The 576,716-nt window shown below is 33.4% G+C and overlaps 1 protein-coding gene and 1 long non-coding RNA gene across 2 annotated transcripts; both read right to left on the bottom strand.

Moving 5' to 3' along the window:
* Positions 1-130,961: 130,961 nt before the first annotated feature.
* Positions 130,962-150,532, bottom strand: LOC118198302 (RYamide receptor-like). Its single transcript, XM_035369946.2, has 2 exons — positions 149,518-150,532; positions 130,962-131,373 (listed from the first exon to the last, which is right to left on the bottom strand). The coding sequence occupies exons 1-2, from the start codon at positions 150,277-150,279 to the stop codon at positions 131,338-131,340; spliced, it is 798 nt and encodes a 265-aa protein (XP_035225837.2). The 5' UTR covers positions 150,280-150,532; the 3' UTR covers positions 130,962-131,337.
* Positions 150,533-150,549: 17 nt separating this feature from the next.
* LOC146997617 (uncharacterized) lies at positions 150,550-545,646 on the bottom strand. The gene is made up of 3 exons (XR_015040720.1): positions 545,511-545,646; positions 335,689-335,760; positions 150,550-151,560 (listed from the first exon to the last, which is right to left on the bottom strand). It is a non-coding gene; the product is annotated as an uncharacterized LOC146997617 (long non-coding RNA).
* Between the last annotated feature and the right edge of the window lie 31,070 nt (positions 545,647-576,716).

Raw genomic sequence — 576,716 nt, 5'->3', positions numbered from 1 at the left:
AATAAAAAATAATTACTAATAACTTTTTGTATGAAGTTTACTGCATCGTTACATTAAAGAAAAAGACCCCGATATTCTTTTGCGAGTTCTTTTATATCCTCTGGAAAGGCGGAGTTTCCAAGAAATGACGTCAGCCTCGTCAGCCATTCCAGTTCGCTTTAAATATCTCCAGAACATTCTATAACTGTACGTGTAGAAAAGGCGGGAAAAACAACTTGACTACGGGGCTATGGATTTAATCCCACGTACTTTCAAAATAAGAGACCGCCGCCATTAAAAAATGAAATAACATACAGCTAGAATTTTAAGTGTATTCTTGACTATGGAATTTTATTACACTCATGTCCATAAATTAATGATAATGCAAAATCAGGCAAAGGAAGAGTTAGAAGCAAAACAAATTTGACTTGTTTGTAAAGCTTATTTATTAAACAAAAGGTAAAGAGCAAGAAAAGATGCTATATGTTTGATATTATTAAAAAAAAATTAGCGATTTTTTCTCCCGGGAGAAAATTACAAAAAGAACCTATTTACAAAAAACCAACATTACATGGTTGGTATGATTCTTAATACAATGTATGTCTCCCAGACGATTTAATACAGTCCGTACAACGCCTAGGCATGCTGAGTATCAAATTATCGATCTGATCTTGGGGAATATTACATCACTCAAAACGTAATGCTCTCCGAAGTTCCGGTAGACATGTAGGAGGAGGTTGACGGGCTGCAACTCGTCGACCAAGCATGTCCAACACGTGCTCTACTGGATTCAAGTCCGGTGAGAATGCTGACCAGCCCATACGGGTGATATCCTCCGATTGAAGGCATTCGCTTACGATGTTTGCACGGTAAGGACGGGCGTTGTCATCCATAAACACAAATTGTGCGCCCATGGCGCCCCGAAACAAATGTACACGTTGTTCCAGAATGACGTCCCGATAGATTTGGCTTGTCATGGTTCCAATTTGAACATGCAGGTCAGTTCTGGAACCCAGAATAATTCCACCTCAAACGAGCACTCCTGCACCACCGTAACGGTGTCGTTCAATGATGTTTTCTTGGTGGTAACGGGTACCTGGAGCTCTCCATATGAAAGTCCGGCCAGAATCAGACTGCAAGCTAAACCTCGACTCGTCGGAAAACATCACACAAGCCCGCTGTTGCGGTATCCACAATGCATGCTTTCTACTCCAGGCTAACCGCAGGCGACAGTGAGTTGCAGTAAGTGGAACGCATCTGACAGGTCTACGAGCATATAGACCAATGTGCCCTAAGCGTCTGTACACGGTCTGCCTTGAAATTGTCTTACCAGTGGCTGAAGAGAGCTGACGAGACAGGTCTGCGGCTGTGCTCCGCCTGTTTCTTTTGTCAGTAACTGCCAAATACCTGTCCTCATTCGGCGTTGTAACTCTGGGGCGACCTGCCTGTAACATCTGTTATGGCGTTTTTGAATTTACCTAAATTTTATCAAAATGTACCTTATAAATTGACCATAACACTAAAAATACTCAAATCAACAATATGATACTAGTACCAAATAAAATTTTCATTTTTATTTTGCGTTGTGTTTCTTCCGGATTAACCCTTAAAATCCATTTGAGTAAAAGACTGGTAAAAATCATGAGCACACAAAAATAAATTTAACCATTGAATGATCTAGAAAAACTTATTTATTTAACTATTAAAGCAAATTATATATATATCCATTAGTAAAAAAAAATCAAAACATATTCAACAAAAGTTGTACTATTGTTTTTACATATCCAACATTTCTGAGTAATTATTTTTTTTCATCCTTGTAATTACTATTAAATTTAATATTGCAAATTCAGGTAAAACATACCCAAAAAAAAAAAACTATAAATTTAAGAACAGTACCCTCCTCGGGGAGAAAAATAATAAAAATAAATAAATTTAACAAGTTACACTTTCCACTTCACACCGAATTGATCAATACAAAAATAATATTGTATTATATTGCACTCAATACCATCATTTAAATACTATTATTGCACATATAATTTTTAGCCTCTATTTTTTTTGATTAATTAAATATGGTTTTACCTGATAAAGATATGTAGTGACACCTTTACACTTCTACAAACAGGTTCGTCCTGAGAGGAGCAAGAATGCTCTAATACAGGCACTATTACAAATCAACCTCACCAATGAGTAATACCAACAAAAATTCAATTAAATAATTCCTGAACTTCTTTCTCATAACTATTAAGTTAAGTTACAATAATTTTAATAAGGCTATAATTCTTTATTAAATTTATGCCTTTATTTAACCCCTTAATTGCCGCGGGGAACGTACAAGATTCATTTCCCAGTGCCACGGTTTTTCATACAGGCGCGCGTTGTTATGCGATGTACAAGGGAGAAAACAAGTGCAAGTTTTACTTTCTAAAAACTGTTTACTTTCACAAAATAAAGAATAAAACAAAAACATGAATGCACAAAATTTAATGTTTTGAGTAAAAGTATAATAAAAAGATGTAAATATAATAGAAATGATGTTTTTATAATAAAAAGATCCCTAAAATGGAGTTTCGATCAATTTATTTTTAGACCAGTAAAGTGTAATATCAGGTTTCAGTGTTATACTTTGTAAAATCAACATGCCTAAAAAAAAAAAAAAAAAAAAAAAAAAAAAAAAAAATATTTCTTCTGAACTGGTTGAATGCCACGATTTTGTTTTTGATTTTTCGTTTGCAAGGTGTTGGTTCATATACTCAGTTTCAGTAACAATATGAAGCCCGAGCAGTTACACAGAAAATAATTCAAAAATGATAAATGGGTTTGAAACATCCGTTATATCTTTCTTTATTCCTGGAACCTACTATAAAAAGTAAACAAAAACGGAGGACACAGAATTAAAAAAAAATTCGTTTTACTCAAACAACACCAGCCAATAACGCGCAGTCATTACTTTCACGGCAAACATCCCCTCTCCAATTCCCCCCTTTTTAAAATAGTATCCTCCTTCGCATACTTTGTCAAGGTTATTGTGGTGTTGCACAATGACAAAGCTTTGCGAATAATTTTACGGGTAGCAGAGCAAAGCAAATGATAGTATTTTGGAACGGCGTATATATATGTCCGTGGCAGTTAACACATCGGCTGAGCAAGGCGTATATATACGCCCGCGGCAGTTAAGGGGTTAATCGATAAACCAAAGAAAAATATGATTTCTATAGAGTTAGGATAAAATTATCACTTACAAAAAATTAAGGTTCCACAAATTAAATTAATTCAATCTCTTTTTTTTTACTGCAGAAATCTATAATACTTAACCAACCAAGAATTAAACAAAAAAGAAAGGAGAATTTATCTGTAATTGAGTAGCAGGCAAGACAACCTAAAAAAATGTCCATTGAAGCTCATGAGGAATGCTGCTGTTGAATGGAAAAAAAAAATGTTCGTCGGATGTATGGAGTCATTACGGTAACCTAGAATTTCTGGTTAAGAAATTCTAGTTTTTAAATTATTGTAACAGTTCCGGATGTGGAGATACGAGGAGAATTATGATGAACTACTGAGGATCAAAAACGGCCAAATCAGTGAATCAGTCCGGGATTGGAGATACGAGGAGAATTATGATGAACTATTCTTCAGACAACTTCGTACATCCTCAGAGGGAAACGACGAGTCAACTTCTAGGAAGTCCCAAAGCAATGGTGGTAATTTTTTTAGCTCCATTTCAGAGTATAGCGGCAATCAGACGGTTGAGAACTGGGAGCACTCATCATTTTTCATAGATCGTTTTCGGCTTTAAATTTTTTCTTGAAATACACAAACACACATGAAAGAAAATCAGTTGAAGAAGGAATATTGAATTATTGAAGAAGACATAGTTGCCAATACCTACGGCCCGCGCTCAAGGCGCTTAGCCAAGGGGTCCGTAGGTCCAACGGGAGTTCCATCCATTTTCTCGGCGAAATCAGCTGTCGCCTCGGACCGCATTAGAAAGCAATTCAATGGGCAAAAGAAGTGTCAAAAAGTGTGCTCGTCCCCCAAAACAACCCGTTAAAAGGGAGGACGCTATACTGCCAAGTTGGCACAACTCACTCTTCGCCAAAAGTTAAAACAGTTGCAACTACATCATTCCCTTATGTTAGCAAACTCGCCAAATCCACCACTTTGAAACCCCAACGGAAATTCGAAGTCGCCAAGCCGCCGCCAAAATAACCACGCCCCGTGGAAGGGGAAACTTGGAATTTCAACAACCCTGCAAGCAGTCCCAACGAAAGAACGCTAAAACTCGAAAAAAGCGACCATTCTACCGGAAAAGGGCATTTCTTCCCCCACAACAGAAATCACAATGCAAACGGAAAAAATCTACTAATTAAAGCTGATAACTGAAATGCAATTAAAGTTAGAAAAACGAAAGTTATGTCAAATTAAAGAGCTAATTTTTCTGCAACTAATGATATTAAATACTAAGAAATCAAATTAAATTTTGACATGAAAACCTGAGTTTATTACCTGAAAAGATCACCTAAATCCATTGTCTGCGTGTACAAGATTGAAGACGCAATTCGCGTAAACTCGAATAGCCGAAATAGATTACACTAGAATTAATAAGCCAAATAAAATAATATAACCAAACTTGTTGTGTAGCTCAAATTTTGAATAAATACAAATTAAAATTTTGATTTTTATAAATCACTTCATTAAATTAAATTCGCTACACAACACGTCTACTCACATTACCATCATCTTGGAATCGTTGCCAAAGCCTTGAGATGACACTCTGGGCAATTCCAAGTTCGTCTGATACTTCCAGTTGGTTACGCCCACATTCCAGACGGCCGATAATTCTACCACGTAAAAAATCATCCAAATGCGTCCTTTGTCTCATAACTATTCGGTTATTCCTTTAAAATGCTTATAACGTGCCTGCGAACAATTTTACTTCTTTGCCTGTATTCCTTATATATCACTCTCTTACACTCTCGCCATTGTGATGTACCATCGGTATCATCTGGATACTTCCTGAAATTTGCATATGATTCTTGAAGATGTGTGTAGTGATTTTACAGGTGATATATTTATTTTAGAGTTCGATTTCCGCGTGAATCCGAATTATCCTTAATTTATGGACATGAGTGTATTACATATATATATATAAACTGAAAGAATCTAAATTAATTAGTAAATTGGAATATATATATATAAAAAGTGAAAGCCTCTAAATAATTTTGATTCGAATTTTTAGCCTGTTTTTATATTTCTTTATATATATATATATAATGCACACTCGTATATTATCCAAAATAGAACAAAATAGAATTAAGTGTTTACACATAAATGCTGCATTTCTTACTACATCATCTATATGAGTTTCTAATTTTGAATTAACAGTATTAATACAGATATTCAAAATTGTGTACAAATTATTTTGTACGCATATATTCATACATAATTCATAGTTACAATTGAAGTTCCTAAGTTCTGTTGAAAATTACTTGTAATCGTAAGTCTTAAATATATACATCATAAAGATTTCGTTTTAGAAATAGTTACCGCAGTATCTGCGATAATAATTTCTCTTTTTCCTATAACGTGAGTTTACAAAATACAAAATGACATATTATTCTAGGCAATAAATTTTTATTCTTCTTAAGCCGTTTTACTATTTTTTAATGAAATGTATTTTCACTCCGTGATATTTTTATTCTGTTCATATTTATTGTCTAGTCATTTGAATTACATGCTTGTGTTTTCCAAGTGTTTTTCCAAGTACCATATGTTTGATATGGTATTTTTAACTCTTTTTATTTATAAAATGTTATTCCCTTTTCATTTACATTATATATTCCATTTGTGTGTATAAATTTTGTTCTTTCATTGGTGCAGTTCTGTTATATTTTTAATATATATTCTTTTGCAAAACATCGAAGCACGATGAAGAAAGTGGTTGTTTTTGAATGAAATTGAAATATGTGCAAAGCTCATACACAGGTAATAAAATGATTAAAAAATCAAGGTTATGGTACCTTTTCACGGCTCACAATCACCCTTTGAGTGTTCAAATTAGTACTTGGTCGAAATGCCCCTGGCGGCAATGCATGCTTGAATTCGTCGAGGCAAGGTGTGGTTCCTAACGTCATCCTGCGACGCATTCTGCCAGGAATTTATCAATTGTCGGTCTAGATAAGCGATATTTTGTGGTGTCCGAATCTAGCGGCCTACCATGTTCCAAACATGCTCGATTGGTGAAAGGTCTGGTGATCTTGCTGAGCAAGGAAGAATATCAACTGAACGGAGATAGTCCATAGATATGCGAGCGGTATGTGGCCTGGCATTATCTTGTTAAAAATGACCCCAGGATGACGTGCTATGAAGGGTAATGCAACCTTCCGCAGGATGGTATCAACATATCGTTGAGCTTATAAAGGCGTACGGAGGATGGCTAAAGATGACCTGCTGTCATAAGAAATAGCGCCCCACACCATTACACCAGGTGTTATGGCTGTATATATTTGTAAAACAAAGGCTGGTTGGGACCGCTGGCAACGTCCTCTCCAGACAGGAACACGTTGGTCATCTGCTTCAAGAGTGAAGCGGGATTCATCGCTGAAAACTGTGTGATACAAGTCTGATGGCAGCCATGATGATCGGCTGCGATACCCCCTCCAGATGACTCTGCCGATGTTATGGGGTCAAAGGCAAACGTCTTAAAGGCCTCTGTGAGCATAACCCAGCCTCAGACAAGCGCCGTGAGAAGGTGGACGGTGCCACAGGAGGTATACAGGTGGCTGTAGTGCGTTGAATAGTCGACAATGATACCGTTGGGGCGGTTCAGGCCTGGTGAACAATCATCCTGTCTTGCCTCTCATTTGTGATACTTGGCCTTGCAGAGCCTTCATTTCGTCGACAATTTCCTTGTAGGAACAATTGCTGCCAACATCTTGGCACAGCAGTGTCTGTAAGCTGCAGGTGGCGGCTTATTGCTCGGTACGACCACCCAGCTTCACGCAACCCTACAATGCGACCATGTTCGAAGTTCGTTTAGTTGTCTGTAAGGTCTTCGATATCGTCGTAATGGCAACTTTAGTTGCGTTTTTACGAAATTACAATAACAGAAAAAAAAAAAAAAAAAAAGAGAGAGAGAGAGAGAGATACATTTTCCGCCTCTGTTACTGGTTTTATACTTTGCGAATTGCGCACTAGAAATGCGCGCTATTATCGCAGTTCCTGTTCATTTGCCTTGAAACTTTGAGAATTTGCATCTTCGATTAACACGTTTTCGCATACCAAATTTCGTCGTGATCGGAAAAGTCCTTCTTGGTACTTTGAGATTAAAAAAAAGGTTAGATTTTTTTTTTGTAAAAGAGTTTATATACGAGATGAAACGGGCTATAAAAGCAATTAATGCACAGTCTGAGGTTTTTTAGCTGGTTAGTGTTACTATGGGAAATTTTAACTTTTTAAAAATTAGTAAAATGTTTGGGGCAAAATAAAATCTTCTCTGATCGTGTACCAAAAATTCCAGCCCAACCCCTTTCTTAAATTGCTTATCAGGTTATTTCATTTATATCCATAGTTGAACTCGTAACTAGGATGTGTATTACTTTTATATGAAGGATCATATTTTGAATATATCTGCTAGTGAAGTAGGTTGCATTAGTAAATTACTCCCCTTGTAAAAGAAATAATTTTCCTTGAAATAAAAATCGGTCGTCTTAAGTTGTTAATAACCTTTTATTCATTTATGTGTTCTTGTCAGAAAACGAAATGCAGTTAGTTAGGAATATGATTGCAATACATCGAAAGAATAATATGTGAAACTAATATTAATGACACAAAATCACTCGAATTAGTTTTAAGTATAAAGGAAAAGAATATTCTGTAAGGTTTACATTATCTTATATTGTGAGAGGCTAGGAGAAAATCATGTGTGGGGCCCGGATGCACTCAGCTGATCAGTGTTTAATAATGTTTTTACCGAAAGATTTTGTACAATGAAGTTTTTGATTAATTTCATATGTTGATTTATTTCGTTAATTAAAGTAAAACAATAAAATAATGGATCCATCCTCGTTTATTTTTTTATTTAATATTATTTATTTATTATTTTATTTCGTTCAATCTGATCAGCCAAATCTTATAATGTATATAAAACTTTAATGTTAGATTTAATCTCTACGTTTTAATTCTCTCGTTCTCATTCCCATCCAATTCATACCATAGCCAGTTTCAGGCGTTCGCTTATTCGATTCCTTAGAGAATCAAGGACTTACTAATTTTATTAATAAATACATATGTCTACTTTTAAAAATAATTTGGATCTATAACTTTGAATTATATGTAGCATATGAATGCAAGATGTCTTTGGTTTTGAAATACTGCTACTATATATACTCTCTGATTTTGTTAAAAAATATGTACAGCCATACCCTGATGGTGGCAACGGTTGTATTGCACTTGATATCCCGCTGATCAGGCATTATTCTGTTTGGTATACACCTTAGGTCAGAAGCCTGCTCAGTAGTGACAAATAAATAAATAAAAAATTGGATCTTCATATGAGATTCTAATATTATAAGTTGAAATGATATCAGTAAGCATTTTCACTCGCATTAATTTCTTCCGGTGAAGATATCACATTTGACGGCTCTCATACCTTTCGATTTAATTCTCGTTTATAATGCAATAACGCTATGTGTTATATTTATTTTCTATACTTTTCCAGTTTCCAGTTCTATACTTTTTCCAGTTTTTTTAAACGTTATAGTTTGTATTTCTATTTTTGTATTTTCTAGCCTATTCCACCGCAGGCATTTTAAAGTGTTTGAGAAACGAGATATTCAATCCTTTACTTAAATTTGTAAATGCTAGAAAAGAACTGCATATAAATCTCAATTTCATTTTTGGTAAAATAATATTAGGTAATTTTAGTGATACATTGAAATATATAGCTTTTTAAAGTAAACTTCACTCTATAATTAACAGTAAATATCTATTCTCAAACTCATACTTACAATAAATATATTTACGTGTTTTAAGTGTCTTTAAAAGCTCGCCAAAGTTTACTTTTCTGTTACATTATAAGCAATCTAACCGTTCTAGATGAAAATTAATTCATTTTTAAAAGAATTTAAAAAAATGATGCAATATTATTATTCATTCCTTTTCAGATGTTTGGAGAACACGTTTTAAGCTGAAAAACGAGATTTATGAACAATAAAGAACCAACATGTCTACATGGAATGCAGTTTTCATATTTTATTAACAAAATATACGGAACACTCATTTTTATGTATCGCTTATAAAAAGATGAAAGAACTTAAATCACACAAAATTCGATTCAACAGCAATATCACAAATATTTAAAAACAGCGTATCTTTAAAATTTCTAACAGACCATCTCGCGCGTTGGAGATAAAAAGAGATTTGTTTTTCGTACAGTGATGCCACTCCTCGCTTTGAAATCGTTGCGTTTGCTAATCAAAAATTCGTTAACGTTTTACAAAATATGCAAAACAAATTCAAAATTCAAAATTTGGTCTTCCACTTGCCCATATTCCAATAGTGGTAACTCGATTATGCCCGTATTCAAGTTACCACTCCTCGAATGACTACGTTATTCGAAATTTGATGCATTTAGGTACCATTATTTTTCCACAATGCGAGAAACATACACATATTCATACAGACTCTTCATTATTTAATTTCTTTAAATATAATTTTCAGCTCTAATATTTGGTGGCAACGATTTGAAAAGTGAAACACCGTCCCATAGTAGACGACTTAAAATGCCAACACGAAATTAATAGCCCTTTTGGACGAATTGCCCATTCGGGCTAAAAAAAAAAAAGAAGTGAATATTGTGGAATAAAATTTTCTGGCAACAACGTATTATTTGAAATGAAATAGTATATGATCTGCTACTTTGTGTTTTTTCCTTTTTTGGAAATATCGCATCTAAACAAGCTGTGGATCGAAGCATATGCTTCTGCGGTTTACGAAAAGCAGTACTCCAATCCATAAAAACATTGTGAAATACATGGTATTAAGATTTCTAAGTTAAAAATAAACAGCATTATTATATATCAAAGAGAAAAACCGTTAATCATCACTTCTACATGGAAAGCAGATTCTAAACGAATTTGCGAAAAATCCACATGCTGTTTCTAAAGTTAAGTCGTAAAAAAAGAAATTTCGCTGACGCAGAAATCAATTACAGTACCTTTAAACACAATTATAGCAACAATAAATAAAACAATAATCCAAGTTTTACTGCTAAAAGAAGGTAAGAAACCTAATGTTCACGAGCATTTACCTATGTACGTGGCTCAATTTCTAGAATTCTGTATGAAATATATTTAGTCGGAGATAGATGGAAATACATTCTGACTTTTGATGGAGCGAGGGTATACTTAAATGACTGCAACAAAAAAGGTCTATTTATTATTCGAAAACGAAAAGAAAACAAAATTGCAAACCGAGTTTCGCTAATGCAAATAAAGTAAGGAATTGTGACTATCGTAGCATTCTCTTACAACAAGAAATTAAAAAGAAGATTGGATAAAATGATAAAATCAACTCAACGTACTATCAAGGGAAAGTTTTATGTTCGATATTTACAGAAAAAATTCCGTTTCTTTATCCCAATGACTTTCAAAGAGTGGAAATTCATCAAAACCAAGCAACTAATAATACTTCTAAAGTACCACTGCATTCCTTAAAAAAATGAAGAGTGATACCGATTTCGCATGTATACCTTTTCAATGTATTCCTACGAAGTTTCTTGACCTTTCGCTTATCGATTTATAGTGCCTTGGTCTCTTGATAACCTCCTTCTGAGCGCAAACCCTCCACGACTAACTGACTGTGGAAAGTGGTGGGATAGAAACAAAAATCCCCAAAAATTTCACCAAAACCCTTCTGTCACAGAAATCAAAATTCAGACTTAGCGTCTAGTAAAAATATTATCGGTTCTACTATTTAAAAATACTCTTTAAATTTTCAACATTCATTAAACAGTCCCCGAATTTTTCTACCCTCTGCATATTTCATCTATTGAAATAATGAGTATCAAAAGGAAACTACTAATAGAATAGAAAGCTGGTTCAGGTCAGTTATTTGAATATGACAAAGCCACGAGGGCTTCCCGTCTATGAGCAGGGATATCTTCGTGCACGATTTTCTGAATCAGAACTGCTCGTATTCGGATTACATACGGAAACCATTCAGCAAACTACCGCGTAAAGCAACTATTCAGCCAGACGTTTGCCTGAAATCGAATCCAAAGGAACTCGAACTACCAGTATTCAGAGGACTTAACCACTCTGCCACTTGGAATCAGGAATGAGAAGCATATTGATATAAAGGGAACTATGATAAGAAAGACGAATAAACATATGCAGGAAATAAAAACTGCAGATGAGTTAAATTAAAAAAAAAAAAATTCTTTCATTTAAACAAATTAAAATATTCTAAGCAGAACTTTCTTTTTTGTAGTGACACGTCCTCATTAGAAAAGACTGATTTCCCTTAATTTAAGCTGATTTCCCTTAATTTGTGATATTATCTATGTTAGTGGTGGCTCAGTAATTCCCATTAGAATAAATTTTGAGTTTTGGAAACTTTACGATGCTGCATTTTGGAAACTTTCTTTTACTAGTGTCCCTGCGGTTCTAGAAAAACTTATCTAAATTATAATCATATCGGAATAACGCTAGTTTTTTTGAAGTTTTGAAATCGTTATGCATTTCAATAATTTAACTATATTTATTATATTTCCTGCTTAGAAATATAGATTAGGATTTTAACTTACACCCCTGAAGTTATTACACGCAACCTAAAGCATTTCTCAGACGATATATCATAATTGCTCAATTAGTTAGAAGTTATTTTGTTAGAAATTATCTGTTTTTATTCTGAATATTAGACTAATAAATCTTGTACACGAAAGCTAACCTTGTCTTTGGAAACGCATGTTTGCCAATTCAAACATAAAATATCTTAAATTTCCTTCTCTGGCCCCAAAACATCACTCTTGGGACCCAAAGAATCGTTTAATGTGCTTCTCCAATCGGTATTTCTTGAAGAATGTAAAAATCGAGTTTTATTATGAAATCATCAGAGACACATACCTCACTTAATTTAGTAGATACCAGAGATGTGAATAATTATGTGAAATACGTTATGAAATAAATTAGGAGTTCTAAATTATTTCATTTAAATTTACTTTGGCTCTCTCTAAGCAAAGAAAAATGTTTTATAATGTGTACCTTTTATTTCCACGATTTCGTATTATGATTTGGATAAAATGTAAATTAATTCCTTTGCAAAGAAATTGGAAATATAGGGAAAGAATTAAATCATTCTTATTGATTTTATTAAGAACCTTATGTAATTTAATTATAGATATTAATGGAATTAAACTATTCATCTTAATAATCAAGGATACGAATGAGGTGCAGAATTAAAAAATGCAGTTTCTTTCTGTCATGAAAGAAATCGATATTTCAGACAGTATTTTTTCCATGACGGATGTGAAACTAGTCATCCCTGCTTTTAAAATTATAAAAATACACATTAGAGTAAACATTAGAAGTCTGCAGTGTGTTTATAACTTTTCTGTTATCGACAATTTATTTCAAAGAAAAACAGTAACTAAGCTCATCTACAAAATTCTTAGTTTGACGAAGTTGTTATATTTCGGAGGCCGCCTGAAAATAGATATCCTTGGCACGTGCCTCATTTGCCCTTCTGAAAATCAAGCCGTGCTTCAAATTTAATCATTTAAGCAGCAATTATAGAGATGGCGCAAAATTTATGAATATAAATAATAATAAATCCCTTCATTCTAGTAAAGATTTTGAGTTGAAGTCTTCATTGAGACAGCAACTTTAGAAATTAAGGAATCCCACAGGAAAACCGGAAGTAGTATATTTATAATGAAGTCAACACTCACGTCCAAACAGGATTCACCCTACGTACAAAATTAATGCAGCATGTATTTTAAATAAACGATAGTACATCTCTAGTATGAACGTAACCTCTTTGTTGTTGTAATCTAAATTTATGGCACCTTGGGTCTTTTATTAATTGTTAAATGTTACAATATGAGGTTATAATTGCATTAAAGTAGTCCTGAAACTTTACTGCAAAGTAGCTATTCATAATTTAAAATTATCCTGTATATTAATCCACTATTTTCATAGCAAAGGAAAGATTGTCCATAGGATAATAAAATTATTCTAAGAGAGTGACTACAGTTTTGCTTTCTTACCTTACATGTCACTACAGATTTCTCTTGCTTACTTAATGTGATTTCCCTTTCATCTAAGCTTTAAATTCACAGAGAAGAGAACGTCCTGTTTGTGATAAACTTATCACTGTCAAACATCATGAATGTTAATTCCTTTGCTCCTTTTGTAAGAAAAGAGTTTGGGCATCTAAGAGCATTATTTATCTGTTAAGCACGGCACAATTATTTGGATTTCTCCTTTTCGGAGTGAAAATTCTAAGCTGCATTTTAAACTAATATTCCTTTTTGTTGTTTAGTTTCAATTAAGTGTTGAAATATTTAGTTAATTATTCATGACTAAAGATATGTTTCATTATTAAAGGAATGAGTCGATAGTTTCATTCCATAATTCTCGATAGTTTCATTCCATAATTCTCTTAAAATATATAGTTTATTTTATATTATTGTACATATGTATCAGTATAATAATGGAAAACTACTGTAGATTTGTTGAAAGTTCTGTTAATGATCTTCCACTTTGGATATAATTTGACTTCATAATATTAACGACCCAGTAATTATTACTGTTGGACGATACTCTAATGAACAGGTACAAAACAAATATAATTAATAAAATCATTGTCTTTAAATATTACTTAAGAATAAAACCTAAAAAATTAATTAAATCATTCAATTGAAATCTAAAATTTATTACTTCTGGAGAAAGCATTATATGCTTTTAAATATAATCTTACAGAGTAACTAGTCTAAAGTTTACAAATCAGCGTCAATCCCTGCCGAAAACAGGTTATGAACTAAATTTGCATAACTACAATTTTGTATGATTAAATAAATACTTTGTTTAATTACTATGTAAGATGATTTATTTTAAAATTGCATAATTTGTTCTTTTCATTTTATTTCTCATTTCTTCTGATTTGAAGTATTTTCTCATTAGATTCTGAAAATTGTTAGTAGATCTACAGGCCTATATTTTGCCTGATAGTTTTGGAGATTATATTTGTATATTTTCCTGAGGAAATTAAATGAAAATTTAATTATACATTCAGTTTCTTTTAATATTTGTTCTTAAATCATATCATGGTTAGAAATGAAATTTTGTGCAAGAATATCCATAGTGTTTTCGCAGAGTTTTAGGATATTTTATTTAGCAGTGTCCAACTACCTTTCTAAACGATAATTCCTAGAATTTATTACTCATGATATCTAAATTTGTTTTTCGTAAATTATCGTCAGCTTACAATCAATTATTCTGCTCGTTAAGCAAAATGTTCTACTCAGTTCATTTGTTTTCTTCAATCCGGAAAGCGCCTACGGTCAGGGATTGGAAAATAAGTTAGTAGTAGCAATAATGTACTCTTGTAAAATGGAATTAATACTGATTTTTTTCAAATTCATTGTGACAAGAAATGAAGCTTGGTCTTTTGCTTCCGATCCTGAGACTTAATCGCAATGACTTGCTGGGGCTGGAACATCTTCACCAAGAAGACAGAACGTCCTGTTTCAGAAATTGTAAAGGTTACCAAGTAGAGACAATATTCGTGATCACTTCTTTATTGGGAAAAAATACGTCAGATTAAATGTTTTCCATAAACGAATAACTCGTTTCTACTGCACCGTCACGTAATTCCATTCTCGTTAAGCTGCTTGTAGCATAAAGTATCACAATTCTCAATCTTATTCTCTAGATTGTGCCCTTTGTAAATTACTTTTAACGGAGTCCAGTATCTTAACAGTACTGAAGAGATTCAGGAAACTGTAAATAAAGATTTAAGCAGCATTCCAAAACATTAGTTTTCTGAAGAAATCAAAGCAACTCTATGCAAGTTAGAAGTGTTATATAGATGTACACCGATTGCATATTAAAAGACAAAAAGTAAGAATGTTGTTTTCGTCAACATTCGATCTTGCAAGAACTTATTCTTAAAACTCTGTTGATTAACTGTATATACATTCAACAATAAACGTTTTCTGTTCAACGAGGTTGCGTTCACTTATCAGAACTTTTACAGCCCATACATTTACTTACAATTTCACTGAAATGCTCAACTTAAAAATGTACGCAATAGATGGCTTGCAATAGATCTTCTCATATTTTTGTCCAGAAAAGCACTCCGATGACGTTCCAGTACTGATTACACTTATACTTGAGTAATGGTACCATCTGCTTATTATATGTACATATTTTCATTTTAATAGGCTAATATGATTATTAAAGTATTGAATTTTTGGTTAATAGAATACTTTTAAGAATTATTGTGTTTGTAAACAATCGTAATATTGTGTAATCGTTGTTTCTCCTATTTCATGAAATACATGCGAATTGTTTCAACAGCCTGCTACTGGTGTTTTTTTATTATTTAAAATATTACATGACACAAACCGTGAAAAGCAAATCAAAAGAGCAGCGTTGCAAGACCAGTGCTTTATATCAAAATGAAATAGAACAAAAAAAATAATACGGATGTGGAAATCTGAGTAACTTCTACAACTTTGAAGATCATATGTAAACTTTAATGTAAGTAAACATTTGTTTGTCTTAGATTTTCAGTTTATTATACTCTAATCTACATTAAAAGATATCTATGTGACATGTGGTAAAGATTAAAAAGCATGTCTTTTTAATACACAATAATTTTCAGTATAAATGAAGGGTGAAGAAAATAAAGTTGCTTTAAAATTGAAAGAATTACATATTATTCTAATTTCCAAAGATTATTCAAATATTAAAACAATTTTGCACTTATATTGATAAACATATGCAGTAAAAAGCTTCTTGTTAAATTCTAAATATGGAGTGTATTTATATATTTATAGAACGATTTCAGGCTGTTTAATTAATGTTTAAAATGTAAAGAGCATTGTTTAAATGTTCAGTCTGATAGCCTGTGTGTTTTGGACTGCATCCTGATTTCCGTGAGAGATGGGGTTTTCATAAAATTTCCAGGGATATTGATTTCCATTCCTGTTTCACTACTTTCTAGAGTAATTCAATTGTGGTGGGTTTGTGCACAGATGGAGGTCTTTGTAAGAAACCTTTACAAGCAAGCATAAAAGGTCATAAATGAAATGTCAGGGGACTTCGTAGGAATACTTTGTAAAAGTGTATATGCGATACCTGAACAAAGTTCCATTTTTTGCAAGGAAGGCAGTGAATATGACTATATATGACTAGTTGCTTTATTTGTTGCTTTGCTTTATTATGACTCGTTGCTATATTATCAATTTTTTCCCGAAATATGACTTGTTGCTTTATTTGTGTGACCTTTTACTCTTTGAAAGTGATTGGAATAAAGAATGGAATTTCTCCTGTAATTATCGGATGTAAAGTTTTCTTGAATCTCAGTAAGACTAGGTATTTTATGTTAGAAACGGAGAAGGAAAAAAATACGCTTGGTGGGGATTCACTCAGTTGATCAATGTTCATTAATATTTAATGAAGTTTGATCTGAAACATTGCGAACAGTAAAGATTTTTAATAGTTTCTTGAACTGATTAACTTTGTTAACTTTTGTTAACTTTACTGCTGATTGTTGCGCAAAGTTCGAGTTATATTGTAAAGTAAATAAATAATCTGTGTAATCTAGGTTGTTCGAAGCAGGAGATTTGAAAATTGTGAAACGGCGTCGTCTCGATTTGAACCCCGAACCTCCAGAATGCTAGTGGGACGAGCTATTCAGTTCCTCTACGAAGGCATGCGACAAGGAGAACGAAAATACCTTATATACTTTCCCTTTTAAAGGGCAACTAGGGAAAGGGTTCCGGTAGCCAAATCCTGATGGTGCCGAATTATCGTTCACCACCTTTTCTTGGCGGCGCTACTTGTCTTTTAGAATTTTTTGAAGTCTGGAGACTGAAAAAATCCGTATTGCTCTTTCCGGCATCCGAACACTGAACTTCCCAATTGCTAGTCGGATATGCCATTTACTTTAAGGCATGCGGTAATGAGTGAGCAAATATCTTATAAATTGATACGACTTCGTTTAATCTTTATTTAATATTATTCCCTCTGTTCCATAATAACAGTAGCAGCAAGTGAATAATTAAACTTGAATTTATGCCGAATGGAGCTCTAAGTTAGGTTGTAGCGGAAACTACAAAAGCTTTAATCAGAATTGAATTTTCATGATATTTGTTATTTGACACATATTTCAATTTGTAGATTAAGCTAATTATTATGAATTATAACTACGTTTTTAATTTCCTCCTCTGATCGAAATCAGTTATCTAATTTCGGTTGAATACTGACGTTTCGTAAAAGTAAGATAAGTAAAAGATAGTTGTCAAACAAAGATCGAGTTGCGATTGTCTAGTTCTTGATGCGTCAAAAGTAAAACGAAAATTTGCAGAAAGGTGAAATTACATTAGCCGGAAAACAATTTAAGTGCAACACAGAATGGCCATATCAAGAATTTGGAAACATGCTTCCGAAATTAATTGTCAAGGTTAATTTTGCTAATGCTGATTAACTGAAAATCAAAATTACGGACGTAAAAGATATGATTATGGAGAAAAACTTAAATATATTCCTCTTAGCAGAAAAAACATTATGTAAGCAGTAAACATAGGCTTCAGTAATAAATAATAATAATATTTAACATAATATTTCTCCCGAAATACTGGATAATACGTTTCTGTACTTCAACAAGTTCTGCTGGAAGCAATGAAGAACGATTTCAATAATTTCAAACTCACACAAATAGGGAATGCAAAGCTTCGCAACAAAGATTCCTACCTACAAATTTAAATTGCGGTAACGAAGTTATTGAAAAATCCAGGAAACTATCTGAACACTCAAAATAAGAACTAAGAGTAATATTAGTAATTGTTTAATTTCATTTTGTTTTTGATAATAAATGACGCATTTTATATTTATTTGGTTCGCTACTATTATTACGGGACATATTAAATTCCTTAACTGATACCATTGTTATAGCATAGAGAGAATGCTTGACTGCTTTTTTAATTTCCTTTAATTTTATCGTCAAGATTCAAAATGAATATACGACTTTAATGCTCGATTTATTCTTTATTTACATTTCCAATATTATTCCTAACAGCATTCGCTTATTCAATTCATCAGAGAATCGAAACTTACTAGTCTAAATGTGTTTCCCAAATATTTCAAAAGCTTCAAGTGAAAACTATAATAGTAAACTAAGAAAAGAAAATCTGAAAGCTTTCAGATTTTATATTGCGCCCAAAAAACGTTTTGTGTGTTACCTTTATTTATTAAATATCATGTTGTTTGCACTTAACCCCACATAAAATTCAATTCAATAACAGTATCACAAAATATTCAAAACCAGCATATCTTTAGAATTTCTGATACACAGTCTTTCGGGCTCGAAATAAGAATGCTTTTTTTTTTCGTATAGTGTTGCCATTGCTTGCTTCCAAATCATTGAGTTTATTAATCAAAAATTCGTTAACGTTTTACAAAATGTGAAATAGATGATAAAAAATTCGAAATTCGGGCTTCCAAGAGCCCGTGTTCGGTTGAAAGACTACATTATTCAAAATTTCCTGGCCCTAGGTACCGTTGCTTTTTCATAATGCGAGAACACATTCATACATTCGTGCAGATTCTTGATTATTTAGTTTATTTAATATAACAAATGGCATTAATATTTGGTGGCAACAGTTTGAAATGTGAATCAACGCAAAAGGTGAAACGACGCAAAATGCGATTTTGAGACTAATAGCCGTTTGGGTCTAAAGCTCCTTTGGGCTGAAAATAATATTAAAAATGTTTTCCACATTAAAACTTTTAAATGACACAAAATTTCGAAAAAAAAATATTACAAAGGTTAAACTTAGTAAATAAAAATTATGATTAATGTATATAAATTTTGAGATTTATTTTTAACACAATTTGATAACATATATACTATAAATATATAACTGTTCAAAGCTTAATAAATAATTCCAGATTTAACAGCGGGGACAGTAGTTCAACTGGAAAATAAATGAAATCACGTGCGACACGAACCGTTAATATAATTCGGCAACAGTTGCTAGAAGCATCTAGAGCCAGTTTAATAGGTCATATATCCCCATAACTACTGAGCCAATTTGAGAATTAGTTTTGAGAAGGCTTGATGTGAAGCGGCAACCGTTAATTGCGAAATCCAGCACACTTAATGATAGCATAATGAAACAGCGTAACAACTCAGGGTAACAACGGTGGAGATGTTAGAGATTACATATAACTAATATCATTAGAATTAAAAAAAAAAAAAAAAAAAAAAAAAAAAAAAAAAAAAAAAAAAAAAAAACACGAGTTTTTTTTATTGGTAAGCGCTTGTCATCAAGAAAATTATTTTTTTTTTCAAATTTCTGAATTAAAACTTTTAATAATTTTAGATTATTATCCGAAAGAAAAAAAAGTATGCTTTTGAATCTTGGCCTTTTTAAAAAAATTGAGGAGTTTGATAATTCGAGGATATTCATTCTAAAAACGAATTATGGGTGGCATGCATGCCCAAAATTTTATTTATTGCTGCTATTTTATCAATAAAAGTACTCAAAAGTGCGTGCAGGCAGCAACAGTTTAGGTGTTTTCGAATAATGCATTTCTCATAAACTACTTTTTTCTAGTCGAGATAGTAAAAGAACTATGATAATGGATACAATTAAAATTATTTAAAGGTTTCGAAAACATATGGTTCGCAATTTGTTACAAGTCATAATATAGTACATATACTGGTTGACTAGAAACCATCAGATCTACTTCAAATTTGAATATTGCGCCAGCATGAAAGCTTGTAGCGGTTGATGGGAAATGGAACAGTACAAGAAAGGATACTTTCAGACAGTATATTGCAATTCAGCACTAGCATGTGGAAAAAAGGTGTTAGTTGCATTCTTAATTATTACGAAATAAAGTCCGTGACAAAGAAATAAAATGATTCTAGAGTAAAAGATATATTTATGTGGGGGTTCCAGAAAGACCATTTGCTCCATAGGCATATCAAGACCATTCAATAACTCAGAACAAACCAGTGCCACTGAAACTGTAATAAAGGTCATGTAAGCAGCATCCTCTATCAACAACGCATTGATATACCGAAAAGACAGTAATTTTCAAATATTATAATATAGCTTCAGTTATTTTCTTGTTTTTATATATTATGTATAATATTTTTAATAATTTAGGTCAGCTCCAGGTTACACTATGCAATATAATCCCCGCCGCCCAACAGGCATAGTTGTTAACATCGCTGATTGTGCTGTGCCGAAGGGCCGGGATTCGAATCCAGAAGAAGGTATGGATGTTTATAAATGTATAGTGACGGTGCGGCACTCTAAATATGCGTGTAGCCGAAAGTCCTTTCGTGTGGTTTGGTGGAAGAGAAGAAGGGTGGGAGATCCTCGGACCCGTCCCCCCCGGGTTGCTCTCCATCAAAATTGGGGGCAAAACTAAGCCAAATTGCACTTTCACCTGTAAGTGCACAAGGCTGTTGTCAACGGCAGGCGAAATCTTGTGCTCCTTGCCACGGGGAATTTGATAGTCTTGGGCTAACTACGTCAGACAAGAGAGCATAAGCAACAACAAATTATTCGCTATAATAAAGACCTTTATTTATCTATATTACTTAAATATATTTTTATTACATGTGTGTAACACTGAGTTCATTTCCACTTCAGGTTGTACTTGACTGCTACTTACGTTAAGGTCATATGAAGAATATAATCAAAGTTAGGAGTAAATGTTGTCAATATGTAATGAAAAATTAAAATCTAACTTACATCGGCCATTAACAAGCATTTAAGCAGACATTTTTGAAGAAATAAATTCTGATATCAAAATTTTCAGTCATTTTATTATCCATCTTAACTATCACTATTTTCGTTGCATTCCTGAAGAAATGAATTGCCGCCGTTGGAATAACGTTAAGACGAAAAATACATTTTAAGGCCTTTTGGTATTTTCTTTACATATAAAATGGGGATCAAAGAAGAAACTTCTTAATCCCTAAAGTATACTGAGTTTCTTTAAATACCTTATGCAGATATTGATTTAAAAGTAAACGGAAAACTTTCTGTATAATTTATGCTAAATGGCTTGAAGCTGTAACTCTGTCAACAAACTTGAAAACTAATGATAATTATTTCTCGTAATTGATTTCAATGGAAGAGAAAAAAAAAATAAAACTTCTCTTTTGAGAGAACCTCGAGACCTCCTGCTGTGCAGCCCTTAATTGTTATTAATTATAATCGACGTTGTGTGACGCATTCTTCTTTTGAATATTTCAGTAAAGAACTATATTACCTTTCAAGATTAAGAGACGCACAGCTAAAATGATTTTGTTCGAGAATGAAAGCATTTGTGGATGAATTGATTCTTTAAATAATGTTAATGTCGCAAAGAGATATGAAATAAACTTCATGACCAATATTACTCTGTGGTATTGCAATTAATTTAAATGATAAAAGCTTTCTCAGATTGAAATACGAATAATATACATAACTTCATACGTATTTTGTTTAACATTATTTGTTTAACTAACTAGTATCTAAAAGCTATTAGAAAGACAAATTAATAAATAAAGAGTTACAAAATGCATTATTTGACTTCAGAATCAGGGTCAGGTTTAAAAATGCATATTTCTTAGATATTTATAATTAGCTTCATTAATTGATGAGAAAAGACCTTTTTCTTTTTTCTTTTCCAAACTGAGATTTATCTAATGATCTAAAAAAGGACAACAATTATTATACAACACTCATACTTGTATTTTCAACCTTATGAATTTTAAAACGTTTCTAAGACTTATAATAAGTACCATTCATACCAGTGATACGCATTGGTTTCCAAAGGTTAAGCAAAAAAGGGAAACCTGATGTTAACTCAAAACGTATGTAAGCAAAGTAGGACGAGACGTAGTGATAATATTTGCTATATACTACTAATAACGTAAAAAAGCAGAAAAAAATATTATGCAGAATATTTGCATTTTGTGATATAAAAAATACATAATCTCTAAAATGCGGATATGCACATTAAATGCATGACAATTTTACAATTGTGAGTAAGATCACCTCATACAGCAACACAGACCTGACAGCGAGGTCTCACGTTATTTATAATATTGTCAATGAGCTGCATGGGTAGCAAGGCCCATTCATCACGTAAAGAAATTCCAAGTTATTAGGATTTGGGAATGGGACGCATAAAATAGTTCTAAGCCCATCTGACGTTTGGAGGTCAGCAATATGCCTCCAGAAAGTGTCCCACACATAATTAATGGGATTAAATTTGTGAGAGCGTGCTGGCCGTTTCATTTGGAGTTCTTCAAGAAATTGGTGCACGAGGAAAGCAATGAGAGCGGGCATTATCTGCTTGCAAAATAAAGTTATCACCCATTGCGGCAGCATAAAGAAGAACAATAGTATGTACTATGTCGTTTCCGTGTTTCTGGGCTTTGAGAGTTTGAAAGTTTCTGGGCTTTGAGAGATATCCTGTCGCTTGATGCCATTTGGCATCAAGCGACAGGATATTGTCTGCAAGGTAAGCGACTTTTTTATTTTTGAATCATGGAAGCTTTAAAGTTAGCACGAACTCAATATAGAAGACTATTCAGTAAAGCTTGTAATGAATTTGACAATGAAGAAACTAAATTTAATCAGGAAGAAAAATTAATTAAAATAAAAGTTATTGCCGAGAAAGCTAAAGTTTTGTTTGATACTGAAATGAAAATACGAGAATTAATGTTTAAAGAAATTACAGATGAGACTTTACTTATTAAAGAAATAGATGAATCTGAATTATATTTTGATAGGTGGAGACTTCTGGAAAGTAAAGTAAAAGATCTTACTTCTGGAACCCCGAATGTAACTTTAATTGATCCGTCCTTTATTCAGAATAAAATGTTACATTATCCGAAGATTAAATTGCCTATCTTTGACGGCAACGAGAAGAAATGGCTAGGATTTTGGGGGCAATTCCAAAAGATTGATAAAGATCCTACATTAGATAATAATGATAAATTTGCTTATTTAGCACAGGCTGTGGAGAAGAATTCTCCTGCAGAGGAAATAGTTAAAAGCTTTCCGCCAACTGGTGATAAGAGCGCAATCGAAGCATTGCAGACGCGTTTTGGTAACAAAGAATTACTAACGGAGATTTATATTCGTGATTTGCTAACCCTTGTTATTCAAAAACAAGGTACACACTCTTTGCGGAAACTATACGATGAACTCGAATCTAATCTAAGAGCCTTGGAGATATTGGGAATAAATAGAGGCAAATATTGCGCGATATTATATCCATTGGTAGAATCAGCATTGCCGAATGAAGTCTTAAAAAACCTGGGAGAGACTTAGGTTTTCGCGTAAAGGATCAGAAAGTTTAACCGGTGAAAACGCCGAGTTAAGAGAAAGGGAATCTGACCTTGAGCGCCTTTTATGCTTCTTGCGTGGTGAAGTTGAAAGTTAGGAAAGAATTTCTTTAGCAGCTAAATCTTTCAATGTTTTCGATCGATTGGCTCACGGTAATAAGAAAGGGAATTCGGGTTTAAAGATAAGAGAACCTCACTTAAAACCTACGGCAGCTGAACTGTTTACTTCTTCTAATGAAGCTAGAAAAGGCTGCATATTTTGTTCCAGTATAAATCATGGTTCTGCGGAATGTTTTCAGGCGCGTAACTTATCGTTGTCAGAAAGAGAAGTTTTGGTCCAAAGGACACGCTCTTGTTATCTGTGTCTGAAATCTGGACATTCTGTCAAGAGGTGTAGATTAAAAACAGTTTGTTTTACATGCGGCAAAAGGCATCATATTTCTCTATGTAAGGGCCATTCACAAATGAGTGAGACAAGGGCAACGGAACAGCCTCCAAATCAGGCTGAAACACTCGCCAACATTTCTTCAAGGTCTCCTAAAGTTTTGCTGCAAACAATAAGAGTAATAATTAAAGGAGATAAAAAATCTCGTTCGGCTCGAGCTATAATTGATACTGGTTCTCAAAGGTCATACATTCTGCAAAGCGCAGCTCAAGATATGGGTTACAGGTATGCGGTAAAGGAATACCTTAGCCACGCATTATTTGGCGGTACAACGACCAGTTTGTGTGAACATAAAGTTTACAAAATTCATTTATCTAACATGTCTGGCTCTTACAGTTGTAATTTTGATGCGTTAAGTCAGCCTGTTATTTGTAGTAGTATACCTTCTATTGGACAAGGAATATGGCTTAAAGAGCTTTCTGACTGTGGAATAAGTTTAACAGATCGTTTAGAAGGACCCATAGAAATTTTAATAGGAGCCGATGTTGCAGGACGATTATTAACGGGGAATCGTAAACAAATTTCAAACGGTCTTGTGGCTATTGAGACAAAGTTAGGATGGACAGTTATGGGAAAAACCGGGGAGTTGAATAGTGAAGGTTCAACATTCTTAGTTACATCAATGTTGAATAAAGAGGCTTGTATTTCTGATTTATGGGCCCTCGACTCGCTTGGTATTACGGACCCATCCGAACAAAAGAGTAAATTGGAATTGTATGAGGCTACCAGGCAACATTTTCTTGATACTGTAAAAATAGAAGATGACCGCTTTGTAGTGTCTTTGCCTTGGTTGGAAGGGCACCCTTCCCTGTCGGATAATTTTGAGTTATCGCTTAAAAGGTTGCACGGTACGATTAGGCAACTTGAAATAGATAATCTTCGCCAAGAGTATGAAAATATATTCCAAGAATGGCTCAAAGAGGGCATAATAGAGGAAGTACCCGTAAAGGAATTAGATTTACCCCATCATTATTTGCCACATAGACATGTTGTTAAGGAACATAGTACTACGAAGTTACGGCCAGTATTTGACGCTTCGTCTAAAGCAAAGGGTTCTCCGAGTCTCAACGATTGTCTTGAAAAGGGATTAAACCTTATTTCATTTATTCCTACAATCTTAAATATATTTCGCCAAGAAAAAATAGGGGTGATTTCTGATATTCGTAAGGCCTTTCTACAAATTGGCCTGAATTTTAGTGACAGAAACTTCCTCCGATTTCTTTGGATAAAGGGTGAAGATGGCTTGAAGCATTTTCGTCATTGTCGAGTCGTATTTGGTGTAACTAGTAGTCCATTTTTACTAGGAGCTGTTATTCAATATCACTTAAATTTAATTTTGGAGAAAAATGATGCAGATGTAAAATATCCTTCCAACATTATTGTTAAATTAATGAATAGTTTCTATGTTGATAACTGTGTAACAAGTGTCGGAAGTGAAGATGAATTACAGCGCTTCATGAAAGTATCTTCAGATGTTATGGCAGAACGAAAATTTGAATTACGGGGTTGGGAATATACCGACTGTAGTTTAGAAACAGAAACTATTGCGAATGTATTAGGTTTGTTATGGGAAAGACAAGGCGATACTCTTCAAATAAATGTTGCTAATTTACAAAATCTTTGTTTCGAGAAAGTTACGAAAAGAAGTATTTTGGCAATAGCCCATAAAGTATTTGATCCCATCGGTATATATGTCCAGTCCTTATATTACCTAAGATGTTATTACAGCGTACATGGGAAACAAAAGTAAAATGGGACGAAGAAGTTAACACCGAAATTAAAAGTAAATTTTTGAAATGGGTAAAAGATATTTTTCTTTTGAAAAACATTAAAATTCCAAGGTGGATACGATATCAGCCAAAACAGTGTTCAATCCATGTTTTTTGTGACGCCAGTCAAGCAGCGTATGCGGCAGTAGTTTTTATTCGTGTAGAAGAACCTGAATCAGTTAAAGTCCAGTTGCTTCAGGCTAGGTCTAGAGTTTCCCCTTGTGGTAAAAAGGAAACTACTATTGTAAGATTAGAATTGTTAGCAGCAACTATTGCATCTCGTCTTGCTGCAGACGTTATAAAAGACTTTGAGGCCAGAAGTATATTTTTCTGGACAGATTCAACTACTGTCCTTGCATGGATAAAAAGGGAAGAACAATGAGGGACATTTGTAGAAAATAGAGTACAGCAAATAAGGCTTTTGACACGTGTGGAGGATTTGAGGCATATACCTGGTCACCTTAACCCTGCAGATCTTTCAAGTAGAGGGTGTTCAGTTCGCCAACTCTCCCGGTCAAAATGGTGGGAGGGTCCGAGCTGGCTTTTAAAATCCCAAGAAAATTGGCCGAGTGCCGAATTTATAACTGATGAAGCGGAAATAACCAGCGAGAAAAAAAACGCAGTGGTTTCATCTCTAGTGTCTACTGAAAGGTTTAGTTTGAGTGAGCGATTTTTTAGCTATCGAAAAACAGTTAGAGTTATTGGTTGGATTCAACGATTTTTCTTTAATTGCAGAAATAAGAAAAAAAGGAAAGGTGAACTCACTGTTGATGAAATTGATTTTGCAGAAAAGGTTGTTATTCGCTTGATTCAATCGGAATCGTTTCAGGATATAGAAGACGCACGCTTACAAACTCTTAGTCCATTTTATGATGCGGGAATTGTAAGAATTAAAACTGGCGCGTTTCGAAGAGATGACACGTTAGAGTTTAGAACACCTATAATATTACCAGGAGAACATCCATTAGTTAGGAATTTAATTATGGAAGAACATAAAAAGAAAGGACATGCAGGTGTACAATATATACTGAATACCTTAAGGGAAAGGTTTTGGTTGTTATCTGGCAGAAGAACGGTGCGTTCTGTTTTGAGTAAATGCATTACTTGCAAGAGATATTCTGCTGCACCTGTTGACCACATATCAGCCCCACCGCCAATAGAGCGAGTAAATGATTCAGCAGTATTTCAAGTAACGGGTATAGACCTTTGTGGTCCTTTATTGTTGAGAAACAAAGAAAAGGCATGGATTTGTATTTTTACACGCGCCGTTTATAGAGCGGTCCATTTGGAGTTGCTGACTTCTCTATCTACAGAAGTGTTTCTTCAGGCTTTTCATCGGTTCGTGTCACGAAGAGGTAAACCCACAACTGTGTACAGTGATAATGGAACTAATTTTGTAGGAGCTTCAAATGCATTCAAATTAATAGATTTTGAACAAATTAATCGGCAGGCAGCCAATGAGCGGATAACATGGAAATTTATTCCCCCTGGTGCTCCATGGTGGGGTGGTTGGTGGGAACGTCTGATCGGAATGATGAAGCAAGTCCTTAAAAAAGTTCTTAAACATGCTTGTTTAAATTATGAAGAAATGTACACGATACTGTGTGACTGTGAAGCGATTCTTAATGACCGACCGTTGACAGTAATTCCTTCCGATCCTGAATTTAAAGCTTTAACTCCTGCCGACTTTTTAAAAGAAATTAGAACTAGTAGTTTGTGGGATATAAAATACGGTATTAAATCAAGTAATTTACAAAGAAGATTTCAGTATATTCAAACTGTACGAGAAGCATTTAAAAATAGATTTCGTAAAGAATATTTGGGAATTCTCAAGGTTTCGCATAAAAGAGCTGAAAGGAAAGTTACTATTAAATTAGATGATATTGTTTTGATCGGTAGTAATGACAAAAGACTTTTTTGGCAACTTGGTCGTGTCATAGAACTACTTCCAGGACCTAATGGAATAAATCGGCTTGCAAGAGTAAAGACCCGAAATGGAATTTTGCTTAGAGCAGTTCGAACTCTGTATCCTTTAGAGGTAGCGCAAAATGATGTACCCGTGAAGCTGCAGAATGAAAAACAAGATTCGTTGTCTGAACTTAAACTCAACATAGATGATAAATCTGTCAGGCCTGTAACACGATCTGGTAGAACTGTAACTCCGGACAGACTGGCATATTAAGGCTCTTTGGCATTGTTTTACTTTGATGTGAAAGTTCACTTTTTTTTCTTTCTTTTTTTTTTTTTCCCTTAGGTGGAAGGATGTTAAATATTTGCATAGTCGCCTGTAGTAACGGCAACCGCCGGCAATAAAAGGAGGTGCTTTCCTTAGTGGCACCGCAGTTCCTTTTAGTTCGAGCCAGAATAGACCTGCCCGGGGAGAAGCCAGGGGATGAGAGATTCCGGTTCCCGCCCTGTTCCGGTTCCCGTCTTGTTGCGGATCCAGTCCTGTTCCGGTTCCAGTCCTGTTCCAGTCCTGTTCCGGTCCTGATCCAGTCCTCTTCCAGTTCCAGCCTGGCCGTTTAAGTCCAAAACACGTAGGAGCGGATGTCTGAATTCAGCGAATGGAGATATACGCCGAAAGGGCTAGATGAATTCTGTCTTTTAAAGGAAAGTGTTCTTCACCGTGCCGGCATAGCTGTTACTTTAAAGCACTTTGAATGTTTTTCCGCCCAAGATGTTAAGTTTTCGTTTATGATGTTAAGTTTTCATCAGTGTTGAAGTTCCAGTTAAATAAACCTTTAAGTTTTAGACAAGGTTTTTGTGTTCTTCAGAAAATTTTAGATTCGAAGTCAGATATAGCACATAGGATTATTATCGGAAAAATCAACATTTGGCTGTGGAAACCAAACACCTGTGGAAACATATCTAAAAGTATTCCTCCTCCCACAAAAGCACTATTTTCTGCCTAAATATCCCTTTCCTGTATGTTACATAAAAGATACCGAATTTTGCTTCTTTACATAAATACACATCGAGGACCACAATATAAAGCAAAACGGGATTTATCAGTGAACAGAAGAGACCCTCACTAATTTTCAGTCCAGTTTACATGGTTACGCGTCCAATTCCGTCCACTGCCGTCGTATACTTCTTCCGATAGCGGGAGCCCAATGCCAGAGTTAAGCGGGAGCCCAATGCCAGAGGTAAGCGGGAAGCACCATGCCGGTTGTCTAGTATATATACTTTTTACATGCAGCGTTCTGTGTACTGACGTGGTTAATACTGTCTTTTCTGTGCAGAAATAAGTGTGGCTATGTGGTGAGACGGAGTTGCAGACCTGTTGTGACGTGCACTATTTCATCTGCAGTACAATAATATCAGTCATATGCAGAAGTGGTAACTCTTAGCCTTTTCTCAGTAGGGCTTCATTGGAGTTTAATTAGTAGCTGGAAATTGGTTCCACAATTGTCTTATAACTTAACGGTCGAAAGTTAGCCCTCTTGTAATATTGATTGCCGTTGAACTGCTTCTGATACATCTATGGCTCTTTAACCCAATTCTGCTGACAAATGTATATTCGAACTCATTTTTACAGTTTGTCTATATAGAAATTAAGTAATAAGCAGTCGCTCATTGAATACCAATTTTTTTCCTAAACACTTGGTATTAATACGTTCAATATTTACGTAAAGCGATGGCAACGCTACTCTTAATCGTAATGCAACTAGATGCAGCTTACTTTTATGTGTAACATATCCAAATTTCAAGAGCTTCGAACTATGTTTATTTGATTCATTACTATTTTTCTATTTGCTGCTTACATTTTGGAAAATAACATATTTTGAATAATTAATCTCTTATTGGAGAAGTTAAAGAACAAGAATCAGCGTAATGTTTGTGAATTTTGCAGACCATTTTAATGAAACAAAACTTTAAAAAAAATTTCTTAAAGGCTGAGGGTAAAGAACGATTGGAAATAGGGTCGTTAGCTAGAACAGAAAGATTTCTTGAAAGTGAAATACCTCTAGAAAATGCAACTCACCAATGGAAAATGGTTTTTGAATAATGTTGGCTGCAGAAATTTGTAAAGTGTGATTTTCAGTCCAACAGTGCTGGGCAACAAAGGATTTCTGCGTTTCTTTCTTCTAACATAAGCCTCATGTACATTAATGCGAAATTTTAAGGCTCTCATAGTTTGACCAATGTAAATAAAACCACAATGGTACGAAAGCCTGTAAATAAACCAGGAATTCATATCCGACAGGTTCCTTAAGTATGGAACTGGGAATTTAATTGAGAGAAGAAAAAACGACCCGATAATTGAGAGAAGAAAAAACGAAGTTAAATTTCTGTAAAGTACATGCAATTGTATAGCTAATCGATGGAAAGAAAGGAATGATATCATAATTCTTACAATCTTCTAAAACGAGAGGGTGCTTTTTGGTGTGTTGAGATGAGAATTGTTTTAACCGCTTGGTTAATAATTTTGGGTGAAAAGCCCCTGTCAATAGCAACTGCTTTTAAGTAATTTAATTCTTGATCTGGAGCCAATTTGGAGAAGCAAATTTGAAATACACGGAAAGAAAGGGAAAAATTAAACTAACTTCTGTTTGGTCGAATGAGATTAATCTAAGTGCGGTGGAAGGCAAACAGATGAAGGTTTACGAGACCAAAATGTCGAAGAACGGTATAGAATTAGACTTCTCAAGTTCAAAAGTGAACTGAATAGCAAGATCAGTGGAATTCATTATTTAAAAAACTTTGTTTGAATCATCTTAATTACCGTCAAACAGAGTAAATGTATCTATGTATGGGCATCATACCGCATACCGAGAAGTTTGAAGTTTCAAATATTTTGATTCATAATACTAATCCATGTAGATATCGGCAAGGATAGGACTAATAGGGCTTCCCATGGCTAATCTATCAGTTTGTTGTAATACTTATTTTGAAAAACAAAATGTGTTTGTTTCAAACAGAGACAGGAAAATTAGTTCATCAGTTTTGAAGCAGGAGAAATGAAATCCACGAAGTCTGGTTTCTAGACATCTTAATGCATCTTACTCTAGAACATGGGAGAATTACGATTTTACATCAGAAAAAAACATGAGTAAATTTCCAGGAGAAATGATTTTAACTTTTTTTTATAATTCTACTGTATTTTTAATGGTGTAAGTGTCATTGTGTAATATAGTTTAAAATCTAGAAATTGCAAACAAGCGTATTTAAACCCAATTTAAGCGCTTGTTTTTGTTACTGTTAGATACTGCTTAACAACAAACAGGCAATATTGTGTTGCGTGTAAGATCATTTTCCGTTTTCATAATACGTGTATATTTTGTTGTTTGTTTAGTCTGCTAAATAATGAAAGCACTAACAACATGTGAAAAAGATACACTAAAATAAACATTTATTTTTAAGTAATTCCGAGTCAAATAATTACAATAATGAAGAAAATCATTGCGAGCAGTATCCTTAAGAACTTGATTTCTTGAGGTCGATTCAGCTGATAAAAATTTAATATTTCATATATATATTAAATGCCACTATACACCAATACAGACTTTGAATAAAACTCTAATAATTCGGTTGGCAATCAACTATAAGTCTTAGGATTTTAAGAAGAAAACTTCTTCGCAATGATGAAAAGAACAAGGACCAAATTTAATTAATCAATGATGAAGCGAAGGAAGCATAGGTAGTTCCATTAGATTAAGAAAATAATTGCGAAACTTGAGAAAATTAAAATGTCTGGATTTCGAAAGCCCTGAGAAAAACTGGATTGGAATATGTCATTAGATAAATAAAGTAAAGTTTTATGAATTTGAAAGACTTCAAGACTTCAATGAAATCCAATTCTCCATCTGAAAAAGCTTTGTGAATAAAAATATTGAACATAATTTTAGCACTCATAAATGCAAAAAATTATTAACTCACATTTCATTCCGCAATACCTTGCGCATTAGCTTGTTTGCTTGAGGGCAGCAGCCCGCCCACCTCAGACACACAATAAAGTAAAATTTCCAGCGTGGTAGATTCATATAATTCATAATCTTTCTTGATAGACTTGTCCAAGTTTGATAATATCCATTCCACATCAAATGGTACGTTTAGAACAAAACCTTTTCTTATATCTTTTAAAAATAGGTACGTCTTCACGAAGTGTTCAACATCTCCGATTTCCTTCCAGCTGCCACTTTTAAAGATTTAAATCTTTTAATGCAGGAAAACAGACAAGACCGGTTAAAATTTGATTTTAATCTATGTCACTATATGTTTGTTCTTTTCTTTATTGTTACCATTCTCATATAGTTTCTATTTTGTCGGATATTTCCGTTTTTTCTTTATAAATTTCATGTAACTGTCTTCTTAACGGTCACGGTTTTCCTCTTCGACTCTAGGCAGTTCTTCAGTGCCATTTTGTGTAATAGCCTCTTTGGCCAATACGTCCGCTTTCTCATTTCCACTAAAACCCGCGTGCGCTTTTACAAAATTCAGATTAATTATGCGCTTCCCCAGGAATTTCAAATAAAGTTCTTTTGTATCTAACATCAGTTCATTTGTCTGGTTCGTGCAGGAGAGTGCATTAAAATTGATACACTGTCGGTATATATTGATTGTACTCCTGACATTTAGGAATATTTTTATCCAGTTTAGTGCCTCTGAAGTTTTAAAATCGGGCGCTGTACGTGAGAATGCAAATTTCTTTAAATTAGGAATACAAGTGGATCTGTTAAAGCTGTGTTTTATTGCTTCTTTTCTTCTTCATTCTCATCTTCTGTTCTCCAAAATTTATATAATTTCTAAGTATTCCGATGTTAAGACATTTGGGTCGATTTTTACACTAAGATTTTCTGCAGTTTTTAATGATGTTTTCATTATTCGCAATAAAATCTTCTGCTTTAACATTCGATATTGAAAAGTAAAATTTTAAGATTATTCAGATGCGTGAAAAGCTTTTAAAACTGAAGTTTCTAACGTTTACAGCATTCTCGAATATTTGGGAATATTCAAATCAGGAATTCAATAATGAATGCAAAAGACACAGTTACAGTAAACAGTTGAATAAATAAACGAGATGTAAATTCCCGGTCTCGGAAGAAGCACCTATAGATGATTTAAGAATTGAAAAACTTCGAGATTAATATGTAAAAGATTCCATCCTATCTATTTTGAACCTAATTCAGCAAAGTCCTCAGGAAACCATAACAGTACCTACAGATAGGCTTTCCTCAAAGATTTTGTTTTAACTAATCTAACAAATGAGACTGCTGTAACAAGGTAAATTTTATACGATTGAGTTACACCACATTTGGATCAAAATGAAAGTGACAATCGGGTACTCACAATTTTGAAATAAGATGCCACTATCCCATATAAGCATACTAGCTCTTTTAATAACAGGAAAATCTCCGAAACCAGGCTTTTAAAAGTTTCTAAATATCTTCTTGCATTTGTTGTAAAGTAGAAGATTTAGTTGTTTTAAAATCAAAACCCTAGATAAAATATGATATCGTTAAGAACGAATGTAAAATTCTCTCTAAAAATGATATCATAGGAGAAAAAATAGAAGTCTTTGATAATTGCACTGTGTAAACTCTCATTTTGATACAAAAGCAAAAAGAATTTATTTGAAATTGGAAGGAAACAATGATAGAGAACTAAAAAGAAACCGACGAAATCCACAGAGGAAAATAATACATTGACTAAGCACATCAAAAATAAATCATTATCTTTTAAGGAATTGAAAAAGATATAATATATTTGCATCAAGCAGTTGCTTGTTTGCAGGCAGAGAATTCTGATAGTTAGGAATGGGTCTGAGTTCATTATCAATTTGTCGTTACAGTGCTGTTTAAAATACACAATCACTAGTTCTTGTCTTTCCAGAAGTGAATAAAACTTACAAAAATAGTTCAAGGCGAACCAATGCAGTTTTATTATAAAATCTTTCTAGGTTTGAAATATGAAATTTTATCCTTAAACCTGAAATGTTAGAACAAAATTCGTGCATATGAGAATACTTCTGGTTACCTCTTCTTATTATGACTTTTATTACGTGTCCATTTATTACACGTATCAGTCATTTCATTCAATAAAATAATTAATCATTCATCTTAAAATACTGAAGGTGTTGTTATTAATTAATGTTGAAAATGTAAAGAGTATTCTTCTAAATATTCGATATAATAGCCTTTTTTAGACTTTTTTATAAGTCTGCAAAGGGATTTCCATGCTTGAAGGACTTTTCATAAAATTTCCACTGCTAATGAATTCCATTCCTCTTCTACTACTTTCTAGAATTTATATATCATGAAGGGTTTGCGCTTATAGGCAGCTATTTTCAAGAGATCAAAGGCACCATAGCCCCTTGTTGAAATCTAAGGGGCTTTGCAGAAACCATCGAAAAGGTATATATAATACCTGTATTCATTTTATTCAAGGAATGCAGTGGTTCTTTTCAAAGTATGATTTGTTGCTTTGTCTTGATGAAATTTCATTCTTTTAAATTTATTGCGATAAAGAAATATAATTTCTTCTATGAATATCGGCTGTAAAACGTTCTCTTGATAAAACTTTGAGCTGATTTTTAACATTTCCCATTCTTTTTTATTTTGAATAAGAAAATCCTGTACCAACCATAACCCCCTAACTGAAACTCCCTTTCATTTAAGGATCCAGGTTTGAACATTTTCTTCTCTTAGCTTTCGACAATAAATAGACCATTTTTTGTTGAAGTTATTGAAGTAGACCCATTCTTCCTCAAAATCGTTTAAAAATATGCGAACACAGTCTGCAACGATAACTGGAAATGAAGATAGGTTCGTAAACGGATAGCATTCGCATAAAGTCAAACGAAATTACTTAAACATATCATACTTTTTCGACAAAACGGCTGTTATAATAAATTTACGATTAAAAACTCATTAATATTCTTCCTTAAATCAAAAGATACTCCTTGTTTGTCTTTACTAATTAATATATATAAATCAGTTTTTAAAGAAATTAGAACTTATTTACTTGTGAAATATATAACTGCAAAAGAGTGAACCGTAGAACAGCTGAGTTACTCTAAAAAATACTTTAAAAGGTCTTCTTCAAATTTCAAATACCAATATTTTGATTATGATGAAATCTACAGGTATTGATGAATAAATATTTCTAAATTACTGGCAAAAAAATATAAACTCACCTTAATATTTGTTAGAAATTTTTGTACAGGTAATTAACGTAAGATTAGTATTTATGATTCTTACTTCGCAACTGCTGGCCTGGAATTCACAAAAGTTTTGCTGTCTAATATAAAAACGGTATTATAAAAGTTGGTTAGATAAATTAGATAATTAGAAATTACAGATAAATAAATTTATAGTACTTACTAACTTATTTAATAAGTCTGCTGTTTCGCAACAAGTAAGAGAAATGGTACTTATTATTAAGATTATAAAACAATAAATATCGCCCAAATACTTAATTTGCATTTTAGTACAAAATTTTAAAATCTGATCTACCACTCATCAATGACTTATCATCCATTTCTACTTCCAAATCATCAAAGGAACTTTATAAGGTATTTTCTCCGTTTTTACTGAGTGCGTTCATGGTGTAAAGATATAGCATATCTGGCTAGCAAACGAGAGGTCTGGTTTCGAATTTCGACGAAGGCTCTGCGTACTTCTTCAGTTTCTTACATTGAAAAGCTATAAAATTTGTCATTCTAAAATATGTCTATAAATGCCCCTTACCAAATACGTTTTTGGATGATAATTCGTCTCTACCAGGATTTTGAGATTGGATACCCTCCTCCCTAGTCACCTTTTAAAAGGGTAGTATATAATGTATTTTCTTGTTCCTTATCGGGCGCCTTAGCAGTGTAATGGATTAAATTACAAATCCTTAGCAATGGATTAAACGTCTGGCTAGCAATCAAATCATAGGAAGAGCATTGCAAATTTTTCATTTCTCGTGTTTCGGTAACCCTAATGATGCTATGACTTTACAAAATAAAGAAGGGAAAACCTTGCATTTGTTTTAAAAGTATTATTAACTGTGTTATAAATTTTATACACTTGTGAATTGTTTCTGTTAAAAATAAATCTAAATTCACGTATTAAAATCCATATAAATTCAATATCTAATTTAAAGAATCAAACTGAAGGCAAACAGAGACCAAATTAATATAATTTTAATATTTTTTGCTGAATAAACTTAATTATTTGCTGCTGCTTCGTTTAAGATATATTGTAAATCTGATAATGATTCAGAACTTTACCAATTTAAAGTTCATTGACAATTTAAAAAAGTAATAACTTCTAAATTGCGACACAAATTTCTTTGATGAATTTACGCCTTCCATTCACTTGCCCTGAATCGAATCTTTACTGAAAAAATAAAGAATTTCTAATCAGTTTCTAATTCAGAGTTTGCTCTATGTATTCAAAATGAATTTGTTTCGTACTTAGATCGTGATTACTTGCCTCAAGATATTAGCATTTGTTAATGTGCAGGAAGACACAGAATTATAAAGGAGATACACCTTAAACATTTTTGCAAGTCGATTTTATTCGATCTGAGATCCATGATGAATGACATTTTTTTTTACTTTCTTTAAATTATTCTTTTTAATAATAATAAAAATTGAAATTAGTAAAGATTTCTTATTATGTATCAGATAAGTAATAATAATTAGTTGTTATGTTGTGATAAAAATGCAGTATTATAAGGTAATGATAACAGTCATATTAAAAATAATAATATAATACATATTAATACATTTAATAATAATAGATAATAATAAGTAATAATTATAGATACTATTGGGTTTTTTTTTTAATTTACCGTAAACTTAAGCGAAATCTTATTAAAATAAATGGGCAATAAAATAGAAATCATGTAAGTTCAAACAGAAGAAAAGTGGAATTTTATAAATAAAAGGTAAAATGCACCTGATATTACTTCTGCAATTTATTAACTGGAAGGGTAATTTTGAGACAAGAAAATATGCTAAATGTATTATAAGATGATGACTGCAGTAGTATTACATAACGATGATCTGATTATATTGCTGAAAGAGGAAGATTAAAGCCAAAGTTATTATCTCTGAAACCAAATACAGAGTTTTAATAACCATTACATTGCATATTTTAACTACATTAATTAGTTGATTCTCCGCTATTAAAAAACAGGTATAAGGAATGTAAACTATCTGTGAATATTTCTTCTGTCTCTGGACCTTAAACACTTTGTAAAAGGTAGATGAGATCATAAAGTGATAAGAAAAGAGATCGGGAGTTGAAATAAATAAAATGGCAATAATATATTTCAGTGTGATATACTGGCTTCAAAACTAATGTTAAAGACATTTCCTAGCATTCTTTGAGCCACTATTTATTCATTTGATTTCCGTAAAGCATAGTTTATGCAATATCTAAGGCTCCGCTCAGGCATATAACCGAAGTTGGAATTTATGAACGGGGTAGACTTTTAATGCTACTATAACGCTATTTCTGTAATACTAATTCAGTTAATCATGTTTCTATTAATATGACAAAATTACTGTCTATGTTTAAAACAATTTTAAATATTTAATGTTTTCATGGTCATCAACGAGCTCACCTCACATTCCATTTACGGACGGCAGTGGGAGCAAACGATAACATTATAAATTTGTGACTTACAGATATCGCGCGTAGTTGAGAAGAAATAATTGCTTATCTCGCAGCTGTGGAAGTTCATTTTTAGTTATAAGATTCAAACAACATAAAAATAAAAATAAACGTAATCGTATTGAAGTTTTTCATCTTGAATAAAAAATACAGCTTTTATGGAAATTTTAAAACAAATGCCCAGTTGAAATTTTCCTAAAGAAATGTCTGCAAAGCTATTTTATGTGCCGCTTAATTTTGAGCATTAAACAAGCACAGTGATCACAAATGGTTTATAATAGTTCAGTTAAAACATGCTTTCCAGAAAAATGGAATGAAACGTCTTCCAGCAGCATGGGGTGATGGAGGTACGCTACTTTGGTGACGCGACTCCATGTGATGACAGGTGTTGGCTTCGTTACTGCATATAGAACTAAAATGCACTAAATGTTAATCTATGAGAATATTCTATTAACAAAATGTAACAATACCGCGGTCAAAAAAGCAATTATTGTCTTTATTATTTCAGGATCTTGCTAGCGGCAAGTCTCTCTAATCAAGAGTTCAAGAGCCTTTTGATTTCTTACCTTATTTAAAAGAGTATGCAGACTGCATTAGTCACGTCCTCTTATTTTTGGTTGCATTTTACGTCCTCTGATTCATTACAGTTGAAAAAGATATCAGAGGAGCAACAGGATCGTTGGTCCATCAGCCTCGATGAAATACAGAGGCTTTGATAACAGACAGAGTGTAAACACGGCCAACTGGAAGAACACGGCCTGGTTAGCTACACAGTGACGTCAAGGAATGCGTCTGAGTCTTCCGCGACTTTGCTTCGGGATTAAATATGCGCGTTTCGTTAAATGTTTAGATTCTTTTGTTTTAAATAATGCATAGTAATTAATGTTTCAGAGATTTACGGAAAAACGTATATAAAAGGTCGCTTATACATTTATAATTAAGATTGATAGCTTCAAAGGTATTATTTTAAGAAATATTCATGAAATATTCTAGCCAATGTTTTACGATAATTTGTACAATTATTTTTATACTGCATAGTAATGTGATATCTGTAAGGGCGACACAACCACCAGAGGGCCTCACCGATGCGCCAGCAGCGAGAGCGAGGTGAAAGAGAAGTATGACAGAGACTTTCTTCTGCTATCCCACGCGAAGGTGGTGAGATGTTTACACGTGAAGATGTAGAATAAAGAACTGTAGTTTTCCACGCGAAGGTGGTAAATTGACTGTATAATACATCAGCAAGTGCGAGTAGGCACTAATCGGTTATGTGATAAGACTGGTAAAAGCTATACAGAATCCTGTTTGTATCAAACGGCACGTGTATTTAATTCAATCTGTACTCTCTTCTGATTTTCTTTATTAAATGCTCTGTGGTGTGGAAAACACGTTGGAATTTTTATTTAACATCTTCAGCTCCCCCACTACAGAAAATCTGGGGGCTCTGACTATATTTATTACTTCATACTTGGATACTTCAGAGAAGGCACTGTGAAAACTTTGCTTTATTTCTTTCCTGAAGATAGTGATACTTTTGTTTCGTTTTTAAAATGAGTTTCTTAAATAATTTAAACAAAAGTGATTTAATAGTGATTGCGGTAGAAACTTGACAGACTGTTCCAGAAAATGCAAAAAAAGCTGACATTAAAAAAATTATCGAAAATTCTGATGTTTTCAAAATGAACGTTGAATTTGTTCGTGGCGTCGTCAAATCGATCGCAGAGGATCGGACGCTTAAAACAAGTAATGAACGCAATCTGTTAGAGATCGAACGTCTTAAATTAGCTCAAATTGAGAAGCAGATTGAGCTAGAAAGTTCAAAAGCACAATCATTATCGAGTGATAGAGGAAACGCGCAGACTAGTGTTGAAGATATCATTAAGAGCGTCAAAACACTAACTATAGCTGTTCCCCCAGAAACCGGAAGCTCTGCATTTCTTTCTTCAGTCACTTAAGAAAGCTTTCACTACTAAAAGTGTACCAGTGGAGTTAAAATCAGAAGTGTTGATTAATTTATTAGGTGCTGTATAGTGAATATCTCAAGATCCATCACCGCTGACCCCTATGATGTTCCTCCAAGAATTGCCGTCATCAGGAGTTCCTGATATGGACTACGTAGATTCCAAAGAACTAAACCGCCAAGCCAAATACCGACAGAAAGTAAGACATGATCTACGAAACAGATTTCGTATTGAATATCTTTGTCAGTTGAGACAACATGCAATAAAGAAGGGAAAATTTCAACAGTTGCAAGTAGGCGATGTCGATCTGTTGGAAAACAGCCAGAGAAGACGCATACATTGGCCTTTAGCCAAGATAGTCGAGTTTTTCCCCAGTAAAAACGGGATAGTTAGACTAGCGAGGGTCAAGACAAGAAATAGAACTCTGCTTCGTCCAGTGCCCCGGCTTTTCCCGTTGGATATCTCTACTTCCGAATCCGTTGGCCCTCCGTTCAACAGAGCACCTCGAGATAGAAACGACCATGCAACTGGTCAGGCTGATTAGGCTGCTAGTATTCCAGAACCTGCCTCAAGTCCTCGGGTGATGACCAGAGCTGGACGAGTTGTTCGGCCTCCTCATCGACTAGACCTGTGTGTATTGAGTCCCTCCGCATCGTCGGATCTCAATAGTGGGAGGTGATGTTACATCTAAACTCCGGACTATCAGCGCCATAACATCTAAACTCCGGACTATCAGCACCATTACATCTAACCTCGAGAATAATCCTACGGGAGAACGTAGTTAGGACTCTGAACCCGAACTCGAATGACTGTTAGATGGAGAGCGCGTAATTTTATGTAACCTAATAATTGTATATAAAATGTATAAATGTATCTAAATATAATCTGTTTATATTATACAGAAGTGACAGTCTTTATGCAAAAGCTTAGAATTTAGATATTTCATCGAATAAGAATTTAGAATGGAACAAGCTCGGCTCCCGGGTGAAAGAAAACGTAAGAGATCTTTTTTTACCTTTTTAGAATTCTATTGAGAGATACACCAATTAGGTGATAAATGTAATAATGTTTTAACATATGTTTCTGAACAAGAGATCGCAGATTATGATAAATTAAAAACGCTAATCTCGAAAGAATTTCAGCCGACACAGCGTGAATGTTTGAAAAATTTTGAAAATGCGCAGAGACATTCATCTGAATCGCATGTTCAGTTCGCGTCTCGACTCAGTGCAACTTTTGGTTATTATTGCAAGTTAAGAGAGGTAAGAGAGACTTTAAGAAATTGTGTGATCTTATTGTATCTGATAAGTTGTATGAAACTCTGGACTCTAAAACAAAGGGACATATTATTGTTCGGGAGGGCCAAAGTTGGTTATAACCTAATCAATTGGGAAGAGAATGTGATTAATTTTATTCATCCAGGGGTAAATCTTTAGCTGATACCAGTAACACACGAATCTAAACTCCAGAAAATAAAAAGCTTAATTTTCCCAAAAACAATCTTAGAAAAGCTCAGAGCAATTTCAAGGATTCAGAGAAGCTTATAAATCAGAATAGTAGTAAACCAGAACGTATTTGCTATGTGTGTGGGAGTAATGGGGAATTATTTCATTTTGCGAAAAATTGTCCCAAACGGGTAGAAAAGGAGGAAAGTTTGTCTCAAAAAAAGTTATCTGGGTTAGAGATTGGATCGGATAATGCAGCTAGAAATAAGTTAGAATTTATTGAACTGTTGATTGATGGTAAGAAAGTAAAATGTTTAATAGATTCTGGAAGTGAATTGATAGTTGTAAAGAAATCCCTTTTTCCGAATAAATTATCAAGTGGATGTATAGAGCTCAAAAGTTCGTTTGGTCACGTGGTTAAAGCGGAAACGGCTAAGTTTATTTTCTCTTTATGCGAAAGCAAAAAACAAAAAGAGATAGAAGCAGCAATGGTTAATGACTTGATAACGGACTGTATTTTCCAAACCTTTCTGTCTAAAAATGATCTGTTGTGACCAGGTGATGATTACGTAATATGAAAATGATTCCATCTCTTCCTAAAGGAATTTTTTGTCTTTTATTTCTGCAGCCATTGAGGGAGACAGCGACACAGATTTATGGCATATTAAAGATGAAGGATTACGCAATACTGTTTCCATTCTTATTAATGAGTATAAACCGTTAGAAAAGCCGCGCAGTACAGACTTAAAAATGAAAGTAATATTAAAAGATGAAATTCCAGTTTCTCAGCGTTCGAGGAGAATTCCTTTTGCTGATAACAAAATTGTTGATTATCAAACAGATGAATGGTTAAAGGATGGGATTATTAAAGCCATCGTGTTCAGAATATGCTTCGCCAATTGTTTTGTGTAGAAAAAAATGTGGCAAGACACGAATTTGTGTTGACTTCAGGCAATTAAATAAAAAAAATAGTTAAGGATTCTTTTCCCATGGCAAAATTAGAAGAGGGATTATATCGTTTGGGTGAAGCAAAGGTTTTTCCCCATTAGACTTAAAAAACGGTTTTTTTTTTCATGTTCCAGTGGAGAAAAACTGCACTAAATATTTAGCATTTATTACTCATGCAGGCTTGTACGAATTTCTAAAGGCACCTTTTGGTTTGTGCACGTACCCTAGTGTATTCCAAAGATTTATTTATAAAGTGTTTAGAGATTTAATTCGGGATGACACTGTTGTCACTTACATAGACGATTTTATTATTCCAGCACGAAACGAGAAAGAAGGCTTAGAAAAGTTGAAATGCGTTTTAGAAGGAGCCAAAGAATATGGTTTGGAGATTAATTTTAAGAAATGCCAATTTTTGAAAAGAAAAATAGAATTTCTCGGGTATGTTATCGCCTCTCTACTGAAAAAAACCAGGGCTGTTCAAAATTTCCCGGAACCCAAAAACCTTAAGCAGATTCAAAGTTTCTTGGGCCTTACTGGGTATTTTAGGAAATTTATTGCCAATTATTCAACAATAGCGAAACCACTAAGTGATCTTCTTCGTAACGGAGCAGAATTCAAATTTGGGCCTGAACAAAAAGTTGCATTTAACAAATTGAAAGAACTTTTATCAACAAGTACGGTTCTTCATATTTTTAAACAAGGAGCACCATTAGAATTGCATACAGACGCAAGCAGTCATGGTTTCGGCGCTGTATTGCTACAAAAGTCAGATGATGGACAGTTACACCCCATTTACTTCATGAGTAAAAAAACTAGTCTCCAACAAGAGAAGCTATCTAGTTACGAGCTTGAAGTTTTAACTATGGTAGAAGCTCTAAAAAAATTCAGGAATTACCTTTTAGGATCTAAGGTCAGGAAAATTACGGATTGCGATGCTTTCCAGAAGACTATGTTTAAGAAAGATCTAACTCCTAAAGTGGCGAGATGGGCGTTACTTCTAGAAGAATATGACTATGAAATTGTTCACAGATCTGGGCAACAAATGAAGCATGTGGATACATTAAGTAGAAACGCTGTTATGATGGTTACTCGTTCTCAGGGAGAAGTTACAGCCAAAATTGCAGCTGCGCAAAGAAGTGATCAGCGTCTCCAGTTCCTAAAATCCTTAGTCGAGCAAGCACTAAAGAAAAATTTTCTAGTGAAAAATGGAGTATTAATCAAGTTCGACAGTGGTCGTTAGTTACTTGTGGTACCCGAAGCATTAGAGCTAGAAATCATGCGTAGTATCCACAACAAGGACATTTCGCAGTGTCTCAAACAGAAGATCTGGTAAAAGCCTACTTTTATATTCCTAACCTTAGAAAACGAATTGAACAAGTTATTTCAAATTGTGTAGAATGTATTTTGTGTGACAGAAAACGAGGTAAGAGCGAAGGGTTGCTGAACCCCATACCAAAAGAGACTATCCCTTTGAGCACTTTTCATATCGATTTTATAGGACCAATACCTTCGACAAATAAGAACTACAATTACATCTTAACCGTGATTGATGTATTCACAAAGTTCGTGTTTCTCTATCCAGTGAGATCTACATCAGCTCAAGAGTCATTGCAAAAGCTGAAACTGCAACAATCAACTTTCGATAATCCTTTGAGAATTATAAGCGATAAAGGTACGGCGTTTACCTCTAAAGACTTTTTACTGTAGTCAAGATTACTGTAGTCAAGAAAAGATCCAGCACATATTTACAACTACAGGCGTTCTTAGAGGAAATGGACAAGTGGATAGAATACATCTCACTCTCATTCCAGTCCTATCCAAATTATCCATAGCTGATCCAACCAAGTGGTACAAATAAATGTTGGAGATGTACAACGGATCTTGAACAGTACTAAGAAGTGAATGTGAAGTGATCTTGAACAGTACTAGAAGCACAAAGAGTTCTCCATTTGAGCTCCTCACTGGTGTTAAAATGAGAAATCGAGAGGACTTAAAGATTATGGAAATTCTCGAAGAAGAAGAAAAAATATTGTGATGAAAGATCGAGAAGATATGAGAGAGGAAGCAAGGAAAAACATTCTAAAAGTACAGGAAAAGAATAGAAAAACATACAACAAGAAGAGTAAAGAGACACAGGTATACATTGTGAGTGACTTAGTTGCAATACAAAGAACGCAGTATGGAGGTGGTCTAAAGTTAAGGCCAAAGTTCTTCGGTCCATATCGTGTAACAGCGAGGAAAGACAAAGATCGTTACCAGGTGGATAAAGTGGGACACCATGAAGGTCCTGGATGTATCACTACAGCGGCTGATCTCATGAAGCCGTGGACTGCTACAGTATAGGATTATGTGGGGTTCTTCCACACTTCTCTCTTTTTTTCTTTTCTTTGCTTTCTTTTTTTTTTTTTTTTTTTTTTTTTAATTTAGTTTCAGTTGCTGTCTTGATGAGCCAGTGTTGCTGACCCGTGTTTTCGAGGACGAAAAAGTGTCAGGACGGACGAGCTGTGGTATCTGTAAGGGCGAAACAACCACCAGAGGGCCTCACCGATGCGTCAGCAGCGAGAGCGAGGTGAAAGAGGAGTATGACAGAGACTTTCTTCTGCTATCCCACGCGAAGGTGGTGAGATGTCTATACGTGAAGGTGTAGAATAAAGAAACTGTAGTTTTCCACGTGAAGGTGGTAAATTGACTGTATAATACATTAGCAAGTGCGAGTAGGCACTAATCGGTTATGTGATAAGACTGGCAAAAGCTATACAGAATCCTGTTTGTATCAAACGGCACTTGTATTTAGTTCAATCCGTACCTTCTTCTGATTTTCTTTATTAAATGTTCAGTGGTGTGGAAAACACGTTGGAATTGTTATTTAGCATCTTCAACTCCCCTACTACAGTAATAACATTTTAAGATTTGCTGAAAAACAAAGTTTTAAAATAAATAAAGATTGCTATTTATTAACATAAAATAAATCTTTACAGTTTGATTGTTCTTACTTCCACTAAATACTAAAATAAAATTCTTTAATAAATACTCCGAAAAATATATTTACAAAATTTACTGTTGATTTTACTGATCCCAAATTTTGCAGGTTTATTTTCGCAGATGTGAGGGAAAATGGAAGGAAAGGAATGAAAGAAGTATAACTAATTAACCGACAAAATATAAACCCTATTTAACCAATTAAAAGACATAAAAACGATTTTATTACATTGTCCCAATATAATTATTTATTAATAATTACTGATGTTTTTAATTTTAAGTATAACTTGAACGAACAAACAGTAATATATCCAATGCTCTAACTGTTGAGCTTTCAAAAAGTATGCAAATGTATTTTTTATTCCTTTCAGTATTTCTTTAACAAAAAGAAATTGAGATCAAAAGTCACAAAAAAAAATTAAAATTCCATTAAATGCTCTTGGTATTTGCCAACATAAATTAAATAAAGTGTAATTTTGCGCTGCATCACAGCATACGAATTATTACTCATGTAATGATATCTTTATAATAAGAAAGAAATCATAAAAGACTAAACAGATGACGCTTCAATACTTTCAAGATTCTTAGAAAAGTCAATTATTATTTTTTCACCTTTCTATGTCATCTTTTCACTCGAACCTTATCAATATATAAATTCACGAATTGGTAATGCCCCAGTAAAGTTTTAACTTTACTTTTTACATACATGTAATTAGTTTCATTGTTCGTTGATACATCAAGCTCATCTGTATCTCCGTGGTGTAATTGGAAGAACGTTCGGTTGGCAGTCGGGAGGATCGAGTCGGGAGTTCAAATCCCGAGAAAGGCACTGTACTTTTTCAATTTTTTTTTCAATTTTCTTGTTTTGTTTCGACAAATATGACTATAAATCTTATCAATATGTGTAATAAAATATATTGTATTAAAGTAGCACTTCATGAAAAGCATCCTTTTATAACAAAAATATGAATTTTAAGTCCTTTTTTAACCTTATTTTTAATGTCATAGGTCTTAAAAAATTGAAATTAACTTTACGTCTTTTCACTAATATTTGTTTTCTAAAGGTTGGCACATGCAATAATTAAATTAAATTTAATTCATTACTGTCATTGTCATATTAGTCTATGATGAATTCACATGCTGTACAGAAAATTCAGTAGCGAAATAACGATTCCATCTGGGGAAGGTTTGACAATTGCCTCAAGATAATTAGAAAATTAAAGTATTCACAAACTGTCACTTCAACAAAAGTTTGGAATCTCGCAATATCTTAAACATTCCTGTGGCGTCAAATCATTCACAATCGATATCGTAAAATTCTTAGTATTCAAGCAAATATTAGCATGTGTTACAAAAGCAGTTTTAAACTAACTTTTGTTAGAATTCGGATTTTGAGAGTGTTGACAGTTGGGTAACGTACTTAAAGTTTTACAATAGTGCAACATTATTTCTGATTTATGATGCCCAAACATTCATGAACACTTACATTTCAATTACATATGTGTGATTAAACCACAGTTTCAACGTAAATACGAATTATACATTATTACAAAATTATACACCAAAGAAAAGCTTTAAACTATTATACAACCTCTTTAAGGAAATACATCTAACTTTTGAAACACTAAACGATTTAAAAACTTCTTGAAAAACATATTATTCAAATGAAATGGTGCAGAAAATTTTAGAAACGCAAATTTTACTCAGGCATTTTAGATTTTCAGGCAACTTCTAAAACTCCCTGTTGCCCTTGGTACTTCCGGTACTTACATATATTAATTTCAGCATTTGCGTACGGTTAGATGGGAAAAAACAACTCGAATGTAGTAAGTTCTTTTTTAACCTAATTTTACATTTTATACTGACTTGTATCTATATTCCACTTATGTGAAGTAAATGTGAATTTGCATTTGTTGAAGTTCTTAAAAGATTCAAATATGACTTCGTAAAATATTGCATTAAAATGGCTATTTTTGGTATCATCTTGGACTGCTCAAGAAGGGCACTGGATTGATATAGGTTTTATTTGGATCTGAAAAGCTATTTAAAAGATATTGATATTTGCATTTTTTCACTTGAAACTTAAAACGTTTATCAAGAATCGACAATCAAACTTGGATTACCTTCTGAAAATTTGCACTTCTACAATATATCTGAGAAAATCAGCTAAGTTTTTCATTAATTTTATGCACTTATATAGCATAATTATTTAGCTATTTATTGATAAAGCTGTTTTTCATATATTTTGTGCTTTAATTTAATGTTGACTTAGATTAGAATCCAGCGTTAAAATTTAGCATAAACCGATAACATGGCATATTATTCTTTATATGTCTCATGCAAAACCTTTAAGCTAATATTATTATATTTATAATATTCTTATAATTTATGCATTAAAATATTTTATGTTCTTTTAATCTAATATATAGAAAACTCAACACTAAGTCATCTTTTATTTACATTTAATAACATTTAAATCTTATTATAGTATTTATTTCATTTATAACAATAATCATAGTTATAATTTAAATTTAATTTAGAAGTTTATTCAGTATATATGTATTAATGACCTCAACTAGCCCAATATAAATAACTTATCGACTCCTGCAACACCATCAATATTTTCCTCGAATATCTCGATTACGACTTCAAATTTGGACGAATCCTTATCAAGCACTAAAAACTACTTAGCAAAATTCACAGCCAGATGAACATATTTAGAAGCAGAGAATTTCAGGCATAAACTAAAGAAAGCGGTCCTAAAAGGAATTTCTGACAACTGCGAATTATGTTTCAACCTATTAATTGAACGAGATCAACAAATCCTATCTCTTCAAGGTCAATTAGATACATATAAAACACAAGTTGAAACTCAGCAAAAACTTATTGAAACTTAACAGAATCAAATTGAAACTCAACAGCTTCAAATCGATACTCAGCAAAAGCTATCGACTCATTGTTAAAACAGATTGAATCATGTACAACCACAGGAACTCAACAAGCTACTCCAACAAAAATACAAGTTTCTAACATTTCTTCAATACAAGTACCTACTGAACCTGAAGAACCCCCATTTTTGCTGGTACAGAGTAAAAAAAAAAGGAGACAACACCTCAGCAAAAGCCATCAGAATACGTTCTGATTATTTTCTCTGAAGACTCCAATAGCTCACCATAGCTCAAATAAAGAACCATCTAAGAAAAGATTTTGTTGTTTGTCTTCTGAATTACTAAGAAAAGAGCTCAATCTAATTAAAATAAGGAGTTTGAATTCGGCCAATCAGACCAACTCGCAATCAAGAATTACTAATTCGTTGCAACTCCAAAGAGCACATCAATAAGTTAAAGCAGGGTTTCTTAAGGGGTATACCCTATACCGACAATGTTAAATCAAATCTAGATTTACAATTGGTTATGTCCACTCTAGTGGACAAAAGTATAAATTTGTTTATTCTTCTGTAAATGCCTTAACAGATTCCAGTGTTTATTCATTCTATATTATTAGAACTTTCAACTATCGATCATAGATGGTTGTATAGCATCACTAAGTAAAGCATTGCTATTTGGAAATTGGCTGCTACTTCTGTTTCCAAGTTAGTACAATTTCTCATAGTAAACATTATATAATATTGCTTACATTTTCTTATACTGCTATTTCTTATTCATAATTAGTTGTTTTAGACATTTTATTTTAAATGTCAGTTTGAGAAAACTGTGGAGTGGGTAGATAAAGATCTACCGAAAAACGTGAATTCAAACCCAAATATACTGCTTATCTAGTCAAAACACCACTGGAAATGCTTATGTTTGGCAAGGAATTTCTAGAACATTTGACATTTGAATCCAATAGGTACAGGTTACAAACTCGTAGCAAAATGAATTCAATCACAATCGACGAAATGAAGGTATTTTGGGGGATCAGGATGTACTGTACAGTTGTAGATTTACCATTTAGAAGATGGTAATGATCACTATAAACAAGATACGAAATGCAATGACCGTAAATCAAATGCAATGACCGTAAATCGTTGGAAAGAGATTTGTATGCATGTACGTATATGCATGCTGTCCACTGTAGTGAACAACTTGTAGCAATTATTTAAAAAGAAATTTGAATAAAATTATTTTTTTATTATTACTAAGGTTATTGTAAGTAGAAAAAAAAATACAAACATTTTCGTTTAACGTCTCTAGATTATTTTTATGGAACAAACGGTTAACTTATTATAATAATTTTACAATTACCAAATATTTTTATACACTGTATCTGAAAATAGATAAAGATAAGGCAATACAGACAAAGAAAAAAAAACGAAAACCTTTTGAGGCATTCTTTTTCTAATATAAACTTTCATTTTCCTTGCTTTGCATGTGACTCTGTCATTTCGTCTGTTACTTATTGAAAATTTTCACATTGTTCTATGTCTTAAAATTAGAAACTAAAGTTAATGACCTAAAACTGCAGTAGTATATTACAGTACATGTGAAAACATTGACGGTTTCACTCACGCGTGTGTCAAATTTGCGCAATATCTATGGGTTGCCACATAATATTTGTAAATATTATGGGAGTCCTGGGGGTCGCGAAAAAATCTCTGTGATGAAAAGGGGTCGCGAGTGAAAAACGTTTAGGAAACTCTGAGTTAAAGGATTCTATTTCTGAGGCTAATATACTCAAAACTCACTTAAAAAAGATAACCTAGGCCTACACAAGTACCAATCATAGTAAAGTCCCCATAAAATACACAGCTGAAGATCTCATCTGTGCCACAGAATCAAAATTACCTTCTAATAAAATTGGAGCAATAAATCCAACAACGCCTCTACATCATTCAGATAAGTTTAACAGTTGAATCATTAATATTGACAAGGAAAACAGTATTAAATTTCCTTAGGCTTCAATTTTTGTGTACACAGAAGATACATTAGACGTCAACGTTTCTACAACAATTGACAAAAATTTGGGCATCACAGTCGAATTTGCAAAGAAGCACCTGTTTGTGCTCAATGTGCTAAACCCATGATAATATTAACAAAAACTGTCAAAAGGCTCTCCACTTTATCAATTGTTCCAGAGCAAACCAAAAATCAGGAAATTCTGTTGACACAAACACCTGGCATTTTCTAACCAATGTCCCACATATAGGGTGGAACTAGAAAGGCTTCTGAAAAATCAAATCTAGACTTATGTTCTTCTTCCCATATATTCAACTGCTGAATTAACAGCAATCAAAAAGCAATAAACTTATACAGTCTATTTAATAACCAAGTTAATATCTACACAGATTCTTTATCCAGCCTTGAAGCTATAAGTGGTATTAATTGCAGAAATTCTATAGTCTACGAAATTCAAAAACGTTTAGTTAACATATCAATAGTACTCAGACCAATGCTAAATTGGATTCCAGCTCATACAGATATATCACGTAATGAACTGGTAGATTCTTTTGTTATTCAAGCAACAATAGGAATAAATCTATCAGAATTTACAATACCTTTTCCAAAATCACTTCTTATACATATCACATTCAAAAATTATTGCATTAGCAATCAAGATGGACTGATACTAAAATAAGATAAGATATTATACCAAATGTTTCAACAAAATTGATATCATCGTCCTTTATGATTACAGCATTTTCAACTGGACATATTCCACTTCTAACATATTAAATCGATTAAAACTCAAAGATACTTACATTTTTAATTGTGGTAAACTAGGAAGTCCCAACCATTATGTTTTTGAATGTGAATACATAAAAATACATAAAATAGCATTACTTAAATAAACCTTCAAATCAATACTGGAAAGAATGGACCCAACATCTATTAAAACATTCTGCTTTATATAATATACTTTTGCGTGCTTACAGGTTTGCAATAAATTGCATGCCCTTCTGATAAAGTAGATAAAAGGTTTATAAAATTTGTTCTTATCCCAAGAAATAACAACAAAATGCAAAACTTTCCACAGAGATATTCGTGCAATATCACAATATCTCACAGTAGTTATAGTTTGAACTATTAAAACGCTAAATAGAAATCATTTCAAAGATTTACGCAATACTTATGGGTTCCCACATGATATTTGTAAATAATATGGGGGTCCTGGCAGTCGCGAAAAGATCTCTGCGATGAAAAGGGTTCGCGAGTGAAAAACGTTTAGGAAACTCTTGAGTTACAAGGTTGAAGATTAAACTTCCAAATCGAAGTCTCTTCTGCTTAATCTTCGTCGCTCATTCTCCACCGCCGTACTTGCTTTGCATAATCATTGTACTACATCTGTAGCATCTTAAAATGTAAATTTATTCTGTGCCTGCTTTTGCTTTCCATACAAATAGTCCACATCGTTTCTGGATACCGTATTTCTGGTTTCAATAGGCATGCGGTGTCCCAATCTATACTGTGATGGAGATTAGAGAGTAGACTTAATGGATTACTCGACATTTTTAGGAACATAGTTTAGCATAATTGCATTCTTGAATGCTGAAAAAAGGACATTTAAATCAGTCGTAAAATATCGCAGTTGTTCTAGTTTCATTTGTGGGCTGTTTAAGAAACATCATATTTCTTTTCCATTAACTACAGGGAGTAAGACATTTTGAACATGATTTATATTTAAATTTGAAGAATTAAATGTTTGCTCAAAGAATTAATTAAAAACATAGACTTCTACCATTTTCGAAAACATAAATGATTAATATTTATGAGCAAGATAAAACACAAGCAAAGGGATAAAATGAGAATATCGTTATATTAATGGTATATAAATATCCTAATAAAAAAGTAGTAAGTAAAATGCTTGATAAGGAAAATAACCTTATTTCTTGATCAAAATGGATTTCTTGTTTCCTAAGATAGCAACAGAAAAGCACTTTAATAACTATTAACTTGTGTACTAAAATTAAATTACTAATGTTGATTACGCATCATAAAATTTTCCTAATCCGACTTGTATAATGATGATAATGATAAGTTACATACTTAACTTATCATTATCATCATTATCCTTATTTTTTATAGGATAGGATATCGTTTTAGTTTTCTTCATACATCTTTAATTATATATACAAAAATTACAGGAAGTAGAAAGATTTATCCTTAATGTAGTAGATTTTTATGCTTGAAATATTGTATAGAAATATAGAAACAACTAAATCGTAAAGGAATATGAACAAAATATTACACATGAGATCTGAAACGAAAGAAGTTAAATATATAAAATACAGCCTGAAGCAAATAAAATTTATTAAGTACATCACATGTTTTAAAGAACTCAGTTTTTCCACCAGTAAATGGCCAGAGTATCACTGAAATTACTAGAAATTAGAATTTTGATTAGTTAATTTGTTAAGAAATTATAGCACAATCCCGTACCTGTTTAGTACATCTAGCTGGTGTCCGCCGATAACATCGCGGCAAAATAATCGCGGGCGAAAACGTAGCGGAGAAAACAACGCAAGGCGAAAACGTCGTGCTACAAAACATCGTGGGAGAAAACATCGCAAAGAGAAAATATGGCAGTTCTAAAACATCTTGGTACAAAATATCGTCGTCGAAAATAAAGCGGTTCAAAAACTTCCCAGTTTAAAAACATCCTCGACGAAAATATCGCGATAAAAAAAAGTATCGACAAATCATCGCAGGACGATAACATCGCAGACCTGCTTTTTTCAGGCTTTAATAATTGTAAATGGATATTCCTATAATGATTTGTGAGCGCGAGATGGAAAGAAAGATAATTTTTACTTTCATATTTTTTATTAACTAATAAATTTTTGCTGAAACAGTAAGAAGGAAACTTAATATTTAAGAATAAACTGAAGCAGAACAAAAAATAATTTTCATTATAAGAGTATTAGATTGACAAAAGTGAAGAAAATAACTGCATAATTAGCAATCTTTTATAGATAAGTTCATGCAGTTACGTAGCTTCCTTTTTCTAAACATTTTTAGATTATACTTTTAACGAAAAATTACCTGTAAAAACTTTATAAAAAATTATTTATTAATCACCTTTGTTAGTTAACTATGTCAGTTTAAATTTCTATTAAGTGCTATAAGTTTCCTTAATTTTCTATGCTTAAATTTCCTTCTTACTTTTTCAGCAAAAATTTATTAGTTAATAAAAAATATGAAAGTAAATATTATCCTTCTTTCCATCTTGCGCTCACAAATCATTATGGAAATATCCATTTACAATTATTGAAGCTTGAAAAAAGCATGTCTGCGATGTTATCGTCATGCAATGATTTGTAGATACTTTATTTTTTACCACGATATTTTCGACGACGATGTTTTTAAACTGCGAAATTTTTGAACCGCTTTATTTTGGACGACGATATTTTGTATCACGATGTTTTAGAACTGCGATGTTTTCTCTTTGCGATGTTTTCTCCCACGATGTTTCGTATCACGACGTTTTCGCCTTGCGTTGTTTTCTCCGCGACGTTTTCGTCCACGATGTTTTTGCCGCTATGTTTTCGGCTGCAACCCGTCTCTGTACGATAATCCATGATCCAAATCCTCACTACGGTCCAACTGAGTTTTTATATGTTCTCCGAAAACGTTGTCAGGCTCTAAATTTTCACCTTTTTATACTTTTGTACTTTTCTTCCAAAAATACCCCAATTTAACCGTAGAATAATAAGTAAAAAATATATTTGAGAGTGCTAAAGCAGTCAAATTTTATCCGCTATTCGGTCAGCCTTCGTCTGGCTTTTCAGTGTACCGGAAAACTCCTCTCGACAAACGTCCTCTTAACAAAGTCGGCAAACGTCGCATCGAAGTACCTCTCAACAAACGTCCAGTATCCAAGAAAAACATTAAATTTGGAAACTTTGCACAATTATCACCATCATTTTTCCGAGTGGCAACAGTGCTGATATCAGCAACAGTGATACATCAGCAACAATTGCTGCATGGCATTGTTGCTGATATGAGAAAGAATTATCAATTTGATGCGATTTCATCAGAAAACATAAAATAAAAAAAAAAAAAAAAACTCATTCGAAATTTGAAAAACTCGCTTCGAGGTGCACTAGTTCTTGTCTATATGCACCGGTTTCAACCGAAAACATCGCGGACGAAAAAATCGAGCAGAAAACAACTTACAAATCTAATAACAAAATGTCTCAAAGAATGAAACAATTTTCACTGTTTCCTTTCGATATATAATGCAAAATGTAAATACAGTTTTAATTATAAAATTCTTTTCCGAAAAACCTATGTATTAAGAACCTTATTTAATCAGTTACAGGGTGTTTGTTATATCTGCAATTATGTATGTGTTTATCCATGATCATCTAACATTTTGTTAATTTGTAACAAAATCATAAAAATGCACTAGTGGTTAAAAAAAGGAAAATGATGGAAATATAAAGGCGATTATAGTAAATATGAAATGGTAAACAGAAGCCCAAAACGTCAGTAATAAGAAATTAAATAACTGCAACAGCTTAAAATTTGGATATTTTTAGTGGCTTTATTGCATTTTTATAAAAATAATTAACATTTTAAATAGTATCAGAAGCGTCGGGGAGTTGTAACTCTTTGATTAAATTAAAAGAGAAAAAGCATATTTGCTCAGCGATTTGTGAGCAAATATTAAATTTCAAATGCAATGTTTTATTTTATACGCCTATTTTATACAAACATAAAATGATGGCAGCAAGGGAAATGTGATTTCTGAAAGATATGTAACATTTCCGCGGCTTAATCAGAAAGTTAAACAACGAACTTTGGAAACTTTCTTCTCACACTTTCTAATTGTACTCAATCTCGTAAGATCTTTCATCTGTTTCACATTCTATTCAGCGTAAAAAGAAAGCGCAGCTGGAGAAAAATATAGCTTGCAGCAGAAGCCGTTTTTAAATAAATTTGGTAGATCGGCTGTAGTTTTATTAGAATTTCTACTCAATGATTACTTTGCAGAAAGGATTTCCTTCACAAAATCACAATTTTACGCGTTGCTCAATTGTTAAACAACAACTAACCTTTAAAATAAGTTTCAAGGTTCAAAGCTATAGAAATTAGTAAAAATTGTAGTTTTTAATGGATCTTTTATAAAGACTATTTGAAATTCCAAACCATAGCATAGATAAAATTTATATCCTTTTGATTCAGTGTATTGCAAAATGCATTCAAATGCATATACGATTTTAAAAATTAAGCTTATACAGGTAATGATTTGAAATTAAAAAAAATAATTAAATCTTCAACACTAATTTTGTGTATAGTTTGTAAACCACGTGCACAAAATAAAATTTCAGCATATTTATTTGACATACGCTAACTAAAGTTTAATGTAGTTAGTTTATGTCCATTATATAAATTCCGTACTATTTCATTACTGGAAGTTCATCAGAAAGTAAAGTGATGTAAAACAGGCGACTTTAGTGTGATACTTAATAATCCTCGAGAGAATGTGATAATCCTGGAAGGCGTTTCTTGCTTGCATCGGCGATAAAAGCTTTGTTTCAAATTAAGATTTATTTTGTATGAATCATACTAGTTAATCCGACTGTTACTACAATCATAGGGAACATAAATGGTTATCAGTGCCCTCTGAGTGACACCGTCATTTGGATCTCTCACGAAGACCTGTATTTTAAACAACATTTATGAACAAAATTTGTATAATTATTTTAGCCTTTTTTCACAAATTTTCATTTCTTAAGGCGATATTTATATAATTAAAGAAAAATAAATATTTTAAATTATAAGCTAATATGTGGAAGTGACGAAAAATGTCCTTATCGATGAAGACGATCATGTGGACGGCCATAGATAGTTATAGATATATTTGGTTAAAATTATTCTACAAGCTTTAAAAAAGTATATTATCGTATATTCTAAACTTTCCACATCTTTTAGCAAATTTAATTTTTATGTTGCATAAATTTCACACCCACAGATTAAGAACAAATCAGTTTTTCAAACTTTATCGTTCAGCTATATTAATTCGAAAACAAGAGACATACTAAATGTAGAATAGAACGAAACATCATTCTTACATTAAAACTTATAAGAATTAACTTATTTATTTTATAAAATATTAATCGCAGTCTTCCTTTTGTGCTGTCATGTTGCAAATGATAGTTAGTACAGTATTCGGAATATCCGTGGTTCGAATCCTGACTACGGTACAGCTGATTTTAAGTATTTCTTGCTTCGACATGTTTTCTGCCCTTCTCGCGAAAATCAACTGTTTAAAATTTTTAAAAAAATGTTTGAATTTATAATTTAGAAAATAAATTGGTAACAGGAATAAGTTTGGTTGCAATTTTGGATGCAGTACTGCAGTAAGTAATTTTAATCTTTATCGTGCTTTTTTTAAACGCGGGAAGATTGTCAAGCAAACGTATTAAAGGACATAATTTTCATAAAACCTTATGCTGATATGAAGATTAAATCTCTTACATTGTAAGGATCTTAAGTTTTACTAACGTTTATTTTATTTTAAATCTTTACTATCACTTCTTATTTTCTACTTCCGGCCAGAATTAAAAGCTTTAACTTATTTATGCAAATTTGTCTGGCGAACGCCAAGTACTTAAGTTGTGGCTTTTTGCCAAGCGAGAGAGAGGAAGGAGTTAGTAGAAGAAGGCCGCTTGCCTTAGCAGTTTTTACTCGGTTGCTGGTTGCCTTCCAGGCCAGAGGTTTAATCCACTTAATAATTTTAAACGTATTGTAGTGTTAACAGTTCTCTGTAGTACATACGGCTTCCTGTTAATATACGGCCAATCTTCCACGTAGGCCCTTGTTTATTATTCCAAAGTTAAGTTAGAGTTTAGTTAATATTTTTATATTCTTACGTTCAGACCACAAGTGGTTGGTCTCTGTATTCCGAAGTCCGGAAATCATTGTAAAGAGTGAAAAATAAAGGGTTTCGTATACCCTTCCTGTGTATCTTGTCTACTTCCCACATTTATTGAACATAGCTTTAGTAAGCTCCCTGTTCCGAGTCAGTTCTTTGAATGTTCCCAAAGAAAGTAAGGAGAAACACAGAACCTGATAACATTAAGAGATTGAGACTATTAAGCTGAATAGGATAACGTTGAAAATGGATGGAAAAAGTTAAAAATTATTTTAACTTTATTATGGACATTATAAAAATTCTGAAAAGGTAATCCGTAATATAAGATGCTTGTGATGATATTTAACGGCTATATGGAAGATATATATGTTAATAGTATTCTTAAATTATCTTTTAGTCATTATGTGATAACTTTTAACGTCTTGCACTTTTTTCTATGAATTGCTACGTTCTAGAACAAATTTATTTATCACTTCGGCACATGCGGCCCAACCTGAAACATGTTCTGGAAACGAAGTTTGGGACTACATGCATTGTGGTAGAATAATTTGTCAAACGCATATTAAAATTAAAGATCTTATATTTATTTTGAAGTTTTAATTTTGTGACTCCATTGATACAGCTGTTAAAATATTTACTACTACTTAGTGCACGATGATAGATAATCATTATGACTTCATTCGCACCAAACGATTTACTTGCACTACTCTAGCACGAACAGTTGCATCTGTGCAGTTATGGAGTTAAACAATTTTAGAGCTAAGCTGTTTCGAATTTCAGTTACTTTAATTTTGAGGGTTCATTTGCAGAATTTTTTACCCATAAAATCAGAGACTTCTTCAAAAAATAGACGAAAGACATCAGCTGAGGAAAATGCAGTCTCAAAGTAATGCATATACTCTTTAAAACATACTACCTGTGTAACGAAAGCACATATGTATACGATATTTTGAAGCGTTATTTTTGTACCTTAAGAATGTAAATATTCAAATTTTTTATCTTCCGCCATAATGTGTCACCTACAACGATGTAGAATAGAACGACGTACCAGTTGTATTTAACTGGAAATTTACTGCAGAAATTGCTTTTCACTCAAAATTGAATTTGCTAAAATGCTTAATAGGAAAAAGTTCTTTGAATATCAGCATTGGTTCATCATCCCTTCTATTCACGGAAATATTTGGCCTGACTTGAATTGCCGGTTTGGCTTAGCCTTATTGCTCGAGTAAAGACGAAACACCTTCGTATTTATTTATTAATTATTGTTCATTGAACGGGAGTTGGTTTGTTCCCCTTGTAAAGTCAACTAATTTCCGATCAATGACAATGATTACGTACATTTAATTTAATTCTAGCTTTTAATTTATTCCTTTTACAATTGAAATTTTGTTATTGATGATTTAATTCCAGTCCCCGTTAAAACATTTTTAACATTTTACTTTCAAGTTACTTCAAAACATCTTTCAAAATATAACTTACTAGTCTGGATTCACTCTTAAAATAATCCTACTATAATTAAACTTAGGACATAATATAATCAATTAATCAATATTATTTAGTAAATAAATTATTATTAACTTACTTTGCAGCAATTGCGCAAGTAGTAGTAAATTGTTTTCGAACTAAATGAATTTAAGATCATACAACATTATATATATATATATATTATATATATATATAGTAATACAGAATATAAATAAACAAATCTGAAAGGTTTCAGATTTTAAATTACGTCCAAAGAGGAATTTTTTTAAACATTTTCTGTGTTACCTTTATTTATTAAATATCATGTTCTTCTCATTAAAGCATAAAATTCAGTTCAAGAGCAATATCGCAAAATAATTTTTAAATGAGCATATCTTTAGAATTTCCAACACAGTCTTGCGCGCTGGAGATAAAAATGTTTTTTCTGTACAACGATGCCATTCCTCGCTTTGGAATCCTTCAGTTTGCTAATCAGAAGTTTGTTAAAGTTTTACAAAATATAAAATCGATAATAAAACCGAATTCAAACTTCAAATTTGGGCTTCCAGATGCCTATATTCGCAGTAGGATTACGTCATTCAAAATTGGATGGCTCCAGGTACCGTTGTTTTATCACAATGCAAGAAACATACATACATTTATGCAGATTCTTCATTATTTAATTTCTTCAAATACAATACAGGGCGATAATATTCGGTAGCAAAGTGATACAAGTTTAGTTTGAAAGTGATACAAGTTTTTAAAGATTTCAAGGTAAAATGCCAAAACGAAAACTATAGTACCTCAGGTACAAAGCCCTTTTGGACTAATTAATCTAAAAAGTTATTTTAATAAAAATATATCTGCGAATTAGAGTAATATTTCTATAGAGATTTGTTTTGAAATACAAGCAGCATTTCTGACAATACAAGATGTACCTCAAATTAACGACGAATTGTACTCATTTTTAATTTTAAACTTTCAAACATATTTCTAACTTCTACTGAATCTTAAAGTGGTAAGATAGCCGTGTTTCTCTAGAAAACGTTAAACATTAGAAACTCAGAACGCTAATTTTACAATTTACATCTACGAGATTCTCACATTTGCATGCCCAAAGGCAGAAATAGTGGCTTTCATTGAGATAGTTAAGCATCTCATAAATGATAGTACGCTTTTGCGCAGTTTTCCTGGATAGACGCTAGTATGATTTTCCCAGTTTCGTCCCACTTTTTCTGAAGAACATTTTGAGATTCTTCTATCCTCCACTCATATCATTAACCTAGGATTCATGAAAGGAAAAGAGGGTTATGGATAGTTTAATTGCTACCATGCAGCCTGCGGACGCGGACACTTAGCCGACAGCAACCTGCACCTATAACCACTATTCCGATCAAGGCCCCTTTTTGCCCTAATTCGCTGTAATCTATTTTCTGTATCTCTGTTTATAAATAATGGAGAATCTGTGTTCTGTGTTTATATCTATGTACGTTCCTCGCATTGTAACAAATAGGTAGCATCTACAGCCACCAATTTTGAACGGTCCTCCTGCCGGACATGTGCGATTTAGTGCTCAAATTATGAATTTGAATTTGGTTTTTATTTATCTTATGTTTTGCGCGAGATTAAAAATGAAATTGTGCAAATATTTCAGTGATTTAAAAGCAATATTTTGTCACTCGGCAAAGCTTAAGATATTTCAGTTTCACATTTCATCAAAGAACTCAGCGATTTAAAGGAAATACGACAGTATTTCCTAAACTTCGACAGACAAAGGAAATTAATCCTGTGTATTCTCACTGTCCGAAATAATTGCTATTTCGCAAAGTGCAATAGATTAAATCTATCTGTTTTAGATTAACAGACTATGTGACTGAAGAGCAATAAACGCAAATCTTCATCGATATCAATTACTTCCTAGAACCAAGCAATTACACTTGCTAAATAACATTTAAATCATTATATACCTTTTCTATTCTAGTAACTATTTTAAGCGGCTTCCCGCGCATGCGTCTAATGTATAAAATACTCAGCTCAAAATCCTTATAGTTTTTTCAGTCATTTGGATTGGGGGGAAATGCATATTCTCCGGAAATTGTTGAATGGTCCGTCCACTAAAATCTTAAATGTATTTTTGATTCATTTTCTTTATATTGCTTATTTATGAATGAGTGTATGAGGGATAAAAACCTATTTCTCAATAATATTTTGACATATCTAAATCTGAATTGTTACTTAAATATACGCTGCTTGAATAGTGGTTTGCATGAAATGCCTTAATTGTTTGTGATAAATATTAAATTTTTATTACTTTATAAAATTGATATCATTCTTATAAATAAAAAATTAAGCCAAATTATAAGTTTGTTTATGACAAAGTAACCATAAAATTTAAATATAAGCAACCATCCTTTAATTAAGTTAATATTAAGGATTTTTAAATTAAATTATCAACATATCACATTTAAAATTTATTTTATGGCATTTGACAAAATTATCTTTTTTACTTCCTTGTACGAAGTAAAAATGAAGTATTGTAATCGCGAAAAATTTCGGGTATCATATTTCAACGAACATATCGATTTTGACCGCTATCCAACGCAATTTAATGATGACTTTGAGTGACATCCGCAAATTAAGACAGAATAAAGGACTCTTTTACCCCAAAAAATTATAAAACTTATTTAAAATGAATTCTGAAGAGAATTTTTCGTGGCGTCTGTGTCTTCTTTTAAGTATAAATACAACCCATGGCTTTCCCTTCGTTTCAGATTTCTTTGCTCTGAATGAAGTGAGACCTGTAGCTGCTTGCCCTCGAAATCGATAGAATCTTGACTAAAATCTATGCCAAACACGAGGTGGCTGTTTTGCCTAATTTTATGATTTACTTTGGCGTGTTTTTTTCTCTTAATCTCTAAAAATGTTTATTGTTATTTTGAGATTTCTTTTTAAATTATTAAATGGCAAAACATTCAAACAATTAACATCCAAAACATTAACTGCTATGACTTTGAAAACTTATATACCTCACTTCCTCTAGAAGAAATCTCTTTCCTATCTCTTCTACTAGATCTGCCTAAACTCTTCCCTGATATGCTCACAATTATGACTCTTAACAAATGGAAAACCTACCGAAAATGCACACATTTTCATAACTACATCAAATTTCAAAATTAACTTTATAAACAAGTCAGAGTTCTGCCAATGGGCTTACATTCTAGCACCTCGATCTGTAATATATTTTTATTTATCAAAGAATTTAACTTCCAAAAAAAAAAAAAAAAAAAAATCTACAACCACAAGAGTTAAATTACTACAAGTGCACTTACAGATGTATTGATGACCTTATTACAATTAATAATTTTAGTGAAATTGAACACTCTGAGATTTATCCAAATTGTCTTACACTTGATAAAACTAATAATTCACAAAATAGCATAGACTATCTAGATCTTCAAATCATTAATTACAAAACAATTTTACTTTTTGACAAAACAAGAAACTTCAATTTCAATACTAACAAATTAATAGCTTGGAATTCCAACATATCCAAAAAGTAATTAACAATACAATAATAAATCAAATACAACGAATTAAAAATATCTACACAGATACAATAGATATACAACGCGAAATTTTGCTCCTTATTAAAATTCTCAATAATCTAAAACCCAATCAATTTATTAATCATTGCCTTAAAAGAGCAGGCGTTAAATACTCACTCTAAATCATTTAACTGATAGGGATATGATAATTTCTTTCTAAACCTGAGAAGGCGGTATAAGTTGTATGACTATCAATTGAAGGATTTGTATATAGTGTAATTACTCAGTTGTATATATTGTAAAAAACTACTTGTCTTCAAACTTATGCTGTTACTAAAAAAATGGTCCCATTTCATAATATTTAGTCTGTCAAATAGCTCTTTGACAGTGAAAATTACTTTTTTTCCTTTTTCCTTTCTTAAATTCTTAATCGTTTCGACACGACATTTAGCCAGAAATTAATTAATTTCCATTCACTAGTATTTTCAAAAAAATTTTAACAGACGGTTTCACTCAAATAAGAACTCCACAGAATACTTCCCTCAAGAATTCCGAGTCCCACCCACTACCCTCCCCACTAGAAATAACGTAAGTTAATTAATACTTTTTCTGGCCTTTATATCTTCATGTACATTCACTTCCTTATTATATTTTTTTTTATTTCTAAATTATTTTTTTATTTGTTTTTACAAAGTTTGCAATATTTATCTTATATTTTGTAATTTTCTAATGTTTATTTCAACTACTTTGAATTCTATTTCATAATGACAATCTCCAAATGTTTATTTTTTACAAATAATATTGAACTGAAATGCACAAACACTAGGGTGTCGGGGGACGGTTACTCGAGCATTTTCGAAATTTACTGCAGAAATTGATTTTCACTCAAAATTGAATTGGCTAAAATGCTTAATAGGAACAAATTCTTTTAATATCAGCATTGGTTCATCATTCCTTCTATTCACGGAAATATTTGGCGTGACTTGAATTGCCGGTTTGGCTTAGCCTTATTGCTCGAGTAAAGACAAAACACCTTCGTATTTATTTATTAATTATTGTTCATTGAACGGGAGTTGGTTTGTCCTCCTAGAAAAGTCAACTAATTTCCGATCAATGACAATTATTACGTACATTTAATTTAATTCTAGCCTTTAAGTTATTCCTTTTGCAATTGAAATTTTGTTATTCATGATTTAATTCCAGTCACCGTTAAAAAAGTTTTAACATTTTACTTTCAAGTTACTTCAAAACATCTTTCAAAATATAACTTACTAGTATGGATTCCCTCTTTTAAGATAATCATACTATAATTAAACTTAGGAGATATTATAATCAATTAATCAATATTATTTGGTATATATATATATATATAATTTATTTATTAAATAAAATTGATCAAATTATCTCCCAAGATTAACCAGAGCATAATGACCCGAAAAGAGTGAATCCATACCTAGTAATCTCCACCTCGAAACATGGTTTCAAGCAACTTGAATGCAAGTTGTCAAAAATGCCCACCGGGAACAGGAATTAAATCATGAACAACAATTGCAAAAGGAATAAATCAAAAGCAAGACCTAATTAAATGCAAGTATTCATTGCCATTGATCGGAAGTAAGTTGACGTTTCAAGGGGAACAAACCAACTCCCGTTCAATAAACAATAATTAAGGAATAAATACGAAGGTGTTTCGTCCTTTACTCGAGCAATAAGGCGATGCCAAACGGCAATTCAAGCCAGGCCAAACATTCCCGTGAATTGAAGGGACCAAGAACCAATGCAGAGATCCAAAGAACTCATTCTGACCAAGTATTTTAGCCAATTCAATTCCCAGGGAAAAGCAATTTTCGCAGTAAATGTGATATCGCTCGAGTAAGCATTCCCCGACAACCTCGTGTTTATGCATTTGAGTTCAACATTATTTGTAAAATGAAATATTGGGAATTGTCATTATTAAATATAATTTAAAGTAGTTGAAATAAACATTAGAAAATTACAAAATATAAGAAAATAATGCAATCTTTGTAAAAAGAAATCAAAAAATAAAATATATATATATATATATAACAAGAAAAGCGAATGTACATGAAGGCACAAAGGCCAGAGAAAGCATTAATCAACCCACGTTCTCTCCAGCCGGGAGTGGGCAATGCGCCCCCCCTGCTTCTGAGTCAGAAGAGCGGCAGCGGGGGCCCTGAACCACATCAGTCGGCAAGTCTTGTATGAAATTCACGGTGTGAGAGGGACCAGGCCCATCTCTTTAGTAACAGCACAGCAACAGCACAAGTCTGAAGACAACTAGCCCTTTACATTATGTACAGCGTAGTAATTACATTATGTACAAATCCTTCAACCGACAGTCATCCAACCGATACCACCCTCTCAGGCCCAGGAACAAACCATGATATCCCCATCAGTCAAATGACCCAGAGTGAACATTCAACGCCTGCTCTTCGAAGGCAATGGTCAACAAATTGACTGAGCACTAGACTATCCCCGAGAATTTCAACAAGGAGCACAATCTCGCGCTGCAGATCCATCGCATCCGTGCAGAAATTCCTAATTCGCCGTATTTGATTCACCACTGTATTGCCAATTACTCCCTTGGACACGTTGGAACTCCAATTCATCAACCTGTCTTTACTGAATCCGAAGTTTCCCGTCCTGTCAAAAAGTAAATTTCCCTGTAGTGAATGACCCGAAGATCCAGACAGTCTATGCCATCCTGTGAATTATTAGCTCCATTAAGTGCAAGACAATCTAGACAAATCTCCGTGTGTTCAATCCCATTAAAATCACTAATCGCAACAAGGTCACCAACACAACCGCAGGTGTGCCCGTAGCAATTCAACTCCCGCGGTTGCAGATTCCCTTAGAAGTCAAAGTCTTTGACAAATAAAAAGACACCACAGAGCGAGGCACTGGAATGTGAGCCCACCGGCAGACTTCCGACCTGTCTAAAAAGTCGACCTTGAAATTTGATGTAGCCATGAAAAAGTGTGCACCCTAGGTAGGTTCTCCATTTGCCAAGATACATAATTGTGAGTACACCAGGGAAGAGCCCAGGCAGATCCAGTAGACTAGTATAGATTTCCTCTAGAGGAAGTGAGGTATATAAGCCTTCATAGCAGCCAATGACCTGCATGTCAATTGTCCGAATGGCACCAATGACAGGAGTGTCACCATGGATGATCTGCAATAGTTATGACCAGTATCATAATCGTTAGAAAATCTCTACTAGTCTGCTGGATCTGCCTGGTCTCTTCCCTGGTGTGCTCACAATTATGGATCTTGGCAAATGGAGAACCTGCCTAGGGTGCACACTTTTTCATGGCTACATCAAATTTTATTTGTCAAAGAATTTGACTTCCAAGGGAATCTGCGACCACTGGAGTTGAATTGCTACGGGCACACCTGCGGTTGTGTTGGTGACCTTGTTGCGATTAGTGATTTTAATGGAATTGAATACTCGGAGAATTATCCAGATTGTCTTGCACTTAATGGGGCTAATAATTCACAGGGTGGCATAGACTGTCTGGATGTTTGGGTCATTGACTACAGCGGAATTTTACTTTTTGACAGGACGGGAAACTTCGGTTTCAGTACTGACGGGTTGATGAATTGGAGTTCCAACGTGTCCAAGGGAGTAATTGGCAATTGGAAGAGCAGGCGTTGAATGCTCACTCTGGGTCATTTGCCTGATGGGGATATCATGGTTTGTTCCTGGGTCTGAGAGGGCGGTATGGGTTGGATGACTGTCGGTTGAAGGATTTGTACATAATGTAATTACTACGCTGTATATAATGTAAAGGGCTAGTTGTCTTCAGACTTGTGCTGTTGCTGTGCTGTTACTAAAGAGATGGGCCTATTTCATGGTCTTTGGTCTGTTGGGAGGCTCTTTGGCAGTGAGAGTTCCTTTTTTCGCTTTTTGAACTCTTCATCGTTGCGACACGACGGTTGGCCGGAAATTGATTGATTTCCATTCGCTAGTATTTTCAAAAAAATTTTAACAGACGGTTTCACTCGGATTAGAGCTCCACAGCGTGCGTCCCTCGGGAGTTCCTGGTCCCTCCCACACAGTGAATTACATCACATATGTCTTGCCGACTGATGTGGTTCAGGGCCCCCGCTGCCGTTGGGGAATTTTCTGAGCACGGCACTTCTGGGTCAGACGCGGGGGGCATATTGCCCAATCCCGGCTGGAGAGAACGTGGGTGTATTAATGCTTTCTCTGGCCTTTGTGTCTTCATGTGCATTCTCTTTTCTTGTTATATATATTTTTTATTTTTTGATTTTTTACAAAGATTGCATTATTTTTTTAATATTTTCTAATTTTCTAATGTTTATTTCAACTACTTTGAATTATATTTCATAATGACAATTTCCAATATTTAATTTTTACAAATAATGTTGAACTCAAATGCATAAACACGAGGGTGTCGGGGAATGCTTACTCGAGCGATATCACATTTACTGCGAAAATTGCATTTCATCGGAATTGAATTGGCTAAAATACGTGGTCGGAATGAGTTCTTTGGATCTCTGCATTGGTTCTTGGTCCGTTCTATTCACGGGGATGTTTGGCCCTGGATTGAATTGCCGGTTTAGCATCGCCTTATTGCTCGAGTAAAGGACGAAACACCTTCGTATTTATTTCTTAATTATTGTTCATTGAACGGGAGTTGGTTTGTTCCCCTTGAAAAGTCAACTAATTTTCGATTAATAGCAATGATTACTTGCATTTAATTTAGTTCTTGCTTTTGATTTATTCCTTTTGCAATTGTTGTTCATGATTTAATTCCAGACCCGTTGCGCATTTTTGACAATTTGCATTCAAGTTGCTTGAAAACATGTTTCGAGGTGGAGCCTACTAGGTATGGATTCACTCTTTTCGGGTCATTCTGCTGTGGTTAATCTTCAGAGATAATGTGATGAATATTATTTAGTAAATAAATTATTATTAACTTACTTTGCAGCAATTGCGCAAGTAGCAGAACTTAATTTCGCACTAAATGAATTTAAGATCATGAGGATAGGAGATAAATGTCGAGCAGGGGCAGGCCTTGTTATTTAGACTCTGATCATGTATTTTTTTCATCGGTATTATAAATTTTCGGAAAGCCTTTGTATTAATTTTATTAATTTAACAATTATTACTTATAACAAAATTTATGTGATAAATTTCAGTTTCTTATATTCTGTTTACGAAATATTTATAACCATTTTATTATGCTTTCCATTACCTTTTTATTAAATTTAATAACCATTAAGCTGGTAATATATAATTTTTATGAATCGGTATAAAGAAAGAATCTCATGTTCTCATTTAAAACCGTTACTCTAACTTTATATGCATTATTATAGAATTATGTATAACATAATTCTCCGCGTATTTTCCCACCCCTTTTTTCTACCAATTTTATCTTCCGAAAATCGAAAGGAAAAAAAATATGCGAATAATTTGATTGCCGAAAGATGCGGTTCAGTAAGAATATAAAAAAGGCACGGTAGTCATGGATAAATTACAGGCGGCTATATTATTTCTTTAAAAGTACCATACATTCCAGTAAGAAAACACAGAAATATTAATTTTACAACGTTTAATACTATATGTTTATTTGTACTCTCATTTAACATGAATCTTGCCCCTTCTTGTTGTTGTCTCTGCTACTCCTTAAGCCTTAAATCCATAAATATTAAAGAAGGTGAATATGCAGTTGATTCAGCCAAATAATTGACTGAATTATCAGTTCGTATTTACTTTGCTGTGATGGGTCGGTTCTTTTCTTATGCTGCCATAAAGCTCAACAGTTAGAAGGTAAAGGTTCGGGGTAAACTTCGTAAGTAGTTTGTGAGGGTTTGTCGTTCTCAGTAAGATGAAATAGAGAAAAGCAGTCAATATGAAGACGAACACATTTGGAAAATTTAGGGGAGCACATCCTCTGAACGCAATGAAGAAGGGGAAAATTAAGCGAATATTTCTAAACTTTTAGAATCTGGCGTCGAAAAGCTAGGATAAGATGTTGCTCAATGAAATAGAGTATATCTGTTACGAATTATAATTATTTAGTGAAAATTACTTTGCATGTGCTTGACACTCGCACGTACACTTACCCAGAAACCAAATCGCCAAATGATCTTGCATCATGTAATTAGAGTAAAATGCTGGTATGTGATTTGTTCAATAGATGCACATCTGTATAGGGAAATTTAGGATGGCGAACAGTGCACTTTTTTTTAATTGACTTTAGTTTTCCAGATTTCTAATGCTTCAAACTTTTCCTAAATTTTGAATAACATTAAAAATAAATCATTAATGTTCTTGTGTATTTCTAGTACTTCTAATCTTTCAAGAATTCTAGAGAGATTTAGAATAGCAGTCAAACAGAACTCCAGCGTAATCTGTTAAAACGTACAGAGAAGGAATATTACATAATAAGAAGACGAACGGTACTGGAAATTTCTGGAAAAACATACTTTTATTATCTCCACCAGAAAGAAGATAAAAATATCTGTAGTCATATAATGATAAAATCGACAATTCTTACATTTACTACCCAAACGTAACGCCTAGAATAAAATTCAAGCTTAATGATACTGGCTTGTATAGGTGCATATAAATATACATCTGAAGAGAAAGGGACGCGGAAATGGAATACCGAACGAAATCAATACAATTAGAAGAGTGATTTGCTTGTGAAGGATTAAAATGTTTTCAGTACTTTATACTTTTAAGTAAGCCGACAAATATTTTACATTGAAATTAAGAAATATGTAAATTTAATGATATTAAAATGTTTCTCAAGTCGGAAGATTATCTAGAGTTCATAAATATTCTTCTCCATAAAGCTATGAGAAAAAATATATGTGCATATCTTGATGCATAAATTATTTAATTTTTATACATTCCGTACAGAAATGCTGCCGAATTCATTTAATGAAAGTTTTTTTGCTCTCTCCTTTATCCGATATTTTCAGAATGAAAGTAGCAATATAATGAGATCTGATAATCATACTTTGCAAGATGACAGAAAAAAAACATTTTTAAAAATTTTTAATCCATGTCATTCGCTGTTCAGTATTAATGTAAAATCTTTTAAAAACCACCAGTGGGAAACGTAAATTATTATCTGATGCATAATATAGTTTCAAAATTTTTACAAAATTATATATCCGACTGAACTAATAAAAAGAGTTTTATAGAGGTCATTTAATCAATTTATTTTAGAGCGGGAGACATTAAATATATGCGCATTGCCCTCGCTGGGACTCGAGCTCCGGACCTTCCGATTCCTAGGCAGAGGTGCTTTCCAGTTATATTTCGAAGTCACGCAGGAAACAGGGAGTAAATCACATTTTCCCTCACTTAAAGGGCGACTGGAGAAGAAGGGACTCAATGCTAAATGCTAAGGCTGAATTATTGTCCACCAACTTTTTTGGCTCGCGTGTCATTTGTAGAGTCATTAAAAACACTGGAAGAAGAAAAGATGCAACAACTAACTATGCCTTTGCTCGAATTCGAACTCCGGACCCTCCGACTTCCACCGGACGTACCGTCCAAACACACCACGAAGGTACAGCTAAGGAGAAAAAAAATATCTCAAGTTCTTTTATAGAAAAATATAATTGAATAAAATCTTTATCTCGAGCAGAAACAAAGGACTTCTAATTCATTTATCTTAAACCTAAATTATGTACCTTGCATGCAGTTTAATTTGCCATGTTATTAAATAAAATATTTACTTCAGAGATCTTTAAGAATGATATGAAAAAGGAAAAGCTTAGATGATTTTCCCTCTTAAAGATCCCAAAATATATTTTATATTAGTAAATTCCTCTTTCTAACACGATCAAATACATATATTACAACTCAATTAATAAATGAAAGTAATATAACAAGTAAGAAGAAGATTCGTACAGCAGTCATAAACAATACGATTATGTTTGGGCGATGACAAAGCGTTAGCTTCAGAAATTTGAAATCTCTCAATGCATAGTACCTCTTCCTGAAGTTTTGAGTAGTATTTCCTGAATATAATATTTTATAGGGTTTTCTAGCAACCACCATTAATTTATAGGAGATTAAAGTAAGATGCGAATTAAAAAGGTTATTTTCTTTACAGTAATTTAATTACATTAGCAAAATGTAAAATTAGAGAACGGAAAAGACTAATGATGCAGAACATAAGCGTTGAGGTGTGTAATGAATAAGGTATACGTACAAGTAAAAATCTGATGTCGACACCACCGACTTCCTTGCACGGCCTATTAAATCACACACACTTTTGCTACACATCATTTTAATTTGTTTCCTCAAATTTCATTAGACGTGTATTTCACATTCAATCAATTCAATTCTCAATTCAGGGCAAGGCAAAAATATATAAAAATTCCCTATACTTCATTAAAAATTACAAAATACAGGAAAACCTAAAACACCAAATACAATTAAAAAAACAATTTTTGGAACTAAAATTAATGTTTCTATGTGAAAACAAACTGAAGAAATAAATGAGCCTAAATAGATTGTAATATCAATGAACATTTTTAATGACAGAGATTAACTTAAACATAGTTGCATACAGCAGAGAAAAAAAAAGGGCGAAGAAGTGAGAATGGTATACATATACATACATACGCAACAGTTTGTTGCTTTCGTGATTCCCATGTTATTGGATTTCCAGCAAACTTGAATAGGTAACCTGTATACGATTTTCTAGTATTAACATCAGACGCCCAGTCGGCATCGGTATATCCAATAAGTGCTTTTCCAGTCTTTCGAAATTTTAAACAATAATTTTTAGTTCCTTTTAAGTATCGAAGAACGCGCTTTGCAGCCAACCAGTGTAGTTTTCCAGGATTGTTATTAAATTGGCTCAGGTGACTGACGGCATATGTAATATCCGGCCTAGTAAACACAGAAAGATACATAAGCGAACCAATTAGACGGCGATAAGGTACATTGTTCACTTCTTCCTTTTCGGTTTCAGAAGGACACATTTCTTTACTTAACTTTACACTAGGATCTAAAGGAGTTGCTACTGGTTTTGCATCTTGCATATTAAACCTTCGTAGAATATTATCAACATATTTCTGCTGAGATAAACTAATAGAATTATTATTTACATCTTGATTAAATTCTATTCCAAGACAATAATGAAGTTTGCCTAAATCTTTAACATGAAATTCTTTAGAAAGATAACCTTTAAGTTCAGCATATAAATCACAGCTATTTGTTGCTATTATTAAGTCATCAACATATAAAATTAGAATTAACTCACCTTGAGATGTTTTCATCCTGTATACACACTTATCTGATTGTAATGGTTGTAATCCAAAGTTTTTGAGTTTTTTGTCTAATTTTTCATACCACTGTCGTCCACTTTGTTTCAAACCATAAAGAGACTTTTGCAAAGCATAAACATAATCAGGATTATTTTGGTCTTTAAAACCTTTAGCTTGTTCCATGAAAATTTCTTCTCTTAAATCTCCGTTAACATAAGCCATAACAAAATCTAGTTGATATAACATAATGTCTTGTTCAGCACTGTATGCAATCACAGTTCTTATAGAACTTGCTCTGGCTACTGGGGCAAAGGTTTCATTAAAATCAATTCCAGGTTCCTGTGCAAATCCTCTAGCAACCAATCGAGCTTTTCTCTTTTGAACTGTTCCATCTGCATTATATTTCGTTCTAAGAACCCAGCGACATCCTATTACCTTTTTGTTCTGTGGTCGCTTTACCAATTTCCATGCACCATTTCCATGCACAAGTGTTTCATACTCAATTTGCATAGCCTTATGCCATTCTTCAGCATAACTTCCATTTAATGCTTCTTCTAATGTCGGATTTGTATCTCCTTCAGCAATTTGTGCTTCTTCCTTTTCTGTGTTTATATTGTGGTACTCCTTTTTTGGTCTTCCTGGCTTCCCAGTCTTGACTTTCTTTGGACGACCTGGCCCCCTTTTAATCTGCATTTCAGGTAGTGCTTCAGAATCAGAATCTTCATTATCAGATGATTCAGCAGATGCTTCTGTCATATTTGAGGGGTCTTCTGTTATTTCATCAGCCGATATTTGATTTACATTCAGAGGTTCTTCCTTCTTTTTATCAGGAATATTTTCGAGAAATAAAACTTCTAAATCTTTATCATAATTAGTACAGTTTTCAAATTCATCAATGAATCTAACATCTCGGCTTATAACGATTTTTCTGGAATTTTTATTCCACAGCCTGTATGCTTTCGATTCATTTGAGTATCCTACAAATATATGTTCTTCTGATCGAGGATCGAATTTCCCTTTAGACCTTTTATTAAGTACAAAACATTTTTGTCCGAATACTTTGAAGTGAGATACAGTTGGCTTGATGCCAAAAAATAATTTATAAGGTGTTTTGTTTACTCCCAGGCTTCGATTCGGGCAACGATTACGAATATAAACAGCACAGTTCAAGGCTTCAGCCCAAAAGGATTGGGGAAGATTACTTTGTAGTAACAAACATCTGGCCATTTCAGTTAAAGTGCGGTTCATGCGTTCAGCTCTCGAATTCTGTTGAGGAGTCATTGGTGCAGAGAATTCTCGTTTAATCCCGCATTCTTGAATATATTTATTAAATTCTTCTCCGCGATATTCGAGACCGTTATCAGTCCGAAGGATTTTTATTTTCTTTCCTAGACGATTTTCGACCGCAGCTTTGTATTTAATGAATGCATTTTTCACTTCATCTTTAGTTTTAAGAAAACTGACTTCGACATAACGCGATTTGTCGTCTATGAAAGTAACAAAATAACGCGAACCAGCATGTGATGGGACACTCATAGGTCCACACAAATCTGAGTGAATCAAGTACAGTAATTCATCACTTTGAAATTTTGATTCTTTTTGAAAAGGTTGCACAGTTTGTTTACCTCTGATACAGACTATGCAGTCTTTTAGAGATTCAGTGTTATTAAAATTTAAATTTCTAACCATGTTATCAGACTTAAGTCTTTTCAAATCAGACTCATTTAAATGACCTAATTTAAGATTCCACTTTACAAAATCACTTATCTGTGCTATTGCAGCTGTTTCAGTGCTTGGATGTATGTAATAAAGATCACCATGACGAATAGCCTGCACTAGTATAGATCCATTTGGTTCTATTATTCTAGCATGTCGTTCTGTAAAAATCACTGAACGATTATTTGCAGTAGCTTTAGATGTTGACAGCAAATTACATTTTAATTCCGGAACATATAACACATTTTTGAGCGTAAGTTTAATTGTCTTATTTCCGTTAGGTACTGTTATGAGGACAGTTCCAATTCCTGTAATTTTTGCTGTTTTGTTAACTGCTAACTTTATAGTTGAATTCGTTCGAGGGTGAAATTACGAAAATAACCTTCTGTCATTGCACATGTGAGATGTACAGCCATTATCTAAGCACCATGAGGAGGTCTTCTGATAAGCATTATTTACTGCTAAACTAATCTGCTCTTCATAATTAGAAGCCATCATAGAACCTTGATTTCCCTTATTTGATTGTGCATATTTTCTATCAACTATTTTTTCTGCATTCAGATGCCTTGTGCCCAGTTTTCGAACAGTAATTACACTTCAAATTTCGAAAATTTCTTTCAGCTGGAAAATTTTTGTTTGAATTTACCTTCCATTTTTCATTTTTCTTCTGTTCTTGATTTCGTCTTTTATAATCAGTATAGTATGCATTCTGTGAATCTTGAGACGTTTTCCCTTTTCTTGCTTCCCATTCTTCTAACATTTTGATTTTCAAAGATTCGGGACTAGGTAACTGATCTCTTGATTCGATGGCGCATCTAAAATTTTCAAAATTTTCTGGAATACTATAGAGCAGAAGAATCGATAATAAATCATCAGCTATGTCAATTTCCATTTGTTTAAGCTTATCAACTAGTTCGAAGAAATTATTCAAATGTTCAGACATCGTTTCACTTTCCACCATTTTTCTAAATAAAAGCTGTTTTAATAATGTAGCCTTCTTCGCAGGTCCTTTCGATTCATATACGGCTTTGAGTTTATTCCACACAGCATTTGATGTCACACAATGCTTTATATGACACAGTTCACTAGGATTAATAGCAAGAATTATATCTGCGCGAGCTTTTTGATCAGCTTGGAGCCATTTCTTTTCGTCTTCGGTTCCTTCAGCAGGTTTTAGCACTTTACCGATCACATAATGCCAATGGTCGTTTTTAATCAATACTGCTTCTATTTGTAATTTCCAACTGTCAAAATTATCTTTTCCGAGCTTTTCTATAGTAGTCAAATGCGACATAATGTAATACAGTCTCTCACAGCCAAAAAAACAAGATTGAGCGCTATAAAAATAGGCTTAACTGAACGGTGATCAGTTCTTACCGTTGATTAGACGTAACAGTTCTTGCACTGAATTAGGCTTAAGAGTTCAATGCTCGAAAACTTCAAAATGTTCATTTTAAAATAGGTATTTTGTTAATTAAGCACAGTTTAAACATTCCTGGGCCCATAACCATTGAAGAAATAAATGAGCCTAAATAGATTGTAATATCAATGAACATTTTTAATGACAGAGATTAACTTAAACATAGTTGTATACAGCAGAGGAAAAAAAAAAGGGCGAAGAAGTAAGAATGGTATACATATACATACATACGTAACAAACAGTTACGTCATCATTCATCACCGCGCGGATAAACGCGAACGGCGCATGCGTCAGGAGAACTCTCTTAAGCTAAACGTCGTATTATAATTTATGATACAACACAAACAATTCCGCCAAAAAGGGAAAGACAAAATTCTAGATGCACAAAAATGTGAAGTTAATTTCCTGTCCCACTTAGTAAGAAGACACTGAATTTGGTGCAACATCTGATTTAAAATATTACTAAGAGTTTCACTTGTAAACAAAACCACAACGTTAGGCTTAGCACCACTTCTCAATTGTTGGTAATTATACAACTATTTCATGCAGATTAAGTAAAGGCATAAAATTCTTAACCGGAACGTAAGAACAAGGAAATCCAGTCTGTAAGTACGTGTATATGCGTACGTACAGACGTCACGCAAAAAATTTTCTGAAGCCATTTTACAATCCGTTTTGGAAAAGGAGTCCTTTAGTCTTATATATTGGAAAAATAGTCCGTACGCACAGATGTAACGGAAAAAAATCGTGCACATGGATTCGAAAGTGTTCAAAATAGATATTTTCGATAGCATATGAATCAAACGAGCAGATTAAAGGGCGCGTTAATTTGGCCATCCCCGTAAATGCTTTCTTTCCTCAGTCTACGTGTCTTGTCCGAAGGTGTGTCATATTCTGTTAAAGATATTCTTGCGAATGCCATCCGTCTTAATGGCATATTTTCACAGAAATATTACTGTAAATTATTTAAGTAATAACCATTTTCATAATAAGCCAAATAACTGTCCTCTTGTAAGAGGTAATCTTCACTCTTTTCTTTCAGGTTTAGTATTAATCAGCTTTCTAATGTGCCCAAATAAATCCTCTCAGTCACGCAAAGATGTATGACAGATCCAAAAGAGTAGAAACATTTTGCTTTCACGAAATATGTAAAAAAAACTAATGGGCTTACTTCAGTTTCTGTTAAATCAAATTTAATATTGATAGCTTATTTTGCTTATCATGGATTTTATAAAATTTAATGTAACTGTAAATAATCTTCTGTATTTGCAAATCAATAACGAAATACATAATCAAAGAAGAAATTGACAGAAGAGCAGACAATGCTGAAATGTTCCTGACGCAGGTGGAAGTATCAGAATTCTCGAGCTTCTGGACACGTCCTTTCTTATATCTATCTTGTCTTGATGAAGGACATCTTGATGTTTCCATAATCGCGATGCCCATCATTTTCTGACCAGTGTCACGCATAACTTGCAGAAGAAAACTTGCAGAGTATTAATTTTTGTAAGTAAAAAATAATCCAACACATTGTATTTTATGCTCAAAAGAATTTTGAAATTATTAATTTAAAATAAATGCGAACAATTTATTCTTTCCTTCATTCGTTATAGTTCAAAATTTGTCCTAAATTGCAAGAAAAGAAATTAGTAATGTTTTTGTTTGAAGAATTTATTTTAATTAAATGAAATAATAGTTATTATTTGTAGAAATTTCATTGAAAGATAACGTCATAATGACGTTTTAAGGAAGTTTTTGTATCGGTAATAATTTACTTGTGTACGAAATGAAATTCTTAATGTTAGGCATTCAGTAATAATTAACCATACTAAGTATATACTGATATATTTTAATAAGTATTTATTAAAACGCATATTCAATTAAATGACAAAAGTTATGAAGTGCATAAACATTCCTACCGTAATAGGAGTACAGGAAATTCATAAAGTCTTGATATATTTTCATGAAAACGTAATTATTCCTCTATTTTGTTCTACATAACAAGAAGTAATTGCGGATTTATAATAACAGAGTGACTCGCTTAACCGTTTTATCATGCGAAACCACTTCAGCCGAATCTGAATAAAAATTTAGAAAATGTATTTTAGTAATAAGTAATTATTTCTTTATTTAGAAAAAATGTGAGAATTATCGTAGCAGACGGAAAAATTTCAGGCAGACTACCAATATTTGCAGCAATCGCAATCCGGCTGCATCTGTTCCCTGACCGAGAATCTTGACAAGATTCGTTTACCATAACATGAAAAGTTGCCCAAACAAGTGCAGGTCAAAACCAGCAACACCAAAATTTAATAACTTTGCACTCTGCTATGTGATTGATAAACATGGAATTTAACAAAGATTCATTATTCACTTTTATGCGTAAAATTTTGCTACAGTTGCAGCATCATTCCATCTTTCAACTGGACATGATTATATTAAAGCTGATCTCTTTTGCATTATACTTAGGAATACCCCAGTGTGCTCGCTTTTGACTTTGGACTACCCATGTACGAAGAACATTTAAATATGTCCTCTGTGCGTAATGATTTTAATTAGTTAATCAAATACTGGAGGACGAGATGAGTAATGGCTTAAACAGCAGAGCCAAGATTTTATAAATAAACAAATAATGAATAATTTAAAACTAAGGAACACAGAGGATACAATGAATTAAGCTTCTTACTCAGATAGCAGACAGATGCAGACGCCCTACTGCTTCCTGAAGATTTTGGGTGGTATCAACATATGTTAGATAAACCGAACACTTTTGCAGCACTTCCTGTTTTCCATCTGCAAAGCTTAAATATATTAATAAGTAACCGAATAATTCACCCTTGTTGGAAGAGGTTTTACAAATTTAAGGCAAATTAGATTCGATACACTTCCCATGATTATTCTTCTATGTACTCTACGCAAAAATAACGGACAGTTCTATATCTCCCGTTCTACTGAGCCGACTGACGAAATTTAACTTGCGTATTTGATGTCACGGAAGCACGACTTAAGGTATATATTAGATTCATTGGGATATATATTAGGTTTATAAATAGTATTGTTTTAATATAGGTATTTTGACACAAAATCGAATGAAATGATATACCGAATCCATTTTCCAAATTTCAATTCTACGTTTCAAGTTATTCCAAAATGCCATGTTTTTTAAGAGTCGCAGTCGAAGTTTTTAAAAAATTATCTTTCAAAATTTTAGCTCGTCAGTGTTAATTGAATTTGGTATGTATTTATTAATATATGCTTTTTGTATTGAATTTGCTTGACACCTTTTCTCACAGTTTGAAATTTACGTTCAATCCAAATAAATTTCTGAAATTTAAGTTCAATCCAAATAAATTTCGCAGTTATTTTATGATTTATTTTTAAAATTTATATTTTTTAGTAATTTTTGTAAATTTTTCAAAAAATGTTTTAAATGATAATCTATACAATTTTTTATCATCATAGTTATTTCTGAGCTACCTGGAAAAAATAGAGTTTTGTACTAAAAATTTCCAAAGATTTACATAAATTTATGATTAGATGAGTTTTGAAATTTGGCATATTTGTTATAAACGATAACAATGCCAAATGTGGTTTATATTTTGTTAAAATTATTTGAAAATCAAAAGATGAACATTTTTTTTCTTGTAGGGCACAACGAAAGAGAAAGGAAAATAGGTTAGCATAAATTAAGAATTTCGCCAAGTAAATTATTCTTGGCGCGAACTCAAAAAACTCCGCGAAGATAAATTTTTTAATTTCTCTGTACGTTTTTCACTCAGGTTTACAAAATTTAATATTTAGACACAATTTGAGCCGTAGAGTTGACATATGTAAAAAAAATCCCTGCATCTCAAAAAAGTTCGGTTTTGTGTTAAAATATCTATGCTAGTCCTGCTTTCGAGAAATAAAAAACACAATTTAAATTTCATGATTCGCCTTGGTAGAACGAGAGCTACAGAAGTGTCCCATTTTTTCGTGTAGAGTGTATCATAGTATCACCTGTAGTTTTCTGTTGATTACAACAGTGTAAGAATTTTACAATGAATTCTTGATCCTTACAATAAATCTTAAAATGACTAAAGTTCATAAAATTAATAGGAATCCACATTTTGGGGATAGAATGTATCTTGACAGTTTTTCATGTGTCAAAAAAGTAAATACTGTGCATCCAGGCCCTGTTATTATAGAGATATTTCAATTCTGTGCATCTTAATATAGTAAATTTTTCTGTACTTCTCTTCCCATCCTAGAGAATTCACTTGTATGTGAACTTAGAATAAAATCATATTTTAGCATGTAAGAGTTAAAATATGTCGAATTTCAGCAGAAAATTTAAGTTTTATTTTCCTTCAATATTTAATGAGGTTAATTTAGATTCCCGTATTTTTTTTCGATTGCTGGTGACAGACATAATTATAGTAAAAGTAAAATTTCTTGAATTCTAAAATTTGATTTCATGTGCAGTTTTTCCACTCGCACTCAAACCACCAGTTCTTGTTATACGAGTACGTTTGTTAATGTCGCACCTCAGTATTAGAAGGCTTCTGTTGCAATGGCAGATTAGTAGCTCTACATACATGCAGATAGTAGACTTTAAAATAAATTGATGTGAAATTCATTGCATATTTTTTCGTAGCTTCTTCATGATAACAGAAGATCTTTATTCTGCAATCATTCATTTAAAGTAATACCATGCACATAAGATGCTAGAAAATTGATAAAGAAATAAATAAAATTCTACTTAGAATTTACTCAGTCACCTTATTTTTTCATCTCATAATAACTTTATTTTGATTGAGGGAAGTGCTAGAAGAACTAATAACGAATCATAGTAAGTAGAAATAACTGCTCTAGGAAAACGTTGTCCCAGGGCTCGGGGGAAGAAAAGGTTAGATTTTTATCAGGGGAATTCCATCATGTATTTTCCATTTTCTTCACAAATTGTAACTAGCATTTTTACTGAAAATACAAATTAAATTCCTTATAATTTTATTTTCATTAATTTCATATAATCTTTCTTATAATTATTATTTTCTGCTTATATGTGGGCCTCTTGTTTGTCTTTCGATTAGAGTGGATTATTTGTTTATGGTAAAACACACTAAGGATATCTACTCAAAGGCAAGAACTTCTAGACTTACTAACGGAAACTGAATGATATTCCCAGATTATCATTAAAAAAAAAAAAAAAAACACGAAAATCCATGGAAGGATTTCTACAGATAAGCCCTTCCAGGGATTTAAACCAAAGTTGCACTATCAGTATTCAGCTTTCTAATTCATTTAGCAACTGGTGAACTTTTTACATTTGTTAAAATATAATGACACTGAAGTTCTTGTCAAAAATGTACATCATAACTGTTGATTAAAAACGAAGCGCTACGATTGCTGATAAATAAGGCAATCATCGTAGTTTTTCATAATATATTGTTTTCTCTGTCGAGAAATTAATAAATTATCTACCACTAATTACTGTTATCTATTAATTATGCTTCATATTTTTAAAAAAAATTATTTATGTATTTTCTTCAATTTATCAACTATATTTTTCTAAAACTCTCGTGAATTTACACTCTGGTATTAGAAGAAAACCAAAATAATCTTATCATCCAATTATACCTTTCTGTCCCTTACAAAATGTCTCGAATTTTGTACAAGTTCAACATTCAAGGCATTTTCTTCCACATAAGTAAAGTATACTGTTTGATTTCTAAAAGTCTAATCTTTAATTTTATTTCATGGAAAGCATTTCTTTTCAGTTACATTCATTACCGGCCAAACTAACTAAAAATTAAAATTTTGCATCAAAGAACACATTTATAAATCCCCCAAGAATTGAAATCAGACTACTGAATTTCTTTTCAGTCACCACTACAGCCGACACTAAATACTACAGAACTCGATTTTAAAATCCAAAAGTTTTAAAAACCAAAACTTTAAGTCACCAAAAAGAAACGTCCAGGTTTAATTTAGTTACAGCAAAGCACATTATGGCTGTCTGCGTGACAGGACGGTTACGTTTGCGGAGGACTTTCTAAGGGACACTGGCTCGTAAGCACGTTGCATATGAGAAACACACCGAAATTGTACATGTAACCTGCCCGTTGACAGGGATTCGTGGCACAGACTGAACTACCAGAGTTCAGCGGCTTAACTTTCCGGTCGCTGTTGGATCCCAAAAAAGATAAAATTGACAAATAATTTCAATGTAGTTCATAAAGATTCCTAAATAAAAAAAAATGCAATACCGTCAAATGACCAAACAGCTGAATTATAGTTTTAGTCAACTAATTGATATTGTGTAAAAAATGTAACCTTAGCTGGCGTAGATTTTGAATTATTCTAACGATTTCGAGGGCGAGGACAGTCAGATACAGGTCTCTCTTCTTCATGAACATTTCTTCCCCTCCTGTGAAAAAAAAAGAGTCCTCGAAAATGTCGATGTTGAATTAAGGTTATTTTTCCCCCTCACTCAGTTTACATAAATTTCACACTGGCATATAATATTCCAACTTGATTAAGGCAACTGTGAATGAACTGTGAACAACTGTGAAACGAACCTGTTTCTGAAGTTTTATAAACATTTACTGATTTACCCTGTTTAACGTGGTTGGAATTCTAGATAATCTAGCTTTTGAGCAATCTGTTCGCTGTGTTTTGAGCTTTAAGTTTTCATGAAAGTCATGTTCTGAGAAGCCTTCGTTTCTTTATAATGCAGAGTAGAAGAAGATACAATAATTTGGTGATAATGTCGATTTATTAAACCGCTACGTCCTGCTTTTCAAGACATGTCAACAAAATGCTGCTTGGTAGTTAAACGTTAATCAACCCCAAATGCAAGATGTTACAGAATTATGAAGATGTTGTTTGCAAATCAAAGCAAAATCGAAATTAAACCATGCAATAAATGTGTAGTGGAAAACGTCAATATTGAGAAATCACTGAAGGTTTTATTTACAAAATTTCCCCTCCCCCGGGGGTTGACGCAGAGAACTCTGCGAAGCTACTGGCTAGGATCTGTCTCGGCCACGGGGGTATAAAATTTATGAACTTGGCGGTTCCCGTTGGTCCATGGAGGGAGATTTATACTCAGTCTTCATGGGCCAGGTAGTGTAAGTCCACATACACCAGGGTATTGGTAGCCAAATAGCAAACTGGACCATTGAGTTTCTAGTCACTTTTGTCCTTGATGTTCGATGTAATTCCTAAGAAGAGGGGCATCCTGCGTAGTGCTGGCAGGTAGCATCAATCAACAGCCACCGCTCCAAGGTCGCATAACCCATCCCATCATATTCTCGGTCTGGTCGTGACGGTGTTCTGGCTGGCCCGTGTTTGCGGTGGGTAATAAGATGGGGCCTAAAAATGTTGGTGTTTCAGGGAAGTGGGACCCTTGAACCCAACAAGAGCACCGTGGTGTCGCTTTAGGGTGACGAGATACTGGTGATGCATACCAGTCCCCGAATGTGATACTCCCCCCCGCCTACCCCTTCGCTCCTCTTTTCTCTCCTCTCCTCCACCATTTTTGGCCCCCCTTCAGCCATCTTTGGTCTTCGGACCGGCTCTCTTCCCACGCTCATCCCAAGGCATTAGCGATTCCGCTGCTTTTCAGAGTAGCCAAGACTTAACCTTTCCCGGGGCCAGAGGCAAGTTCCTCTCACCCCATTTTTCTTTCAACAGTCTCGATTTCATTGAAATCGCCTGCGATCTCTTCGAACTTTCTTATCGCACAGGTCTCTGACCCTTCCTCAGCGAAATTGAAAGTCGAAGGAACTTCTCGTCCCTTGAGTGGACTCCTCATCCATTACTGGTTTTTAAACCCTTAACGGTTTTCACTCCTCACTTTAGCTATGCTTAATCTTAATTATTCAATATTTTCTTAACGAAGTTGTGGAGGTTATTGCATTTATTTGCAAAGGTACTCCGTAAGCAAAACGCCTTGGGCCTTGGGCCGAATGTGATTGCGGTGGTTATAAATTACCTTACCTTACAAAAGTTCGAGATGACAGTCAGCGGGCCATTGATCGGCAGTAAACAGAAGAACTAACCGTAAAAATAGGAAAATATATTTTGGTAGAAATATGTGGCCGGTTTAGACAGTAGAAAAAATACATTTAAGGATACAATTAATAGTGAAGAAAAAGATGCTTATTTACTTTCAACAGAAACATGGTTGCTACATCCATGGCTTAAACTGTCTGCAAAGTACCGACCTGAAAACATTTATAATACTGCCGAAACAAGTCTATAATATCTTCCATTGCCACAAAATAAATACTTTTTTACGATTTTGAAGGTGTACGATTTCGAGAGCTTTTTAAATAAAAGTTTAGAAAATTGTAAAATATCGAAAAATCGTGTGACTCTTTTATGTTGCGTAAATGCGTGCGGTAAAAAAGAAAACTGTTAATAAGCAGGAAGAAAAATTATCTCCGATGTTTTTAAAAGTGTAAAAGGTTTACTTAATGGACTACGTAGACATGATTTAAAGAGTGGATGACGTCAGTAATTTTCAATGAAAATCTTTTGAAAATGGGATAACGAACTGAGAAATGATATCCTTCTTTTACTGACAATTGCACAGACGCATAATGTGTCTCGCTTAAATATATTGAAATTCTATATTTACCCGCACAGAGTTTGAGCTTTCAAAGCGGGTAATTTTAACTGAATAAAAAGTATCATCTTAAGAATACATTTTATATTATTAGAAAGTCTAAAGTGAGAGAAATTGATTGGTACAAATGCCGATACAATTGGACTAATCATCTGTAAGTCATTACCGTTTCAATTATACATCTTGAATGACTGAAATTTCAACAGTGTTCTCCAGTTGAAAGCCTGACTAACGTTTAGGTATGTGCTTCTAAACTGAAATTTAGTGGACCTGATTGATGGTATTATAACTAATTTATAATAGATTCGTAGTACAAAAAATTCCCTTTCATCTAATATAAGTTTTTTTTTTTTTTCAAAATATCTAAAAATATTGAATTTATGGTCAGTTTTAAAATATTTTTCTTCATTTTTTTTAATATTTGAATTCGTAGAAACCATTGTTAACAAATTTCATGCTAGAACTCAGAAACAGCACGTCCAAAATATTTTCATATGTAATCAATAAATAAATACAGCTAAAATATTTAACGCTACTTAAAAATAATAATTTAATAAAAAATTAAATCCTTCATACGTAGTCATAAACAACTAAATCTTCAAATTAATTACTATATTATATATAAACCGTGCTTCAATACCAAATATTAAATACTTTTACAACAATGGTTTATCTTCATGTTTAAAGCAATAGTGTGCAACAATTGGAAGAATAAAAGTTAACTTGCAAAATATTGCTAAATAAAAGTTACAACAGTAGCATTTGACATAAAAATTGTACGTCATCCCCATCAATAGCTACTTAAATAGAATCATTTTTCATTGTATTCCAAATAAAATGTGTAAATAAAAGAAATGTCATACAATATATCTAGCATAATTACCGTTAAAAATAAAATTTAGATTTTATTTTTAGACTACCTTTCAACACATATGTGTTTTTAATTAATTTCAATGCCTTCCACAACTCCTTCAGTATCGGCCTCTGCACGCCCTACTATTGTTTCTGAGAGAATTATTCCAGCTCCTATCTTTGATCCAACAGTTTCTAGAGCCAATAATTATTTAGGAAGAACCTCTTTTATCTTAAAAAATATAGGTGCCGAAAACGCTCGTCGCAGATTAAACAAGGCTGATCAAAAATTAATCACAGACATCATTGAACTGGCACACAAGCTACTTGTCGAACAAGAACTGATTATTGCGAATCTACAAAGGCAAGTTGAAACATTATGGAAAAACAACGACTCTCTGCAAAACGTAATTTTAATCATAAAGCCTCCCAATCGTAATCTCACAACTATTACCCCAGCACCAACACCTCAGCTCCATATTGATCATACATCAGAAGAGCCAGAACCTCCGTTTACACTAGTGCAAATGAAGAAAAAGAAATCTAGTCAGCAGTTATCCACACCAGAACACGTTGAGGGATTCCATAATTGTCTTTGTTGTACCAACCGAATTTACAGCGGATGATCTTATTTCAGGTTTTGAGACTCATTTATCTTCCGAAAAAGAAGGAGCAATTCACCCTAAAACTCCGATTCGTCGGGCGGATTACAAGAACAATTAGGCTTGGATAGAACTTAGATAGAATCTATTTTAATAAACTAGGATAACTAGGACGAATTTACTTGGGATTCAATTCCTCCCCGTTTAGACGATACGTTTGCTTGCTTCGCTGTTTCAACTGTCAAGGCCTAGGCCATCAGAGCCGCACCTGCCCAGAACCTTCTTCTTGTGACCACTGTGATATAAAGCACACAAAGTACAAACTCCTAATTGCCAGGAAAGGCTGACGTGCATAAACTGCACAAACTCTAACCTAAATAAAGGTACCCATTCTGATTGCAATCACTCGGCTAATTCCAAGTTATGTCCGACTTACAAAAGGGAACTGCAGCAACTATTGAGGGACGCCAATCAGAATTAAGTTCCACTTCTCTTTACAGTTTCAAAAGTCTAAAATTTTTACAGTGTAGCTTACAAAGATTAATAGTTGCAACAGATCACATGATTCAGAAAAAGTTTGAATTAGAAACGGACATAGGCCTGTTTCAAGAACCATACCCTACTTAAGATAACACTCTGATTGATTCTACTTCTGTTTCACAATAAATTGGCTGTAATAGTTTACAATGGCTCCTTATCTCCCATGATATAGAAGACAACTGAATATAGAAGGGTACTAATTCAGAAGTCTAACAACAAAAATAAGCGTTATATTTTCAAAAGTTTCGCAGGACTAGTTTCGATGATTTTACCGAACCACCATCCTCAGCTGCAAAACCGCAAATCAACAAGATAGGGAATAATGACTAGATAAGATAAGAAAGCCAGGATAGGAATAAGCAAGTGGCGTCATCTGTTGATGAAACCAGAACTAAAACATAATTTCTTTAAAGGCCTAAGGCAAAGACGGATTGGAATTAAGATCGTTAACTAGAACAGAAAGATTTTTTTGAATGTCAAATGCCTCTAGAAAATCCAATTCTCGAATGGAACATGCTTTTTGAATAATTTTGGCAGCAGAAAAATTGAAAGTGGGATTTTCGGACTAACAATGTTGAGCAACAGAAGACTTCTATGTTTCCTTTTTCTAACATATGCCTCATGTTCCTTGACACGAAATTTTAAGGCTCTCTTAGGTTGGCCAATGTAAATTAAACCACACTGGCAAGGAATCTTATAAATACCCCAGGAATTTATATCCGGAATGGGGTTCTTGAGAATGGAACTCGCAATTTCATCGATGGGAGAATGCACAAACTGAAAGTTAAATTTCTGCAAAATATGTGCAACTTTATAGCTCATTAATGGAAAGAAGGGAATGACAACAGAATTTTTATAATCTCCTAAAACAAGAGTGTACCTTTTAGTGTGTTGAGATGAGAATTTTTTAACTGCTTGATTAATAATGTTGGGTGAAAAGCCCCTGTCAATAGCTATTGCTTTTAAATAATTCAGTTCTTTATCAAGGGCTAGTTTGGAGGAGCAAACTTGAAGAGCACGGAAAATATAGGAATAAAATGAAGCTAACTTTTGTTTAGTCGGATGACATGATTTAAAGTGTGGTGGAAGGCAAACCGATGAAGGTTTATGGTAAACCGTAGTACTGAAGTTGGATGTGTTACGTGTGACCAGAATGTCGAGAAACAGAAGAGAATTGCAAGTCTCAAGTTCAAAAGTGAACTGAATAACAGGATCAATAGAATTCATTTTTGACAGAACTTTATTTAAATCATGTCATTAAATGCTCTTCAATTTTGCTCCTCCAAACTAGCCCTTGATGAAGAACTGAATTATTTAAAAGCAATAGCTATTGACAGGGGCTTTGCACCCAACATTATTAATCAAGCAGTTAAAAAATCCTCACCTCAACATACTAAAAGGCACACTCTTGTTTTAAGAGATTATAAAAATTCTGTTGCCATTCCCTTCTTTTCCATCAATTAGCTATAAAGTTGCACATATTTTGCAGAAATTTAACTTTCGGGTTGTGTATTCTCCCATTAATCAAATTGCGAGTTCCATACTCAAGAACCCCATTCCGGATATGAATTCTTGGGGTATTTATAGGATTCCTTGCCAATGTGGTTTAATTTACATTGGCCAAACTAAGAGAGCCTTAAAATTTTGCGTCAAAGAACATGAGGCATGTGTTAGAAAAAAGGAAACACAAAAGTCTTCTGTTGCTTCCGAAAATCACACTTTCAATTTTTCTGCTGCCAAAATTATTCAAAAAGCATGTTCCATTCGAGAATTGGATTTTATAGAGGCATTTCACATTCAAAAAAATCTTTCTGTTCTCGTTAACGATCTTAATTCCAATCCGTCTTTCCCTTCGGCCTTTAAAGTAATTATGTTTTAGTTCTGGTTTCATCAACAGATGGCGCCACTTGCTTATTCCTGTCCAGGCTTTCTTATCTTATCTAGTCATTATTTCCTATCTTGTTCATTTGCGGTTTTGTAGCTGAGGATGTTGGTTCGGTAAAACCATCGAAACTAGTCCTGCGAAAATTTTGAAAATATAACGCTGATTTTTGTTGTTTGACTTCTGAATTAGTATTTATTCGGCGTGTTATTGTGTCTTAATTATAGAAGTGTACTATCTACATAACCTTTGAAGGTTGCTTGCTGATCGTTTCTGCTTATTCTCCAGCCAGTAAAAATATCTATTCCCTACTATTTGAACTAGATTACCTTAAATTATGCTCATTCAAAAATTATATCTTAGGAGGGGACTTCAATGCATCAAGCTCACTATGGGGAGCAACCTCTGAAAACTCAAGTTCGGCTCCACTTACAGATTTCATTGAATCTAATCACTTTATGATTCGAAATTCTACTGTTTCTCCACTGGCTTTTGATACTCTTCATGCAAGAGGCTGGTCGGACCTCACACTTTCAACTACTAAGTTATTACAAGAATGGACAGTCCACGACGTTATCACTTTAAGTCATAATGCTATTATTTTTAGTTTTCATGCTATCCTCAATGTAATTTTTAAAACACGCTTCAAAACTTTCTATGATGGAACCACAAAACTGAAGAGATTTATTTCCCCTTTTATAGACACAGTCATCGAGAGACTTAGGGAATGCAATACAACTATGGATTTCGATAACGTCTGCAACCAACTGACAGCATGCTGTAAGATAGCATGTCGACTAGCATTTCGAACAAAAAAGACTCATAACACATGTACTGGTATTTCTTGGTAGTTTTACACTTTATCTACGGTATCGCAGAAATTTATATCTACGGGATCGCAGAAGACAAGCACAAGCAACAACTGACCCTGCTATTCGTCCTGATCTATTTGTTAACTGTAAAAAATCAAAGCCGCTTTTAAGTGAAAAAATTGTAACTGTAAAGTCTCACTTGAATTTATTATATACGAAATGCATTTCCACAGTTACTCAGTCAGGAATATTTCACTATATTGGGAATATAGTCATAAATCAGGTAATTTTATTTATATATATGACATAAAAATGAAAAAGAATCTATCCATTGTTTGTTTAAATTACTATTATTGTTTTCTAGTATCAAAGATGTCTGGTAAATGTAATAAAATTTGTATAGTTAAAATTTAATTTGCTTTTTGTGTGTATAAAACAGAAGTTTCTGATATTTTTGCCTTTATTTTTTGAATTAAATAATCATAAATATGGCTAAAAATTCTGTGTTTTATGTCAGATACTTTCTTAATAAAAGAAGTTGTTGCACTGCTTTTATTAAAAACATAAAATAAAAATATAATTTATAATAGAAATGAGAAACATTGGGTCCATTTGGACCCGAGCACAATGTGTGTATAGACGAAATGAGCACAGCAGCAGGGTTAAGCAGATCATGCTGTCAGAATGAATCGAGAATATGTTACATAATATGTTACTATGAAATTTACTACTATTTGTGCTATATTTGCGTTTAGGAGATTCAGGCATGGCCTACTAATAGTCCAGATCCAATTCTCTATTGTTGCTCATTCAAAAGATGTTTGGGGTACAAATGTATGTTACTACTTATAAAAACATATATCATTTCTGCAGTGTGGATGGCTGAAGGGAAACTCCGAGGCGCCAACATACTGAAGTGCATAGGCACTTTTGAAGGCTGCCTATGCCTTCAAAAGTAGAGGGTGTAAGTCATGGATTGCACGAGATATATTGTTGTCTACCACATCTGACCCTGGTGCTTTGTTGGGTTTAATGCATTAATATTCGAATTCAAATCTCTGTTTGTAAATATGGGCTGATTATCTGGAATATTAATATCACTGATCGAATCTGCTCTTATCCTAGAAACTGCCTGATAAGGAATGTCTGTACTTTGTTCGTCTTCTTAAATAATTGTGTCGAAAAAGTTGCACAACGTTCCTTTGAATCTTTCTACCATCTTTCCATACTTTCTTTGTAGAGTCAGTAGATTTGTTTGATGCAGGAGATGTGAAAAATGTGTTGCGTCTTCGTTGGCATTTAACCTGGACTTCTCGAATACGCACCAAGTATGCTACCGTTACACAGCGAAGGCATGCTGTAAAGAGGGAGCAAATGCTCCGCCCCTTAAAGGGCGATTGGAGATTAGGAGCTCAATCACCGAATTCTGGTGGCGACGGATTGTTGTCCACAACCTTTTAGTTCGGGCACCATTTGTAGAGTCATTAATGTTTTTTTTTTTTTTTTTTTTTTTTTTTTTTTTTAATACAGAACATGTGACAAATGTGCAATGCCCTGCCGGGTCTCCATCCTGGACATTTCGAATACGCGCTGATTGTACCCCCACGAAGGCGTGCTGGAAGGAGGGAGAAAATAACCTTATGTATTATAAATATGATTCGATAGTTTCATTCAAAATTTACGCAAGTCTAAAGCTGCGTTCTTGTCTAATTTTAAATAAAGCAATGTTTTTTACTGTTAATTCTTGTCAGACTTTATTTGCAAAATTTACGCAATTCATTTGTTTTTGTCTCTTTCTTCTACTTACTTTTTCATACTTTTTACATTAAATGTACATCATATTTAATGTATAATTTAATCAATGAACATGATTAAAATAATTTGCTCAAAAAGAAAGATATATCGTTTATCTTTCTGAATGCACTGAACTTTTTATTTGAAGATAATTTCAATGACATACAGAACCATATGACTTTTTTTTTCATATAAAGGAATGTATGTTTAATTAATTGGCTTAGATTCTGGTATGCAAAATGCAACATTGTAGAAATAAATCCTACGTTTTTGTTTTTTATTTTCAATCCATATTAATACTCTTCGTTTCCTCATTCATACCTTGAACGACAAGGGAATGATACACCTTCCTATTCGTTTTTACTTTCGAAATCATTTATTTGTTCTCCTTCATTGTGAAAAGCACTGGAGAGAAACCTTTCAGTTTTATATATTTAGTTTGTACGTTTCTATACCATACGATCATATTCTCTGATGTACGAAAAAGAATATTCACAAGTATCCATACGGTGCATTAAAGATATTCAAATGTAAAAGCAAAAATTCTTAGTTTTTCAGTTGCAAGAAGCAAAGTGCAAGTATAGAATTGCCTGTTTTAAAAATACGACTACTATTGCGAAAGGAGAGACGTGGCATTAGACGCACGTATATTTGTCAAATACATCATGCGCTACATAGAACTTTAATTCCTGTGTTCCTTGAGTTTTTGTATCTGAATGGACATCGAGTACTAATAAAATCAAACAAGATTTCCAGATATGGTGAAATTTATGCAACTACAATTTTGTGATAGTTATCTTAGTAAAAATATTTGTATTGCATTAAGGATCCGAAAGCTCATTGGAGGGTTATGAAAAATTCAATCGTTCTCTCTCATTTTTTCCCTAGTTTTGAAACAAGTTAACTGAATATATTTTAGATCAGAAAATCATGAATTTGATTTTACGCTTCTTCGCTTTCACACAGTAAGCAGTATTGTTTAGAATTTATACTTATAAGACTTTTTTGTCATCTGGAAAAAACTGCGCACGGGTAAAAATAATTAAAATTTTTTTCGATGATAATATGATTATATCATGCACATTAGAGTTTCAGTAATAACATCAGTTATTAAATAATTCTTCATTAATTGTTTTATATATTTTCGAGAAGATTGTAAAATACATTTATTATCAAGAGGTATGAGGTTTCAAGGACTATTTCCAGGAGCAACAAAAATGAATTCACTCTGTCCTCTGTGTAATACATGCGAAAGATACTGCAAGGTCTTACGTTATTTTTCTAGCAGTTAATTTTCAATTGGAAATAGCTTTCTTTACTTCATTAGGAAAATTCCTTCCTATGTTTTCCTGCCAGAAAGAGTTTCAATTTCACTCTTTATGCAAAATAGAGTAGAAACAATTATTTAAGATGAGGTCTGAGCTGCTTCAGTTAAAGCGTGTTCCGCCTTTCGACCATGTTGCTTCTACAAGTTGAGGCTTGCTGTTTTACGACCATGCTTATTACGTGCCTGTTAGTATACGCCGGTGATTTTAGTTCAGAGACAACTTCGTGTTAACTGAATCTGTGCAGCTTAGGCTGATTATTCTAATTAAATTAGTTAGTTTTACGCTTTAAGTTCATGCCAAAAAAATAGCAGCCTTTGTACGCCCAAGTGGGGCCATCAGTGAAATACATTTGAGATAAAATAAAAGGGTATTTGGAATCATTTTTGGAGTTGTTACTTAAACCACAGAACTTAGCGAGTAGTCGCTTCACAGCAGTGGCGTAGCAAGGGGGGCAAGGAGATGTATGATGCCCTGGGCAGCGCTCGCAGAAGGGCGCCAAATGGTCTCCAAACAAGATTTTCATTATAGAACCGTGTTTTGTTCGGGAAAGGGGTGCCAAAAAGGTATTTTGCCCCGGGCGGCATTATGCTCGCTACTCCATTGCTTCAAAGTTCTACTAGATTCTAGCTTTATTATAGCTAGAACACTATAAGATTCATGTCGTGTCTTCAGTGATTTGAGGGAAAAAAAACAAAAAAACATCTGATTTCGGCTAGTCGAGGGAAACAATATGTATGAGACATATATGTGTGTATATGTGAATAAGAAAACAAGTGAATAATATATATAAGAAAAAGAAATGAAACTTCAATAGGAAAGATTCCATATTGAACATTTCAAATTGAAGAAAATGAATTTATCGAAAAAAATTAATATTAATATATAATATAACATTTATCATCGGGAAGCATCCAGCTACCAGCAATATTCCATCATCTAAGTTCGAGTAATCAGCACCCTACTGCATGTTGGCATTCGTCCAAAAATTTAGTTCAGGTTGATCGAAACAAATTTTAACTAATCCCAATGCGCAACATTTCGTTAGGTAAAAGTATTAGTGTGCATTGGCATTATTTGAAGTGATTTTGAACTCTGAATTCAGTTATTCTTTGAACTGTTCTTTAGTAACTGTATTGCAACATTAGCCCTCGTGAAGAAAACTGTTGAAAAGGAATTTTGTAGGAATGAGATGATTAATGGTTGAAGTTAAAAGGGGCATCATGCAAAAATAGAAACGAAGCATGTGAGTAGCTGACATCACAAGACTGTGTAAAAAGTCCATGGGGATTATTTAAGGTATATTAAAAAAAAGAAATTCTTATATTATTAAAGTTGTACAGCTTTTTGTAAACGAGAAGGAACTGGCAGATGATGCTATAACCGAGAACATTACCTGTACGAAGGTAGGCCGACCTCGTAAATAAACTGCCAAGATGCACTCCTAAAAAATTTTAAATGTTTCAGCGATCATATGATATTTTTAAGAAAACAAATATCTATGGTGTTGTGAGGCAAGAAATGCTACGCATTTATTCTAAGAAATTTGAGTAGTACATTCTTAGGTTCGAGAAGCTCACGCTATCCAAAGGATACGTAGGCAGCATATTATTTATATATTCAGTAGGGAGGAGACAGAGACTTTTTGGTGAAAAACGCGAAAAGAAATCTACTATACACAATAAAAGAGACTACAAGGTCCAGTCACAAGATCTTGAACGATCGTCTCACTTTCTTGAGTGCTAACGGAAGGGAGAATTTCTAATTCAAGACCCTTGTTCCTGTATATATTATTCCTAGAATACATAAGTTTAAAAAAATGTGAAATGCAGATTAGCTAGGATATTACATGCAGATCCTACAATAAGGCCATCCAACTGAGTCTCTTGCATCTTGCTCGCTTACTGTATTGACAAGTTCTTTAATTCTTGAATGATTTTTGAATCTGCGTCTTAGATCATTTTGAACTCTGCCAAATATTTACATCAAAGCATTATTTTATCGGTATTTTTCGATGATAATATGATTATATCATGCACATTAGAGTTTCAGTAATAACATCAGTTATTAAATAATTCTTCATTAAGTGTTTTCATTAAGTAAGACCAAAATAACAAACCTTATCTTTCCATAGTTTAAAAAAAAATTGTGTCCGCATCATAAACAGTATCAAAATTAACAACAAAGTTAATGATAAAACCCAAGTTGAGGTTACCTTGTTTAATCTCAAATCATCTTTGAGAAAATGACAGTTTGACTGAGTTCTTGGACAGGATTTTTGAGGTTTGCTGATGAATATTTATTAATAAATTATGCCCTCGCAAAAGGCAATACGACTGAGACTTCAACCAATCTGTAATAATTATTCAAAATACATAAATTAAAGGCCATTATTCAACAGCGAGTGGTGAAAAACTAGCATACGAAATTTTGAAACATATGATTGCTCTGCCTGAAATCAGATCCATTATCGGGTACTTAAAGGCGATACATTTTAGAGGCTGACAGAGGGGATTAGTTTCTGCGTTTACGCGTACAATCGAGAACTTTGGATTTAAGGGATTTAAGTTTGAATTATATAATGTAGTTTTCATTTTTATATGACGTAGTAATTCATTTAATATATCTTCTGTGCTACACTTTTCAGTATTGTGGTGATGCAGCCTGAGCCATGACGTTGGTTCTGGGTTCAAATTCTATCTTCTGTTTTGGCGCGTGTTATATCTATCATTCGTTGTGATATATCCTGAGGAATGTTCGTAGCGATGAGGTGCCTCAAGACCGATATACTCAACCATTCTGAAGGAAAGTCTAGGCTAGCAAGTTTCGAACTACTCGTTTCAAAAACAAATTTTTGTTTACCTTATGTTGAATAGAAATGCATTTATGAAAGTAAAATACTATTAAGTGAATAAATGAAAATATGCGATAAAAATTTTTGAGAGATGTAAAGTTTATATTTTAAATTCATTTCTCTGAAAACTTTGTAGAGACATTATTGATGCTAGAGATGCTTATTTTGATGCTAGAGACGTGAAAAATGAGGAATGCCCTTTCTGGGACTCGAATCACGGATCTCTCGAACACTCGCCGCGAGTGCCGACTATTCCACCAAGAAGGCATGCTAAGAAGATGGGAGAAATACCTTATATACACCCGCTTTTAAAGGGCGACTGGGGATTAGGGTACCCAGTCGCCAAATTCTGGTGGTGAAGAATCTTCCTCTACCACGTTTTCTTTAGTTCGGGAGTCACTGTAGAGACATTAGGCAATTTTTATGATGGAGACATGAAAAAATGAGCAATGCCTTCGTCTGGACTCGAATCATGGACCTCTTGAATACGCGCCGAGAGTACTGACCATTCTTACCACGAAGGTATGCTAAGAAGGCGGGAAAAATATCTTGTAACTTAAAAATTTATCAACATCGTTTTTTTTTTTAAATCTTAATTCAAACTATGCAGATCTAATTGAACTCTAGGTGATTCCCGGTTTTAAAGCAATCAAAACATTAGTTTTTGTGTATTTTTATGAAACATTTGGTTTAATTCCAGATATAAACTTGATACAAGTGACATAAAAACTGATAGGAATTTCAGGATGTTAATATAGTCCTGGATTTACAAAGTTTACAGAAAAAGGCTATAGATCAGTTCTAGTTAAAATGTAAAAAAATTGTTACCTATTTACATTCGAAAAACGTATACATGCCCCAGCCTTCTTTTTGTTTCAAGGAATACTGACAGAATGTTTCGTTTAATATTTATGATGTGCCATCTTTAGCCTTTTTTTCGCTTGTCTGGCCTGGACTGACTGAAATCATTAAGTGCATAAAATATTTTGATAAGTTATGTTTCATGATATGTTATTTTCTCATTCCCTAAACCTGCTGAAGGTTTAGGGAATGAGAAAATTGGGACGTGAATGGCACAACAAAGATCAGCTTCTGATCAAGGAAATTCAAATACCGTTTTCTTAAAATTCCTTATTATTTCAAATGATCGAAAGATAGATTCATCCCGTTTTCACTATAACATGAAGTACCTTGTTTCGAAGGATGCTACTTTATGCTTCTTCTATAGTTAGATACAAATAGGCAGAAAATGTAACTATTGCAAGTTTAACACATATGACATAAAATTTTCTGCAATATTATCAACACAAGAGTACTTTATTTTCTATATGTCATTGTAAATAATTAATTTTACTTCACATTAGTCTTTAAGAACATTTTATCCACATATTTCCTTTTAAATAAGAAATTTGATAACTTAAAAAATTTTAATAATTACCATATAAGAAGAATGCGCTATTAATTTCGATTTCCTAAATCAATTGAACTTTTTGTTTGGGGTATCCACATCTTAGATAGCATTGTTACATTACATTACATTAGAGGATTCATTATCTTTCATGGAGTTCTTTACCTAGAGGACATCACTAAATGCGACAAAAAGTATTCTAACTTGCTAGATGTCTGTAAAGAAAGAGCTCCTTTATTCTCAAAGAACTGAACGGACACTTTGGGACTTTACCTTCCGTCAGACCAAAAGAATGCGTCTTACTGAGATCAATGCAGTTGAGAGAGGCACAATATTTAACCATTAACGTTTCTACGGTTCATTAAGTAACAAAGGAAAGGTTCATAATAAATATCACTATACGATTTCCTTTTTCTAAGAGCAAATAATTTTGCAAAAATAGTGCCCGGAATGTGTCGAAAGGTTAAAATTTATGAGCGTTATAAATAAATGTATCTGACTGGATTAATCAGATCTCTGAGTATAAATTTCAAATTCCGTTCCAGTTTTGCATTAGTTATTTATTCAAAAAGGCACATATAACTGTAAATGTTCCAAACCTTACTCTCTTCTGATCTCATTCTTTAGGATTTAAATTCGGAAATGAACCTCTGGCAAATATTATTTTTATTATGCATCTATTATTAAAATTAAATTTCATAACCTTATCGGTAGTTTTATAGACATGTTAGCATGAATAAAATCTAAAATTAAGGTATTCGAATTATTAAAATTTGAATAGCTCATTGGTATAACAAACTTTCATGTTTTCTTTTCATGTGTTTGGGATGTTTGCCAACTTGCAATAAACAACGTCAGAACTATAACTATAGTTTTGACGTTTATCAATAAATAACTTACAATTAATAGTCAGGGAATCTTTAAAAAAGTGCAAATCCACCAACTTACACCCGATAAGTAACGTTTACGTAATCTGTAAAAAATCACCAAACTGCGCCAGAGTGGTTCGTTAATAAGTAAGTACTCCAAAGTACACTCATGTCCATAAATTAAGGATAATACGGAGTCACATGGAAATCGAACTCTAAAATAAATATATCACCTGTAAAATCACTACAAACATCTTGAAAAATCATATGCAAATTTCAGGAAGTAACCAGATGATACCGATGGTACGTTACAATGACGAGAGTGTAAGAGAGTGATATATAAGAAATACAGGCAAAGAAGTAAAATTGTTCGCAGGCGCTTTATAAGCATTTCAGTGCAATAAGCGAATAGTTACGACACAAAGGACGCATTTGGATGATCTTTCACGTGGTAGAATTATCGACCGTCTGAAATGTGGGCGTACCCAACTGGAAGTATCAGACGAAATTGGAATTGCCCAGAGTGTCATCTCCAGGCTTTGGCAACGATTCCAAGATGATGGTAATGTGAGTAGACGTTACAGCATAAGTCGCCCCGGAGTTACAACGCCGAATGAGGACCGTTATTTGGTAGTTACTGCCAAAAGAAACAGGCGGAGCACAGCCTCAGACCTGTCTAGTCAGCTCTCTTCAGCCACTGGTACGACAATTTATAGGCAGAGCGTGTACAGATGCTTAGGGCAGATTGGTCTATACGCTCGTAGACCTGTCAGATGCGTTCCACTTACTGCAACTTACTGTCGCCTACGGTTAGCCTGGAGTAGAGAGCATGCATTGTGGACATCGCAACAGTGGGCTTGTGTGATGTTTTCCGACGAGACCAGGTTTAGCTTGCAGTCTGATTCTCGCCGGACTTTCTTATGCAGAGCTCCAGGTACTCGTTACCTCATTGAACGACGTTGAATTGAATTCATGATGAAGAAATCATTGAATTCATGATGAAGAAAACATCATTGAACGACACCGTTACGGTGGTGCAGGAGTGCTCGTTTGTGGTGGAATTATTCTGGGTTCCAGAACTGACCTGCATGCTCAAATTGGAACCATGACAACCCATATCTGTCGGGACGTCATTCTGGAATTTCATGTACGTTTGTTTCGGGGCGCCATGGGCGCACAATTTGTGTTTATGAATGACAATACCTTCAATCGGAGGATATCACCCGTATGGACTGGACAGCATTCTCACCGGACTTGAATCCAGTAGAGCACGTGTGGGACATGCTTGGCCGACGGGTTGCAGCCCGTCAACCTCCTCCTACATGTCTACCGGAACTTCGGAGAGCATTGCTTTTTGAGTGGTGTAATATCTCCCAAGATCAGATCGATAATTTGAAACTCGGCATGCCTAGGCGTTGTACGGACTGTATTGCATCGTCTGGGAGACATACAATGTATTAACAATCATACCAACCATGTAATATTGGTTTTTTGTAAATAGGTTTTTTTTTGTAATTTGCTCCAGGGAGAGAAAATCACTATTTTTTTTAATAATATCAAACATATAGCATCTTTTTTTGCTCTTTACCTTTTGTTTAATAAATAAGCTTTACAAATAAGTCAAATTTGTTTTGCTGCTGACTCTTCCTTTGCCTGATTTTGCATTATCCTTAAGTTATGGACATGAGTGTATTTGATTAACTAAATGATTGTCCCGATCCCCACACTTCATCATTTACAAGACATATATTCTTAGGTAACTCTATATTTCGAGAGCGCTAACAGCAAAAGAATTAGAAATCAAATTACACTGAAACTGGATTTTGTATCAGAAAATTGTACACCGATAAAGAATACAATTTCACAAGAACCTCCTGCTTCCATTCTGACTGCTTACCTTCTTATCTGTGTATTGATTGATTGTAAACAAACTCGAATAAATGTATATGCTGAAATTCATTGATAGAAACAAAAAGACAAAGAGAATTATGGAAAAGAAAGAGAATTACTGAAAAAAAATTAGACTGTTACAACCTTTGTTGAGCCATGTGGCTCAACAAAGTCTATTCCCTATGTAAGCTTAAGCACTATCTGAAATTTAACTTTGTTCATATAACGCTGTTACGATTCTGTCTTTCCCTGGTTGCCCAAAGTGATGTGTGTATTCAAATATTTTGTAAATCATACTGTACTGTCACCATTAACTAGTTTCAAAGCTTTATGCAAACAATCAACAGAACTCCTGTCACTGTCATAACTCTAGTATCTTTCGACAAGTTGGTATCTTAATTCGTACGGCTGACACCCCGGATGGAAGCTAACTCGACTGGTAACTAATTACGTTAGGATTTATTTAAATATGGTACTTTTTTTCATTAACTTCTCTATTACTGAAAAAGATGATAGTTTTAAACGACAAAAGCGAATTGTACGCGTACAATTCGTTTACCTTAAGACCTTAACAACTTTTTTAAATAAGTAGCATATAGGAGACAGTATCTTATTTAATTGCGTTAGGAAATATTATTTTACGCAGTCCTGAAATGCTTCGATTATACTTGATTCTTATTCATATTCAAAGGACAACGTGTGTCAATTACTATGAATATATTTGAGTATAATATGGATCTAAATGGAAAGGGCAGAAGAAGAGAATTTTAATTGCAACTCTCTGTTAGTAAAGCAGCCTTGTCATAGAGGTGGAAGGAAAATATATTTTTAAAAATGTGCATTATGTACATAAATACGTACAGTAGGAGACGGAAAATAAAAAAAAAAAATAAATGCAATATTGATTTAAATGTAGCCTTACACTTTTCATCGGCGGTCTCTGTTGCAAACTTACGTGACCAGGTTTGTTACAGACAAATTTCTAAAGAATTTAGGAATGGTTTCTGTTTCTGAGCTTACAAATGAAGGTGTGCTTTAAGATAGCGGATAACATGAGCCTATAATGTCATTTCATGGGAATATTCTGCATCCCAGATTCAGAGGAAAAATACACACGAAGATGAATTTGAAAGTAATTTTTCGATGCAAAGTAATTTTTTCTTTACCCACTGAAATGCGTAAAGTGTTTTAAAATAATTGTCTACAAGAAGGAATGTAAAATGATCCAGATCTAAAAAAGCACTAGATAATAATTATTGTGAAAAGCAGATAACAGCGCTTATAATACGAAAAAGCAAACCAGACGGAAATTTAAAAAAGAACTAATAACTACGCAATTATCGCCTTGTGATGTTTCCTTTTTATTTATATTTTTCATTTCTGGAATTTTAAATTACTCTTTGCGCATTTTTATGGTATGAAAAAGTTTCTAGATCACAAACGCTATTAAAGGAGATTGGGATGATTTGATTTGACACTTTAAAGGGTTTTTTTTTTTTTTTTTTTTTTTTTTTTTGTCTATCTAAAACATGTGATTAATGAAACAGTACGCTGTTGATTCAATACATAAAAAAATCTCGTTTGTTTCTCATAAACGAATACGCAAGCAGTAATAATCGAAGAATAAATAATTATTAAAATTGATTATAAGAAATAAATAAATCTTAACAAGTTATTTACGTAATAATAAGCTAGAGTTATTTCTGAAAATAAAAAGCAATTAAAAAAATTAACTCCTGCCAGAAAACATACGAATAAAAATAACTCCTTTTTTTGTTAGCTGCATTTGAGATAAAAGTATAGCTATTTACTTTGTTCTGAAATTGACAAACAATACATATATGTTCCCCTAACTTAATTTTAAATGTAGATAAATATCCTTTTGTTCCTTCTTACAAATTAATTCTCACAAGCTTTTATTGAAAATTTATTAAGAGTTACTGCCTTGCGGCTCGCGTATTATAACTAGTAGCACATCCGACTGGTAATCGGAAGATCCGTGGTTCGATCCCGGCGCGGAAAGCGCATATTAGATGTTTCGGCTCTCAACTCCAAAGACCTAAAATAACTCTACACTGGCTTCAAATTAAAATGTGATGGGCAGTAATTAGTCACCACCAGGCTTGGGCTGATTGTATCTCTTTTCTCTCTTGCTAGTAGCCCGATAAGCGAAGGGGGGGGGAACATGAAGAATTACCTTTTTCTAATATCCATGCTTTCGTGGTGCAGCTAATAGCATATCCAGTTGGCATTTGGAAAAACCGCTATTCGAATCCCGGTGATGGCATAATGGATTTTTCATGTCTTCTAAAAACTTTAACATCTTTATTGATTGTTCAAAATGTATGACACAGAATTCTTGAACGAAGCTATGATATAGTTCAATTGGGACTGTTATTCGTTATATAATCGGCATATGAAAATTTACATGCATAGACACTGTCGGACATTGGAAATGCAACAGCATGAAATTTCGGCATATAAATAGCAAATTTCGGGAAATGCCTAGAGAAACAAGTCATGCAAATGATGTTAGATGCAAGCTGGTCACGTGATTCTAGCGCAAAATAAAAAGGAAGGAAACGGAGGACGAACCAGCAAGCTCACTTTGTCAGGAGTGAGTCAGGGGCCTGATAGACTTCCACCGGCCCATCCGTCTGTCGGAACGCCGTCGTGCGGGTCCGGTTCCGGGGCGCAGGTTTTCCATACTCTTGGGCGCAGGATTTATGGCCTCCATGCGTCACAATGGATACAAACCAGACAATGGAGACGCTGATTGAATTTTATAACTTTCAGATCAGAGATCTCGAAAACTCTAAGGAGCAAAATGGCTCCTTCACTGAAATTGAAGAAAAATTTCGCTCTTTTCTTCTCAGTTCGCTAGGCATGATTAAGATACTTAATGATGAGAATCTTAAAAAAAAATGTCAGGATCAAATTTCGAAAAACCATAATCTTGATGTATGTACTAATCAAAGTTCCTTTTCAGATAATGATAGAGGCCGCAGCCCTATCAAACTTCATGACGATTCATCCACGAATACTGATGAGGAGATCACCCTCGATAAAGACATCTCTTCAGATGAAGATGTCACAAATAAGCGTAGAGGTGATCACACTATACGGAAAAGAACTTCGCAGATGGCTGCGAAAAAATTAAAATTAAGTATACACAATCCAGAAACGTCTCCCAAAATTGACAATAAAAATCAGGAAACAAGGAAAATAAATTCTGATAAAGACAGCATCAATGCTATTCAGCCAATTAAGAGGAATCAAAAGAAATATATCAGGTTAAATATCTTTGCGGATTAAAAATCAATGTTGAGGAGTATAAAGAGAGGTAAGGCCCTCTTCAATGCTTCAAATGCCAAGCTTTAACCATACACAAATAGGATGCAACTATCAGCCTCGCTGTGTCAGGTGCGCAGGTTCCCATGAGTCACGGGACTGCCCTGACAAAAATAATAAGGATAAGCCCCTTCTTTGTGCCACTTGCTGCCAAAGTCACACTTCGAGCTTCAAAGGGTGTAGCAAATTCCCTAAACCAAAGCAAGATAAACAAAAAACATATCAGAGCCGAATAATAGAAGGAAAATCTTATGCTCAAATCCTGGCCACAGGAACCTTTAATGAAACAATATGTGAAGCTAAGAAAATCTTTTCGGACCTTGCTGAACTAGTTTCAGTTATCAAAAGCGCAGGATTCCTACAAACAACAAATAAAACAGTTTAAAGATACCAACCAGGAAAAAAGCTGAGAAAATCCTATAAATAATGGGTCATAACCTCCTTATTAAAGCACCCATACAAATTATTATATGGAACGCCAATAATGTCCTCAATAAAATTCCGGAGCTCCAAAACTTCTTAATCACTAGAGACATAGACATCGCACTCATCACAGAGACTCATGCGAATCCTAGCAAGCGCATAAGTATTCCAAATTACCGGTGCTACCGGTGTGATAGACTAAGTCACAGAGGTGGGGAAGCAGCTATTTTTGTTAAAAGCTGCCTTCAATCTAGTTTGATGAAAGAAGATCGTAATAACAGCCACGAACTAATTACAATTTCAGTTCTTCTACCTTTTTATGGAATTACGTATTTCAGCTCTTTCTACAATCCTCCAAACAATCCCTTAGATGAGATCCTTAAAGATATTCTTCGCCCTGACAAAATAGCTATACTTACTGGAGATCTCAAAGCCAAAAGCACAGATTGGGCCTGTAGACAAACAAATAGTAACGGCAATATCCTGAAAAACTTCATCACTAACCACCCGGTATATTTATAAGCTCCTGAAAATTATACCTATCTTCCAGAAAATATCAGAGGAGGAGACATTCTTGATATTCTCATCACTAATACCTCTATCCCAATTGAGTCAATTATCGATCTTACCTCGGACCATATCCCAGTGATTGCCACCCTAGGCACTAATAAAGTTGCTGACAATAAATTATTCAACAAGACTGATTGGGCTAAATTTCATGATTTACAGCAAAATAACCCTCCAAATATTAGTTAACTGCAGACTACTTATGACATTGAAGGCGCCATTGATAACCTAACTAATAATATTAAAAATGCCTATAATCTTGCCACTCAGAAAATCCCTGGCAATAAAGTACCGGAGATTCTTCCCCATAACATCAGGCAACTTATAAAAGAAAGGAATAAGCTTCGGAAAAGATGGAATCTGACCTGGGATCCTCATATCAAAAGTGAACTCCACAAAATTAGCAGAATAATTAAGAAAAATATTGGTAAATTTAAAAACGAAAAATGGCAGAACAAAATACAAAGTTTTAATGAACCTGGTAAGGAATTCTGGAGCTTCGCTAAACGCCTCAGAAACTCTTCAACATGCAGTAAACCCATCAAAAAATACAATAAAATAGCTATTACCAACAAAGATAAAGCTTTGCTCATGGCAGAGCATCTCGAAAATCAATTTATACCTAACGACGCTCCTTGTGACCCTTCCTTTGCTTACATCAGATATTTCGTCCAAGAGTATTTAAATGGTCCTACTGCCAGATGCCAGACTCAACACAGAATTCACTAATCCTAATGAAGTTATCGAAATAATTAAACATCTTAAGAACAGAAAAGCTCCTGGATACGACGAGATCAATTATATTGCCATCAAGCACTTGCCTCTCAGCAGCATCTCGAAGCTTACCAGCATCTTTAATGCTTCTCTGGATAAGTCTTATTCCCCCATGAAATGGAAAATAGCCAAGATTATCCTTATTCCTAAACCCGGTAAAGATCCTACTACTCCCGAAGGTTATAGACCTAAAAATCAGCATACTGCCCGGACTTGGCAAGATATACGAAAGATTAATACTCAACAGGATGAAACAATATATCAGCAGACTTCCTCAAGAGCAATTTGGATTCCGCAAGACACTTTATACCACCAAACAGCTTGTCAGATTAACAGAATATATTGGAAGCGTTCTTCATAATCACCAGAAAGTCGCCTTACTCATACTAGACGTGGCAAAGGCACTTGACCGCGTCTGGCGTGAGGGGCTTATCTTCAAATTAATTTGTAACAACTTCTCTCCGAAAATGACCCAGCTTCTCTACTCTTTTATCAAGAACAGAAAATTTTATGTTTCTTTCGGCCAAGAAAACTCTGACTTCAAGTATATCCGTGCTTCCGTAGCCCAAGGTTAAATTTTAGGCCCGATTTTATACTTATTTCTGATTTCCCTAATCCTGAGAACGAAATAAACAGATTCCTAGGATGCTATGCGGACGATACGGCCCTTGCCGTAAAATCCCTTAGCCCCAACACTGCTATTCAGAAGCTCCAAAGCATAATGCCTAGTATCGAGCATTGGTGTAGTAAATGGAGGATCGCTATAAATGCAGAGAAGTCGCAGCTCCTCATTATCAGCAGAAACAGACGCACCCGACAAGTTATTAACACTAGTTTAAAGCTCTTTAACAAGGAAATTCCCATAGTTAATAAGGCCAAATATCTAGGCATTACCATCAACAATAGGCTCACTTATGTTAATATCATCAAAGGTAAAACTTATGGTAACATGAAAAGTCTAATGCCACTCCTTGGAAAACTCTCCTGTCTTGATCGTAAAAGAAAAAGACATATTTACACCGCTATCATCAGGCATATTTTTTGCTACGCTTCACCAGCCTGGGTTACTGTGAAGAGCAGAGAGATTAAGAAAATGCAAATAATATAGAATAAATTCCTCAGACTTATCACTAATGCACATTTCTTTGTATTGAATGCCACCTTGCATCAAGATTTAAAAATAGACTACATCAAGGATCACTGCTGAAAATTAATGACAACTTCTTTCGTAAAGCCTTAACCTGTCCTTTTATGGAAAAATTCCAAGTTTTTAATTACAACATCCTTGCTGAAGACAGAGAGCTGAGACCCTAGACGGCCAACCTCTGTGACATAAATTTTCCTACGTAACATATTTTTGTACATAGTTGTAATATATTTAATTTTACGTATCTTGCTTTCAGTATTTAACCCAGATTTCCTCTTACAGTATTTAGTTTTGCATTGTAATTGTATATATGTATCATAATTTATTTTGTATTCTCATTTTTCAGGAACTTTTCTTTAGAAAATCACTCTGTTTATTTTGCACCATACTTGTAGTAAATATGTATCATAATCTAACTTCTCATTATTTTTCAGGTACTATTCATCTTAAATTACTGGCATTTATATTTTACCAATTTCATACTTAACCCAGAATTGTATTTATTTATGCAAGAATTATTTTTATATGTCCTTATGTTTTATATAATTATTATGTATCCTTTATTTTGTCCTTAAACCACCTTACATATCAGGATTGAATTTGTATTTAATCATCGCCACACCTCCATTGTCAATTGTCTGGTTTCTACACTGTGACGCATGGTCACCCCCTTCTCCTGACTTTCAGTTCACCGCAACTCTTCAGGACTGTCAATTGCCAGGTGCCCACACTTATCAGGAGCCGGTAAAGCGGCATATACTCGCTGCACACCGGCAATAAAAACATGGGCTGGACTGGACTGACGAATCAGCAGTCGTTACTCTTCGTTGATCAGGGAATCCAGAATTTCAAGAAGTTTCAAAAGACATGTGTTAATGAAACGATGCCGAGACAATAACCCCATAGACATTTGCGGCAAATGAACGATTGGACGAGGTGACAAATTGTAGACTTGCGGTGGCTAGTTGATCTTACCGCAGTATCGCTACTGAAACGCACGTATATATATCCACTGTATATAAAATTTGGTCCAAATCGATCGATGAAGAAAAATGCAAATGGTCGCGAAAGACCGGGTCTAGCACAGAGACCGCAGAGATCGACGCATAAGATGAAAGGCGCTGGCGGCCCTACAGTCAAATGCTGCGGACATTTTGCTGAATATGCAGGGAGATATGAATGCTCCAATATCTGGGAGAAACGTTTCCCGACATATGGCTCAAAGCGACTTGCACAGAAGCCGTTGGTTGCGAAGACTGCCATTAACGCCTAACCATCGATGCGAAAGACTGCACTGGTGTCATTAGGGAGCCACTTGGACATCTGAATAGCACAATGGGATATTCTGCGAAGAGTCTCTTTTTTAAGTGATGATAGTCAACGGTTAAGAGACTGGAGGCATCGGGAAGATAGAGCCAATCCGACTACTATTTTTGAAAGCCACACTGCTCGTCAACGTGCCATAATGGCTTGGGATGCCAGCAGCCAAGATAACAGGTCACTCTTGTTACGCATCAGAGGCACATAGGCGGCACGACGAGACGTTGATGAGGTGCTGCAGCCAGTTGCGCTACCTTACCTTGGCTGCAAAATGATATTTTACAGTTAGGCAACGCAACACCGCACAAGGCATTCATTAGCCGACAAGCCTTGAAGAATGTCCCATTGCTTCCTTAGTCTGCGAAGTTCCTTGATCTTTCCGGGCCAAGCATGCCTGGGATGTGATTTTTCTGTATGTCAGCTGACATCAAATTCTATCCTATCTCTCTATGTCGGGCATATGACGGTATAAATTATATATATATATGATTTATTTCGCTGTAGATAACTTAATTTTAGAAGCGATGGATTATTGAATGGACCAATTCACATTTCACATTTTAGTCATGGATTGTTGCGTATATTACTGAAAATTCCAATTTAGGGGATGATCGGCTTCAGTCTCGGAAGAAACACGACCAGCTTGGTAGTTAAATATAATTTATTTTTACATGACGAATTTCTTAGCAAAATATATCCTCTTAACTGGTAAAACACCAGGTGTTCTAAACGCGTCCCACTGATTTAGATACACAGTTTACATTTTACGTAAGGGAAAGTAGCTAGCAGAGGCTAAGCGATACGTTGCCAGCAGGAAGGCGGTGAAAGAGAGTGTATAGTTAGCTGTGGTACTATTTATAAATATAGAAAGTCTGTGTTTAAATACTGAGCAGCAACTGGGCAATTACAGAATGAATGAAGCAACATGCAGCATTTGCAGAGTGAAGCAATTGGTGCAAAACATATATTTGAAGAGGGGAATGAGTTTAATTAAAAACTGTGAATTTAAAAAGTCTGTTGCCAATTGGTTACAATAAGATTTAATGATTCTGTTAATAATTTTGTCTCATAGTTTATATTTTATATACATATATATAATTCCGAGGAATACATATGTTAGCATTTAATTAGTTCCTTTATTAAAAACACATTCCGTCAAACATTAATTGTTAAATACTTGCTTTATTCAGAAACATTGCCGTCAACATTACTGCTCAAAAACTTACAGTTCAAAAATATTATCGTTCTGAAAAAAACTGTTGTTGCCAATCGTGAAAATACATTTTAAATAAAATTAATACGTTGCGTTTACATATATATATATATATATATATATATATATATATATATATATATATATATATATATATATATATATATATATGTAAATTATATAATATATAATTTCTAAGGATACACAGATATCTCGAATAGAATATGTAATTCTAGATATCAAATTTAAAGAAGTAAATAATGTTAGTTAAAAATCTTGAGCGATCTTGTGAATCAATAAACCGGTGTATACAGGCATAAAAGCACAATAAAAAACGAGCATTCTGCGGCAGAATAAATCGTTTGTACCATACTAGCCCACTGAGCGGCACGGGGTTTCGGATCTGTCATGAAGATCTGTATTTATGCAGCATTTATTAGATAAATTCATATATTTACTTATTTTAGCCTCTGTCTTGATAAACGTACATTCATTAAGATTGCATTTACATTATTAAAGAAAGTAAGGAAGTAAAATATCTTAACTTATAGACTATTATGTATCAAGTGACAAAACATCTTATGACCGGATGAAGCCGGCCATGCCGCTCAGAGACTAGAACAATGTATGAAAGTGCACGTGGTTGCTATTTTCATAGAATGGAAGCTTGTACGAAAATTGAACTCGAATTTCATGTAAAGAGAAAGAAAAAAATCTTGACTTTAAAATATAGTGTAAAATCCTTTCAAATGCAACAGAGAAATCTAAGTGTAACTTAACCTTCTTCTTCCTGGCTTCTTCGACATTTATATTTTCCGAAACATATAAATAGTTTTGTAAGTCGAAAACAGTTTTGAATTATAAAAAGCAGAGAAGATAAGAACTAAGTATTTTATCAGAAATCAAATACTTATTATCTCTAAACCTGCGTAGGAAATTTTAAAACTGTACTCAACATAATTCTGCTTTATTTCATTTTTGCATTTAGCGTTATTAGTTTGTACAAGCTTAAACCAACTTATGTAAGCAATCTAGCTCAAACAAAATATACTTCAGTTGCTACTTTAGAACATATATTTATTTTGTTGAATCATAGCTAAACATTATAGAAATTTTCTAAGGAAATAACCATTTTTTTCCTTTGCGGAATTTAAAACTTATATGAAAATATTCGTCACATATAAAAGCAGAGAATGAAATTTTATATTCTCATGCATTATTTATTGGGTAGGACACTTTAAAATGTTGAAGAAAATAATAACATGAAGCGATTTTCTGAAAAGAAGTTTCTCACACGAATTTGAAGCTCACAGTACTTAATGTCCATGCTAAGGCAAACAGATCAACAGTTTGTAGCACGAACTAACATCAAATCAGTTTGAGATAAATAACAAAATGTCCCCAATATATATCTAAAACTCCCGGATTAAAGTAAGATCTTAAATTGTTTGTTCGTTCTTTCAAACATACGGCGTCGAATTTTGGAAAAACAAAACTACGAGAAGTGGTCGAATTCAACAAGAAGTGGTCGAATTCAGTGGTTCTTATACCGAGCATAATGCAGTATTAAATAAATAACTGTCGTGTGCCAGTTATAGAATGCATGCACTATGCACTTTCTATACCTACTGGTGAAATTTTTCAAAAGAATAATTTCAGTTCTTTAACGTATTCTCTATGTATTCCTATCAGAATAAGATATTTTTTTCCTCTTTTCGAACGGGAACTTGTGAAAACGCTAGAAAAAATATTTTACGGATACAATAAACCATATTCAATTCAGAAGAATGCATAGTTGGAAAATTTGTAAGTTTGTCTCTACGCATTGAAATATTTCTTGTTTTGGAGGCACAATATTCAAGCAAATCGATACATTGCTTTGAAAGAATAAAAGCAATTTTGTAAGTTCAAACATTTACAATTCACAGATCATTGAAACAATGGATTTTTTTAAAAAGGAAATCAATACCAAAAGTACTTTTTCAAACAGAAGTTTTTCGAAACGTGGCTTATGAATACAGTCTTTATATGAACTATTGGGTTTAATATTTTAGCAGTTTATATCCCGCGATTTTAAAACATTATTATTTGAGTTAAATATAACTAAAAAGGACTGTTTCTTAATCAACAAGGACAAGCTAAAGAGAAAATTAATAAAGGCTATTTTTTTTACTGTGAACAAGAGATTTGAACTGATATCAGTACAGAGACAAAAAGTAATAAACGAGTCTTAACCGTTCAAACAATAATTTCTCTTTAATTTGATAGATTATGTTTTATATTAGAGTATGTAACCCCTTTTCCCTATAAAAAATATGCTGTCAAAATAATAAGGTTTCCTGCATTGAAACCTGTTTATTTACCCAGAACATTCAATTTTCATAATGTATCTTTCTTTCGGTATGACAGAAAAGAATATAAGAACGTAGTGTATTTATTTGTGTAATTAGTTAATGAAATAAATCGAGTTTCATAGATTGCAAAGTTGCTTCTTATTACCTGTTATCAAAAACTATGTATCACATCAAGTAAAGTATTTTAGATAAATACCGTATATCCCGGAGTATAATGCGCACATTTAACCCCTTCGCGCCGACTGTCACGTATACGTGCCAGCAACGAACGCACTTATCTACCGGCCGACACGCAGGCGTGCCAGAGCATTGTTGCGTTTTCTACCGAATGTCACGTATTTGTGCCAGTACCTTGGAACGTTTTTCAAACTATAATTTCTGCCACAAGATGGCACTGTATGCCCATATGGTTTCAGATACATGTACATTAGACTTTCTACTCGAAATGAGAGAAGCATGACTCACATACACGTGTTTTTGATTATATAAACAAACGGGGAACTAAATGTTTCCGAATGGCGTGATTTATGACGTCTCTTTAAATCGCACTTTATTCGCACGTGGTAGTTGTTTATTGTAAGTAGAAGTTTTATATGCGCTAAAGCGTTGAGTATTTCGGTTTACAGTTCAGTTTTTAGAAAATAATTAGATTTTGTTAGACGTGAATTCTTTCTGTTTTTACCGTTTCAATGTCGAAGCGTCGAAAATGTTTAACAGAGCATGAAATAGCAGAAATGATGCAAAATATTTCAGATATTGATTCTGAAATTCTGATATTCTGATATTGATTCTGAAAGATTAACTGAGAGACGTTTTCCAAAACTTTGTTCAGAAGAAACTGATAAGAAAATGAGACGACGATGCTTCGTTTGTACACATTCCCGGAAAAATCCTCCAAAACGGCAAATGAGTTATTACGAGTTCAAAGAATGTAACGTAGGACTGTGTGTAGATCCCTGTTTTAAAATTTTTCACACGAAAAGAGAATTTTAAGTAATATATTTAGTTTTCAGATGAATAATGTTAAAAGTCATAAAATGGTGAGTAATTAAAATAAAATGTGTAAAATATGCATTTAGACAAGAAATAAGGTAATTAAAGTCTATATATAAAAATATCTATAAAGCATAAGCCGTTTAAATACTCTATAGAGCATTATTAAACAATGCGTTGATACTTCGGAAATTTCATGGATTTAGGCTTAGCAAAAAAGCCCCCGGCCCTGGAGAGACGCTCGCGGAAGACACTGCCGGCCTCCGCGATAAGCGCGCGTTTTCGCTACCCGGCTCGAAGGGGTTAATACAAAAAATAAGATGGAAATTTATGAGTGCGCCTTATACGTCGGATATAAAAATTACAGATTAGAAAATAAGGAAAAGATAAGCACACAAAAATTAAATTCTTCAAGTTCCTTAATACTTTTTGTTTAAAAGAGATGAACTTAAAAATTTGCAGTATAGGACAGCATGAAAAGTTCATAATTTACCTCTTCCATTATATCTTCAGGCCTATCATCGAATTCTTTTTCATCTTCACCGCCCACCACTATGAATCTGATCCATAAATAAATAATCATCTTCCGTTCTATCTAAACTGTTAGAATTACCACATTTTTTAAATGACTCTTGAATTATGTCGGGTTTAATTCCATGCTTTTGTTATCCATTCACGCACTATTTCTAAACTGGTATGACGTATATGACATCCTTTTGTAAATGTTTTTCACCTTCTAACTTTCATATCATCTTTTGTATTTCACTGTCGTTTTAAATTTTCTTTGCATGTTTTATTGATGCACACATAGAAAGGCTAAACTAATGGCGCTAACTTGTCTGGAATATTTGCCATATCTGTATTACATTCTTTCATCAATTTCTTCGTATTATCCGTTACATGAGATTTTAATATGTCCCGCACTAAAAGACTTTACGGACTCTTTAAGATAATCGGACGTTTCTGCCCACTTTAAGACAAATAAGTGTAAGCTATTTCTTGTTGCAATTAATCCATTCTAGCGACATTCTAGGACCCAGTTCCTAAATTTTCTTCTAGGATGAGCCATTTCGTTATTCCTTTAACCCTTTGAGGGGCGGTATATAAAATAATTTAAACTGTGGTAAAATTTTGCATGAACTATAACTTATGGACCCTAAGGACACAAAATTGAGACTTAAAAAAATTCTAGAGCAAAATCCTGAATTTTGAGAGCCGGTATATATTTTATACCGGCGCCCCTCTAGGACATTTTTTTCCAGGTAGTTGCCAACTGTTAATCTTTGTTTCTTAAATTAATTTTGGGTACTTTTGATGTGCGTCTGTAGTGATGAGTGCTTGAATATAGTTATGTAAGTCTAAAGACAAAATTTTCTTAAATTTCGGCAGAAATTTGAAATTTTAAAAATAAAATTTATGTTTTTATGCACTTTGATGATGCAACCCAGCTGAACATACTTATGGGTAAAAAGCTCTTCAACTTGATTTAAATTCAATATTATTTTATAAAAAGAATTTAGCAAATATAACACTGCATGTGTAAAGCGTATCATGCTGTAACTGAACTAGTATAATATTACAAGCAGATGTAACTCAGCCGAAAATTTTAAAAAATTGAAAAATGAAGCACTACGACCGACTCAGCTGAGAAAGTATGTTGCATTTTTGAAGTTGTATTTTATGCTTTAGATAATATGTGAAAAAAACCATGCTTCATACTATGATACGAAGAATTGCTCCCCCCCCTCCGCGCACACACACTTTAGATTACGGAGGACCGTAAGGGTCCCTTTTTTATTTTTTGTAAATATAGGTTGTAATATATCTTTTTGTTCAGGAAGAAACACCGTTAAGCAATTTTATTATTTGATACACCTCAAAGCTCTTATTCTGGTTTTCAACCCCTTTGGCTTCATATGGGATCCTTTTCAACTTTTGGATAAATTTTAGTTTGCATCTAAAACGGGGTTAGAAATATTTTTCCTCCTTTTACCAACTGTGAAAATTTATTTCCGAAACAACATATTTGTATTAACCAAAGCGCAAATTTCTCTTGTGTTCTCTAGTCTTTCATCTGAAATTAACAAAGAATTAAAAAGAATTTCCTTAAAGAATAAAAGCATGTTTTCAAATCAGCAGTTTTTGTGATTACGCTATGAGATGGACCTTAAGTACATTTCCATTTTAAGTGAGCTTTCCCTTTGTGTGATCTTATCACACTTCACAAAGGGAAGAAGGCCTGGCTCCGGAAAGACAAATTGGTTGTCAATCACCTCTTTTCATTTTCTTACATTCTAGGATTTTGGAAAACAGGAAGCAACAGGTGTCTTTTGGAGGCTAGCATGCCACGTTTAATCCCCACAATTGTGTGAAGTTTTGACCCCAGACGGCAATTTTGAAATCGATGAATCTTTCTCTTGGGAAAGAGATAAGTGCTGAAATAAAAATTTTAGCTAAACACAGACGAATGAAACTTGAGCTGAGTACACAAAGAATAAATGAAACTAATATACTTGTATTCAGTCCTAGCGCAGTCAGAAAACTCCCCATTCCTCCATGAACATAATAGTTAATCCTAAACGACTTATAAGTTAATCATGAAATATTATTACATCATAAACTGTTATAATAATAAAGAAATTCTGTCACGTCACAGAGTAGAAAAGGAGAAGACTGGTGCTGCCATCTATTGGCGTGGTACTCTCAGTGTGGGCGCCACTATATATTATATACCGGTTTTAAAACCGTATAAATAATCTGCTGTTAATTATCACTTCTGACTGAAATGAAGTAAATATATAAAATTCAGCATGTGTACGTCATATATTTGCAGATTTTGAATTTTTTCATTCCCTCCAATAGAATTTATCAGTCTTCCAACATGATACCTTGGAACGACGTATATTAATTTCATAACTGTAAAATATTGAGCATTCATAGGGTGATGTTGCCATTTAGAATCGAAAGAAAATACTAGACACTTACGATTATAGCTTTTGGTGTAGAAAATTTAGCATTTTTTCGGAGGTTAAAAAATTCACAAACAACCGGTATATATTATATACCGGTGCCCTTCAAAGGGCACATATTTTTGTCATATTAATTATTATGATTTCATTTTCCTTCCACACACGTATGGAGCTTTTACCAACATCAAACATTCTTCTTACTGCAGCAAGATTTCCATTTTCTTTCCCAAACTGAATGGCTTTGCATCTGAAACCAGTACTGTGTTTTTTCCTTTCTTCAGGAGCCATATCTACTATTAAAAGAAATACTAAATCCACTATATTTCAACTAAAGGAAATTCAAGTTACTTAAGTCTTTGATGCTCACGTCAGAATCACGGCTTCAAATGATTACAAAAATAGAAAACATCTGCTTTCTAATTCCGCGAATTCATTCGGTACGGAAGTGCATTAATACACAAAATTATGTCCCCTTTTTCTCAAAACCCTAGTATAGCATTATTGTATAAAGCTACATTGAATACATCCCAATCTGTTTGCAGAAATATTTACTCCCTTATGCATTCCTCCCACAAACATATTGTTTCCCTTATCGCGGTTGTCAGTTCAGTATACCATTGTTTGAAAGCCTGGGAAAAATGCTTAAATGAATGACTTAAAACATAAGAGCATCGCTCAGGTATCTTTCATGTTTCTTCGAAAAGGAAAAGAGTGCATATTTTTGGCAAGAATAGTTAAAAGTTGAGAAATGCAATTGGAAACTATAGCTGTGCGTTATACGCCAGAATATACAGTATGTATCTTATGTCTCCTGTTTACCCTATCATTAAGTCTTGCCTTTTGTTCCGTGCCTGCTTCAAGCGGAAGATTTTAGAACTACTCGTTGTCATCGACTTCATATTCATTCATTTTATTTATGCAGTAAAAGAGAGTCATATTATCTATTTTGTTGAACATAAAGTTTTCTTTTCGTACAAAAAATCATTTTATAAGAAAGGAACTCTGCAGCCTATTCTGTTCATTTCACAAATTGATCAAAATTTCAGTGTATTACTTGATTTTAAATTATATCAATTAGAGGAATTTCCCTGGTAGCTTCTTTTTTTGGGGGGGAGGGGGAGAAAAATTTAGAAATTTCCGATTTTTGGTACCAATATAAAATATATTCACAAATAGGAAAGTATTTTGCGTAAGTAAAAAGTCCATAAAAGACCCCAGACGGCAATTTTGAATACGGCAATACACCTCAAAGCTCTTATTCTGGTTTTCAACCCCTTTGGCTTCATATGGGATCCTTTTCAACTTTTGGATAAATTTTAGTTTGCATCTAAAACGGGGTTAGAAATATTTTTCCTCCTTTTACCAACTGTGAAAATTTATTTCCGAAACAACATATTTGTATTAACCAAAGCGCAAATTTCTCTTGTGTTCTCTAGTCTTTCATCTGAAATTAACAAAGAATTAAAAAGAATTTCCTTAAAGAATAAAAGCATGTTTTCAAATCAGCAGTTTTTGTGATTACGCTATGAGATGGACCTTAAGTACATTTCCATTTTAAGTGAGCTTTCCCTTTGTGTGATCTTATCACACTTCACAAAGGGAAGAAGGCCTGGCTCCGGAAAGACAAATTGGTTGTCAATCACCTCTTTTCATTTTCTTACATTCTAGGATTTTGGAAAACAGGAAGCAACAGGTGTCTTTTGGAGGCTAGCATGCCACGTTTAATCCCCACAATTGTGTGAAGTTTTGACCCCAGACGGCAATTTTGAAATCGATGAATCTTTCTCTTGGGAAAGAGATAAGTGCTGAAATAAAAATTTTAGCTAAACACAGACGAATGAAACTTGAGCTGAGTACACAAAGAATAAATGAAACTAATATACTTGTATTCAGTCCTAGCGCAGTCAGAAAACTCCCCATTCCTCCATGAACATAATAGTTAATCCTAAACGACTTATAAGTTAATCATGAAATATTATTACATCATAAACTGTTATAATAATAAAGAAATTCTGTCACGTCACAGAGTAGAAAAGGAGAAGACTGGTGCTGCCATCTATTGGCGTGGTACTCTCAGTGTGGGCGCCACTATATATTATATACCGGTTTTAAAACCGTATAAATAATCTGCTGTTAATTATCACTTCTGACTGAAATGAAGTAAATATATAAAATTCAGCATGTGTACGTCATATATTTGCAGATTTGTCATTTGAACCACATAATATTGTTACGTTATTTTGTTTCTTCACGTTCGTACAGGATTCGTAGATTTGGAGTGAATAACGACGACACTTGATGAAGTATCGAAACACGCTTTATTTACCAATATTAATCAGGACAGCTCCAAAACAATTTTACAGTCGTCGAATTCTTATAAACACGCTGACACGTTCAGCGACACAGCCTTCACACTGTCAGGCAATAACGGTGGAGACAAATTCCTGCAAAGCACCCGAGTACAGCTCCCGACTCTGCTTGCTCGTTCTCGGAACTCCTTGTACTCTCGATACTCTCCACGATACAACTCGCGATGCACTCGACGACACACGAGCACAGCTCCCGACTCTTCGGTTCCGTCGTTCCCGGAGCTCAACACGCTCTCTCGACAATGCACTAACCGCGATACACTAACAGACTCCTTCGGTTCACTCGACGACCCACTCGACACTCGCTGCCCGGCTGTCAACTCGATCGTCTCCGCACGGACTGACTCGCTAGACGAGACACACACACTTGCACACTTGATGAGGCACACCCACTAACTAACTGCGGACCAGCAGGGTTTATATAGCTTTCGGCTTGTGTTCGAGAACATGCTGGGCTAAACCGTTAAGAATTCGTTCCAGAAAGCACATCGCTAATTTTGTCGCCAAACGGGCGATTTCCCGCCAAATGTGGCAACCCTGCCTTTCCTTACCATTTTATGGCAACCCTAAAACTGCTTTGCGGGGAAGCTATTTCACCGCGCCTGGACATTTCGTAACAATATAGTAACATTAATATGTTTTTATGCTCACTACATTTACCATTTAAACTGTCTCTTTAGAAATAGTATTTTTCCGCTGTCTGGTTTCAAGCGGTAAAATTGGTTGCAAAAGCAATGAATTATGCGAGTAAATATGCTACCATTAAAAAAATAGTATTTTATTGTTTAAAAATGCTTTCGTTGCTTTCAAATCACTCATTTTGTTAAAAAATACACATAGAATTTCTCAAATTAATTACAGATTATACACTACGTCGAATAGCAGCACTCTCGAAACTGGCTGTTTGCCATCATGCTTGGAAGATCATGGACCTTATCAGAGACAGACTAACATAGTGGGCGGAGCGTGCTTCATCCACATGTCCGCAAGAAAGAGTAGGGACGATCTAGCTTGCTTTAACACGGAAACCTATGGCGTTTGTATCGCATAACTGTTTTTAATTATTAAATGTGATACGTTGTATAAGTGATGAGATTATGAAAGTCACATTTTTTGCAAATAATGTTTAATACATCTCACAAAAGCCCTTTTTACTGCATATTGCGTATTTTTTTCAAGCGTAATTTTTGTGTTAATTTCTTTACTTTAGTAAAACGGGAAAAATTTTGCACGCAATTTATAAAAATTTAAAACTTATGAACTTATTTTTGTGTACAAATAAAGTAAAATTAAACAATATTGATAACACGTAATGCTTCGAAACAAAGGTAAAATTATACAAAATCTGATAATTTTCTTTGATTTTATGTGCATTTTCAGGCAGTAGTTTTAAAAATTACTAAAACATAACAAGACGATCATTTATTTGATTATATCATCATTAGTTAATAACATTACAAGACAATTATTTATTTTAGTAATTTATAAAATTCAAAGCATAAACGTTTCTGAGTGTATTGAGGAAAAAAAGATAAACTTTGGAAGCACTCAGATTTAGTTTTATATTACGCCCAAAGGAGCATTTTTTTTAACATTTTGTGTGTTACCTTTATTTATTAAATATCATGTTCTTCGCAAGTAAACCACATAAAATTCAGTTCAAGAGCAATATCACAAAATATTTGAAAACGGCATATCTTTAGAATTTCCGCGCTGGAGATTAAAATGCTATTTACTGTACAGGCTTGCCATTGCTTGCAATGAACTCGATGAGTTTGTTAGTCAAAACTTCGTTAAAGTTACAAAATATGAAATGGATTAAAAAAATTCGAAATTAGACCGTCCAGGTGCCCGTATTCGGGTGGAGGTTTACGTTATTCAAAATTTGATGGCTTTAAATTCCATTGTTTTTTTCACAGTCCGAGGGAAACATACATGCATTCATGCAGATTCTTCATTATTTAATTCCTTTAAATATAATACAGGGCGATAAATATGGTGGCAATAGTTTGCAAAGTGACACGGACATTTATACTGAAACAAAGCAAAATGCCGTTTCGAAACTAATAGCTTTTCTAATTTGCCGCCCCTTTGAGCTAATAAAATAAATAAGAAAACTTGTGCAGAACTAGAAATAAATTAACAAAAACAATCACTATAAAATACTAGCACAATTAATTATTTAAATACAAATTTAAGATTAGAATAAATGCATAAAAATTATTAAAGTGTTAAAAGTGTTTACTACTATGCTGTATTATGAAATATTACTGAAATAAAACTCCTTTGTAGAATATTATGCAATAATATTCAGATATAATTTTAAAAAGGCAGTAAAATTAAGAATTTTAAGCAAAAACTTTCAAAAATCCATTTTTTGGATTTTAGTATTTTTTACTTATTTACACCAATAAAAACATAAAAATTGTAGGAGAAAATCGTTTTATTAGTTCAGATTTAAAATATTATTTTTTAAAAGAAGTAGATAAAAATTTCCTTACAGCATACGAAAAGCTAAAAAAAAAAAAAAAAAAAAAAATATATATATATATATATATATATCCAGGCCTGAAAGCATGAAACAGGTTTATAATTATTTAGAACATAATTTATGCTTGATAAACATGCTAAATTTTTAAAAATCAATCTCAGTTTCAAAAATAGAAATATCTAAAAATTCTTATTTGTGAAATGAGGGGCTATTACCAGCTTTTTCTTGAAAATTATAATCGCTGCAATAGCCAACTATTGTTAAGTTTCTGCAAGCCGTCCCTACTTCTACGGATGTGATCAAGGTGACAGCCGGAAATGCGCCAGGGGGTGTCCGCCGATAACATCGCGGACGAAAACGTCGCGGAGAAAACAACGTAAGGCGAAAACGTCGTGCTGCAAAACATCGTAGGAAAAAACATAGCAAAAAGAAAACATCGCAGCCCTAAAACATCGTGGTATAAAATATCGTCGTGGAAAATAAAGCGGTTCAAAAACTTCGCAGTTTAAAAAGATCGTCGTCGAAAATATCGTGGTAAAAAATAAAGTATCTTCAAATCATCGCATGACGATAACATCGCAAATACGCTTTTTTCAGGCTATAATAACAGTAAATGGAAATATGGTTCTCGTAAGGATTTGTGAGCGCAAGATGTAAAGAAGGATAATTTTTACTTTAACAGTTTTTTATTGACTAATAAATGTTTTCTGAAAAAGTTGCATTAATTAATTAAATGCAATTTATAGATTATACTTTTTATGAAAAATTACCAGTAAACACTTTATAAAAATGATTTTTTAATGGCCTTTGTTAGTTAACTATGTCGGTTTAAAATTCTATTGAGTGCTATAAGTTGCATTAATTTTCTATGCTTAAGTTTCCTTCTTATTTTCTCAGCAAAAATTTATTAGTGAATAAAAATTATGAAAGTAAAAATTATCCTTCTTTCCATCTTGCGCTCAAAAATCATTATAGGAATATCCATTTACAGTTATTAAACTCTGAAAAAAGCATTTCAGCGACGTTATCGTTATGCGATGATTTGTAGATACTTTATTTTTTACCACGATCTTTTCGACGACGACTTTTTTAAACTGCGAAGTTTTTGAACCGCTTTATATTCGACGACGATGTTTTCTCCCACGATGTGTTGTAGCACGACGTTTTCGCCTTGCGTTGTTTCCTCCTCGACGTTTTCGTCCGCGATGTTTTTGGCTGTAACCGCGCCAGGGCAAGGGAGAAAACCCATTTGGGTTGGTCTATTTCTTATAAGGTCCATGTGGAGGATACATTATGTTCTGCTCAACCGGAATACTTTCCGCTATTATCAAGTTACGTGGTTGATGAATGCATGCAGCAAAATCTAGCGCAAAACAACGGTCATCAAGTATTACTGAAAATAGACTCATGAATTTTGTATGATCAAAACCTTTCAAAATCAAACAGTCCTGTGACGAGGAACATAAAATATAGTGTAAAGCTTATCTCTTCCTAACTGCAAATGGTCATAATTATCAGTCGGAGATGTTATAATTTAAATTTATTTTAATTACACTAACTAGATAGATTGTTTAAAAAACATTTATTGCTTTCGGAATCTTCGATTTGTTATGATAATACAGATTGATTACATTTGAAATATAAATTAAAAGTTTTATACAAACGGGAACACTTTAAGAATTGTTTATTCGGGAAACCGCATGGAAAGTAAATTACAAATGTTACGTTTCACAGTGGCAATACGTATTTTTCTGAACGCAAGATAGATAGAATAATAAGTACCTGAGAATTTTGGAAGGCTGTTGTTGCATCAGGTTCTTCTATTTACAATAACGTTAATGTAAAATTCCTTACCTGCTTCATCTTCAGTGTTCGCGACGCCAGGCTTCTAATAATCACGTTTTCCAGTAAGAGTTTCTATTAGAATTAACAGGCCATCTTGTCTTTTACTTATTTATTCAAATAAAACACTAATATACACTATTTACAAGGTAGGGGATAATTATTTTAAGACAGTACATTTTAATTGTTTTTCTGAGTCTGAAGTTTCGTCTTTACGTTCATTAGAGCGGTTCCAATCTAGCCTCGTTCTCAGAACTCAATTAGAGAAAAAGAAAAGGAAGCGATGCCTGCCATCTAGTGGCAAGAATGGGACAGCTGTAATGGTGGGGATGCTATCGTAAAAATACAATCGAATGATCGAAATGTGGCAGTTAATTTGATTTAGTCTGCTCATATGTTCAGCAATATGAACGATATATGGAAAAACACCTTTTTACTTAATTCCTGATTGAAAAGGTCATGCATATTATAACTTGTTTTTCTCTCCTTATTAATATCAGAAATCGATTAATTACATGCTATGGCTTTAATAACTTGAACTGATTTATTCTGTAATATTTTGCGTAATTATTTGTAATATCAAAATGTTTTATGTTCATTTTAATTATTTAATTTTTATTTTTAGTGCCTTATTCATAATTTTACTTTTATACCAATGGTGCAAACACATGAAAACCTACCATATATAAATATTCTTATTTCTTGTATGATATAGAAGTCTTATACCTAATCTTCAAAAATTAATACAGAGCTATAAATGGATGCTGTTTTCTGTAAGTGGAATTCTGTAAGTGGAAATTTTATATTAAAGGGCATTTTATCGTATTATTTTTCGAAGCATACAGAATAGTATTATGAGGAGTATGTCTGAAGGTAGCATAATTACATCACATATGCATACAAAAAATAAAAGCAATGTTATGTAAAACAATAATTTGAGCAGCGAAAGCATTAGCTCTCAGTCTTGGAATTACAGCAAAAAATACTTTAGTGACGTCCAGGAAAAACGCTTTAGAAATTCAAATATCTACAATAGAAAAAAGGAGACTTTGTAAATACACGTTTTTTTAAATTAAAGTTTTCTGAAGAATTCTGAAAGCGTTCTTAGCTCTAAACTTGGTGCTTTTAAGACATGGAAATTTTCTACCTTCAATAATTAATTTTAATTATGCGATTTTCTTGAAGAACATTTGGTTATTTATTTGCTAACTTTATAAGGTATTCCTCCCGCCTTTTATATCGTCGTGGTTTAATGGTCAGCACGCTCGGCGCGTATTCGAGAGATCCGTGGTTCGAGTCCCGGCGACGACATTGGTCATTTTTCTTATCACCCTGTCTTCTTCCAGACAAGTGTCTCTATCCTGGGTACGTAGTAACCAAGGTACCCAAGGTAACAAAAGAGCCGACTGCTTAACTAAAGAAGACGCAAGTCACCTTACATCAACTCAGAGATCCCACTCTGCATAGTCGCTGCCGAAAACAAGATATTCTGCGCCTTCATGTTCAACTGGCAAGCTCGCTGGGACGACTCGAACATCCATCTTTCCCGACATCATCGACACAATCCATCTTTCCCGTTGTCTCCACCAAGAGGCTCAAAACCGACTTCTATCTTCACCAAGCTTTCAGAAATCAAAGAATATTTCAGGCGTAACTCAGCAGGTTCTGCCATCAAAACGTCAAATGTGCCTGCTGTGCTTCAACGTCTTCAGCAGACATCTCACATTACATCCACGATTGTCTACTCACTTCTCCCATCAGAGCCTCCCTTCCTCAGTTCCATGGATCACATAGCCTCAAAAACCTTCTTCAAGATTACTACTGACGCGGGGCGTAAGAACCATCATAGAATATATTTACTGTAAGAGAAACATAATCATAGCAGATAACCAGGTCTAAGCACCTGACGAAATGTAAAAGCAGCAAGCCTTTATTCATGTATATATGTAAATATCTCTACACTAACTATCTCTTTTTGCTAATTTTATGCTAACATAGCCAAAACATTGCAAGTTGAAGCAACCAATAAAAGTAATACATTAATGTTAAATCTGTTTTTTAATAATAAGGTTGAAAAGTTAAACAACCAAGAAAAAAAGTTTGTTGGTGCAAAGATCAAGATAACATGGCTGACCTGTAGTGCCATTGAGAGGTAAAGCAACCGGAATAGTAATAAATAAAAAAAATAACCTTGAATTGTATATACTGGCTTATTTAATGTACTATTTTTACTTTTTGTATCAGTCACTCTCTTAATTGTTATTCATAATTAATGCAGTATTTAGATGATTGTAACTCAGTTAAACATGTACCTGTATACGTTGTGGATGTCTTTTAACAGTACTTAAGCTGTACCCATCTATCTATAACTGTGTACATGAGAAACTGAAATTGTTCTCCTCACCCGCATGCACCCTTGACCACCCGGCACTCGTCTTGAGCCCAATATGCACCAAAGTGTGTTATGTGAACATTTAAAAGAGCTGTTTCATATCAGTTTACACCTCCCTTCGCCAAACATAGGCCTGAAAGGCCTGCAATTCAGGAACTTTTGTAACGAAATTAATTCTGTCAGCTGGGCTACCTGGCCGATATGCTAACTGCCCCAGTGGATCGGAAATTTAACAATTTTGGAATGAAACTGCTTTTTTAAAGTAAATGAATATACTATTTGATTTTTATTGAGCTATTAAAAGAGCCAATTTTAAATTAGATTTTAATTTTAGATTTTTAATTTTGTAATAAATGATGATAATGGTGATATTTTGTAATATTTTAGAACTATTTCGACTGTAGAATTTTATACTTGCGTAGTATAGATTCCTCAAATACTGACTTAAAAATTTCTATATTAACCCAAGGTTTTAGATGGGCAGCCGCCATATGTTTTTTAACAGGCATGTAGTACACTGCGCAGAAAAAAAGGGGACAGTTCTATATTTCCCGTTTTACTGGGCCGATTGACGAAATTCAACTTGCATTTTTCCTGTCTTGAAATCGCGACTTAGGATATATATTAGATTTATATATAGCGTTGCTCTAATATAGGTCTTTTCACGCACATTCATACTTTTTTCTGAAATGACATGGCAGTTTTTTTTACGTAATTTAATACGTAAATTCTTTTTCTCTTAGTCGGATATAGTTTTGTAGCATGTGAAGGTTACAATAAACTTTTTAATCTGATAAAACTTCGAGTATATGAGTTTATTAGAAGCTTATAACTCACAGGCCAAAAAGATATGTTTATTTCTAAGGACATTTGCAGGTCTAAAATTTATTTAAAAGAATATTACATATAACAAATTATATATAAAAGAGAATTATATATAAGTAATATACTAAGGTTAAGAATTTTCTGTTATTCGTACAAAGGAGACAAATTCCTCAACTTTAATACTATTCTAAATACATAAGTCTTCAGTACCTGACTTACCCTATTTTATAAGGGTAACTTTATTATAATAAAAACAAAATGTGTTGATGTAAGGAAAGTATAATTTATATTAGGCAAATACATATCGTATATCAGTTTTAATTAATTTTATAAGCTAAATTCAATAAATCACTCGCAAGGAAATTTTCTTTTAGCTTCTGAAACAATTCTTAACCAAACAGTTATATTTTAAGAAAGCAAAATTCTCTAGATTTCCAGATAAATTTGATATACTGTTTTTTTTTCGTATCATATGAATTATTCAAAGAAGTTTCAAATTTTATTATAAAAAACTGACACGCCATTATTATTTTTAAGATTAATATATTTCGATTCAAAGTCGAAACATCACAACTTTCTTTCAGACGCTTTTCATTTATTGAATGTTAAAGCATATTCTAAGAACGAAAGCAAAATTACCAATTTAGATAAGATATCATAATAGAAAATAAAACTTCAGAAAAGTTTAAGATTTAATAATATTTCTTTGATGAAAAACAGGAATTTATCTTTGCTCATTTATTTAGCGAGCAATGAGACTTTTTTGCTTTGAAATATATTTTCAAACATTTAACAGAAGGCTCTGTAAAATATTTTCAAAGCCATGCTAATTTAATAAAAAAACTGAATACCTTTCAATTTTTGTCTCTAGAAGAACTTGAAGATTCATGGAAATGACAGAAAAAGTCGAAGAAAACTTCAGCGGCATCACATTTTTCACTTTTCATTGAAAGAGTTCAAGCGTAAATAAACCAAACCGTCCCCAACGATAATTTTTCGAGTGGCATATGGTATAAGACATCGGCCGGGAGTTTCTGACACAGCTACACAAATGTCTCAAATATGTCTTTAAGTTTTTCTTTTTTACCATTTTATTCTTTTTATAGCAATGTATTTCGAATTACGCGGCAGTTGCATTCTCGTTATCGACTTATTGTAACCTAATAAAAAAAAAAGTTAAACTAAGGAAAAAAATACTTTCGATTTAATTTTCTGAAAGAATGCTGTCGTTCCCTGTTTTTAAGTTTGAAAAAACACAATTTGTTGCTTGAGAAGAAACACATACCAGAGCGCCGGAAGTTTTTATTAAAGAATATAGAGTGAACATTATATTTTATTGCTTCAGGATCAATCAAAGAGGTTTTTTGCAACTTTCTTTTTTATTTATTTATGTATTTTATTTTTTAAGTTGAAATACTCTCTTATAATAGCTTTTTATTTTTCATTTTTATATAGTTATTTATGTTTTTACTCTGCACAATTATTGTGATTGTAACTGCCATTTCTATGTAAAGTAAAACAAAGCTTCAGATCCATATTGTTCGGAATTCCGGTTTTCTGGATAACCAGCTCTTCATTGTGATCTTTGCATAGTTAAGTTTCCTATATTCGAATCTGATTTATTTTCTCAGAATTTAAATAAAACAAAAACGTTATACAGTACAGAACATATTAGCAGCTAACGTTTAAAGCATTGAAGATTTATAACATCATAAATACATGCGAAGACAACTTTACAGGCCAGGGGTTTTCAAGCTTATTACTGAGCTTAAATGTAACATTACGTTGTCTGGAATAATACATGCTATCATAATACATAAATACAAAAGAAACAATTTAAGGGCAACTTACCTAACGTGTTATTTTTCTTTCCGACATCTTCCATTACTTCTGTCAATTCACACCAGAAGGCAAACTGAGATCAAATAGCAAACGAATGTGTAGCTTAAGAAAGTATTGTAACAAAGCCGACCTCTTGTTGAGTGAGTTATAACAAGTAGTTTAATGTTTTAAGAATTTGAGTTTCGAAAACCCCGAAAGTTATGGGTACTAATAATTATCATTTTTAGTTGCAGTACAAGATGCAGTTTTAATTAACATTTTAGTGAAACTTTGACTGTGTTACTGTGGCTTAACTAGACTTCTATTTAGTGCGGAGATTAAACATTTGACAGTGCAAGAGAAGTTTAAATAGAAGTAATTAGGTAATTAATTAGCTTTACTCAAGGAACACGTGAAAGAATTTCGTTACAAAATTTAAGATAAAATATGTAATAAAAATTCCTCTTGCTATTGATTTGGAAAAATTTTAGCTGTTTTAGTCTCTATCAATTCGTTATTCTCTATCAGTATTACAAACGTTTCCTTATTACTGCACTGAATTTAGGTAATCATCTCGCCTGAAAATAGGTAAACCTTGACACTGATTAGGTACTGAATTATTACAATGAATTATCATTCACACAATTAGGCACAGAAATAACGTAAACCTCAACTCATCAGTAAAGATAACACGCAACATCTATACATACATAAATGCAATATAATAAAGAGATAATATCAAATTTAAAATTGCGGCTAATTAGCTTTAATGAAAATTAAGTAAAAGTTCTACAAATTAATTTTTAATAACATTTTTTAATTGTATTACGGAAAAAATTAATGATTTTGCATTTTTATTTTAAATTACTTTAAATTTGTTTATATTTTGAACTTACTTTTAAATTATGTAGAAATTTGTTTTTAAATCATTCATATGGAATTCGGTAACTTGGCTTTGCTGAAAAACCTTCGGCTACTTATTTAAAAAGGTCAAATTATTTTTAACTATTAGTTATTTATATTATTAAGTTGTTTTGTTTTTGTTTCAGTTTTAATTTGTATTTTTCCTCTTAGTCCTCTTAGCCATTATTTTTGATTTAATTATTATCTGTTGGTGTTTTAATAAATGTGGCAACATATTGCGTGACTTTAGTAACTAATTATCTTGATTTAAAAATTTATAAACTTTTGTTACTTGTTACAGTGATTAAGTATTCAATGAATATTATTGTACTTTTGTGTTTATATAATTTGTATTTAATTTTTATATGGTTTAAAGTGCTCAACCCATTAAATTAATTTTATATAAATATTACATTGTATGATGTTTCTATTATTTCTTGCATTTAATTAATATTCTATTCACTGTTAGAATATTTAAAACATTTTTATCGGTAATATATTTAAGTTAGGAAAATTAGTCATGCAGTTAGCTCTTCAAATGAAAGGAAAATCCAAACATCTCTCTAATCAAAATTTATGAGAAATTAAGCATTAAAAGGCACGTTAAGTCAATATGGAAATAAGTCTCCTACAGAAAATGTTAGACAAGTTGTGAATGAAAATATCCTCAAATAAATAAATAATATATTTTTTATTCGTAACCTGGATAGACGATTAAACCAACCACAACAATCCTTTAGGCCAAATCTAATCCCGTGCAATTCTCTATTTCTAGTGAATTCTTTCAAGCCTGAGAGAAATGAAAAAGCTTTAAGAAAAACACTGGTGCTAAAACAGCTTGGTTCATTTAGATTAAAGAAACAAAATCGGAACTACAATACTGAAAGATTCGTTTATTAATGTGAAGGCTGAATGCTAAATTAAGGTGATAATTAATAAAACTAAAGCATTTTAATACGGCATTTCTTACCCGACTTTTTTATCTACTTTCATCGTCCAAAAGTCGAAAGGGGAAAATTATACAAGTAATTTCATTAGTAAGTAAAATGCGGTTACAATAAGAACATGACAAATTAAGAGCAGTCTTAGATAAACTACTAGTATCAGTCACAGTATTACTTCTTTAAAAGAAACATACATTCCAACATGAATACATAATATTACGAACATTACAATAAATGTTGGTAATTGAGCAAGTGCGCGACGTCTCCCATCGTAGAAATGAAGAGAATGGTGCAAAAGAACGTTTAGATTTCGAAAGCTCAAACACATCAGCAGTAAATAAGGCTACAGTGAGCTGGAACTTTAATAACTTAATAAAGGAAAATTTATATGTTAGTAAAGTTTCCTAAGTGTCAGAACACCTTCCACGTCCGGATAGTTCAACGAAGTCTTTCCACAAAATACATTTCAAATATAAACGCAAAGGAAAATAAAATGGATAAAATACTAATACAAATATGCAAGTACAAACTGAATACTCTGAATAAAACGGAAAATAATCTAACGAATACAATTTACCAATAAACATAGAGTAAAATTACTAGGTACAATATAAGAAGGAATAAATTAGGCAAATATTTTAAAACTTTTGATAGTTTAGCGCCAAAACATTGAGGGGAAAATGCGCGAAGAAATACGATAAGTCATTTTAATTAGGAAGCGCGTATATTTGACATCCACTTTTAATATATACGTAATAGATTAGAATTTGTATAGTGTAAACCAACCGTACGAATACATTAGGAAGTACACCTAATCTCTTTATTACAATTATATTTATTACATAAGATATCTTGAGATGCATCCGTAGTATCACACTGAAACACATTTATGACAGGAACTACCTAAACGGAATCAAATCTGCTAAATTAATTTTACTAAAAGCGAATACTATATTTTTAACAGAATAAATTTCATTTACTTGATAACATTTGCTTTCAGAAGAAGCATTTTTACTTCATTTTAAGTAAAATAATTGTTTTGAATTTGTATAATAGAAACCTATTAGGAAATACTTGTTGCAATATTCTCGACTTATTGAAACAAATTCACAGTTGTGTATGGAATAATTAAATCTTTTCTTTAATAAAATAGTCACTACATTTCACTCGACGAGAATTTATTACAGAAACTATCATAGGAAGTGTTTTCTTTTTATTTGGAACTGCAATATTTAACAGAACAATTGAAAATATATGATGTAATGAATTCAAAGCAAATGCATCCATATAAAATTAAAAATTAGATAAAATATCAACGTCAGTTTGGCTTAGGATTTTAAAATTAAACTTTATCGATTTACGGAGAGATAAGTTATGGCTCTTATCTTCAGAAGTAAAAATGTTGGCTTCTAAGCAAAAGGAATCTACATCTCATACCCCCAGGCTACCTTTAGGTGACAATTTTTTTCAACATGCAGGCCACACTGAAATTATTAGGTTAACTATAATTGTTAAGATTAACACTGATTAAGACCCTAAATTAAATGGACATAAAAACAGATTGTAATTTTGTTTTTAAATATCAAGAATTTTATGTTTTATTTTTTTTTAATTTAACTTTTCCAAAATGTAATAGTAAATTCTTCGAAGTGTACGTATTTTAATGTGAAATTTTCAAGTTATAGTTTACGTATCTGCGGACGATTAATGACCTAGAGAAAAACACTTCTGCCAGTTTTCTAATGTAGACTTATTAAGAACTTTATTACAGTAGTTTACAAAAACGCAAGATTAATAAAATATATCTTATAAATACTGATAATAAAAGTAAGAGAACAATCCCAGACCATCAAAAAATGAAGTCGCGTTTCACATCCAGTTGTGAATCACACACTGAATTATATACTTCATTTAACAAAAAGATGTTCGAAATATGACTGTTGAATTTTTTACTTCATTTTTGTTCTGTATATCATGAGAAGTTAAATGTCAGATAAACAAAAAAATGCAACGAAACTCAACTGAACTGTTCTAAACAACATGCTTTTATTTAGTGTTATAAAATTTAACTAATATTTTAATAACAAAAATATTACTTATGCATCTTAATTATATTACAAACATTACCTATACATCTTACAAAACATCAGCTCTTTAGAGCGAAAGTACACTACAAACAAGCACGAAAAAATGAAAGTTAGTTTTCAAATATTCTAAAATAAATATTTCTATATCAATCTGCGAAAGATTCTCATTCAAAACAACAATGCTTAAAATGATACGTAAATACATGGTATTATCTTTGAAGGGACGAATCAGGAGAGATTTTCATTTTATGTTTTCTTGATAAATGGTAGTATGATACATTTTAAAGTTTAAATTTGTCATTCAACGAAAATCGTCAAGTATACTTATGAATGAAACTTACTTTTGAAATACGGTATAAATATATTTGGTATTAGAATATTTTTTGCACTCAATTTTAAGATTCAGCAGCATATATCCAAGAAAGACAGAAATTATTTTGTAATATTTCAACGAACTGACTGGAATTTGGATATTAAATCTTAATAGAACCCTCGAACTCATTTACTGAAGCAATTTAAAGAAGCACTTAATTAAGTTACCAAAGTTACCGTGCGGTAAGAGTCATGTTAGTATTTATGTGGTAGTTGGTCATCATACTTTCATAAGTTTTAACACAGCTTGAAAAGGGAATCAATTTCTTATGCTTAAAATCCAATGCCTATCTCTGATGTAAAACAAATATATCAGTTTAATGGCATTTTATAGAACATGCTTTTATGAGAAGTAATACCCAAAATGTATAACATATTAAGAACCTCCTTCAAAGAAAAAGTATAAATATGAAACAGCGAAAGCTAATCACGTTAGGATAAAAATAATTAAATAAAAAAATAAAAATATATAAATAAGCTCATTTGTGTTCGAAAAGAAAAATAATTGATAAATTGATTCCCTAAATAACAGAATATTCTTTTCCTAAATATAAAGGAAAACATTTCAGGAGCAAAAATGCGTACAATTTAACGAAACTGTTAGTACTATATAATAATATACAGCCATATACAGATGGAGGACAAAATAATGCGAACACCTTTGAAAACGTATGACGTATTTCACACCTGCAGTACAGCCGCGCCACCTGCAACAGAAGTCTGCCACCTAGTGAGCATGAAGAGAAAGGTATCAGTCTCTCAACAGCAGTCACCTGCGTTGCATGCTTCGATCGAACTGTCTGTGAGAAGTTGAAATGTCAGACCTGTCAGAGTTCCAAAGAGAAATGATAGTTGGAGCGCGTTTAAGTGGAGCATCGGTTACGGAATTAGCAAACCTTGTGGGATGTGCAAAGAGTATGATATCAGCCGTTTTGACTGCGTACACAAAAGAGGGTAAGACGACGTCTTCAAAGCACAACAGTGGTCGAAAGTCAAAGCTGGCTGATAAGGATAGACGGGTTTTGAAGCGCATAGTAGCCGAAAGCAGAAGCAATCGTTATCCGAGATAACATCCGAATTGAACAGTCATCTCCAGGACCCCGTTTCAACAAAAACTGTAAAAAGGGAACTTCATGCTGCGAGCATTTATGGCAGAGTGACAATTCGTAAACCCTTGGTGACAGCAACTAATGCTTTCAAGCGACGCCAGTGGCACAGAGATAACAAAGGCTGCCCCCCCCCACAGCAGTAGCAACAGGTAATATGGTCAGGTGAATCGTCTTTCACGCTAGCTCAGACGACCGGACGCTTTTATGTCTGGAGAACGCCCAAAGAAGCGTTTCATCCTGACTGCTTCTTGCCGACTGTCAAGCATAAGAGGGGAGCCATTATGGTATTGGGTGCGATATCTTGGTGCGGTCTTGGCACACTGGTTATTCTGCATAGGAGGATCAGATCCAATCACTATCTAAGCATTCTAGTGCATCATGTCCATCCTTTTGTCCAGACTGTATTCCCTGGGGAGCATTTTACCATATTTACTCTTAGATATCCTCATTTTTTAGATACGCTCTTTAAATTAGATACCACCGTACAAAAATAAGATTTGATTCTAACTGATTGAATAACGGAACATGGGAAAGAGCACGACGGATATCTGCCTAAGGACAGAAAGGTCTTAATGGTTAGCTTTCTAATGAAAACTGGCTGCTATTCAAGTTGCACATTGTGTTTAGCATTGATTACACGTATCTGTTGATAAGTATATATTTTACGGTCTCATTCTGGATTCATTTAAAAAATCGGTTACTTTCAGAGGTTGATATATTTTACGTAATCAAATTTTACACTGAGGTTTTAATTAGACTGAGACACTTTACTTTATTTATCTACATATCGCCATCGGAAAATGCTAAATTATCGTGAAATGTTAAGCAATCGGAAAAATTAGTAATCTATTGTAAGTAAGTATTAAAATATCAGTAAAGTTAGTAACGCAACTGATTCTCAGATGGAGGGGAAAAAAAGGCGTAAAATCTCGAGGGAAAATTTGTGATAAGATGCAATCAATTCTTCCCGTGGAAGAAAGAATGCACTGAAAATTAGAGAACCCTAGAAAAACAGTAACTATATATTGCAATATGTAACTTTAAATCATTAGTTACGCAATTCTTTAGTCAGCCATGTATGTCAATTTTAATAATGCAACTGAATAAAACTCTTTAATTTCATATCATGTGCTAAATATTTACTGCTAATTTTTGGAATTATTTTTATTAGCTTAAATAAGCTATTGATCTCCAGTTTGGAATTGGTTTCTATAAACGGCGTAACACTTTTGAAATTGTTACCATCAAATATTATCGCCGTATATTATTTTTAAAGAAATTGCATACATGTGGGTGTCTTTCTACTTTACTTTAAGAATGACACCAATGTTAAGATTTAGTATTTTAATGAAAAAAAAAAAAAAAAAAGAAACAGAACGATGAAAAGAAGTAAGATAAAAATTTAGGTCCATAGCATAGGGTGCCATAACAATAGTGGTAATCCTCACACCAAATGGAAATGTTTTAAAGTCTCTTAACTACTACGTAATACTTTTTAGGATCCGTTCACCACGTTGCCGTCGCAGCATCGCTCACGCGCAGAAGTTGAGAAGTTAACTTATCACACAGCTTCGAGAATCATCTAGCTGCTGATGCGGTTGCCAGGTGCAGGAAGGAGGAAGGTTGAGTTGTAGGAGCGAATTACCACACGGCCATTATGCCTTGCCGGGCGTCCTCGCCTGGGGGTTGATCTGAAAAGAAAGAAAAAGAAAAAAAAAGTGAAAGAAAAAATTAATGTCCAGGTGGCGAATGTTAGGTTTGAGCACCACCGGTTCGTCTTATCAGCACAGGTTGGCATCATAATGGTTCCTTCATGGCGTATCTTTCGTACTTCATAACAATCAGAGGGATGAACTGTCTCATAAGGACCGAATAATTTGGGACGAAGTTTAAGTCCAAGTTTCAGTTCAAGTCGAAGATTCAGATCAAGTGGAAGTTTCAGTTCAGGCTGGATGGGCATTTGGTGTCCATGTTTATATTTGCGGGCAGGTTTGCGACGTTTCTTATACTGTCGTATATGTGCTTGCTGTAAACGGAGGAGGTTCCGTTGAGCTTCAATGCATAATGCAGCTTTTTCATCATCATGCTGTGTTAGCAATTTCATTGTTTTTTAAGTTCGTTTAAATTTTCTTCGTTTATACTTCCAGGCTTTCTGTTCTTTGGGAGTTTCTGCAGTTTTAGCAGGTGTTTTCTAGTTTGCTTGATCAGCACATGCTTGTTCAAACTGATTCAGTTTATTTTTCACAGTTTCTTCGGTATTCTGCACGTTTGGATCATTATTGACATCATTATCATCATTAGCTTCATGACTGTCAGCATCATCTGCGTTGTCATCAACATCATCTTCATTGACATGATCTACAGCAACGTCATCTTGATCAACATCATCTTCATTAGCTTCATGAGTGCCATCATCATCATCAGCACCATTAGCGTTATAATTGTCGTCATCATCAATATCATGATCTTGATCCATGTCGTCGTCTGCGTCATCACCATCTTCATCAACATCATAGTCATGAGCTCCATGATTGATATCAGCATCATCTTTGTCATCGTGATAATCCAAATCCAAATTCTCATCATCTAAATCCAATTCTGAATCGTCATGTGCAGCATCATCATTTTCCTTACTTGTTTTCTTCAACTGATTGTCATTTTCTGAAAATCTTCCATAGCAGTGTTAACTTCGTGTGGTTGGTGAGGAGTAATGATATGTTGAACTTCCAGAATTTCCGATTTTGAGGTGTTTGAAAGATCAGGTGGAAATGTATGATCATGAGTAACATTAGCAACATTAACAAAAATTTGATCATCATTATTGTCGCATAAATGAATACCATCTTTATCAAATGTAAATCGAGTTTGTTGCAAAAAGTCTATTCCGATAATGGCATCAAGAGGAATCATATAGTCTTTTACTACATGGATTTTAGCAGGTAAAATAGTGTTTTCAATTTGAATGTAGTCTTGAAAGAATCCAATACTTTGAACTGTGTCTCGGCCAAGTCCTGAGAATGTAATTCTGGAAGGATGTAATGGTGGAGAACCAATTTTGCGGTATGTTTTCTCCGTAATAAGTATTGCTTGTGAACCAGTGTCGTAGAGAGCAGTTAACTGAGTTCCTTTAAGTTGAATATCAACATGCATAGGATTTTTAGAAAAATTTTGAGTAGAAAGTGCATTTACAGTACTATCAGATGTAGAACAATCAGGAGCAGATTCCGTGGTAGAACTACCAGAACGTTTGAGACAATTGGAATGAACGTGACCATAATTTTGGCAGCCATAACAGAATTTGCCATTAGATTTATTAGGACAAGTATTGCTTTTGTGACCTTCTAAACCACAAGAATAACATACTGGCTGTGTATTTGATGTACGTTTAGCATCAATTTTGGCATTGGAAAAGGAATTTGTAAATTTCTTAGGAGTATTTTGCTTCAAATGTTTTGAATTGTTAAAGAGTTTTTCATAAATCTTCAGTTTTTCTTTAAATTCAGGAATGGATTTACAACTGTATAAAATTATTTTATTGTTTGATGAATCAGGAATACCATTGATAATATAATCAATCAAAGAAGAATCATCCATAGAACCTTTGTGTGCGAGGTCTCTCATAGCTAAAAAATATTCTTGTAAGGTTTCAAATGGTTTCATGTCAAATGGTTTCACGAGATTCCATTATTTTATGTAATTGAAGGCTATTAATTTTATCCGAAAATTCATCTAATAAATGGTGTTTTAATTGTTCCCAATTAGTAATTCCACGAATTGATCTTATTAATGTTAAAGCTGGACCTGTAAGACATTTTTTAACAAAAATTACTTGGTGTACAGGATTCGTGATCTCATAGAGATTAAAAATACCTTCTATGTCAGAAATAAAAGTTTCGACGCTGTAATTATCCCGAGAGGAAAAGGGTTTAATCAAATCAACAATGCCCTTTAAGCCAAAACATTGAAACGGAACAATTTGTGTTTGCGGGTTAGTTGATACCAATAAATTTGCAGGCGCACTTTTAAGAGAGATTTTTGCCTCCATTTGTTTACATAAAGAGTCATTTGAAGCGTGATTAATGTTCCTTTTGGGCGACGCTATGCGTCGAGGGTGAACTTTGCACCAAGGCATCTTGGCACCAAGGCACCAAGGTCGCTGTAGTCAGCGGAATCTGATTTTAATAACGATACATCAGCTAAATTCGTAAGAATATTATTAGCACAGGTTCACCACCTTCACCACGTTGCCGTCGCAGCATCTCTCACGCGCAGAAGTGGAGAAGTTAACTTATCACACAGCTTCGAGAATCATCTAGCTGCTGATGCGGTTGCCAGGTGCAGGAAGGAGGAAGGTTGAGTTGTAGGAGCGAATTACCACATACATGTATGCATGTTCCGAGCATTTTGAACAAACAACGATACGCAATAAAACATTTTTATTTCCAGCGTGCGAGACTGTTGCCATTCAGAAAAATGTAATCTTTAAGTTTTAATTAACAAACTCTCCAAAAGCAATGCATTACAACGGCCGCAAATAAAACACTTTTATCTTCCAATCGCCAATGAACTGCCATTTAGTAAAGACTAAGATATTTTCAAATTTTATCTGGATTATTATTGGGCAATAAATTAAGCAAATTAAAAACAATAATCACTGTTCTAAGGATATGTTTTTCTACTTTTTAAAACATTTATTTAAATGAACATGTGCTAAAATGAGGAGAATATCTAACCAGAAGGAGTAAAAATTTTTACGAAATTTCACTAGCTGGACTCATTAAAATCCATTACGTACTTTTCCTTTTGAATGATACCTATTTTACGCTGTTCCTCCGCAAGTGGGTAGATTTTAAAGAAAGAATATAGCAAATATAACACTATCATGAATTCTAAAGATATACTGATTTTATATATTTGGTCATTTTACTACTGAATTGAATTTGATGTGGCTTAAGTGCGAAGAACATGGTGCTTAATAAAGTTAACACACAAAAAAAATTATAATAAAAACACACCAAATAATTTGTCTAAGAAAAATTGATATTCATATGACGAACTAAGGAAAGAATATTAAAAATATAAAAAATGTATGCCAACACTTAACATTGAATCGGGAATTTTAAACATATGCTGATATACAGCTTTTAAACATTTTTGATTTCGTAGTTGAAGTGTATGTAACATAAGAGCGGATAAGAGAGTAAAGGTAAAAAAAAAAAAAAAAAAAAAAAAGCTTCAAAATAAAGGCAAAAAGGAATAAATAAATAAAATCTGAAAAGTTTAAGGATTTTTTATGCTCTCGCAGATCTGGCAGTGTACCAGACTGCTGTTGTACTCACTACTGCTAACTTAATTATTAAACACCATTTTCTTCCCACTTAACGTCATATACGACTCAAACAGCAAAACTGCAAAAGTTTTAAAAGTAGCATATTATGATATGTTTAGAATACCGATGCAGTGTTAAATATAGGCATATGTTTTTTTTATTAGCTCAAAAGGGACATTAATCCCGAATGGGATATTAATCTCGAAACGGCATTTTGTGTTGGAACACTATAAACGCCTTCTCAGCTTTCAAACGGATATATGGTATTCTCCCGCCTTCTTAGCATGCCTTCGCAGTGTAATGGTCAGTATGTCTCAATGCATATTCGAAAGGTCCGTGGTTCGAGTTCCGGCGAAGACATTGCTTATTTTCATGTCTCCTGCTTCCAAATAACCGAATGTCTCTACAGTTGTGCTGAACTAAAATGGTGGTGGATGATGATCGTCCACCTCCAGGATTTGGCGATTGGGTCCCCTCATCTCCATTTGCCCTTTAAAAGGGGAGTATATAAAGTATTTCTCCCGCCTTCTTAGCATGCCTTCGTGGTATATTGGTCAGCATGCTCGATGCGTATTCGAGAGGTCCGTGTTCGTGTACAGGCTAGGGCATTGCTCCTTTTTCATGCCTCCTGCTTCGAAAATAACTAATGTCGCTACACTGTTGTCTCCAAATACTATCGCCGTGTATTGCATGTAAAGAAATTGAATAATGAGGTATCTGCATGAATATATGTATATTGAACTGTGAAAAAGGTACCTAGATCCATTAAGTTTTGAATAACGTAGTCCTCCACTCGAACATGGGCACCTGGAAGCCCGAATTTTGAATTTCGAATTTGTTTTATTATCTATATCATACTTTGTAAAACGTTAACGAATTTTTAATTAAGAAACTCAACGATTTCAAAGCGAATAGTGTGAAAGAAATAATCGCTTCCGATTTGAAATCGAAAAAAAATATGTCCAGCCTTCGAGACTGTCTATCGGAAATTCTAAAGATGTACTGTTTTTGAATACTTGAATGAGTGCGAAAATTAGTGTTTTTCAGAGTTTTTAATTAATATCTCGACTGATTAAAATCGTACGAAGACGGGAACTGTCGAAATGACTTCTCATGAATTTTTGGAACGGGAAGTAATGTATTTAATGTTTGGCAATGTTATTTTTATTTTATTGTAAAACTTAGAATATGTTTATTATATTATTTTCGGGACGTTAAAATTTTTAATAAAATATTTCATACTTATTTGACTTTGAACTTTCATTGCAAGGAATCATAAAAGGAGCTTCAGCTCTATGTCATTTAATGAAATCTAATGTATATATTTCCGACGTGCTGCTACTGTTTAACTGCGCCCAAATACATATAATCTTGTATTAGAAAAGGCGAAAAGAAAAAATTGTGCGTGCCATGGACGCAATCATTTGATCAATGTTCACGTTTACAGATATTGAGGGTTGCGGTACGTCATATTATATTCATTATAATATTTATATTTGGGACGCAAATTGATGAATATACTCGGATTTACTCTGAATATCTTTCCCTGTAAAAATTGTTACTGATCGGAGATATGAAAATTGTTCCAAAATTTTGGTTAATTCTTTGCTCCTCTCTCATGTTTGTTGGAATTGTTCATACGAGTACTAGCTCAGTATTCGAAAACACTGCAAAATATCAAAATGTTTAATTTAATTACCCTTTGCTTCGGAGAAGTGGATAGCAAGGATTTGTAAAACAATTTAAAATGGAATCCTAAGTTTCAAAGCTTGTATTTTGGAAAATATACAAGAAGTTATTTTTATATATTAAAAATTGTGAATTTTAAGATTTCAAAAGTACAATCAATATTACGTTATAAACTTTATCATTATGATCTAATTTATGGTTTAAATTCTGCGAAGAGTTTAGTTGTTAATAATAAGGATTATGAAATGAATATGATTTAAACCATGAACTGCCTACTTTAGTTATTATTTCCAGCATTAGCAGTCTCGTTAGCAATAATAATTGATTAATATGACTCAAAAAAGTAAAGAGGAAAAATGGCAAAGAAAGAAAAAGGGGAAAGAGGAAAAAAGCTGATAATGTGGACGCACTAAGCTGATCAAAGTATACGTTTACAAATAATATTTCCGAAAAGGAGAGTAATTAAAAACAACATAAATAAGGTAACTGGGTAGTCAAAAATTTTAGTTCTATTCGGACGTTCGAGAAAATAACGTCAGGAGTAACACATCAAAATTTTATTCGAGATAGATCATTGGGTATTGAAAACAACGGCTAAACATTGTGCAGGATACAAGTATGTTGATTAGTCATTTTAACTTAATAAGCATTACTGAATTCTTTACAGAATTGGTGGCTTACTAGTAGATAATAAACAGTATAAAGTAGCTCAATAACTCAACATTAGCATACTGAACTGTAAAATTGAAATAAAATTCCAAGCTTATAGAAGTGATGTGAAATCAAGTGACATGAATTTTCTTTTCATTTGTGGCCACAAATATAAATAATAAGCTGCAGTTAAAAGCATATCCACCTCTTAACCTGAGCAGCAAAAATTGATGATAAAAATAAAGAATCAAATAACAAAGAAAAATGTTATAAAATCTGATGGAAAATTACTATATTTCCGTTAATGTATGATCCATTACTTTTAATATTATAATTGGAGTTTATTTTCTAATCTTCATTAGCGCATCTTCTACTACCTTATATTAAAAAAAACCTGGATTTTATATAGAAATAAATCTTAAACAATAAAGTATGTATCTATTTTTGGTTCTCGTCGCTTCAAATTAGCCTTGAAGAAAAACAATATTCTTTCGCTTAGTAAATCAAAAGGAACATCGGCGTAGTAGTGCGCAAGCAAAAGAGCAACGAGTGGCTTTAGTGAAGAAGATAATCTTTGCATGTAAAACACTAAACGTCGTGCAAATTACTCAGGAACACGACATTCCCATTAGACACTGTGTTATTTCATTACACTGAATGTTAGTGAAAGATTAGAAACAAGAAACTGTTTCCATTATTTTGCTCAAAATTTAAGCTTATTGGAAATTCTTCTTGTGAGATGTAAAGTATCATCTTTTAACCCGCTACGGAACAGGAAGTTAAAAGCATACAGCTTTCATATACTTGTTTATTATGCCTCAAAATCTTTCTGAAAATTTTCTTGCTATCTTTTTTTATTTTTATTCATGCTGACGCTTTCCGCCGGCTTCAAACTAATGTGCGTTTATTGCGAATGAAAGCAAGAAGCTGTCAAAAGAATCGCTGGGAGGAAGGAAATTGAGAGTTGACAAAAAATGTCACTTCCGTAATCCTTTTGTGATGAAAGAATTCTGTGCAGCTTAACTACGACTTTGCGTTTACGTGGCTCTGTTGCTTATATCGCAGATTAATGAAAGTTATTTCGAGAAAGTGCAATAAAATGACTAAATATAGTAGTTAATTAACAAGTAGAGTTGAGCTATATATTTTCTCTTCAGATTTTTAAATACTGAAAAGAAAAATCACTTTGTGATTTTGAATATTAAAACTTAAAAATTATAATTATAAAATTATTATGTTTTTTCAATTAATAATTAAGTCTAGTATTAAGCTGTTCCATGTAATGAACACTGGACAGCACTCTCAGTGATGAGATATTGAAATGAGAGATACGTTCAGAAATTATAGTGCAAATACCGAACAGAAAATTTTCCAACTTTTAAAATGAGTTATTTTGAAAGTTAAACGTAAAATCCTAAAACTTAAAGGCATATTCACCTAACGGTATTTTACTAACAGTTTGTGGTGTTACGGGCGTGATCGCCAAAAGTGTCGATACTAAGAATATCAAGTACAAATTAATTTTGCGTAAATACTTAAACTAAAATTTGGTGTTTAGTACATTGCTTAATCATTACTAAATAGATTAACAAGACTTACCCACTGATGCATGCATGAGCCGATTATTTTCTTTTTCCAATCTCATATTTATTTCAATACACATACTTTCTGGATTAAATAAGACACATTTATCACACATAATTATAAATACTCAAATATCATAACTTAGATACACGCAATGCGATAACTCAAATGGAATTTCCGTGGAGTGCCGAGGCGTGACTATTCGCGCAATCCTGTCCCATCGAATAATTTTGCGGTTGAAACGTGGTCAATTTTATCTTCGTATTATCGCGCTGTCTGGTTACACACTTATAAGCTCTTCTTTTTTTCTTTTTACATTCATATTATTTTTACACACGTCATCACGTTTGACACATTGCTGGTCAAGCACATCTTGAAGTCGAACAGTTACTTATATTCTGCTTGCACGTTTATTTTATGTTGTTCACCTCAGCCGGACTTAGTGAGTCTCAAATCAAACATCTACTTTAAGTACTGGATTTCTTCATTCTGCTTCTTTCTCGGCAAAATTAGACAGGAACAAATGGCGACTGCTGAGTGTGTGTGGCCCGAAGGCCCACACACTCGCTAAGCTCGACGTCAGGCAGCAAGAGGGGAAAAAGGAAAAAGAGAGACAAACCAGTCCTTCCAGTTTTTATACCTTTCGACGCACGTGCTCGCGCGTGATAACGATACAAGAATCGATGTAGCCACAATGTTCTCACACAGTTACTTCCTATAGTTACTGATTTGACTATAATTATCTGAGGCACACGCGGATTAAATTTTACTTATCTGATCTTGGTGGACTGCAAACTAAATCGAATATTCTAAAATAGGACATCTGGCTTTATCGTCTGTTAATCGCTTCAAAATAGAGACTTACGGAACTCGAATGGCAATAACAATGATTGAAGAAATATAAAAATCTTTTTTTTTAGTCAAATGAGCGGTAGCACTTAAGATAAGGAAAATCTTTGCTAAACAAGCAGCGGTTACAGATATGGATACGGATAACGAAGGTGTTTATGTGGCCCCAGAAGAGGCCTTATTTAGCTAGATTAGAAATTAAGCCTCTGAGAGCACATGACTGTGACGCGCTAGTAGATGAAACTCCGAGAACAGTCAAGAAAGTGAAGTTTGATTGGCACACTTGCAGCACAAGACACCATCCTCAGATGGAAAGGGACAAGAGATAAAATTCACGCCACGCAGGAAAATAAATAAACATCAGGAACAGTTATTTTAGAAACAGTTAAACAGCATAAGTGAAGTACTGCTTGGAGTATTATCCATGATGTAGTGATGGTTTCACAGCGGAAAATGAGGCTTTGAAGCTAGGCTATTCTTGGATGTTTTGTATAAATCGCTAATTTCAGAGTTCTTAATATATTTTAAAAGAGCTTGAAAATTTTCTAGAACTTGGGTATCACTGAGAACTTGGCTATCACTTTTATAGGAGTCGCAAGGGCCTCGGCGTAGCTTTTGTTGGGGATTACGTGGTCGGAATATTTTCTAGGACTGTTTTTGTTTCAGAATTTCTTAATTTAGGAAACAGTTCACAGCCTTATGTTCTTGATTACAGTTGGCACAAAGTGGTTTGTCCTTTTTTTTTTCCTAGCGGCAATCCCTAAAACTATGTTCCGGCACACTGGGACATCTGGGGTCGTGTCCACATGCAGTTTGATGGAAGGGTTAGCAACGGTAGCACTGCATGGGCCACTGCGATACGATAACTGATATGATATGGTCACAACTTTTAAGTCGAGGTAATGGTGGAATATTATATTGTAGACAGTTGTTGCTCTGTAACTCTTGGGAAGGAGTCACCAGGAATAATGATAGTTTTGCATGTTCTACTTTTTTTCCTTCAGATTATATGCTCAGTTTTCAACGGCTGGTACCCGAGGAAAATAGTTTTCCACTGAATATTACCTATTTCGAACATGAGTTAGAGTCAACCCCTGTTAACTTTTAAATTTACTTGCTTGAGCAATAACGTGCATAAAAGTCTGGTCTCAGCAAATACAGACAGTAAAAAAGAAAGAGAATGTAGAAAAGAGAGAACTGAAAATTTAAAGTAATTGAGACAAACATTTTTTAATATACAAAGAATCATTCTTTCGTTGGTTTCTTTTTGGTGGAGCAATAATAGAGCAGAAAATTGGGATAATTAACACTTAAGATGGTTCTGGAGATCAACGCTGGGAAGACAAACTGAACGGTGACGAAGACAACGGTGATATAAAAGCGTTAGCAGACGACACAGACAGCAGTTCCAACCGCATTAAATGATTTGAGACCTAAGGAAAAGCAGTGCACAACGGTAAGAGATGATAAGATTCAAGATCCAAGAAGTAAAAATAAAAATATCTTATTAGATATTGATAATGCTAATATTGCTAAGTAATTTGCATAGCACCAATGCACCAATGAAATAATCTGAGAAGTGATTAAGAAAATGAGATTTTTCCGAACACTTTGCATTAAAGATTTTGGAATCTTGCTTGGGCAATGTTCTTAAAAGGTTCGTAATTTTAGATCTAAACCTTCATTGCTAAGATCTAAACCTTCATTTGCAGTCCCTAATTATTAATTTTATAAGTCCGCATAAAACAATTTATCATCAGAATGCCTGTTCAGAATAATTTGTTGAAAGGAAAGTTATCATTTGCTAAAGTAAATAAACAAAAGAAAGTTATTACCTTAAAATGTGTAAGCACTCTGATTAGAAAACAAACAGGGACCTGAGCTATAAATTTGAAGGAGAAGAAAAAAATAATATTTTTAAATTCAATCAGATAGTACAAATTTTATTAATTGTTTTAAATTTGCAGCTTCGCATTGAACATGGATTTCACATAGAATAAGAAATTTAAAACAAAACTACTTGTCTTGTTCTCTTTCTTTCTGTCGCTCAAAAGAAGGCAGTATATGTTGTCCAATATACAGCATCGATCGATAAAGGACAAATAGGCTAAGGGGACTTTTTCCATCGTGCTCTTTCCTCCCACAACCTGCGATCGAGTGAATTTCCAGCAATTGTTGCGGTTGTTTTACCGCATGCTCATCGTCATTTCAAGATTTCATATGATAATATATTAAACATAAAGGATAAATGAAGTAACTTTTGTAGAAATTTGAAGATGACTGAAAATGAAACACAACTTAAAAGCCTTAATTAAATAGCTATTTTGTTTTTGGGTCAACTGATCGTGAGGGAGGACTTTAAAATAATGAATGTTAAAGGTCAAATGCAATAAGTATAAAAATATGAAATGAGCAGTTTTTAAAATACATATTGCATGAAAACTAGTTAGTTAACATTTTATGATAATAGAAAGATATCATTTTGTCCGAGTCACTTCTATGATACTGAACACATAAGCGAAGTCTAAGAGGATGCATTAAGTAATTTCAAGGTGTTTTTAGTTTCGCTTTCAAGGCACAAGAAATCAATGCTTAAATTGAGTCTGAATCCGGTTCCAGTATATCAGAGTTTTTGGATGACATCAAAATTCCAGACAGATTGCCCCAGAATGCCAAATAAGGTAAGCTTCATTACCTTGTTCAACAGAATTGCAATGTTAACTATTCTGCAATAATGGAATAATTTGTTTAAATGTGGATTGGTACTACATCCTGTATGAAATCCTCGATTTCCCTGAAAAGAGCAAAATATAAGGGAAAACCTGAAGATATTATGAAAGAGAAATCCTCTTTGTCAAGAATGGATCGCTCTAGAAAGAATAATTTTATAGTGTGTACTCATCTGGTTAGCATAGATTTAAATGAATTAGAAGTCAGAACAGACATGAAATTTTGTTTTATTTTGAAGAATAGTGATCAAAATTCATACCTTTCTTTTGACCTTAGAAAGATTTAGTTTTCAAAGATTTAATTTTAATTTGTTATTCATTTGCACTTTTTTTACTTTTAGTACTTTTAGTAATTTGTACTTAATTTTAATTATTAATTATTTATTGTTTATCTCTTATTTAATATTTTTCCTTTGTTTCTGATTGTCTTTTATAGAGCTTTAGATCTTTTTAGCTTTACGCATGAAGGACTGACCTGGATATTAGGACATGTTAAGAGCTTTTCACGTACCAGTGATCAAGAAGAGGTTTGAAATTAAACAGACAAATAAAAATAGCTTCACAATTTTACAAAGATGGGATAATAAAATATTAAATCGATTGAAAATTTAGATGTCTTTCTTCAGAAGGCAAGAGCTGCTGTTTCGAAATATTAGCAGTCTGTTAATTTCACAAAAGTGTAAATTATATATAATTTAAAAATTAAAGTAAGAAAGGAAAGAACAAGTTTGACATGCATTACAAGTCTAATATTTTCTTATCATTCTGACGTTAAAATTTGGAGTTTAAAACGCTCCTATGAACGCCATAAAAAGGAAAAAGTACTTCTGTGTTTGTTTCCACAAAGAGCACAGTTTGTCAATAAACAAAAATTAAATACAGTTTTTTTTTCGCAAACAGACAGCACACTCAAAAATGGAAAATCGGTAAACTATATTGTGTTATTTCAATATACAAAACAGAATACGCGAAATTTATGTCCTTTTCTGAATGGAGAGAAATTAATACAGTTTCACTATAGTCCTATGTATTTATCATATCAATAAAATCAGTAATGTAATGAGGAAAACTTAAATTTTGGTTCACTGATTTAATCAATATCATCATCTTTTGCATTAGTGTAGATTTTTGTAAGCTCCTAAGACGAATGAAAAATGTATTGATTGATTTTATATGGGAGTATATCATACATTCAATCCTCGTATATCAGAAATTTCTTCTTTCCTCATCAGGATGCAAATTACTATGTTGAAGTGTACTTTGTAAAGTTGCGCGCTTCCAACCTGCACGCAACAAAGTGGTGACTGCTGAAAACTGGAAATAGACCAAAGTCTTGAGAAGGGTTTAAATCCCTTTTATTCAACTTTAGAAGTTACAAATGCGTGCTCTTGACGCTCACAAACTACGCCGACCCGGAAGTAAAATAAAAATAAGAAACTAAAAAGAGATAATAACAAGTGACTAACTATGAGGCTCTCTAAACGTAACTAACCTCACCGCGTTCTAAAATACCGCTGATAATTCAGCAAACTCTGAATAATACGTTGAAAGATTAACAATTTGCCGAGGCAAGCACACAGACCGAAACGCGTGGTTCTTCAATTTCTAACTAGCCACCTCCACACTCGTGAAGCAAGAAAGCACCCTTTCGAACTCGTTTCCTTTCTATTTAACTCAGAATACTTCCACTGATAATTTGAATCCTTGCGCGTTCTACTAAAAATTTACATACTCTGGCATTGGCAATTCCAGGGGAAAATAAGGCTTGACAGGAAAGATAGTTTAAACTTAAAATAAATGTTAGTTAAAATAAATATAAACCCTACAACTTAAATCGAAGTTTTAATGTTTTAGATGCAGAGCGTTTTTTGCAACAGCGATCATTTTCTGCCACCCAGATCTGCCGCTTATTTTTCAGCTTTAGCCACTTTGTTAGCTGACGTTAATACATGTCATAAAAGGTTTGAGCCATCTTAGGCAAGCCAATTTGTGGCCTCCGATAGCGAAAATTTTCGTTTGAAATTTCAACCTTGTTACTATATTACCTTCAAGTGACTCAAGTGACGGAGTTTAGTTTGTAAGCGCAAGTATTGACTTCTGTTTAGTTTCAAATAAAAATGGTTACTTATATTTTTCTTAAGACTTTTTTGCACTATTTCAGAAGAGCGGTAATTCACTTGACAATGATGGTCTAAGGTCTGAAGGATTTTGAGTAATTTCTGCACTATTAGAACCCTGTACGTAAACCAAGCAAAACTGGATTATGATTCTTAAATGTGTTTGTAAATTTTGAAGGATCACTCTCGCAACTGACAGCTGGTGAGTTAAAAATTTTTATTGTAAATATCTCGTTATTTAATATGTTCTAAGATATATTTTAATTTTATAACAGTCATTTTATGCCACTTTCCAATCTCTTCTAGTTTCAGTTTACAACTCCTTGCCAGAATGAGGTTTTAGAATCGCGTTAAATGCAAATCATAAGTAGAGTAGTATTTAAGTCAAGTTTCACTGACTTTGCCAGAGAGAGAGAACTAGGCTTCCTGAATAGCGCGCTTTTGCCTTTTGGGCTACGTCTCTCTAAAGTATTACTACGCTTGGTCGTTATTAGTACGTGGCTTTTGACAACTTCGCTGCCTAAGCTAGTATCACGAGCAACTAGTATAGATTTGTATTAGCTTCTAAATTTCTTTAGTTAGTCATTAGTTAGTTCTTATTTCTTACACTTTGAGTTTAAGCCCAAGTACAGGCTTTGCTCTATGCCCTACTTTATGCATATATATATAGCGTCCTTATTCGGCTTTTATTATCGCAATTGTTGGTCATAATCATTTACGACCAATTATAGAAATGTTTTAAATAACGAAAATATTCATGTTTTGGAATGTCAGATTTTAAAAAATATAATTTTCGACTAATAACAAAATCTACTACGTATATAATAATAGTTTATGTTTGGAGTTCGTCTAATAATAAATATCTAACAATGTTTAAAAACAGTTTATTGCTGTAAATATCTAACAATATTTAATATCAGTTTATTGTTGTTCCGAAAAGAATATTTAATAGGCCTCAATAGGAAGTTATGCTGTGCCCACATCCGATTTTGTATTTTTACTTTATTTTTTGTTCTCGTTATTTTTTTCAGTTTGTAAACCTGCTATAATGGTACAAACATTTGACTGATGGGAAAATTAATATAAATTCATATTTGGAGAAGAAAATTTGCCTGTAAAACTTTAATAATATTATTTTCTAAAATAATCAAAGGGATATGGTTTCAGAAAAGCTTTATACTCCTATATAAAAATTATTACCATATTTTCAATCTTTTTAATTCCACAAGAATAAGTTTTAAAAAGTAGTTTTGAAGCACTAAAACCTAGGTTAAATGCTTTCATTCAGTATAAATTGTGAAATCGCAAACATTTCCTGTAAGTCAGTAGCACTGAAATTGTGACTTATACATATATTACCATGAGGAGATGCTGATACAGCTTCCTTTGTTTAACCTAAAGGTGAAAGAAAGATGGGAGTGTATTCAATATTAATTTTAAAAGAAAAAATGCCTGGGTGATAAACGGGACTATGACTGGAAGCTTAAATGAGTTCAATGTGTGTTTTAAGGTTAAAGAAGATATTAAATGATGCCTAGTAGTAAAACAAGTAAAGACGTTTTACCTTAAAAATGAGAAAAATAGGTGAAAAAAATTTTGAATTTCTCATTGACTGTAGTTTCTTTAATTAGTCCAAAGCCTGCTCCTACGGTGAGAGACTCGTACAGAATTTAAAGTACTCGGTTGAAAGTTTAGGATAGGGTTGAAGTAGGATTTTCTAGAATTTCTTTTAAGAATATAATAGAAACGAACTCGTTAATGAGACTCTTATGCATGAAAATTTTGGAAGAATCTAAAACTTCAAAAAGAAATGGATATTTAAATCCAGCAATAATTTTGATCTCCGAAAAATGCACTTGCGTATGAGTAATTATAGATAGAAAGGTACACGTTACTTATCGGGCGCAAGTTCAAGGTTTACGCAATGTTTTTAAAAAGTACTCCAAACTATCGATATATCAATAAGTTGTCAAATATTATCGATATATATAAAGTAAATATACGATAAAAACTTAAATTATACATTTTAATTATCAAATAATGATTACTTAACACATTACAATAAAAAAAAACATATTGTTCTAATCTTTCGTAATTTTGTTGCGCTATTGTTCTCTTCAAGTATAAAAAAGTCAATTATTTTTGCTTTATCACAGAATTGGAAAGACTTGGCATTGCCCAAAGCTTGACATCAGCGGCTATCTCCTAGCACATCGCCTTGTTCCCTTTAGAAACTGTTCCTGAAAATTCTGTATTTCTGCAGAAATTTTATAGCAGTTTCTTCCGTCTCTGGGAAATTCCCCAAGCCCATATTTTAAAATTAAGCGTAAGATAAAAAATATCAACACTTTTAACAAAAAACATTGGACCTTGGAATAAAGAAACTGCATCTAACAAAAAGAAAGCATACGAAAATGGCAACCTTGCTTGACTGAAAGATTATTATGAGCATGGTTGCCTGAATGATGTTTATACGCATAGTTGCCAAAACCTGAAATATTCTAAAAATCTGGAGACCTTCTACTTAGATAATATTCTATACTTTAAAGAACTGCGAGTTTGTTGCATAGAGGCAAACCTGCATTCATAAGAAATGTCCCATAAATAAAAGTCCAGCATTGCATCTTTTACAAATGATAATTTGATTTTAGTGATGGATTTTAAGGAAAGCAGAAAACACACTTTTTGAAATATTCTTAAAAAGAAGGGCAGAATTTTGAGATGAATGGCAGAATAATGAGAATAACTAATATATTCTTACTTTCAAGACTTAAATTCGGAAATGATGAAGGTCTGAATATCACCTATTTAGGTGATAAGGGAGGTGGTAGAAGGAAAACGACACATACCAGCAATACCTATCAGAAGATTAATTCCATATTTCGAAACTGACATATGCAATGCAATCAAGAAGACATTTTAAAATTGATTTGCTTCCCTTTTACTAATAGTGTTGCACTTCTTGAAAATTTTTAATAAACCGCACAAAAGTATTTATCTCAAATATTAAACTTTATTTCAAAAAGGGAACTTTATTTCAAACTTTGAAACTTTATTTCAAAACTTTATTTCAAAAGCATTTGAAATAAAACTGTCAATGTGTCAATCTCAAATTAGCAGCAACAATGATTTTTGTTTTCGGTAAATAAATATAATCAGAAAAGAGAGAGTTTTGAAAAATGTCTGCCCTCCCCATATGTGCTGAACTATTTCATTGTGGAAACTGTTTCAGCAAAGTGCAACACTTATTTTAAACCCAAATAGTTGATTTTAAACCCATTAAGCTTATTCCTGTTGATTGAATTTTGGCACACATTTCGACAATTTTAGAAAGTATTAGTATTAGTATTATTCCGTTATGGCAAAGCACACGAGAGCTATCTGTCTAAAGGGAGGGATGCCTTCGTGAAGGACTTTCTATGGGAAACTGGCTCGTATATACGTTACACTTCGAGAAAACCACGAAAACGCCCATGCAGCCAGCCCGTTCGCGGGTTTCGAACACAATTTTAGAAAGACACACGGTTGATGTATTGCCCTTGGTCTTGGCACATTTTACATAAACGGTCATTATGTTCCGAATTAAATTTATAATTTTCTTGTCAAGCAGTCTCACGAAACTTAATCTGTAAATAACAGTAACCGGATATAAAAAATTTAAACCTTCTCTTTTTTTTTTTTCTAAATAGCCTATTGTTTTTCCAGAAACTGAGATCTCATATGCTGATTCTCAGAAAAGAATAACGGATCCTATTCTTTTTTCAAAGGCAAGAGATAATTATCATTCATCTGGATTTTCCAGATAATGCACGAGCTTATCATTTCTCATGAACATTCAGACTTTTAATTTGACACAATCGTGTCGATGAGCAAGTACATAAAAATGCCCTCGCATACTAGCCTTCGTCTTTGATAATTTTAAAAGGTTGTAATAAACAAACAAAGATACATTAGTTTTGATATAAATTCATGGATTTATTATAATTTATTATAAATTTAAATAAAAATTTTCTTACTTAGATTTTATAAAATAAAATTATTTTATTTATCTGTATATTATTTAATATAAATTATTATATTTATCAATATATATTACCAAGTTAAATAATCTTTCTCCAGAGCAGGTGTTATTAATAAATAATATGAGACAAAATTTGATATCTTCATTTTCCATTTATCTTATATTTTAACTCTTGTATTTTTTAGTATAACTCTTCAATTATTTCTAAAGATAAGCAACAAAATATGCTTTTCAGAATAAGCTTCTTCAGTACTTAAATGTTATTTAAAACCCCAGATTAAGCAATTACTGTAGCTCATTTATGTAAATAATAGCGATGATTATTCCTACACATATTACACCTAAGGAAAAATTCGTGTAGCAAATGTATATTGATTTTTGTATTTCTGAATTAACATAAATCCATTAACAAGGTTTCTTTTTCGAAAGTTGAATTTTTGGGTCAGCATCAGTTTCACTTACAGATTACTATATATTATAACGCATTTTAAGACACCAATATATGCTAGAAGATTATAGCTTACACCTATGTATGCTATAATATTATAGCAATATTTAGTAAGTCGAAAATTTTTGTATAATTTATTATTAAATGTTTAATTTGTAAAATAGTCAAACTGTAACATTCATAAGACTGCATTCAGTACTGTAATATACCAAAATTAAATTTTCGGTTTTTTACAGTACATCTGAAGATACTAGAGTAATGTATATTTAAAAGAAAAATTTTTCAAATCTGAAAACAAGTCATAAAGGTTTTATACATCGTTGGTTACACATTTTACGGTACTTTGTTAGGTTATGCTTTCTAAGTCACATAAAATATAGCTCAAAATATGATAAATAAAGATATATATAAACCTAACCTTTCTTTTTGATGCAGCAAGTCTTTGATCTCTGACGTCTTCTGCTTCTCCTGGTGGCTTGTTACCCCAAACAACAATAGCTATCCTGGTATATGTGTAGAGAAGCACCGTCATGGGGAAAAAGTACTGTAATATCATCAGTGCCATACTGTAATAGTACCTTTGTTCTGGACTTTCCCAAGATTCAGTGCAGACATAGCGTGTTGTCTCATTCTCTCCACTCCATGCCGGGTGAACAGCTAGCTCAGACAGAATTGCAGTTGGAAGTGGGGTGATAAGGGCTACTATCCACACAAGGACGATAATGAGTTTGGCTTGTAGTTTTGTCATTCTGGGTCTCAGTGGGTACAGAATGGCGATGTACCTGTCTATGCTGATGGCGATCAAAGTGTATGCACTAATGAAGACAGACACAACTTGTGCGTAAGATACTAGAACGCACATAACTGCACCAAATGGCCAATACTGGAGAAGAAGATTAGACACGAATCCAAACGGTATGCAAAGACAAGCCATTAGAATATCTCCAACTGCCAAGTTTATGATAAAGAAGTTAGTTACTGTTCTCATTCTTTGGTAGGCGAGAACGATGTAGACAACCATGCCATTTCCGCCAATAGCAGCTACTGACACAGTGATGTACATTATGTGCATAACAGCTTCCATAACTTTTGGAACCTTCATTGCAGCATCGGGACTAAATGACAGGGATAAGTTTGAAATATTCATCTCAAGTTCAGAAGTTAAGTTTATCGGCAACATTGTAATTGCAAGAATATATACAATATTAAACCCTAAAACACTTAAGTGAAATATAATTTTGAACTTTAATTATGTGAAATGTAAAATTAATTTGTTAAAAAGGTTTATTTTTAATAAATTTGTGCATATCTATCCATACATTTAGAACTTTTAATTACATAGCCGAAAGATCAATATATTTCATAAACTATTGCTTCCTGCAAAATTCTTGCAAATTGCTTCCTGCAAGATTTGTTAATAAAATATATTCTGTTTTTAAAGAGAAGCAAAGTTCATATTGATTTATAAATATATTTTTATTCTACACATAGCAGAATAAAAAAAAATATAAGCTTCTACATTAGATAAATAGTGGAATTTTAAATAAATGCTGAATTTACTTTATTTAATTCCGAAGGAAAAAACTGGAATTTTTTATACCAATTCAACAATAGCGTATTTACTTTCTTTCAAACTTTTTATTGTAGATTTCTTTTCATTCTGGGTCTTTTGAACAATCGTTCGATGTATTATGAGAAATAAGTAAACGTGCAAGCTAAAATGTTCGATAATTTTACTGTAAATTTACATTGTTTCACTCAATTGTTTCGCAATAGAACTTACTGATGTGCTGTTTCTCACTTGTTCTGAAACAAATAAAAATTCTTCCTTGATTTATCGTTTGATTTACATTGTACACATAATTAAAATTCGTAAATTTACATAACAATACAACTTGCTTTTTAATTCCCAATGTAAATTTGTTAGGGAATTGAATTTTAAAGAATGGACCTAGTAATTTAATTTTTTACGTAAATTTATCTATTTTCCTTTTTACTTCTAACTAAAGCTTAATTAACGACTATAAACAAGTTTAAATGAAAATGTCCTTCAGTAATAAGCTATGATATTCTTCTTTTACCTTTAAATAAAAATCCTCTGCGATTTACATTCATCTGTTTTTCAATGCATAATTGTTTCTCACGAATTTTACAACTATTGAGAAATTCCTTCTAGTAAATGTCAGTTTAATTGAAATAAAATGTCAACTTATCTCCCGTTCTTAACTGCAGTATTTCACATAACAGAAACAAAAATTTCCTAAGGTCATTTGCAATCAACTAAGAAAGAAATTATCTGTAATGAGATATTAAGCTTTTTTCTCCACTTTTCTGCAATCGTACTGGCATCACAACATTATTTGTCTTTAGGGCTATTACAAAAAGGAAAAGTTATTTCTTGATTCTTTGATGATATGCTGGATGACAATTTTTCTGGTCTCTTCAGCAGAAATTTATCTACCTGAAAGAAAAATGACGTAGAGTTAATTGCTGATGAGTTTTATTGCTTTATAAGCTGTGTTAAAATTTAATTAGAATTACATGATTAAAATATTATTCACTTTCAGAATTGGTTCCCTGTGAAAACTCAGAGAGATTACTTTATATATTTTCATTTCCTTTGGAACTCAAATAAATCATATTTATAAATTTATGTGAGTATGAATAACTGAGATGAAGATTTGTTTAGGTAAAAGGCAAAACATTACATACATAATTCTGCATTTTAACACGAGCATAAAGTATAAAAATCTCCTGAACAAGTGAACTGCAATATATTGCAATGAAAGCTATTCACAGATATTTAGTATATTTCAGGGAAAAAAGAAAGCATTGATTCTTAATTAGTATTTATAGAATGTTATTAAAAGTTATTTTAAAGACAATATTACTGAAATCATTTATTAAAGATGCTAAAGTAAACATATTTGAATTGAATAGTTTGAAAAAATATAATTGTAATATTAAACATTGATATTTTGTTTCGTTTCGGTGGTTTATTGCTTAATGAAAATTATTGGTTTAATAAAATTTTGTAAATAACTGACTACAGACTCAAAAATTTAAAATTAAAATTCTTGTATAACTAGATATGAGGTGATTATATATATATATATATATATGGGGTGATCATAATTACACCTGGCCGACTTAGAGTGCTCTGTGGGTGTAATTAAAATGCAAATTGATTCAAAAAGCTGTAGAGAGACGATTCAAAAAATAAGCTGAAAGATTTTTAAAAAATCACTGAGAACAGCATTATAGACAAAATGCTCGTAAAGACTAATAAATAACTGTGGGTTATTTTAACACCTTCGAGATTGAGTCAGAATTATTGTTTCAATTACGATAAATATTACGTTACCAGGACATGAGTTAATCGTAAAACTGTTTTGCAAAAACAAGATAAATAGTGTAGTAGTTCTTTGTGACCTTCGAAGTCTAAAGAAGTTGCTCCAGGGACCATTGTTTCCATAAGGTATGACAGACGTGATATTTGGATTCGGAAAAACAGGATCATTACGCGTTGAAAGTTGCAGAAGACAAAAATCTTTTAGTGCAAAAATCGGTAGAAACGGCAGTTGTCATGCAGTCACTGACAAATGAGCATGACGTCAGTAGCACATGTGCAGTGTCACGACAGTTAGGCATATTGTGTGTTAGGCAACAGTGTGAAAGGCCGCTGAGAACAAAAGTGCACTTTTTCCGTTTGAGATTAGCCGCAACCAGCATCTGGTTGTTGCCGACACTGAATGTCGCTTACATGTTGCACTGACTTTTTTACCCGAATGGAAGTCAATGACTCCTGACCATGGGATATCCTGCGCAATAAAAAGTTTACCTTTCAATCTCAATGGAACCGTTAACACCAAGAACTGTCATATTTTGGCCGTCGAAATAGGAAGTGCCTTACAAACAATTCCACTACTCTTGCCTAAAATTACCGTCTGGTGTGGGCTCTTCCCAATTTATCTTTGGCCCATTCTTATTCGAAGATAATTACGATAATAGCACTGTAACATTCTCTGTTTCAGATATCGTGATGGTTTCGTCTTACTTTAAATTCAGTAGCAACAACGCCTTACGTCTAGCACTTTTGTGCAGGATGGTGCTCCTCCACATAATCCACTCTGTGTACACAGGGTTTAGAGGCAACATTTTACCGATGACAAGGAGATTAGACACTCGCTTTCCACTCCTTGACTGGCCCATTCTCTCGTCCCGTGTGATTGTTGGTTATGAGACCCTTTAATGAACGTGGTTTATTAGGGGAATCTTGCAACTGTTGCTGACCATATAAAGTTGCATGTGCGAAAGATCACTGGCAATTAGCTGCGATCAGCTGTTGAACACTTAGTTTACTGCCTCTATCTTAATGGCGGACCCAAAGTGAACAATATGCTTTACATTGCTAAACAATCTGTAACAAATAAACGATATTAATATCGGAACTTGTAGCTTGTTTGTAGTTGGACATAACGCGCCTTCTAGCATGAATTGTTTGAACTAATTTTATTTTCTGAATCTTTCATCGCAACTTTTGAATTATCAAGCTATACATTTTGTAATCAATCCTCATTTTAGTTACAATTACAGACCCTTGTAAATAAATCAAGTGTAATTGTGATCACCCTGCATATCAGGCAAAAAGTCTCTTAACTGGGTCAATAAGAACACGGTCTGGTAAAAAATTACAAATATTCAGAGTTTATCCCAACTCCATCATTAACAGTATAGTTTTTTCAACTTAGAATACCTCTTACAAATTAAAAAAAAATAACATTGGTATATTCATTGCGTAAGGATCTTAAGTTTTACTAACGTTTATTTTTATTTTAAATCTTTACTATGACTTCTTATTTTCTACTTCCGGCCAGAATTAAAAGCTATAACTTATTTATGCAAATTTGTCTGGCGAACGCCAAGTACTTAAGTTGTGGCTTTTGGCCAAGCAGGAAGGAAGGAGATAGTCTAAGCAGGCCGCTTGCCTTAGCAGTTTTTACTCGGTTGCTGGTTGCCTCCCAGGCCAGAGGTTTAATCCTCTTAATAATTTTAAACGTATTGTAGTGTTAACAGTTCTCTGTACTACATACGGCTTCCTGTTAATATACGGTCAAACTTACACGTAGGCCCTTGTTTATTATTCTTGTTTATTATTAAAGTTAAGTTAGAGTTTAGTTAATATTTTTATATTCTTACGTTCAGACCACAAGTGGTTGGTCTCTGTATTCCGAAGTACGGAAATCATTGTAAAGAGTGAAAAATAAAGGGTTTCGTATACCCTTCCTGTGTATCTTGTCTACTTCCCACATTTATTGAACATAGCTATAGTAAGCTCCCTGTTCCGAGTCAGGTTCTGGAATGTTCCCCAAGCAAGTAAGGCGGAACACCGAACCTGATAGTGGCGCCCGACGAAGAAGAATAACCATGGCCGAATTTCAAGAAGAACCTGTGCTGCCTGCAGAAGCGGCTCAGAATCCAGAAATGCCAGCTGCCGGCCTGGAAGGATTTGGTTACATCGTCCAGACCATGCGCGCTTCGATGAAACCTGAAGCAACATTTAATGGAAACTCACCGGTAACCAGTTTTTTGAAAAAATTGGAGGACCACTTCATGATGTATCCCGTGCACGAGTTCCAGAAAGTCACCTTAGCTATTAGCGCTTTGAGGGGCCAAGCGCTTAATTGGTTCAAATGTATAGGCAGAAGTCTCTTGGGTCAAGCAGGAAGTCCCACCTATACTTACGAAAATTTCAAGACTGCCTTAGTAAAAGCCTTCGCTGTCGTAAGGGATCGTGCGAAATTAGAAGCGGAACTTTTCAGCATATACCAGAAACCAATTGAAAATCTCTCAAGCTTTATTTTAAGAAAAATTCACGTCTTCAAACTCTTGTATGGAAACCGTCCGGATCCTGAGATAATTCAAGTGATTTTACCGAGGTCACTTCCCCAAGTACAAGACTTTATTGAATTAAGGAATCCGACTACACTGGAAAAGTTATTTGAGCTAGCAATCCAGTTTGAAAGTAGAAGAACGGCGGACATTGAAATAAGACGCCAATATCAACAACGAAACCAATTTGGTGTGCCAAGACCACAGCAAAGTCAAGCACACGGCTACGGAAGCAAAGCGAATCAGTAAGCAAGGAAACCCGAGCATCCAAAAACAGCCGGCGAACGTCGACAGTTCAATAGCAATCCAGAAAAAAAGTCTCAAGGCCAGTGGAAAAAGGATTTAAACTAAAACGGATTTCTGCTGACGGGAGGGTGCGGAAATCCGAAGGCCAAGAAAACCCCTCTTTCTTCAAGTTAAATACAGTAATGGTGAAAAATTTGACTCTTCCGAAGATTGAAGTGTTGGTGAATAACATCCCAGCCACCGCACTCCTGGATACAGGCGCGCAGTGTTCCTGTGTGGCAGAAGATTTTTTCAGGAAGTATTTTCGGAAATACCGCATATATAATTCGGATAATACGACAGTGTTAGCTGCGCAAGGGCAAAGATGCAAGTGCATAGGTAAATTACCGCTATACGTCCGTATCAAGGACGAACAAGTAAAAATTATGTTTTTTATAGTAAAGAATCTGCAAGCACATATCATCTTAGGAATAGATTTTCTTTCAGAGGCAGAAACAACGCTGGATTTTAATGAAGCGTCCCTTAAGCTGACGATGAAACCAGTTCGAGAAGAAAAATCGGAACCGCCAATGTTAAACCTTGACCACCTGCCTAAGGAAGAGCAACAAAGAATCCGACAAGTGGTAAGTGAATTTGCTGCGTTATTTAGTGATATTCCAGGGTTTACTCAAGTTACTAACCATAGTATCGACACCGGAGATTCAATGCCAGTTCGCCACAAAGCATACCGGTATGATAAGAATAAAGAAAAAATTATAGAATGGCACATTATCGATATGTTACATAAAAAGATCATAACGCCCATCTCAAGTAGTTATGCTAGCCCGGTGGTTTTATGTAAGAAAAACAATGACTATCCATTAACACATCCAAAAAGGTGGCGTTTCGCGATTGACTATCGTAAATTAAACTCCATAACTAAATATCCGGTATATCCGTTACCTATTAATGAAGAAATTCTAAGGAACATAACGTCGACCAAACACATGACGACTTTAGACTTAACGACTGGTTATTTTCAAATAGAGGTTAGACCGGAGGACGTGCCTAAGACTGCTTTTATAACCAAGTCTGGCACTTATGCATTCCTGCGTATGCCGTTTGGCCTTTCAGGGGCACCGGCAACATTTCAGCGATGTATGGACATTGTGTTAAGGCCTGTTCTTGGAAAGTCCACATTTATCTATTTAGACGATATCATTATTACTAGTGATAATCTGGACCAACATGTACAGGATTTAAGACAGGAGTTTTCTTTATTAAATGAGGCCGGTCTAATAGTGAATGTCGAAAAGTGCAAATTTGCAGCCCCTGAATTAAAATATTTAGGTTACAAAATATCTCAGAAAGGAATCGAGACAGACGAATAAAAAATAATCGCTTTGCAAAAGTATCCGCCGCCAAATACGGCGAACAAGCTCTCTTCTTTTCTAGGACTTCATATTATAGGTCTTTTATAAACGATTTTGCAGCTATTGCTGAACCACTGTTAAAATTAAAAAGGAAAAAGGCAAGATTCTCGTGGATGGCCGAAGCCAAAAGTGCTTTCGAAAAATTAAAGAAAGCATTAACGCAAGCCCTTGTGTTGAAATTTCCTGAAAAGGATGAGAATTTAGAAATTTCAGCAGATGTTTCGGATTATGCGGTAGGAGCGATACTTTCGCAAAATCAGCAGCATGTGGCATTTTTTAGTCGAACTTTAAATCAAACACAAAGAAATTATTCCGCGACTGAGAGAGAGGCACTTGCAGTTCTGTTAGCAGTGCAAAAGTTCCGAGTCTATTTTGGAAGAGCGCCAATAACAGTGTATTCTGATCATGCGGCGGTAACTAGATTGTACTCAGGGAAAAACTTATCCCCAAGGTTAATAAGATGGGCACTCAAGCTACAAGAATATAATCTGGTAATCAAGCATACCCCCGGAAAGGAAAATATCGTAGCAGATGCCCTATCCAGAATAAAAATAGATGAAGAAGGTAATACTGTAAAGGTGGCAAGGCTCACAGCATGTACAATAAATTCCCGAGAAACTGTAATAACCGAACTTGGTAAGGATCCTGAATTTGGAAACATTTATGAGTATTTAAATGATCCTAAAAATTTTAGCCACCAAGATATTGTGGCGATAAGAAATAGGGCGGCCCATTACGAACTAATAGATGGTCTATTATTTTATACAAAAACTACAAATTCCAACAACGAATTTCGACCTGTTATCCCAGCTAGTCTTAGATTAAATATCCTGCAGGAGTTACATGACAGCCCTTTAGCTTCTCATGCTGGTATTCGAAAAACTATCCAACGCGTACGCGAGGCAGTCTATTTTCCTGAACTGCAAAAGTTAACAAGGGCGTATGTCCAGTCCTGCCCAACATGTCAAGCAGTTAATTATATTAATTTCCGCCCGGCCGGGTTTCTAAATAGTATTAAATTCGAATTTCCAAATGAAATAATTGGCATCGATTTATTGGGCCCTTTCCCAAAAAGTCAGTTAAATAAAAGTCGGTATCTCCTTGTTATGGTTGATCATTTTAGTAAGTGGACCGAAATTGTTCCCTTAAAACGAGCCTCCGCGAAATTAGCTACTGATTCTATTTTAAATAAATATATTTTAAATTACGGGGCGCCCCTAAAAGTTATATCGGATAATGGTCCTCAATTTGTAAGTAATATATTTGAAGACATGTGCCAAAAACTGGGCATATGTCATTTAAAAATGGTCCCGTATTGGCCGCAATCAAATATAGCGGAACGGGTCAATAGAAATATAGTGAAAATTATCCGTAGTTATGTTAAAAATTTTCATAAAAGCTGGGATAACTATGTCAATGAATTTGCTTTCGCCCTGAGGACCACAAAACATGATACAACGGGCAAAACTCTAGCTGACTTATTTTTAGGCAGAAAGATTATAACGCCGTTAGATAAATTATTTTATGTTCAACAAAGAGCCCCAGAATTTAAAATGGGTGATATAGAAAAATTAATATAAGAAGCAAAAAAGAACACTGAAGTAGCACAGAGAAAACAAAAACTCTATTACCATTTGAAACGACGGTGAGTAACTTATAACGTAGGAGATGAAGTATTAAAAATTAAGCCTTCACTTTCTTCAGCACCAGAAGATAATACCGCCAAATTTTTTCCACGATTTGATGGACCATATGTCATAGAAAAAATATCTCACGCTGTAGTGGTGTTAAAAGCCAGGAATGGTGAAACATGCTCCGCAAACATTGACCAAATAAAACCATACTATGACCGTAATAAAATGCAAATATTCAAAGATCTTTTGCAGGATCCGGCACGGCAGGCACAAGCTCCAGAGGTGGAACAACGTCAAGCACAAGGGCAAGCCATTAGGAGGGAGGAGCAATTGAAAAGAAAGTTTCCCTGTTGGAAAATTGAAGGTAACAACAAAAAGAAGCCGTTCCACCGAATACAAAAGAGAGCTTACGACCACCCCCAGAATGAAGAAGGGAGAAGTACGACGAATGCAAAGAGAGCCAGGAGAAATAACGGCAACTATAACCCGGCTCCCAAACGGAAGATCTACTCATCGGACAGGACTCTACGCAGCAAATGTCGCCGAATTGCGGAAGGACCACCAGCGGCGGAGGAAAAGATACAAGGAAAATTTGAACGGCCAGCAACGAGGTCCAAGCAGGAACGAGAGAGGTGTCCCGGTTCCGCCAAAACCAGCGGCCATCAAACGGCCAGGACCACAGGCAGAGGCGAAAAAGAAGGTATTCAAGGGTGACCGAACTGGAGGGAAAAGAAAGCTTCTAGAGGAAGGCACTGAAGGGCAAGCCAGCACAAGAAGGAGGATAAATCAAACACGAATCGTTGCTACCTTCCAGGACTGGACAGAGAAAAGAATGTCCGAATATCACAAAGATAAGTAAAATTTTATGTTACTTTGCGAACTTAAGTTAATCTTTCATTCTTACTGCAAGTGGCAGATTTCAAGACGTTTTACCTCATGTGAGGTCTACCTTTATCGCCAAAAAGGCGAGAAATGAGTTGTTACCTACTTTGGTATTATGTTTTTCAATTACTCGCGAATAAAACTAAAGTTGATGTATAATAGGAATGTGTAAATACTTGAATATTGTAAAAGTTATTGTATAAATTTTATTTAAAACATTCTGGCAAGAAAGAAGTTTTAGTCGGAAAGACTTTTGAAATGTAGTATTTCAATGTAGAAGAATTGGCACTTGCTTGAAAAGAATAGAAGTTAACAATGTACTACTAATGTATGTTTTAAATTGCGTAAAATTAACGGCATGTTAATATGTCCTTACAATGTGAACTGTTATTTTAAATGTTAAGAAATACTGTGATATGGTAAAATTGAAAGTAATGCCAAAAATTTTAAACTTATTCGTGTGATTGAAAAAAAAGAAAAGAGAAAAGTATTGTGAATATGTGTTAAAGGTTGAATGAATGTAGTTAGGCTCTCTGACGCTACACTTCAGAGTTAGCCACTTTCAGAATAGTACCTCAGGGTTTAGAGATGAAGTTAAGGTGCGTTACAAGGTCTTGTTATGTTGAATTTTAACACGTTAGTGTTTTGATTGTAGGAGGCAGTGTTGAACACTAATACATAAACACATTCGTGTTCGGTGTTTTCTTTTACAACACATGTCAGAGAGCACGGGGAGAGATAATTAAAATAAAGTCATGAATGAAATAAGAATGTTAAGAGAAATATAAATATTCATGTGACATGCCATTTAATTGTGTAACATTTCATTAAACTAGTTTTCCTTCCAGATCTCTGGAAGGAACCAGATTTGAACTAAAAGTTCCTGTTTAGATGCAGTACAGATGAAAAGTAGTTGTCCATGGAGCTGATAATGTAAAAAAAATTTTTTTTTTTTTTTAATTTCTAGTTTCTAGTGAGAAATGTTTGTAAAAGATTGGCCTCGCGTTAGATTCTAGAGCTAAAAGTTTTCAACAAGTTCGTTTTAGACCTCAGTTTCAAACTAATTAACTCTGGCGGGAAGTATGTAAGGATCTTAAGTTTTACTAACGTGTATTTTTATTTTAAATCTTTACTATCACTTCTTATTTTCTACTTCCGGCCAGAATTAAAAGCGTTAACTTATTTATGCAAAATTTGTCTGGCGAACGCCAAGTACTTAAGTTGTGGCTTTTTGCCAAGCGAGAGAGAGGAAGGAGTTAGTCGAAACAGGCCGCTTACCTTAGAAGTTTTACTCAGTTGCTGGTTGCCTTCCAGGCCAGAGGTTTAATCCTCTTGATAATTTTAAACGTATTGTAGTGTTAACTGTTCTCTGTACTACATACGACTTCCTGTTAATATAAGGCCAATCTTCCACGTTTATTATTTCAAAGTTAAGTTAGCGTTTAGTTATATTTTTATATTCTTACGTTGAGACCACAAGTGGTTGGTCTCTGTATTTCGAAGTACGGAAATCATTGTAAAGAGTGAAAAATAAAGGGTTTCGTATACCCTTCCTGTGTATCTTGTCTACTTCCCACATTTATTGAACATAGCTTTAGTAAGCTCCCTGTTCCGAGTCAGGTTCTGGAATGTTCCCCAAGCAAGTAAGGCGGAACACTGAACCTGATAATTGAATTAATCAATAGTTCAGAATACAGAACTACTCAGCATCCGCCATAGCGGTATTATGAACAGAATTATATATATATAAATGCATTTCATCTTTAAATAAAACTACTATACAATCATTTATTTGTCCAAAATTTCACTCAATTTCTCCTATCTTTGAAAACATTTATCATTTAATTCTTTTAATATAGTATAGTATAATTTTATGGTTATTACTATTTTATTTTATTGTATGTATTTACCCTTCGCATTGCATTTCATATTAGCAAGCAATACAATAATAACAAAATGTTTAAAATTCCTGAATATTGTCATTTAACAAGCCTATAAATTAATCCTGATGCAAGTTGCATGCATGAATGCTTCGATGTTTAGCTTACATAAGCATACTCATGTGCAAATTTAAGAGTATTTGCACCTTATGCTTATTTTTAACAAAGGATTATCCAAAGGTAACACTTATGCCGCCATAAAATAAAGCAAATATTTAGAGTCGAATATATAAGCGTACACATGTGTAATTGCACGGCTGTGATTGTGGAAGGAGTATAGAAGGAGCATGACGGGTGTTTAGCGAATTTTGTACTCGTAGTCCTTCAAGACATCGCCATATTTTTCGCAAGAGTTGGGTACATTTTATAAGACATCAGATAAAATGAGTTGGTTCAAACAATGTAAATAAGATATTGGGGTGGATAATTGTAGCTAGATTGGAGGCATGATAATCCCAAGAGTAGGTGGATATAGAGTTCAATAGCCAGTGTCGTCTGTACTTTGTGGAAACAGTTTCAGGACACTGTATCCATATCGTGAACATCCGGACAACGTCTACCAAGATCCGAAACAAAGACTGAGGATTCGTATTTGGCACTTTCAGTGCAGCAACGCAGGACTGCTAAAGCTTCACAGTTCTCACGTGAGATGTATTCTGCCACTGGAACCTGAATTTCACACTCTACATTTGTCCGAAGGATTCATTAATAGGGTTTTATGTCAGAATACTCACTGCTAACTGCAGCACACAACAGAGCGCGCTAAGCATAGTGCAGACAGTATACGCCTTGGATCATGCTTCAGTTAAGCACCGTGCTTTTTACAAGTGATTCAATATTCAAACTGGGCACTGATTCTCGTAGTATCAGTAACTGGAGAGAGTCTGAAATACAATATCATCCCTTCCTTCTTCCTTAAATTGTTAAAGCTTTATTTAGCTCATTATTCTTGAAACTGTAGTGTAACAAAGACAAGGGGCACTTGGTTTATCGCAGTTTACTACCAGTTGCGTTGTCTCTTTCTTCGCTGGTGGTCTTTTTACTAATGGCGTTGTAACGAAAATAGTCTTCCTTTCGCTTTGTTGTATTTGCAATGTTTCTTTCAGTAAGCTTAGGTAATTGGACTTTCTTATCGCTAGTTTCCGCTGGTTAGTTGGGAGGTTTAGTTCCCACGTTTTTTCCGAACTACAGATGTTTGGCTTCATTGTCAGAATTTTTTAGTTTTTGATTCGTCGTAGGGGTAGAATTTTCTCAGTTAAAGATAAAGTAAAATTCTGGGATTGGTGAGAATTAATTTTATGTTTTTTTTTGGTACGCCTATGAAATTTTGGGGGCGGAGAGGAGAATTTACTTCAGTGCTTCTACGATGTACGAAGCGAAATTCGGATTCTGATTTTTAGCAAGAAAGAGGGAAAAGAAAAAGAGTGTGGGGGGCTTGACCACTTGCGGATCTTGCACTCGCGAGCGCCGTGTACCAGCGGGCTGAGGACTTGAATTTCTCTGGGCTTTCATTTTTTGCTCGAGTTGAGACAAACTGCTCTACGCAAAATATAGCTTCGCTGCTTCTTCGTTAATTTTTTCCGAGAACTTTAATTAGCCATTGAGGTGATCATAATAGAGGTGTTAGTCCTGGATATAGCTACTTTTTCCTGACTGGTATTTTTCCAGTTTATTCCTTACCAAAGTGTTCCTGACAAAGACCATTCCTGATTTAAAAGAAGCATTCCAACACCTATGTTTTAATTGGGTCTTGATTTTGTTGAAGAGTTAGCGTTTTTGATTAAGAATGTTTCTGATTTAAAAAAAAGCTGCCTGATACCAGTATTTTTCCGGCGCTTTTGACTTGATTGAAGCATTCCTGTTAGCAGTGTGTTTCATTGACCTGCATCCGGCAAGCAGCACGATGATGGCATCCCCGATTTCTTCGAAGGGTCAACGAAATGAGCAGGACGATCTGTTGAATTATTACAACTCCGTATTTTATTCGTCGATGATGATACTCCGAGAAAATGGGAATTTGATGTATGAACTTCACCCTGTGAGTGATGATTGTTTTTTATTTCTTGTATTTTCTATTTACAAATATTCCCGAATTCAGTAATGTTGAATTACTTAAATATATTATGAAAATTAAGTAGTAATAATTTGTAATATATTGTAAACAGAGGTGATTCGAGAAGTTTGAGTTAATTACCAGTTGTTTAAAGTCTCTGAATGAAGATTTAAGGATTTGTTTACCAGCTTAATTTAGTGAGCTATTGAATGTCAAAATTAGTAACTTACAAATTAATATGACTATGTTAATTTTGGAATGAGATAGGTGTTATTTTTCATCTTAAAGTTTCTTAATTATTGTAAGCTGAATTGTGTGTGACATTATATATTACTTTTCATAGTTAAATATGTGGTTGGATTGACTGATCAGTTATTCAATAATTAGGAATATAATATTACTCTAAAAATTAATAAATGTGATTGATATATATTTTATGTTTCACTTGTTTAATTTTGTGTGTAATTTACTGTAGTCTGTCATGTCACTCCATTTGTTTGAGCCGGAAGGCTTTTAAGAAACATGGAGCTCTTATTGAATTTTTATTATTGTTTTTCTCTAGTGGGCTTCACAACGCGCCGTATTGTACTCAACTATTACCACTATACGATATGACTTATGATGAATGTGATTTTTAGTAGCTTTTGTCCGGCACCACAAGTCAGTTTAAGTTAAAAGTCATAAAAGATTAAACCCCTAAATTTTTCAGCTATTTAATACGACCAACATTTTTCACTAACATTATTTTAATAGATTTTACAGCTTGGTATTCGTCATGGCCTGAAGAAACGGATATGCTCATTTTTGAACATAGGATGTTCTTTACAGTGAAAGTCTGTGACTGAATTTGTCTTTGAGGGAAATTATCTGTTTGGTTTGAGGCATGGAAATTCGTCATGCTCTTGTAGAATAGAGACGCCGCCCAACCGGTATAATGGTTAGCGTCTCTGATTGCCGTACCGAGTTGAGTTGAGTTGAGTTGAGAGCAGAATCTGGACACTCGTGAGGCTTACTAAGACTATTCGGGTCTAGTCCAGGTTCCGCAACTATCCGGGGCAACACCTCATGAGACCTATAAGGGCATACATTGGTCCTGTATACATGCTTACATAGTTACATAATTCATAATATATGCTTACATAGTTACATAGTTCATGTACATGCTTATATTAAGTAGTTCATAATACATAGATCTTTCATAATACTTGCTTACATAGTTCATACATATACATGCTTACATAGTTCATACATATACATGCTTACATAGTTCATACATATACATGCTTACATAGTTCATACATATACATGTTTACATAGTACATAGTGGCTTACATAGTTCATAATATATTGAGCCTGTTACATAATACATACATAGTTCATAATAATTTTCATTGGCCATAGTACATACATGTTTCATAATATATTGAGCCTGTTACATAATACATACATAGTTCATAATAATTTTCATTGGTCATAGTACATACATGTTTCATAATATATACAGTGGACCGTAATACATACATGTTTCATAATATATACAACAATAAAAATAAAAAAAATAATAAAGGGTCCGCGTTTAAATTCTAGAGAAGGCATGGATATTTGTAAATGTATAGTGTCGGTGCAGCATTGAGCCATTCTAAAGTTGTGGCGAGCCGGAAGTCCTCTCGTGTGGTTTGGTGGAAGGGGAGAGGAGTGGAAGACCTTCGGACCCGTCGCCCCGGGATGCTCTCCATCAAAATTGGGGGTGGAACTGAGCTAAATCGCACTGTCACCTGTTTAAGGTGCTCAAGGCTGTTGCCAACGACAGGCGCAATCTTGCGTTCCTTGCCACAAGAAATTTCGTGGGTTTGAGCTCATGTCAAAAAAGTGAACATAAGTAACAACAATAGAACAGAAAAAAGATGCTGCAGATCGTATTAGGTACAACGTCCTGCCTTATATGTGGGATTTGCATTCACATTTTCAATTAGTCAGCTATGTGGAGAACTCTGGAACTGCACACAGAGAGGCTATTTTTATTAGAAAATTTAGCTAATGTTTTTTAAAATCCTTATTTTTATTCCTTTTGGTTTAGTGGCATTTATCAGCTTGGTTTAACAATCATGATATAGCACTCTTTAACAGCTTCATCACATTTTAAAATTGTCTATATTAATTTTTAATTTCTTGTTTGAATACCTCAAAATATATAATAAATCAATGATCAAATGATGGAAAAGGAAAATCATTTATATTTTCTCCATAATTTGTTGAAAACAGTGCCATTTATTTAAATTTTTTCTGCATACTGCATGCAGGAGACTTCGCCCCGAAAACTTTTGAGGCTGTTCTTTGTTTAAGATGTCAGCAAAGCAAAAAGGAAAAGCAATTACATTAGGAACACTGTTAAATGTCACTGAAGATATTGCTAGCGATCTCTCTAAAAAGAGCTAGCAGTAAATCGCAGGTCCAAAAATGTTTAGAAACAATAAAGTAAAAGAAGTGAAAACATTCTGATGAAAATAAAAATAAAGGGAACTTTTTAAGCATTTGAAATATATATAAAAGAGATTTCGTTGAATACATATTCGTGAAAATTACCAAATGGTGGCATAATTCTACAAGATAAAGCTACGTTTTTTCCTTAAAGAAACCTCTATTTTTGTAAGCAAGGTAAAGCAATCAGATATTAATTTATATATGAATAAGATGGTGGATTTTAAGCTATTCTATTAAATAAAAATTTACATTCTGTGAGGTTTAGGCGGTAATAAGTTGGTTATTTTCTTTTTGAAGTTAAGATTGCTTTTAGAAACGAAGTAATTAACTGGAAGAGAAAATTCAAGACTTTATTGAATGAATATTTTATCAAGCAAGAAACATTTCTGAAGTTATTTAAAATTCATAATACAGGCATTTGTTTTCTAAGCAAGTTTTCCTACATTGCTTAATAATTACGGTTGGGAAAATTGTTTGCAGCATAAATACTAAATTATGATATTTTTATGAATAAAATTAAATTTGATATCCGCCATAGCCTTGGAAGATACAATTGCGAAATAATTCATTGTTGCGTTAACTGCGTAATGCGATGCATAATATAATATCATGCGTAGAAAATACAACATGAGTTTGAACAAAGCTACAGCTTTATTTTGTAGAAGTTCGCAATTATCCTAATCTCACATAATAGTAATACATAAACTAGGAAGAACTTCTTTTAGCTGGCTGGCACAGCAGTTGTTTACTATTAAAAGACTCGTAGTCGAGGTATGTAGTGTGTTCACTTCCATGTGAAGTTACATTATTTTACTTTGCGTCGTGAAATTATCTAGATTTAGTAAAGAATAATAATACTATATCTACAGAGATCCGTTTTCGTAGTCTAATTTTCGCAGAGGAATTTATTAAATCCTAGAAGGAACGTATTAAGCGTGTCATGTATCACAATTTAAATGAAAACAAATTACTTTGATTTTGAAAACAGCCTGAAATGAAATGGTTACAGTCTTCAAAAAACGAGGATATTCTCGTTTCGTTTGCAGATATAGTGTTTAAGGTAAGCAAAGAATAGCCAGCGTGCAAAATATTCATTTCTGGTAATGCAATTGTAACTTACCGCCTTCGTCACGATGTATCATGGAAAAAAAATGCTCTCAAACAGAATTGTGAATATTGCATATTCACAAAGATGTTTTTTCTGTCTGATTCCAATAAAGTTTTTTTGGCCCGAGAAGAAAAAATATCTGAATACAAGATATCTGAATATCTGAATACAGGCTTGAGATAGGGAATTCAAGATTGTGAATTTCATATTTTACCTAATGTATTACCTAATTTTTTGTCTCTCTTCCTGCGCTAACTTCCTTCCTTATTAAAGGAAAACAAAATTACCGTCTAGTCTTTAAATAACTATAGTATAACGCATGTGCTATGTTATATACAATACCATTCCGTCTTAATATGATTAAAATTTACATATTTTCCCAGCAGAGAATAGTTCAATCAATAAAGAAGAACAATACTGAAATATTAGTTTTATAGACGTAACCTTAACATACAAGCAACTAAAAATCTGACTACATCAGTCAAAATGGTATAGCACATTGTCTTCAATAAATGATGTCCAATAGTTTTGTTCACACAATGAAACTTAAACAAAAAATCTGTTAATTACTTACCTGAATACTCGACGTGCTACAAAACACGCTACTGTAAAATATACCCGACACGCTACAAAACACGCTACTGTAAAATATACTCAACACGCTACAAAACAGAAACGAACATAAAAAGTAGCAGTTGTTGTTGGGAAATTGAGTTATACTTTTATCACATCCGAAGCCGTCGAGAGAGACCAGCAGGAACCACAACCCCCATTCTCTCTAACCAGAATTTCAAACTGGCTATCACAGTCATAGTATGCCATCGCGCAGGATCGTATCTGCTATCATTGATACTTGTATAGATTCTTCGGTGATAATCTTCGTAAGTTTGTAAGGTATTTCTCCCGCCTTTTTAACGAAGCCTTGGTGATGTAGTGGTCTGCACGCTCAACGCGTAATTGAGAGCTCCGTGGTTCGATTCCCGGCAAAGGCGTTGCTAACTTTTCATCTTGTCTGCTTTCAAGAAGCTCCTAATGTCTCTACAAGTTTAAGGGCGAATGGAATATAAAGGCTTCGTTGTATCATACGGAGATGCTGTTACATTTAACATAAAATTTCTTCATTGCGTAATGGATTCGACACGGGTTCCCAGAAAGAGAAAAGAAGACTTTATAAGAATATACATCTGAATTAACAATGAATTATAAGAAAAAAGCTTAGAAACAAGTAATACGAATAACGTTAATAATAATTAAATGTGTGGCATTTCAGAGAACAGGCTTCATATTTAAATACCTTTATTAGCCCTAAAGGAGCTGTAACGGCATAAAATATAAATAATTAGTTTGAAAGTGACTTACAATATTTTAATATTCATAATACTTTAATAAATATAAATGTTTACTTTGCATATTATTGTATTATCGTTTTCAGCAACAGTTTTTATCTTTAGAATTCGATTTGTTTATTAAAATATAGAAGATGAGATTTTTGACTACTGAGCTGGTGAATAAAAATTATATTTGATGTTGATATGGTAATCTTTTTACTTTATAGTAAGAATTTATTTGCATTGTATTATATTGTACCAACTGAAGATCCATAAAGGCGTACTGTTTATATTTGTTATAGAGCTATCAGTCTCGAAATGGTACTTTGCGTCGAATCAACTAAAAATAGGGTGTTTCACTTTTCATTCACAGTTTGAAAGCAATAGATAATTCATGCATTCAATTTTTCAATAATAAATATTCAATGTGTTTCCAGAATGACGTTATATACTTTTCATTATTTTTTATATATTTTGTAAACTTTATGAATTTTTGATTAACAAACTCAACAGTTTAAAAGCAAGCAGTTGCAACAATGTAAGGAATAAAATATTTTTATTCCTTCAATATTCAATATTCAATATTTTTATGAAATTGTAGTAGGCAATTTCATTGAAATCTTTATCTACTTTTGCTTTTTATGACAACTATTTTAGCGGCTAACCATGTTTTTAAGTAGTTAGTTTTTAACTAGTTTTTAAGGAAATAATATAGCGGATGTAAAAATATATACCGTAACCTGTAACACTCTGTCGGAAATTATAAAGGTATGATGGTTCAAATATTTTGTGATTTGTGTTGTTGAATGGAATTTTATGTGGCGTAGGTGCGAAGAACAGGGTACTTAATAAATAAATTTAACTCACAAAATATTATCGTAAAAAGACAAAAAAGTTTTTAATCTACCTTACTAAGAACGTTGATATGATGAACTGAGAAAAGACTTAAAAAAAGGAAATAATTCCTGTGAGGAATTGTGATTGATATGTATATGAGTTTCTCAAATACTTCAGCTTTGTATTAAGCTATGTAGACTAGATAAAAATGAATACTTTCTTTGGAAAATTAATAAATTGTCCATATACATTCAATTACTTTTACTGGGTTAGATCAATTGTTTAGATTGTGTTCATTGCATATTAATGTTGTAATGTTCCATTATACTAATATGATTTAAATCTGTACTGTCACTTCTTCTTTCTGTTTACCTACCAGAATGAAAATTAGGTTAAGAATATTTAAGATGAGGTTTTGGATTGTAAGTCAAAGCATGTTTCATCCTCTTGAGGCTCCTAACTAGGTTTCGCTAGCTCAGATAAGTTTGCATTCTTCAACTTTGCATTGCAATTGCTGACATTTAAATTGTTACGCCGGCGAGAAGCTTGAGCCAAATTTGCGTTAAATAAATTGTGCAGTCTTCCACTTCTAGATTTAGTTTTAATTTGAATTTAACTGTTACTTTTAAGTAATCTCACCATAACTGATTATCTGACTTTGTTAAGCACGAGGCGTGCATTTTATATACAAGTTTCTGATTTAATAAAAGGGTTATTTTATGACCTTCACTAGCCGTTATTGTTATCTTGTAGAGACATTAGGCAATTTTTGGAAGCGGACAAGATGAAAAATTAGCAATGCCTTTGCCGGGAATCGAACCGCGGACCTCTCAATCACGCGCTGAGCGTGCGAACCACTACACCACGAAGACGAGAGAAATACCTTAAATACCTTATAAAAGGCGACTGGGGTTTTTAGGGGACCAATTGCCAAATCCTGGGTGAGAAGGATCATCATCCAACACCCTTTTATTCGGGCGGCACTGTAGAGACATTAGGTATATTTTTGGAAGCAGGAGAATTGAAAATTAGCAACGCCTTCGCCAGGCATCGCCTCTCAATTACGCGCTGAGTGTGCTGACCACCACACCACGAATGTGGCATGCCAAGAGGGTGGGAGAAATACCTTATAATCTCTAAATAATAGTAGTAATAATTCTATACCTGCTAAGAATTCAAGCCTGCTAAGAGTTTGGTTACCACTTTATGCTAACTCTATAATGTACTTAAATGCACTCTAAACTGGTTATTTAAAGATTTCTCAATTTGTTTATAATCTATTAAGGTGAAGAAAACAAATATATAATTTACAAACGAATTCTAAATAGCGGCTTTAACTAATTTAATAGAAATAGCTTTTTTAGAATTCTGAAATGAGGTATTATTTCACTTGTATTGATACATATATCGGGATTTTTATTCCTCAGCTCTACAGAGTAATACACAGTTCACTTTCTTTCAACAATATTGATTTAAATTAACTTACTTTTAGGTTAATGTAACTTATTTAATTATTTATTTTTAAAATAAAAGAGTTTATATTTTATTTTAGTTCTAGCACCCGTAGATTTAGGTAATTTACAGCAAGGTTAATTAAGTAAAATTATTTAATTTTTTTTATGTAGTAATGTTTATTGTATAGATAACATGGCAAAATAGTGAACTTATTATAAATACATTTTCTTTTGACTTGTAAAAGAATTATTATTCTTAGGTAACAATACTGCAAACAACTACCAGTACTACATAGCCGTTATAGATAGGAGGAGATGTTGGTTTCGTGAATCGCATGTCATTCCATGCGATTTTGACACGTTGCTAAAGTTCAACTAGTGTAGGCGCGAGAGGTCTGCTGTGTCCAGTCGTTTTGCGATCATAAATTAGACTGCAGGAAAGAGAATAAACAGGACACGATAGTCACCTAGAAGATTTTTTATACATTTCACATTCCGTCGAGGTTTTTCTGATTATTAGGTGGCTTAGGCAATTCTAAATATGAGAAATAACAACATGCTTCCAGAAATGCAGACAACAGAGATGTTGCAATGGTTACTGATAGTCTAGAAATAAATGTCTCTCGCACCCTAACGCTAAGTGCTTGATCGATATGGCAATGTCTAACACAGGTAGTACCGGATTTGGAGACGAATATAATAAGACTGCCTACAGAAACAACATTTTTCACCTTAAAAGAATGTCTTGTCAATAATTTCTTCATTTTGTAAAGATCTAGGCATTTTTGAAGCCGCACACGCGTATGCTGTACAGCCTATAGTAACAGAAAAAATGTGTGTTTTTGTGAAAGTTCTGCCCTGCTGCAGAAAACGTTGAACTTTAGGACTAGGTCTACTTGATATCTGAAGCTACCCAGCTGCTAATTTCACGGTTTGCGGTAAGTGTCTAATCTGCAATAATTATGGTTTCAAGATGATTTCCCCCTGATTTATTAAAATAACGAGCATTTAAGTATGCTTTTTCCCTCATCCATCCACTGATTTAACATTTGCATCACTGAACACATATTTTCTCTTAAACGATCACATATTTTGCATAGAAAATCTTTCTCGACTAAAGTTGTAAATTTCCTCGTATGGCCTCCGTATTCTTCGAGGAGATATTGTTCTCTTAACCTAATTTCTGGTTAACTGTTTGCATTTCTCCTAGCATTGCAATTTTAAAATTTTAATGACCAATAATATAAACTTACACTTTTCTTTAGCAGAGAGAATATGGGTTTCACTTCAAATAAATTTCGTATGAAGCAATATTTTTGTTACATAACCAAGCTGAATATTTTAGGGATATATTACGTTCTTTTATGAATGTATTGGTATTCTAAATAATGAAAATAGCCACTTCCCTTCAGTGGCTAATAATGTTCTCATTAGCTAACGCTCCTATAGTATCGAGAAGCTACCAGTTATTTAATAATAAAATCGTACTTTATTTTTAAACAATGATTAGCAATAATGCAAAAATACCAAATTTGCTTGCCAGTAAACAGTAGGGCTAGATAAGATTATTTGAATATGACAATTACATGATAACTATCTGCCTAAGAAATGGGATGCCTTTTTGGAGCATTTTCTGAAAGAACTGGTTTGTAGTCATATTGCATAGGGGTAAAACTATAAAAACCAACCATACAGCCAGCCGTTCGCTGGGCGAACCCAAACCAGGTCAAATAGCAGTATTCAGCGTTTTAACCACTCGGCCACTGGTGGGGCCAGTAGGACTAGGCAATGGATTTAATTCTAATTATTATATCCTTTATATATATCACTTTATGAAACCGTCATAAAAAATTAAAACACTTTTTGTAAAATAAATTTATTACTTGACCATTTTATTTAAAATTAAAGGCGGATATTCACATTTATAAATAATTTCTTATTTAGTGTGGAAATATCTGCCATTTTATGTGCATTAGAAGAAAATGAAAACCTAAACTGCCATGCAGCAGCCGTTTACTTTATGGGTAAAACAAGTCCTTCATTTCGATCAAGCTATTTTACATATCATTATGCTATACAAAAATGAAACATGTTTCAATGCTTTTGCTAACTTTTGGGTTAATCCAACGAAATGTTCCTTTATTCGGAAGATCATAAATATGAGAATCAATCACCACAGTGAAAATTATTCAATCGTATAGTCTGAGAGTGTGACAAGGAAAAACCGTTCATCATAGTCGAGGGAAAATTCAGTAAATATGGAGCAATAATTCTTTAAAATGAAATAGTACCTTTCTTATGTTTTTTCTTCCCACGTCGTAGAAATGTCATATTATGAAATGTGATTTTATCAAGAGAAAAAAGAAAATTCATTTCAGATATAACGTAATTTATTCATAACTGCAACCGAATTTTTTTATTTTACAGCTTGGAGCAAAATTTTTGCAATATTAAAGACATGTATTTGAAGTGTCGCGCCACATTTTAAGAGTTAATGTAGAAAAATAAATAAATAAATAATAGCCTAAAATAGTTATCATAGAAAAGTACACAGTGATTTCAGTGAGATAGTGCAATTTCATAAATATATTGAGTATTTCGCGTTGGACATCTCCTGATTTTAATAGATCTTTATTTAATTTATTTAATTAACTAAAAGCAGAAAAAAAAATTAATAACTCTCTATTTCTTTTAAATCTCTTAGTCTGCTTACTTAAAAAACTCCCCTATCAACCCTGAAAATATCTGAGGCTTTACCGAATGGCAGCACGCTGGCGCGGATAAGATTAAAGAATTTTATTTCTGTCCGTGGTAACATATTGTTTTCATAGAGCCGAGTTTGTTAATTAAAATTCGAAGATAAACATCTTTCATTTTTGCGAAGGGCAACAATCTCCCTTGCTGGTGATAAAAAAAAATATTTCGAATAGTGTTGCTGCAGCTCGCTTTAACGTTAATTTTTTAATAAAATATTCATTAAAATTTTACAAAATATGAAATTATAGAATTTGACTTCCTTTGGGAACACAAACTGGGATTAAACTCCTAAAAGATGTAGAGTTATTTATCTCTAGTCTGAAGTAAAAACAGAGTAAACAGCTACCAATAAAAATCTTAAATAATCTTTTTTATTAGAAGGAAACTTGAAGAGGAATACACTTGGTGAGCTTGACAAGATCAGCCACCAACTGTGGAGATGTAACTTAAAGCAGCAGTCAGTTTGAATAGCGAAACTTAGTAGTCAAAGATTACACAACTGATGTTTTGAGCCAACAAACATCTCACTCGTTTAATAATTTAAATGTCGGCAGAAATAACTTAAGTCGAAGAATTAAAATCTTAACAGAGCTGGCGAAACCTAGTAACGCGGTCAAAGAGGCAGAAACATTCTCTGTCTTACAATCAAAAACCTATGATTTAAACAATGTCTAACTGATTTGCATCTTGGTGGATATGTAGTGGAATATAATTTAATTTTTTTCATATTATTATTAAGATTTTCCAAGTGGCAACATTATTTAATGTTTTTGCATAATTATTAAGATTCGCTCTGTGGCAACAACGAGTTGAGTTCAAAAAATTGTTACTTGTGTTGATAATCGTCGCCTCATTACTTAAGAAGCTTGCTATGCTATTTTTATGTTAAAAATAAGTAATATGTAAGAAATAAGTGTGAAGTTATATAAAAATATATATGCTGTTTTCTTAATACTAAAATAAGCATTTATTTAAATTATGAAACGCTCTAGATTTTTTTTTTCGACTTTGAGTTTTCATCAATACCTACAAAGAAATCGAAAGGAGAAATGACAGTAAAGCTGAAATTTTAAATAATCGTTTTATTAAAATAATAACCCTAAAAGTAAATAATAAAACGAATCCGAAAATCAAAATTCGGTCTTCTAAGTTCACATGTTCGGGTGGAGGACTACGTTTTTCAAAATTTCATGGCTCTAGATACCACCATTTTTTTTTTCGAAATGCGAGAAATGTGCATACATACATGCATATTATTCATGATTTAATTTCTTTAAAATAATACAAAGCAATAAAGCTGCAAAAATTTGAAAAGTGAATCAGATGTCTAAAGCGAACCGACATTTATACTGATACGCATCAAAGTCCCGTTTCGAGACTAATAGCTTCTTTTGGATTTAGAAAATGAATTGAGGTATATTAAACAGAATACGTTTAATTGCATTAATTCTGATTATAATTGCATTAATTATGATTATAATTGCATTAATTCTGATTATGATCTGATTATGATAATAATGTCACTTACGAAATTTGGATTCGATTAGCTAGGATAATTACGCAGAAAGTTATTTCAAATGATCTTTAGGTGTTTCTGTATTTATAACCGTTTGAGACAGAAATTATAACTTCGATGCTGTTCACACAATGTAACATTAAAACCTTACTAATTATTTGAAAATGTCAAACAACATTTTTGATTCCTAACAGTAAAGCTTCACACTAGCCTTCAAATAGTATTGAAATAAAATTGTTGAATAAGGGAAATCGACATCCACTTTGCTGTTGAAACTACTTTTCTCAAGTAGTATCCATTAAAGTTTATTTAATTTCCTTTTTTGTTCCTTCGCTCTCTCTCTCCATACATATAATAAGCTTATTAATATAATAACTAGAAAGATGTAGTTGAATATCAATGAAACCTCTCGAAAAATGTCAGTAAGGCGATCAATAACAGTCTGCTAGTTCGCCTGCCTTTTAAAAGTTGACTTACATCATACCATTCTGGTCTAAAAATAAATTTAAAAGGCGAACTTAACTTCCTCCTAGCACTTCTACTATAATTTTTCTTTTTAGTGCAAGACTTTGCAATGAGCTCTAGTTAAAAACTTTTAAAACTCACAAAAAGAGGTTTTATATGCCATTTTAAAGCTTTTTATTACATTTTGTAGCGAAAATGCTACCAGACTTTCTAGGCAGACGGAAATTTGCTCGGTATAAATGACTACTGGTTTCAAAATCTTTTAAGATAAAATTTCAGGGAAAATCAAGTGCGTTTCATCTTTCATACCTTAGCAAAATTACGTTTTTCTCTTTTAAGTCTTTTACATTTGAGTTTCAGTACTATCTATATTAAACTTAACAAACGAATGGTATTTCTTATGATTTAAATATATGTAAAACTACTTAAAATGTATCAGTAACTTAATGTGACTTATAATGAAAAAACAAAAACTCCTACTTTACAAATTAGCGTATTAAATATACGTTTGTTAGGAATATCAACATGTGGAAGAGGAAACGAGATCTGTAATTTTTCAAAGATTTTTTTTTTTTAATTTCGCAACTCTATGATTTGGGAAAATTCTTCTTATGTATTTAAAAATCCCTGTCCACTAATAAATATCTAACATTACAAATCATACTGTTCCCATAAAGAACTTCTTACGATTCTTCCTTCCCGAGACATTTCGCTTTTTTATTATCATTCATTTAATGTCTTCATAATTATCGTCACCCATATCATCAACATCTAATACTGAATTAAGTTCATAATGAAAGAAAAGAAAAATTGAAAAAAAAAAAAAAAAGAAAGAATCATCATCATTTTACAATTAACAAAATTTACAATTAACATCATTTTACAATTAACATCATTTTACAATTAACAAAATGAGAATCTGCCAGTTGCAGTCTTGAAGATCGTATTTTCGCATAGACCACTGCAACTGAAGTTGCGTTGGGCCTTTTGTCATAGTCAATCTTCACATCGTCATAACATACTTTTAAACATGGGCAGTGTAAGGTCGAAAAATCTTTGAATGCAATTTTAATCCTGAACCAAAATTTAGTCCTTCATATAGCAACTAAAATGTCAACATTATACGACTGAGAATTTTTCCTCTTCCGCTTCAATTTTCATTGATTGTCTTGCTATGATACCTTGTAGTTTTCCTCTGTTTTCTTTTTTTCACTACTAAATTCTAAAGATGGAAATAATCTTTGCATCATTTTTTTTTTCGATTGACAACAGCTGTAATATCAGATGACAAGCATTTGATTTCTTTTGCAGTCACATTAGGTAAATTTCTTAGACAATTAAATTTGCCTACTATGACTACAGACTTTTCTCTGTTTTCCCTTTCTTCATCATCTCTATGAAGATCTGTTTTCATTAGATGTTGGAGTCTTTTTCAACGCAGAGTTTTCTCTGGTCCTTTCCTTTAGGTGTTTCTGTATTTTAACAGGTATTTTCACTTTTATTTTCTTACACATTTTTCTAAATCTTTTTTGTTAATTCAAATTGTTTTCTAAAAACAAGGAAGAGGTATCATTCTTCAAACTCGGAATTATGAGTACTAATTTATCTTCTGGTAATTCAAGGTATCAACACCTGACGCTTTAACTGAGATTGTTGAATCACAGGAAACGGGTTCGATTTTTAGGTTTATTATTAACAGTTTGAGCATAATTTGCGTGAACATTACTAGGATTCCCAAAACACGTATTCCGACCTTCGTTATAAAAATATTTAACATACATCACACCACTGCATACATTACTCAAAATATAAAAATCATTAAGACTATGCATTCAACAATAAATACTCCATACACATAAACTAATAGAACAATGTCTTTTCTGTCAATATTCACTAAGGTTTCATTATTAGAATTTAGTTAGGGAGATCAAAACTGCCATTTTCTAGGGAAATGTGTTCTCGTACTTATATATAAGAGCATCCAAATTGTTTCTATTAAATAATAACGTCCAATTTTATCTGACCCCATGCAAAGTCTGAAATTGATACTATTCTATTTAATAATGATATCCAGTATTTGTGTTTCTAAGTGATCAATATACTGGTAATCATTATCAATCGACTAATAAAACTTCCGCTCATCAGGATTATTATAAAATGCGAATTAGTAAAATACTGAAGCACAATTTAAAACTGATTCGAAGCAGAGGATTTGCCACTTACTTAGTTTCAATCTAGTTACACCGAGGATAATTTTAAGTCTCTGCTTGAATTCAGCTTTGCTTAGAGGAAAGTCTTAACTTTATCAATGCATAGAAATATATGCAAACCTGGAAACACGGAATTAGTTTAGTTTGTGTTTCGAGGAAATTAATTTCTCCATCTGCACTGCTTAGATTAAAAATGATTTTGCCTTGAATTTTAATAGAGTAGAAAAGATGATTTGAGCTTAGGGAAATCTTTTATAAAATTGTCTTCTTGGAATTTCTAATGTTAAAGAAGATGAACTGTGATATAATAGTATTAAAAACAAAATGAAATTAACGAATAGAAATGAAATTCAATGTGTTCAGATATTACTGGCAGATAGGTATTCATTTTTTTAAAATTAAGAAGCAGTAAATGGTTTCTTCAGAATTTTGCAAATCATTTCAGCTATCTTAACCCTTTGACGCGCAGTGGTCGCACCCTGAAACCACCATTTTCCGAATTATTTTTCTCCTCTTTCTTCCGAAATTTTTGAATGAAAATGAATTGATTACTGATCTTTTACATCTAAATAACACAAAATGACTGTAGACTCATATATGGTTTAGGTATTAATACTTCAGATCGAATGACTTTTAAAATTCGTTTTCGATGAGACAAAATAACTTCCTTTATTAATATAAACAACTTTAAATTTCAAAAGTTAATCATCGCACATCATGATTTCTATCATAAGCAATAAAAAATTGCAGTAATTTAACTGCACATATTAAGAAAACCCTCTATATGTATGGCATTTGCTATGTGGTTTCAGGGCGCTACCACTGCACCACTAGAGCATTGTGTCACAATGCTTACAATCCTCTAGAGGCTCGGTGGTCGCGCCTTCAAACCACTGGCGTTTGTTTCTCAATGGCGTTCGCTTACTTTTCAAATAGGAATGTTTATTTTTACCCGGATATAGATAAAGGGCTTTGAAACCACAGAGTTATTTTATTACAAAACAATACATGCACCTGCCCAGTAAAAAGGTCTTTCGTTTCCAAATACCTTTCTCTGACATCAACACATTTGTTCCCCAAGCTAGTGTTGTGATTTTATAAATTAATGTAAATATACTTTGCTAGAATTAAAAATAGAAATTGCGTAAAAGTTTTATTTAAATTAAAAATATTATCTGAATATTTTGGGACGAAATACAAATAAAATAAGTATGAATGGGAAACGAACGATCCGTACAAAGCCAAAAAGACCAATTCCCCCCCCCCCCCATTAACATAAAAAACCACAAATTTCATGTGCCAGATGAAAAGAAAATAAGAAAGAAAAGAAACTGGCAGCAATGATTTAGCTGAAAATAATATGAAATTTAAACCTAGGCAGTGTACATTTTGTAGCACAAGGAAGAAACCTCTTAGAACAAGATGTATGCGCGAAACGTGCAGTGTGGGTCTATGCAGGTGGCAAAAAGACAAAACGTGCTTTGAACAGTGTCACAAAAAAAATTTGTTCTTTGAAATTAAAAAAAAAACACTGAGTTCTTTTTTATCCTTATTTTATTGAGTTTTTTAATCCATTTATCCAAATGTCCTTATTATGTAGGTACTTATATTTTCACTGCTATAGAAAAATTACATAAATGTTTATTTTTTAATTTTTTCTGACGATTTACTTTGTAAAATAATGTAAAAAAAATTATATATAATGCAATTCTTACATACTTTTTTTTTTTTTTTTTAAATCCGTAAATTTCGTCATTCATTGGAAACGCGGGCGGAAAATGGTAAGTTTTTTTTTCGTACTACATCAGTAAGTTTCAAAGTCCTAGACGCGCGGTGGTTTCACAGTGCGACCACCACCCACAGAACAATGGGCAAGAGTAGATTTTTTTAATTCATATATTATTTGTCTCTAGGATCATAATATTCAATTTCTAGAGTTTTTAGTTAAAAAAATTATAAAAATAATATCGCGCACGTCAAAGGGTTAAAAATACTTCAGCCATAAAATAAAGATTAAATTACAAAGCAAAAGTACAAGCAATATAATAATTAAATATTATAATTCAGAATTTCCACATCTTTACTTTAAGATCTTATTTCATCCTTTTGAAATCGACACACAGCTGTAAAAACGATATATGGCATTCGAATAAATTCAGCATATTAAAATGTTAAATTTATTTTCTTTCTTTGAATTAAAATCTATACAATCTCACGTTTCTTTTTTTCAGGTCATGTTACATGGAACCAAATGACTTAGCAAACTGTCATTTCTACGAAGCATTTTCATTCGATTCAGTAAATGAAATTGTAATTGTAATTGAAATTTTAAAATTTAATGATATATTCTAGCAGCAATGATTTAGCTGAAAATAATGTGATATTTCCTAGGAATATTTTAAAAGTTATATAACTTGTAGAGACATTAGGTTATTTAGAAGCAGGAGAGATGAAAAATGAGCAATGCCCTTGCAGGGACTGGAACCACGGACCTCTCGAATACGACATACTACACCACGAAGGCATGCTAAGCGCACGGGAGAAATACCTTATAAACTGATAAATTTGATAAATTTTTTTTTTCAAAATTATGCAGTTGTTGAATTTGGTAAAAATTTTTCTAAAATTATATTGATGGTAAATTTGATAAATAAGGCCTTTTACATCATATATGGTTTTCATCAACTGCAGAATTTTTTTTTCTAATTAATTTATTCTCTTTTACCAAAACCATGAAGAGACAAATATTATATGAATTATGTTAAGATCTGAATCTTCTGTCAAAAATGTGTTGTTTAATCGCAGACATTGGCTAATCTTTGGAATATGGTAACAGGTAGTTTGGCGACATTTTGGTAGGCGATAAAGGTTACTGCCTAGGACTTTGGGAATAATGTGAGAAGTACTCATTTCCGATTACGCATTATTTTGTGTGAGGGAAATGAGAGATCATGAGATATGTCATGTGACTTTAATGGACGAATTATAGTTCTTTAATCGGCAAAGGGGGGAAATCTGGAAAAAATCTGGAAATTTTGTATTTAGCTTCATTCTGTGTTGTGTGAAACAGTGTTGGTTCATTTTTGGATCCCATGGCCCTATCTAAAGTGAATTCGAAATGGGTATTTAGTGGGATTGAAAGGGGTAGTAATAAGTGTTTTTTTAAGGTTGTGCGAGATAGAAGTAAAGATTGCTTATTAAGTTTTATTAAGCAGTATATTCTACCTGGTACAATAATATCTGATTGCTGGAAGTCATATGTCTGTTTGGAGGATGAAGGTTTTCAACATCTTGGTGTGAAACATAAGTATGATTTTAAAGATCCTGAAACAAGCGCACATACGATTGCTTTTTATTTAGGGGAGGAAATAAGAAAAGTTTATCCGCTACGTAATCAAGATTCTGAAGAAGATTAGGTAAGTTAGAATTTTTAATTATTTGAGGATATTATTTTTATGCATTTGTTCTAAATGTAAGGAGTAAATAAATTAATATGGTATTATTGGAAAATTGTTATTAGCAATGATTTAGTTTAGAGTAATTAGGATTGTAAGCTAATTTTTATTAATTTAATGTATGCGCTTATTTATATTTAAAGTAGTGTTTTTTTAATTTAATTATATTTTAATTAAATGATACCGATTTTTACCGAATTTAAAGATTCACAAAATTTTCATGCATTTTCGTGAAATTTTTCTAATTTATGAGAAAAAAGCAGTGTACATGGATATAGAGAAGAGTGTGCGCAATGCCATTTTTGTGCAATTCTGGGATTTTTTTCAAGTAAAAATAAGTCGACGTGTACATGGTTTAGTTATATTTTAATTAAATGAAAATTATTTTGTGAATTTTGTGTTTGTAGCAATTTGGTATACGTTTCAGTTGAAGTAAACGTGCATCGAAATAATTTAAATATTTGACACTAAGTATTTGTAACCATTTTTAATGTTTGCGGTATAAATTCGTTGGTGACATTTATAATATAATAGATAATTTAGAGGTAAACGTTTTTGGATATTTTATTTATATTATACGTGGTCATCCTTGGAAAGGGTATATACTTTTTCGCGATCATGTAATTTCATATATGTGCTTTTTACCGAGTTTAAAGATTCACAAAATTTTCCTGCATTTTCGTGCAAATTTTTGTAATTTATGAGAAAATAGCAGTGTAGATGGATAAAGTTAAGAGTGTGTGCAATGCCATTTTTGTGCAATTCTGGGATTTTTTTTTAGTAAATATAAGTCGACGCGTACATGCTTACTGTGTATGTGCGATTTTGAAAAACGCGGCAAAGAGTTTGCGATTCTGCACTTTTTCCCAATTTTGCAGTTAATATTTGTCATGATTAAGCAGTTTTGTTCCATAAAATTTCTAGCATTAGTGTAATTCGGATAGCAGATTGTTGGAAAAAGTGTTCAGTAAATAAAAAGAAAAGAAACATGTCTTTACTTCGTGAAGACAAAATGGCGGCGAAAAAAAAAAAAAAAATAGAGGATTGCTGTAGCAGAGTTGGTCGCCAAATGTTCGCCAAAAATCGCCAAGTTACCATAATCCAAAGATTAACCCAGACATTCCTTTCCATTTTAAAAAAAAAATCGCTAGTATTGATTAACTTATATAAATCAGGAGAACTGAACTTTAAGACTCCGCGTTTCGTATCAATGATTTGCACATTTTTATATGTTTTGATTCTTTTCGCATTGACGATATTTCTGTAACTAAGTTAATTAATAATACCTTATCCCGATGCCCAACTTATATCAGTTTTTGAGCTAACATCTATGAAAACAATTAGAGAATTTATTAAATAAATGTATATAATTCGTATATTCCCGAATTTTTAAACCAGATTATTAATGCCAAGTAAAATTAAAACTCTACTCAAAAGAAACTCGATTTCGAAATTTGCGGAATTTATTTCCGTATTCCGTTTTTCGGATAAAAAGAAAAACATCAAATTTAAAAATTTCTTAACCTTTTCACAATTTTGATTGAAATTATAAGAGGATTGACTGATTACTTTAATTTGACGTTTTGTTGTACAGATATAATATAAAATGTTACGTTTGAGTTTTTGAAACAGTTTTACTATTTTGCTGAAAAATATTCTCTTTAAACACTTTACCTTATCCACAGAGAAGCTTTGTAATCGAAAGCACATGTCTAGAGTGAATAATTAAAAAAATTAAAGACTGTAATCACTTTTCATGAACACGATACATACAAATATATTAATTTTATTTCAAATATTTTTAGCTTTGAAAATGAGATCATTCGATCGATTTTGGCAACTAAAGGAACATGAATTATAAAGGCATTTTTTCTTCCTGCAATGCAGCTTAAAGCTATGCAAATACTTTAATAACGGTTTAATAAATTAATTAAATGCACAATTTCGTTTTTGAATTTAAAAATGCACCAAGGACAATTTTAAAGTATATCTTTGCTGCCGAAGCAAAATATAAATGCTAGCTAAACAATAATCATATACAATTATGTAATTATTTAAAGTGATCTACTGGATACCGCAAAATGTAGTAGATATTTAAACAAAGTTGAAAAAGGCCCATTTCTAGATCATTTTGAGTTTTGTATAAAATACGTTTATATTTTAAAAGATTCAATACACAAATTTAATATATCATGCTGATTTTTCCTAAGAAAATATTAAAATGTTTAAAAATGTTGTTTTGATTCTAATGTGTTGATTTATTTCTCCGATGAGGAAAATTTTGACCGATAAAATTTTGACTGAGTGAAGATCCCCTTTTTTAAAAAAAAATATCTACCGTGAAAGCTTATTATGCATATTTATTGAAAGAAATTTTTTCTATACTTTTTATCAGTAGACGTCAAAATATTCAGTTAGGAGAGAACAAAATATAAATCATGAGAAAGCGATTAGTTATTTTTTTTATTTTTATCCGTTTTTTTAAATGCTTTATTGCGTTTGAGATAATCCTTTAATATTTTCAAACAAATAATAAATGTTCAATGATTATGTGAAAAGGGCATTTCAAAGTTAGTTAACTGAATATGCAATTAATTGTAGTGAAAAAGAAATTATTTTCAGCCTTCTACATACATTCCATATAATACTGTATATCTGTTGCAATATTCACAGAACGTTTTAGTAGTTTTATAGAAATGAATTGTTGAATACTCCTAGCTTTTCTTCTTCATTCTTATATTTAATGAATTTTTTAAATGTCTTCAAAACTGCTTTCTTTGATTTTCATGTTGGTGGAATTAATATAATTAGCAAAGCACAAATCTGGCAAGTAAGGACAAATAAGTAAGTTTCGGTAATCCGTCGTGTAACTGAAGACTATTTTAATCTCTAAAGGATTGGGATATGATTCTTCTCTTCAGACAATAGAGTCTTTTGTATTTTAATGCAACATTTCTTGTGGATAAACGCTCTCCAGTTTTAAAATCCGCTTCTCCGTAAAATTGCTTCTATTTCCGTTCACTGATATTTTTGCTATCACAACAATATCAGAAAAAGTCTTCTTGAACAGGCACAATTAGTGTGTCAAATGTTTTATGGCAGCAAAATGTTTAACTGCAGTAAAATAAATATAATTTAAGTCTGCGTTGCGACTGCGTCTTATTGCATTAATATAGCTTCTCAGTTCCATCTTCATTGCGGATCATCTACGTATACTTCAATATCTGATGCTGCGTCATTCCAAAATCATCACCCACACGCACAGATATTCAAAAATTCAAAAGAAACCACTGTTAGACATAGTTTTTAAATCAGACACAATTCTAAAATTGGGTTTCATACGATGTTTTCTTAAAACTGCTTGTAGAGTAATTAGGTTAATTGGAAGCAGAAAAAAATGAAAAATATGCAACTGCCTTCGCCGGGAATCGAACCACAGACCTCTGGAATACCGGCCCAGCGTGCTACCGTTACACCACGAAGGCAAGCTAGGGAAGTGGGAGAAATACCTTATATGCTTTTTAATATTATTTGCATTCATGAATATGTTTTAAATCTGCTGAAATGCTTGAGGATGTAGAATAAACTTTCAGAAGGCTGTTTTTCGACTGATGAGTTTTATGAATAACAAAGCATTCGAGAAAAGATCATTAAATCAAGCACAAAGGAATGCCTATCGTATTTTTGAATATATAGGAAGATTTGAAAGAAATATTTAAAAGTAGATTTAAAAATATCCTTCGAAGAATCGAGAGCTATTAAGAATAAGCAAATATTATCTTTAAGTCAGAAGTCAGAATATTAAGTCAGAAGTTTTTATTTATTTATTTATTTTTAATTTGGAAGAGAATGTATTCAAAGAAGTTTTCCAAACTCCGTTTTTCTACTGTAAAAGCTAAAAAGAGAGGTAGTGGTTTAATGGTTTTGAAATGTGGCTTAAAGTTAAAGAACTGATCCGAGAGGTCTTGTAGAATATTTATGGTAATTTGATGAAATGTGTGTCATGATTTTAATTTAAGGATCTTTACTTCGTTACTTTGATTTCCATATCAGTGTAATATTCTATTTTAAATAGCGGTGGTATGTTTATACCCAAGTTTTAGGCTGGAAGAGAAATATGTGAAAAATTAAAGTTCCTACTTACTTCAGATGATTTTAATTACACAATTAAAATCATCTGATCTTAATAATATCAAGCATTTTTTTAAAGGTTTTAAAAATAACTCTTGATTTTTAGCGTTTCTAGAGATGTGTACGATATTCAGATATATCCACTATCAGCAAATATGTATCGATATACAGATATATGCCCGATATTCAAGTTTATCAAATACGTAAACACTCGTTTTAGTTCTGGATACGAAAATGCTTAAACCTTGTATTGATTATACAGTGGGTGTTCACTATTTTGAATTTTCTTTGTTTTTATGCTTTACTAAGTTCTTTAAACGAAAATATTTTTTAATTAAACATTCCCTCTTTCCAGGATTGCTTATGTAACTGATTTTAAAATTATTTCAATGATCCGTCTGAAAACATAATTCGCACGTTACTTGTGTTTAACTTCTTGTCTTCTAATTTAATGAAAGTACGTAATTTTCCTTTAATTTAGGAAAAAAGCTGAATGCCACGCAATAATTTTACTACAATACACTCGTATAATCAACGAATGGTCACAAATAGTTAAATATTGAAAAAGAGGAATGAATATGTCTACTATCATACCATATAGATTGATATTTGTAAAACATAATTTGCTTTCAAAAATATTCATAGCTAAATTATAAGATTCTATATTTAAACATTACGTTTCGTAAACTGAATAATACCTTGTGTGACACAAAAAAGGGACCGTTTCAAAAAATAAGGATACTTAAAGAATAAGTTCTTTGTGATATTATTAACTTCTGTCTGGTGCTGCTATTGATGGTAACATTCCTGGTACGAAGTTTCTGGAAGGCCATTCTGGAGATTATCAGTTTTCACTGGCACATCTTTAACTACGATAAAATGCGTTGCCTTTATTCAAGACTTAACTTTAGGAAACAAAGAAAAATAATTCAGGGAGCTAAATCTGGTGAATAACATGGATACGCTCTCATCGTAATGTTTTTCTGCCCAGATCCTGCTTGGCAGCTAGAGCCTTGTAAGCGGGTACATTGCCTTAGTGCGACAGTCGATCGTCACTCCCTAACTGTGGCCTTTTTTTCTACTTTTTTCACGAAGTCGTTTTAGACTTCAGTGTAGTAGTGTTGAGTAACAATCTGACTACTGAGAATCCACTCAAACATTAGAAACATACAAACAATCAAAACTGTCTTTAATTTTAATTCTGACACGTGAGCTTTTACTGAATTTTGGGGACCGTGTACATTTCCAACGCATTAACTGGCTCTTACTTTCAGAATCATGGTTAAAAATCCATGTTTGATCATAAGTTACAACGGATTCCAACAAATTTGGCTCATTTCTGATGCTTTCTAGCATGTCCACGCAAGAGCCTTTAAGGAACAAGTTTTGGTCGTCGGACAAAAGTTTTGGAACAAACGTCGCAGAAATCTCTTTCATGTATAAATCTTCAGGAGTCGAATAGCTTCTCTATTCAAGTTAATCAACTCCACCACTGCACGAACACTTAAAACTTCGGTCACCCAGGATCACCTCACGAAATTTTGCAATTTTTGATCTATAATCCCTGACCTTGGAAGCCCAGAGCTTTCATTAACAGTCCTTTCCCTCCGAAAGCCATATATGCTATTCAAACACACGCCCGAGACAAAGTTTCATCTCCATAAGCCTCGGTTAATATTTGAAATGCTTTTGTGATTGATTTAAGTTTCATAAGAAACTTGATGTTAATCGCTGTTCAGTTCTTACAGTAAACAATTTTCCGGCAGAATACATTGCATATATTCACTCGCTGATACAATACTTCACTGCCACGGCCGATTGATCCGAAAGTGGTGCTATGAAGAGAGGAGGTATGTAGGATTACTTCACGTCCAACAGTTGTTGTCAATAACAAATGTTTTAAAGTTATGCACTCAGTCTTTTTTTTTTTGTATGTGTGTGTTTGATGTTGGGGGCCCAGGGCGTTCATCATCTTTCCCTCGGAAAACAAGTTATACTTTTCAAACACATGTGCCCAAGGCAAAGTTCCATCTCGATAAACCTCGGTTAATGCATGAAACATTTATATGGCAGATTTCTCAAGTTTCATAAGAAAATGGATGTTGATTCGCTGTTGAGTTTTTACATTAGACATTTTCCCAGCAGAATGCAGTGGCATGTGTTCACTCACTGATGGAATACTCCCACTGTCGTGACCGATTGGGCTGAAAGTAGTGGCATGGATAGAGGAGGGGTATAGATTATTTCCACCAAAACATTTGTCGCCAGTAACAGACTTTTTTAAAGTTATGCAGTTGGTCCTGTTTTTTTTCTGTGTGTCTCACCTCGTATGCTACCAACTTTGATATCGGACGCAGAAAACAAACATATTCTTGAAGTATAAAACTTACAACACCGAATAGAATGCCATACTGTTTTAACAATTAAAAATATATTTTACACAGAATAATATAGGCAAAAACGGAATCTTGGGTTTTGTTTTAAAGAAAACTCATAAATCTTCTTTAAAAACTCGCTATTTTTTATGAAATGAATAACCCTCCAGTAGTATTATCAACTTTATATAAAACGGACCCGAGAGCAAGTTCCGATGTTTGACTTACTTTTTATCTAGTCTTGATATGCGTTTTCGCTCCCGTAAATTCAAGTTCAATATTTTGAGCAAATGAACATTCAGATGTATTGTGTGACTCATGCCATGTGACACCTAATACTTTTTATAGCTGTTAAAGTGTAGTTCGGCTTATTTTTAGTTATTACTTTTAATTTATGTTATCAAAGTTTTAATTTTTGAAAAGGAAGGTATAAAGCTTTCAATTTAAAAAAGAAACTATTAGTTATAATTCACAGTTTGACAGATATTAAGCAACATCTTAATTTCTGCTGATCAGAATCAATTTCTCATAAAGAATATAGGTGTAGAAGAAGAAAAAGAAATACTCGCCAAACACACTATTTTATCAAATATCTGATATTGTGTAAAAGGAAGTGACTTATGAGCTGCTGTTAATTTAATATCAGCCAATATGCACGAGAACGCACTGAAAGGCGTCATCATACAATTTCAGCATAATCTTGTGATTCGCAATAAATATCTTTTTGCAGAATGTCTTCCGAATAACAAAAGATGAGTTCAAAAGCTGGTTAACTCCAAGTGAATGAAACCACATGTTTCTTAGTTGTTGCGTATTTTCACTTATCTCTTAAAAATTATTAAAGCTGTTTAATAATTTTTATCCATGGCAGTGATTTTAAAAGTATTCAAATATTTTAGAGATTATCAGCATTATCAGTTTTTTAAGACTTTGCATTTCATGAAGATGAGCAAAAAAACTGCAGCTGGCATAATTAATTGTTGACAGTTTAAGTTGCTGGCAGCATTAACGTACTTTGCTGAATTCCTTACATTCTGTATACTACTCGGCTAGATGCACTAAAGTCTAAGCATTGTGTTATTATTTCATTGTCAATAAGCCTGGTTGCAACATATTGTCATTTCATGATTAAAAACATCCGGAGTGATCATATGTGGTATTCTAAGTAAAATTTCATTTTGAAAACTGCATTTCAGCATAAATTGTAAAGGTTCAAAGTGACTGCCCTTCCATCTCTCAGTTTTGTCTTCATAATCAGTAATAGAAATAAAACTCTAGAAGTATTTCTATTTCATTAAAAAACCCTTCCTCTTTATTTATGTGATTAAAATTATAATTTAATTGAACATTCGTATTTTTTCTATTCGATGGAATAAGGATGGCATGGTAAGAAAGTGAAATTATTGAAGTCTGTTTTTAATTACTTTGAACACTGTCCAATGTAAAGAAAATTCTCTCCTCAATTCAGTTTCGTATCACAATTCGGCATCTCGTAGTTCTTCTTTTAACCGATAACCGAGTGAGTAAGATGGCTGAATATTAGTATTTCGACCCGGTGTTAAATCCCAAACAACGCGTGGTCTGTCTTATGTGATTCATGTTACGTAAAATGTATAAAATATAAAGTTGTACTCACGCGTACATGACGTCAATTCGAGCAATTTCGTAACATGAACATGAGTCAGTTCCCATTTTAAGATCTTCGTTGAGAATTTTTATCCTCCACGAAGACATCCTACCCCTCTAATTTTTATCTAATAAATCTGGTTAATTTTTCTGCTCCGATCTTCGTGATATAATATGTTTCACATGAACCCCTTAAAAAAAAAAAAAAACCCACAGTGCGCTGATCACCTCCCATGCCTTTTCAGGTTACGTCAGGATTGCCACCTGCACAAGAGTAATGAGCTTACAAACACATAAGAAACAACTACGCAGCACGGTTTGTTAAGAGACGCAAACGTGAAGAAACCAGACATACAACGTTCGAACAGATTTATAAATGAAATAGGATGATAAGTATGATACGCGAGGGAGAGATTAGATGCTTTATTGTTTTATCCCGTATTACTCATCATCGACGTGATTTTTATCAAGTATCCCTATTGGGCTAGTCATAATCATTTCGGGAGAGAGTCAGCCAAAGTTGTTTTATAGTTGGTTGAACAGTAATAGTTAATATCGATTTCGGCCACAACTCATAGTTCACAATTTAAAGTAAAACTAAAGTAATTTCTATACAAAAAATTAACACTAACAATGCAACTGACGTAAATTACAGTTCTACGAACTAAAGGGTCACTAACATATATTCAGTTACAATTTGCCCGTTTAATGCACTAGACAGTAGATGCAATCTAATCTTTCATCCCTTTCAGGCACGCTACCTTTTAAAGTTGGAATTTCGATAAAAAATGGTGGGCAGTCTAATCAAACCTAGGTAAAATTTTGTAAAGATAACACTTACCGTTTTAATTCTGTGGATGTGCCCGGAGCGGGCTCATTGAATGAATAGAGCTTCGAAAAGAGTGCTGAAGCAACCATTGCTGGGAAGCGCGTAATAGAGTAAAAAATTTTGCCTACAATTAAAAAACACTAGACATACTGAATACCGCAGCAGATTTAGCATTACCCAAGGTGTGCCACGGGGAGGCCTGCTATTCTACACTCCCCTCAAGAAAGCTCTTCTTGGTAATATGATAATTACATGTGTATAAGTGAAAAAAAGGAACTTGGGTATATGATATTTAAATTATTTACATTTTCGTCAATTGTTTTACATGGTGATACTTTTCGAAGAAAGTGACGCCACTTTTGAAAAATCACATTCCAACATTGCATGTTTTGTACGTCTACCGGGAACTGTATCAGATTCACTACCTGAAGGCAATTTGTAAAGCATTTTCTGTGCTTCAGAAATGATTAAGCCTCTCCAATCCGTTTGCAAAATAATTAAAAATCATAAAAAATGAACTAATATTATATCTACAATTAGAAATCTTAAACTGTAAAATAAAATTAAATAAACGTCTACAACTCAAAACCAACAAAACGTAGCGCTAACAAAACTTCTATGAATGAAAGCAAAAGAGAAAAAGAGAACTGGGGTAATGAAAAAAAACAAGCAGTTAACTGATAAAATTACCCCAAAAATTTCTTAGTTGATAACCAAACCTCTTCCCCTTTAAAAAAAAAGAAAAAACTAGCCTTACCGAAGAACTGCAGAAAAACAAAAATACAGTTGTTGGTCTGGTCCTAGTATCTCAATGACCACACTCTGGGCCCACCTGATGTTCGCCGTTCGATTTTAGGCAAGATATCAAGGTAAAAATTTAAAACTAATATAAAGTAATGAAATAAGCATATAGCCAAAGCCAAGAAAATAGCATAGAGATTGCTTTTATATACTAAAAAATCTGGAAGATTTCTTTAAAAAACGTGGATCTTTAAAAACTAAACATGGCTAAAATATATGGACTGTTTTGTGTTGTGCTGTCATGAACAAAGAAGCTTTAGAGTATGAATAAAGAAGTAGTATAAATAAAGAAGGTTCTCTAACTTCCTTTTTCATTTAATTTTTCTGTGTGTACAGAGGGAAATTTTCAGGTGTGCCATGGAATTTCAACTTTAATCTTTTAAACAGCTTATAATTCACTGTTGCAAGTAGGACTAGTGAAACGTCAAAGATGATTATTTTTTCACTGAAAAATAATTTCAAAATTTCACTGAAACAAGAAACAAATCTCGAAGTACTGAAAATAGCACTTTTCCAAATTTTAAATATATCAGAAATATACGAATTATGTATGTTCTTGCACAAATATGTAATAACATGTTCAAGTATATAAAGAATGTACTTATATTCAGGTATTTAAAAAACGATGAAAACTATACATTTTTATATTTTCTAGTTACTTTAATATTGTTCCATATGCTACATTCTTTATCAAATTTCTTTCTATATATAATTATAATATTCTTCTTAAGCGAAGTGTTTATGAATTTTGATATTTGTAATATTTTATCGGAATCCTTAAGCTTTCCAAAAAGAATGATTGGAAAGTGCGTGCAAAATACGTCAAATTTAATAATTTGAGAGATTTAAACCTATTTTTAAATCCATGCATAATTTTGTATATCATCCCTTGTCGGTTCATAGATGCAAAATATTACAAACCTTTGATTAAATTTGATCAACCTGAAACAGTATCAATATGTGCTTAAAATGTAAATAACTTTATATTTCGAATCTTTTTTTTTCGCGTCAATAAAATAAAAAAGACTGTGAAATAATATTTATTGACAAACGGAAAAAGTCGCGACATAAATTTGAATTGTAAAAATTGAAATCCTAATGGATGACGTAAATAATAAATAAACAATAAATAATATTTAATAAACGTAACATCAATCTGATTGAAAAATAGAGAGCAAAAATAATATATCTTCAGAAGATTCAAGTTGTTTCAAATGCATCAAATATAGCACAGTGGAATAACAAAAATTGCTTCCGAAATCGGGATTGATAATTATCAATGCTTTCATATACATTTTGCACCAAATGAATCCAATATCAGGTGTAGGGGTGAAAACAGTAGATATTTATGTGTATATTTTTAAGTAAAGTACGCCATTTTAGACATTATATATTTCCTGAGTGTTGAAGGAAAATTAATAAAGCATTGTAACAACTATTGCAAAGTTAAAAAGCATGGTCTTTAACAAGTATTTGGAAATAATGACGCAACACTTTAAACAAGGAAATACAAATATTCCTATCAATATAATGTTCGCATGCATTGCAAGTATCTCATAAATTAATTGAAAAAAAACTAATGAAATTTTTCATTGCAATGTCTCAACTGTTTTTGGACGTTAATTAAAGTTCTGTTGCAATAACATGAAATCGAAAGGAATGCTATTAATTTAAGTAAAGAAAATTGTTTATAAGCTACAGTTGTCTCGTTATTTCAGATGTTTATTGATTGTTACGCATTCGATAGAAAGATCCTTGTGAAGGTAACATCAGACTAAGACAATTATGTTAAGATATGTTTTTAATAGGCATAGAAATATACGTAAAGACGAAAGTATACATACTTGCACGTAACTATAAAAATAGGATAAGGCTATCTCATATTTAAAACATCTGAAAGAATATTTCCTTTTATGTCTTATATAAATATTCATTCAACTTTTATTCGCATGCATAAATGTATTATTTAAATAATTATGAAATCCCTTTTCATCCTACTTTTTCATATATTGATATATTATGAATTTGAATGATAAAATGAAGGAACAAAAAATTTTAATTTGTTTCTTTTTTCGGTTTTTGATCTCAAATTTACCGGGAGAGCGAAACACGTTTTTGAGGCATATTATTCGACCTCTATGAAGCTTTAATCCCCTTTTTCCCTGATGAATTCTGAATTAAAGTTTCAATAAAGGAAGATTAATTTTTATATTTTTATTATCTTGTACATAGTTTCCCTTTTTTGCATTTTTAGTTTTCGAGTTTGTACTACTATGATCATTTTTATTTTGAAATGTTTTGATTTTATGTTTAACCTCTTTGCAAGATGCAATTATTAATATTGTTGAGAAATCGCTTTGCTTTGACTCCAATTAAGTTTTAACTTTAGATGTTTTAAGTTTATCTTCTATCTATCTATCTATCTCTATATATACATAAAATACCCAACACTTGGCCGGCTATATAATTAATCTTATTTAAGGTATATATAATATATGCATACACCCCTCTCCCGGTAATCTCTCTCTCTATATATATATATATATCTACTCCTTGCCCGGCTTAAATGTCCTTACGCGGCCTTTTTTTATTTTCACAAACCTTATTATTAGTCATTTACTTGCAATTACAGCAGTGTTTCGAATGACGAAAATAGTCATGTTTTCGCAATTTCAAATTTAATTTTCCACATATAGCGAAATCTAACTTTTAATGCAGTCTTGCAGTTAATGTACGTTTAACGCTTACGGTACGGTACTTGGGTTTAACGGTATTTGGGAAAATTTTATACTCGTTAATAAAATTAAATTAGAAGATTGAATGAAGTACGACGACATGGTTTCTCCACGTTAGTTTTTTAATTATTTTAAGATTGTGTTTAAAAAATTACGACGGTAAACACTTGGAGGAAATACATTATTAATTGACGATTTCATATTACACGTTTTTTAATTGCGTAAAATTCACTTTAAGGTACTGCGTACAGCCCTTGAATCTACTTCTCCGCTTAACTCATTTTGTTTCTCAAACCAGCACTCTCAGCCATGACTCAGTAAAGTTCGGTAACCGGAATGAATCAATGAAATTTTTAAAAATACAAGATAAAACGAAATTAACTGCGTTTTATAAGTTGTATAAGAAAACTGAATCCTTTTTATGTATTTGAAGTGATTCCTGGAGATTTTAGTTCTATAACTTCTTTAATGAATGTTTTAAAATAAGTTTCTAATCAAACTTATTTTGACATTAATTAATATTTTAAACAATATTATTACGAAAAGTAATATACAATCAAAAACATCTATCATAATCAAAGAGTTTATACTGTATAATCAAAGTATTATAACTAGATAATCAGAAAGTTGTAATTGATTCGTGAATTATATATTTCACCATACGGCTAAAATATCGTAAATAGCTCTAAGTATTAACCTGTGCTTTTAAACTAACTTAGCTCAAAATACTAAAAATGTTATTTGAAAGCCCTGAGATCATACATGCCGACAGAGAAACTGCATTTATTATAATGAATTTGTTCTTTATTGTTTTATCAATTAACTCTTTAATACAGGGATTCCCAAACTTTTTCAGTACATGGCGCACTTACAGTTTGGTTATTTTTTACGGCTTTCCTGTTGCAATATTTATACCATAACGCTAATCAGGAAGAGGGAAAAAAGCACCGTTTTAGTGAAAATGCATAATAATTTTAATTGATAAGAAAACATACAACTAACAGAAACCTTCAGTAACAAATTAAAAACTCATTGTGACAGGTGAGCTTCTTGGTGCCCGTAGACTTTTCCAAATCGCGGAAGATGGCTTGATACAACTATTCCCATTTCTTGCTCCACATTGATTTTCGAATGATATTTGGTCTTTATTAGACCAATATTATTAGAGCGATAGCTGAAAACCAAGCTTCGCACAGATAGGATGTTGTAAAGGGAATGAGGATCCTTAAAGCTTTTATAACTTAAAGTTGGATACTCAATTTTGATTGAAATCCAAAACTTTTAATGAAACTCTCTTCGTCTTGCGAATGAAAAGGACCTTAGATCAACATAAATTTTTCTATATTGTCTTGCGCGAAGTATTTTGCCAACCAATCAGTAAGCTTTGAAAAGTGTTCCATGAAAAGAGACAGCAATTCGTATAGAACGAGGACTTATTAAACTATATACACAATAATGTATTAAATTATATATACATAATGTAATTTAATAACTTATGCATTTATTATATTAGAAGTTGTGTATTCGTACAATGGAGGAAAATAATCTTGAGCATCATCGTCATTCAGTTTTTTTATATACACCTGCACCTCTTTCCTAAACCCAGAAATCATTTCTACAAGTTTCAAAATGTGCATACATTGCCCTGTAGTGACAGACTTTAGTTTGTCGAAAATGCCCCTCTAATATGCTAGTATCAGTAAAATGTCTGGTTCGGCAAAATTCTTAGTGACTGCATGGCACTTCCTCTTTCAGAAAAGTGTGAATATGCTGATGCAGTCCGAGCGCACGAAACAGGACGTTGTTACGCGAAAGCCATCGTGAACTGCAATAGCATAGCATAGCCGTGTGTTCAGATTCCATATCCTTGCATAGTGTTTAAAAATACTTTGGGTGGTCTGATTTTTATGTAGTTCCTTACGCCTATGACACACTCTAACGTCACACTTAACTAAGGACTAAGCGACTTCGATGCAAATGGCTGCCAGTAGATATTGTAGTAGGTCCACACAGCATACGGTGTTTCGCTGCAAATAAAATGCCTATACTGGCGACCTATATATGGCGACCGTATACTGATTGAGAACCATCAGTACTTACACAGATGCACTTTTTCTCCTTCTAAATAATTTTTCATAATAAAATTGGAAACCATTTTTAATAAGCTTTTGCATTCCGATGATGATTTTAGAGAACAGATCTTCAACATTGTCGTCCAGGAAGCGTACATGATGTATAAGATTTGCATCATTATAACTGTCAGTAGGCTCATCTGGTTGACCGAATTCATTTTGTTTCATATTCTCTATTAGCTGAGCATTGAGAATATGAGGCTATACGTTGAATGTTTCGTACATACGATCTATACATCGAATTCTATCAGTGTTGTTGGATACAGGTACACTGCGAAAAAAAAAGAGGGACAGTTCTATATCTCCCGTTCTACTGGGCCGATTGACGAAAATCAACTTGCGTTTTTTATGTCTCGAAAGCGCGACTTAGGATATGTATTAGATTTATACATAACATTGTTCTAATACAGGTATTTTGATATAAACTCGGACTTTTTCTGAAATGATATACCAATTGTTTTCCATATTTCAATTCTACGACTGAAATTACGCCAAACTACCAAGTTTTGTTAAAAATCGCACGAGTAGTTTTTATAAAATTAGCTCTCAAAATTTTAGATCTATAATGTTAATTGTGTTTGGTATATATTTATGAATCTCTCTTTTTTATTAAGCTTATTTGATTTTTTTTCTTTCACATATCAAAATTCAGGTTCATTCCAAATAAAATTCACCCATTTTTTATAATTCATTTTTAAAATAAATTTATAAATTTTTCAAAAATATTTTTGAATTATAATCAATAAAAATATTTCCATCACCTTAAAGTAGACGTTCTAAGCATACCTGCAAAAAATTACATGTTTTTATTCAAAATTTCCGAAGATATACGTGAATTTATATTTTGGCGCGTTTTGAAATTTGACATATTTTTGAAAGCGATAAAACATCAGATGTGGCTTAGAGACTTTGTTAAAATTATTTGAAAGTAGAAACGATGTGACGTTTTTTCCCCCCTCATGCACAATGTAAAAAGATAGTAACGAGGTACCTTTTTTTCCGCTCCGGCATAATAAAAGGGAAAAGAAATTTAGTTGCCATATATCAAGAAGTTCGCCAAGTGAATTATTCGTAGCCAAACTGAAAAAAATTTGCCAAGATAAATTTTTGAATTTCTCCTTAAATTTCGCACCAAATTTTACAAATTTTAATATCCAGGCATAATTTGAGTAGAAGAATAGAAATATGGAAAACCACTGGTATGTTATTTCAGAAAAAAACAGGGTTTTGTGTCAAAATATCTATGCTATATATAAGTCTAATGTATATTTTAAGTCGCGCTTTCGAGACTTGAAAAGCGCAATTTAAATTTTATCTATCGGGCCAGTAGGAACGGGAGATATCGACCTTTTTTTCTTTTTTCGCAGTCTACCTTAATGAGCTTTCGCCCTTCTGCGATATTGCACGGTTTTTCGCACTTCATCACTCTATGAGGTACCTTGAAAAACGCAAGCTGTGCGTTACTTATAACTGACACTGCTTTGCTTTTGTAAATCTTGGAACTGCGTACTAAAACAATGTAGGGTGAATGGTCTCAAGATATACCTTTAGCTTATTTAGGTGCATATATCTGTCATCGTTGTATTTCATCGTTTTTTACTTCTACTGAAGTTAAAAGTAAAGAAACTTTTCTTGCAGTTACGACATATTCTCCTCTTTTATTCTCCACTAGTTGTCGAAACCTTGTCACTCAAACTTGATCTATTGTTACTACCTGTTTGCTTGTGTAATAAAAATCTTTTGATTTTGTAAATTATCAGTATGGATTCGCTGATTTTTGCAATATTTCGCCGAGATCGCAATTTTTTTTTTTTTTTTTTCCCCATAGAAGAAAAAAAAATTGTACAACCTACCCCAACGGTTTCCGAGTTTGATACTGACGGTCACAAGCGGAAAAAAAAGAAACGGCAACAGATGCCACTGCTGAGAAGCCAAATAAGCAATTATGTGACAGAAAGTAATAGCTGTAAAACTATATGAGAATAATCAAATACAATCTGACACAACAACATAGAATTATTGCAACCTAAAAATAATAATTGACAGAAATAAAATAGAGCTTTAAAAAAAAGAAAGAAAAAGAAATGAGAGCAGGAAATACTTAATTAAAAGATTAAAGAGAGATTAAAAGGAGAAATAAAAATGTTAAAAATATAATTTAAATGAAATTGAACCATCTGAAATATAAACGCCGAGACAAGTTTAAGGAACAATTATTTTAAGAAATAGAATATAATTAATGAAAGTGTAATTAATAAAAAATATGGCCGAGCTTTTAACGCAAGTCATATCACGGCGCCCCAGGGCGTCTCAGCGCACACTTTAGAAATCCCTGGTTTAATAGCTTTGTTAGTATCACATTTGAAAACCTGTGAAACTCAATTTTTATGATACTGCTCCTTAAGACATTAAGCGTTTTCTAGAACTTAATGATCTAGAGTGATTTGATTGATGTTTAAGATACTAAATGTTTATTTGACTAGATGCAAAATATGAAATCCTTTATTTAACAGGATCAAGAGGTAAAGAAAAATATATAAAAAAATTGTAATATTATTCCATTAGATATTTCTGTCTTGAAGAGATTTCAATTATATTAAAGATATTTTGTGTTTCTTCCTTTTTGAATAAAAGCCATTCAGTTAAATAGGGTTACATATTTAAAAGTAGATATGAATTTTTAAATAATATTTTTGACTTTATAAATCTTATTTTGAGACATTAAAAATTTTCAAGCTTTCTGGTTAATGTTGTAATGCTATTTTTAACAAATATTTTGCGTCTAAAATTATTACGTACTTTGTTTCATATTTTAATTTTACAAATCGTGCTTATTGTCATTGACGTGCTTCTTGTCATTAAGTGATATTTTAAAACCATTTAATTAGCACAATAAATATGAGGAAGTACAAATCCAGTCAGAAACGATAGTTCTCATCAATACGAAATAGTAAATCTCTAGCTTGTTGGTATCAAATATGAAAAGTGAATTAGAGTTGTATAAACGCAGCAACTACAGAATAGTATAAATGTAAAAATTGTAGAATTTAAATGAAATGTAATGCTTTTCTCTTAGCTGAACAAAAATTAGAGAAATGTGACTCACACTGTTATTTTGCTTGGTTGTCCCACACTATCATTCGAACAAGGTTTCTCACTTTTTCATTCATTCTTTTCAGATGGAACAATTTAAATTGAAAATAACACATAAAAGTCATTTATCTAAAACTTATCTACCTTAATGTCGAGAGCAATTGATAAGCAAATTGTTATCCTTGTCTTTTACAGTCCTTTCTCCACTAAATATTTAGTTATATTTTATGTGTGAGATCTTAAAACGTAATAGCTCTTTTTTATTTAACGTATTATTTATTTTTTAATCATCGATATTTTCTTCTGTAAATGCACATTGAGCAAAAAATTTATTTTAACATTAAATGTCAACAAAGATGAAACATCTAACTGGAAGAGCAAATCACAATATAAAATATGAAATTAGACAAATAAGCTAGTCAGTTAAAATACTAATTAGGCAAATAAGCCAGAGTGAGGCAGATTTTAATGAAAGTCTATGGACTTCATCCAGCTGCTGAGTGGTAAAGTTGCTGAAAACTGGTAATTTGGTTCGGGATTCAAACAAAAGTGAACAAGCTGCTTGCATGAGCGTTTCGTTGTCTTTCGCATTTGTAACCTATATAAAAGCTAATTTCCATTAGAAATTCCTCCACGACGGCATGCCTTTACTTAGGTAGATAGCTCTCGAGTGCTTTACCATAAATAAATAAACTAAACCTATGGTGGTCAGTCGTAGGTCTCTCATCTCCAAAATATTTCTTTTTGTTTTGTTTCTGTGGAAAAGAGGCCAACTTTTGATTGCCTCAAAATAACATAGTTTTATTTAAAGGTCAGCATTTTTTGGCTTAATTTCAAGCGAAGAAACATTAAAAAATTTGGAGTGCTTATTTTATCACTGCTTATTCTTATACGCATGCACATTTAGAACTGACTTTACATGTGAATTTGAAAAAAAATGAAACGTATTATGAATTAAAACTTGACAAGTAAAATGCATGAAAATAAACACACATGAACTGCTGGCGTTAAAGAGGCTGTTATCAATAGTTAAGGCATTTAACGCTTTTAGGTAAATTATTAAATTCATGTTTAAAATTGTCAGCTTTATAACGATTTCTTCTCGGTGCTTCAGTGGCACTTGACTGGAATAATCCTTCTCTGAGGCATTAACATATTCTATTAATTTTCCAATTCGTGGCGTGACGTTTAGTGCTTATTATTCCAGCTCTTTGAACACTAAGGCGATTCCTGTTTACATCTCATCTATTGGAGGTTGACTAATCGCACTCATTTATGCGTCCTAGACTTTAGAAAATCTTGCGTCACCGGATAATGTACGGGTGAGCTTCCTTTAAAATGCGTTAATTGGATACAGTTTGTTTAGCGATTGCATTTATAGTAATTAAGTTTTCTGCAAAAACGTCTGTTCATTACATTTAACGTTAGAAGACGTTTTTCACGCTTCATAACGAAAGCAAGTTTGTTATGGGAGCATTGTGAATAATTTAGGGCGAAAAAAGTCGATTAGTTAGTGGATCGAACATTAGCTTTAGAAGCTGGGAAAGAAAAAAAATGAAACTTATTTTCTTTTATTTAATCTCCAAACCTTCCTGCGATTAGTTTAGTAAATAAAAAGTTTACATCACCTCAAAATATAAAAAAGTACATTGTTTGCCGGAGATTAAAATTTCGAGGCGACTTAAGTGCGCTACATAGAATACAAATTGGAGTTACTATTTTGACTATGGTAAAGTACGCGATGTTATCTGCTGAAGTATAAATTGATCAAGCGGAATAAGAATTTAGAACACCATTAAAAATCTATTGAATACGTTATAAACTATCTTTAAATATACTGATAATGTAGATCGGAAATATACTTCACACTAAGATATCATTACACAGAACATGAGTATACCAATGTCAGATACAAAATAATGCATAAATCAGTATATAGTATTAACAACTTTAAGTTAGGTATGGTATTTTGCAGCTTGAAGGGTTATAATACCTAACTCTTTCGAAATAGATAGAAATTATATAAAACTAACATCAGTTTAAGGTTCATTTTTTCCTAGATTTTTACAATGCATTCATGTTTATCCATGAACTTCTACTGTATTATTATAAATATTTATTATGTAGTGTTCATACGATTTTTTAATACTGTTGCGTACGTACGGGTTCTTCATAGAGTGAATGCACAAGTCCGATAATATGTTAATGCGGTAGTCGTACAAGAGATAGTCAGAGATAGTAGTGCAAGTGTTCACTGTAATCAACGGTTATACTTTAAACCAGTAAAAACGGGAAATACAGCGCAATACAAAGCGCATCTAAAGAGAAGACTAACTCGGATTTATCAATGCACGCGAAAATAAGAATTCGCAACAATAGTAACTAAGCGACTGAAATGAGATACCTCTCTCCAGCCTTTTATAGTTTTCGACCGGCGCGAGAAATTTCTAGTACTTTCTGCTTCTCGAGATTTCTGTAAAGCAATAGGAGGATGGTATTACATTTACAGCAAACGTATTACATTTATTCAGTCCAAATACAAATTAACAAGATACCCATTTACTCAATGTTAAATGCACGTGCTCCTGTATTTTTTTACTTTTCCGGCATAGCTTTCTCTTAAAATTTGTCTCGCGGTTCATTGCATGGGGAAATGCAAAAATTTTTATTAGAATTCTACTAAAATTAATTATCTAAATACAAAATTCGTAACAATATTTTAACTATTTATTTTGTCATATTATTACAGTTATATTTAAATATATGATCTATTCGGCTTATATCATCGATGCATACAGCGAAATATATTTCTTACGTGATTAAACCAGAATTAAAAAACAAATATTTGTGCGAATATTACTTGAAACAGTACTCTTTTTCCTAGATTTAGTCTTTAAAATCAAGTTGTGGACATAATTCGAGTGCATACAGTAATCACCTTTGTATCGAGACATTTATTAATAGTATGATCTCGGTTCAAACATTAATCGTTTTCAGCGTCCGCGTTAATACCCCACCTCCAGAAAACTGCTTACCAGGCTTTATGTCAGCAACCTTTAGTCGTAAACATATATTTATTGGCCTTCAAAGACCGAAAGGTAAATTCCTTGAACACTGGTAGCTTGAACTAGGTTCAATTTCAGGCGAATACGATAACTGCATGAGCGTTTTATGTTTTTTTCCTTGTATAGTACGGTGTCTAGTCAGTTTTTTTTTTAAATTCCTCCACGAAGGCATCCCTCCTTTTACGCAGATGACCTTCATATACATTTACATAATCAGATAAACCAAACCATATACTTCTAGAAGCAAAAATGTTTTAAATGACGCGAATATTCATCTTTTGGCTGTTTAAAATTCAGAAAGAAAAAAGTTAGTTTTATAAAAATTAAAAATCTAACTTTTTGTCTAAATTACATGGAAGAAACTTTTATATTCATTATAAAAATCAGAACCGAAAACGGTTGGTTTCGCGTTCGCCGAAAATTGACGCGATTCAACTGTTTTCGGTTAAAGATGACATTCAGAGCCCGTATACTCATTGTTGAGCAAAATATTTGCATTTAACATAGCTAAAAATGAAATATCAGTATAAGAAATGGTTTATTCTTTCTAATCATACTCTTGTCAAAATTATTCATGAACACAAGTTTTTTTTTTTTTTTTTTTTTTTTCTTTTTTTTATTTCAAAATAAAGAAATTGTGCCCAGAGTCTCATGGAATTCATTTTCTAACACACTAGCATGCTTCTATTTTAATCTATTGACAACTAATAACAACTAGTATTTTCAAAATTAAAATCTTTATCTTAATATTTTTTTAGGATTATTAAATTAATTTTCTAAAGTGGTAAAACTTCATGCGAATATAAAAAAAGGAATTTCAGTGTTTGAAAACCTATAAATTGCTTCTATGAAAACTCTTTCTTCGTAATGTAAATCTAGCAATGTTACGCATAGTAATTCACAAAAGAATATAATTGAATGGCATATAAGGGGGGGGGGAACCTTGATTTATTTTAATTAGTCACTAAGTGATATTGAATCAAACAATGTTACACACTAGTAATTCACAAAATATAATTGAATGCATTTAAGGGGGGGACCTTAGTTAAATATCTCAAGCAATTTTTGTCATAAGGGAGTTAATCTTTTTCTTTCTCCATTTTTAAAAACGAGTACGACAGTTTCCGAAATGTACGTTCTGGGATCGGGTAAAATGTTAGATTTCGTTATTTTTATAAAACTGATTTTTTTTGTAATTTTAAAATGATGAAACATGACTATTTGTATCATTTAAAACATTTTTGAGACAGAAGTCTATTATTGCAAGTTTAAAATGACACAAAATACTACACATTTTGAAATTGAATAGCACAGTCAATTTGTGTTTAACAGAAGTCAAACTTATTGAATTAATTTTTTTTCATAGTAAGCGCAAATCTTTCCCGAATATAAGTATACGAACGGAGAGATTGCATTCAAAGTTAACTTTCTTTATTTGTTGCAAATTATTTATTTATTTTTTTATGTACTGCCAAAACATAAATAATTTCGTCATTCAAAACACTTCTGTAATTGAAAGTATGCGACCAACGATTGCGAAAATCCAAGCCGTTTAAGCCGGGTAATGGTGTGTGTGTATATATATATTTAAGTTAAACAAATAATGTAAAAGGAACTTAAACATTCATCCTGCGCAAACTTCTGCAAAGATTATAAACAGGCAAAAGAATTTGAGCAAAAAATTACACTTTTGTTCAAAATATAAGCAACAAAAGACAAAACATAGAATAAAACAAAAACTATTTAATGGATATGCGTGAAATTGGATCCAAGAGGTTGCTGGGGTATTACTAAACCGTATAGCAAATAATAAAGTGTGGACATAGTATAACACATGTATGACGACCATCACATCGCGAAAGACCAAATGGGTTGGAAGAATTTGCAATGGAAACATCACGCTAATATTCTGTAGCTGAAATGCATGCTTGACAACAGCGAGACAAGTGGCAATAGTGCCTTCGATAGCTCATTGTGGCAGGAGCGCCCATTCCTGTAGGTATGCATATCGGAACTTGTGGAGAATGCAAATAATGAGGAAAAGAATATAATTTTAAAACTGCACAATAAATTCCCTAAAGCATGCTCAGTTACTGAAGAAATTACGTAAACTTCAATTAAGTTCATTCACAGTAAAATGAGTAAAATCTTTATAATTAAAAATATTGCAATACAAAAGTATTTATTTGAGCTTTAAGCGTGTTTTATCTATATATATTCTTCCCCTATATAAACCTCAGATTTCGCCACGACTTTAAAATTTGATTTTGCATTGAGACCTTTTCATTATGATACAGCATTGATTTTACGTTTCAGAAATAGAAATATTGGCTTAAGTTCTAAAATTTCCCATGGGTAATTAGAACGTTAATGAGAATTTCGAATCGAGAATAGCCATGATATTCATGTTGAATATCATCGTTATTCTCGACAAGTGTTTAAAATGTAATGTGCATCTCGTATAAGTTCACAAATGTTTCGAGAATTCCTCATTTTCTGCTGACATCACTACATGTCATTCATTACACGAATGAATTAAACGGAAACAGTTTGAAATCCTATACTTTTTTAGAGTATGGTTTTGAATATTTCATGATTATCACTCATTAATTACTTAACCAGTCTCATATAAGTTATAGTTTAACGACACTATTATATATATATATATATATATATATATATATATATATATATATATATATATATATATATATATATATATATATATATATATATATTTAACAATAACACAAATTTAAACACAACAAAAATAAAAGTTACACAATTTGAAAAGGTTTATATACATATCTTCAATATTTATTAAGAAAAGAAAAGGAAGCAGTGTTTTGCTGCGCGATACACAATAAAGACGAATTCTTTAATTCACTTTAAATTCAAAAACATATTCAGCATTTTAATAAATATTTCGGGAACACTAATTTTCCTTTAAATGACTACATTTCTAATCTTTACTTTATATATATATGTACTTTACCAACGGCGGACATTTGTACTTTACCAACGGCGGACATTTGTACTTTACCAACGGCGGACATTCAGCCGACTTCGGCTTGGCCACTGCGAAGGCCAGAAATTGTGTTCACTTTATTATGGAGGCACGGGCCACCTTTACCCCGTAATAAAGTGAACAATAGCTGGTTCCTCTGACCTTTTCTGCAAAACATATTCGCGCTTGAAGAAAAAATATTTGTGTTTGTTCGCACTCGATATAAAGATAAGTTTTTGTTATAAATTAATGCCAAAGTACGATAGTACGTTATACAAATTGTTTTTCCTTTAATTTTGACTTATAATATAGTACCTCTGCAGAATAATGCATCTGGTTTTAAAGAAAAATGTAATAACATGTTCTCGTATTAAAAAGAAAGCACAAAAACACAGAATAATTTGAAAATGTTGTCGAAAAAATTCTGAAATTCTTTACACTATAATTAATGTAATCTGAATAATTCAAATTTAAGCTAAATCATAAACCTTGCACTTTTGGAATGCATTTCTGAAATCCTCGTTTCTTTATAGAGACAAACGATATGCACTTTAAAAAATTCATAAATTACTTATAAAAATCATTGCAGCAACATTGTGCTCATTATTAAATATAGCACACGCATGATCCGAAAGCACCTCTCTATTCCTAATGTAGCCAAGCATTCCCTTACAAAGCAGTTTGGTTTGCTAGGAAGGTAGACACCTTCCGATATTGCAAATTCAAACTAGACATATATCCTAACGTAATGGCATGCAAACGACATGTATTCAACAATGGGAATTTAAGAATACTATTAATCGAAAGCTCAGACATATTAAATCTTCTCGCGACTGTACTCGCTCAGATGTAAGTGACAAGATTGTTAAATCTTAAAAAACATTTATTTTCCTAAGAGTTTTCTTTTCAAGTAGCGGCATTTAGGAATAACTTCTTGCAAGTATTACTTAAAATTACCGGAATTTAAACTTTGAAGAATATTTTCGAGTTTCAGTACAAATTTTGATTGCATTTGTTACGGTTTAAATTTTCTAGTACATTTTTCATCTGCATATTTTATGGCAAACGTTATTCAACAGAAAATTGCACAGCAAAAAATAATTGGGTCTTCCTTAAAAATTATGACTGAATCATAATTATTTGAACGTTAGGTAAAATGAAATCAATTATGGTATAATCATGAATTACTTCACATCAGACGGATCAGAAATTTATCAGTAACCACACAGTATAGTAAAGCACACTGCCCTTGTTCTAAACAATTGTTGTATTACAAAAGTGTTTTCTATTTTATTATAAAAAATTAAGTTAACTGTTTAAGTTCCTTTAAATTTCCTCAGTAATGGATGGCTACCTATTGCATAAAAGTCAGTACGTTCTGCATTACAGAAGTTGCTTGTTGACATTAATTAAGAAATGTAGTAAAAAGCAAAACAGTAAAAAATTTTAACCAAGGTTTCTTGAATATCTGAATTGTTTGTACAGTGCTAGTAGATAGCTCAAAAGAAAGAATAAATAAATACAATGATATATCTATGGTTAAATTAATATTATATAGTTATTCTTTTGTACTTGTAAAATTTAATACAGTCTTTTGTTAGGAAATAGATATTTATATTACGATTGCTAAATGGAAATCGAATGCAGAACTTAAGTAGATGTTTCAAAACAGACAGTAAGTCAGGTTCTAAACAGTTGTAAGTGGAATAATATTGTTACATACGTAGAAGCTCATATTGGACTGAATGTAAACAAAACCGATGTTAGCTTGATAAAATTATTTTCCCAAAAGAAACACTTTACAGTTCTGATGAATTTGTTCACGTTACAGTTGTTCTTCAGGTGCATATTATTCAGGCTTTTTAATTCAACAACTTTAATAGTACATGTGCTTAACAAAGCAAATCTTTTATTCAGAAAATAGGACGATAATGAAACGCTTTTGAGAAGTGTGTTTTATAACAACTTTATGCGTATAACTAAAATAGCTTTATCTTTCTTATTATCGCTTATTACTTCTAAGTTTTAATAATGGTTCCTATATCCTTCCTGGTGAGGTAGGACTTTTTATGATTAAATTCGACTTTAAAATTTGGCCTTAGATACATTTGTGGTGCAACAAAGGCCATTTATGTAAATTGTTTTTTTATCTCAAAGCGACAATTTGCACAGAAGGGCTATTATATCCAATATAAAACGGCGTTTCACTTTTCAAATTATTACCACCAAATATTACAGCCCTACATTTTATTTAAAGAAATTAAATAATGAAGAATCTGCATGAATGCATGCATGTTTCTCGCATTTTTTTTCTCTTTGAGAACATACAGACTCCCCGTGAACCACATATGTACAACACGGGGCTTACAGAAGTAAGTTAACTAAAACATAGTTAATGTTACATGCATAAATAAACATTAAAAGTTACATGCATAAATAAAGCGAACAAAAGCAGAGAACAGCAGTCTGGACTTCACGAAAACAGATAAGTGCACTGGCCAAGTCACTGTGAACATTTTCAAATCGTTCTGTAAGCATAATCTAGGGCCATCAAATGTAGGGCATGAGAAAACCAATTTTCCACATCCTGAGGAACTCTTTTTGAACATTCACATAAATTGTTTGATCGTAGATTAAAACGAAACAGGTGACTTGCAGATTTACCGTGACCAGATAAAAACTGAGACACTTTAAAATTTAACGAGAGGAACGACTCGGAATTCAGTATATGGTAAATGGAAGGAAGGAACCTTTTGGGGACTTCAGCATTACAAGATGAAATGTATTCCTCATTCCACATATCTAAAAGCTTTTTATAATGAAAGGACTTCCAATAACTCTTTGGAATACTAATGTTGATATCAATGGGTAAATTTAAGGCATCTTTAGCTAAAAAATCTGCTCTTTCATTTCCGTAGAAACGATGATGAGCATGCATATAAGCAAAGCAGATATCAATACCTCTAATTCTAAGTGAACTAACAGTTACTAGGGTTTCGATAACTAATATATTGCAGCTGGTAATACTGTTCAAAAGTTGAAGAGAAGAAAGAGAATCAGAACAGATAAGGTACTTTGAGGATGCTGTCCAATTATCCTGGATCCATTTGACGGCAAGATAAATGCACAGAAGTTCTGCTTGAAAAACTGAGCATTCATTCCGTATACGGAGTCTAAAAAAACAAACCTCGGAATGGCCTTCAAAAAGAACAAATGCAAGGCCAACCTTGTTGTTCATCTTGCTGCCATCTGTAAAGAAAACCATATGAAAACTTATTTCAGCAGTATCTTTGTAATCGCAGAAATTTATGGGTTCTAAAGTAGCGGGATGAGGAAGATCAGTGAAGGGGACAATTCCGTTAATACAGTCTTCCAAAGTATCAGTTGCCAATGACTCGAAAATATTATTCTTATATGCAATTTCAAAATCAATAGGCGGAACTCCTGCAAGAACAAAAGTAGCCTCATAGCTCAAGGTTCTATAACCACTAATAATATGAAGAAGAATTCTCCATTGAATCTTTCTTAAATTTCTTTTGTTAACCTTCTTGGCAAGAACATGTCCCCAAGCACGACAGCCGTACAAAATGAAAGGTACGATACACTGCTTATACATGAGTTTCTTAACATCGTAGCTTACTCCAAAAGTATTTTTGGCGATTCGATGAAAGCCATTAATAATTTTTTCACATTTAGCAGAAAGGAATTCAATGTGCTTTTTCCATGTTCATTTTTGGTCAAGAATAACACCAAGATACTTAACATTTTCTATAAATTCCAACGGAGAATTATCGAGCATCAAAGGAGCAATATTTTTTTCATCAAACGTACTGGGAATAAGCATAGCTTTACTTTTTGAAGGATTGAAAGTGAGTTTATGAGAAATCGCCCAACTGGAGACAAAATCTAGAAATTCTTGTGCTCTCAAAAGAATTTTATTCAAAATCTTTCCCTGGAAAATTAATAGTAAGTCGTCTGCAAAAGCAGTTTTTAAACAACCGTCGAGATGACTTAAAAGATCATTTATTATTATGTTCTAAAGAGTAGGTCCGAATACAGAACCTTGAGGACAGCCTTTTTCTAGAGAATAAACCTTAGCTTCGTTCCCAAGCTGAAGCTCAGCGGTCCTCTCGTTCAAGAAGCTTTTAAGAAGGTTATAGATACACTGGTGTGCAAAAATTAAGGACGAGACGGTTTTTTCAATATAACTTTGTACAAAAGCTTTCCAAATCAACATATTTAATACCGTAACATCCCCAATACGTAAGGACATGAGTAATGGTGTGGTGGTGTATTTAATTACGGCAAAGCACACTAGGGCTATCTGCCTAAGGGGAGGGATGCCTTCGTAGAGGACTTTCTAAGGGAAACTGGCTCGTATACACGTTACACATGGGGAAAACCACGAAAACACCCATGCAGTCTGCCCGTTCGCGGGATTCGAACCTCGGACCGAACTACCAGTGTTCAGCGACTTTTTACTAAAAGAGAAATCAGAGGGATAAAAAGAAGCTTTATTGAAAAAGTAGCATGGGCAATGCGACTGAAGGCCGAAACATCCCTGTGATGGGTGTCCAGGAAGAAACATCCGGTCTTTAATAGGGGATATGATCTCCCCTGACTGCTAGGCAGGTTTCACAGCGTCTGCACATGCTGAGAATGAGGGTGTCAATGAGTTGTTGAGACATTGCTGCCCATTCGCCTTGCAGCGCCAATCGAAGCCCTGGAGTCGTTACTGGTGGTAAGGTACGAGCTGCCAAGCGTCTGCCTAGAAAATCTCATACATGCTCGATGGGATTGAGATCCGGAGATTGTGCCGGTCAATCCATACTTTCAATATCCTTACTCTCTAAGAGCTGTTCCGCAGCTACTGTGCGATGACATGGTGCATTGTCGTCCATGAAAAGGAACTGCGGACCCATAGCGCCTCTAAAGAGACGCACATATGGAAGAAGAATCTCGTTGGACCCATAGCGCCTCTAAAAAGACGCACATATGGAAGAAGAATCTTGTTGGACCCATAGCGCCTCTAAAAAGACGCACATATGGAAGAAGAATCTCGTTACAATTACGGGTCCCGTTGACTGAACCTGCGTCGAAGATGTGAAGGTCTGTACGACTACCAAGCATGATCCCTCTCTAAACGAGAACACCGCCACCTCCATACCTGTCCCTTTCAATGATGTTCGAGGGATGATTGCGGCTTCCCTGCTCTCTCCAGATGAGTATGCGATGAGAATCGCTACTCAGACTGAATCTGCTCTCATCTGTAAAGAGTACTCGTCCCCATTCATTGTCTCTCCAATTCCGGTGTTCCCGGCACTACAGAGAACGCCTTCTCCGATGGGCAGGCGTTAGAGGTACACACCGTACAGGGCGTCGTGCAAACAGACCACCACCGTGCAGTCTTCTGGCCACGGTAAAACGCGATATCAGTCGTCCAGTCGCCTGTGTCGTGTGTCTAGCGATTTCTCCCGCTGTCTGCCGCCTGTTTCTTCTGGCCTGTAAGGCAATATACCGGTCATCTGTGGGTGTGGTTCCTCGTGGACGACCACTACTAAACCCCCGGATAGCTGTTCCTGTAGTTTGAAATTGTCTCCAAAGTCGTGAAACGATGCTGTGAGAAATTCCGAACTCTGCAGCCACACTTGTCACACTGCGGCCTTCCTCCAACTTCCCAGTGATTCGACCTCGTGTAAAAGCATTCAAATGTCGTCTAACAGATTGATTATTCGCCATTTCTCGCTGAGGCAGCAACTCGATGTGACTTTAACTGCTATACGGCGTGCAATCTCTTTGCCAGAAATACTGATCTTACACCGACAACATGCTTTATACTACTCAGACACTCTCCCATTACGTCTACCTGCATATCGGCGCATGTGCTACCGTACATCACCTTACTTAATCTCCTGATTGGTCTTTCTGTCCGCTTTGCCTCTTCGTTCAGCTGATATGCTAATTTTTCGACTTCGTGCTTAATTTTTGCACACCAGTGTATTATGTGGTATACCAGCATCTTTTAAAATTTTTAAGATAGATGGCAACCAATCATTATCAAAAGCTCCTTTGAAATCCAGGAAAGTAAGAAGTGTAGTATACTTCATTTTCTTTGCACACTGCAAGATATTACAAAGGCAAATAATGGCATCTTAGCGGACTTCCGAGGAGTAAATCCGAACTGAGAATCATTATAAAAGCATTTCTGTCTCAAATACCAATTTATTCTGTTAATGAAGAAAGTTTCAAGACATTTTCCCAAAGTAGGCAAAAGACTAATGCATCTAATATTATCAATATAAGGGGTTCTTGTATCTAAAGTTTTAGGAATCAAAACAACCCGTGCCCTCTTCCATTGTGCTGGAAAAACTGCTAATTGTAAATAAAGGTTGAAAAGTCTGCGTAAAAATGTGCTATCCAACGCATGAAAGTGCTATACAATTTCACTAGAAAGAGAGTCAAGCCCAGGTGATTTGTTCTTCTTGAGATTTTTAATAACACTGTTAACTTCTGAAGTAGAGAACGGACAGTCCATAAAGAAATATAAGGTCCAGACTCAATACGCATAGTTCTATGAGAATTTCTATCATCACGCGCATTATCTCTTGGAAAATTCTTTGTCATTATAGCAGCAATTGTATCACTCAAACTCGAAGTAACACTGCCATCTGGGAGTTTAATTCCCGAAATCTCAATCCTTTTCGCAAAATTGGTCTTAACCCCATACTTATATATATATTTCCAGACACTGAACATTAATAGTTGAGAGAAAATTTCTGTACGACTCAAGCTTGTCATTAGCTAATTTAGCCTTATAATTATGCCGCAATTCGAAATATTTAATTTTATAAAAATTTTTAAGAAGACCGATGTTTCTCGCTGGACTGGAGAACTACGCTATTCAAACTTTGATGTCTCTATGTGCCGTTGTTTTCCCACAATGTTTCTCGCATTGTGGGAAAACAACAGTACATAGAGACATCAAAGTTTGAATAACGTAGTTCTCCACTCGAATATGGGAAGCCCGACCCGATGGAATTTGTTTTATTATATATTCCATATTTTGTAAAACTTTAACGAATTTTCGATTAACAATCTCAACGATTTCAGAGCGAGCAGTGGCAACACTGTGTGAAAAAAAATACCTCCAGCGCGGGAGACGGTGTATTCTAAAATCTAAAAGATATACTCTTTTTTAAATATTTTGTGATATTGCTGCTGAATAGAATTTTATGGTTTAAGTGCCAAGTGCATGATATTTAATAAATAAAGCTAACACGCAAGACGTTCTTTGGGCGTAATATAACATCTGAAACTTTTCAGGTATTTTTTTCCAAATAACAAATTTTGCCGTTTAACTTTATAGCAGAGGAAAAGTTTGTTAAGCTTCAGTAAAGACTGATAATAACTGGCGTGCCATTTTTGAAACTCTAGTAACAATACAGAAAGGAACTTGAATATGCTAAATGGGTTTTCCAGAGATAGCTTAATGTTGTATCTAAAATCTAAAGGCTTTTAGAAATTCCTCAAATAATATGACTATTTCAAACTTTCTAGAGCAGACATTTATTTAAGCCTATTGCAATTTTTCTTTAAGAAATATGTATTCAAGTTAAATCATGACTTTCGGTACAACTTTATAGCAACGTCTTGCTCTTGATCTAGTTTTCGTCCAAATAAAATGTCTTACAAACTATAGTAATACATGAAGTTCTATGGACGTGAGTGACACTATATCCTAGCAAAGAGAGGCAAAATGGTAAAAAAAGAGAAGAAAATCAAAAGTTCTTATCATTCCACAAAATTTTACATTGCTAAGCGTTTGAAACTTAATTCGAATGAATAGTTATTTCTTCGTGTTTCTTCAAAAAGTGAGAAAACCATTTTCAGTTACAACATAAAAATTTCTTACTGGAGCAGTTGCCGAATTCGTGGTTGCTATTAGATTATCTGACAAGTATGTGCACCTTAATGGCAGATTTGTTGCAGAGCATGACTGCAATACGAGTCATCTACTCTTCTCTGTACAGAAAGAAGAGATGATGATGATTTAAGACTAACCGTACGATATACTTGGCAGTGCGTCGAATGTACGAGATGGTGCTGACAATAATTCTGCTGGGGTAATGCCTTTGTGACGTTTTCTTGTTTTATTTATTCCTACTTGTCAAAGGTTTGTATTTTATCTTGTCACCAGAGAAGTATTTAAAACGTAACTGAAAATATAAAATTAAGAAATTAGTCCTTAGTTAAAGGCCAACCACTAGGAGAGTGGATAACTAAAACCGAAACTATTAGTGCAACCTGAGTTAAAATCCATGCCAACAGACAAATTGCATGGATGTTTATGTGTTTTTCCCCTATACATTACTTAAATGCAATCTGGGATTTTCTTAAGTCTTCAATAAAGACATTCCTCACTAAACAAGTAACCATCCTTAGCTTCAAAATTTTCAGAGATTCGACACCTGGATTGTGTTGTGTGGTGCTTTTAAGAAGACACCACAAACAAATAAAATTTTCCTCCAATCTAACATACGAGTATTATATTTCATTGCATTGTGTAAAATAAACGGAACAACCCTTACAACCTAAGACTGATGAAACGTCATGTGTAAAAATACAAGGTAACGCAAAATGAACGCATACTAAATTTCATCTTAAACTTTAATTTTATTAAAAAACATTAATTTTATTAAATTTTTTTGAAGAGCAAGGTAAACGATTATCAATAATCTATGGATATCATAATTAATTTAATAAAAATATTAATTATTTCAACTATAACAATAATTTTAACAATTTCTCTACATACACTATTATTCATTTGACAGTTTTCATATTAAAATTTCGGTGATTAACTCTCTCGATTTAAAACTTTAAATTATGTAGCAATCTATTGCACTATTTTAAAAACAAATATTGCACAAGCCATATGACACAGAAGCCGGTGAGATAACCAAACCACCGGTAAGCAGGAAACAATTAAGTATTCAAGGAATTTATATCTTTTTTTTTTTTTTTTTAGTAAAGTAACTTTATTTCTTAATCGGAAGTATTAGAAAGCAGATTTAAAAAATATTTAAGATTTTCATTAGAGAATTTACAATGATCTACAACTCACTACTTCCCTTAACCATCCTAAGAAAACAAAAATTTATCTGTATAACATTTAAACGGTTACCTTAGAATAAGGTGGTTACTTAAGAAATTTTAAATTTTAAAATCCATGCTGCTCTTGACTTTATGTAAATTTAGAGACTCAAATTTTGGAACCTACGCTTTAAATTAAAACTCTGCCTCAAGAAACCTTAGAGGTAATTCTCCTTAATCCTTGTTTTTTTAACTTTAAAAAAAATGTGCCCGAGTTAGAATTTTAGGAAGTAGGAACAAACAAATTTGAGGAAGTATTAAAATAAATAAGATTAATTTTCACAACTTAGCTGGAAAAGTCCAGGAAGGAAATGGCTGGCACACCAATCCGGAGGTGGAGATTATCCAAAACAACCTTCCGGATTGCCAGAAAACTATTGCTGGACCTGCTGGAAATCAAGGAGGATGTCTTGCATTCCATTCTGTACTTCACCTCGGTACTGGTGGACATCTACGGATGGACATTCTGGAAATCTGGTCGAACGTCTTGCATCAGAGAAGATAGAACTGAAGGGCCGGAGATCTTGGTGGCAACTGCAGGAAGATCAAGAACTAGGCCTCTCGCTCCTAAGGGCGCCAAAGGCATACTTTGAAATTCAAAATTTTACCAAGACGACATATTGAAATCGGTAACTGCTATCAGTGGAGAGTAGAAGTCTGAGAAACATCATGATACGTTAAGGGAAAAACATTCCCTTGCTACAGGATTATTAAGTCACTAAGGATAAGTGGCATTATATTTTTATCAACCGCTGAGCAAAGACGAACGAGGGAGCAAAGGAGAGCAGCAGAATAGAGGAAAAAATGTAACTTTGAAAATGAATGCAGCCTAGTTTTGTTAGGAAAGTTTACCACAGTCGTCAATACACGCTTGAAATTGTGAAAAAAATCTAGATTTTTTTTCACCCACGGCCTTACACAATGTAAAAATTTCTCACTTTTCAAGACGTAATTTCAACCACTAATTCGCACATTGCCAAATAGTCCGTCAAATCAAAACACCTGCGAGACGGCCCAACTGACAACCCTAGCGAAAGAACGAATGTTACTCTGGTCTTGCTCTCTTATCAGCGAAAAACAGCCTAAACGTTATCGAGAGAACTACTTCTTCACCCCCTTTACTCAAAACAACGGAAATTGCAAAAAATTGTGAAATAAATATCATTAACTCAAAATTTTTTTAGCTATTGACCTGAAAGTAGATTTAAATTTAAGAGCTAATTTTTCTGCTTCCAGAAGTATAAGTTATGAATGGGTAAAGTTAAATGCAGTATCATTGAATTAAAAATATTACGTGAGAATTTACGCAAATTAGCAGAACGAAATACGAAAGTTTAAGTTTGAAGTACAAACACCCCAATTAAAGTTAAGCAAAATAGCACAGAGATTGATTAAAATAAAATACACTGTTCCGATGCACCGGAACAGAACAACTCAACCTGACTCTTTCGCTTTTGGAACTATGTCAAAGAACATTTTTAATTCAGTTGAATAGTCAGACTCAGACGAAAGCATTCGCAAGGCAGCTGCTATGCTGTCTATTCTTCACTGTTTTTTGTTCTGTTCTCGTACTTATAACTGTTGTATGTTATTTTCTTGTTTATACTTGTATTGTGCAGTTATTTAATATAAGTTTCGTGTTTGAAACGAGGACGTGTTTTGAGTTCCTTCACATTTACATCGCAACATAATATTTTGGAGGCACCGACGAGATTAAAAGACTTTTGATTTCGGTTTCGTCAGCACTGCAATGCTGCATTCGGTACAGTATTGGCTACTACTGGATATTTTTAGCTTCGAACTTCATTTAAAGACCAAGCAAGATAAGAATTTTTTTTTCTTTTTTACAAGTTTGATTTTGGTTTTCCTCATTGCACCATTACGTCGTAATGGAAGACAAGGTTAAGATTGCAAAAAATAGTAGAGGTAGAGCGAAAGCTGCTCTTACCAGAATTTCAAATTTCATTAATGATGATAAGCAGTTATTCGAAAAATACGATTTAATGAATGAACTTCAAAAAATTGAAAGCGTTTATTCTGATTTTGACAAGGCAGACTCAGAACTTCCGCCGGAAAGTTCTGAAATGGAAGAATTTGAGAAACAATATTATGAAACCAAAGCCAAACTACAACAAGAACTTGAAAAATTAAATATTACTATTAGTATGCAAGTGGCTAATGTTAATGAACATCAAATACCAGGTTATATTACTACAAATACTGCTAATAATTTTAAATTACCGAGAATAAATATGCAATCTTTTAATGGTAATTACAGAAACTGGATGTCTTTCAAGGACTTATATGTATCATTAGTGCATAACAATGAAAATTTAAGCAACATTCAAAAATTTCAATATCTAAAGGGTTTATTAACTGATGAACCGGCTTCTATTATTAAACATATTCCCATTTCAGAAAATAGTTATATGGAAGCCTGGGGAAAATTATTATCTAGGTATGATAAGAAAAAACAAATTGTCACATCACTAATAAAAACTTTCATGGAACTATATTGTGTAATTAATGCAAACTCAATTAATTTGCGAAAAATTGCCGATACATCTGATGAAATTATCAAAGGTTTAAAATCTATTGATCCAAAAGCTAATGAAAGGGATGTCTGGCTAATATATATTTTATTACAGAAGGTTGACAACGAAACATGTAAACGGTGGTCTGAGTTTTCAGCAAAAGTGGAATTTCCTACTTTTGAAATGTTTATTCAATTTATAAATGATAGATGTTCCTCTTTAGAAATTTTCCACGAAAAAGAAAGGGAAAAAACTCAACCTAGTGTTAAAAGATTTTCTGTTAACAAAAGTATCAAATGTATTATGTGTAAATCAGATCATTTTCTGTTCAAATGCCCCAAATTTAAAGCACTAACTGTCAAAGAAAGAAATCAATTTGTCAGGAAAAATAATCTTTGTTTAAATAGTTTTTCTAGTCAGCACAAAAAATCTGAATGTATGTCTCAACATCGTTGTCATTATTGCCAGTTATTGCATCATAGTACTCTGTGTGAAAATCAGTTAAAACGTTATTCCACATCTGCGTCTCTTTCTGAGACCAGTTTTCAGTCAGAACAGCAAAGAAAGAATCCAACCGCGAATGAAATACCAGACATTGCCTGTACGAATGAAAACAAAAACGGAACTGTAATTCAAAATAATAGCGTTCAAACAACTTTTGGCTTATTGCCAACTGCGTATGTAAATGTAATTGATTCGATGGGTCAAAAACGTAATATTAGAATACTTTGTGATAGTGGTTCCGAATCAACATTATTATCTGAATCTTGTATTAATTTATTGGGATTTAAAAGAAAAAAAGCGCGTTTTCCTGTGAAGGGTTTAGCTGACTCAAAAGTCGCAGTTACAAAAGGTTGCGTTGAAATTGAGTTGATGTCAATACATGATGCATCAGTGAGAATGCCAATTAAGGCATTTGTATTAGATAAACTAACTGCTGCGCTTCCAAGCCAAAAAATAAATGAGAAAGACTTTTCGCATTTGAAAAATGTAAAGTTAGCTGATCCATATTTTTACATTCCGGATAAGATAGATATTATTCTAGGATCTGACTACTTGTTTTCTATTTTACTTCCTGGACAAATAACTTGTTCTCAAAGTGATTTAATTGCTCAAAACTCAATTTTTGGTTCCTCATATCCGGAAAACTACCGGAATATCAAACGAAATCAAATTCACTTTCAAACATGCATATTTATGAAATAAATATTGACAGCGAATTGAAAAGGTTTTGGGAGTTAGACGAAGTGCCAAATTCAACTGACACTGTATTCTCACCTGAAGAACAATTTCTTGAAACACATTTTCGGGAAAATTACTCAATTAATTTAGATGGTCCTATCAGGTTCAATGTTCCGTCTTACTTTCTTTGGGAACATGCAAGGACCTGACTCGGAACAGAGAGCTTACTAAAGCTATGTTCAATAACTGTGGGAAGTAGACAGGATACACAAGAAGGGTATACAAAACCCTTTATTTTTCTCTCTTTACAATAATTTCCGTACTTCAGAATACAAAGACCCACTACTTGTGGTCTAAACGTAAGAATATAAAAATATAACTAAACGCTAACTTAACTTTGAAATAATAAACGTGGAAGATTGACCTTATATTAACAGGAAGCCGTATGTAGTACAGAGAACTGTTAACACTACAATACGTTTAAAATTATCAAGAGGATTAAACCTCTGGCCTGGAAGGCAACCAGCAACTGAGTAAAACTTCTAAGGTAAGCAGCCTGTTTCGACTAACTCCTTCCTCTCTCTCGCTTGGCAAAAAGCCACAACTTAAGTACTTGGCAATCGCCAGACAAATTTTGCATAAATAAGTTAACGCTTTTAATTCTAGCCGGAAGTAGAAAATAAGAATGATAGTAAAGATTTAAAATAAAATAAACGTTAGTAAAACTTAAGATCCTTACATACTTCCAGCCAGAGTTAATTAGTTTGAAACTGAGGTCTAAAACGACCTTGTTGAAAAGTTTTAGCTCTAGAATCTAACGCGAGGCCAATCTTTTACAAACATCTCTCACTAGAAACTAGAAATTTAAAAAAAAAGAAATTTTTTTTTACAATAGCAGCTCCAAGGACACACAATTTTTCATCTGTACTGCATCTAAACAGGAGCTTTTATTCAAATCTGGTTCCTTCCAGAGATCTGGAAGGAAAACTAGTTTAATGAAAGGTTACACAATGAAATGGCAAGTAACATGCATATTTATATTTCTCTTAACATTCTTATTTCATTCATGACTATTTTAATTATCTCTCCCCGTGCTCTCTGACATGTGTTGTAAAAGAACACCAAACACGACTGTGTTTATGTATACGTGTTCAACACTTCCTCCTACAATCAAAACACTAACGTGTTAAAATTCAACATACCAAGACCTCGTAACACACCCTAACTTTAACTCTAAACCCTGAGGTACTATTCTGAAAGTGGCTAACTCTGAAGTGTAGCTTCAGAGAGCCTAACTACATTCATTCAACCTTTAACACATATTCACCATGATTTGGTCTTTTTACAGTCACACGAATAAAAAAAAATTTTAACATTACTTTCACTTTTACCATATCACGGTATTTCTTAACATTTAAAATAACAGTTCACATTGTATATAAGAACATATTAACATCCCGTTAATTTTACGCATTTGAAAACATACATTAGTAGTACATTGTTAACTTCTATTCTTTTCAAAGCAAGTGCCAATTCTTCTACATTGAAATACTACATTTCAAAAAGTCTTTCAGACTAAATTTCTTTCTTGCCAGAATGTTTTAAATAAAATTTATACAATAACTTTTACAATCTTTAAGTCTTTACACAACGCTATTATACATCAACTTTAGTTTTACGCGCGAGTAATTGAAAAACTTAATACCAAAATCGGTAACAACTCATTTCTCGCCCTTTTGGCGATAAAGGTAGACCTCGCATGAGGTAAAACTTCTTGAAATCTGCCACTTGCAGTAAGAATGAAAGAATAACATAAGTTTGCAAAGTAACATAAATATTTACTTATCTTTGTGATATTCGGACATTCTTTTCTGAGCCCAGTCCTGGAAGGTAGCGTAGATTCTCGTTTGATTTATCCTCCTTCGTGTGCGGGCTCGCCCTTCATTGCCTTCCTCTAGAAGCTTTCTTTTTTGTCCAGTTCGGTCACCCTTGAATACCTTCTTTTTCGCCTCTGCCTGTGGTCTTGGCCGTTTGATGGCAGGTGGTCTTGGCGGAACCGGGAAACTTCTTTCGCGTTCCTGCTTGGACCTCGTTGCTGGCCGTTCAAATTTTCCTTGTAACTTTTCCTCCGCCGCTGGTGGCCCTTCCGAAGTTCGGCGACATTTGCTGCGAAGAGTCCTGTCGGATGAGTAGATCTTCGGTTTTAGTGCCGGGTTATAGTTGCCGTCATTTCTCCTGGCTCTCTTTGCATACGTCGTCCTTCTCCCTTCTTCATTCTGGGGGTGTTCGTGAGCTCTCTTTTCTGGACGGTGGAACGGCTTCTTTTTCTTGTTACCTTCAATTTTCCCGCGGGAAAACTTTCTTTTCACTTGCTCCTGCCTCTTAATGGCTTGCCCTTGTACTTGTCGTTGTTCCACCTCTGGAGCTTGTGCCTGCCGTGTCTGCCGTGCCGGATCCTGCAAAAGGTCTGTAAATATTTGCATTTTATTACGATCATAATAGGGTTTGATTTGATCAATGTTTGCGGAGCAGGTTTCACCATTCCTGGCTTTTAACACTACTACAGCGTGAGGTATTTTTCTATGACATATGGTCCTTCAAATCGTGGAAAAAATTTGGCAGTTTTATCTTCTGGTGCTGAAGAAAGTGAATGCTTAATTTTTAATACTTCATCCCCTACTTTATAAGTTACTCCCCGTCGTTTCAATTCATAATACAGCTTTTGTTTTCTTTGTGCTACTTCAGTATTCTTTTTTGCTTCTTTAATTAGTTTTTCTATATCACCCATTTTAAATTCTGGGGCTCTTTGTTGGACATAAAATAATTTATCTAACGGCGTTATAATCTTTCTGCCTAAAAATAACTCAGCAGGAGTTTTGCCCGTTGTATCATGTTTTGCGGTCCTAAGGGCGAAAGCAAATTCATTGACATAGTTATCCCAGCTTTTATGAAAATTGTTAACATAACTACGGATAATTTTCACTATATTTCTACTGACCCGTTCCGCTATATTTGATTGCGGCCGATACGGGACCATTTTTAAATGACGTATGCCCAGTTTTTGGCACATGTCTTCAAATAGATTACTTACAAATTGAGGTCCATTATCCGATATAACTTTTAGGGGCGCCCCGTATTTTAAAATATATTTATTTAAAATAGAATCAGTAACTAATTTCGCGGAGGCTCGTTTTAAGGGAACAATTTCGGTCCACTTACTAAAATGATCAACTATAACAAGGAGATAGCGAATTTATTTAACTGACTTTTTGGGAAAGGGCCCAATAAATCGATGCCAATTATTTCATTTGGAAATTCGGATTTAATACTATTTAGAAACCCGGCCGGGCGGAAATTAACATAATTAACTGCTTCACATGTTGGGCAGGACTGGACATACGCCCTTGTTAACTTTTGCAGTTCAGGAAAATAGACTGCCTCGCGTACGCGTTGGATAGTTTTTCGAATACCAGCATGAGAAGCTAAAGGGCTGTCATGAAGCTCCTGCAGGATATTTAATCTAAGACTAGCTGGGATAACAGGTCGAAATTCGTTTTTGGAATTCGTTGTTTTTGTATAAAATAATAGACCATCTATTGGTTCGTAATGGGCCGCCCTATTTCTTATCGCCACAATATCTTGGTGGCTAAAATTTTCAGGATCCTTTAAATACTCATAAATGCTTCCAAACTCAGGATCCTTACCCAGTTCGGTTATTACAGTTTCTCGGGAATTTATTGTACATGCTGTGAGCATTGCCACCTTTACAGTATTACCTTCTTCATCTATTTTAATTCTGGATAGGGCATCTGCTACGATATTTTCCTTTCCGGGGGTATGCTTGATTACCAGATTACATTCTTGTAGCTTGAGTGCCCATCTTATTAACCTTGGGGATAAGTTTTTCTCTGAGTACAATCTAGTTACTGCCGCATGATCAGAATACACTGTTATTGGCGCCCTTCCAAAATAGACTCGGAACTTTTGCACTGCTAACAGAACTGCAAGTGCCTCTCTCTCGGTCGCGGAATAACTTTTTTGTGTTTGATTTAAAGTTCGACTAAAAAATGCCACGGGCTGCTGATTTTGCGAAAGTACCGCTCCTACCGCATTACCCGAAGCATCCGCTGAAATTTCTAAATTCTCATCCTTTTCAGGAAATTTCAAAACAGGGGCTTGCGTTAATGCTTGCTTTAATTTTTCGAAAGCACTATTGGCTTCGGCCGTCCACGAGAATCTTGCCTTTTTCCTTTTTAATTTTAACAATGGTTCAGCAATAGCTGCAAAATCTTTTATAAAGGACCTATAATATGAACAAAGTCCTAGAAAAGAAGAGAGCTTCTGCGCCGTGTTTGGAGTCGGATACTTTTGTACAGCGATTATTTTTCATTCGTCTGTCTCGATTCCTTTCTGAGATATTTTGTAACCTAAATATTTTAATTCAGGGGCTGCAAATTTGCACTTTTCGACATTAACTTTTAGACCGGCCTCATTTAATAAAGAAAACACATGTCTTAAATTCTGTACATGTTGGTCGAGATTATCACTAGTAATAATGATATCGTCTAAATAGATAAATGTGGACTTTCCGAGAACAGGCCTTAACACAATGTCCATACATCGCTGAAATGTTGCCGGCGCCCCTGAAAGGCCAAACGGCATACGCAAAAATGCATAAGTGCCAGACTTGGTTATAAAAGCAGTCTTAGGAAGGTCCTCAGGCCTAACCCCTATTTGAAAATAACCAGTCGTTAAGTCTAAAGTCGTCATATATTTGGTGGATGTTATGTTCCTTAGAATTTCTTCAATAATAGGTAACGCATATACCGGATATTTAGTTATGGAGTTTAATTTACGGTAGTCAATTGCGAATCTCCACCTTTTTGGATGTGTCAAAGGATAGTCATTATTTTTCTTACATAAAACCACCGGGCTAGCATAACTACTTGAAATGGGCGTTATGATCTTTTTACGTAGCATATCGGTGATATGCCATTCTATAATTTTTTCCTTATTCTTATCATACCGGTATGCTTTGTGGCGAACTGGCATTGAATCTCCGGTGTCAATACTATGGTTAGTAACCTGAGTAAATCCTGGAATATCACTAAATAACGAAGCAAATTCGCTTACCACTTGTCGGATTCTTCGTTGCTCTTCATTAGGCAGGTGGTCAAGGTTTAACATCCGCGGTTCAGCCTTTTCTTCACGAACTGGTTTCATTGTCAGCTTAAGGGACGCTTCATTAAAATCTATCGTTGCTTGTGCCTCTGAAAGAAAATCTATTCTTAAGATAATATGTTCTTGCAGATTCTTTACTATGAAAAACATAACCTTTACTTGTTCGTCCTTGATACGGACATACAGCGGTAATTTACCTATACACTTACATCTTTCTCCTTGCGCCTCTAACACTGTCGTATTATCCGAATTATACATACGATATTTACGAAAATACTTCCTAAAAAAATCTTCTGCCACACAGGAACACTGCGCGCCTGTATCCAGGAGTGCGGTGGCTGGGATATTATTCACCAACACTTCAATCTTCGGAAGAGTCAAATTTTTCACCATTACTGTATTTAACTTGAAGGAAGAGGGGTTTTTGTGGCCTTCGGATTTCCGCACCCTCTCGTCAGCAGAAATCTGTTTTAGTTTAAATTATTTTTCATTTCCGTGCTTGCCTTCTTTTTCCACTGGCCTTGAGACTTTTTTCCTGGATTGCTATTGAACTGTCGACGTTCGCCGGCTGTTTTTGAATGCTCGGGTTTTCTTGCCCAGTGATTCGCTTTGCTTCCGTAGCCGTGTGCGTGACTTTGCTGTAGTCTTGGCGCACCAAATTGGTTTCGCTGTTGATATTGGCGTCTTCTTTCAATGTCCGCCGCTCTTCTACTTTCAAACTGGATTGCTAGCTCAATTACTTTTCCAGCGTAGTCGGATTTCTTAATTCAATAAAGTCTTGCACTTGGGGCAGTAACCTCGGCAAAATCACTTGAATTATCTCAGGATACGGACGGTTTCCATACAATAGTTTGAAGATGTGAATTTTTCTTAAAATAAAGCTTGAGAGATTTTCGATTCTTTGCTGATATATGCTGAAAAGTTCCGTTTCTAATTTCGCACGATCCCTTACGACAGGGAAGGCTTTTAGTAGGGCAGTCTTGAAATTTTCGTAAGTATAGGTGGGACTTCCTGCTTGACCCAAGAGACTTCTGCCTATACATTTGAACCAATTAAGCGCTTGGCCCTCAAAGCGCTGGTAGCTAAGGTAACTTTTTGAAATTCGTGCACGGGGTAGAGCATGAAGTGGTCATCCAATTTTTCCAAAAAACTGGTTATCGGTGAGTTTCCATTAAATGTTGCTTCTGGTTTCATCGAAGCGCGCATGGTCTGGACGATGTAACCAAATCCTTCCAGGGCGGCAGCTGGCATTTCTGGATTCTGAGCCGCTTCTGCAGGCAGCACAGGTTCTTCTTGAAACTCGGCCATGGTTATTCTTCTTCGTCGGGCGCCACTATCAGGTTCAATGTTCCGTCTTACTTTCTTTGGGAACATGCAAGGACCTGACTCGGAACAGAGAGCTTACTAAAGCTATGTTCAATAACTGTGAGAATTAGACAGGATACACAAGAAGGGTATACAAAACCCTTTATTTTTCTCTCTTTACAATAATTTCCGTTCTTCGGAATACAAAGACCCACTACTTGTGGTCTAAACGTAAGAATATAAAAATATAACTAAACGCTAACTTAACTTTGAAATAATAAACGTGGAAGATTGGCCTTATATTAACAGGAAGTCGTATGTAGTACAGAGAACTGTTAACACTACAATACGTTTAAAATTATCAAGAGGTTAAACCTCTGGCCTGGAAGGCAACCAGCAACTGAGTAAAACTTCTAAGGTAAGCGGCCTGTTTCGACTAACTCCTTCCTCTCTCTCGCTTGGCAAAAAGCCACAACTTAACTACTTGGCGTTCGCCAGCTGCACTTTCTCGATTATATGCTATGGAACGTAAATTTAAGGAAAACTCGGAATTTGAAAACCAATACAAGGATTTTATGCATGAATATGAAAATTTAGGTCATATGGAATTGATCACACAAAACTGTTTAAATATATTTCAGAATGAGCAATATTTCCTTCCCTATCATGCAGTGATCAAGCCGTCTAGTACAACTACCAAATTAAGAGTCGTTTTCGACGCTTCATGTAAAACTTCCAGCGGTAAATCTCTGAATTCAATCTTGGGTGTTGGTCCTAAATTGCAACGAGACATTTTCGAAATTTTACTGAATTTTCGATTTCCGGAAGTAGTCTTTTCAGCAGACATAGGGAAAACGTAACGTCAATTTTTAGTGTCCGATGAGGATCGGAACTACCAACAAATTCTTTGGAGGTTTAATCCTAACGAAGAAATACGCACATACAAGTTAAACACCGTAACATATGGTTTAGCTCCAGCTTCTTTCCTCGCCACTAGGTGCATTAAGCAAATTGCACTAGATTATTCACAAATTAGTGCCGTTTCTCATACTTTACAACACGATGTATACATGGATGATTTACTATCCGGGTCAAGTACCGATAGTGATGCAATATCACTTTGTAAGGAAATTACCAATATTTTACAAACGCACGGTTTCCACCTACGAAAGGGGAATTCTAATTCAAATGCATTTCTTGCAGAATTTCAAGAACATTGTTCAACGGACACTAATTTAGAAATAATTCCTAATGATAAGGAAAGCACGAAAGTCTTAGGATTATTTTGGAACTCTTCAACAGACACATTCATTTTCAAACCCGCACTTGCACTCACCTCACCGCTGACAAAAAGACACATTTTGTCCCAATCGGCACGCATTTTCGATCCATTAGGATTAATTTCACCATGTACTGTGGTAATGAAAATTTTTTATCAGAAGCTCTGGCTTACAAAAGGGGACTGAGATTCTCCTATTCCACAAAGTCTTGCTGAAGATTTGTTTAAATTTCAGAAATCTTTCAATACAGTTGAACATTTTTCCGTTCCTAGAGGTGTCACGCTTATTTCCTCTGACACATTTGAATTGCACGGCTTTTGCGACGCTTCAACACTTGCTTACGCTGCTGCAATATATTGCAAACAAATACACGGAAATGAAATAAAGGTTTCTCTCTTAGTTTCTAAAACTAAAGTCGCACCTATCAAACAAGTATCTGTTCCTAAATTGGAACTCAGCAGTGCTCATTTGCTTTCAAAGTTATATCGTGTAGTCATGAACACTCTCAAAAAATATAAGTTTGATGTTTACGCTTGGACTGACTCCAAAGTCGTACTATCCTGACTCTCGGCACATCCCCGTAAATGGAAGACTTTTGTTGCAAACCGGACGTCTCAAATAATCGAAGTACTACCAACAAAATACTGGCGGCATGTCCCTTCCAAAGAGAAACCAGCAGATATCGCTTCGCGTGGTATTGATCCCAAATGTCTTCCTAATTGCACCTTGTGGTGGAATGGCCCAAGTTGGCTTCTTTTGGATTCGTCTTACTGGCCGAAAGAGGAATCCGCTTCCAAGGAAATCAAGGATCTAATTAAAGCTGAACAAAGACCTGATCCTATATTTTCATTTCATAGTGCTACATCAAATGAATTATATAGTGATTTATTTGAAAAATATTCATCATTTTCTAAGATTATACGTATTTTAGCATATTGTTTGAGATTCATCAATAAGTGCAAAACCAATAACAAATGTCAAACACTTATAACTGATTCCTTTTCTCCACTCACTTACACGGAAAGTAAAAATGCAGAAATAATCATAATTTGATGGGTTCAGAAAGATTATTTTAATGAAGACCTAAACTGCATTAAAAATCAAAGATCGTTGCCTAAGAAAAGGTCAGCTACACTCCCTCCATCCGTTTATAGATGAAAACAGTCTTTTACGGGTGGGAGGGCGTTTACAAAATTCAGAATTGTCTTTTAATCAAAAGCACCCAGTGATTTTACCTGCTAAACACAAGATAAGTGAGCTCATCGTAAAAGAAAATCATGTGACTTATTTACATGCTGGTGCTTCATTACTGTCCCACATCATCAAACAATCATATTGGATCATAGGAGGAAAAAAGCTAATTAATAAATGTGTTCACAAATGCATCAAATGATTCAAATTTAAAGCATCCACCGCATCTCAGCTTATGGATAATCTACCTAAGCATCGTGTAACACTCGAGAGGCCTTTCTTCAACTGCGGAGTGGACTATGCCGGTCCTATTTCAATCAAATTCAACAAGGGTCGTGGAGCAAAATCAACCAAGGGTTACATTGCTCTATTTATTTGTCTCGCTACTAAGGCACTACACATCGAGGCAGTGAGCGATTTAACCGCTGATGCATTTTTAGCTGCTTTGCGTCGTTTCAGTGCTAGACGAGAAGCTCCAAGTCACATTTACAGCGACAATGCAACAAACTTCGTTGGGGCTAATCGAAAGCTCAGCGAAATACAACGATTGTGGGCCTCACTTCCTAAGAACGAAGCCGTTGGTCATCATTTAACTCAAGCATCAATAGAATGGCACTTTATACCTCCAGCATCTCCTCATTTCGGAGGAATTTGGGAGGCCGCAATTAAATCAACCAAACATCACTGTAAAAGAGTAATCGATGAAACTCTACTTACTTTCGAAGAATTGACAACTCTATTGGCTCAGATAGAAGCCATTTTAAATTCTCGTCCGTTATGTAGTGTAAACAATACTGACATTGATTGCATTAATATTCTCACTCCTTCACATTTTTTTACAGGAGACGTGATCCTATCCCCTCCTGAACTACCTCTTACTAGTCCTGACAATATTCGGAATATGTGGGATCTCCTTCAAAAGATGCGCAAGGACTTCTGCAAATCATGGACCAAAGCATATCTATCTTCGCTTCAAACCAGAAAGAAATGGAAGGACAGTCAGCCGAATATGAAAATTGGAGACATCGTCCTGTTACTAGATGATGGTCATCTTCCAGGTTCTTGGCCACTAGGACAAGTGGTCGAACTTCATCATGGTGCTGACGGACTGGTTCGAGTGGCCACGGTTAAAACTAAAAACTCTGTTTTCAAAAGAAACATTCATAAATTAGCACCTTTGCCCATATATCAGGACTAATGCCTGATAGGGTGGGAGTATGTTCCGATGCACCGGACAGAACAACTCAACCTGACTATTTCGCTTTTGGAACTATGCCAAAGAACATTTTTAATTCAGTTGAATAGTCAGACTCAGACGAAAGCATTCGCAAGGCAGCTGCTATGCTGTCTATTCTTCACTGTTTTTTGTTCTGTTTTCGTACTTATAAGTGTTATATGTTATTTTCTTGTTTATACTTGTATTGTGCAGTTATTTAATATAAGTTTCGTGTTTAAAACGAGGACGTGTTTTGAGTTCCTTCACATTTACTTCGCAACATACACGTTGTGTAGCATAATTTTGAATATAACTAAATTATTTTTTGGTAAATCACTTTTTGGTTTCTTAATTAATTGAATTTCGCTACACAACATCGGATACATTATAAATAATGGTTTCAGTTAGGAAAAATTTAATTATTTTCAAGTTATAATGCTTATATCTTTAAATACTGAATTTCAGAATTCTTAGTCTGCTGAGTTCCTATAGTGCTTAGTTCGTGTATGCTGATGAGACTTAAAGACTCATTAGGTTTCTCTGATGCTGGAGACATGAAAATTTGCAGTGCCATCGCCGGGACTCGAAACCTGGAGCTCTCGAATACGCCCAATTATAGCACGAAATCGTGCGGAAAGAAGGTAAGAAATGCCTTATATACTTCCTTCGTTTAAAGGGCGCCTGGGGATAGGATACCCAATTGTAAAATCATATTGGAACGAATTATCGTCCACCACCTTTTAGTTCGGTCGCCACTTGTAAAGTTATCACGTTATTTTGAAGCAGGAGGAGTGAAAAATGCGCAATGCGCTCGCTCGGACTCTAGCTCGAGACCTCCTGAATATGCGTCGTGTAGGTTACAGCCGAAAACATCGCAGCAAAAACATCGCAGACGAAAACGTCGCGGAGAAAAGAACGCAAGGCAAAAACGTCGCGGAGAAAAGAACGCAAGGCAAAAACGTCGTGCTACAAAACATCGTGGGAGAAAACATCGCAAAGAGAAAACACCGCAGTTCCAAAACATCGTGGTACAAAACATCGTCGTCGAAAATAAAGAGGTTCAGAAACTTCGCAGTTTAAAAACATCGTCGTCGAAAATAAAGCGGTTCAGAAACTTCGCAGTTTAAAAACATCGTCGTCGAAAATATCGTGGTAAAAAAAAAGTATCTACAAATCATCGCATGACGATAACATCGCAGACATGCTTCTTTCAGGCTTTAATAATTGTAAATGGATATTCCCATGGTGATTTGTGATCGCAAGATAGAAAGAAGGATAACTTTTTCTTTCATACTTTTTATTAACTAATAAAATTTTGCTGAGAAAATAAGAATGAAATTTAAGCATAGAAAATTAATGCAACTTATAGCACTTAATAGAATTTTAAACCGACATAGTTAACTAACAAAGGCCATTAATAAATCATTTTTATAAAGTTTTTACTAGTAATTTTTCATGAAAAGTATAATCTATAAATTGCATTTAATTTTTTATGCTTAAGTTTCCTTCTTACTTTTTCAGCAAATATTTGTTAGTTAATAAAAAATGTGAAAGTAAAAATTATCCTTCTTTACATCTTGCGCTCATAAATCGTTATGGGAATATCCATTTACAATTATTAAAACCTGAAAAAAGCATGTCTGCGAAGTTATCGTCATGCGATGATTTGTAGATACGTTATTTTTTACCACGATATTTTCAACGACGATGTTTTTAAACTGCAAAGTTTTGGAACCGCATTATTTTCGACGACGATGTTTTGTACCACGATGTTTTATAACTGCGATGTTTTCTCTTTGCGATGTTTTCTTCCACGATGTATTGTAGCACGACGTTTTCGCCCTGCGTTATTTTCTCCGCGATGTTTTTGCCGCGATGTTATCGGCGGACACCGTCGTGTATACTTCCAGTCACACCACGAAGGCTTGCGGGAAGGAGGGAAAAAATACCTTGTAAACTGATGTTGGACAAATAACTAATAAACACGAGGATAAGATAGGCTGAGAATTTTCTCATAATATGTTTCTAGGAAAGTATACTTAAAACTTAAATCTCTTTATTAGGATGATATGCTAACAAAGAACTGAAATGCAGGTTTTTTTTTCTTTTGAAATAAATTGAGCTATTTTATTTGAAAATAATTCTTATGTAAATATCGTTTTGGTATTCCTTCAAAAAAGCTAGTTAAATGGGCCTCTTTCCTTTTTTCCGCGTGTAATATGAATGCAATACAATTTCCTTTAGAAAGGCATTTCTTTAGGCAGATAGTTCTTACATACTTTGCGATAACTGAGTAATGAAAAAACACCTAACAAAACCCAAGATTTATAAATCATTAACTTAGCAATAACAGAATCTATGAATATGTTATCATTATTTATAGACTAAAACTAATAGCTCAAAAATATACTCATTTGTTTACAAAATACGGCTCCAACAATGAATGTGCAACATTTTAATAATACTACTAGCGGGCAAGCCCGCCAGCTGAGCGGGCTGAAGCCCGCTTTTCATTGTTCAATGTTCATTGTAATTTCGCCGGTATTCGAAAGTTGGACCGAACTACCAGTGTTAAGGGGTTTTGAGCTTGTACCCCCTGCTTTATTCCCGTGCGCATCCAGAAGATAATGCATACACGTTACACATGCGGAAAATCAATGAAACACACATAGAGTCAGCGTGTTGGCAGGGATTCAAAGTTGGACCGAACTACCATCGTTCAACGGTTTTGAGAGGGTTACGCCCGCTTTATTCACGTATTCATCCAGCAGATACTCCGTATACGATACACATGCCTAAAATCACGAAAACACGCAATCAGCCAACCCGCCAGCTGGGATTCGTAAGTTGGACCGAATTACCAGCATTCAACGTTTTTTCCGGGATTCATCCGCTTTATTCACCTATTCATCCAGAAGATACTGCATACACGGTACACATGCGTAAAATCGCGCAAACACTCATGGACCCAGCCCGTTTTCCGGGATTCGAAAGTAGGACCGAACTACCAGTTCTCAACGGTTCTGCGCGGACTGCGCCCGCTTTACTCGCATATGCATCCAGAAAATACTGCATACACTATAGACATGCGGAATATCATGAAAACACCCATGCAGCTAGCCCGTTAGCCGAGATTCGAAAGTCGAACCGAACTACCAGTGTTCAGCGGTTTTGCGCGGAGTTCGACCGCTTTATTCAATTATGCATACGCGTAAAATCCCGCAAACACCCACGGACCCAGCCCGTTTGCCGGGATTCGAAAGTAGGACCGAACTACCACTGTTCGGCGGTTTTGCGCGGGCTGAGCCCGCTTTATAAACGTGTGCATGCACAAGATACTGCACATGCGTTACACATGCAGAAAATAACGAAAACACCCATGCAGCCCGCTTGTTCACCGGGATTCGAAAGTTTGACCGAACTACCAGTGTTCAGTGAATTTACCGCTCAGCCGCGAATGTGCCGTTGTATAAAGTGTAATCGCGAAAATTATCGCATTTATTATTGAAACAGTAGATTCGTTATTAAAATTCCTATATTTTTTATAAACTTCAATATAATCACACACAAAATTATATCAATATATATATATTAATGCAATTAATAATTCATAATTATTTATAATAAAAAAAAGTTTTCATATACCATCTTCAAGGAAAATATATGCAATTTAAAACCCCGAACGGAACTACCAGTGTTCAGTGACTTTACCGCTCAGTCGCTAATGGGCCGTTTTAGAAAGTGTAATCGCGAAAATTTTCGGGTTTGTTTATTAAAACAGTATATCCGTTATTAAAATTCCTTTACTTTTTATAGCTTCAACATAATCACACACAATATTATGTTAATGCAATTAATAATTCGTAATTATTTGTAATAATAAAAGTTTTCATATACCATCTCCAAAGAACACACATATTCAACTTAAAACCCTGAACGAAAAAAAATTTTAGTAAAAAATTAAATTAGTATTTTAAATAGTAATTTCAGTTTCTCTTTTAAAAATCTGTAAAGAAAATATTTAATCTAAAAAAGAAAAAAATCAAAAGTAAATTTTAAATATTGAAAAAAAAAACCATAACAGAAATATATAACACGATACGTAAATTAAGTGGACGTACCTAAAACCATGAAAAAATATATCATTCGGAAACATTAATTATTCCAAAGCATAATAACATATTTTAAAAAAATAGCGCTTTCAGATTTTTTAATTAATATCTCAGCTGTTGAAAGTTATAGAACTTCAAGAACGTCATCATTTTAATTTAATGTAATATAACAATTCTTACTCAATATCAATAAAAAAATTAACATGGCAATAACATATCGTGTCAATTATACTAACCTGAAATTAATAAAATAGCAAAAAGTAGCTGTTTGTTTAAAATACTGACATAACCGAAATATTTTCAACATACAATGAGGTAACATGCAATCGCGTACTTTATTCAACTTCAGAATATAACCTTGATGTTTATCTTCAACACCTACCCAGAAAATGAGAGCGAAAAATAGCGTTTTCGCAGTTTTTAATTAATATCTCGGCTAATTAAAGTCGTACGATGATGAGAATGGTATCAATGGATTCAGATAATTTTTTCGAATCCGTTAATACCTGTCTCGAATTCCAACTCAGCGCGGTTCCATAGATATTTGGAAAAAGAAGAAATTGACACGTGACCTTTCGCCAGCACAAATCTCGAGCGGAAGCAATTGTCATCCCGCCGGCGCTTCCGAAAAAGCAATTTTATCTCAGCTAATTCCAAGACGGTTGCCACTCCGAAAAATGAAATAACGTTTTCGCAGTTTTTAATTAATAACTCCGCCGATTATTGTCGTACGAAGATGGGACTGGTATCGATGGATTCGTTGATTTTTTTCGAATACGGGGATATGCGTTTCGAATCGCAACTCGGCGCCGTTCCGCAGATATTCGAGAAAAACGAATTTGGCACTCGGCCAAATCCCTAAAATAGGGGAAACCCGTGAAAGAAAGTGCAAAACGTAGGGAAATGAAGGGAGAAAATCAGTTTTTAATTAATATCTCGGCTAATTAAAGTCGCACGAAGATGCCGATGGTCAATCCGGCGAGCCACGGGAATTCTGAATCCAACGGTACCTTCCGCTAAGCTCTGCACCCAGCCGTTCCCGAGGAGATGATGTTACAAACACACAAACAAACAGACAGAGGCACACAGATTTTAATAGTATAGATAATTTCACGTGGCAACAAAATTTTGAGTAACGGTTAAAGTAAATTTTTCTGTATAGATTCATTTCAAACTACTAAATATTTTCAGCTAATACTAGTGACCGAAAAGGGGTCCAGCTGTAAAATCGTCGAACACTGGTAGTTCAACGGGCTTGCAGCCCTGGTTGGCTGCATGAGAGATTTCTGGATTTCACGCTGTGTATCATAAATACGAGCCAGTTTTTCTTAAAACAACTTCTTTGGAGGCATCCCGTTTCTTACGCAGATAGCCTTTTTATGCTGCACTGTAATCCATATAATACAAAACAAAGGAATCAAATAACAGTTACAGTTTTTGATAAACAGTTTTATTCCGTTGAATTTTAGCTGCATAGTCTCCGTTACATATTGGTTATTTGCGTGGTATACTTTAGTAATTGTTTATAACATTATTTACAAGAATCGTAATGATTAAAAGCGATGTGAAATTGATACATGGTTTAGCTAAAAGAAAGTAAATGCAGGTCAACTGACTGTTAAATATTAATCAGTATCTGCCGTTAGTAGTATAATTGCCGGAGTGGAAAGTTTAATTGAAACTTAATTGAAGTTTAATATAAAATACAATTCCGCAGACATTAAGAGAAACGGGCATTAACAGAATATTCGAATTCATTGTGAATTTCAGTACAGTAACTAATAAGTATGTAATCGAATGCTAGCTTCAAAAATAAACTGGCGTGTACAAATGTAAATTTGAAAATATAACAGTGAATTTGCTATCATTTGTTATTTTCGTCTAGATTTATCTCTGAGGCATACGAGGAAAAGAAAATTTGAGCTAGATTCTGCAAATGAAATTCACATTCAATTTTTCTACTTGAATCCAAATTTGGAACAACCGTTAAAACATATATCTTTTCCCACTTACTACTGTCTTTTACACATATACTATTTTCTCTCAGAATGCATATGAGAGAAAGTGATTGAAATCTAAAATATTAGTATTATTTATTGAATGCGTTTGCCTGCTTAGAGATAAGATGCATGAAAATGATTGCCCGTCATGCTAAAAGAAATGACGGTCGTTGAAATATCACTAAGCAGTCTCAAAATCATTAAACTCCAGATACGCTGTACATATAACTATCACCTAAATTTGGAATTTGAAAACAATAATGAGAAAATTAAGGTTTAAGTTCTTGATCATAAAAAATCGAAATAATGAAATGTATTTATAGTTTACATTGGAGGTAAATAAAATAGGACCTAGCATGGATAACGTAAATAAATATTTATATATGCAGTAATAATATGCTGATTAAAAGTATAGTAATGAGATCAAACTTCAGCAATAAAGCTTTAACGGAAAAGTTCGTTGTCGAAACAATAGCCAAAATTATAGAAATGAGAAAATCTAAATACTTCTCTGATTCTAGAAAGTAACCAGTGTAAGAATATTATATAATTTAAACTATTGGGTAATTATGATGACTTCTCGTTGGAACTAACCTTTGAGGGACGCTTAGGTTGAAAGAAGTGGAGAGAAAGTGTTAAAACTGCATACGTAGACATAAATGGAGAGAACGTCAATTGAATTGCAATGAAGCCCACTGATTGGCAGTAGACAACAAAAAACTAAATGTTAAGTTTAAAGGTGATAGGCAAACGCTTTAATCTACCGTTTTGCTATTTTGTAAATAAATTTCTTTGCACTTATGCAAATAAATTAGTATAAAAAATTACAATATTCTCTAGCTAAAATTAAAGGAACTAAAAATGGAAAGAATAACAGCAGACCACGAAATGCGCTGCTACACCATCTTGGAGACTTTTCAGCATTGATGCTTATTGAGTGGAACTATGGACTATTCAATACACACACAGCCAAAAGCCAGCGACACTTACTTAGAATATCAAATTTCACAAGAAGGCATAATAGTCAAGTAAGATTAACAGTCAAAGGTTTTTACCCAGATCCAGCGATATTTGGGTCTTTAGAAACTAAGTGGATTTTCGTCAATAAAAGAAAAGTAGATACAGTTATTTATATTAAGGTAATTTACAATTAAAAGCAGAATATGCAAATTTTTGAAGCTAAGGAAACATCTGGACTCATCCTCATCCATCATATATATGTTTATATTTCACAAACAAAACTACCATTTTTGGGCTTTATTCATGAAAAATAAATATTTTGAATGTTTATCTTAATATTTGTACATTATGATGATGTAATGAATTTTCTAGCGGATCTGGAAGATGGTTTTAGTAACATACACGTTGAAACAGTTACTTAATTTATAGCGCTCCCAATCATAACATGTAGCACTGGTCCCCTTTTTCATTGCAGGAAACATACTCGCTCTATGCGTCTTAATTTTCTTTTTTGGTATCAGAAATCTTTTTTGGCAAAATATATTAAAAAAATAAAGAAACCTTTATTCCCACAAAATCTGAAACAAATCTGTAATTGCATGCATCAACCTGAAAAGCTAAAAAACATATTTAGATGTGTATGAAATGATTTGAGAAGAATTTAAGTTTGGGAAAACGGCTACAATATATGAGATAGCTTAAGTGTTCTTCGTGACGCCGAAATCAGTTAGATTATAAATGTTTTAAATTATTCAATTTCTTTTTAATTTACACGTTCCATAACTTTATTTGTAAAAAGGAACAGTTCAGAACTTTACACTGGAACGTACAGCTTCGTGAAAAAGCTGTTCTGAAATAGTAGCGAAATCGGCAAAACATTTCGAACGAAAATTCTTGATTGAATATATATTTTTCTTTTTTAACTTAAAAAGAGTTCGCAGTGTTTTTTTTAAAAAGAAATTTGTTTTATCTTTTAATGCTAACTTAAATATGTAGAGCTATAAATGTAACAGGAAAAGCAATTTCATTTCTTGAAATATTTAATAAAATATAGCATGTTTCAAATCAGATTTGCTGAATTCTTTAATATTGACTTAATAATAATAAGCTTTATGAAACACGAGTGCTCTTCTGCGAAGTCAGACAGGAACAGTGTAACGATATTTTTGCTAACCTTTATGTGCTGACAGATACATCTGCCGAATTCAGTGGAATTCTGAAAATTCCACTGATAGGAGAGGAATTCTGCAGTATTCTCTTCTCATAGTGAAATAGTCTTAGATGTTGTCAAACCCCGTAATCTCTTGTAAATGTCACCTGCAGCATTTATGATTGCTACTTCACCTTAAAGTTATCTAGCTTTAATTTTCCTTCAGCTGCAAAATAAGCAAAAATGTTTTTCGGATAATAATATAGTTAAGGATACACGTTCTGTAGATGTTATACAAATACTCTTTAACTATTTTATGAATATGATTTTGCATTATATTCATGAAGTTCATTTTCATTTGTTCATGTTTTAAAGTTGCTGTCTGTAACATCCTCTATTATGGAGTACAGAGGATGTTTACACAAGTTTAGAAAAATTTCGATAAAGAATTAAAAATTCCAATTATTTAGCAATTTTATTATATATTTATAAGATCCCTACTGTCCGAGTTTCAGATTTAAAAAGATAAGCAGTAAGTTAAAAAAAAAAAGGATTCTGATACAGTCACTCAATTTTGGTTTTTTACCACCGTTATTTGCTTATGTAAGTTTAAATACAAAGCATTAAAGCTCAAGACATACTTTCAATATTTTTTATTCGTAATTTGAAAATAAACTCAAAACAAACACATAAAACTGCAAACATTATATTAAAGACAACATTCTTTGCAAATCCAACATATATCTATAAAAATTAAAGCCATACTCCAGTGTCACACACAAAAATGTGTACCCCTGTAATTATTTGATTCAAAATCTCAATTATCAGATTCAAAATCTTTCTTATTTCAAATTATTGTAAAATAATAGCAAGAACAATTTTAGAAGCAATAAAATAATTAAAATTAGAAACGTATTTGTTAATTGCAATAATCTTCATTCATTCAATAATCTGCAAAAGAATTGGTTCAAATAATTTGTAATTTTCCTAAATTAATAAAAACGTCTTATAAGCATTATTTTTATACAAAATCCTAAATTTAGAACAGATTTCAAAGCGTCACATTTTGTTTTGATTTAAAATATTATAGGCAATTAAATAACATAGACAATTACATCTTGATTATGTAGAAATAACTGAATTGTCATATGTAAGCAAAATACAAAAGATAAAATTATAAATTAATTCTCACTTATTTGGCAAAAGCATGTCTTTACGAAAGTTATGAATGTAGTTAATATCTACGAAGAGTTCAAAAAGCTTTTCTTCCCTCAGCCACATAAACATCATTAAACCCTTCAGACCGTAATGCGGTTAGTGACGCTGTATGTAGTACAGTAAAGCTAGTATTCGAATCCCGGAAATGGCATGAATGTTCGTAAATGTATAGTGCCTGTGCGATACGGGACACTCAAAACATATGGTGAGCCGAAAGTCCTCTCGAGTGGTTTGGTTGTATGGGGTGGGAGAAACTCCGACCCATTCCGCGGGGTGTTCTCCTTCAAAATTGGGGCAAAGTAGTACTGTCTCCTGCATGGTGCTTAAGGTTCATTCCGGCTAATAAAGTCTTTCAGTTTCTTCAACGATAAAATTCGTAAGATTGTTATGATTAAATTAGAATAATATTAGTTAAGTAAGATATCCGCAGCAACAACATAAAGATTCTTTGTGTTCAACATAAAGAATGTGAAAAACTTACTCCTCGTTCATCGGTATACGAATCAGAGATTTCTTAGTTGCTAAGGAGACTTATTATCTATCTACTTATAACACGAGACAGTGCAAGTAATATTATTTCTTTTATCTTCTCTCGACGCAAAAACAAGAAAAGATATGATATCCACCCTGCCAAATATAGGTGCTAAATTTTGACAAACAGACAATTGTTCAAGTAATCAAACAGAATGTTCAATTTTTCAGCGCGATAGTAAATTACAAAATAATTAAACGTTCCTTTTTTAGTTGTAATTAAATGGAAGATACAATTTTAAAATGCTGTTTTTATTTTTCATCATCGTACGATCACGAAAACTGCAGAAGAATGACAAATATGTTCTGCACAGACACAAAAATTACTGCGGTTAGAAATTCTGGCCATATTGTAAGCTGAGCATTTTTATATTAGAGCAAGACTAGTATTTCATTCAGATATAGCAGGAAATATTAATGATTTTACATTCCATGTTTTTGAAAATGTAATTTTCCGTATATTCTAAATAATGATTTATGAAGTGCAGACGAACTAATGCAACTGAAAAAAATAATTTTAAAATATTTCTAAGGAAATTCATCCATTTTCGTTCAGAAGTAGTGAGAAATAATTGCAGGATTTTAAGGGAAAAAGTTTTCTACAAATATAAATTCCTTTAAATAAAAAATAATCCGATAAACAAGCAAGTGGAATGTTGCTTGTCGGAAAGAATGTAAAGATTTATTTGCAGAAATCTTGAGAAATTGATATGCAAGCTAAATATAGAATGCTGAAGGATTAATTTGTTTTAAAAGGAAACAACAAAAGAAAAAACGAACCGAGAATAAATTAATCCACATGCAGCATCGTGAAATCATTATTTCTAAGATATTTCATCTCTAGGAGGTAATCATATTACCTTTTTTCTTTCAGAAAGCATTTAATACTTGAAAAGAAATCACAAAAGAGCTAACACGTTATTTTTCCATGTTTGCTGAAATTAAGGTATTCTCCTAATTAATTACTCTAAGCATATACTCTTATGGTTATTATTATTAAAAAATGTTCTTTAGGATGCATTATCATTTAAATTCAAATTTTTAAAGAAATATTAAGGAAAGTTATTTTAATATCAGGAAAATTTTGCGGCTGCCTTAATTCAATATTCAATGTCTTAACGGCTTTGTCATTTGTTATTACATTTATCTTTTCGATGCAAATCTAAAATATATAATACTTAGTTCTTGCCTTTTTATAATACACGTATAGCCAAAGATTTTGCTTGCAGCCTGTGAAAACATTGATTGAAATAAACAAAGTAATGACAAATACGATTATAATGAAATAACTGTTCCCAATTATGGAAAAAATTAAAACTTTTCAGAGAATATTTTAATACATATTTCAGAAATGTTGAAAAATATGTATTACAAAGTTGATAAATGAAGTACTACTTTGTCCTCAAACATTATGAGAAAATTTCTTACTGAACAAAAATTTCAATTCGGTCTCACACAAAATAAAGTATTTATTTGCAATGCGCATCTTTATTTTCATTTAAGTGTTAAAATTGAAAAAAAGAAAGAGTTATTATGTCTATCTCAAACAAAATTCTGATATTACATTTTAAAATTTTCATGCATATAATCAAAAGAATACACATATGCAGGTATATTATGCAAATACTTTTGCTATTAAACAAAAATGCTCTCGCAACTTCGCTTTTGCAAAATTTTTTATTAAATTCGAAAATGTCAACTAAAGCATTACTTTAAAACTTCAGAATTCAAAATTTTCAGTGATTACTCAATAGGTTTACAAAATAAAAAGCGAAAAATTAAGTTTCTTATCTTCGTGATGTCATGAATAAATATGCATTTATTTGTACCAGTTTTCGCTAACAACGAAATATGAAAATTCCACAGCAAATTGAAGTGTAAAGTATAAAGCTATTCCTGAAGGATTCTTTTTAAAATTTTCTTAATTTGTTTTACTTTATTCTTAATGTACAAAAAGCCTTTGGAAAGGCGAGACAGGCGAAATATTTCCAGAGAACGACACATTATAACTATTAAAGAAATGACTTTTTTTTTTTTTTTTTTTTCAATTTGAAATAATGCAAGTAAATATTATATCTCAGGTTCTTACTATCTAAGGTTTCAACTTTTGCCTTTGAATGGCATTATCAGAGCAGGAATTATATCTTTGTTGGAGTACTAACTTTAATATATGTTTGATTAATTCATCAAATATTTCATGAATCACTGTGATTATCATTAAATTCTCACAGATTTGCACAGAACAATTTTATCATGCAATTTTATAAGTACATAATGTTAAATTAAACATAACACGTCTCGTAACAATTATTAGAAATTCAAACAGCAGCAATTAGTTTACTTCTTATGAATTTTTTCTGTCAATTTCGACGATTTTATTAAACAACCTACTTCTTCAGCTGCAAGAGTGAAATGACTGGTATCTTCATCTGCAAGAGTGGTTATTTTCAGTCTTGCAGCTGAAGAAGAAGGTCCTGTAGTAAAACTTTGGAAGCTAGTACTGAAAATTCCTAAAACGTAAAGATGAATACTGTTACGAATTCAGAAGTCAAACAACAATACTGTTGTTTGAATTTCTAATAAGTATGTACAGTACTAAAAAACTTCACATGCCAACTACATGAAGTAATAAACATAGTACTACCCAAGCATTATCTGGCTCAAAACTGCGAATGTGTTTGAAAGGAATATGGTCTTAATTAAATCATAAATTGGAGGAAAAAACATTTATTAAATTAATTGAGTTAAATTAATTCAGTTAATTGAGTTAAGTAAACGTAGTTGAGGTTCATGATATAAAAGTATGGTTTCGAATCCCAAGTAAGGTTCAGCTACGTGCGTGTTGAACTTGCCCCTATTTACAGGTGTAATATCTGTTGTCACCGTGATTCACTCATATTAATAATATCGGTGGCGGGGTATTAACAGACACTAAAACAAAATCCCAAGGTAAATACGTAAATATTCAGTAAACATATTGAGTAGTCCATAATTTTTGTTAGCATATTATAGCTCTAGATTAAAATGACAAAACATTATGCGCAATAACGAATAAATTCAAGAAGTCTGGAAATCAGTCGAAAAAACAATTAGAGCAAAATTGTTATTTAACTTCTTTTCAAAATGGAATTTGGTAATATTTTTGATGGGTTAAGCAAGGAAGCATTGTGTTGTTAATACCAGAAATAAATTTATTTTTATAAACATTGCCTATACAAATAAATAATTAAAATAAACGTAAACATAGTTATTGGTACCTTTGAATGTTTTTATTCTGAAGAAATTACCTTCTTTCATTTGTCACAAGAGTTTTGATCAATTTTGATTGTTTTTTTGATTTGTTGTTTTGATACTTAAATAAATACTCTTCGGCAATTCGTTTATCTTCTTCAAAACATATGTAAATAGATAATTGAACAAAGTTCGTTATATCGGTATTTTCATCCAGTTGCAATTCGAAATACTAATTTTATTTTATTTTTTGAATTAGTATCCGTTTGTGGAATTTATCGTCCCATGATTTCGCCAATTTACTGCATCATTTCATAACGGAATAGTATCAGGTTCATTAGCCGCTTTTTTCATTAAATAATGTTAAAACGATATCTTTAGCTGCTGGTAATAAAAGGTATCCTTCAGCAGTGTGACCCTGCCCAGTTTTGGCAGTTCTTAGGCTTACTAGGTAACTAGCCTCCAAAGCGTTTTCACTTGAGGTAACAAAACATCATTACTTGTTTACTATTTTTGAACTCCGATTATTTCCTCTTAAGATATTGCTCAGATGTATCCTTATATGGGCATGCTTCTATTCAAGATTTCTTTTAAGAAGCGATGGTATATTTTTTCGATATACCATCATTTCTTTATATATTTTTCCGATAAATATCAACTACAATTGGTGTAATTTTAAAACGTATATAACGTTTCATACTTAAAAACAAAATATGCGCATATTTATTAAAAGTAATTAATATTAAATTATATTCGATAAATATAAAAAGTAAAAACTTTTTATAATTTAAGAAACACTGAACAAATATAGATCTGAACTGTGTCACAGTTTTTGCACTCTAGTATATAAAGTATATAAATTTTACAATGACATAAACTAATCTGTGCTTCACATTATGTATATGTAAATATTCATATTGTTATAAAACCCATAAGGAATTTTATTTGTTGAAAGTACTTCCACGAGAACAGCCCAAAGAATTCAAGTGCTTACTGATTTATATTTCCCAGTAAAGGCTAAAACTTAATGCATTCCTTAATTTTAAATAACAGACCATTGCAAGTTTCTGCTAGTTGCCATATATCTTTTATGTTGCTGCTATAAGCGTCAAAAGAATTATTTTTAACTTTCAGAAGCATACAAAAATCCATATTTTTGTAAATATCTGAATTTTATTACTTAATCAAAGTAGCGCTGCTAAAAACATCAATCAACCACCACATGCACTATTGCTCAGATCTTAGATGACATTTCCGATGATTTATTATTCAGAAGAAAAATATGCGTTAGATACATACCCAACTAAATAACATATTACGATAGACCTCATGCAAAGTTAAAACGAACTGGGCAACGGCCGGAATTCGTATACGCGATCTCGTCTCCACGGACTAATTCTCTGCTAACTTAGATAAATTGGATAGTTAACTAACTCGCAATGATTTCCATTTAATCACGAGACTTGTGTAACTTGACTATTACTAACTGATGTTGCCATGATGTGACTGCTAAACCTGTCGTAAATTCTATGAAAATCATGGATACAGATAATCAGTATTTATTCACTCCTCTTTTATAGCTGTGATTAAATACTACTAATATCCTATTCAGCATTGGGGTATCTATTCTTTTGCATTTAAAATAAAAGTCTTTTACATCTATGCACTGTTTTCTCTCTTCCGATTCATTCCTATTTATAAATGTATAGTAAATTATTGCATTTATACAATACCATATCCCTCCTTTTTTAACTACTTTTGTCGTCTGTACATCGAGGAGGAGATGCTATGCCGCCAGTTACATTTCCGATGAAAGTGTTTACATTAAAATCAAAACAAATGGAAAGTAGTTATGGATAAACTTATGGTAGCTACCCGAATTTTATTTCTTTGACTTTTCTTTAATATGTTTTATTTGTTAGATATATTAAACATTTGATTCACGCAGGAGAAGGGGACAAACAAAAGATCCAAATTCTGGTAGATCAAGAATATCAGCAGTAGATAAGGCTACAATGGGCTGGAGCATTAATCATAGAAATAAGGTGAAATCATAAGTTTAGAAACTTCTAATTTGTGAGAACACTTCCCACGTCCGGACATCTTAGCGAACACTCTGCACAAAATACGTTTGAAATAATAAATGCAGAGGGCAATAAATAATTAAAATACTACGCAAAAATGCAAATGTAAATAGAAAACTCTGAATAAAAATAAAGGTAATCAAGCAAATATAGTTTGCTAACAAACTAATCATAGATGGAAAAACAATGTACATGCATTGAAAGGGGGAAATACGCAAACATTTTTAAAGTATTCAGAAACCAGCACTAAAAAGCTAGGTTAAAAATTACGCGATAAGATACTGTACATCTGCGGTTCTCAAACTTTTGACAAACGCTTACCATCTAAACAAAAACTGAAAAACTTTTGCACCACCACTACATTTCACGGTGACTGTTATTTAAATTCTCAGTACAAATATTAAAAAATGTATTTTGCTATTTGCACAAACTATTGGCTGTTTGCATTAAGTAAGCACACATAAAAATTGGTTACTATTTTAATTATCAAAATTTAAGTTCAAATTCAAATCAAAATTTAACATCACGGGAAACTTCTATCAATTGTTTTTTTTTCCCCTTCACGAGATAAAATTTCAGGTACACTGCTCAAAAAAAAAAAAAAAAAAAAAAAAAAAAGGACAGTGCTATACCTCCCGCTCTACTGGACCGATGGACAAAATTCAAACTGCGTTTTTTATCTCTCGAAAACGCGACTTAGGATATATATTAGATTTATATATAGCACTATTTTAACATAGGTATTCTGACGCAAAATCGGAATTTTTCTGAAATAACATACCAATATTTTTCCATATTTCCATTCTACGACTCAAATTATGACAGAATACCAAGTTTTGTAAAAATCGTACGAGTAGTTTTTAAAATATTAGTTCTCAAAATTTTAGCTCCTCAATGTTAATTGAATTTGGTAAATATTTATTAATATCACTTTTCTTATTAAACTTTTATTATTTTTTCTTTCCCATTTCGAAATTTAGGTTCATTCCAAATAAAATTTACCCATTTTTTGTGTTTTATTTTTTAAATTTCTATTTTAAAATAATTTTTATAAATTTTCGAAAAAAATTTTGAATTATAACCTATAAAAGTTTTACCATCATCTTAAAGTAGATGTATTTTTAAGCATATTTGCAAAAAATTAGACTTTTTTTTTCAAAATTTTCTAAGATATACAGGAATTTACATATTTTCGCGTTTTGAAATTTGGCATCTTTTTTTTTTTTGAGCCATAATAACGCCAAATGTGGTTTATGGATTTTGTTACAGTGAATTACCACAGCTATTTTTAACCTTAAATTTCAAGTAAAACTTTACGGAGAAATAATTATATGAAATTTTTTCCCTCAACGACGCGTAACGCGTAATAAATATTTATTAATACTATATGAAAAGCTATTTTTTTTAAATTATAGACGATATTATTCAAATTTTTAACTATTTTTTTTAATTTCTCTCTTTCTTCCTTAAAAAAAAAAAAAAAAAAAAAAAAAAAAAAAGGGTAAATTTTTACCTTCGGCGTTTTATCATCTGCTACTTTATATAACCTCGTTTAAATCGAATTATCTAAAACTGAGAATTTTCGTTTGATGTTTATTTGAATTTTATGAAAATATTTTATGACATTAACTGCATAATTTATTTCTAAACAAATTGTTGCTTATGAAGTGGTTGAAAGAGCGGCTGATACTGTCATCCATATTTTTAAAGGACAGTATATTTTTATAGAAACATAAGGCTTAGAATAATCATTTTTATAAAAGTCTAATTATGATATAGTCATACAACCCTCTAGAGACTGAATTAATGGAAGTTCCTTGGTTATGTAAAAATGATCTGCAGTTACTTAATGGCTGGATAAGTCAGCAGGTTCTGTGGACAAGTAAGAATAATTATATAAACGACACCTAACATTCTGGATTCAATTAACAACGATGATACGATGTTTATCAAATGAATTTAAGAAGTTTTAAAACATGTAAAATCAACTCATTATTTATCCTAAAATGTATTTTTGTGCGTAGCGTATTTTCATTATATCCTTAAAATTTTAAATTACAATCTAATTATCAAGAACTGAACCCTAATCATCAGTAATATAATAAGTAATTATTACGGTTATTAATAAATCCTTCTTAGAAAGTAATTGCAAATATTTCAAAAAACTTTCTGTCTGAATGCAAATATTTTTCTATGCAAATATTTTAAAATTTATATTAATCAAGATTGCACACGATATTATTTATTTACACTTCAATTCTTACCGTCAGCTCTAGTAGAAGTTACAAATCAATTATATTTAATTAAGGATTGGATTGGAGTAGATTATTTAATTATGGCAAAGCACACGAGGGCTATCTGCCTAAAGGGAGGGATGCCTTCGTGGAGGACTTTCTAATGGAAACTGGCTCGTATACACGTTACACATGGGAAAAACCACGAAAATGCCCATGCAGCCAGCCCGCGAACTACCAGTGTTCAGCGAGTTTACCGCTCTGCCGCTGGTGGGTTATTTAATTAAGGAATGATCATCTAAGTTTAGAAACAGCGTACCGTAACAGCAATTCAATTATTAGCGCCGTGTCTTTCATGTTACTCCCGATTGGCAAGCTACATGATTTTTAATGAGTATTCAGGTTTTGCTAGTAACTTCACTTGGAAATCGCGCTTAAACTAGGTTAGTTGTTTATTTGAACATAGAAAGAACATGGAACCTATTTGATTAAGATGCTTTCATAGAGAACCTTTGTAAAGAGAACCTAGAAATCTACGAAAACCAACCATGCAGCCTGGGTTAGTCTTCGCAACAAACAATTAGTATTTAACAATCTTTCATATACTAGGCAACTGGTGAGGCTCCAATTTAATATTTTATTTGTAAATATTTAAAATATTGCTGTAGTCTTAGACACAAAAAGCAGAATTTAAGTTTTGTTCTAAATCGTTAGTAAACTACCAAGCCGTAGTGCAAATGAATATTCAATTTCTTTGCAATAATTGTATTCACTTAATATTCTTGGAATATGAGCTAAAGAAGGAACGTTCTCGAAAGATTAAAGAAGTTTTTAAATCCAGTGATATTAGGTTTGTCTTACAAGCTCAGGATCAAAACGATTCTGCAGTTGCCCGAGTAGTTGACTTGTAAATTGCTGTGAATTAAGCAGATGACTTTTAATCTTACGTTTTCAGTCAGAAAACGTATTCCAAATGTTTTGTATTGCATGACAATGCATCTTTTCATTATTCAATAACCAGTCAGAGAACCGCTTGTGTTCCGAAAATAAGTATGTGTACTCAATCGTCCTGCATGTTCTTCAAATTTGTCTTCTTGTGATTTTTTTTCTTTTCCGAAAACTAAAGTTGCCTCTCAAAGGAATGTTTTTTGATATTGAAGAGACAAAAGGAGTACGACATCTACTTTTAGAGGCATATCAAACACAGATCTCTACAAGCCTTCTCTTCCATTACATCTTGTGCAGTCAGACAAAAAGTTGCATCAGCGTACATTCTATAATCTATTTTTATTACACTCTGATTACTTTATTAACATACAGTGAATATATACTAAACCTTTTACTTCAGCTTCAGTAATTCGGAATTTTTGCCGGAATTCTCGGAACTAGGACTTAGAATATAAGCCAAATTAAATATTTCGATAACGCAATAAATTCAAGGTGGAAGTTTCAATATTTGATTTTCGGAGGGAATTTTTTTCAGTTTTGGTCCATTATCCTAAGTATATTTGCTTCGATTCTTTATTTTCACATAAAAGATAAAACTTTACGCATGGTATACATATAACGCATAGCTTCAAATTAAAATTTGCTTCAAATTTCACACCGTTTAGTGTTGAATGACAGCTAGTTTTATAACTGAACCATTTTTCTCTGAAAAGCAGGCTACAGCTGGACCACTGTGATTGCAACTCACTTAGAGTCAATGTTAAAATGTTTCGTGATACATGAACTGCAGTAACATGGCATTTTAGATACTACGATTTTTATGCAGGGCTGGGCCCCACCTTACGTGTGTCGCACAGTTACTTAGGGAACATTTCACGAATGAACTTTTTATAAGCCGGCAATTCCCCTCTTCCCACCAGACCTTAATCTCTGTGACTTTTGGCTATGGGGTTATCTCAAAAGCACTGTTTATGGTGATAATCTAATCAATTTGGCATTCTACTAACAAAGTGTGAGGACTGGCAAGTGGAGCATTGTTTCTTCGGTGATTGCGCGGGAAATAATTAAGCCACGACTTCAGTTCCAGCATCATTGTTCTAGTCACTAAGAGAGCGACATAAGTTTCAAAATTTGGTGAAATTTGGACTATTACTTCAGAAGATATTATTTTTATCTGCAATTTTTCGGACTTAATAAATTCCGTGATGAGTGACAGCTATGTGTGCAGCGCATAGTGAATGAATTTGCATATTTCCATACATCAATTTACGTTTGTCCGATTACTTCAATAGTTTAGGCTACATTAAGTGCCTGAGAGATTCGCGCCTCAACTACCAGTGTTTATATTATTCAGTGCTCCCAGTGTTTCTCCGCACAGTGTAATTAGTGCAGCTCTGTGATTAGTGTGTTATTCTTCAGCTATTGTACCTTTTGGATTACCATGATATTTTGCACAGATGAAAAACAGATGAAGTTATAGTGCTCAAGGTAGGAGTTCATATAACTTCTTCAATAGTTCATAATTCTCATTTTTAATTACCTAATAACGCTAATTAATAACCAATAGAAGATTTTCCAAGGAACTTTGGACTCATAGATAATTACAACAATAGTTACTAATTGCTTATGATTTTATAGTTATTTTACTGTTTAAATATGTCTCCACTAGGATCAGGTTCATTTAATTAGCATTAGACTTCGTTAATTAGCATCAATTCATTTTTGCGTCAAACACGCATTTGCCTGCTCTGTATTAACTCTTACGGGCATCATTACTTATATGCATATATATAATTTAATTACTTACTCACAGCCTACCCTAATTATAGTGTCACTTTCTCTCTGTTATTTGTACTGCTATAGTGATAGTGTTATTTTAATATAGTATATGCCACACATACATTAGAATCTGCATCAAAACAACAAGTTCTTTATTTACTGACAGCTTTTACACTAGGTTTTTAATAGTCCACAGTGTAACATATTTCTCACTGAACTGAATTAGCCCTATCTGTGACACTGACTGAACTTTAATACAGTAATACCCTGTACCGAACTTTGAACTATTTTTTTTTCAGTACTGCTATCTTGATAATATTATCTGTATTACTGAACTGTGCAATCAACTGCATTTTCAAACACAATTGCATACCTCTCTATCATATTCGCGAATGTTAAGAATCAGTGTTGTGTGACATCAATTTTGAATAGTGTTGCAATATTGAATAGTGCTCCTTGCCATGCAACGAAAATCTGCTGTACCGACTGAAGACCATACCCCTATTAATAGCATACTAGACCCTTTTGCCTTACTTTCTTCAGATCGCACGCACGCAGAGAAAATCGTAGCATTAGCAGAAGATATCAGACAGGCCTCGGCTACATCCGGAAGGAACAAGTACCTTTTGCCAAACGACGTAAGGATACGCATACAAATGTCGTTAGAAGTTCTACAAGGGCTAGTACTAGAAGGCCCGGAATACACACTGAAGCCTAAGACAATTGAAATTGGGGTCAACACATCCACCTTCGTCTGTTGCGAAGCAGTACGCGCACAAATTTCTACAACCTCGAGCGATCTTCCTGCACTGAGTCCGTCAGTTTCTTACGCAGCAACATCAGCAGTTATACAGGAGCCACCCCCACGCTCTTTTGCAGAAGTAGTGAAACTAACACAGAGGCCTAGTTTAATAATAAAGCCTACTGGTAAGAAGAGAGAAGCAGAACTCAGGAAGGAGCTCCAAGAAAAAGCCCCGATTAGCAGCCTACAAATTGCGGTGGAGCATATCTCCTCAACATCGAAAGGAGAATTAGAGGTCTTTTTCAAATCAACTAAAGACATAGATCAATTAGAGGAGAAATTACAAAATGCCAACCTTGAGATTGATCTGCAAAGAAGAAAGCCACGCTGCACAGTTCATAACGTCCCGGACAACATCATGCTCGAGGAACTCATCGGGGAAATCGCTGCAACAGCAGAAATCCCATTCAAAGGCATCAAAGCGCTCTTCAGACTCCGAGAACGGAACCCAAAGCGAGTCAAATGGGTTTTGGAGTGCCAACCGTCCATCCTCCCGGCAGTCCTTAGGGCAAGACGAATTTTCACAGGCTGGCACGCACACGCAATCACAGAGTACCTGGGCATCCGTCGCTGCTACAAGTGCCAGCAGCTCGGACATACCCAGAATAAATGCACATGCAGGAAGAACTTCTGTGCCTACTGCGCCGGACCGCACAATGTCAAAAACTGCAAAGCAGAACTACCAGAATGTATTAACTGCCGTGACGCAAACGATAGACATGGAACCATGCACGACTGTAGGCACCCAGCCTACGCAACTGAATGCGCAGAATACCAGCGAGCAGCTGCCTACATCCGCAGCGTCACCCAATATTAATAACAACACACCGCGTAATTGCGAAAGTCAACAAGCGCAAAACGTTCAGATAAATACAGTGTTTAACTCAAACGAAGAACCCATCAGATTTTTACAAATCAATATGCAGCGAGCCAGGGCTGCGGTCGCTCAGACAGTTCAATTCGCAATTGATAATAAAGTAGACTTTATCATAGGTCAAGAGCCATATACCCGTGATGGCGCGGCAGCAGGTTTTCCATTGCAATGGACAGTATTTCAAAGTTCCAATCACGACCATCCACCAAGAGCTATAATAATAAGCTGTAATCCAGACTGGTCTCCAACATCTATCTCACGCGATCAAGATCATGTAGCAGTGCTCGTAGAAGTACATTCCTTCTCTGTTATCTTAGCGTCGATTTATTCTCCTCCAACAGCGGATATTGGCCCGACGACAAGATTCATCCAAAGTATCATGCATCGATTTAAAATCCCAAATATGATCTTCGCAGGCGATTACAATTCACATAATACGGCCTGGGGATATCGAACTACAGACCCGAAAGGGAGAGAAATAGAGGACTTCATATCCTCAACTAATCTAATAGTTCAGAATACAGCAGATGCACCACCATCCTTCGACAGGGTCTTTGCGCAGGGATGGCCAGACCTCACCTTGACCACTCTGCACGTAGCACCTTTTTTGCAGGACTGGAAAGTCGAAGAGGAAGAGAACCTCAGTGATCACAAGTTTATTACCTTCTCTATATCGCAGACCACCTCCGTGTCCAAGATCAAACGCTATAACCTTCCCGGCCGAAAATTAACAACATTTACGAAGAAAATTAAAATGCAGCTAATGCGCCTCGAACCTTCGTCCAACTAGCTAACACGTCAGCAGAATTAGAAGACTTCTCCGTAACATTACAAGAACGCAAGCCATATGTAATGAAAATCTCTCTCTTAGAAATTCTAAGAGACTCCAAGGCATTCACTGGTGGTCGAGTGCGCTCAGAATACAGCAACGAAAGTGCAGAGCACTGCGAAGAAAACTCAAAAGCGAAAGACGGTTGGAAATAGAGTCCAACACCCTCACCATATTTCAACGGGAGCGGGCGCGGTACAAAAAGATGATTATTCAGGCTAAGATTACTTCCTGGAGGGAATTCTGCACCCAAGCAAAATAGACGTATGGGATTCACCACAAAATAGCTACCGGTAAAATTTTTAAACCTACGCAGCTACAGATCGCTCTCTCAATCACCAACAGTCAGGAGTACACCCTACGTACGCTCTTAAACGCAGTTTTCTGCAAAGATGATGTACTGCAGGACACAACAGAACAAGCTCTTCTCAGGACAGTACAACCACACTGGACACCCCAACAGAGCCGGATATTACAATTAATGAACTTCAAAAAGTTCTTGCAACTCTGCCGCGCAAGAAAGCCCCTGGGCCCGATGGGATGGACTATGCTATCACCAAAGCAATGATCAAAACTCACCCTAAATTCTTTGTTGACTATTTCAACAAGCTTCTGGCAGCAGATATATTCCCAAAACCCTACAAGATAGGGCAAGTTATTTTATTTCTGAAAAAGAACCGGAACCCAGCCGAGGCCACATCCTTTCGTCCTATCTGTCTCTTATCGGCAATGGGTAAGGTACTAGAAAGGATTATCATGAACAGACTACGGTACCATTAACACACGCAAGGATTCTTAAGCTCGAGACAATACGGGTTTAGGACGGGCACTTCTACAGTCCACGCACTCTTCGACATTAGAGAAGCAATTTTAGAGACTTGACATAGCGGCCACCATACTGCCATGATAAGCATAGATCTCAAAAACGCTTTTGATACATTATGGTGGCCGGCTATCAAACAGGCTCTGCGGAAGGCAAAATGACCGAGCAACCTGTATAAGATGCTAAGCAACTATCTACAGGTAGAAGACTACTAGCAGTTCACAACTCAGGCATAATAGAACAGGAGCAGACGAGAGGCTGTCCACAAGGGTCGTGCTCTGGTCCACACATGTGGAATCTAACTTTCAACGAAGTTTTAACAGCTACATGGCCAGCGCACACCCAGATCTACGCCTACGCAGACGACGCAGCGCTAATAGTGAAAGGTCGAACCCGAAGAGAATTAGAGACTCACTGTAACGAAGTGTGCCAACAATTCTATGCCCTATGTGACAACCTTAAACTGAAAATTGCAGAGCACAAATCCAAAGTGTTATTAATACCTAAAAAGGGAGGTTCTCTTTCAAGAAGACCAACCATTAAGATCAACAATCAGAGGATACAAATAGTCAATCAACTAAAATATCTGGGCCTTACGTTCGACCACAAGATGACCTGGATACCACACATCCAGGACATCAAAATTAGAACAGTGACAATGGCGAAGCAAATGCGATTATTTAATGGCCACAAATGGGACCTCAATCCTCATATTCAGAAGGTCCTCTTCACCACAGTGGTGGAAAAGATAGTCACTTATGCAGCAGCAGTATGGGCTCGCCCAATGCAAAGCAGGAAAATTAAACACCTTTGTACCATTCAAAGACCCTTTGCATTGGGTATCACCAGAGCCTATCGCACGACGTCTTCAGACGCGATCAACGTGCTGGCTGGCCTTCTTCCCCTACACATCCGTGTCGAAGAGGAGGCAGCAAGACAAATCGTCCTGCAGCTTAAAAGACCTGTCACCTTTGACGAAGAATATTTTAATCCAGAGGACTATGAAGCTGAATGCTGCCCTCTGAAAATCCATCCAGCAGCCAAAGGCACCGGAATAAGCATAATTACCAATCCAAATACGGCCCACCGTCCAGCACAGATTACTATCTTCACTGACGGGTCGAAAATAGACGAAAACGTGGGAAGTGCCTATGTGGTCATGCTGCAAGATACAGTCATAGATCAATGGAAGGGTCAACTAAGGCAATTTAATAGGGAGAAGCAGTGGCAATTTCGCAAGCAATCCGCTACCTGCAATCCTACCACTCCCGCAACGCTACAATAAAGACAGACAGTCTTTCTTCGCTATCTCAATAGGAAACCCTGACCACCCATCCGATATTATTCAGGGAATACAGGAAGATCTGCGAAAAATTTCCCAACTCCATACAAGATTTGAATGGATCAAAGCGCATGCCGGCCACCACGGCAATGAGTTGGCTGACCATCTAGCCAAAGAAGCTGCCACAGGAGCAACATCTCAACAAATCAATATCTCATGGCCAGTGTCTTACCTGAAAAGAACATTGCGCTTTGCCTTATTTAAAGGCAATTGGGAAATGGCTGCAGACATGGCATAACAGCGATACCGGCCGACGGACTTATTACCATGTCAGCTACGTGGACACTACCAAAAATTTTGCAAACATGCAATTGGTAAGATACATTACGGGTCACGGACCATTTCCCGAGTACTTTAACAAACGCGGGATAAGTAACACTAGCCAGTGCGCCTGTGGACAGACTGGCTCTCCGGAGCATTATCTGACCTCCTGTCCCCTTACAGAAGGGCTACACATCAACCTCTCGTCGACCAATCGACAAGCTTTCTGTAAGTTTTTGATAAAACAGAAGCACTTGGTTAGAAAAATAGGGCTTTTAATGGATAAACTGGCCGATCCTAACACAGATCTGTGCATACTTAGCCATGTAGACGAATAGTAATTCAGTGTCTAGCACAACTACCAACACCACAAAATAACTGTGAAATTATCGTAAGGAGTGTCCAACACTCCTAGTAATATAGCAAGAATAAACTATTTAATCAATTTGCATTATGCAAACCAAACGAATTATGTCTATTATCTGTACCACAATATGTAAATAAGGACCATCTGTACCTGTTTATAAATGTATCTTAAGTACCATCACCATGTAGTTATGTTTTATGTATGTATATGTATAATGCATCCAATGATTCTATACTCAATGTAATTATGCGCCTTGTATTTGTCTATATATGTTCTAGTATAAATGTTACTGTATTGATCATTAACTGTATTAATCATTGCTGCATTATTGTATTAATATTATTTAGCATCATCAAATTAATAGCACCATTTGAACCTTATTACGTACTTTCAAGTCTACGAGACTAAGGTACTATGTGCATTAAGATTGTGAGCCCAATGATTACTATGTGCCTAATAATATGTATATATATCCTCGTATATATGATAATGTAACCATGCATCCGAATGCAACATCACGCAACATGACACTTTACCGCATAGTGTTAATCTAAAGTCTTAATTCTAAAAACCCCATTGCATTAACTAACTTCTACAGCATTATTATTATATATATTATATATGTATTTGTTTATATATTATGTATCGTCTGTGTATGTACCATGTATATAATGCTTATAAATCCAATGATTACTGCGTGCCTAATAATTGTGTATGCGTGTTTTTAGTATGTATATAACTGCATCCATGGCTCCGCGCATATCATCCTGTAGCATAGCACTGTACCCCACAACGTTAAACTAGGATCTTACACTAAAACTAACAGCACCAATGAATTGTTCCAGCATTGTACTAATCTTATGTATTATGTACGTATATGAATAGTGCATCTATTAATTATGTATCCTATGTTAAGTATGCACCTAATATTTGTATATTTTTATATATATAGTATTAACAAGTAGAAATATTACTGCATTCATGCGTCAGTATTTAACACTGTGTAACATGAAGCCGTTCCGCATAGTGTTAAACTAGAATCTTACTATAAAATTAACTGCATTTATTACTTTCTATAGCACTGTATTATGAACCATCTGTTTATATATGTATATGTATATCATGTACCTAATGTCTGAGAATCTAGTTATTATTATGTGCCTAAAAGTTGTGTATATGTATATTAGTATATATATTAGTTTATCCATCCAATCGCCTACAGCATCATGTAACATGTAAAAATAACAGCACCAATTACTTGCCCTAGCATTGTGTTAAGAAACTAATATATGAATATGTATATGTATTATGCGCCTAATGTATATGTATCCAATGACAATTATGCACCTTAAAATTGCGTATAAATGCATTATTTTTAAAATACTATAATTAATTGCATCCATTATCCTCAACGGCAGTCTACAATGTACCATCTGCTCATGTATATAATGTGCCATGTACCTATTGATTATGAAATCGAGTGATATAAGCATTGTAAATAGGAAAACAGTATAGCATTGTAAATAGGAAAACAGTATAGCATTGTAAATAGGAAGCTGTACCCATGCACCCGTATACATTTCTACGTAACGTGACACAGTAAGGCAAAATATCAACGTAGTGTCTTATTATGAAATTAATAAGCACCTATTACTAGTTATAACATTATTTTATGGATCTAGAGTTTATGTATATGAAGTAAGTACCAAATGTTTATGTCACCAATGACTATTGTGTACCAAATATAAGCGTATATACGCTTTTGTCTATATGTAATTGTGTATGTCCTTGTTTATATGTAATTGTACTCATGTATCTACTAGTGTTATCACATATCTTGGCACTGTATAGTTAATATACATCTATTACGCACTGAATAATCATGTACCTAATGTGTTTGTATATATGTATATGAATTTATGTTCTGTATATATGATAATGTAATTATGCATCTGCACATTTTATCCTGTAACACGGCACCGTATCGCAAAGAACTAACTAGAGCCCCACTCTAAAATTAATTGCACCAATTATCTGTTCAGAATTGTATTAAGTACCTATTGTTAATGTATGTTAAAGTAGCACTTACCTAACGCTTGGGTATCCACTAATTACTGTGTACCTAATATACGTGTTTTAATATCTTTGTACATTGGTTAATGTACTTAGGAAGCAGTACAAATAATTCAGTAGCAAGACAAATAGATTATTCAGTAGCACTGTACCACACCAATCTAGGGTCTAACTTTTAATTCACTGTACTAATTACTTATTCCAGCATAACACTGCGCACTTAATATTTCAGTATGTACATGTCTTCTGTAATCTAATGATAATGCTTCAAAGGGTCATAGTGTACTCAACATATGAGTACACACGTTATGTATATATGCTAACGTATCCATGCTTTTGCATACACGTTGTAACATGGCAATGTATTATCCAGTGTCTAACATTAATTAGCTTTAACGCCACTGTATGAAGTACGAAATTTGTATGTATGTTTATATATTAGTATATTAGCACAATGAACACGTATGGTTATCTAGATAAAGGTGGACGTGGCGCTATACAGATTAACCGTATTGGTAGAGGGGTAGTGCCCACGTCCTCCGTCGCATGTCGCATGTCTAATCAATTTGGCAGAAATGAAAAATGTCCGTAACATTCCTCCTGATATGCTAAGAGCTGCTGTTGAGAATGCAGTAACAGGATATAACTTGCTCTCGGAAAATGCTAGACGCTACATTGAACATGCTTTGTAACACGTTTCGGAAACTATTAAACACATTTTAAACAGATGTTTTTTTCATGTCTTATTTCATTTACCAATATTGTATACAGCGCCATTTTTCCACAGGTGGTGAGTTTTTGAACTCTTTTTTTTTTTTTTTTTTTTTCCCCCGCGGCAAATAAATTTCCATAACCTCTTACACGATTCCCAAGTTTGATAACATTTGGTCCGGTAGTTTTCCTTTTATGACCATTTCAAATTGGAACTTTAATTATAACCACCATGTAAATTAAACTTTAAAAGTCTGACAGTTTGGTTCAAGTCCCAGCTTTAAAAATATAAATATTTAAGTATAATATTTTATATTAATCTTCTTAGAAAGAATGTTTTAAGAAGCTAATTTTTCTCTCGCGTGATAGATTTTATAAAAAACATGATCTTTAATATGATTAAGATTGTTTCAGCCGATATAAGAATCGGGTCACTCGGTGGTACAGAATAAACCCTGCTGGACTGTTTTATTTCTTTGTCATTTAGCAAAAATCTTTTAATTAAAATATTTATCCTTTGGGCTTCGCTTTAAACTTTATTTATAGTTAAAATGACTAGAAAATGAAAAGCTGTCTTCAGCTGAAACGCAATTCATGTAATTTAAAAAATTGACAAGAATGCAAAATTTATGGAAGTCTAGCAATCGAAAAATCTTAATTTTCTTCGGTGAGCACTCAAAATAACTGTAGAAGGAAAGAAGAAAATTAGGGAGAAAGTAAGCAAAAATTTGCAGGGAAATTTGGCTGTCAGACATACCAAGATGTTTAAAAAAGTTGGACGCTTTTGAATCTACTTTCAGGATACTTCAAAGAATTTAGGTGTTCAAAGAGAAAACACTTGGACGTGTACACAAGCAAATACCATCAATTGAGCTTGTGTTAACAGAAAAGACAAAAACGATATCATTACAGATTAAAGTGAAGAGCCACTGGTTGTAGACTATATGGTTGTATAAATTCAAATTACGTTATAGAACATCATATCGTATAATAAATGGGGAATCCCATGATTTTCTTACTCGAATTATTTGAAGATTTAGGAGTTTATCCAGTGATGTATGTGGATGTCACCTAAAGACGTTTTTTTTTTTCCCCTCCTGATGAAACAGCGGCCGAGCGGTAAATCGCTGAACACTGGTAGTTCGGTCCGAGGTTCGAATCCCGCGAACGGGCTGGCTGCATGGGCTGTTTTGTGGTTTTCCCCATGTGTAACATGTATGCGGGCCAGTCTCCTTTAGAAAGTCATCCACGAAGGCATCCCTCCCCTTAGGCAGCTTCGTGAAGAACTTTCTAAGGGAAACCAGCTGGCATACACAGTACACGTGAGAAAATGCACGGAAACGCCCATGCAACCAGCCCGTTTACCAGGATTCGAACCCTAGAGTGAACTACCAGTGTTCAACGATTTTCTACCGCTCGGCCTTTTGTGGGCCTTTATGAAATGGGAGGCGATAACTTTATTTAAAATGATTGTCAGAAATACCAAGATATTTCGAAAAGTTGTATGCTTTTTAATATACTTGCAGAATGCCTAAAGAAAAAGAGCAAGAATAAAGTAGAATGCCTGAAGGAAAAGAGAAGAAAAAATAAATTTTGGGGTAAAATTTAGTATTAGTATTTTTTTTAAATTTAAAACCTTTTAATCTTATGATATTTGCTTCTTGCGATTTCAAAAATGAAATATTTGACTAAAATATGAATAACATTTTAAGAAACCAAATGTAGGTTAAAATTGGGTAAAGCAATGGGCACAATGATAAAAGTGTTTAAAGCAGTGTATGCAAGTCATCCTAAGTTAAAATGTCGGTTATACATCTCTCTTATTTATATATATCTTTTCTGAACGGAACATTGAAAGGTGTGTTAACTTTGCTTTACTGTATTTTCTCTTTTAATATATGCAGTTTTTTCAAACGCATCATAGTCTGGGTTATAAAGTATTCTTCCGGACGAAACGCAATTCAAATAAATAAAATCAAATTATGGAAAATTTATATTAATAAATACATTTAAAATGCTCAGTTCGAAGGAATAAATAGAAAATTTTAAAATAATTATCTGAAGAGACAATGCAACACAAACAATTAAAATAAAAGTATAAAAATTTAAAAACTACCTAAAATAATAACTGTGACAAAAATATATATATAAAGAAAACTATTTGAAAAAAATAAACGCTGCACCTTTATTTACGCAGAAATTTTTAAAACAATTATTCGAAAAAAAAAAAAACATGCAACTTAAACAATTAAAATGAAATTCGAAAAAGAAAAAATTACTTAAAATAATAACAGTTATAATAAAAAATATAATATAAAGAATATTATTTGGAAAAAAGAAATGATGGTGACTTTTTTTTTTTTTTCTCACGGGAAAGGAAACTAGGTTGCCATATATTAAGAAGTTCGCCAAGTGAACTATTCTTGGCGAAAACTGAAAAAAATGCCAACATAAATTTGTGAATTTCTCAGTAAATTCCGCTCCAAATTTTACAAAATTTCATATTTAGGCGTAATTTGAGCTGTAGAATCGAAATATGTAAAAACAATGGTATGTTATTTCAGAAATTGGAATGTCATTTTGTGTCAAAATACCTATGTTAGAATAGTGCTATATATAAATCTAATATGTATCCTAAGTCGCACTTTCGAGACATGAAGAACGCAATTTGAATTTTGTCAATCGGCCCAGTAGAACGGGAGATATAGAACTGTCCTTTTTTTTTTTTTTTTTTTTTTTTTTTGAGCAGTGTACATTTGAACAAAATGAATTTCTAGTCCAATATTCTTTTTCATAATCTTCGTAAAGATGCATGTTGAAATTATTTACCAATGAGAAAGAATGATTCCTAATGCCGCATATTAATTCTTCTTTTAATTTCAAATTTTTTTTGGTTAGAAAACTTTCCAAAAGTGATAAAAAGGTAAAAATATTATCATCGAATTTTCTGATTATTAGCTCTTTTTTATCATTGCAATTATTTTACGTCTAATCATAAACACATTAACACTTTGTCCTTGTATTCCTGAATTCAATTCATTGAATAAAAAAATAATAGCTAAATATGCTAAACGTGCCAACCATAATCCGCTAAATAAATATTTTTGTAATTCAAATTTTGAATCTTAGAGTATGATTTGAATTCTGATTTATATTAAGTTCAAGAAAACGACGTAAAATTTTGCCTCCGGATAACCACCTTACTTCGGAATATAACAAAAGCGTTTCATGTTCACTGCCCATCTCTTGGCATAAAATCGTAAATATTCTTGAATTTAAAGCTTGGTTTTTAATACAATTAACAATTTTTACAGCTTATTTCAAAACGATTTTCAGGTTCTCGAGGATTGCTTTGGCTACTAAAACTTCACGGTGAATGCAGCAATGAGTAAATTTAGTTCCAAAAGTTCTACTTTTTTTAGAGACCTAACACCGGAATTTTTTCCTGTTAAAATACCCAGCTCCATCGTAAAATACGGCAATGCGCTTATTCCAATGAATATCGTTCTCAAACATAAAACTGTCAATTGCTTTGAAAATTTCATTTGCAGTGCTTTATCATTATGAGATTCACGAAATAAATACTCTTCGGCAATTCGTTTATCTTCTTCGAAACACATGTAAACAAATAATTTAACAAAGTTCGTTATATCAGTATTTTCATCCAGTTGTAATGCGAAATACTCATTTTATTTATTTATTTTTTGAATAAGTGTCTTTTTTATGGAATTTAACTTACCATAAATTCACTAATTTACGGAATATTATCAAGTTCATTAGCCGCTTTTTTTCATTAAATAATGTTAAAACGATATCTTTAGCTGCTGGTAATAAATGGTATTTTTAGTAGTGTGAGCCTGCCCAGTCTTGGCAATTCTTAGGCTTACTAGGAGGTAACTAGCATCCACGGCATTTTCACTTGAGGTAACAAAACATCATTACTTGTTTACTATTTTTGAACTTCGATAATTTCCTCTTAAGATATTGTTCAGATGTATCCTTATATCGGCATGCTTCGATTCAAGATATCTTTTAAGAAACGCTTAGCTTCGTGCTTTGATTGGGTAATAATTCACCGTAAACAACACATTGAGATCGAGGGTCCATTTCATCTCCACTTCAAGTAAACCCAAATGATAAATAACTTTCATTATATTTTCTATTAACAAATTTTCTTTTCTTTCTAATATTCTTAGGGCTAGTGCATTGCCATGGATCCATCACGCGTGAATCATCACTTTTAGTCAGTCCTAGCCATTTTTCTATTTTGAAAATCTATGTTTGTTTTTGCATAATATATTACGAGTTCTTTAAAATCAAACCACTATATTCTCAAATCCCTCAGAAAAGTAAGGAACACAAAGCAACAAGAAGACAAAATACCTGCTGTTAGAGACAGGAAATCGACAAAAAAAATTCTTTTATTTGAAAATAGAGCAATATGAGCCCGGAAAGGATGGCGACTTAAAGTGCAGACATGCTAATAAATCGATCAACTCTAAAAGAATAATCGCCTACTATTATCTTTTTTTAAACTTATTTTTATTTCTTATTAAATACAATACACATTTCTATTACTTCTTTTAAAAACATTACTTATGACAAATTTTGTTGTGTCTGTGGCTAAAAGAATATTTGTGAAAATAAATATGGATTATTTTAGTAAAATCTGAAAGCGATTATTGACGTTGAACAAAGCTCAGATCGCATAAAATTACGAGCGTTGGAGGAAAAAAATTAAAGAGGATGTTAGGGTATTTAATTTTTGAATCTAAGAGTTTCAAATGCTTTACTTCTTTGCGTACCACCTATTTTTCTCTTGCGTATCACCCGTTAAGAATCGCTGCTGTATAAAATTTCGGTTGTTCATTGTTTTTGTCCTTCCTCGTTCATTTTCATTTTATTTCAAAGCTCAAATAGGTTTCCTAGGATGCGATTTTACTTCCTTGCACGAAGTAAAGGAAGTCTTGTAATACCGAAAAATTTCGGATATCATATTTGAACGAAAATATCCATTCTTGAAACCATTTGAACGATGTTTTTGCTTGACATTTCTACGTACGGACAGAATAAAAGACTGTTTTTTCCAAAACGTATTGGAAAATGGATTTTAAATGGATTCAGAACAGATTATTTTTCCCTGATGATTACATTTGCATACATACGTATGTATTTATCTCGCATAACCCAAAAACGAGTGGCCACAGAACTTTGAAATTTTGTATTTGGAATTGCTGTAACGTGTAGTTGTGTATCTCCCTTTTTCGTTGCAATCGACTGCACCATTCGTAGATACATATATATTCCCAATTTGTCATTTGCGTCGAGGAGCTTAATTTTTCATTCTTATATATTAGTAAATTGTTCATTTTTTGCTTTAAAAGTGATTGAATTATGTAGTTTTTATATTCCGGTTACGGATTTTATACTTTTAGTTAATCTGCATGCAATAGTTGTAGAATTATCAACAATTTAAAACTTTAAATGGCGAACCTAACGAACCGACGTTTGTTTACATTTCATAGTCAGTAGAATAATGCATTAAGTAAATTTCTGCACGGGCATAAATACAGTGAATGCAATTTTGCAGAGTTAACATTCAGTTTTGTGGACCGAAAAATCTGTCTTCTTCCCACCTCGCCAAATTATTTGTTTTTTCTTTGAAACTCTAATTTTAATTATAAAAATTGTTTACTTTAAATGTTTTAACTGTATTTGGTGTTTTAGGTTTTTCTACATTTTGCAATTTTTAATGAAGATGCTTTGCCGTGAAATGAAAATTGAATTAATTGAATGAGAAATATATCTCTAATGTAATAATACGAAATACGTTTAAGCAAAAAATGTGCATAATGTAATAGGACATACAAGGAAGTCATGTGGTGTTCATATCAGATACTTTTTTTTCGGCAACACCTAAAAGTTTTACATTTAGATGCAAGAAAGAAAAAAAGAAAAGTGTTTTTTTTAAGGCTAGATATGAATGCACATCCGGCTGGTACATGGGAGGGGAAAATTAGACATAGGAGTTTGTTGACTAGACACGTTTACTGATGGAAGTGGCTTCATTTCTGTGTGATTGCAAAATTTAAAGTAAAATATCTTGGACAGTTTTTGTCATACATAAGTCAAAGGTTTTATTTTTTTATTTTTTTTTTTTCAGAATGCGTAAACGTTCCTAAATATATGTATAGGAACCGAAGGAATGTATAAAAAGTTAGATTTTGTATTTTACATAAAATTAAGTTTTTTAGTTTAAAAATACACAATCGTTAATCTTTGTGTCATTTAAAGCATTTTTATAACTGAAATATATGTCTGGCACTAATGGTTGCGAAAATAACTGCTAAGTAAGCACATTCTTGTAAATACGGTGTGCAGTATAAAGCATTTGTTACATACTAATGCAAAATTTATCTATTTGATTTTAAATATAAATTTAATTTATATTACGCATGCGTGTAAATATTTGTCTGTATTTGCTTTACATTTTGGCATGTCATTAACGTGTCGTGTTTAAGTGTGAGACATTCCATGTGCCCAACTGCTTCATCATTAAGATGTAGTAGAAACGAAATAATGGATTTTGAACTTAAGCGAGTTTCTGAACTCATCTGATTGTTTGAGGTCGATTTCCTAGACCTTTTAAGAAGGAAATCGGTAATAACTAGACACCCCCACTGTATTATTGCCTATATAGAAAAAATGACGTCTTGTTAGCATTTGTCAATCAGTATTCGTTAATTTCACAAGCAAAAAGCTCACTTGCGGTTATATAGGTGCTATATTTGTTGTTATGATGCTGCTATTTTTGAAGTGCTTTATCAACTATTTTAAAGAGAAATTAAACACATAACTTGCTCTAAATTTTGGGAAGATTTTCCAGCAGTCTTTCCAGTAGCTTTGATAAGTTTATTGCTTTATTTGATTACGATAAAGGGCTTTGTCTATAGTGGAAGGGATACCTTCGAGGATGACATTCCAAGTGAAATTGAATCGTATCCACGTTACACATGATAAAATAACGAAACCGCCTATTCAGCCGAATTCAGAATATAAAAAAAATTTCTAAATATGACATTCATAAAACATAAATATTTTCGTCATTTAAAGAGCTTCTGTAACTGGAAGTATATGACTACCACCAATGATTACAAAAATAAAGGCTGGTAAGGGCTTTTAATCCGAGTAAAGGGTGGTAATTAATATTTATACGATATATATGTGTGTGTGTGTGTGTAAGTTTGGTTCTGCCGATAGTAGTGAAAACGAGAGGTGCCTCAGTTGGATATTTCCATTGAAATATGATACCAGAAATTTTCATGGTTCTTTGCACAAGGAACTAAAAAAAACATTATATATATCAGAATATTCTGCTGTACTGTTTAGATTGACAATAGCTGATACATTTTTAGATACCTGTACGAATTTTTCCTTGATCCATTTGCAGTGTCTTTATTACCGAGAACTGTGCAGAAATGCTTATTTTACTACGTATTAAATACTCTGAAAGTTACTGAGCTTATTGCACTTACAAATATGCTGGGCGAACTGTCAATATGCTCCCATACCAATAAATCATCTCAGAGAAGATCATGAAGTGAAATTGAAATATATTTTTAAAACCGTTGAGTAAATGACTTTAGAATGGATAATTAGCTCACTTTTTCACACAAGTTATTTGTTTTGACTAAAAACGTTTTTATCTTAATGTACCTGTTTAGAGATTAATGGGAGTTTCCTACTGAATTAATAATTTAAGCAGCTAATTTTAGCTAGTTTTGAGCATTTTATGGTAAGTAACCGAAGTATTCCATTGCTGGATTTTAGACAGCCACTCGCTGAGTTATAGCAAATTTGAATGCAGAAGTCATGTCGGCTCCTTTAATCCGTACAAACACTGATTGAAACTGGCTAAAGGTAGTATGAAAGGCTGCAAGGCAAAATCAATAGAGCAAAGGGTATTTTGTGCTAGGAGCTCGAGCCTGAGCAAACGTTTTTGAAGTGTACTGTTATGGGATATATTCTGGATATTTGTATACGTTTGATCTCCAGATTAACATACTATCTTTTGAATTCCTGTATGTATTTCATCAGATATATCCGAGAATAACTTATTATTAATTACAATGCATATATATTTATAGATGCGTATACATAATTAATGCGTGTTATATTATAATTCCCGCGTGCATTTCTGCAGCTTTTTGAGCAAAGGTATTAACGTTTTACACCAGATGCTTGTACTATAGATAGGTAGCCTACACAACATTAAGAAGAAAATCAAAACTCACAACGTGTCTATATTTCAGATCGATATTAATTATTTTAATTAATAACATCATAATAGGCACTATTTGCGTCCGTCTTCAGCTAATGTATTTTGTCGGTTTCATAGGCATATGCTAGCATATTATTACTTAAGAAAACTCTTACGCTAAAAGACAGAGATACTAAGAGAGAAATATAATACAGAGAGTGTTCCCATCATTTATCATTAGTACAGTAATAAAGAAAACATTTTGCAGAAAAATCTCTTTTTAAAGCTCTTCAGCAAATTTCAGTTTTTCTTCTTAATTTTATCATTAAGTGATCTTGTCTTCGGATGTCATCGGTTTTTGTATTTACATCCCAGTAATCAAGAATGATGGCTGCGCTTTTCTCATGAAATCTAGTTAAGCGTGTAAAAAAGAAAAAAAGAAAAGAAATTCTCTGTTTCCCTAATAATCACAGTTTAACCTTCCTGTCCTGTTCACTTTATTTTTCTTCTTTCTTAAATAGTTTTGTGTTTACCCCTTAAGTTAAATTAGAGCCCATAGTCGTCAAAAGTTCTTGCGTTTTCTTATAATCAGATCATTTTTATCTCTTAAATAAAAGGTAATTCACTAGTTCTTGCATATTGCTTCGACCTGAATAATTTGTTCAGGTTATTTATTCTTCAAGAACAGAATTATTAACTGTTTGAAAATAGTTTATCTATTTGCCTAGGAATTTTAGAAATAAATAAATTATAAAATGTTACTTAACTAGTTGGCATTGGAAATAAATAACGTATTGTTATATATTTTACATATATGTGTCCAGAATTTTAGTGAAATTGTATGCAGAATTATAGTATCTCTTGCATAATGTAATATGAAATGCCTCAAGACAATGAAGATTCGCCGGAAAAACAAGGTTACAGCAGCAAGACCATTTAACATTGAGGTAAATAGTAGCGCCAACTTGCTGATGGTTTAGCATACTAATTTTTGTCGCTAAATTAGGCGCGAAATCGCCAAAAGTCGCAAAATATGGCAATCATTTGGCGATATTTTGTCCGATGACTGTAATTGGTCTCATTCTTGTAATTGATGTAACTTTAACTGTATCCAGCCAGATATGTAACTGTAGATACCTTCCAGCAATTTCGAGAAATCGAAGGTACTGAAAATTTCTCAGTGGCCAAAGGAAAACTATATATGACTCTAAGAGCAGAGAGAGCATTAGCCCTCAGTTTTTAGTTTAGAGGCTGAGTTAGGTGTACTGAGAGATCTTTAGATGGGCTTTGCATTGGCTTGTGTTTAACGTTCTTAGTAGTTAGTCTGAAGTAACTACTCATTGTGCGGTGTCATAGAGAACAACGAGTTGAGTACTTTTGTGAAAAATTCTAGAACTGTGAAGTGTTTCTTTCCGGAAAATAAATTTTATCATGCCATCATCATTTCTGCGATCGATTTTCTTTCAATCCGACACAAACTTGTGCGCACGTAACAGTACTTATGCAAAATGAAATAGATTATGTATTTTGATTTTTCAGACGAGTGAATTAATTTCTTTCTAGTCTTATGCGGTTGAATTGCGAATAAGATTTTAGAAGTAATTGAACTGTATATATTATTTCTCCTTTATTTGTTTTCTTCGTGTTTAGTACTTACTAGATTCCAATTATGCTTTTGACTTCTTTTAACTTTTGGGTTATTACTGACGTTATTTTTCGACAAGATTGAACAGTATGAATATATTTCATAAAAATGTGTGTGTAAATGTAGATACATATTTTGTGTGTACGAAAATTTAAATTAAACGTTTTTGCTTATATCTATCTTATATTTTACTTCAATTTTCATTCCCCAGTTTCAAAATTCAGTTAAATATATTCACAAGCTCATCTCACGCTGTAAAGCAAAATTACGAACAAAGTAAATTTTCTTCATGTTTTCATGTTCCCTACATAAGATTTTTGCAATAATTTTTTTGAATATTTTATATTATTAATAAGCCCTGCAACTCTAACAAATTAAATAAGCGAACTCTAGAAACTCTGACAGGACGCTGATGTCACTCCTAAGACTGGAAAAATTAACTAAAATAAACAGTAAATGAAGTACGCAACTCGTGTCTCAAAGCTCATTCTTCTTATAACAAATTAAAACTAATATCAAACAGTTCGCTGAGTGCAAATCAAAATATTAGATCGTAATAACAATGCGTATGATATCTTTTTGTTTGTATTATTGAAATCTTAAAATTTACAAATTGAAGTACATATAATAACATTTTACCTGGTTCCAAAATAAATGTCTCTGTCCTGTTCTCTGTTTCTTAATTTTTCATTTTTAGAACTTGCACGATACCTTTTTATTGCAAGAAAAAATAGTTCTAAAAGAAGGTAAAAACCATTTTTCCTCTTCGAAACACTCTGTAATTTCGATGAAAGTTAATACAGTTCCAGAATATTTTAGTAATTCCGTTCATTTGGGTATAACTTATAATCTAACAACTCATATTTATTTCATGCTTGCCATAAGAATGCGAGAAATGCTTTCGCAAAGTGAAATTAATATTTTACATGCTCATCTGCATTGCTTCTCCCCATCTGTCATTTATTGGTCGCTGGCAATTTAACTGTGTTTTTATATTTCGTTAAAAATGTTGACATATAAAAACTATTAAAAAGTCATAAAAAAAATTCTGAAAGCTTTCAACTTTTATATTAGCTCAAAAAGGCCCTTTTTTAACATTTTGTGTATTATCTTATTAAATATCATGTCGTTGCACTTAAACCACATAAAATTCAAGTGCAAAATTCAAGTGCACAATAATTTCACAACATTTTTAAAAAACAGCATATCTTTAGAATTTACGATAGAGTCTTGCGCACTAGACATAAAAATGCTTTTTTTTAGTACAGAATTGCCATTGCTCGCTTTAAAATCGTTGAGTTGGTTAAACAAAAATTCGTTTAAATTTTACAAAACATGAAATAGATAATAAAACAAAGTCGAACTTCTGGCGTCCAGGTGCCCATGTTCGGGTGGAGGATTACGTTTTTCAAAATTTGATAGATCGTTCTTTCACAATGCGAGAATATATACATTTATGCAGATTCTTTTATTTAATTTCTTTATCTGGTGGCAACAGTTTAAAAAGTGATTCACCGTTTATTGTGAAACGTCGCAAAATGGCGTTTTGAGACTAATAACACTTCTGGGATACCGCCCATTTGGGCTAATAAAATGTTTGTAAGGCGTTTGTTAAAAATTAAATTTCAGAAAAATAAGTTTTATATATAGAGTTAATGGTAAATTTATATATATTATTTATTAGTATTGATTTAGAAGTATTAGTTACTGTGAAATTAATTTAATCGCTGCAAAATATTGAAACATACGGAAACTTCATCAATTATAATAACATCAACTCAATAAGTAACAAGAAAATATAAATCTGTGAAACATACCGATTTCTTTCGATGGTTACTCACTAGAATTTAATTGTATTAGAAATTTAAGGCATATGATATTTCTGAAAACTCATTGGAAACCTATTTATCATGCATTTCCGTGCACGATTCTAATTAATAAGAGCATAAATTTACTTTTCGTTAGTTCTATCTTTGTTCTTTTTTTAACCAGTTTCTTAGGAAAAGAACAGGTTTAGCATTTACTTGATTCCTCAAACAGTGTAAAGGCTTGGAGGAGAAACCTGTTATCATTCAGTAACGTGTAAGGACTGGATTTAAAAACAGCCGAATTCCTTTGATATTTCCATTTTAACGAGTCTCTTTAAAAAGTATCGAAAAATGGAAATGGATCCCATGATACGGATGCATTTACTGGCCAAATTCGGGTTGCGCCGAAAATAAACTCTTAGGGAAAAAAGCTAAGGCCTTTAGCTTTTAGTATAAGCAGAGAAACGTCAAAGTTAAAGAATGTTGATGAAAAGAGATTATAAAAAGAAAGGAGGAAAAGTGATAACGATTCTGATAATGTAGTGAAATAAAATACTATATAATTTTAAATAAATGATTTGGCAAATTTCTGAAAATATTTGTTTATAATTTTGTTTTGTGTACTTTTGTAATGCTGGGTAATTAATTTAGTGATTTACAATTTATTTGGTGTATTTATGTGGTGATCTTAGGCTTGTCTATTGTATATTTTTCTAAACTTTAAATTTGTAGCCAATTATTATGACTGATACCTATTTCGTGCATTACTTTGTAGAATGTTTAATCCGGAGTGGACTGACTGAATTTAAAAGGAAAGTATAAGAATAACTGGACATAAAGGCAAATATCATTTTAATGGTAATTTTGTTTTGTCTCTAATTTTATATTTCTCACCAATATGGCGCTATTCTGGAAGTTTTAGGACACTTTTTTAAGCCCATAGAAATTGTTTCTCTGGAAAGTTTCAGAAGTGCTTTCTCTTCCTTTTCAGCCGTAGTTTCAGCAATAGATAAGATATTGTAAGCTAATGGTGCAGAGGTTTTGAGTCTGTTTTGTACTGCTGAGTCTTCTGCTTGCGATTCGTTCTTTAGACTTTGTTCCTTAAACAGTTTAGAATAATTGTGATATTTATCGCGAGTTTTGCAGAAATTTGTCTTTAGAACGTGATATACATGTGTTATTTATTAACGTGTATATTTAACTTTTACGTAGGAACTGTTCTTCATCTCAGATTGGAATAAAGTTTCATTTCTGTATGTAGCCTGGCCTAGTTATTTAAGATCTTTGCAAACATGTCTTGCGCATTAATATACATATTTAAATACACACATAAAAGCAATTTGATATTTTTGAAAATATATTAGAAATTTTCTCTAATTAATTGTACTTTAAACTACCAGATCATGGCGTAAATTATCGAAAGAAAGATATATTTTCAAATTTATTTTGTTCTTCTAAGATTTCTTTAAAATCAATATTTCTTTTCTTTTCTTCTTCTTTCTTTACTTTAATCTAGCACAGGTTAGATTTAGACTTGCTAAAGAAGGATGGATTTGGTAACCTTCATGAAAAAATTGTAAACATTATAAAAAAAAACTATTGTTTTGTTCACTTTAAAGCCAGGAAATTTTAACACATGAGGAAAAGTTTGGTGCTTATTGAAATAGTTACGTAAAATCTTACTAGTACGTCTGATTTAAAAACCTCTACAGAAATTTAAAACTACTTAATAGACGACATATTGCTATTAGTGTGAATATTTATGCCCGGTTAATGATATCTTTACCAGACCAGTCTTGAATACTAAAAGAAAGTATCCAGTCAGACAAATACTACAATTCGCCAAATTTTGTAGTTGATTCTGAATTCGCATATATCACTAAATTATTAAACGTAGTGCCATTAATATCAAAAGCAAACATATCTGTGCTAACGCGCACAATTGATTACAATCTACCTAGAAGACAACTGTGATATCATTACTTCTTTTGAAGCCAGCAAGTGATCACATAATATTATTGCACCTAACTCATTTATCACACCAGAGCTACTTTATGGTATACAGGAAGCAACTTCTCTTCAACAACTTTCTGTAAGATCATGCTAGTTCAACATATCTGTTTAGAAGTACCTAAAACATACAGAAGATATGGTTTTAATCAGAGAGAACGATGAAGTTATAATGCATGACTCTTCATAATTTTTCTCGAGTGATACAGATGACATTGAATGAATTACTTGCGTGCATACAGTGAGTAGTTAAGAACACTTGTACAAATGCAGGGTATTATTCAGATTTTTCGATTGCATTGACGACTCACCAATACCTGAAACACAGAATGTCCCTTAATAATGTGTATACCTTCTGAATGTTGATAACAAAAAAACTATTGCAGGTCACCAAATAAAACAAGTAAAGCAATATTTTTATACACACCTCCCAATTTGTAGGTATAAAAATTTTCTTAATTGTCATCGGTTTCCAGTCACTTAATTCAACGAAACTGAATAGTACCTTTTTGAGTGAAGGTTTAGTAAAAATATATAATTAAATTTTTCCATCTATATATAATTCAGATACATTTATAATTGACAGAAAATTTATTAAAATAAAACAAAGCCATATAAATCTACAGACTATTAGAGCGCTGTGCGCAGAGAAACGGTCACTTAGAGTCTCCGTATTCCTTTTGGTAGAATACAGCGTGGACTCTACGTAGAAGACGAAGTAGCGAATGCTTGCTATGTCTTTGCAGAAGAAGGTTTTATATAACTTTGTTATTTAAACTTAATTAAAACAGATGCACGCACTTGATGCTCACAATTCACCACCACTTGTGGCTAACTAAATTAACAGAAAATAATAATGTAAAATGCACATTAAATTAAGGTAGCTAAGGACTGGCTCCTTAGTTAACCTAAACGCTAAATCGGCTGCACACAGCTAAGCCTAGAAATATGAGTGTTAAATGAAAAGTGTCTAACATCGACTACAGAGCTAATTTCAAACACGCAGCATAAACTCGGAACTAACTGCCGTACCACCCCTTATATGAACTTCTGAAACACGCTTAGTTTAGCATAATACGTCATTTAAAATGGTTTTATTTTCCTAGGAGGGAAAAGAAAGTAAAAATAAAATTAATTGGTTAGAATAAAACAAAGTCCTTACAAGTGAACAAATTTTTCCACGTATGTATACATATTCATATATCCATGTATGTATGAATGCGTTTCAATCTTCTTTGATCTTCATCATCGGAAAAAAAGCCGATTATTAAATAAGCCGATTAGAAACTATCCTCAGTCTACTGACTTTATTTCTATTTAAAATGCTTATGTTCACTGTTACATATAATATTTATTTTAAAAACAACAAATGAGATTCTTAATTTTAACTCAATTCTTAATTCAATTTTTCAAGCACTTGTCTTCCGTCAAGTGTTAAAAATGCAAAACATCTTAATTTTTGTATCGTACGAGTTTAAGGGAATTCCAGGTTGCAATTGTCGATCAGAAGCTATTTCAAAATGCTTTCAATTTCAAGAATTTAATTTCAGCTGTCATCGAATGATATGGGTGAAATTAAACTTTCGTGGTTCATGTTACAATAAATGGTAGAAAAGAGAAAGCCGTCAAGAAAGAAAATAGAAACTTGACATGATATGTGCTGAAAAAAGTAAGTATTTAATCTTTCTGTTCTTCATCATTAGACAGAAATTCTGTCAAAACTTGTGATTGGGCGTTGCTTAGCAAGGGACACAAATTAACATTCCTTTAAATGAATGCATATTTTAATTAGCTGAGAAAATAACAAGTTACAAATATAAATATTTCGCAACCAACAGAGATATTTTAACTTGCAAACTTCAGCATACAAGCAACACAGTCTTTTTATTATTCTCAAAAGGATTCCAAAGTTGACAAAAGCCTAAAAGAATAGTTAATCTGATGGCTAATTTGTGACTGATGAGCAGTTAAACTATATAGATAATGTTAAAGTCTGTCGTCATTGAATATTTTCTTCCCTTTAATAACTGTATTTTTTATCAAACTTTCAAATAGATATAAATAAAGGAAAACATTTAATGAAATGCTGAGGAAAATACGACGTGAGCTGTAGGAAAATGTTATTACATTGATCTAAGTTAAGGTGACTTTGGACACTTATAGACAAAGGCGTTATTTGATTGCTTTTGTTTAATATCCGTTTTAGGTCAGTAAACCTCAATCTGGATTAACAAGAAAGGGATCGCTGTCAGAATTCATCATTTAACTGATAAATGAAAACATTTTTAACACTGAAGTAACGTATGAGGCGAAAGAACAAATGTAAGCTAAAACTGGCGTTATTTCTTCCGAATTATTGTCATTTTATTCACTTTTTCTATTATAAATATTCTAAGTATTTATAATAAGGTATTTTATTTTAAATAACTAGTTTATTTGATTTAAGTCTTGATGATTTTAAATAAGCACTTTTTTATGATTTAGTCTACAAATACTTGTTTCCGTATTCTTCAAGAGAATACAAATTAGGTTTTTTTATATTTAAGCTGACAGTTTGGTTTTGGGTTTATTTAGTTACGGCAAAGCACACTAAGACTATCTGCCTAAGGGGAGGGATGCCTTCATGGAGGACTTTCTAAGGGAAACTGACTCGTATACACGTTACACATATGGAAAACCACGAAAACATTGCAGCCAGCCCGTTTGCGGGATTCGAACCACGGACCGAACTACCAGTGTTCAGCGACTTTACCGCTCGGCCGCTGGTGGGCCTTGCTGAGAGTTTGGAATCTTTAGATTATATCTTCTGGCAAACGCGGCTTACTGCTAGGTTTTCTTGCCAACTGTTCTTAAAGCTATATTCCGGGTAAAGCGTTTTTTCAGCCAATGCTTTAAATTATGGTCCGTAAATTTTTTTGCTATTTCAATTAGTTTATTTTACGTGCAGTCTTCGGCAACGTTTCCTGCAGTTAAATTTAACTTCTGTTATATTAATTTAAATCACACAAGCAGTGAAAGGTTGATCTGTAGAAAACAATTCGGCTTATTCTGTTCAGTTTAGAAAAAAAGATAAATCTTTAGTATTTTGTGACTTGTTTGAGACTCAGAGATAAATCACTATTCGTCTAGTAGCGTCTACAGAACTTTCAATCTAGATGGCAGTTACAACAGGAAACTTACATACCTAAAACAATTTGCGATTGCAAATATTTAAAGTATATCTACATACGAGAGTTTCAGATGTACTTAAGTTATTTAATTTATAATCATTCGATAGTTTTGAGAGCTTTGCATGTTTCAAATCGTAAAATGTGTGTTTCCATTTTTATTTTATTGTTTTTTTCCTACTTCAAAATGTGTTGCTTTTCTCGTTAAGCCAAAATGTGCTTTTATAATTAAAATTGGGTATAAAATTACTCCGTTCTTCAACTGGGTTTTCTCAAATGCGTGTAAAATATATCTCATGGATCGAATATTTTAAAGCAGAATATGCATCGCAAAATTCTTACAACGAGGTGAACGAAATAATCAAGATGCTTCCAGTTTACATTAGAATTTAATTTAATTTACATTAGAATTATTGCAGACAAAATATGTACCTTGGAATTCAACTTAAGATAAATATTTTACAAAATATTTTCAATAACTTCCCATGGTCATTACAGGTTTGAAACACACGAGAACATTCTACGGCGGGAGCAAATTATTTCGTAAAGACAGGAATATATTCCTTATGCTAAATAAACCTTATATTGCTTTGTAACGAAGGGTAAAATTTGTTTTTACAATTGAAGGTATACTTAAAAATTATATTCGTATTTTAGTTATTTATGTACCTTAGATATAGCACTTCATGATAAGTGCATGAAAATTTTATTTAAACATATAATTAATGGAGTTAGTTATAAGCATCCTGTTATTTTTTCCACGATTTATAGATATCTTCCTTTTTTACGATCTTAACAGCATCTAAATAAATGAAAAATTTGTAATATAAGCGCATTAAAAAAGATAGTGGGTATTTTTTCAGAAGTCAGTTATTAATTAATAAACAAAATAATGAATTCTTTGGCAAGCTATAGATAGATCAGTTTCTGCAGGCTTCCGAAAAGTATGGTTTAACGCGTAGTAACTAATCACTTTTGATGCGTCAGCCCCAATATAAAAAGATGTTTTTTTTTCCAAAAATTATCAACATTTGTTCTCCAGAAAGAGGTCGATTACGAGTATTAACTCTGAAATGTGAGAGTTACTTCCAACTAATCATGCAGCTAATTTTTTAACATGTTAAATCCAATTACGAGTTTTATAAGAAAATATTACCTAATGCAAAATATGCAAGGAAAGAAAAATCCGAGTTTAGACATGCCGTGAAATGTATGTACAATACCTTTCAATATCTTAAATATTTTGTTCTGGTTTTTATCGCTTTTATCTCTGGTTAAAGTTTGTATAAATAACATATTATAGAGTTTCTAATCACTTAGTTATATTTTTCATTAAGTTAGGACATAGGTATCCTCAGAAATATTAAAAGGCGGGATGAAATCGGAGACAAATTATAATATCAATAAATTTAAATTTCATTTTTAACTCGGGGATAATTTAACAAGCAGATTAAAGCAGGCAGTATTGAATTAATCCCAAAAAACACACGTATAATATTGTTTCTTGAGTACGGGCTCGTGACAGACTGAAAGCAGACACAAGCGAGGATAGCATGATAAAATTTAATTTTACCAAACGAAAATTTACAGCTCAGGAATTTTCCACAAAAAAATTCGTACAGCTCTTCAGGGTATCATAGAGTACAATCCGTAGTTACACTTCAAACCATTAAGAACGATATACATAACATAATGCAAAGAGCATCTAAAGAGTGAGGCTAACACGGAGATATCTCAATGCTTCGAACTCACGCTGAACAAAACAACTATTAGTAAAAAAATGATGCTCTCCTCAGGCTTATATAGTTTATTTATTATGCTTCTGCATTCTTCCTTTTCCGGCAAAGAGGGGCCTCATCAGGTTTTCATGTTACATTATACAGGAAATACTATAATTTTAAACATAACTTCATTAAAATTATTTGTATGTCTACAAAAATTCTTAACGATATATATATACAATCTTCCAAAAATATTTTAAATGATTTAAGATTCATGTTTTGCCTTTTAAATGTAGACATCAGTTTTGTACATATTACAAAATCTTTTTTACACATTTCTCCGGTCACTATACTTTTATTCATTAAAATTTTCTATTTGTTATAAAAAATAAAACGCAGAAGGTTTGACCTCCATATGCTAACAATTTACCGAGATATTTGATTTCAGTTTCTGCGATTTTTGACGTAGTATTCATTTGACATTTCTGCGATTTTTAGTGGACTAGTAAATAACATCGATTAAATAGAGGTTGATTCCTCCTCCTTAAATGGCATTAGAGGCTACCGTTTTGAGATTTAGTAGTCTTTATATAGTGTATTTAATTTATAATTTTAATACATTTGATACGCAGAAAATATTTTCACGCATATAGTTTATAAGTTTTCAGAAGCTAGAAATATATAATTATTAAAAGTCTCGCAAGTTTTTTTACTTCAGTATTATAGTCTGGTAATCGTACATATAATTCATTAAAGCACAGCTATTTTTACTTTTAAATTAATGCAAATAATACTGACTTGCTAGCTACGTGCCCATACTAAAGCCTGCCACTTCAAGAACATTAATTCTCAAAGATTCTACATACTCTCTGTTGCTAGAACTGTAAGAAATTCTGTGAATTAAAAAATTATAATAATCAGAATGTTTCACAATAACCTGGATAAAGATGCTTGTTACGTAATTTCTTAACATCAGGAAAACTTTTCTAAACAATATTCTGTTTTACGGTTTCTGAATATATTCTCGATGTTAATTTAAATATTTAGTCAATTTATGTTATACAGGAATCAAACTTGTGCTTTAATCTTTATAACGAGTACAAAATTTTCCTGATGATATGGACTGGAGGAACGTGTAAAAAATTAGATATCGTATTTTGTACATTTTCTTTAAATTCAACATTACTAACTTTAAAAATCATCCAAAATATTTTGTTCCTTTTAAAACATTTTGTAATTGAAATTACATAACTAACGATTTGAAGTTTAGTGCTGTAATTTTTAAAGTGTTTTTAAAATTTTCGTGATATAATTTTTAATTTACTGTTTTGTTTTTAGCAAATGACTTGATTTAAATGGATTGATTTCTGAATGAAACCATAAGAAATTAAAACAGCACATATCTATGACCTACAGTTGCGGAAATAAAGGCCGTGTGAGTACTTTTATGGACATGTCTTATACTATATGTGCATTAATAAAAATGCTAATAAAATTTTATCATTCATCCTATTTCTCCAGCTCCCATGTATACATATGCTCCTGAATTATCATTCCTAAAATATTATAATACTAGGGTTAACTGATTCAGTAAATGTATCTCCTCAGCTTAATTATTACATCGTAATATAATTTCATCTTCTTTAGTTTGCATTTCTAGGTGTTTCTTTCACACAATTTAAAATATTTGAATAATAAATTATTAAGCATTTAAAATATATTATATTTGTAATAAAATAAGTACTAAAGTAATTGGATATTTCCGTCTCTTCAGAGAACCATAAATAAGATTACAGAAAAGTGAAATTGCATAATATGAAGCTTTTCCCTGAGAAGACATTAACATTACGTTCTTAATGTTAATGATGATTGCAGAAAATATTTTTTATAGACCAAAAGGAGACAGTTCTTCCTTTAAATGATATACCATTAATGTAATAAAAAACTTTGTAATTACAAAAAGACGGCATATAACTTCATAATAACATCTAATAAAATTTATTGCTTCATATTTTATGTGATTTTCTTCATAATGGCCAGTTCCATCCAGCCGTAAAGACTCTGTTATATTAAACCTCTGTGAACCTCTGCTTATATCTCAAAATTATTCCTATCATTTCCCAAATGCAATTGCAGATTAAAATAGAATTAGATGTTACAAAAATTATATGCTTTTAAAATACTTATAGGCTGTTAAAAATAAAATAAATAATGCTCCTACTTATCGTACATTTTTCTTATTATTTTAATTTATGAGCATTAAGTGCGCATTACTATATTCCTGACGCGAATTTATGAAAATAAGGTTTATTATATTTGTGATAAATTTTAATTGAAAAACCTAGATTTCTGTCTACAAAAATTTAAATAAAGTATCCTTTTTAATTGGTAAAAAGTTTAAAAAACCATCAACGAAACATGCACTGTCGTGTGCTTTACTTCTTCTACATCTCAAGAACTATGTTTTTCGATGGTAATGGTAACTAATTCATAATTATGCTTCTCAAAATTGAGCTTAGGTTCCGTTCGCAAGTTCCTTGAACAAGGATTTAGTAGTAACATTAATTTGAAATCACATATTAGAATAAAGTTTTATTAGTTGGTTTACTTTTTTGAAAGCTTAGTTATTTTACTAGCGCATTTGTACATACTCGTATGTTGTCATAAATGCTTATTTTCAGAATTCCAATCTCACATTGTATCGAAAACGTGTTAAAATTAAGATGCATATATATAGCAAGGAATGACAATTATTTCACTAATTTATTATTACAAAATTTATTTGAGTCTGAAATATCATTTTAATCAAAATTATTCCCCCGAAATTAAATGTACTCAAGCTTTTCGAAATGTCATCCTGCTTTGGATATGATTTGGGTTAACAGACTAGAGAAATCAGGCGACCTTATTAGTGAAAAAAGGAAATGATTTTCAGGGAAAATTCTACTTGAAGTGGCCCGTATTTGCTTTTTGGGAACAATATTTTATAAGCAATGAATTCTCTACGTTGAAAAACTACTCAGCATTTGAGAACCTTATGCAAGGTGAACTTCTAATATTTTGTGGCTTTAGATACTTGAACAATGAACAGCTTAGCTTTTTTTATATTAACTGACACCTATAAGGCAAACTAAATATGAAAAATAAAGTCATATAGACTAATACAGATATGTCAAAACTATTAAAGAAATAAACTGAAACTGCTTCATAGTGACTTGATTAGTATCAACAACGAATCAGCTGTAGCTTAATAATATTATTAATAACGTATTTATGGTTTATTAAAAGACGCAAAATTTTCAGAATTAAGTCGCCATATTCTGTATACAGTAATTCTGTATGGGGTTTCGTTTTCAAAGAGAAATTGAAACGATATTCAAAGGAATATTATTTGCTGTACATCCTGTGTTCAAAGATACAGTTGCCCATATGATCTTCCTTTCAGCTGCACCACCATTAAAACTAGTAAATTTCTGCTCTGATTCATGCTGGCTTTACTCCTGTGAAGTTAGCTTCCTAGCGAGTGTAAACTGGGAAACGTGAACTTGTCCAACACGCTTCACTATAAAATGTACCGTTTGATTTAAATAGGCTCATAATGATTTTGGAAAATTTTTAAACTGTGTAAGGCTTTGCTCACCATTAAGTGACCCATCACTGCAAACACGACTTGACAAAATCAAATACAAAAACAACCAGTTTAAAATCAGTTTACTGTTGTACGGAATCAGGTACGAAAACTGATAAACAACCAGTTTTTAATATTCTTGTAAATGAACAATTTATCAATTAAGTACAGCTGCAAATATGATTACCCAGGTTCGATTTGATAAATTAATTTAAAGTTCCTTAGGCTGCAACATGGTTAACATATAAACACAGACATATACATTTCCCCAAATTAATTTTTAGGTTTCCCTTAAATTCATGATAACTTGCATATTTCACAATTAAATATGCAAATAATGACTTTATTATAGTCTTGAAATAAATTCCTCAACACATATTAATATATTAATACTGAGGTTTGCATAATTCTCATTATATGTGGAAAGGAGATGAAGGGTATATGCATGAGCAGAATTCGGGATTTCGGAAAATCGAAAACATTTTCACCATAGAGATCAGTCCTGAACAGCGTTTTATATATCACACCATAGACCTTATCATTGCCCACGGTCGTTGCATATTTTATCACAAAGAGCCGCAAACTTGAATTCCGATGGAATTTCCTACATTAAAAAGAAGACAACACGAAAACACTCTCCGAATAAGTCATTATAGACAGGAAATTTCGTACTGGAGATCTTTCAGTACATAACAATCAGAAGCCAAATTCAAGATCGCGAAGACTCTATAATCAGTCCCCCTTCAATAAAACTCATATTTTTACCAGCTTCATCCAAGAAAAGGCGATTAGCGTATTTAGCTCATCATCAAGTCCTTGGAAGCACTGAAACCGACAAGATGTGGCTCAGCATAATAAGTCAATAGTAGTACATAGTCTGTCTATCATGTGTTTCCGTTGCAGCTCAATTGCCATTTAAATAATAAATTTGCACCATGCTTGTAGTTAGTTCTTTTTCAAATCTATTATTATTGTTAACCTAGTATAGCAGACTTGTTTGCAATATAGTCCGTAATTGAATTCCTTTAGTTATTTTGATAATCAAACCCAAAACATCCTATCTTTCAAAGCAATCTCCTTCCTCAAGCAAATCCCCCACAGCTCACTTTGTTCATTAAGACAACAAAAGGCATTCCAGTTCTCTACAATAGATATAGAAAGCAATCGGATCCCTTTATTCACAATTCATTTACTGACGCCTATTCCGTTTCACGGCATCTGGGGGAAAATGCATTAATTTTCCCCTATTACTTAAGTATTAATCAACTTAGAAAAACCTTTTGCCATTTGGAGAGGTTTATGTTTATAAACCTCCTGGCAGAAAAGCTCTTCCGAGATAATTATTATTTCTAAACTTTTCCAAGCAAAACTTTGAAAACGACGCAGATTTTCCATAGAAAATTATCATTGCATATGAAGAACTTTTAATCACTACAAGATTCAAAGTTCCACTGAAAGAAGATGGAAAATGTGAAAAAACGTTAGTAATAACACGGGTCGAACAGAGTAATAACACGAGTCGAACGTAATTTAGATAATTAGAAATAAGCTTTTAAATGAGTCCGTTTGAGGACTGTATGTAAAAGTTTACCCTCCGGAAGGATAGCATTTATGATTTAATATTTACGAACACTTAGGCTTTACATTAATTCTTTCCTGTATACTTCGGTTCATCACGTTATATGTTCAGACTAAAAGTTCATGCAAACTTCGCAGTAAGCGGTTAGGATATAATCTTAACCGGCAGCTCAAATGAATTCTATCCGTGGCACTGCGGCCTTGCCGATAGAAAAGCCGTTGGCAAAACAGTGTGTTAGAGCAGCGTAAGGTAAACCAAGTTGAGTAAGTGTTAAAACATTATTTGGTTTTCCACTTATTCTAGTTTTTTTTTTAAATTTTTCTTTTAGTCTGAATAGCATTTGTTATGAAATTACTTCATAACTTCAGGTTAGGAGTAAGTTGCTATACTCAAATGTTAAGATACATTTGTTATATTGATACTTTTTAATTGTATTACCAAAAGAAGTTGCTAATAAATGTGAGTTAGATTATACTCTGAGTTTTATCTCTTGTGTGATTACATTAAGCACGAACAAAGGCAAGGATTTACTAACCATTAAAGTTAACTTTTTAAGGCAGGCTGTTTGGTTTGATAACACGGTTTTAGTTAATTCAACTTCTTAGCACTTACAAATTTCATGTCTTCGTAGATGAAATATGTTTGATGCTATGGTGAGAGAATAAAGTTGCATCCCTATGAAATGCTACTGTTGCATCAAGTCGAACAGTAGGCTACCAGACACAATTTATTCAGGGAGAATTTAGTGCACCATGTACCCAATAAAAACATAACCACATAATCATTTTGAGGGGGTAAAGTACTTAAAACATTCGGATTCCTTTGAACGCACTGTATACTTTACTGAAATCTCATGAATCTCAACATTTATATCCTGTGATGCTGTTCTTTTAATAAAAGCCAAAAGAAATAGGAAAAGTACAAAATGAAATTTATAAAGAAAAATCAAATAAATACTAAAGTGAGCAATATGATAAGAAATCCAATTATTACCCAAATAGGGTAAATCCCTAAATAACCTTTAAATAATAAATAACATAAACTTTTACGACAAATTTCAGTTCATTAATTGAACGATAGAGCAATAGGTCTGTGTAAGAATAATCATTCGCTTTTAAGCCTAAGTATCAAATTTAAAAAAAATAAATAAAAAATAAGAGGAATACCCCGCACCCACACAGCCTTGTAACTTAGCTGCAGGGCATCTAACTTAAGTTAGCAAAGATTAAAATTCCATGGGGATACTATTACAGTAGACTTGTAGAGCATACTAAAGTATTCTATTCTCTACTGTAATCCCCCAACCCTTTTAATGCTTCCAGTGGCAGTATATCTATAGTGACGTAAACAAGTTTCATCTGCTATCGAAAATAGGATAAAATACTCCAAGAATAAGGCTTTCAGACTGCTGAAACCAATCTTAATTTAGCCACCAGAGAAAATATACAACCCAAGCTATTTCTTTGTTACAAGTGTATGTTTAACTTTCAAAATAAACAGTGCGTTTCAGAAATCTAAGTATAGATGTATGCGTGGGCGTGTTTATGAGCAGAATTTCTCATATATTTTTTTTCAAATACTCAGCTATATTTAATGCTTATTATCAATATTTAATGTTTGTCATATACTTAGAATCATCTCCTTTTCCCCAGTAGAAAAGTCTGCACTTTACCTTTAGGCTCGATTCTTGCCGAAACAAATGCACGGATGGAAATTTCGTTATTTTTATTGTGTACCCCAGAAATTCAGATTATTTTACATTGGAAAGCCTTAGAAAAAGACATATTTCTCAAAAGGTTAGCACTTTTCTGATTTGTCATATTCAGTTAAACAGTTAAACTATAGATATGTAGAGACATTATGTTATTTGGAAAAGCCGGATAGTTATAAAATTAGCAAACATCTTCGCCGGGAATCGAACCACGGACATCTGGAATACCGGCTCAGCGTGCATAACCACTACATCACGAAGACACGCTAGGAAGGCGGGAGAAATACCTTATATTTTTTACTGTGAGTTTAATGGCTAATTAATAATATCTCTGATAACCTCCTTTTTTGCAGTATGTTAAAAGTGTTTTTTCTGTCATACCATAACAATACATAAAACGAAAATTCCATATGTAATAAATGTATTAAAAGCGTTTTATTAACACCTTCAATTTTCATAAGAAGTACTGTTTCTTGATCTGAAAATAAATTTAGAATATTACTTCAAATGAAACAAAGAACTGTTGAATTGGTGACTAATCAGACATCGTTGAATGACGCTACCTACGGTATTTTGACAAAAAATGATAAACTGCATTAAATTATTGGAGTTTTAAGTATTTAAATTATTACTCCTCCTTTTAAAGGGCGACGACTAAGGTTTTCAGGGGACCCAATCGCCAAATCCTGGGTGTGAAGAATCCTCATCCAACACCCTTTTAGTTCGGGCGCTACTGTAGAGACATTAGGTTATTTGGAAAAGCCGGAGAGTTGAAAATTAGCAAACACCTTCGCCTGGAATCGAACCACGGACCTTTGGAATACCGGCTCAGCGTGCAGAACCACTACACCACGAAGACACGCTAGGAAGGCGAGAGAAATACCTCTTAGAATAAAAACTGAAACGTTAGTTTTTAAGAGAAATGGATTTTGCATAAAATTATACTTAGGTTTATTTTATACAATCTAGCCCTTATCTACATTTGATATTAAATAATTTTACAATTAGGTAACGAGTTAATTTTTGTCTTGATTTAATTAAACGAAATCTTACTTTTGTAACACCCTTATTCTAATGCCCAACTTGAGTTTTACCAAACACTATTTATTTGATCCATTTGCATATGTATCAGTTTATTTATTAAAAACCACACTAGTCTTTAAACTGATACTTGTAAGCATAGTTTAAATGTTCCAGGAACTTGCAAATTTAAATTATTTATTCAAGCAGTCTTTTTTGTAAAACATAGTCAACTAATTTTAATTATTAATATATATAGAAGACAATTGATTTTTCTATCGACTATGTTAGCATCTGAAATTTTATACTGTTAACACACGATTTAATAAAATTAAGGAATAAGACTGATAAGGGTAGCTTTCGTATGAAAGATCAGAAAAACAGTTTAGCGATCAAAATATATATTGTCTAATTTTACACTTAAATGTCTATTAATATTTAATGACAGTAAAAAATTTTAAAGGATTCTAGAATTCATGTATAGCGTAGCGTACAAATTTGGAATTTATATTGTTTTAAGAAGAATATGCAACTTTTCACAATAATACGAAGTAATGTAACTGATTTGTTTGTTTCTTTCATTGCTTTACTACGTCACTGTCATATTATTCATCATTTGCATCATTTGCCTGCAACACTGATGGTTCATTTTTACGACATTGGGTTTAGTCATATTTTACGTTCTGTATAATTAACTTATGAAGCTCACATTATATGCTCTGGCGCGAGGTCATCTGACACATTTTAAAGGATCGTAGTTAATTTATGCGAACAGAGAAAATGAACTCTTTGAATACGGCCAAACATGCTGTTTATTATCCATACAACCCAAACTAATTTTTAACATTACATCAGGAAGTCGATTTCCGTTTGCATCTATACATTCCTGCAAACACTTATTGCTGTATGCAAGCATCCTCTGGTCCTTAATAACACGGTTTGATTACAGACTAGAGCCCAAATACGCAGACCTAAATGTCCAAATTCAGGTTCTCTCTAATCAACCTTAACTTCTCACTCCACTGATTTATTCTCAAGAAAGATATCTGTGGTTAATTCCCTACGCTTTATTAAGTTCATCTTGACAGTCACGCGAAGCTATAGCATTGATGCAGTATTCAAATACGACATATGTCTGTTGGCTATCTCCACCCTGTATTAGCTTTAGAGAAATGAATAGCAAAGCAACAGTAAATGATTTGTGAAAAATCCTAGACAGGACGTTTCACTAGTAGAAGGTCCACAGGTGTTCATTACAAGATAAAGTAGCTTGTTGAATGTTTCTATGATACTATTTTCCTAAATCGATATGCATCGTTTCTCATCATGAAAGATAGTAGAAGCAGGGCCTTCTTTTTACAGGTGTTTAGTACACCGACGTTCCTTGTATGTGAATGATTCAGCGATAAATAATGTTTCGAATGTGGTGGAAATTTTGAGCTTCATTTATTGGACATTTTTGCTTTCATAATCTTTCAACTGAAACTTTCATTTTCAGTGTGTCCAATAAGAAGTCTCAGAATGTACATTTCACAGATATTGGACACTAGAGCGGCGATCTTCAAAAGAACTTTATAGACTTCCAAAAACCTTTTGTGGCAAACACAGATCTCACATTTTAAGAATTTCCGATATTTTCAGTAATATCACTAACCGTTGTTTTTAATATCTGGACGGCAGTGAATTGCAGCGTGTTTACTTCCAACATGACAAGACCACCCATTAGGCTTCCCGAATATCTATGCAAATTGCAGTCAGCTTCTTTGAAATTTGTGTTATCAACAAAGTCTCTTTGGTCGCCAAGTCTTCAGGGAAACATTGCGTATTCCATTGTTTCATGGAATACGCAATGTTTTCCTTCATTTCCTTAATGAACAAAAACAGTAAATTTTTGGAGCCAAAAGTAACTTCCTGTTAAGACAATATTTGATCAACAAGAAATAACATTGATATAATTACAATCATACAATGTTCCCACTTTTTCTATCAATCACTCTTTTTAAAGTTTAATAAAGACAGTTGGTTTCGAGTTTCTAAATTTTGATCATTTCATGAAATCAGTCTATTCAAATTTATGAAGGCGTAAATTGAGCCTATTTTAATATATAACCGGAAAAGTTATTATATGGTTTTATGTATGAGTTGATCTGGGGACTTTTATTAAACAGCAATATTAGGAAAATTAAAATACTTGCATTTAGTAAGCATTTTAAAGTAAATCTTTGCCAAGCGCCAATTTGCGGAACGCGATTTCGCATATCCGCGTTACATTAATTGCTTCCATTTACTTTCTCTAAGGCTAGAGAGTTATTAATATGCAGTTCAATGTTCATTCATCAACAATGAGTGCTTGCTAGATTGAGATTTGGACAGAAGTTATCAATATCTTTAAAGGACTTCAATCAACTGAAAATGAAGCCGATGAAATCGTACAAATTACAAATGTAACTGGCGGCGGAAAATTGTCAGACATGCAAGAAGGAAATGTTAAGGAATTAATAGAGAAATGACGAATGAAGAACTGAATGATCTTATAACACCAACAGACAGTTAAAACAGGGATAATGAAGAAGAAGATAAAGAACCTTTAACTTACTGAGAAACTTCTGAAGAGTTGCGTCAGTCATTGTCTCAAGGGAAAATCACCAGCATTTTTTTTAAATAACTGCATCACGTACTTATTAAACATTAATAAAAATCCATCCAACTGTCATTTGTTTTACTGGTTTTCTTTTAATTGCAGTAATATTCCGTTTCATTTAATTATACATACTTTCTCAACTTGAACTATACTTAATACATTTTTTGCATAGAAAGTTAACTTTGCGGGATGCAGTGTATACGCGCAGTGTATATTGCGTATCTCTGCGTTCGGCAGGGGTTTACTGTAGTATTATTATAAAGTAATAAAAATTTCGGTTTCCATTTCAGCTATTTGTATGTGAGTCGCTTGCATCAATTAGATATTTTTATTTCGATGTTAATAAATTATGTAATACCGAAATGCGAAATACTAAATATTAAAGAATTTTTTTTTCAAATTATACATTATAATGGTGAGCCTCAATTCAGCATTTAATTAGAAAATGTAATAATCTAACTGTTTGTTTAACTTTCAAACTCTAAATCACAAAAGACATAAACCTACTTGTTAGGCTGTGAAAAAATTATTATTCGATACTGAAGTACATCTATACAGAAATACAAGTCATCAGTTATACTCTTAGTAAAATATTTGGAATAATGTCAGCTAGATTCACTTTAAATTACATTAATTAAATCCATGATTGCAGAATTCAAAAATTAACATACCTATTGTAAAGAAGCACGGTAATAAATTTAAATCACTTAGTCAGTAAAGTAATGTATAACTTTAATTTGAAAGAGAAATTAAACAGACAGTGTTAAGCAACATAGGTGACCACACCGCTAAAAACTTGCACTTTTTCAGGCAGTAGGCTGAAAACTTAAAGATATTAAATCTTATGGAATGACACTTGACAGATGCGTCAATCAAAATGCTGATGCCTATTATATTTCAAATTGTTGTTACTTGCATAACAAGAATTTGAAATATAATAGGCGTCATTGTTTAACATAAAGGGACCTAATAAACGGAAATATTATTCATGAAACATTTCAAAATTCAAATCATACATTGAAAAGAAACAATGTTTAGACAACGATTTATGAATTAAGAAAGAGTTATTATGTATTTAATTAAAAATAACTTAGTTATATCGAAAGTGAAAACTGAATGCAATGTAAACTTATTCAAAAAACAAAGAAAGAAAGAAACAAATTTATTTTATCTGTCTTTATAGCATTTAATAATAATTTAATGTTTATTATGTAAAACATGTTAGTTATTTTGAAACTTTTTCAAGTGATTTAACCACCTAGGATATTAAATACTGTTCATGAGAAATGATATGCGACTTAGACTATTATATGTAAAAATTAACTAAAAAGAATGAAACTGCTTTGTTATATAGTACGGTTACTTATTTATGTCTGAATAATGGAGAAATTAGAAACGGGTTAGGGGAAATCCCTTTCCTGAGCTTATTTAAATGAACACATGTTTCATTCAGATTGCCGGTATTCCCATTCACTTCACATTACCTCATCTAATTTAGCACTCAATTTAAGCATTCGTTATGCCTACGATATGTATTTTAAAGAATTTTAAGTACACTGTAATTGTCAGCCCTATCTTAAGTTTTGCTACTGTTATACTACAGTATTTTCAGACTTATAAGAATTTTATTGTTATCTGGACACACACACACACATACATATATATATATTTATATGTATATATAATAAAAACAAACTTCAAAGTAGTGACCACCAGGAATTTTGATGTCGTAGAAGTGTTGATGTATAATGAATGGGAGATTTGAGGCGAAGGCAGATTAAATCTTCATTTTTTTATTTCAGCGAACATGTTGCGGCCACAAATAACTTGGCGCATTATTTGAGCCCATTTCAAGAGATTTACATTTTTGATATCTTGCAACAAGAAGGAAGCAGCCTACAGCAGTCCAGATAGGCCGAAGAATATCGAGCAAATTCGTTATGTTCAGGGTGAAATCTTAATTCAGACTGAGTTTTGGTTCCCAACGCATTTTGATTGTGTAGTTAATATTGCTGTAAAATTATTATTGGCTGCTCCAGTTTTAGTTCCGTTTATAAAACCAGAATTATATAAGAGTGATATGACATGTATTAATCCAGAAATGACGCAGTGCAAATAAAAGTTACAATTTTTAGAATACACAAGTGAATTTAAGCTGCTAATTTGATCTTTCGCATATTCTTTATTTTTCTTACACACACACATATATATCTGTATCAGTCTATCTATATGTATCTATATGTATCTATTTATTTATCTGGTCTATCTATATATCTATTTATCTATCTGGTCTATCTATATATCTATTTATCTATCTGTATCCATCTGTTTATCTATCTATCTGTCTTATATATCTATCTCTATGTATGTGTGTGCGTAAGATAAAAATATGTACAGCAAATGTTTACTTTTAACTGGCAACAGTCCCTTTTATTCTTCATTTCAGTTTCGGTTCTTCCCCTTTTTGTCATAAAATAGTCATAATATTATCAATCTAAACTACGTCATTCCCAAATTAATCTGTATCACACGAACTTACATAATGCTGCTGTGTAGATAGATACCTTTCAGCCAATCAAGAGAGAGATTTCTGTTAAAACAGAAACTTTCTGGATTCTTTTCTCCTTCGTTTTCTTGTGAATGCACCAGTTTCCATTTCCCGCTTCGCTGTTGTAACTAGCCGCTCGCTTTGTATCATCCACATATATAGTATATTACCTTTTAGTTTTATGTGAATATATTTGTGTTCACCTTTCTTTCATTGTTTAATTGTTTTTTATAATGATTGCCTTGTGTTCATAACTTTTACAAAGTTTACATTGAGTTTATATGACTAAAGGCAAAAGTGTCGGAGAGCAATTTTCTCAAGTGAGAAAATTTATTTCGATTTTAAGATTGATTTTAAAACTTGTCGGAAAAGCCAATTTCTTACTGATTTCTAAACAGCAGTTTTACTTCAACACATCTCACTTAACTTACTTAAAAGGGGAAGAGCTCATCTTACTAAAAAGCTTTTTGTCAGAAAAATTCTTACTTGAGAAAAAGACGAAACATTTTTAGCATTTATTAATTATTGTTAATTGATCGGAAGTTTGATTGTTCCCCTTGAAAAGTCAACTGATTTCCGGTCAATGACAGTAATTACTTGGTTTATTGATTATATTTTCAATTTTAATTATACATTTTAATGTTTCCATTTTACATTTATCCAATATTTTATTTTTAAATATGCTAATGAGTTACTTAATTTCTATAGTAAATTTGCATAAAGACAGCAAATACTTTTCTTTCTTGTGTGTTAAATTTGCAAAGAGATTTTCTGCGTTTTGAATTATCTATTACATCTTGTAATTTAGGCATGAAAATCAGAACCTGTACTATATTTGTCATTTATATGTTATATAAGGTATATTTATATATTAAATAAATTTTGCATAACACTTAATTCTCATTTAATCCATTATAATATTAAGTAAACTGTCATTTCAATTTTTTCTTTTAATCATCTTGCTAAGTCGAAACCTAAGTATCATGTTATTACATTTATTCCTAAGTTTTATCAAGTTTTGAATTGAACTCTATATTGCCTTTTTTGGGTATTTTGGCAATACTGTTTCAGAAATTATATAAATTTAATGTCAAGTTATATAGTTCGAAAGAAAGATGTTAATTATAATCATTGGAGCTTGTACTCCGTTGCTTCCATGTTGACAGAACCAAAGTTTCTGCTATGTTATGAGTGATTATAGTACTATATAGTATTGCTGTGTCATTATTAGTTGGTATACGAATTTGTGTGTATTTGTCCAATTCAGATGTTGTAGCATTAAGTTGTAGTTATAATGTATTAAACGTGTCAACTACGCAAGTCACCGCATCATTATTTTGTATAGCAAGAAGTAAAATTTTCAGTTTTATTTGTATTTTAAGTTTTTTAAGCTTGCATTCGTATATTATATTAATAGTTAAAATATTTCTGAGAGGCGACATCATAACAGCTCGGTAGTTAACTCTGTGGTTTGCCATTAGCTTGCAAGATCTCTGTGGTTCCACGTTACGTTGTGAATCTTTAGTTAATTACTCACATAACTTACACTGTAACTCCATGAACAGCGTGTGGAAATTTTAGACCTGATGGTAAATCTGAGGGTAATAATATTAACAACTTTTTATTTATTCATTCATTATCCGCCAGAGTTTCAATAATCGTAGCATTGTAAACAATAACTACTGAGACATGCATCACTAAATCATTGAGGTCCTGTAAATGTAAAGAATTCAACTACTTTGGAGGAAATTTGATTCTCACCTTATAAGGATTTCAAGTTTTACTAACGTTTATTTTATTTTAAACTTTGCTTTCCTCTCTTATTTTCCATTTCCGGCCAGAATAAGCGCCAGTAAGATTTTTATGTTATTAAGTTTGCAAATCGTAAAAGGCATTTAAGAAGTGGATTCTAGCCAAGAGAGAGAGACAGCCTTCTAGCTGCCCTGCTTCGCGCGTGCTTTTCAGTCAGCTCATGTTTGCCTTTAGGCCAGAACATAGTTCCTGTTGACATAATATGCTTATTGTAGTGTTTGCATCTAGTTCACTACTTAAGCAGGTTCAAAATGCCAATCTTTGCGGTAATAGTCTAATAAAGGGTAAAGTTAATCCTTTTTGATTTGTTTGTCTATTCACGCACAGACGAACATAGCTTGACTATTCCCTCTCAGAATTTCTGGATGTTTCCCAAGGCAATTAGAAGGAGCAGTAGTCCTGACAACGTTATCGACTAGTAATTTTATTTGGTTTTCGGAAAATGTGTGTTACTCGTATAGTAATACAAATAAATTTTTATTCAATTTGCAAATAAATTTCATAAATTCATTCGCTGTTTATGCAGAATTTACGTTAGATATTAATGAATGCATCTCATATTTCCTGCTTATAGTTATGCATCTTATAGCTACTTAGCACACGTAAAAAGCAACCAATACCGTTTCGAAGTTAAATAGAGCAGTGATATGAAATAGCATTAACAGCATCATCATGATAATAAAATAAGATTAATAAAAGGAAAGTACGGAATTTATAACTAAGCGTTTGATAGGGTTATCAATTACGTACTTTCCTTTTATTAGTATGCATTTCGTAGGTTTCATATCAGAGATATATTTGGTAAGTACCAGAATTATTGCAATGTCTGATGATAAATGCAAAAAACATGAAACGCGTCAATTATTGCTTTGCTTTTTCTCTTATTTATTGCAACATCGTCACTTCATTTTGCTTAAAGCGAAGGAAACACAAAATAGTTTGCAAATGACTGAATATTATTAGCTGTAAAAATTCCCTATTTTAATTCACATTTGCATTCCTTCAATGCAAAACGTTTTCTTTGTGATATAAGCCTTCGTCGGAAAACTTTCTCCTCCTAAAAATAGAAACCGATAGCGTAGAGGAAGGAAATAATGGAACTAAATTCTATAAAACAAATGGCTTTTGCTAAGCAAAAAAAACGAAAAATATGGTGTCTTTATCAGAACGTCCTCAAAATCTGTCGAAGTAATAGCCTTTTTTATTTGCCTTGAAATAAAACTGAAAAAGGGTTCATTTCCCTTCAGAATATTTCCAAATTCTTTTATCGCTAAGCTTTGCACAAAACTTCTTTCATAAATTTTGTAAATTAGTTTAAAAGTTCACATATGTGTTTTAAATGCTCTGTAACTGTCTTAATATAGATTTAAAGTAGCAAATAAAAAAAATCAGTCATATGTGCTAAATCTTTGGAGACAATTATATATTTCGTTCGTACATAATATTCATATCAAGCAAGCAATTGAATATTTAAATTTAATATTTTGAATACCGTGATTTGTTGATCGGTTTTAACTGCATCGGTATACGATATGGTGCTGGCTGCGTTTGAGTCCTAGAGAAAGAATGGGTACTTGTAGTTGTTTACATCTTCTGTCCGAAACGTTTCGAGATATTCTGCCTGGCATATAACGTACCTGGTAATCGTAACTAGAATAAAACTGGCAATAGTCATTGATAGGTTGTGCAACAAATGTCATTGATAGGTTGTGCAACATGATTCAGCTGATTCATCCGAAATGACGCAAGGAAACAGATTTATTTTGTTGCACGACAATACACCTGGAATGTTTTGTCTGGTTTCTAGTGAAAACACGTGTGCCAGTTCTTTACCACTCTCCATATCCCCCCCTCCCTGATTTGTCGCTGAGTGACTTTTTTATTTCCAAAAATTAAATGGATACACAAGCTGAATAACATCCCAAAACGGATTTTCTGACACGGATATCGTTGCACTCATTTTTTTTTCGGTGGGGGCTTATGTAGATCACTTGAAACCTTAAAAACCTTCATGTTAAGCGTTCTACAGTTTTTCATTAATCCAATCTCGGAAATTTTATAACAGATGTTGTATGTTCTTCTTATAGGTATAATATTTGTCCATATATTTGTTACGGTCAACGTTTTTTGGCGATAAGACGACTAAATGACCAATGGGTTCAGCAGTTTCAGACCAGTGCTTACAGAGCCCAGTGTCTGATTATTTGGTGATGCATTCGATTTTTATTGAAGACATGTTGGTACAAACTATCGACCTGCCACTGCTGCGCGGACTAAAATTCCCTTAAAAATATATTTCCGATTTTTGGATATATTGATTATTAGCTATATTAAATTAGTAAAAGCAGTTTTATTGCATAGTTTGGTGAATAAAAGAATAAATAAAAGACATAGTTAAAATTGAGAAGTAATGAGAATTGTTTTTGTTCACCGATTGATATCAAACTTAAACATTTATTGAATATTTCAGTTTCTATTTGTATGCAATAAAATTACTGAATGAATAATTAGTACAAATTGCTCATTTTGAAAAAATGTAATGCTATAGTTTAATTATCTGTGTTGTTAATATCCAATCTGCATCTTCTAACGGATACAAATAAATGCCTGTTTTAAAATCTAAGCAATAATAACAAGTTACAATATTTAGAATATTGTTAACATTTATTCGGCCTGTTCTATTAAAATAAAAGATTAACTTAACTAATACATTCTTTTGATATAAATTCTTTCCTGTAACTGCTATTTTTTTTTCCTCCTTCGTCACGAGAATGAAATTACACTGAGTTTAAATTCAGATAGCATTCATAGTTTAGAAAGGCAGAGTTGTAACAACTTGTCAGAAAGGTGTTTACTTTATTTATTTCGTTGTCCATGTGTGCCGATATGAGTTACGTCAGTGACTTTGAATTTATTAGCACATAGTGTTAGAAGTAGCAGTAAAAGCAGATATATTGTTAAGCACTAATGGTATCAGTTTCCTTGTACATATTTAAATATATAAATTTTTAGGACTTCCTAAGTAACAGAGATTTAAACTAAAATGTAAGTGGTAAGACGAGAATTCGAAGAGGCACAGGAAGGTTAAATAGTTTGTAGTTTAATTAGGTTTAATCTTGAGGTTTTTTACAATAAACTAAAACGATATTGAAAGTAACTGAAATAATCTTCCAAACAAAATGAAACTCAAAGACTAGGAATTCGGTTTACGATGCCTAAATATATAAATCCGTGTACAGTGTAGAGCTATTAGGTTATTTGGAAGAAAGAGACTTGAAAAATGAGCAAAGAGCAACTGGGTTTTTTTAGGGCATCCAATCGTCAAATCCTGGGGGTGGAGATTCATCATCCACAACCCTTTTAGCCACTGTAGAGACATTAGTTTTTTTTTTTTTTTCTTTAAGCGGGAGTTATGAAAAATGAGCAACGCCATTGCCGGGAATTGAACCACGGACCTCTGGAATACGCCCCCAGCGTGCAGAAAACTACACTACGAAGACATGCTAAGAAGGCGGGAGAAATACCTTATAATAGTAATCAAATTACAGCAATTTATAGTCTTCATTAAGCACGTAAAATCCTGTTCAGAATATATCTATAAAACCTATCAATCACATTTCGATCTATATATGCATATGCTGTCAATTGTTTACATAATATATTTCACTGAATCGTCTAATAAGATGCAAAATCACCCATTAGCCTTATATGTTTTCTTATGAAATGCACGGAACTTTTCTCAGAGACAACTAATTAATAATTTTTTGAAATATTTTGAAAAGTTGCTTTTATAATCATAAGAACCCTTCATAAGCTGATCAAAAATGTTATAAAAGAGGTTTTTTTCAACAGTTACATCCTTAATTTCCTGAGAAATTATGCCTCTGCTTTTGAGCGAGCACAAATATAACTCTGAAATCTTTCAGGAACCAGTCCTGCTAATTCAAGACGGAACAAGAATTCTGTAATTTATATTTGGTCAGTAATTCCAGTCAGTAATTATTTGGTCAGTAATTTCAGTCAGTAATTATTTGGTCAGTAATTGTTATCCAATAAAATATATTTGATTATAATAAAAGATGTATGTTTAGTGTAAGAATACATTCAGATCTACTAAATATTTTCCTTATCGAAATTTAATAAAATCAGACATCTTCACTGATTAATATAAAATTTGGCTACTCATCTCTGAAAAGAAATATTATAATGATTTGAGTTAATCCAAACTGAAACTTTAACAACTTGAATTAGGCCAACAATTTAATTTGAAAACAACTTGAATTAGGCCCAAGATGCTTAGAATGTTGACAATCTCAACAATAAATGCATCATCCTAAAATAATCTATTATCTTTCATTTCACGTCCAGCCCTAACAAATGCCCTTCATTTCTAAGTTATGCAGTTTACGTTACAACACGTCTATGCTCTATACCTATGTTCTTGATTCCACGAAGTATTTCAAGCTTCACATTCAGCAGTTTTCAAGGACACAATTTATTTTTATTCATTTTAAGCAAAATTACTGTTTTACTTAAACTGAAACATTAAAGCATTAAAAGAAGCAAATATTTATTTACAACTGATACTGATAAGATAAGAGATTTACTGCTTTTTGACGTGAGCATCACCGTTGTGTACAAACTAGTGCCAGTGATGTGAAATTTATACTGTAGCAATGCCAGTTGTGCTGGTTATCCAAATGGAGATATTTGTTGCTTGAAGGATACCTTGAACAGTTCGCAATTTTTTTTTAAGCAGCTTTAGAATAAGTTAACAATCAGGGTAACGATTGGATACGATTGAATGACAGAGAACTTTCTAACATCATCGAGCTAAACGTTCAACCGTAGTATGCGCTATTTATGGACCAAAACATTCTTTTAAAAATGAGAATTCGGTATCAACTGATGGTTCTTTCATAACGCAGTTAAAAATTAAATTCCAAAAATGAAGGATAGTACTGTATAATGACGTTAATGAGACATAGTATGAGTTACGATATTGTTATAAAAGTTAGACATGAGTATCTGATTAGCAATTCATTAAGGCAATTTTTAGTTATGTCACTCTTAGTTATACAACATTCTATTGCGGTTTCAATCTCGGCTTGTACTATGTGATATATGTTTTATCTCGACTAATAACATAAGTAGTGTAGTATAGTGTATTTAATTATGGCAAAGCACGCTAGGGCTATCTGCCTAAAGGGAGGGATGCCTTCGTGGAGGACTTTCTAAGGGAAACTGGCTCGTATACACGTTTCACATGGGGAAAACCACGAAAACACCCCTGCAGCCAGCCCGTTTGCGGGATTCGAACCTCGGGCCGAACTACCAGTGTTCAGCGACTTTACCGCTCGGCCGCTGGTGGGCCACTAATAACATATACGAAAGCCTAACTTTGCTCTCATAGCGCTACAAATAAATTCGACAAGCATTCTTTTCGTAGCCATTTCTGTATTTCTAAGAGTTCCACCATTCCTGTTTCAAGAACATAAGAACATTATGGCAGCATAATGTTAAAAGCTAAATAATATGGGATTCCTATTACTACATGTACATAAGTTTTAAAAGAAACAACTAATTTTTGTGGAACAAGCCTGGTATCTAAGTATCGTGTGGTAAAAGTTAAAAGCATTAGTTCAATTTTATGGTGAACATACAATAGTGCTTTCTGTATTGAACTTGTAACCCATCTACTGTGAAAGAAAGATCCTCAGTTTTACTTAACGCAAAAACATTCTAGAAATTGATGATTTTGATATTTGTAAGAATAAATTGGTTGTCAAAAGAAATGTATTTAATCTTTTTATATCATTTTTTTTACAGGAAGATAAAATTAGATGACAGAACTAGATTCGTAACTAAAACATATAGAGTAAATATGAGTAGAGTGATAAACATACATCAGAAAATAAATATTATTGGGAGATCGCAAAGTTATTAAGATACGTAACTCCATAAATCGCTTAAAGAATACTTAGGGAAAAATACTTAAACAAGATTAAACAATATTTTTAATTCTGTTACGATTTAAAGTTATTAGGATTTAAAATCTATGATAGTCGCCTATGATTAATTTTATGTTCACGATACGATAAAGAGTATAGTAAATGTAAGCGGGACTAAATATTAAAATGGCATGTTTGCAGAATCTGACTTCTAGAAAAACATCCAATTTGAATGGTAAAACCATATAGAATTGATCATAATTTCAGCATAAAATGCTACAGAATTCTTAGGATATAGGTTTCCTATCAAGCAGCTCTTTGTAAACCTAAGCCCAATTTATAGATGAACACGGATGCTTTCAGGAAACACACAAAAGGTATTTTCTTGATGTAAATGATGATGTCCACGGAATGCAGTTATATTATTTCAGAATATTTTTTCTTTCTGATTCAAAAGACATACAAAATGTGAAGTTGTAAATGCGAATCTTTGAAAGATAATGCCAAAATACTGAACTTTACTGACCTTCACATATCAGGAATCCTGTTTTCATTTTATACAGAAAGCTTGCAAAAAATAACACTTCAAATTTTATTCGAAGAAAGTTACACAAGTATAAATGGTTAAGAATTCTTGCAACTGCCTTTGCGCATCAGTGACTTATGTAGTTTTTCCCTCTGAGACGTTTTATTCACTGTACTTTTTCTTGCGAACACTCCACGTTCCTGAGATAAGCGACTTTCCGCAAGTCCTACAGAAACAATTCGCCATAGACAACAAGATAGTCAATGAAGATAGAAATTCTCTTCTCTTTCGAGAACGTGATCTCCCACTTCACCCGCATACAAAATATATTGATGGCAGATTTTCAGATAAGGAAAACTAACAGTTTCTATAGTGCTGTTTCCAATGAAATTTCTTTAGAATCTAATAAAACTAGGAAACAAATATGATGAGTTTTATTTATTTTATTTACAGCTCTAGATTAATGAGAACCTAGGAATAAAAACTGGTAGCTCTACTTGGGTTCGAACCCAGGTAAAAAAGCTGGTGACAGGATTAAGTTTAGTGGTTTTTACCCATGTGCAGCTTGAATACCAGTAAGAGTACCCTTAGAAAGCCTCCGCAAAAGCATCTGTACTCTTAAAGGCCGTGCCTGTTCTCTTTTCACACATTTCTCAGAATGGTTTAAAATCATAAGCGTATCGTGATAATTAAAACACATAAGGTCGTATGGAATCTGTTGAATCTTTCTAAATTTTGAAGCTTCAAGAGGAGGAACTGTCATCGTATTTGTATCAACAATAACCATTTAAATCTGTAATAAAGTGCGTTATAAGTCAAAGGATTTTAATCTTCCTTTAAACATTTTAGTCTTCGTAAATAACTTTGATGATGAATATTACTAAGAATTCAGCATACGACGTCTTAACACCATTTAATTAAAAAAATATTACTGCACACTGATACTGAATTTTTTTAAACGATAGGCGTATTAGATTATCTTATGTATATTGGCTGAAAAGAAATCTAATTCTTTGAGATGTAACACCAGATTATTCTAAGTAACTGTAGTGGAATGTAATTTTTCTCTAGTAGAGTAGTTAATTGCATTTTGTATTGCTTGCAAAAATCAAAATAACAAAATAATTTTAAATTAAATTCGATAATGATGTAGTTTGAAACTTATTAGTTATTTATATTTCAGATGGCAGCACTAGAGGTTGTTGTTGTTTTAATAATTTATTTTTTACGCCAGTTTGCTGCACATTCAAATTTAAAAAAAATAGGATTTTGTTGGCATCATCTAGAAACAAAATGTAATTTCCCATTTTGGGCTTTCTGAACGTGGCAACCAATATAATGCCATTTCAGACTCTTTTTCCCCGTGCTGCAGGTGTTCTTGATGAGGACACAAAAAATCGTACCATTTCAGGCTGTCTATTTTCAAACTTTTATTTTAGTTGTTTGGAAGATTAAGGAGCAAAAAGCATACTTATTTCAGCCAGAAAGGAATACATATTCTTTTCTTTGAACATTACCACACTACCTCTGTTAAGAAAATAATAAAAGAAAAAATAATCTGAAGATTTCATGTTATAACGGTGGCCAAATGTGTTTGCTAAAGTTTATTACGTTCTCGTTAAGCTCATTCTCTATCAGTCTGCTGCTACACTAGTTTTATTTCTAAAGGGCTTTGCAAAAGGTTTTATCTCTCTTCTTATTATTAACGTTTTGTGTGTTTTCTTTATTTATAAAATATCAGGTACTTGGCGCTTACCGCACATAATTTTAAATTCAACAGCAAAATCACAAAATATTTAAAAAACAGCATGTATTTAGAAATTCCTATAGACAGGTTTGAGCACTAGAGATAAAATGTTCTTTTCCGTACAGTACTGCCAGTGCTGGCGTTGAAATCGTTGAGTTTGTTAATCAAAAATTCGTTAACGTTTTATAAAATGTGAAATATACTACTGGCCCTTAGAATTGCACCACCGTGAAGGACAGGAAATACAAAAAATATACTTACTGTACGTAAATAGTATGGCATGAAGACAAATTGATTAAATTTGTAAGCAGTTTCGGTGTTTACAGGGGTGCGAAATTAACAGAAAGAACTGCCACTCTTGGCAACTAAAACGGCCCTTAAACACGGTTAAGCATGGAGTCGATACCAGGGCAGCAGTCGAACATCGTGTATCAGAACAAGATTGAGGAAGGTCAGAACAAGACATGCAACATGTGGCCTTGCATTATCTTGTTGGAAGATTGAGTTTGGCAGACCTCGAAGATACAGCACAACCACTGAGCCTAAGATGTAAGAAATGTACCGATTTTGAGCTCAAATTACCTTTGATCCGAACTAGAGATGCGCATGTCGTGTACATGTAATTGCTACCCAAACCATCACACCAGATGCAGGGTCGCTATGCCGATATCGAATGCAAGCAGACAACGTGTGGTCTTCTCGGAGCCTCCAGACACCGGTCATCAGAATACTGCACGCAAAACCGGGACTCGTCTGAAAAGACGATATTGTGCCACTCCTGTATCCAGCTTTGTCATTCGGCGCACCAGCGTCGCCATCTCTCTCTCTGTTGCATTGTCAAGGGAAGCCGAAGTAATGGTCGCCGTGCTGATAGCCCATGCTCCTGTAAATATCGACGCACCGTACGAGAGGATGCTGGGCGTACTGCAAACTTGCCTATTTCCTGACTAATGGTCCGTTTTGCGATTGTATGATTTTGCAGGGGTCCTCATAATATCTCTGTCCTCTCGGGCGCTATTCATGGGAGGGCGTTGAGATCCTGCATGCCGTTCAGTATGAACCTCAGCAACCCATTGAGTCCATATTCGCATGACAGTGGCTGGATGTCGTCCAGTGCGACGGGCGATATCACGGAACTATAATCTACACTCTTGATAGGCAACGATCCTTCCTATATCGAATTCCGACGCTTGATAATAAGCATTTCTTATTATTATTCGTGGCATAACACGATATTCTAAGCAAACTCCAACCTTACAAAGTGCTTTCCGAATGAGAAATCCACTATACAACTTTTGTTTTATGCAGTGCTTCCGATGTCGTTTCTCCCTCTTTGTTGAATGCTCTGAAAAATACTAATCATTTTCACATCACAACTTCTTCTTCCTTTCATGCAATTTTAACTTTCCTCCGATTATTCCTTCCTGGTGCTGCAATTTTAATGGTCAGCAATGTAGATAATAAAACAAATTCAAAATTTAAAATTTGGTCTTCCAGGTGCCCATGTTCAGGTGGAAGACAATTTATTCAAAATGTGATGGCTCTAGGTACCCTTTTTTCGGTTACAGCCGAAAACATCCTGAACGAAAACCTCGCAGAAAAACAACGCAAGACAAATTCGTCGTGGTGCAAAACATCATGGGAGAAAAGAAAGAAAAAATATCGCAATTCTAAAACATCGTGGAGCAAAATATCGTCATTGAAAATAAAGCCGTTGTAACATATGTTTAAAAGTAGTAACAGTATATTCGCATAATGATTTGGGAGGGCAAGAAAGAATAAGGAATTATTTTTACTTTTATATTTCATGACTTTGAATTAATTAATAAATTTTCCTGGAAAAGCAAGAAAGAAACTTAAACATTTGAAAACTGAAAATCAGTAGAAAATTAATACAAAATAAAGAACTTACTAGAATTTTAAATTTGCATAGTTAACTAGTGAATTTCATTAATAAATGAAATCTTTTTTCCTAACGTTTACTGATCATTTTTCATGAAAAAGTAGCTTAAAAATTAAGAAAAGGAATATTAATATGTAACTGCATGTAGTATGGGATTTGGATTTATTACATTACACCAAAGCACACTAGGACTATCCGCTTAAGGGCAGGGGTGCCTTTGCTTAATGAGAGGGATGTCTTTTGAGTACTTTCTCAGGAACTAGCGCATATCTACTCTATAAATTAGGAAAATCACGAAAAACTTTTGCTTAATAACCATAGGTTTTAATCAGTATGTAAGATTATCACACCCAGATAAGATTAAAAAGCTATAGAATTTTGAGTGGTAACTTTTAAGAGGATTTATCGATTATTTTTTAACCGTTCGTTAACGAATCAATCATATATTTCCTATTCCAAAAAATTTTCAAAGCCGTACATGCCAGATACATCATCATTTATACTTTAAGAAGCTGTGTGCAATACTAAATTTAATTTTGTATTATATTTTTTAAAGATTAATGTATAAGTAAAGGACATTGTGAACGGGAGAAAGATAACGAAAGACAGTCGTGTGGGCGTTTGTGAGGGAACCGGTAGCAAAAGGAATCAGTGAAACAGGTTTTTCGAAAAGTGATATTGGACAAAACCACAGTACTTTCAATTATTGTACCGATTTCATTTATTGTACAGCATTCATTTTGTTTCCCTGCTTCGTATTTACACTCATGTCCATAAATTAAGGATATATCGGAGTCACGCGGAAATCGAAATCTAAAATAAATAGATCACCTGTCAAATCACTACACACATCTTCAAGAATCATATGCAAATTACACGAAGTAACTAGATGACACCGATGGTACGTCACAATGACGAGAGTGTAAGAGAGTGATATATAAGGAATACAGGCAAAAAAGTAAAATTGTTCGCAGGCGCTTTATAAGCATTTCAGGCAATAACCGAATAGTTGTGACATAAAGGACGCTTTTGGATGATTTTTACGTGGTAGAATTATCGGCCGTCTAGAATGTGGGCGTACCCAACTGGAAGTATCAGACGAACTTGGAATTGCCCAGAGTGTCATCTCCAGGCTTTAGCAACGATTCCAAGATGATGGTAATGTAAGTAGACGTTACAACACAGGTCTCCCCAGAGTTACAACGCCGAATGAGGACCTGTATTTAGCAGTTACTGCCAAAAGAAACAGACGGAGCACAGCCTCAGACCTGTCTCGTCAGCTCTCTTCAGCCACTGGTACGACAATTTCACGGCAGACTGTGTACAGACGCTTAGGGTAGATTGGTCTGTATGCTCGTAGACCTGTCAGATGCGTTCCACTTATTGCAATTCACTGTCGCCTGCGGTTAGCCTGGAGTAGAGAGCATGCACTGTGGACACCGCAACAGTGGGCTTGTGTGATGTTTTCCGACGAGTCCAGGTTTAGCTTGCAGTCTAATTCTCGCCGGACTTTCATATGGAGAGCTCCAGGTACCCGTTATCACCAAGAAAACATCATTGAACGACACCGTTACGGTGGTGCAGCAGTGCTCGTTTGGTCTGGAATTATTCTGGGTTCCAGAACTGACCTGCATCTTCAAATTGGATCTATGACAAGCCAAATCTAGCGGGACGTCATTCTGGAACAACATGCACGTTTGTTTCGGGGCGCCATGGGCGCACAATTTGTGTTTATGGATGACAACGCCCGTCCTCACCGTGCAAACGTCGTAAGCGAATGCCTTCAATCGGAGGATATCATCCGTATGGAATGGCCAGCATTCTCACCGGACTTGAATCCAGTAGAGCACGTGTGGTATATGCTTGGCCGACGAGTTGCAGCCCGTCAACCTCCTCCTACATGTCTACCGGAACTTCGGAGAGCATTGCTTTTGGAGTGGTGTAATATCCCCCAAGATGAGATCAATAATTTGATACTCAGCATGCCTAGGCGTTGTATGGACTGTATTGCATCGTTTGGGAGACATACAATGTATTAACAATCATACCAACCATGTAATATTGGTTTTTTGGTAATAGTTTTTTTTTTGTAATTTGCTCCAGGGAGAAAAATCGCTAATTTGTTTTTAATAATTTCAAACATATAGCATCTTTTTTTTACTCTTTACCTTTTGTTTAATAAATAAGCTTTACAAATAAATCAAATTTGTTTTGCTCCTAACTCTTCCTTTGCCTGATTTTGAATTATCCTTAATTTATGGACATGTGTGTATATGCGCATTTCATTATATACATAAACTAAAGTTTTATGCCGTAAATGCATTGTAGAGACATTTGGTTATTTGGAAGAAGGCGATGTGAAAAATGAGCAATGCCCTTGGCGGGACTTGAACCTCGGATTTTTTGAATAAGCGCCGAGTCTGCTGACCGTTACACCACGAAGGCATGCTAAGATGGCGGGAAAAATACTTTATATAATCCCGTTTTTAGACGGCGACTAGGGATTAGGGGACTCAATCGCCAAATCCTGGTGGCGGATAATCATCATCCACCACTTTCTTTAGTTCGGGCGCCACTGTAGAGACGTTAGGTTATTTCGAAGCAGGAGACATGAAAAATGAGTAATGCCCTCGCCGGGAATCGAACGTCGAGTTTCTCGAATACGCGCCGATTGTGATGACCACCACACGACGAAGGCGTGCTAAGAACGCAAGAAAAATATCTTATAATGTTAAATAGAAAAGGCAAATTTGTATAATTTTTGCGTATAATGACAGGGCATTATTTTTTTAAGTTACTGTGCAAGCAAGTTTTGGAAAACTTTGTAAGTTTCTCTTAAGGATCTTAGAGATCTAAGTTCTAAGTTGTATTTAGAAAATAAATGCATATTCAACAAATCTGAAAATACATTGCTTAAAATTTATATAATGAAAAATTACTTTATTTTGGAAATAATGTTCCTCAAATTCAAAAATAGTTTTTCTTCTCAGAGACAAAGTTTGATTTTATGTTTTTTTATCATACGTATATTAGGAGATTTTCGCCTTCTTGATCGAATACAATGGCTTTCTAATTACTTAAACTATGACTTCCTTTATTTATATACATTTCAGAAATATTGAAAAAAAACTACATTACTGATGTTTAAAATGTGTAGAATCTGCAGCTTGTAAGCAATGATTAAATGTAATATAGAAAAATAAAATTGTATTGTATTTTGTTTAATACCGCTCAAATAAACATTCTCTTTCTGTTCAAAAACTGCGTTAATAGTCCCAGGTGGCAGAAATTACGCCGTTCTTCTAATTTTGAATTGATTTTAATCTATTAATACATTATTACGTCATATTAAGTATTAACACTGGAGACTAATATCCCCTTTATTACTTATTAACTCTCGAGATGAATATCACCTTTTGGGTTAAAAATGCATTATCTTATAAATTCTTTGCTACGATGAAAGTCACATGTTTAAAATTCTATAAAATAATAAATCTGTATTAATAAAAACTCTGAAGACTTAATGGTAGCCAAATTCTCAGAAATTTTTATTTTTCTATTTCGATGTAATTTTTATAGATATTATAATTCTCAAGATTTAACATTTTATTAAAGGTTTAAAGGGCCGAAAGCCATTCACAATGTACATACCATCCGTCACGTCATCTTCTATCGCATTTTCCGTATTTGCGTTGACACTCAATGAAAGCCTCACATGGGAATCGTTTCTACTCACCACAATAAGGAAAGAATGAAATTGCACGATTTTTAAAAAAGCCTTAACTGTAAAAGCCTGAAATGGGACATAACTGGAATAAAATAATTAACTAAAAGAAGTAAATCTTATGCTACATGATTCTGGAAATATTTTCATAAATAATTATCTGATTATAACTCATGTAGAACCTAAGCATAAACCATGAAATGTTCTCATTTTCCACATTCGTTAGAAAATTACAGACATACTTAGACTAGAAGAAAAATATAATTTTAGATTAACAGCAGAGTAAACATGACAGAGGAAGACTGCAACTATGAATGTAAAAAATCCTTTCATTGTTTAGTGTGAAACATAAGTTACTTATTTCCTCCCACAGCTCAGTTCAGAAGAACTAGCTATTAGCACTTAGAAGTATAATCACGTAAACAAACTACTAGAACTTAGATGTATAATCACGTAAACTAGCTATTAGAACTTAGAAGTATAATTACTTAAATTAACATTTTAACATTTTTGTTCAAATAAAAAAATGGAAACAATTTGTGTTTTTACTGATTCTTTGCAAGTGAAACACGTACCGAAAGGAAATGGCTTAAACTGATAAAAAGATTTCGGGAGTCTAAAAACCTTTCTTAGGAAAACAAATGCTGTGACACTGAAGAAAGCAAGAGGAAAACATTTAGATAGGAAAATAAAGAATTCACGAAAGACTAAAGGTATTACAAAAGTAAGAATAAATAATAAGAGATGTATCTACTTCAGGTGTTAGGTGCATTAAGGAATGACATTGAAATATATTAACATTATAATTAAGCGTATACATAAAATATAATTTATATTTTCTCTTTCATTGAATATTTAAACCAATGATTTATCACTCAGTTGTGTTATATGTACCAACTTAAATACTCAGTTTTGTTTTATGTAACAACTGTCCATATAAAAGTTAATTAGATATTATATGGACACAGTTTGCTATTATATTTTCAGTCCAAGTTAAGGGTACAAAAAAAATTGTATAATTGTGCAAATAAGGAAAAATTAGGTACTAATAGAAAATAAAGAACATGTCATCTCATTTTGTAAACTTCTAAAATAAACACTCTAAATATGTAACCATTAGTTACTATATGGACCCAATTTGCTATTACATTTTCAATTCAAGTTGTTGGTATCATTAAAAATTGCATTCGTGTATAAATACGGAAAAACTATTCAGTAATATGCATAACGTCTCATTTCTTAAGCTTCTCAAATTATGATTCAATTGAATTATATGTACCAATTAATTATTATAAGTAATTAATTAGTATAAGTGATACAGCGAAAAATTGACTTTCGAACCAAAATAATACCTTTGGTGCTAAAACAAAAAGGGAATTGATTCAGTGTTCAGATTTGAACGGTAACCCAAAAGGGCTCTTTTGACATGTTATTGCGTAATAGATGAATAACGCAACATGTTACTCGGTAAAAGATGAATATATATAGATATTAATATGGAACTAATTTATACCTTCTATATGTTTAATAGGTAAAAAATGTGTAACTTGATTCTCTAAAGATATTTGATGTTTTTGTTTATATACACCATGAATTAAAAGCAAATGTGATTTTCATTTTTATTTTTGAGGTCAGTTTTCAAAATCGTAATTTAATTACTGGGATTCTAGAGAACACAGTTTGATCCTAAGTATAAATTGCTCTATTTTGTATTAGTTCTTTATTAAGTTTTTAAAAACATTTTACTTTGCACTACTGTCAACAAACTATTTCTATTTCTTTTGAATAAAGTTTCCTTTTTTACGAGATGGAAAAAAGAGTATTTTATTTAAATCTTCCACGAAATTAACCACTAAAGTCTTGAAACATCAACCATTGCCAGAACTACATTTCAAATCTATAAAATGTATCAAAAATATTTAAACGAAACAAAACTTTAATTTAAATTATATTAATAGCCATTCTGTAAGAGTCACTAGATAAATGATGTTAAAATATTTTTCATTAATTAGAGCAAAATGAAAATAGTAATAAAAGTTATCATTTGATATATTATAAATTGAATGCATTTTAATTTATATTATATTATTTTAGAAAACTAAAACAAGCATTTTTACTAATATTTTAGAAAAGTGTTTATTGCTTTGAAATCAATCAGACTTTTAATTAGTAACACACTGTGAAATTTGCTATATAAAATAAATATCTTTTGTCGAACAGCAATACTTTGGAGTTCCGTAGTTAGGTGTCAATGTGTGGATGATGAGTTAAATGTATGTATGTTTTGCGCAGTTGCAAGGCATGCTAAAAGTATCTTTTAGATTCTTTTCATTTTTCTCATTTGTCAGTTAAGGCATGATCAGTTTGCTAGTTTTAATTTACCAGGACTAGAATTCCTATCGTAAATTAAAACATTACCCATCCTTCGAAGCTTAACTAATAAACAAAAAATAATTTAATTGTTGAAAAGCAAAATTTGACTGCAAAATGCCAAAAGCAATTTAAAAACGCGTTTTTTATCATTAATATATTTAAAAAAATGCCTATCAGTGTTTTTCAGTTCATTTACGCAGTAGACTTAGAATTCTCTATTGCTGAATTCTTTTTACTACCAAAGCATACTTAGCAAAGAGCGAAGTTTTAGCAGGGAGGAAAAAAGGCTTCTTATTATTTCTTAAATCATTAATAAGCAGTCTAATAGACATAATTAGTAAATATATCTAAATTTTATTTTCCGGACATGATTCAGTTTGTTTAGTTCCGGACATGAATGTTTTTTTAAAGATTATTTATCAGGTTTGAATAACGGTTTTGAAACAATATACCATCCCCACTGATAAAATACTTTCATGAAGAACACTTCTATGTTTACATTGGCCAGTTCTATGTTTTACACTTTTTACTTCCTTGTGCAAAGTTAAAGGAAGTAGTGTAATCGCGAAAAATTTCAGGTATCATGTTTCAACGGAAACACCCATTTTGACTTTTATCGAATCCATTTAACGATTTTTTGGGTGTCCGCAAACACATTGCGGACGAAAATTTCGCGGAGAAAACAACACAAGACGAAAACGTCGTGGTACAAAACATCGTGGAAGTAAAGAAAGCAAAAAGGAAACATCGCAGTTTTAAAACATCGTAGTACAGAATATCGTCTTCGAAAATACAGCTGTTCAAAACCTTCGCAGTTTAAAAAAATCGTCGTCGAAAATATCGTTGAAAAAATAAAGTACCTATGAATTATCACATGACGATAACAGCGCATTTATACGTTTTTCAGGTTTTAAAAGCTGTAAATACATTTTCGCATAATGATTTGGGAGCAGCAGAAGGAAAGAGGGATACTTTTACTTTTATATTTCATATTTTTGAAAGAACTAATAAATGTTTGCTGAAGAAGGAAACTTTAGCATTTAAAAACTGAAAATGAGTAGAAAATTAATGCAACTTTTAGCACTTAATTTTAAATTTGCATAGTTAAGTAACAACTAATCTATTTATAAAGTTTTACTCATAATTTTTCATGAAAAATACAGCCTAAATATGTTTAGAAAAAGGAAGATAAATAACTGCTTGAGGTTACATCTGTAAAAAATTGCTTAGTTAATTATCAAATTACGTTCTTTCACGTTTGTTAATCTGATATTTTTTTGGTAAAAACTATATCTTATTTTGTTTCCGTTTATTCTTAACGAGTAGTTAACATTTCTTGGACTTCCAAATTTTTATGCGAATATGCATTCACAACTTTTAAAACCTGAAAACTGCATGTGTGCGACGTTATCATCATGCGATGATTTGTAGGTGCTTTATTTTTTACCACGGTATTTTCGACGACGATGTTTTTTAAAAAGCGAAGTTTTTGAACCGCTTTATTTTCGAAGACAATATTTTGTACCACGATTTTTTAGAACTGCGATGTTTTCTCTTTTCTTTTTTTACTCCCAAGATGTTTTGTACCACGATGTTTTCGCCTTGCGTTGTTTTTATCACGACATTTTCATCTACAATGTTTCTTGCTATGATGGTTTCGGCCGTAACCAATTTTGGGATGCCTTTTGTATGTACGGACAGAATAAGGGCCTCTCAGTTTCCAAAACGGATTGTAAAATGGATTCAAAAGGCATTTTTTTCATGCCGTTTTCTTTAGAAACGGCATGAAATTATCTTTTCGTCTAATCTCGCTTTTCTTTCTTTTTTCGTGACGTACCACGATGTTTTCGTTTGTGATGGTTTCGGCCGTAACCAATTTTTGGATGCCTTTTGTATGTACGGACAGAATAAGGGCCTCTCAGTTTCCAAAACGGATTGTAAAATGAATTCAAAAGGGATTTTTCATAACTTCTTTTCATGCCGTTTACTTTAGAAACAGCATGAAATTGTCTTTTCGTCTAGTCTCGCTTTTCTTTCTTTTTTCGTGACGTACTTACATACATACAGGCATGCATATATACGTATGTACATATGTGTGCATATTGCATAACTAAAAAATGATTAGATGTAGAAAGTTGAAATTTTGCATATGGGACTGCTAGGACTACTATAACATCTAGTTCTACCCCACCTTTTCGTATTACAATTGGCAATAGCAAACGTATATATATTGGGTTGGTATATATATATATATATATACATATATACCAACCCCTTTACCGATTTTCTATTTGCGTAGTCGTTGGTCGTAGTCATATACTATTACAGAAGTGATCTGAATGAGAAAAAAATTCATGGCTTGGCAATGTTAATTTTTAAAAAATTAGCCTTCAACGAATAACGAAAATCTATCTACATACATGATAAGTTACCAGTTGCAGTTAGTCTCATAGTAAATAATATTTAACAATATTTAATATCAGTTTATTGTTGCAGAAAAAAATTAGTATAATTCAATAGGCCGTACACGTTCGTCATGTAGCGTCCACATCAGATTTTTTTAAAGACGTAAATAGCTACACTTCCATTAGCTTCCAACTAAACAGTTCTTAATTCATGCGAAAATTTTGTTTGTTTCATTCACAGCAACATATTTTCTTGGTGGATTTGTATATATTCAATCTAGCTGGAAGTTTCCTCTATATAAGGTGCTACAATATTTAAAAAAGATACTTTCTAAATCATTTTCACATGACTTATGGATTACAGTGGAATATGAAAAAGCATTCAAGGACTATGCTTTCATGGAGAACTTTGTAAAGAAAAATCTGCTCGTATTTAAGCTACACATGTGACACTTGTATTGACATTGTAAAGTATGCATTATTACAATTTCAATAATAAATACTTTGTGTGCCCAGTCTTCATTATTTATTATTATAAGCTGTTTTTAAGTATTTAAAAAATAGAATGTTAGCATATATTAATTTAAAATCTTAATTTAAATTTAATTCTATAATAATTTGATACTTGCAGTATTAGAAAGTTAGCGGAATTTAATTCGAAAGAATTCCAAATAATTTTACGAAACAAATAAAGGGGAGGAGAGCCAGAAGATTCGTTATTGACCGAAGCTATGCTTTTAACCTAACAACTTATAATATCAATATAATTAGCCATTAAAATTTACCAAAAATGCTTTTAGATATTTGTACAATTCAGGATTGCGCAAAGTTGTCTTTAGTATACACATACTAGTTTTAAAAGACAGATTACCTCATTGACATCGATTATAGAGACTAATTCTTTTAAGTATTGAATGCATTTATTCAACTATTCAATGAGCAAGGGACTTGAAAGCAAATCGAAAGAGTCTGCCCTTTCCTGTTTCGTATTAAGTAGCCAAATTTAGATCTTTATAATAAACTAAATTTCTTTGAGCTTTGTTTTATGCAGTGAAGGGGTGGGACATATATGTTCCAGCCTTCCCCCCCCAACAAAATAGTTTGAAAATAATTTTTTGTTCTGCTTTACTAAAGAAAAAAATCCTTGAATGATATCAGAAAATTCCTATTGAACTATCATTGCCATTGAGAATATTTTAACCCTGTATGTCAATCACTGCGCAACAAAAGAAAAGCTGATTAATATCCTGCGTGCAAGATAGAACTTCGCGTAATTTAGACTCACCTGCTCGAAAGTTTTTTACCAGGAGTTTTACGAAAGTTTGGCGTAACACTGTGTGTTCACGAAATTGAGTTGATTGATTGAAGCCATGGCGAGGAAGGGATGATAAGGAAGGTACGTGATAAACTATACTCGCTAAGATCTGATCATAAGTGATTTTTTCAGGCATTTTACAGAAATTACGTTAGAAGCGAAGATCAGAGCACGAATAGCGACACTCCGGTTTTCGAAACATTTTTAGTAAATTAACCGCACAATTTAGTTCCCCTCAAGTAAAATTGAATATTTCATTAAAATTCAATTACGCCATTAAAAAGAAGGTAAATGTTGAGAAATTTACAAGGTTAATGCAATAAAATGATAGTTCATTTATTTAAACACAGTAGAAAAGATAAAGAGGGTATTGAGATATTTTCAAAAATTAGGAAACCTACTACTAAAAATTTATTGGATATTTTTATACATTCAGGAACATTAAGCTTCAATAAATGAAAATTATGTGATGAAAACCCCACATGATTTTCTTGTACGGTAGGCATATCAAATTATAAAAAGTCTTTGCCGCACTTCGCTTAGATTTATTTCCTAGAATTAATCGATCAAATTAACCTAATTAAACGATCCGTCAAGGCAAGTTTAAAATGACATAAAAATTTTCAGGTTGTGAAATTAAATATGCCAGTCAATTTTTCTGTATGGAAGTAAACGTTTTACTTTTTTACATTTAGCTACGAGTGTAAAACTTTCCCGAATGTAATTATAGGAAACGAGAGTCTGTTTGTCAAAAACTACTTTTTTATATTTGAAATTGCCAAAATATGAATATTTTCGTCATTAAAATACTTCTGCAGTTGATAATACATGACTACGACAACGACTGCGAATATAAAGGTCGGGGACAGATTTTTATTCTGGCTAATTGGGTATATATATATATATCTTTCTCTCTCTCTCTGTATATATATATATATATAAGAATTTTTTTATACATGTAGATCCTCGGTACTGCCAGTTTCAATAAAAAAGGGAACTGCACAATGAGATGTCATAGCAGTGCCATATATAAAATTTCAACTTTCTGCGGATGATAGTTGAGTTATGCGAGGTATATTGATGCACACGTGCTTACATATATACAGACGTCATTTTAAATCCGTTTTGTAACATCACTGAATGCTATCATCCAAACTAGTGTCGTGCCTTATAACGACAAGGTCAAGTTTTCCAGCTATCCGTGAATGAGGGAAAGTTTTCGTCGGAAAATTTTTTGCCTCCTCGAGAGCAGATCATGGAGGTAAGAACTGAAGGAGGGGCTACTCCGTACTGCAAAGTAAATCACTGCTCCGAGTCTCCAGATGGGATGTTTTTGTTTACATTCAGAAGCTCCCTTGACAGCCCTTTGATAGTATTTCGACACACAACAGTTCCATACAAATCGGAAAACGGGACACTTCCGCATAAAAGAAACACTCATTGTGTGATGGATAATAGCAATTTGTATAGTTTAATAAAATTTACTTAAAAATCACATCTTGGTTATTTTCCGATAACTAACAACAGCGATTTTGATTATGAATTTGTTTTATAAAATTGTAAGCTGTTGAACTACAAAAATATAGATTTTAGAAAAAAATTTTATGCTTAAAGAATTAAAATACCTTACGGTACCTTTAAAATTGTATACGTCTTTCGATAACCTTGATAGAGTATTCTCTACTTTTATTTTATGTTCCAAGCGCAAAAATGTCTTAAATAAAATGCATATTTTGTCATCCACATATTAAAATTTTTTAGAGGAGAGGGTTTAATCACTTTGGTTTTACGTTTTTTACTTGTTTGGGTTAATTAAAAAGTAAAACCGCCACCAAATGCTGTAGTCCTCGTCAAAATTAATAAATATACACGCAGATATGCCAATAAGTGAACATTTCCTTGATTTGTAACCACACGCTTGTGTAAAATTATGTCCAGTTTTACACAAATGTGTAGAACAGAAGGCAGATACATTGTGAACTCGGCGAATGAAGATGCAGAGTAAGACAATCAAAATTGTGATCTGATGGCAATGCGGTTAATGTTTAAATATGAAATGGATTATTATTTATTATGTATTATATTATCAGAGAATTATTAAACTGGGTAAAACTGCTAAAAGGAGTATTGAGTGCTCTGCCAAAATATATTTTGAAGATTTTAATTTGATAATAATAAAACGTGATATATCCTAAAACGCGTTTTAAGTCAAAAGTTTGAAACTTGATGGCTAAATTTAAATATAAAAGTATGCATGTTAAAATATTTGTAATTAGGCACAAAGGCCAGGATAAGTTTTTATTAAATAGAGTAAGGCATGCAAAGGCTATCTGTCTAAAGAGAGAGATGCCATCGTGGAGGAATTTCGAAGGAAAACTGACCTTTGAGTGGTTATTAAAAATAATGCATGTAATTTTCATTCTTATTATATTTATACATATTTCTGAGAAAACTGTTCTGCGAAAAGTGTGGCATTTAATTCCGTTCAGAATGAAATTTTGTTTAAAAATGTATTTTTTCCACATACGGAGGACTGTCAAATATTGTAGAAAAAGAAAATGTATGCATTTTTATGTATATTTACGACGCAATTCCAAAATATTTAGATACGATCGTGTCAAAACCCTATTGATCTTAATGGTAAGACACTGAATGTTTTAATCACCACGAACGGATCGCCAGTGCTTCAAAGCATGTATGGAGGAAACCGGTTAGGGCCTCTCCTTCTTACTTCCTACATCCATGGAGCAGATAGAAGGAGGTACGTAAAGACGTGCGAAAGAAAAATTAGCCACTTTTTTCCCATTGCAGCGGTGAGCGCCATGACGTCCATCTCCGTGGTTACATGATTGTTTAAACCAATGATTATAGTGATACAATGCGTGAATATGTATTTAACTCCTAAACCGTAAGCTTGCTGCGACATAGAATGTGCAAGAAGAGTGTAACCATGAGTAGGTATATAGATACATATATCTGAGGCCCCATGATTGTTTAAACCAATAATTATCCAAGAATCCAATAACAATTATCCAAGAAGCGTATAACCATGACTTTCTATTTGGCAAAATAATCTAAAGCATAGACAGAATTTTCAATGATAGACTATCAGTAATTTGAAAAATAAATTGTCGTCAACGGTAAGTCTTGATCTTATTTACATCGCCTTGTATCTAAGCAGATTTAATGAGGTTTCTTAACACAACTGGGTCCATTTATTCACGCTTCTTCTGATACGAGATTGCTTTTTTTTCTTTTAATTAATTCCTCTCACAACAATCTGTAACGTTTTTACAATCCTGTTTGTAAAATAGTGCGTTATTCATTCCCATATGACCGATGTCACGCAAAAAAATTGCCCAAATGGATTCGAGAATATTCAGAATGGATATTTCCATTGAAATATGACGTCCGAAATTTTTTGCGATTACAGTGCTTCCTTTATTTCGTTTAAGGAAGTAAAAAGAAGGGAAAGTAGTAAATGATCATGATTGCATTTGAAAATAGATAACTAATTAAAGATCACGAGTTGAAATTTGCATAATTATTAACAACAAGCCATTTAGAAAACGTGAAGAGAAAATGTTTCCATTAAAAAATGAGTTTACATTTGTTTTGAAATCAAAATTTTATTTTACAGCATATTAGCGTATAAATATATGTATGTACAATAGGGTGGGCCGAAATAACACTTTTTGTTTTTAATTTTTCTGCTGCTATACCCTAGAAATGTTCCCTATCGCCTAATGATAAAAAATGAAGAAAAATGTTTTCGTATAGTAAGTAGTGTATATTCCGTTCGATAGTTATTAAAAAAATCTATGAAACCTTGTCAGTTTATTTGGGATGTTTCATTTTTAATCACAAACCTTAATTTGCTTTTAAAATTTATCTAGTTGACTCAGTATACAATTACTTAATGATAAACGATACAGCCCGTTGCTACAGAGAAATGATTGAACTAAAATTACTGAGAGAAATGATTGAAGGCCAAAGAAACATCTGCAGGCATCGCTATTGAATTTTTTTAAAATATGAATTAAATATGGATTTTTAAAAATTGTTCATAATAAATTCATTTGAATTTAATAAATTAATTTAATAAATTAAGTTGAATTTTTATATTGCATTTTATTTGTTGAAAAACTGGAAGAAAGAAAAGAATTTGTTTTTTTTTTGGGGGGGGGGGAACTTACTATTATTTTTTGTATGCATTTAGTTTTCCAGTTAGTCCGATTTCGAAGATTGTGGGATAATGACGGAACCGGTTAGCCAGGCTGTGCAAGGTATTGTTGTATCTCAGTTTTAGTGAATCTGTGTGAAAGATTTTTGTTTTCAATTTAACTTTAAATTATAGTTTATTGTTAATCGATCTCAGATCCATGCGATTTTATTTCACAATTGTTGGGTAATTTCGTATTTGAAAGAGTATAGCAAAACTACTCGTATCTTTTATTTTAATTTTAAAATATAACTAATTTTAAACACCATAACATTCATTATGAACTTTATTTCATCATTGTTCGATTGTTTCATCAAAGAAAGAAGTGTTTTTCATTAATACTCCAAATATAGAAAGTCATCGCGAAATGTGCAACCAAACTAAGGAAATCGAGCATTAAAGTAACCTTAAGAAGTAAGTACCTTAAGAAGAGGTTCCTTGAGCTCTTTAAGTGAGGAGAGAATTTTCGGCTAAAAATCTACTATTTTCCATTTTGGCTCAATTTCCACGGATAAAAGTGGGCAATACCATCAGAATACCTTAAAAACCCTCCAAAGGCTGTGACAGTAAAATTCCACATAGAATAATGGCTTTACAGTTTATTAAACATGAAAAATTCCAGATCCATATGGATCTAATTTCGGGTCAGTTGCATGTTGGAAGGAAAGGAATCAAGGTAAAATGTTAGAGGGGTATTCGAAAATTATAGCCAAGAAAATAACATTTAATTATGACATTTTGGGGAACTTTAGTGTTTCAAGGAACTTAGCGTTTTCCTGAGGCTTGAAGTAGCATCAAAGAGGAAAATTACAAATGCTTAACATAACAGGTTAATTAGGCTTTTTAAGGATCCCATTAATGGTAAAGGTAATAAATAGTAAAGGTTCGCACATTACCATTTGTAATGCAATACCAATTTTACACACATAAGCTAAGAAGAGTGCAAACCAACGTAGCGCCATCTATTGAGCCCACTTTCACCCTTTTTTAATGCAATAATTATTTTACATGGACATTAATAGGCAAAGAAAAGCGAAAACCAAGGTAGCGTCATCTAATGAGAAGAACAATAACGAAATGATAATACTATAATAAAATTTTGAAAGTGTTAGGGAAGAATGGATTAAATTGATACTATAATCTGAGAAAGCACACTTTTGTTCCTCTAAAAATTATACATCTGTTTTAGCTGCAGATAACATTACTTTTGTTTTTGCTTCGGCCATTGATTGCTATATAAATATAGATATTGCTCTTACCATATTTCCAATAAAATTTCCTCTTATAAAAGAAGTTTTTTTTTTTTTTTTTTTTTTTTAATCGTTTCGCTTTCGATATCGGGAAAGCTTTGTTCAAAATCGATCCAAACTAAGATTGCTTTATTGAATAATTTTTTTTTAATTTTTTGTATGCATGATTCTCTTTCGATGGTATCTGTGTAACGTGTATACGAGCCAGTTTCCCTTAGAAAGCCCTCCACGAAGGCATCCCTCCCCTTAGGCAGACAGCCACAGTGTGCTTTGCCATAATTAAATACACACATACTTTCGATGGTACGAAATTTGAAATTTAAGAATGCATATTGTTTCGTAATAGATTGAATTCACACACATCTGATAATAGGTTGATAAACTTTATTTTATCAAAAGAAACACTTCAAAGTTCTCTAACATTCAACAGAAATACTCGTACAGGTGTTCACAGTATCACAGATTACAATCAATAGTTACACTTAAAAATACTAATAAAGTTAAGCACAACGCAAACAAAGAGCATCTTAAAGACGAAGCTTTCAATACTCCAAAGTCGCTCCGAACTAACAACTCCCACCAACAACTAAGGGCAGATGCTCTTTTCGGCTTAATATAGTTTTCAGCTGGACGCCTAGATATTTCTAGTATTTTCTGTTTCTCAAAATTACTGGAAAGCACATACGAGGTGACGAATTACATTTTTGCAATTACAGTACCTATTAAGGTTAGGTTATTTAATTACGGCAAAGCCTCGAGGGTTATCTGCCTAAGGAAAGGGATGCCTTCGTGGAGGACTTTCTAAGGGTAACTGGCTCGTATACACGTCACACATGGGAAAAACCACGAAAACACCCATGCAGCCAGCCCGTTCGCGGGATTCGAACCTCGGAACGAACTACCAGTGTTCAGCGATTTTACCGCTCGGCCGCTGGTGGGCTCCAGTACCTATTAAGGCATACAGGCACCGAACCAAAATGCCGCCTAGCCAAGTTTGGCGTCTTTTAGAGATCTTCCGCCAAATTTGCGAGATAGCCATTTACTCAATGTTAAATAGACTTGCCCCTTTGTTCCTATTTTTTCAGAACAGCATCCTCGTTCTATATTTTCATGCTACAATATAGAGAAAAACACAACAATTTCACTAAAATTATCCGTGTATGTACAAAATTCGTAACAATATATATCTTAAGAATCTGTAATTAATGATTTTCATTATTATATATTATCTTTCACTTTTTGCAAACCGTTGTAAACGATAAAACCGTATTAGCAAGAATATTTAACTTTTCCTGATTATATCTATTGAAACGCTAAAGAGAATTCATATGCTTTTACCTTGTATTTCCGCTTTGATGTGAAACTAAATGAAATTTAAATGGAATGCAATGCCTATAGTTTTGTCTGCCCATAAATTATGTTTCACTGGCTTAGGTTATTATAAGGATCTGTGTTCTATCCAGGTTCAACATCATGTTATTGAATTTCGAATCAATATCCGGTATTAAATAGAAAACTGAATAGAAACTACCATAATAATGGTTGTTACGTTTAAATGCTTTTCGGATAAAAATAGAAATTGCTTCCTTTGCTACTTACTCTCTTTTGAATTACAATGTTTAATTTCCGGTGACCGTGTGACTCTTTATGAAATGACTTCCTTTGAAGAAGCATATATACAGTCATCATCTATTTCCGATGCTTGAAAGTCTAATTTAAATACCAATTGCTGATGAGACAATTTTACCATTTTATTCCACAGTCGGTATATAAACAAAGCTATCTAATAAAATATATTTATTTCACCCGATTTGGAACCGAAATGTAAGTTTCAAAATCAGCAGGCTAGAAATGAAAGACATATTTCTGATCAAATTTCTGGGTATATTATAGTGTAATAATCGTTATTCTAGATTTAGAAATTGCTAATATTCGAAAACACTTCTATTTCATATCATATGGATGAGCAAGGCAACAAAACGGCGGTTTTAAATCTAGCTGTAGATTAAAAAAACAAAGAAAGGCAATACAGTAGCCATACAAAATTTAAAACCGTTGAAAATTAATTTGGAACACTTGCAAATTAATAACACTCTTTCTATAATTAGAGAGTAAGTGAAATTAAGCTTACGTAAATTAATAATATGTGAGGTTTAGGTCTGATATTTATAATTTACGTTTTATTAAGAGTGAAATTTATTTTAATTCATTTCCTTTATGCCTTGTTTCATCGCGTGCTCGCTCAGACCAGAAGTTTATGCAAATCGTACGGTAGGCGAGGAAGGTTAAAAATGAGAATTTAAATTTGATCTATATTATGAGTAGAACTCTTGCCGCTGTAATGCTAATTTCTATGCGCCGCCAGTCAGAGCACAAAATTTGAAAGGCTGATATTAGATACTTTCTGTTCATGTAAGTTTTACTGTTTTCTACATTTTTCTACGTTTTTGCATCTGGCAACAAGTCTTGTTGGTGGATAGATTTTTTTTCTTTTTGTTTGTGACAGCCATGTAGTGTGGCTCGTTATTCTCTATGAGTTTTCTCATATTTACAATCAGTATGGTAAAATAAAGCTAAAGGAAGTACAGTTCATGTGTCGTGTGAATTATTTAGCAAAACCAAAGGAGTTGAGTAATGTTTAGTTTGTGCTAGTGTTTGGTCCGTGGAGCCGGAGTGCTAGTAAAGATAGCGATTGATTGTTCTAAACGGATTATAAATAAGCATGTTAGCAGTGAAAATCTACTTCCAGTAAGGCAAGTGGATGTTGGACATTTACATACTATTTAAGGAGAATTTGTTTTTATAACTTATTTTTAAAGACATTGTAATAATGGATCATAAAAGTGTTTCGATTTCATTTTAATATTGGTGTATCGTAATTTGAAAATAATTTGTGTTTTAGTATTGCGCAATTATGAGGAAAATTATAATACGTAAAAGAAAAAAAAACTTCTTTACGTGAGATTGTCACTAATTATATTGAGAAAAGATAAGTTATTATAACAGCTGTTGAAACAAATGTAATAGAACTGCAAAAATATGTTGAACTATTGACACAAAAAAGAAACTGATTTTGATATTGTAGATTTAATTTCAGATATTTAAAGAATTAGAAAACGAAATAGATAATATTCATTAGTATGCAGATAAAATTTATTTATGGAAATTGAGAAGTGAAAAATATTAAAAATCAAAGCAGTAAAAATAAATCTGCTAGTGTAAATTCAGAACACAGTTTTCACAATATTCAGTTACCTAAGTTTACATTACCGACCTTCGGAGGTTAATAAATAGACACAGAAAAAATAGCTTTTAAAGATCTGTTTAGTGCATGTGTAAGAAATAACACAAATTCATCCAATGCTCAAAAATTGCATTATTTAAAGGCTTCTTTGAAATGTGAATCTTAGCGCATTATTCAAAATATTTAAATTGCGGACTGTAATTTTGAGATATCGTGGAATCTTTTAGACGAAAGATTCAAATAAAAGAGGACGAATTTTTGCCCGTATTAAGCGTTTCCTAAGTGTAACAACTATTCAAATTGACTTCGCTAGCGCTCTTTTAAATTTAGTGCTCTTTTAAAGTGCTAGTGCTCTTTTAAATTTAGTTGACAACATTAATGAAATAATTCGCTCATTAGAAATATTGAATAAAACCATTGATTAATTTGGTGATACTTAAATGACTTATTTAATTTCACAAAAATTAGATCTTTCTACAAAATTACAGTGAGAAAGGCAGCTATAATGTAATGAGATTCCGAAACTTACGACATTAATTGAATTCCTAAAAAACTACGCCAAAATACTTCAAAATAGCAAAGAAACAAATAATAAATACCCAAATCTATGTTTTAGAGTAAGAGCAATGTTTTAGTAGCTACTTTAAGTTCTGGTTATTTCAAAGGAGATCATAGTTTAGCCAAATGTTCGAAATTTCTAAATTTATCGTTTCAACATAATAGACTTTGTAAAATCTAATCATTACTGTTTTAATTGTTTATCTCATATGTACTTGCTGAAAATAAGTGAGACTTTAAATGCATGTTAATATTAATTTAAGAAGCATCACAGTATTTTGTACATTGTAAATAGTTCAAAGAACAAAACTCAGCTTAAAAGTATGTCTCCACATACACCGTTTATTCCTAAACGAAATGAAACGAATTGTCAAACGTGGCCCAAATTTTCCATTCGCGATTACTTCGAGGCTGCGATGGATAATTTCGGGTACTACAAATTGTGAGTCACATACAACTGAGCCAGTATATTTAAATCATGTGAATGCAAATGCAGATGAGTTAGTAAATTATTTCTGGGAGCTTGAAAAATTTCCAAATGTACAACGTTTAACAGATGAAGAAAAACTTTGTGAAGAACGTATTAAAAGGTCTCATTTTAGAGAACAAGCCGTTATTTAGTTGCATTACCATTCAAACATAATAGAAATGTTTTAGATGATTATCGTAAAATGGCGTACATAAGATTTCAGTGTTTAGAGATGAGACTGCTATCCATGTCAGAAGTTTACAACTAATATGTTCAATTTATAAAAGAATTCTTTTCACTGAGAAACATAGAAATTGTGTCAAACAGATCATGAGTTTGAGAACAAATACTATTGTACCATAACACTTCATATTGAAGAAATCTAAATAACAAAACTGAGAGACGTCTTTGATGCGAGAGTTAAAACAACGGTGCTGAAACAACTATTGGTGTTTCCTTAAGTGATACATTAATGCTAATCTCAAAAATACAAGATGATTAATTTGTATTTTACTAAGATTGAGTCTTCATAATTTTGCAATAACTGCTGATATTCGAATGATGTATAGACAAATAAAAGTTCATGAAAAAGATCGAGACTTTCAGAAAATATTATGGAGAGGTAACCCAGATAAACAAATACAGGTTTGTCGTTTAAATACTGTCAAGTATGGAATTGCAGCTATTTTATATCTTTCAACCAAAGTTTTAAGTCAGTGACTGATTAAGGATTGAATTCAGAAAACAAGAAATATAGTTTTAAAAGATTTTTTTACTTAGATGTTGTAGTAGCTGTTGTTAGTCAGAGAGGTACTACGTTGATAGATGATTTGCAGCAACTGCTAAAATGTGTGGCTTTGAGCTCTATGGATGGTCGACAAGCGCAACATCATTTATAAAAAATGCTGGCTTAAACCCAGATAGTGACAATAGTCATTATGTAATAACAGAAGGTAAAAACATTAAAAGTTCTGAGATTGGAACGCATTCTGACAGCGATGAATTCAGATGTAATTTCGGTGTAATAGCTTATCAAGGTGTTCCAACTAAAGGGATTAGTATTTTATCATTTATATCACGGTTACTCGATCCGATGCGTTGGATAGCTCCTTTTGCAAATTCTCGTAAAAATGATCCTTCAGCAAGTGGGGTAATTGTATTTGTCATGGGATAATCCTATACCAGAAGAGATTGATCAAAACCTGAAGTTGATTATATACAGAAGATAAACTGTTAAATTCAGTAAATGTACCTAGATTTACTGTTACCTAATTATTCTCGATGTGAACTTCACGGATTTTGTGACATGTCTGAAAAACGGCTATGCACCAGTTTTTAATGCAAAACTTATAATAACTATAATATATAAAATAAACTTTTAACTACTAAAACGTGTAGCACCACTGAAACCTATCACAATTTCATTACGTGTATCAGTATTATTGGCACGCTTGATTCAGGGTGTCCGAGCTGCATTAGTTTTAAAATACGATTCAGTGCATGCGTGGAGTGACTCGTAATCTCATGGCTAAGGTTAGATCCTAAACGTCGTCGCATCCAACAGAGTTTCTGAAATGCAAGCCATTTTACTAGCTGAGAATTGAAGTCATATTGATGGAAAACAAACACGTTTTATCCATTATTCCATCAATAAACACTATCTTTCCTACTCCGATGATGCCATACAGCCCCAAACCATTACTGACCCACCTTCCATGCTTCACAGTTGAAATTGTGTTCCTTGGATATAAAGCTGAATTCTTCTTGCGCCACACCATACGATGACCGTCACTGCCAAAAACATTAAATTTACTCTCATCGCTGAAAATAACTTCATTCCAAAACTCTTTAGACCTTGGAATGTGCTCTTTAGCAAATTTTAATGTAATAGCTCTATTTATTTTACTAATGAATAGCTTTTAGAGAGCTTTTCTGCCATTATAACCAGCCCTTCTGAGGATTCTGCGCACTGTTTCTGCAGAAACAGATTTACCCACAGTTTCCGAAGTACTTGCGGCAAAGTTTTGGGCACTTATTGTAGGATCAATCCTTACCTTGGGTACAATTCTCCTCTCTGCTGCTGAACTTGTAAGGATCTTAAGTTTTACTAACGTTTATTTTATTTTAAATCTTTACTATCACTTCTTATTTTCTACTTCCGGCCAGAATTAAAAGCTTTAACTTATTTATGCAAATTTGTCTTGCGAACGCCAAGTACTTAAGTTGTGGCTTTTTGCCAAGCAAGAGAGAGAGACGAAAGAGTGATTAGGAGCGGGCCGCTTGCCATTGCAGTTTTACTCGGTTGCTGGTTGCCTTCAAGGCCAGAGGTTTAATCCTCTTGATAATTTTAAACGTATCTTAGTGTTAACAGTTCTATGTACACTTTTACTTTTACTTTTACTTTTACAAGACTGTCATATTAATCGAGATAATACACTAACTGGCTCCACCACACAGAATAAAATTTACAATTCTATTAATATGAAAGCCACAATAGTCTATAATGGTCCACTAACACCAACATTATGGAAAGCCACTCAACATACAGTCTCAATAGTAATTAACTGTCAAGATGGTGACATCTTTATCACTTCAGCTTACTTTCCTCCTAGTACCGACATAGATCGAATTCTTCCTGAATTGGACTACTTAAGATTCCTTAAATTCACAAATGTTATTTTTGGAGGAGATTTCAATGCTTCAAGTAGTCTCTGGGGTTCGCCTATTGAAGATTCACGTTCAGCGCAGCTCTTAGACTTTGTAGAATCCAATAGACTTGTAATAATCAATGACACTAATGCACCTCCTACCTTTCAAACCATACGTGCCAAAGGATGGCCAAATGTTACAATAGCATCAGAGAGTATAGCTAGGAAAATAGCCAATTGGACAGTTACAGACTGGATAACATTAAGTGATCATAATGCCATCACCTTTACTCTTCACTGTTCATTACAATATCAACAAAAGAGAAGATTTAAGACTAATTATGGAGGACAAAATAAGCTTAAACGTTGTCTGCTTCCTTCAATTCCTGATCTGATTATTAAATTTGATGATTGCAATAGTGCTATAGATTTAGATGAGGCCTATGATAGTTTTATTTATGAAATTATTACAGCCTGTCATAGAACTTTCAAAACTAAGCAAGTTAAAATAAGGAATAACGCATCTTGGTGGACTCCAGACCTAGCTAAAGAGCGACAGATTCTACGAAAGCAAAGACGCCAAGCACAAGCCGCAACACTCCCTGAGATTAGGATGGAACTTTTTAGTCGCTATAAGAAATCACAAGCTCTTTATAAAAAACATATAAATTATGCCAAAGAAACATCATGGAAAAACTATTGCACACGCACTGTTGAGCGTTATGGCAATATTTTTCATATTGCAATGAACAAAGTTTTCCGTCCTACTCTCCTACCCTCTGATATTTTAAATACAGCTAAAAGTCCAGAGGACACCATCCGATTTCTTCTGACTAATATTTTTCAAAAGGACAACTCTACAGAAGACACTACAAGCCAGGCAGAAATGAGAAGTAATTTTGATAATTACATATATCATAAACCTACTATGGAACCCATGCCTAGTCTTTCTGAAGCAAATAACATCATCCGCTTTCTCAATCCTGCCAAAGCACCAGGACCTGACGGCGTGGATAACATGATCATTAAAATGATCCATATCATAGCTCCATCCCTTACTATGGCATTTCTAAGAGCCTGCTGGAGAACTCGACACTTTCCAAAATCTAGTAAGTGTGCGGAGGTCGTACTTTTTCATAAAAAGGACAAGGACCCTCTACAGCCAAATTCATATCGTCCGATTTGCCTTTTACCAGCATATGGCAAACTATTAGAACGAGTCATACTTGGGCGATTAAACTATTATTTACACACTAATAATTTGCTTGCTAACAACCAATATGGATTTAGAGGAGGCCTGTCAACAGAACATGCTATTCATGACCTTATTCATACAGTACAGGAAAATAGAAAGGATGGATGTCACTCCCTGGTTGTTAGCCTGGATATTCAAGGAGCTTTCGACTCTTTATGGTGGCCGGATATATTAAATGTCCTGGCTACCATGGGATGTCCGGCTGATCTTCAAGATCTTATACGAAGCTATTTAAGCAATCGTTCTGTTCAAATCACCACCGATGCAGCCACCATCCAATATGACCTGACTAGAGGATGCCCTCAGGGCTCCTGTTTGGGACCTTTACTATGGATACTTGTCGCAAACTCGATTCTAAGGGATCTGAGTGGCCACCGAGACTGTAAAATTATCGCTTATGCAGATGACTTCCTTATTATCACACGAGGGAAATCCAAACTCGAAAGCACTACACAGCACTATCTTAATATATTTGGAGATTGGGCCAGAGCTCATAAAATCACGGTTTCGGCCTCTAAAACTAAAGCCATAATTATTGGAGCCCATAGGCCTTTGCGGAGGAATCCCTCCATTAAAATGCAGGGTTCGCCAATCAAAATAGTTAAAGAATTCAAATATCTAGGCCTTATCATAGATCATCGTTTATCTTGGCTACCACATCTTAAATATGTTAAATCACGCACTCTACAATTAAATAATAATATCCGACGAACTGCCACAGCCTCATGGGGAGTCTCATCTAATCTCTTGAAACAATGGTATCATATGGTCACTGAAAGAATCGTTCTATATGGCTCGGGAATATGGGCGTGTCGGTTGACAACCCATGAACGTCGCTTCCTGAATACAATTCAACGACCACACCTTCTACATATCAGTAAAGGCTATAGAACTACATCCACCACTGCTTTGCAAACTCTAACTGGTATTCCACCGTTAGACTTAGTTGCTGAAAGAGACTCTACCCTTACATTAATTCTCCGCCTTCAACAGGATCATACTCTCTGGCACACCTTGTATCAACATCAACATTTTGAAAGAAAAATTTTTGATATTCCTACTCATCCAGCGCTTCATAATCTGACAGACTACGTGACCACTTCCTACAAGACTCCTACTGTGTCCAGCTTCCATATTTATACGGATGGCTCTAAGATAGACTCGGGTACAGGGTCGGGACTATGTATCCTACAAGATAACTGTATCATCTCTACATGGCGAAGAAGACTTGGAGCTAACAATTCCATCTTTCAGGCTGAACTCACGGCACTGCAGAAAGCAATCTATATAGCGAGTCAATTACGATCGAATGTATTTATTCTTAGTGACTCCATGTCTAGCCTACTAGCCGTGGGTGGTAGGCCGAGTCGTCATCCGATAGTCATCAAATTACAAAAAATGCTCCTTAACCTGATGCCATCAATAAGACCAACACTCACATGGGTACCGGCACATACTGGAATAAATGGTAATGAAATAGCCGATTCATTAGCAAAGGAAGCAGCAATGAATACCAATTTAACGGAACAATATCTTCCACTTCCAGGATCATATCTTAAGCGCATCACAATGTCACAACTACTTTCAAAATGGCAAGACAGGTGGTCTATGTCCCCCACGGGACGCCGCACCTTCAAATTCATTCCAAAAGTCAACATTCATACAATTTCTTCGTCCTCTGCATTAACCACCTTTTTAACTGGCCATGGACCTTTCCCAGAATATCTCCACCGGTTTGGACTACGGAACAATGACCTTTGCACATGTGGACAGAGAGGTAACCCGGATCACTATGTTTTCTCTTGCCCATTTACATCTAATCTGCAATTTCCAAAACCAGTGGACAGATATCTACCGGAATGGACAAAACACCTACTATGTCATGCTGGAAGCCAGAAGAGGCTATTCCAGATAATCCAACACTGCAAAGATCATTATGCATAAATTTACATCTACATTGCATTTTCAAGAGTGATTTGGAGAAATATCTACCGGATGAGACAACTTACCGACAATGTTATGCTGGAAGCCGGAAGAAGGTTATACAGATACTCCCTTCTGTAATAATCATTCTGTTTGGAGATATAAGACTCTTTCTTGCTTCCAGAGGACTTTCTTATGATTTATAAATACCAGAATATGACTTTTTCGGTATATTTTATTACAAAATTATTTGTTAAAATAGTTCTTTATTTGCATTTTTGTATATAATTTTTTTTATTTTTGATTGTTTTTAAGTATTTATTTCTTTATATTTTATATTGTTTTTTTGTTATTTCATATATTGTATATTGTCATATGTATATCTAATTTTGCAAAATGTTCAACCATGTCAAATCTGTTACGTACTCCTTGCTCCTGTCTGCAAGATGAATGTTATCACCTCACTGTGACTGTGTATTCATTCTTTGACTTACTAAATAAATGCTCGCTGGCCTGTTGGCACGTTCCACTGGCTGTGGCGGCTGCTAGTGGTAGATGTTTTCCACTGAACGGGCATTACACTGCTTGGCTTGCCTTAGGTCAGTGGCCTGTTCAATGGTGCGAGTTCTATGTACTACATACGGCCTTTCTGTTAATATACGGCCAATATTCAAGTAGACACTTGTTTATTAATCCAAAGTTAGTTTAGTTAGAATTTAGTTAATATTTTTATATTCTTACGTTCAGACCACAAGTGGTTGGTCTCTGTATTCCGAAGTCCGGAAATCATTGTAAAGAGTGAAAAATAAAGGGTTTCGTATACCCTTCCTGTGTATCCTGTCTACTTCCCACATTTAATGAACATAGCTTTAGTAAGCTCGATGTTCCGAGTCAGGTCATTTAATGTTCCCCAAGCAAGTAAGGAGGAACAGAGAACCTGATAGTGGCGCCCGACGAAGAAGAATAACCATGGCCGAGTTTCAAGAAGAACCTATGCTGCCTGCAGAAGCGGCTCAGAATCCAGAAATGCCAGCTGCCGCCCAGGAAGGATTTGGTTACATCGTCCAGACCATGCGCGCATCGATGAAATCAGAAGCAACATTTAATGGAAACTCACCGATAACCAGATTTTTGGAAAAATTGGAGGACCACTTCATGATGTATCCCGTGCACAAGTTCCAGAAAGTCACCTTAGTTACTAGCGCTTTGAGGGGCCAGGCGCTTAATTGGTTCAAATGTATAGGCAGAAGTCTCTTGGGTCAAGCAGGAACTCCCACCTATACTTACGAAAATTTCAAGACTGCCTTAGTAAAAGCCTTCCCTGTCGTAAGGGATCGTGCGAAATTAGAAGCGGAACTTTTCAGCATGTACCAGAAACCAATTGAAAATTTCTCAAGCTTTATTTTAAGAAAAATTCATGTCTTCAAACTCTTGTATGGAAACCGTCCGGATCCTGAGATAATTCAAGTGATTTTGCCGAGGTTACTTCCCCAAGTGCAAGACTTTATTGAATTAAGGAATCCGACTACCCTGGAAAAGTCATTTGAGCTAGCAATCCAGTTTGAAAGTAGAAGAACGGCGGACATTGAAATAAGATGCCAATATCGACAACGAAACCAATTTGGTGAGCCAAGACCACAGCAAAGTCAAGCACACGGCTACGGAAGCAAAGCGAATCAGTGGGCAAGGAAACCCGAGCATCCAAAAACAGCCGGCGAACGTCGACAGTTCAATAGCAATCCAGGAAAAAAGTCTCAAGGCCAGTGGAAAGAGAAGGAAAGCATGGAAAGAAAAAAGGATTTAAACTAAAACGGATTTCTGCTGACGGGAGGGTGCGGAAATCCGAAGGCCAAGAAAACCCCTCTTCCTTCAAGTTAAATACAGTGATGGTGAAAAATTTGACTCTTCCAAAGATTGAAGTGTTGGTGAATAACATCCCAGCCACCGCACTCCTGGATACAGGCGCGCAGTGTTCCTGTGTGGCAGAAGATTTTTTAGGAAGTATTTTCAGTAATACCGCATATATAATTCGGATAATACGACAGTGTTAGCTTCGCAGGGAGAAAGATGCAAGTGCATAGGTAAATTACCGCTGTACGTTCGTATCAAGGAAGAACAAGTAAAGATTATGTTTTTATACTAAAGAATCTGCAAGCACATATCATCTTAGGGATAGATTTTCTTTCAGAGGCAGAAGCAACAGTGGATTTTAACGAAGCGTCCCTTAAGCTGACGATGAAACCAGTTCGAGAAGAGAAAACAGAACAACCAATGTTAAACCTTGACCACCTGCCCAAGGAAGAGTAACAAAAAATCCAACAAGTGGTAAGTGAATTTGCTTCGTTATTTAGTGATATTCCTGGATTTACTCAAGTTACTAACCATAGTATCGACACCGGAGATTCACTGCCAGTTCGCCACAAACCGGTATGATAAGAATAAAGAAAAAATTATAGAGTGGCACATTAGAGATATGTTACGTAAAAAGATCATAACGCCCATATCAAGTAGTTATGCTAGCCCGGTTGTTTTATGTAAGAAAAACAATGACTATCCAGTAACAAATCCAAAAAGGTGGCATTCTGCTATTGACTATCGTAAATTAAACTCCATGACTAAATATCCGGTATATCCGTTGCCTATTATTGAAGAAATTCTAAGGAACATAGCTTCTACCAAATACATGACGACTTTAGACTTAACGACCGGTTATTTTCAAATAGGGGTTAGACCGGAAGATGTGCCTAAGACTGCTTTTATAACCAAGTCTGGCACTTATGCATTCCTGCGTATGCCGTTTGCCCTTTCAGGGCAACATTTCAGCGATGTGTGGACAATGTGCTAAGGCCTGTTCTTGGAAAGTCAACATTTATCTATTTAGACGATATCATTATTAATAGTGATCATCTGGACCAACATGTACAGGATTTAAGACAGGTGTTTTCATTATTAAATGAGGCCGGTCTAAAAGTTAATGTCGAAAAGTGCAAATTTTCAGCCCCTGAATTAAAATACTTAGGTTACAAAATACCTCAGAAAGGAATCGAGACAGACGAAAATAATCGCTGTGTAAAAGTATCCACCGCCAAATACGGCGAAGAAGCTCTGTTCTTTTCTAGGACTTTGTTCATATTATAGGTCCTTTATAAAAGATTTTGCAGCTATTGCTGAACCATTGTTAAAATTAAAAAGGAAAAAGGCAAGATTCTCGTGGACGGCCGAAGCCAATAGTGCTTTCGAAAAATTAAAGCAAGCATTAACGCAAGCCCCTGTTTTGAAATTTCCTGAAAAGGATGAGAATTTAGAAATTTCAGCGGATGCTTCGGATAATGCGGTAGGAGCGGTAATTTCGCAAAATCAGCAGCCCGTGGCATTTTTTAGTCGAACTTTAAATCAAACACAAAAAAGTTATTCCGCGACCGAGAGAGAGGCACTTGCAGTTCTGTTAGCAGTGCAAAAGATCCGAGTCTATTTTGGAAGGGCGCCAATAACAGTGTATTCTGATCATGCGGCAGTAACTAGATTGTACTCAGAGAAAAACTTATTCCCAAGGTTAATAAGATGGGCACTCAAGTTACAAGAGTATAATCTGGTAATCAAGCACACACCCGGAAAGGAAAATATCGTAGGAGATGCCCTATCCAGAATAAAAATAGATGAAGAAGGTAATACTGTAAAGGTGGCAAGGCTCACAGCATGTACAATAAATTCCCGAGAAACTGTAATAATCGAACTGGGTAAGGATCCTGAATTTAGAAACATTTATGAATATTTAAAGGATCCTGAAAATTTTAGCCACCAAGATATCGTGGCGATAAGAAATAGAGCGGCCCATTACGACCTAATAGATGGTCTTTTATTTTATACAAAACTACAAATTCCAACAACAAATTTCGACCTGTTATCCCAGCTAGACTTAGATTAAATATCCTGCAGGAGTTACACGACTGCCCTTTAGCTTCTCATGCTGGTATTCGAAAAACTATCCAACGCCTACGCGAAGCAGTCTATTTTCCTGAACTGCAAAAGTTAACAAGGGCGTATGTCCAGTCCTGCCCAACATGTCAAGCAGTTAATTATATTAATTTCCGCCCGGCCGGGTTTCTAAATAGCATTAAATCCGAATTTCCAAATGAAATAATTGGCATCGATTTATCGGGCCCTTTCCCAAAAAGTCAGTTAAATAAATGTCGGTATCTCCTTGTTATGGTTGATCATTTTAGTAAGTGGACCGAAATTGTTCCCTTAAAACGAGCCTCCGCGAAATTAGTTACTGATTCCATTTTAAATAAATATATTTTAAAATACGGGGCGCCCCTAAAAGTTAAATCGGATAATGGTCCTCAATTTGTAAGTAATATATTTGAAGACATGTGCCCAAAACTGGGCATACGTCATTTAAAATTGGTCCCGTATCGGCCGCAATCAAATATAGCGGAACGGGTCAATAGAAATATAGTTAAAATTATCCGTAGTTATGTTAAAAATTTTCATAAAAGCTGGGATAACTATGTCAATGAATTTGCTTTCGCCCTGAGGACCGCAAAACATGATACAACGGGCAAAACTCCTGCTGACTTATTTTTAGGCAGAAAGATTATAACGCCGTTAGATAAATTATTTTATGTTCAACAACGAGCCCCAGAATTTAAAATGGGTGGTATAGAAAAATTAATTAAAGAAGCAAAAAAGAACACTGAAGTAGCACAGAGAAAACAAAAACTTTATTACGATATGAAACGACGGAGAATAACTTATAAAGTAGGAGATGAAGTATTAAAAATTAAGCATTCACTTTCTTCAGCACCAGATGATAAAACCGCCAAATTTTTTCCATGATTTGAGGGACCATATGTCATAGAAAAAATAACTCAGGCTGTAGTGGTGTTAAAAGCCAGGAATGGTGAAGCATGCTCCGCAAACTTTGACCAGATAAAACCATTCTATGACCGTAATAAAACGCAAATATTTAAAGATCTTTTGCAGGATCCGGCACGGCAGGCACAAGCTCCAGAGGGGGAACAACGACAAGCACAAGGGCAAGCCATTAGGAGGCAGGAGCAATTGAAAAGAAAGTTTCCCCGTTGGAAAATTGAAGGTAACAAGAAAAAGAAGCCGTTCCATCGACCACAAAAGAGAGCTCACGATCACCCCCAGAATGAAGAAGGGAGAAGTACGACGAATGCAAAGAGAGCCAAGAGAAATAACGGCAACTATAACCCGCCTCCCAAACGGAAGATCTACCCATCGGACAGGAGTGTACGCAGCAAATGTCGACGAATTGCGGAAGGAACACCAGGTGCGGAGGCAAAGAAACAAGGGAAATTTGAACAGCCAGCAACGAGATCCAAGCAGGAACGAGAGAGAAGTGTCCCGGTTCCGCCAAGACCAGCTGCCATCAAACGGCCAAGACCACAGGCAGTGGCGAAAAGGAAGGTCTTCAAGGGTGACCGAACTGGAAGGAAAAGAAAGCTCATAGAGGAAGGAACTGAAGGGCGAACCCGCACAAGAAGGAAGATAAACCAAACGCTAATCTTCGCTACCTTCCAGGACTGGGCAGAAAAAAAAATGTCCGAATATCACAAAGATAAGTAAAACTTTATGTTACTTTGCAACCTTAAGTTAATCTTTCATTCTTACTGCAAGTGGCAGAATTCAAGAAGTTTTACCTCCTGTGAGGTCTACCTTTATCGCCAAAAAGGCGAGAAATGAGTTGTTACCTATTTTGGTATTATGTTTTTCAATTACTCGCGAGTAAAACTAAAATTAATATATAATAGGAATGTGTAAATACTTGAATATTGTAAAAGTTATTGTATAAAATTCTATTTAAAAGATTCTGGCAAGAAAGAAGTATTAGTCTGAAAGACTTTTGAAATGTAGTATTTCAATGTAGAAGAATTGGCACTTGCTTGGAAAAGAATAGAAGTTAACAATGTACTACTAATGTATGTTTTAAAATGCATAAAATTAACGGCATGTTAATATGTTCTTATATACAATGTGAACTGTTATTTTAAGCGTTCAGAAATACTGTGATATGTTAAAAGTGAAAGTAATGCCAAAAAAGTTTAACTTATTCGTGTTACTGTAAAAAGAGAAAATTATTGTGAATATGTGTTAAAGGTTGAATGAATGTAGTTAGGCTCTCTGACGCTACACTTCAGAGTTAGCCACTTTCAGAATAGTACCTCAGGGTTTAGAGATGAATATAAGGTGTGTTATGAGGTCTTATTATGTAGAATTTTAACACGTTAGTGTTTTGATTGCAGGCGGTAGTGTTGAACACTTGTACATAAACACATTCGTGTTTGGTATTTTCTTTTACAACACATGTCAGAGAGCACGGGAAGAGATAATTAAATAAAGTCATGAAGGAAATAAGAATGTTAAGAGAAATATAAATATTCATGTTACTTGCCATTTAATTGTGTAACATTTCATTAAACTAGTTTTCCTTCCAGATCTCTGGAAGGAACCAGATTTCAACTAACAACTCCTGTTTTGATGCAGTACAGATGAAACGTAATTGTCCATGAAGTTGATAATGTAAAAAACGATTGTTTTTTTTAATTTCTAGTTTCTAGTGAGAACTGTTTGTAAAAGATTGGCCTCGCGTTAGATTCTAGAGCTAAAAGTTTTCGACAAGGCCGTTTTAGATCTCAGTTTCAAACTAATTAACTCTGGCGGGAAGTATGTAAGGATCTTAAGTTTTACTAACGTTTATTTTATTTTAAATCTTTACTATCACTTCTTATTTTCTACTTCCGGCCAGAATTAAAAGCGTTAACTTATTTATGCAAAATTTGTCTGGCGAACGCCAAGTACTTAAGTTGTGGCTTTTTGCCAAGCGAGAGAGAGGAAGGAGTTAGTCGAAACAGGCCGCTTACCTTAGAAGTTTTACTCAGTTGCTGGTTGCCTTCCAGGCCAGAGGTTTAATCCTCTTGATAATTTTAAACGTATTGTAGTGTTAACAGTTCTCTGTACTACATACGGCCTTTCTGTTAATATAAGGCCAATCTTCAAGTAGACACTTGTTTATTAATCCAAAGTTAGTTTAGTTAGAATTTAGTTAATATTTTTATATTCTTACGTTCAGACCACAAGTAGTTGGTCTCTGTATTCCGAAGTCCGGAAATCATTGTAAAGAGAGAAAAATAAAAGGTTTCGTATACCCTTCCTGTGTATCCTGTCTACTTCCCACATTTATTGAACATAGCTTTAGTAAGCTCCCTGTTCCGAGTCAGGTCATTTAATGTTCCCCAAGCAAGTAAGGAGGAACACTGAACCTGATAAACTGAGAATTTTCTTCCTGCCTCTCCCTGCTGGGTTTTCCAGCGTACCATCCTTTCTAAATTTTTGAATGATTTTTCTAATACAATTTACACTTCTTCCAAGTATTTCTCCTATTTTCTCAAAGATTTGCCTTGATTAGACAGTTTAATGGCCAGTCTTCATTCCTCAATCGTCGTTTCTTTCCTATTTTCTATATTTGCCACACAGAAAGATAGTAAGGTCAAATTTGGAATATTTGGATACTAAAAGGTTGTATTTTTGTATAAATCTTAGGTACAAATTATTTTTAAAATTTTACTGGTAGTTTTACACAGTCATTTAAGAAGTGTACTCTCAATTTTATAACTTTCAGAAGTTTGAAGATTTTCTTTTAAGTAATATAATATTTTTTAACGGAGTTTTATAACTTATTTTTTGTGTAGTTAAGAAGAAAAATGTATATTTTTAATGGGATAAAACTAGGAAAACTTGCATAATAATTTCTATTCTTAATAGCTTACAAATTAGGTTAGCATTAAGTGTACCCTCAATTTTGGGACTCGCTGCATATGTAACAGTAGTTAGATAGTGCCGCAAACACTTTAGTAGAAATCGCCGAATTTTCAGAAGTCGCCAAACTCTGGCAACAGCTCAACACTTCTTTAGGTAAGCATATCCGTTCTAAGCTGCTATCCGAAAATTCATCGAGTCACATTTTTTTCCTAAAACCGCCAAACTGCGCCAAGGTAGTTTCGTTAATATGTGAGTGCCGCATAATCTTATCTACTTGGCGATTAGTGAAAACTCATATTTAAGATAGGCTTGCAATTATTCAGTGTTAACATCACTTGTCCACTTCTTTGTTTACGCACACAAGCATTGTTTATGCTTATGTACAAGTAAAGTAACAGAAAGTTAAAAAAATAGTGCCGCAATTAGGATATTGATAATGTGTGATGATATTTCTGTGTGTTTTCTAACGCGACACAGGATTAGTTTCTCGACGCACTTTGTTATCATGATTATATTATACATCTGTAAGCAAACATTCGTAATTGAAATTATTTATATTCTTCAAATACAAATCTATGCAAGATATATAAGAAAACGCATAACTGATATGTAATACTTATCACGCTACATAGCGGAAATTTAACAGATGAAAAATATCATATATGAAATAATGAAATAATTTGATTTATTGTAGGGTTTATATTTATTTTAACTAACATTTATTTTAAGTTTAAACTATCTTTCCTGTCAAGCCTTACTTTCCCCTGGAACTGCGAATGCCAGAGTATGTAAACTTTAGTAGAACGCGCAAGGATTCAAATTATCAGCGGAAGTATTCTGAGTTAAATAGAATGGAAACGAGTTCGAGGTGTGCTGTTCGTACTTCACGAGCGCGGAGGTAGTTAGCCAGAAATTGAAGAACCCCGCGTTTCGGCCTGTGTTCTTGCCTTCAAGAATTGTTAATCGTTCAACGTGATATTCAAAGTTTGCTGAATTAGCAGCGGTATTGTAAAACGCGGTGAGGTTAGTTACGTTTAGAGAGCCTCGTAGTTAGAGTCTTGTTATTATTTCTTTTCAGGTTCTTATTTTTATTTTACGCCGGGTCGGCGTAGTTTGTGAGCGTCAAGAGCACGCAATTGTAATTTCTTAAGTTGAATAAAAGGGACTTAAACCCTTAGCAAGACTCTGTCTAAATTCCAGTTTCAACAGTCACGTCTTGGTTGCGTGCAGGTTGGAGGCGCGCAACTCTACATTATATTGTAACATTATTATTAAAATATTAAAAATATTGTTAAAATTTTAAAACTTTCAATTAACTTTGAATTATGTCGTTAATGTTTCGGTGTCGAATTAATTCTTTTCACATATAATTGAGGTATGCTTTTATAATCCCAAAATATTCATTAGAAACTTAATTCTGGGAGCTTCTGTATTAACTGAGAGCGTATTAAAACATATCAGAAACGTCGTAATTAAAATCTCCAACCTTTTTTAGCCATTTTAATGAACTGAGAAATACAGTCTTTGTATTAACGTGTAAACGTTAATACAAACGTGTAACGTTTGCGTGTGTGTAAGTGAAAACGTTTGCGGTAAACATATGTATATATATATATATATATATAATTTATCAAGCAAAGCAGTAATAACAATTTTTGAAAAACCAATTTTGGTCTAGAAAACATCTTGCGCAATATGCTGCAAAATAAGTAAAATATAAAAATTGTAGAAAGCTCGCTTAAAAGTTACCAAGAGCTGCTGCTCCAAAAGGTTTAAAACGTTTTTAAAAATTAATACACATGAAAAGCAAATCATTAGACATGTAAAACATAAATAAAATTAAAAAACAGAAAAAGTTAAAAAGTAAGCGGAAAATGGTAAATTAGCCCAATTCGACTTCCAAACAGGCTTTTCAAGGGAAATTTCATTTATTTGAACGTCGAATCAAGCTAACCCCATTACGCGTTTCGCCGAAACAGACAATTGAAACTTTATCGCTAAAAAAATTTTTTTGACAAAGTGTCTTGGAAATTTTAATAGTCTCAATTCTCTGTTCCAATTTCCCGACGCGTCCGCTCAGAATGACACATTAAGGTGTTAAAATATGTTAATCAAAATCAAAAATTCCTAAATCTAGTCTAAAATTAAAATCAAAACGAAAATAAATAGCGATGAGCTATTAGTCCTAAAAATACAAAAACATACGGGCTGGGCCTGCAAGCTAAAAGATTAACAATTTAATTTTAAAATAATAGATTTTAGAAAACTGTAAGAAAACCTGTAATTAATATAAAATGAAAAATAATTAAGAAAAGAACAAACTCAGTGGGTCTTGCTAAGACCAAGAAAAAGTTTTAACAAAAGAAAGAAAAAACTGACCTTTGGCGATGCAAAGCTGTCCCTCTGAAAACTTGTTGAAAAATGGCTGCTAACTTCTAGCGTCTTATTTTGGATGACGTACGTAGGGGGGAGCGAAGTGCTGTGGGCGTTTAGCCAATGCGAAGTGATTTAAAAATAAAATTACATTCTTCATGCGAGAGTCGCACGTGGCACTCGAGTCTGGTTTCAAATATTGCCATTCACAAATACCTTAATGTTCCTCTATTTAAATTATTTAAACTATAAGATTTTAATATTATTTAAAGCTGTTACAACATCATCTAAAAATATTTCAAAGAGGTATAATTGATAACTTTGTGTCCAATTACCATTTCAATTTATTTCTGAGCATTTCCCCAACTGTACGTGCATGTTGTTTATTTGTTTTCATAATATCTAGGCATAACAACGGTCGATAATATATTAATATATCAAGACCAATACAATAAGAGTCATGTATTTAACAATTCCAAAATCTTTTAGAATTATACAAAGTTTGAATTATATCATGAACATAGACTTACCTAAAATTCAGGGAAGTCGTTTTTAGCTCAGGTGAATGAAGCCCAAGCAATGTTTCCTTGAATTATCTGACCCTACAAAAAAAGGAAACAGAAGATTCACAAAGGGCTGTTTAATAAATTAACAGAACATGTCTATCTATCTAACTGTCTGTCTCTCTCTCTCTCTCTCTCTCTCTCTCTATATATATATATATATATGTGTGTGTGTTTGTGTGTATATGGGGGTAATAAAAGTTTGGCTTCTGATGAGAGATAATGCAATTATTTCGTCCTCTTCTTCTGAAGACATTTCTCCTTGCAAAATCGCCTTTATGCTGCTCCTGAGCTCCCCCTGGAGGAAAGGTGTTCAGTAATTCTAACTGCATTACAGAAGGGCCCGTTTTCTAATTCAGGAAAAGGCATAAATATAAATAGTCTGTCCCTTCATAGGGGGAATAATATGTCCCTTCTAAGCAACGGTGGCTAACATATTAGATACCTCTATAATAAAGTGGCCACCGCTTCTGGTATTAGCAGTTTCCAAAGCCTGTAATGGTTTATGCCTGCCCCCCCGAAAAAACTGTCCTGCTCCTTAATTTGTAGCTCTTTCATACTGAACTCATTTTTATGATTTTCCAGAAATTTCTCCACATATTCATCGTTAACTTCCTAGAGCGTGATTTTCCCTAAAGACAAAATACCATAGATAAATCAAATCCTTGGTGTCAAAGTCTCTGTTTAGAACCTAATCTGGCCATAATATTCCACGCAAAATCCATGGCCAAGTTCCTTGTTGACAGGCTTTGCTAATAAGATGTAAGGATTAAGAAATGCTAAAATGTTGCTTTGAGGAATATGAGTGTTATTTATGTGCCATAGGTTACCTCAAACACCTTTGAAAATCATATCTTGCCGACTTGAGCGTCCGTAAAACGAGCCAACGTTCGTCATCCGAGGCGATTTTGTTTCATATAAGTTTTTCGTAAATCGAAAAATCACTACCTTTCGTGATACCCCTCGGGGGTCGTAGAGAATTCTGAGAAGCTACTAGCTAGGACTTGTATCTAGGCAGTCTGGGTCGCGGGGGTATACAAATCATGAATCTAGTGGTTCTGGAGGGCCCGGAAAGATCGCTTAGTGGCCAGCCTGTGGGTCTGACAAATCCTAGAGATGAGAGCTCTAGTAGCCCGAAGTGGCAAGGATTTTGAATAACATTCTTTTGAGAGCACAAGAAGTTCTAGATTTTGTCTCCAGTTGGGCGATTTCTCATAAACTCACTTTCAATCCTTCAAAAAGTAAAGCTATGCTTGTTCCCAGTACGTTTGATGAACAAAATATTGCTTCTTTGATGCTCTATAATTCTCCGTTGGAATTTGTAGAAAATGTTAAATATCTTGGTGTCATTCTTGACCAAAAATTAACATGGAAAAAGCACATTGAATTCCTTTCTGCTAAATGTGAAAAAATTATTAATGGCTTTCACCGAATTGCCAAAAATACTTTTGGACTAAGCTACGATGTTAAGAAACTCATGTATAAGCAGTGTATTGTACCTTTCATTTCGTACGGCTGTCGTGCTTGGGGACATGTTCTTGCCAAGAAGGTTAACAAAAGAAATTTAATAAAGACTCAACGGAGAATTCTTCTTCGTATTATTAGTGGTTATAGAACCTTAAGCTATGAGGCTACTTTTGTTCTTGCAGGAGTTCCGCCTATTGATTTTGAAATTGCATATAAGAATAATATTTTTGAGTCATTGGCAACTCATGCTTCGGAAGACTGTATTAATGGAATTGTCCCCTTCACTGATCTTCCTCATCCCGCTTCTTTAGAACCCATTAATTTCTGCGATTATAAAGAGACTGCTGAAATAAGTTTTCATATGGTTTTCTTTACAGATGGCAGCAAGATGAACAACAAGGTTGGCCTTGCATTTGTTCTTTTTGAAGGCCATTCCGAGATTTGTTTTCTTAGACACCGTATACGGAATGAATGTACAGTTTTTCAAGCAGAACTTCCGTGCATTTATCTTGCCTTCAAGTGGATCCAGGATCATGGGACAACATCCTCAAAGTACCATATTTGTTCAGATTCTCTTTCTTCTCTTCAACGTTTGAACAGTATTACCAGCTGCGATAAATTAGTTATCGAAACCCTAGTAACTGTTAATTCTCTTAGAATTAGAGGTATTGATATCTGCTTTGCTTATGTGCGTGCTCATCATGGTTTCTACGGAAATGAAAGAGCTGATTTCTTAGCTAAAGATGCCTTAAATTTACCCATTGATATCAACATTAGCATTCCAAAGAGTTATTGGAAGTTCTTTCATTATAAAAAGCTTTTAGCTATGTGGAATGAGGAATACATTTCATCTTGTAATGCTGAAGTCACCAAAAAGTTCCTTCCTTCTGTTTACCATAGACTGAATTCCAAGTCTTTCCTCTCGTTAAATTTTAAAGTGTCTCAGTTTTTATCTGGTCACGGTAAATTTGCAAGTTATCTGTTTCGTTTTAATCTACGATCAAACAATTTATGTGAATGTTCAAAAAGAGTTCCTCAGGATGTGGAACATTTGATTTTCTCGTGCCCTACATTTGATGGCCCTAGATTATGCTTACAGAACGATTTGAAAATGTTCGGAGTGACTTGGCCAGTGAACTTATCTGTTTTCGTGAAGTCCAGACTGCTGTTCTCTGCTTTTGTTCGCTTTATTTATGCATGTAATTTTTAATGTTTATTTATACATGTAACCTTTAATGTTCTAGTTAACTTACTTTTGTAAGCCCCGTGTTGTACATATGTGGTGCACGGGGAGTCTGTATGTTCTCAAAGGAAAAAAATTAGCGTAAATTTCAAATAACATTCTTCAGCTTAGAGCACTTATTAAAAAGATATCGGAAAATGGATACAGAAATAGGGAAACTTATATCTAACTTTTACTTTTTAGCTCTGGCCAGTAATTTAAATTGCTCTACTTGATAAATTAATATTCACGAATACGTTTATTTCAATGCGTATGATCAATAAATTACTCTAAAATATAAGGCAGACTCCCTCTTTCCAAGTTGTGAGGGCAGAGATTGAACTTCTGTGCCTGGTTTTTCGAGTGAGAGAAATCTTAGTGCCGATTAGTTGGCGGAAAGAAAATTGCCAGTACCATGAATGTAACTTTCGTATTGTGAGAGAGGCGTTCGAGATCCGCGGTTCCACCGTACTGGGGAAAACAGCATTCATTAGAGAGTGTATAACTAGTAAGAAAATCATAAGACCTATAGATCCTGTGTTTTTTCGTAGCTAAAATTCTTAAATACTGAAAACTTCAAGCTATCATCTATACATTCAAAAAAAAAAAGTGCTTGCGAAAGAGAATTTCTTCAGCATTGAATTTTGCTTTTGAGGCAGGAGGATATTTTGAAGTAATTAGCGTAAAAGATATTTCTTTCGCCTTCTTAGAGCCTTCGTGGTGTAGTGGTTCTGCACACTGGGCCGGTATTCCAGCGGTTCGATTCCCGGGGAAGGCGTTGTTATTTTTTCATCTTTCCTGCTTCCAAAATACCTAATGTCTCTACAAGCGCAAATTACAAATAGCTCTCTCCCCCTTAGAATACTTGTTAAAACGATATCTTAAAATGGATTCAAAAATATAGAAACTGAGGTCTAATTTTTATTTTTAGCTCTGGCAGGTAATTTAAATTACTCTACTTGATAAATTAATATAACAGTTCACGAATACGTTTACTCCAATGCATATGATCATTAAATTATTCTAAAATATAAGGCAGACTTTTAAATGCACTCAAAATTTCTAATTCAATTTTAAATGAATATGCTGGATACTGTATCATTTACTGTAATTTATTAACTGTAATCATTACTGTAATTTAGTTACACTGTAATTTATTTCCTTGAATTGAGAATTGCATAAATTTAAATATGAGGATTTCTTACACATTTTCAAACTATGGTTGTGTTTTCTTAATGAAAAAATTGGTTCTATTGTTCTGATTTCTCTTCTACAGCGTACTATTACAAAATTTGATGGGGGTTGCTGTAACAATTATTTGGTAATAATACTGTAAATAAGGTACTCATTCTTCTCAGCAGAGCAGTTAATAATCCAATGGCTTATATTTCACATATGCTAAATATATTACCAACATTCGATATCTTTAGCTAGCTTCGAGACTTTCTATTTATTTTATTTTATTTTATTTTTTAGTTTAAGCTGCTTAAAAATATTCCTGTAGAGGATCTGAATTTCAAGAAAACGAGACTCAGGGTAATGTTTCGACATGAAATTTACTGTAAACTGAAATGTTCACCATCGTGAGTACATTCTAAATCGTGCCACCGAAACTTCTGCTAAACACTCAAAAAAAGGGCTACATTTGTTTGTTTTTATTTCATATATCTAGAAAATTTCTTTAATTGCATCAGAATGAGCTGCTTTAAAAATATTTCTTTACTTTCAAAATTTGATAAGAAATTGCGCTGTTCATTTCATTATGGTCACAGTTGTGAAATCATAGGGACAACAATGGGGTTATAAAAGATTAAGATTTTTCTTAAATGAAAACCTTGTTTCAAGAAAGTGGCGGTTGATTACTGAATCTGTACATGTCTATCTTAAGTTTCTTGAAGAATATGATTATTGTATTTTAAGTGTTACATAATTTATTATTTTAATGCATAAAATTCTGATTATCTTTTTAATACGTCTAAATTGACCTGCATAGATTGCTGGTTTTTGTGGGATAGATGTATAACAGGCTTCCACTCAAAGACTAGTCACATCGGTTATTGAATTTTAAAAATAATCTATGCGAATTAAAGCTGATTAAACCTACATATAATGCAAAATTCATCTCGTAAAAATCAAAAAATAAACACTACCTGCTATTGTAACAGGTTTCTGCTGTATCTAAAAACGTGTGTCTCATTCCAACATACCCAACTAAATGATAGCAAATTATAGCTGAGTCTGAAACAATAACACAGTAGAAGAAAGGTTAAAATAAACTTTTTTTTTTTTATTTAAGATTAATACGAACACAAAAGGCACAGCTTGTCCTACATATGAACGTTCGCTATGTTTTTAGTATTTAAATTAACAAAATAGAAAGTTAATTTTCAGATGCATTAGATAATTTAGTCGGAAGACAATACTTTTAAATTACCTAAGCAAATATTTACAGGCACATATTTTTAAAACATTTATTAGAAATACGCTAAAGACAGAATACAACATTAGGCAGAACTGACAGAGTACGTAATGGCAGAATGCAACTGCCAAAAGCTCTATCTAAACATACAAAACCCTCAGTTTAAAAAATGCACAAACAACTAATTTACATTCCGGGAAAACTATGGAAAGGAGAAGTTACAGCAAAGACCTAAATCATAATAATTGGTTACCTAACATAAAAGACTTTACAAGTGGATCAAGTGTAAATATGCATACTTTTTCTTTTTTTATCTGAGAAAATTTCAACTAAAATTCTTTTCTGTATTATTTTTTGAGCTAATAATGATACAAAGTATTTTCATGAAAATATATTCAAATAAAACCGAAACGAAGTCTACTATTTAACAAAAGTTAATTATTTTGAAAAGATTCAAGTACACTAACGTGCCAGGTTTTTCCTTCCTCTGTTTTATTAACGTTTGGTGAGTCTTTCCTAGACGGAAGCTGTTTAGCTCTGTTCAAGTTTTTAAGCAAAATGTTTGCTCACAATTAAGAAATTTTGCAACATTTTTCATAACTGGTAGGCAGTAATATTGTACATAACTGGTAGGTAACATCTTCCAATTTTGTTGTTATATTATCATGTAAAATAACTTAAAAAAATTCTTGCAAAATACTACCTGTATGATTGGTGACAAATTATAAAAGACTAGATACCTGTTACTTTCATTCGGATTTCCACAAGGTATATAAATGTGTGTCCACGAATTGGGTTACTGTCTTTATGTCAACTTAACCTTGAAAATTTTTATTACTTAAGATATTTTAATATTAAGAACATGGAAACCATTTAAGGATAAAATTTTTTAGAAAGAATCAAAGAAGCCATCTTTTAAGAAATAGATATATTTTATAATATGTATAGGTAACTTTATAGATATGTTTTATGTACGGCACTTATTTTCAAATTTTCTATGCTCAAAAATAAGATAAGCTTCCAAGATGCGTAATTTTCAAATACTTTAAAATAAACAAAAAATAATTGTCTTTGGGTATTTTTACTATTTTATTTATCTTCAATAAAACTTTCCAAAATTGGATTCATGGAAAAATGATTCTGAATATTCTTATCTTCTCTATTTCTTTTCAAGAGCAATAATTTTAGCTTTTGTAAAGCACATTTCCGTTTTTTTTTTTTTTTTTTTTTTTTTTTTTTTTTGTGCCATCAACTGACTCTTTCAGAAACTTTCTATTCGATATGTGTCAGCTTTTGTTATGACATTCAAGTGAGGTAAAAATCAATCGCACAAAGTACGAAACTTAATTTTCTTGCTTGTTCAAACGTAATTTGCATGACTGCCAAAAAACCTGCAAGCATATTGCATGCATTAAAATAGCTTCCTAAGTTCATTATAAATGGATCTCAATGTGTACTGATATTTCTAAGGCTGTATGTGTTCTAATTTAAAATGAAGGGAATTCTTTAATTTAAAATAATCGGATGTAATCTTTCGATAAGTAAAATTTAATGTATTTCCCTTCGATGAAACCATTTCATGCTATACTTTTAATTATAAATATTTCAGTTTCTGGCTTTTCCTGCGGCAATAAAATGAAGTACATTTTATAGAGTCTGTTCGGTTTGTCAAAGCAGGAGACGGGGAAAATGTGCAATGCCCTTGCCGGGATTCGAATTCCGGACCTTCTGATTGCTAACCCGAAGTGAAATTCAATGACACTACGAAAACACTCAAAACGAAGGAGAAGATACCTTACAAATTTAACACTGGTGTTTTCTGATTGTTGAAGTATTTTCGCTACCACACGATCATTCACTAACTAGAAATAAATTATATCGGAACTGCCAAACTATTTCTTGAATTTCTATATTTTGCCAAATTTCTTGATCTCTTTATAAGATTTAATCAAATGTTTACATAACTAATATGGTATCAGTTACTATCACAGATGCTACTGACGGACGAAGATCTCTCCAGAAGCTTTTGTAAATTTACAGCTCAAATTTCAGCACTTACGTTTTAACTTTAGTATAAATGCCCAATTTTCAGAATGTCCCAAACTCTTACAGCATTCTTCCAATAACCATGCTCAAACTAATCCTTCAGTCAAGCAGCGCCGCTATTTTACTATGCGTTCTTTTTGTTGTATATCCCATTTCCTGCAGATTTTATAGACAAATCATTCCTCGCCCCTTTAGTTTTTAATATGAGCTTGTGGAATTGGTCAGCAATGGAAGGAACAGTAGTAAAATTTCTGCAGGAATACAGAATTTTGCTGAAAATTTTCTAAAGGTAACAAAGAGGAAATGCGTTTCCTAAATAGCCTCTGTTGCTGGAGATTGCACGAAGCCGAGTCTCGGCAGATCTGTGATGTTTTTTAAGCGAAAAAGCGCTGTGTACTTCGGGATAAGAGCAGCGTAAAAAATTACAGAAAGGTTAAGAACAATGTAAGTGTTTTATTTCTTTAAGGCCTCATTCAATTGAAACATTTAGTGATCGTTAGTCGTCATACGTCATCAGTTGCGATTGATTTTGCTGTTTTGGTATTCAATTGAAACGCAACGATCACTCTGAGCTCGCGATCGCTCGTTCTCATAGCGATCACTTGGAACCCATCATTCCGCGGCGAAAAACGATCGAATCAATATGGCGGCTGTGTTGTTTGTGCTTTCACGAGGACAGAAATCAAGTGTACTAAAGAAAATGCTTTAGATCTGCTGAGTGAGCAGCAACTTATATCAAAGTATAGGGTGTATAAGGATCCTAGCAAGGGCAGCCGACACATCGTCTGTGTTGTATCCAAATTAAGTGCACTTGTTGCTAGTGGATATTGATTTAGCGTTGTGTTATTTACATTTGTGTTGATGGATTGCTACCTAATTCAGAGACATATGCGTAAATACACTGCATCAAATTATTCATATCGTTCCAGAAATAACTTTAGTATGTTCTATTTCCCGAGAAATGAAGAAATACGAAGAAAATGGGTAATTAATTCTTGTCCATTGGAATAGATTCCGATCGCAAGACCGTGCGCTTTTGAAGTATGTTCGGCTTCGTATGTTTTCATAATTGTTAAAAAAATAAGTGTCCATGTTTCAGCGAAATGTGTATTATCATTTAAGTATTGCTAATTAATGACAAACTGATTTATATGTACAAAATGAATATCAGAATGTGTATAGTCAATACACAGATACCGACAGCGATAAGTAGATGCTGATGTGATTTTCTTTATTGTTATTATCGCGAAAGCACAGAGTTTAAATAATTATATTATACATTTGATTTCAATTTTGTGCGTGATTATAACTATGAAGTGCACTTTTTATTTAAATTTTAATGCGGGATTCATGGTTTAAAATCGTATGTTATTTTTTGACCTTATTATATTTTCGCCAAATCTGTCAGTCGGCCTCCAATGTAAAAAAAAAAAAAAAAAAAAAAAAAAAAAAAAAAAAAAATGTAAACATTGGATAATATGATTGAAATTATGCATTATATAATGTTTCCCTTAAAATAACATTAATATATTGTATTTATATTCATTTTCAAGAAGATAAGCATCAATTTAGGTATTTAACGAATAATTTTGACTGTATTTATACATCATGTAGACTGTATTTCCAGCTCTTTCATTTAACTGCGATTGCTGTCAATTTATTTCCAATGTATCAACATAAAATATGTTTTAAAATGCTGTACAAGCTGAGTGATTCTTAATTTAATTCAGACACTTTTTATGTGTAATTAAAATAATTTAATAATATATGTTACTGTAATTTACTATTTTTGATTTTAATATTTTAGAAATTTGCTAAATCAAGTTTATTTTTGTGTGACCTTGCATCAGAGGCGCCAATAATAAATCTGTTTTGGCTTTCAATGCTAAAGTTTTTAATGAAAAAAGTATTACTGATGTAAAAGAATGAAAAAATTATATTTACTTCCTAATCAGTGCCTTATGATATTGCAATAACTTAAAAGGCTTCTTACTGTTTCTTAAGTTGCATAACGTGTTTTCATAACTTCTTGTCATCTTTATATTTTATTCGTCTATGTTATCAAATAAATATAAAAGGTATGTTTCTAATTAAAAATTCTTCCTTTCATAGCAGTGTTATGTACCATGATGTGATATGTGTTGGCGTTTATTATATAGTTATGAACATTAGAGTCATTATAGAGTTTTATGTATTTATTAAATATAGTATGTAATCTACATCATTGTGTATTATATAATTTTCCTTTTAGAATATATTACATTGTATTTTTTGAGTTGTTAATAGAACTAGGTACATTTTTCTTTTCTTTTGCTTTAAAAGGTCTTTTGAATCACTTTTTTTTCAGTATTCAAAACTTACTTGACCTATATTTTTCACATGTATATGATTTATGTGAATGGAATGTGTCTTTTAGGTTAGCTGTTTTCATAAAGGAATTAAAATAAAATAATACGTTTGAAGAATTTTCATAGATAAAACTTTGAAACAATAGCGCTGAAAAGCCAAAGATGGCAAACCAAACGTGAACTGCAACCCTAAAGAACGGTTACGAGGAGTCAACCTGCACATCTGGTAGCTCTTTCATTGGTTATTTCGAAACAAACGCAACTTCCGACCACGTGACAAACAGCATCGGGCATCAAGTAACCTCTGGCAACCCCTACGAGTTCGACTGGTAGGGAAGTGTTTCAAATGAATACGAAAAATCACTCGTTTTCAAAAGTGATCGCTAATGCTAGATACAACGATCGCTGTTTGAGCGATCATCGCTGTTTCAATTGAATGAGGCCTTTAATGTATCATGCAATCCTTATTTAATAATTCAAATTTATATTTTAAATTGCTAATGTATATTTCCTTTTCATCTGTTGACTTGCGATAAATATCGCTAGTTTGAGAATATTTCTAAAAAAGGCGCGAAAACTATAAACTTGCCCCCGATAGTAACTTTTAGCATTCCATCTGCGAAAAATTGCGAAATTGCGCCAAAGTGGTTGAGTTAATACTAAGTACCCACATTTCAAATTAATTCACCACTAAAGTGGCTGACTAATCAGGCATTGATTCGGATGTATCAAACAGGCTCACAGCTGCTTCAGAGCTTCATAAAAATGCCAGTATCATATATGCATATCACGTCGTATCATATATTTGCGAAAATAACGACCTTTTCATAGTTTTAAAGACTTTTGTCCATAATACAAGTAGAATGGAGTTATTGATAATATCTAAGTAAAGTTCGGATTCTATTACTTATTCTACATTAAGATTATAATGATTAATAGGTGAATAATTTGGGAAGCTAGCATAGTCTGGGCCATATTTATATTAGGTTTTGGAACAGAAAAGCTGATTCGTTAATTCGACGACTTGCATTGCGAATACGTCCATTTAAACTTATGGGTTCTTTGATCATTTATGAAACTATTGAATATAATTACGTCCAAGTAATGCTACATTAAAGTTTGCATTAGCTTTGAAATGCTAAAACTCTCTTTATACTTCAACAGGCATAATTACAGAGAATTGGAAAGCAATAAAATTGAAAATATTTCCTTGCGTTAGCTTAAACGTACTGAAAAATGTTCTACCTAAATCGGAATAAATGGAACTTTCATATAAGGCACTCGCTAGATTCAAATCTCTGTAGAAGAATAGAGGCTTCTTTCAAACATTTAACGGCTACTGTAGCAAAATTGGAACGATAGTTTACTGGAATTTTACGAACTGTGAAATTCTCTTGAGGCAGCACAATTTTATGAACTTCCAGAGCATAAAGACATGATGACACTCCACATTCAGGATTGCGACGAAAACGTTACTCCACGGAATAAGGAACATGTTATAGCTCCAAACGCAAACACAGTGCGGTACATAAAGCGAGCTGTAAAAACTTCTACACAGTCTTGGTTTCGATAATACGCAATGATGAGTGAATTTCTCAAAGACATTCAATAACAATTGATAATGTGATGAGATATTTGCGGTGCAAAACTAATTTATTTTCTTTCCTACAAATTGCGTATATCAGAAATGTACAGATATTTTTAAATTTACATATCTTTTATAAGCAAATCATATCAAATATGCAATCCAGGAGAATTATAATGATTATTTAAACTTTATTTAACAAAATGAAATATCATTTACATGAAATTTTAATCAAGTAAATTTTCATAATTGAACTTACTAATGTTGTAATTAAACAAGGTTTTTTCCTTTATATTTGTATTGTGAAGTAATCATTATGAAAAATTATGAAAATTTTAATGTGTCAAACTGAAATACAGTACCTATATGCTTTTGTCAAAAATATTTAAAAGCATGCGTTTCATGCGAAAGAAGTTCATTTTTACCAAGCCATACTTTACAGCTATGCATTATTACAATAAAATTTATCGAGAGCAGCTTCAAGTATTCTAAGTGTTTCCACACATTAGTTGGTCCTTCTCTAAGGGCCCCCGAGAAGCCGAGCGATATGCCGTTAAAATATATTGACAAAATGGTTAAAAATTTCTCATCTGAACACATGAAAAAACACTCTTTTATTTTAGGATATTAAATAATTCAGTTTTACTTCCTTTTTTTCTATCGATTAGCTACGGAATTGCACACATTTAACAATTTAACTTTCGGGCCTTTTCTTCTTCTATGAATAAAATTTGCAGTTTCATACTTAAAGATTTCCTCCGGATAAGAATTCCTAGGATATATACATGATTCCTTGCCAATGTGGTTTAATTTAAATTGGTCAAACTAAGCGAGCCCTAAAATTACACACCACGAACATGATGCATATGTTAAGAAAAAAAAAGACGAATAAATCATTTCTTGCCCAATACTGCTGGTCAGAAAATCGTACTTTCCATTCTTCTGCATCCAAAATTATTCAAGAATCCTTCCTTTGGCGAAGTATATTTTCTTGAAGTATGTTTACACATTCCTAAAATCTTTCCATTCTAGATAACGATCCCAATTCTGTCTTTATCGTTGACCCTTAAAAAATTATTTGTTAGTTGGCTTCACATGCCATTAATATATGGCCCCAGTATCTTTATTTCCTTCCCCTTATTGTTATAGCCTGAACACAGGCTTCTCTTTCGTCGTTTCCATTCTGCAACTGAAGAAGGCTCTATATTTAAATCAGAGGCACGCGAATTTATAAACATTTCGATGGCTCTTGTTACCTTAGCACCTCTAATATATGTGATAGTTATTAATTATTAAGAATTATAAATTAGTAATGGATTTATTGAAATCTTTATTTCTTTAATACTTGAGACTGAAAAGACTTGGATACGTCTCTCTATAGGGGAGAAAAAGAGATAAGATGAGGGTTACATTGGAGCTGTTTGTTTGTTTATCAGAAATCGGCATAACTGAAATTGTTCGAAAGCCATTCATTGACGTATTATCGACTTTTTTTTTTTTTTTTTTTTTTTTTTTTTTTTTTTTTTTTTTTTGAGTCCAAAAGGGCTTTGTCCCTGCAGGACTATTGTTTTCGTTTTGCGATTTTGCGTTGAATCACTATAAATGTCCGTTTCACTTTTCAAACTGTTGCTACTAAATGTTAGATTCTTGCATTATATTTGAAGAAATTAAATAATGATAAATCTGTATAAATGTATGTATATTTCTCGCACTGTGATAAAACAACGGTACATACAGCCATCGAATATTGAATGATGTAATCCTCCTACAAATATGGGCATGTGGAAGACCAAATTTGAAATTTGGAATTTGTTTATTATCGATTTCATATTTTGTAAAACTTTAACGAATTTTTGATTAACAAACTTAAGGATTTCAAAGCGAGCAATGGCAACACTCTATGGGGGAGTGACTGACTACAGCTCCCTTTAATTTTCTGAATGAACCAATAATATTTGGGGGAGGGCGAAGAAGCCCGTTTTTTTCCGGAGTTTGCAAATGACAACAGAATCAATATGTGTGAAGATTTTTATGCAGGTCGGTGAAGTTCGAGTGCGGAGGTTTCGGCTGTTTCTAGCTAACAACAACTTATATAGTAGCAACAACGTTGGAGAACGTTAATAACAGAGGATAACAGAAGCTGAGGGACACAACAGCATCCACCGCCAGGTAAATGCTACCAAACTAATCTCTGAAACTTAACATTTCATTATTTTTAATTTACTTCATTTATATATTTTGTTGGAGTAGAAGAAAAAGCAGAAGTGCAGGAAGGCCTTTAAAATAAGAAATAGCGAGTTAGTTAAAGAAATCTTACAGATTTTATGCCTGTAATGAATATTTTGTTGAAAAAAAAGGTGTCCTAAATAAATCGAATTTAAACCGTAGTTTTCTCTGAGGGAATGCGAATGTACAACAAAGTAACATTTTAATGTATTTGATGTAAAAGTTACAGCTATTGCTTCAACAGAAAATAGCTGCGTCACTGAAGTGAGAATATAAGAAAAGGAAATAAATTATCAAAATGACAATATTGTCACTTCAATGGTTATTGAAAGTGGTTCCTGAAAATTCTAAGGGAGTCATAATTAGAAATACTAAGCATAGTATCAGCGTTAAACCAATATTAGAAAATTTCGGAACTGCGAACTTTTATAAAATGCATGTGTTCTTTCAGTTTAAGGAAAAAGTAAACACACCATTGGGTTTCATGTAGGCTTAAAGCAATGAGAACTCAGTAAAACTTATTAAAATATCATAAAATCCCCCGGCTGTTTATATTATGGTCTCCAAGTTTTCGATTTGCAACTTTTTTTTAGTTGCATTACTTGCGTACAATTATTATTATTATTATTTTAATCATAAGGTGAAAAAATGAAGTAATAATTACAGTCTTACTTCTAGTTTATACTTAATCAAGTAATCTGCTTCTTCTACGACTACATATGGATGTCTGAGAAGTCTTCAAACGTTTTGGGGTGTTTCGGCTATGCTATATTGCCTTGCATTGCGCTAAAAAGTTATTTTCCTCCACGCTCATTGACAAGTATTGCAGGTACAAGAAATATTGCAATCTTAGAAACACGTATGATTGTGAGCTGTATAAGTAACAGTAGCATTGACAATCATCCATGTTTATTCGCCCTAATTTTATTTTAATATTATATCTTTGCTTTACATGCTGAACTAAGTGTAATTTGTCAAGGGCTGTTCAACCCATAAATTACCAGTGAGCAGGAGACCTGGCGAATCTTCGAATTAATTATATGTTTATTACATACTATACTGATATAATTTTTGTAATATGTCCAACTGATATTGTGACTAGGAATGACCTTGTGCAGCATAAATTTAATTAATGAAAATATTTCTAAACTCGTATAATTCGTACCTGAGTTAAAACCGATTTCTTTTTAATATTTTCAGCTTCTATTTTGATCCTATGAAAGAACAACAAAATTTAAAAATAACATAGAATGAAAATAGAATAACTAATATTTTTTTAATCTGTAATCTTAAAATGATAAAACGATTTACTTCTGTTCTTTGATATGTTTCAAAGTTATTTTTCTTTAAATAGACTTTTCGCAATTACGTATTTTTTCCACAGTGTTTTTAAACGTTTGAAAGAGATTAAGAATTAAATCTTATTCTGTCAGAGTTCTAATTATCGTCTTTTATTTGCTTTTCGTAATCCTCTTATTTTCTAACATAAGCTTTTTATCCAACTCCTACGCATATGCAACTCGTACATTAATCCATACAATTATTAATTTAGTCAAAATATTATTTAAAATTAAGAAGGTGGATAGTAAAATTTTACATCAATATATGTACTTTAAATATTTAATTTATCGAATTAGTAATTTTATAAGACTGTAGCTTACCATCTATATCAGATAATCTTTTCTGCATTATCCTCGTAATTGGGAGACAATTATATAAGTTTTATTTATTTTTTACTTGAAAGGAAAATATTTTTTTTTAAATTTCAGACTATAAAAAAATTAGTAGAAATTAGAAAAAAAGTTTATTTTAAGTCTTTCACTAATTGCTGCGCTTCGTATCATTCCGTTTCTTTAGAAAAGAATGCTTTAAACAAGGGACGGTTATTAAATTGCTGTAGCAATTTATAAACAAATGTCGCATTCTCCCTGCATCTTCGGGTATGTAAGTGGTTAATGGTTGTACATCTTCTAACAATTGGAAAATCCTTATTTTTCACCGACGGCATAGCCCGAAAATATTCTGTCTCTAAGCTAGAACACGAACTCGTATATGACAAAAGATAATTCAACATCCTATAGATTTGGCTGATTGGGTTTTGTGCCTTTTCTCTGTCACTCGTTAAGAGGTATAATATTAAATTTCCCACCCTCCGCTCTGCGAGCTCTCCTGTTGTAAATGGTTTACGCATCCAGCTAGCAGTTAAAAGATCCGCGATTCAAATACCGGCGAACCTCACGTCCGAAAATACAATTATGTCTCTACAAATTCATTTGATTTCACACTACAATGACATTTAATTTATAAGTATATGAACCTTACAGAAAATATTAAAATTGTGTACTTGATACGTGTACTTAAAATGTAAATCTGACTATACAGTCCGCATATGCTTAAATATAATATTAATATAAAAGCATACATCGGATTAGAGAAACGTGTCATAAAAGTTATCTCAAGAAAGGAGCTTTCATGTTTATTTAAGATAACTTCCAATTTCTTCAAATTCCGTTCCGTTTCCAAACGAATATTCTAGTATTCAATAGCATTAAGCAAGTCTGCTGATCTATTAGAAACAGCTGAAAGTGCAGCAGTGCCAAATCCTCCATGTATGAACTTAGTTCCTTCCGCTCGAAGCGAGAATTTTCCGATAGACGTATTAAAGACGATTTGGATCACTGATGCATGGTATTACGTTGCACGTTGAGAAATTTCTAGTGATATTTCCTTAGATGGATTTGAACTAAACCGCATAACATGCAAAGAATGCCCTAGAAATTTCTTAGAAGTGCTGAGACAGAAGTTAACGGCCGAAATCTGCGGAATGCCCTGCAGCGCATTCAGTCTTACTTTTCTACATGCCTTAAATATATACTCAAAAGATAATGAGAAGTAAAGTTCAGGCTCAGATTGGCTATTTCTTCAGTCAATTACCATCACCAATTTTAACAGAACTTTATCTGACAACAACCATTTTAGTGCTGAGTTGTATATTCTGACATCATTTCATCTCCTCATTATTCCTTTCTGTTTCCAATATAATGGTGGCGAAATGATAAATTCTGGATTTGTCAAACTGATGAAAAACTTCAGTATTGGTTCCATAGTTTCTTCTCGCAATCTTATGTTTCTTGACTAATTTTTAATTTTGAATGTGATTGTAAATTTTGTTTGCATTTTTTATGTCTGTAAGTATTTTCCTATTTCTAATTTTTAATAGTATATTTTTTCATGAGAATCTACTAAGACGTCTTCATTAAATATGTTAATTAAATAATGACTTTTAATAATTAGTCAACAGCAATAACAACAATTTTTGTTATTGCGGTTGCTACATAAGTTTAAAATTTGCTTATCTAAATTATGCAGTATTAAGTTTTACTCAGTTCAAGACTTTTAATGTTTAAAATTTCTATTCTGCGTTCTAAGTCAGCATTTTTTATTTAATAAAAGAATATATCATGCGGAAGCTAAAATATCACACTGGTACTTCCGAATACGTCACTAATCTGTCCTAGATCCTTAGACACACGTATACCAAGCAAACGTTTCCAAAAAGAAATAAAAGAAAATAATTGATTCGTTCTTATAAAAACCTCAACCGTTATTATTACAATACTTCAATACTTGAATAACAAATGCAGTGGGTAAAATGAAGAATGTACATAAATGAAGCACAACATAATGATACTGTAACATATGTTTTCCTGCAATACAGATCAAAAGCAATTGTTCAGCATGCTTTAACATTTCTGATCTTTGTTTGGTAATCTATTTCTCACTTTTTGGCATGTTAACCGATTTAATAGCATCGTTGTTTTCACAATCGTAAATCCATCCTACTCGGCATACAATTCTATAATAGCGAAGTCCCGGATACGCATGCCATCTTTATACATTTCCCCAACAATCTGTTTTCTCGATTAATCTTTCAACAATCTGTTGATACTAAGCATTATTTTTATTTTTGTTACTGTTGTTGTTGCATGACCTTTCTCATTAACTCTTTAAAAACTCTTTTTTAATAAATAAAAAATATGCTAGAAATACAAAATCACTTAAAAATTCAGAGTTATAACACGAGTTATTTACAGAATACTAAGACAACGCGCCTACTGACTCACGTGGACAAGCGGACATATACCGAGGTACTAATGTACTTATTTCTTCTTATTCAGACAGTTAAATTGCGAAAATTCACTTACATAATTTTTCACTCAGAAAACGCACGTTTGCGGTGGTATCATCCTGCGTTGATTTGCAGGTGCTCTTACTACGATATTTTGAATGGTGATACGAAGATGTGTTAAAACTGAGAAGTTTTTTAACCATTTTATTTCTTCTATGATACTACAGAACGGCAACGTTTTCCCCATGCTTCTTTCTTCCCGACATGTATCGTACGACAACGTTTGCCCTCACGGTGTATATTCCAAAACTTTTAGGTGGACACCTTCCAATATATTAAATTTAACTACGAAAATTTGGCTTAGATCTTAAAACCAAAGCACGAACATTTCGCTACTTATTTCATGATCGCTTTTCGAATTTTGCCTTTTTCCATGATAAATATTGATTTAATATTGAATTCAAATAGAAATGTTTAAATACTTCTAATATGTATCCATAATTTTTTCGTCCCACATTACAATCCGCAGCTAAACTACTTATTCTTCCTGATGTTGTAAAATGTTTAATATCTGTTACTTTGTCTTAAGTGAAAACATGATTTCTTAGGTATAAAGGAACAAAGTTATTAATAATATACTTGCAAAATTTCGTTTTTATGCAATCCAAAAAGACAAATAAATAAATGAATAATCTAATTAAGATCAGTGGCTCCGAGGTAGAATAGATTCAATGCAATAATAGTGATTTTAAAAAAGCAATACATATAAATTTTCTTCCAAATATTTCCCGAAATCTTCGCTGACATTTCTTCAAACAACTTTTAAGATATAACAAAATTGTTATTTGCACAATAGATGCTCTTCTGCTGTGTGGTAAAATAAAATAAAAGAATATAGATAAAAATAAAATTTATGAATTAAAGATGGCTATCTTAAATTTAATGAAATTATATATTGTTATTAATTTCGTAGGTATGCAATTAATTTTAGTGAAATTATCTCTTGTTTAATATAACAAAGTGCCTCGAAAAAACAAAGTACTACTGAGAAAAGTATGATTAGAGGGGGGTATGATTTATATATATATATATAATTAATTAAGACTATTTAACATTGACATAAATGGTTGTTTCGTTGAACTGTCGAGATATTAGCAAGCCGGCGATGGTTTGGGTAATTAATTTTAGACTCCAACTTTGGTGAGAAATCGCCAAAAGTCTGCAAACTTGGAGACCATTTGGCGATATCTTGATCCTGTTTCCTGTATAATTGTAATTGGTATAGTAATTCAATAATCATAATTGATTTCTCTATGTTACTGTAACAATATCCGGTAAAGTGTTTCTTTTGTGAAAATAAGTTTTATCAAGCTACCAGGAGTTCTATGTGCATTCAATCCATTACGAATCCGTACGCAAGCAACAATATACGTGAAGTATATTTAGAATTTGTTTATATTACAGTACGTTTCATTCTGATTCATAAAATAATTACAAACTGTTTTCATCCAAAAGCAGCAGATGTATTTACTTATAAGCTTTATTTCAAGCTAACTTTTCAAAACAGAACGGACTGGAAATAAATTGATTACGGACTGGAAATAAATTTATATTTTTATGAAATTCGGAGGATTTGTATGAAGATTGCGGCATCATAAAAATAGTAACACGAAGTACACCTTTAATAAAATTATCAGAGATATTTATTTGCCTGTAAACCAAAACATATAGATCAAAACTATTTTTAATTTATTTCTTAGTTTTTCTAGTTTAAGGAATGCTAGAGTTCTGCAAAAAATCTCCATTATACTTATCTGAATTTTGATAAAATTTGTAGATATTCTTTTATTTCTCTGACTAGCTACTGCTGAATCTACTTCTTTTAACGTGTCGCAGCAAAGCAATTTCAGTCTGAAAATATTGGGCTATCAGTGCTGATAATTGGAAAATACTCAAAATGCAATATTTAAAAATGATACACTAATTCCATGAAGTATTAAGCACATTATTTTTAGCGATATTTTAACTTCACCAAACATAATTTGAAACTCTTACTGCACAAAAATCTTTGGTTTGTTTTTCTTAATGTAATTTCTACGAATTTGTATTTTTCTACGCCATAAAATTTTATTAAATATACAACAGTGTCATTCGATTTCAACATGCAATTGATATTGTTAAGAAATATTTACATATGTGCATATATATATATATATATATATATGTAATGATATGTCAAAATATTTTACGTTGTCACAAAATAATGTCTAAATACTGCCTTTTACCACATATTAATAGGACAAATTCATAGAAAATATCGGAAAACACCAATGTCTGCTATTTTAAAAAATGTAAAAATTCTCTGTTGTGTGCTTTAAGTGACAGTTGAATGTAAAGAATCTTAAGAACTAGTAAGCGAATAATCGCTTGAGTTCGTGAGACAGCAATTAAATTTGAAAAAGGATAAAAGACGCTTTATTATTCAAATAAGATTTAACAGAACTCCGTCTTGGAGTTTTACAATAAAAAGCCGAAGCTATCAAGATTCTAACGGAGTTGGCCCCGTAACTCTAATTGACTGCGAAGCTATCAAGGGCCTCAAGTACGGCCGAGCGTAATAATAGCATAAGAAAGAGTAGCTTAAAAAGGCAGACGCCTGCTAGTCAGAATCTCTGGTTCTCTCTTTGACTAAAACAGTAGGACTTCGCGGTCAAATACTGCTCTTCCTGAATTTGCATTCAAACGCTGCTTGGGAATTGGAAGCATTCTGTTTGCTTACTCCAAATATAAAATTAAGAGCTGATTTTGCTTTAGAAAATCTTGTATCTTTTTTTTCAATTCTGCTTGTTTCACAAATAATCTCTTCTCCATAATTTTTCTCATGCGATCCTTTTCAAACGCTAGCATTTCTTGCATTTTCAATTTAACATTTTGAACTTCATTTTCTTTTTCAGACAGAATTTTAGCTTTGGTTCTCCTCTGAAATTTTGCAGCTTCTACTTTATTCTTTACTTCTGATAGTTGCTTCTGTAACATTTCTACAGTCTATTTTAATACAGAAAGTTTTCTTTCCAAAGATCTAATTTGTTGTTCAGAAGCATCCAAATCCTTTTGTAGAATAGATTTTTCTTGTTTTCATTGGACACTTCGATTATCTATAACTGGTAAACGTATGGGTATCAGAGAAATAGGTAGGTCATCTTTTAAAACAATATGCATTTCAGTATTAGTAAATTTTCCTTTGGCTTGTCTTCCTTTAAGTTTTTCAAACATACCAGGATCCAGTTCTTTAGCTGGAAGTTTCTCTTGCTGTTTACTCTTTTTTACTGTTGATATTTCTATTTCACCAACATTATATTCAATTAAATAGTTTTCTTTGGATTTACATGCTTTATTAATATTCGAATAATTATCTAACTCATTTTCTTGATGTACGTTTATATACATTAAATTCGATAAATTTTCATCTTTTGCTACTTTCATAGATATGCCATTCTTGTTTATAATAATTTCCATATGCGAAAGCAATTCATTTCCAATAACGGCATTTTCTTTCATTGTTCTCTGAGGCACAGCGTAAATATTTGATTTAATTTCGCAACCATCAATTCGTATGAAACTTTCAAAATAACCAATAGGTTTCACTTTATTGTTACCAAAGCCTACTAGAATTAAATCAGAAGAATTAATACTAGGTGAACCAATTACTTTATAAATATTTTCCGATACTATATTTATATCACTTCCTGTATCAATGAGAGCTTTTACTTCTACATTACCTATCGATACAATTTTATGCATATCATTTAACTGCTTCTTTACAAATATGTGATTCAATCTGGCAAGATTTTTTATATTCGTCTTATTTTTTGTACATTCTGCGGCTACGTGTCCAAATAAATTACAACGAAAGCATTTTTTTCCCTTGCTCTTATTTTTGCAAAAATTCTCCGCGTGACCAAGATTTCCGCAGTTATAGCAACGAATATTTGTTTTTATTTTAGTTTCAAAATTGTCGCTTCTGGTTTTAGAATTAGGCTTAACGGATTTGTTTTTATCATTATATATATTTTTTTTTCATATAGCTTAAGTTTTTCCTGAAATTCTGTCAACGTTTTACAACCATAAAGAATAGCTTTATTAAATGTAGAATCGTTTATACCATTAATAACATATTCAAATAAAGCAGCGTTTTCAATATTACCTTTAGAACACATATTTATAAGCTTTCAATATCGTTAAAATTTATATACGCATTTGAAAACTGTGAAAATGGAAATTGAACTGATGACTTACTAATACTATTTTGTTTTAGCTCATGATCTTCATCAACAGCAGCAAAAGAAGAGTCGTTGAAAATTCGAACAGTTGATGCATCGATTTCACTATTAACAGAAGTATTTCTTCTTTCATCCAATATTGCTCCATATTCCTCTATTTGTTGTTTGTAATTTAATAAAACAATAATACATCTATAAGATCGTTCATCTATTAATACAGCATCTATAGAACCATTTATATATTAATACAAGATCTATATAATCTTACATCTATGAATGCAGCATTTATAACACCATTTATCTATTAATACAAGATCTATATCAGCTTACATCTATTAATACGATATCTATCATATCTTACATCTCCTCTCATAAAATAAAATAGCGAGAGTTCTATCAATTTCACTCGTGCAGTCAACAGCTAAAATGCTAAAATTTAGACAGCGCTCTAGGAAAAATATTAAGCTATGGATTTAAAATCCCCCCCATATATATATATATATATATATATGTAAGGATTTTAAAATGCGTAGATGAAGGCACTGGAACTTTAACAGCTTACGATACTGCGTAGATGACCGAGAAGACCGTAGTGGCCTGAAGGTGGCAGAGTGGAAAGCATGATGACGCAATTTAGTACAACGTATCTTGAAAAATCACAATCTTTATATTTTTTTACGCATACCAAATCATCCTTTTTTCAGACCAGATGTTTCCTAATTATATTTGAATACAGAAGTTGCATTTTGAAGTACGACGCCATCTTCAGCATGTAAGCGGCAGCAGCATGGATGAAAAGCGTCTTGCCAGTAGGAGAGCTTTATGCGAAAAAGGGGAAGAATGTCCAAAGAAATGTTGTAAAGTTCTTGATAGTTCCATACGGTAAAAGTTCAAATATTTTCACAATGTAAATAAATGTTCAAATAAAAGTCTTTCCAACTTTTGTTCATGAAAATATTTCTATTATATTACAGATTGAGATGCCAACTTTCATGGTATTTGTTAGAATTTCCATAAATATGTTTTTTAAGGAAGGCATTTAGAAAAAATAAAATTTTGTAACACATCATTCATAAACACAGTAAATTTCAAACTTTTCACTATTATTAAGACAGTTAAAATTCACTTATTCTTTACAAAATTTGAAGACTCCACACCTTTCTTTAAATACCAGCATATCCATCATATTGGTTTATCAGGTGAGCAAACTGGTCCTTATTCTTCACCAGAGGCCAAAAGATTTGTCATTTAACAGTTATTGTAGAAAAGGCTTCCGTTCTTTCTGTAGAGGCAACTGGCCTTTTTCGAACTGCTGTCATTCCATTATAAAAATTAAAAACAAACTTTATTTTATGAAAAAATAAAAAATACTTAGATTTAATAAGAAAGGTATTTTTTCATAAGCTGAGAGCCTTCAACATTTATCTTGAAAACATTAAAGAAATTCTTAGCATTTAAAATTTTCAAACAAAAATTTCACTCTTAAAACATTGTAAAAATTTAAAAATATAAATTCAAAGAAATTTAAACAATAGTACAAATATTTCGCATTAGAAACCTTTGAACTGAAATAAACCTTCAATTTTTAACAAATTCAATAATTTCTTTTTCACAATTCAGAAATACAAAACTACATTTTAAATAAATCATAATATTTTTGAATTATTAACTTTGATTTTAAAATGATTTAAGCAAAACGTTGCAATCAATAAATCGTAAAACAATGCAATTACTTATAAATGCAAAATTATTTATAATACAAAGTCATTTAAAAACGCAATTTACTCCATTTGGAACTTCATGCCACTTCAGTATCACATTAATAACTTTTGATAATATTCTATTCTTTGCATAAGAGCACTGAAAATTTTAAATGTGTACGAAACACTATTTCACTCATGAGGTTGCTGACCTTCAAAACAATTTGGATGTCTTTCTTTTTACGTGATGATAGGAAATTCATTACGAATATTCGAAACGAGCGAGAACCAGTAACCATATTTCATTACGGTGGCGGTTCATTATGGTTAAGCATTTTCAAATCACATTTGAATATGCCGTTAAATCACACACCGGAAACGATTTGGATTATTCACTGAAAGTTTGAGGCAGCAGAGTTCGAACACCATTGGGAAAACTTGTACCAGGTTAATCCTGTCTTGTCTTTTTATAAATATGTAATGATTTTAAAATTCGTAGATGAAGGCACTGGAACTTACGATACTGCGTAGATGACCGAGAAGATCGCAGTGGCTTGAAAATAGCAGAGTGGAAAGCATGATGACGCAATTTAGCACAACATATTTTGAAAAATCACAATCTTAATATTTTTTTACGCATACCAAATCATCCTTTTTTCAGACCACATTATATATACATACAGACCTAATTATATTTGAATACAGAAGTTGCATTTTGAAGTATGACGTCATCTTAAACATGTAAGCGGCAGCAGCATGGATGAAAAGCGTCTTGCCAGTAGGAGAGCTTATGCGAAAAAGGGAAAGAGTATCATAGAAATTCATAGGAAGAAGGGTGGAGTCGGAAAACTTCAGTTCAGAGTTTTGGTTTACAATTAATTTGATTGGACAACAGGCCTCTGCATTAATATGTTACGTAAGATAAAAAATTTGGAACCTGTGAGAAGAGATGAATTTAGGAGCAGGTCACGAAATTTAGAATGTTAATTTTGAGGTCGCCAATTATTTTTTTTTGAAACAGCTATTATATTTTGTTATATCTTACACACACACACACACACACACACATATATATATATAATATGCACATTAAATAAGGATTGTAGATTTCTAATTCTAAGAGGTTAATTAAGCTGAAATGCAAATCAGCAAACTGAAGAAATATTTAGTTCTCTTTCAAGTACAATGCTAGCAACAAAACTTAGAGCTCATTAATAGTCCATCTGCGAACCAAGTAGCATAATTTTTGTGTCAGTGAAGGCTAAGAACGGAGATCTCAAAAGTCATTTTTCGTCATATTATCTTTTTTTGTTTACCAAAAAGAGAAAGAAAGACATGTTGGCTCGACTGTTAGTAAAATTTGTGCTATATGTTGAGAATTCTGTTTCTGATCACTCAGTTCAAATATGGTTTGAAAAGTTAAAGAGTGGGAATTTCAGCTTCGAAGACTATGCCCACTATAGTGACCATCCTCTGTAAATAAGAACTTTAAAGAGACTATCCCTTAGAATCCAAGTTATATAGTTCAGGATCTGTCTGATAGAAAACATTTTCCAAAATGTGTAGTGTGTGATGATTTGGAAAAAAAAAAAAAAAAAAAAAAAAAAAAAAAAAAAAAAAAAAATAGCTACATAACCTGCTATGATTTATACTTTAACAGGGCAGAATGTGGTTGCTCCGAATTTTGTATGCGATTTCTTTCCTGAAAAATCATGATATGACACCTGTTAGGCATTTATAATGTCTGGGTGAGTCATCCGTGGAAGAACGGTGAAACAAACTTGCTTAAATTGCGGTTTTCATATCTTACACATTTATATCTTACTAATAGTAAAACTTATTAGTCGCAGAAATTTAAATAACGATTCTAAAATGTTTGTTCACCTTTTTACTGACATTTAAAGGGGTCGCAAAAAGGTAAACATATGTATTCAAATGCTTATAACATCTTTAAAAATAATTTTACACACAAGCGGCTTTTTGTAGACGATAAAGTTAAACCCGTAGAATATTATCATATAAAAGTTTTATTTCTTAATTTTTGGTCGATTTTTACTAAAACCCTCGTCCACTGTTGCCTTACGCCCTGAACTCTGAATGTGGTATGAATAAAATTGATTGAAGGAATGGAAAAAAAATTAAAAGTTGCAAACTGTATGAAGAATCTTTATGCAAACAATAACCATTATAGAATGCAGAAACTATATTAATCTTGAGGAACAAAAGTAGACAAACACAAGTGTGAGGGGTTATTGTGCTGCACTAAATTTTTTCATACTAAATAAGGAGCGTTCTGTTTTATTATAATTTAAGCATGCTTTTTAAATTGCACGTAATTATTTAACACTTCATCCATTGTAATTATTATTGTTGAAATAAGTATAATTTTTTTTGTAATTATGCGTGTTAAACAAATAACAAGGAAACGAAAAATAGGGTTGCTCTTGCTAAATACTTTCCCACGGTGTAATGTAGAAATTGTATTTAAACAAAACTGTACGAATTCTTGTAAAATTCGCTAAATGTTACCTACAATAGAAAATGATTCATTGACAAGAGAGTGTGACTGAAATGTTGAGACCTAAACAGCGTTACAAAACATTTTCCTGCTTTGCTGCAGAAATGATATATATATACATATACAGTTCTTTATGAAAGGATTTCTATATAAAAGGAATTATATAGAGGATGTCCCGTAAACATTGCGACAAACTTCTGGGAGAAGTAGGGCACATCATAAGGATTACGAATTTCATAGGAACCCATGCCCGGAAATGTGAGGATAAGTGGTAGCAGAGGTAGAAGTTGGGAAAGGAAACAATAGAGTGATTAATTTGAAACATTTATTGAACATGAATACAAATGGGGATCGACAGCTTGAAGGTTGCAACAGATGCTCGATGTTTGCACCATCAGACGCCAAAAATGCCTGACACCGACGGACCATTGATTGCCGGGTATGTTCAAACGCACCGAGAGTTTCTTTCATTGTAGCAGCTGCGCAGAGGAGTCTTGCCACCAGATCCATTTCAGATGCAACAGAATAGTGATAGACGACACTTTTGATGGCTCCCCACAAAACTCAAGGCTCGATAAATCCTATGAGCGCGGGGGCCAGGGAACCGGTCCACCACGCCCAATCCATCGACGTGGTAATGATCTGTTTAAATGGCTACGAACATCCAGTCGAAAATGACCCGGCGCGTCATCATGTTGGAGTCACATGTTCACAAGCTGTCCGCTCGTATAGGGTTCATGCTCTTCGTATGATGTCTACCGTTCGTACGAGGCAATCCTCACTTTCCACTGGCACTCTCCTGTACAACACCCTCTGGCGGCGTACAATGACGTTTCTATGCAATTCTTAATCCTTATAATGTGCTTTACCTCCGCCAGAAAGTTTGTCGCAACATTTACAGGACACTCTGTATATATATAATTCCTTTCTGTTTCACAGTTTATTTACCCTTAGCCTGTCGAGTGATTTTCTGCGAATCCCTTTAAAACTGTCGCTAGTTTTGGACCGAACTTCCCGTAAAATGTCGCGAAAATAACCCTAAGCCTCTGAAAATTGTCAAGCAGTTCTTTTGTTATTTCCCATCCCTCAGAGAATTTTACTTCAATGATTCCGCTAAGTGAGATTGATTGCACTAGATATTGTTCGGTAGATGTGAGCTCTCAAGAGAATTGCAAAAGGCTAGACTCTCCGTGATGACCGTCTTATAGGTCAGGGTACAGCTGCGAAACTTAAAAGTTTCCTTCCCTTAAACAATCTTATCTCTACATATCTTCTTTACATATAATAAAAGAAAGAGTCTGTCTGTGTGTGTGCCTTTCGTTCGCGCTGCGCGTAAGCTAATAGACCAACGACTACGAAATTTGGTACATAGGTACATCTACACAAGAGCCAGTGCACTTCGATTTTTTCGAAATTCGAATTCGAATTTTTTTTATTTCATGTTTTGTGACGAAATCGTGTCATTTTGAAACATAATGGGCTATAGGAAAGCGAGATTTTACTCTACACACTTCATTTTTACATCGTCATGAAACGTAGGCACTTAGCTATTTTACGAACTTAAAATAAATTTCGTGTTTCAATAAATCGATTAAATACGAATTTATTTAACAAAGGGAGCTTAACACTTTTTCAATGGGATTTTTTCTAAAAAAGTTTATTTTTAAAAATGTACAGTTTATTGTTCTTTGATTTTTGGACACGTTAAACTTTCATCCTTGCGAATGCTTTTACAAAAAGAATTTTGGAAAAATGATAATATTTTGTATTTTTAAAAGATTTTTTAAATGAAGCTTCCGAGTACACTTCTCACATCTCACATCTTTAAAAATGTGATTTTGGCAACAATTTTCTTGTCTTATTGTTGTTGATAGATTTTTGATGAAATCGCATCATTTTGAATGATTTCATTCTTTTAGAAATATGGGTTTGGCAACAATTTTTCATCGTATTTCTTATGTCACTGTTTTTAAGAGATTGGTATTTTTCATTATTATATAAATATAATATAATATATATATATATATATATATATATTTTGATAAAGTTGTTCTGTGGATTAAAATTCTGCGCGGAATTTTATGTTTTTTGAGTTGCTTTCATGTTATTTTTTGCTTATTTCCCTGTTTATAAGATATTGAAAAGTTTTGCATGATTTTTGTTCTACGGAAAGTTGGTTAATTTTTTAATTAGGATAATTAATATTTGTATTAAGAGATATAGCTTATTTCATTGTAATATTTTTCCTTGAAAACATAAGATAAAATATCATTAATTATACTTTGCTTTTCAGAATTTTTTGTTTTTTGCATTCCTTTATTTTACTTATTGCTCATTTCACTGTGTTTAAGATATTGAAAAGTTTTGACTGATTTTTTTAGGAAACAAAGTTCTTATCCTCCTTCATACCATTTGAGTTCTTAAGATTTTGCAAATGGAATTTGGTTAATTTATGTATTAGGATAATTAATATTTGTATTAAGGGATATTGCTTATTTCATTGTAATTTTGTTATACGTAATAACTTTTTTATGAAGTTGTTCTGCAGAATAAAATCCTACGCAGTTTTTAAAGTTAACGTTTGGAGTTCCCTTCAGCCATTTTTCCGGTACATTTAAAAGCCAGGCGAAAGCTCGCAGCGAAGCTGCTAGTTTTCAAATAAATTGGTTTTAAAATTTACCCAGTTATATTTTAAATTATTACGCATTTTTAACCTAAGTAACCTAAATCTGTATGTCACTGATTATCACCGGAATTTCAATGCAGACTGATTAAACTGCTATCACTAAAATTATATTCTGACAAATATCTGGTGCAACTTTCATTCCTACTGAGATATTGCTGAAACATTTCGTATTATTTCCGATTTTCTGTATTTTTGTCATTAATTAAAAATCTTTAAAACCTTCAGCATTTTCCTATATTCTTCAACTGCATGCAACTAATAATTATTTTAAATAATTTCTTTTTTCCTTAATTATTACGTAGTTTTAAGAGAGTAATAAGCGAAACATTTGGGTGTTTTTAAGGGTGATAATATTAATATTAAATTTGAATTTTACTTTTTCATATACATTTAAGATATTCAGAAAGGGAATTATAACTTGAAACCGTTTTCAGTGTATCATAAATTTATTGATTCAAATTAAAAATTCTTGCTTTCCTGTCCAAGAAACACTAGTAAATTTTATCTGAAATAGGAAAGATGAGACATATTAATAACAAACAAAGCAATTAATCTGGAAGTCAAAGAGCAAAAATCAGCGTTATATTTTCAAATTTTCACAGGACTAGTTTCGATGGTTTTACCGAACCATCATCTTCAGCTCCAAAAGCGCAAATGAACGAGATAAGATATAATGAAAATTAGATTGTGAAAATTTTAAAATATAACGCTGATTTTTGTTGTTTGACTTCCAATTTAATGTTTGTTCGCCTTGTTATTGTATCTTAATTAAACAAAGCAATGTTGTTACTAATTAGCTCACAATATAATTTATTCAATATGGTATTTTTGTAAAGAAAGAGTGTTGCTGTACATTTGGTAAAATAAAAATAAGCATTTCATTTAATAATTATAAAAGTTATTAATTATTTAATAATTAATCATAAGAATATGAATAATTAAATATTTTTTCGGAGATATATTTTCCGGCGATATTTTTTTTCTAGGGATCCCAGCATACATTTTTGAAGCATTATGCTCTAAATAAATGTCTTGTTTGAACATAGCATTTATTGTTGACAAATCTCCAACCAAAGGTAAACCCTAGTAAACCTTACTAGGGAGGATATTCAAACAAAAATTTTTATTAGAATAAATATTTTCGTTATTTTAATACTACTAATAATATACAAACATTAGTTTAAGTTCACTATAGTTGAGTGAATAAGATTGCTGGATGTTGGTAGTTTGTTGTTGGCAACCGAACAGTTTAGCTGCTTGTGGTATTTATGATTTTCCCGATGCGTAACGTGAATTCAAGCTAATTTTATTTAGAAAATTGCCCACGAAGGTGTTCTCTTAAAGCAGATAACCCATGACTTCTTAAAAACTGTAAAATATAATCTGTGGATATTTTCCGTTATACGATAACACGAAGAAAATGATTTCCTATACGAAACATATGATTAGCGCTGTTGTTGCCCGCTGTTTAATTAAATGCATCCATCTCATTCCTAACAATTAATTTTCCTTTTTCAAAGAAAGTTTGATTTCAGTAAAATGTACTATTTAAAATGTGTCATTTTATTTTGCTCGTTTTTTATGCAAATATTCAAATTCAGATAGATATTGCGTAAGTTCAGAAAGCCAACTAGTCTCCAAGCGGTAAGCTAGCTGAGCTCCGGTAAATTCTAGCGGCTGCATGGGAGGCTTAGGGGTTTTTCATAAGTACAATTGATTGAGAATTAACAGTTTGTTTCCCACAAAAAAAATCTACCCTGAAGACTTCCTTTCCCTTAGACAAATAGGTCCTGTGTGCTTTATCATAATCCAAAATCTTAAGCGTATAAATCTTTTATCATAGCCGATGATGACGATAAAATATTTTCTATCTGATGTGTCAAGTTAGCATAATTGTACATTTCTAACGAAAATTGTTTGGCTCATGTTACCCTATAATGAAAAAAAGATTCAAATCGGTTTTTAGCTTAAACAGTATTTTCATTATTAATTATATCACGAATTTTATCAATAGTATTCTTAGTATTAATTGCAGGCATGTATTCAAGAATATAATATACACAAAGCTGTGTCTAATGATTACGGATAATTTTTATATAAAATTTTATAGTATAAAAATTTAGATTCATAGGTCAGCCATATTTGAAAGAGTACTTGTGTATTATAAGAAAAGAGAGAGAGAAATTTAAGAATAAAAAAGTTTACCACGAAGTAATATAAAAATGCACTAGAATACAAAAGAGTACAATACTATTTCATGTTTTGTGGATATACTTGAAGAAAGAAACATGTTTCAGCTGTATTAGTTCATCGGAGAAAAACTTTTCATATGAAGCTATTTTTTTCAAATCTTTCACTATACCAGTAATACAAAAGCAGTGTAGGAATTTCTTTTCTTAATACCCAACCGAAGAGCTGAGGGGACGTACAATAATTAACGTACAATGGGTGCCTTGAATTATTTTGCTTTACATGCAGTTTCCTTATATATGTAAAACAAAATAAACTTTCACTCATTCCAAGATTTCAAGAACTCACAGAGAGAGAGAGAGAGAGAGAGATATCTATAACAAATTTTATTGCTGTCTGACCGATTGCTTCGGGAACGTCTTCCAACTCAAGCTTTCAAGCTTCAAGCTATTCAAATACGAACGCTTCTCAGCAAAGCCATTTGGACCGCATCTGCTTTGTTCAAGAAAACCTTTTGGGGGTAAAATCATCCACTTCATCGGGTTTTTCAAACAAAGCAGTCAGTGGTCCTGTTACTACCTGCTGACCTAGAGAAATTTCTCAGAAACTTTCGTTCGAAAAAAAACGAGTTTTAGATTTCTAAGAATTTCCATTCTGACAGCAAGATTTTGTTATTTTTCATATATAGATGAAAAGAAACTAATTTGTTTTTAATAAAGAAGAAAAAAATTAATAAACTTATTTAAATTTTTTACACAGCACCGAGAAAGGACACGAAATTTAATTTTCTTTATAAATATTTTTCTCAGACAATATTTTAGTGTTTTTCAAATTACGAGAATAGTGCGTTAGTGCATGCATTTTCAAATCAGATTTATTTAATTAATATATATGGATATGCCGAACAAGCACACTTTCGCGCACATACACTGTATATTAGTACATACATAAAAATGAAATAAAATTTGAAAACAAGCAATTTAAAAACTACTGTATTGAAAAATGATTGAAAATTTGTTTTTACCTCATTTTTTTTTCGTTATATACATTTACTTCAGTTTTTTTATATGCATTTACTTAATTTTATTTTTCGTTATATACATTTACTTCAGTTTTTTTATATGCATTTACTTAATTTTATTTTTCGTTATATACATTTACTTCAGTTTTTTTATATGCATTTACTTAATTTTATTTTTCGTTATATACATTTACTTCAGTTTTTTTATATGCATTTACTTAATTTTATTTTGTTATATGCATCTGTTAGTCTTTTTGAAAAATTTTTAGATTTTTTGAGTACGGCAAAGGAAACGAGACCTATCAGCCGAAGGCAATGAATATCTGCATGGACGACTTTCTAAGTAAAACGCACTCATGTTCATGTTACACATAGGGGAAATCACAAAATTCAACCAGTTCGTTTGATTGGGTTCGAATATGAGTCGAAATAGAGATAATGAGATATCTTAGCCAGGAGGCCATTGATTGGGTTTGACAGATTTGGAAACCTAATAAATAGTATTTAATAAATATAATAATATTAAACGAATCGGTTTTATATAAACCAAATAAAATTCTTATATCAAACACAACTAAAACTCGATATAACTTACACTGATAAACTGATGTGTAATAACACTGATAAATTAAAATACTAAATGGAATATACATTAATTCTACATAGAAAATTTTTTGTAATGTATTTCGCTGGGAATGTCTGGCCGCAAAATCCTGATTATATATACCCTTATTTTAAGGTTGTCACATATCTGATGGTTTGACTTTTACCTCAAAACACAAAGAATCCTCAAAATTCAGTAAAATTAATAACTTTATTTCCCTGTTGAAAATTCTCTGAATCTTTTCAAATAGAAAAGCACACGCGCCAAGCAGTTTGCTTTAAATAAATATATGCAGCAACAAGAAGATGCGCTTTTGACAGCAACACGTTTCGAAAATCGAAAATTTTTCTAAATGTAAGAGATTTGTTGCTTAAATTAATTTTTCATTAAACAAAAAAACAAAATAGAATCGCATATTATTAAAAGAATTTTATTGATAATTCAGATTCTGAAAACAAGAACATTGTTCTTATAAAAAACAAAGAAAAAATAAACAACATACTTCATTCAATGGGGACCAACTTTGGCACATAAACTTTTCAACATAAAAATATTTAAAGCATGTTATGGATAAAGGTTTATTTGATTATGGCAAAGTACTCGATGGTTATTTGCCTAAGGTGAAGAAAGCCTCCGTTCGAGGACTGCCTAACGGAAATTGGCTTGCATACATGTTACACATATGGAAAACTAAGAATATCATCCTGGCAACCAGCCCGTTTGCCGGGATTCGAACCCCGGACAGAACCACCAGTTGTTTCGTTAGACTCAGTCGCTGGTGGGCTGTCCGATAAGCAGCTCAGTCGCTGGTGGGCTGTCCGATAACGGAAAAGTTCAAAATTTCATATTAGAGGAAAAGTGGTAGCATAGTATAATTCGAAGTTATTGCCATTTCAGTATTGTGAAGAGATTTCAAGAATATTTAATTATTTTATTTAGCTTATGACAAACTAAATAAAATAATTAAACATTCTTGAAATCGCTTCTCTTAACATACTGGTAGTTTGACTTGCATTCAAACCCCCGTGAACAAGCTGATTGCATGGGCGTTTTTATGGTTTTATCTTTTTGTAGTGCGAGGTTTCCCTTAGAAAATCTGTCACGAAAGCATACCTTCCCTTAGACAGATCGCCTTCACGTGATTAATAATTTAACAAGCCAAACCAAACACAACCCGAGCGAGGACTCGTAGTCAAGGCACGTCATCATGAAAAGCTAACTAAAATTGGCTCATATTCACATTAAACATGATCATCAAAAATTCGCTAAAACTGGTATGCAGGCAATCCATTCGTCAGGATTTGAACCCGCTTCAAACTATTAGTATTCAACGATTTTACCGCTACTTCGTTGGCGGCCTTTTGTAGTATCTATAAGAAAAGTAATCACAAAAACACAATCATTGCGTACCGACGGATGAATTAAGTTCGGAATTTAAAAAATAACTTTCATTCGTGCTATTGCTGTTAGCATTGACATTTGGACAGATGTTAATTTATTTTAAATTCTTTTAATGTAATTAATTCATATCTTTAAATAATTGATCTTCTGACTGTAATTTTTTATGCGGAGTATATCTAACCCTTCCGTACACTAACTGTTTTAATTCATTTACACTCCATTATGTTTAAAAGATTTTATATCGATAGATTTCTTTCCAAAAATTTTTCAAGGATTACATATTTTTTCTTTAGATTTCAAAACATTTTGGATTTAAAATCTTAATAATAAAATTTTTAAAACAAATATTTCTAGAAATTCATTCGTCGTATTCATTTATTCCATTTAGTTGAAGTTTCGAGTAGAATATCTTCCTTTCAGCATTCATATAATTATGTGTCAGTTCGCCATTTCTACGGAGCATAGAGCCACACATACGAGTACAAATGTCAGCATGCTGAAAGCACAGTTTTAACTTTTAAGAATGTAAAGAGAAGAATATACCATTATAATAAGGCGCATTTGAAATACGAAGGCAAACAAGAAAGCTGGTTGCAACATTATATATTTTTTCCTGACGAAACAGAAATTGTAATCATTTTTCAATACAAAAATAAAATATTTGATTCTACAACATATAGGCATAAAGGCGTCCTCCGTTACAATTCTTATTTTTTGTTGTTTCTACTAAAATTCGGCAATGTACTATAACAAGCTTGGATCCTGTTTGACTTTCATTTGTATAAAGTACCACAAGGCAAACAATTGTAAAACGATTTATCTTCTTTCGCAAACTTTTAGTCGGCACACAAATAATACATACCTGCTGTCTGACAAAGATACTTCACTCTAAGGACTTTTTCCTAAAGTGCTCTTTTCAAAGAGACTTCACACCCTATTAAGACCTTTGTGTCAACTGACAGCCGCCTGCAGAAAGGTAGGGGAAGGAAGACCAGATCCCGTCGTCTAAACACGTCTTAAGCAATCTTCGCGAAATTCGGGCTTCGTGTATACACGTCTTAAGCATTTTTCGTGCGATTTGAAATTCGTGTAAAGACGTCTTAAGCATTTTTAAAGAAATTCCAAAAACGTTTAAACACGTCTTAAGCAGTTAAAGGGTATAATTATTAATCGCACGTATTAATCGTAATAATACTGATACCTGATCGTGATGAAAAAATAAGACTTGCTCTTATAAAATAGACACCATCGAATTTTTGAGGCGAGTATAAAATTTGTAAGTAGCTTTTTAGACACAGCTGTATTATCAGGTTCAATGTTCCGTCTAACCTTCTTCGGGAACATGCAAGGACCTGACTCGGAACAGAGAGCTTACTAAAGCTATGTTCAAAACTGTGGGAAGTAGACAGGATAAACATGAAGGGTATCCAAAACCCTTTATTTTTCTCTATTTACAATAATTTCCGTACTTCGGAATACAATGACCCACCACTTGTGGTCTAAACGTAAAAATATAAAAAATAAAACTAAACTCTAATTTAACTTTAAAATAATAAACGTGGAAGATTGGCCTTATATTAACAGGAAGCCGTATGTAGTACAGAGAACTGTGAACACTACAATACGTTTAAAAATTATCAAGAGGATTAAAACCTCTAGCCTGGAAGGCAACCAGCAACTGAGTAAAACTTCTAAGGTAAGCGGCCTGCTTCGACTAACTGCTTCCTCTCTCTCGCTTGGCAAAAAGCCACAACTTAAATACTTGGCGTTCGCCAGACAAACTTTGCATAAATACATTAACACTTATAATTCTGTCCGGAAGTAGAAAATAAGAAGTGATAGTAAAGATTTAAAATAAAATAAACGTTAGTAAAACTTAAGATCCTTACATACTTCCCGCCAGAGTTAATTAGTTTGAAACTGAGGTCTAAAACGACCTTGTTGAAAACTTTTAGCTCTAGAATCTAACGCGAGGCCAATCTTTTACAAACATTTTTCGCTAAAAACTAGAAATTTAAAAGAAAGAAATTTGTTTTTACAATAGCAGCTCCCAGGACACACAATTTTTTTCATCTGTACTGCATCGAAACAGGAGCTTTTATTCAAATCTGGTTCCTTCCAGAGATCTGGAAGGAAAACTAGTTTAATGAAATGTTACACAATGAAATGGCAAGTAACATGTATAATTATATTTCTCTTAACATTCTTATTTCATTCATGACTATTTTAATTATCTCTCCCCGTGCTCTCTGACATGTGTTGTAAAAGAACACCAAACACGAATGTGTTTCTGTCTACGTGTTAAACACTTCCTCCTACAATCAAAACACTAACGTGTTAAAATTCAACATACCAAGACCTCGTAACACACCCTAATTACAACTCTAAACCCTGAGGTACTATTCTGAAAGTGGCTAACTCTGAAGTGTAGCGTCAGAGAGCCTAACTACATCATTCAACCTTTAACACATATTCACCATGATTTAGTCTTTTTACAGTCACACGAATAAAAAAAATTTTTTAACATTACTTTTACTTTTACCATGTCACGGTATTTCTTAACATTTAACATAACAGTTCACATTGTATATAAGAACATATTAACATGCCGTTAATTTTATACATTTGAAAACATACATTAGTAGTACATTGTTAACTTCTATTCTTTTCAAAGCAAGTGCCAATTCTTTCTACATTGAAATACTACATTTCAAAAAGTCTTTCAGACTAAAACTTCTTTCTTGCCAGAAAGTTTTAAATAAAATTTATACAATAACTTTTACAATCTTTAAGTCTTTACACAACGCTATTATACATGAACTTTAGTTTTACGCGCGAGTAATTGAAAAACATAATACCAAAATCGGTAACAACTCCTTTCTCGCCCTTTTGGCGATAAAGGTAGACCTCGCATGAGGTAAAACTTCTTGAAATCTGCCACTTGCAGTAAGAATGAAAGATTAACTTAAGTTTGCAAAGTAACATAAAATTTTACTTATCTTTGTGATATTCGGACATTCTTTTCTGGGCCCAGTCCTGAAAGGTCGTGCAGATTGTTGTTTGATTTATCCTCCTTCTTGTACGGGCTCGCCCTTCAGTGCCTTCCTCTAGATGCTTTCTTTTTTCTCCAGTTCGGTGATCCTTGAATACCTTCTTTTTCGTTTCTGCCTGTGGTCCTGGTCGTTTGATGGCAGCTGGTCTTGGCGGAACCGGGAAACTTCTTTCGTCTTCCTGCTTGGACCTCGTTGGTGGCCGTTCAAATTTTTCTTGTAACTTTTCCTCCGTCGCTGGTGCCCCTTCCGCAGTTCGGCGACATTTGCTGCGGAGAGTCCTGTCGGATGAGTAGATCTTCCGTTTTAGAGCCGGGTTATAGTTGCCGTCATTTCTCCTGGTTTTCTTTGCATACGTCGTCCTTCTCCCTTCTTCATTCTGGGGGTGTTCGTGAGCTCTCTTTTCTGGACGGTGGAACGGCTTCTTTTTCTTGCTACCTTCAATTTTTCCGCGGGGAAGCTTTCTTTTCACTTGCTCCTGCCTCTTAATGGCTTGCCCTTGTACTTGTCGTTTTTTTACCTCTGGAGCTTGTGCCTGCGGTGTCTGCCGTGCCGGATCCTGCAAAAGATCTTGGAAAATTTTCATTTTATTACGATCATAGTAGGGTTTGATTTGATCAATGTTTGCGGAGCAGGTTTCACCATTTCTAGCTTTTAACACTACTACAGCGTGAGTTATTTTTTCTTTGACATATGGTCCTTCAAACCGTGGAAAAAAATTGGCAGTTTTATCTTCTGGTGCTGAAGAAAGTGAATGCTTAATTTTTAAAACTTCATCCCCTACTTTATAAGTTACTCCCCGTCGTTTCAAGTCATAATATAGTTTTTGTTTTCTCTGTGCTACTTCAGTATTCTTCTTTGCTTCCTTAATTAGTTTTTCTATATCACCCATTTTAAATTCTGGGGCTCTTTGTTGCACATAAAATAATTTATCTAACGGCGTTATAATCATTCTGCCTAAAATAACTCAGCAGGAGTTTTGCCCGTTGTATCATGTTTTGCGGTCCTAAGGGCGAAAGCAAATTCATTGACATAGTTATCCCAGCTTTTATGAAAATTGTTAACATAACTACGGATAATTTTCACTATATTTCTATTGACCCGTTCCGCTATATTTGATTGCGGCCGATACGGGACCATTTTTAAATGACGTATGCCCAGTTTTTGGCACATGTCTTCAAATATATTACTTACAAATTGAGGACCATTATCCGATATAACTTTTAGGGGCGCCCCGTGTTTTAAAATATATTTATTTAAAATAGAATCAGTAGCTAATTTCGAGGAGGCTCGTTTTAAGGGAACAATTTCGGTCCATTTACTAAAATGATCAACTATAACAAGGAGATAGCGAATTTATTTAACTGACTTTTTGGGAAAGGGCCCAATAATCGATGCCAATTATTTCATTTGGAAATTCGGATTTAATACTATTTAGAAACCCGGCCGGGCGGAAATTAATATAATTAACTGCTTGACATGTTGGGCAGGACTGGACATACGCCCTTGTTAACTTTTCCAGTTCAGGAAAATAGACTGCCTCGCGTACGCGTTGGATAGTTTTTCGAATACCAGCATGAGAAGCTAAAGGGCTGTTATGGAGCTCCTGCAGGATATTTAATCTAAGACTAGCTGGGATAACAGGTCGAAATTTGTTGTTGGAATACGTAGTTTTTGTATAGAACAATAGACCATCTATTAGTTCGTAATGGGCCGCCCTATTTCTTATCGCCACAATACCTTGGTGGCTAAAATTTTCAGGATCCTTTAAATACTCATAAATGCTTCCAAACTCAGGATCCTTACCCAGTTCGATTATTACAGTTTCTCGGGAATTTATTGTACATGCTGTGAGCATTGCCACCTTTACGGTATTACTTTCTTCATCTATTTTAATTCTGGATAGGGCATCTGCTACGATATTTTCCTTTCCGGGGGTATGCTTGATTACCAGATTATATTCTTGTAGCTTGAGTGCCCATCTTATTAACCTTGGGGATAAGTTTTCCCTGAGTACAATCTAGTTACCGCCGCATGATCAGAGTACACTGTTATTGGCGCCTTTCCAAAATAGACTAGGAACTTTTGCACTGCTAACAGAACTGCAAGTGCCTCTCTCTCGGTCGCGGAATAACTTTTTTGTGTTTGATTTAAAGTTCGGCTAAAAAATGCCACGGGCTCCTGATTTTGCGAAAGTACCGCTCCTACCGCATAATCCGAAGCATCCGCTGAAATTTCTAAATTCTCATCCTTTTCAGGAAATTTCAACACAGGGGCTTGCGTTAATGCTTGTTTTAATTTTTCGAAAGCACTATTGGCTTCGGCCGTCCACGAGAATCTTGCCTTTTTCCTTTTTAATTTTAACAATGGTTCAGCAATAGCTGCAAAATTTTTTAAAAGGACCTATAATATGAACAAAGTCCTAGAAAAGAAGAGAGCTTCTTCGCCGTGTTTGGAGTCGGATACTTTTGTACAGCGATTATTTTTGATTCGTCTGTCTCTATTCCTTTCTGAGATATCTTGTAACCTAAATATTTTAATTCAGGGGCTGCAAATTCTCACTTTTCGACATTAACTTTTAGACCGGCCTCATTTAATAAAGAAAACACCTGTCTTAAATCCTGTACATGTTGGTCGAGATTATCACTAGTAATAATGATATCGTCTAAATAGATAAATGTGGAGTTTCCAAGAACAGGTCTTAACACAATGTCCATACATCGCTGAAACGTTGCCGGCGCCCCTGAAACGCCAAACGGCTTCGCAAAAATGCATAAGTGCCAGACTTGGTTATAAAATCAGTCTTAGGCACGTCCTCAGGCCTAACCCCTATTTGAAAATAACCAGTCGTTAAGTCTAAAGTCGTCATATATTTGGTGGATGTTATGTTCCTTAGAATCTCTTCAATAATAGGTAACGGATATACCGGATATTTAGTTATGGAGTTTAATTTACGGTAATCAATTGCGAATCTCCACCTTTTTGGATGTGTCAAAGGAATAGTCATTATTTTTCTTACATAAAACCACGGGGCTAGCATAACTACTTGAGATGGGCGTTATGATCTTTTTACGTAGCATATCGGTGATATGCCATTCTATAATTTTTTCCTTATTCTTATCATACCGGTATGCTTTGTGGCGAACTGGCATTGAATCTCCGGTGTCAATACTATGGTTAGTAACCTGAGTAAATCCTGGAATATCACTAAATAAAGAAGCAAATTCACTTACCACTTGTCGGATTCTTCCTTGCTCGTCATTAGGCAGGTGGTCAAGATTTAACATCGGCGGTTCAGCATTTTCTGCACGAACTGGTTTCATTGTCAGCTTAAGGGACGCTTCATTAAAATCCAGCGTTGCTTGTGGCTCTGAAAGCAAATCTATTCCTAAGATTATATGTGCTTGCAGATTCTTTACTATAAAAAGCATCATCTTTACTTGTTCGTCCTAGATACGGACATACAGCGGTAATTTACCTATGCACTTGCATCTTTCTGCCTGCGCAGCTAACACTGTCGTATTATCCGAATTATATATGCGGTATTTCCGAAAATACTTCCTAAAAAAATCTTCTGCCACACAGGAACACTGCGCGCCTGTATCCAGGAGTGCGGTGGCTGGGATATTATTCACCAACACTTCAATCTTCGGAAGAGTCAAATTTTTCACCATTACTGTATTTAACTTAAAGGAAGAGGGGTTTTCTTGGCCTTCGGATTTCCGCACCCTCCCGTCAGCAGAAATCCGTTTTAGTTTAACTTATTTTTCATTTCCGTGCTTTCCTTCTTTTTCCCCTGGCCTTGACAGTTTTTTCCTGGATTGCTATTGAACTGTCGACGTTCGCCGGCTGTTTTTGAATGCTCAGGTTTCCTTGCCCGCTGTTTCGCTTTGCTTCCGTAGTCGGGTACTTGAGTTTGCTGTAGTCTTGGCGCACCAAATTGGTTTCGCTGTTGATATTGGCGTCTTCTTTCGACGTCCGCCGTTTTTCTACTTTCAAACTGGATTGCTAGCTCAAATAACTTTTCCAGTGTAGTCGGATTTCTTAATTCAATAAAGTCTTGCACTTTGGGCAGTAACCTCGGCAAAATCACTTGAATTATCTCAGGATCTGGACGCTTTCCATACAAGAGTTTGAAGACGTGAATTTTTCTTAAAATAAAGCTTGAGAGGTTTTCGATTCTTTGTTGATATATACTAAAAAGTTCCGTTTCTAATTTCGCACGATCCCTTACCACAGGGAAGGCTTTTAGTAGGGCAGTCTTGAAATTTTCGTAAGTATAGGTGGGACTTCCTGCTTGACCCAAGAGACTTCTGCCTATACACTTGAACCAGTTAAGCGCTTGGCCCCTCAAAGCGCTGGTAGCTAAGGTAACTTTTTGAAATTCGGGCACGGGGTAGAGCATGAAGTGGTCATCCAATTTTTCCAAAAAACTGGTTACCGGTGAGTTTCCATTAAATGTTGCTTCTGGTTTCATCGAAGCGCGCATGGTCTGGACAATGTAACCAAATCCTTCCAGGGCAGCAGCTGGCATTTCTGGATTCTGAGCCGCTTCTGCAGGCAGCACAGTTCTTCTTAAAACTCGGCCATGTTTATTCTTCTTCGTTGGGCGCCACTATCAGGTTCAATGTTCCGTCTAACCTTCTTCGGGAACATGCAAGGACCTGACTCGGAACAGAGAGCTTACTAAAGCTATGTTCAAAACTGTGGGAAGTAGACAGGATACACATGAAGGGTATACAAAACCCTTTATTTTTCTCTATTTACAATAATTTCCGTACTTCGGAATACAATGACAATTTAACTTTAAAATAATAAACGTGGAAGATTGGCCTTATATTAACAGGAAGCCGTATGTAGTACAGAGAACTGTGAACACTACAATACGTTTAAAAATTATCAAGAGGATTAAGCCTCTGGCCTGGAAGGCAACCAGCAACCGAGTAAAACTTCTAAGGTAAGCGGCCTGCTTCGACTAACTGCTTCCTCTCTCTCGCTTGGCAAAAAGCCACAACTTAAATACTTGGCGTTCGCCAGACAAACTTTGCATAAATACATTAACGCTTATAATTCTGGCCGGAAGTAGAAAATAAGAAGTGATAGTAAAGATTTAAAATAAAATAAACGTTAGTAAAACTTAAGATCCTTACAGTATAACCTGATAAAAGGATACAACAGAAACTATTACTTTGACCACCAGCAGTGGTAGAACTGTGAAACCAGTAATACGTCTATGAAATGGTGAATACTTTATAATGATTTGAATTTTATTTTTTATGTTTAGTATTAGTATTTTCAGCAGGTCCTTAAAAATGTCTGAGGATGAAATGCTCCTTTTTTCATGTAATTTTTATTTAAATTTTGATACCACCTGTTGGTACGTGTTATTTTCATTTCGTATTGTATTCTCTAGTATTTGTGCGAAGTATTGTACACTGCACTATTAGGTATGTATTATATTTAACAGGTGAATGAATTTACCTCCCAGTAAACTCAGGTGCGACGAATAAGTCGGAAATAATTTTCGAATTTTTTCAATAGATGGCAGTAAATTTCAAGCTCCTTTTGCAATTATATTATTCTTGCATAAACGTTATTTGCCTACAATTATTCCTGCCATTGTGAATGCACTGTCTGTGTAAAATGAAAGTATGTGTCAATGGAAGCTGAGATGTGCAAAGATGCATTAAAAATTCGTTGTGTAAATAAAAGTATATTTTTGTGAAAATGGTATTCTTTAGTCTCTAATGCGATGCACAGGTTGTTAAACCTGATTTCCAGTTTATAGTTGCAGTGATTACCATAGGCATTATTTCGGTTGATCATGGAGAATGCTTTGCTTCGTACGTATTTTCTACTTCTTTTTTCTAATTCTTTTAAGCATTGATTTAAAATTTTTAGAACCAAAAAATGAGTAAACAGCATGCTACAAGATCTAAGCTCCAGATTTTTGTTTAACATTAAAACAAAACCTATTTTAATCAAAAGATTTTCAACCAGGAAATTGACAGTGAAACTCGCTGAATAGTATGGAACAGGCCGGCAGACTGGTCGTGTTCTTTCGAGACAGCAATACCTTTTGATGAAATTCTATTGGACTTCGTAGACCAAAGAGGATTCGAACACAGTGATAAAATAGTACTTAAAAATGCTTAGAATTTCTATAAATATTTAAACATCTGTATTTTTTAAGAACTAAACCCATAACAAATGCATGAAAATCGGTAGTTTGGCTTATCCGTGCTTTGCAATTACCCGTGATTTGCTTCCCTGGCATTTTCCCGGATAATCAAGAGAACAGTGTAAATAATATATATATATATATATTATCTATAGGTATATATATATACCTATAGATAAATATAAATTTGTGTTTTTAATATGATCACAAGGAATTTCCTCTAATAAAGTCCACTTTTTATATCTTTTTGGAGACGAATCACGAATCTTTCTTCAATCTCACATCAAAATAAACACTTCAGCTTACAAAATTCTGTGCATCAGATAGTTTTTGTGCTAAAAGAGAATAATGATGTTCGAACGCACGTTTTCTCCTGATTAACATTTTGAAACTTTTTTTTGTATCCTCAGAAGCCGACAACGAAAGAAGAAAGTAAGGTCAGTAAAAAAACGTGCCTGTTTCGCAGATCTATTATAAAATTTTGCAATATTTATGCAAGCAGAGACGGAATAGATAGCAGTAAAATAATTAGAAAGATATAATTAATCTTTAAGTCAAAAAAATAAAATAAAAAAGTATTTAAGTCAAATTATTTTACTTTCCTTATTTCCTTTGAATATATAAATCTGCAATTCTGAATATCATTTTGTATCAAGGAATAGCAGTATTTGTAAGTACATCTATCTGTCTACCCATCTGTTTATCTATCTATCTATCTATCTCTCTATATATATACAAAGTGTTTTTCCAGCAATACAGTATTAACAATAAATATTCAAAAAAGGGAACACTAACAGTAATAGGATCTACAGCTGTGATTGGCTGGGAATGCAGCGGTAGAAAGCGGTAGTGAGCCAGACAAATCACGATCCGATGCATCAGAGGGTCATTGCATCGTCATTCGCAACTCTGATGTCGAGCGTGATGGGTGAGATTACACACACAGGGAAAAAACTGACATGCATCTCCTGTATGGTGCTGCTTAATGGGAAAGGCAGAGCAGCGCTACGGTTATACTAGGAATTGTTTCCAAACAGGCATATGCCGAAACACACAATGTTCGAGATGTTACATCGGTCTCTGTGTGAAAACGGGTCATTTGAAGCTACCTCTGACACTAGAAGTGGAAGAAGTGCACAACAACCTCGCATTGAAGAATCCGTCTTGAACACTACGCATGAATCACCTCAGACAAGTACAAGAGCTATTGCACGTCCTCTGCAGCTGAGTCATTCCACCGTTTGGAGAGTATTGCATGAAAATGGTTTGCACCCATACGATTTGCAGAGAGTCCAAGCCTTGCAAGAGGCAGATTACTCTCTTCGAGTTCATTTCTGTCATTGGCTCTCGCAGCAGTGTGCGGTGCAGGCGGATTTCCCATTGGGTGTGCTATTCACGAACGAGGCAACGTCCTCACAGGACGGCATCTTCAATAGTCACATCATGCACGTGTGGGCAACTCATTATCCAAACCGCATACGTCCACATGCATTCCAAACCTGCTTCTCCGTGAATGTGTGGACAGGTATTGTTAACGATTACCTCATAGCCCCCATACCTTCTACCTGCACGTATAAATATCTTATGTTATCATATTTTTCTGCAAGAGGTGCTACCGAAATTACTGCAGGATGTTCTAGCTGTTGTTCGTGATCGCATGTGGTTCCAGCAGGATGGTGCACCAGCCCATAACCACGTGCAGGTTACTTGGATGGGACATTTCCGGGCCGATGGATTGGCCATGGTGTACCCGTTCTATGGCCACTCAGTTCACTATATTTATCCAGCTTGGATTTCTTTTATGGGGCCATCTGAAGAGCATCGTTTACGAGACTCCCGTTGACTCACTGGAGGACCTCCTTGCACGACTATCCATTGCGGCTGCAAGCGTGCGCGAAATCCCTGCCCTTTTTCAAAATGTTCGTCAATTCCTTCTGCGAGGTTACCAAGCATGTATTACTGCTGGTGGTCACAATTTTGAGCATTTATTGTTAATACTGTATTGCTACAAAGAAGCACTTTGCGTTGATTTCTTACATAAACACATTTTCCTCTCGTGTGGTTTTTGTTTGCGTTCCTGCCTTAACCCGTCACTTTAGACCCTACGTTCCTATAAAAAAAAGGATGTTTTAGTGAGCTCCACCACCCCTCCAAGTTTATCCCATGATCTATGAATCACCCTGTATATTTTATGTACTGCATTTGTATTATTATACAGTATTACAATAACAGAAGTAGGAATTCTTTGTAAGAACGAAATAACTATTTTGCCTTTATTTTTTACTAGAAAAATTCGCTTAACATGCGTTCAGTTAGGTACAAGTTCAAGGATTTGGAATATCTTAATATCGTTTACCGAGGTACCACTTTCTTTGCAGGTACCCAAGCCATGGACACCAAATCCCAGCTCACATGTGAAACCAATAGGAAAGACAAATAACGCAGCTTATGCTCCATTTTAATTTCTTATTGCTTATCTACTTAAATTTGTGTGGACCTTTTACCCAACGGAATTACATGATCATGTAATGGATTATGCATTATAAACTCGACATATGACAATTTGCCCTCGGAAAAGAAATCTGTCACCTGTCCACCTTAATTAAGCAGCTGATTATAGTCACTTTAATTTTAAGCAACTTCTCGCGATCTTAAATTGCTAAATACACATTTAGTAGTTTCACAGAGGCAATGAGTTGAAAATTATTATTTCGCTTGAGTCGTTTGTTCTAATTTCAAAACTATAAAGTATTTTTCTTTTCAAATGTTGTTAATGAACTCTTTTCAAAATATTTTTTTTAAATACGACATGAAGCATAAACTTTACAAACATATCTTACATAGTTGAAGTGCTTAGACACCCCTACCCAATATATCGTAAGTCTTTCATGCAGCCGATTACTTATTGGTATCCCAAATATTTTTGGGGAATGAGGTATGGAGTTTCGTTAAAGGCAGACACGTTCTGTCTGTAACTAAAACCATTTTAAAAATATTTCTGAAGCATTTGTTAAAAATCCGCCTGTAATGCCATCTCCATAGTAAGGTTTAAATCTGTAAAACTTTGTATTTAGTTAGATAAGTTTACAATAGAAGTTTTCATTCAAATATATTTGTATTCTTCCATGCAAATGCGTTACTCTGAAGGTACAACTTATCATCACAGTTGAACTGGCATGCAAAAATGGGCAAAATTTCAGTGAGGTTTGTTCTGTTAGCCGTCAGATATGCATGAAGCACTCTTGCCAAAGACGAGTTGCTCTTTTGCTGTACCAAACAATTACTGCCATATTCTTGCACATATTTTAATACCAACCATTCATGGTCTTCTATATTCAGCCTCCTACAAGCATATATGTATGCCAGCTTAAAACTAATACCGTACTTTTCGAGTGCAGCTCATCCAGTCAGGTCATACAACCCGTAGTATTAATAACGAAGTTCCTAGCTGAGGTAATACTAATTCATCAATTTCATAGAGATCACAGTGCGATATATGTTGTATAATGACTACCTAACACGACCTTTGGTGAAATTCTGGTGCCCTGCTCACTTATAGCTGTAGTTGTGGCTGACGAATACCTCAAAGAATGCATTATTATTTGACTGATAGCTAGATCGGTACATGCATCGAAATGAAACTAATGTCTGATGCCAGATTCTTATTCTTTGGCTGATCAATGTTTTTTTAGATGTTATATCTCCATTTCGTTAATTACCTGCGAATGTGCAATCCCTTTACGTAACAATGATGTTTGCTTTAAACAGATACAGTATTTTCATAATCCTGCTACGATTGTCCATGTAAATTGGAAAGCATTTACAATCATCAGATCATATTATTTCTCAAACTTATGGCTCCCACAATCTGTCTGGAGTAAAATGATGATAAATCATGGGCAATACATACAGCTATTAATCATGTGCAGAAGAAGAATATTAAGACTCAGCAAAGTTACATCAGATTTCCTACATCCAATATTCATTTGCAAGAATTTCTAGAAATGAAAACATAATGTTAGCTGGATATAGTATTTAGCATCTTACTTTATTCCTTAGCAAACACTTCTGGATTTATTGTACATGTAAAGTACACATATTTACAAATTTAGCAGATCTGTTGAGAATTTCTTAAACCTACATTAAATCATAAGGAAGCAAAATAATAAAACATACTTTACGAGTTAAACGACACATCTTTTTTCTTTCTTTTCCACCGTAAATGTGTTAAAACAATTTTTCGTGTACTTAAAATGCAGGTTTTATTTGAAAATTGATGCTTAATTTCTGATATTATTCAGTTATATATCGAACTATGACTGGCTATTAACAATCATGATGAAAAAATGAGCTAAGAAAGCACAAAAATTAACTTCATCAAGACTTGCTACTTAATATAACTTCGATCCCAGATCCTGAAGCAATTGGACATGCATCCAGTCAGAAAATATTAATGAATCTTGCATTTTAAGTGATAATCAAAACAATTTCTCAACTTCGAATTCATCTCAAGGCATCAGTAATACAAAAGCAAAAACGTAACTCTGAGATAATGAATAACAATATGCAATATCAATTGTCTGGATGCGTAGGAGGAATACAAATATGTGTCTTTATAGTCCAAGGTCCATTTGCTTTGTTCTAATAAAATGAATTTGTTGTCATTGATGGCTGTCTTAATTATTTAATTAAAAATCATGATATTGAATTGTGTGAGTTAATGATAATTGAAAGAAAGTGTAATTATTAAGTTACAAGAAAATAAATGTTACCATGAGTTAAGTGCAAAAGTAATTACATATGCAAACTATTTTATTTCTTCTCTTTCTTACTTTTGTTGTTAAATAAACAAAAGCGAAAAGTAGTTTTTCCTTTAAAACTAATATTGGAAATAGATATTTAATGATTCTTTATTTATTAATTTTGCCTTGTCGGAATTCAAATGGAGCTATTTGAAGTTTAAGATGAATTTATACACACATAATAGTTACATATATATTTATATAAAATATAAATTAAACTAAAGCATCTAAAGTTAAAATTAAATTGGAATCAAAACAAGGTAATTAATATATTTCATTATGTATATATATATATATATATATATATACTAGATGACCCGGCAAACGTTGTTTTGTCATATAAATTATTTCTAGGGAATGTATTGGCAGGAAAAAATAACTAACTTATTGTAAGTGTGTGAGGATGTGGTATATGAATGAAAGAGGCATGGAGCGATGTGAACGATGGCGGAATATAAAAATAAAAAAACACCAAACATTTATTTTTTTAATTTATTGTAATTTATTCTTTAAAATTATCACTAATGATGATACATCACTAAAAACAATATCATTATCTTAATTCAATAAAGTGTACAATATTTTTTGTTAGCCCATCTTTAGCTAACACAAACAAACTGGATGGTTTGCCCACTCGAGAGCATGCCACGTATAATTGCCCCTGTGAAAAACATGGTGTGCTCAAATCTAAGCCACAAACATACATCGCCTGGCCTTGAGACTTATTGATAGTCGTTGCAAATGCCAATCTAATTGGAAATTGAAGACGTTTAAATTGAATTGGAACATCTGTGGGTATAATAGGGATTCGTGGTAGTAATATATTTTCACATCGGAACTTGCCATTTAAAATGCTGTCTTCGACAACGTTTTTCATTAATTTTTTAAAAGCTAATCGCGTGCCATTGCACAGCCGTAGTGGGTTCAAATTAAGAAGCAAAATAACCGGAGATCCAACCTTCAGTTGTAAATTATGTCAATGACGACTTACTTGGTTTATTGATTACCTTTTTAAAAGCTTCTATTTTTAATTTATTGATTCATATTTGATGTTTTCATTTTAAAACTTATCAATATTTAATTTTTAAATATGCTACATTGCGTTATTCTCATACTTATACATGAAAATGATGCATACGTTTCTAAATATATATATATATATATATAAGAATTTATTTAAAAAAATTATATTTATAAATTATACTTTTATACTTTACAGGATCAAAATTTTATGATGTCTTTTTTTTTTTTTTTTTTTTTTTTTTTTTTTTTTTTTTTTTTAGCAATGTATAAACGTATATTTCCCTTCGCAATTCTAAAAATAGTAACCCCTCTCTGCACTGCGTCATTTCGAGAAAAATCTATGTCATATGACTCTTACTTAATTCTGGTGATGCAAATTGAACTAAAACTCAAGCAGCTAATAGTAAGTTTACAGCAATATTAACTATCCGATCAAAATGCTTTGAGAACCAAAGCTAACTCAGTTTGACTTAAGATTTCATCCTGAACATTACGCACTTTCTTTCCACGCTTTGGCCTAGCTAGACTGCTGTCTGTCTGCTGCTGCTTTCTTGCTACAAAGTTATCAAAAATGTAAGCCTTTTGGAACAGACACTTTTAATGTGCCGACTTGTGTGCGTCGCCACAAAATATTGCTGAAAATAAAACTGAAGATTTAATCTGCATTCGCCTCCAATTTCCTAGTCATTATGGATCAGCTTTACGGCACCCAAATTCCTTCTCCTGCTCCTGGTCATTGCTTCTGAGCCTGAATTTATTACATATATATATATATATATATATATGCATATATAGGGTGTGTATATTAAAGTAGAAGCTATGATGTTTCTTCAAAATATTGAAACTTTCAAAATAATTCCAAGAACTATTATAAAACTGATCTGCATTGTTTATAACATGCTTCTGATAACATTAAAAACATAGTCGGAACTAATTTCAGAGCTTTCTAATCAGCTCATAAAATAGTTGATTAGTAGTTCGGCACAAATGAGAAAGAAATATTTATTCTGCCATATTAAAAGTGAAATTTATCATTTCACAGCTTTTTACCAATTTTTGTTCTAAAATTTTATTGTTAGTACTACGTAGATAAGAGGTTTAGCGAATCTCAAAACTGCAGTTCAAAGATATCGGACAAAAGTTAGGCTTTGAATGAGTTGGTCATTCTGATTCCACTGCTCGTTCCACTCTTTCCGCTCTTGATTCACTCTTCACTGATGTTTTAGCAAGGTTATTGTCGATGAGCGGTGAGTTGATCCGATGTTACAAAAGAATAATTTTGCCCATTTCATTACAGTGGTTTACCACCGAGCTCAAATGACGTATACCAATGACTGTGGCGTATACCAATCTGTTACTAGCCTCGGATATCGCAATAGAATATAGCTTTCATTGGACGTAATTTTAAATTACAAAATGTTGATATTCCTGTAGAGTAGTTTGCGAAATAAAAAATTATAATTGCAACTATTCAATGATTATTTCTCACGAATAATCATCGCGTTGATTGTATAAATATAATCTGATATTATATTTGCATTAAAGAATATTCTTTCTAGAACCTCTTAAGTATTTATATGACAAAGTGTCCCCTAACTTATATTAAAAAAAACAATTAAAAAAGTTCCAGCAAATTTCTTATTATAATGATCACCAGTTCGTTCTCCTCTTCTCCGAAGAAATTTTATATTCAACGAAGTAATGTGCAATATGCTGATCTTTTTCAGTTAGGCGTTTCAATTAATTTAACAGAAGATTAAGGTTAAAAAATATAAAGCAAACCTTTTGTAGAAATTTCATAAAATTTTAAGCCACTTTTTTTTTCTTCTTTACTGTACATTCACGGGGGGAGGAATCCATAATGTTTTTAGTTTTGTACAGAATTTCTAGGAAATGACAGAAATCGCAGGAAATAGTTTCAGAATTGAAGTCGGTAAATGCTCCAATCATACGAATGAAAGACAAGATTTGATTTATTTTCGTACGTCTCACTGGGACTAGACTAGTGAAGCTCTCCACATCGCTCATGTAGCCTATAAGTAATTTCTAAAAATAAATTTTATTTTCTGAACTACAAAATTTAATTTCACGCTTTCCAATTACTATATTTTTGCTTGCATGGGACTCTGTTTTAGACTGTAACTGGGGATATAAAACTGTACAACCTTGTTCACTAGAATAAATGAAGGTATGACAGAAGAGTAAAATTCCATATGTTATATTGACATAGAACTTTTATCGTCTTCGAATCGCGACGTAACTCTATCGATTAAAGTTTGGAAGTATGTCAAAGCGGTAGAGATATTGAATACTAAATTGATAATGGCATCCGTCTTGTTTTAAACGGGTGATAGGCCACTAAAAATAAAGTTCTTCGTGGTAACATTGTTGAGAGAATATACTTCAGTTGTTTGAGATAGCGATGGAAAGATAGGTGAAAACAGAATTCTCAGATTTTTAAAATATGATTTTTATTGATTATGCTTATCATTCAAGCATATCTGCTCCATACCAGAGTAAAATGTAAAAGAGAGGCGTCGACATCTAGTGTGGTACAAATAAGAAACAAAGTATCAATACTGGATTTCCTAGCTTCTTCCTTCCTAGCTTTTCTTAGCTTAGAACATGTGTCAGCAGCAAAAGGGTCCAAATAAAATTCGTACCATTAAACTTTAAGAATATATATAGTTCAGGACAACTGTATCCTTATCTAAAATAACTGAATAGTAAACTAACTGAAAGTAATAACTAGTAAAATAACTGAAACTGTAAAAATACCATATTTACTCGAGTACTTTTCTCCCTTCGTGTATTTTGCCTCTTAGCTTAGTACAATGTTCTAAAATTTTTAGCCCAAAGGAGCATTAGCTGAAAAGGATTATTAGTCTCGAAAGGACATTTTGCGTTGAATCACTCTAAAAGTCTGAATCACTTTTCAAAATGTTGCCTCCAAATATTATCGCCTTGTGTTAGATTTAAAGAAATTAAACAATGAAGAATCTGCATGAATGTATGTGTGTTTTTCCCATTGTGAAAAAACGGCATTAACTGGAGCCATCAATCTTGAGTTACACAGCCCTCCACCCGAACATGGGCACCAATTTTGAATTTCGAATTTGTTTTCTTATATATTTCATATTTTCTAAAACATTAACGAATTTTTTTATTAAAGAAATTGAACTATTTTAAATCAAGTAATGGCAACACTGTACAGGAAAAAAAAAATATGTTCCGCGCGTGAGACTGTCTATCGGAAGTTCTAAAGATATGCTGTTTTTAAATATTTTATGAAATTGCTGTTGCAAAATAAACAGGTTTAAGTGCAAAGAAACGTTTGGTTTAAGTTCGGAAAACATGATATTTAATAAATAAAGGTAACGCACAAAACGTTCCATCATCAAGGCATTCGAAAAGCGAGTTTCCCAACTCTTAAAATTTTACGGAAAGCGAGCAACTCTTAAAATTGATTCAACCACATAATGATTATTTTTATCTTACTAATTGATCTACTCGTAGATTTTCGTTGCAGGGACTCTTATTAATAATGCAATAATAATAAAGAGTTTCCGGGAGACAAGCATATGAAATGCTCACGATCGTTCTGAAGATTACCGCTGACAGGACTACAGACGGAAAGTTGGCAGTGATGATGACAACGATTGCAAGCTACAGCAGAAGAAACAGAACAGCAGTTTTAGCAGCATTACAGTAATAATTTGAGGTTTAGATTGTAACAGTAGATAACATAATAGTTATCGGCGAAATTATGTTATCTAATGTTACTGATACGGCGAGATTTTATTAGCTATATCACTATTATTATATATTTGTAGGGTTTATATTTATTTTAACTAACATTTATTTTAAGTTTAAACTATCTTTCCTGTCAAGCCTTCCTTTCCCCTGGAACTGCCAATGCCAGAGTATGTAAATTTTAGTAGAACGCGCAAGGATTCAAATTATCAGCGGAAGTATTCTGAGTTAAATAGAATGGAAACGAGTTCGAGGTGTGCTGTTCGTACTTCACGAGCGCGGAGGTAGTTAGCCAAAAATTGAAGAACCCCGCGTTTCGGCCTGTGTGCTTGCCTCGGAGAATTGTTAATCGTTCAACGTGATATTTAAAGTTTGCTGAATTAGCAGCGGTATTGTAAAACGCGGTGAGGTTAGTTAATTTTAGAGAGCCTCGTAGTTAGAGTCTTGTTATTACTTTCTTTTCAGGTTCTTATTTTTATTTTACCGCCGGGTCGGCGTAGTTTGTGAGCGTCAAGAGCACGCAATCGTAATTTCTTAAGTTGAATAAAAAGGGTGTGTGTGTGTGTGTGTATTATGGCAAATCTATCGAGGGCTATCTGCCTAAGAGGAGGGATGCCTTCGTGGAGGACTTTCTAAGGGAAACTGGCTCGTATACACGTTACACATGGGGAAAACCACGAAAACACCCATGCAGCCAGCCCGTTCGCGGGATTCGAACCTCGGACCGAACTACCAGTGTTCAGCGACTTTACCGCTCGGCCGCTGGTGGGCCTGAATAAAAAGGGACTTAAACCCTTAGCAAGACTCTGTCTATTTTCCACTTTCAACAGTCACCTCTTGGTTGCGTGCAGGTTGGAGGCGCGCAACTCTACATATTCTTATTGAAATATAGGTTTCCTTTAAATAAATAGCATTAAGATAGTTAGCCGTAGTTTATCCGTGAATACCTTTCGATTTTCGGTATGTTACTGTAGCCATGTCTTTTGCAAAATAAATTTTTTTCAGAATCTTCTCCCCCCCCTCGAATTCTGTGCGCTAAAATTAGAAAGAAAAAAAAAAAAAAAAGGGGGGGGTGAGAAATAGATATTGAAATCGATAATTGTTTTAATGTTAATGTTAAAAGTTTAATTGTTGAAATATCAACTTTTGAAAAGGCATGTTTGTGTTTGTGTATGTTTATATGTTAGCAATGAAAGTACACAGTACTTAGTTTTAATATCAGACTTCGTGAGAGAGCATGAAAATGAAATGTATCATACAATATTAAATATAATCACGATCCAGATTTCTAGTCAAGAGCATTTAGTGAATTTCTAGGCAATTACGAAACTCATTTTCTAATTTAATATTTACAGCAGATAAACTAGAACATCTAGTTCATAGAAACTAAGTAATGAAGCGCCATTTCATATAATTCTCTCTTCCCCCCAGTTACGAAGGAGTCATAATTTTTAGCATTTATAAAAGTGTAAATAAATGTGTTTAATATTATTCAGCTGAGGTATATACAACAATACAGAATCATATTTATATTACGGTTTAAATAATCTCTGATAATTTTCGCGACGACGGATACATTTCCTTTGTATTGCTTTGTAGGTTTAAGACGTGTGACGGTTTGTTGCAGGAGAATATCATCTCATGGAAAAAAGGAAAGCCACATAGCACTAACTTCTAAGCATACTACAACAACTTGCATTTCATTTTATAAATCTACATTTCTTATAAAGAATGGAATACTAAAATGAGAAAATTCAAAAACCGAAACTGTTTAATTTTCAGCTTTACTGATCCAAGCTATTTTATTCTTTTCTTTTTTCGATTAAGCAAAACCTTCTGTTAGTCTCTTCATAAAGAATATTTGCATTCCTCTCAGTATTTTTACGGAACTTGTAAGATATGTATGTCTAACAACAATCAAATGTGTTCAACAACTACACATTTGATTTTAAATATCATCTTGCCCGAAATCTTGTGCTCCTTTATTAGGTTTATTTTTTGTGTTCGAGTGACAAAGCTGCATTTGTTGTAAGTGCATAGAACAGGAGGTATAGTGTCAACCATTTTGACCAGATTTATTTTCATGTTTTGCACCCAAGCACTAGCCTTAAAATAAATTTAACCATTTCTTATGTCTGTTTACAAATTAGAAAGAAAAATGGAATTTTGATACATGCAGAAGAAATGAATGTTATCGAAATCGAAATATTTTTGCCTACAAGTCTCGCAAAAGTTAAACGCTGATTTTATTTATTTTTTTAACTCTAGACTACAAGTTGAACTAGAAATATGCTCTAGTTGATTTCAATTGTTGTAATGACTAAATGTTCTATATCTGGCCAGTAAAATCTAGTAAAATCTAAAATATAGCAGTTTAAGAAAGTTAGATTAGCGTTTAATTTAATGTAATTGACCCCTAAACAATTGACCCCTGAAATTTATAAGAAAATCAGTTAGTACTGTTTGGAAATTTACTAATTCAATGTAATATAGAAGTCCTGGAGTTTTATATATAATTAAAAAGAGCACTGTTTAAATCGAAATACTGTCACACAGATATGAAATCTTTTTAAGAGGAATATAATGTAAAATTGTACTACATTTTTTTAGCTAAATCAACTGTACGCTGTGTTTGTAGGAACCTATTTATTGGGAATATGGTGGATTTCTTCATTGACTTGGGCCTTTTCAGCATCAATAGCTATGTTAGCGGGCCAAATGATGCTTTATTCGTAACAGATGGCAGCAGGTTAATACACGTACATCAGTACTAGACGTGTGTAAAGTTCCGCATTCCTGATTTTTAAGTTGACATTATTCAGGTATCACTCTTCGTACAGTTATATCGGTGTTATATAATTATAGTGAAATATCGTTTTAAAATAAAGTTACAGATGAAACCATCATAGCAAAAATATTGCGGTTTAAAACAATGCAAAGGAAAAACGTCGTCATATAAAAAATTGTATGAAAAAAAAAACGCGGTTTGAAATAAAAACTGGATGGTGTCAATACAGCTGGTCGGCGAAAATGGAAGCATTGTCTTTATCATCGAATATTTGCCACCTTCAAGAAACTTCTCGGAAGCTCTTCCAGAGCTGGGGAGAGCCCTTATGTTTAATGCAAAATACAATATCATAGAGGGTGATTTCAATGCGGACAGCACTCTCTGGGGCGCTCCCTCAGATAACTTCAGAACATCTACAGCATTAGACAAAATCTCTTCTCACACGCTAGCAACTGTAAATCCCAACTACAGTCCCCCAATTTTCTGGACCACCCGTTCTGAAGGCCGGCCAGACTAGACATTGGCAACAGGCATTACCTTTTCGATAGTTCATGGATGGAAAATAAGCGAACAATCCTTCGTACACCGATCATCGCTTTATACAATTTTCTGTTCCTTTTAATTTGCGATATAGCACTAAAAATCGATACAAAACCAAATTCATTAACATTCGCGATTTCAGGCACGTTTTAGCATCACGTGAGCAGCATCTAATCCGTATATGCAACATAGTAATAATCGTGGAGAATTTGACCAAGTACACCAGTGCAACCATATCACTCTGTTAGGAGGTGAAAGAAAAGGTACGTTGCTCCCAGCGGAAGCATCTGTTGGAATAACGAATTAGTAAATCAGAGACGGAAAGTGAGAGCCCTTAGACTCTCAGTATGCAGAGCTGTCACGTTTCTGAAGAGCGACAAACCCAAGCAATATTTTTTAGAAAGCACAGAGTAGCATACAAGAGAGCAATTAATAGAGGTAAGCTGGTTTCATGAAAGAAATTCTGCAGCGACACACGTAACAAGTATGGTGCTATCTTTGAAGTAGCCTGCGATAAGGTGTGCCATCCGTTAAATCTGAGTATTGATGTCTGCACATGTGTTACATCCACGTTGCATGTGGTCCAGCACATTCCCAACAAAATTTTCAAGTACGATGATCCAAACACGGACACAAAGCTGCAATTGGATATCAGAACTTGTGTGGAGAAAAGCCAGTTCTTGAGTCCACAGGACACAGAACCGATCCAAACAGAAAGGACCTATCATGAAAACCTTAAATTCCAATAAACCACCAAAATCAAGTGTGATTAATAACAATATTATTAAAGCCATTTATTGTACATACCCAGGAATACTAATAGCATACATAAGAGCTTGCTGAAGAAATACGCACTAACAAGTAATAGGTCGAAACTTTTGGGATTTATTACTAGATTATTTCTCTGGACAATTTGATAGATGCTATGGACTTAAAAAGAACTTTAAGCGCATGTTGGACTAACGTTTCAACCATTTTATTTTCGTTAAAAATGAGGATCATTGGAAAATATTTGTTAATAACCAAGTGAAGGAAGTAAGAACTTTAATGTTGAAGAAATAATGGTGTCATATCCCTGCAAGCTGGATACTTCCAGCTTACTTCCTCTCTAGAGGTTATTCCGCAGACGATTTACTTAGATCTAGCTGGTAAGAGAACACATCATGGCTTAAACAGTCTGAAGAAAACTGACCTCCTTATGAAACTCAATTGGATGTAGATGAGCTTTCCAAAGAAAAAAAAAAAGGAATAAGGACCTTATTAATTTCTTTTGTTCCATAACAGCCTTAATTTCCTTTGTTGATCCTAATGAAAAATGGTACTTTATTCTGTTTTCTAAATATTAAGAAATTATTCTACTGACAGCTTGGATACCGAGATTCTTTTACAATTTTAGATATCCAGATCACAAATTGGAAGAAGAGTTATCTGTTCAGGAAATAAAAGCAGCTGATAAAATGCTTTTGTTTGTTGTTCAGAAAAAGCCTTTCAACAAGAACTGCAAAATTCAAAGTCTAAAACTCTCTGTATTTTCACTGATAAGTAAAGTCTAATGAATCTGAAGACGAAATTCTTTTAAAGAGAAGATAAAAATAATTTCTTGTGCACTATAGTTTTACCTTTTGATCATTAACATGTGAAAAGTTGTTTTCATACTGGTGTGAATTGCCTGCTTTATTTGATTACTTTGATTCGACTGGCGATTCAGTCCGAATTATTGAAAAGTTTTAAAGTTGCAAAGGTGAAAACAGCTGCAGTTGAACGAATTCACTTTGTGCAATTTTCGGATCCATTAGAAGAGATAGAAGGCAAGAGTTTTTTATCTCAATAAAAAATAATTTAATATTCATGCTAGTAAAGACATTGACATAAAGGTTCTTGATTAGGTACTGAAACTGGATGCGATAGGACATATAAAACCTTCACGTTATGACTCACATTTTGCATAATTAAACTAACTGTATTGTTGTTTAGGCTCCTTATTAAGTATATTGTATTTTGATTTATGTTCTACCCATCATAAATCAAAATATGAAAGGAGATGTCGAGAGCAACACAACGGCTGTGTAAACGTAATTTTTTTAAGTTATTTTTCACGATTTGGTATGACTGTATTTTTTAGTCTTAAGTTTATGTTTAGAATATTAAAAGAAAAGGAGAAATCCGCCATGTTTTCGCAATGAGACGGATTGCCTGTTTTAGTTTGATTACTTAGATAGACTGCATGCTTTATTTTGGTTATTTATTCCTTTTCATGTTTGTTTAGTACTGAACTGACTGAATGAATGAAATTCAAGACAGTAGAATCTCGCAACAACTACTCTAGCTAAAGATTCATCCAATGGAACATGAAATATAACTAGTCCAATTTAAATGGAATGTTTAAATGTGAATAATTTCGCTCTTATCAAATTCAAAATGGAAAGAAAAGTAACAGAAAAATAGAACTAAAATTTATTATTTCTTATTTAATATGACAATATAAAGGTTTACGACATCAGAAAGGGTAAAGAGAGTCTAGTTAGCATTCCGTTATACGTTTTAATTTCATTCATTTTTATAACTGATATTGCATTCTGAATTTTTACGTAAAAATAAACAAAATATTCAATTTGTATTTTTATAGTTTTCATTTGTAATCCTGTGTTTAAAATATTTGAACAGATTTGAAACTGTACCTTTCAATAAAAATGGCTTTTACAGTTTTATTTGTTTCTCATAACAAAATAGAAGTAAAAATGATCCTTGTTTATTTAAAATATTAGTTATAAAATTACATTAGATAAATAAGGAAATACTTATATCAACATTTTAAAATTTTTGAAGAATATGATGTTACCTTAATAAAAGCATCGGGTAATCTTTAATATGAAAATAAAAAGTCATAGTTGGAAACGAACTGAAATCTGCAGTTCAACGAAACACTTTTATTTACTGTCGATTGAAAAATATCGTACATTGTAAAGAAAAAGTCTCCAGTCAAAGTTTTGTTTAAAATATTAAAGCTGTCAGTACAGAAGAACCAAAAACCTGGGGAAACGAAAATACATTGTTCAGTCTATCTTATTCATTGAATTAACATTTTAAAGGTGCTGAGAAGCATTAAATACATTTTATATTATTTCAAATTGTAGGTATAGGTCTTAGTGAAAAAATAATAAATAGAGAGATTAGTAATTCTATACGTTTGAAGCTATCAATCACGACTTCAGCATGATATTTACAACCATGCTAAACTTATGGCTCGACAGACATAAATATAGGTTTTAGAGATAATTCGATTGTGTTTCATGACAACTTTAATTTTATTTAGGAGTATTATTGATGTTAGAAATTATATGAGGCAGCGTTTCTCTGGTCAGCGGACTACAAGTGGATCTCAAAACCTGTCGTAGTAGTCCTTATAGATTAAAAAAAATAAATAAGTAAAGTGAATTATGTATACCGTATTATATCTGAAAATCTGAGAGTTTGAGAAATTTCACATGGTAGTCGTCCATCTCGTTTTTTCCCAGGACTGACATTTTATAAAATTTGTTATCGATTAACGTTTATCTGCAGACTTTCCATTCTAACCTTAGCAACAAAACAGCAATTTAAACCACTATGATTACGATGCTTTTTACTAGCATACATCCAAACACAGAACAGATATGCAGGGATCTGCAGGCTTATCTCACTAATACCAGTATCAACATTTATTTAATTTTTAATTAATAACATCAAGATTATTCCAACTGCAATTGTCTTGAGTTATAAAAAACATATTTTTCTTTTTAATTAATTATTAAATCCCAGTATAAAATTTAATAAATTTTAATTAATTTTATTTTAAAAATATTAATATATTGGTTAGTAGCATGTGCAAAAAAACTGCGTTCAAAAGAGACAACTAGTGGAGCGGTACATTTAGTGCGGCAAAATTATAGCTGTACAACCATTGTTGAAATTCTGGTATCCCCGCACACTTCTACCTATACTTATACGATATCAAGAAACCAGTTTCTTATTCGAGAAAGGAATTTGCGTTATACTTTAAAAAATTAATTTGAATCTTCAGCAAATAGTCCTGCTGCATTAGAAATCACATTTTCTTCGCACCAATGTATTGAAGTAGAAGCATGTGAAAGTTTGAGCGAAATCCTTGCACAGATAATTTGTGTAATGGTTATTCGGGTGTTCAGTCTACTTATCCCCGAAATGTTTAATCTATTATTAGATAGTAAGTATCATGTATATTACTTTTAAAATTTAACATTATTTTTACACCAAAACAGACAAAATAATAAATATGAAAAAAAAGGAAAACCTGAGAGGTTTCAGATTTTAAATTACGTCCAAACGGAGGTTTTTTTAACATTTTGTGTGTTACCTTGATTTATTAAATATCATGTTCTTCGCACTTAAACAATAAAATTCAGTTCAAGAGCAATATCGAAAAATAATTTTAAAAGGAGCATATCTTAAGAATTTTCAATACAGTCTCACGTGCTGGAGATAAACATGATTTTTCTGTAGAACGATGGCATTCCTCGCTTTGAAATCCTTCAGTTTGTTAATCAAAAATTCCTTAAAGTTTTACAAAATATAAAACCGATAATAAAACAAATTCCAAATTTTAAATTTGGGCTTCCAAATGTCCATATTTGCAGTAGGATAACGTCATTCAAAATTTGATGGATCTAAACGTTGTTTTATCACAATACGAGAAACATACGTACATTTATGCAGATTCTTCATTATTTAATTTCTTCAAATACAATACAGGGCGATAATATTTGGTAGCAACAGTTTGAAAGTGATATAGCTTTTTAAATATTTCAAGGTAAAATGCCAAAACGAAAACAATAGTCCCTCAGGAACAAAGCCCGTTTGCACTAATTATTCTAAAAACGTATTTTAATAAAAATATTTTTGCGAATTAAAGTAATATTTCTATAGAGATTTGTTTTGAAATTCAAGCAACATTTCTCTATGCTGTACTTCAACTTAACGACGATTTATACTCATTTTTAATGTAAAACATTCAAACATATTTCTAACTTCTACTGACTTTTAAAGTGGTAAAATTAAGATAAAACCGTGTTCCTGTAGAAAACGTTAAATATTAGGAACACAGAACGCTAATTTTACAATTTATACCTGCGATAGGCAACCACGCAGAAAGTTAAATTACCTCTCTCTCTCTGGGAGCTTGATAATAACACTTTTTTCAAAATTTGCTAACGGTACTAGCGGTATAAAAAGGTAATCAGTGGATATAAAAATATTTAAGTAGTTCACATCATAAATGTTCTGAATTTTTTCGAAAATAGATGGAGAAATTTCTGAAATATTTTTTAGGGCTAGATATATTAAGGTTTTTTCCCTCATGATTTAAAATGAGATATTTTTCATCTACTTACCACATTAGAAATTTTTTCTCGTAAAATAGTAATATCTTACAAAAATGCAATTTATTTCACTGCGCACTTTACAGTGTCTTTGAATTCAATAATTATATCCTAGGGTAGCTTACTTTAATCTGTCTACATAATATCATTGCATAAGTTGCTCTTACATTGAAAACCTAATAAATCGTTAATGCAACGAAAGTAACATAGAGCAACAAAAATTAACGTCTTTTTCATTAGACGGATTTAAAATGCTGTACATTAAATTTGAAGCGGATTTTATATCCGTTAATAATTTTTTCTGCAAGCATTGTCTTTGAATAATAGTTTTTATGTTTTAGGAATAATACATTAGTTTATATGTGTGAACCCTCAAATTTAGTTACAATTTTATTTGTCGACTGGCTTCAGTATTTCTTTGATACATGTAATTCTGGAGTGAGATATTAGACAATTAATGTACAGGAATATAGTATTTTAAAAAGTGTGCAATTTTCTCTGTATTGGGAAGTGTAAAAGGCTTAGTGTATATATTATAATAATTAAGTATGTATCTCTCATCATGCCAAATTTAGTAATATATATATATATTGCAAAACTTAATACATTTCTTTTAGTTTGGGTATCGTAAAATACAAATGATACACATGTGTACAGAAGTGTGGCAATTGTTACAAACAGTAGCATGCAGACTTTGTTTATGCAAATGCCTAGAAGTCTGCACATCTAATGTAATGCTTAAGATGATCATTTAGGATGTAATATACTAAAAATTGCAAGCAATATATAGTGACTTGGAATTCAGAATTTTTATGTGTAACAACAAATAAACTGCAGCCCGAATTGCACACAGCATTGTAATACGTCGCATCTAAGCCAAACATCTATTAATATGCATTAGAGTACTCACATATGAAATATGGAAAGGATAGTAGTATACATACATACCCTAAACTGTAACTAAACGCAATTATCTCATTCAGTGTTACATTATTATGTACATTATTTGACTGCACGTTCCATCATTACCTGAATTGAAGTCCAACATTGCTCACAGAATACAGATGCAATGTATCGGGTTGGCATTAACACCTAACAACTAACATCTCGAGCGAAAGGTCAACTCCAGCGGCGTATTGCAGCTGGCTAACATTTTAGAGCCCATTTTGATGTTTCATGATGTCTGTTCATTGCAAGTGTATGTTAATGTTATCTTGCTTGCATATTCTAATGAAATGGTTCAAGAGTACGAATTCAGAAAACGAATCTTAACACTTTTACCCACAGTGTTCCATAGTTTTCGAATCTCACTAATTAGCCATCTGTAATGTTTCGGCTTTTCGATAACTAAACGTTATCACGTGTATGGAATCACGTATTCCCATGTATGGGTTTCACTCTTATTTCATGTGCTTCCAAATTCAGAATCCTTATTACCTCACTAACTTGAGACCCCCAATAAAAAGTGCTGTCTTTAATTCTCAAATTTAAAAAAATTAAAGATTTTCTAGTCCTAAGAATTTTGTTTTATTAAAAGGAAAATCCTTTACTTTCTATCCATTGCTGTCACAACTTTTCCGTCAAGTTTAATGACAATAGATGACAAGCATGCATTTCTAAACCATTTTTAATGTCTGTTATAATCATAAATTTTTTATGGCAAAAATTGACTGTTTGATTAATTTTATGCCTTATTTTTTTAAAATAATATTTATTTGTGTTTATTATCATAGCCGCATGAGCCACGACTATGTTCCTTTACTCAGGCTATACTCTAATGAATAGAGATATTAATTTCAGGCAGTCACTAGCCTAACAAGTGTGTTTTTAGTAATACATAACGTTCAGAAATGAGTTTCGCATTTTTGTATAACTCAAATCGTTCATATGTGCAACTAATGTAAGTCGCAATAATATTAGTCATTTACATTACGGAGAAGAAACTGCTGTTAAGACTATTTCAAAGGAATGTATGAACAACGCATTTTTTAGGATACGTTGATGCTTTAAAACATCACATTACATACATTTATTTTAGTTACAATAACAAATATGTTAATTGGATAACCGTTACTTTTTAGGTGCTGAATTTTCTTATTCTCGACTTGCATCATAACTGTTCCTCAAAATCTCAAATTCGCATAAATTTTAAGTACACAAGCATAAGCTCAAATGACTGAAATTATTCTGCTTCAAAGAAACGCTCACGGTTTTAAATTTTTTCTCACTGTAATATCGTTAATCATGAGGAGCCACCAGACATTGATAAATTATAGTTTAATTTGATTTTTTTTATTATTAGAGATGGAAAATTTTCAAGTATCTATTTAAGTAAGCAATTAAATTATAACTGTTAACACCTTTAGGCCAGCCATCTTCCATCTGCCAGACAGTAGCGCTCGGTATTGTGATGTAATACTGAACAGTATTGTGATGTAATACTCAGTATTGTAATGTAAATTAATTTATAGATGAAGACGATAAGTAATAGAAAAATACAATTATTGCTTATTGACATTTCTGTGAATCATAGTTTTGTTGCTGGCCATAACCGTAAGTACAGCAGTTGGGACCAAAACTACCACTAAAACGGACTCTGAGCCTAGAATTATAGCTATACTGGTTTTACATCACCGGAATATGCAGTACGTATCAACTTCTAAGAAGTAAGGCATTTGTAGTTGAATTTCATTCCTTTATATATGAGTTAAACGATTCACCATCTCTTTCTAAGAAATTGCATGAAACGGATAGCCCTTCTAACATCACAGCCTACCTTTTTGACGAATGAAAATGCGAACAGCGTCAGTTTAATCTGATTAATTTGAGAATGTATATATCAAGGCAGAAAAATATTCAACTTTTTCTTTTCGTACGAAGCAAAAGGGTCAATTAAAGGTTCTGTTACAAGTTTTAGAACCCTATTGAGAGATTCTGACTTCATAATTGAAATCATCACAGCAAAATATATAAGGAAAGCTAAACTCTATGAAACAAAACTATTATTATTTATAGTGTAAGGAAATTTTCAAGAGAGTTATTTCGTTTTTACAGTCTTTTTAATTATAAAAGTTAAATTATTAATTTGCTAACAATATAAAATAAAAGTTATAACAATATGTGTCAAAGAAAAAAGGTTTGGTTCGAAAAAACTATAACTTATGTTGTCTAGAAAAAGGAAATTTTAAAATGATTGGACTTTAAATTATACGCAAACTGATTACGAAATACGTCTTTTTCCAAGAGCACTTCATGGAAAGGAAAGCTTAAATTCTTCCGAAGTAATAATATCTCAAAGTTACTAGTTTATATTTTTATTTTGCCTTTTCATATAACGATGTCTATATCTTTTTTTTTTTTTTTTTTTCAGAACTGCAACGCTCACTCTTTAATCTCGATCAGCCTTAAAATTTTATAGATAAGAAACATGTACGATGAACTTTTAATTGGTTTAAACCTTTTTGGTAGCGAAATTAAATTTTTTTTTTTTTTTTTTTTTTTAAGCATACGTCGTGCTTTGTTCTACTCCGGCGAATTTTTTACGCATCCTCATTAATTTTCGGCTTCATTGTGAAAACACTTATTGATCATTAAATATTTCTGACAGAAGTATGCTGCTACTTGATATATTTTTCTTTTTTTTTTTGGAAAATATGCAGCTAAAATCATGGTAATAATAAAAAGGAACAACATTTTTGTGCTGTCTCACATGAGTTGAAAACATGGATAAAATGCATACACACAAGATATGAAAACAGAATTTGGTAAATGGCATCGTAAGAAGCAACGCTCAGCTGTGGGCGAATGACGAAGCACAGGCGTGATTGAACACAGGCACAGGCGGCATATAACGTGTTTGAACATATGAGAGGGGGTTAATAAAACAGGTGTTATGGATTTCTGTTAGTAACGTTCTAGCTTGCGAAGCTGTACATGCCTATAAACTAGAGAGCATCAAACGAATTTAAAGCTCTTTCTCTGCAAATCGTGGAAAGGAACCCGCATAGGCTGAAACATGTTTACTGTCATAAATTCCTATCGTTCAAAGAAGTTTACAAATGGTTTAATCCAGGGGCGTCTAACCTGTGGCCCACAGCAAGTATCAAGGCGGCTCAAGAATTAAGCGCGAAGCGCAAAAGAAATATCAAACCACACTCAGATGACACATCTAACTAATGCTATCGGGATTTGAGGTTGATTTCAAATGAATGGTGGCGTTATCTGTCGCTTGGATTTGGAGAAAATGCCTCTCGAGTAGAGAGGCGCTTCGTATGTTACAGGGATTGAAAGCCATAGAACGAAGGTTCTTTATATTAAAATGGACTTCCTTGGCAATTTTTAGGAATTGCACAGTCGTTGTGAAAAGCTCTGTACAAACAACGGACATCAATAAGGAGGAATATAAAACGCTTTTCCCGATTTAAATAAGATTCTAATGTTTATAAGCATATAGTATAATACACAAAATATAAAGATAAATTTTAGTACAATGGTAGCTAAGAATATGTCCTTAATCCGTGCACATAAATGAAAATTTATCAAATTTATTTAGCTCTTTTCTTTTCTTTCTTTTTTTTTTTTTTTCCTGTCAGGTTCCTAACTGGACTTGGCTGAGGATTATCACGGTTCGTGCTTTTTTTTTTTTTTTGCCACAATTCTATTTAAAGAACTTTATTTCTGTTTTTTCCTCTGGATATTTCAAAACCTGACATTTTTAGGTTATTTCAGACAATTCTATTACGTTTTGTTTGAGCTTTGTTGTTAGTTCTCTTCTTAAAATTATCAAACCAGCTATGGCTAGCTTTAAATCTGTTAACACAATGCCACAATTGCAATATTAAGATTGTTAAACAATGCATGTGTAAGGTATAAAACGATACATTCAAATAATTACGAAAATGAATAAAAAGATCTTATTCATACGATAGAATGTACACGAAATTGGATGAATACAGATTTCGCATTACAGGTTATAACGTATTTCTCCCACCGTCTTAGCAAGCCTTCGTCGTGTAGTGGTCTGCACGTTCAGCGCGTAATTGAGAGGTCCGCGGTTCGATTCCCGGCGAAGGCGTTCCTAATTTTTCATCTTTTCTGCTTCCAAAAAAATCCTAATATCTCTACAAGGTTGCCGTACATTTACTATCATGCGTTTGTGCAAAACTAGACATAGCATTCCCTTGAAAGGTTTTAAGAAGGATAGTGAGCGCTCACAGTCATGACTTAGTAACAGTCATGATTAAATATTGAGTCGTAAGGGAAGATTCCTAAATGACTTAAAAAATGAGTCGTTTATAAAAGATTTATGAGTTTACTCATATGAGGTTTCTTATGAGTAATCATAAGAATTGAGTCGTAATGGAAAGTTCATAAATGACTTAAAATGAGAAGTTTATAAAAGATTTATGAGTTTACTCATATGAGATCTCTTACGAGTAATCATAAGAGACCTTATGAGTCGTTTATACTCATAAATATTCATTTGTTTTGGAGGAACAACGCTTTCCAATAATTTTTCCACATGCTTTATTACTGAAAGAATGACTGGAGATTGCTTCTTTCCTTTCGCAAAAAATTGTAAGTTGTTGGTTTTCAATAACCAATTAGCTACGGGCATAGATTATCCCATCATCACACCATCATTTCCTTTTACTGTGTGAAAGATAAATGACTGATAGATTCTAACCGTTTTCGACGAATGCTTAATGAGCAAGTGTGCGGCCTTTAGCAGGGGGAGTAACAGGCGCATGCCTTGTTCCATCTTTTCTTTAGTTTAGAATTTAGAGCCTTTACATAATATTCATGCAAATACTTCTCTTACTTTTCTTTTTACAAAAACTTGAAAGAAGTGTATTCATTTTATTTCTGCTTCGTACCTACATGTATTAAGCAGAAAATATATGGATAGAAAATATACTTCTAGGTCAAAGTATTGAATGCTGGAAAAATAAAACAGAACTTCCCCTATCTATATTCCTCCTACTCCCATTTGATGCTACATATATTCCCCATTTCATTTCCGCGCTTACTGCTTTATATTCAGGTGGAGATGATGAGTGCATGTCATTTGCACTTCTATATCGCCTTCAGAAGTACCGCGCGCCATTGCCACATTTGCTCTAGGATGTCAATAAAAATGTCAGTTTTTATTTGCCCATCGTGACTGTGTAGAGGATCAGTAGCTGAAGAAATTTATTAGTCAATTAAAGTTTTCTCTTTTTCTCGGGAGAAAGCAAATTTACGAAATATATTAAAAATTCTGAACAGCATAATTTTCTTCTTATCGTTTTATATTATACAGTGCTTCTTATCAGGGAAAGAAAATTAATCTTTTAACAGTTCAGAAAAACAAGCAATAATAAATGTACCTTAGAAAATCAAGTCTGATTTTACCAGTATTTAGCTTAGTTTTAACTAATATTTTTAATATCCCCATATAGAAATTATTCGAAATCTGATGGCTGAACTTAAGATGTAAGTGAAAAGATTAGCGACGAGCAAGTATTTCAAATCTTCACTATTATTATTAATATTAATACTTATTTAATTCATTTTTCATTTTTTTACAGTTTTTTAAACGCAAATCCAAATTTTTAAGAAAGCCCTGGTTTCTGAAGGAACTTATAGAAATACTGCGTACGGATTGTGCCTTATTAACTCTAATATATTAAAATCATAATTTTCGAAAACAAAAATTAATTTTTCAAAATTTAAATATCTTAGCTTTTTTACGTTTTATGACTATTTTTCTCATTCGTTTTCACTTTTTTCTGTCCATTGTTTTCCATAGAAAACCATTTTCCTCCTTCGAGTGATGAAGTTTCTCCCAAAGTAAAAGGACCAGTGCTTAATTGCACTCGAATTGGATTTCAAAATCAACCTCAACCTAAGGTTGCTTTTCAGTCTAATTTTAAAATCTAGACTTTGCATAGCATTTAAGGGGCTCGGTACCTTTTGAATGATTTTTTATTTGAAAACTTTCATTTACTTTTTATGAGCATTATAAAATGGTTTTTAAGATAACAGAATTTTAAGCTGAAAAATAATGTTAGTATTTTTTTTTTATTTCATTTTTTGAAGAAAAATTTAGCAATTAAATTTTTTTTCTCTTATTATTTTCAATGTTTTACCCTCCAATTATTTTATTTTATTCATTAGAATGTTTTTAATAACTTTAAGGAACAATTTTGCAATTAATGAACTAGTTTCTTTGAAAAAAATTAAACCTCCTTTCTATGCAAAAACTTAGGAAAAAAATATGATCTCAATCACGTTTTCACTTCGAATAATTTTCTAATGATGTGTTATTTATTATAATACAAAATATGTTTGCTTTAGCTAAATCTGTGATAATTGTGACATTGCTGTAATTTTTAAGCCTTTACTAATTATAATTAGTCAATAGGGCCGTCTTATGTTTTATTAATAAATGAGTTAAAGAAACAAAAAACAGCTGTGTTATTAACTGAGAACGATAAATTCTAAACAAATTGTATATATTAAAAGAGGAAAAATCTTATTTCTATAATATCTTTTTTTTGGGAGAGTGTTATGAGAAACTCAGCCATCCCTGAGGGAAAAATTAACATGATATATATGCAACACAAAACATTAAAAACAACCACATGCTTTTTTAAAATAAGTACACGTTTTTAATTAAAGCGTTACAAACGCATTTATTTAAATTTTGATAATAGATGGCTCGAGTCGTTATAATAAAAAGAAAAATATTCATTTGTAATAGCATACATTTTTCATGCAAATGAAAGAAGTTTAATTTTTATAGCATCGTAAATAAATTTTATTTCTAACTCCCTAGCTCAATAAAATTAAAAGTAGGAATTTCAGCCGTATAATATCTTATTTTTTGATTGGGTAAGTATCAAAATTAAATCTTTGATAACTCTATTTACAGTACCAATTTCATATATTAATCACTCAAATTTTTTTTGTTTATACCAAAATATTTAACGCAAATATTCATTTAAAATATTTTACCCTTACCCAAAATTGAACTACATTTATTAAACTGGTTTGAAAATAATTTTATGGCTAAGTAACAGAAAGTTTAACACAAGCTGAAATATTATGACATAGTGCCAGCTATGTATTGTTAAATTTATTTTGTCACTCGATGTCCTTTGTAAATACTTATATTAGTTATCATTGTTCTATGTATATATACGAGTCAGTGTTTCCTTCCTTCATTCTTCGTTAACAATGACGTGGATTAATACAGAGCGTGTGGCTGTCATGAACTGATACGTGAGATTTATATAGCAACATAAGCATTACGCCTCTGTAGATCGAGAAGACAGGAATAACATTTCAAATGGTAAGAGGGGATCGGTTAATATCCTGAGTCAACCAAACATAAATAGCCAGAGAAAATAGTCAGATATGTTCCTGTATAAGATGGCATAAGAATAACTGTTGAAATTATCCATACATTTATTTTAATAAAGTAGTACTTTATTTTTATGTTTATGGAAATTTACTGATTTTAAAATATAAAAATACTGTTTTCTGATTACGCATCTCATCACATAGTTTTTACATAGTTTATTATATTAATTTTTTGTTTCATTTCTTTATTACTCAATATTAAAGCAGCTTTACTGCAAAATTAAAGTGGGAATAAATTAACAAATATTGAAAAATTTTAGACTTTTTTCATTATAATTCATACTAACTTAATTATGTCAGTACAATTCATACCCTTATTACTATTATTCATATTAACTTTTATATCCTGTTCCCAATTTCACTAGTTTTATGAATTAATGTTTCGAAATGTTTATCCAGAAAGCTTTTGAAAATTCGTAACAGCTGTCTTTCGCAACGCATCTCCCTTTCAGTCGCATTATAGATTGATGCAGAAATATTTTTCTGATTTAATTGAATAACTGTTTAAATAGTTGCATTTATATTTGTGATATTAAGTTCCGCAAGAACGATCCTAAATTCTTGTCTAGCACCAGCTTTTTCGGCTCAACCGGTATAATGGTTAATGACTCTGACTGCCTTACCGATTAAAAATATATACACTTGAATTCTCTTAATCCACATGTGTTAGTAAAAGCATAATATTTGAGGCTAACTTTAGCTTGAGTCATTTTCTCGATGTAAAGAGAGATAATATGACGTTAACATCAATCCAAACACGAATACGTGATTAAAATCGCGAAAGTGAAATGTCAGCGATTAATTAAACTCATAAAGTGAAAACACTACGAGATTTTCTACTATTACGCCATACATTTGTAACTGCGAAACAAATGCAAATTAAAACATAAACAACATACGCTCACATGTGCGAAGATTTAGCGTCACAAGAGCAATAGAAGCTCATTGGTCCATTTTCGAAGCCCCTCCCTCAATGGGTTAGGTGCAACTTTCTTTGCAGACTTTCTTTATTTGAGAAATAATACAGGAATTTTTTCCTGTCAAAGCGCGAGCTCCGTCACTGAGTACGGCAGTACACTAATTGCTCCGTCCAAGGAATATCATTCTCAGGCATAAAATTATCAATTACTTTGAAAATTTAGTTTGGAGTTGTTCTATCGTGAAGAGATCCACAGATAAATACTTTTCAGCAGTTCGTTTATCTTCTTCAAAACGTATATAAACTGATAACTCAACAAAGTTCCTTTTATCGGTACTTTCATCCAACTGTAATGCGAAAAACTAACTGATTTTTATTTTTTGAATAAGTGTCCCTTTTATGGAGTTTTCCATTTCATGAATTCGTCGACTTCCTGTATCAGTAGATAACGGATTATTATTAAGTTTAGACGCTTTTCCGTTGAATAATGTTAAAATAATGTCTTTAGTTGCTGGTAATGTAAGGATTTCTTCAATAGTGTGACCCTTCTCAGTCTTGACAATTCCTAGGCTTAACTAGCTTCCAAAGCTTTTTTTACTTGAAGTAACAAAACCTTTCAATACTTGTTTACTATTTCTGAACTTGGATAATTACCTCTTAAAACATTCTTCAGATTTATCCTTTAAAGTGGCATGCTTAGATTCAAGATATCTTTTAAGAAACGATGATTTCATACTTTGGTTGGATAATAGTTCACCGCAAACAAAACATTGAGGTTGAAATCCCATTTCATCTCCATCCCAAGTAAATCCAAATGATAAATAACGTATTATTATATTATTTATTATTTTTTCTACAAACCATTTTTCTTTTCTTTTCGATATTCCTAGTGCTAATAGAATGTCCTTCATCCATCACCTGGGGAATCATCATTTTTCCGCTTAGTCATTTCTAGCCATTTTTCCTTGCTCAAAATCTAGGTTTTTTTTATTATTTTTTTCACAAATATTTAAATTTCTTCAAAATTACGATATTCTCAAATCGCGTGGAAAAGTAAGAAGTAGAAAGCAATAAGAACACAAACTACCTGCTGTTAAAAGACAAATCGATGTAAAAAAGTATTCTAATTGAAAATAGAGCACTATGAGCCCGGAAATGATGGGGCATAAAGTGTAGACGTAATAAATCGATCAATTCTAAAAGAGTTAATGAAATATATCTCCCATTAAGAACAATATCCATTTCTATTACTCCTTTTAAAAGCATCATTTATCACAAAGTTTATTATGTCTATGGCTAAACGAATACTTGTGAAAATAAAAACGGATTATTTTGCTAGTTTATGTGCGGCTAGACATTGAACAATGCTCAGATCGCATAAATTTACGAATGTTAGAGGAAAAACTTAAACAAGATTTTGGGATATTTAATTTTTGAATTTAATAGTTAAAATAATTTGTTTCTTTGCGTACCACCGGTTGAGAATCGTTAGTTAAGACCAAACTTTGAAAACAGCATGCAGCTAGGTCGTTCCCAGGGAAACAAACGAAGTACAAACTCTCACAGTTTAATAATCTTAACCAATCTGCAACGGGTATTTAAATTCGAGCGAAGGTTTGATGTTCAGTATTTCTGAATTCTTTCTCCCTACAGATTGTGTCGGACCTCTGAGTGCTAAGTTTTATTTTATTTATTTATTTATTTTGTAAATTTACGATAATATATACATAAATGTTTCTAGGCTAACTTATGTTTTGATTTTCTTGAAATACTGTGTGAAATTAGATTACTGGCTATAATTTCTCAGTTACTGAAACGTGGCAGCAAAGTAGCTGACAACTCATATCTTCTTAGTATTTAAAAAGTCTAGAATTTTACAATACTGAGAATTTTACAATACTGAGAAATATGCTTGAAAGGATAAGTTTTTAAGATTATAAACGCGAATGAGACACTATTAAATTAAATTTTTATTTGAGTGTTATAATCTAAAATTCGTTTACCTAAATGTTTTAAAACATGCGCAGCTAATATTTACAACTTCTTTCAGGTATTAGATGCAATTTTTGAAAACTTAATAAGATCAGTAGATATTCATATAACATGAACGTTGTATCTAAACAGTAATAGTTGTAAGCTGAAAGGATATTAAGTAACAATTGTAAAATATTACAATTGTTACTTAATATCAAATATATGCTTTTACTTTCAGCTCAAAATATATGTTGAAAGTTAAATCATATGCATAAAAAGCTTTTGTATTAGTGCCTTTGCAAAATATGATCCTGGTAACTTGTTTTAGAAATAAAATCAATAAATAAAGAATAAAATAGTAAATAAAGATATGTTTAATGCTTACTAGCATAAAATAAGCCACTGGATGATAAAAACAACTATGCCATGTCTGAAAAAGAAATAAAAGAAAAGGAAAAGGAAAGAAATATAAATGAGGAAAACACGTCGAAATAAGAAAAAAGAATGAAAATTCTAACAGCACTTCTATGAAGAGTGCAATTTAAAAATAATTATAGCTCCAGTTTCTAATTAAAAATGAAATGGAAGCAAATATTAGCAGAAGCGTCACCAAAGGGAAAAGACTAATCTTCAGCAAAAAAATGCAAATACAGCATTTAATTTCACTGCAGTCTACCATGTAATTAATACAAATGTTTATAATTATTGATATATTTTCCCGAAAAGGTAAAGTAAAATGCATTGATCTACAATGTTAAGAGTTATAAAAAGCCTTTAAAATGTTTTTGAAATTCGGATTCTATGTAGAGATTGTAATTAATTTTTATTTTATCACAGAATATTTTAGGAAAACCCATTTCTACTGAAAGATCACTCAGGTTTATAACAGCGAGGAATAAAACATGGTGTGTGTATATATATATATATCTGTTTGAAGCTTTGAATAAAAGAGATTAACAAATGTTTTTGTATTGTTGCGTGCGTACGGGTTCGTTATGAAATGAATGCACAAGTCCGATGAAAAATGAACAAAAATTTATTATTATCACAACAAAAATGCTTAAATTTTCTCAAATTATCATGCAGTATTACAATATCTCACAGTAGTTATCTTTTAACTACTCAAATGTCCAATAGAACGTAATTCAAAACAGCTAAAGAAAGCTAATCCGCGAATTCGCTACAATCAACAAGAGCAGTTTTCTAAACAACAACAAACTAAGCAACAACTACGAACTGAGATGTTTTCCTCCTTTTATAAGATTTTAAAATCACGCGCTAGAATTTTCCAGTACTTTCTCGAAATCAAAAAGAGATATTTATTTATGTAATGCACGCGCTCTTGTATTTTCAGTTTTCCGGCTTAGCTTTCTTTTAATATTCGTCACGCGCTGCACTGCGCGAGAAATAAAACCATTTAATTTATAATTTAACTAACATTAGCTTTTTAAATACCAAATTCGTAACACTGCCCCCTTCCCAAGGACTGCACGTCCCGGGCAGTACCATCCCTGGACAGGAAGCCAAACTTACAACTGAGGCATACACAACTGAGGTATAAACATTAAATTACAATAAATGTAATAGATAACTTAAACAAATCAAATGCTATCAAGTACTAAATTCAAAACAAATACTAAATGCAAATCAAATACTAAATACAAATCAAATACTAAATACAAATCAAATACACATTTAAAAATAAAAAGGACCATGGTCTTACACTATTTACAATTATTTACATTACGTACTATGCCATAGTAATGAGCTAACCTGTCGTAATGAACGACTTTAGGTTTAGAGTTCGAAGACTTACGAATCCGAACCACGATGTCATTCAGCCTGTTTAGGACCGTGTACGGACCATCCCAAGGTGACTGTAATTTCGGACAAAGTCCTTTCCGTCGAGTCGGATTCCACAACCACACCTTGTCTCCTTTGTGGAACTGATGTTCAGTAGCTCTTGTGTCGAATCGGGTCTTCATCTTCTCCGTCGCCAAGTTGACTCGCTCTCGTGTAAAGTTGTGCATCACTTTAAACCGGGCCTGGAGATCTTGAATATATTCCTCAGACGATGAAGGAGCCTCCGGAGGGCGGCCAAACAATAGATCACAAGGCAGACGAAGATCACGACCGAAGAGCATCTGTGATGGAGAATAGCCGGTAGTCTCGTGGACAGCACTGCGGTAAGCCTGTAAAAACAGTGGTAATTTCTAGTCCCTGTCCTGTTGGTTTCTGGAAACCACTAATGAGAGGTTATTAAGGATGGTTCGATTGAACCTCTCTACCATGCCGTCCGACTGGGGATGCAATGGCGTCGTTTGAGTTTTGTCAATGCCGAGTAGTTTGCATAGTTCTTTGATTACTGCCGAGGCAAAATTCCTTCCCTGATCGGAATGTAACTGAAGAGGCACTCCGAACCTGGAAATCCAGTGCTGTATCATTACCTCAGGTACTGTGACAGCCTCTTGATCAGAAATAGAATAAGTTTCAGGCCACTTGGTGAAGTAATCAATGACAACGAGTATGTATTTGTTGCCATCAGCAGTTCGTGGCAGAGATCCCAGGATGTCAAAGGCGATACGTTCAAACGGCGCACCTACGTTGTAACGTTGCAGCTTGCCTCGGCTGCGTTTCCTCGGTCCTTTCCGACCTGCACAGGCATCGCAAGATCGGCACCACTTTTGTACGTCATCCTTTGAATTATTCCAGTAACAGCGCTCAAGAACTCTCTGTAAGGTCTTCATAATTCCAAAGGGACCTCCTGTAGGGCTGCTATGTAGTTCTTTAAGGACATCAGGAATGCGGGATCTTGGAAGTATCAGTTGCCATCGGAACGTCTTCCCTTCATCCGATTCGAATTTCCGGTATAAGACGCCGTTTCGAATGTGAAGAGAATCCCAGAGTGCCCAATATTGTTTGGTTGTAGGAATACAGATAGAAATGTCCTGCCAGGTAGGTTTTCTGTTTGATGACTCCATTAAATGAATTATGGGTTTAATATCGCGGTCTTCCAGCTGGTCTTTCCTGACTTCATTATCATTCCACGGTTCTCGATCAGCCGATGTTGATGTTGTAATTTGTCTTGCTACCGGAGTCAGCAGCTCGTATTTCGCTTCCACCCTGGAACAATATCCGCAGCTTTCTTGGCAAGGTCTTCTAGACTGGGCGTCGGCGTACTCGTGTGATGATCCCTTACGAAGACGGATAGTGATGTCATATTCTTGGAGTCTCTGTATCCACCTGGCTATTTGACCCTCAGAATTCTTGAAATTTAAAAGCCAGGTCAATGATGCATGATCGGTGCGGAGCAGGAATTTTCTGCCGTATAGATAGTGATGGAAATGTTCTACAGCTTTGATTATGGCGAGCAACTCTTTCCTGGTGACACAATAATTCCTCTCCGGTTTAGACAGGCACTTGCTCCAGTACGCCACTACACGTTCTTGGCCGTTTATTTCTTGGGACAAAACAGCACCGACACTTTTATTGCTCGCGTCGGTGTCGAGAATAAATGGTTGGTCGAGCTGAGGATACGTCAGGATTGGAGCAGATGTTAAAGCCTCCTTTAAGTTGTTAAATGCATCCTCGCATTCTTTTGTCCATAAGAACTTTTGGTTGCTCTCTGTCAGCTTGTGAAGGGGTCTTGCGATGGAAGAAAAGCCCTTCACGAATCTCCTATAGTAGGTGCAAAGTCCTAGAAAGCTTCTCAGCTGATGGACATTTTCGGGACGTTTCCAGGATTTAACCGCTGATACCTTTTGAGGATCCGTGCGCACACCTTCTGCAGAGATGACATGTCCCAGGTAAGTCACTTCCTTTCGGAACATTTTGCGTTTAGCGGGACTCAGCTTCAGGTTGTCTTCTTTCAGTTTCTGAAGCACCTTTCTAAGATTTTCTAAGTGTTCTTCAAAACTCTTTCCGACGATGATGATGTCGTCCAGGTATATCAGGCAGGCTTCGTAGGAAAGGCCTTTCAAAACAGTCTCCATAAGACGTTCGAATATTGCCGGCGCATTACACAGTCCAAACATCATCACCTTGAATTGTCAAAGCCCTTGTCCCGTAGTAAATGCCGTCTTTTCTCGGTCTTCAGGCTGTATTTCCACCTGCCAATACCCACTCTTTAAATCAAGTGTTGAGAACCACTTGCTTCCAGAAAGAGTGTCTAGAATGTCGTCAACTCTAGGAAGAGGGTAACTGTCTTTCTTCGCAACCTCATTCAACCGGCGATAGTCAACGCAAAATCTTGTTGAGCCATCTTTCTTTCTGACTAGGACGATGGGAGATGCCTATGGACTTACTGAAGGCTCGATGACATCGCCTTCTTCCATATCTTTTAACAGTGCTCGCACCTCTTCCTGTTTAGCAAACGGTAGACGTCTTGGATGTTGCTTGATCGGGGGATGATCGCCGGTATCGATTCTATGTTGTGTCAAACTAGTTCAACCCACGTCAGAAGACGAGCGGGAGAAAATAACTTGAAGATCTTTAATGACGCGATCGACAGCATTTTTCTCTTCATTGTTTAATTGCGCATTCTGGAGTAACTCTGATGTAATGCTTTCTGAAGACACGGAATCTTGGATGTTACTCTTTCTTTCAACGGTGGTTACTGGAATACATATTGCAACCACGTCACCTTTCTTAATAACTCTCGCCTTCTCAGTTACATTGGCGACTCTCATCGGGATAACCGTTCTGGATAGGTCGACGAGTGTTGAGGCTACTAGTTATCCTTTTGGGCTATTACAGTTATTGGGATATTCTATGATGCCGTAGCGGAAATTTCTGTTTTCAGCTATGGATCCGGGAAATAAAATTTCTGTTGTTGCCGGTATTGTGATATTGTCTTGTGCTATGATTTTATGGACAGATTTAACTTTTTCATCATTAACTCCAAACAAAGCTATGTCCTCAGATCTAGAATGCAATTCGTTATTTTTAAAGTCCAGGGAAAAATTGTATTTCTTTAGAAAGTCCAATCCGAGTATGCAAGAATCAGTGATCTCTGCTACATATGCCGTGTGATGGTAAGCGGCACTTCCAAACGTGATATTAACGTTTACTTTTCCATCGATGTCGATCTTCTCACCGGACACAGTCTGTAGGGTAACGCAGGGCGGCGTCCAGATAAGTTTGCTTTCCAGTTGCTGAGCCAAATCTTTTCAAATGATGGTAACGTTGGCTCTTGTATCTATAGTCATATTGCAGGGAACTCCATTAATATATCCTATTATGAAAAGTCCATTACTGCCGCCTCTCACTTCAGAAATCTGAAGCGCTTTAAACTGGGGCTTTTCATTATCTGGCAACCTCCACAGCGCGAGATGGCCACTAATTAGTTTCTCTGCTGTTTGTTAGGAGCGGTCTTAACATCCGTACCCTGGGGTATTCTGCAGTTTCGTCGAATGTGTCCTTCAGCACCGCATTCCAGCACTTAACGGTCGGTTTCTTCTCACCAATATTCCGTCTCAAGGCGTTCAGTTGTCTAGTTAAATCGTCTAGTCGAGCGCTTACGTGATCCCCTGGCTCCTGAACTTGAGCAGCTCTGACTGAGTGGCATTCTCGACGAGTGGCTTGGTGGGCAGCCTCGAATTTCATGGCGTACACTAAAGCGCTTTTCAAATCTTTAACATACGCCATTCGCAGTGCTTTCTGTATTTCAGTGTCCCGGATGCCATCGATGAAATATTGCAGCGACAGGATTTCCCTCGTTTCTCTCGGGCACTCCGTAAAGGCGAGGTGGGACAGCCTTTCAACATCCTTGGCGAGTTCCTGGAGTGATTCGATAGGCTTCTGTTGACGAGATTTTAATTGAAGCCTGCTGTAGTCTTTTAAACATTTCTCGCCAAAGCGCAGCTCTAATGCGCCGGATAGAGCTTCGAAGTCAAGTCTTTGGTTTTCGGGAAGCGTCTGCAGGATATCCGCTGCGTCTGCTCACAGAGAAGCGTCGAGATGATAGGCCTTAGTTTGGGAATCCCATACATTCGCATCCGCAACTATAGAAAATTGTGGCTTATACACCTGCCAAGAGGTCTTCCCATCATAAGTCGATAGCTTCAGAGAGGGACGAGCTGGCATAGGTAGAAATTTAAAACCTTCCGGATTGCTCCCTGCCGTCGCTACGAATTTCTTTAAATCATCAACTTCTTTGGTGACCGCAGAAACTCTATCATCAATTTGTTTTTCGATTTGGTGTTGAATATGCCCTTGGATGGCAGAAACTCTTTCTTCAATTTGTTGTTGGAAGGCCAAAACTCTTCCTTCGACTCGTTGCTCCACAGCCGACACTTTATCTTCTATTTCATCCTTGACAGAAGAAACCTTTTCTTCAATTTGTCCGACTTTATTTTCGACAGCTCCTATTCTGCCTTCCATATCCTCAAATTTACTTTCTGTTACGTAGGTTATTTCTCTTTTCATTACGTCTTGACCTGCTTCAATCTTTTCTTGTACAGCTTTTATGTCTTCTTTAAAAGTTACTTGACCATCTTCCAACTTTTTCTGACTAGAATTCATCTCATCTTTCAGGGATTTCATCTCTTCCTTAACGGATTTTTGACCAGCATTCATTTTCTCTTTAATTTCTTCTTTAAAAGATGTTTGCCCAGCTTCCATCTTTTCTTGGAACGCAGCAAAAGCAGTAATGAGCTGTCTCAATTGTTCTTCCATCCCTCTTGTTATTGGCATTCAAATCCCACTTCTGACACCAAAAATTGTTGCTTGCGTACGGGTTCGTTATGAAATGAATGCACAAGTCCGATGAAAAATGAACAAAAATTTATTATTATCACAACAAAAATGCTTAAATTTTCTCAAATTATCATGCAGTATTACAATATCTCACAGTAGTTATCTTTTAACTACTCAAATGTCCAATAGAACGTAATTCAAAACAGCTAAAGAAAGCTAATCCGCGAATTCGCTACAATCAACAAGAGCAGTTTTCTAAACAACAACAAACTAAGCAACAACTACGAACTGAGATGTTTTCCTCCTTTTATAAGATTTTAAAATCACGCGCTAGAATTTTCCAGTACTTTCTCGAAATCAAAAAGAGATATTTATTTATTTAATGCACACGCTCTTGTATTTTCAATTTTCCGGCTTAGCTTTCTTTTAATATTCGTCACGCGCTGCACTGCGCTAGAAATAAAACCATTTAATTCATAATTGAACTAACATTAGCTTTTTAAATACCAAATTCGTAACAGTATTCATATGATTACATTTTTCATGTTATATTCGCATTTTCGATTCAAATATTGTTTATTTATTTCTTTTTTCTTTTCTTGCAATACAGCTGTCTTGTCTATTCTACATAAACACCTTTCACATGAATAATGTCTTTGTAAGATTAGTATCCAGACTTCTAATAAGTTCTAAAACGAGGACCTCGATTGCTGTAGCAGTTATCGCATATTTACAAAGTAAATAAGAAAAATGATTACAGGCGATTGCAAGTCGTGGTGAAACAATGACTCTATTTTATTTTCCTGTATTGAAGGAAGAATCGAGGAAGTGGTTGGAAAAGGGTAAAGCAAAACTGCAGCAATAAAAATTAGAAAAAAAAAAAAAAAAGTCAATGGCCCCCATTTTCGGAGACTGTCAAGGAGGCCTTCTAAAGCTTAACTATTAGAAACTGTTAGAACTATAGCTTTATAATAGAACTATAGCTCACTACACGGAAGTTTTACCGTGGGCAGAATTTCATCCTGTCCACGATAATTTTCTTTTGCATTCAGCTATTATAATTGCGAAAGAAGATGTAAAAAAAAGAAGAATTTAAGAAGGATTTAAGAAGACCGACCGCTTCCTTATAGTCCAGTTTCAGAGCAGCATGATTATGATGGAAATTTATGTTTCACCACTGAAATCTTATTTCTATAGAGAGAGATTAATGCCAATAAAAATGTGAAATGAGCAGTATGAAATATTTTGAGGACACCTTCAAATTACCTTTTCTGAGATCAGAGTCCCTCATTAAATAATATAAAAAGTTTATCGAAATACAAGAAGATTATATTGAAAATAAAATAGTAAAAGTTTCTTTATATCTCGAAACATGTCAGAAACATTTGTATTTACCTACAAAATTTTCACTATAGATCTCCATTAATATGATGAGAACATATTTAAATTTAATGAAAGCTATATATATTTAAAATTGAAGAGAGTAGGCATCATTTCATTTTTTGAGTAATTGGTTACTCTGATTATTTAAAGTAAATATGCAATTTATATTTAAATAGATAGATAGGTCAGCAAAGTATTTTTCAATAGGTGAAGTAGATTTATTTAGAATACAGAGAAAAGCCGTAAATTAGTACGTTTAATAAAAGTATAGCTAATTTCACTAAATAAAATATGCAATAATAAACAAAGCAAAATCTGATGTGTACATCATATAATTTCCTTGTACGCCTTTTTACACAGTTTTTTGGCTGCATTTCGCTTAACCTTGATTCCTCGAAATTTTTCTAATTAAGCTAATTTCTCAAGGCAAACTGAAAATGACATTAAAAATTACAAATTTCGAAATTAAATATCCCGGTCACATTTTATCGTATGGGAATTAAACTTCTAATATTTTTATTGCTGAACAGAAGTATAAAATTTTCTGAAATATAAATATAGAATTACTGCGCCCAGAGCTTGCAGAAATAAAGCTTGCAGAAATAAAAGTCTGGTAAGGAGGTTTAAGCCGGGTAAGGTGTTGGGTATAAGTATTAAAATATATATACATATTTATGTATATTGTTGCGAAATGCCGGTCAGATAGCTAAACGGCGAACTTAGCTTTACCAGAAAGTGGCAGGGTTTCCAGATTTGGCACGAAATCGTTCTTTCGGCAACAAAATTGGCCATATGTCATCGAAGGAGCGAGAACATTCTAGAATGCATTCTTAATTAAAGCTATATATATCCTGCCTATACGAGAAGAAAGTAGTATCTCAAGTTCAGAGTTTACCTGGAGAGCGATCTACCGAGTCGGGTACTGTACTTTAGTGCTTTGCCTTGCAGTTATCTTCACCGTCACACCTGTAAGCTGTATTTCTGATTGCTTCAGCCTGTTTGTCATAGTATTTCGACGACTGCAAACGGGGTTTTGGAACTCTCCTGTGTAATAGTGCCTACTGGAGAATATATTGTGTTTTGATTCTTCATCAAGTGTTGTCATCAATTCCTACAAACCCACAAACCCGTAGAATGAAACAATATATATACTTTTTGGTACGGCTGATTGCAATAAAAGAGGGGATACACAACGAGATATGTAAGCAGTCCCCATATACACATATTCATTTTCTACGGTTAATCGTTTTTGAGTTATGCGAGATAGATCTGTACATAGATATAGACGCAATGAAAAAATCATTTTGAATTTATTTTAAATTCATTTTACAATCAGTTTCGGAGAAAACGGGGTCCGTACCTGGAGATGTCACGCAATATATTCGACCAATTGGATTCGGAATCGGTCAAAATGTACATTTCGTTTGAAATATGATAAACGAAATTATTCCCGATTACAATACAACCTTTGCTTGGTACAAGGAAGTAAGGCATAGGAAAACTCACTAGAATGCTAAATATTAGCTTGGAAATGTTTGCCGAAGTTCAAACTCTTATATCAATCGTTAACTTTATTTTATGTAGGAATATAGGGTATTTTTGAATTAATTGACAATATATTCACATACTTCAGATGCGATTTACATCTCGTTTAATATTACAGCAAAATTTCGCCTGTTAAATGCATAAAACCTCGTATTTAATGAATTACAAGTATAATAGTTTAATACGTATATATTGTAAATATATAAATTCAATGATACAAATATTTGAGATAATCATGTAGTTAGTTTGATTTTACGCCAGAAAGCAAACTGAAAAGAAAATATGATGTAAAAATGATATTAAAAATAAAACCTGAAAAGCAAAGTGTGAAGTTCCTTCCGTTAGCGAAAGACTTTTTCAGAACACTAACACAAAGTAATTAGCGATAAAACGTCTTCTGATAACAAAATATTTCTGTTCGTGTCCTAGAAAATTCTGGATTCATTACATTATTTTAAAAGCGAACTTATGTTGACATTATTCAAACATAAAAATGGAAAGAAATTATAACGTCTCAATAATTCATTTACTTATCTCTAGTAAAGATATTACTAGATTGGATCCAATTAAACAAACAGCGTGGAATATTCTTTGAATAAATTTAAAAGAAACATTTCTGATTTAATTATAATAAGCATTTAATATTTTAAATGTCTTAAATCTTTTTAAATTTTACAGCTATCGAAGTTTCAATATAAATGAGCTGTCTAAAATGTTTGAAGGTACTATATGTACGGTGTAGCCGTTCATAGCTTCAAAAATAAATTATTACATTTATTTTTTTATGTAACTTTAATTACTATTGTTTATCGAATTTACTCATCCAGTCTTCAGTGGCCCTCCACCTTCTTAAAAATATTTTATGTAATGTCACTATCAAAGTGTATATTCATGACATACTTTGATATATTTAGGCTTACAATTATACACTTGCAAAATTTTCTAATTCCAGATTTCATGTAACTTGAATGATTAATTGATTTTACTTGAACATGGATCTGGCTCAAGAACTTTATTTTGTCATTTCTGACACATTTTGAAAATGCGCTTCGGCCCCTTTTTGAAATGAAAAAAAAGTAAATTTAAATAAGAACATAGGAAATGTGATAGAAATTTGGTCAGAAAATAAGTAGGTGTTACAACTTTTCAGAGATACTTAGAAAAAATAATAACATATATGTCCCCTTGACCGAAATGCAAACATTTTAACTGATTTTCATGCTGTTTGGTCATTATTGCAACACGATGAGCAAGATTCTTATCATTTAATAATAGGAAATTATTATCTATAGCACACCTAAAAACTTGCACATGGATCAAGAACCTCATATCTGTATATTTCATTATTAATAGCTGAACTTGTAAAAATGTTTGTATGGTTATATATATATATATATACATACTTGTATAGTTATATATATATTGATACCTAACCTAACATGATTTTACCACGCTTTTAACGATACCTTCACTTTATATGTTCAGGCTTGTTGCCCGGGTATTGCTTTTTCAAGATTGCAACATAATTGGAATCTCTGTGCAAATGAAAATAAGACTCATGTCTAAAGTGAACTCAGCTCCTCTGTGTGGCACATCAATCGCAATTAATACTGCATCACTGCAACTGGCCGCATTTTACTGCCCGAGTTATGGGGAATCTGTGATGTGTGTCCTATACAACCCTCAATTAGGCAGCCTGTTACTGATTTTAGATGTGGATAACTATACACTGCGAAGATGATATCCGTTCTAGGTCGTGCCGTACGGAATTGAACGTCATGTCTGTGAAATGTTGCATTGGCATATAAGGCCTGTTGTTCAGTACGCATTTTTTTTTGTTTGTTACAAAATGTTTTAAATAGCGCAGTATTACATACGAACATTCATATTACATAATTTAATACTTACAAGGAGAATTATATGGTATATAGGCATATAAAAGTGCATTAAATGAATACTATATTTGGTGTACAAATAAGTCAAATGCGCTACATCCAAGTGATGACAATCAATGTAGAAAAAATATTTTTTTCACTACAAAGATATATAAATGACAATATGCAACATTGGTTTTTCGTATTTCACGTGTTAAGTTTGCATATTTACAATAATGGAATTAACACTTATATTACGAGAATTAGATAACTATATGTATTGCACCGGATGAATACAAATATATGCATATGTCAGGAAGCTGATTCGATGTAACAAAGATTTTAATATCAAAACAGTTAGATAACCATACAAAAATAATTAAATACTTATATTACAGGAGATGAAACCCAAATTTACGTACTTGGAGAATAACTGCGATGAAAGCTGTTCCAGATTACTGAATTTCTATATCTGAAACGTACTCTCTTTCAATGTGAACTGATACAGTCGTCTAGTTCTTTCAGTAATCCCTTTTAAGAACGAACCAGATAGTCTTTCGAGCGCGTTTTTCACTTTTCACTGAAATGGTTGTTTGCATATATCACCGGTGTTTTCCTACCGTTTCCAGGTTTCTGATATGACTCATTTAGCTATGCTTAGGTCTTTACAGACTTGTGTTAATACCTGTTCTGCTTTCGTTCTCCCAATCGCAATCCGTTTCTCACAATCCAAGTCTTCGCAACAACATATTCTCCTCTCTACAAGCAAACACTTCATGCAGTTTTCGTACCATACTTTGAATATGAAGTTCCCTTTTGCTCTCCTCTCCTCATGTGTTGAGAGAACGAGCGTAAAAGTTCATTAGTTTTGTGTAGTAAAGATGAATTTCATTGCGCTAAGAAATAAGGCTATCTCTGAGTTACCAACGAGCTATCATTTGACTTCACTTTATAAAATTAGTATACAAAATACTTTTAGATAGTTGCTATTTTAATTACTGGAGTACTTTCACTATCAAGTAAAGTATTTTGAGCACATATTTATTTTCCTGGGAAAGCCTTTCGAGTCTTCTTCTAAGATGAAATGTATAGGAAAGCAATATCAATATTTAAGTTATTAGTAACATCTTCCTCCTGAACTCAAAGAAATATAATTCTAAATTTTTACATAACATTTTGAAAAGGACTCTTGTTATCAGCTGTACTATCATTTATTATTATTAGCTATATTACCATACATCTTTACTTATAATTAATAGCTTACTTACCATTATTAACAATTTTTTGATAATTATTACTTTATTAATATTTTATTACTGCATTGCTGTTTTCCACTGCAACAGCATTCCACGGCACGGCATTGTTATTTTCTTTCGTCTTCATTCTTATGAGCAGCTATGTAAATGCAGGTTATGACAGAAATGCTACAGAAGTCGTGATATTAAAAGACCGGGAAATATTGGCATGAAGAGGAATAAAATTTACATAAACGTATTTTATTTATTCTTCGAAACCTTCTGGAAACTATTTTATTGTATTATTAACTACTGGAAGTAACTACGATTACAGAAACATTTATTGATCGTCATTAATATCGGTATTTTGTAAACAATGTCTAGTAAATGATTGTCAGCATACGCCGTACGATGTTAACTTTAAGCCCTTATTACAGAACGGATCTACACTATTGAGAACAATTATCTTAATGACAATATGCAGAAATATTTCGTCAATATCTCACTTCTAAGGCCGTTACATTATTCCAGTAATAACGCATTTCATTTAGAAACATCTACATGCATAAACAGAGCTTGGAGAAATTCGATTCTAATCAAGCTCAAAGCTTTCATACTTTATGAAAGTCATATGTGTAGCATTATATTAAAATATTACATTCTGAGTTGATCAAATATCTACATTCGAAAACTGCTTAAAAAGGTTTGTGAATGAAGTTCGTACTTTGTGTATTAAATGCAGTTTAGTAGCTGGATATGCTTTGAAGTGTCAGTTACGATGTTCTGCATTTCAAGCACAGAATTAGTTGTACTTTTCAATAGTTCTAAATTGCAATCAAACAGTACCAAACATTCAACAAAATTTATAATCAAGGTATTTTAATCATAATATTTTCCAAATTAACATTCACACTCCGGGAATCGAACCGCGGAGCTCTGGAATACGCGCCCAGAGTATAGGCTACCAACCCACGAAGGCATGCCAAAAAGACGGGAGAAATGCCTTATATACTTCCGAAAATCGAACCGCGGACCTCCGGAATACGCGCCCAGCGTGCAAACTACCAGACCACGAAGGTATACCAGGAATGCGCGAGATATACCTTATAATATCTATAAATGATACTTCCATATTCTATAAGAAAGCTACGATAATTTCTTGAAACATAGTTTCCCCATAAGATTAGTATCTGCGTTTCCATTTGCAAGACTATATCGTGCATTTTGACAATGAACTTCATGATCAATTAATATTGAAGCAGGTGAAGACGTTATAACTAAGGAGACATTAATATAAAGTAAGAATTTGGCTCATTTGTTGAGAAATCTATTTACAGTTCCCCGTCTGATTTTTGGCAAAGACCTTGGATTTTTACTCGTATAAAATTCAAATTGCTAAAACTTAATGCAAAACTCACAAGGAGAAATTTTTAGACCTTTAACAGAACAAAGACTGAATCAATCTGAACGACGAATAAGACAGATTATCATTTAATTTGCTTTTAAAGCCCTGATCTACTATGATAGATTCAACAACAATCTAAAATTTCTAATTCAAATCTGTAAAGGCATCGAATCATAGAGGAAATTGACTTGAAAATTGCCTATACGAGTGGTAGCTTGACAGACTATTTCCGTTAAAGACGTTATTTTGGGGAACAAAATCAACTCGTAATCGAACCATAAATTAGTTGGTGAAGCAGCAGTCAAGTAATTAGACTCTGATAATAGAATCTAATTAAGTTTGGCCGGTGGTAGGCAAAGCAAGCCTGGGAATATATGTAAACTAGTTGATAGTAAATATTGATTGGCATGGAACAGACTGATGCATTTTAAATTTGATTATTCAGTTTACTCGTTAACTTTTCGTTATTAACGGGAACAGAAATGACATGAAAGAGTATATTCCGAGTAAGTATTAGCATACAACATTATTAAGTAATGCACAACATTAACAATTATTAACATATTAAAGCGAATCATCAGTATATTCATATTTATTACGATATGAAACATGTGGTATAGAATGACTGCAGCGTGTCTTTCGACAACAAAATATCTTTAGTCAACGTTGTCAGATGCAGTCTCGGAACATCATATTAGTTTTAAAGAAAGTTGAAGAAATGATAATTTGCTCAATACAAGATATACATATTCGTTAGCAGTATTAGTGCTAGAGAGCCTACACTCTTACTTCAGGAATGAGTAGAAATGATATCTATATCAATAGCAGAGGTTATCAATTAGGGCCTATGAAGGTTCCTATGACGTAACTTCTAGACAAGACTGCAATAAAGTAGGCATCTCTCCGAAATAATTTTTGAAAATAAACTTGAAATTCTATGGCTAATAAATAGCATTTTTGGAAGTATTTACATACGGTGCGCTTATTTTTCTATATTCCCATATATTATCTATGAACATTTGATGCATAGCAGGCAATTCTGCTCCACCTTATATACGACTTGTTAGAGTGCACCTTCTTCACTTAATACTGATGTATAAGCTGTTCAGTTGAATTCATCGAAAAATCAGGAAACTGCCAAATATAATTTTTTCCAGTTTCTCTACAGGGCAATGGGTAAGTGACACTTGTTGAAAAACTTTGTTAAACGCTCTAACTTACTTAAAATCTACTTAACGTCTTTAAACTCCCTTAATTGTTAAATTAATGATAAATATAATGCATGCCTAGTGAACATAATAGCATATGCCCAGTAGGTCATATTTATTATTGTTTATTTATGTTATTCTTGCATGTAAATTTTACCTGTAAATTTATTTCACGTAAATTGGATTGTTATAACCCCTGCTGACAAGAGTCACATCCGCTACACTGAATTAATAGTACAATTTGTCGATGAAGAAACTCTTATTACTTATCAGGGGCTTCTCAATCTACCTACTCGTCTTTTTCAGCTGCGTTACAACTTATTACAGGACAAGGCTGGCTCAACAAGCTTCCTGCAACGTATTCAATCAGTCGCTACGGTCCGCCAACGATTGATTTTTTAAATTATTGTTCATCTACGCCATTTAATATACAATAAACATCATAAGAACGCATCTTTGAAAAGGAAGTCAAACAAAGTATGGCTGATAACTTCGCAGTTGTTATTTTATACCGCCCAGACTGTATAGATGGTCCTGGTGACTGCCATACTGATGGTCCCGGGTTCGAATGGGTGTTTTTATGTACATAGAGTCTATGCGGCAAGGTGGCAAAATACATTGGCGAACCGAAATCCTCTTGAGTGGCTGATGATGGAGGAAGAGGGGTGAGAGACCCACGGAGACCACGGACCCACTCCAGGGCTCTTCTCCTTTAACATTGGGTGGAAGTACACAATTAGTACGATGAAACTATATTTTCACGACCATTGATTAAATTTACGTGCTCCGCTTACTTATACCTGTACCTGTTATTGTTTATAATATTCAGATTAGTTGAGTTCTCTCATTTCATAAATCTATGATAGTAATTTATAATTAAATTCAGCTATATTTTCTATGATAAATCACTGTATATCTTTTCGTCATCAGCCATCATTATATGCGAAATAATCCTTTAACTATTGAATGACAAAAATTCCAAATTAAGATAAAGATACATATCAAAGATTCATTCATAAAAAAATCGGTTATTGAAATTTTGAGTTCAAAAGAATTATAGAATATACCTTATTTTAAAGGAGAGAAAAACATCTTTTTGACAGCAATTATACTAGTTTTTAAATTCCAGTTGCTGAGTTCAAATACATTGCATTATGTACTCAAATATTTTGCTACAGTACAGTTTAATCTAGTAATTTGATAAAACTATGTGGTACTGTTTGATAAAACATTGTACTGTAGTAGATTAAATAACGACATCTATTCATTCTTCTAAAAAGTGTATATATTAGCAAAAAGTAATTTATGGTTAAGATATGTAATTCTAAAAAAACTAAACTCAGTGGCGCAACAGCCCTAGTAGGCAAACAGCCTTGTGAGGCTAAGGCCAGCAGTGCCCCGAAATCTGCTTTCTTGACCTTGGGCCCTTGGGTGCGTAAGCACATGCCTTGAAAAAGTGGTCAGCTTGTCTCAGGATCCTCAGTGTTTAGGTCCCCAAGCGAACTTCATACTCATTTTATCGACCCAAGGGATGAAAGGCTGAGTCGACCTTCCCAGCCCAGGGGTCGAACCCCGGACCTGTGGTGCTGCTGCACGATGCGCTAGCCACTGCGCCACCTATGTAATTCTATGCAACATTTAATATTATATATACTAGCGAATTCAAAGTTTTGCTTGCGGGGTGCAGAGAAAAACCTACAAAGTGTGACACACACACACAAACACACACACACACACACAAAAAAAAAAAAAAAAAAAAAGAGAGAGACTGGTCTATTAAATCATTGTACCTACAGAATCAGTACGAGGTTTTTGCAATGCCCTTCAGGAATTTTTTTCTTTTTTGCTATAACTTCTTCAGCTGAGGTTGAATGGGTTCCCTTTAAGTAAGATTTAACTTTAGGAAATAAAAATGTCGCATGGAGCCAAATCAGGTGAGTAAGGAGGATGCCCCATCAGAGAAATGTTTTTGCTGATCAAAGACTGTTTGACAGATAAGGCCGTGTAATTTTTTTCGCGAAGTCTTTTTAGTACTTCAATGTAGTAGTGGTGATTAACAGTCTCATTCCTGGGAACCCATTCAGTCATGATGAACGTGTTGGGCGCCCCCTCGGGCGCCCAGCACGTTCATCATATTCCACAATGTCACTTTTCCCTGAAAACTGCTTATGCCATTCTAACACACGTGCATGAGACAAAGTTTCATCTCCATAAGCCTGGATTAACATTTGAAATGCTTCCTTCGTGGCTGATGTCTTAAGTTTCACAAGAAACTTGATGTTGAATCGCTGTTCGGTTTTTACATTAAACATTTTTCAGGAAAAATGCAGTTGCACGTGTTCACCCAATGACGCAGTACTCCCCACTGGGGTGTTCGGTTAAGTCGAAACTAGCTGCATGAATAGAAGAGGTGTGTAGCATGACGAGGCCAAAACAGTTGTTGCCAAAACCACTTTGTTTTCAAGCTACACACTTTCGTTTTTTTTTGTTTTTTTTGTTTTTTTTTTCACACCTCGTATGCGTCTAGCACTCACTGTGATGTTTGTACTCAGCTAACACTTAATTCATGTGCGTTGATAAATATTTCGTTTACTTGTACCAGTTGGGCATTTGATATATCTGAGTTTTTCGAGTCAAAATGTTTTAGTTTGCGACAGACAAAAAATGGCATTGGTAAGCAGAGCAGAAGCACTAAATTCTACGAACATTTGATAAAATATCCAACGCAACCCTAGAGAAATTTAAAGCGAATTTTGAATGCGTAATATTTACTTCACGAATTATATCGATGTTCGAAATTCCCTAAAATATCAAAATTTAAATGTAGCTGCAGACAAACATGACAGTTGACTAATTCCATGGAATGATGAGAAAATTCTGCAAGTTTCTTTGTATTTACAAACCAACGAAGAATAAATGATCAAGGATCCAAAAATCAGCTCACATCACAAATTCCTCCAAGCCAACACTAACCATAATTCAAATAATCAATATCCATGACACAAGATTTGGATCTGTAGAAATCTGTGAGTACATTATTTGAATATGAAGATCAGTTGGTTATATTGGTTACTGATCGGTCCCATAAAGTCTGAGCTAAAAGTAACTTCAGAACCTAGGAATTTAAAGATCTTCAAAACCATCTTATATTTGCTTAAAAATTTCATTCTTCTCTGAAATAAACAAAGAATACATTGTAAAAGAATATTAGGCCTAAGTCTGCTAATTGTCTTAAAATGGTCCCGTGAGTGGCCCTTGGTTTCATAGTTACTGCCGATAAAGATCAATAGTATTTTTCTCAAAATAACAACATGGAACAAATTATGGTGGCGTTCCTACAATCTTCATAGAAGTTAATAATTTTAATAAAAATCTCTCAAAAATCAAGCGTAATGTCAGGCTAGAGAGTAGCTCGTTTCGTTTATTTGTATTGAATTTTAGCTTTGGATCAATTAATCATGTTTGCTGTTACACGAAAATCCTCCATCAACAAGTCCAAGTTGATTTTTTAAATTTCTTGTAGAAACAGGAATTTCCATCCTTCTTAATCTATAATATAGTATACACCTGACCCTTCACATTGAGATATGTATTATTTTAGACTTCAGTGTATCTGGTTACTAGAACACGAGGTCTCTAAAACGTAACATGTTCACTAAGAGGATTTCTCAAAGAATGGGTTTCAGAGATGTTCACTGACAGCCAACACATTGAAAAAAGAGCTGTTTTAATAGTATCATTTTGAAGTTGGATTTATTTAGCGTTATTCATAAACACCTACGGAATTAGCGAGCCATTGTCCGGTTAATACATATTCGCTAAAACTGTAACAAATTACAGACAGTGCTACTATAATATACATTCGTTAAAACTGATAAAGAGTTAATGTCATCTGATATATTTAATGTAACATGTTAGCGCATTATACATAATCATGCGCATTGAAAATAGTTAGCTGAATAAAATATAAAGTTAAATATATAAAAAGAAGATTATATTTGAATTTTGCTGAGATTTTTATGAGAAATGTTTAATAGCTGCCTAGATTAATTAAAGATGATGTTGAACATTACAAAAGTCCTTTCCTTAATCATGCCAGTGTTTATCAACCGTCTTCAAAAGGAAGAGAAGTAATTTCTTACATTAGTGGATTTCAACCTACTGGATGAGCCAGCTAGAAGCGGACGAATTGACAAAAGAAAAAAAAAAGAGAAGCCCGAATATGTCAAGAAAAGAAAAAGAAAACAAGAATTGAAAATATGGGGGAAAAATACTTCTTTTGAAACCAAAGCAAATTAACTTATACGACCAATAAAAATACTTCAATAGCATACGATTTTTAATACTTTTATAAAGGTATAATTAATTACATTGCCTTGCTAATTTATTTCACAAAATATTGAATATATTAGTATATTTATCTGTATTTGAGTTAATGAAATTCATTTCCCTGATCTTAGCGATTTAAAACAGCATTTCCATTCAGAGTTAAAAAAAAAAACAAAACATTTTAATAGAAAAGGGGAAAGAGAACATAATATTTTAGGAGAGGGAAAGGTGAAACTTCGTTTACAGATCAACTGGGGTTATTCAAAATGCATGGAGAGAACGTTGAACGAAACTATGAAAATGGAAAGTCGTTATTTTTAAATGTTTGTCGTGTTTTATTCAGATTCTTTTATTCAAGAAGAGTGTTATTTTCTCAGTTTTCTTATATTAATCTAACATTTTTTCCTTTTTTAAAGTTAAATATTGATAAATTAGCAAACGTATAGTATCTGTTTTCATTATGCAAATTTATTTGTTCTAAATACAGATAAAATTAAATTCTAAAGAAGTTTGTAAGATTTTATACCGGGTAACTAATTTATTTTTAATTTGGCAATTGTTTCCCTTCTTTATAACTCACGAGTGTTCAGTTTAACGAGTAGTTAAGAAGATGCATTGGATTTTCAGAACTATAGAGACAGTGCAGTTAATTTCAAGGTCTTCACTCTAGCTGAAATTCCTGTGATAAATAACAGGTACTGTGCTTGCCAGTCAGTGAATTTGGTGAATAAAAAAATGTCTGAAATCATTTCATTTAGCCAAAACTGAATTCCTACTGTTAAACGTATGCTAATGAGAATGATTACCATTAAATGTACCATTAAAAGCTTCAAAAACAATCTTAATTTGAATACATTTCATTACTGTCATTAAGTTTGTATTTCATTTTAATTTATGGGTAAAAGTTTGCAATTGGGCGCCCCTTGTTTTTTTTTTTTTTTTTTTTTTTTTTTCCGATTCTTTTTTGACGAGAATATCTGCGTCAGAAAGGCCCAATTTCAAGATGGGTGCTACACAAAACCAAAATAAAAAGTTAAAGAATTGTACAAACTCGGTGTCCATGCACACATCGATCTATTTTCACTTAAAAAAACACCAGAGAATTGCACAAATGAGGCATTGCGCTCTCCTTAACTTTGTCCATGTACATATCGATCTATTTACACTTCAAAAAAATCAGGAAGCTAAAACAAAGTTAAAACTATCATGGTAACCAGAAATGGGGTTTCATGGCAAAATTAAACAAAATTTGTTATTAATCGAAGGGACACCCAATTCTATACTAGAGCCAATTTATGTTTCAGAGGGAAAATTAGCTTTTTTATGTATTAATAATAGAGAGCGATAAAGAAAAATAGCTACTTGTGTGAAGTAAATATAGTTTGTTATTATATAGCTTATTTTACACTACATACAGAAACGAAGAATCGTATATTAAATTTTATTTTTGTATTTAAAATATGATTTGTGTTCCCAAGCTTATATTATTGACAAAGATGATATTTAATACGTAGCATTAAGTTTCGGTTGCAGCATGAGCGGTTGCACACCAGAATAATGGTGCTTCATGATTTTAATTCAGTATTGTTCTTTCGTGAAATATCCAGAAAAGAAAAACGCTTGGAAGGTACTGCAGAAGCATTGATGCAGTGTGGTGTATTATCAATTGAATGGTATAACATTTCATCTAACATTATGTGCACTAATCACAATATATAGACACTTAGATATATAATCACTTAGAATATAATATTCATATCACTGAGAGTATTCATGCCAATATTGTATTTGGCAAATGTGTGAATATGTTCAACATCAGTAACATTTCTCAGAGGGTTTCAAGATAGTAGAGCAATATGATATCTATACGGTGTAAATCACAATCAAGAACAATTAGTGTATTTATCAGAGTGAACATAAACAATAAAACACTTCAAAATACCAGTAGAAAGAGGTTGCGTGGTGTTATTATCTATCGGGCAATAACCTGTTCAATTATTATGTTCCAGTGCAAAAATTTAATTAAAATTAAAACAATTGCAATAGGTAAGAAAAACAAACTAACGTTTATTCGGGGTGATTATTCATAAGTCACAATACAGATAGTGCCATTATAAGAAAAATATTCATTTTTAATATTAGGAGGTGGCTTTCTTGTTGGCTAATACCTTGTTGCTTGAAATACCTTTTAAATAAATTTCACAAGGGTGAATTTTTAGTTTCTTTCCAAAACACTGACAGTACTTAGCATTTAACAAATTAACTGTAGCTCTTGAATCTAAAAGAAATTTAAGTTTATTACCCAAAATTGAGCCAGTCATTATTGGAAGAGGTGCCTCACCTAAAGAATCCCAAGAAGCCCTTTTAAAGGTAGCTTCAAAAGGGCTTCCTGTGATGAACTAAAGGTTTTGTTCTCCCTACCCCTTACTAGTTAAGTTCTGGCTAAAAGCAGGGGCCGGAGGATTTAGCTGAGTCGTGTTACTTGTATGAGCCTGCTCTGGAACCTGTTGTGTGTTAGGTGTCACTCTTGCATTTCCTTGCTGGCTAGCAATGTTACGTGAAAACTCTCTTGCTCTAACATTGTTGTTAGGACCCTGATATAAATTCACCATGCAATTTCTAGCTATGTGACCTAACCTATTACATCTGTAACAACGAGGACCGACCTGTCTACTATTAGCTGTAGACCTAGACAGCAACGACTGTACCTGTATTTGCAAATTTCCTAACATGTTAGTCAAGGAAGCAATGTTCTCCTGTTGTGCTTTGATTGCTGCAGTTAGTTCATCTTTAGAACTATTAGCCTGAGCAGCCTTAACTGTGACACGAGGAGTGGAAACTGCATTACCTTCAACAGTGTGTACATTGTTAAGGTCATCTGCCCAAACTTAACCCAAACTTCTTCCTCAGCAATAGCATGTCTTTTTGCTACTGAGTATGTTTTGTGGTTTTGAGGTAATAAAAATCGCCTCAGATGTAAATGGAGGCCTTCTAGAAAAACTGACAAAAGTAAACCCAGTTTCTGACTCTCCACGGTAGGATCTTCCATCTTATACAATGGCACAGTTTTACAAGAGAGTGCCTCTATCCTAGCAATAAATTACCTAACTGTCTCTCTAGGCTTCTGAAAAGCCTGAATTAATGCTCTAATATGAGCATGCAAATTGTGCGCTGTCAAAAATCTGTCCTTTAAAGCATCAACTACAGCAACCAAACTGGTCTCATTCTTGAGCTAGGATTACTGCGTTTAACTAGGTTACGTATTTATTATCTACGGATGTCGCAAGTTTAACTGAATTACGATTGAAAACATTCTTCTGTTGCGTGGGAAAGAAAGGGTCTGTCATCTTGTACAGAGTTCTGAATTTCTTCGAAACCTTGAGGCTGTTTATTGCATCTGTTCTAGTGGCTAGAGGGGGTCCAAATTTTATTTAAGATTAGTTAAATTTTAATTTTAGTATTATTTGAGCTAATGGTGAATTAGAGGCGTTTCGTTGTGAGAGTCAACCGGGTTTTCTTAAGCCGTTGCATGAGAGGCAGGAGCAGATTTGAGACTGAAAAAAAAAAAAAAAAAAAAAAAGAGATTTTGGCAGATTTTGTAGAGCCTTAGCGGGTTTGATTCCTTGACGGTGGCCCCTTCGGGGGTCGACCGTGGGTTACAGTTAAGGGATATTACCTCCTTCCCTTGGTTCTGGCTGCGGAGACCCGTCCGAGCCCCTGCGGATGTTGATCGTGATAGACGGCGGTGAAGTGTTTTTCCTGTCCTGCTGCACAATGGTCTCGGTTTCATCATGGTGGTTTTTAGAAGAAAGAGACAGATTTTCTGATAGAATAGAATATGAAATAAGGTCGCGTCTTCTTTTCCCGTTATTATCCCGAAATGCTAGCGCCGAAGGTACAGCTTTTGTGATAATAATATTGAATCAAAGGAATTGCTTCTTTTCAAGTATAATTCCGAAAGTTTCGCGCTGAAGAGGCAGATTATTGCTGAGATTATTGACTGTCGTCATTTCCTGTTGTCTAGTTGCCTGCAGTAATCATATTTGTAAGGGCGATCTTCGAATTCTGGAAGACGTAAGTTCGACCGTCAAGAGCGATTGTTTCGAGGACCATTATGTTTGGACCAGGAAATGGGCAAGATTTTTTAATGGACCCTACCCTTGAGATTCCAATTCTGTGAGTTTTATTATTTTCATTTTTGCGTACTTTTTAATAATTAATCTTTAGGATTTTGGAAATGTTAAATTCTAAAGCTTAAGCTGTCATGTCATGTAGACGAAAATTTGAATATTTTTGTTACTTGATTTATAGGTGAGAAAGTGATTTTTATTTTTATTAATGTTTAATTGTCAGAAGTTGTAATTGAACTAATTTGAGAGAGTGAAATTGTGTTTTAATGTTTAATTGCTATGTTCATTTAATTTCAATATGACCGAAGATAAATATACTGATGTGTCACAGTTGAAAGAAATATGATTTATTCTAAATTTAATTTATACGTGAGTTTAAATTTCTTGAGTACCTGTTTAAAAAAGATTAATAACTGTGAGGTGTTTCGCTATGATTTTTGTGTGAATTGAACAACGTTAAAAATGAGATGGATATGAAAAAAATTAAACTATGAGTAACTTTAAAAAGGTTTTGTAGGGTTAGTCTGGCCAGTTATGTAAAATTATAATATTTGGAATATTTAATAAATGTGTTTATTGATTTAATTATTGTATGTTTCTTTTAATTGTGGTCTACCATGTGTTCCTTACGGAAACATGGTTTCTACTCCAATTCGAACCTGGATAGTAGAAAATCAGTTAAGAGTTGTGACTATACGATCGGTCTAATTAGTTTATTTTGATTTTGTGTTTAGACGTTTTTGGTGTGAGATTTAATTTTCCCTAGTGTAGCGTTCTGTGCTGTATTTTAAATGAATTGGGTTTAGCGCTATGTCTATATTTGTAATGAAATTTATGTGTTTTCAGGTTGGAGATCTGAATTAGTTTTATTTTAGTGAGAGATAGCGTGTTAATGATTTTGTTGCGGAAGTGCATTTTCGAATTTTGTTTTGATAAATATTCGTTGAGTCTAGCAATGCACCAGAGAGGATAGTATTTTTTTTCTTTGATTTTGATTCTGTAAGTAATAAGAGTTTAGTTTGAGTTTGAGTTTTTTATGTCGCGGCACCAAACAGAAAGTTAAGAAGTTAGTTTAAAAGTTATATAAATGAAAAGGTTTTTTTTCTACGTAGCAGCAGCAACATCGGCAAGGATTGGAAGTTTTAGAAAAGGCAAACTGTTTAAGGAAAAAATGAGTTTAATTATCTTTGTTATATATTATTCTTTAATTTTGAAGTCATTATTTCCTAGGGCTACCATATTTTTTCCTGTAGCCGTAATATAATTATATCAAATATGTAATCATATTTCTTACTCGTCGTGTGTTTTATTTTGATTTTCCTTTCTTTGATATAATCTCTATAAATAATGCTCCAGGTAAAGTAATCACCCATAATAGTAGAATGCAATAATTTTAATTAATCAGCACATTTTAATAGGAGAGAATCTCATTACAATTCGCCCTTTAAGAAAAATAACTCCTCTTCATTCATAGTTTATTCCATTTTCATGCCAAATTTTTCCTTATAAATTCCACTATCTGTTAATTTAATAATGAGGTCCACCTGCAGCTGAGTGGTAAAATCACTGAACACTGCTATTTCGATCCAAGGTTCGAATGGCTGCATGGGCGTTTTTGGAGTTGTCCCATGTGTAATGGGTATGGGAGCCAATTTCCCTTAGAAAGTCCTCCACAAAAGCATTCCTCCTCTTAGGTAGATAGCCCTCGAGGATTTGCCACAATAAATAAACTATTTAATAATGCGGATCGATATAATTTAATTGCATAAATATCTTGGATCACCTGATCATTTTTCTTTATGAAAGCCAATATATATATTCATTTAATAATGAGAAACGATATAATTAAAATGAATAAATATCTTGAATCAGTTGATCATTTTTGTTTATAAAAGCCGCTATCTGTATATTTAATAATGAGTATCGATATAATTTAAGTGCATAAATATCTTGGCTCAACTGAAGGTTTTTTGTTTATAAAGCCACTATTTTTTCATTTAATAATGAGAAACAGTATAATTAAATGCATAAATAACATGGAGTTTTTGATCATTTTTCCTTACCTTCTTTATTAACGAACTATGAACATAAATGTTAGGAATTGTACTGAAATTTAAAAAAAAAAATGTATCTTTTTCCTGTGCAAAATTCTCCCTGAAAATTTGATTTTTCTTTTAGATACCTATTTTAAGAAAGAAATGATTTTTTTGGAAAATAGCGCGGCAGGTTTTCCTTTTTCATCTCTTTCACCTTCGAATATGCTAACATCCAACAAAGTGTGGAGGGAAGGGGGCCGCAAGAGTAGCGAAGAATGGTAAATACTCATCCGCACAAAAGCATGTGTACGCTGTAAATAAAAGATGCGAAAAAGAATGGTAGAAACTAAAGACCATTTGTGGCACCTGCGACAGCAAAATATTGTTTAAATGGAAATTTAATGATATTTAAATGACCTATGGATTTCGTGACGCTCAAAATGGTTTTCGTGACGTTTTTGAAATCATCTTAAATTTCTAATGTTTAGATTTTTAGATAAATATTAAATCTGTACATAAAATTGCGCTTAAGAATCAGAAATATGGATCGTTTTTAACAGAAATATGGATTGTTTAAGCATCAGAAATATGGATCGTTTTTATCAGAAATATGGTGTTTGCATAACGAGTCAAAAGTATTCAGTACGATAATCTTTATGAAACTTAATTTCAAAAATGTACTTATGCGAAAATTATGCAAAAAATGTTATGCTCACGGTTTTTAAGCAAAAATTTGTTTAATTTACATTTTCTTCTCTAACTATGCACATTATAGCAACACGCAAAGTAGATAGGTAGGTAAAGTGAGTAATTAAAAATGCTGGTCTTGAGTTTGAATAATGGATAATTAAATTGATGCTAATGTACATGATATTCTTCCTCGCAGATTTTCATATTTCAAATTTCAGAAACTTAGTTTCCTGTTTAAAAATTAATTAGTTCTAATTCAGAAGCTTAATTCTGGGATTCCAAACATAAAGCAAGTAGCCTTTCGTATTAAATGTTAAACTGATAACTTGCACGATGGACAAATTTCATTGCACCTTCGTAAAAATTAATCTTTCAATCGCTTTTAATTTTCGTGAAATATAAACAACCTTCTTGCAATTATTGAACTAATTTCAATATAAACTAGTACTGTTATGTTTTAAAGCAGCGGTCTTAACATTTTTAACTCCAGAAATTTATCGTATGTATATTTATAAAAGATCTGGTTAAATGCAGTTCATATTTTTAATAAAAAAATTTTATTCGATTAGCATACTTGAATAAGCTTAAAGTGATGAATGAAATTTATATTGCTTTTGCAAATAAAAATTGCTTTTTGAGTTGGAAATGCGCCGAATGTCATGGATGAAATAAACATTATATGCCTAAACAAACTCAATCTTCTAGTCATTAATGTCATTCCTGCTACAGTTTAATTTCCTATAGTACTGAAGAGAGCCAATGGCTGTATTGCATGTTTATCTATCGCATCTTGCGTTGGCTTCATTGTACGCTGCACGCAACTGATTTACGCATTGCTATCGCTATTAAATTCCCAATGGAGTAATCATGTAGTGTAAATACAATACACCTCCGGTACTCTAGAGACGGTGTAAATATTTAGCGTATACGCAATATATGAATTACTTTGGCTCAGGTGAATAAAATCGTTGCCTGTTTCTAAATAAATTGGGAAACCTCGTTTAGACATAGAGTTTTGTATTACAGTGATATAGCTTGTCGTTAAACCGAGGAAAAAATATACAGTTCTGGTTAAAAATACAGTTTTTAAACACTAAGGTTAGAGGAAGTATTATCATCTAACAGTCTCAAAGGTAGAGGTCACAAAATCTGTATTTTTTTTTTTTAACTTTAAAGAGCTTATACGGATATAATTCGCTTATTCAAACAAAATGATATTTTTTTCCTTTCAGCATCCTCCCAGGCTAGTCTAATGATTTAAATCCTTCGTGAATGGTTCGTTCAGGCTTGATATTCAATATTTTATGTACTTTAAGGTGAAAGAAATATATTACTATATGGTATAAATATTTGCAAACACTTTTTTTTTTTTTTTTTTTTTTGCAAAATTATGATTTTTAAACAAATCTACAATACTTTTAGCTGAAGTAGTGACTGAGTTTACACTAAAGGAGAAAATGGAAATTTACATTCTTTCATTATTTGCTTACATTTCCACTGTATGAGCTGAAAACCAATTGAAGCTCCTGAGTTAGTTTAGTTAATTTTTATGCAATTTTGGACATTTGAAATGAACTTAAAATTGTTTAGTTTAGCAACATAAAAATATACCGTTTCATAATTTTAAATGTTAGTGAATAAGGAGCCCTACTTGAAATGCATTCGGGTTAATTTATTTTTGCGAAATCCTCTGAGAAGGTCTCGCTTTTAAATAGATTTATAATTACACACATTTAAAATAAAAATAAAATGCACTATGATCCTTTACTCGAGCAACATAAGGATTAACAGCCTGGTTTTAGAAACTCAGAGATAGCCCACCAGCGATTAAAGTGCAAAGCCGTTGAATACTGGTAGTTCGACCTAGATTCGATTCCAGACAAACGGGCTGGCTGGATGGGCGTAATCGTGACTAGGAGTTAGCTTCTCTTAGAAAAACTTCCAAGGAGCCAACTGTTCTCTTAGGCAGATAGCCCTCGCTTTTTTTACTGTAATCAATAAACCAAACCGAGAAAGACTGTCGATAGGACGTTGAGTCATCCCTATCTCACATCACCTTTACCTATGAATCCTTTAAAGTGTATTATTGCCCTACAGATTTGTGCAGAACCTTGCGAAATGATCTGTCCAGCTTCTTTTTAGAGTCTATCACGTACTATAAATCTAATCGCTATATCGCAGCTACATGTCCATAGAATAGCAGAGATATATTCAGATTTGAGACAATTAGATGCTGTGTTTTGTTTATCATCATTGTGACAGTCCATTTGATGGCAAACTAATCATTCAAGATCACAATGCTCACTATTTAATTCTAACACATTCTAAGGAACTAAGCTTTATTTTCTGGGAAGAAAAATTTCTAGATTTAAACCTTAACGAAAATTTGTGGGAACGCCTACAGTAGTAATTTAAGAGGAGCCAGAGACATCCCCGGAATCTGATTGAACTTCAAGACATGCTGCTGGCAGAATAGGTTTAAACCAGGGGTTCTCAACCGGTGGTACGCAAGAGAAATATAGGTGGTACTCAAAGAAGCAAAGTATTTTTAACTACGAGGGTTGGAACTTTAATAGTGGCAACACAGCTGAAAAAACGCTATCCAACAAAACTAAAGAATATCGCGTATACCACACGTAAACTACATACCTACCTTACATCTCAGCAAAAAGACTCGTACTGCCTACGTCACGCGCATACGGAGTGACGCGAAGAACGAATCCTTGTATTAGCTCGCTGTCTAAAGTAAGTGTTGTCAGGATGTTTTCAAAACAAGAACAACTATGTTGGACAAAAATTGAATGTGCCAGAGGTCGTGCAGCACGACAGTGTCATCAAGGGTTTCAAGAGGCTTGCGGGGAATCTGCATTGCCTTACAGAACCGTAGCAAGATGGGTGAAAGCATTCAATGAAAGACGCCAAAACGTGGCAGACATGCTGTGGCCAGGTCGTCCGAATGTCAGCGATGCAGACGTGCAAGCTGTTGCCGCACTAATGGACAGTGATCGCCGCCAAACGATTTGTCAGCTGGCCGGACAAACAGGATTAGTGCATACGACTGTGCCGCACATTCTGAAGGAACGCCTGTCCATGAGAAAAATTAATTCGCGATGGGTTCCACATCAATTGACGGAAATGCAGAAATGGCTACGATACGATGCTGCCCGAACCCACCTGGAGCGCTATGAGCGCGAAGGAGATGTTTTTTATGCCGTATCATTACGCTGGATGAGACTTGGGCCCGATCGTACGAGCCAGAACTGAAACGCCAATCAAACGAATGGCGTCATCACGGGTCACCACGACGTTCGAAATTTCGCCCGAACCCCAGCAATGTGAAAGTTACGGTGATTCTCGTGTACGACTGTGATGGTGTCATCCTAACGCATACCGTTCCCCCACAGCAGACCGTCACTGCTCAGTATTACTGCTCATTTTTGGAGCACAATCTCCGACCAGCTTTGAGAAAAAAACGGCGACACTTTCTGCAGAACGCTCCTCTCATTTTGCATGACAATGCTCGGCCGCATGCAGCGCAAGCTGTGACTGATTTGTTCAAGCGATGGGCTGGGAAGTGCTTTACCATCCACCATACTCCCCAGATCTAAGCCCTTGTGACTATGACTTAATTCCTAAGATGAAGGAACCACTTCATGGCACTCGCTTCCAAACTATTCCTGAGATTCTTGGGCAGTAGACCGGTCCATTCAAACTATCAACAAAACAGGCGCTGCTACAGGTATTCTGCGACTTCCACATCGTTGGAAACGGGTTGTACACAATGCTGGCGACTATATTGAAGGACTGTAAAACATGGTGACATGAATCACTTTTGTATTCCTTGTAAATAAATAGTTGCCACTATTAAAGTTCCAACCCTCGTATTAAATTCAAAAATTAAAACTCCAACGTCCTGATTGAGTTTTTTCTCCAACACTCGTAAATTTATGCGATCTGAGCTTTGTTTAAGAGGGGGGAAGTAGTAGTACTTTGTATAATGGTTTTCAATGTTTGTTTAGGTGGTACGCGTTAGTCAAAAGACTGAGAACCGCTGGTTTAAACCAATATGAAGATCTTCCACAGACTGGACGAGACCTACCTATGGCAAACTACTGCTGTCATTCAAGGCAGGGAAAGCCCAATGAAACACTGGATATCCTTATTACATATGTCAGCCCTTTTTGATTCAGTGAATGTATCATTTTAATGCACCCTTTTATATTTAAAGAATTTAATGCTCCGAAGTTGATATTAAGCTCCTAACCAGCTATTTTGAATATTTACTCTGTCCCTATCTTTTTTTGATTTCTTATGCGCAAGAATTCCCTCTCGAACGTAATATAAAGTGTTTCAAAAAGAATATACGTATTTCGAATGCATATATTTATTAAACTGTATGACATACGAATATAAAACTTTACATACATATGTACGAACCTCTCATGTTCAGATTACACATGTTCAATATGTTCTCTGTTCTCCCTCAGCGACTGGAACAATATCACATCGATAATCAAATTCCTCCCATACTCGGGCAATCATGTCCGTCGCCACTGATGTTATGACAGTGCGGATCCTGTTCTTCACCTCTTCCAGGTTCTGTGGGAGTGGTGGTACATAAACGTTGTCTTTAATGAAACCTAACAGGAAGAAATCACACAGTGTCATATCCGGCGGCCGTGGAGGCCAGCTGAGACATGCTAAGTCGCCAGCTCCTTGACGACCAATCCAGCGGTTCGGTAGAGTTTCATTCATATAATCACGCACTTGGCGACACCAGTGAGGGGGTGGCCCGTCTTGTTGAAAAATGAAGTTATCTTCGTGCAGCCTCGGGAACAACCAGTTTTGTAACATAGCGAGATACTTTCGACCGTCAACCGTGTTTCCATCAATGAAGAATGGGCCGTAAACAGATGATCGGGATATCGCACAAAATACATTGGTGTGGTGTATTTAATTACGGCAAAGCACACGACGGCTATCTGCCTAAGGGGAGGGATGCCTTCGTGGAGGACTTTCTAACGGAAACTGGCTCGTATACTCGTTACACATGGGGAAAACCACGAAAACGCCCATGCAGCCAGCCCGTTCGCGGGATTCGAACCTCGGACCGAACTACCAGTGTTCAGCGACTTTACCGCTTGGCCGCTGGTGCGCCCAAAATACATTGATTCTGGGCGAATCTCGTACATGTTCAATGGCTGCATGGGGGTTCTGTAGGCCCCAAGTTCGAACATTGTGTTTGTTTACATGACCACTAACATGAAATTCGCTTCATCACTGAACACGATGCGTTTTGTGAAAGTGTTATCATTGTCAATAGCATCAATAATCTCGTTAAAAATGCCACACGTTTGCGTTTGTCATCAGGACGCAGAGTCTGTAACAAATCTAACTTGTATGGCTTCATAACCAAACGACGTCTCAAAATACGTCAAATTGTTGTTGTAGGCAGTTGTAAGTCCCGACTGGCACGACGAGTTGATTTTGAAGGACTATATTAGAAAGCAGTTTGAATTCGTGCAACATTTTCGTCGGGAACAGGCGACTGTATAAATTTGTTCTCTGAAGATTTCTCTCTTCTAAGAGTTAGTTTTAAGTACATCAAGTTTCATGTCCGTGTTATGACTTCTCCACGAACTCTTTACATACACATCCTATATTTACAAACTATCGATACCATCTGCGAATCTTCCACCCATTCGGAACATCACTTTGGTACTTCAACTTGAAACGTCTTTGCTCTGTGATCACGGAATTGCACTTCGCAAACTCGAGAACACAAAATGATTTCTGCTGCGGAGTAGCCATTTTAAACATTTGACTGTTAACACGCAAAACAGAAGACAACTGAATCTAAATAAACTAGACTATGTATTCGTTTCGCCAATAGCCGAACCGAGAAGCAGTGATCGATAGCTTGGGCAAAATAACTCTTTGTAATTCGTATATTCTTTTTGAAACACGGTAAACAGCTTGGACGATTATAGCTTGACGGATTTGCTTCTGAAAAAAAGAAACTCAAGCTTCTTCGCTCAAACGCTTTTCGCTCATAATAAGACATCGCGACAAACGGACGAAACGCACTTAAATTCCGGTTGCAGTATGACACGAATTATGCTGTTAGGATGACGTCATCTTATAAATTTGTTCTCTGAAGATTTCTCTCTTCTAAGAGCTATTTTTAAGTATATCAAGTTTCATGTTCGTGTTATAACTTTTCCGCGAACTCTGGAACGAAGTTATTTTATCTGTTGTCTAAGCACGTTTACATAACAGTCTGTTAATCTGCGATGACGAATATGGTGTACGTAAATTATAAATAATAAAATAAATAATAATGAACTTTTAATAATATCCAAACTAAAACTTTAATACTATGATTTATAATTTAAAAAAAAATTCAAACTGCTGATGATAGGTAAGTTGTACGACAAATCAACAAATCAATATAATCAACAAATTAATCTTATTCAATATAAATGAATATATTTGTTCTATTCTTGATTACTAGGTAATTACAAAGTGTTTAGAATTTATCATTCACAATTCTTGCGGTCCCTAATCAAAATACCAATTAATGAAATTGCAATTTAAACTTTCAACAAGGCTGTAGAGAAGAAGCATTTTTAAAAATAATTCATTTGTGTGTCAACTAATATGTGTACAAAAATAATTCAAATAAACTAATATGTTCAGTAGTGTTCAAAATAAAAATATGAGTTACAAAAGTTACATTTTATTATGAAAAATTTGTCTCGCACATATATTCAAGAATATATTCCTATAAAAATATAGCTAAAAGTATATTTTCGCAGCCGGGACCACCCCCCAGCCGGGACAATGCTTAGTGATGTTGACTGCCGTAACGAAGAAGTCAAGAAGAATTTCGTGGGCTTCTTTCTGATGTTACTGTTAGACAAGTGAGATAAATCACAACAACAATAACAACATACGAATGTCGTTTAGAATGTTAAATATGTATCGGTTGCTAACCTTTTAGCTGTAATATTCCGGAGTAGATCTAAGCATCTAAAATATTTGTAGATGTACAAAGTGAATGACAAACTCGGAGAAGTAATAGATATCATAGTAGATATCAGGAGAAAAAACATTTGCCATGCCATCGCAAGCCCAATTTTAATAAAAATCGTGAAAATACTTAAGTATTTCTGGAAGGGGATTGAACTTGCCAGATGTTTTACGTGGCCCACCACTTACCCGTTGACAGTTCCTTCAGAAGATACCTTAAATAATTTGTTTGTAAGATGTCTGTGAAGCTACTGGAGGATCTTAAAGTGCCGATCATCATTGCTACATTAAAGGAACAGTCGGCTAACTTCGTTGGCTTTCGACGATAATTTCTCCGTCCCTATTGAATTTTATAAAAGCTTCCGTCGTTCCCATTTTAAAAAACATCTATAATAATTTCTTATTAACATTTCCTAGCTCCTCAATGCAGTCTGTGTTGCAAACTTCCTGTCAAATAAAATGTTTTTGTACTTTAGCAAATACTTGAACTTTTCTTCGTTTCCGCTTGATGTCAGATGTCACATAAATATTTGGGCAATTTTCTACCACTAAATGTGTTTAGCGATAGCATGGCAGTTATTTTGTTTGTCATGATGCCTACCGTCACCCCTCTTTCGAGTGTTCGATATGCAAAGGGGTCATTGTATTTGCATATTAAAATCTTCTTTATGAATAATCATGTATGTATTTTATATGCAGAATTCAATATAACGCATCCATACAGAATATAAAGTGATGCATTGCTTACACAGATTCGTTCTGAATAACGTTGAACTTCGTTATTTGGGTTTTAACTAATTAAGAAACTTGTGTGTATTTGATTTGAATAAATGTTTTGTAACATCTTTAATGTATTAATTGTTATTTCTTATAGTAGCTTTGATTACGTTGCATTTGAATAATACTGGAATATCAGTATTTCTTATTTTTATGAACAATATATTTTAATATATTTTGGTTCAAATATCTTAAGCCTAGCGCAGTTACTCATCTAGGTACTTTGAATGACTATAGGGTATTGGCAGAATGTAAATTATTCTCCTTAGAAATTCAAAAATTTCAGCTGAAAGCGATACTGAACTCAAACCACGGCCAACGTAATTTCTATATAAATAGTATTAGTAACAGTATAATTTGAGGAGTTAGCTAGTTGTTGTATCATCCCAAACTAATAGAAAATTTTAAAACTTGTTTTAAAAAAATTATTTTCTATCTCATTTATGTTTTGACACTTGCCTTCATAAGTAATGTCAGTTCTTATTTACTCTTTGCTTGTTCCAAATCTGTACATGAGAACTGGATGATTCATGTGAATAAATGAGTAGTGGATGATTCATGTAAATATAAAGCAGCACTTATTATAAAACGTTTTGTAATCTCGACATGCATAAAACAGAGAAGGGATGTGTTGATTTATTCTAGTTCTAAATCCAATTAAACTCTTTTAAAAGTATGATAACCTTACTAATTTTATGTAAAACATAAGCGTAAAATGAAAAACTATAAAATTCATAAGACTTTTGTTACAAATAATAACTAACCTTTAAATTCTTATCTAAAATATGTCTGAAGAATCAATTATCAGATGGCATCTATTTACAGTTTTACATTATTTTAATGGGCTAAAGGAAAACTTGTTAGGATATACAGTGTGCATACGAAAAACAGTCCCTGTAGCCATAAATGATATCTATTATGTCATTTCAACATTTTCTGTGATTATGCTTCCACTTATATATTATTAAGAAAAATTAAAAGAACAACCGTGAAAAGCTCTGCAGTTGGCGACTTGGAGAATTGAAAAGAACAGACACTAACACGGGTTTATGATGACCTAAAGTTATCGAAAGCTTCATGTAAAGAAGATGGAAACTTTAATTTGACTGATAACGTATGCAGACATCCAAGTCTTTTCAGGAATAGATGATTCTAAATTTTGATAATAGACCATGCATCAAATGAATATTCTGCGCACGTTCCACGTTCTTACCTGAAATTTATTTCAAGTTACATGAGTTTTAATAGTTTTTCTTTTAATTACTCACATTAATGTACACACACTTGTAGAAAAAAAAAAAAAAAAAAAAAAAAAAAAAAAAAAAAAAAGGGGGTGTTAGGGGAAGACAGTTCTACATCTTTCGTTCTACTAGACCGATTGACGAAATTCAACTTGCGATTTTCATGTCTCGAAAGCGCGACTTATGATATGTATTAGATTTTTATATAGCATTATTCTAATATAGGTATTTTGACACAAAATCAGACTTTCATAAAATCTCAGACTTTATGTAATCTCAGACTATTTCATCAGACTTTTCTGAAATGACATGTCACTTTCGATTCTACGGCTCTAATTATGCCAAATTGCCAAGTTCTGTAAACCTCGCAGGAGCAGTTTTTAAAAAATTATATCTCCAAATTTCAGCTATCCTGCTAAAAATGCCCCGTAGAAACCCATAAAATTTTTCTACGGGGAATTGGCCTACGGGTACCCGTACAGCTCTGCGGGTACCCGTATGCCAAATCCCCGTAAAAACCCAGAGACAGAAACCCGTACAACTGTACGGGTACCCGTAGGCCGAATCCCCGTAAAAACCCATAGAAAGAAACCCGTACAGTTGTACGGGTACCCGTAGGCCAAATACCCGTAAAAACCATAAAAAGAAACCTGTATGTTTTTACGGGTACCCGTAAGCCAAATACCCATAAAAACCAATAAAAGAAAACCCGTACGGTTGTACGGGTATCCATAGGCCAAATACCCGTAAAAACCCATAGAAAGAAACCTGCACGGCTGTACGGGTACCTGTAGGCCAAATACCCTTAAAAAACCTATAAACAGAAACCCGTACGACTGTACAGATACGAGCAGGCCAAATCTCTGTAGAAACCTGTAGAACTGTAAGCACTATAAAAAAAATCCCATAGCCAAAAATCAGAACTTTATATGCATATCCAATGACCAAATTTCCATTAAAAAATGGATATTCCGTAGGTCTATGCCTTGTAAAAACCAGTCAACAAAAGCATGTACACCTATACAAGCACCCATACGCCAAATCCTGTAAAAACCACTACACAAAAATCCACAGACCAATAAAGGTACCTCTTGGAAAAATCACTGCACAAAACAGTAAACAAAAACCCATAAACAGAACCAATAGCATTATACCATAGTGGAGTATCTATACATAGAATCGTACATAGAACAGGTATCCATATACAGAATCCCTATAAAAAACAATACACAAAAATAGAACTGTAAATCAAATTTCCATAAAAACATAAACCAGCAGAAGTACATAATTAGCACTGATGAAATGTACAGAACTAAATGGCGAAGAAAGCATGTAAAGTAATTTTAAATAAAACTCAATGCGAATAAATAAAAATTTTAAAATATGTAAAAGCCTATGAGCCCCTGTCCTTCTTAATACCTGCAAAAAATTAGAATTTTTCAATCAAAAGTTTCAAAGATATACATGAATTTACATATTGGCGCGTTTTGAAATTTGGTTAAAATTTTTGTTAAAATTTTTTGAAATAATGAACGCTGTCTTTTTTTCCGTTCGTAGACAATGACAAAAAGAAAGCAAGATATGTTGCTAAATTTATTGCTTCAATTAATTTTGCGTTTTTTGATAGGGACATAGTTTTCATTCTGTTAGCTATTTAAGTCCTAAAACGATTTGAACGTCGTAACGAACGTTGAAAATTTGTATATGGGCTGCTAATAACATCTAGTTCTGGACCCCCCCTTTTGTTGCATTTGGCTACACCAAACGTATTATATACATATATATGCATGTGTGTGTGTGTGTGTATGTTTACTCACTCTCGGTGAGGTGTGTTTTTATTCTTATATGTTGGTGAATTGAACGCTTTTTTATTTTAAAAGATGATTGAATTACTTTGTTCTTATGCTCTGATTAAGGATTTTATGCCTTTAGTTAATATGCATGCAATAGTTATAGTATTATCAGCAGTTTAGACATGTAAGTGCAGCTAAGCCTAACGTAGCGCGAATTTGTTTACATCTAAAACTGTTAGAAGTATTGTGAATTAAGTCAGTTGGAATTAAGTCATGAACTTCAGTGCCTTCTTGCACAGCGGGACCATTACATGACATGCTTGTGCGCCGAAAATTTCGTCTTTCTATACTTTGAGCGAATTACTTCTTTTTGCCCAGAAATACTAATTTTAACATCAAAAATTGTTTTTAACTGTATTTAACTACATTTGGTGTTTTAGGTTTTTCTGTATTTTGGAATTTTTACTGAAGTTGTTTTGAGTTTTTACGTATTTTTGTCTTACCGCAAAGTGAGAACTGACTGATTGAGCAAGAAATATATATCTAATAAAATTCGAGGAGTTATAAGTTAAAATCAAATGTAGCAAGAAATGTGCATAATTTAACAAGCAGTACAAGGAAGTCATGTGGTGTTTACATCATTTGTTTTTTACTTGCGTGCATAATTTGATAAGGAAAGGAGAAGAATATTATTCAATTCAGAATCTTATTAACTAAGGTAGAGATTCTATATAGTCAGCAGATGAAAGAGTATTATAAACCTCTTTTATATGAAATATATAATGTTGTTTATTAGTTCAATTGATGCTTTTGTGATTTTCTCCACCCGTAACGTAAATGTAAAAACGGTTTCCTAAAATGTTTCTCCCCGAAAACATCCCTTCTCTTGGACAGGTAATATCCATGGTTTTCCTTTAATCAATTAAAGAAATAACCCATAACCTTCACGTTTGAGTAGCGGAGAGGTAATTAGCAATAATGTAAGGCGATGTAGTGAAGAAAGGCAATGAAATCTGGTCTCTCCATAGTAGTCATTCCATCCATCTGGTCTCTCCATCCATCTCCAGATAAATTTTATTTTGACTACGTCCGAGTTCGGTCAGAGAAAGATAATAAAATCATGAAAACAAAAGGAAGTGATGGAAGAAGTTGGACAAAGAAAGTTACAGCTCTTCACTACAAAGTGGCGCTTTGCAAGAAAAAGGGAAATATACAGGACATAAGGTTCAGCCAGCACAAAATAGCAGAAACGTTAAAAATTCAAAAAGCGTAAGAATTTATCTAAAAGCAAGAGGTCAGTCGTTTGTACTATCGAAAAGAAAATTTGTACCCTTTTGAAAACATTAATTTTTTTTTTCTCTAACTGAAAAAGTGCCAAAACCTATTTATGGGATAATTCTTTATCGAATTTTTCACAGTCTAGGTGGTTTGTTTTTTCACAGTTCAAGACACATACATACATTTATGAAGATTTTTCATTATTTAATTACTTTAAATATAACGCAGGGGCATAATATTTGGTGGCAACAATTTGAACACTGAATATAATGTTATAATGAACTGTTATAATGAATCAACGTAAAATGCCAAAACGAAATTAATAGCCCTTCTGGGCTAATGCCGTTTGGGCTAATAAGGTATTTTCTCTGTTCTTTCAGCGTGCCTTCGTAGTATATAACTGGAAATATTTCGACGCGTAAACCAGGATGTTGGTGTTTGAATGCCGCTGTTATGGAAAATTCTTATATATTTTTTGTTGTGTATAATTATTGCGTATTATTTTACTGTGTTTAATGAATTTGTATTGTGCTTATTTTAAATTAATGTATAATATTTAATATTGTTAAACTTTACGGCAAAGCTCCTTTAAGTTTGGCAGAATATGTGTTACAGTTAAAAGGCGCGGGTGTATTTCCGTTTCTCACGCGTAGGCTTCTTTGGAGGTTAGAGGTCACTGTCCAGCTGCATTTTCCTCTTTCCGGGGGGGTTCAAAACACGTGTTTTTCTAGTTCAGAGGCGAATAGTTCTAAGAGGCGGCGATTTTTTGACAGAGTTATAGGTTGGAAACTTTCTTCTGTTGCGTGGGAAAGAAAGGGTCTGTCATCTTGTAGAAAATTTCTGAATTTCTGAGAATTTCAGTGGCTATTTATTACCTTTCTTTTAATTGGCGAAAGGGAGTCCAAGTTTCCTTAAGGTTGGCTAAATTTGGGCGTTTTTGTATAGATGTTGCTCAATACTGCATTTTCTCAAATCAGTGCACATTCCCTAAACAGCTCTTGTGGGCAAATTTTATGTTTCATACGGTTTAAATTTTAAGGGTATTTTGAACACCTTAGGTTATTTTTAGATTTTTATATGTGTTCTTTAACTTGCTTCGGTTCGGTCTTGACGTACTCCTGGTGACAAATTTTTGTTTAGAATTTTTTTCAGTAATTGGTTTATTATTGAGTTTTGATTCCTTACAAGTGTTTTGAATTTTCTTTGGCCCTTTGAAGAATTGTTTTTAAGTTCCGAGTTCATTTAGCTGGTTTTCACTCTGGTGGTGGTATGCGCATGTTGAGAGTTTTCTTAGTTTCGGTTTTGGTTTTTGACTCCATAGTGGTTTGCGTTTAGGGAATTATTCGGCTGGTTCGAACTTTCATTTCCTGTTTCAAGTTAAGGTTATCGAAATTTTTTTCCCTTTTGTTTCTGGTTATGCGCAAGACCTTTTTCTGGCTTAGATTTTGGTCAAGTTACTGAATTCCGTTTCGGGAGATTTTCTATGCGTGTTTGTACTTCCTTTCAGTTTAGAGGTTATTTGTGGTAAACTTTTCTGGGTCATGTTTTTTTCCTTCTGTTGTTGATTAGGATACTAAAAGCTTGTATTTATTAACTCACTAGTTGTTTGGTTTGTTTCTGGTTATGAGCATTGTGTGACCAAGTTAGTAATTAAAGGTATCAGTGACACTTCACTCTTGCTGTCTTTGTAGCTACAAATTGAGTTGTATTTAAAATTTTTAGTTGAACTTTCTTAATTTGTTGGTTTAAGTGTAGGTAAATTTTTAATAGCTGTGTGTACTTATCACTGTTCTCCGTGACTACATCCAAGTGTGTAATAATAAACCTGCTCATTTTCAGTACGCAACAGAAATAATTCTATTGTAAAATTAGTATTCTTCTCGTGAAGTGTATTTCGCATCAATCCTCTGATTGCATTATTTCCGTTGAAGCTTTCTGTAGGTCATTATACGTATTCTTTCTTTTTCAAAATTCAGAATAAGCGGAAAACTTCTTCTTAAAGCAGTTCTATAACCGAAACAGTGGAGGTCCTCTAATTCAATTTCTTAAGATTGGTGCAAGTAATACAATCACATTAACATCTATAGTTTCATTTGAATATTTTAGGTATTAATTTTAGTTTACGCGTACGAATCATCGTTATCAACATATATATAACATGATTCCATAAAATAGTGGATTCCGTAAACAGTCTTTAATTATCTCTTTTCACTTTTTAGTTCTATGTTTAAACAGCAAAACATTACAGTCACAGAAATACAGCTGTTTCACAACATTTCTAAACTGAATATATACTGTTGCGTTCTACGGCTCATGCACTTGGAGTAACTGATGATTACACTTGATGAAGCATCAAAAGACAATTTATTCACCAGTACACACTCTTGCACAGAACAGTTCCATAGACACGTTTACATTCGTCGCAAAACTATTACAAACACGCTGAAACAATCAGCAACACAGGCTGCAAGCTATAACGGTGAAGTCAGCCTTCACGGCAAAAGTGCTAAAGTACAGCTCCCGAATAGAGACGGTCAAAACCGTTTCTTTAAGGGATCTGATCGGAATCTTTCGTTCACTGAAGACTCAGGTGTTAGAAACACTTGTCAGCAGGCACCCGGGTTATAAAACCACATCCCGTGTTGAACACGTGCGAAAATGGCATATCTTTTCTACCCTAACGTGACAAAGTTCGTAGTTGAGATAAAAATCTCGTGAAAGAGCGATGTTTGAGTCTTCAGATACAGCAGGCGTACTTCATTCACTGAAGTGATTCAGTTCTTTTTGACGATTCACCGTCCACTAACAATGACCTTAATGAATGCGTTTGGCCCATGCGTGGACTAAGAGCGGTGTATAGACATGGAGGAAAAGCAGAAAGAATTGAACAAGGCTTGTGATGGCTGGAATCAACTCAACCAAACCGCTCACTCATTGGACTATTTCTTTAAAATGTACTTCTGAGATTCACTAAAAAACCTTTCTAAACAGAACAACAATAAAATTCTGAAATAAAAAAAATACTAAAAGTTAAAAAATAGTGAAAACTTAACACAATTTGGTTAAAGATTACATTATTTTATTACTATAATTGATATTTTGTTGCCTCTATATATTGCCACTACCACGAATAAATTTTTAGTATAAACGCACATCGGATAGAAAAGGAATCAATACCGGCATGCTGACAATACCGGCATTTTCCCTTTTTTAAATCTAAACTGACAAAATGATATCAAATATCACCTGAAGTTCATCAGTTTGGTAGGGTTCACATTTTATTTGCAACCTACAAAAAATACATTAGATGGAAAAATTTATGTTTATAAATATATACTAATTCTAAAGAAGATTAGAAAGAAATTCATAGCTGTTGATTTCAAGACGTTAGTAAAATAAGTAAATAAAGAAAAATATAATTTATTATTTTACATAAAAAGTTACAGTAATAGTGTATAAAAAAGGTAATACCTAATATGCCTAGCTATACCTTGACACAGTATTCAAAGAATCGAAATGAAATTCAAAGAAACAGCTCCAAGGAAGCAAAAAGAGCAAATAATCAAGATTCCGCATGAGCGAGATTTGCGACTAGTACAAGAACGATGAAACCTCCATAGGAATCGGATCCAGGCTAGAGCAGGAGCGATAACAGAGCGAATAATCACGACCCCGAGGAACCATGATCTGCGACTAGCGCCCGAACGCTGATTACTGGGAATCCAAGGAACTTGTTCCTATAATCTACGTACTTTAGATACATCTTTGCACTGCCAAACGTCGGAAAACTCCCAAACAGAGGTGGTCATTTTCGCTGTAATGCGTCGATTTATTTGCTTTTTTTTTTTTTTTTTTTTTTTAAATCTAGACGGAAGAGAAGCAAACCAAAAACACACATATATACCTACATACATAACACACGTAAACACATAAAAAATAGGTAGGAGACGTTTTGGTACGTAATAAAGGAAAGAATGCTAGTGTTTACATTAACACAAATCGGATTTTTTGGCATGCTTCCACACAACACCCTTCGATGAACTGCCGTTCCGTTTTCGCCGGATCGCTGATCATTCTTTTAGTATAGTGAGCCGGTTCTTTGAATCGGGTCCGGAGCGGATCGTGTATCTCTACTGCCGATCCTTCTCGTGCTCTCCGATCGGTCGATCGCTCTAAAACAAATCTCTAGACTCTATACACTACGTTCTCCCCGTAGAGGCAGGGTATATATAGCTTTAACCTTAGAGTATATTCTCGAGAAAACCACTAAAAATGCGTTCTAGAAATGCTCGCGCTGCGTCTATACAAATCGTCAGTTTTGTCGCCAAATATTGCGCCAAATATGGCAACCCTAAGCCCACCGTTGATTTATGTTGCTCAGCCAGCGAACTTCTTTCTCGGCTCCGCCGGAGGAGCTTCGTTTTCGATCCATTTTGCGGAAAAACTATCTCACCGCTCAGCCGCTGGGTATTTCGCACCAATACGATTTTTGGTGGTTAACAAATGTAATTTTTTTGCTCTCTGCATCTAGCTACCATTTTATTCTCAAAACCAAAAATTACTTCTTATGTTTCCATATTAAACCTTTAAATTAAATGATTCGATCTAAAAGAAAAAAAAATCTTCTTTCCGCTTGTATTTGTTGAATGATTAGTTAAATTATCTGCTTTATTAGTAGTTAAATTAAATTATCGAAATAATTTTTAAATAAACTTATCATGGAACGCCGTGCAGCGTTAGATCACGTACCCTTTTAAACTGCGCTGCGGAGTATGTACATAATCCTTAAACAAAGGCAAGTATAGCTGCGTAGAAAAAGATATGAAATTGTACGCCTTGGTTTTGTTGCATTCACTGTTTTTAATTTTAGACACTGATCAATCAGAATACTCCTAAGGAGGTTTGTGTAGGCGTGGAACTTTTTTAATTTTGCCCATATAATTGTATTCTCTGGTTTCATTCGAACGAGTGTAATATTAAGGGAAAGTCGTTGATGTATTTTCCTGTGCTATCATTACGTATGACATCTTGACTTAAATCTGGTAGTGATGTATTTGACACCTATAAAACTTTTTTTTTTATTTTAGAGATGATGGCAACCTTGAAGTACAGTCTTCACGTTATCAAAAGTTTGATAGCGCAAATATTTCGTAATGAGCGAGAAATGTAGTGATCTGATGAGCAAAGGAGAGAGAAACGCAAACTGTGTACTTTTAACGGGAATACACTTAGTGTATGTGATACATTATAATCAAAATACTTTGTGTATACTCTTGTTACTTGTTGCTACAAGGGCTAGGTGCAATGCAGAATTTATCAGATTCGTGTAGTTAATCTTATGTGATACACTTCTTGTTTCTGCATCCGTTCGTTTGCACAGCAATCAAAATACCGTGTGTATACTCTTGCTACATGTTGCTACAAGGCGTAGATGCAATGCAGTCTTTATCAGGTTTATGCAGTTAACCTTATGAGGCATGATTTTTGTTTTTGCATCTCGGGTTTTGCATACCCGAAAACTCAACTGCCCGACTTGTACATATGCCCGTCAAGTTACTTTTTTTTAATTCACCACTAAGATTGCAGTTTCATAAAAACGTCCCTAAATATGTATGCTTTGCGCCATGAGTGGTTAAAATCATTTTTAACGGGGGCTGGAATCTAATTCCTCGTCACTTGATTTGATCTGATTTGATTTATTTGCTTATGGCAAAGCACTCGAGGGCTGTTTGCCTTTGGGAAGAGATACCCACGTGGACGATCTTCTAAGGGAAGCTGGCTCTCATACAGGTTAGACATCGGAAAAGTTACAAAAAACGCAAATGCAGCCAGCCCATTCGCTAGGATTCAAACCCCAGACCAAAGTACCAGTATTCAGTGACTTTACCGCACCGCTGCTGAGTCTCATTGTCAATTAAAACATCAGAATGCTTATAATTTAAAAAAAATATCGTTAATTAATTAATTAATTTCATAATTAAAAAGTCGTTATAAAATAATAATTTAATTTTAATAATAAAAATTTCATTAAAATATAAACAATATTATTTTACCTTCTAACATAATGATAAATACAATAGTAAAATATTCTAGTTATTTCATTAAAAGCATATACAAAAAGCAAAACATACTGCTATGTATGCTCATTAACTCTTTAGCGGTTCTGATATTAAGCAGTACTTCTTTCCCAGATACGGGCGATACCTGCCAATCGAAAATTTGTAATGCGAGCTGCGTTCGTTAGCGCCCACTGCCGTGCGTTTCCAGAATATAAGCTCAGCTCATTCAGGACCATCAAAAGATGAAATATCAATTATACGAATTATTTTATTTAAAGATAGCACTAGCTGTTAATGCGATACATTATGATTTTCCAGTGAATAAAAATAGAATAAAGTTTAATCGAAATTTTTAAAAAAATGGTATTTAACAATACGTAGACATATCTCACTCACTTATTGAATTTAAAGAATATATTATACAATAAACCAACAACATATATTAAGGCAACATGTAATAAAAGAATAACAACTAATCATATATAGTAAAAATGTTTAAATATTTTTATATATCAATATAAAATTTGTTGAAATGTTATTTAAAAAATTCAGTAAGAAAGGAAATTTCTTTAATATAACAGTTTTTCTAGAAGACAATTCGCTTGACCTTGCTAAATATCATTAAACCTGTCGTCATTCTCTTTGGTTTAATACTCGTAAATCAGTTTCACATTTCATCAACATAAATGCTTCTAAATTTGATTGTGCAAGAGTACTACATAATCGATTTTTCACGTAGTTTAATTCTGAAAATAACCTTTCGCTAGCTACTTAATATATCGGTAACATAAACAAAGATTTATCAGCCAAAGGAACTGTTGGATAGGCTTTTCTTTTGGTACATATTATATTTATATATTATTGTGTAGCAACACCGAGGATAGTTGTTTTTCATATATAGTTGCTCGATTCTCCTCCTCGACAGTTTTCTTATTTTCTTCTGTTAACGATCTTTTCCTTTTGATACATATAATTTTTAATTCTCTTGTACACTACGTTTTTATGAATCACAACTGAAAATAAAACTATAACTGGTAGGATAGAGGATATCATTATCGGGAGAGTTCTTCCTTCAAACAGAGAGGGGAAAGTGGTTACACCTGTCGGACAACTGAGTTTCGGGTAATTTCTTTTTATTTGTCAAATGCCAGTTACATTCGGCGTTAGGCCATTTAACTCCTTGCTTGCCAATAGCGCTGAAATCAACAAGAAAATTTTGTCAGTGCTTCACACTCGTCCAAATGTTCCGCCGTCATTGGCCGTCCACTATTACATAAAACACACAACGGCGAATCAGCTAGTACAATGTGAAATAAATGATTTTGTAGACTGTCATGTCCCGTCAATAGTCTAAAAGATGCAACCGCAACTGTTCGCGGGTAGTCAGGAACAAAACTGGGTATGACGAGAGAACACTCCAAGGCTTGCTCTCACAAGTCCGAGTGGCAAAATCTCTAAAAGTCTTTTGATATGTTAGCGATGCCAGAAGCTTAATAGAATGGAGGCTTGCACTCGTTTTTGGCTTTTGGAGAACTGTATCCCCCTTTTTCGCAAGCATATCAGCCTCTCATTCCCATAAATACCGCAGTGTGAAGGTACCCATTGAAAAGATATGTTGTGGGAAAGTTCTTTTATGACTTCCTGACACTGTTCAACGCATGTGTTCTTACACTCTTGGTAAGAGGAGATGGCCTGCATTGCTGAAGTCGAATCAGACAGTACAACAGCCCTTCTGAACGAGCTCTGTCTCAATGATTATTGTTGGAAAGCTACATGAATGGCTTTCAGTTCTCCATCAAAGTGAGTGGAGTAAGCCTCTACAGGTATGTAGAAACTGAAAAGCTTGCTAAAAACTCCAGCTCCAGCTCCTTGAATCCTATCGGTTAAAGAGCCATCCGTATATACATGTATCCATTCCTCAGCCGGAAAACGTTGCTCATTTGCTTCCAAAGCTATAGTTCTTATTTGCTCTGGAATCATTTCCTTCTTATCAACTTTCATTTCCAGGTCCAGCCGCACATCCGGGAAGCTATAATCCAACGGATTTAGCAAAAACAGCAATACCGGTTTCAGTGTTCTTAAAAGGATTGTATTGTTGCGAGAGACACACTGCAGAAAGATTGTGTCTTCATATTCCGTTGTTTACTATAATCATAATTCCTCCAATGAAGGTTACTTGGTAGACGAATAAGTCTCTGGAAAAGGATGAAAGCATTTTTCTGAATCAGGTTTGTCATTAGTTGGTTTGCCAATACTAACTGCATTGCCAGAATGGGAGTCGTTTTAACAGCCCCGGTTATAATGCGCAGCGCCTGATTTTGGAAGACCTCCAGACGTTGTATCACATCTCGCGTGGCCGAGATCAATATCTCACAGCAATAATGTGGTATTGGTCTAATATACATTTTATACGTCGAGTTGAGAGTCTCTCTACCACAACCCCATTTAACACCAGCTAAGCGTTTAAAGATAGGTAATCTAAGCTCCGCCTTAGCAACTACATGCTCTGCATACTTTCTCCAGGTTCGACGCTTATAAAAAATACAGCCAAGATAGGTGGCACTATCCGTCTGCTGCAAAACCGACTTCTCATACTACATAGTCTAGGAGTAAAGTGTTGTCTGTTGAGAGAGAAAAACTGACTCGGGTAAATATATTTGCCGGCCAATTAACCGTCAGGTAAATAGCGTAGGGCAGCTGAGTGTCTGACAAACATGCTAGACCCTTTATTAAATAGAAACGTTCTTTCTGTTTTAAATCTATTTTTTCTGTTGAAACTAATTTCTTCCTATTTAAACTTATTATGTTCTTTATTTCTTTGTTCTTTTCTATTTAAACTTACTTCTTACAATTTAAACTTCTTATTTTAAACTTATTCGATTCTTTTTTCTTAAGTTTAAATTATTTCGTTTTGTTTTAAATCTAAACTTTTGATTAAAAATCTAATAATCATGAATTATTCTACAATCTCATTGCCTTTATAAGATTTTCTGCTCTTCGTTCTAATACGAAGTTCGTTCGTTCTAATATTCATCGCATCCACATTCGTAATAGAAACTATCCGTTCGTATATGTATTGATGAAAGAAGTAAAACTCTTCATGCATCGCATTCAATACAATGCAGTTTTCAGTTGCAATAGTTTTTCTGAAAACCAGACTTAATTCAGTTATTAGTTATATAGCACTTGAAGATACACATAGTTATTAAAGAAGAGTAAGCAAAAAAAAATATTCTTATTTTATAATATTTCATGATTTAATTTTAAGGCTAATCTTGCTAGAACTAAGTGAAGCAATTTTACGAAAGGTATGCACTATAACACACTATAACACCCATTTTGTTTACATTTTCTGTGCCAAATATGCCCTTTTTTTAATTTCTTCCTTCAACTCTGCTAGTATATGCATCTTAAGTTGTAAGTTAAATAAATCAGAAACATGAGACAAAAGATTAAAAATCGTAAGTGATTACACAGTCGCAGCACTATAACAGCCTCTAACTTTTTTTATACCGGCACGGATATTATTTATTTACGCAATTCAAGATATTATAGGATCCGATTAGATGAAATCAATGGAAATTTCCCACAAATTTTAATTACTTTTCGTTCCTACTCTTCTAAGCAGCAGCAACAGAATTCAATACCGATTCTTGGAAATAATAAATATTTGCACTAATATAAGGTCTTCATATTAATATTTGATGCACTCTTTGATTACTAATTATCAAAAGAATAAGTAATCATGCCTAGCATATTTTGTGATGTTTTTGTTAAGCTTTTTTAAAAGGATATCGAATTGTTTTTACTTATTTGGGAAATATATACTCACAAGAGATAATTTTTAATTTAATGTTGCATGCTGCATTGTTAGCATATTATATTTACATCATCTTTTAATCTTTAATGCTAAATAATATATTTCTTCTTACAAAGCAAATTAAAAATTATACTCATTGCTTCTATTATAGCGACATGAAAATGTTTGGAGACAGGAATCCTTGAATGTAATCTCTCTTCCTGTAGTTTCAAATGAAAAACGTCGAGTACTGGTGTAGAAACGCAATCACTTTGCAGTAGTTTGGCGAAGAAATAGAAAATGACCATATTGTTGTAAAAATTGTTTATAAAATGTATTTATATTGTTAAATAAATATTTTACTTTATAACTATGTTGAAAATTTCATGGCGATAGCTTTGAAAAGGGATTCGAAGCATTGCTCTAGCGATTTTGCAGCAATATACTTTATTTCTGCATAAAATGTACAGCAACCTCTTATTTTATAGTCAAATCCCACAAACACATGCACTAAAGTAGATTTTAAGAAATAATCACGATTTTTGTATAAAATCGTTGGAATTTAGAATAAAACAAGATGAATTCTTACGACGTTGATTGCTAAAACTGGAGAACTGCCATGCCCATCTTTGCCTAAAGAATTGTTAAGTGTTTGGTTGCCACAATCTTCTGACACTTTGGCGATTTCTGCTAAGGTTGTTCTGATAATAAGTAAGTACCAAACTTCGGATTATTTGATGGATATGATAACCATTACACAAAGAGTGATTTGGAGGAATGTTTTAGTTCTTTACATCCCTCATCTATGAATCACTATGAAAATCACGTGAACTCGTACGACTAATTCCACATCTCAAATCAATTTCCATCCTTTGCTTGATTTCGAGAGAGGTACCTGTACAGAAAAGACAGAGACATAGAACTTAAAGAAATGAGAAACTCATTACGCCTTCGCTCGGAATCAAATGTGAAATTTTCATATAACCATGTCGAAGTGCTAACGATTGCAAGAATATATGAGAAAATATCTTTCAGTCCTAGCAGCATATGAAAAAAAATTCTGAATCGGAATCCTTCATATACGATAACGGAGTTTGAAGTCATAATTCTAAGAAAAATCTTAAAATGGAATTCTCAGTCAGACCAGAAAATGTTCCCTTTTATCAAAAGGAACCGAATGATTTGTTTGTTTCTTATAACTTAAAAAAGAAATGGGAATTGGTGATACTTTCCATTCGAAATATTTTCCTCTCCAGCATATCGATTTACTTCAAAAACTGTTATTTTCTTTTCAATCTGGAAATACGACTTTTAAAACGAAATCTAAATTTTCTAAACATCTAAGGGTACGGGTGGGAGATATGACGGTTTACATTGCATCCATTCATACGCTCAGAAACATTCGGATAAAGAATTCTGATGAAAAAATAGTGAAAGATGCCAGATGGCACGTTTTATTCTGCAGGCATATATATGCTGACGTTAGCTGGATTTTCTATATGAGACCGAGTTAAACTCGCTTAGTTCAAACCTACGCTTTGCGTTTTATTGCTTTTTTATAATAAAATAAAGTGGAACAGATATAGTAATGAAGAGATGTTAGAAATATCCATACTGCATCTTGTACCTTCTGAGCGGATGAATGTTTCTATGACATTTTAAAATAAATACATAAACGGTAACACTGTCCTTAAAGCATTCATAATGATACTTTTTTTACTAAAGATATTCATGATTTATTAGATCAGTGGTCTTAAAATATAGGACATTCTAGATATAGCACGACCATTCTGAGCGCCCACTAGCGGCCGAGCGGTAAAGTCGCTGAACACTGGTAGTTCGGTCCGAGGTTCGAATCCCGCGAACGGGCTTGCTGCATGGGCGTTTTCGTGGTTTTCCCCATGTGTAACGTGTATACGAGCCAGTTTCCCTTAGAAAGTCCTCCACGAAGCATCCCTCCTCTTAGGCAGATAGCCCTCGAGACTTTGCCATAATCACACACACACACACGACCATTCTGAATAAGAAAAATTATGATAATTCAGTATATGTTCTGTGCTATTTGGTTTTATTGAAGTATGTTATTTTGAAATCGCGCACGAGAATTAGTAGAAAAATAAAAGATTGTTTTCAGTTAATGATGTAAAAACACTGTTAGAATATAGTGAGCATACAGATGACAATTTAATATTCACCTTGTCCCCGTGATATAGAATAATGTGTTGATCAATTCATTTTCACTGGTCACTTTAGTGTAATTTCTATTTACACATCCTAAGTTTAGGAAATATTGATACGCTACTGCGTCCTTAAAAAAAACATACGTTTTAATTCCTTTTATCATTCTTCTCAAGTATCTCCTATACCCAGTACTTACTTTGAATACAATTTGAGTAGAATATTGAATATAGGCTGTACCAATATTCTTATAAAACTCATCTTCCCAAACATTTATGCCAACTTTTCTGAGCAAATGGATTAATGATATTTTTATGCTAGTGGAACATCCAGTTTTATGCATGACATTCATAGATCCTGATTCATGGTTTTGTTTTTAGTACTTCAAGGTATGTTTCTACGGGAAAAAATTGAGAAAAGCTGTTGCAAGAACTCTAGAAAACGTTACAAAGAATGTGTCTGTAACTTGCCACTGTTTAAAGATAAGTAGCGATAACAGACCGTTTGTTATTTTTCACAAATAATATCCAATCTGTAGACTTTTAATGTATACATTCTCGTTTTCACAATTCCAGATGTTATTTAATACCTAGTATATGCAATAGTTCAGCAACAATATAGTATAAAACGCAAACTAGTCATTGATATACGACATCCCATAATTTTTTTTAAGAATTTAGGATCTGCAAAGGGGGACGGAAAACCTTTTCACTTGCACCTCATGTTCTGAACATAGATATGCATTGTGTTTAAGTTTATACACCGCGTCCTTAAAGTTATGGTGCACTTTTGATAAGCCACAGGCAAGGAAATAAAAGGATAGAAATCTGAAATATTCACCAAACAAAAGGAAAACTCTCCAAGTTTCGTTAGTATGATGTGCAAGCATGTGCGCACGAAGGTGATGACGCAGCACCACGATCTCCGAAGCAGCAGATTAGCCCATCCATTCCCACGCCAACCGAGATGTGGACCGTACAAATTAAAATTCAATGTGTTTTGTGGCTTTCCAAATTTGAATCCGTGACCATCCATAACGTGAATATTGTCGCGTGTACAACGGACCGCCGCCACATAGAAATAACATAAATCGGTGGGATAAGCAGTTGAAGAATACCGGAAGTTTATTGGACAAACCCCGTTCTGGCAGACCATCGGTCAGTGACGAGTCTGTAGAGGCTATATGAAAAAGTTATCTAAGAAGCCTTTTACAAACTGCAACTGCTGCACGCTATCAAACCGGCGGATAGACACAAACGATTCGCATTTGCTACAGATATGCTTCATGAGATTTCATAACCGATTTCTGCAGAAGATTGTGTTTAGCGATGAGGCAACATTCCATGTTAGTGGGCATGTTCATCGCCATAACATCTGAACATTTTGTGCTGAAAATTCTCATGCCTTCATAGAGTACGAACGTAACAGCCCTAAAGTGAACGTGCGGTGTAATCTGATGCGTCATAAAATGAGCGGACCATGTTTCTTTTCGGAGTAGACTACGACGTATGGATGGAGCACACATCGAAATGCACTGAAATAGGTATGAAACTTTAAGAGGTTTTTCTTTTGTTTCGTGAACATTTCTATCTTGTTTTGTTGCTTACCTGTGACCGATTAAAAGTGTACCATCAAAAGCGCATGACTTTACGGACGCACTGTATTACGGCACTTCGTACTTGTGTGAATACCAGCATTTTCTGCACAAAATAATGCGAAAAAGTATTTTTGCGATATTTACGAAGTAATATGAATTCTCGTAAATGCCTACATAATGATTAAGAATGCCCAAAAGGCTATCATTGAATTATGAGACAGAAATTTCTGGTAGATCAATCGACCACTATAGAAGCTTACCAGAGAAACAAATGAATATTACGTAAATCTAGTAGTTCGGTGTGAGTTCTAATACTGACATTCAGGCTGTCTGAGTGTCGGTATTAGTGTGTGACCTGATAAGGTTTTTCATGGTTTTCGCCATGTGTAACGTGGATGTGAATCTGTTCTTAGAATGTCCTACATCACAGCCATCCCTCCCCTTAGTCAGGTAGCCCTCGTTTGCTTTGCTGTGTTCAATAGTCCAATGTAATCCAATCACTAAGTAAAAATTATTAAGATTATCGAGGCTTGGAAATATCGAAAATTAGCAAATCCCTCACCTGAATTCGAAGCGCGAATCTTGCAACATTGGATGTGCTAACCACTTAACCAGACAACATGAACGTTAGAGCGTTTATGATCATTCCTTAATTTGCTCTCTCATTTAAAGGCCAACTTGGAAGAAGCTCAGAGCCAAGTCTACCATATCTAGATCACGATGAATAATCGTCCATCACATTTTAGTCAGAACACCATTGTGAAAATAGCTTAGACTTACAGGATACATGAAATATATACATGGATATAGGATACGTGAAAATTCAGCAGTACCCTAGAGCCTTTGATCTCCCAGCTGATAGCTCCTTAAAACCTGATAGCATGCTAATAAGTAAATCCCGATAGCATGCAAAATGGAATGTGTGACAATGCCTTGCAACTGTAAGGGATTTTGCACTTAAAATACAGCAAATGCCTGTACATAAGCTGTCAAACAATGCCAGCCATCTGAAATGAAATGTAGACAAAATGTACAAATATGTCGAAAGAAACAAGGGAATAGGAGACAAGATTGTTGGAATTCACACACAGGAGTAAAAGGTCTACATAAAAAAGAAAATACTGCATTGTTTCATATTAGATGATTAAAAAAGCGTAGTTCTGAATGTGCGCTGTTCAGAAACAATGGCCATGCCTTTGGAATTCCTTAAATATTTGTGAAATGCTTTTTTAAATACGGTGACTTCTTCTGTAAATAAGTAGCTTATTAGATTAATATATATTATACTTTTCTCACCTTCAGTAAATTGTGAATAGCACGTACAACTGATGATGGAATAAGCTTATCATAATTATTTCTTTCCTAAATGTGCATGTACTATATAATACGTAAGTACTTCTAAGTGATATAAAATTAATGTATGATTCTTATACGGTTTTACTCTGCATTAAATATTTCGTTCTTATAACAATATCCCAGATATGAGTTAGAATGTACTAAAAGATAGGAATAAATTACATGCTGTTGGAAAATTTGCATTCACCTTTTCCTCTGCACAGGGATGAAAAGGAAAAGAAGTGAAACTATATATAATCAATAATATATTATCAGACTAATATGGCTGTCGACCTAATTGTGGTTGTAGATCTTGTTATCGGGAAGCTCTGTTTTGAGGCACTCAATACAGACATAGATATAACAGTCGAAGACACAAAGTCCATTAGGAGTCCATTAGAGTGAGAGATCCAGACCCGACCATTATGCACTTTGAAGGAACGTATCGAATTATAGTCAAGTGCCTGCCGACAAACATAACGGACCTGACTAACATCAAGTGAACCCAATAGATATAAAGCAGCAGAGTTATTATAGTGAGGATAAAATCTGTCTCATCTTGTCCTTTTCATTGTCATAGGTTGACATATATATGTTCATCTGTTCTGTGATGTCTTAAGGAAAGACGCATTGAAATCTTATATGCTTTACTTGCGTTCACCATGTTCCGCAAACTACTATGAACATATTTACTACATAATTGCGTTCGTTGTACTAGGTAACTGTTACTCTCAACAAAAAACATGCAAAGGATTTAATCCATATAATTAAGCCTAGACTTGATACTCAAAAGTGGGAACATGAAGCCGTTCAAGTGCCCCATTATAAAACCAGAAACCAACATCATGTGAAAACAGGTAACTAATTCTTTAAAGAATACTCATAAACTCAAATTCTAACATTCGGATAATAATAAACGCATCAAACTTAAAACGCTTTGGGTTTATGGGCAAAACCAGCATACATTCCAGAATTAAGGGTCTTCGTCAATCCAGATCAAATTTAATCCGGGTTCAAATCTCGACGAACAGGCTCGCTGCACTCACGTTTTCATGGTTTTGTCTTCTCTGCTTAAGGTGGACACGAACCAGGTTACCTTAAAATGTCCTCGATGGAGGTTTCCTACGCCTAGACAGTTCGTGTTCTGCCACATTCAAAACAATCATTTTATTAATGTACCGAGCAAACCACGACAGCCCTCGAAAGATTCATAGTTAAACAAACTGGGTAATATAGATGAATAGATAATATCCTGTACGTTTATTGCAAATTTATTATTCATGAAACAAAATTTCATATTAAAATGCAAATCCGAAAAGTAGCTTTTCTTTGCGGAGTTTCAGAGTATGTTGTGTTTGATACATCAAAATATTTTTACTTAAGTTATGCATCGAAAGGCTCTAATTTACCACTTCCAAAATCAGAACCCAGCATTTGAAGTATGTAACATGTAATTATGGAGAACATTATTATGAAGGTGAACCATATTCTTCCTTCTTTTACAATTACTTCAGTTGTCAAGAATGATACTATTTAAAATTAAAATGCTAGTCTCTACGAAAAAGAAAGCAGTCAAAGTCATTTTTGACAAATCTCTGCAAGCTTGATAAAATAATTGATTTTTAATTGTGTGAGTTAGCGTTTTCCTGTTTTAATGCTTTTTTATTTGCTTATTCAATTAAATAAAGAAAAATACACTTAAATACGTAAGGTACAATTTCTAACGTAATATATTTTTACTAAAGATATAAGGTATTTCTCCCTCTTTCTTAACGTGCCTTTGTGGTGAAATGCACGCTGGGCCGGTATTCCAGAGGTCCGTGGTTCGATTCCCGGCGAAAGCGTTTGCTAATTTTTCATCTTGCGGGCTTAAAAAAATCCTAATCTAATGTCTCTACAAAGGCAATTAGATATTTCTTAATAACAATGATTTTATTTCTTTAACATGATGAAAAACAGTTTAAACTTAACACCTGAGATTTAATTATTAGGTTCAATAATTAAATAATTAGGTTTAATAATTAAAGCCGATAAAATATGCTTAGATTTCTCTTCTAAACCTTCGGTAGTATAACGTGATTAACGGATTATATTGTAATTTTAAAAGTTAACGCTTGAAACAGATTATCTACAAGGAAGGCCGCATCATTTTTTGGCTATGGTTTTGCTACTATGATACTTCAGCGAGAGACTTCCTTCCCATTTGCTTCGCCCGGCGGATGTTAATATGTTTGACAGCGTAAATGGTAATGCATATTTGATTATTTAATATGCTCAAGGTCTTACTAAGTATAGTTTTAGGTTTGAATGTTTACCAGTTTATGCTTCCTAAAGTTCCAGGTCCTTATCCGAGGTCTGAGAGCCCCACCCCCCGAAGACGGAATGATTTGATACTGAACGCTCAACTGCCTAGTCCGAATCATTTCAAATATATGTGTATGCTTTTATTTCAGTTATGAATAAATTCAGAGATTCTAAAATAAGTTTAATTTTACAAGCAGTGATCATATCGAAGATTCAAAACTCGTTCTTTCCGAAAAGGAGTACGCTTAAAATAATTTAAATCTGTGCCTTAAACATTTTGTGATATTGTTGATATATAATCTCCTCAGAATACTTAATTGATAGGGAAATTAATTGAAATTTAAGAAAAACGTATAAAGCATCCGTTAGAATTCAATCTCATTCAATGAAATTATGGTGCATTCACTGATCAAACACAGTTTACATTGCTTTCATTTTTTAAATTATCAGAACTTAAAAATAAAGAAAATGGACTGTTTAGCTTTTTATTCTAGGAACATAGGAAAATTTTGAAAACGAAAATTTATAAAATCACCTTTTTGATTGTTAATACAGTGGTTGAAAACTAAAAACAAACTGAACTTTAATTATTCATTAATTAAGCGTCATTAATGAATAATTAGAGTTCAATTAACGATTACTCTCAAAGTTACCAATTCAAAAGTACAAATCTTGTAACAAAAATGTCCCTTTGATTTGCTATTAATTCTGTTTCTTATGTTAAGCTTTATGACCAGTCATTTTAAAAGACTTACGGTTTTACAAAATAATAATACAAAATTATAATATATTTATAAATTATAAAAATATATTTCATAAATAATAAAGAGTGAAGCGGCAATCTGCAGGAGCAAAAAAGAAATCAATTACTCGTAATCGTTATATGGATTTTTAATATCTAATTTCATTCAAAAGATGAGAGATTCACATTTCATTTCTGAAAATTCAAAGTATACGGTTTAAACGCTAATTATGTATTTCATCATAATATGATTATCAAATGCTAATTATATGCATTTCATTACTAAAGTTTTGTAAAACATATTATGATGAGTATTATAACAATATTTTATTGTACAAACTTCATAAACTTCATAACCCTGTTTATAAAATTTGTGCAATTAGTCTCAAGTTAATATACAATGAAGTTTGTACTAAATTTAATGATATAGTTTAATGAAGATACATCATCAAATTTGAGGCCAAATTAGATTAACATTGGTCCGAAAAAATTCATTTAACGATTAATCTAAGCAAAACAAACTGCATTTTTGTTTTAATTATTGTTATGGAAAATTTTCTCCTACAAAATAACGATAAACATATTTCTTTGAAATGTAAAATATGACAAATATCCGAGTAATTAATTTTTGAACTTGTTGTGGTTTAAATGAAAGTTCTGACAAAATAATTCTGGTGAATTGCATTTCTTATCTAATAAATTTCCAGCTTTGAAATAATTATTTCGCAACGATTAAAGGAATAGGATTCAATTTTTCTTCAACGCAGTGCATTCTATATTAATGACCAATGCAGAGTGTTCATTTTTGTTTAACGATACTCAAAAAATAACTTCTACTTTATTTGCTACGACATTCGTTATTCATTCATTTTCAGAATGTAACTTTAAAACGCGAACATTAAAAAAGCAGCTTTATTTTTATAGATTATGTTTTTGTTATTTTTGCTTTATTTTCTGACCACTTTTTCTGAACTTCCTCGTGCATTGATAATTAATAGCTTAAATAAAATTTCACAATAATCAAATTTGCTGTTATATGAATAGCATCAGAAATGTACCAGTGGTCAAACGTATTTAACAGCAGAAAGATAGATTTCTAATTTATTCAAAAAGGCTATTCTTCATTTTAAAATAACTCACGGATATGTTTTTATGGTTTATGCGTATTTACTTCAGCACTTTCATAAGCAGCTTGAAGTTTCCATTTAATTAATCAGTTTCTATTGTAATATATCAATTCTGAGAAATGTAAAGCATAAACTCCAAGTCTTTCGTTAGAATATTAATACAGAATGTCTCCCGTCTATACGTAGGAACAGTTAGCGCTCTTATCTGGCATATCACTCAGTCCTAGTGATCCCGAGATCGAATCTTGGAAAAGGCCAGGATGTAAATAAATGTTTAGTGTCTATGCGGCATCGAAGCACTTTAAACATTAACTAGCTGAAAATCCTATCTAGAGCTCTGATGGTGGAAGAAAAATTTTGGAAGATAATTAGATCAACTCCCTGGAAGTTATCCATCAAAATTTGGTTGCAGGTGTAAAATCAGTAACCCCTAATAGTGCACCTTGTACAGTGTTCTCGTTGATGAGATAACTAAATGGTCCATCTGTATTGAACATTTCTAACTAATGGCTTAAATTTCAATTGTCTTTCCAGTTGAAACAAGACATTATTTGAGATAAGGTACATCAATGCAAAAGCTTTGCAAATCTGTACACTATACTAATCTCTGAAAAGTAACCTCTCTACTGACTAAGTTAAATATTTTTAATTTTCGTTGTCACATATTTAATGTTTTCCAGTTTTTTTAAATGCAACATACATGCAAATTGAACTTGATTAAAAGATTCCTTAAACTGTATCTTTGAAATATTTTAGCTTCTAAGGTAAACGTAGAATTACACTTTGTCGTGCTGTGGTTAGAACTTTTAGTAGCCAATAAAAGCATTTAAATGTGTAATCTAGAATACATCTTAGAAACCAGTTGAAAAGAACGTTGTTAAATACATATACCATTAACCAAATATTTACATGCAATACTTAGTTTTTGAACTGAGTGATTAATTAATTTTAGTAACGCATCCAAGGCTGTTGACTTAACGGGTATGATTTCATAGAACGTTTCTACAGAAAAACTGTCTAAACCCGCAAAAATCCTTCCAAAATTCGATTGGCTCCAAAAACACTTAAGTCGTAAAGTTATAGCTCTGAAATATAGCTGCTTCAACATAAGATAAACCCTTCACAAAATCCATTTTTATAAAAAAAAAAAAACTCTATAGGTCTTGAGCAGTTTTGAATTCTTGTCTTAGATTTTCTTAGGATTATGCAGCACTGTGTGTTTTGATACTTTCGCGACGAGAAATGATGACATTTTATCAACATATGAACTCAAAAAGAAGCATAACAGTTGCATACCACTAACTCAAGTGAATACCGTGAAAATAAAAGCTTTAATTTTTGTCATAAATTCAAATACCAGAAGACATCTGCGGAAGGGAACTTTGTTGCGTGAGAGCACCCACGAATTATTGATACAAAATTCAAAATTCAGAGCATCATTTATGTACCTATGATGTCGAAATGCATCTATAGCAGGATTCCATTCGGTTTTTAGAAAATGTCTATTTGCATAAACTTGTCGGATTTCATATACTTTATTTTGCTTGCTATCTAGTTCGGGGAAAAAAGCATGTAGAATTTTGTCACCATCAGCTATAGCAACGTTATTGAACAGAAAAAGATATTATACCGGGAAGGTTTTCTTAGTCACCTTTCCTAACAACCCAGATAAAAAAGGAACATATGAAGTACTTCAATTGCGTGTTTTTTTAATCACGCATTGGGTATTCTATTGTACCAACTATTATGGCAACAAGAATCATATTCAGTATTAAAAAATCAACATTTCAAAAATAAAAGTAAAATTTCAAAATTATCGCATTAAAAGATTATAACCGTACCTTGCAACCTTTGTTTCTGACTAAGAATTAAAATTAAGGTGCTATTACTACTTACACTTGATACATTTGAGTTCGGAGTGCAAATTTTCATTCGAAATATTAAATCTGTGCTTTGAGTTTAAAACTTCATTGCTAAAACAGCTGAAATACCTTTCTAAAATTAAGTTATACCAAATAAAGGTACACACACTGGCCAATGAATTAGAAACCTTTGAGATTTTTATTTGAATGCGTGCTAGTGATGAAGTATGATTTTTTTATGACATGGGTTACACGTGGTTAGAATGCTAGTATAAATAAGGTGTAAGAGTACATTTTACGATGAATGAAGTAAAATGGGAAAAACGACAGATCTTTCACCATTCGAAAAAGGGCTAATTGTTGGTGGCCACTTAGTAGGAGCCTCGACTTCGAAGACAGCAAATCTCACTGGTTTCTCAAAAGTAGCCATATCAAAAGTTTTCAAAAGTTAGAATTAAAACCCATAGTCCTTCTCCAGAAGAGTTAACTGCGGTTCGAGAACAGTTTTCCAAGAGAGTGACCGGCGGCGTCTCCTACGAATTGTAAGCAAAACAGGGAATCTACTGTGCTTCAATTGACACAGATCGTCAACCAAGACGTAAACCAAGACGTCAACCTTCGTAACAGATTTCAGCTCGAACCATGCGCAGACAATTGCAGATGATAGAAATGCACGGTCGAGTGCTTATGAAAAAGGCCACTCATTTCTGCCCGACATGCAAATCATTTGCAGTAGTGTCGGGAAAGAAGACACTGTACATCTGAGGATTGGAAATGGGTAATATGGTCGGACGAATCACGCTACATCTCATTTTACACTGAAGGAAGACGTCGAATTCATGGCTTCATGGCGAGCACCCCATGAAGCCATGAATCCATCTTGCTTTATTCGCACTGTGCAAAGGTCTAGTGGAAGTATCGAGATATGGGGCATGTTCTGCTGGCATGGGAATGGTGCCTTGGTGTTCCTCGAGGGTGAACAAACAGCCTTGAGATAACTAGATATACTGGCAGATCCAGTGCACCTTCCAATCTTGCATTTTTACCCTGGTGGCGACGGATACTTCATGGACGATAATGTAGCTGTTTCATGGACGATAATGTTCGTGCCAGAAGTGCTCAAAATTGGTTCGCTGAACATCAGTCTGCCTTACAAAAACTTCCCTGACCACCGCATAGTTTTAATCCTACGGGCATTTCCTATGGGGTCTTAATCCCATAGGAAATGTGTGGGATAATGTGTGGGAAAGGCGCATCCGACAGCACTCCTTTTTCATCTAATTTACAAGATTTAAAGAGCTGCATAGCATGTACACTCACTGCCCAAATGAATCAGAGCAGTTATTCGTGAAAACGGAGTCCAATAAAATATTGATATTGGGTTTCTAAATTCATTAGCCGATGTGTGTAACAATGCCTTTCATATTAAATTTCCAATCCATTACTCTAAAATTATATTCTCAGGCTCATCCAGATTACCGACGGTTCGCAATACCAATTATTCACGATATTTTCATATTTATATATAAGTAAATGAAGTAGTACATCATTTTCAATACAACGCCTTTTCTAATTAAGCAAGCAACCATGGACGTTCGTCTATTAAATGGGTTTTCTGCAAATCAAATTTGAAGATGTTTTATAAAAACTGGAATGGAAATTTTTGTTAATACGTAAAGTGTTCAATAACTTTATTTGCAAAAAAAAAAATAAATGTATATAGTTTTTTATAAGAATGAAACATTCAAACCCGAGCAAAATTATACTAAATAACGCATTAACACTTGCAGTTGAAAAACAACCTATAGTTCAGTTTCATAAAAATTCTAAATAAATACACTAAATGTTGATAAGTGGTAACTGAAAGATAATGGCACAACGAGTTACGATGTTTCAATTAGATAATGGGCAAGTAAGGTTGTTTCTTTTATGGTATGGCAGTTCAACTTTAAAATTAAATTTTGAATTAATCACTTTTGCAAGATCCGACTATAAGTGGTGCAGTTAGAAAATTAACTGGTTGTTCTTAAATGTTTGGAAAAATAAGTTTAATCACTTGTGCAAATTAAAGACAGTGGTTTAGTGTTCAGTTAAAGACAGTAGTTCTAAGAAGCTGCCTCGAAGCACTTTCGCTCGGGCAAACCAGCAACTCTTAAACGATATTCCGCGTATTTTGTGAATTTCTTGCAGCTAACTTAAAATGATTTCACGCACAGTTTAAAGAAATCTAATGGTTCTTTTATGTTTAAAGATGCTTGCGATTACAGCTCTTTCTCGGGATACAAAATGGTACTCTTTGTGACATTTCTACAGATTTTGTACAGATTATCCATTCTGAATTTTTTTCTTCTGCAGAATCACGATAGCTTTCACTTTCACTATATTTTACCCCTGATTTTTAAACTTCTTACACCTCTTACTACCTCGCTATTTCGATAATTACTTTTCTCCTGTCTCTCGTCAGGTAGTTTATGCGTAGACATAAATTCGTTCTTCATCAACGTAAAATCAACTCTTTACTTGAACTGATTCTTCCACCGTATTCCATGCTTATTGTTCTCCGTAACGTTGAAAATAATGTTCTTGATATTACGGCTGTCAAATTTGTTGTCATATATGAGTCGAAAACTCATATATGACAACAAATCTGCGAAACATATTTAAGATTTAATTGGCAGTTACTTTACATGTGCATATTAATGAATGTCCTCATGAAGTGATATTTGCGCAAACAAAACCTAAATAAATATTGTTACCACTCGAATTATCGCGTCAAACCAAGTGGTAATTGTCATTTCTCGAGTTATCGCATGAAAACAATTGGTGACCGAAATTCACCTCTCGAGTGCAAAGGGTTAATATTGTGAGTAAAATATATACCTTTGTATACATGAAAGTTTATTAATACATTTTGAAACTTCCATATTTTGATTTATTTAGAGATTGGAAACTTGAAATAAGGTATTCATCCAGTAAGTTAAATTTAAATTCCTTTTACGAGAGCGTGCGTAATTAGTTTTCTCCTCTTGAGGTAATTAAAAACATGTTTGTTCAAAACAAAGGGAAAATTTAATGCACGATAATTTTCTTTTAATGTAGCAAGACTGACATAGCAATTACTATAAATTTAAAGCTTTTCAGTTAATTCTTTTATTACATATCGCAATAATAAAAAGAAAATGAGGGATTACTTATTACTTCTGTTAAATGTCCTCCGATTTCACTAGCGATAAGTTATAGGAAATATTTGCTAATTAATTAGACTTTAATGGTAAGCCTTCAATTTCTATTTGTTTCTAATTTACGAAAAATTTCCCTGCAGTTTGATTAAGCTCCAAATAATTAAGCAGCTTTAACTCATATTTTTTGCTTTCTTGTAATTAACAACTTGAGTACTTTTGTGGCTGCTTTGAGAAACAATTTCTCCCAATTATACACTTCGAATAGAAATAGTTTTTTACACTGGTAATTCCGTGTGATTATGAAAATTGAAATTATTGTGAATGAAAATAAAATTTTAGTGCCTCCTTTAATTGAATTAATGCATAATGCTGTAAAGATGTAAATGCCATTTTTTATCATGATACAAATGTTTTAATTCAGTTATTTTAACACATTATATTAGAAAAAATAGATTTAAATGTCTACTTCTAAATATGCTTGATAATTATAAGCATGTTATTTACTCATAAAGCTTTCTTAGTAAAGAGATATTTTATTGCATATTTTGTTTAATTTTTTTAATCTATTATTTGACCAATTCTTAAAAATGTGTCACCCAATGGGACTAAAAATCTCTTCCCAGATCAAGGAGTTGTCACCCTGACTTACCAAGCAATGCTTAAAGTTCAACAAACTTTATTTGACCGTTCATGGGGAATTGCGAAAGAAATAATAAGAAGAATCTGAAAAACGAAGAGTCGAATTTCCATTGACAACAATGAATAGCAGTTAGATAAACTGCATTAAAATGACTAAATACGTAGGATATTATGTTAATTAACCAGTTATTATGAGTTGAACTTTAATTTCTTTTCGTACTCTTCACCAGAATGCTAATTATTGGTTGTGCACTTAAGCCAAGGGTTTAAATGTTTTAGGTTCAGAGCTCCTGGCAGCCTCGAGTAGCAGTTACCTGCTAACGCCAGCTCTGCCAAAGTTGTTGCGGCTTTAGAATCTTACTAGCTGACTTTTAAGAATACTCGCCGTTATTTAAATTGAGCTAACTTAAGTAAATCAATGGTATGTACTGTTTCAAACTATATCACCTACATTTGAGATTATCTTATGTTATACGCGCAAGTAGCGGAGGTTCATCTGTAGCAAAAGTAGTGCCTTCTATTAATCTAAACGTTAAATAAAATAGTTAGATTTCCTTTTTTATGACTTGGTCATTTGATTCAGGCTAAAGCGATAACTCACTTTACAGTCTAATATAGTCAGCAGGGCATTGAGACACTTATAGATTATCAGAGCTTTATATATGTCAAAATCAAATTCTCTAAAACGTGTAACATGATTTTATCCCTAGTTAATCGCTATCGGATAGAAGAAATAACAACCCAGGCTGCCAATGGAATGGATGCAGCTTCCGAATAAAATAAATTCCAGCCAACGCATATCGATACTAGCAGCTACGACGATGGTTCATTGTTGAGCATATGAGTTGCAGGTAACTTTCGCCAGCAACATCTTCCTTACACATCTTTTAATATGCATAGCTTTGAGCTCTGATCTGTGCAAATATCTCTACAGCTCCTCTTAACTCTGAGCGAATATATGTGATGTGACTCGAAGTTTAACATACCATTTACTAGGTAATTTTGTTCGCTATTTTATAATTTTAACAAATGTTCTTTTGTATTTGTTTGGAACATTGGGAGTTGTTTTAATTCTATCCATTCCTTAAAAAAGAACAAAATTAAGACTGACAAACTCGGTTCTAAATTTTGAGGTCTTTATAATTTTTTTCATTTAGTTTAAAAAAATTATTTTTTATTGTTGTTTGTTGTTTCTACTGTTGTTTCTACTGATAAGTTGTTTCTACTGATTCCAAAATCGCTTATCATTATTTATTCGTTTCATTCCTGTATATGGAAGGTAAAATAATTAAAAATATTATTTTAATTAATTTAAAATATTATTTTTAAATTGTTACACTTTTACTCATTTACTGCATTTGCACATACTTAATTATTATTTTTAATGATAAAATTAGGTTACGAAAAACTGGCTTTTATAGTATTATCGCAATATATACAGTACAAAGTCCAAAATCTGGACGCCAGTTATCCGGAATGATCTAAAATCCAGACCACTGACAACCCTTTTATCTTAAGAACTTAATTTTTCCTTTTTGTGTGTGTGAACCTTACGCATGCGGACTGGATATTTTTCTAGCATAAACCTGCACGATCAGTAATTTGGCTCCGTAGCGGCATTTTTACTTACCATACATATAAAACCGAAATATTCTACATCAAACCATTGTTAATTTTATAATATACTGAATAATATTTATTCCTAACGTCAACCTGGCAATCCTTATTTATTGTTTTGCTTCCATCACCCGTTCCATCACTGTAGCTTGAGAAATGACTCACATACAGTTGTCTAAACAATTCTTTCAACATATTAGTAACTGAATACCAAAGACCATGGCATGCTTTTATGTTGATATTACACTTGCCGATCGTTACAGACTTCAGCTAACTGCTCTGCGAAGTATTGACTGCGTTGAGGAAGAGAAATTTAACAGAAAGTTCTTTCCAAACCCCCAAAAATAAATTTCGTATATAATATCTATAGGAAAAAAGATTGCATTTAATGCTAATAACTGATTTGTTATTCAGATAAGCCAGAGCTGGTTGGCCGAAAGAGGATGCTAAATTCAGGGAAGAAAAGTTTTAGAATTTAGAGAAGCAGGCAGTAATGAAATTAGGAGAAGACACAGAGTTTGGAAATTTAGGTGCGGAAATAGGCGTAAGTATAATGAATAAATAAACTAATGAAATTCAGGCTTAATTTCGTCAGAGTGCGATAGGAGCAAGACATAATTTAGCGGAACAATGTGTCTTTAGTCATCAATCTCATGATACATTCGCCAATAGTTTATAGCGGATGCTAGCTAAACGTTATGATAATAGTAGCGAATCTGAAAGTTTTAAAATATCGCAAACAAAAAAGGAAATTTTCCAGTTAATGGGATATTTGTGATGGATTGTGGAGAAATGGTGATAAATGAAGATGGTATAACAGACGTTTTTCCAATCACAGTGCCTCAATTATCAATCAGCTAATGGACAGTAAAATCTGCAGCAGCGTTCTAAATCCAAAAAAATATCGCTGCTTATATGTAAAAAAAGACAGAGAGGTTGCTGAGAAAGAAAGAAAATTACGATTTAAAATTTACTAGGAATTCTCGACACGGAAATTACAGGACTTGAAGAATAGAACTTTTGAAATGAACAAGAAATTATGTTAATCTATAGAAATAAAGAGAAAGTACTAGTACAAAAAATGAGGCAATTTAAACAAATTACATTGAAAATATCTTTAACATAAGCAAATAAATAAATATTGAACGTTTTTGTATATTTCGATTTAGTTCATAAATGCATCATTATTTTATATACTCATAGTCCATGTATATCATATTTTTTATTTTATAATTTCTACGTGTCAGTTTACTAAATTCAAACTGATGATCTAATGTTCTGAAAAATCGTAAATCAAAAAATATTCCAATGTGTTTGGAGCTCGGACTTTGTACTATACGTATATATATATTTCTTTCATCCGCATCCAATTGCAATTAACTGATTCATAAAAATGAGTAAACATGAGGAAAAATATAAAATAAATGATGTAGAAAATTATAAATTAATAAATATTCGAGTAAAAACAAATACTACATAATAATAAAGACCACAAAATATATACACATACTTCTCCACAACTTAAAATCCACTTTGCAAAAACGATATGAAGAATAAAATTAAAATTAATATATCAGTGAACATCGGAATTAGAGAAATTAGAGACACGTCTCATCGGGGATGGTATATAAGTTCATTAAGTGGATGTGAAAACAAAAAGGACATATTTTGCGAATTTCTCTCTTATATGAAACTGATAATTCCTTAAACTTGCTAGAAAATTCTGAAAATTATTTTCATAAGTGCTGCGGCGAGGTCAAACATGAGGTTAGTAGACTTGAATATATGCCACTCTATGATGATATATGCATAATTTCTTGGCCTAGAATATGCATAGTTCCATTGGTTAATGATTAAATTTTATTCTTTTTATTTTTACATCCTTTTTGCAGCACGAATTTTAAATTAGGAAGGAATTCGCAGATTGTTCTACTTGGTTTACTGCTGCATAGTATTGGTTACTCCTGCGTAATTCTGATTATGTTCAGACATCTACAATTCCTTTATAATTAATTCTCACATTTCATGTAATTTTATACTTATTATAATGAATTACCAAATGGATCTGGATGAATGGAATTCACATTATTAAATACTTTCTTTAAGTTTTTATAAGCATGCCTAAAGCTATATAGCTTTTTGTTTATGCGTCTATTCTTAATCTTATAATTTCGTGTATGTATCTGTGATACATATATATATATATATAGTATATATTATATATATGTAATATATATTATATATATGCAAAATAAAAAAAATGTGAATCAAAATTATAATTTAAACTGAAGGTAAAACTTTAATTTTCCCTCTCGGTTCTAAAAATCGTAATAACTTCTCTGGACTACGTCATTTCTAGATCATTTAATTTTGAATGTCCTGCGCAGCCCTGATGACGTAATAATTGGGAACTGAAACTTTTAACTCAAACCAAAACTTTTCTCTTCTCGTTCTTCCATAAGATAGAGATTTGGTACTTGATATTCGCTCTCTACCCTGCTAGGATGTAATTTCCTTGTGCTCGGTTCCCTATTGCAAAAGCATCAAAAATTTAAATGTTCTGTGAATAAGCACGACTAGAGAGCCAAGTGAATTGTGGCCACAAATGTCAACAGGAAATAAAAATGGAATTAAAATTTCCACGACTGCCAGGTTTTTTTTAGATATTACCTAGTCAACATATCAACATACGACACAATCGGAATGCTTCTTCTTCAATATGCGCTCTACGTGTTTCATTATCAGTATTCTTCTGCGTTTCTACAACTCGGTGTTCCTACATCAGCACTTTTAAATTTTATATATATATATATATACAGAGAGAAATAAAAAATGAAGAATATTGACTAAAGTAGGGTTCATATAAGTTTCATGCTCTTTCTAGAGTCAAAAAGATCAGCATTTTTTACAGAATATGAGTTTTCGTATGAAATTACATTATATAAAATTTTCTCTTAAAGTAGGCACTTATCGTTAAGGCTTCTGCCACATGTAACAATCTGCAAGCGAGAGATAAAGACAATGAATACTTTTATGACCCCATTTCTTTCAATTTATACTGAATATTTTTATGTTATTGGGCTAGCTTCATGACAGAAATTGACACTTATTTTACAACTTCTTAGCACGCAAGATTTGGTACATTACTTTCTTTATTATTTTGAAGTGATATCCCTGCTTTGATAAAGTACTGAAACTATTTTTGAACTAGAGAGTATAAGCGTAAAAGTAAAAATATTAAAGATAAAGTTTCCTGCCATTTCTGATATGATTAATAAATTATATTGCTCATTATTATGATGTAAAATATAGTTGTCTTGTGAATAGAATGCAAAAAATTTTAATTGATTTAAAGTAATTAAATTCCTATAAAATAAATCCTTAGATTTTATATAACGTATTTTATACAAGTTAAGATTAAACACATTCTCAAAAGTAAATCCTGAACATATGTAGATATACGAGGCTTGTTCTTGAGAGATTAAGTAAGAAATATTTTAATACTATTTTAAAATGTTTTATATCAGAAGAAACTTAAATAGATATCATATCAGTACAAAACTCGTGGTAGCAAACAGCTGATGTCTTTAGACTGGTTCATAGTGTAGAACAGTAATGGACAAACGTTTTCGGTCGCGGGCCAAATATCGAAAAGAAAAAGGTTTGGCGAGCTAAGATAAATTTTTTTAAAATTTAAAAACCATATACAAGTATTACAATTTAAATATGTTGATGAGATAAATGAAATTGCGATTTAATTTTTAGAAGTTCTGTAGATTGAGTTTCGAAGTGAGATGTACCAATTCTAAGGAACGAGGCTAAATGCTCACCTGTCAATCTGATTTTGAAATCATTCTTTCTGAGGTTCATAGTTTAAAATACTTGTTCACATATATTTGATGAAGTAAACATAGCACTGATTTATTGGGCGTGAGATATTAAATTTGGGAAACTTACTTTCGATAATGATTTGTAAACCTCTGGCATATTTAGAAACAACTGCTTGAGATGATTGTTAGATTGTAACTCAATTAATTTAAGCTGCAAATCTGAACTCACTGCTTCACAATTTACGTTGAAAGGCATGGTAAAAATATTTAATTCTGTTTTATTGGCACTGAAATCTTTAAACCTGCGTTCGAACGCAAAATGCAGTTTTTTCAAGCCATTTTCATAAATCTTAAGGTTCTCTTCATTTACTGAGGGTATCGAATTTAACCTCGGGAAATCAGACAAGTAGTCGTTTTTTGCTAGCTGCCCAGCAAATAGATTCAGTTTTAGTTTAAAACGTTTGAGATGGTTCCAAATATCGTCGATGAGTTCATTTTTCCTTTGCATCTTAACATTCAAGTTGCCCATATGACAAAGAAGATCTGTGAAAAATGCAAAGTCCGAAAGCCATTTTGTATCTTCTAATATTTCGCACTCCGCATAACACTGTTTCTCATGGAAGAATGACACAGTGTCGTCTTTCACCTGCCAAATTCGCTACTTTTGTGTAATAAAGTACATCAGAGTATTCAGATTGCACGGACTGACAGAGCTGGGACGAGGGTGAGGCAGGTGAGGCACTTGCCTCAGGTGAACAAATAAAAGGGGCGCCAAATTAGCTATTGGATAAAAAATTACGAAATTTATTTTTAAAACTTACGATTTTTAACTTTTAATTTCCGAATACAACAGTGAAAATTAAAAGAAGTTTTTGTAATAAACAATCCAGATAAAAAAAGAAAAAGAAAAATTAATACCATTAATTTATTCTCAAAGGACATGAGTTTTGCCAGTAGTGTATATAATATTTTTTAACATTAAAATGCATTGAAATTAGCTTTAAGTTTGACTTAAGCTCTTTACTTAGTCAAAACAAACTTGCCAAAGTCCACTAACTGAACATACACGACGACAAAACCGCTTTTTGCAATTTCATAAACGCCTTTTGAATAGCATTCGAAGAATAAACAACGGTGTTTGAAAATGAAATGTACCATATTATTGCCTTTTTAAATTAATTAATTTCATTTCATTTAAAACATATTTTAAAACCTGAAAGTTCCTTTTTGCAGTTTCTTTTTTTCAACAAAATAACCGCTTCAACAAATTCAAGTATGTTAATATCTTTTGGCACTCTACAGAGGATTTATAATTATTTTGAATCTTCAACAAAAGTAGATGGTATGCACTTATGTTCGTTTGAAAACAACATTAAAAGATCGTATGGATACGCGATGGTCATCAAGAACAAATGCAATTGAAGAATTAAATCTGCAAATAACAGAAGTACTCAGGGGGTCTCAACCGGTGGTACGAAAGAGAAGAATAGGTGGTATGCATAGAAGCAGATATTTTTAACGATTAAATTCAAAAATTAAAATCCCAACATCCTAACTGTGTTTTTTTCTCTAACACTCGTAAATTTATGCAATCTGAGCTTTGTTCAAGAGTGGTGAGGGTAGTAGTATTTTGTAGAGGTGGTACTAAAGGTTTTCAATTTTTGTTTAGATGGTACGCGTTAGTCAAAAGGTTGAGAACTACTGACATAGATAATTGAAAGATATGGCATTAAGTCACAAATCTTCGCAACGGGCTGAAATTAACAGTATTTTGAAACAATTTAATTTTAAAATTTTATGTTTGTTATCCGCATGGAATTTAATATTTCAAGAAATCGAAAAAGTAAATAACGCCTTGCAGTCAAAAACTATAACTTCTAAAAATCCGCACGCTTATCTATGTCTTTCATTACAGAAAATGAGAAAAATTATTTCTCAATGAATTTTTGAAAAATGTAAATCTTCAGCTTTAGAGAGGAATATATCATCAGAATTTGAAGAGAAACGAAAACGGAAAGTTAATAAATCAAATTGTGAGGAATCGACATAAATTGTAGTTTTTCAGAAAAAATATTTTTATACAAATTGAAGAAGTGTTACACATTTTAATTTCACTACTGAAATGACCATATGAAAAGTTAAATGAAATCTCTTCCAATTTTCAGTTTCTAACTAGTGAACAATTAATGTCATTATATTTCGGTAATTTAAAGGCAGCAGCTTATAACTTAGCAATTAAAAATCCGAATGATATGAACGCAGAAGAAATTCAGCCAGAAATACCTAGTTTTAAAAATCATGCTATTTCAATAATTCCGGACACAAAAGCAGCTACCAGCTTAAAACTTTAAAAAATAATTTATGATTTAATTTAGTTCATTCCGATCCGAATTTGGAAGCAGAGTTAAAATTTTTTTAACATTGCCAGTTATTGTAGCTAGTGGCGAAAAAGGCTTTAGCAAAAAATAATAAAGAACTATATGAGATCTTCACTAGGCCAAGAAAAACTTTAAAAGATGGCCATTCTCTCTATAAAACATGAGTTAAGTAATCAAATAGATTTTGAAAAAATTATTGACGATTTTGCTTCTTTAAAAGCGAGAAAAATTAAAATATAAATATGCTTGAAACGTTTATGCCGTAAATTTTTAACAGATGTTTTATTTATACTTAATAATATTTGCCATTCTTCAAAAAGCAAATTTTTATTGTTTTCCATTTAAAAATCGTTAATCATTGTATATGTTTCACTTTCTGAAATTTACAAAGTTGTAATTAAATATTACTGTAAGAGTTATTGTAATTTCACTAGAAATAATTACTTTTAATGAGCATAAACTATATAAATATAGTTAATTTGTTCTATATGTATGAATGTATATATATATATATGTTAAAGACATAAAGTAAGAAATTTAGAACTAATGTTTTAAAAAGACGAAAATTTATAAAATTCATAATTAATAAATTTTAAATAGCCTAATAAATGCAAAAAAGAATTTAATAAATGTAAAAATGAAAGCTTTTAAACAATTAATATTGTATAATGTTATGTTTTCAAACATCATTTAATATTATTAATTTATTCTCCCCCCCACACACAAATAGGTAAATAAATAATCTTGTACTGTATACAGGGACGCACATTTACCGCTTTGCCTCAGGTGAAGAAATATGTAGGCATGGCTCTATGGACTGAAGAAAATCTCGAAATTGCCTGTGATTGCCCACGAAATCGAATAGTATTTCCAAGCTTCCCGACTGCATCAAGCACGGGTTTTTTTATTCAATGCAGATTTACACAGAGCATCTTGATGTATAACACAATGTAGAAAAACAACATTGTTCCCGCGATAGTTTTTATTAAAAAGTCCAAGAAATCCAAATTTTTTCCCTGTCATATTTGGTGCTTCATTTGTCGTAATATTACATATATTTGTTACAGGCCCTTTCAAAGTTAAAAGCTCTTCCTGAAATTCATGAAAAATATCACATCCCGTTGTAGTTCTCTTTAAAAAACGCATGCACGCCAGTTCCTCGGTAATTTGAAACAACACCTCTTATAAATAATACTAATTTAGTAGTATCATTTATATCAGTGCTTTCATCCCTAGCTATGGAGCAAAATTTAAACTGGCCAATATCTTACTCTAATTGCGATGTCAAATTTTTATCAATATCTTCGATTGTAGACGTTACCGTTTTTCGAGGTAAGCTTACAGTCTCAAAATTATTTTTCTTGTTTGGACTCAAAACATCACAAACTTGGAGTATGGATCGTTTAACTAACTCTCATCATTGAGAACTTTATTATTTTTAGCAATATTGTATGCTACTATGTAACTTGCATGCGTATCTGCTTCTTGGGTACTGTTTACCTTCTTGAAAAAATTTTGTCGGCCTCATAATTTTTTACAAAGACTTTCTGCATTTTGTGTACTTTCATATTCAGACATTGCTTCGTAATTCGAATTCTTAATTTTAGCTGTGAAATGACGGGAAATGTTATATTCTTTGAAGACTGCTGCAGCTTCATTGCACTTGAGACACACTAATTTATCTTTTACAACTGTAAAAAACTATTTCCAGCTCCATTCATCATTAAAAGCACAACACGTTTTTAGTAGCCATTTCGAGGTTGAAATATTTTGCGAATAACCCAAACAAACACTAGCTACTCTACATTTTTAATTCATTTCACCACTATTCACAATGATGCTATATGTCCGCAATATTTTCATACGGGATCAATAATATTAGAACTCGCGCCAAAAGAAAAAGCCGTTGGCTAGAGCTTAAAAAAATGCGCAGTCTGCCACATGTGAGGTCTAATTCACCTATATTGGATTCCCATTTGTCTGCTTTTCGAGAAAGAGAAAACGCTTGTTGGTGACAATCTACAGCTATAACTAACAAATAACTTTCGCTTTTAACACTTTACCGATTGAAAGCTGTCTGTGCTTGCTATTTCCGTCGATTTATGTTTTGTAGAAAAAAATAGAGAAAGTAAAAATATCCTCAGTCCTTTGAAAAAAAAGAAAGAAAAAAATAACATTTAAACAAAGTAGAAAAGGAGATGGATATATAACATATAAATATATATTTCTTTTAATTTGCCTCATACCGGCAAATTAAAATCCTTCCTGCGGGGCGGAGTTGGCCCCGCGGGCTATAGTTTGCCCATTTCTGGTGTAGAATAACAAAATTAATATGTATTTAGGAAACTTCAAACATTATTCTAATCTATTTTCAAAGTTGCTTAGTTTCACATGACTTCTAGTTTCTAAAACTAACAAAATTTTACATTGTTCAACCAATTTAAATATATTGCTATTAATAATAAATTAACAACTCTTTCTGGTGAGTTTATGAAATTCATGTTACAATAATGCTCAAATAGAGGGCATAATTTATCTAGTTTGCACACGAAAGTGCTGTTTAGTACGCTATGCACCGGTAATGTTGCTAAATGCTATATTACCATTCGAATTCGGGGACATTAACGTCCATTTTAAATTTGTTGATTACATGTGAACACGAAATGGGTGACGCCCGTGCTATTGCCGTATTAAATACTGAGAGTAAGTATCTAACAGGTACGCAGCTTCTTTATTTATGCCAATGATTTTAGTGAAGAAAAGAGCGAGCGAGCTGGAATCTTTCGCGATATCTTTTTATCTCCTAAGGTATCAATTTCACCAACTTTGACAGCCAGCTGGATGCCATATATCACTCTCAAGTAGCTGGCTGTTCATAAAATTACTTGTAACAAGATATAAATTTATTTTATCTGCTTCTTTTTTAGTCTTTGGCTATCTCTAACCAACAAAACATAAAACTACTATAAAAATTCCTTAAAAAATTAACAAATTCATTTGGGCAAAATCAGTGTATAAAATCCTATGAAACCTATTTACTTTCTGGTTTGGATCTTACGATGATTTATGAAGCAAAGATTTCAAATTAAATATTGACATTCATTTCATAATTTGAATTACTCAGCTTATATATCATAATATCTCGCTTTATTAAAATTTAAATACATTATCCAATTTTAAAAAATTATGTATTTTTATTTATGTGAAACTGAATTTATGTGCAAGATTTGAATTAAATCAGAAGCTATTTCGATACAACAGCTGGTCCACTGCGCGGGACTCTCATTAGCCTGATGAACTCCATCGATGGAATAATAATAATAATAATAATAAACTGGAGCTTAGTGCAATATCCTCCTTAGTGCAACGTCGGCTATTAAACTGCGGAGTACCGAAAGAAGGAGCGAAACAAGCAGGGCGAGTACTGAAAAGCAAAACCTTAATAATTTTTTCTGTAGCACTTAATGTTAGCAATCATGCTTCGGGTCTAGATAAGGTACCCTTTTCGATTAGCTTTTGATACTCATTTTGCAAAATTTTCGGGAGCTAGTTTTATTTTTTAGTTCCTGAATTTTCTTTCACTTTTATCCTACAAAATATATTTTCTTCTTTCTTATGAAACATCCTGCCGAGCTTTAGTTAAAACAGGATCTGGAGTTATACGCCTATATACAATATGATTCGTAGCGATTCATGCTAACAAAAGTCAATATGAATATTTTCATGCTAATTCACCTGTTATTTCATCGCACATACTGTGTGAACAAATGGGTGCGATACACAGTAAAATGAATAGCGAGCTATAAATAGCTTCAAATAGTAAAAGTATAAGAATGATTTCGGTAACTAAAATGTTGAAATTTTTTATACAAGTGCCTTAGGGCTTGTACATTCAATTGATCGTTTACACGATATTAATACTATGATCAATAATAACACTTTATTACGGCAAATGTAAGTGAACATATTAAGACAAATGAAGAGGAAATTACATACGTCCGAACTCAAGACCTTATTATTCGAATAGAATAAGTAACCACTTACATATACTTGCGAAACGAGCTGGAACATTCCGGGCTTGGAAGGCTATAGAAAATGGTGAACATTCTCCAAAAAATGAAATATAAAAGAAATAAATTAACAGAAAAGAAGTTTAAACAAAGGCAACTAGCTTTTCAAGGTTGCCAAATTCGGTACCGTTGTTTCTTCAATGTGACATCTTACCCACCGAGCCACGATACACTCGACCAAAAAGAAGCAATTTTCACATTTCCCTTGTAACAGGTCTCTTGCTAGTTCTGGGAATTCTTTTATTGTCTAGTTGTCTTTTTGGATGAAGATATTTCAGTATCAATACGTTGACGATGTCTTTTGGACCCCATAGTCTCCTATTTTGTTCCATACTTTCTTCATACGTCACGTCAAATAGTTTTCGTGTTATTTGATTTGTCCAAAGTAACGTCTTAGGGACTTTTCGGATAATCCACCCTTTCGTACTGGAGTGAAGACTCAGACTAAATCATCTTCGATACTGTAGCTGACAGGTTGATACTTATCGTACTGTCGGCGCTTTTCTGTGGCTTGGACTTCGAAGGTGTGGATTTTGGGAAGTTGTCTAGCTTCCTCAGCTCTAGCGATAAGATGCTGCACAAAACTCTCGTTAGAATCTTCTGTATTGGTTTGAAAACTTACCTCGAGAAGCAGTGTGCATATCTCTACTATAAAAAAGAAAGAATGGGCTGAATCGTATTGTGTTTTATTTTGCTCAAATGCAGGCAAAAGTCACAAATGGTAGGATGGTATTCCAGTTTCTCTGTTCAGTGCCTACGTACATATACAAGCATGTCTGCCATTGTTCTGTTGAATATTTCTGTTAAGCAATTAGTCTTTGGGTGGTAGGCGGTTATCAGCAGATGAAACGTCTGGCATAATTGATTGATGTCTTTACTAACACTGGATAAGAGGTTACGTCCTCGAGCACTTACCATTTTTTCGGGGCACCGTGTTTCAGTACGATTGCTTTAAATTTGGCAATTTCAGTGGCCTCAGCAGTTGGTACTGCCTTTGTAACTGCAAATTGGGTAAGATAATCCGTGCAAACTATTATCTACCGTAATAGAAAAGCCTCTAAGTAGATCTATTATAATTTTGACGGCGGTTTTTAACAGATGAAACTGTCTTGGTTTAAGCTGCGGCAGAGGATTTCCGTCTTTGACATTTTCGACAGTGGGATACATACTGTCGTCCGCTCTCATATAGCTCTGCTCAGTCATACTTCGGTCGCCCGTTTTGACAAAGCTGAGATGTCGGTTGGAGCATCATGAAGACATCTTAGATCATCGCAACGAAGTTGTCTTTGTACTACCAACAGCCATTGTTGTTATATAGAGCGATAGCTTCTTTTGTACAGTATATCATTCCTTATTTGATGATTTTCATACACTTTTACCTCTGAATGTTCTAATGATGGACTTATATTTTTTATCATTTTGCTCCTCTTTTCTGTAATTTGCGATGGCTGCGAGGAAAGGGATGTCGCTATTGCTCTCAATTATTGGTTCGACATAAGAACTTCCTGGAGCTTCCTGAATAGTGAATCTGCATCTGAATATTCACGGGGATGTTCAAGACGGTACTTTTGTTGTACTCCTGAAACTCGAGAGTCCACCGTGCACGTCTTTCAGCTGGATCCTTAACATTGGCCAGCAAACACAAAGAGTAATGATTGAGCCTACAGTAAAAGGTTTTCCACAGAGTTACGGCCTGAATTTACTGATCGCCCAGGTGAAGGCGAGGTATTTCTTTCCGGTTGTAGAATAGTTCCTTTGGGCTTCAATAAGGACTGTGTATGCACCAGCTATTCGTTTTTGTCATTCTGGATAAGAACTGGACTGATACTATAGCCGCTAACGTCTGAATGTATCCTCGTTCTTGCGTTGGTAATAAAATGTCCCAAACCAGGGTCACTGGTTTAGAGCACCGCAAAATAATCCATCTGTAACATCTTCTAAGAAAATTTTGCATCTTTATTCAGCAAGTTTGGCGGTATCAGAGAAGTTTCTGATAAGTAGTCGGTAGCACGAGGACAAGCCCAGAAAACTTCGGATGTCGGAAATATTTCCTGAAACAGGGAACTTTGTTTCAGCCTTGCATCTTTTGCGGATTGGGATAAATCCATGGACGGAGTTAGCATTTCAGCACAGAGCAAGTAGAAATTGAATGTAAACTTCATACATCTCATCGATTTGCTGAACACGTGTGAGTAGCAGTCTTACGGCTTGACGCTTTATATCAGCTGCACGCCAAAATAGTTGGTCTTTCTGAAAACAGACCAACTAGCGAATGGGTTTTCCTTCTTATCGAACTACTATCAAGCGTTTCCTGCGAGGTAATAAATGGCGTGTCCCCAGATACATTTGATTATCTCAGTGGTTATAGATAGATAACAATTCGATGAAAGTCTTCAGAGTCACCTATTGATATCTTGTTGGTTGTCCCCGGTAAATATACAGGAGCTTCTGATTACTTGGCAAGTAAGGATCGATACTAGGGCCATGTTACTCGGAACGGAACTAACTCCTGCTGGGAATTTCTGCTTGGTTTCCTTCCTATCAGACACCCTCCTCAATGCAGGAATCCTGGAGCCCAGAAAGAGATCTAACTCGGGGGAAGTTCTTGAATACGAAGGCTTTAGCGTAACTCTTTCATAATAATTTATTTACCCGGCACTTACACGAAACTGTCGCGTAGATGAAGTGATCGACACGAAACTGTCGCGTAGATGAAGTGATCGATTTAAGACAAATCAAGTTCTCAAGTCTCAAGACTTTATTATTCGAATTGAATGCGTAGCCATTTATATTCACCTGATGAACAAGCTGGAACATTCGAGACATGGAAGGTTCTAAAATATGGAGAACATTCTCCAATAGATGGAACATAGAGGAAATTTAAACATAATAAATTTTTAGGCGACTTGTCTTTCGACTTGCCATGAGGGTTTCGCACTCGAGACCTTCAATTTTCGAATCTGACGTCTTATCCACTGAACCACAATTTTCGCTACAAATTAATATAATATCTGCTCAATCTGTTTATATACATTCAGGATTTTATGAATGAAGCATTATAAAAGAATTGACCTTATAACAATGTTTGACTGGGTAATTAAAATGTTCTCCTTGTGATGGGTTTTTCAGTTATTGATATTTACAATGAGACAGCACCCTGCCCCCCCCGAAAAAAAACTATACACATTCAAGAGCATCGTTTATCGTTATTGTTACGGAAAGCCACTAGACGCTCAGTCATGACTGATATATAAAAATGCATTTAAAAAATTAAACATTTTTTTAAAATGTAATACCTTTTAAAAGAGTTATGCTTCTCTTCTCTAAGTCTCAATACCGAACCATTTTTAGCTTTTCAAATGCCTTGCGCTTTGCCAGGGAATAGAAATCTGGATCTATTGTGGAGTAATAAATTTTCCCAAAAATTTTGTTACAACTTCTTTACTTCTTTTATTAATAATGATTAGAAACATAGGCTTGTATTTAAAGAAATGGAAGATCCTAAATTTCAGACTCAAATTAGTATTATAGGAAAAAAAATCTGAAATGTCTCAGATTTTAAATTACGTCCTAAGGGTGTTCATTTAACGTCTTATGTGTTACCTTTATTTATTAAATATCATGTTCTACGTACTCAAATCATAAAATTTAGTTCAACAGCAATATCGCAAAATAATTTTAAAATGAGCTTATCTTTAGAATTTCCGATACAGAGTCTCGCGCGCTGGAGATAAAAATGCTTTTTTTTTTCGTACAATGTTGCCATTGCTCGCTTTGAAATTGTTTAGGTTTTTAATCTAAAATATGTTGAAGTGTTACAAAATATGAAATTGATAATAAAACAAATTCCAAATTGAAATTAGGGCTTCCTCATGCCCATATTCTATGGAAGATTACATTATTCAGATTTTGATGGTTCTAGGTACCGTTGTTTTATCACAGTGCAAAAAAAACATACATTCAATTATGCAGTTATTCATTATTTAATTTCTTTAAATATAATATAGGGCAATAATATTTGGTGGCAAGAATTTGAAGAGTGATTCGTCATTTATAGTTTTCAACGCAAAATGCCAAAACGAAATTAATAGTCCTTCAGGGCATATTGCCCCTTTGGACTAATAAAAGAAATATATTTACTGGGTTAGCTCCTCTAATAAAGAAGTGCTTAAATAGGTGGTAAAACAAAGCTCAAAATATAATAATTACTTTTAAAACGTATAGTATATATAACTAAAACCCCACATTGTTCCCGAAACAAAAGACAGCTTACTACTATTTATAATGAAAAGGATTACGTAAAACTGAGTGAAAAAACATCTGGAGAAATTAAATATCTCTTCAATTTTTGGGTCATGAATAACTATATATATTTCCTTCCTTGTCGGAATTAAAGGAATTGTTGTAATCGCGAAAAATTTCGAGTATTGTATTTCAACAAAAATATTAATTTCTCGGCTCTCATATCCATTTGAATGAGTTTTTTGGTGACATCTTTATGTACGGAAAGAATAAAAGACTTATTTTTCCAAAAGGGATTCTAAAAAAGATTTAAAATATATTCCAAAGAGAATTTTTTCTTGACATCTGTACATACGTATGTATTTCTCATAACTCAAAAACGGTTAGCCGTAGAATGTTGAAATTTTGTACAGGATTACTATAACATCTAGTTGTGCTAATCCATTTTTCGTTGCAATTGGTCACATCCAATATTTTCATTATATGTATACATTCCCGACACATTACTTGGCTCAGTTACATAAGTATTTTTATTCTTATATGCTATTAAATTGTGCAATTTTTTCCTTTGATGGTGATTAAATTATGTTATTCTTATGTTTCAATAATGGTTTTTATGGCTTTAGTTAATTTCCAGGGAATTTATGTAGAATTATCAACAATTTAACAGATCTAACGAGGCAGCTTTTTGTTAGCATTTAAGAATCTTACTAGAATAATGAATTATAATAATTGGTGCACTAAAGTCAGTGGCTTTTTGCCAAGTGTGACCAAAAGTTAATTTTCAATTTGCGTAACGAAAGTTTTATCTTCCTGCCCACTGGTCGAATTGCTTGTTTTGGTTCAGAAACTCTAATTTTAATTACAAAAATATTTTTGTATCTGTTTTTAACTGCATTTGGTTTCAGATTTTCTGTATTTTACAATTTTTAATGAAGATGTTTTGATATTTTATGTATTTTTGTCTTGCCGCAAAATGAGAACTGATTGATTGAATGAGAAATGAATCTCTAATAAAATTCGAGAAATTAAGTGCAGCAAAATATGTGCAGAATTTAATAGACTGTGCATCTAAGGAATGTGATGTCCACATTAGATATGTTTCGTTTATACATTTTCATGAATATGCTTCAATTTTATAAATATGCTCTGTGATATACTTATAAGGAAGCTGTCTATAAAACGACCTATTGATATTTGCTCACAGCATTAATCCCAATATATGATAAAGCTCCTAGTGCTAAAGGAAGTAATAATTTACACTTCGTTCTGCAAAGAATCGCAGTGTTTTTAAAACTGCTTACTTAAACTGGTGATGCATAACGTATAAGTGATTTATATTATAAGGACTGTAAATAATATTGTTAACATTTATAAAATTAATATAATTACTAAAATACATTGAATAATTAAAACACATGACCAAGCGGATAAAACCGATGAATTTAGAGCGTTAGACTTGATTTTGATCTCAGGCAAACGAGATGGGTGAATGGTTGGGTTACATGGTTTTGCCTAAATGTAACTTCAGTCATTTTCCCTTAGGCTCCCCCCGCAATCTTTCTATTCAGTTTATTTTTTTTCCTTTAGCAGCACCAAGCTTTGTTGATATATACCCTATTAGCACACACACTCATATGTATTTATACAATTTATACAATTTACCTCTTCAGTAATTTGAAATGAATTTAACAACGTTTAATATTTTTCTGCACTAATGCTTTATATACTACAAGTATTAGACTTGGCGAACTTACTATGTATAAAATATTTAATAAGGTTAAAATAAATTATTAAACTAAAATGGCCCCTGCTTTTTCATTGTAAATTGGCGTGTTGCTAAACTAGATTTTTTTGGGGGTGCCACTGCATTTTATATTTTCAATCATATTTTTTTTTAAATTATCTATTTACTTGTGTGAGATTGTTTCAAGTCGGGGTAATCGCAAACGTTCTGAGGCTGGGGTGTAAATAATGTATATAATGTTTTCGTTTAATTTTTTATTTTATTTTTACCTTGAATTGCTAGAAAGGTCATGCGGAATGAAACGTAATTCAATTCTCTTGGATTATTTAGGTTTTAATATTTCATATAATTGCACATTGAGAAGTGTGTGTGGAGGATAGAAATATGAATAATCTAATCTGCAGTACGTAATTTTAATAAGTTCACTTAAATTTTTTTTTTCAAAAAATAGAATGGGATGTTTTAAACCTCTGCCTCATTTTTTTTTTCTTTTTTAAATTCAGTAGGTGTCTTTTAATACAAATTTAGAATTATAGTAAGGTCGTTTAATCTACTTCTACTAATTTCTTAATTTACGTTTTTACATAATTATATCAACGTATTTGATACGATATCCTGCACCTCCGTCAACGATTTTATCACACCGATTTGAACACGATTAAATACTCGAGATGAGTTACAGCAATGACTGTCAACCTTTTTAAGTACCTCGGAAGGTTTTATCAATGTTCGCCTACCGGAAATGAACTCGGGGTTCGATAAAAATAGCTTGGGCACCAAAGGTCAGCTGTTTTGTAAGGTTCCCAAGTTCTTATTTTCTTACGTTCATAACAAAAGAAAATAAAATTAGGTTACTGTGAATAGTTGCAAGATGAATATCGGCTCTCTTAAGTTTGGGGATCTAGGCCTAGGGCTCGTAAGCTAAGTGGTGACGACCTCGTAATTAAAGGACTTATGACTCAGCTTACAAGAGCAAAATGCATGCCTCATTATAACATTCCTTAAAATTTCAATGAAATTGGGAAAACGCGTAGTTATAGCGCATAAGAGATGTGATTTAAAGAGAGGAAATTTCGAATGAGAGACGGAAAATATTTAAAAAGGCCGACGCTACAAAATCACACCTCAAGAATGCTTAATCGCTTGTGAAAGGTAAATGTTACGAGTTTAAAAGTTCGACGCTTTAATAATGCTTCAAGAATGTTCGTGAGTTGAAGGTTAATAAAGGTAAATTTTAAAAGTAAATGCACTATGTAATGAATAATTATTTCCATTTCAATGGCTCGTCTGTATGTTTGAAATTAAGCACAATACCAAAAATGAATGTGGTTCATTATTATTGCTTTAATTTATTATAATTTTGGGAAAGACCATTGTTTCATATTTCTGGAATTGATATGTATCATTTTAACCTGAATTCTCAAATAAATTTTACTCTTTTTTCCCCTGCGAAAATTACAGGAAAAAAAAAAAAAAAAAAAAAAAAAAACTTTGAAAACGTTTTGTTAAATTTTGCAAATGATATGAAAATTTTGTTTTAAATATTATTTTCTAAATCTTGGCAAGCATTCCTGTTTTATTAAAATGGTTCTTAAAAATTATATGAATTTTTCTTATTGTTAATTCTTTCTAAGTATTTTTTTTTAATTTAAAAATATATTTTTAAAACATATAACTCAGTGGCTTAATTTCGAAATCTGGCCAAAATGCACATACCAAATTTTCTTCAAACAAGCACTTTTAAAATGTGTGGTTCGTTTTTTCATAGGAAAGGAAAGAGAAGGTCGAAGGAAATTTTAGAACTCATTGTAATTTTCTCACAAAGATAATTATTGTTAATTATTATATAATACGAAAGCGCGTTACTTCCATTTTCACTTTATTCGATTTTACATGCTATATACTACCAAAAGTCTTAATAACAAAATAGAAACTAATTATATAAGAAAGAAAAATATTTCATTCTGTGTCAGCATAACTGACTGATAAATGAGAAAATTTATACCTTTTGTGCAATTGCCGGCTTGTAATTTATTCTTCTATATAATGAAGATTTAAGTTACGCCATTTACAAACAGCGTCCAAATATTAACCTTTTAAATCAGCTTTTATTCTCTTAGCACTAACTAGGTATAAACTACGATCTCAATAGAATAAAATTATTTCCCTCACTTTGATACTTATTTAATAATAAAATAGGATAGGAAGTGGTGGTTGTAATGTCAACTACAGTTTATTACCGTTTCTGTACAAAATGTGCGTTATAAACTGCTTCGTTTCTGCTATTGGTTCCATTTTTTAGGAATTACTTTTTGTTTGTATGCCGGTTCCCGATGCTCTAACGAATCGAATAATGATTTAAATTAAAATGATCAGCCAACTTACCTGTGCTCTGTACAATGTTTAAACTTTGTTTTCAATAGTCAACGATCTGTCACGTAAAATTTTTAAGTGTGTTCATACGTGATGCTAATTTTCGTTGGACGCGCGAAGAGAACTAAACTTTTTTGACTGCTCATAGCTGATGCTATCTCGTCGAGGGCATAGAGAGAACTAATTTTTTTTATGTTCTATGATCTCTCTCAGAGTATTTTTAATTACTCTCCTTTTCGAAAAAAAACTAGTAAATGTAAACATTGATCATCTGAGTGCGTCTCTAATAATGTAAAATTGAAATGCCAAATTAGTTTCATTTTCTTACATATGTATACATATTTTTAAGCATTCCTTTTTTAAATTTGTAAAATTTTTGTCATCTCAATTGCTGTCAAGGTTACAATCATTCTTACAATAGTTCAGAATGACAAAAAAGAACAGAAGAACCAAAACATTTAAAATTAAATGTAAAGTTCTTTTCTCGAGTCTTTCCTTTTATTAATAAAAAAACGCTTAATTACTATTTTTTCAATATCGCCTGCTGCAAACTACGTGTTCAAGCTACGCACATCTATTGTTTCCCTTTGCCTTACTGAACCATGTTAATCAAGGTACTGATGTCACTGCTAACACTAGGAATAATAACTAAAGTAACAATAAAAAATAAAAAAATAAATAACATCTAAAGTAAATAAATCATGTCTCAAAACTCATTCATAAAATAATCTTTAATGTTACATCAAAACAGTTCCCAGAATCATATATTATTAGCATAAGTAAATCATAAAATTAGATCATAATAATAACTATAAATTAGATCATAATATGTACTCATAACATCTTATGGATTGTATTATGCGATTCTAAAAATTCGCAATTTTAAATACAATAAAAGTAATATCTTCCTTTCTCCAAAAGAAGAGTTTTAAAATGTCGAATTCCATTTTAAATTGCTTCACAAATCAATGCCATCGTCAACAAAGGAATACTAAATTATACATTACTAGCAGCTTCGCTGCCAGTCATCGTCTGGCTTTTAAATGTACCGGAAAAATGGCTGAAGGGAACACTAAACGTTAAATTTAAAAACTGCATAGAATTTTACTCTGCAGAAAATCTTCATAAAAAAAAAGTTATTACGTATAACAAAATTACAATGAAATAAGCAATATCCCGTAATACAAATATTAATTATCCTAATAAATAAATTAACCAACTTTTGGAAGGAGGTTAAGAACTTTGTTTCCTAAAAAAATCACTCAAAACTTTTCAATATTTTCAAAACAGTGAAATGCGCAATAGATAACATAAAAGAATACAAAAACAAAAAATTCTGAAAAGCAAAGTATAATTAATGATATTTTATCTTATATTTTCAAGAGAAAAAAATTACAATGAAGTAAGCTATATCACTTAATAAAAATATTAATTATCCTAATTAAAAGTTAACCAACTTTCCGTTGAAGAAAAAAAAAATCATGCAAAACTTTTCAGTATCTTACAAACACTGAAATAAGAGAAAAATAACATGAAAGCAACTCAAAAAACATAAAATTCCGCGGAGAAGTTTACTTTGCAGAACAACTTTATAAAAAAAAGTAAATAAAAATGTATTTTATATACCGGGTGGCCATAATTAAACTGACAGTGCTCACAGTGTTCTGTAGCGCGATCTATTTGCGAGAATGACGCCACATTTTGTAGGAAGATTAAACAAGATGGGGGACGAAGGATTCCGCGAAAAAACAAATTACTTCCAAAAGTCACCGCTAGGGGAATATTTGGCGCTGTGTAATAGAAACTAGAGTGTTAACAAATGCAAATTAATACGGAATAAAATTACCTTTTATTATGCCCATTTTCTGATTTAGTTCAAGTGCAATATGGCAACACTTTTAAAAAAGCGTAAAATCTACATAAACACCAATAAAGTCTCGTGATCTGCAATATCACGTACGCTGAGCAGAAGAAGAAGTTCTTTATTTAAATTTCACGTTACATACATTCGCACAGTGTTTTCGGGTTTTTGGGTTTTAAAAGGCATTGTGTTACGTTTCGAATCAATCGGATTGAAAGTTTATGTGCAATGTCTCCTTCTTTAGTCGAGCATGCGTTACTGGTCAAATTCTTTTACCTCAACCAGTAAAAAAAAAAAAAAAAAAAAAAAAAAAAAAAATGCGTAAAGGTAACGGTGCTGTGTCAGTTAATGAGTTAAAAGCAATGGTTGCGACGTTTGAGAAAACAGGTTCTCTGAAGGTTCAGTCAGGCAGAGGACGAAAACCTGTACCACAGGATACAATCGAAGCAGTTGCCACGGCGATTGTCGACAGAGGACCAGACAATATTGCTGCCACCTCTAGCGCTCGTGGAGTAGCTCGGAATATGGATATGCCTTACAGTACGGTATAGAAAATCTTACGAAAGATTATCAACTTCTATTCGTACAAGATCAGCCGTGTACAGGAGTTACTGTACCTCGACCATGATAAGCGATTGACTTTTGCTCTCATCTTTCTTGCCAGAATGGAGGTGGATGATGCTTAGCCGTGGAAAATCTTATGGGGAGACGAGGCCCACTTTTACCTGAATGGAACTGTGAATACCCAGAACTGCCGAGTTTGGGATGACAAATCACCACATGCAGTCACAGCAATTCCCTTACATTAACCAAAGGTAACTGTTTGGTGTGGGTTCACAGCGGAATTTATCGTAGGTCCATTCTTCTATGTGAACATTACCCCGACAGGACCGGAAACCTGTTCTGTTACCGGAGAGAAATATCGCCACATGTTGAACAGCTTTGTCATTCCGGCACTTCAGCAAAGACAATACCTGGGGAAACTCATTTTCATGAAAGATGGAGCCCCTCCACACGTTGCTGTACGGGTGCAACAGAAATTCACAACAGAAAGAGTCATTAGCCACTTCTTTCAACTGTATGGCCACCTCGGTCGCTGATCTTACCCCATGCTACTTCCGGCTATGGGGTTACCTTAAGTCCAAGGTCTATCAAGGAGTGGTCCAGGACCTGGCTACGTTGAAGGATAACATATCACAGACTGTACGGGAGATTCCTGCAGACATGTTACTTTCTGATGTTGTGCATACTGTGCACAGAATGCAATATGTGGTCCACAACAACGGCAGCCACATTGAACCTCATTTGAATGCAAAATAAAAGGTAATTTCCGTATTGATTTGCATTTGTTAACTCTCTATTTTCTATTACACAGCGCCAAATATTCTCCTAGCGGTGACGTTTGGGACTAAGTTGTTTTTTTTCGCGGAATCCTTCGTTCCCCGTCTTGTTTAATCTTCCTACAAAATGTGGCGTCATTCTCGCAAATAGATCGCGCTACAGAACACTGTGAGCACTGTCAGTTTAATTATGGCCACCCGGTATATATAAATGACAATGAAATATGCCAATCTCTTAAAAACAGTGACATAAGAAATACGATGAAAAATTGTTGCCAAACCCATATTTCTAAAAGAATGAAACTATTCAAAACGATGCGATTTCATTAAAAATTTATCATGTTTAACGTGTCCAAAAATCAAAGAAAAATAAACTGTTTTTAAAAATAAACTTTTTTAGAAAAAATCCTGTTGAAAAGGTGTTAAGCTCCCTTTGTTAAATAAATTCGTATTTAATCGATTTATTGAAACGCAAAATTTATTTTAAGTTCGTAAAATAGTTAAGTGCCTACGTTTTATGAAGATGTGAAAATGGAGTGCGTGGAGTAAAATCTCGCTTTCCTATAGTCTCAAAATTATGTCTCAAAATGTTGCGTTTTCGTCACAAAACATAAAATAAAAAAATTATAATTCGAATTTTGAAAAAAAAAAAATCGCTTTGAGGTGCACTGGCTCATTCGGTACATAGGTGGTCTAGATGCACCTATGTACCGAATTTCATAGCCGTGAGTCTATTATCTTACGCGCAGCGCGAACGAAAGACACACACACACAGACAGACTCTTTCTTTTATTATATGTAGAGATGATATATTCAGCAGGCTTCCCTTTTCTTTCCAGAGGTTAAAATTCAGATGAGAATATGATGTTGCAAAGATTCGGAAAAAAAAGAATGAATATTTTTATCTCAGAACTATTAGTTAACAGAGTGTAACAGACTGTTTAAGAAAACAGCACAAAAGAAATTTCCTTGAAGAGAGCTTTCTATGACTTTATTCTCAAATCTGAATTACACAGTTTTGTAAAATGACAAGCAAAGTGTTAAATTCGATCATAATTATGATGAGAATACTGCGTCATAAATTGCGTGACAGCTGTATAGCAGTAGCAGAGTATATGCTCTTTTTATGTATCTTTTCTTTAAATTTTTGTAATTTAAAAATATTTTTACAAAATAAAAATTTTTAACTTCTACACGAAAACAAGCAATTCGGGCAGCAGGAAGGAACACAAGATTTTCTTTACACAAAACTGAAAATTAACTTTTGGTCACACTGCGCAAAAAGACACTGAAGGTGCAGAAACTGACTTAATCCAATATTCCAATAAGTTCCAAATGTCAACAAATGGCTGCTCCGTTATGCTAAGTCCCACATTAAACAGCTTTTAAATTGCTGATAATTCTACAACTATTACATGCATATTACTTAAAGTCATAAAATCTTTAATCGAACGTAAAAACAACATAATTCAATCACTTTTAAAGCAAAAAATGCACAATTAACCAATATATAAGAATAAAAAAACTGAGCTCACCGAGGCCGATTGCAACCAAAAAGGAAGATTCACAACCACACATTATAGGAGTCCGATATACAAAATTTCAACGTCCTGAAGCTACTCGTTTTTGTGCTGTTCGAAATATATACATAAGTACGTACGTACAACCGTTGCGAAAAAATCCCTTTCTGAGTCGATTTTAAATCTATTTTTCAATCTGTTTTTGAAGAAAAGAGTCCTTTATTCTGTGCATACATACAGATGTCATGAAGCAATACTCGTTCGCTCTTGTGTTGTGACCGACTACAGATGTCATGAAGATACATCGTTTAAATGGCTTCAATAGCGATCGAAATAGACATTTTTATTGAAATATGATACCCGAAATTTTGCGCGATTACAATACTTTCTTTACAAGGAAGTAAAAACGAAAATAATCAAATTTTTGCGAAACTTTATGAATTTGATCAAACTAATAAATTGAAATCAAATCAAAGTTTTGACGGAGAACTGCGCATATATTTAGAAAATATCAATGCTACAATGTTTAGTCAAACCGAAACATTTTTATTAAGCCCTGTACTAAAAATGTATAAAAAATAATGTCCATCTTTTTAGTTCCGTAAGTGCAATTTAAGAAAAAACATTAGAGTATAGCGAAATATATATACATATATATATAAAGAGGCTCTCATTGCGTTACTTTTATAACACGCTAGATTAAATTACCCTTTCCCAGCTTGCAGCAATCATTTGATACCCCAGGTGAATTTGGCAGATAACTTGGACAACCGAGCAAAGTTCTTCTTGGTGGTAAGATGATCGCTTCATAGATTAGAGTACATTGTCCCAGCACACTTTCATCATTTCTCTACATCGCAAAGAGGGAAGAAATATAGCGGATATCTCCCTAGCTTGATTTATATAGGTACAATAAAGACATAATATACCGATATCTAATAAATAGTAGGGGGTTCTCTGCGAAACACAGAAAATAGTCTATTATACCGAATGTCAAATTGCAATACGCATGACATGCAGTTTATCCTGACATTACCTACTCTTATTTTGTAGAACGAATGCTAGTAATTGTGCAAATACACAATACATTTATTGTAAAATTGTCACACACAGTACAGTAAGATTATTTAAACACATAATACATTTATTTCACTTTATTTTCTGACTGGTTCTTTTTTCCGTCTAATTCCAGTAAAGCTACTAATTGATAATTACTAGGAAAGATTTTTAACATAATTTTAAGATTTATAGCTTCTGTTTATGAAAATTAATTTAAATGATATTTTGTTTTATTTACATAGGTGGCGTCTGTTGTTAGAGTTTTAAGTATTGATAAGCAGAAGCAATCGTTTCCTTTGAGTCGTGCAGTTAGAGCAGAAGAGATTTTTGGATAAAAGAGAGAAAGCAAAACGAAAACGTTATTTATTCTAGTAACTCTACTAATTCACCAGAACTGACACGTGATTAGGATATGTTCTTTAAGTTTCGCATTGTTACCTCGAAAGGATATATTTTGACAACTATTCAGAAATGCGAATAAACGTAAAGAAACAAATTAGCTGATGATGACAAAGCATGCGGGTGCTGTCTACGTAAAGTGACAGTTCTTTTCTTTGAAGTTTTCTAAAGGCCTGTATTTACTTTATATTTAGAATAAAGCAAGTTGCTGTCAGTCATTCACTCCACAGAAGCAGAGCTTGTAAAACTAGTCTAGCTTATTTCAAAACTGTCTTATTTACTGTAACTTCCTTTAGACTTTGCGTAGGATTTCGAGACCATCAGTGGCGTAGTAAATAAATAATCAATTTGAGACCCTCTTCTGTTAATTAAGACATTTATCGGATCCGAAACTTTTGCATCTAATTTTTACTGAATGAGAGGGAAAGAAGATCGATAAGTAAGCTTTATTTTAGGAATACATATAAATCTTCGTCCCTTGGTCCCGGTTTTGAACCCGATCATTCGGAAATGGGCCTTCTCAATTACTTAGACGAAAAGGAAAGTAGTGAAATTGCAATCATATATCATCTGCCTGCCAGGAAAAATCCGGCGCTGGCTCTTTGATGTCCTCGCTCCGAATACAGATTTCAAAAAGATGGAATAAACCGTCTCAGAGTTATGCCCAGTTGACAAGACTGCTAAGTCTTAGTTGGCTTCGTTAAACATGGCTTCGAAATCCTGGTGAAAAACGCTGCTTTGGGTTTTGAAGGTAATTTTCATGTATAATGGAAAATACGTGCCAGTTTCCACTTGTATGCTTTGGACACACCAGCGACAGAGCGGTAAATTCGTTGTACACTCGTAGTTCTGTCCGGGATTGGAATCTCTGCGGAGGGGCTAACCGGTAGGGCATTTTTGTGGTTTTCCCTACGGGTGACATGCACGCAAACTAGCTTAGAACTTCCTCTACGATGGCATTCTTCCCCTTAGGCAGATAGACCTCGAGTGCTTTGTCATAATTAAACAAACCAAATTCTTTGAATATTCTCTAGGAAGACATGCTTTCCTTAAGTAGATATTTTGAAGTTCTTTCCCATTAACGAAAAAAAATATTATGATGGCATCCATTGAATTTACAAACGTGTCAGGAGACCTATAGCATTATAATTAATATATCTGTACTTTACCACTACATAAGATGGCGGAGAGGAATGACATCCTTTCATCGCGAACTACTTAACATTAACCGGAAGAAAAATAACTTACTTACTCCGTTATTATTATACATAGTTATAACAATCAGAATACTTTTCAGTTTGTGGTGCACACGCCCATAAATAGTGCATTTATTTTTCTTAATCGAGTATATGCATCACTCACTGTGCATGTAAGAAACTTCACCCAATTTATGTGGTCTTAACGCAATGGGTAAATTTTAGTAAAGTTGCATTCATCTTACATTGTTTCTTCATGAATTAAGTCTTGTATAAAGACACAAAATCAAATATCGTTCTTAAACATTGAGTGATTCAAAAACAATAGGAAACGTTATCAGGTTCAATGATCCGCCTTACTTTCTTTGGGAACATGCAGGGACCTGACTCGGAACAGGGAGCTTAATAAAGCTATGTTCAATAACTGTGGGAAGTAGACAAGATACACAAGAAGGGTATACAAAACCCTTTATTTTTCACTCTTTACAATAATTTCCGTACTTCGAAATACAGAGACCAACTACTTGTGGTCTGAACGTAAGAATATAAAAATATAACTAAACTCTAACTTAAATTTGGAATAATAAACGTGGAAGATCGGCCTTATATTAACAGGAAGCCGTATGTAGTACAGAGAACTGTTAACACTACAATACGTTTAAAATTATCACAAGGATTAAACCTCTGGCCTGTAAGGCAACCAGCAACCGAGGAAAACTTCTAAGGCAAGCTGCCTGCTTCGACTAACTCCTTCCTCTCTTTCGCTTGGCAAAAAGCCACAACTTAAGTACTTGGCGTTCGCCAGACAAATTTTGCATAAGTAAGTTAACGCTTTTAATTCTGGCCGGAAGTAGAAAATAAGAAGTGATAGTAAAGATTTAAAATAAAATAAACGTTAGTAAAACTTAAGATCCTTACATACTTTCCGCCAGAGTTAATTAGTTTGAAACTGAGGTCTAAAACGACCTTGTTGAAAACTTTTAGCTCTAGAATCTAACGCGAGGCCAATCTTTTACAAACATTTTTCACTAGAAACTAGAAATTAAAAAAAAAAAAAAAATTTGTTTTTACAATAGCAGCTCCATGGACACCCAATTTTTCATCTGTACTGCATCTAAACAGGAGCTTTTATTCAAATCTGGTTCCTTCCAGAGATCTGGAAGGAAAACTAGTTTAATGCAATGTTACACAATGAAATGGCAAGTAACATGCATATTTATATTTCTCTTAACATTCTTATTTCATTCATGACTATTTTAATTATCTCTCCCCGTGCTCTCTGACATGTGTTGTAAAAGAACACCAAACACGAATGTGTTTATGTATACGTGTTCAACACTGCCTCCTACAATCAAAACACTCACGTGTTAAAATTCAACATAACCAGACCTCGTAACACACCCTATCTTCAACTCTAACCCTGAGGTACTATTCTGAAAGTGGCTAACTCTGAAGTGTAGCGTCAGAGAGCCTAACTACATTCATTCAACCTTTAACACATATTCACCATAATTTGGTCTTTTTACAGTAACACGAATAAGTTTAAAATTTTTGGCATTACTTTCACTTTTACCATATCACAGTATTTCTTAACATTTAAAATAACAGTTCACATTGTATATAAGAACATATTAACATGCCGTTAATTTTACGCATTTTCCAACATACATTAGTAGTACATTGTTAACTTCTATTCTTTTCAAAGCAAGTACCAATTCTTCTATATTGAAATACTACATTTCAAAAGTCTTTTAGACTAAAACTTCTTTCTTGCCAGAATGTTTTAAATAAAATTTATACAATAACTTTTACAATATTTAAGTATTTATACATTCCTATTATACATCAACTTTAGTTTTACGCGCGAGTAATTGAAAAACTTAATACCAAAATCGGTAACAACTCATTTCTCGCCTTTTTGGCGATAAAGGTAGACCTCACATGAGGTAAAACTTCTTGAAATCTGCCACTTGCAGTAAGAATGAAAGGTTAACTTAAGTTTGCAAAGTAACATAAAATTTTACTTATCTTTGTGATATTCGGACATTCTTTTCTGAGCCCAGTCCTGGAAGGTAGCGCAGATTCTGGTTTGATTTATCCTCCTTCTTGTGCGGGCTCGCCCCTCAGTTTCTTCCTCTAGAAGCTTTCTTTTTCCTCCAGTTCGCTCACCCTTGAATACCTTCTTTTTCGCCTCTGCTTGTGGTCTTGGCCGTTTGATGGCAGCTGGTCTTGGCGGAACCGGGAAACTTTCGCGTTCCTGCTTGGACCTCGTTGCTGGCCGTTCAAATTTTCCTTGTAACTTTTCCTCCGCCGCTGGTGGCCCTTCCGCAGTTGGGCGACATTTGCTGCGGAGAGTCCTGTCCGATGAGTTGATCTTCCGTTTGGGAGCCAGGTTATAGTTGCCGTTATTTTTCCTGGCTTTCTTTGGATTCGTCGTACTTCTCCCTTCTTCATTCTGGGGGTGTTCGTGAGCTCTCTTTTCTGGACGGTGAAACGGCTTCTTTTTCTTGTTACCTTCAATTTTCCAGCGGGGAAACTTTCTTTTCAATTGCTCCTGCCTCCTAATGGCTTGTGCTTGACGTTGTTCCACCTCTGGAGCTTGTGCCTGCGGTGTCTGCCGTGCCGGATCCTGCAAAAGATCTTGGAAAATTTTCATTTTATTACGATCATAGTAGGGTTTGATTTGATCAATGTTTGCGGAGCAGGTTTCACCATTTCTAGCTTTTAACACTACTACAGCGTGAGTTATTTTTTCTATGACATATGGTACTTCAAACCGTGGAAAAAATTTGGCAGTTTTATCTTCTGGTGCTGAAGAAAGTGAATGCTTAATTTTTAAAACTTCATCCCCTACTTTATAAGTTACTCCCCGTCGTTTCAAATCATAATAAAGCTTCTGTTTTCTCTGTGCTACTTCAGTATTCTTTTTTGCTTCTTTAATTAATTTTTCTATATCACCCATTTTAAATTCTGGGGCTCTTTGTTGAACATAAAATAATTTATCTAACGGCGTTATAATCTTTCTGCCTAAAAATAACTCAGCAGGAGTTTTGCCCGTTGTATCCTGTTTTGCGGTCCTAAGGGCGAAAGCAAATTCATTGACATAGTTATCCCAGCTTTTATGAAAATTCTTAACATAACTACGGATAATTTTCACTATATTTCTATTGACCCGTTCCGCTATATTTGATTGCAGCCAATACGGGACCATTTTTAAATGACGTATGCCCAGTTTTTGGCACATGTCTTCAAATACATTACTTACAAATTGAGGACCATTATCCGATATAACTTTTAGGGGCGCCCCGTATTTTAAAATATATTTATTTAAAATAGAATCAGTAACTAATTTCGCGGAGGCTCGTTTTAAGGGAACAATTTCGGTCCACTTACTAAAATGATCAACCATAACAAGGAGATAGCGACATTTATTTAACTGACTTTTTGGGAAAGGCCCCAATAAATCGATGCCAATTATTTCAATTGGAAATTTTGATTTAATACTATTTAGAAACCCCACCGGGCGGAAATTAATATAATTAACTGCTTGACATGTTAGGCAGGACTGGACATACGCCCTTGTTAACTTTTGCAGTTCAGGAAAATAGACTGCCTCGCGTACGCGTTGTATAGTTTTTCGAATACCAGCATGAGAATCTAAAGGGCAGTCATGCAACTCCTGCAGGATATTTAATCTAAGATTAGCTGGGATAACAGGTCGAAATTCGTTGTTGGAATTCGTAGTTTTTGTATAAAATAATAGACCATCTATTAGTTCGTAATGGGCCGCCCTATTTATTATCGACACATCTTGGTGGCTAAAATTTTCAGGATCCTTTAAATACTCATAAATGCTTCCAAACTCAGGATCCTTACCCAGTTCGGTTATTACAATTTCTCGGGAATTTATTGTACATGCTGTGAGCATTGCCACCTTTACAGTATTACCTTCTTCATTTATTTTAATTCTGGATAGGGCATCTGCTACGATATTTTCCTTTCCGGGGGTATGCTTGATTACCAGATTATATTCCTGTAGCTTGAGTGCCCATCTTATTAACCTTGGGAATAAGTTTTTCCCGAGTACAATCTAGTTACCGCCGCATGATCAGAGTACACTGTTATTGGCGCCTTTCCAAAATAGACTCGGAACTTTTGCACTGCTAACAGAACTGCAAGGGCTTCTCTCTCGGTCGGGGAATAATTTATTTGTGTTTGATTTAAAGTTCGGCTAAAAAATGCCACGGGCTGCTGATTTTCTGAAAGTACAGCTCCTACCGCATAATCCGAAGCATCCGCTGAAATTTCTAAATTCTCATCCTTTTCAGGAAATTTCAACACAGGGGCTTGCGTTAATGCTTGCTTTAATTTTTCGAACGCACTATTGGCTTCGGCCGTCCACGAGAATCTTGCCTTTTTCCTTTTTAATTTTAACAACGGTACAGCAATAGCTGCAAAATCTTTTATAAAGGACCTATAATATGAACAAAGTCCTAGAAAAGAAGAGAGCTTCTTTGCCGTATTTGGCGGCGGATACTTTTGCACAGCGATTATTTTTGATTCGTCTGTCTCGATTCCTTTCTGAGATATTTTGTAACCTAAATATTTTAATTCAGGGGCTGCAAATTTGCACTTTTCGACATTAACTTTTAGACCGGCCTCATTTAATAAAGAAAACACCTGTCTTAAATCCTGTACATGTTAGTCGAGATTATCACTAGTAATAATGATATCGTCTAAATAGATAAATATGGTCTTTCTAAGAACAGGCTTTAACACAATGTCCATACATCGCTGAAATGTTGCCGGTGTCCCTGAAAGGCCACACGGCATACGCAGAAATGCATAAGTGCCAGACTTGGTTATAAAAGCAGTCTTAGGCACGTCCTCAGGCCTAACCCCTATTTGAAAATAACCAGTCGTTAAGTCTAAAGTCGTCATATATTTGGTTGATGTTATGTTCCTTAGAATTTCTTCAATAATAGGTAACGGATATACCGGATATTTAGTTATGGAGTTTAATTTACGGTAGTCAATCGCGAATCTCCACCTTTTTGGATGTGTCAATGGATAGTCATTATTTTTCTTACATAAAACCACCGGGCTAGCGTAACTACTTGAGATGGGCGTTATGATCTTTTTACGTAGAATATCGGTGATATGCCATTCTATAATTTTTCCTTATTCTTATCATACCGGTATGCTTTGTGGCGAACTGGCATTGAATCTCTGGTGTCAATACTATGGTTAGTAACCTGAGTAAATCCTGGAATATCACTAAATAACGAAGCAAATTCACTTACCACTTGTCGGATTCTTCGTTGCTCTTCATTAGGCAGGTGGTCAAGGTTTAACATCGGCGGTTCAGCCTTTTCTTCTCGAACCGGTTTCATCGTCAGCTTAAGGGACGCTTCATTAAAATCCAGCGTTGCTTGTGCCTCTGAAAAAAAATCTATTCCTAAGATAATATGTGCTTGCAGATTCTTTACTATGAAAAACATAACCTTTACTTGTTCGTCCTTGATACGGATGTATAGTGATAATTTATCTATGCACTTACATCTTTCTACTTGCGCCGCTAACACTGTCGTATTATACGAATATATGCGGTATTTCCGAAAATACTTCCTAAAAAAATCTTCTGCCACACAGGAACATTGCGCGCCTGTATCCAGGAGTGCGGTGGTTGGGATATTATTCACCGACACTTCAATCTTCGGAAGAGTCAAATTTTTCACCATTACTGTATTTAACTTGAAGGAAGAGGGATTTTCTTGGCCTTCGGATTTCCACACCCTCCCGTCAGCAGAAATCCGTTTTAGTTTAAATCATTTTTCATTTCTATTCTTTCCTTCTTTTTCCACTGGCCTTGAGACTTTTTTCCTGGATTGCTATTGAACTGTCGACGTTCGCCGGCTGTTTTTGAATGCTCGGGTTTCCTTGCCCACGGATTCGCTTTGCTTCCGTAGCCGTGTGCTTGACTTTGCTGTGGTCTTGGCGCACCAAATTGGTTTCGTTGTTGATATTGGCGTCTTCTTTCAATGTACGCCGTTCTTCTACTTTCAAACTGGATTGCTAGCTCAAATAATTTTTCCAGTATAGTCGGATTCCTTAATTCAATAAAGTCTTGCACTTGGAGAAGTAACCTCGGCAAAATCATTTGAATTATCTCAGGATCCGGGCGGTTTCCAAACAAGAGTTTGAAGACGTGAATTTTTCTTAAAACAAAGCTTGAGAGATTTTCGATTCTTTGCTGATATATGCTGAAAAGTTCCGTTTCTAATTTCGCACGATCCCTTACGACAGGGAAGGCTTTTATTAGGGCAGTCTTGAAATTCTCGTAAGTATAGGAGGGACTTCCTGCTTGACCCAAGAGACTTCTGCCTATACATTTGAACCAGTTAAGCGCTTGGCCCCTCAAAGCGCTGGTAGCTAAGGTAACGTTTTGAAACTCGTGCACGGGGTAGAGCATGAAGTGGTCATCCAATTTTTCCAAAAAACTGGTTACCGGTGAGTTTCCATTAAATGTTGCTTCTGGTTTCATCGAAGCGCGCATGGTCTGGACGATGTAACCAAATCCTTCCAGGGCGGCAGCTGGCATTTCTGGATTCTGAGCCGCTTCTGCAGGCAGCACAGGTTCTTCTTGAAACTCGGCTATGGTTATTCTTCTTCGTTGGGCGGCACTATCAGGTTCAATGTTCCGCCTTACTTTCTTTGGGAACATGCAGGGACCTGACTTGGAACAGGGAGCTTAATAAAGCTATGTTCAATAACTGTGAGAAGTAGACAAGATACACAAGAAGGGTATACAAAACCCTTTATTTTTCACTCTTTACAATAATTTCCGTACTTCGGAATACAGAGACCAACTACTTGTGGTCTGAACGTAAGAATATAAAAATATAACTAAACTCTAGCTTAAATTTGCAATAATAAACGTGGAAGATTGGCCTTATATTAACAGGAAGCCGTATGTAGTACAGAGAACTGTTAACACTACAATACGTTTAAAATTATCACGAGGATTAAACCTCTGGCCTGGAAGTCAACCAGCAACCGAGTAAAACTTCTAAGGCAAGCGGCCTGCTTCGACTAACTCCTTCCTCTCTCTCGCTTGGCAAAAAGCCACAACTTAAGTACTTGGCTTTCGCCAGACAAATTTTGCATAAGTAAGTTAACGCTTTTAATTCTGGCCGGAAGTAGAAAATAAGAAGTGATAGTAAAGATTTAAAATAAAATAAACGTTAGTAAAACTTAAGATCCTTACAACGTGAAACCTGAATATTTGGGAGAATATGGAATATAACCCGACGGATGTTTCTCATAAATGCTCAAAAAGGCATTTTTAATAAAGAAACATTTATTGCCAATCTGTTTTCCAAAACGTGGCTCTGTAGACGTCCCGTAAAAGCAGCTTTTCGTACTAGACTGTATAATGATATCTGAGAATCACCCTTAAGTGTTAGAAAATCGATCACATCAAGATTTGAAACCAACCGATTTCGGGAGACATGCAGAGCCTGAAAACTGGGATTTTGAACAGATGGGAAAACATTAAGGCTTGATAACAAATGTTCTGCGGATAGACAAGCCCCCTTCTTGCGCAATGAAAGCGTAAATTTATACAACGTTTGCCGTTGGGTAAGATAATGTATGCGTAAATTTGGAAACCACTTTGAATCAGCCAAAAATAACAGTCGAAGGTGATAGGCTTTAATACATCATTATAGGCCTCTTTTTCTTTGAGAATGTTCAGAGCGGTACATTTCAAATAGTTTCTATTACAATCGAACGTTAAGCAGCGCTTTTAAGACACAGCAGTATTTCGGTTTGTTTTGTTTAAGCCAAGATAAGGTCAGAGCTAGTTTGCTAGCCAGGTTGCTTAGTTAAATTTTGAAGCCGTCAGGCTAGAAGTTGGTCGAATTTCATGCTACCTAAGAAGACCAGGCTTTATACATTATTTATTCTAGTTTATTCTAAAATTTATTCTAGTTGTATTTCAGATGAAGAAAGTACGTTTGGTGAATTATAAAAGATACCAACTAGAGGTACAATATTAAATAACGTTACTCTTTTGCAAAATGTTTTGTTAATAACACAAAATTTTTACAGTTCTTGAAGTAAACAAAATACATCTTGATAAATTATATGTTTAAAAAATAATATCCTAAATCTTTAATATTACATATAACACATTTAAATGTAGGAATGCGCAGCTAAAATTTTATTCCCCGTCATAAATATTTCTTTCTTCTTCAACTGAAGAAATATTCTGAATTAAGAATTCTATGCTAGATTGATATTGACCCTCCATGCGTGAACGATATCGCCGAAAGAATAAATTTTTAACATGACTCGACAAAAAGAATTGTATCGTCAATGATTCGATTCGCTCTTCGTAACTCGCAATAAATATTCCTTTCTTCTCTCTTCACACACCTATCATTCCAAATAGACAAGCTGTGAAATAAGACATTCAGTTTTCAAATTTTCCATCTTTTCCTTCACTTCGTTGCTGAAATTGTAATTGAAAATAATCCTGCCTTTGTTTAACAAAAGGGACATACGTATATATGTATTAAAAATTTAGTTTTGATCAAACTAAAAGGTAGATAAAGAATGGAGACAACAAGCGACTCTAACAATTTATTTTTGGATTTCAACGTTAATCTGTTTATTCGTATCACTATTAAAGAGAAAAATTTATTTGGTTTTCTATAGTAAAAACTATATAAGTTTATTATATGAATAATAATCTTATAATAGTAGGAAGCTTATTATTGAAGCAGCCCAAGTAACTTAAGGAACTTGATGGAACGCTGCGTTTACTTCAGTATGATGCATCTGTTAAAAGGATTTACTTTAACCCTTCGACGGTTACGGGATCGAGCAATTCTTTCCTCCCACACACGCGCGATATCTGTCAGCTGTAAATTTGTAATGCAATTGCTTCGTTTGCGTAACTCCGACGCGAAACTGGATTACGAGTTGAGATCGTTAATGACCATTAAAAGGTTAGCAAAAATGGTTATCCCTTCGATAATTCAGTTTTAAACCGATTTAAATGACTAAAATATTGTATGTTAATTCTATTCTGGCCGTATTGTGGTACTTCAGACATGGCACTGACACCTTAACTGCGGTTCGTGTCTCATTCATGACTTGTTTCATTTGCAACTATATTACAACAAATATTAGTTTTAATTTTGAATATATCTGCATTTTGAAACAGAAATCATGCTATCTACTAATCAGTGATTTAATTAAAAATATAAATATTTATTTATTTTCAAACTGTTCTGCTCTACTACACTATTCATTACAGAATAGCAAGCAGTTAACAAGTTAACAAATTCCATTTCAGAAAACAACTACCACAGCCATATGTTTTTTAGAGCACGTGATAGCCATTCGAACGGAACTACAAACAGATATAAAAACCATTTAAAAATAAAAATCTTTATGTTTTCTCTCATATTTATTTTATTTCAAACATTTTATATTACTCTGTAGTCTTCCTGATTTTCAGTAAAGTTGTCCAGTGCTTCGGAAGATTTGCTATTGCTTGCAGAATACTACTTTTATTCAGATCTTGAAAGAGTAACGGCTGAAGGAATCATTTTGGGGAGCATAAAGAAACGCAGTCCATGAGTGAATTCTTTCAGTTTACATAAAGGTATTATTGTTAACTTTGGTTACTCATACAGAAAGAACAAAAGATCGGGTAAAATTTCACTAAGCAAGTCATGTCGTCGCAGCGTTTTTACACAGTTTGTGTTACCATTTTATGTAATATGCTTCAAAAGCACTTTTCGTATTAAATTCAATATTTCATATGAGCATTTCCTGTTAATTTCAGAAAAAGATCATAATTTACTTCACTGGTAATTGTGTAGGTCCAAATATTTGGAATCGGAGAGTAGATGACAATGATTTCAATTCTCATTCAGCACTTCTACTCTACATATCGCCAGTAGCTGTTATTGGAGATAGAAACTTTCAAAGAAAACTCTCGATCTAATACAAGTTTCAAGAGCCAATGAATGACCTGTCGGACACAATTAATCTCTTCTACAAAGCTTCTATTACGATGTGGTACACTGATGGTTCTGAAATATCTGTAAGTTATGATATTTTTTCACGTGTTGTTAGATGAAATTCTTCTGTTCTATCCCGCAACAGCTTTCCATTCGATGCTTATGCTCCGTTTCGCCTGTTGATGCTTTTATTCTTCCTAGCCTCCTTCGGGTATCTTGTATTTCTGTCACGTTCTTCATTAAAGCGTGTAACCCAAAGAAATCAGTATGGCATTCAGCTCTGACCTAGCTCAGGTTTGTAAGGAGTATCAAAAAATTAATTGTTTTAGAGCATTGAGCTAAACGTTAAAGGATTTGTTACATTTCAGTTTGAAAGAGTCACACGTCGCAAGAAGTGTTAAGATTCAAACTTTTAAATTTGAAATAATTTTAAGGATTTATTGATACGGCGATTTCATGATATCAATCTCAGAAAAACATAATATAACTGATGATCAAGTTCACATTTGAGGAATGAATTCAACTATGGATGATTAGATTTTAATTCATTATGCTTCTCCTCTTGATGATTGTGAGAGAGAAATATAATGAAATTATTTTTATGTAAAAACCTGCAAAAGTTGGTAGCGTATTTTAGAAGCACTGTGCTTTCTCAAATTTCTGGGGAAGGTTACTTATTTTAAAAGACCGTTTTTCTTCACAGCTAGTGCTCTCCTGTATACCATATTTTATTTTCCAAAGAATGGCAAATATATCAGAACTGCAGAAAACCTACTAGATCTATTTCTCAGAGGAATGCCCTGTTCTTTACCCAACTTAAAAGCTTTGTATGTTATTGTACTCGTAAAAACCACTGCATTTTCTTTCGATTGCAGGTTATTTTTGTTCAAACCAGTCAGCAATAATAAAGAGGAAGGAAATCATTCAGAAGAAAGTAATTTCGCTTACTATCTGAAAACGCAGAATAACTTGAATTGTATAACAGTTTTAAATTTAGCATAGGGACATACATTCTTGAATAGAGAGCAAGAAAAAAAAAAGAATTATTTAATTATGCGCATACGTAACCACGTTAATTATATTAAAAATGTGAAATCCTCATGAAGTTTCTTCAGAAACTTTTATCCTATCAATGTCCGTTATATTACATCAGAGATGACGTAAATACGAAATTTCAACTCTGAAAAATTTAACAATGGTTTATTCCCGAGTTCAAACATGCGACTGCTAATACTACGATGATGAGAGGGATTCTACAGAAAACCTTTCAGTCATGTTCGAAGGAAGGATTTCCTTCTCATCGAATGGTTATTTATATGATATATGACTTATTTCATATTCCAATTCACAATTTTAAAATATTTCTTTTTTTTTTTTTTTTTTTTTTTTGCATTCTTCAGATTTAAGAGAAAAATGTTAAAATTTTAGTAAAATGCTTTGTCTTTTTATACTGCCTGTAAATGTAATTACATTAAAAGTTAATTTTGCTTTACACAAATTCGTATTATGCAATATGCATAAAAACTCATAAATTAATATTTATCAAATGACGATATGAGAAATTTATAATTCAAAGCATTTGGTGAAATAACGCATATACGGTTCGATAATATGAAGATATATTAGCTTATGCATAAATTTGAAGTACAAGGTAAATGTGAATTCAGTTGAAAGCTTAAAATATTATAAACTTCTTATAATAATATTTAGTAGTTAATTGCTTATAACAACATTAAGTCTTCAGTATTTTCATGTCGCAAAGGTTGTTTTAATGTTTATAACCTAGGCTTCATACCACAATAATTGAACGCAACTGTACTGGCACTTCGGTATACACAGTACTTCTCATGATATATAAATAAAATATTCCTTTATATTCATTCGAGCACAAGAGGATGATGCAAGTGATACAAAGTTCAAACTGAATATTATTACATGTCTAATGATTTGTCTTAAATAAAATACTTATTCAAATGAAATTTCAAAAGTTATTATAGCTTATTCAAAAGTTATTATATACTTATTCAAAAGTTATTATAGCTTATAAGGTATTTATCTCGCCTTCTTAGCGTGCCTTCGTGGTGTAGTGATCTGGGTGTATATTCCAGAGGTCCGCGGTTCGATTCCCGGTGAAATTTTTCATCTTGCCTGTTTCTAAAAATACCTAATGTCTCTATCAGCTTTTGAATTTGTTAGAGGAAGTTATAATAACTATATGCATAACAATTAATCCGTGGTACATTTTTCATATTTATAATTCACCATTATTTCTTTACTTACATATACTATTTATATATATGTGAAGCTTCCAATTTTACTTAGAGATTTTTTTTTTAGAAAAGCTATTTATAAAAATAAAGCTATTATAAAAATAAACTTAGTAAATAACTTTAACTATAATTCAAATTAATCTTGATCAAAATATATCAGTTATTAAAATATAGATACTGGATAACTACTGAATACTTTCTTTCATGAAACACTTTTCTCATAATTGAAGAGGAAATGGAAATACCGTATCTACTCCCATATATTTTCCACTTTCTTTACTAATTTTACCGATTTAAAACAAGAAAGGGAAAAATATGCGGCGTATAAACTATTTTTGAAGAGATAGCTTAAATCACAAACGTAGCACATTCAAACGCATGCCTAAAGATACACTGGCATGATTATACTACATATTTCTAAGAACGTTTCAATTTCAGTAATGATTTTTTTATTTACAATCAATATTTTCGCATTTGTACATATATTTTACTTTGCTACCATAAATCAGAAGTTTTTAAATTATGCGCTAGAATCGTTTGGGCGAAAAGTACACAAGTGGGAGAAATATGAGAGTAAATAAGGTATGTATAAATAATATATAAATGTAAAACGAAAATAATAATTATCTACCTAACGAAGTGAATGATCTCATATATTTGTATCATCAATTTATTTCCATTGGCGAGAGTCTCAGATAATATCGCAAACATAGAAAATATCAATTAAAAAAGCTGAGTAAACAGCTATGGAACTTAATTTATGTTTTTACAATATTGAATACATGGTATATTGTCAATTAGTATTGCGTGAAAATAATTTTATTCATTAGCATTTAACAGTTGAAGGTAATGAAACGCTGCTGATATTTTAACTAATTTAAAATACTGAACGTGAAAAGAAATTTTTAAACTTTAGGAGTACCTTTTATTCTTATCTATGAAAAGTGTACCAAAGTTTTCCAGTTTGTGGTTTAAGTAAATTATATATACGGGAGAGAAGGCTATGAGAGTTGCATGCATATCTGCTTCTTTCCAGGAAATGAACTCTCTGACGGAATGTAACAAAACTACCGCTATTTAATGAATTTATCTATTCAGCTGGTAAAATTCTCTGAAATTCAGAAAGCTTCCTACACTACTACTCATTTTCTCACATGACTTCCATTTACAAGACTGAATACTTTTACTGGGATTAGAGGATAGCATGCTACATTCTAAGTGCATGTAACTTTACGTTTAATGCACGAAATATAGTAGAGGTAACTTCATGTTTAATGGGTGAAAGATTACGTAAGTTAGAGTTTTATACACTTTAGTCTCTTTAAAAGTCAATTGTAGTGCAATATCATTTCTAAAGTGATAATACTCTATTGTTGACTTTGATTATTCAACTATAATTTTTAGGCGTAAGTGAGAAAACTGCTAGCTGCATATAGTGCATTAAACATCAAGATTACAGAATGATTGGAAATCCTCAAACACATTTAGCAATCATAAAATGTTCATAAATCTAGAAGTTCTAGATTCCTATTACATGTTACAAGTTAGTTTTAAATCCATATTAATTTTCAGTTAGATACCTCACTCGTGGAACAATTACATTTGCTCGCATCTCATCCTTCATGGTTTCAAACACTAAGAATACACGTACGCATTTCCGTTCATGCAAAATATCTGTCTTAGTAACAAAGTATTTGGGCGGAGTTTTACAACGAAAATTGAACTTTAATGCTCAAATAAGTATTCTCATAGTATGTCACTAAGTGCAAATCTTTCCAATTTGCGAAAGCAATAAATGTACTCGAACACAAACTTTGACGATTTCTGCTTTGCTGTATTTATAGGTACAAATATAAATGGGCAAAACACCAGGATTTCATTATTTGTCCTACAGATATACTCTCACCGCACTAGCTGTGCTATTTCGTCCCAATTTTAAGAGAAAACATCCTGTGCAAGTGTACGTGTAGTTGTTTGTACAAAACCTTAAAGGAAGGTAAAATCCCCAACCTTAGTTTACGGTTCACAGTCAGCTTCAATTAACCACCACAATGCTGAGGATGGCAAGGTACAAATTAGGAGTGCAGATGGTGAAAGATCTTCAGAAACATTAACGCCGGTTATTTGCTTCTCTAAAATAGAATTAGGGATAAACTAATGTCAATAAAATTTATGTATTAAGATAAAACTATCTCCTTCGCACACGGTTGCATACATACTGGTAATTCGTCAAACCGTGGCTCATACTTCATTAGCCTGAGTGCGCAACACATGCAGCACTCAGGTTATCTGCCAGTCTGTTTTTTGTGTCACATTTGATATAATACAAAGTTAAAAACAGCTGTTCACACGCATAAGATAATCCAAGCAAAGTAAGAATAGCACCCCCAACTATTTCCATTGATTTAAACTTATTTGGAAGAGAATTCCAAGCTTTAAGAATTTCATTTTTATAACTATCAATTATGTTGTCCTCTGTGATCTCTTTACACACAATCTTCTCAAGTGTTACACGCATATCAGAGAATTTTTTCTCCAAGTACAGCTTTCTTGATATTCCAATAGCTCCATTTCCAGATTTTCAAGATCTGACCATTGTATGCAAGAAAGATCAAGTTCTTCAAACTTAGATTTATATGGAGAAGTGAGAAAACACATGGTTGTTTCCATCGGACGGAACTGTAGACATCTGTTATTGAAATTCTCCCTTGCAGCTGCTACGATGCTCGAAAATGCCTTGAAGATTTCTTCATAACTTGAAGGATTGTGTGCAAAATGAGTAGAATTTTTAGATGAGATTTCGAAAATATTTCAGCTGCCCACTTACAAGATCCCTTTCAAAAGCATACAATTTTCTTTGAAGTATTTTTATATCGCAAAGCATCCTTTTTGCCGTTTTTTCTAATCCTTGCAGTTGCTTGTTCAAGTACACTGAAGTGTTGTGTAAAATTTGTAAAAAACATAACGTTATTAAGCCAGACCATATCAGTGATAGTCCTACCCTTTTTAATTCAAAAAACAGCATAATTCCATCCAAGCAGCTTACAAATCTCTATAAAACCCTTCCTCTGTTCAACCATAGGATATTATTGTACATAACCAAATATATACTGTGCTTGAAACTGTTGACAATTAAGAGCTCGAGACTTGATGAAATTCATCATTTTGGTGATATCTTTCAGAACAGCGTCTAATATTTTGTAGCTGTCCCTGGCACAAACAGCTTCTTGATGAATGTGAAAACAAAATTGATAACTGGATGTTTTGCTTGCACCATCACTAATAATTGAAACGATTTTTCTCGTCTTATGTCTTGTTACAAAAAAGCTTCCATCACAGCATTGTAAATATCTATTCCTTATGTTCTTTCGGGCAGAGATGCCTATTTAACCAGCTCTTCTCGCATCGTATCACCAACAGCAAAACGCAACATTATTGCTAGCCTTGCATGGTTATTTATATCTGTGCTTTTATCCAAGCACATTGAATAAGAGGCTGCTTTCAGTGGTGAGCTGGTTCAGTCTGTAGTGAGCTGGTGATCAATATCACTTGCTATCCGCAGGTCTTGATCATTGTTGCCTCCTACGCGTCAATAAAAGTTATGTACAGCGTATTGTTTCTGCGCAACTTCAAAGTTATGTACAGCGCATTCTTTCTGCGCAATTTCAGTTACTTAAGATTCGAACTCCTAGCGTAACATACATGTTTTGATCCCGTATGGTTGGGAATTTATCATTTTCGATTTAGATTTTTAGTTATGTTACAGTCTACAAAATAAAATTGGTTGTTGTTGTTGTAAAGTTGTCTTTAGTATATAGTCTAACCAGCGACCTCAAAACATTGGTCACGATCGGCTGCAGTTAAATGGAATTTAAAAAAAAAATGGCTAATGAAGACATAACTACGTTAAACAGAAAACGTTGCGGTATTAAAGCGCAAATAATGAAATTAAAGTCGTCTCTCAGTGGAAAAAGTGATGATTTTGGTTTCGAACAAATAGAAGTATTTTTCAAGAAAAAGTGCACAAGTTAAATAAACAAATTGATGAACTTCGATTGGATTATTACAGAATGTGCAAAGATGAAGAAATATCAGACATCGAAGCTACTTTTGAAGAAATCGAGATGGATATTACCAATGTTGAGGTCAGCCTGAAATGTCTTTATACTTCATTATATAATAAGAATGCAAATAATGAGTATGCAAATAATAGTATTTCAGAAACAAGAAGTAATTCATTGAATTATAAATTGCCTGAAATAACATTACCTAAATTTTCTGGTAATTTCGAAGACTGGAATTTATTTAAAACCAATTTGTAGCTTTAATTTCATCTAATAGACAATTAACAGATTCTCAGAAATTGTTTTATTTACAATCTTGTTTAATTGGTAATGCAAAGCAAATACAAACAATAGATGATACATTTTCTTCCCTATATAAGGCACTTGAAAAAATATATGATAATAAGAGACTGGTTGAGAATTCTCATGTCAATGAATTACTTTCTATTGAAAAAATAGTTTATGAAAATCCTAAAGATTTGCGCTTATTAATTGATAAAGTTCAGAAACATTTAAGAGCATTAAAAGTTATGGAATTAATATGGATAAATTAAGCGAAGTTTTGCTGATTAATATTATTCTCAATAAAATAGATAAAGAATCACGTTAGCAATTTGAAATGTCATTAAATAGTAATGATTTATGTCAATGGGATTCCTTCATGACATCTCTTCAAAAGCGATGCCAGATGTTATAAAATATGCAAAACAAAACTGTATTTACAAAACCAAAACAAAACATTCATCAGAATAAAGTTCGATCGCTAGTGACAAAAACGAATAATAATAATAATAATGTCGTGTCCTGTTTGCAAAGATAATCACGCAATTTTTAAATGAGAAACATTTCTAGCATTAAATCCAATGAAATGATACGAAATTAAAAGCTTTCTTTGTGCATTAATTGTTCGCAGTGAAATCATAAAGTAGCTTCCTGTCGGTCTAGACACTTTTGCTCGGTTTGCAAATCTAAACATAATTCACTTCTTCATCAGAATGAACCTTCCATGTCGTCTGCGACAAGTGGGGAAAAGCAAGGTAAAGCCACGCCCGCCCTAGAAAACTGCAGAACCGAATTTGTTTTGAATAGCAACGAATCAACAGAAAAAGCTTTATCGGCGTGTCCTTTTAGACAATTTTAAAAATAAAACTGTTCTCCTTTCAACTGCGATTGTTTGGGTTAGAAATATTTAGGGCCAATTCGTTAAAGCAAGAGCGGTTTTTGATTCAGGATCACAGTCAAATTTTGCTACTAATGAATTCTGTGAGCGTGCAAATTTAAAAAAGGAAAAGATAAATATTCCTGTTTCTAGTTTAAATGGGCAAATTTCAAACATTAAATCTCGTACTTTTGCTTCTATTTTTAATGGAAATAATTCGTTCTCTGCTTCATTAAATTTTTAGTTGTAAATAAAATCACAAATTTAGTACCTTCTACAAAATTGAATATTGAAAATATAGATATTCCTGCTACATCAAGTTTGGCTGATCCAGAATTTGCAACTCCATCTAGCATAGATCTGCTTTTAGGAGCAGAAATATTTTATGACACTTTTTATTAATGGACAATTTAGATAGTCTAAGAAATCACTCGTTTTCAAAAATTCTGTGTTTGGTTATATAGCTGCTGGTTCTTTGAAAACATCCCTTGAAAATTGTCAGAATTATTTTGGACTTCTCGGTAATGTTGGTAATATTGATAGATTGGTAGAGAAATTTTGGTTAGTGGAAAATATTGGTGAAGAAAAGCCAATTCTTAGCCAAGAAGAAGAATTCTGTGAACAACATTTCAAAGACACTTACAGACGAAATGAAGATGGCAAATTTATCGTAAAAAAAGCCTATAAAAGACGAACAATTAGGAAATTCAAAGCACTTAGAAAACATTAGACTCAATCAATTAGTTAAACGTCTTACCAAAAACGCTACATTGTAACTTTTATATCAATATTTCATAACAGAATATGAAAATTTGGACATACATACCACAATAATTTCATACCACAATAATTGAACGCAACTGTACTGGCACTTCGGTATACACAGTACTTCTCATGATATATAAATAAAATATTCCTTTATATTCATTCGAGCACAAGAGGATGATGCAAGTGATACAAAGTTCAAACTGAATATTATTACATGTCTAATGATTTGTCTTAAATAAAATACTTATTCAAATGAAATTTCAAAAGTTATTATAGCTTATTCAAAAGTTATTATATACTTATTCAAAAGTTATTATAGCTTATAAGGTATTTATCTCGCCTTCTTAGCGTGCCTTCGTGGTGTAGTGATCTGGGTGTATATTCCAGAGGTCCGCGGTTCGATTCCCGGTGAAATTTTTCATCTTGCCTGTTTCTAAAAATACCTAATGTCTCTATCAGCTTTTGAATTTGTTAGAGGAAGTTATAATAACTATATGCATAACAATTAATCCGTGGTACATTTTTCATATTTATAATTCACCATTATTTCTTTACTTACATATACTATTTATATATATGTGAAGCTTCCAATTTTACTTAGAGATTTTTTTTTTAGAAAAGCTATTTATAAAAATAAAGCTATTATAAAAATAAACTTAGTAAATAACTTTAACTATAATTCAAATTAATCTTGATCAAAATATATCAGTTATTAAAATATAGATACTGGATAACTACTGAATACTTTCTTTCATGAAACACTTTTCTCATAATTGAAGAGGAAATGGAAATACCGTATCTACTCCCATATATTTTCCACTTTCTTTACTAATTTTACCGATTTAAAACAAGAAAGGGAAAAATATGCGGCGTATAAACTATTTTTGAAGAGATAGCTTAAATCACAAACGTAGCACATTCAAACGCATGCCTAAAGATACACTGGCATGATTATACTACATATTTCTAAGAACGTTTCAATTTCAGTAATGATTTTTTTATTTACAATCAATATTTTCGCATTTGTACATATATTTTACTTTGCTACCATAAATCAGAAGTTTTTAAATTATGCGCTAGAATCGTTTGGGCGAAAAGTACACAAGTGGGAGAAATATGAGAGTAAATAAGGTATGTATAAATAATATATAAATGTAAAACGAAAATAATAATTATCTACCTAACGAAGTGAATGATCTCATATATTTGTATCATCAATTTATTTCCATTGGCGAGAGTCTCAGATAATATCGCAAACATAGAAAATATCAATTAAAAAAGCTGAGTAAACAGCTATGGAACTTAATTTATGTTTTTACAATATTGAATACATGGTATATTGTCAATTAGTATTGCGTGAAAATAATTTTATTCATTAGCATTTAACAGTTGAAGGTAATGAAACGCTGCTGATATTTTAACTAATTTAAAATACTGAACGTGAAAAGAAATTTTTAAACTTTAGGAGTACCTTTTATTCTTATCTATGAAAAGTGTACCAAAGTTTTCCAGTTTGTGGTTTAAGTAAATTATATATACGGGAGAGAAGGCTATGAGAGTTGCATGCATATCTGCTTCTTTCCAGGAAATGAACTCTCTGACGGAATGTAACAAAACTACCGCTATTTAATGAATTTATCTATTCAGCTGGTAAAATTCTCTGAAATTCAGAAAGCTTCCTACACTACTACTCATTTTCTCACATGACTTCCATTTACAAGACTGAATACTTTTACTGGGATTAGAGGATAGCATGCTACATTCTAAGTGCATGTAACTTTACGTTTAATGCACGAAATATAGTAGAGGTAACTTCATGTTTAATGGGTGAAAGATTACGTAAGTTAGAGTTTTATACACTTTAGTCTCTTTAAAAGTCAATTGTAGTGCAATATCATTTCTAAAGTGATAATACTCTATTGTTGACTTTGATTATTCAACTATAATTTTTAGGCGTAAGTGAGAAAACTGCTAGCTGCATATAGTGCATTAAACATCAAGATTACAGAATGATTGGAAATCCTCAAACACATTTAGCAATCATAAAATGTTCATAAATCTAGAAGTTCTAGATTCCTATTACATGTTACAAGTTAGTTTTAAATCCATATTAATTTTCAGTTAGATACCTCACTCGTGGAACAATTACATTTGCTCGCATCTCATCCTTCATGGTTTCAAACACTAAGAATACACGTACGCATTTCCGTTCATGCAAAATATCTGTCTTAGTAACAAAGTATTTGGGCGGAGTTTTACAACGAAAATTGAACTTTAATGCTCAAATAAGTATTCTCATAGTATGTCACTAAGTGCAAATCTTTCCAATTTGCGAAAGCAATAAATGTACTCGAACACAAACTTTGACGATTTCTGCTTTGCTGTATTTATAGGTACAAATATAAATGGGCAAAACACCAGGATTTCATTATTTGTCCTACAGATATACTCTCACCGCACTAGCTGTGCTATTTCGTCCCAATTTTAAGAGAAAACATCCTGTGCAAGTGTACGTGTAGTTGTTTGTACAAAACCTTAAAGGAAGGTAAAATCCCCAACCTTAGTTTACGGTTCACAGTCAGCTTCAATTAACCACCACAATGCTGAGGATGGCAAGGTACAAATTAGGAGTGCAGATGGTGAAAGATCTTCAGAAACATTAACGCCGGTTATTTGCTTCTCTAAAATAGAATTAGGGATAAACTAATGTCAATAAAATTTATGTATTAAGATAAAACTATCTCCTTCGCACACGGTTGCATACATACTGGTAATTCGTCAAACCGTGGCTCATACTTCATTAGCCTGAGTGCGCAACACATGCAGCACTCAGGTTATCTGCCAGTCTGTTTTTTGTGTCACATTTGATATAATACAAAGTTAAAAACAGCTGTTCACACGCATAAGATAATCCAAGCAAAGTAAGAATAGCACCCCCAACTATTTCCATTGATTTAAACTTATTTGGAAGAGAATTCCAAGCTTTAAGAATTTCATTTTTATAACTATCAATTATGTTGTCCTCTGTGATCTCTTTACACACAATCTTCTCAAGTGTTACACGCATATCAGAGAATTTTTTCTCCAAGTACAGCTTTCTTGATATTCCAATAGCTCCATTTCCAGATTTTCAAGATCTGACCATTGTATGCAAGAAAGATCAAGTTCTTCAAACTTAGATTTATATGGAGAAGTGAGAAAACACATGGTTGTTTCCATCGGACGGAACTGTAGACATCTGTTATTGAAATTCTCCCTTGCAGCTGCTACGATGCTCGAAAATGCCTTGAAGATTTCTTCATAACTTGAAGGATTGTGTGCAAAATGAGTAGAATTTTTAGATGAGATTTCGAAAATATTTCAGCTGCCCACTTACAAGATCCCTTTCAAAAGCATACAATTTTCTTTGAAGTATTTTTATATCGCAAAGCATCCTTTTTGCCGTTTTTTCTAATCCTTGCAGTTGCTTGTTCAAGTACACTGAAGTGTTGTGTAAAATTTGTAAAAAACATAACGTTATTAAGCCAGACCATATCAGTGATAGTCCTACCCTTTTTAATTCAAAAAACAGCATAATTCCATCCAAGCAGCTTACAAATCTCTATAAAACCCTTCCTCTGTTCAACCATAGGATATTATTGTACATAACCAAATATATACTGTGCTTGAAACTGTTGACAATTAAGAGCTCGAGACTTGATGAAATTCATCATTTTGGTGATATCTTTCAGAACAGCGTCTAATATTTTGTAGCTGTCCCTGGCACAAACAGCTTCTTGATGAATGTGAAAACAAAATTGATAACTGGATGTTTTGCTTGCACCATCACTAATAATTGAAACGATTTTTCTCGTCTTATGTCTTGTTACAAAAAAGCTTCCATCACAGCATTGTAAATATCTATTCCTTATGTTCTTTCGGGCAGAGATGCCTATTTAACCAGCTCTTCTCGCATCGTATCACCAACAGCAAAACGCAACATTATTGCTAGCCTTGCATGGTTATTTATATCTGTGCTTTTATCCAAGCACATTGAATAAGAGGCTGCTTTCAGTGGTGAGCTGGTTCAGTCTGTAGTGAGCTGGTGATCAATATCACTTGCTATCCGCAGGTCTTGATCATTGTTGCCTCCTACGCGTCAATAAAAGTTATGTACAGCGTATTGTTTCTGCGCAACTTCAAAGTTATGTACAGCGCATTCTTTCTGCGCAATTTCAGTTACTTAAGATTCGAACTCCTAGCGTAACATACATGTTTTGATCCCGTATGGTTGGGAATTTATCATTTTCGATTTAGATTTTTAGTTATGTTACAGTCTACAAAATAAAATTGGTTGTTGTTGTTGTAAAGTTGTCTTTAGTATATAGTCTAACCAGCGACCTCAAAACATTGGTCACGATCGGCTGCAGTTAAATGGAATTTAAAAAAAAAAATGGCTAATGAAGACATAACTACGTTAAACAGAAAACGTTGCGGTATTAAAGCGCAAATAATGAAATTAAAGTCGTCTCTCAGTGGAAAAAGTGATGATTTTGGTTTCGAACAAATAGAAGTATTTTTCAAGAAAAAGTGCACAAGTTAAATAAACAAATTGATGAACTTCGATTGGATTATTACAGAATGTGCAAAGATGAAGAAATATCAGACATCGAAGCTACTTTTGAAGAAATCGAGATGGATATTACCAATGTTGAGGTCAGCCTGAAATGTCTTTATACTTCATTATATAATAAGAATGCAAATAATGAGTATGCAAATAATAGTATTTCAGAAACAAGAAGTAATTCATTGAATTATAAATTGCCTGAAATAACATTACCTAAATTTTCTGGTAATTTCGAAGACTGGAATTTATTTAAAACCAATTTGTAGCTTTAATTTCATCTAATAGACAATTAACAGATTCTCAGAAATTGTTTTATTTACAATCTTGTTTAATTGGTAATGCAAAGCAAATACAAACAATAGATGATACATTTTCTTCCCTATATAAGGCACTTGAAAAAATATATGATAATAAGAGACTGGTTGAGAATTCTCATGTCAATGAATTACTTTCTATTGAAAAAATAGTTTATGAAAATCCTAAAGATTTGCGCTTATTAATTGATAAAGTTCAGAAACATTTAAGAGCATTAAAAGTTATGGAATTAATATGGATAAATTAAGCGAAGTTTTGCTGATTAATATTATTCTCAATAAAATAGATAAAGAATCACGTTAGCAATTTGAAATGTCATTAAATAGTAATGATTTATGTCAATGGGATTCCTTCATGACATCTCTTCAAAAGCGATGCCAGATGTTATAAAATATGCAAAACAAAACTGTATTTACAAAACCAAAACAAAACATTCATCAGAATAAAGTTCGATCGCTAGTGACAAAAACGAATAATAATAATAATAATGTCGTGTCCTGTTTGCAAAGATAATCACGCAATTTTTAAATGAGAAACATTTCTAGCATTAAATCCAATGAAATGATACGAAATTAAAAGCTTTCTTTGTGCATTAATTGTTCGCAGTGAAATCATAAAGTAGCTTCCTGTCGGTCTAGACACTTTTGCTCGGTTTGCAAATCTAAACATAATTCACTTCTTCATCAGAATGAACCTTCCATGTCGTCTGCGACAAGTGGGGAAAAGCAAGGTAAAGCCACGCCCGCCCTAGAAAACTGCAGAACCGAATTTGTTTTGAATAGCAACGAATCAACAGAAAAAGCTTTATCGGCGTGTCCTTTTAGACAATTTTAAAAATAAAACTGTTCTCCTTTCAACTGCGATTGTTTGGGTTAGAAATATTTAGGGCCAATTCGTTAAAGCAAGAGCGGTTTTTGATTCAGGATCACAGTCAAATTTTGCTACTAATGAATTCTGTGAGCGTGCAAATTTAAAAAAGGAAAAGATAAATATTCCTGTTTCTAGTTTAAATGGGCAAATTTCAAACATTAAATCTCGTACTTTTGCTTCTATTTTTAATGGAAATAATTCGTTCTCTGCTTCATTAAATTTTTAGTTGTAAATAAAATCACAAATTTAGTACCTTCTACAAAATTGAATATTGAAAATATAGATATTCCTGCTACATCAAGTTTGGCTGATCCAGAATTTGCAACTCCATCTAGCATAGATCTGCTTTTAGGAGCAGAAATATTTTATGACACTTTTTATTAATGGACAATTTAGATAGTCTAAGAAATCACTCGTTTTCAAAAATTCTGTGTTTGGTTATATAGCTGCTGGTTCTTTGAAAACATCCCTTGAAAATTGTCAGAATTATTTTGGACTTCTCGGTAATGTTGGTAATATTGATAGATTGGTAGAGAAATTTTGGTTAGTGGAAAATATTGGTGAAGAAAAGCCAATTCTTAGCCAAGAAGAAGAATTCTGTGAACAACATTTCAAAGACACTTACAGACGAAATGAAGATGGCAAATTTATCGTAAAAAAAGCCTATAAAAGACGAACAATTAGGAAATTCAAAGCACTTAGAAAACATTAGACTCAATCAATTAGTTAAACGTCTTACCAAAAACGCTACATTGTAACTTTTATATCAATATTTCATAACAGAATATGAAAATTTGGACCATATGGAAAGGGTTGATGATAATTCAAAACCGGAACTTGAATATTACCTCCCCCATCATGGAGTATATAGAGCAGAGAAGTCAAGTACAAAATTAAGAGTTGTGTTTAATTCTAGTGCCCCAAGTTCAAATGACTTAAATTTGAATGATTTATTTTTAGCGGGAGCAGTCCAAGAAGATACTTTCTTGTGAGATTTAGAAAACATCAAGTTGCAGTTATTGTGGATATACAAAAAATGTACCGGCAAATTTTAGTTGATGTATCCCAAAGAGACTTACTTTGAATCTTATGGAAGAGAAAACTTAGCGACTCACCTGTGACATATAGACTCAAAACGGTGACTTACGGTACTAAAGGTGCTCCATTTTTAGCCATTATATGCATAAAGCAAGTTGCATATGACGAAATGCATAAATATCCTGGAGCTGCCAAAGCTGTCTTGTCAGACTTTTATGTTGATGATGTCATCTCTGGTTCATGAATTTTAGACTCAGCAAGGGAATTGAAAAATCAGCTTATACAGCTTTTTCGTAGTTGTGGAATGACTTTGCACAAATGGAACTCTAATTCTCCTGAATTGTTGGATATCCCTTCTACAAGCTCTGAGCTTTCATTCTCCTCCAAAAGTGATAATGTGGTTAAAGCTTTAGGTATTACATGGAATTCTCAAAAGTATGAATTCAGCTTTAAAGTCTCAATCAAGGAGATATTATCATATACCAAAAGAGACATTTTATCGTCAATTGCCAGACTTTATGATCCCTTAGGATTCATTGGTCCGGTAATCACCAAATCCAAGATATTTTTACAAAAATTATGGGTTCAAAAACTGAGTTGGGATGAACCAGTTTTTGCAACTATTGCTCACGAATGGCAAAAAATAGTTTCAAATTTAAAAACTGTTGAAAACATAAAAGATAATCGCTGCATCCTCTCCAATCATCCAAGCAAGATTTCACTCATTGGATATGCAGATGTTTCGGAAGTCGCTTATGGTGCAGTTGTCTACTTGATTTGTGTCGATGAAGATCACGGCTCGTCATCTCATCTACTAGCCAGCAAATCTCGTGTGGCTCCATTGAAAAATTTATCTATTTCAAGATTTGCACATGTTTGTTATTGGCTCATCTGATTTCGAAAGTTAGCAAATCATTGAAGATGCATTTATATGACATCCTTATGTGCACTGATTCAACGATAGCACTTCCATGATTGAAGACATCTCCTCTTCTTTTGAAGACCTTTGTTGCAAATAGTCTCCAAAATCCAAAGACTAGTAGAGCCTCGACACTGGAAGCACGTATCATCAGCAAATAAACCGGCAGATCTCATTTCTCGTGGTGCTTATCTTCATGAACTTGTGACATCTTCTTTGTGTGGAATGGTCCTGAACAGAAAGAACTTAGTGATTCTTCTTTATTTTAACTTTACAAGACTCTCATAGATTCTCCTACTTATCAGGATGAACTTAGAAAACTTTTAGATGTTAATTTGAACTGTAGTTTAAACTTGTTTTGGAATTTTTTTTTTGAATTAACAAATAATTATGTTAAACTAATTAGAATTTTAAATCTTGTTTTCAGGTTTTTGTCCAATCTGAAAGGTCCAGTGAAGAAAACAGGCCCCATTAGTAGCATTGAATTTCAAGATGCGGAAATGCACTTGGTAAAAATGGTTCAGGTAATAGAATTTGCAGAGGATATTAAATCACTTCAAGTTCAGAGAGTAATCAAAAATCAGGTAAAAACTTTCAATCCATTTTTAGATGGAAAAGATGTATTATGTGTGGGAGGTTGCTTAACTCATGCCACAATTAATTATGATTCTAGACACCAAATTTTATTGCCAAAAAATCATAAGCTTACCAAGCTAATATTTATTCATTATCATTTGAAAAATTTTCATGCTGATCCTCAAGCATTGTTAGGGAAGCATTGTAGCATTTTGTTAGGGAAAGGTTTTGGCCTATTCGTGGCAAGGACTGAACTAGAAAAACAGTTCACGAATGCTTAATTTGTTTTCGTCATAAGCCTATCATTTCAGATTAATTAAAGGCCGATTTACCTCCTGAACGTGTAAATCCAAATCTAACCTTTCATAACACAGGGATAGATTTTGCAGGCCCTTTTCTAATCAGATATAGAAATCAAAGGAAAGGTAGTTTACATAAAGTTTATATAGCAAGCTTTGTTTGCTTAGTTACAAAAGTGATTCATTTAGAAATATTATTTGACTTAACATCTCAAGCCTTTATTGCATGTTTAAAACGATTTTTCTCTCGTAGAGTTAAAAGCTCATGTCTATTTAGTGACAATGCAACTAATTTTGTAGGAGCTCACAAAGAGTTAAAGAAACTTGCTTCTTTAGTTACTGTCCCTGATGAAGTTTTGGGTAAGTATTTGGCATCTGAAAATATCTCTTGGAAATTTATTCCTCCTCGTGCCCCCAATTTTGGTGGAATTTGGGAGGTCGGAATCAAATCTTTTAAATTTCATCTTAAAAGAACTATTTCCGATGCGAAACTAACTTATGAAGAATTTTTAACCGTAATTGATCAAATTGCAGGAATACTAAATTCGAGACCTCTTTCTCCTTTATGGTCTGAACCTTCAGATTACGAACCCTTGATACTAGGTCACTTTTTAAAAGGTAGCCCCATAAACTCAATTGTAGAATTTCAAATTTTAGATTTGTCAGAAAGCAAATTCTCAAGATGGCAAAAATTAACTAAAATGATACAGATTATATGAAAACTATGGATAATTGACTATCTTAATCACTTGGAACAAATAAAGAAATGGTATTTTTCAAAGGACAATATAAAGAAAAATACAATGGTTATTGTTAAAGATGATCAGTTACCTCCATTTAAATGGTTACTAGGAAGAATTGATCCGACAATTCCTGGTAAAGATGGATAAGATACGAGTAGCAGTCATTAACACAAAATTTAGTCCAATTAAAAGGCTAATATCAAAAATTTGTTTATTGCCTATTCAAGATAACTTCAAAGATTAAGCTTCATTGTTAATGAAAAGATACATTGTTCTTTATTATACTTATATTTTGGTAATTTTAATGAAAAATGTGAATTTTTATTGTTTGAAATGTTTATATACTTACCATAATTATTGAAAAAAATTTGCCAAATGTTCAAACTTTATCGAATTTTCTGAATTGTTTATTTCATTCTGTAAATGATTTATTAACTTAAGTCTTTTGTTAATGCTTAAAAATGAATAGCTGAATTGTTAGCATTTGATATTGAATTGTATGCTTAGATTTAGTTTGCATATCATAGATATTGCAACGTGGGGCGGTATGTTGCCTCCTACGCGGCAATAAAATTTATGTACAGCGCATTATTTCTGCGCAACTTGAAAACGTTATGTACAGCGCATTGTTTCTGCGCGATTTCAGTTAGTTAAGATTCGAACTCCTTGAGTAACATACATGTTTTGATCCCTTATGGTTGGGAATTTATCATTTTTGATTTAGATTTTTAGCTAAGTTGCAGTCTACAAAATAAAATAGGTTGTTGTTGTAAAGTTTTCTTTAGTATACAGTGTAACCGCCGACCTCAAAACAATCATGAATAGCATTTCTGCTAAATGGCATCTCATCTATGCGTTGTTTAATTTTGTCCTTATTTGGATTTATGGCCATGAAAAAGGAAATTACTCCCAGACAACATGACCTCATTGATTAAATCCCAATCGGAAAGAGGTTTACCCTTTTTTTGACGGACACACTGAAATTTGAAAGCTGGCCTTTCTTAGATGATTTTTTTTAGAAATATTGTAGAGTCAGTAGATAAACTTCTGTATGAAAACCGGAATAGCAGGAAATTTCACAAGAAAAGGTTAAAGTACACTCTATTGGATCTTTAATATTTACAGTGCGTCAACTCGACGCTAACAAACTTCACCTCTGCTTGGACGATAACTGGAAATCAAATACGAAACTAAAATCTGAGGATAATAACAAATGATAGCACTAAACTACAGGGCTCAGTGAGATCCCGTAACTTAAACCCCCCTCTGAAACTAATTGGCAGCAAATAAATGTAATAAAGCCACTTGAACCAGCAATAAGCAAACGTATCTACGGCAGAAGTGGCTTCTAGAGCCTAACTCTCTGTTTCTCCTACCGAAACTCGGCTTTTAAATACTTCCCGCAAAGTAGAAATTTGCATTTCTTCACGCGCGCTACAACATTTAAATATTCTGGCACTGACAATAAGGGGAATGAAGGCTTATAGGAAAGTGTTTAAAATTAAATTTTAGCTTGTTAGTTAAAATAAATATAAATACCTACAAGATAATTGAAAAAAAAATCAACTTTCTGATAATTATAATTCCTCAATTTCCCTTCAATAAACATCTTCCATTCAGCTTCATTAAGTTCGGAAACAATCTTGTGGTTGGTAATAAAGTGCCGTCTGACAATAGATGTGCGACACATAGCACTTCCCCACACAGAATGCATAATGCATTTCTATTGTATTCAATAACTCCAAATGATTCTGTCCAGGTCTCTTAAAATGATCTTCCTGTATCAATGTTTAATTTTGCCTTTTTGGAGTCGTTTTTGAATAAGCTTGGTTTCCCTATTAAGCTTTGCTTTCGCGTTTTGCTATATCATCAAATTGCATGTTCTTACATTATATTTGTACATTCCGTTTAAGATACTAAATTAAAATTATTCATAACTTACCTCTAAATTCTTAGATCCGAACACTGGAATCTGTTTAACAATGAAAGTATCTCGCCGGCAGTCTGCAATAAATTTGAATTCGTGTAGCAAATATTATAGCTGCTTCAACTTTGACATATTCTTTGCCATATAACAAGTTATATGATTCGCCCAAACGATTCAAACCTCCTAAATTGGGTCAATAAATATGAATATCATTTCTATGGCGATGTATGAAAATCTTGTATCTAGGTTTAGACCCTATGCCAGTGGCATTATGCGATAAGAGAGTAGGCGAAATGTTCAATAACAGACTAAAACACCTATTTAAATTACATAGTATCATTTTATTGTGATTATTGATTAATGAAATAGTATTTTAGTCGCGTGCCGGCTGATGAGGCTCTGCGTGCCGACTGTGGCACGCGTGCCATAGTTTCGTCATCTCTGGTCTAAGTAGTGGTCAAGTAAATTCGAGATATTCCGACATGATGGTGGTTGAGCCCTGTGCTACCGCACCATGACATCCCAAATGTGCTCTATCGGGTTAAGATCCAGCGAGTTAAGTCGCCAAGACATTAATTCGAATTCCCCCTTATGTTTCTCGAACCAATCAGACACAATACGAGCTTTGTGCCATAGGACGTTATCCTGTTGGAAGATTTCATTTCCAGTTGGGAGGACAAACGCCATATAAAGGAGCAACTGACTCGCAGTTACGTTCAGATAGCCCGCAGCTTTCATGGGCTGTTCTACCATTCCTATAGGTCCCAGAGCCGCATATAAGAAAGTCCCACAGAACGCTTAATATCACCACCACCAGCCTGCATATAACCTGCTGTACAGGAGGAAGCAACTAATCGCGGGATGACGGTGTACTACATCACGACCATAGACGTGATGAATGATAAATCGGGATTCTTTTGACCAGTTAACTGTCTTTTATTTATCCATGATCCAGTCTCAATGTTCCCGTGCCCATTGTAAGCATAGTTGACCATGACATTTGGTCAACAGAGGTATACGATTGGGACATCTGCTGTACTATCCGATATCTAACAGTGTTTGCTTAACAGTGTGTTCGGAAACGCACTTCGATCTCTTCTGCATTAGGCTGTTAGATGAGCCACAGTGTGACGCCGATTTTTCTGTACCAAGTGGGACACTCTCCGGAGTCCTTTTTCTTTGATGACGCGTGGAGATCCAAACCTTGACGTCTACTGCTGGTTTCACAGCCATTTTTTTTTTTTTTTTTTCTTTTGCACAAAATAGTAACAACGGTAGATTGCAAAAACCCTACCAGTCTTTCAGTCTCTGAGATACTCGTTCCTAGTCTTCAAGCCATTACAATCACCCTCCATCAAATTCGTTTAAACCAGCAACCTTTCCCATCGCTCTCAAAAGTAAATATAAGAATGATTCCTTACCTTCTCCAGCAACAGCTAAATACCCTTCCTACTTAATCATGTTCCCTCAATGCTATCGAGACTAGTTCATTGAAAAATATGCGGACGGTCATATGTTTTTTTAGCTCGTCAGTGTATATCTTAAACCTTGTGGGAGACAAATGGACAAATACAATATACTGCTTGCTCAACAGTATTGTAATTTCTTTATTCTAACAAAGATCTCCTCGAATTTGAGACCATTATGATTTTTTTTTGTGCTTACGTACTTCACACAAATGTATTTGCCGCCCAATGGGGATAGTAGTTAGTGACACTGACTACCGTACCGAAGGCTCGAGTTCAAATCCCAGAGAAAGTATGGATGTTAATAAATGTATAGGGTGTGTGAGGCATGCAGGTACTCCAAATATGCGGCAAGCCGAAATCCTCTCGAGAGTTTGGGGTAGGGTAAGAGAGATGGAAGACCCTTGAACCCGTCCCCCAAAGGGCGCTCACCTTCAAAACTGGGGGCGAACTGAGCAAAGTCATACTGCCACACAAGACACTTGCCAACGATAGACCCAAATTAGCGCATTGTCATGGTGAATTTCTTGAGCTTGCTTTGATATCAGAGAAGCGAGGTTAGTCAGAACAACTGCATTTTCATAATGTTTGGATAATTCCTTCTAAATGCGCTTTACCTCTTATTTTCCTCGAAATGTATATTTAATGAATCTACTCAATTAGATTTATTCTTTACGCGTAAGTGATAGTATTTGTCATTTAATATTGATTTATAACTAATAATACGCATAAATGTCATAAACATGTAAATTTGCAATTATTTTACAACAAATAAAATTAGAATAATACCTTAATCCAATGTAAATTTACTAATTATTTTTGAGTTACCTGTGTTCTAAATGATTTAGATTAATCTTAAATTCATTCGTAATTTCGGAGATATCAGTTTTATGGTAACAACTTGAATTATTCGTGTTTACATCTATAAATATGACACATGTTTTAATATACACTTATCAGTTTTCTTGGAAAGTATGAGATTTTTCTCTTCATGCGGGCTTTATTTAATTGATCATTATAAGGAGGCAAGAAAATTTATTTGAAGGTTTTTCCTTTTACCAAGTATGAAAATAATAGGTTGATTTTACATTTTAATTTAAAAATAGCGATGTTTAATATTTTGTACATGAAATTATGTGCTATTCTTTCTTAACGAAGATTTGCCTTATTAGGTTTTCATTACCCAAATTATTATACCTTTGGAAGCGATGTAAGCCCAGATGAGCATATAATTAACTCCGTTTTAATTTAAAATTACCGAAATGACATCGTCATTAATGATAGACATTTTAAAGCCAAAACCACAAACTAGAATTATTGCTTGTATGTACTTAAGAAAGTAAATTGTTTTTTATGAATTCATTTACGACACATCAAATAGAAGTCACATGGCCTTCATAAAAGCAATTTTGTGGTACATATTTTAGAGCGTTATTAACTTGATTAAAGTTATTGGCTTCAGATGCACTCACTCAGGAAAACTTCAAAACACCTTCGCTTTGTCAATTTTAATAAGGAAGAAAATGTATGTAATTTAATAACATGAACGTATTTCCTTTATCTTTAATGACAAAATCAATGAGCTTGTTAGTATCTTCCAAGTTTCTTAAGTTGAAGGAAAGTTCAAAAAGAATATAAAAGTACTTAAATACCTTTTAGCACGCGACAAGAACAAAGCTTTGGTCCATCATGGGAAGCTTAACATTGTTTCCTTCGTTAAAAATATAACTAAGTGCATCAGATTGTGTTAAACTGTCCTTTGCACGCGATGAGAATTCTAGAACATATTTAGATACGAAAGGCATTAGTTCCGTTTTATGTAAGCTTTTATAAGCAATAGTTACTTTAGAGGAAGTTTTATCAAAATATTTGAAAAATGTGCCGATAAAAGATTTTATATATGTTTAAGGAGGATGTGGTTTTAGTAAATGAAATTTATATTTATTCCAAGATGCGCTATTTTCTTAATGGTTAAATAATGACATTTTTATTTGCTACAGTAAAATAACAGATAAGCAGTTATTGGTAATGTGTTCAAATAGTCATTAAAATAATATTTACTAACTAAAAGCATTTAATACTTTTAGTTAACAAAGAAATTCTAAATAATGTATTATGATATAAAGTAAATAGCATTTATTAAAACTATAAATAATGGATAGTTCTCACAAATAAATTCCAAATTTTTGTAAAATTTCGAATTTATTTGTGAGTGATAATTTATCTGATGACCTTTAATTGATCTAAAAATAAAAAAATTAAATTTTATTCGAGTCAAAAAGTGTTTCATGTTTATTTGAAAGTCTGAATCGCGGTACTTTACCTTAAGCAACAAAATATGAGGAAGATAATATACGCTGAGTTTCAAAATGCTTTAATTGCCAAATAGGCTTTACATATCCGAATTTGATAATACTTATTAAGTTAAGACATTGAAGTGTAATCTCTATATCCCAGAGAATCTACCAAAATAACAGGTATTGTAACACCATTAGATGAAACATGCTTAATCACTTCAAAACATAGCTTACCTTTTCAGTTTTCGTTCTTTTTGCAAGTTTACCTTGTAAGATTTTTTTTCTAACAGTTAGGTTTTAGTTAAATATTACTTTCTTGTCTTTCCTTAATTTCAGCTTACAACTTCCGGCCAGAATGTATTTTCAGAATCGCGTTTGAATGCAAATGAGCAGAAGTATTTAACTGTGAAGTTCTACTGACTTCGTTAGAGAGCCAGAGATTCTGACTAGCGCGCTGTCAATTTTTAGGCTACTCTCTCTCTCTCTTAAGCTATTATTACGCTCGGCCGTACTTTAGGCCCTTGATAGCTACTCCGTTTATTAGCGTTAAGGAGCCATGATTTAAACAGAAATCTTGATAGCTTCGGCTATATCTTTTTAGTTAAGATTAGTTAAGTTCTATTTCTTAGTTTCCTGAGTTCAAGCCCGAGTTGAGGCTTTATTGTAAACTCCAGGAAAAAAGTCATCTATTAAACTTTATTTGGAATAATAAAGAGTAATGAAGCCTTCTCTAGTTTCTATTCTCTGTCTACTTAATTAAAGCGATTATTCGCTTAGCAGTTCTCAACGTTCCAGACACATTGCAGTAACTTCTAGGTTTGGAACCTTACAACCTATAAAGATTCATAGATTTATTGAGAAAAAATATGTTAAAAAGAAGCATTCATAAATAAAAAATAATGATTATAAAAATTAACTAGCTGGGTATACAGTACATAACCTAATTGTTGCTGTACTGAACCTAAGCATTCATGTAATAGAGTATATCTAAATATCTTTCATTAAAAAAAAAAGGAGCAAACCTAGGAAATATTTTAAGAATTTCGTTGAAACCAACTTGGTAAGGTAATCAGAAAATTCGTAGAATATAACTGTAATAGAGGTGTTTTTAATAGATTCGTAACAGTTTTTAATAGAGCTACTACTATTATTGAAAACAAAATGTTGTGGATTCGTTTATTTGATTATAACAAAGCACGCAAGGGTTGTCTGACTAAGAGAGATGGATGACTTCGTGGAGGACCTTCTAACGAAAACATATTCATATCCACATTACACATTCTGAACACCACAATTGGGCAAAAATTTACCTCTCCAAAATTCTGTTATGGTCTTGAAAATAAAAATGAATCTAAGAACACTTTAATCCTTTCGTCCCGAACGGTGCACATGTGTACGCCATATTTAACATATTAACTAAGAAAAAAGTGTACCACTACGGTATTTTAAGTACCACAACATCACTCCAATGTATAACATCATGCGGATTTCAGTAAAAATAAGGTTATGTTTGTTAATAAACCAGTGAGGGCCCGTATTATATATTTTACAGTAAATTTGTGAAAGAATAACCTTGATTTTATACATAATTTTATTCTGTAGTACTTATAATACGTTTAGAAAAGAAAGAGAATATTAGGTATTAATGTGTTACTTAGAGTTTGGAAATTATTTACCTTTTTGTTAGTTGGTATATATATGTACCGACCGGTATTATTACCGGTACATATGTGTACCATTAGGTTTGCAATTAAGATTTGTATTTTAGCTCTAAAATGGCTCTCCCATTGATGCAAAAACAGCTAGATGCGATATTGATGCAAAAACATTGATGCAAACATTGACACAACATTGCAAACATTGATGATTGATGATTGATGAACATTGGTGAAACAATTGATGTAACACTGCAAACATTGATGCATTCATGCAAACATTGCAAACATTGATGCAATTTTTTTTTTTAAATTAGTAGAAGTAAAGTTGAAACAATGACTAAGAAACTAGAATTCTCGGAGGATTTCGTGGCTCAACAGACGATTTGTGCTAGGTAATTTATTAATTCTTCATATTTGATTTAAGATTCGTGATTCTTAATGCTAATTTGATACTTAATTTAACTAATATATCATCATATTTTTTCAAACTTTTATTGCATGATGATATATGTAGAATATTTATCATTAAAATTATAATTTGGCCGACTATATTAAGGGTTAGTAAAGAAACTTTACCAAAAGAATCGTTGCTGCTGAAGTAACTTTCCTTTGCCTCCCTGAATAAACAAAGTTTTTTAAGTCTACGGAAGATTGAGGTTTATTAATAAATAACGCCTTTACTTCAAAGTACGTATTTTCTTGGCCATTCCCTTATTTTTGTAAAACTTATCTCTAAGACATTATTTTAAAATTCTGCACAGCAAAATGCTTTCATATCCTTCATACATAATAATAAAATAAGCTATCATTGTTTATAAAACTCATCGGTAGTCATGTCTACTCTGTGAATGAGATTTATATATTTTTATATCTAATTACGGTTTTCCTAAATGTGATTTATTTTTATTTCAGGATCTGCCAGATTTATTATTCAAGACAGCGTGCAACTTTTGCATTTACTATTTTCCCTACTTTGCTGCTATTTAAATAACCTGCAGTGCAATCTAGCATAAACTCCATGAAATAGTTTGCTATCATTAGCACTTAATGTGCAGATTACAAGTCTTATTTTACATAAGCGGTATATCGTACCTTGAAAGCAAATGCAAATTAGATTGTTTCTTATCGTCAGCCATCCTTTACGGTGATTTACACAACTTCTGCGATGACGTAATCTCATTATTACACTATTGACATAAAATATCCAGTTTGTCAATATATGAAGTTATTTTAAAAACTAAAATTAAAAATAATTTATAAAATGGAAGTTCCCTAACCATATCCTAAAGCAAACTTTTTCATTTTCTCAGAGTGAGAATCATGAAACGCAATTGCATATATTTAAACTTTTCCGAACGCAGGAGTTACATCATTAATACATTGCGCGTACGGCAAAATATCGTCTCAAAAAATTTAATTTTTATGAAAAAAAATTGCGTTAGGTATTATTTGGATTAATAACGTATATATGACCTAAATATTGCTGCACTTAAAAGAGAAAAACGTGAAATAAATGTTAATTGAAAGGATTTTTATTATTGCTTAATAAGTGCACAATACAATTTTTTAAGCAGCTTGTTACATTAAGTGATGTAACTCTTTAAAAGTTTCGGGATAAGGAACGCAGAGTTTTTCAGTTCCTTCCACAAAATATCTTTTTTTTTTCGTTTATTTCAATCTCCGTTGTAAAATCAGGCAGGTTATGTTAACTCCTTCAAACTGAAATGCACATAATTTCTTCATTATCATTGCTTTCACTAGCAGCGGATGTGATAAGATCAACCAATTCTTCATTTGTCATTTCTCTATTAATTTTTAATTTCTTCTTCTTCCATATCTGAAATTATTTAGCCGTCAATTGCTTTTGTAATATGTGAGATTGATTTGTCTTCATTTTCATTTGATGGACATCCTTTAGAATTGTTGATGGTTTCTGGTCAGGACTGATGAATTGTGCATGAACGAAATTCTAACGTTGGATAAATCAGATGAGAACAATAAAGACACTGCGTTAAAGCAAAATTGCGTTCTGCAAAACCGCGCAAAGGAAGTGTTTATTATAGTCTGAAATTTTTTGAGCGATAGACACGTTATTATAGGTTTAGATAGCTATTTTTTTATGTATATAATATTGCGGATTGCTCTGGTTATCGAAAATTATATTTCAGTTTTCATATTTTGGAGAAGTATCTCAAAGTAATCGAAAACTTTTTAATTTAGAATTTTGGTCAATTTCTTGAAATGCACTACCTAATGTTTTTAAAAACACTCTAAGTACATAATAATACAAAATCATTGTTGTAATTATTTATAGAAATTATTTCATTCAAACGGGGGTAGGCTAGCAAAATACAGCCTGAGAATTTCTTCTGATCAAAACAGGTCACAAATTATGCTTGAACAAATCTGCCATAGATGCAGTATTTCGTAATCCATGATTCATGAGAAAAAAACTAATATAACGTGCTGTTACGTAGGAAAATTTATTCACAAACATGAACGAATAAAGTTTAACTGGCAGAACTGAGCCAATCATTTAGTAGCTTGAACACAACTAGAATAATTTCGTCGGTAAACGTAGTTAAAATACATATTAAATCAATTTGAAATAAAACTGCTGAAGGTTAAAGCCAAAATAATCGATAAAAGAGTTGTCTTCACCAGCGGCTCTTTTTTCTTCATTATTAAGCATTTGACTATGGTAAGATAGCAATTCAAGTTTTATTTGAAAATAAAATAATTGTTTTAATTTTAGTTGTTGAATATGTATTTTGAAACATTTATGTTTATTTTATCATGATTTAACATTACTATTTTTTCTTACTATATCAATATGTATGAAACCATCCTGAGAAAAACAAAGCATTTATATCTCGCAATGTGGTTATGCACCTCACAGTTTATATTTAATCTGAGGTTGCTAAAACGTTTTTTAAATAGAAATGATAATTTATTGTTTGCAAATTAGATATTCCACAGCTGTTTTATCAGTTTTGTTGTAACGCTAGGAAACGTATTGTTCTGTCCTAATAAACTTGATTTAAATGCTACTGTGTGAAACTCTGTTAAACGTCCATTAAATCATACCTTGAAAACATACGTCCATTAAACATACGTCCAATGAAACATAACGCCCGTTAAACAGACTCTATATCGGATGAAACACATTCATTCGCTCGTCCTTAACTATATCATCCAGGTGTACGAACTGGTATCTCGTTAAGCACGCCGGAATCTCTCGTATTCTTCATATACAGCTTTTTAAACCTGGCTGAATTTTATAACCATCTGTAGGTTTTTATCTGAGTCTTTGGAGATATCTCCGAGAAAAATATGAAATGATGGGGAAAATGCAACACGATATATATGCAGAAGTGCTGCTGAGCTGGTGATACGGTGGAGGACAGAAAATAATGATATGTATTTGGAAGTATAAATATTACGACGCATTATAGACACTAGTAGGTTTACGCAAAAATCTGAATTTAATGAAACCCATACAAATGACTAAAAAGGTTCGGTCTAATCCTTTGCTGCATAACTTTCTTGATTTTTTAATATTAAATGTAGAAATTTTCTCTCAAGTAGTAATTTGATAAAGAGAGCTTAACAGACTTTTTTTATTTATAATGTTTGTATTTTTTAAATAATAAAGAGTAATCATATTGTTCAGTTTTGCTTGACCTTTACTTAAATTTTCATTTTGGTAGTAGTGGCTTTCTCAGTTATTAATTAATGATGTTTGACAGAAATAAATCTGCGTTGTTTTCTTATTCGTTAAAAAAGGCTACTTCTATCAAGTGATTAATTGCTAATACTTAATTGATATACTGTTGACTTCTGAATGTCTGTATTTATTTAATTTTTGTCAATTTAATGCTAATATAAATGCATTTCCTGCACCTGTCTAAAACATAAATCTCTTGTCTCTGATTAATCTGATAAGTTTACTGCAATAGACTTATAATGCAAACTGAATAAGAAAGATTTTTAATATTTTTAAATGTAAAATCGGTAAGCAACTGTGTCTTTCTTGCCAAGTTTTGGCATTCTGTTCACACGTGGATAATCATTCAAGAAACATTTTCTGCTTTAGGTTTCATAACTTGTAGTCGTGTGTTTCTTGGTGAGAGGATCCAGAGACGATAAATGTGTTTGTCGAATTTGTTTTGCTGTTTATGGAAGTCGAAACAGCTTCTTTAAACCACTTTGATATGCGGGGTCGTGAATCTAGTCTGCGAAAACCTTTGTGGACTTCCGTGATTTTCAACTGTGATTTTCCTCTGGCATAGTTTAAAGGATCGTTTACAATGTGGTTTACGTGAGCTAATGGAGTCGCCTGCATGCATGTATCGACCAGCTCCGTTAGCGTCGTTTTAAGTGTTGTTCATATTATTCAATTGAAAAGAAAAATGGTTTTCTCGGTAACATGGAACAGTGTCCGCCATGACAGACATCTCCGTTGGCTGAGATAAACCCTGAACAGCCTAAACGAAATATTTCTGTTAAATATGAGAAATATTTAAATCCTGACATATTACGAATATCTGGTGGTAAACTTCGTAATTTATTATAAAGAAGATCTTAATGTTTGTCATTTCTAACAGGCAAAGAAAACTGTTGAGATTTGCTCATGTAGGTCAGTTGAAGCAAACATTTAGCTCTTCAGTTTTATTGCAATCAATATTTATTGTAATATGAATATGAATCAATATTTTTCGTATCAAATATTTAGTGTTTTTAATGAGTATAAACCTTTACTAAATATAAAAATAGACATATGGGCACAGTATTAAGTTAAATTTTGTACCCTATACATGAATATATTTTTTTTAATTTTTCAAACATTTAATTACAACATAAATATTTGGGTCATTTAAAACATTTTGTCATGGAAAGTATATGTCTACTGAGTACGATTGGGAAAATAAAGGCCGTATAAGGATCTTTGTGGCCACGGAACATACATACGTTTATTTACAAATACAAGGAAAGCGTGATAACATTGACGAGTGCTCTAAACTATGAGTTAATGAAATATCAGAAAGATACGAGGCTTTGCATTTGTGCATATCTTCTACGATATATCAGATACTATATTTATATCGCACTAATTGTAGTGTTCATGAAAGGTATTTTGTGTGTAAAATATTATCTCTCAAGTAAGTTCGAATATGAAAGTAAGTATACCTTCTTTCACTACATAAAATTTAATTTTATAACTAAAAGCTTGAAGTTGTTAGGAGATAAGTAATAAAATTCATAACTGTAGACTTTTTTCCTGTTATAACCTTTATCTTCACTTAATATGTCTCTTTTTAAGTAATTTTCAGTATTATTTAGAAGTTAGAAAGTTGTGTTTGTTTTTTCTTATTTACGTATAGGACTACACCCGTTTCAAATATAGTTCTTCAGGATCTATTCGAAAAGAAAAATGCAGAAATGTAAATTCTTGCTCAGGATTACTCAGTAACCTATAAATCATTATTCATCTTTTACAAAATATTCCTCTTAACTTACTCTTAGCTGAGTAACATTTTCATCAATCTCCGAAAATATTTATGGTCTGATATTTTAGAATAGAAGCACCATTTAAATATTTCTGACATACTTTATCATTCTGATCAACACTTTGAAAAGATGAATTCGATTAAGAAAATTTTCTGCTGCGAATTGTGCTTTGTAAAATTACACTTGATGTTTTGATCGATTTAGGAAATTTTGACAAGAAGTAATCATTTTTAATTTTAATAAATTAAAATGGAATACTTTTAATTTTAATCAAAACTTTTATACGCTAATCAAAACTTAAATGTTTCATAAAAACAGCCAGAATTGACGTGGAGTTGAACAGACCAAAAAATAGTTGTCTTCAATCAGATGATATGATCATTTCAACACTAAAAAGCATCAGAAAATATGCATAGAAAAACATCAAATAGAAATATTCGTTATAATTTTACATGCATGTTTGAAGTATCACAGAATATATGACGATTGTCTACTTGAAAAAGATTGCTTAAAAAAAGAATCTTGCATAAATAACTTCATATGGAAAAATGTCAAGCATTTTCTTCACATATGCAAAGGCTCCATACGCATCCATCAGTTGAGTCACAGTTATCCGAGTCCAGGATGATTATCAGAGTACTATTGCTTTTTAATATTTCAGCAGGTATGCTATAGAGACTAATTAGATCTTTCACAGAGTCGGGAAAATTCAAGAGGAAACCTGACAATTTGCTGGGCAGAATACTGTGTAAAGTTTTTCGAAGGCTATTTGTTGTTTACTACATGGCACACGGGAAGCGAAAACAACGTTGTTCTGAATAAAACGACTTCACCAATGGCAGAGTGGTTAAGAATGCCCAATTTTAGTAGTTCATGATGGTTTCGAATCCAGGGGAACGGATTGGGTGCATGGATGTTTTTGGTGTTTTTCCCTATACGTAACGTGAATAAGATCCAGTTTCATTTCGATAGTCTTTAACGAAAATATCACCCCAGACAGAGCACTCGTGTGCTTTATTGCTTTCATATAGCATAATCTAACTTTAGCCACTCTCTTTGTACAAGCGTTTAGAACACTCTTCTGATAAGTTTTTAAATTTCGATGTGACCACATTACTGGGGAAGTACTATTGGATTAATCAATGATAGTTATAAAAGGATAGATAATCCAGTACGATATTGCAGGGATTCGAACCACGAATATTCCATTTTCGAGCTAATTTACGCATATACTAGAAGAAATCATAAGGGAAATTCAATAATTTTTTTTATATTTTTACGCACTTATAAGTTAACCGGGAAGAAATGCGAAACTCTAATAAGATATCCAGGTAGTGGTGAGGTATCTACCATCAGGTTTTTAATTCGAACGCCACTGTTGGAATCCTTCCTTTTTCTTTTCCCACGCGAGAGGTGAAACATGAAAAAATACCTGAGCGCTCACCTTGAATTGCATAACTACGGATCGTGCACTCGTCATAAAACTGTGCCTTATCAAATATGTCAGAATAGAAATTAGAGAGAAAATCCTGTAGCCAAGTAGATTTACTAACTATTTATAGCAACGTACACTTAACAAGAGTTGCTATAATTCCGTAAAACCTTAATAAGTTTGATCAGAGAAATAAATTAAGCTTTCTGTAATAATGAACCTATTTTCGTGATATCTTTAAAGTTGCAAGCTATAAAAAGCTAAAAATATTAAAGTGATTTTATCCAAAAAAGTAATTCATCTTTAATTTCAAAGCCTATCGTTATTCTAATAATATTCTACGTCATACAGCTTCATGTTACTAAATTCTCTGCTTTTTTAAAATCGAAAAAATTTTAACTCCCTTTCTAATCATGTTTGATCACGGAAGTCATGGTTTCATTTACGGTAACATAGAGACAGTAGTCTTAAGGGAAGAAACAGTCAAACGGGAAGATGTATAATCAAAATGAATGATGATGGAGATTTACTGTAGAATATTGTGCAAAGCTCCTCAGAGGCTATTTGTCTTCTTCCGTGTAGTACATGGTAAAAGGGCTCTTGCGTTGCACGAATCCTTTGAAATTAATCAACTCCGTTTCCTTGCACCAGAAAATGATGTATTGTCTTGACAAGTTATTCAAGGTTTCGACATCAGCCTATTAGTTAGACCTGTAACATTAACTGGGAAATTATTAAAGAAAAATTTGACCATTTTCCTGAAATGATAGTATGTTATAATACAGAGCTTAAGTATATGCTGCATATTCATTAGAATTATAACATAAATGTAATACAAAATTATTAAAACTTATAGATAATTTCATATAAAAATTTCTTTATACACATTTTAAGGAAAATTAATTTTCATAAGTAATTTTTGGTACATAAATCATTTGCTAAATGTACAGCGCTATTTCAGAAAAATTTAAATCGTTAAAAGTAAATTAGTTACAACACATAGCACTTAAACAGAATGCAAAACATTTTGACAATTCATCGAAACATTATAATGAGCATTAACTATTCCGTTAACTTTCAAAATTTATGTTCTAAATCATCCATCCCCTATTTTTAAACAGGTAGACAAATTTTTGTGGAAAATCTCTAAATCCTCTCACTTTAGAATCTAAATCCTCTCTCTTGATGAAATAAAATAAATATTAAATATGATGATATTAAGTAAATATTGATCGCGTTATCGGTAATATTTATTCATTAATTTACCTCAATGAAATATTTGTAAAACTTTAATATATCCCTAGTTTAAGAAAGTATTTTAACAAAATGTATTTAATTGACTGTCTTTACACTGTCTTACTAAAAAAATATGTAAAAATGGGTTTCATTTTGTAATTAAAAAGACTTGCTAAGTTCCGTTATGACTCTTAAAAATATTATGTTTTATTTAAAGCAGCATGCTACTTCCATTTCTCTTAAAGCACTAATTAAGTCAGCAGCGCTGGTAAAAAAAAAAAAAAAAAAAAAAAAAAAAAAACTGACACCCAACGAGGCGTTTTTTCGTTTACACACGCATACACGTTTCGAAAACATTTGGGCTAATGTTACTTTGGGCTAAAAATATTTAAAAACAGCATATCTTTAGAATTTCTAAGTAACAGGGTCGCGCACTGGAGAGAATGTTGTCGATGCTCGCTTTAAAATCTTGAGTTCGTTACCAGCGGCCGAGTGGTAAAGTCGCTGAACACTGGTAGTTCGGTCCGAGGTTCGAATCCCGCGAACGGGCTGGCTGCATGGGTGTTTTCGTGGTTTTCCCCATGTATAACGTGTATACGAGCCAGTTTCCCTTAGAGAAACTTCCTCCACGAAATTTGTTCCTCCACGAAAGGCATCCCTCCTCTTAGGCAGATAGCCCTAGTGTGCTTTGCCATAATTAAATACACCATCACCTTGAGTTCGTTAATTCAAAATTCGTTAACGTTTTACAGGATATGAAGTAGACAAACAAATCTGAAAATTTAAATTCGGTCTTCCAGGTGACCATATTCGGATGAATAACTATGTTATTCAAAATTTGATGGTTGTAGGTACCGTTGATTTTGACAGTGCGAGAAACGTACACACAGTCATACAGATTCGTCATTATTTAACTTCTTTAATATAATAGAGGACGATAATATTTGATGGTAAAAATTTGAAAAGTGAAGTGCACATTTATAGTAAAACGGCGCAGAATGCCCTTTCAAGACTACTGGTTTAACGCCACTGTGTGTGTGTGTGGAGATAATATAATTATCACGGATTTTACTTTGGTGCATGAAATGAGCTCCTTTCTTGCAGCTATGAAATTTCACGGAAGTCGATGACCTCATTAAATCAAATATATTAACTTGCATTTACATTTTTAAATTATTGTCATAGTGTCGTGTTTTAAATTTTATATTCTTTTCGTGTATGAAAACCCTTTTTAAATGAAAAATATCCATAGCCACATCATCAGTAATCATAAAAATTAATTTAAAAAATACTGATTTTTATTTTCAATTTGAACGAATCTGAGGAGAATTATATTATTTAGTTGCTTAAATTTAAGATATTAGAATTCCATCAAAATAAATGTATCCATGCAATCAATATTTACAGGTGATATCAAAATTTTTGTTCATGTACGTGAACAATTTATTTCATATCTTTTAAAAGTTATGTGTGGGAAATTAATTCAAATTCATCGCTCATACTTAAAATTTCAGTATTTGAATATTAATGGTAACATAATCAAACTTTATGTTGCTATACAAATAGCATCAGAAACTCGTTTAAATATATATACTTTTTCTCTGAATAAATCTCAACTTTATGAGGTGCGTAAGCGTTGAAAAAATTCACTCATACTAAATCTGTCTTCATTCATTATACTAACTACATTCATAGCTGATTAATGTTATGAAGAACCATTTCAAAAAACACTTTTCGAACGAAAATTTAAGTAAACATAACTCCGCAACCTTTACTTATAAAAAATAATTATTAACCGTTACAGAACTTATTTTTCTCAGGAAAAATAATTCAAAATATCTGAGCGATTCATTTTTTGAATACTCTAACAATTCTTAAACTAAACGAAAAATTAAATCCTTAATCCAAAACTGATGTCCATATTAATATGTTAATGTTTGTGGATAACAAATCAGAAAATTTAATCGCTTTGAAGTTTGTACATTGAATGGAAGTGAATATACAAATTATCTTGACGACCCAAACATACTGCCTGCAAAAATGTCTTTTGAATCGTACGCATACTGAGTGTTGAAACTGACCATGAGATCATTTTAATGCTTGCAAAAATTTTACCCAAATTCAAATGCTTTATAGTTTTAAAATTGAAATAATTGATTTTGCAAAGTACAACTCTTTCACTCTCATACGCTCTTTATCAATGCAACTCTTTCAAACAGACAAGTCAACAATTTTAAAACTTGTACATGCATGCATCCACTTATATAGTTTATTACGCTAACCGTGTTATGATATAACACGATCTGCGACTTACTAATTTTAGAAGCTCAGATACTTTTTAAAAGCATTGTATTATTTATATTCAAAAAATATAATTAATTTTTTCAATATTTGTATTTGAATGATTAGAGTATTTAGAGTTAATTATATCAACCATTTTAGCCTCAATTTACGAAAATGACTTCTTTCTACTACGGAATAATTTATATTGAAAAATATAAACTTTATAACACAAATCACTAAACGATGAGGAAAATTGGAGCTAATTTTCTATTAATTATTTTTAACTACAAAACACCAAAAATCGCTTCATGCATAGAGCCATTTTAAACATAATACCTTAGGTCGCTCTAGTTTTGTAATTAATAATAAGTAATTAATGTAATATTTATGGTAATTTAAGTATTTTTCTAATCACCAATATTTGTAACTATTTTTCATCGCGAAATTTAAAATCAAGATCAAACTATTTTCTGCTATGGATAATATCAAATTCAGAAATTCTCTTACTGAAAAGGAAAAGAAAACGAATAACTCACCTCTCAGTTTCCTTTCTCTAAATTCCAAAGAAATGAAGTAGCGAAATTTCTGAAACCGTTATGTGCTTAGTTTCCGAATTGTTGCTTCGCTGAGCAGATCGGTAAAGTTGTATGACGTTCCTTGCTTCGATTCGTTCTAGCTAGACGCCTGGATTGGAGAATTTTCGCGCCCTACTCTGCCTTTATACAGGGGCGCACGCGCACGTGCGATGAATGAATCCAGAGACAGCGCAGTTCTTCTTTTTCGGTTTCTTTTCACGCCTCTTATTTGCTTATTCTCCACTCCGAACGTTTCACCTCATGTATGAGGGAAAGAATTGGTGCTGAGAGAGTTGAGCTGTACTTAGGAAATAAAATGAAATTTAAAGGTTCAATAGTTCTCTTGGTCTGTGAATTTAAGACCTAACATTTTTAAGAGCAGATGCTTGTAAGCACTTGAAAAATTATTTTTTATACAATCAAAAGGACTGAAAGGAAGATAAGACTAAAAGGAATAAAATTTTCTTTGGAGTAAAAATCATATTTGTTATATATTTTTGCCAGTACCTAAATCGTACATGATTTTTAAACATTCCGTTCCACCTAAAAATAATATTAGGCTTATTGGTTTTAAATTTACAAAAACCATCCCATTTCGATGATCGCAGTTTCACGAAAGCTGGAATCAAAGGAATACACAGCTAATAAATTAATATATAAATTTTTAAAGCAAGCTGCATTTTAAAATTATTTTAATACGTTAATGTCTGCGCAACCTATAACGAAGAAATGAATTAATTTTTGGCTTTTATTTAAAAGATGTGAAATTTCAAGACTAAAATTCATATATATTTTCAGGTTCAATACTTTTCAGCGTAAAAAGGCACAATATAAAGTCATAATACAGAATTGTTTGCTGTTTAATGAAATATTAATCTCTTCTCTAATTTTCGAAAATATACCCAGTATTTAATTTTGAAAAATAAAAAATTATATTTGCTAGAAATCATAAAATGTATCATATCTATACGTACATGTAATTCAAAATGATCTTAAATTTTATTTAATTGTTTTAAATCTCTTAAAAGATTATTACTTTCGATGGAGAAGACTTGTAAATGGATTAAAAAAATTCAGAAACAGTATTTTAAAAAAGGGATAAATAACATTTGAAAATAGAAATTTTAAGATTTTGAAATAGTCCTTTTAAAATATATTATAACAGAAAATACGTTTTGAGGTTTTTCTAAGCTAAATAATACAGCATGAAGCGCAGAGTTTCTTTCTTATAAGATGAGATTTTATATTCCTAATTCAAAGAATGATAAATTTATTACATGATTAAATTATGAATTTAAATTCCGTTGTTAACTTTAGTAGCCAAACGGGTTAAAATATTAATACATTTCGGGTAAAGGTGGATTTCCAGGAATTTTGCGGTTTTCATTAGATGGATTGTAATAAAGAGAATATTTTGTCGTAACTAAATCATACCTTACATTTTCAACAATTTGCCATTTCTTTATAATTTCGCTACAAAAACCTTTTTTAAAGAGCTTCGTCTTAAAAGTAGCATAAAAATATCTTCTTAGCTATTAAACTGTGAAACTATGAAATTTACCTCATTAAACTTTTCTCTCTGAGGCACCTTTTATGAAACTTTTACCATATACAATTACAGTGAACTACAGTATGCGCCATGAATCTGTTCCCTGTCTTTGGATGTATACCAAACTAATATTCCATTAAGAAATAAAGGGAAAATAATTAATCTGTTCGTGTGAAAAATCCTATATTTTTTATAACGTAATTTAATACCATAACGTCCGTATGGGTTCATAGCGGACTGAAAGCACACATAACCGATGATAACTTGAGGAAATTTATTTTTCAAAAATTAATAAATAAATAAATAAACACCTCACAGTTTTGAAATTTTTCACGCAAAATTACTCGTACGTCTGTTCTTAAGTATGAGACAGCCCAATCAGTTGCTACTTTAAAGTACCGAGCAAGTTGAACTCAACGCTTTAAAGTGCGTCAAAAAGCGAAGCTTGTAAGAAGATATCTCAATATTCTGAACTCAACTAAAAACTAATGCTCTCCCCGGATTTATATAGTATTCCGCCTTCCGGCGAGAAATTTCTAGTATCATCCTCTTCTGGGAATTGCTGGAAGGCAAACACAGTTACAGTTACGTAGGGCTGGATACAGTTACAGTTACAAATGGACTGGAGCAGTTACACACAGATCGGACCAAAGCGTCGCCAGATGGTCGCCATCACCAGGCATTCACCAGAATATTTCGCCAGGCTCGATGAAAACAACTTCGTCAACAAAATTATTGACAGCTTGACGCTATCTCGGCAGTTTGAGGAAATAGCCATTACCTCAATGTTAAATGGACTTACCCCTATAACTCTATTTCTCTGCGAGATTTCGCACTCTGCCTTTCGTCTTTTATACTACATTTTATAAAAGATATTACAATTTACATGAAATTGTTTACATGTATACGAAATTCGTAATAATACTAAAATACAAATATTGTGGATGAAATATATCTTGTAAATGATTGAAGCATTGCATGATTCTGTACGATCATAAAAGTCAGATCAATATTAAGATATAAGAATCCAGATCTTTGTTTGGTAACCGATTACGCAACGTTATCAGATTTAATAATGCCTTTGTTTTTCACAATCTTACTCAGTATACAGTATACAATAGTCAAATATTGGGTACATGCCCATCTTTATACTTTTCAACAAACAAAGTCTTTTCTATGTTGATCGTAAAAATTTTCTTCGTTGTTTGACTCTTCACATTGATCTTCCTGATTGCTAATGAATTTACAAAACAAATAGGCGGAAAAAGCACAAAATCGCTTCAAAATTCAGAGTTATAGAGCATACCGAATAGTAGCAACTGCTTTATTGATCATACTGTCTCAAAAGAGGTAAATAAAAAAGTGTAGTGTGCGGAGTCATGACTCATCGAACTCGATTAGTATTCTAAACAAACATAATATACTAAACAAAAAATTTTGCTACTAAATAGCATGTATAGCAACATGAAAAAATTTCAAAGACTGACTACTAATTCACATGTGAAGAAAATGAAAATGAAATGTGATATGTGCAAATAATGAAGCAATTTAAATACAAAAAACTGCAACCTACAACTTCAGGTTACAATTTATCAGTTTGAAGAGCTTTCATTAATATTCCAACAGTTAAGATCATGAGATTATTGATAAATAAATTTTTGAAAAATCTTGAGATTAAAAAAAATTGCGAGCTGGTCCTAGAATGCGGATTTCAATTTAACGCGTCAAAGCTGAGAAGTTTTAATAAATTTACTAGTTGACCAATTAGAACTTCAGAATTGAAATGTCTTATATTTTAAATACAATGTTCAAAATAGTAAAACTAAATGACAAAAAGAAAAAAAAAAAAAAAAAAAAAACAGTTGTGATATTATTAAATTAACGATAAGATTTGTAATGTATTTTTTCACGCCTTACTGCCTGCCTTCGTGGTGTAACTGAAAAGAACGTTTGAGCAGAATTTGAATTTCCGGAATTTGAATGTAAGGAAGAGTTTTGCTAATTTTTTATCCTTGCTGATTTGAAAAATCCAATAGATTTTAAAAGTAGCGTCTGAAAAGGATGAGGTGGTCGGTAATTCATCACTGTTAGGATTGGGCAATTGAGTCCCTCCTCCTCAGTCACCCTTTAACACATTCGACGCCTGAGTGACGAAAATGCTTCCGTGGTGGCCCGACACACAAGCATGTCTGACGCTCTTCTTGTTCAAGCTAAACAGGATTTTCAGCTGGATTTTTAAAAGGAGTTTAATATAATAAACACTGAAATATAAAAATATTAAAAATGTACACCTTATACTAGTATAATTTTCATTAATTTATGTTTAGGATAAAATTCCGGAAGATCCGGAGCTCGAGTCACATGGAAGGCATTGCGCCTTTTTAATCTTTTCTGTTTTGAAAACTGTAATAGACTATACAATGTGTGCACTTATTTATTTAAGAAAATATTTGATAATCCAAGGTGAACCTGTACAATTATTCCAAAAAATACTTGCAACAAACATTTCCAACAAGCGGATTTGCTTTCTATTTCGATTGGGCGTAAATTCCGTGAACTAGAAGCAAGTGTTTATTCAAGTATCACTTGCCAGTTAGTTAAAAATAGGTTTGCATTCAATGCATGGTGGCATTACATGATGCAAATCTGTTTAACATATTAGTTTCTTGCTTTTAGATTCTTAAAATCCCATACTAAACAGAAAATATTTGTCTTCCGTAAGAGGTGTAAGGTGAGGAAGATTAAGGCTTTTAACGTTCCTTAATGTAATCGTACTTCCAGTATCTCAAAAGACGCTCTTACGCAGAGATAGGCTTTGATGGAAGGGCTTTTATTAGCAGTAAAGCTGATTAGACAATTTCTGCAGACGATAGCTTTCCGCGGTGTTTAGCTTAATTAATGAAAGTTATTTAATAAATTTACAGAAGAAAGGAAATAGGATATAAGTATAGTGAACAGAATTTTCTCTCTAATAGCTTTCAAAAATTTCCTAGAAAGGTAACATAGCAGAGCATCTTAAACCTCGTAAGCAAGTATGTTCTTAGAATTGAACTCAAATTTCATTTCATCACAAAAGAAAGCAAGAAATTGAGTCACACAGAAATACTTGGAAACAGATATAAGTTTACGAAATAGATATGCAAAAATAATTTATATATTTTAGGAACATATGCATTTCATTAATATAGCAATCAATCGATTTCTGTTAAATAAGTCGGATGCACTGTAAGTATACCGCAACAAAATAATCACCCTTCTCTTGAATAAATAATTTTGGTTACTATAGTATTCTTTTAGCAATTTGGTTAATCAATTTGATATTTTTCCTGTATTATTAAATAACTTCTTCAATACTTCTTTAGTTAAAGCCACTTTAGCAGAAACTATAGGCTACTATACGGTAAAAATGTTAATGACGCAACATCGTTTCCACTTATTGATTGTATTGTTAGTTTAAACATTTCCCTTTTCGATGTATATTTGAAAGTTAATCACCTACGTCTGGTTAGTTCTAAATCCAATACATACTGTTTCCTTTAGCTTCGGAAGTAAATTAGTACCATTAATTTATTCTTAGAATATAAAAATGCACATGTGATATATGATCTTCGTTTTCAAACGTAATTTCATTTACAAAAACGTCTTCAAACTCGTCCTATATTCAACTCTCAAATTTGTATATATATGTGTGTAAGATATAACAAAATACGATGGCTGCTTTCAGAAAAATTGGCGGTCTCAAAATTACCTATTCTAGATTTTATGTTTTCTCCCTAAATTAGTCTATTCTCTCAAATTCGAGATCTTTCCATGTCACATAACACTGCTTGAAAAATAGATCTAAAAAACAAAATTAATCAACCAGAGATTAACCGTACTTATGCACCTAATCTACCCTCATGTCCATAAATTAAGGATAGTTCGGAGTCACGCGGAAATCGAACTCTAAAATAAATATATCACCTGTAAAATCCCTACACACATCTTCAAGAATCATATGCAAATTTCAAGAAGTAACCAGATGACACCGATTTTACGTCACAATGATGAGAGTGTAAGAGAGTGAGATATAAAGATAAAAGGCAAAGAAGTAAAATTGTTCGCAAGCGCTTTATAAGCATTTCAGTGCAAAAATCGAATAGTTATGACACAAAGGACGCATTTGGATGATATTTAACGTGGTAGAATTATCGGCCGTCAGGAATGTGGGCGTACCCAACTGGAAGTATTAGACGAACTTGGAATTGCCCAGAGTGTCATCTCCAGGCTTTGGCAACGATTCCAAAATGATGGTAATGTGAGTAGACGTTACAGCACAGGTCACCCCAGTGTTACAACGCCGAATGATGACCGGTATTTCGCAGTTACTGCCAAAAGAAACAGGCGGAGCACAGCCTCAGACATGTCTCGTCAGCTCTCTTCAGCCACTGGTACGACAATTTCAAGGCAGACCGTGTACAGACGCTTAGGGCAGATTGGTCTATATGCTCGTAGACCTGTCAGATGCGTTCCACTTATTGCAACTCACTGTCGCCTGCGGTTAGCCTGGAGTAGAGAGCATGCATTGTGGACACCGCAACAGTGGGCTTGTGTGATGTTTTCCGACGAGTCGAGGTTTAGCTTGCAGTCTGATTCTCGCCGGACTTTCTTATGCAGAGCTCCAGGTACCCGTTACCACCAAGAAAACATCATTGAACGACACCGTTACGGTGGTGCAGGAGTGCTCGTTTGGGGTGGAATTATTCTGGGTTCCAGAACTGACCTGTATGTTCAAATTGGAACCATGACAAGCCAAATCTATCGGGACGTCATTCTGAAACAACATGTATGTTTGTTTCGGGGCGCCATGGGCGCATAATTTGTGTTTATGTATGACAACGCCCGTCCTCACCGTGCAAACATCGTAAGTGAATGCCTTCAATCGGAGGATATCACCCGTATGGACTGGCCTGCATTCTCACCGGACTTGAATCCAGTAGAGCACGTGTGGGATATGCTTGGCCGACAAGTTGCAACCCGTCAACCTCCTTCTACATGTCTACAACTTCGGAGAGCATTGCTTTTTGAGTGGTCTAATATCCCCCAAGATCAGTTCGATAATTTGATACTCAGCATGCCTAGGCGTTGTACGGACTGTACTGCATTGTCTGGGAGACATACAATGTATTAACAATCATACCAACCATGTAATATTGGTATTTTGTAAATAGGTGTTTTTTGTAATTTGCTCCAGGGAGAAAAAATCGCTATTTTTTTAATAATATCAAACATATAGCATCTTATTTTGCTCTTTACCTTTTGTTTAATAAATAAGCTTTACAAGTCGTCAACATATATGAAATAAAAATTTGTTTTGTTTCTAACTCTTCTTTTGCCTGATTTTCCATTATCCTTAATTTATGGACATGAGTGTAGTGTAAATATCTAGTAACTGCGTGGACTCTCTCTCTTTCGCCTGCCTGCTGATAACGTGTCGCTCAGCTTCTGCTAGCTATTCGCCATTATTTAAAATGTAATAGTGTATTTAAAATTATGTGGCACGTTTAGCACCCCTACTCTTCTATTAGTCATGAAGATATGTGTAAGAAATTCGTCATCCAAAATTAAATGATGTTTAACTATCAAGCTCGTCGTGCTTCTTCTAAAATTCCATCGGCTCATTCCACTACGTCGTAATTTTCAGTCATCTACGCAGCATTATTTTCGGCCATGATTAGAACGTGATTGTTTTTATCTCCCGCCAAAAGTAAAACATTACATATATATATATATATATATACAAAAAGTAAAAAAAAAAGTAACAGTAAGAAAAGTTTCACAAAAAGTAAGAAACTTAGAACCAAATCCACTGAGACATGAAAGAAATGAAATTCAAAACTAATAAAATCTAAACTTCTCCATAAATATATAAAAAGTCAACCCAAAATCATCAAACCAGTAAAGATTCCTTGAAGGGAAATAAAAATAACAAAAGATATATATTCAGAGTAAATACAATTAAAATCTGATTCAAAGTTATCAAGAGGAAGTAAATCAGATATAATTGAACCCTTCTCGCCTTCGAAAATTATGGCATTTCTGTTAATCCAAAATTAGCTGATGAACCAATCTAAATTATTTAATTATAACAGTTCAACTGAAAACATTTGGAAGTCGATTTTGCAATTTTCTATTCTGAAGATCGGAATGTTATATGATTTTTCATGGATTGATGAGAATTCAATTTTATCGGATCTGTCGTATAATTTTTGAAGCAATAGATGTCCATACTTCTTGAGCCCTTGTATTAAGCATCCTTTAAAGAAATTAGAATATAGCTATCCCAGAAGCATAGAAATGTTAAAGAATTTCATATATAATTAAGACACAATAACACGCCGAATAAATACTAATTCAGAAGTCAAACAACAAAAATCAGCGTTATACCTACAAAAGTTAAAACAGTTAAAAAATTCTCATCTCAACACACTAAAAGCCACACTCTTATTTTAGGAGATTATAAAAATTCAGTTGTCATTCCCTTCTTTCCATCAATTAGCTATAAAGTTGCACATATTTTGCAGAAATTTAACTTTCGGGTTGTTTATTCTCCCATCAATAAAATTCCAACTTCTATACTCAAGGACCCCATTCCGGATATGAATTCCTGGGGTATTTATAGGAATCCTTGCCAGTGTGGTTTAATTTACATTGGCCAAACGAAGAGAGCCTTAAAATTTCGCGTCAAGGAACATGAGGCATATGTTAGAAAAAAGGAAACACAGAAGTCTTCTGTTGCTCAACATTGTTGGTCCGAAAATCACACTTTCAATTTTTCTGCTTCCAAAATTATTCAAAAAACATCTTCCATTGGAGAACTGGATTTTCTAGAGGCATTTCACATTCATAAAAATCTTTCTGTTCTAGTTAACGATCCTAATTCCAATCCAAATTTGCCTTCGGCTTTTAGAGAAATTATGTTTTAGTTCTGGTTTCGCCAACAGATGGCGCCACTTGCTTATTCTTGTCCAGGCTTTCTTATCTTATCTAATCATTATTTCCTATATTGTTCATTTGCGGTTTTGCAGCTGAAGATGATGGTTCGGTAAAACCATCGAAACTAGTCCTGTGAAAATTTTGTAGGTATAACGCTGATTTTTGTTGTTTGACTTCTGAATTAATTTCATATATGTTGACGACTTTATTTGTGGATCGGATATGGTGGAGGAAGCTGTACGGATGTCAAACGAAACTAATGATGCAATGAGAAAGGCATTAATGACTCTGACCAAACGAAAATCTAATTTCAAAACTTTAAAGGACTAAAATAAATCGAATAATAACTTCGAGTGTTCATGAGAGTTTTTGATCCAATAGGTTTCACATGCCCTTTTACTCTCCTTCCAAAGTTATACTTGCAAAAGAGCTGGGAAACTAAATTGAGCTGGGATGCAGATCTACCTGAAGATATTAAAAGAAAATTCTTGAAGTGGGTCAAAGAATTGCCCTTCTTATCCCCTGTGAAGATTCCCAGACTACTTTCATTGACAGAAGGACAATCTTTTAGTTTGCATACGTTTGCCGATGATTCACACGGATCTTATGCAAGTGCAGTATATTTGAGAAGTCAAAATAAAGAAGTAAAAGTGACCCTAGTGCAAGCCAAAGCACGAGTGACTCCCTTGTAAAAAATAAGTATACCACGACTTGAATTGCTTGCTTGTTATATTGGGGTGCGATTAGCATCATTTGTCAAGAAGAACCTTAAGGTCAAAATTTCAAAGGAATATTACTGAACCGATTCGTCAACAGCATTGTTCTGGATAAAGAACGTAGAAGTTTGGAGCCCTTTTGTGAATAACCGAGTTTCAGAAATTAGAATCCTATCAGATCGTGAAAATTGGCATTATGTACCAGGTGCGAAAAACCCAGCCGATATGCCATCAAGATGATGTTCTGTGAAGAAACTCATTGAATCAAGATGGTGGGAGGGCCCACCTTGGTTGGCACTGCCGGAAGAAGAATGACCTCGTTCTATCCCAATCGATAATAAAGAAGAGGTTAATACTGAAAAACGTAAAGCAGTTATAGTTTCGTTAAGCAATGTTAGCGATATGTCTTCAATTCTTTGGCTATTTTTCACAGTATAAGAAAATACTTAGAATGATTGGGTGGATACACAGATTCATGGGAAACACCCGAAAGAGGAAAGAAGAAAGAGAATCAGGAGAGTTAAAAGTTTATGAATTGATAAGGGCTGAGAAATCTATCGTGAAGATTATTCAACATGACTCTTTTTCATCTGATGATATTAAGAAGCTGAAGTCAAGTATGTTCAAAGATGACGAAGGCATTTTACGTGTCAGGGCTAGGTTGACTGAAAATAAAGACCATGAAAATTTTATTTATCCGATGTTACTTCCGAAAAATCATTAGATTGTGGAGAAATTGATTATTGATAAACATCTTTCTATGTCTCATGCAGGAATTCACGTACTGATGTCAACACTTAGAGACACGTTTTGGATCCTGAAAAGTAGAGCTACGATTCGAAAAGCTATATATGCATGTGTCAGGTGCATGAGACATGGAGGTAAACGGCTACAGACTGTGCCTGCTACTCTACCAGAAAACAGAGTTAGAGAGGCTTGTGTTTTCGAGATTGTCGGCGTTGATTTAGCTGGCCCATTAATTTTGAAGGATGAAAGAAAAGCTTGGATTTTACTTTTCACATGTGCTGTTTTCAGGGCGGTCCATTTGGAACTGATTTTGTCCCTTTCAACTCAAGGATTTTTACTTGGTCTTAGAAGATTTATTGCTCGTAGAGGGAGGCCATCGATAATTTTTAGCGATAAGGGAAGCAATTTTTTCGGATCCAATAATCTTTTGAGATCGATTAATTGGAATACCATTGAGATAGAAGGAGCTACAAACAAGATCGATTGTAAGTTCAGTCCACCCGCAGCACCATGGTGAGGTGGCTTTTGGGAACGACTTGTTCAAATGATTAAGAAGCTTTTGCGTCGAGTCCTAGGCCAGTCATGTCTGAATTATGAAGAACTGATGAGTGTGCTGTGCGACAGCGAAGCAACTGTGAATGCCAAACCACTCACTTATGTGTCAGAGGACTCTGATGATCTCATCCCTTTGACACCGTCCTTGGTTTTAGGTGAAATTCCAGTCTTTGGGGTTCCTGACTTGGAACATCTTGATAAAGTTGATTTCAACAAGAGACTGAGACATTTACAGAATTTGCGAGAGCTCTTGAGAAAGAGATTTAGAAATGAATATCTCGACCTGCTAGTGCAACGTCCATCTACAGTGCCGATTTCTCAACAGATAAAAATCGGGGATATAGTTCTTATCGAATGTGATGACAAACGCAAGATGTTGTGGCCTCTAGCAAAAGTAATTGGACTATATCCCGGAAAGGACGGCAACATTCGAGTAGTTCGTGTCAAAAATCTTGTCTGAAGAATTAGTTCGACCAATCCAGAGAATATTCCCTCTCGAAATACCTTCATCTTTGGAGTCAGATGAGGCAAATGAAACTGAGACGCAGGGTGAAGACAGTTTAGTCTCAAAATTACCAAAGATTAATTCAGCTGCAGATTTATCAAAGGACATTAAGACTGTCGTGACTAGAAGTGGACGACAAATTAAAATTCCATCTAGATTTCTAACTTGAACACAACTTGAGTTATTTTAGAGTAGAAATTTAAGAACTTAATTTTCTCTTTTGTTTATTATTTAGCCTTAATATTTGTGTGGACAGTATCTTTTATTATATTTTGTTTTGATTGATTAAGTATATGTCATCAATCAAAAGGTGGGAGTATTGTTAGAACCCAGCCTCAGTTGTTATTTTTCTTTTCATAGTTTGTCACTGTAAGAATGGCAACCATCTGATTTTTGTTGTAGTTTCTTGTAGTTCCACGGATTTTGAAAAATAAATAAGACGCTTTGGAATTTTATATCTAAAGTTATTTTATTTTAAATTTATTAGGAGGAAGGAGAACGGGTAGTTCTTGCAAATCTCGAACAAGTAGCTCACATAAAGCCAAAAGTTGGTTTAATATCTTATTAGATATATAATTTAAAGCTTCATAGAAATCGCCTTGTGGCTGAAGAAACTATTTCGCTCAAAACCTTTCAATAATTTCCTTTTGGAAATATGTGTTAGCAAAATTTTAACATTCGAGTTAAAATAAATACTTGTATGATTCTGGTTTAAAAGCTGAGTCAAAAATTATAACTTAAAAGCATAACGTAGTATATTAACAACATTAAATATTAAACCAAATGGTAATTTATGAAATTTCAAGTATATGAAAATACTTCTTATTAATAATGCAGCGATGAGATACTAATATTGAAATTGTTTCATTTAGAGTTGCCATATATTTACATATGAAAGCAGACAGCTAGCTATGAAAAGTTTGACGAAACTACATTCGACCAAGTCTTTGAAAAGATGCTCCTAAATTAGAATTGAATCAAAGAAGGAGATGTCAGAAACTTTCAACACTGATAAATATGAAAGACAGATGAAAGTGTGGTTATATCCATGGTACTTTTCTATTACCATAAATTTCTGATTTTGATCCCTTAGGAAATGTCTTAGGAAGATCCCACGATATGAAATCGAAATAGGGTAAGATATTTTAAGAAATAATAGGCAAGCTTCTTAAAAGGAAAAAAATAAACAATAAAGTTATAAATAGCAACATAGTCATAAATTTCGTAAAATAATTCAGTTTTTTTCAAGGCAGAACTTTCCTGTCATCATCAGATTTTCGCTTTTGATATCGAAGCGAATTTAGTTTCAGTTTTTACTTTGTTCCTGTTTCTCACTTTATATGATTAAAAACTTGATCAAATAAGCATTTTTAAAATTCAAATCACATAAGCCATGCCTTTCTTTTTATAAAAGTTGTAATTATATAAAATGCACGTGGCTCATCAGCGGCCGAGCGGTAAAGTCGCTGGATACTGGTAGTTCACTCCGGGAGGGGGGGTTCGAATCTCAGCCCCGAATGTTTAAGGGGTATACTAACTAATTTCCTTTAGAATTTCCTCCACGAATGCATATCCCTCCCCTTAGGCAGATAGCCCTTAAATTCTTTGCAATGGTTAAATAAATCCAACTGAATTGAAAGACCCGAATTTTGATGAGTTACAAAGCCACTGAGAATCGAAACCACTAGCGCAATTAAAAAATAATAGTACAAATTGTTTGGAAAAATTTTAAAAACAGTTTTATTTAACATTAATAAAACTTCTCAGCTTGCGTATGAAAAAATGTAGTTAAACGGTTCAGAAGCAGTAAAGGTAATCAGCAATGTATATATTTAAAATACTTACCTATAACTGCTTAACGCAGTCTTGTCGTTTCTGTCTCTTATGTCACTTTTCCGACCTAACTAGAATAAGTCCGTGAATCTTATCGTGGCAAAGAGTACGTGACTGCATCTATCATCGTCATAAGCTTTGAACACCACATAGGTGACAGTTTGACTTAGCAACCTTCCGCGCCATTTTTGGAAAAGATAAACATCCAGCGTGATGCGTCTGAAGGCCTCCCTCCCGTTTCTCTCACCACCAAACCATTTGACAGGTCTTTCGGTTCTTTGTATATTTAGAATGTTCCCGTGATGCACGAACGCTATATTTACAAGCACCCTTGCCTTCCCTGGGATTCGAGTCCTGTCATTCGGTAGGGTGGATAGCGTCACTAGTCACTATCCCGTGTAGTCCTACCAGTTGAACATTTCAAGGCACGTGCGTGCATCAGGAAAAGTTCAAAATGACACACAACAAAGTTCATCTGAGTTTGCCAATGTTATGCTCCTTTGACCAAACGGTCCATTAAGTTCAAATGTTCGTCACTTCTTGATCTATGTTGAATGAAGGAGAACCTAATGTATTGTGGAGTGACTTATCGCTGATTTCACGTGTATAACAAGAAAGTCTAAAGAAGGGTTAAGCATGCCCTTTATTCACGCAAAGAAATGATATCAAACGGTCCTTTTTTCTGGTGTACACGGAAGCCTCCCCTCGAGCTTCAATCAAGATAAGAAGAATAAGAAACTAAACTAAACTGAGCAGAAACTAGCCACAAATACCTAACGTAGTTGGCCCTTAATTTAACCTAACCGACGACTATCAGCAGGCTCGTACAATACGATCAAACATAGTAGATTTAAGAACGAAGTAGCCTGAGGACAAACACGCTCCACTAAGGACTTCTAGGCTCTCTTTTCGAAGTAAGCTGAACCTTCCTTAAATACACCTTCTAACTCATTTGCATACAACAATATACTAAAAACTCATTCTGATACGGAATAGTGGATGGGAAACGAGAATAGGCAGTAAAGCATGTTTAAACCTAAAAATAACTGTTAGAAACTTAAAGTATTTTCTACAGGGTGTCCTGATGCAAAATTTCGATTTTATTCGTATTGCCACATTTTTTGCAAATGAAAGTACTAGTAATTGATTCTTGCACACACGAGCTTTTATTTTAGAAACTGACCTAGTCGTGATGTGCGCAATCACTTATTCTGTTAAAAGATTAGTTATGTTTATCATATTTCGTTATGCAAAGTGGGCAAATGATGAAATTTCGTTTCACTAAGTTTGTTCGCAAACAATACTTCAGATTCACCTTTGTGACTGGTATAAAAATCAACGCTTTTGGCAACTGTATCTTTAGGCTCGGATTCGAATACCGTCTTTAAAAAATGATCTGAACTTTTTTAAATAGAATATCCCAATATTCTGGGTAAATGTGCCGGTGGGTATGATTTATATTTGTTCATATTCACTTTTATCAAATTACTAGCAATACACATTAGAGATATTGCTCTACCGGAAAACACTTTTGAAAAACTTCTCCGCATAAAATAAGGATTTTACGTCCACTTGTCTTATTACCAATAGCAATAATAACTGTTTTTGTTAATTACTTCAAGTATGACAAACCATTTATGTGCAAGTAGCTCTTTTGTTAACATTTCGTTTCAGCAATTTTTGAGAAAAAAGGTAACACCAGAGTATATGGCAGGTTTTGCCAATCAATATATTTGGCAATATGCGTAACCTTGAACTATTAGTGCAAAGCATCTACCAGAATTTGCAACAAAAATTCCATTGAAAGAATAATTCTACAATATAAAGTGTGTGTTTGCATTTCAAAAACATTATTAAATATATCATTGAAAACAAAGGCATGATATTTATAAATAATAAATAATATAAATGAATGAATTAGTAAATACTTAAATGCAAGTACGAATTTTGGCAACTGCTGTCTAAATTTGTAAAGCAAGAGAAATTTACATCAAATCTTTTTTTCATCTGTATATCTTGTACATGTTTCCCTTTCCTACCCTCTTATTGTATTATTTTGCATAATTTTATAAATCAGAGGGTTCCGGATACAACGTTAACAGTCGAGAGCGGTTTTTCTATATGCCCTCAGCCTTAATGGCTGCATATACTGAGCGGATGACTGTCAAATGTTTGGCAGTTTTCTGCAAGGAACTCAAAATTGTCTCCCGCAGTGTTCTTCAGTGAACGGAGTGGGAGTTCGAAAATATAGATTAGATCAGATTCTGTTAACATTAAGAATTAAATTTAACTTTTAGCATTTTTATATTTTTCAAGCCTTCCATAGTGCTGGACTGAGCTATTTCCTTGGTTCTATCTGCATATGTTTTTTGCTCTGCTGCTTTTGCCTAGACAAAAATTTTTTAACTCTGATATTTATCATCGACAGTATTGCTGGAAAACTGAAAAGAAACTTGCTTTAAAAGAAACCCTTTTTATAAATAATAGTAGCTACATGAACCATTAATCTTTCAACAAAAGTTTGCTCACTTAGAGGTAATTTATGATCCGTGCTTTCTCCTACGCATTTCCTACCGCAATGCTTCATATTTCCCTCTAAGAAAGAATTTAAAATTGGACGTATTTTCGCAGAGCTTCTCTCTCTTTTTTCTATTGAGCAACGCGTGTACGTAAATATATTAGTGCCATTTCGCAAGTTAGTTCACAGCGCAAAAGTATTATAATAGAAAATCTTAAATGCAATTCTGTATACACAATCGGAAGATAATAGTTATCTCGTTATTTGGATGTTAACGCTTAATCACAAGTTGAGAAAGATAGCATGAACAAATTATTTTGAATATTTTTAAATCAAAAAGAAATTGCATACTCATAAGAATTTCTCTGATTATTTTTCTACTGCTACAACAAATTAACATGTTAAAAATATTTTATGTTTAACGGAAAGAATAATTACCATTTTTCTAGTATAAATTGAAATTCATCTCATACAGAAATTTCATAGCAATCGAATTTTATGGCATTCAGAATTTTAATTCATAAAACTGTCGCTCTGTGAAATAAATTTAAAGAAATATACACCTTAATTCAAAGTATAATTTATTCATATTATTTCCTGACTGTAAGTAACATTCGAACATTCTTTTAAGTCATAGAAAATTATCTCTAAAAGCATTTAATAAATATTTATTTACAAACTTTTCCAGTATTTCTGCTCAAATTTTAATCTTGCTAACTTTAATTTTATTTTAATCTTGCTAACACCTTAACTAATATATTTTTATTCTCCATTTCTTGTTTATTATCAACGGCTTGCTATAGATGTATGTAGATCATAGCAAAGTAAAAGGTTTAAGAAAAGCGCAACTGTGAGTAATCAGATTGAATTTAATTGACACTTAAGTTAAATGTTCCCATCCTTATTCTTTGACATGTTAAATTGCTCAGGAGTTAAATCTTAACTTTGCATAAGATTAATCTTTCTCACTATCATTGGTTGTGCACAAATTCCGGCTCTGTAATGTACAATTTTTGATATAAATGTTTTTAGAAGGATCCGGATTATACGGGATTTTAGGCCCCAGTTACATCATGCATACGTCGTATACAGTTAGCTATTGATGTTTTACGAAGTTTACTATTTTGTTGATGGGGAATCTACGCCAATTTCTTGTCTATTGTTAACCCTATAAGGTATTTCGCCCTCCTTCTTAGCATGGATTCGCGATATAGTGGTCAGCACGCTAGACGCGAATTCGAGAGGTCCGTGGTTCGAGTTCCAGTGAGGGCGTTGCTCATTTTTCATCTCTCTTGCTTCAAAATAACCTAATGTCTCTACAACACAAGATACTTCATTGTATTGACAGACTTGATCTTTTGATTATCAATTTTTAGAGTTAAGGCTTTAGTTATATTTTGCTCTGATTTATGGATTACTAAGACTTGAGACTTACCATGTGAGATTTACAGTTTCAGAGTTTTGCAGAGTTGGTTAAATGTCTGAAGTGTTTCATTACAATTATCTTGTAAAATGTCTCTGGTAGGACCACTTGTAACAAAACCAACATCGTAAGAAAAAGCGACAATGTTTTTAGTTATCTGACCTTGGAAGGCAATGATGCTGTTGAAACTGATATTTCAGAGATCTGCACTCATGCAAGACCTCAGGGGACATCCTCTGACTTGATTACGCATACTTTTCCTGTTTCTGAAATAATCTTGAGTAATTAGAAATAAATTTTTAGATCACTTAAAGGAACCCAGAGATTGTAAATTTGTTGGCCACCATAAAGAATCAAAAGCGGATTTCAAGTCAAGACATATTATTGCAGAATGAAGTTGGTTGATTTTATTGACTCGAACTTGTTTAAGAGCTGAATTAGTTGCATGATTTGTAGAAAGTAAGTTTCGAAATCCAACCTGTTATTACTTATTACGTTTTTGCTGTAAACATGAAATTTTAGGCGGCCAATCAGACATCTCTCCAAAACTTTTCCCAGGGCAGGAAGAAGATTTATCGGGCGATAAGATTTAGGTTTATCGGAGCTTTTATTCTTCTTACTGAAGAGTATTATATTAACAATTTTCAAGCAATCAGCAAAGGTCGAGAGCTCTATACAGCTATTACAAACAGAACGGATTATGCTAGTATTGGCTTGATTGATTAACTTTGTAATGTCATTATCAATACCATCTGGACGTGGTGCCTCTTTTAAAGCTAAGTTTTTAATTATTAGCTTGATTTCTTGTTTTGAGAATGTAATATCGTTGTCTGTTTGCAGAATACCGTTGCAACTACGGATTATAGCTTGAGTAAAAGAATCTTCGGCTTTATCATACTTTAGAAAGACAGTGTCAAGAATTTCATTTAGAGTTGAAAGAGTAGCAGAACTTGAAAGCAAATTTGAGGGAAGCTGGATTTGTGACGGTTTAAATATTTTACTACTGGCGATCAGCCATAAGGTGCCATAAATTTCTTTATTGTTTTAACACTATTTGTGCTAATGTTTTTATTCAGCTTTGAGAATAATCTTTTTGTTGTTTTCATTTTCGTTTTTGAAATTAAGCCAGGCTTGACATCCTAATTCATCGTCAGTAATCGATTTCATTTTCCGATTCAATGCTCTTATCTTACGCTTCTGGGCATGTAACTCTTTAGTCCACCAATTGATACCAAAATAGGGATTTTTTTATCTTACTGGGAAGGTATTTCCACAGATTCCTTAGATTTTTGTTAAAATTATTCTGTTACTTTAATTAGAAATTCTTTTGTTGAACTTATATGGAAGAAAGAAGTCATTAGAGGTGCAGGTTGTTGAAATTGCTTAATAAAGTTGTAAGGATCTTAAGTTTTACTAACGTTTATTTTATTTTAAATCTTTACTATGACTTCTTATTTTCTACTTCCGGCCAGAATTAAAAGCTTTAACTTATTTATGCAAATTTGTCTGGCGAACGCCAAGTACTTCAGTTGCGGCTTTTTGCCAAGCAAGAGAGAGGAAGGAGTTAGTAGAAGCAGGCCGCTTGCCTTAGCAGTTTTTTCGGTTGCTGGTTACCTTCCAGGCCAGAGGTTTAATCCTCTTAATAATTTTAAACGTATTGTAGTGTTAACAGTTCTCTGTACTACATACGGCTTCCTGTTAATATACGGCCAATTTTCTCGGAGGCCCTTGTTTGTTATTCCAAAGTTAAGTTAGAGTTTAGTTAATATTTTTATATTCTTACGTTCAGACCACAAGTGGTTGGTCTCTGTATTCCGAAGTCCGGAAATCATTGTAAAGAGTAAAAAAATAAAGGGTTTCGTATACCCTTCCTGTGTATCTTGTCTACTTCCCACATTTATTGAACATTGCTTTAGTAGGCTCCCTGTTCCGAGTCAGGACTTTGAATGTTTCCAAAGCAAGTAAGGTGGAACACTGAACCTGATAGTGGCGCCCGACGAAGAAGAATAACCATGGCCGAGTTTCAAGAAGAACCTGCGCTGCCTGCAGAAGCGGCTCAGAATCCAGAAATGCCAGCTGCCGCCCTGGAAGGATTTGGTTACATCGTCCAGACCATGCACGCAGCGATGAAACCAGAAGAAACATTTAATGGAAACTCACCGTTTACCAGTTTTTTGGAAAAAATAGATGACCACTTCATGATGTATCCCGTGCATGAGTTCCAAAAAGTCACCTTAGCTACCAGCGCTTTGAGGGGCCAAGCGCTTAATTGGTTCAAATGCATAGGCAGAAGTCTCTTGGGTCAAGCGGGAAGTCCCACCTATACTTACGAAAATTTCAAGACTGCCTTAGTAAAAGCCTTCCCTGTCGTAAGGGATCGTGCAAAATTAGAAGCGGAACTTTTCAGCATATACCAGAAACGAATTGAAAATCTCTCAAGCTTTATTTTAAGAAAAATTCACGTCTTCAAACTCTTGTTTGGAAACCGCCCGGGTCCTGAGATAATTCAAGTGATTTTGCCGAGGTTACTTCCCCAAGTACAAGATTTTATTGAATTAAGGAATCCGACTACACTGGAAAAGTTATTTGAGCTAGTAATCCAGTTTGAATGTCGAAGAACGGCGGACATTGAAAGAAGACGCCAGTATGAAAAACGAAACCAATTTGGTGCGCCAAGACCACAGCAAAGTCAAGAACACGGCTACGGAAGCAAAGCGAATCAGTGGAAAAGGTAACCCGAGTATCAAAAAACAACCGGCGAACGTCGACAGTTCAATAGTAATCCAGGAAAAAAGTCTGAAGGCCAGTGGAAAAACAAGAAAAGCATGGAAAGGAAAAAACAAGATTTAAACTAAAACGGATTTCTGCTGACGGGAGGGTGCGGAAATCCGAAGGCCAAGAAAACCCCTCTTCCTTCAAGTTAAATACAGTAATGGTGAAAAATTTGACTCTTCCGAAGATTGAAGTGTTGGTGAATAACATCCCAGCCACCGCACTCCTGGATACAGGTGCGCAGTGTTCCTGTATGGCAGAAGATTTTTTTAGGAAGTATTTTCGGAAATACCGCATATATAATTCGGATAATACGACAGTGTTAGCTGCGCAGGCAGAAAGATGCAAGTGCATAGGTAAATTACCGCTATACGTCCGTATCAAGGACGAACAAGTAAAGGTTATGTTTTTTTATAGTAAATCTGCAAGCACATATTATCTTAGGGATAGATTTTCTTTCAGAGGCACAAGCAACGCTGGATTTTATTGAAGCGTCCCTTAAGCTGACGATGAAACCAGTTCGAGAAGAAAAAACAGAACCGCCAATATTAAAACTTGACCACCTGCCTAAGAAAGAGCAACAAAGAATCCCACAAGTGGTAAGTGAATTTGCTTCGTTATTTAGTGATATTCCAGGATTTACTCAAGTTACTACCATAGTATAACCATAGTATCTACACCGGAGATTCACTGCCAGTTCGCCACAAAGCATACCGGTATTATAAGAATAAAGAAAAAATATAGAATGGCACATTATCGATATGTTACGTATAAAGATCATAACGCCCATCTCAAGTAGTTATGCTAGCCCGGTGGTTTTATGTAAGACAAACAATGACTATCAATTAACACATCCAAAAAGGTTGCGTTTCGCGATTGACTATCGTAAATTAAACTCCATGACTAAATATCCGGTATATCCGTTACCTATTATTGAAGAAATTCTAAGGAACATAACCTCTACCAAATACATGACGACTTTAGACTTAACGACTGGTTATTTTCAAATAGGGGTTAGGCCTGAGGACGTGCCTAAGACTGCTTTTATAACCAAGTCTGGCACTTATGCATTCCTGCGTATGCCGTTTGGCCTTTCAGGGGCACCGGCAACATTTCAGCGATGTATGGACATGGTGCTAAGGCCTGTTCTTGGAAAGACCACATTTATCTACTTAGACGATATCATTATTACAAGTGATAATCTGGACCAACATGTACAGGATTTAAGACAGGTGTTTTCATTGTTAAATGAGGCCGGTCTAAATGTTAATGTCGAAAAGTGCAAATTTGCAGCCCCTGAATTAAAATATTTAGGTTACAAAATATCTCAGAAAGGAATCGAGACAGACGAATCAAAAATAATCGCTGTGCAAAAGTATCCGCCGCCAAATACGGCGAAGAAGCTGTCTTCTTTTCTAGGACTTTGTTCATATTATAGGTCCTTTGTAAAAGATTTTGCAGCTATTGCTGAACCGTTGTTAAAATTAAAAAGGAAAAAGGCAAGATTCTCGTGGACCGCCAAAGCCAATAGTGCTTTCGAAAAATTAAAGCAAGCATTAACGCAAGCCCCTGTGTTGAAATTTCCTGAAAAGGATGAGAATTTAGAAATTTCAGCGGATGCTTCGGATTATGCGGTAGGAGCGGTTCTTTCGCAAAATCTGCAGCCCGTGGCATTTTTTAGTCGAACTTTAAATCAAACACAAATAAATTATTCCGTGACCGAGAGAGAGGCACTTGCAGTTGTGTTAGCAGTGCAAAAATTCCGAGTCTTTTTTGGAAGGGCGCCAATAACAGTGTATTCTGATCACGCGGCGGTAACTAGATTGTACTCAGGGAAAAACGTATCCCCAAGGTTAATAAGATGGGCACTCAAGCTACAAGAATATAATCTTGTAATCAAGCATACCCCCGGAAAGGAAAATATCGTAGCAGATGCCCTATCCAGAATAAAAATAGATGAAGAAGGTAATACTGTAAATGTGGCAATGCTCACAGCATGTACAATAAATTCCCGAGAAACTGTAATAACCGAACTGGGTAAGGATCCTGAGTTAAGAAACATTTATGAGTATTTAAAGGATCCTGAAAATTTTAGCCACCCAGATATTGTGGCGATAAGAAATAGGGCGGCCCATTACGAACTAATAGATGGTCTATTATTTTATACAAAAACTACAAATTCCAACAACGAATTTCGACCTGTTATCCCAGCTAGTCTTAGATTAAATATCCTGCAGGAGCTCCATGACAGCCCTTTAGCTTCTCATGCTGGTATTCGAAAAACTATCCAACGCGTACGCGAGGCAGTCTACTTTCCTGAACTGCAAAAGTTAACAAGGGCGTATGTCCAGTCCTGCCCAACATGTCAAGCAGTTAATTATATTAATTTCTGCCCGGCCTGGTTTCTAAATAGTATTAAATCCGATTTTCCAAATGAAATAATTGGCATCGATTTATTGGGCCCTTTCCCAAAAAGTCAGTTAAATAAAAGTCGGTATCTCCTTGTTATGGTTGATCATTTTAGTAAGTGGACCGAAATTGTTCTCTTAAAACGAGCCTCCGCGAAGTTAGTTACTGATTCTATTTTAAATAAATATATTTTAAAATACGGGGCGCCCCTAAAAGTTATATCGGGTAATGGTCCTCAATTTATAACTAATATATTTGAAGACATGTGCCAAAAACTGGGCATACGTCATTTAAAAATGGTCCCGTATCGGCCGCAATCAAATATAGCGGAACGGGTCAATAGAAATATAGTGAAAATTATCCGTAGTTATGTTAAAAATTTTCATAAAAGCTGGGATAACTATGTCAATGAATTTGCTTTCGCCCTTAGGACCGCGAAACATGATACAACGGGCAAAACTCCTCCTGAGTTATTTTTAGGCAGAAAGATTATAACGCCGTTAGATAAATTATTTTATGTTCAACAAAGAGCCACAGAATTTAAAATGGGTGATATAGAAAAATTAATTAAAGATGTAAGGATCTTAAGTTTTACTAACGTTTATTTTATTTTAAATCTTTACTATCACTTCTTATTTTCTACTTCCGGCCAGAATTTAAAGCGTTAACTTATTTAGGAAAAATTTGTCTGGCGAACGCCAAGTACTTAAGTTGTGGCTTTTTGCCAAGCAAGAGAGAGGAAGGAGTTAGTCGAAGCAGGCCACTTGCCTTAGAAGTTTTACTCGATTGTGGATGCCTTCCAGGCCAGAGGTTTAATCTTCGTGATAATTTTAAACGTATTGTAGTGTTAACAGTTCTCTGTACTACATACGGCTTCCTGTTAATATAAGGCCAATCTTCCTTGTTTATTATTCCAAAGTTAAGTTAGAGTTTAGTTATATTTTTATATTCTTACGTTCAGACCACAAGTAGTTGGTCTCTGTATTCCGAAGTACGGAAATTATTGTAAAGAGTGAAAAATAAAGGGTTTTGTATACCCTTCCTGTGTATCTTGACTATTTCCCACAGTTATTGAACATAGCTTTAGTAAGCTCCCTGTTCCGAGTCAGATCCTTGCATGTTCCCAAAGAAAGTAAGAAGTAACATTGAACCTGATAAAGAAGCAAAAAAGAACACTGAAGTAGCACAGAGAAAACAAAAACTGTATTACGATATGAAATGACGGGGAGTAACTTATAAAGTAGGAGATGAAGTATTAAAAATTAAGTATTCACTTTCTTCAGCACCAGAAGATAAAACCGCCAAACTTTTTCCACGATTTGAAGGACCATATGTCATAGAAAAAGTAACTCAGGCTGTAGTGGTGTTAAAAGCCAGGAATGGTGAAACATGCTCCGCAAACATTGACCAGATAAAACCATACTATGACCGTAATAAAATGCAAATATTTAAAGATCTTTTGCAGGATCCGGCACGGCAGGCACTGCAGGCACAAGCTCCAGAAGTGGAACAACGACAAGCACAAGGGCAAGCCATTAGGAGTCAGAAGAAAGTTGAAAAGAAAGTTTCCCCGTTGGAAAATTGAAGGTAACAAGAAAAAGAAGCCGTTCCACCGACCAGAAAAGAGAGCGCACGACCACCCCCAGAATGAAGAAGGGAGAAGTACGACGAATGCAAAGAGAACCAGGAGAAATAACGGCAACTATAACCCGGCTCCCAAACGGAAGATCTACTCATCGGACAGGACTCTACGTAGCAAATGTCGACAATTTGTTGAAGGAACACCAGCGGCGGAGGCAAAGATACAAGCAAAATTTGAACGGCCAGCAACGAGATCCAAGCAGGAACGAGAGAGAAGTGTCCCGGTTCCGCCAAGACCAGCGGCCATCAAACGGCCAAGACCACAGGCAGAGGCGAAAAAGAAGTTATTCAAGGGTGACCGAACTGGAGGGAAAAAGAAAGCTCCTAGAGGAAGGAACTGAAGGGCGAGCCCGCACAAGAAGGAAGATAAATCAAACGCTAATCTTCGCTACCTTCCAGGACTGGGCAGAAAAAAGAATGTCCGAATATCACAAAGATAAGTAAAACTTTATGTTACTTTGCAAACTTACGTTAATCTTTCATTTTTACTGCAAGTGGCAGATTTCAAGACGTTATACCTCATGTGAGGTCTACCTTTATCGCCAAAAAGGCGAGAAATGAGTTGTTACCTATTTTGTTATTATGTTTTTCAATTACTCGCGCGTAAAACTAAAGTTGATGTATAATAGGAATGTGTAAATACTTGAATATTGTAAAAGTTATTGTATAAAATTTTATTTAAAAGATTCTGGCAAGAAAGAAGTTTTAGTCTGAAAGACTTTTGAAATGTAGTATTTCAATGTAGAAGAATTGGCACTTGCTTGGAAAAGAATAGAAGTTAACAATGTACTACTAATGTATGTTTAAATTGCGTAAAATTAACGGCATGTTAATATGTCCTTATATACAATGTGAACTGTTATTTTAAATGTTAAGAAATACTGTGATATGGTAAAAGTGAAAGTAATGCCAAAAATTTTAAACTTATTCGTGTGACTGTAAAAAGAGCCAAATTATAGTGAATATGTGTTAAAGGTTGAATGATTGTAGTTAGGCTCTCTGACGCTACACTTCAGAGTTAGCCACTTTCAGAATAGTACCTCAGGGTTTAGAGATGAATATAAGGTGTGTTATGAGGTCTTGTTATGTTGAATTTTTAACACGTTAGTGTTTTGATTTCAGGCGGTAGTGTTGAACACTTGTACATAAACACATTAGTGTTTGGTGTTTTCTTTTACAACACATGTCAGAGAGCACGGGGAGAGATAATTAAATAAAGTCATGAATGAAATAAGAATGTTAGGAGAAATATAAATATTCATGTTACTTGCCATTTAATTGTGTAACATTTCATTAAACTAGTTTTCCTTCCAGATCTCTGGAAGGAACCAGATTTCAACTAAAAGCTCATGTTTAGATGCAGTTGTCCATGGAGCTGATAATGTAAAAACAATTTTTTTTTCTTAAATTTCTAGTTTCTAGTGAGGAATATTTGTAAAAGATTGGCCTCGCGTTAGATTCTAGAGCTAAAAGTTTTCAAGAAGGTCGTTTTAGACCTCAGTTTTAAACTAATTAACTCTGGCGGGAAGTATATAAGGATCTTAAGTTTTACTAACGTTTTTTTTATTTTAAATCTTTACTATCACTTCTTATTTTCTACTTCCGGCCAGAATTAAAAGCTTTAACTTATTTATGCAAATTTGTCTGGCGAACGCCAAGTACTTAAGTTGTGGCTTTTTGCCAAGCAAGAGAGAGGAAGGAGTTAGTAGAAGCAGGCTGCTTGCCTTAGCAGTTTTACTCGGTTGCTGGTTGCCTTCCAGGCCAGAGGTTTAATCCTCTTATTAATTTTAAACGTATTGTAGTGTTAACAGTTCTCTGTACTACATACGGCTTCCTGTTAATATACGGCCGATCGTCCACGTAGGCCCTTGTTTATTATTCCAAAGTTAAGTTAGAGTTTAGTTAATATTTTTATATTCTTACGTTCAGACCACAAGTGGGTTGTCTCTGTATTCCGAAGTACGGAAATCATTGTAAAGAGTGAAAAATGAAGGGTTTCGTATACCCTTCCTGTGTATCTTGTCTACTTCCCACATTTATTGAACATAGATTTAGTAAGCTCCCTGTTCCGAGTCAGGTCTTTGAATGTTTCCAAAGCAAGTAAGGCGGAACACTGAACCTGATAAAGTTTATTTCTTTTTTTTTAGGAATTTTGAAACGTTTCATTAAGACCAATTCTGGGTGCTCTTTAATTTTAAAAGTAATATATTTATGATCTGAGTGGGAATTGTCTTCTTCGCTTTTGCGATCTGAAACCGAATTAACCAGCTGATGGGAAGTAACTACAAGACCTTCCTCCCCCTCTTCCATATATCGTTTCGAAAGGAGGTAAATACGAGGCTTGATTATAAATGATAAGAATTTGTGAACTGAAGAATTCTTCAAGTGCCCTTCCTCTTGGACTTGTGGAGTTGTACTCCAAAGCTCATTGTGTGAATTGAGATCTCCACAAATAATGTGTGTAACTTGAAAGGAAGGCAAGATTTTTATAAATCAATTCAGCAATTGAGGGATCTGAAGAAAAAATTTAAATCTGAAACAATTGAGAAATATCCTCAGAGAGGGATGCATAAACACGTGAAATAAGTAGTTTAGAGTTGAACCTATTAAGGCAGCTTGTAACTAGGTCTCCTTTGGCTCTAATTAGAACTGGGTGCTAGTTAGGATTGAAACTGATGGTAGCTGCTCTGGAATGTGGATTAGGGGGCTGAGAAGAACTTTGTAAGACATTCCAAGACACTGGAATCCTGTTTAATCTCCCTTTTATACAATACAAAATACATGTTTGTTTGTTACTTTGGAATACGTGTGTTGCTTCTTTTATCATCTCAACAACATATATAATATATCGTAAGTGGATCTGGAAATAAACCTACAATGTTTAGCGATGTGAAGATAACGAGCACATGAGAGTGGTGGCAGCCGTCCGATATTATAAGACTGAAGAAGTATGCAAATGCTATCCGAGGGGGAAGAATGGAGCGTCACTGCAGGTTACATTAGGAAGAAACATCAACTACGTGTGTTAATCCGGGCAAAAATATGCAGTGTGCGAATACCACTAAAAAGGTATGTGGTGAAAAATTGTGTTAAAAATGTGCGCGTGAATGCAATCGACTACGTGTGTTAATCAGATGGAAAGTAAGCAGTGTGTCGATACCACAAAAATGTACACTGGTGTGCAAAAATTAAGGACGAAGTCGAAAAATTAGCATATCAGCTGAACGAAGAGGCAGAACGGACAGAAAGACCAATCAGGAGTTTAAGTAAGGTGATGTACGGTAGCACATGCGCAGATATGCAGGTAGACGTAATGGGGGTGTCTGAATAGTGTAAAGCATGTTGTCGGTGTAAGATCAGTATTTCTGGCAAAGAGATTGCACGCCGTGTAGCAGTTAAAATTACACCGAGTTGCTGCCTCAGCGAGAAATGGCGAATAATCAATCTGTTAGACGACATCTGGATGCTTTTACCCGAGGTCGAATCATTGGGAAGTTGGAGGAAGGCCGCAGTGTGACAAGTGTGGCTGCAGAGTTCGGCATTGCTCACAGCATAGTTTCACGATTATCCATCACGACTATCATGGAGACAATTTCAAACTACAGAAACAGCTATCCGGGGGGTTAGTAGTGGTCGTCCACGAGGAACCACACCCGCAGATGACCGGTATATTGCCTTACAGGCCAGAAGAAACAGGCGGCAGACAGCGGGAGAAATCGCTAGACACACGACACTGGCGACTGGACGACCGATATCGCGTTTTACCGTGGCCAGATCGCGTTACACCACTGCACAGTGGTGGTCTGTTTGCACGACGCCCTGTACGGTGTGTACCTCTAACGCCTGCCCATCGGAGAAGGCGTTCTCTGTGGTGCCGGGGACACCGGAATTGGAGAGAAAATGAATGGGGATGAGTACTCTTTACAGATGAGAGCAGATTCAGTCTGAGTAGCGATTCTCATCGCATACTCATCTGGAGAGAGCGGGGAAGCCGCAATCAACCCTGGAACATCACTGAAAGGGACAGGTATGGAGGTGGCGGTGTTCTCGTTTGGGGTGGCAGCATGCTTGGTAGTCGTACAGACCTTCACATCTTCGACGCAGGTTCAGTCAACGGGATCCGTTATTGTAACGAGATTCTTCTTCCATATGTGCGTCTTTTTAGAGGCGCTATGGGTCCGCAGTTCCTTTTCATGGACGACAATGCACCATGTCATCGCAATGTAGCTGCGGAACAGCTCTTAGAGAGTGAAGATATTGAACGTATGGATTGGCCGGCACGATCTCCGGATCTCAATCACATCGAGCATGTATGGGATTTTCTAGGCAGACGCTTGGCAGCTCGTACCTTACCACCATTAACTATTTCGGAGCTTCGATTGGCGCTGCAAGACGAATGGGCAGCAATGCCTCAACAACTCATTGACACCCTCATTCTCAGCATGGGCAGACGCTGTGAAACCTGCCTAGCAGTCAGGGGAGATCATATCCCCAATTAAAAACCGGATATTTCTTGCTGGACACCTATCACAGGGATGTTTCGGCCTTCAGTCGCATTGCGCTCCATGCTACTTTTTCAATAAAGCTTCTTTTTATCCCTCTGATTTCTCTTTTAGTAAGTGTTGCTTACGTTACTCATGTCCTTACGTATTGGGGATCTTAGGGTATTAAATGTGTTGATTTGGAAAGATTTTGTACAAAGTTATATTGAAAAAACCGTCTCGTCCTTAATTTTTGCACACCAGTGTATGTAGTCAAAAATGCCGCTAAAAATGTGTTACGTAAAAGCAAGCATCTATAGTTTTTCAAAAAGGAAATGGTGCATACTGTATCTTCATGAGTAGCAATTATTTAGTGCTTAGTGTTTTTTGCTCGAAGGGAACAAAGTTTGTTGGAAACGGGGACATTAGTGATTCCTATTTCGTGTTCGAAAGGAACAAAGGTGTCGAAAATGTGTGATTATCTGCTTGTTTAAAAAATATTAGATTTGGGAAATAAAGAGATGAAAATAGGCTTACATAAACAATGTGTAATTCAGCGATCTAAAGTCGCTTACCAATATTCTGAAGATGGCAAAACATGTCAAGTTGATCAATTAGCTGTTATTAATTGTACTCGTTTGGTGTTAGTATAATTTTATACGTTTATAAGTTATTACGGAAATGTTGCTCCTAACTTTTCAGTTTGATATTTGGATACTTTTTGAGATACGAATTATCACTAAGTGCATTTACTGTTTTTTATTTTATGATATATGAATGGTCATTAATTCGCTAAAGTTTATGATGTGTACATTTATGAGATCTGATTGCTTTAATCCTTAAATTTATTTATCTAGATATATATTTTTTATTTGAGGTTTAGGTGATATATGTATTTAATGCATTTTTCACATTTTGAGATTCAGTATAAATCACGGATTTGTTTTAACGTATAACTGATGTATGGACATTTGGTAATGTTTTCAATTGACGTAATTAAGTTGAACATAAACTTCTCATAATGTCATTTTTTCTAAAGCGAGAAAATCTGATATAGTAGCCGTTGCGGAAGAATTTGGTATTGAAGTATTACCTACATTTAAAATTATGGACTTAAGGGAAAACATTCTAGCTAGTGAAAGCTCTAAGGAGCAGATAGCCAAGGAACTGCTAAGTGTTATTATTGCAGATAGAGAGGCAATGCAAGAAAGGGAATATAAATTAAAGTTAGAGGCAGAATAAAGAATTGTGATCTAGAAATGTAAAATAAACAGTCAGAATCGTCACTCGAACAGGAATCCTACACCCGAATAGGGGGAGAATAGGAAGGAATGGTCAGTAGAACAACTAATCAGAACAATAAGGTTATTAACAGTAAACGTTCTGAGTAGAGCAGATGGCTAAGGCTATTTGTTTTCCGGTTTGGAAAGAGCTTTTGTTAAAGAAAATGTTCCTAGTAGCAAATTTGTTAACATTGATAAGCGAGGATTATTATGGGAATTACCAGGAAATCAAAAAAACAGTGAAAAAAGAAAACAAAAAAGGAATTCGAAACAGACTTTTGGTCAGTTCTTACAAGAGTAACTGCTGTGTGGGAAAATTATATAAAATCAAGGGGGTGAGAGACTTTGAAGTTGGTGGTGGCAGACAAAATCTACTAGACCCTTGATACAGAAACTGCTGCACATATAGGTATAAGGCAGGGAGACTCGGGGTTCAAACCAAGAAACCTGGCAAGATAGTGCGATATATGCTTTGCTGCTAAAGGAAGTCCTATAATGTGTGTAGGGAAGTTAGTGAAACTAAGAATGTAAATCAGGCATTGGGTGAGAAACTTTTCGGTCACCAGGGGTCAGAAGCTATAGCTGGTGAGCTTGCAAAGCACAGGTAACCTGAAAGGTTTAAAATGTTTTGTATGTGGCTCAACGTCACATTTTAAAAAGGAACTATCCTCAGGTAAAAAGCAGCAGACAATATAACTCAAATGAAAGAAAGGATAAGGCTGTGTGGAAAACATTCAGGGCAATGATATCCCTGAGAATAAGGTGGTGGTAGCTCGAGTGGATTCTTTGAGGAAGCCAGAGAAAGTAAACAGCTATCAGCTTTGTAAGTTGAAAAGAATTCCTGTTAGTGTGAATGGCACAATGGAGAAAGTTCTCATGGATTTAGAGAAAGGCATTACAGTAGTTAGGAAAGAGCTAACTAAAAGTCTGCAGCTTGACAATAACTTGAAGAATACCAAAATATTAAAGAATGTATAATCCAACACCTGTGTTATGTTGAAAAAATCATGATACCAATAATTGTTATAGAAAAATCATGTGGTTTCCTACTCTGTTGACATAACACTTAAAATTTTTTAACAGTAATATACTAATATCTATAAGCCCTGTACATTTTGCGTTGTGTTTTCGGATTAACCCTGAAATCAACTTGAGAATGAGACGGGTGAAAATCATGAGCACACACACAAAAATTTAACCTTCGAATGATCTAGAAAAACTTATTTAACTATTAATGCCAATTATAAATATATATATATCCATTAGTTAAAAAAAATATCAAAATATATTCAACAAAATTTGAACTATTGTTTTACACATTTTACATCCTTGTAATTACTATTAAATTTAATATTGCAAATCTGGTAAAACATACCAAAATAAACTATAAATTTAAGAACACTACCCTACCCGGGGAGAAAATAATAAAAAAAAATTAACAAGCTACACTTTCTACTTCCCAGAATTCATCTATACAACAAAAATTATTGCTTAATATTGCACTCAATATAATCATTTAAATACTATTATTGCACATAATAATTTTTATTATTCAATTTTTTTTCTTTCTTAGATTAATTAAATAGGGTTTTAACCGGATAAAGGTAAGTAATGACACATTAACTAATCTACAAACAAGTTCGTCCTGAGAAACAAGAATGCTCTAATACAAGCACTATTTCAAATCATCCTCAGCAATGAGTAATTCAAAAAAAAAAAAAAAACATTCAAGTAAATAATTTCCTGAAGAACTTAATTTT

This window comes from Stegodyphus dumicola, chromosome 4 (genome assembly GCF_044657685.1).
Source record: "Stegodyphus dumicola isolate Sdum_Otavi_A_Nest chromosome 4, ASM4465768v1".
Lineage (NCBI taxonomy): Eukaryota > Metazoa > Arthropoda > Arachnida > Araneae > Eresidae > Stegodyphus > Stegodyphus dumicola.
This window is presented reverse-complemented; position numbering and strand designations above follow the sequence as displayed.

Bases quoted from the DNA above. Each gene is read 5' to 3' on its own strand.
- LOC118198302 (XM_035369946.2), bottom strand. From the start codon at position 150,279: ATGTTGCCGATAAACTTAACTTCTGAACTTGAGATGAATATTTCAAAC. The intron at 131,374-149,517 runs GTTAGGTTTATA...CTTTCTTTTCAG, and splicing joins TTGCTGCATCAAAAAGAAAG to ATCAACCCCCAGGCGAGGAC.